The following is a 576,716-nucleotide window of genomic DNA, read 5'->3' on the forward strand; positions in this document are numbered from 1 at the left end:
AGAATGTGAATCTACAATGTTTACCCTCAGGCAGGAATTCCATTAATAATTTAAGATGTCTGTGTGCAATTGAACAGAAATGGTAATTTTCAGCTACAAGGGATCAATCTAACAGTGTATTCCAGATGTCTGTATGCTGTGGAAACAGTCCTCCTCTGGGTAAATGTCATCTTTATATACAGTGAGCTCTGAAAAATTACAGCCATTTTTCTCTATGGTTCATTTACAAAGCTTTCTTGAATCCCAGGAAAAGCCCTTACAGGGTGACCCTCAGCCTGCATGCCTATCCTTGCCTTGCCCAGCCAGCAGAGCTGCTGGTGCCCTGACCTGTGGCTCCAATGCTTCTTGAGTGTCCAAAGCCTCAGAAGGGAACCACAGAATCACAGAATACCCTGAGCTGAAAGGGGCCCACAAGGATCACCAAGTCTGAATCCTGTCCTTACACAGGAGAGCATGAAGAATGTCACCATGTGCCTGAGAGCATTAAGTGGGGGACACTGGCTCCAGCCTGCCTTCCTGAGGAGCAGCACTGGATCCACCCAGAGCTGGCTCATCCCAGGGCACATTGCATACATAGGGTCAAGCAGTGCAGTTATGCATCAGACAACATGCTGTTCCTGCAAGAAAACATCTTTCAGTAGGATGCCTGGCTATCAGCCTGGTTTCACAGTGGGATCCAAGGTGACAAATCCATGGTCTGTCCACCTGCAGGGCCAGCAGCTCCATGCCAGCCTGGTACGGGCTCCTGCCTCATGGGGAGGACTGGTTGCGTAGGTACAGAAATGCTCCATCAAGAGCAGGGTATAAACATCTCCAAAAAGTACTTTCAGGGAGGGCAACAACTGAACAATCAAGTAAGGAATATATGAGTGCAAATAAATTCCACATGAAAGTAACAGCTGTGAGAACATCCAGCCCAGGCATCTCCTTGTCTGGAGGCTCCTAAAATCCCTGCTGGCATGGTTTCCCAGCCCTCCAGGTACTGTAAATAAAATGTCATAACCCCCTCTGAAAGGATTGTACCATGAACTAAGCTTTGGTCCTCTGCTGGCTGCCTCCAGCTGGAGGATGGTGCCCAAGCCTGCCTTCATCCTCCTGCAGAAGATGCCAGATGCTTTCCATGCCAGTTGTCCCTACCAATGGCCTTTGAGCAATGGAAATTGTACCAGCTGTGGTTTGCACTGTAACAACAAAAAACCAGCCTGATAGCCAAGGCTAATGGTGGGGGAGGGGGAAAAGAATCAGTTTTTACTGGACTTTTCTGAATCCAGCCTCCCTCAACAAGGATGATTATAGCTAATTAGGCAGAACATGGTAACAACACTCACATTTGGATGTGTGGTGTCTCGATGGAAGAGGAAATTAAATAGGAGAGCTGCAGACAAAGGAAATGAGGCCAGCCCAAACGAGTGGCTTTTCATCAGAGAATGGATGAATAGATCAGTGAAATCATTTCGTCGTACCTAGAACATTAATGAGCTTTACATAGTATTGTCATTTGCAATTCAAGGAAGCATCTCCCATACCATCCTTGAGGGCATTGTTTTCCTCCTGCCCTGAGCAGGCAGGCAGACAGACAGACAGACAGACACACACACACACACACACACACACACACACACACACACACAGACCCTCTTCACCAGGTGTCCAAAGCAAATGCAGTTGTTAAGCACCCAGGATTGTCACACTGGGAGGAAGGCAGGGCTCAGTAAACTGAGCAGCAAAATAAGGATTACAGAATCATTAAGGCTGGAAAGCCCCTGGAGATGAAGTCCACCAAGGAGGTGCAAGATGGACCAGGAGACTGGGCCCAGTGAAGGCACTGGCAGCTCTGGCACAACTGAGGCAAAATTTCTGGATATCTTTTGATGTAGTACAAGAACTTTAAATGTGAGCAGAGACTTGTGCTGCTTTGGTTGCTAGCAGGTGTGATCCCAGCTCTGAGACACACAGCTCTGCTCTGACCATCCTGCAAAACTACATCCCCAAGCTTGTGGTGACTCTTGGAAATACAGATCTCCAGGCAAAGGTCTTTTTTTCATTATTTTACCATATAAGAACTGGGAAGCATCTGTACCCTGGCCTGGCAGTAATTTTTTCTTGCCTGATGCTGGCAGTGCCCCCAGTGTGGCCAGAGACAAGGAGCAGGAAGAGGTGGAAGCAGGAATCAGGCTCTGTCATCCTCCTCAGCAGGAGCAAGCAGCAGGATTGCACCCAGTGGTCACAGTTTGGGGTTATGATCAAACACCAACCACCTGTCCTTGTGCTGCTAAGGCAGAAAGCAAGTGATTGAAAGATTCTCACTGATTAAAGGTAGTGCCAAGGGAAATCCTTCAGGCTATGAATTCTGCACAGCACAAATTGGGAAATTTCATCCAGAAATTCCTGTTTCACACTCTCCCCATACCAAAATTGCATCACACTTTCAAGCTGGGCACCTGGCTCTGCATGCTGGTTCTGGACAGTGATTTTCTCTCTCCTGTGAGCTGAAAGAACAAAATCACAAACAAGCATATGAGAAAATTATTGCCTCAGCAATAACCTCTCCATAACCTAGTGGGGAGGAATTGTGTGCAAAAAAGACTTTGCAGTGAAATGTTGCAGCTACCAATAAAAGCTTCAGGCCATGTCACTGAAGCTGTATATTATCCATGCAATTTACAGAATCTATTTTAATTTAGCCACTTTCCCAAGAATATGAATGAGACAAATAAAAGGTTTCACAGAAGCAGAAACAACAGTGGAGGTACAGAGGTGTCCAAGAGGGGACTGACAGCCCAGCCTTCAGGCAGGATGAAGACCAATAAGCCAGGACCCAGAGCCCAGCAGAGTGTGGTTTCTCCCAGGTGCCTCCTGCTGCAGCATCATTCCTGGCAGGAGAGGCTGGGCACAGCCAGGGGAGGAGGGCAGGCAGGGGGTGGCTGCCTGGACAGGCAAGGCTGGCACCTTGCATGGGCAATGTGCATGGAGAAACTGTCCCCAGTTTCTCCCCCAGACTGAGGGACAGGGAGCTGCTCCCTAGGGCTGCCAGCCACCCCTTTCATGAGCGCCCTCATGGCTAAACAGTGTTTTAAATAACAAAAAAATGGACTTAAAATTTAGCCAAATCTTAAGGTAAAGGGAAATACTAACCACAGCCCCACTTAAAAATACATTGGCTGCCAAAATGCCACCTTCTGCCCTGTCCTCCTCAGAACATGCTGCAAGCTCCCAGCTTGTTCCATCCATGCTTCCCATCAGCTTGCTCTGCCACTTGAACACCTTGGTACCTCCTGTCTCCTTCAGCTTTCACTTCCACATAAGGATTTAAACTTTTTTCTGTGGACCACATGGAAATTCTCAAGCAACAACTTACTGGCCTTTAAAAGCAAGTATTGATATTTTTCAACTCTTTCAAAAATATGGATTTCATTTGTTCTAACACTGCTCCTATTTTTTAAATTTTATTTTCCAAGCACTTTTCTTCAGGGAGGGCAACAATTGAGAAACCAAGAAGAGCTAGAGGTTTGTGAGAAGCTGCTTGAGAAACAATGGACTGAGAACAGTGTTTGAAGGGGAACCTGGCCATTCAAACCTATTCACATTCCATTAAAGCACTCCTTCTAATACTGCATGTTTGCAGATTTGCTTATTTCCAAGAGAGAAAAAACCTATTTAATACCTAGTTTGGACAAAGAAAAAAACCAAACAAAAAATGTACAAACAATTTATGGATCTCCAACAGTAGTCAGAACTATGTATGGAAAGCTGGCCTGCAATTAAAGAGCTTATCAGTTGCACAGCCCAGCTGAACCAGGCTCCAGGCAGTACCTGTACTCATTTGGATCAATGGTTATCCCAGGCTGCAGAGATCCCAGTGTCAACTTTCCAATCACAGAATCCTTTTTTTAATCTTTCTTTCTTTCTTTCTTTCTCTCTCTCTTTCTTTCTTTCTTTCTTTCTTTCTTTCTTTCTTTCTTTCTTTCTTTCTTTCTTTCTTTCTTTCTTTCTTTCTTTCTTTCTTTCTTTCTTTCTTTCTTTCTTTCTTTCTTTCTTTCTTTCTTTCTTTCTTTCTTTCTTTCTTTCTTTCTTTCTTTCTTTCTTTCTTTTTCTTTCTTTCTTTCTTTCTTTCTTCCTTCCGCCACTTCCTTCCGCCACTTCCGCCACTTCCTTCCTTCCGCCACTTCCTTCCGCCACTTCCTTCCTTCTCTTTCCTTCTCTTTCCTTCTCTTTCCTTCTCTTTCCTTCTCTTTCTCTGCCACTAGCTGCTAGCTGTCTCTGTTATTTCATGCCTTCCTTAAGGCTGACTGTGCCATAACCCTTGCAGATCTCATTCCTGCACAATGGGGAGGAGAGCCACAAAATGAACACCAAATAAGCACAGCCAGGTCTGCTGGGGAAGTGACAAGAAATGTGTGACACTCCCCGTGCCTCACCCACGCTCCCTCCCCTGGCTCCTGGCCCCACAGGAGGGGACTGGGGTGGCCAAAAGCTGCTTTTCCTTTTGGGAGTCTCCAGACTCTGTGTGTGTGTGAACGGGGACTTCCATGGGCCCAGTATGGACTGCAGGCAAATCTGCTTTGGCAGAGGTCTGGCTTTGAGCTGCAAGCTGCAGTGGAGGGACAGATTCCATTCCCTGGATGGCATCGTGGGACAAGGTGTGGGGTCGCCTGAGCAGCACGGCTCAGGTTGGGTCAGTGTCTGGTCTTGCATGGTGGAAATTCAGGTCTTGGATCACAACACAGTGATAACTGGAGAGGTGCTGGTGCTGATACTGGGAGTGAATCTGATGTGAGGCAGGTGAATGCAATCAGGTCTTTGCCGGAGTGGGGAACAGAAGCAGAGATGTGTTTTGATACGAGTGTCTCAAGGTTCCTATCCATATTGAATTCAATCTCTGCTTCTGTCCTCATCTAAAGAGTCACATTTTAAGTCCTACCATCCTACTACATTAATATTTTTGAACATTTTAATAAGCGATTTCAGCTTATAGACACCAATTTATTTTCCTTGTTGGTCTGTTTAGCAAATTTCTTTTACTTTCTAAATGGTATGATTAGCAAATCTACACTTACCAGATATTGTGAGCAAGACATTTCATGATGACAGAGGAATCATAAGGAGCAATTTAATGTGTCCAATCTCAGAAAAGCCCACTAATGTTTGCATTGTGAAAAATCAAAACCTGCTAATACAACAAAATGAATTGCCAGTGATACTGATCCTTGTGAAAACAAGACTTCTACTTAAAATATAATGTAAAACATATTTGAAATTCCACGTGGCTTTGGTGAAAGCTGTAGGAATTAATTTGTGGCAAATTTGATCACAGAAGATGGAAAGGATGGCAAGGACAGGGTGACAAGTGCATGTAGATAGTAGAGATGTGAGATGTGAAATCAGTAGGAGTTGTGCTTGTGCATGTCAATGACAGTTTTGTCCCAACTCCCAGGCTTCTACAGCAGCACCTGTTCTTTGGGTTAATTTCTGTTCATCTTCACTCCTGATTCTCACAGGAGGCTTCCAGCACACACAACAGAGCTGGCTGGTCTTGCTTTGGGCTAAATAAATTCAAAAGTCGCAGAAACAGCTCTCTGTTAGCATAAAGCAGATAAATGACAGCAAACCAATAAACTGTGGCTTCACAGGCACAATACCACAAGGAAAACACCTCTTGAAGGTCTGTGTGTTCTCTAGGGCTGGGCATGACCCCCTGGCCCTCTGGAGCACCTTGCCCCATGTCCTTGCAGGGCACTTTAAGGGACAGGGACTTGCTCACTCCATCCTTGTCCCACGCCAACCCTCCACAAGGCTCAAAGCTGATACTTTTGCAACAGGGTTAAAGTGGCCTTCTCCTGCTTTGCCAGACACTTGCATCTCTCTTCTGGCCTCCTAAAGTAAAAAGGACACAAAATATCCAGCAACACATTGCTGCTGCGGAGGACTGTTTTCCAAAACCGTCCCAAACATGACTGCGTGCCTAAATAAACCTGCTGTGTGGGACCCTCTCCCCAGCTTCTCAGACACACTTGGGAGCACAGAAGCGCACCTCCATCGCCAGTGCTTGAGTCTTTCATGCCCAGGTGCCAGGACATGCAGCCTCATGCACTCAAGCAAGTGGCATCCCATAGATGTCTCCTGGATCAGGTTCAGCTCCATTGGAAACATTTCATTTCTTCCCAAAGCCTATAACATCACTGTAGTTTGGGCAGCTGTGCACATATCTCCACACACCACAGCAGCAGCAAACACAGCCATTCCAGTGGGAGCTCACACCTTGCACGGGGGACAAGGTGACAGAGGCACAGCTTACAACCCACAATGTAGGCCTCTGTGCAATTCTAGGCTGTTTTCTCTCACCCTTTCCATGAAAAATTTTGCCTTCCTTTCCAATATATATGGTGTCTTCACTGGAAATCTCCTGTTTCCTGAGTAACAGGATATATAGAAAGAAAATTGCAATAATGAAAACACCACTCCAACACCAGACAAGTTCCTCCAAGTTGCTCCAGTCATATGGATGGCTAAGCTCAGAATTTCCCATTGCTGTGGAAGTTTATTTGAGGAACTCAGAAGCAGTGCCCTGGCATGATACTTCTTGCTACCACTATAAAATTTCAAGCAGCTCTGTTCACTTCCAGGTGCTGAAGTAGTAATAAAAATACAGCAGCCCAAAATAGCTGTCAAGGTTTGAATCTGTCGAAAATTTATCATAAACAAGATGTGGGAAGCTGTGAAGTTGCCTGAGGCACAGCAAAACTAAACCATGAATAATTACATAAAAAATTACATAATCCAGGGATTCCCTTCTCCTTCATCCCAATTACAGGAAAGGTTTAGAAAAACTGGTGATGTACTTTCATCCATTTCTCTTTGAGAGAAACCACCATGGAATATCTTTGTCCAAGGAGAAAAACCAAAGAAGACACTTTGCAGAGCTGTAAACTTGTGTCAGGACCATTTCAGCATGGGCTAATTGGTTACTCTGCTTATTTGCTTTTTTCTTTCTGGTGCTGATCCCCACGGATGAAACAACAAACTTGTCTCCAGTGCTTCAATGGATTCTTGTCTCTGAAACAGGAGTTAGTGGGTGTTTCCTGCAGACTTCTGGAGAGCTGCATGAGTCCAGCTGTCCTTGTTGAACTGCACAGCTTCCCACCCCACACCCATACCAGCCTGTCCAGGTCCCTCTGCAGGGCAGCGTGGATGGTGCCATCACTCCAGCTGGGTGACACTGACAGCCTTGTCAGGGACAAGGGCTCTGCAGCCCTTCCTGCAGAGCAGTGGTGTCACACAGGACAGGTCACAGGACAGACCTGCACTCAGGACCAGCTCCCAGGAAGAAGGTGTATGACCCAGTGACCCTCTGAGCCCAGCCATCCAAAGAGCTGCTTGCCCATTTAGATCCCCACCCATTCAGACTACAAATTCCAAATTTAGATGCACAAATATTATGGGAGACAACATTTAAAAGCCTTGATAAAGTTTACATGAACTGCACCCACATCATTAAAGCTGAATTAAATGAGATCCCGTCCTCTCCCTGCATTCACAGCTGTGGTCATTGTATCACAGCAGGCAAACAGGCTGGGCAGGTATGGTTTGCCTGTGTAAAGCTGTGTGAGGGCTCTCATTCTTCATGTGCCTAGAAATGGACTACCTGATTTTCCCAGAGACTGAAACAAGGTTGATTTGCCAATCATTCCCCAAATTTTGCTTCTGATTCTTTTGAAGACAATCATATACAACAACCTTTCCCACATGCTGCTACATACAAAAAGTCATCACACCTGGCATAATTTATGTAAAGTCTCTTCACATCTCTCCTGTGGGTATCTTTTTGATCATCCCAGTTTACCTAAAATTATGTGGGGGGAGTGGAAGGGTGGAATGAGAAATGCTCATGTCCCTTTGAAGGGAAATTCTCCTTCAGACAGCTGGGAATCCAATCCTCTAACAATCCTTTCTGCTCCTACTGCAGAAACCCAGCTCTGTTCCCTAAAGCAAGCTTAGCAGTGCTGGACAAGAAGTGGCTCTGCTGTTACTGTCACCTCGTGCTGCAAGCAGGTACAGAAGCTGCCAATCCAGTGTGCACCCACTACCACAGACTGACCACCAGAAGCAATGGACAGGTAAGGAGAAAGATAAGCTCCCAAAAGTTCATTCAAAATATTGCAGAAAATGAAACACATTCACTCATCTTGTCTACTACACCCTTCTGAAACACACACCCACACACAAACAGAGTGAAAAATAGAGTGTGTGTGTCCTTGTCTACCTACCAGGAGGGTGTGTCCTAAGTGGTTTCTGCTAAAATAGAAATCCTAGAAACAAAAAAAATTTGTTGACCAGGGTTTTCAAGGTGCTAATGCAACAGCCTCCAGCAGCTGCTTGCTACGGAGTAGAGATGCCTGTATTTTCTCTGGGAGAAATCTCTGCTTCCCAAAATGACACAGGTGAAGGTCCAGCATAGAAAGGAGCAACCTGCACTAATAGCATATCTAAGTCTGTGGCTCTAGTTCATACTTCAAGCAATAAATTGATCTAAAAGGCCCAATGTTTGAAAGGATGGGGCAATGAACCCTCCTAAAGTTAGATGAAACTGTTGAAATAATATTTACATCAGTTTTACAAATAAAGATACACCTGTTCTTTCTGAGTTTTGGTATAAACCTACATGTCCTCCAGAGGTCCTTTGTTTTCATCTTTCATCACTAATAGCACTAGATAACAGACCTCTTCACTTAGTATTTCCAGAAAATATTAAATGAAATACAAATGTCTGACATTTGCGTCAGTCACCTATGGAAAATATGAACAGTTTATTCATGGAAGTTAATATTTGTGCTTTTTAGAGAACCTTGCTTAGCCGTGGCTTGACAATGAGTTGTCAGACAGAATTTTGTCTGTTTCTGCTCTGTCAGACACAATAAGACAACTCTTGGCCTCTGACTTGAACAATGAAGGTTCTTTGTCTTCCCTGGAAATCTCCATGGACATGAGTGCTACCTTCTGGCCAGTGGTGCCTTCCATAAAATAACACTGTGGATGGCAGGACACCCTGGAAATCCACTTCCAACAGTTCTTCTGTATTCTCTTGTACAGCACGACACAATTCTGGCTTTGCAAAATGTCACCACTGCCCTGACACATAACAGCCTCCAGTCCTTTCATCAAAGCTAGTAGGAGTGTCACATAATTTGTGTTTATCCTTTTTTGGAAATTTGATGCTCTATTTCCCTGGAGCCCATTTAGATAGAATTCCTTTAAATCTATTACAGCCCAGGGAGGATTACTTTTGAAAGTGAAGTCCCACTGTTTACCTCAGTATTGTAGCCTTACTTCCCCTCTTTGTAAGTCTGTCCCTTTTGTAAAAGCTCCTTTGTGCTGAATCTAAGGGCTCAGCATAAAGGAGCTCTCACCACACCTTCTACATTCCCAGAAAAAAAAATTAGTGTGGATAACAAAGACAGAGAGCAGTATCAGTAATTTTACTTTAAAAATACTACTTTTGTCTTCTTGAAGCTGTCTCCAATCCAAGCAGAATAGGGTCAGCAGACAATAAACTGAGACAAAACATAAAACACATAAAATCCTCATAAAGCATGGAAATGAAAAATCAGGGCATCCCAAAAATCTTATTACTCTTCTGCAGTGACACTATGCCAAAATGCTATGATCATGATCAAAGTTTTAAAATACCTCTGACCATACATTAGACTTGATTAAAGTTTAAGCCATGTTACATTTATTTCCTTCCACTTCCAATGTCCTCCAGAGACACCTCCAAATGAAGCATTCAAACTCCGGGGACTTTCCTGAAAGAATTGCCCTTAATCTTTTAGTTGTTGAATAAAATCACTGTGTGGAACATGAATCTAACAATTCATCTTTTACTGATAGGGCTCTGGCTAAATTGTCTGTTCCCAAAGTCACAAGACTGAAGAAGCTATTATGAGAACAGAGCATTTTATTTCAGATGCAACCACACAAAAAATCTCAAGGAGAGAGGAGGAGGCTGGCAGAAAGAAAAGTCCCCTGATATATATCTTTTAATTAACATTGCAAAACATTCCTTTCTGTATGCAGGTGAATAATTTACACACAATTCACTTGTATTTCTAATCCTTATCACTAAATACGTTTTTTTCTTCCAAGTTTGATTTATTTTGAAAAAAAAATTGAACTAGCAAAGTGTATTGTATGATGAGAGGATTCAGGATGTATACCACTGAGGGTATTTAAATTGCATTAATTCTTCCACAAAGGGAGAGCATAAAGGTGATTCTATCTGTCTTACCCGAGTTTTGCATTATTCACTTAATGGATCCAAGTTTATTTTAAGGTTTTTGAGGTTTTTTTGGTTTGGGGGTTTTTCCCATAATGCTGAGCTATGAGCCTGGGATGTATTAACCTTTTGGGGCCCCATTTTTCAGCAAGCCAAATGCAAGAGACAGCTCCATATTCTTTGCAGCAGGATCCTTTCCCCAGAGCAAGAAGCACAAGCAGAAGTTCGGGTCCAGTTCAGCCAGCATCAGTGCTGGACAACTGATGTGCCAGCACCATGCAGTCACCTACTGCCTGCATCCTCTGCAGGTCCCACAGAGTGTGCTCCAGCCCTCACTCTCACCTGGTGGCCACAGCTGACTTAGCAAAGCAAACTACAGAAAATAAAACTAACAACTTAAAGCACCTCAAAACTTCATGTTACTGTTCATAGGGCTGCATGGAGGAAGTGCCTTGAAACGTTTTTTGAGGGAGACAGTGCACAGACACATGGTGCTTACAGGACAGTCACATATTACACAAAATTACTGTACTGCAAGAAATTCTGCCATTTCAGATACATTTTTTCTCCCTACATCACTAGTTTCCTAAAATTTTGATGGAGGTTAGATTTTCACCCCAACAACTGGAAAGAATTTTGACTTCTGCGAAGTGTCCATCCACCTGGGTGGGATTAATTTTGTTAATGCACTATCTGTAGTAGTCTTTGTTAATGCACTATCTGTAGTAGCCATCTACTGTGACTGCATGTATAGCATGCAAGGTCTTTAAAAAGGTTCCCCTGAACTGCCAAGGTATTGGAGAGGACAGCAGAGCTTCTCAAGGGTGTGTAAGGGGGTGACCCTGGCTGGGTGCCAGGTGCCCACCAAGCCACGCTATCACAACCCCTTCTCAGCTGAACAGGGGAGAGAAAACAAGATGGAAAACAACTCATAGGTTGAGATAAGGCAGTTTACTAAAACCAAATAAAAGGCTGTGCGCACACAGGCAAATGCTAAAACTCCAAAGATTTTACTTCCCATCAGCAAGTGACGTCCAGCCACTCTCCGGGAAGCAGGGCTTCAAGACACATTGCAGTTCCTCTGGAAAGCAAACATTGCAAATAACAAATGTTCCCCACTTCCTCCTCCTTTTCCTAGCTTTTATATCTGAGCAGACATCATATGGTATGGAATATCCCTTTGGTTAATTCAGTTCAGCTGGCCTTGCTGTGTTCCCTCCCAAGACCTTGCCCACTCCCAGCCTACTGATGTGGGAGCAGAATGTTGGAGAGACAGAGCTGAGGCTGTGCCAGCTCTGCTCAGAGCAGCCAAAACTCTGCAGTGTTACAGCTCCTCTCCTGCTCCCAATGCAATGGGGAAAACAACTCCACCTCAGCCAGAGTAAACACAATCTCCACCCCTTATTCCATACCATTTGTGTCATACCCAGATCTCACAAAATTTAATCTTCTAGCTATTACACTGTATTTACTTCTCATTACTGAAATCCCTTTTTACCAGCTCTTAGATCTTAAACTACACCTTAAATCATCTTCATACCAAATGTACAGATCCATACATTTTCATTAAGTATTATCCCCAGTCCTTTCACAGATAGATATCATTTTCCCATTCCATGGGCTTCCTCCACCCCTCCAGATGTTCAGAAACAGTCCATGACTTGGATTCCATTCCATCAGGATGGGTGCTCAGGACAGGAGGAGCAGCACACTTGACCAGCCTGGCTTGGGTTGTCATCGCTCTTGCCTTGCTCCCCACAAAATTCACTCTTCACCAGTCCATGTCATTCCTGCTTCTTTACTTCCTGCAAAATAAAACTCACACCACAGATTATTTCCCCCCCAAGGTCAAATCTCCTTGAGGCACACACCAGTCTCCCCATCCTTCCACATTACCCACCAAGTGCACCCAGGTCTTTGGGCAAAGACAATCCCACAAATGGGTTTGCCTTTTCCCATGGGAGGAGAAATCCCCAATGACTCCCCCAGCTGCTTCCCCATGTGTAGCACAGGGACCTTGTGTCCTCCCCCAGCTTGGGCAGGCCCAGGGCGGTTAGCAGATCCCCAGTGTTAACCAGCCAAGTGGCTTCTGCTCAATTTGCATCCCAAAGCTTCCATGCCCCACTGCCCAACAACTCTCAACATAGTCCTCAGCAGTGCCTTATACCTCCCAATCTTTCCAGAGGCTTGTGGGTGATAAGGGATGTGATACACCCATGGAAGATCACAGGGCTGTGTTTCCACCCCCTGGGGCCATCAATTCCAGGTTTATTGGACACTCTCCTCACTGCATAACATGTCTGATGTCTGATTCAGCAGTACTCGGGGTGCTGTGACTTCATTTAGGCCACAATGGCTATGCTAACCTCCATTCTTCATCAGACTTTTGCAACTGCCATATGGGACAGATACAAGGTGAGTGGGCCTTGCTGGTAACTCCTTGGCTCTCCAGCTGAGGAATCAGCTCATGGATGGGAGCCGGGGAATCCCAGTTGGTGCCACACTGCTGCTGATGCACTGTCTTGGTAGCAATTGCCACCTGCTGTTCTTCACCTTGCAGCCCTCCTGCAAGGAAGGGATGTTCTAAGAGGCCAGGCAGGATGCATGACTACTTGATCTTCTCTGTATTCACAGCAGCTACACCAAAAAGCCACTGGTACCCCTTTATGTCCTTCAAGTATCCTCTCCTGAGACAGTCAATTCCAAGGATACAAGTGGGGCAGTCACAATGGGGCACTTTTCCCACTGGTCCCCTGTTAAGCTCCCTTCAGCCTCCAAACCAGACAATTTTTGGCATCCCCTTGTCAAACCAGAGATCCAGATGGGTTCTGAGCACCCGTGCCCCGATAGCACCAGCGTACACTATGCAGCAGCATCTACCAAAGCCTTGTGTACTTCTCTGGGTCTGATGTGCCAGGCTATCAAATCCAGTACATCCAGTCATCCCTCTCCTCCTCCTGGCAGAAGGGAGGGACCCTCTATTCTTTTTCCTGGTTGGAGCATTCACTGTCTGACCCTTACAGTGCCAGACCAGAAATCCCCTCGCCAGGATCAAGAGAGGTAATGTCAGTTCTTCTGTGTCTGGGAGGTTGCTGATTGCTGTCTTGTGTCTGCAGAGACTGCTCTGACAGCTCTGTGGGATGGCCCCTTCTCTCTTCTCTCACAGCTCTCCTCTTTCTCAGCTTTCTTCTCTCTCAGTTCACGGACACGGGCTTCCAGCTTAAAGGTGGGTTCACCATCCCACTTCCTCATGTCTTCCCCCTGATCGCACAGAAGGAACCACAGTGCACCACGTGTCATGCGTCTGGGCATCTCTTTCCTTCTGATCAGGGCAGGAGAAGACTGATTTCTTGGACTGCCCTTGACAGCTGAGGTGCTGGCCTGGGTACAAAGAGTTTCCTCTAAGTTTTGGAGCCAACAAGATGCTCTCTCTACTGTTGGTGTCTCCATTTCTGGGTAATACATTGCTGCCAAACTGGTAGAATATGATGCAGGGGCACTTTGAATTACCTTCCTCCACATGGCCATTGTGCAAGGGACATCCTTTGGATCTTTAGAGATGTTATCATTTTTTAGATCACTGTAAATGACTTCCAGCACTGCTAATTCTCTCAGGTACTGGACACCTTCATGTGCAGTGGTCCACCTTCCTGGGGAGTTCACAAGATCTTCCTTAAAGGGATATTTTGCCTTCACACTTGAGACGAGTCGTCTCCAGAGACTGCAAACTGATGTCTCTTTTCCAATTCCTTTTCCAATTCCCCGGTCTCTAGCAAGGGATCCCAGCTGCTGGGCTTCCCTGCCTTCCAGCAGGTGACCATCAGCCCCACAGTCCCAGCATCGCAGCAGCCAGGCAGAAATCTGCTCACCTGGCTGGCGGCTGTACTCCTTCTGCAGGTCTTCAAGTTCTGATGATGTCAGAGACTGGGTAATTTCTGTTTTCTGTTTGAATTCTTTTACTCCTTTCTTTGATTTATTTGTTGTAGGACTGATTTCTTGATCAAACCCTTCCTTTCCTGATAATTCTTCTTTTTCTTCTTTTTCTTTTTCTTCTTCCTTTTCTTCTTTTTCTTCTTCGTCTTTTTCTTCTTCTTCCTTTTCTTCTTTTTCTTCCTTTTCTTCTTTTTCTTCCTTTTCTTCTTTTTCTTCTTTTTCTTCTTTTTCTTCTTTTTCTTCTTTTTCTTTTTCTGCTTTTTCTTCCTTTTCTTTTTCTTTCTTTTCTTTTTCTTCTTCCTCTTGTCTTTCTTCTTCCTCTTCTTTTTCTTCTTCCTCTTCTTTTTCTTCTTCTTCTTCCTCCCTTTCTAATTGACAACAAGGACTTGTTGCTCTCCTTGTCCACCTTTCCATTTCCATTACAGGGACAGTTTCAGTAGTGGTTGTGGTCTGGGTTCCTGTCTCAACCATCACGTCCTCACACACAGTTTGTGTCCCTGCCTCAGCCACAGTCCTGTGAGAGTGCAGCACTGTGGCTCTGTAGGCACAGGCCAGGCCCCAGCACAGGGCGAGGAGCTGCTGGCTTTCGTTGGGCTGGGCAAGGCACCCCTCTATCAGCTGCTGGGTCAGTTTGTCAGGCTTGGTTACCTGCTCGTGGGTGAACTCCCAGGCAATGGGAGGCGATAACCGCCCTAGGAACCTGCCCAAATCCTTCCACGCACCCTGCCACCCAGGGACTGACTTCCTCAGGGAGCATTTGGATGTCTCCTCACTCAAAATTTGTTTTCTCATACAGCACCATGACATCAGATTCCACAAACCCCATGATATGCTTACAGTACCAATTAAACAGATCGTGTAAGGATGAGCAAGGACTGCAGGAGCCTGCATAATAAAATAATCCACATAAATTCTGGGTAGGAAGAAAGAGATGTATTCCCTCATTGTCTCCACAAGATAGCTCCCCCAGCACAGCAAGGCCATCAATGCCAGGGAAAAGCACAGAGCCATTGTTTGTATTAACATGTTCCCAAACTCAGCAAAATAAAGAGATAAGCAGTGCAGCTGGCAAACTGCACAGGAGCTTGCTACTGGACAATTAACACCACTACAGCAGGCAATACATGTAAATAGGTGTCACTGTCCCACCCCACATCAGGCACCACCTCAGGCTGGATGCCAGGTGCCCACCAAGCCACTCTATCCCACCCCCGCTCTCAGCTGGACAGGGAAGAGAAGGATAAGATGGAAAACAACTCGTGGGTTGAGATAAGGCAGGTCAGCAAAGCAAAAGCGAAAGGTTGTGCATGCACAAGCAAAGGAAAAAACCAAAGATTTTATTGTCTACTTCCCATCAGCAAGTGATGTCCGGCCACTTCCTGGGAAGCAGGGCTGCAGGAAATGGAGCAGTTCCTCTGAAGGCAAATGTTGCAAAAAACAAATGTTCCCCACTTCCTCCTCCTTTTCCCAGCTTTTATATCCGAGCAGACGTCATAGGGTATGGAATATCCCTTTGGTCAGCTTGGGTCAGCTGGCCTCGCTGTGTCCCCTCCCAGGACCTTGCCCACTCCCAGCCTGCTGGTGTGGGGGTGAAGGTTGGAGAGACAGAGCTGAGGCTGTGCCAGCTCTGCTCAGAGCAGCCAAAACCCTGGAGTGCTATCAGCTCCTCTGCAGCTCCCAGTGCAAAGCACAGGGAGTGCACAGGGCTGAGCTCCATCTCACCCAGACCCAACGCAGGGTCCTAAGCCACAAAGGTAACCCACAATTCTCAAGTAAGAGCTGGAAGTTTAAATACAGGTACCTCTTTTTAAAAGTTCAGTATCACCCACCTTTCTTCTCCTTCCACCACTGGCAAGCAGTTTATAAAGTGAACCAAAGGAATAAATTAACCTGGGAATCCTGGCTGCAACTGGGGAATGCCACCAGCCCCTCCTCAAAACTGCCCTGGCCACTAATGCAGCTTTTCTGCTGTGAGACAGGATGCAGATTCCTTTGATTTTTTTAACTACCATCAAAAGTAAATGCTTACTGGGAAAAGTAATCTTGGAAATGTAATCTTAAACTTGGGAGAAAACCTTAATACTGTTTACAGCACTTTCTATACATACTGCATTTGCTCTGCTGCTCTTCCTCACAGTATCATTCCTCCTGCTTGTTATATTTGGGACTTCAGTAACAGCTGGGAAGGTAGGAAACTGAATGGATCATTATTAGCTTCATTATTTCTTTCATACACTACTTTTGCTCACACTACTTTTCATACTCAGAAATTACCTACCAGCTCTTTTGAGCAATTCCTGCACAAGGGTGAGGGGAGGTTCATGTACATATAGCAAATAGGCCATGAGAATGACGATAAATCCAAAACAACAGAATTCACTACAAAGATACATTGTTTTGAAGCATTTATCTTACAGGATTTTTAAAATTATATTCTTTGCAACTGTTTACAGTGCGTTTATATCTTTCATTTCTATTACAATTTAAAAGATCAACTAAAAATACCCTATGAAAATTAAAACAGTGGAGCAGTCCAATTCGATTGTATTTACCGGATTGTATTTATTCTGAAAGAATAATTACAAGAATAATCTCCAAGAAATTAGGATACAGGTTATCAGCAACTGTGTTTAATTAGTAAGAAACCTATTTAAGCCTAATGATATGCATGGTGAAGGTTGTTGCTGCTCAGTGGAGACAGTGGTTCTGCTTGACTGGGATGCTTTCAGATGGTGCAATAGTTGAAACTGATGCTCTGCTCTGCTCTGCTGGTTCAGGCTCGCAGTGGTTCTCTTGCTCTCTCCCCAGCTGGCTGGGAACATTTTGCAATTGGAGCTGACATAGCACCCAAAGGGCTCCCTGACTGATGCCTTTGACTGCCCAGCTCGTGCCTCCAGCAGCCCTTCTGCACTGCCAGCTGGCCCACTGCACAACAAATCTGCTGCCGAGGACAGGGACGACTCCGGGGCAAGGTCTGCTGTCAGCTGCTTGGAGTGTTGAACCGTCACTTTTCAGTGGTTGGAAGGACTTTACCATCAGCTCAAGGGTTCAGCAACACAATAGAGACATGCCTGCTACCCCTACCACACAGAAGAGCAGCAATTACAGCTGTCTGAATGATTTCAATGAGAAGTTTAAGTTTGTAACTCCTGCTGCTATGACTTCCCCCTCAGCAAACACCCAATGATTTTTATACTTTGCATTGATGCTGCAACACCTGAGAGCTGTTTACTAACCCGTGGGAAATGGAGATGAAGCCTCAGCTCAGCTCCTAGAGGAGCCTCCCTCTCACTCAAACCTTTTGTTAGCAGCCTCGTGGGAAAGGGTCACTAAGAGAGTCATATGTTTTCTCAAACCAGGCAGATGATCTCCCCAAATCACTCTGCTTGACAAAATAAGAAAGTTTGCAAAATAGCTGATCTGTCACGCAGAGATTACAAAACTTGGCTCAAAAGATAGAAGTTTCTTGTGGACATGTGAATAACTAAGACAGCATTTTAGACAAAGTACCAAAGCCAGGACAGAGTTTGCAGAGTCAGCAGCGCTTGGCAGTGTGTCAGTATAACACAAGATGGCTCCACTTCCATCAACAAAGAGCTTAGTGCCACTGCAGAGCCCCTTGCATCCAACTAATCGCGCCCATCGACTGAAACCAGACCTTCCAGGCTGTCCCGTGCCAGTGCACTCAGCCCTCAGGGCCAAGGAGCAGATCAGTGCTGTAGCCTGCAACAGGGTGAGCTGGAAGGTAACACAAGCCTGGGAAAAATGTGGAAAGGGACGTAACTCCAAGCTGCTTTACAGATCAGCAGCTGTCTTCAGCAAAAGACTGAAAAATGGGAGACCACAGCCAGCCTTCAGTAGCTGGAAATATTTAAGGGCAGTATAAATATGGCTCTACTGATCCATCTATAGCTGAACATTCTTACCATCCTCTTTTGCATTTTTGTTGTTTGCTTCTGGCTTTTCACATTCAAAATATCCCTCAGAATCAATGCAGACATTTTGTGAAAAAGGCTTGGTTTGAAACCTTGTCTGCACTAGTTCCTACATAAAGTTTCATTGGAGTTTTGCTAGTACAGTCCTGCTGCTAAGTATTGATGTTCTCAGCATAGGCTGGTGGGAGAACGCCAGAACAGCAGAGGCAGAAAAGACCAGAAGCATCAGCATCAGCCACAACAACAGCAGGTGGAGGCACAGAGGAGCGGGAAAGACCAGTAAGTGTGCAGGGAGAACGGAAAACCAGAAGGCTTTAGAGAAAAGATGAAAGGAGAAGGAAATGTAGAGAGCAGAAAAATTACACACCAAGCCTAAACCAGCTCGGGAGCAGCAGACTGATTTGGAGCAGGCACTTGCCCTGGGCACAGGTGCCTCAGTGGAACCTGACACAGACGTCTGAAGGGATTGGAAACAACTGCAGATGTGCACAAGTAGTGCACCTATTTAGAAGTAAAACAGGACTACTTGCCACTGTGAGCATGTTTGTCTGGCAGGGAATATCCATGCAAAGTGATGCAGTGCATTTTGGGGCCCCTCAGTACATTTTTAGAAAACACTGAACCCCTTCAGCTGTCTTGTGTTTGGCTAGATCAAAACCTTACTCCCTACAGAAGGATCTTTTGGAATACAAGGGTCATTTCAGTGGTATGGTTTCACTGTTCAGGAAACAAAACACCACCATTATACACAGAATGTTCTAAAAAAAAAACCCACCAACCCCAGGCCCCCATCTTTTTATGTGAGTCTTTCACCTGATCCTCTGGATTTCACAACTTTTACTTCCATGGCCTTCCTACTGCTGGTCCTGCTCCCTTCTCACTGGATGAAGGCCTGCAGTGTGATGGAGACGAAATCTGCTCACTGTAATGTTGGCCCCTAAAGCCATGATGGTGAAGGAAACAGCCTGACCAAGCTTCAGTGTCCATCCAAGGGACAGAGCACTGGGTACCTGGCACAGCACCTGGTCACAGCAAGTACATTTTGGTATGGGGTGACCATGAAGAACAAAAAGGCCTGCCCTGGAACAGCTGCAGGAATACTTGGGAAATGCTGAAACACAAAAGATCCCAATAACAAACATGGAATAATTTATATCCACAATGAAAAAAGCATTAAAAAAACTGAACAAGACCAGCTCTGTACTATTGATTTTCAGATAAATGTCTGGGTCTGGGAGTGACTGCAAGCACAAAATGAGAAGATTTGGATGGAAAGCTGAATGCTATTTTGGCTCTCCTACGACCTTGCTGGCCATACATTCTATGAAGATCCTTTATCAGAACTGTAATTTGGTTACCACTACAACAGGTTCAGGCTTCCAGCAGCAGCTTGCTGCAGCTGCTGAGGTCAAAGATGAATTTCTGGGTTTTTTGAGCTACATGAATGATCATTAAACAAGACTGCTAAAGAAGCAAACTGTCAAAGTCATTTCATTTATTTCTTAATATCACATCTGTACAATTTTCATACATACAGCAGGAAATGCACATTGGTTACACAATGGCATTTGGCTGCATTTCCAAGTATAATACAGTAAGTGCAACTCCACTTAAAATGTACATTTATACAACTTAAACAAATTAAGGATTGCTACACCACTATCTGTGACAGTATAAAGCTTCATTTATGTTATGTCTCATTACTAAACCACTTCCTGGTTAAATACAAAACATATTCAATCATTTAAAAATGGCCTTTGTGGTACCTGGCCAGCATATAAAATATTTGTTGTTTAAAATTTAACCATTAACTTTTTGTTTTAAAAAATAATCCTCTAAGCCTATTTAAACATTTGTTATTGAACTGTTATACTGACACTTTGTAGCAGGAACCAAATTTTACCCTCTTTTTGTTTGTTCTTGCTTATCACCAAAAGAAGTTACTTTTGCAATGTATTGCAGCTTTATTCAGATACAGCCAGGTGGTTAAACTATTTATCAATTTTACTCAAAAGGTAAATAACATTTTTCATTAAGGAAAACAAAATTACATTTCAAGAGATATTTGTCAAAATTTTAATGGGTAGAGTGCTACCAGCACTAAAAAAAAAAAAAAAAGAAAATAAAAAGAAAAAAAAAAGAAAAGAAATAAAGAAAATTATTAATTTATCTTTTAAGAAACACCCGAATATTCTTATAATTTTACTTTTGGAATACATTGGTCCACAGACCACATTCTTGTTACAGCTTACCAAATGAAACCCAAAATTTCTTATTGCCGTCCCTGTAACAGGAATGGTTCAGTTTTACACCTCCTTTAAAAATAAACATTTTACAATCCTTTCACCTCAACAAAGGTGACACTGACAATAAATACACTGGTTTGGTGGGTTTTTTCCTTCACTATGAAAAGTCCACAAACTACCTGTTGTATGCCCTTTCTTTTTTAGATTTCTCCAACGCCTTGTCCATAGTTTTCTCGTTTTCTCCTCTACATTTGGGGCAGTACCATTTGCCCTTTGGTTTATGGTTGAGTCCCACACAAGAAAAGTGAAACCATTCAATGGGGCACTCATCATTATCACATCCTATCATTTCTCCATAGGAGACCTGGTTGCACAAGCAGTATGTTGGCTCATTAGGGTCAATAGGAAGGTCAGGAGGAGAAGCTTCCCGCTCTGCTTTAGCCTTGGATCGTTTCTTCTTCTTGGATGTTTTTGCTTTCTTCTCCTTTGGTGTTCCTGAGGTGATGTCATCGTGATCATGATTATTTGAGGCATTTTCTCGATTCTCATTATTCCGCTGCCTCCTCGATCTCTTGTTGTTGGGCTTTTCAGCCTGTGCGATTGTCTCATTCTTCGACTTATCCTGGCTGCCTTTCCCGCTGTTTCCAGTGGTGTCATTAGTCTCTTGGCAAGTCTCAAACAGCTCCACGTGGCTGTCCACTTGCCTTGTTCTGTTCTCAACCAGCTCCACCATCTGACTGACAATTTGGATCTTCTCGTCCCCCAGTTCCTGACTCCGAATCAAGGCTCTCTGTATGCAGTGCAACATTCTTCTCTTCTGCACAGCATCTGTCTCCCGCTTAAATTTTTCATAGTAATCATCCAGGTCCTTCAGAATCTCTGCAAAGAAGAAATAAAAACTATAAATATTTTTGATGGGGAAAATGGCAAAACAAAACCTCCTGGTTTTCCTTCCATACAGCAACAACTTCTTGTAACACGCAGCTCTGATCAAAGACAGGTGCCCTGAAGCTTGTACCTGACAGCAGCTCATGACTCCACTGGACTGCTTTTGTTCTAGGTGGTCCCACAGGAATGGAATGCAAAGGCTGATTTAGGAGAAAAAAAAGTGACTAAATATATTTTTATGTATGTTGATAATGCTTCCCTTTAAACTTTTCAGTGATTAAAAAGAATTAACTAAACCAATACACATACCGTCAAAAGCTCCAAGGTTAACTGCAAAATTAGAGGGGAAATCATTGGACATTTTCTGTACAACAACATTAACATTTTCAGTGAATGACAGAGCAGGAGAAAGAGAGTGGGACAGAAAGAAAGCACAAACCACCCTAGAAGCACACTGCTGGGTTACTTGACAGGAGATACAGAAACACCAAATACATGGCCTAGACCCAAAGCTATTTCATCCAATACTGTTGAGCTATTTCTGCTGAAAATATGAGGCTGTGTAAATCCCTGGACTGCAAAACTAGGATTACAATATCCAGGAGGTTTAGATTATTTCCCACCTACACTTTCTGTAAAATACATGTTGCTATTCTTTAAAACACAAAAATATTATCTTCATTAAATACTTACTGCAGAGCAGGAAGTTAAAAGATAACATTAAAGATGATAGGCAACAACAGGGAGCTAGAGCTTCTGCTTTAAAATATGTTACATCCTGAATTGCACCTCAAGGATTGTTCTAACAGTTTATAAAAAACAACAATGCACAAAGTATCTAAAGTTTCAAGAATGGCCATGGAAACCTCTTTGTAAGATGTTTTTGAGTTTCATTATGATACCCAAATAAACTACAGCATACACGACACTCAGCACTCCATATTAAGTCCTCAAAAACACATTGAATGTTTTTCCTGCATCTCCTTTCTTCTCTGAATTTTCCCTTTCTCACAGGTTAGAACAGACTGTCTTAGAGAAGCAAAATATATTAAATATATTTATATAAAATCTGACTTCAATTCATCTAACAGAAACTAGGATCTCTCATATATGCCAATGGCATTATCAAAACTTTTTTAAACTTACATTTTTTTATTATTTATTTATTCATAGGAACATGTGACACATATGCAAACCAAGAGTTATCCTGTGGTTTAGGTTTTGACTTTCCTTGGCAGAGTTTTTAAACATACACAATTTCCAGTGAAGACATGGAAATATTACACAAGCTTTATTCAGATTTTAGAGCTGCAGCTTGTGCTTCACACATCGGTTAAGCACGACCTGTCAGCTGGTTCTGCAATATAACCTATCTGACAAATCAGCATTCCTATATGTTATTCATCGTTTTAAGCAACCGGTGGGTTTTTTTTAACCTACAAAAAAAAGCCCAAAACAAAACAACAATAAAAAAATACCAAAAATGGTATGCCCAAGATGCCACCAAAAGATCCTTCAAACACACAGCGGATTCTACGTTCAAGAAGGCTGAAAAAGCAGAGTTAATGTTTTTCAGTGGCTGAAATACAGAAGTTTTATGCTTTAAGTTTTGGCACTTGACTGATGTCATCAGTTTAACCCATCTCAATCTGGTGGGTGGGCATGTCCTACGAAGAACGGTCTGTCTGAACAGCACAAAACCATTACCGACGGAAGTTCGGCGTCGGGAAAACTTCGGTTCCAGCACTGCCCGCTGCCATTCCCGCCCGGCTGCGGGCTGGGATCCCGGCCCGGGTGTGTTTGGCATGTGCGACACGGAGCGGGAGCTGCGCAAAGCCGCGGGCGCTCAGCCCGGGCGCCGGGAGCCTGCAGCCGCTCGCTCGGTGCTGAGGGAGCCACCGGGGCCGTGCTGCGGCTCGGGCTGCCTGCAGCCGCCGCCGCGGGAACCTCGGCTCACGGCGATCCCAGGAACCCGCGCTGCCGCGCCGTGCTGCAGCAGCGGGAGCGGAGCGCTGCGCTCTGAGGCACTGGCGAACGCGCGCTCCCGGCATCACAGACACCACTCCGGCGGAGGGAAGCCGTGCCGCCGGAGCTTCACTCCCAACGCAGCTCCGCGGCCTCACGGGGGCTCAAACGCCGCGGAACGACGGCGAGCGGGACACGGGCGAGAGCCCGGCCTCCTCCCCGCCCCTCTGCGGCGCCCGGGGCCGACCCGGAGGTGACGGAGCCGCCATTGTTCTCGAGCAGGAAACCGGGACGACCCCGCGGAACCCGCGGCGGTCCCGGCGACGCGGGGGGGGCGGGGCGGCTCCGCCCCCGCCGTCCCGAGCGGGGCCGAACGGACTCTCCCGGGGCAACAAACGAGTGATTGACAGGGAGCAGCGGCCAATCACGGCGGGCGGGAGCGAGCTGGCGCCCGCCCCCTCCGGCCAGTCACGAGCGAGGTGCGGCTGGAGCAGAAGCGCCCCCCCCACCCGGACACGTCAGTCACTCTCCGGACGGCCAAGGCTGCCCCGCCCCCTTGCTGCGAACCCGGCCAATCAGAGCGCGCCGGCCGAGGCCGGCCGAGATATTCAAATCAGCCCCACGGAAAAGTTGCTTCTCGAAACGTCACGACGAGGCGGGGCCGCGAGACGGGTCGGCCCGGCCCCGGAGCCAATCCGCGCGGGGAGGCGGGGCACGGCCGGCCCGTGGGGACGCCCCCGCCCTATCAGCACCCCCGACGGGCGTGGCGAACCGCGATATGCTAACGAGGTCTGTCTATAAAAAGAGCGCGGACGCCCCTTCCTAGCACAGCGCGGAGGTGCCCGCTGGACGTGGCTTCGTGGGGCGCGATGCCCGCCTTGTCCTTTTCTTCCCTTCTTACCCCCGAAAGCCCCCGCGGGCTCCTGAAGAAGTTTCCCCCGGACCCTTCCCCCGGGAGCTGACGGGCTCCCATGGTGAGCTGCCCTAGGAGCGGCTGAGGCAACGGCAGGCAGGGCTCGCTGCCCGCCGCCCCTAAGGCCACATGCATGGGGGCGCGGGCAAGGAGAGGGGGTCCCCCCCTCCCGGCACCCCGGCTGTCACCGCTACCTGCGGCACAGAATAAAGCGCCCTCCCCCCTCCCCCTGCTTCCGAGCGGACGCCAGCTACCAAGTGACAAAGCTGCCCCGAGTCCCGCAAACCGGCCTCCCCTTCCTTCCCTCCGCCCGTGGGGACGGGGACGGCGTGCCCCGAGCGCGGGGAGGGAGGGGGGCGCTTCAGCCCGGCCGTAAGCGCGACCGTGTGTGCCGTCCCCCCCCACTCACACCGCACACGCCGGTCCTGCCCCCTCGGCCCCCCCGCCCAACGGAGCGGGGCTGTTTCACCGGGTGAAACGAAACCCACCGAGAAGGGAGCGAAGAAAGCACACCCTGCCCCCCACTCTCGCCTAACCCCCCTCTCCTCTTCTCCCTCCCTCCTTCCCTCCCTCCTTCACTAGCTGCCTCTCTCCCCTACTACAGCCATAATGAATACTGTACATTCCTAAATGTTGTGCTGTAATCTCTTCCCCCTCTATCCACCCAGCACTTTCTTCCGTACCCCCAAACCCTTCCACCTCAGCCCCACGGCCAGGGACGGCCCCCCTTTGTGCACCGCACACCCCACTTCCCTGCCCCCGCCTTCTTGGCCAGCAATTTACACAGAAAAGCAGAGTCCTTGCTAAATAAGAAAAGCCGGAGACCTTTTGTTCCGCCCCATGACAAGAGCTAACGCTGCAGATCAGTCCCTCTCTCTCCTCGGATCTTTCCTCCCGGCTTTCTTCCTCCTTTTACCTCTCAAAAATAAAGCTACCATCCCTGTGGGGTGCAGAGGGGCAAACGGAGCCGAGGCTCAGCTCTAAAGAAAAGAAAGGGAAAGACACCCTTCCCCCCTGAGCCCCAAACCACACACACGGACACACAGATATATAGAAAACACTTACCTTGATATTTGGCGTCAATTTCCCTCATCAAGGAGACATTTCTCTGCAGATCGAAGGGCATAGACTCGATGGAGTCCAGATAATCCTCCACATAGTTCACTAGGTGAAGCTGGTCTCCGTTTGCAGGACTCAACATTTTCATCCGGCAAAGAAACAAAAATCCTTCCCCACACCTCTCCGTGTGAGAGCAAGTGCTGCTCCCTTCAAAGACGGTAACCCCGATGAAGGTCTCACTCCCTGCCCACCTCTCTCGGTAGCTCCCCCCCAAAAAACCGAGGGAAGCTACATCTGACTCCTCTTGTGTGAAAAAGAGGGAGAGACACACACACACCCTCCGCTAGTCCCCTACAGCCAGCAGCAGCTGATTGAATGGCTGTCGTTGTGGGTAATTCACGAAGGAGGTGGTAAGAACAATCAGAGGGATTTGTGTGTGTGCGTGTGTGTGTGTGTGTGTGTGGGGAGGGGAGGGGGAGAGGAGGAGGAGAAAGGAGGGGGGCTTAAACCAGCTCCTCCGAAACAATCTGGAAACAAAATGTGCTCTGCAAAGTGTCTGTCAGAGGCAGCGGCAGCCCCTCTGCCTGCGCCAGCGCCGCTCTGCTTCTCCTCTGCTCCCCCCTTCCCCGCTCTCCTCCTCACCGCCGCCGCCGCCGCCGCTCCCCGGCGATATCAACGCAGCCTCCTCGCTCCCATACGCCGCGCTAGATCCAACGTGGAAAACCCAAATACCAGTTTCAAACACTTGGGAAACATTCGGCCCCGCCAGCCAAGGCGCATGCGCTCTCTCCCAGCGCTGTGTACACACACACACACACACACACACACTCCCTCTCTCTCACACACTCACCGCACACACTCAATCCCTTCCCCCGCCCGGAACCTCCGCATATCCATCGGCCCGCCTCCCTTACTCACGTTTGGGGAGGGAGGGAAGGCGGCGGGGATGCGGGCCGAGCCAGGGGGCGGGCGGCGCAGGGCCGGCGTGGGCGTGGGGTGAAGGAAGCCCCGGGGAAGGCGGAGGCTCCGGTGAAGTTGTGCGGAGGCTGCGAGGCGAGCGGCCCGCGGGGAGGCTGGGGGGGATCGCGGGGGCAAGTGAATGATTTTGCGCTAGGGTACCGAGACTTTGGAGGAGTCTCGCCTCGTGCCAGCTCGCCCCGGGATGGAGCGGCTCTGAAGCCCTTCCTAGGAGAGGGGAACACTGAGAACCATGCGACTCCACCCGGCGCTGCGGGCAGGGCTGTGCCCGGCGCGGCGCCGGACGCCGAGGGGAACCGGGGAGCGTTCCGTCCCTCCCTCCTCAGCGGGCACCCGCATCCATCACCCCGCGGCGCCTGACAGCCGCCCCAGCCAATCAGCGCGCCCCTTGCGTCCCGCCCCGCGGCCCCCTCGGCCAATCCCCGCTGTGACACCGCTGCCCGGGATACCGCGCGCCGCGGCAGAGGGGGCGGTAACGCCCGAGGGGAGGGGGCGGGCCTGCGCACGCGCGATTCCTCTGGCGACGGGGAGAAAATGGAGCCGTTAGGGACGCAGCGCGACTACGTTTCCCAGCGGTCTCCGGGCGGTTGCGCATGCGCGAGGCAAGGCTAGCTGAAAGGCGGGAGGGGAGGAAAAGGGAAGGAGGGAGGGTGCCCGAGCCAGCCAGCGAACGAGCTTGCTGTGGCTGCCTTGTCCCGTGCAGTGGCGAGGGAAGCGTCACCGGGGGACGCCGCCGGGGCTGCGTTGTACAAGAGGCCGGCGGCGGAACGCTCCCGCCCCGCATGGTTGCTGGTGGAGAGGGCTTACTGCCGGCAGAAGGGGAGGAGCAGAAGGGGAGCTCGAGTATAGCCCTGTGTTCCCCGCCAGTGTCCCGGCGGTCCAGCGGAGGAGTCGCGCTGTCGGTCAGCGTTGCCTTTGCGTCCTGGAGTCGCTGCCATGTCCCGGAGGCTTCAGGCACCCGGCTCTGCCGGGATCGGGGAACGAGGAGCGGGGAAGGCGGGGCTGGAAAGATCTACCCCAGCTCTGCTGAAGCAAAACAACGTGCGCTTTATGCCTCTTGTTGTTTTAGCAGACGTCACCGGCAATCCCCTAATTTAGGGGAGACTGAGTCATCGCTTGTGAGCGCCCGGACTCGCTGGTGCAGTCGCTGCTCGGTGAGGCCCCGGCGATTTGCTCGCTGCGGGAGCGGCGGCCTGCCCGGGCACCTCAGCCCAGTCCGAGCCCTGTGCAATGGCTCTGCTGCTGCCCGCAGCTTGGTGTGTGAACCCAGAGCTGGGGCTCGCAGGGAAGAACAGGCACCTGTTTAGCAATACCTCCAGTATCCTCCCTCCCACCCCCCAGTGGGAGACATGCACCCAAATGCTTTCTGAGGAGTGGAGACGGTACCACAGACCAAACTTTGTGAACTGATACCGACCCGCTGTTACGGGCAGATGTCAGAGGGAGCTTCCTTGTTTTCTGAAGATCCCTGTAAGTTCTCCCGTTATTTTCTTCCTCTCAATTTCTGTTTCCAGGAGCTGCTGTAAAAAAATGAGTTGCTGAAGTAAATAAAAGCCACATACACAAGGTCTCAGGTTTTTAACTTAGAAGCACTATGGCACGTAGGCATTGCTCCAAGCCAGTGTTTCTGGACCTGTGTGCTTTGGTTTGCGTGGCATAGAGAGGGAGTTGTCTAATGGCTGCACTAGCCTGGGAATAGGTTTTCTATTCCAATTCTAGACTGTTGGCACCTATCTGGTAGTTAAAGCCTTCTTGCCTTCAAGAAGGTGAGCCACTGTCAGCGATTAAAGGTAGTTAACAGTCCCCTGCGTAGTGTAAGAATCCAGACCAATAATTATGACTCAGTAGAGGCAAGACATCTGAAAAGAATACAGATGAGTCCTAAAAAGAGTCATTCTTGCAAAAAAGGTAATCATCATTCTAGACACACACAAGTAATTACATGTATGAATAAAAAATTATTTTGTAAAAGTACCTTTTAATTTGCTAAACAGGAACTTTTGTCCCTCCTCTTAATAGACAAAAAAATAGGAAGGGAAATGCTGAGGTGTAATGGTAGCCTGCTAAGTTGCAGCAATACTATCTTTCAACAAAAGTATTGATAGTTTGGATGTGCTGAGTTGAAAGAGATTGGTGTCATCAGGCTCTTAAAAGTGCTGTCTACTAGATCCTCCTCTGTTAATTTCTTGTATGTTACTAGAAGACTGACAGAGAAAAACCATCATGGGACTTTGCACAAGTCCTTGGACAGGAAGGGACTGAACTCCCCTGAGAATGCATTTGGTGTCCTCTTTGAAGGTCCTCTTTTACAGCTCTTAAATATGATGCTCAGTGCTTTGTATAGTGCTGTAATCAAATATATACCTGTACCCAGAAATCTCAATTCTCTGCACCCCCCTCTAAGCCCAGCAGCAGGTCAGCCATTGTTTTAGGAAGCTGGGTGAGGGGGAGGGAAGGATGAAATCAGGTGTATGAGTACCTCTCTAGAGGGGGAAGTGTTAGAAGGTATGGAGCTGATGCCCACTGCCCGTTGCTGCTTTTCCTTCTTCTCTGTTTTTTTCTTACTTTGGCCTCTTGCCTCTGAACTACATTAGGTGAGAGATGGGAGATTTTGAGTAGAGTTTCAGATGTTCTTTTCATATTAGGGGCCCATTTCTTACCATGGAGAAGGATTTGCAAGTAGAAGTGAATGTCATGTATCAAAGAAGGAAGAGACTCCTGGGCTTAATTTTCTTCCTATTTCTTATATTTGTCTAGAGGATAAAAGTATGTATCTCTCCTCCTTTGGCTCCCAAGCCCCTTTGCTCTGTTTATGAGAAATTTTTCCTATTTAGAACCAAATCTGAGGTTTACAGAAGTTTCTTGAAGCTGTTGCCTTACTACAGATCTAAACTCACAGCAATTAGAATCAAGGGAACTTAGTACCAGATCAACAACTTGCACAACTACTGTGTCATACACATACCATGTGTGTATATACAAAATATACTTGATATAATATAATTTTTTTATAGTTGTTCCAGTCATGGTTATCCCAGCTAATCAGCACAAAGTTCAGAATACTTGATATGATAAACATAAAATCCCAAACCTCCAAACGTTCCACAAATGCACGTACTGCAAAGCTGGTACAAGGAATTCTGGCTGCCTCCTCTCTCCTTCTCTGCCTTAGCTGAATACTGCTGTATGAAGTACTGTGTAATCATTACAGCTGTGTTTCTGTTTATTAGAAAAGATAGTGTCTTCTGATCATTTGTCACTATACTTTATAGTACAGATGAATCAGATGGGTTTATTCCTGCTAATGAATTGCTGTTTCCGCACCATTTAATAGCTTAATCCCTCTTCTATAGTTACATATGCTTGGAGGGTTTTTTCCTTGCTTGTTTGTCTGTTTATTCTTTATGAAGCTAAATTCATGCTTACGTGGATGATGGTAGTAGAATTTTACAAGCCTATTAATTTTGCTTTTGTTGTGAGTTTTGAAACAAAAGTACAAACAATTAACATGCAAGATGAGCAGAGCTGAGGTTTGCAAGTATGAAGACCGGCAGAGCCATGGCTCACCCTCTCATGCAATCCACATTGGCAGTGCCCTGGATAGTATATACTGTTTACAGATATTCAGGCCAGAAATACCTGTTCATGCCACCAAATAATGTTGGATGAATACATTCTAAAATCTGGAAAACAAATCTAGTTGTTTGTCCTTCTGCTGCTTCCCAGTAAAGGCTCAAGAACTTAATGAACTTTCCAAATGCCCACCTAACATTGGCCTGCTGTTCTAAACTTCTTCCTTTTTAATCAGATATTTCACATCTCCTCCTCTGCTTGCCCCAAGGCAGTTGCACTCACTACCTCTTCTCACACCTGTTTCCTGGCTACTGCCTCCTTTTTCTTGCACTTGCTGCACTTCTAAAGCATAGTGAGCTTAAACAGCATTACACTGACATTAAAGGTCAGCAAAAAAATTTGACTGGAACAAGTAAATGTGCATTGCAGTAGAAGGCCAAAGCAAATACATCTGAGTTGTCTCAGATGTCAATGGAATGAACACAGATCAAGGGCAACATATTCCATGGGATTCACATTCCTTTAGTGAATTCAAGAGAGATATACCTCAGCAGTTGGAAACTACTGACAAAGAACCAATCTAAACCCTCACTGAATTCTTACCAACCCTCAGACTTGTGGTCAGCTGTGGTGCAGGACCCAAACACTTGCAATGAAAAACAGGCAATGTATGTCAGAGCAGTTGGTGGGTAGGTTTTCTGAACCTAAGAGCTAATAGACTTCTGGTTAGAGCAAGTAAGTTTAATTGGTTATATATGTCCACCAGCAATGAATTTTCTTTTGCAGTGTTACTCCCTGTCCCCAGAACTACTCTTTTCAAATAAATTCTGAAGATGATTTCTCTGTTATAAAGCATACTCTTTACCTTGTGAATATTTGGTGGAATGGCCACTCAACATTTACAATATTTCTGAGCCAAACACTTGTAATAAGATTGAGGCAATTTTTAGTCTCCTTTAAAAAATCAAACAAGATTCTGAAACAAACCAATAACACCTAGATTTTCTAAAAATAAAAAGACTATAAAAGTTAAGTTAAAATGTGTCTGTAACTACAGATTACTGCAGAGCACCAGCAGAAATTCAGTCCACTGCAGTGGATTTAGCTCGTCTTTGCTTTTGGTTTGTAATCTGTCTTTATAACCTTTGCCCCTGTATTTTCTCAGATTTGGCCTCCTTGCCAGGTTTCTGAACTAGAATTTGATGAGAAGGGCCACGGATACTGGAAACACGCTCTTGCTAACACAGCAAATGCAACCTTTTTCCTCTGTCAACAACTCTAAGATGGTGTGGCTGAATTTTTAGAAGATAAAATACAGCACCTTTAGCAATATGGGGGAAACTGTAAAAAATTACAAAGCATGTGTCTCCTAATAATACATGGAAATGGATAATTGTTTTTTAGCTTTATTCATGTATGATACAAAACATGCTCTGGGATCTTACCTCTGAGGGAAAATCTTATAGGTATTACTAGGACTGGAGGCTGGAAAATACAGAAGCCAGGTAAGCCAAAATCCCCAGAGATCCTCCCTGCTCACCACAGAAATGTTGTCAGCACTGCTGGTGGACAGCACACACAGCTGTGCTTCTAACAGACTTCCTTCTTGATCAAGGATGGAGGGGAAACATTGCCTTCTTACATACTCGGATAAAGGAACAGAAAACACAGAGATCCCTTCTAAGGTGTTCAGGAGTCACCCCTTTACCTTGGAGTTTCAGTTTTTAATTTAAAGGAAGTTTTAGCCTTGATGACTCTTAAGAAAAACATGAGAACATGAGCTGACAACATTAAATACATGTGTGTCCCCTTGAAACAAGAGTTTACCCAAAGCTCAGGCAGACCTGCTGCAGTGGGAGTGTGACTAAGAGCTGCACTGCTCTGCAGATCACATTTCCTCCTGGCTATTCTGCAAGAGCTGAAGTTACAGGACTACAGCAGGCCCAGGCCTGGCACTGATCATGTGTACCTTGGCTCCAACTGCCTGCAAACTCCAAAGGCATCTTCTATCCAGGTGGAAGCAAAGGTCTCCTGGTGGCATAAAACCTTTTGCTGCTGTTCTGCACTTGTGGTAGATGGCTTTTGTGTCCTTGCACATGTCCCAGAGCAGGAGTAAGGGTACAGGTACAGGTGGCATGAAGTGGAGGTATGCTTACAGCCACAGACCAATTGATTCTGAGAATGCTGGTATTTTTAACATGAATAATTCATGTTTTTTATCCACCAGGATTAGTTTTGCTTTCATTTGAAATTAGGTTCTTTTTGTACTTAGGTGTTTGAAGAACACTTTCCACTATTCCACTGTATTCTTTTGCATTAAATCTCAGGCATGAATGATGTTAGCTGTTTATTTCAGGCATTTAATAACTGTGGCTTTTCCCACCATCAGAAAATAACATTTTACAGCAGGACATAGAGGTTTTGGGACTAAATGCTAAAAGCCAGTCTGGCTAGCACAGACACTAAGCCTTCTGAAACCAATGGGAAAGAAAAGGCTCTTGCATTCTTCTGATCTGTTGGCAGTTTCATCCATGATAGCTAAACCTGGAATTAAGCCTAAAAAACATCCATTGTTACTTAGTATTGATTTGAACTCTGTCAAAGTGCTTAGAACCATACAGAACAAAGAAGACAACAGAGTTAATGACAAGTCTTAACTAGATGTGTGTTGAACAGCAAGACATCAAAACCAGCTCATTATGGAAGCTGAAATAATTGGCTTGTAAAGCTTCCTGAGAAACATACAAAGCAAACATTTACAAAGGTTATTGGATGGTATCCTAAATTTCATCCTAGGTAGTCTTAAATTAACAAGCTCATAAAATAGGTATCTTATTTGATCAAAATGTTAAGATTGTTAAATGACAAATTCTGTGGAAAGTACCTATTAAAAGAAAAGGGAAACATTTGCCACTGGTAGGGCTTTATATCTGATATGCTCTAAAATTGAGTAAACTGTAGACAGACATCAAGTATTATGTAAAAGCAATAATTTTAAATTATCTTATTACTTATGAGGAAAATCTATTCAAGTCATCCCTGGCACATAGAAAAGGAAACAATACAAACACTTCTGTGAGGCAGCTCACCACAGGCACACCTGCAGCATGCAGCCCAGAAAAGCTGTGAGTGTTCAGTAGTGCCTTCCTCCCAAAGACCAGCAAGGTGCCTTAGCAGGTAACACAGTGGTCTGAGGGACCCGAAAAGGCTCTCCCTGAACAGCCTGTGTAGAGGATTGTGTGGAAGACAGTCAGGAGCAGGACAGACAAGGTGAGTTCACTCACTCTCCTTGTACAAGAGCAAGGGTGGCCATAACTGGAGCTCACAGGCCTTGAGTTCAACGCATGCCAAGGGGGTGCTTCCTAAAGATGGCACTAGACCTGCAGTACTCCTTGCCAAAGCCTGGGATTGATGTGGGTTCACAGAGAATGGGGAATTAATGGTACAGCAATCTGTGAGGATGGGTACAAAAACCGGGGGGGGCGGGGAGGGTGATGAGGCACAAAAAAAAAAATAATCACAAGATATTCAGTTGAAGATGCCATCTGTTTGGAAGCTGGAAAAATATCTGGGAAGATATTCACAGAATCATAGAAAGGCTTGGATTGGAAGGGACCTTAAGGATAATCCAGTTTCAACCCCTCTGAGCAGAGACATCTGTCACTTAGACCAGGTTCCTCAGAGCCCCATCCAACCTGGCCTTGAACACTTACAGGGATCAGGCATCTACAGCTTCTCTGAGCAAACTGTTCCAAAACCTCCCTACCCTATGAGTAAAGAATTTCTTCCTAACATGTATCTAAATCTCTCCTCTCCGAGTTCAAAACGGTTCCCCCCTTGTCCTGTCACTATCTGTACAAGTAAAGAGTTGCTCTCCCCTTTTTTTGTAGGTCCTCTCTAGGTACTGGAAGGTGCTGTAAGGTCTCCCTGGAGCCTTCTCCAGGCTGAACAACCCCAACTCTCTCAGCTTGTCTTCACAGGATACCTGTTCCATCCCTCTGATCATCTTTGTGGTTATAAGCTTATGGAATTCTCACTTATTTCCTTGGTATCTGCTCATAGTCACTTTTGGAAACAAGGTGCTCATTAAAAATACTTTTGGTACCCTTATGTCTGTTCCATTACACTGTTATTCATTCTGGTTGAGTAGCCGTGGTTCAAGGTACTGCAGCCAGTTAAGCTCCATTTCCTCGATATGCTCTGAAAGCAAGAAAAAAAAATCCCCAGTGAGGAAGCAGACCTTGACAGTCAGCCTGGCTACCTTTAGGGTACCTCACCAAGTACTCGGCAGCACTTGCTGTCATTTTTGAAAACGTCTAGGTCAGGTAACACTTTATACAAGTATGTGGGAGTCAGGGGGTGCATTAAGTGTTTTCTGAGACTCTGATTTGGGAGTTTGGGAATGTCACACCATGTTTATTTCCAGGAACTAACAGGCTGCCAGCCGTTCTCTGACCTGAAAGGCAATGCAAAAAGAGATTCATTCCCTGAAGTGACCGAATTGACTCGACACAGTGGAGACCATTATGGTGAATTAGTCACACATTACAAACATCTCCCTTAAAAACCTCGTTAGGAAGAAGCCGCGCTGGGGTTGTGCCGAAGCACAAGGCTGGGTACGCGCCGTGCCAGCGGGACCCAGCCGGCCCAAGCCCCGCAGCGCAGGCTCACCATGGCAGCGCTCGGCAGACCGCGCCGGGAGCGGGGCCGAAGCGGACCTGGAGGGGCGCGGAGCGGGGCGGGAGCGACGCTGCCCCCCCGGCCCGGCGGGAGGCCGTGGCGCCCGGCCCCGCCCGCAGGCCCCGCCCCTTCCTGCGCCCCGGCGGCCCCGGCCACGCTCCGCCGCGGGTCCCGCACGGCTGTGGCGGCGGGTTGTGCCCTCCCCGCCCGCGGCCGGGCAGCCTGCGGGCCATGCTGCGCGGGGCGGCGGCGGCGCGGCGGTGCGGGCTCGGCCCCGGTGCCGGCCGGGGGCAGGCGGGAGCGCGGCGGTGCTCGGGCGCTGCGCGGCGGCGGCCGTGGGCGCCTCCGGCGGGGCGCGACAGCGGGATCGTGGCGTACAACAGCCGGAGCCGGAGCAAGGAGCCGCTCGTGCTGGCCACGGAAGGAGTGGCGACCTGGTAGCGCCTTGCGGCGCGGCGGGCGGGGGGTAGCGGGGGTGACAGGAGCGGTTCGTGTCCGGAAACAGCTCCTGTGTCCCCTCCTGGGCTCCAGGGCACGAAAGACATGGAGCTACTGGATGAAGGTCTAGAGAAGGGTCACAAAGTGATTAAGGGACCGGAGCGTCTCTCTTGCGAGGAGAGACTGCAGGAGCTGGGCCTGTTTAGTCCAGGGGTGAGAAGACTGAGAGGGGAAACTCAGCAATACATATAAATACCTCGAAGATGGGTGTCAAGAGGATGGTGCCAGGCTCCTTTTGGCATTGCCTAGTGTCAGGACGAGGAGTTGTGGCCATAAACTAAAACACAAGAAGTTTCACCTCAACATGGGAAAGAACTGATTTATGTTGAGGGTGGCAGAGCACTGGGACAGGCTGCCCAGAGGGCTCATGGAGACTCCCTCTCTAGGGACATTCAAAACCTACCTGGACACATTCCTGTGTCACCTGCTGTAGGTGACCCTGCCTTGACAGGGGTTTGGACTGGGTGATCTTCCAACCTTGACAATTCAGTGATTCTGTTTGCCTCCTCTCCTGCAGGTACAGCTGCGGGCCGACGGTGTATGACCACGCACACCTCGGGCACGCCTGGTGAGTCGTGGATGGCAGCGTGGGGACATGCAGGCACATACACAGCGCTGGACATCCCATGCCAGGGGTGCTGGGAATACAGTGCTGGGCATCCCCAGGCTGCAGTGTGTGTCCTGGTGACAGAGCTGTAACTGCTGACACGAGGCCCAGCCCTTCGCCCCCTGTGCTGTGCGAAGGGCAAAAGTCTGTTTGTTGTGTATTTTTCCTCTGGGGCTGGGGTAGTCCATAAAGGGGCTGTTGGTTCTGCTGCCTGGCTGAGACAGAGAGTGTGTGTCTGTGTCTTAGGAAGAAGCATTAGGAATGTGTGCAGTTTGTTTGGGTAGGGTGAGTTGTAACAAATTGTATCACCATAGTGTGACCTCTCATGTGGAATTCATGATCTGGAGCAGAGTCTCTCAGCTGTGTGAAAAGATAGTTTCACCTCAGGTTAGTTCAGGCACTGTGTTGGCACCAAGGAAAAGCCATGCAGGGCTGGCTAATAGAAAGGTGCTTTCAAGGTTCATAGATGAACACATCGCATCTCAAATCTCAGAAAGTCCAGGTAGCTTAAAGGTTTTTCTCTGTAGTTCATTAGGATTGTTAGAACAATAAGCTAGCTTCATTATAAGTAACTTTGAAAAAGTACTTTAAATACACCAGAAGAGGTTGCTGGCACTTGTTTCAAAACAACACACCTGATGAGTAGACATGCAGGGTGTCTGCTGTTCCTGTGAAACTGAGGAGAGTTGCAGCAAGCAGCAGCTCAAGCTGCTCTTAAGGTTCTTAAAGAGCAGGTTGTGTTGTGCTCTTTGGAAGAGCAGGGGTTTATCAGATAATTGCCATCTATATGAAGATCAGATATTGTGCATTTCAGTAACTGAATAGTTCCCGTTCAATGTAAGGGATTTCACAGCTTCTCATCCTGTCTCAACTTCATTCAGAAACTTGTGTTGAATCTTGCTCATGTTGAACTGAGCCATCACAGTAATTGCACAATTGCTGCTTTGTTCTGTAAAAAGGAGGACTTAAAATACCAGTTATATGAAAGTACTGTTGTCAGTGCTAATGTTAATGCTGCTGTACTGTTGTGTGTATGTTCTGGTGTCTTTTTCCTCCTTGCTTTTGTCAAGTCTCAGCAGTAAACTGATCTAGCTTTTTACTTGTGACCTAAAAATCAAGAACATGATATCGATATCTTGGACTTGTTGTTTGTACTTAGTATTTTCAGGAAAGTCATAGTAATTGGTGTATTTAAATCTACAGCTCTTTGTGATACAGGCTCCTTTACAGTTTACCTTGAAATAATCACGATTTAAAATCATCACTTGAAAGTAACTGTGTAAAAAAGATGGTTATAAGTTTCTTGTCTTTATCCCTCAGTTGAGGTTCTCTAGTGTGATAGGGCCTGTCTTCCCTGACATGGTGTAATAGGGAAGGGAATTGCAGAGGTGCTTCTGTCCTAAGGGGTATAGTTGATCTAGACCACAATGTTTTACAGAGGTGGAGAATTTACCCGTTGGTCTTGCAGCTCTCTGTGGCTTTTAAATGTCTTGTTTTTTCAGTGGTTCCTTGCCCTCAGACTTTCTTGATTAAAAGAGGGAGTAGAAGGGCCTTGCTTACGCTTGCTGTTTTTTTACCCATCTTTTCTTACCCATGTGTAAATAAGCAATTTCAGGCTTTCCCACTGTGGAGGTTTGCCATACATCTTCCTCACCCTGGTCTGACCTCTTCACGTGCTAATTTAAGATAGAATGGTTAGTGCAGAATATTGCCTTTGGTGTATCATGCAGATACACCAGGTATAATTCCCTGTTTTAGCACCTCTTTAAGCACTTCACGTGTTGTTCCTGTTGCCTGACAAGGTGTCTGCACTGAAGACCTTTTGCTCTCTTTTCTCATCAGTTGAACCCTCCAGCGTGGGAGGAGTTGGCTGTTCCTTTCCAGTATCTCTGGTCTTACACATGTCAGTGTTGACATCCTGTTGCTCAGCTGATTTGTTAGGATGGTGGAGCACTCTTGGTTCTATTTGTTTATTTATTTTTCAAAATGGTATCTTTTTTCCCCAGTAGCTAGGTCCAGCCATAGAACAGCTGGAATGTGTGCTGCTGTTGGGGGCCAGGAGGGGCCCTGGGAAGTAGCATAAAGTCAAATGGAGTGGTGGCTGTTGCTACTCTGCTGCTCTTGTTAAATACCTTCATATTGTTGTACTCCTGCCACATGTTCTTTTCTTACTAGAATTCCCTTTTTCCCCCTCTGTCTTACATTTGACTTGTGTCAAACACAACAAATGGAGCAGGTAATAAAGCAGAAATGGATCATGAAAATGAGTTTGAGATCCTTGAAGAGAATTTGGAAATAATGGCATTATTTTTCTCCTGTCCTGTTTCCATTCCACAAGGAGTTCTTTTTCTCTAAATAATTTAACATTCTCTAGTATGTTGTGCTTCCAGTCCTAAAAACAGATGCTCTGTCTGCCTCCATATGACATCCAACACCCATTCTATATAGAGAAAAAAGTAAGACAGGCAAATAATAATATTTTTTTCCCCCAGTTCTGGGTCTGACCTTGATTGTACTGGTTTGACCTGCAGCCTGGTTGGCATCCAGGTTCCTGGCTGAATGCTTTGAAGTAAGAGTAAAACCAGCCATGAGAGATTTCTCTTGCACGTGCTCTGCCACCCCCTGATCTTGACTGTCTGTTTTGGCTGGGTTTTTTTATCAGTGCTGGAGTGGTAAGGACCCCGTGGTATCAGGAATTCTGCTCTTGTTCTTGCAGAGTTTCTTCCATTAATTCAGATGGAAGATGAGAGGACAGGGAACAGTGTGAAATTTGTGCCTGCTCTGGGAACAGTGACTGCAGGGCTGTTAAATCTAATATCAAGCTTTTGATGCTGGCGTTGTTCCTCTGAACAGGATCCAAAGGCCAATTTAATATTCTTATGGAATCGTGTCACCACATTAGATGAGCCTTACTCCCAGTGAGCTGCTATTCATTAAAAACTATCTCCCTGGCAGCAAGGCTTTCAAAAAGTCTTTTATTCAGCATGGGCATGGCACAAACAACAACTAAAAGTATTTTTCTTCATTGAGATATTCTGCATCCATAAATCAGTACCTTAGTGCTACCTGGCACCTGCTGGGAAGGGTGCAAATCCATTTCTGGAGTTGCTTACACTTCTTTGTTCTGGCAGCCATGGGAGTTGCAGTTTGTGTGATGCTGTGAATGAAATGGGAACCTGTAGGTCTGTGAACCTCCTTGCTGGCTTTGGGGAAAACAGCTCAGAAATACTGAGGATTCTCATCATCTTGCAGGGCAGACACAGAGATTTTAGTAATCTTCTAGTATCCCACCTAGTAATTTAGTTTAATTCAGTGAAAGTGTGTTTTGAGAATTACAGATGGGGAGTCTGTGAGCAGGAGCTGCAGCAGCCCTCTACAGCTTGTATATCCACCAGTCTATCAGCATTAATACTCTGCTTTGTGGTAAAAGCCCTGAATAATTTTCAGAATAACTTTTATTCTCAAATGTAAATAAAACAGAATTAAGCTATGGAGCATCTACTCTTTGCTATCAGAAAAGATCTGTGATGGTGTGTGAATGAAATACTTTATTGGTGGCTGGTATCTGTTGTTACTCAACCCTAAGAAAAGTGAATTTGAATCCTGCTTTATTTCTCCCTGTTCTGCTGCATGACTTTTGAAAACCTCTTAGGATAATACTAAGCCTAAGGGATGTATTTCAAGAACATCTGATCTATGTGTCTCATTTTGTCCTGTTGGCTTTGAAAGAGTCTCCCAGCTCCTGTAGCTTGTGATACCCTTTGAATAAAGAGATGCAACAAAAGAGAACACTCAGAAAATCTGATGTAATGTGTCACTAATGCCAGAAGAGGGTAGGCCAGTTCAAGAGAAATTTGCTTGACTTTTCTCCAGGTAGCAACTGGTTTTGGAAAAACACCTTATGTACTGAAGATCTTTTCATTGCAAGTGTTGGGATTAATTAGATTGTCCCTGTGGCTGTTGGTTATTTTTGTTTTAGTTTATTCTTACTACTACGTGTTCAAAAGCTCGTGTTTCTTTCTCTTCCAGCTCCTATGTTAGATTTGATATAATTCGAAGGATAATGACAAGATTTTTTGGAATTGAAGTTATCATGGTGATGGGGATCACAGACATAGATGACAAGATAATAAAAAGAGCCAATGAGGTAGGTGTTTGCTGCAATCTTTGACTAACCTTTTGGTATTTTCTAAGCTGCTTATGTAGGAAAATTAACCTGGGTTTGGGGTTCTTTAGTTATGTTTGTTTTAATTAGTAGGTAATTAACGGTGAGATTTCTGGTTCCCTAGTGTGGCTGTAATGGGTCTGGCAGTGAAGAGGGCTGAGTGTTGAGAGCTGTGGGGGTAAATGGGTACAGAGCTGAGTGATGGGGGGAGGCAGAGAGGGAGCTGCCTTACAGCACCCACAGCTGGGATTCTCCTGCCCTCTCCCCCTGCCTGAGAGGCTGGAAGGGAGCAAAAGCCCAGCGTGAATCCTCAGCACAGTGAAATTATCCCAAAATGTATCAGCCAGAAGGGTTCTGGGTGAGTTCTGGGAAGTGTTTGTGTGCCGTGATCATGCAGGGCAGCGCTGTACACAAGCACTGCCGCGTGGGGCCGAGGGCAGTTCCGGGCAGGTGCCGAGCACCATCTAGCTGCAATGTCAGCACCTTGGAAAGCTTCACCCGGCCTGCCTGGATTTGTCACCCGCAGGAAAGTTAACATTGTGTGTACGGGTAAGTCTTGGTAAGACTGGGGCTGTAAGTGGTTCTTGGCAGAATTTTAATATGACCTTTTTTACCAGATTAGCTTGGTGAATGATTATTTCAATTCTTTTTTTTTTAATGGTTTTAAGAACACTTTTTGAACCCTCAAGCACTAAGACTGTATTCTGTATTTTTATTCTGCATTTTGAGTCCTTTTGTTTAATTTGATTTTAGAATCTATAACTCATGTCTTTGAGATCATAAGTGAATGTGTGGTATTGAATTTCAGTTGCAAGCTTTAAGATAGTTTCTTGGAGCCAGAGAATTTGACAGCTGTTCCTTTTACTTATCTTTAAGTAAACAGTTACTTTTGCAGTTAAATATAGGCCCCTGCATTCAAATGAATACCAGCACACCACTCATATAGAAATATGTCTGTTCCCTTAGTCCATTTACTAGCAGTTTTCTAAGGCAGTAAACAATTCTAAAATAAAAAACCTCCAAAATTCAGGCATATTAAATCCATGTTTGCATTTTAAATTTTTTCCTTATTGTCAGAAGATCTTAGCGATTTTGTGTTTGAGGAGGGGGAAATGACATGTTCTTGAAAGATGTGTTGCTTCACTACATTCTTTGCTTCTATGAAGTCATCTTTTCTTGGCTTTTTTTTTTGTGACCTTTTGAAGTGTTTGCTCAACCATTTTTTTTTGGATTACCTCAGTAGCCTGCTTTTGTTGTTGGAACCTGAAGCATTACAGTGGTAAATCAACATGTCTGAGCTTGTTTTTCATCCCCTGGTGGGGTTCATCTGGGGGAAGCCTCAAAGTTGGTACTGATGAACATGCTGCATGCCATCAGGGGTCCTTTGAGAGAGACACGAGTCTCCTTGTGTGTTGAACATCCATCTGGAGGGGAGGAAATTCTCCATCTTCTTTCTGTAGACACCTTTGTTTCTTTCTTGATCAAAGAAGCGGCTGAGCTGTATAGAGAGATGAATCTAGTCACAGGTCTGTAGGCAGAAAGAAGCATGTCTTTGCTTTTTGGTGCTGAGCATTGTCCTCATTTCAGTGCTGCATGAACATTGTCTTCACCAGAACCCCTGCTTTGTACAAACAGTGGTACCCACCTGTTCTCTCAAAATCTGAACCCATAGAGGTGCTCCAGTAATGAATTGGAAGTGATGATGTGGGATTTGTGTTGTTAAGGGTTCAGTTACCTGCAAGATGGAGAGACTGACAGTATGTTGTCTCTCCCCAGTAGTTTGTTCGCAGAGAAGATGTAAAAGCATGCATTTGAAACGCTTTGATACCGTGCTGTAGATTACTAGGGCAGGTTTTGCTGTCATGCATCTTTCAATCCCTGGTCTTTTCTGAGTATTTGAGAACAAGTACCTTACTATGTGCAAGTACCTTTCCTTTTGGGTTGCATTTTCTCATCTCCTCTGCAAGAGGAACCCGTTCATTTCCCATGAATGAGAAATGTAGAAAAGGTGCTTGAGAAATGCTGGACTTGGCAAAGCATGGAACTGGCTTTCAGTATTGAGATCTATGAGTATCCATGATCTGCTGAAATAGCTTATTTTTCTTAATCACTGGAAATGAATCTCTTGTCTCATCCTGCAAGTCCCTGATCTGTCTTTCTGACACGTAGGTGGTATTGGTGTTTCCTGTCAGTTTTAATGTCCTATGTATGGTAGTATATTTTATCACTGGAAATGAAAGACCCTCTCAAGAGGAAAATAATAAGAGAGGGAAGGAGTTTATTATTTTAGTCTTTGGTTGCTTTCTCTTAAAAGAGATATAATAATATTTTGTAAATTAAGCATAAATTAAATACTACTTCTAAGTTATTTATAATTTATATCTCCTCCCTGTCAGTGTTAGATTAATAAGCCTTTCTGACTCTTTACCTTAGGGGCTCTCTAAGTCTTCCAATTAGCTATTAGCTGTCTGAGAAAAGATTGCCATATTTTATATCATTACTCTGACTTATGATTTGCCAATCTGCTTCTCTTTTTTTTCAGATGAATATATCGCCAGTAGCTCTTGCTCGTATTTATGAAGAAGACTTTAAACAAGATATGGCTGCCTTGAAGGTACAAACACTCAAGATTGTAAATCTAAGAGCATTTCTAAGCAATTATTTTGGGAAAGAATCTGGTTTTGAGAGTTTGAAAAAATAAATTCGTTGCTTGGAAACTGAGTGCTGATTTACTTTTTCATTCTTCTAGAATGATATTGCACACCTTTTGAGTAAGGAGATGTGGGGAGAAGCAATCCTGAGCTTTAGAATGAACAAATGAAACTCTGGAACAGTTTTTTTCCATATTCAGTAGATCCTTGATTCACAGATACTACTATAATGCAGAAACAGCCTGATTGAAAGCACAGGAAACACAAAATCTTCTTTCATTGATTTCAAGTGACTTTGCTTCTTGTCTCCCTGTCAGAAGCAGAGAGTGAGCCACTGGGAAAATCAGGGTTTATTTTTGCCACCCTTCTGTGTGTAGTGTCTTAAATACTATATATGATTTTTTTATGATACTTGCAACTTTTTTTAAAGATACAATTGAGAAGAATGTTCGTTTTTGTTTGTCTCCTAGAATGAAGGAACTCATTGGCAGTGTGTTAATGCTATGTTACTCTTTCTTTAAGGTCCTTCCTCCTACAGTATATATGAGGGTGACTGACCATATTCCTCAAATAATCTCCTTTATAAAAACAATAATTTCCAGTGGACAAGCTTATGCAACCTCACAAGGTAAGACTTTGACCAAGGTAACTCCTTGTTCAGCACATGTATAGGAAGTCACTGCTCTTAGTAATCCTGTTTTGGAATCAGATGAGATACCTTGTGCCAGGCTTTCCTTCTGTTGCTTGACGGGGTGTGAGTGAGTTGTTTGTGATGACATGAGTGGGCAGAACAACTATTACTCAATTTCTAAGTTAAATGCAGCTCGTTATTTATTGTAATTGTTTACTGTAATAAACTGCTGTCTAAACTCCTTGGGGAAATCCTGGCCTGGGTTCTATAAGAAAGCTGAGGGAACCTCTGAAGAGGAGCTGTGTATCTCCTATGTGCTGTCAAAGATGTGTCTGCAAAGCAAAATGTGTGGGTTTCTTTTTTTAGCAGAGCTGGTGGCTGTAGAAGAATTCAAGTGCATTGTAACTGGACTAGGTGTAGGTTGAGCTGCAGTAGGGAGGGGATTGCTGGTTGTGCATGGGCAAGGAAGAGCCTGGGAGATCCCCAGAATTCAGAGTTATGCTATGGGCAGAATGAGCATGTGCACAGAGGTTACTGAAAAACTGGATAACATGGGAACATCTGCTACTACTTTTGCCATATTTCTGAATTTCTAAATCACAATTTCAAATGGGAGTGGAAGAGCACTTTTTTTTTGCTTTCAGGGAAACGTTATCAAGTTCTCATCAATGTGCTGCATCTTTGCTATGCAACTAAACATTTCTTTTGTATTAGGTAATGTTTATTTTGATGTTAAGTCCTGGGGAAAAAGATACGGAGTGTTAACTGCTATTAACCCTGATACCCAAGATGAAGCAGGTAAGTTTGTGGCATGAGCTTGTTTGTGTTAATGCATTGTTTGAATGCATTTTGCATCTATGTGCAGACTTTCATTTAACAGTCTGAAACAGTTTTCTAACCCATTCTGTATAGCTAAGTTTCTGGTTAATTAGGGTTACAGTGCTTTCATAGTTCTTTTTTGAGGCACTCACTGTTGCCAGTGGAGGAGGAAAGTTGGGTTTTCTTCTTCCTTTTGTCCTTCCCTCTATACCTTTGTTCTGGTACCTTAGAACAGTTAGGATTCTTAAGCAATTTTAATTAAGTACTTGGCATTGGTACATAGAAACTTCACAGTGGGGTAGTGTTCTTGCTGTTACAGTAGCCAGCAGTGAGGTACTCAAGGGAAAACACAAGGAAACCTCGCCTGCCATGTTCTTGTTGGGGCAGTTTCCCTGCTCTGAAGTTAACTGGATGAATTGCTCCCTTCATTACTTATCACTGGGCTAAGCAGCCTCTGTGTGAGGGTGAGCAGTCTCTCATAGGCTGTGCTAGAGCAGGCTGTGGAGATTTTGCTGCAGTTCCTGCTTTGCAGGGTTGCTGAACCTCTGTTCAGCAGAGTAGTAGGGTCTGATGAGGTCTCTGTGTCAGAGAATTTGATTCAGGTCTCCTGCATACTTTTGTAAACTAAAGTTCAGTATTGCATCGTTAAAAAAATCTGTTTGCAATTATTGAAAATACCCTGGGGGCTGATGCTCAGGTGCAGCCAGAACTTCTCACAGCTCTGCTCTGGAGCTGTTTCAGTGTTACAGCTTACAGAGGGAATGCATTTTGTCAACAGTTATTTAGAGGTGATTACTGAGTGCAGAGAGCAGCAGCCTCCTGGGCTGCATGACCATTGGGAGGAGCATTGCCAGCTCCTTCTCTGCTCAGCCCTGGTGAGACTGCCCGGAGTGCAGGGCTGGTGCTGGGCTCCCCAGAACAGCAGTGGGGAAAGGCCAGCAAGGGCCACAATAGTGATGGAGAGCATCTTTCATCTCCAAATACTGGAGCATCTTTCATATGAGGCAAAGCAGACAGAGCTGGACCACCGAGCACGGAGGAGAGAAGGCTCAGGGGAATCCTACCCATGTGTACTCATACTGATGGAGTAGAGCAGATGGAGCCAGGCTTTCCTCTGTGGTGCTTGGTGATGGGACAAGAGGCGCTGATCACAACTTGAAGTACAGGAATTTCATTTAAAGCCAAGAAAAATGCTTTTTACCCTGAGGATGGTTAACACAAACCATGTTGCTCAGAGAGGCTGTGGAGTCTCCATCCTCAGTCAAAGCTGAACTGGACACCATCCTGGGCAGCCTGCTGCAGCTGCTCCTGCTCTGAGCAGGGGGTTGGATTGGGCTGTCCCCAGATGTGCCTTCCAGCCTCAGCTGTGACTGATTATGTGTTTTACCCTGCTTCCTCTCCAGTCACAACTAAATACATTCTTATTTCTAAAGATTTTGACACTTGTTTTGCTTACAACTGAGAAGTTGAAGAGTGCTCTTTTATAGCCGTATACTCAAAAAAGGCAGAAGAGGGTTGTAGTCAGCAGATCCTGGTCACTCAGAATTTGGCAATATAGTGAAGAGCCCAGGTGAAGATTCAGTGGATAAAATTAGAGTTATATTTCTGTATCTTTAGTTCTTAGGAATTTTGAGTTGTATGATTCTAGAAGTGAGGTCATGTATTTGTCAGAAATAAAGTCCAGAGTCCAGAGCCCTGTTCTGTGGCTCCTGCCAGGGGTTGCTGGTATTTGACTGGAGGTTAGGAGTCAGCAGAGATGAACAGTCCTGCAGTATTGTAACAAAAAGGACTGCATCCTTGGCAATGAAGGAAGGAACAAATGTAGCTGTGAGGGAACCTTTGTAGAGAACCCATTGGTGAAAATGGTAGTGAAAAGTTGCTACTGTCCAAGAACAGTTTTGATTCTTACCTCTGTGCACTTTGTTTTATAAAATATAAAACAGAAATCAATTGTGTCCCAGAGAAAAAATTGTGGGGGTTTATGTTTGTTTGTTTGTGTGGTTTGGTTTAGTTTTATTACCTTTTCTGCTGTAGTGCAGTAAATTTGTCCTGGGGAAACTGGTGGATGTGTAACTAAATGAATGAAAATAAGACAAACTGGGCAAGGATAAAAGGACTGAGAGGATAGGATATATTAAGGAATCTTGAATCCATCTTTGTAGCTTGTCAAAATAAATTTCAATATTTCAGTATTTCAATATTTCAATTTTCCCCGGTGTGAGGGGGAAGAGAGGGAAGTTGTAGTGAAAAGAAGTTGATTGAAAGGGATTAAAATCAGAGTAGTTCACTAAATACACATTTCCTCTTGCTTTCATTGGTCATTTTTTTTCTTTGAGACATATCCCATTAACAAATCACTTCTTGCCAGCTGATTCTGACAAACGACATGGTAAAGATTTTGCCCTGTGGAAGGCTGCCAAGCCTCAGGAGCTATCCTGGAATTCTCCCTGGGGAAAAGGGCGACCTGGATGGCACATTGAATGCTCCACAATATCAAGGTCAGATTTCTTGGATTTTGATAAATCTAGTGCTATTTTTCTTTTTCAGTCACAGTACAATGGTAGCAGCAGTACTGAAATTGTTTTCTGATCAGTAGGTAGCACTGGTTTTAATGTGACCCTTAACTTAGCGTGTCACATGTGGCCCAGATAAACTCTGCTTCACCTTACTGTCACACCTGTCTCTATGTTTTGGCACCTTCTCTAGAGTCAGACTTGGTGCTTAAAATATGGCACACAGGATCACACAGTCCATTAGCAGTCTTTCAACTTGAGCTGGGTAACCAAAGGAGTGGTGCAAGTTATGGTGCCTCTTCCATTGCCTCCCTTCCACTTCTAGCAGTCTCCATCAGTCCTAGTTCAGGAGGTAGGTGTCAGGAGGACTGGGTGTGGGATTGCAGCTTGATCTATGAGATCTTGCTGGCCTTATCTTAACAGCAGCTATGGATGTTCGTGCTCATCATCTAAGTGTTATTCAGCATTCTTGCTGAGTAGTGTTTTGCTTGCAGTTGGTTTGATGTAATTTGCTCTTAATTTAAAGTTTCATTTTCACCACAGGAGAAAAAGGTCTTCTCTCCTGGAAGATTGATAGTGTACTTAGTTTTGCATTAGTCTCAGATCTTTTTTTGGAAGCTAATAAGAAATAGTTTAGATCTGACCTTGTTCAGCTGAAATTTTCAGCTAAAGCTGAAAGAAGGTGGAACCAGCTGCCTTAGGTTTTTCTTTCATATGCTTTTCTGGTGCACCTGGGATTGTTAGTCTTTTCCACCTGCTTGTGAAAGGTGTTTATAAGGGTGATTTTCTGTCTGCAAATAGTTTCAGCATAGTGAGGCAGCTCTTAAAGCAATCAAAGTGCACAAAATCATGCTGTGTTTGATGTACAACCTCTGACAGAAGTGCACAGATAAGAAGTGCCAGTTACAACATGGCTTGTCTGCTAATGCAGTGCTGTTTATAGTCTGCATTTCTTTCTCTAAAAATCTATTTTACTGAGGCTGGATGAGGCTCTTACCATATAAATAAAAGACCCACGGAGAGCGTGATTGTAGTAATCTTGGACTGTGAAAAATGGAGAGCTTACTTTGGTAAGTGACCTAAAACAATTTGTTGTGCCAGTCAGCTGCTGAAGGCTCATTTTTAAGCAATACTTACTTAGCTGTCTGTTTTGCCAAGTATCTCAAAGCACTTTAACTATGTTAGGTGAATTAATTTTGATAATGAGGAGTCTCTGGTCTCTAGAGCAGCCTTGGAGGAGGGAATTCCCTGCTTTGGCCCCCTCAGGTCTGTCATTCTCTACCCATTTTCCCTTGTGGTGAGGTGGGTGGCTCCTCCTGTCCCTGTGCATTTGGCAGATCCATCTGTCACCTCTCTCCAGCTCTTAATGGTTTTGTTGGAGGATGCAGCAAGTGCTCCTCTGTAGGTGGCACAAGGGGAGGTGAGGGTCAGTCCTGGGAAGATTTGTGCTTTAGCTGATTTTGAAGCAGGCAGGAGCAGAGAAGGATGAACTTGGGAAATGGTGGCAGCTGCGCTTTCTTCTTTCTCTCTTCTCCTTGTCTTTTCCTCCTGTGCCCCAACAGCTTCTGCACATCATTTGGCACAGTGTTAGCAGGGTGTTTTGTCTCAAAAAGGGACCAAAGTATCAATGTTTAACCAGCTACCAGGAGCATCTTGTTAAGGTGATATATGTGAGGCCTGTGTGTTTGTCTGTAGGCCTTGCATCTTTCCCTGCTTGAGCACTCCTGGTTTCTGAGCAGTTAAGGTTGACTCCCATCCCTATGAGGCTGTAAGTGTAAACTTTGTTTAACAGGCAAAATAAAGTTGCTGACCTGCCCAGCTTGACCTGACTACACATACTATTGTTTGAATTCTTACAGAAAATATACAAGATAAGGAAGAGTAATACCAAATTTATAGATGTAAGTTGTTAGGCTTGCACATAAAGGCACCTGTGTGGTAATGAAACTGTAGCAGAACAAGGAAAGGAGACATCCTGCTTGCAGTCCTTAAGATAGAAAAGTAATTGCTTTTACTAAGGAGAAGTAATTGTGAACAGATATGGGTCCTGTCCAGACAAGTTCTGCTGCTTTTTTGGTATCCAAGGTATGTGTAAAATCTTGTTTTAAAACTGCAGTTACTAAGTTGTACACTTACATATATGTTGTTTCATCTTATTTTTATCTGCATTTCTTTTTACAAAAAGCTTTTGTGGTGTTCTACTTACCGATCAGGAAAATATTGTTACAGTGCAGTGTTTGGAAAGCAGCTGGACATCCATACTGGTGGAATAGATCTTGCATTTCCTCATCATGAAAATGAAATTGCACAGTGTGAGGTGTATCATCAGTGTGAGCAGTGGGGGAATTACTTTCTGCATTCTGGTAAGTAAAATATTGATCACTTGAGAGGCCTGTGCAAATACAATAGTTTGGGATTTTTAAGTTTGGCATTTCATGCTGTGAGAACACGTTACACTGCCTGGCATTATGTAGAGCTGCTCCTTGCTCTCTCTGCATAAAAGTGCTTCATTCAGTGAGGTTTGTGCTGTACAGAGCTTTGAACTACATCACTAATGGCTCTAGTGCTGTTCCCATTGATGGAAGCCTTGGCATTTGTTCTTCCTGTTGCAGTTGTGGTGGTTCTGGATGGACAGCTGAAGTCAATAGAAAATCAGATTCAAGTCTGCAGCCTCTTTTGCTGATTAGTATTTTGGGCAGGATGTCTCTATGAACTCTGGAAGCTGCTTCTGTGAATAGAAGAGCTGCAGAGTTAAGCCTGTGGTGCACTCTGGGAATTACATGAGCTTTCATTTTTATATATTTGTACTGTATGGGATGAATATTGAATTCTAGTTTCAGTTCCCAGTGCAGAGCCTGTTGGAAATCAATAGCAATAGTCCAGAGGCTGGTGCATCCTCCAGGGTGTGCTTTGTTCCCAAGGTGCTGTGGAATCCTCTGCATTTCCATTGAGATGCACTGCTTACTGCCAAGGGGAGCCTTCTGTTGACAAACCAGTGAATCTGGCTTTTCAAGCTTGGAACTGAATCTGTAGGGGAAATATTTTTTGATACCATCTAAATAAAGAAGAGTCAATTAAAAAAAAAAAAAAAAAAAAAAAGGGAGAACTTAATTCCAAGGGCAATTTTTACACTGAAGTTTTCTAGGAGCTGACAGATTGCATTCATTAAGTCAGAAAGAGTTGCTGGAGGATGATGGTGTGAATTATTTAGGGCAAATGAATCATCTTCAGAAACAATTTATTCTGCTAACAGACTTCAGGATTTTAGCAGCTCAGAATTGGAGGAGCAGTCCCCATTAGAGGAAGAAAATCCCTGCACTGAGGATAAATCTTATAAGGACTTTATTTTTAGACTACTTGTACTCTGGGAAGAGCGCCAAACCAAAGTTATGAAAATCCTTGTATTTTGTGTACTTGAATGAAATCATTCTAAGTACTGAAACTCTTGGAAGAGAAATATTAATTCAAATTCAGATATAACTGGTACATTTTTAGGAAAACACAGTCCAACTATTTTAAACTTGTTTGCCAGAAGTTAATTAAGTCAGTATTTGGGCACCTTTGCAAAAGAGAGAAAGTAATCTTAGCCAGGCTCTTCCCTTTCTCCCAGGATAATTTTGGCTGTGGGTTTTACTTGAGTCCCAAGAGCTGCAGGTGTCCAGCTGTGTCTCACAGCCTGAATGTGCTTATTGAGAGTCCCAGGTTTAATGATGCTGTGGTGAAAGTGGCCTCACCTGCTGGCAGACAGGACAGACAGACTTTGTGAAAACAAGCTTTTTTATCATGGGTAGCTGCTGTAGCTGGTTCTGCATCCATGGATTTTTTGATTCATTCCTACTCTCCATAGAGTATGTTGTACAAAATTAAATTTTGAGATGGTCAGGGTAGGACTTCACATGGTGAGTTCCTGTTACTTTGAATCATTATCAGAAATAGCTGAGGAATGAAGCAATGAGCTTTTCAGGTCCAGTTATCAGGCCTGAGCTTGTTGTTTTCATATCCAGATGAGTGTAATGGGGATTTTATCTACTTGTGGAAGCAAGAGGGTTTCAGGCAAGGCTGCAAAGCAGCTCTGTGCAGTGAGTAGCACAAAATACAGACAGCTGCATGGGTTGCTGAGCAAGAAATGCCACTTCTGTCACCACTCATAAAAGCAGGAGTGTGATCATACGTTGTCCTTGCACTCTGAGGCACTGGTAGCACTGGGCTGCCAAATGTGAAAGAATGCAGTGCTGGTAGGGTATTACAGAGCAAGAGAAACTTATGCTTAAAAATCTGTCTCAAAGTATGATTAAGTGCTAGATGCTGCAGGTCACTGATGTGCCTAAAATCTCATTTAGTTGTGGGTGGTTGGTAACTTACAGAATTAGTCTTTCATTAGGAGAAGCCTATTAAGGCTTTTAACAACATTTCTGAAATTATGCTGAGTAGTTTTTCAATGGCAGGATGTTTGCCATCTCTCTGGTGCTGTGAATAATTGGTGTTTTCCATCAGTGATGCTGCCATGGCTCACATGATGAGACTTGGAAGCAGGCAACCTCAGGCTATGCCTCTCCTGTCTTTGACAGAGCTTTCAGTCCTAAAGCCAAGCTCTACATACTCTTTTAAATGCAGTGTTACTACCTTTTTCCTGTGCTTCAGCCCTGCAAGGCAGTGATCTGTGTGACTGTTCAATGTTCTAGCAGTGCTCAGAGGTCACACTTCAAAAAAAACTAATTCAAATTAGATACTGTAGCTGCATCCCTCCCTCACCCTGCTTCTTCTCAGTCTCACAAGTCTGGAGAAGTTGAGAATCTGTTGAAAATTCATTTTGCATTTAAGGTATTTTGAACCAGTGCTATAAAACTTTGGGGTAAAAAAATAATGTTAACAACCATTAGCAAGTAATAAGTACAGAAGATTGAGTTTTAAGGATTTTTTAATGCTAGATCACTGGAAAATATTTCTTAAAATACTTCTGAAAAGTCAAGAGTAACAGATAAAGTACTTGTGAAGACTGAAACTATTTCTTTGCTTGTTTTTATCAGTTTATTGTAAATTCTGAGCAGGGGGGCTCATGGTGGTGGTGGGTAGTATTTTTTTTTTTGATGTTTTAAATGACTGTGTTTTAAAATTCACCCAGTGGAAGTTTTGAGAATGGAGACATGTGCAGGACTGTAGGCAAAGCTTTTGAAAAATGTTCCCCATTACATTGAAATGTTTGGCATGTATCCATCATAGCATATGCTGCCTCCAACATTCACAGTGTCTCAGTGCAGTCTTTCTCATTTGCTCCCTATTCAGAAGCACACTTGTTTATCCTGATTAATCCCTTTTTCTTTTACTATAGGGCACTTGCATGTTAAAGGAAGTCAAGAAAAAATGTCAAAGTCATTAAAAAACTACATAACAATTAAGGTAATTTCTTTGTTTGAATTGAAGCAATTTTGTCAGTTTGTAATATGTAAATATTAATCACAGCCCTCTTTTGAGAAAGCTTTGGAGTGTGTGCTTGTGCTGCAGGGTTTCTCTAGTACTGATGTATCTGTTTTTGTGGATCTGGAGGTAAGATACCTGCTCAGATTCATGGTTTGCTTATAACAATGGATCTTGCTGAGCTCAGAGTGTTTGTAGGAGCAGAGTTTGTGCCCAGTACCAGAATCCTGCACTGTACATTTGTGGTCTCAGGGGTCTTTTCCAACCTGAATGATTCTGTTCTCTAGTGATGGGTTCTCATCATCTGTCCTTAATAATGCTTTGAAAAAGCATGGACTTGGAAAAGAATGGATGTTTTTCCTAGTCCTTCTTTAGGTGAAATGGGACATAGTGTCAGTGTTTTGTCAGGAAGCTGCTGGGTGTCCTGAACCACACTGTTGCAGCAGTCTTTCCCATTACCCTTTATTTTTATATGGTGACCTTGCTGAGGCACAGAAGCCTTTTGATAGCCATGAGCCACATGACTGTGTGATATTCCAGTGTGTCCCCAGGTCTTTGGTGTGGCCCAGAGCAGGGTTTCTCTGCCAGCTGTGTGTGCTCCAGCTCTGCTGGGGTGGCTCCCACCATGGCTGATGCCTACTGCTGCAATAGGGTGATTTCCTTCCTTTAGACAAAGCTTGGGAAACTGCTTTGGCATATATGTTCCCCTTTGCCCTCTTGGAAAAATTAATTAAAATCCCTTTAAAATGAAATTCAATATGAGCTGCTTTATTCCTAAGTCTTCTGATGCTGTCGGGGTACAGTTAAGCCCTGTTTCCCTGGAGCTCACAGTTTTCACAGAAATCTCATGTCTCAGCAGATGTTGTGGACAGGGTGGAGAAATGACCACAACTGCAGTGCTTGGAGTTAAAAGCAGCATATAACAATGTTCCTCTCCATGTCCCCCATGATGGCACAGCTTGTGTTGAGGAAACAAATATTTCTGGCCTGTCTCTCTTTCCTTGTAGGTCTCTGCTTTTCATGCCTGCCCTTACACATGGGTAACAAGTATTAATCTTTCCTGAGAAGTGATTTTCAATCCAGTGGAACAATTTTTTCCTGTACAGCTGCCTTGCACCTTGAAAGTTAAGCCCTGCATGGAAGGTTTTATGCCCGTGCCAGAAGAGGGGAGGTCTGTCCAGGATCTTCCCTCAGCCCAGCCAGTTGCCACCTGCATCCCAGGCTGTCACCTGGGCACAGCAGCCCAGCATCCTCTGCATCCAGCTGCCCTGTTTCCCTCCCCTTGTACCCTACTCCAGTTTTTTCTTTCCTTTTTTTTTAATAGCTAATTAAAAAAAAATTAATTTAAAATTAATTAATTTAAAAAAATTAATTCTGACCCCAAAAATCAAAGAGATTGTGATAACACAGGGCCAAGCAAGCTGCTTTCAAAGAGCTGTGATTCTTCATCTGTTCTGTTTTAAAGGAAATGCAGAGTTGTTTTTTCTAGTTTGGATGGTCCTTTACCAAATTTGAATTTATTTCTGTACTGTACTCATATTGTTCTACCTCTGTATATTAGTGTAAAGCTGCTGGGCATATGGGGTACACTCATTTATAACCAGTTTATTTTTAAAAACCCACAACAAACAAACAAACACCCACCAAAACAATCAGTACCACTGTTTCTTGATTGTGATTGCCTCAATTATTTCTATTTTCACTTGAGAGACAGCACATTGCTGATGCTGTTCCACTGTTCAGGCTGGTTTAGTCTTGTACCAGAAGGCTATTTCAAAATGTGAAGTTTAAGCAAATAACACTTTCCATATTTTCTCACTTGTACTTTCTTCTTATTATTTTTGATTTTTGTGGCACTTCAGTGATCCTCATCAGTTTGCAAATTAAAAAAATTGCAAATTAAAAAAAAAAAGGCAGAAGTGCAATAGTCACAGTCAATCTACCTCAGTGTCCAGCCTTGCTGAGAGCAGGGTTGGAAGTGATTGAATGTTTTATTAGTGTACCTTCCAAACATATTTAAGTAGCTCATTATGCTATTAATATACATTATTTGTACTAGTAGTTTACTGTTTAATTTACTGGAGTAAATTATTTGTAAAGCTAGATTAATATTAGAGTGGAGTTTATTAGGCTTCATAATTAACACAGATAACTCTATTTATAATGCTGGGATTTTGTTCACTCCCTGAGTTTCTTCATATTCTATCCTGCAAAAAAGCACACCTATTTTCTTTTGCAATAAATATTTTTTTTTGTAAAGTTTGCAAAACTTGGGAGCTTTCCTCTCTGTAAGATTGTATCCCAATCTTAGTCTGATAATTTCATTTTGGGTTTTCTTTGCAAAGGTGTTTTTACAGTGTATGTTTGATTGTACTTGCAAAGTAATTTTCACTATCTTATATTGGACATTGTGTGTGTATTTATATCTTGTCTATATGTATGCACATCTATCTTATATGGAATTGAATTTTATTTAGTTTAGGTTTTAAAGCAGGGTTAGAGTCTAAAGATTTTATGCCTGTCTTAAATTGCAAAGATGCATTGTCCTGCTAGTTTGAAAAGCAAGAGGGTGAAAGAAATTTCCTGAAGAAATTGATATGCTAAAGCTGTCTTTTTGTGCATGGAGTTTAGGATTTCCTGAAGAAATGTTCATCAGACCAATTCAGAATGTTTTGTTTGCGTGGCAGATACAGCTCAGGTAAGGAGCAGCCCCTTCCCTGCTGAGGTGTGCATGGCTTTCCCCACTCCTTTCCCAGCTTTCCCCACTCCTTTCCCAGCTTTCCCCACTCCTTTCCCAGCTTTCCCCACTCCTTTCTCAGCTTTCCCCACTCCTTTCCCAGCTTTCCCCACTCCTTTCCCAGCTTTCCCCACTCCTTTCTCAGCTTTCCCCACTCCTTTCCCAGCTTTCCCCACTCCTTTCTCAGCTTTCCCCACTCCTTTCCCAGCTTTCCCCACTCCTTTCTCAGCTTTCCCCACTCCTTTCTCAGCTTTCCCCACTCCTTTCTCAGCTTTCCCCACTCCTTTCCCAGCTTTCCCCACTCCTTTCCCAGCTTTCCCCACTCCTTTCTCAGCTTTCCCCACTCCTTTCTCAGCTTTCCCCACTCCTTTCCCAGCTTTCCCCACACCTTTCCCAGCTTTCCCCACTCCTTTCCCAGCTTTCCCCACACCTTTCCCACCTTTCCCCACACCTTTCCCACCTTTCCCCACTCCTTTCCCAGCTTTCCCCACTCCTTTCCCAGCTTTCCCCACACCTTTCCCACTGGTCCCTCTGGAGCGAGCTCCCCGTGTGGGTCCCTGCAGTTCCTGAATGCAGTGGGTGGAAAGGGTTTGGTGGTGCTCTGTGGGGCTGCTCTTTGGCTCACATTTAGAAAATGGTCTTTACTGAGCACAGTACATAACCATTCATTTAAATACCTTCTTGAGCCACAGTTAGCTGTGACTCGTAGTTAATTGCACTTTTAATTAATGAATTACCTCTGTCTGTGATTGGCATCTGCTGTAGTTACTTGCATTGCAGTCACAATCAACTGTTTTTGGAGATGTATCTAGATGGAGCTGTGGCTTATATTCCTGTAGAGAGTATGATGAGGGCTGGCTAATATTTTTTTATCTCCCTGCTGTGTTACCATTTTTGTCCTGTGGAGTTCGTGAGTGTTGAGGCAGTTCTGTGGTGCAGTGCAGCTCACTTAGACCAGCACATGATAACCTTATCACATGATAATGAACACCTTAGCCTGGCAGATCATCTCTCTGCTGGTGGGGAGATTTTGTCAGCTTCCCTGTGTACCCCATAGTGTTTCCAGCAGGTAGATGATGCTTTGAGCTGGAAGAAGTTTTCATATGTCTGTGTTCCTACCCGTTTATTGGGCCCTGCCAAAAGCAGAGGGTAGCTCCTTAACCGCTGCTGGGTCATCTGGCTTGTTGGCTGTCCTGGCATGGCAAGGGAATGATGGAGCATGGGGCTGCAGGTGCTGTGGTGTTCCAGTGGGCCTCTGTCTGCCTTGGATAAAGCACCTGTAGCAGTGTGACTGTGAGAGCTGGCGTGGCCAAGGCTCTGGGGCACTGCTTGTGCCTGTCAGTGTGCAGTGTGCTGCCAGTCTATAGCCGTGCAGTCTTCTGCTTGTTCATACTGCTAACTGCCTTGCAGGAGCCACTCATGTGACATTCCTGGTGGATCCTCCCTCTCCTAGGACAGCTGAAGGCATCAGGAATTGAGTAATTGCAGTATTTCAAAGCATGGGATAGCAAAGAGAGAGCTGGTTATTAACTTCCCTGCCACTGTCACAGAAAGAAAGGGTGCATCCAATTGCAGGTCTGTGAGGGTGGTCACAAGGGTTTTCAGGTGAAAGGAGAGACGAGAATGTTGACTCCATGTTCAGAAGGCTTGATTTATTATTTTATGATATATATATTACATTATAACTATACTAAAAATAAATAGAAGGAAAGATTTCCTCAGAAGCTAGCTAAGCTAAGAATAGAAAAGAATGAATAACAAAGGTCTGTGTCTCGGACAGCCAGTCCAAGCTATCTGGTCTATGGTTGGCCATTAATTGTAAGCATGCAAGATGGCCCAATCACAGACAAACCTAATGTATTCCACAGCAGCAGATAACTATTGTTTACATCTTGTTTCTGAAGCTACAGCTTCTCAGAAAGGAGAAAAATCCCAAGAAAAGATTTTTCACAAAAGATGTCTGTGACACAGGTCTGCTGCAGAGCAGCATCCTGTTGTGGCATGCAGTGGATTGGTGGCATCCTTGGCTGTTTTGGGGTGATGCTGCAGGGCAGTGGCACACTTGGCTGATTGCTTCTTTTAGGAGATGAAATACCTTGTGTACACTTAGGTGTCTCCCTGGTTGGGGCCACTTGGGAGTTGTGAACAAATGTGCGTTTAAAACAAGGGAAAGACTACACCTGCTACCACTATCATATATATGTGAGCAAGAGCTAAATGTCCAGTAGTTTCTAACCTTGCCTAAGAAAGCCTGCAGGCACCTCTGCATTGCTGGGCAAGGAATGGCACTGGAGCCCTGCCATGGAGAGGTACCTGCAGGCTTTCTTCACTCCCTGTCAGCTGGCTGCATTTGAACCTGTGCTTTTTGCATTACTTCTGGGATAAACACCCCCCTGAGGTAGAAAAAGAGTGCTACCTGTCTGGATGTGGGTGGCTTTGATGAAAAGATATGCCGGTGTCATATCAGAGTATAAGCCAGCTGGCAGGTAAGGCTTGCTCAGAAGTCTGCACTTCCCACCTCCACCTTACAAGGCCATTATTAGCTTCCCATAAAGAGCCAGAGTTGGTCTCTACTGAGCCAGGTATTCACTGTGCTGCCTGTCAGCTTGTGTCCCTGCTGTCAGTATTGGTCTAAACATCAGTTTACTGTACTTCTTCTCATCTTGCTGTCTGCTCATATTTTTATTAGAAGTGAAATCCCAAGCACCTTCTTGTTTCTTAAAAGGTTTTTATGGCCTAGACCCATGGGTAATGGCTCCTGCCACTCCTACCTGCCAAAGAAAGCCTTTTGTAAAATCCAGGTTTGGGGCTCAGGTGGTACCACAATCATTGGATTGAATGTGTAAAAAAGATCTTTGTAGGCATGTGGATGAGGGCAGCTGCTGACAGTTGGGAATGGTTCATGCTTGAAACTGTGTTTCCTTTGGCTTGGAATGGGCCTTTTTTGTTGTCTGGGCTACCCCCCCTGTCTCTGTGTGTGCTAAGAGGCACAAATAGAGTCAAATGTGACTCCAGACTGGCCCAGCCTTGGAGGGGCAGGGATTGAAAGGGGTGTGTGCAAGGATGTGCATGTGTTTCATGAGAGAGGAGTCCCTTCCTGTGATGATCATTGCCAGAGGGAGGACAAAGCTGCATGACCTGCCTGTGGGGAAGAGGAGGAAAGTTAGAGAGAAGAGACTTTTATCATCCTTGCATAATGTATTTTTGTATGAGGTTCCTCTGCTTTATCTGCCTCTCTGCCTCTCTGCCAGTGAGGCAGAGCTGCTCAGGGTGCAGCTGAGCTCTGGGGGCAGTGGGGATTATCTGGGCTGTCAGTGACAAAGGAGGGAAGGAGTGGGGAGCACAGTGAAGGTTCATAGGGCCAGGCTTGCCTGTGCTTTACTGTGGGTTTGCAGTGCCTGCAGGCAGTGGTTTAGGAGTATGCCCTGAACTAGGGATGAAGAATGGCTTGAACTAAAGTAGGTTTCGTCAGGATAAACTTTTATCAAGTTATTCCTTGCAGAATTCTTGTAACCAGGTTAATCAATTGAATAATCCTAATGTATATAAATGATCACTCTCAGTGTCTCACTGTGTTATAGAGGTGTGTACATTGGTCTTCTTGAAAACTAAGTAAAGCTTGATTTAATGAAGCAGTAATGCAGATTTTTAATTACACACAAGTGAAAAATCTGACAAATAGAGGTTCAGACTTACACCTTTGTTACACTGGGGTAAATCCTGTGTAAAGTCTGTTTAAACAGTTAGGCTTCCTTGGGATTTAGGCTAATGGAAATGAGATTGGATGTCACATCTGGCTGCTTTTTCCCTCTTACATCTGTCCTCTTGGTAGAACTGTCTGCTCTAAAGAGTCTGTCTGGGCAGCACTGGGTAATTCCACAAAGCAGTTGGATGCACCGCAGGCAGGACCAGAGGTGAGATTTCTGTGGAAGCTGTGGGTCATATTCAGTGCTGATGATACCAGGAATATGCTGGTATCAGCTGTAGTTTGGATGTACCTTATTGCTGAGGTCAGGAGTACAGCAGTGAAGCAATGCTGCTCTGGCCATGGAATGGCTCTGGTCTGATCCTGGGGGAAGGAGTGCATTCAGACTTAGACACAACTTCCACTGAGCTCAGGTGAGCTCTCTTAAAAAAAAAGCTTTTCTGCAGAAGATTGCACATTCCTGTACAAATTTAGAAAAGCCTCTCACTGGTAGCAATTCCCAGTAAAAGTGACAGTGAGCTTGTCTGGCTCCTGCACTTCACAGGGTGCAGGCAAGGCCAGGGAGCCTGCTGGACTCCTGCCAGCAGCAGTGGGCTCTGGAAGCTCCCAAGGTGGAATTGGCTGCCAGAGGTGGGGTCTCCCTGAATGCCGTGGGGATGTCTGTGTGCATGGATGCCTTGTTAGTGGCAGGGCTGATGTTACTGTGGCTGGGGGAAGAGAAGCTCTGTAGGGTTCCTGTATGCCACATCTCATTGTAAACTGGAGCTCAGCTGTGGATGCAAGGAATTGAGGTTTTATCTTTATTTTCAGTGGCCATAAGAGGCTTTGATATGTGTGAGTATGATGAATCCCACCCTAGACATGCCCTTATGAGTTTAAGCAATTTGTATTTTCTATAAAAATAACTTTCTCAAAGCGGTATGATCAGTTTAGCTTTGATGTTGTGAGGGAATTGTTCAGGAGCTAGATCACAAATTTTAGGTTCATCTAGATTTTAGATGTTGGTGAAGCAGCCCTTTGAACAGAGTCAGAGGTGAGGGTTAGGCTTCTTTGTATGTCTCCAAATACAGATTGTGTCTACCTAAATTAGACTAGGCACAAAATTAGAGGTACATGTTGCCATCACTAGAACACTTAGAAGTATATTAAATCTTAATGATTTGGATTGATAACTTGGCAGAGAAATTCAATAATGGAAAAAAATTAAAGTTAAATAGTGATTGCTTCAGTAAACTTTCAGATTCAACTTTTTGAATCAGTTTGATAAGTGTTCCAGTAGGTTATACTTTGTCATATGTAGTGATTGTCTTTTATATTGATTTAGTCCTCCTGGTGTGCATGAAGAATGGAGCTTTTAATTAAATGTGCAGTTAATTGTGAGAAGTTTGCTATACAAATAATAACAAACTTCTCCTTTGTCTCCAAATACTGTTCCTATATATGACAGACAACATTCTCTCCATTGTAATGCCTTGATTTCTTTTTTCTTAGCAGTAGAATTTAGTGAGGAGAGCATGGAAGATGCAAAGAACCTTCTTCAGGCAATCTCCTCATTTATTAGAGATGCAAATGCTTATATAAAAGGACAGCTGGTGTGTGACCCTGTTAGAGAAGACATATTGTGGGAAAGGTAAGTGCAGTTCCTGTATTAAAAGATTGGGATTATGTGAGCAGTAGTTGGCTGACAAACTCGTGTTCAAGAAGCAGGACAAGAAGGACTAAGCAGCAGTCCTCCTTCCCAGCCCAAAAACAAGGGCAGGTTTTTAAAAAATTCCCTTTCTAGCCAGCTGTTTTTGCTCTTAATGTGCTGTCCTCAGGTCATTGTGGTTTTAAGATCTGTGTTACTTTTCTGGTGTGCCTGTCCTAACACAGGCTTTCCCCCTCGTGGGCAATGCAGGAGGCAGAGCTGTGGCAGCTGTGAGGGTCCCCAGTTTGTAAGCAGAGCTGGGCTGTGGTGACTGGAGAAGAAAGAGAATCACTGGAGAGTGACACACCTTGGGCACCTGGATTTGTAATCAGGCTGGCTGGCACTGTGCTGTGCAGCAGAGGAGAGAAGGGGCTACTGAGAGGCTGGCCAGGGACAGGGATGTCACAGGGCAGGAAACAATTATAATTGTTGTGTCCCTGACAATGGTGAGGAGAATCCTTTGGAGTCCATTGTGAAAACCAGATTATCTTCAGGACTGAGGTGTGCTGTGTGCAAAGCTGAGAGCAGAGCACAGAGCCAGGGCAGGAGGGACACTGAGTGCCCTGAAGCAAGGTTAGTGCAGGCAGCTCTGGGCTGCAGAGTCAGAGGGGAGACAGCCTGGGCTGTGGAGGTGAGAGGCAGCTTCTTGTGGCTCAGGTACCTCACTGTTGGGGAAGCTTCTGGCTGCAGTGACTGAGGGTTGCAACGGGCACTGGAGCACATTACAGGAAAGTGGAGTTGCATTAACTAGCTGTGGTATTTGGCAAAAGCAAGTCCTTCAGCAGGGGGCTGCAGGAGATCTGTTGGTGCAAGATAAAGCTGAGAGGTGTGAGGAAGTTGAAATGGATAATCAGTAGGGGATGTGTGGGAGGGCACAACTTGTGTATTCCTAGGTGTAAAAACAACCAAAATGAAACAAAGCTCTTAATTAGTGAAGTGTTAGATACTCAGTGGAGAGGGGGAAGCTTGCAGGGAAAAGTGTTGGGAAGGATGAATTAGAACAGCAGCCATCCAGTATCTGAGGGGAGGTAGGCATTCCAGGCAGAAAAATACAGAAACAGGGAAAATGAGGCTCAGGAGAGCCCCAGAGATGCTAGAACAGCTTGAGGTTCCCCTGCTCCTTGCACTGTTTTGGGAAATGGCATCCTTGGGGCAGTGCTGTCAAGCTCTGGTTCACCTGGCTGTGTGTGGGAGCACTCTGCCAGCAGCTGTTTGTGGCTCCCCATTTATCCCTGCTGCTCTCTCATCTCCCTCTCCAGTGGCTGCAGCTGCTGCTGCTGGTTCTGTGCTGATCTCTGCTGGTTGCCCACTGGCCTTTGGCACTGTTACACAAATGGTCCCACTGGACATTTCCATCTGGGCCATGGAGAGTGCAATCCCTTGGGACTGGGCTTGGGCTCTCCTGGGAGATGAGGAGGCAGTGCTTGGTTCTGAGTTGGATCCTGCCAGCAGGATTCTTGGCCAGCCCCAGGACAGCTTCCTTGCCACGCCCTGAGAGCTGCCTGTGATGTGCCTTTGGAAGAGAAGCATGCTGCTAGCATGATTAGTGGGCTGCTGGAAAAAAAAAAAAAAACAGAACTCAGTAAGATCTTTGAAATGCCTAGTATCAGTCTCATTTTCCATCTGTTTTTAAATGATTTAAGGCAAACTTTGCTCTGTTGTTGTTGGCCTCTCTCATTAGCCATGTACATTTATTGAATGGCTGTAACACTTAGGATTTTAACATGCATCAAATTTTTCCCTTCACAGCAGAAAGATGTATTCTCCCTGATGAGTGCAGCACTGCCCATCACAGGACAGCTGGGAAGGAGATGGCAGTGTCCTTTCAGTGACTCCCTCTGGCTGAATGGCTGATGAATTCAGCGTACTGCTGGCATCTTGTTTGTCTTATCTTAAATGTTACCTTTTCTTCTTGAAGGCTAGCCAACACAAAAGTAACGGTGAAGGCTGCATTTGCAGATGACTTTGACACCTCCAGGGCTGTTGCAGCAATTATGGACCTCATTCACCATGGCAACAGACAGCTTAAGGCTGTTACTAAGGTAACCCATTAGGATACAGAGATCAGAAAATGACAGCTGTCCACTGTCCTACTGCTTAATGCAGACAGATTAGTTTATTGTTCACATAAGAAACCAGCAGAAACAAAGCTCCATAAATTTTTGACCTTAATGGAGCCCATTTGTCCTGACCCTAGCACAGGAATTGTGCATGGCTATTGTTTTGTGCTCTGTTGTGTCCAGAGGATGTTTCTTTCCTGCTACCCTATATTATTTATATCTAATGCTTTTGGAAGTCCTGAGGCTGTTGTGACATGCTGCTAATTTTAGTGCTGGTTCTGTGTTCTTACCCTGCTTCTTTGCTTAATGCCCATGCACAGAAATTAAGCTAAACTGGGAAGGGTGTGGGGTGGTTGCTGCAGGGGCTTTGGCCAGCAGTCCCAGGTGCCCTGGACAGTCTTGGTGGTGACTGGGGACTGAGTGGCTTCTGCTGTGTTCTGTAACTGGCATCGGCATGAGCCTGTCTTCACGTGGCTTTTGGCAAATTAGGACCCTGTTAAGATCTCTCATGTTGACACAAATAAAGAATCTGCTAAGGACAAGACTTGAGCAGTAAACACTGTCTGAAGCACTTCTGTGTTCTCCATGTACCAACAGCTCCCTTTGTCACTGAAGGTGAGCACCTCAGCCTTGTTGCTGTGCTCCTTGAGTACTGGTGTCATCATGTTCACCATGTTTGTGCAGTAAAAGAAGTGTTATATACATGGTAATAACTGGTTTTAAGAGAGAATGTCTTGTCCTGTTTTGGCATTGGCTTTCAATTTTCTCCTTAGCCTTATCTTTACAAATAAGCAAATCTTTACAGATTAGCCTTAGCCTTATCTTTACAAATGATCTTTACAATCTGAGTGAATCCCTGACCTGAAACACTTTGCAGCAGGGATCTGTAATGGCATTGCCACTCCTAGATACAACTACCCCCATTTTGTCAGTCACTGCTTGTTCCCCCTGAATTCCTCCTGTCAGTTGTTTTGTTGAGAATGGGATGGGATATTTGTGGGGCAGCTGACTCAGATTTCTGGTTGAGGTGGTGGAGCTTTTCTGGGTACATCCCAGCTGTCTGGAGTGTTCCCTCTTTATTACAAGTGTAGTAAAGTTCCTTAAGAACTGTCAGTAAATCCACATAACTACTTATTCCTCTCTTTAGCCTTCCTGCTAGGCATTTCTCACCTTAGATGGCACACTCCTGCTCCTTTCTCCCAGTGGCTGCTCCAGCTCCTCCCAGTTCAGACCTTCCTATACATTTTAGACTATAGTTTATCTCAGGCCCCGGTAAAGATGTCAGATAAAATCCAGTACCAGCTGCTGATTTGCTAGTGCATGTCATCACTCTTATTTTTTAGGCAAGGGTTAGTCCCTTAAATGGCTCCTCAGTCTGTCATTTAATCCTTATTTTATTGCTGCTGCTGATTGCTGGTGCTGCCAGGGTGTGACAAAATGCCATACACTTTCTCAAAGCAGTCTCACAATGGATCAAATCAATAAGATACTAAAAAAATTTGGGTTTAATCTTTTATATTATAGGTGCCCATGAATGTGGGATTTTGTTGTTTTTATTTTGTTTCCATACACATAGCCCTTTCATGGCCAGAGTGCTATTTTTAGTTCTGATTTACTGCACACATGTAATGTGTGGCTGCTTCTCACATCTCTTGTTGCTGCACAGGCTGGTGATCAGCTCTTCCCTTCCCTTGTGTACTTAAATCCCTTCCCTTTGTACTGTGAGGTGCTTTTGTATCTCTGTAAGATTGCTTGTCTGGGCAGGTGTTCCTGATGGAGGTAGATCTTTATAATTAGTAGCAGTTTTCCCTTGTGGACTAGGCTGCAGAGAGATGCTGGGCTCTGTAATATGTATCGACTGGACAATCTCTTTTGAGTGTTTTCTTAACAGGATGCTGGATCTCCTAGAAGCTCTGTTGTGTATGGAAGCATTATTTCCTATATTGAAGGCTTTTTCAGTGCCCTTGGGATGTCCTTTGAGGAAAGACAGGTAATGAAATATCTCTTCTATGTGTTTGAGGATATGGTCGCAGCCCCTGTGTTTCATAGAGTGCTTTCTGAAAGCATCAGATGTAACAAAGTTATTTATGGTTTTAATAAATCTTTCCGCACTGCTTGCACTTTCTCCTGTGATGTTTTAGGAGAATGTTTGAGCAGGTGGAACAAAATGTGGGCTTTTTAGTTCTTGGAGGTGCTCCCATGTGACTTCTGCACTGGTTTTGCTGTGGAAATGAAAGACTGAGGAATGAAACAAGAAGAAGTTAGCATTGGAGGCAGTTAAATCATCCTGCTATGTGTCTGGCTTTCCCCAGCTTTTCCTATTCTTCCTGATGGTTGCATCCAGGCTGGCTTTGATAGCTGTGTGAGTATTTGCAGTTGAGGGGTCCCACTCCTCTGCAGAAAGCCAGAGGAAGGGGCTGCTCTGCCTTGAGCCATGGGATATGGGGAGGGAAGGACAATGAGTTTACATAACTAGTTCTTGGAAAAGTAGGAATGGGGAGAGAAAAAAAAGAAGAGAACAGCTCAAAGAAAGTACTGAATGGGAAAGAGAGTCATCAATATGGAGGTGATATCCCAATGTATGGAAGCATTTAAAATGACACAAGGTGCGGGAGAATAGCAGGGTGTTCTTTGCTCCTCTCCTGCTCAAATATGCAGCTGAATGCAAAGTAGTGGAAAACTTTCTATAGAGAAAGTGTTCTGCAAAACAGAACAGTTATTTTGGGGAGGGGGACAAGAGAGTAAGAAAATGTAACATTATTCATCCTTTGAAAATCAGGCAGTGTAGTGGTAAATGTTTTTATTTAGTTTGCCTCCATGGATTTTCTCACAAAATTTCTTTCAAAACAGTGTCTGGATGTGATTTGGCTGTGTGTTACTCCTCACAGCCTGTAGTTTGCATGTTAATTTTTAGTGGCATACTAAACACGTTTTTTTGTTAGCTGGATGGCAAAGTCATTACTCCAGATTCTGGGCTGTCTGTATGCAGGCATCTGCTGCACCTATATTTTTGCTGAAACAAGTATCTGAATGCTTTTCTTTGTTTTAGGCTGTGCTAGTCCCTTTCTCTGTGTGGCAGGAGGATCAGCAGAAGATGCTGGTCTGAGATAAGCAGGAAGAAAGGAGCAAGTCGTCAGACTCCTCTCTGTTCCTCTGCTCTTCCAGCTTCCACTAAACAAATGTGTCAAAATCTTCATCAGAAAGGTCCATGGGCTACCACAATTTAGTAAATTAAATGGTGTAGGGATTGTTCCCTGACTCTGAGACCAGCCAGAACAGCTCAGCATCCAGCCTTTCTTGCCCCTTAGCCATGTAGCCCCAGGCATGCAGCTTGCCAGGAGCAGTCCCTGACCACAGTGGATGCTGCCATGTGTGGGAGAGGGCTGCCTGGCCTGGACACTGCTGTGCTGACAGTGCAGAGGATACAGGCAGCAGTGTTTGGACCCCTTCATTTGGATGTTTGCATGTAGCCTGTGGGTCTGTCTTGCTCCTGGGCTGGGCTTCATCTCAGCTAATCAGCCTAATGTAGCTGCCTGTGCTTCTGAAGTCATCAGTTGGGGTGCTAAGGAATGGCTCATCTCAGTCTAGTGGCTGTATGACAGTAACAGAGCCTGTCTCTCTCTCTGCATTGGCAAGAGATCTTATCCACAGGGGAGGTAAGATGCATCCATGTGCAAAGGTAAAGAGTGAAAACCATTGTGCCTGTTTTAGAGGTGGGAAGCTTTTGCTCTCCCAAAGAGTGCAGTGTTGAGTGTATTGCAGGTGCAGCTGGGACCAGTCTGTGGAGTAAGAAAGGGCCAGAAATTTGAGATCAGCCCTGAGAAGCTGTTTTATGTGGCAGATTTGTGGCAGATTTGTTAATCTCCTAAAGCTGCTTCTTGTTTTGAAGGCTCTCACTCCAGTAGGTGCCTGGTTTGAACTCTTTCAGTGGTGTTTGTAGAGGCATGTTTCTTGCTCCCATCATCGTGGCTTTCCCTTCTGTATTTAAGTGTTATCCTGCCATAGGTTACTGTGGAGTGTTTCTGGCACTTAGATTTATTACCTTTTTCAATCTCAAAGACTTCTTCTTTAGTATGGCTACATGTTTTGAACACTTGAGGAATTCACTGTATTTCACACTCTTGTCTTCAATAGCTGCCCCCTCACTTCTCCTCCTGCTCCTCTTTTTTGCCTGTGGCCTCGGAAGCTCTGCTCCCTTTCGTTTCCATCCTGCTGTTTGGTGACTAAACCCAGATCCTTCTGGCTTTAATTACTCAGCTGCCCTTCTGCTGCCTGGTGATGTTGCTGCCAGGAGCTTTGCCCCAGGCCTTGGTGTGCTTTGTGCTCCCACTCTCATGTGCTAGTGATAAAACACCGCGGTGAGGTTCTCTTGTTTGTTGGAGGTTTGTCCTTTTCTCCCCTTGGGAGTTCGCCTCTAATGAGAAACAGGGATGGTGTCTCTGCCAGGAGTGAGACCAGGAGCCTGGCTGTGCCAGTGCTGAGGAGTGGCCTTCCTCTTCAGCTGACTGCCAAGCTCCCATCCTGGCAGCTGTTGGAGCAGGACTGAGTCAGTTCCTTTCCTGAGGCATTGACCAGCGGGGCTCCTGCCAAGCCAGAGGAGGCCAGGGAAGCTTGGAGGTGGCTGAGGGGAGGAAGGGGCTCAGCTGCAGCCAGGAAATATCCACACCCTGTGCAGTAGCTGCTGCTTCTCTCAGGTTTTTTTGAGTGGCTGAAACTTTGGGTAAGGTGGATTGGATGAAGGTTCTGTGGATTTGGGAAGTGTTTCTGTAGATGAAGGGAGAAAGGATAGGATGGACTGGAGACTTAAAGGCAAAATACTTTTCCTGGTTTGTGTTTCCTGAAGGAGGTCTGGAGCTCAAAGACAGAGTAAAGGGCTGATGTATTCTCTGTCTTTGGAGTTTTACAGCCAAGGAGCTGTCTGAGCTGGTGGCTAGGCTTCCCTTGCTGTGTTGGATTCCTGTTGCCAGGCCTTTCTTACATTAACTTGTCAGATCCCTTTTCAAGTTATGTACATTTATGGCATATCCAGGGTTTCCTGTGGAGATGAGTTCCCCACTTGGGTTATGCAGTGTGTTGTGTTCACGTGAGAGCACTCTGCTCCAAGGTAAATACTGTCTTGTGCAGAAACATGCTGAATTACTTGCAAGTGTGACTCCACTGTAACTTTTTGTCCAGCATTAGTGAGATGGTGACATTTTAATCCTACCAATATATGGAAGATGCACAACTAAGAGAGGTGATACAGTCTCACATTGCTATGGAGATGGGGTTGATTTTTTAATCTCAGATGTTTGTAAAGCCCCCTGTTTGATTTCTAGGTGGCTGTGGGAGGAGACAAGTCTGCAGTGCTGTCCAATGTCATTGAGGAGCTGGTGAGGTTCCGCTCCAAGGTCCGGCATTACGCGCTGGCTCTGCCCGAAGCAGCGGACACTGCACCAGTGGAGGGTGCAGCAGGAGCCCAGGGAACCAAACAAGAGCAGAAGGAAAAGAGGAAGCACTTAATGCAGGAGAGAAAGCCCCTCTTGGAGGCTTGTGACAGTCTGCGTGGAGACCTTGCTGCCTTTGGAATCCACATTAAGGTAGAAGAGAGTAACTCTCTTTGTGAGACTCTCAGTCACTTTTTAAGATAACACATTTTTGTCCTTCATTCCCCTTCAACGGCTTGTGGTGTGGTGCCCTGCTCCCTGTGTGACTGCAGTAGCAGGAGGTGGAAGTCAAGCCCTTGTTTGGCTATAGTGCTGCCTTCTCTTCTGCTCCCCCTCAGCCTTGTGTTTCCATGCAAGCCACTCATAATATGAAAATCTCATAATGTTCAGAAATCCCTAAGTTGCCCAAGTTCAGTCCAGAAGGAAGGGTGTGAGTAATGTCTGCAGTCTTAAAAAAGATTGTAAAGGAACTGGAAAGTAAACCGAGATGACTTGTGAAAATAATGCCTTCCTTCTACCTACCCCACACTGCCCACCAAAAATAAGTCTTCATGAGAAAGCCTCTTCCATCTCCAGCATTCCCAATTGTTCCTGAGCCACAGGAACTTTGCCTGATTTTTGTACCGCTCCTCTCTCTAAACTGCTTTCTACTTTTAGCCTACACCTAATGCCAGTGTTCTTTTCCATTATCTCAATGGCATCTCTGGCCTGGGAAAAGACCCTCTATGGCATTACTGCCTTCTCCTTGTTCCAAGGATCTGCATTACTTCCTTAAGTGCTGCTTCTTCCAGTTCTCTAGGTCATTGTCCTTCTTGCCTCTGTGAGGCAAGGGTCATTGTAGCTCCTTGAGTGCAGAATAATCCTCCACATTCTCTCCTTCCATCCAGTTTATACTGTTCATTTTTCCTTTCCTTGGGAACTGATGCTGGCAAGTCTGGTTCCATAGTTCTGCCGGTGGGAGGATGGAAAGCACAGTGACATCATGGAGTGACAGCACACATGGCTCCAGCTGCCGAGCATGAGGGCTGTCACTTGTCACCGCCCCTGTTGGAGCGCAGCGCGGTCGGCGCTCTCCTCTCTTGGGTGGCAGCGAGCGTGCTGGCAAAATCCGGGGTGAGGGCCAGAGCTGCAGCTGGGGAAGGAAAGGGAAGCTGCAACATCTCCTTCCTTTGTTTGTAAATCCGCACTGCACTCACCTGCCAAGCATGTTTGCAAATCCAAACAACCGTGCTGAGACAAAGTCTTGGAGAAGCAGCCTGCCTTTTCATCCATTGGGAAAATGCTGCAGCTCCACCTCCATCCTTTTGCAGATCTGTTTTGGTTTGTTTTTAAGGAGATTTACATTTGAAAACCCCACAAATGAGCCAGTATTCAAACCATTCCATTCATTAAAAAAAAAAAATTAATAACATGAAGCTCAGCATAATCTGTCCCAGACTAGATTGCTCCAGAAGACAAAGCACAAATGCACTTAGGAGCACACACAGATCAAGCATCCGAAGCTGAACTCCTGCTTTTTTGGCTGATACTGTGGAAGTATCTGAAGGTGTGAAGTTAGCTTTCACCTTGCTTTTCCAGATCCCAAAGAGTCCTGCGAGCTGAGTGATGCAGCTCTGCAATTCCTCACACAGGCTCACTAAAGCATGTGTACAAAGAGACAAAGCCTACACAAAGCAGGGCTATCCCCACCCTCTTGCTCGTCATGAGTCTGCCTGGCTGGGTCAGCTGATGCCAAAAATACCGTGGTAAAACAGCACCTAACAGGGGTCCTGCTTGCCTAGTAATGGCTTGAGGAAGTTATGTGAATTTCTGATTTCTGCCCAGCCCCTCATTCCCACAAAATGTTTGAGCCTCACACTGTGCATGCATTAATGCCAACACACTGCCCTCTGTCATGTGAGGCTCAAGCAAGCCAGCAACTTCTGAAGTCCATGTGCAGGTGGAAAAGCAGCAGAAGAGATGAAGCAAACGAGCCACAGCTCCATCCAGTGCAGACTGGGAACCCCCCTGGTTGGAGGCAGGGGAGAGAGGGGGGGCTTGAATAAAGCTTAATTTTCTTAAAATCAGTTTTGTAGAAAGGGTAGTTCCTCCTTCGGGTTCTAGCTTGTCATTTCCCTAGTCTGGTTTCTTCTGTCAGGTTGCTCATTGCAAAGGATGTTGGCTGAAGTTACATATTTTGCAACAGACTGATTAAAAAAATCCATGTTTCTTTTCTTGTCATTGTGGCATGCTTGGAAGCTATGGTACCAAGTGAAATGTATTTAGGCATCAAAAAGTTTTCATTTTCATATAAAAAAAGATTCAACAATTCCAGCTGCTCTCATGAGACAGCACTCATGGAATGTTGTTGTGTGTCAATGCTCAGATTAACTTTTATTTTCAACCACTGCAATCAAACAGCTGGTTCTAAACAGAATGTTCAATTTAGCTGTAATATGGCCTTTCAGAAATATGACAGTATCACATTACAGAGACTAAAATCAACAGGCTTCTGTCCTGAGTTCAGATCAGACATGTTCAGCAATACATTCAGATGTATTGAGTGTTTTTTCAGGAACATGAGCCATTGAGACTTGAAAATAGGATTGTATGAGTTGAGTGTAGCTCCTCATGTGAGAGGCTGCACTCCACTGCAGCATTCCACGCTGAAGAGATGACATTTCTGCTCTGTATTTCTTCCCTCCAAATTAGGAAAAATTGTCTAGTTTTGTTCTGAGCATTTTTAGTAGCAGTGGCATTCCTGTGAGATTGTATTGCCACCTCTTTTGCTCAATTGGATGAATAGCTTTGCTGAGTGAATCTTGGTTAAAAAACCTGTGATCCACTTGGGCTGGACTGACCTGCTTATTTCTCCTACAGGACAGAGCTGCTGTTTCAACCTGGGAAATTGTGGAAGGAGGGCAGACAGAGAAGCAGACTGAGAAAAAAAGCTGATCCTTCATCCTTGGACTTGTTTTTTTGTCTCAGCTACTTCAGCAACTGTTGTAAATACTAATTCTTTCAAAATAAAATCTGTTGAACAGAATGGCCAAAAAGGATAGCATGTAATTTGAGCAAAACTGTTGGCACTAGTACTTGGTAAATAAATACAGGCCTTGCAGCACAGGTGGTGGAAGCATCCACAATGCAAGGCAGCACAGGAGCAGCTGAGCTGATTTAACACCATGAGGCATGGGTCTGTTCTGCTGCAGGAACTGCCCCAGCCCAAAGGCTCTGCCATCTGCCCTCACCCCGTGCTGCTGACCTGACCCAGAGTCTAAACATTGTGAAGGCAGAGGCCAGAACTTAGGCCTGTCTTAAGGATGAAAACACTAAAGTTTTATGCCTTTGGTTGGACAGTCCTGGTCCTCTCAGATGCAGGAAGGGGGGATACTTTTAACCTCAAAGTATTTCCTTATTGCAGTGGTGCTGCTTTGAGCCTGTAAAACTTTTACCTGTAATGTGATGGTATCCAGTTACCTGTAAGGCTTGGTACTTTTGTTTGCTTTTGCACAGAATACAAGGAGCCTTCTGTAGCACTGGGAGTGTAGCACTCTCAGGATCTCTCCAGAATTGGGAAGATAAAATTAGGATGTATATATATTAGTATAAAGTATATTTTTTTTTACCTGTTCAGTTACCTTTTTGCTGGCCATGGCTGCTGTGGCTGTGGGCAGAGCCTCTCTTACACCTGAGGTGAGCTGTGTTCTAGGGCCTGTGTTGATACAGGGCTGGTAGTTACCTGGTACCTGCACTTTCTTTAAATCAATTTGCAAAAACATAAGAACCAAAATTATGGGTTCATCTACAAGGCACTTGTGTGTTTTCAAAGTGACTGTTTAAAAGGACAAAGGCTTTCTTTTATACTGTTGAGAATGAAATGTGTAGCTCTTTTTCTGCTCCCTTTCTCCATTATCTGTACTTCCAGAGAAGAGTGGAGTGTCTCTTCATTCAGCCCTGGGGCACAGGTGCTTATTTGACACAGCTGGTATTGTACATTTGCTCGTGGCAGTGTTGTTCCAGCAAAACAGAGTGAATGGTGAGCAGCAGCTCAGCTGCTGTGGGAAATGGGATCAGCACACACCAAACAAAGTCCAGTCAATTTGCTATTATTTTTATTTCCTACCAAAAGAAACTGCTACATTTCCAGAATGTTTAAAAATTGTAACAATTCATATACATTAGTGAATAACGGAGTTACAACTTCTGTGTAGCTTTAAAACCAACAGGGCAAGTTGAAATCTGTACTGAGCTCTGTTAATTGATTGACTTCACCTACTCATCATTTAGATTATAATACCACTGATGTTCTAATTAAAAGAAAAAAATCACTTATTTTAAAGGCAGTAGCTGTTTTAAAAATCAGTCTTAACTTTCTGATTTCATTTGAAAGTAGTCAGGTTTCTCAAATACATTTAAGGGGAGGATTAATAGCTTAAGATTCCCCAAAGATACAGTTTACAAAACTGCTTAAATTAAACACTAAAACCTCATTTCTTAAGAGTAGTCTGTGAACCCTCATAGAGCAACACAAGCAAACACTTAAAAACCTATTTTAAAAATAGGTAACTGGTTTAAAAAGAAAAAGAAAAATGCATCAGGGTGAGGTAGTAGTCACAGTGCATCTATAAATACCAACTCTTAAGGGCTGAAGGGAAATACTTGGAGTAGCCTTTCTGATTCTGGGTGCCTTCTGCAGGCAGCTATTGCAAGGAATGAGAACAGTCTGACTGGTCTGAGACACAGTTGCAGCTCAGAGCATTGCAGGGGTGGCTGTGCTGAGCAGGAACATCCCCTGCAGGGACCAGATGCATTATGTGCTTGTTCTAGAGCTTTAATGAGCAGCAACTCTTGGAGATGGAGTGGAGGGTCAAGGGCATCAGCCATTTAAATTTACTTTGCATGAACTTGCCTCCCTCTCCAATCAGGTTCAATCTCTACAAGCTTTGACTAAATCTCCAAAACTTTAAGGAATGGTCCTGTGCAAAATCCCACAGAAGTTCTGCTTAACACCTAATGCCTGCCTGCTCTGCCAATGTGCCAGATCAGCATGGCCCTGACAGTGTCTGTCTGTCCTGCAAATATAAGTAAAAGCCTCTATGCTTTTTGCTCTAAAAACTTCTGCTTTTTGCAGTGCTAAGGACTGCACCTGAAGCTCAAACACGGACCACCATTTCTGCTCCTGCCTTCAACTTGCAGCACATGCTGCCTGCACTGTGCTGTGAAGGGACAGGTACAAGCCCTGGGCTCCTTTTGTTCCTCAAGGTGTATTCCTGCTGGCTCATTGCTGTCCACCTACAGATCTGTGTGCTGGGCTGCTCTGAGCTCTACCCCAGCAGGCAGCTGCAGTTTTAGAAGCACTTCACTGTTCCATGATCACTGAGGGCTGAACCAGTTCTGCTGGGTGCCACCGAGTTTCGTGCCCCACCTTGTACCTCTCCAAATGACAATTTCACAGGTTCATTATATTGAGTCAAGACCAGATAAAGAAACAGAAATTTATTTCTTTTCCAGGTAAGCCTAATTATTGTTTAAAGAATTTTACTGCCATGATACCTATAGCATATCTTTACTCTGCCAAGGGAGAACCTTTAAAAAGAAAATAACAGGACATTGCAGGAAGGGATGCCTCGTCTAAATGAATGCTGCCTCTAGGACTGGGAATGGGAAAAGGCAACTAATTACATTCAAAATCTACAGCAACTCTCATGCATTCCCTTTCCAAAGAGGCTTACTTTTTGCTTCTTACTCTACTAGCATGGCAAAAAACGAAGTGCAATAGCTAATTCTAGACATAGGGTCTAAGCATGACAAGTGACAACCTTGGTGAAATCCAAGAAATTCAGTTGAGCTGGTGGAAGAATTTTATCTAAGTATCAAGTGCATTTTTTTTTTGCTGTTCACACTTTAGTTATTGCTCAATAACTATCAAAAAGAACAGAGGAATACTTTCAGTTTAGTTTTATTATATTATAACAGATCTGCAACTACAGCTTATTTCAGCCAAAACATTTTTGTATTCCAAACTCTTAAAAAATATCTACATTAATCATATTTTTTCTATTCTTAAAAATAAAAAAATCTACCTAACATACCAATGCTGCTACAGCACTTGAAAGGGTGCATTATGTAAATTCTACGGTACATGTAATTACTCTTGCAGTCATTGTTCTTTTCTTCTCTGCTGCTTTGGCTTCAGGTTTCAAAAAGTTTGTTAAAAGCTGTTCCAACTTCTGAAACCATGTCAGAGGCTGTCATTGAACGTCCAAATTTCTGAAAGGCTTGCTGGTTAGACTGCCTTGTGAGAGAGCAAGCTCCAAATGCAGCCACTAGAAAGGGATTTTGACTGAAAGGAAAGAAACCAAAAAACAACATTATAAAGAGAATCCCAACACTTCTGTGCAATCTGTGAGGTGGTGGACATCATCTTTATACCCATAAATGTTAGCATTGCCAGGAAGGCCTCTTAAGCAAACATGTTCTCACTCTTGCACTGCAGAGCATCTTTGTCTGAATATTTTTAATCAAATACTTCCCTACCCATGGCACAGCATGTGACTGAGTGAGAAACACCACCATGGCCAACAGGCTTAAAAAGTGGGGAAGGTGTTCCATGTCTAGTTTCACTGATGTGAAGCTTCATGCTGTCCTTCAGAGGAAGACTGAAGGCTCACCAGACAGCCTTTCAACCCCTTTCCTCTCCATTCTCTTGGTAACTCCATTTAGTTTCTGTCTTGCAGGGGTGGGGGAAGGTCATGGGGATGCACACAAGAGATGATTGTAGACTGCTCCAGGGCCTTCATTAGATCAGCTTGAAAGGGGTACAGTGGCAAGTGAAGACCACAACACAAGCTAAAGGCATTACTGCTGTAATGCCTCCTACACACTTATGAACAGCCCAAGAGTGTACCCAGACCCAGACCTGCAATGCTGAACCTCCCCCAGAGAAGCCAGCACAGTCCAGAGCCACTTCCACCTTTCACCTTCAAGAGCATCTTTTCACAGGCTGGGCCATGGGAGTCACTTCTGCTGCCTTAAAACAGAAAACAACTGCAGAACAGTTCAGCAGCCAGTGCTGTGCTTCAGGTCTGGAAGATCAGAAACCTCACAAAGCCCAGCCTCAGCTGAGCATTGCAGCCTGGAACACACTGAAGACCTCCTGACTCCTCTGCCAAGTGAGAATTTTGTGAAGGATTCCAATGTAAAACACAGACAAAGCAGGACATGACTTTACAATTAGGTGCTACATAAGCAAAATTTCCATGTACTCATCAAGGTGCCAGGAGCATTTAAGGCACCTTGAGAGCTAATCTGGAAGCCCAAAGAAGAAACAAGAGCTGTGTACAGGCCCCTGGGCTCAAGGCAGCTAAAACACCAAACACATCAGCATTCTCAAGTGAGGAATCCTGCCTACTGTGCCACTAGCACCCCTGAAAGCCAGCACAGTCTCAGTGCTTGAAAACCTCTCTGCACAGACCCATTCTGAATGCCAGAGCCAGGCACAAGCTGGAACTGGCTGGACTGCCTGCAGTGCAGTCTCCAAGCAGATGCCCTGACTCACTGAACCCAAAAAGCTCCTCCTTTCCTGCAACACATGAGGTAGGCAGGATTGGTACAGCAGGTGTCTGTGAAGGGTCACCTTAACACCACTGCAGGACACACAATGCACTGCTGATGCCAATTATGCTTTTCCTTCATCTATAAAATAAAGGAGTTTCTGAGCAAGCTGTTTAGAGAAGCCACAGGAGCTCAAGTCAGGAGAGCCTGGAAAACACATGCTGTGTTTGCTAATCTCTCCAACAATTTAATACTGCTGTGCTGTACCCCATGCAAAAATGAAGTCACTCTTTTAATCACTTAAAACAGAATTCCTCCTTTAGTGGCAGCTGCAAATTCAGATACCCGGAATGACAAAGGAAACCAAGATTGTGTATGTTAGACTTAAGAATTTTGAAGCCTGAGGCACCTTGTGCAGTGCCCTTGTGGTAACACAGCCTGGATAACTCCCAGGGACATCTGACACTGCACATCCCAAAGACAACAGGTCTGCACTCCTCAAGCTTCCATAGCCCCTGACTTACTGAGAAGAGGGACTGTAACTCCCTGACTGCTTACATTCCTTTCAACTTTATTTGAAGCTGATGCTTGCACAGAAAGACTCCATGACTATCTGAACCAGCTACTTCACAGGAACTGACATCGTTTAACTAAAAAGCCAAAAGCCATCTGCATGGCTGTTTTATGTGCAACCAGAGTGGACTGCCATTTGGCCTTAAAAGATTTACTCTCTTTGAAATTGTATTTTATTTGCAAGTTTCAACATACCTGCCCCCCTGAATTACATAGCCACTATGCAGGAGGATTCACTAAAATAAAACAACAAAGCCAAACAACATGTCTTTTGAATTACAGAGATGTTATTGCCAATGACTACCACTTATTTATCCTTTCTACTTTCTGCCTACATTCAAATGTTTTGAAAACACAAACCTCATACATAAATGTCCTTATGAACAGATCCACAGGCTCTTCTTCTGCCCCAGACTTGGGAGATGTTAGATTACTGAAGGGCTTGTATTACTATAATTATTACTGTTATATAGACTGTTCTAGAACACCCTTATACTTTTTAAAAGTACATGGATACTTTCTCACCAAAATCTCCAATTTCATTTGGAAATTCATATAATAGCAGGTCTACAACAGTTGCCATAGGTGAACACAGACTCACAGCAATTAAGTTATTAATTAATATTCATACCCATTTGTTTTTTCAGCTCCAGCAACAAATGCCCAGTGTGCCAAGACTCCAAGAGAACCAGAAAGGAGGTCCCCCTGCCCACCACATCTCCGGCTGCTTCCTTCATGGCTGCACACAAGAACTGTGAACACAAAGCAAAACCAGTCAGGTACTTTTATCCCTCTGCTTACAGTGACAGCTCTGCAGCTGCCAGGGTATCCTCTGAGGCACACAGCAACTAACAGGTGGGACTTAACATCAACTTAATACAGGCAGCAGAATACACTGAAATACACTGTTCTTAAAAAAAATTAACATTAACATTTTAAAAAATACTTTTCTCATTACCTTTTAATCCTTTGCACATAACATTGCACAATGTGCACACTTTTTCCACTTCACTCAGCCTGCACAGGTGAGTTTAGTTATTCATGTAGCATCATGAGCCATCACCCCAAACTGACCAGGTCCTTCCCCAAAGCCATTGCACAAACAGAACTCTTCAGGGTCTCTGACCTTCAGAGTTTGCCAGTGTAAACCAACGTGTTTACAAAAAGCAAATGCAAAACAGAACTAAAATCTCAAATGTTCTACTGTATCCATCATGAAAATATTTTATGAAACAGCCCTTTCCTTAAGCTTTGTAAAAAGAACATGCAAGACAGATTTATTTTTGTTCTGCCAATCAACAGTGTCCTCACCATCCGTGTATGTTTCTGTCAGCAGTGTCACTGTGGATAGGCTGTGTCAGGATATCAGATGTTACATTTCTATTTTAAATATACAAAGGACCTTGATCAAACTGATATCTTTTTGTAGCTTTAACTATGAGGAACACACAAATGGTTTCACTACATTTAACTCCTTTGTTCTCCATTCTCAACAAGCCCAAGCAGGAAGCCTGGAGGACATACAAGGCACATAAAAAGAAAACAGCATCAATTCTGCTACCCTTCTCCAAGCTCTCGTGTGGGAATGTACCTACCCTTAGCTTTTTTCTTGCTTGGCTCTGAAAAATAAAACAAAAACCCAGGAGAAATTTATTTTCCTCTCCTAGGAGGATGGAAGACCTGGCAGAATCATGACTGGCCAAGTGTGATCCTCAGCATCTCCAGTCAGCTACTGCAGGATTCAGGACTGTGCACACAACTCCTTGTGTGCTGCTGAGCATGCCAAATATCCCACAAAGGGTAAGGCAAGAGCAGGCATTGCTTGGACAACAGCTCTTACCTCAAGCCTGGACCTGGATTCCCCAAAGAGTATAAACACAGCAGCCCAGGTGTTTTAGAGGGAGTACTGCCATATTTTTAACATTTGAAAAAATTTTTCTTTTTGAAGCTAATGGAAAAAATGTGCACAGAACTGAAGGACTTGCAGATACATCTTTCTAACTAGCAAATGGTAAAAAACTACATAATGCCAATAAATCCCTTCCAGTTTGTTATGTGCAACAGCAAAGAATTGTACTTCAGCTCCATTTCCTAGTGGTCCTTCCAGCAGTAACTGTGGGGCTCACAGGGCCAGGCAGTTGTGCCTGTCTGCTGCCACTGAGAGGGCAAAGACTCATTAGTCACCAGGAGCACAGCACACACCACTGCAGCCCTGCCAGCAGTTCATTTTCCCAATCACTCTTCTGCCCTTCCCCCTCCCCCTCTCAAATTAAGATTCTGGATGTGTTTCTCAGTGAGCAGTAGCTAATGTCAAATTTCACAAGTGTAATGCCCTTCTGAGTTAGCTATCTGAAGAAGGTATGCCCTTTTAGGTGGAGTGATTTATTCTTATTTTTATTTTAAATACAGTGCTTTGGAGAAATTACCTCTAATTCTACTACTTTGAAGATGCTATCTCACAGGATTTTCACTTTGAGGGCTTGAACTCCTGGCAGGAGGCAGGATGGAAATCCTCTGTTCAAAAGCTTTGGGGCCTTCTGACTGACAGCTGAGCTCAAGCCCCTGCTTATTAGCTGTATGTCACCATCTGCCACTATTCTGTAGCCCCACAACCTTCCAGTCATTTTTGAGCTGTACAGGAAAGCAAGATCTCAAACTAGGCCAATTATAATACTCTGCTAAAAAAAAAAAAAAGAAGCGGTCTTTTGTTTGTGGTTTCAAAAAGTAAGTCTCAAATATGTGCAGACTACCTCACAGGCAACAATAAAAGCAGACCTTTGTACTCTGCACACAGATGCTGGAAAACAAATCCTTGGAATACCTTCAAAGAAGCAGAACTAGAGGAAATTCACTTGAATGAGGAGGGAGATATAACACAATTCTTGTGCAGAGGCTCGGCTGATCAAAGAACACCTCAATATAAAAGGATGATGAACATGATGACAGGCAATGGGAAAAGGATTTAAAAACACTTCTGAATTACAGCCATTATTAAGAGCTTTTAAAATCTAAGAAGTAGTCCCACAGTGGCATCAAGACAAACTGCCACACTGCCAAATCAACATGGGATACTTTTCTCACCCTTCTCCTAGAACAGCAACACAGAACTGCTGTCTTCACTCTGCTAGTGCAACATCCATCCCCCAGTGCATGTCTGAGCCTGCTGTGAGGACAGCTCTGGCAGCTCCTTCAGGACCATGGGGGTGATGTCTTTAAGTTGCACTGAGCAGTCACAACCAGTGGCAGTGTTACAAGAACTTGGTTAGCTGGACATGGCTGAAAAGTCAGCTGTGATGCCAAGAAGGTGGGCAGCTCTGTCCCCTGGAAACGAGCACAATGCTCTGTTTATGTGGGGATGAAGTTGGGTGTGATGTGTTGTACATCACATACATCAGCAAACACAGAAAACATGGTTCTTGGAAGAGCTGAGGAGACCCAGATGACTGCATGTGGCACAACAAGGAAACCACAAAGAAATCACCACAGTGTGTCAATTCTGAAAGGGCAGCAGCCAGGGCCACTTAAGGTCAATTAGTTTGACACCAGTCTGGATCAAAACAATGGAGAGGTTCAGTTATAGCTGCACTGACAGAAACCACAATTAATGCTGGTCAAGCTGGCTGTTACAGCAGGGTGTCCAGTTCTGCCTTCTAACAGGTCTGAGCAACCAAATCTGATGTCATGATTTCTCAGGTTAATGAATCAAAGAAAACCCACCTCAGTATAAGTAGCAGAGAGTTTTTTAATGAAAACTGATTTATACCAAGTAACTCTCAGCAGAAAAAAAAAATCACCCAACTTCCTAGCATTTATCCATGCAGCACACATATACTATCAGGAGAAAAGGCTAGATGAAATAAAAATGTCATCACTGAAGAAATGCCTGCAAGGAGATCTGCTAGAGTCAGAACAGCCACAGTCCTATTCAACAGTTTCAACACAGTCTCAGCAAGTAAACATCACATAAATACTGCCAGGCCTTTAGGCAGCAAGTACAACACGTCCCTCACATATAATCACAGGGATTTCTTGTGTACCCAAATCCACAGAAATGATTTGTACTGAAATGAGTGCAACAGAAACAAAAAACTGAAGGCTGTCATACTGACAGAATATTGTAAAGCAAAATTAAGGAGTTTTAGGCTTCAAACAATTCAAAACTCTGGCCCAGAATTTCTGGGTAATCATGGCCAAGTCATTTAATAGGTCTGTGTTTAAGATATCTTCAAGAAGTGCTGAAAAGGGAGTGATGGTAAGATACACATTAATGTTTGTGAAAGCATTCACACCATGGTGTCACACCTAGCTGTATCATTGCCAAGTTTTAAGCTGAAAGAACTCCCAGCCCAAATTTTGCTGCTGCCAAAAGCCCAGAATTACCTATTTATGGGTATTGTATGCTTAATTAAAAAAAACAAAACACAACAGTCTGTTCTATAATTGAAAACAGCTGTCCCAAATAGCAGCTCCATTTACAATGCCAGCTCCTAAATACATCACAGTTAGAAAACCAAAATAGTGTGTGTCTGCTTGTTCCCAATTCACCATGTTCACCCAGTAGTGAAATAAATAAATGAATCTCTGGGGTGGTTTTACTTTTGCATTTAGACCATGGCATGTGAAATATGGGATAGTTTAGGTGTTCTGATGATGGTCAAGAAGGCTGAAGAGCCTATGTGAAACATCACATTTATTGAGATGCCAGACAAAGACTGGAGATTTAAATTTAACTCCTGAATCTCAGATGTCCTGGACAAACTCCTTGCACTTGTTTTCTTCTTACAGAGGAGGAGTATTACACTCACCCTAATGTGGTCAGGAACCCATGGAAGAAACATGACCATTCTAACTTTTGATACAATCCAACTGGATCAATCAGCTAACAGCCACCCCACACAACAAACACACTCCAGTTTAATTAAAAGGTTTAAGATTTCCATTTTCTATGCAAATAATGTAGCTACCAAGGACCATTTTGCGCAATCAAGGCAAGATTTAGACCAACATCAGATTTTTAGTAAAACCTCTTACCAATATACATCTCTGACCTAGCATGTATCTATTCTAGTAATACATTTATCTTTTTCCTTTTGCAAGTTAGTTCACAAAAGCAAATAGCTGGAGATCATGGATTCCCAAGAACATGTCCCAGAGTGCATACAGACAGGGAAACCAAGTTTAATGACTCTGGCTAGAGAAACAACTCAACTGATGTGGAAAATGTAAGTTGGCTTTTATATAAAGGGTGCTTATACTTTTTTATTCCCTAATCACACTTTTAAAACTTAGGTAAGTCCTTGAGTGCAATAGAGCAGTCAATTTAAGTTGAGATGAGAATGACCCAAGTTTTCCATTAGTTCTGCTGGACAGGCAGAGGAGCCAGGTGAGCAGTGCCAGGAGAAGCTGACTGGGCTGCACTGCCAGAGGCAGCACAGGGGCACCAGGACAGGAACCAGCACCTCCCCATTCTGCTCATTCTGCAGAAGCAGCACTGCAGACCAAAGTGCTGCCTCTCAGTTACAAATCCCTCAGTTGTAAATCTAGGTGAGATTTGCTCAGCAGCTGTGAGGGAGCCAGGCAGTGACAAGCTTCATTTCCAGCTTTGTGGGGAGATGAATGGCTGGAATTAGAAGCACCACTTGGGGATTTATGGCAAAAGTTGGCTTTTTAGCCCTTAGCCAGTACTCAGTATTCTGCCTCATGTGCTTCCTTGCTTCTTTTGACCATAAAGCTGCACCTGAGCAACTGAAGTTAAACCAAATTTGGCTACTGGTTCCAGGTAGAAGTAATCCCAGGTAGTAGCAAGATGGTTCCCATAAAGCCTGCCTTTTGGAAGGGAGGAGGGTCAAACACAGAAAAACTCACTGTAATGTTTAAAAACCAAAATCCAAATACTCTAATTCAAGGACCTAACCAAATTTTAAACATGTTAGGAACTAAGGCTGGTATAACCACACTTTATTATTGACCAGTTCTCCAAAGAATAATAAAAAGATAACCTTAGAGAGCTGTGCCATAGTGAATAAAAGCTGACTTACCTTTTACCCATAGGCTGAGTACTCATTCCTACCCTGGTCAATGATGGCACTGATATCACCTACCAAGAGCATGGTGAAGCTCATCTTTGTAGAGCAGGGAATCAACAACTGTAGACCAAGCTATAATGTGAAATTGCAAAAGGAAAGAGAAAAAGAGTATATAAAACTTAATTTAAAATCTGGGTGATTACAGGCCAGTTGGCAGCTCACTACTGAAATGGAGACAAATTTTAGAAAAACCTCCTTTGTACTGGAGGGCTGCTACTGCTTTCACAGAGGCCAGTATGTGACTCTGAGGCCATCTAGTCTGATCTGTGAAAACAAACTTTAGAGGTCTCCAGACACTTCAAAGTTTGTGAACCTAGCAAAGTTTCAGGTATGTGGATGTACTAGTTCATTTGTCTAAATCTTACTTTGAATTTATTAAACTTCACCTTCCAATCAGAATTTATTGAGCCTCTCTGTGTAGATTACAAAGCTTGTTGTTGAGAGTAATTCTTCAGCAATACGTGACACCAAATTACCTGGTAACCCTTTCTGTCTTCAGGTGGCAGAAGTAAACTGGCTACGGTATTTCCTACAGACTCAGGAATAAAACTACTGTGAAAACAATCATTACAATCACTCTAAGCTATAAAGCATTCACAAACCCAGTCTTTCCTACTGCAAAATGTGGTATCTTCAAAAAGCCTTCCTTCTTCAACAACTAAGCATAAAAAACTAAAGTTACACAGTTAAGTTTGCAATTTCTCAATTTCTGGTGTTCCTGGAGAGCACTGAGACTTACTTTTCTCTCTCTTTTTTTTTTTTTCCCTGGAAAGCGCACATGCAGTATTTTCCCAAAGGAGAAAGTTTAAAAGTAATATATGCAAACTACAGTGTCAGTATGCTGAACACAGGAGGTCAAACAGGAAAAGCCTAACAGGCAGGGCTTAAGCACTACAAATAGATGGTGACATGACAAATAAAAGGCAAGAGGAGTACACAGATCTTTTCATAATGTTTGATTGTGCTCAGAGGACACTGGCCCATTCCAATAACCTTGGATTTTTTGTAGTCTTAGCTGAAAAAAATGACATCAGATCAAAAGAAGAGACAGATGAAAAAGAGCAAAAAAACCTGAAGAATTCGAGGTCAGTGACAGGACAACATATTCCTTGTTTGGCACAGAGCACGCAGTAGAATCTCCTTTCTCAATGTAATTTTGCATTTGAGAAGCTTTTAAAAAAATGACCAGCAGATCAGACCCAAAGAATATTGTTGTTAAAAGGAAGGTGAAGTCTGTAGTCTCTGCAAAATTCTCAAGAACCTTCTTCAAAGTCATGCAAACTCTAAAAATAGTTCTTGTAACAGACATTACAACCTGCTTTCTTAGCTCAGCAATGCTGCCTGTAATGTCTGTAATCCAACAAAGCACCAGTGATAGCACCAAGGTAAGAACAAGAAAGCAGCCTACAGCTGGACATCAATCTACTGCTATAAAGGCACAGAACTGTTTTTATTTCAAAACCAAAAGTCATTTCACTAGTAGAAGAAAATACCACAACACAACAGAGACAAATAACAAGGTGGGGAAAAAATATAACCAATGAAAAACCCCAAAAGCACACAAGACATATATGAACTTGTGCCACATATGAATATTCAAAACTGAAACTGGAAAGAGCTTCACTTGTTTCCTGGGTTTTTCTTTAAATCCTGCATGACAAGAGACATTTTACACCTGTCCTGTCTCTCCAGCAGGTGTGGGGATACACTTATCTCAAGAGTAACAGTTCCAAAGGAGAACAGACATATAGATAAATATACTAGATAATGTACTCCATCTAAAGTGCTCACCCAGTCTTCCCAATGTTCATTTAAAAAGCAACAATCCTGTATAAAGAGAATATTTTTGACATAAAAGCAGAAGAAGAAGACAACTACAATGCTCTACAGCTCTCTAGCTGGCACAGACTGGAGTCAAGTCCAGCCAAGTTCATCCACCCCTAAGCCTGGCCTGACTGTCCATGGTTACAAATCAAGTCTGCTGCAGGTGCAAATAGGACAAAAAATTCTTCCTGTGGGGAAAGCTGAGTTCTTTGTGAGGAAGTACATCTATCTTTCCCACACAGATGTAACCATATTGCTTCCAGGTCCCACTTGTTGCACAGTCTGCTACAGTATCTGCCCTAACAGAGTATGTGAAGGTGGCTCTGCCCAAACCAGTTGTCATATTACATTTGCTTTTCTGTTATGAAAGACTTCCATGGCTCCCAGTAATGAAAAATTGACTGTATATACAAAACAGTTCTGAAGCAGCATAAACATTTATCAGAGATTAGCATTTCAAGTAATTAAAGGCAGAGCTGCTGCTTGTTATGTATGTGAAATAAGACCATGCAGGCAAAATGTGACGAAGGCACTCATGAATTAATTTTATACTGATCACAGCACATGATCAGTATAAAAAGCATCAGACAAGCAGCTAATTTTATTAAATATACTTTAAACTATATTGGTATAAGACTGTTGTAATGACAATCTAGAATTAATTTTTAATTTGTCAGGGCTGCTGTGAAGTCATATGAAGTACATGATGGACAGGATCAAGGAACTGAGTCTTAAGACATCTTCATTTCTCACACACACTGACACATCCTGAACTAACAGTATTATTTTGTATCAATTTAGCAATGACACATGCACTTCTATAAACCATTTCAGCAAATAACTATCAAAGAGTCCACAAAGATTAAATAATTAATTTCTCAATACCCATGTAATGTAAAATATAACATCTATAAATGCAAAATAAAATCAGCAACTTTTTTCAGCAAATAAATTTAGTTGCACTCTTAAAATATTAATTTAGACAAACCATCTAAAGGTGATCAGCAAAGACAGCAATCCCTCTCATCTTCAGGGCAGTACTGCCAATTGCTATACACTCTACTGGACTCTGACTGAAAGCAAACAGAACAATCACATTGCTGAAAGCAGAAGGCTTCACTTACCCTTCTCTCCATCTGAAATAAGATCTCTTTCTCCCTTTTGCACAACTGTCAAATTCCCCATGGCTTGGCTGAGTCTTAGCACACATCCATGATGATCACTACTGTCTACGGGGTCTCTAAGCTACAACACAAGAATTCCATACACAGTACATATTTTGCTACTAGAACAACATATTCTAACACATGCTAGTTACATATGCATGGGGGAAAAAAAGCAACATCAGTCTTTCTATACCCACTGCAATGTTAAAAAATGCATGAGAGTGGGTTTTTAAAAACCAGCTCAGTTTAAGAATATGCATTGCTGTGACAATCATCCCATGAAAATAATAACCCAGCAAGTGTTTCTCTCACATACAAGAAACAGCACATAATATTTAAGCCAGTAATAAGTTACTTGTTTTCAAGGACAAAAAGACTAAATACATAAATACCCAAAAGGCAAGTAGCTCACCATGGCCTCATACAGTCTACTGAACTCCATGTAGTTTGGAGTAAGAATAGCTCGCTGGTAGCCTTGGATAAGAGAAGGCTGCTGGGAAATGAGCCACAGTCCATCCTGCAAAACACAGTAAGAACATTTACTGAACAGATTCTTAAATGCTAAACCACTGATAGAAATAAAGAAAATACTTACTGCATCAATAATGATAGGAATTCCTTTCATTTTCGATTTCTCTATAATACCCTGCAAAAAATGCAGATACTTTTAAGATGCTTGTTAATTTATATTTTATAAGATCCAAACCAAATTCATACCATAAATCTGACCATGAAAGTTGTTTTTACAAAGTGATAGAAAAAGATCTGTTATATTCTGCAAACTAGTGTAAAACATTTTCATATCAGCAGGTAATTTTACAGTCACAATGTTTTCTCCCTGGTTTAAGTGTCCACAGAGCTGGTATGTGTATTGGGTATCCATGGCAAGGTTTTGGGAGGGGGAAGAGGGGCCACAGCGCTTTTATAAGAAGTTGCTGGAAGTTTCCCTTATGTCCAACAGAGCCAATGCCAGCCACCTCCAGGACAGTCCTGCCACTGACCAAGCCAAGCCCATCATTGACAGTGATGGGATCATAGACTTAAAAACAGGATAAAGTTACTGTGCTGAATCAACTGCAGCCAGAGAAGAGAGGAGTGAGAATATGTAAAAACTACAGCCCTGCAGACATGGGAAGTATTCCAGGCTTTGGAGCAAATTCCCCTGCAGCCTGTGGTGCAGTTCATGGTGAGGCAGCTGTGCCCCTGCAGCCCATGGAAATCCACAGGGGAGCAGAGCACGTGGATGCCCAAAGGAGGCTGTGACCCCATGGAAAGCATGCACTGAAACAGGCTCCTCGTAGGACCTGTGGCCCCATGGAGAGAGGAGCCCACAGTGGAGCAGTCTGTTCCCAAAGGACTGCACCCCATGGGAAGGACCCATGTTGGAGCAGTTTGTGAAGAACTGCAGTCCATGATAAATCCACTGGAGAAGTTTGTGGAGGACTGTCTCTTGTCAGAGGAAGCCCATGGTGGAACAGGGGAAGAATGTGGAGTCCTGCTCCTAAGGAGGAAAGAGCAGCAGAGACAATATGTGATGAACTGACCAGAGTATCCATTTCCCAACCACCTGTACCATTAACAGCAGGGAAATGAACAATTTTGGAGTTAAAATAAGCTTGGAAAGAAGGGAGGGGTGGAGGGAAGGTGTTTTATCACCTTCAGCTTTAAGGTGGTTTTATTTCTCATTATCCTACTCTGATTTCACTTGTCATAAAACTCGATTTCCCCAAGTTGAGTCTGTTGCAATACTTCAATATAACAGTAACTGGTGAATCATCTCTCCTGTCCTTATCTTAAACCCACGAGGAGTCTTTTGTTGTATTTTCTCTCCCCTGTCCAGCTGAGCAGGGGAGTGGCAGAGAAGCTTTGATGGCACCCGGCATTCAGCCAGGGTGAACCCACCACAATAAGCAACCCAAACAAACAAGCAATCTCACCCACTCTGCCTGCTGCAGGAGGCATGTAATGCCAACACAAATCACACACAGTAAACATACATCTTAAAATAAAATAAAACCACAAAAATCCCAGGGGGTACTGCCTTGATAGAAATCTACCAATAACTATAATAACTAACTTCAGTTGCTTTGCTGCTGACAGCCCCACTGCGGTATTAGTTTATGTACAAACAAACATCTGAGACAAGCAGCATATATGATGTCATTTCACCTGTGGGTCTGGAGGTTTTATGCTTTGAAAGCAAAACCAAGGTAGCCCAGACAACAGACCATTTGTAAAAGTGTTCTTTTCAGTGCTGAGCAGACTGTCTGCCCTTGTTCTCCCTCCTAACCCAGCAGCAGCAATGACTGATCCTCAGGCTTTCTAATGAACAGTGGTCAACAGTCAAGTTTTCTTCAGTGTCGGTTATTACCAACTCATCTTTGAAGCTGGAGGGTTTATCTTTTTCCTGTATAAGATAATAGAGCATGGTATCCATCCAGAAGCTTAATTAATTTTGAATGTTATTAAGCTCTTCAGATTAGCTATCATACGGCACTGAGCTTCACAGGTTAGCAAGACATGATGTAAGGAATAAGGAAGCAATTTTAAATTAATATTCAGGGTACTGAACATCCCTCATTTCTTGTAGTGTGGTTAAAATAAACACCACCCACCTTAGTCCCTGTAAATTATTACATATGACATACACATATCCTCACAAATATTACTACCTGATTCTGATTTTTCCAATACCAAGGGAAAGTATTTCCCTTCCATTTTCTTTGTAGGGCACTGTCTGCAGTTTGGAAGCATGAGACTGCTCACTGCTCCAAGCCTGAGGACTTGTCCCCACACACAGCTGTGACCACAGCAGAAGCTACCAGTGAACAGAAGCCTTTCCAACACAGACCTGCACACCTTGGGCTGTGTGTCAGACTGCCAGCTGCCCACCTCCTTTGGGATCCCCAGGGAACACCACAGAGTCCTCCCTTATACTCAGCTACTTGAATAATTTTGAACTAATGGCAAGTTTTACACAACTCATACAGTTCAGCTACTGCTAAATTAGTTAAATTTACTGGTAAGTATACTTAACAGCTGTGTGAGGATGGAGTGTCAAAACATACCTAGAATTAACTGTGACATTGTGAAAACCAGAGTGCCTTACTATCAAAGCTTTCAAGAAATGTATATGAGAGTAATTTCTTAATTCATTCATGTAATCTTCACAGATGTGCACAGCTCAGTTTTCCTTCACAGAAGCTGCACTGCTTTGCCCCTGCTGTGTTAAGTTCATTAACAATTATGTTTAACTTGGCTCACTTTGTAACAATAAAACAAGGCTGTGAATCTAGCAAACAGATTTTGTGTTTGCTGTTTGTATTTTCCTTGTATAAATGCATGTTATAGATCCAACAGCCCAATTATTTTTGAATGATACCAAGCTATTCTGATTAGATATCAGAGGGCACTGAGACCCAGACCTCAGCAAGATCATCCTTCCCCAATCTTTGAAGGTACAAGTACCTTTTGCTGCAACCTGGTTTTCTAACTGGTTATAATTAGAATATTTTTGTACATTAGCAGCTTCACCAAACTCCTTCAGTACACTTAAAATGCTTACTGCTCCACTTCCCACTAATATGAATCACCAGTTTATTCTAGTATGTCAACCTCAATAAGCGAGTCTTTCATGACACTTGATGTTCTTAAACTAAAAAAGATTCCCACAACAGAGTCAGTAAGGAAGTCTGAAGGAAGACACAGATCTCAGGAGTCCTTATCCTTCCAAACTGTTCTCTTAAATGCATTACAAGCAATCTAGGGAAGGAATTTTGCCAAAATTCTGTTCCCAAAGAAGCTGAAGTTTGGCAGTAGCTGTTATTGCTTGGCCCTTTTTCATGTTTCCTCATAATTGTCATCTTGGATACAGCAATGTCTTGCTCTCTCCTAAATAAGCAATCCTGAAGATCCATAGTATACCAAGAGAATGTATGTATAAGACAAAAATTAAAAAAAATAAAAAAAGGAAGTTACAGAGTATGACAGTGTATCCACAGCTAAATAGCATCTGGAAGGCCAGATCACTGGTACACTTCAGAGAAATAAGGCATTTTTTTCCTAGTCATGTTTTGAGTTCCTACCTCTTTAGCACATCCTCCACAATCCTGAAACATCTGACCTCCACTCTAAAGAGAAATTTCACCTTGCTAAGTAAAACCACTGGGCAAGCAACTTTTATTGTGTACCAAGTCTCTGAGGTGTCAGTTTTTCATCTAACATACTGAATGATCTTTGCTTGTTCTTCCTCTCCTTATAAAACAAACAATCAGGGGATACAAAGTTGTTTGTATTATTTAGAAAGCTCATTTTTATTTAAAAAATGCAAAAGAAAGGAAGAAAGGAAAAAAGGACGAAAGGAAAAAAGGACGAAAGGAAAAAAGGACGAAAGGAAAAAAGGACGAAAGCCCCTATCCCAATCATTTTCCTTTCCTCTTCTTTCCTTAAACCCAGAGAGAAACTGCTGGGAGATAGACAAGGAGCCTCACAGAGGAAGTTTTGGGGAGGGAAGGGGTGATTTCAAAACCGTAATAAACCAGTAGAGATCAGGGAACCCCCTAAGACAGCCACACGTTTGAAGGACATCACATTCACAGGAGAACCTCTGTTTCCTACTGATTGTGGACAGGACCACTGGAGAGCTGCTCATCCCATGCAGCTCAGACACCTCATTTAGGGTGGGAGGAATAGCCAACAGACATACCTGTGTCTCCTCAGCTGTCACAGGGGATGCAGAGACACTTCACTGTTTTATTTTTAGACACCAACAATTAGGTGAGATGAAGCCCACTTTTAAGCATTCTATTTCTGCAAATAGCATATTTAACAAAAAAAAAAAACCCGAAAAACAACAAACCCTTAAATATTGGCATTAAGAGGAGTTTATGGCAATAATGGCAACATCCTCTATGCAGAGTATTAGCAAAAAATCGATTTTCACCTGAATTTGTACCTCAGTATTTGGCATGGACATTTTTTGGTTAATACCTGTAGATATAGAAGAACCTTCACTGTTAATTAATACAGCTCAGGCTAACTCTGCTTTCACACCAAAACCTCTTTAACAGTTCCTGGTAGAATTCTATGAATGAGCAGAAAACATCTGTTCAGTTGTATCCAATGTAACAATTTCTATGGGAAAGGATTTAGAAGAAAACATTGACAATTAAAAATATGAAGAAATGTCACCAAGACAAAAGCTGAAACCAAAACACCATTGACAAGTGAACAGCAACACATACAGTTATCAATGATAAGCTCAAGGCATCATCCATTCCCTTCAAACAGCATTTTGAATATTAAGGATTTGAAGATTCTAGCTCCAGTGAACAAACTTTCTGTGCACAGAATGTATTATACTACAACAGTGGTGGTTCAGCTGGGAGCAAAGCAGGAGAACTTCCTTCAGCTGATGCCTAAGCCCTCAAGGACATCCAAAACTGAAGCACTGGACTCACAAGGCAATCTTGGCATGAGTCAGAAAGCAGAGGGCACAATGATGAGAAGAGGAGGATGCCGCACTGTTGTCACCCAACCTTATGACCTACAGCCACACTGTGTAATTAAGATATCAAAGAATGAAATTTGGATTCTTCCTCTGCAGTTCACAGTCAGGGCCAAAACTCAGTCTCTTACCTTTCATATTGACACTCTTAATAATGGGGTTTGGGCAATCTCTTGCAAGAGATATTCTCCTTTGTATCAGCTGGCTAAATACTTGGCAGTGCTCTGAAACAGTGATTCAACATTTGTGTGAGAAAAGGAAAAGAGATGTCAACCCCCTCTTACTAAAAAATCAGTGATGATTAACTGTATTGCAAGACTGCAGTACTCATGCTAGAACAAATCTGTAGCAGGACTTTCCTCTCCTAATAACAAGACCAAATCTGAAGCTTCTCTCCTCATTAAGCCAAACAGGAAATTACCTGGGATTCACACATCCCACAAAGATGCTCTATGGGACAAACACTCTCACAGTTATTATCATTTGTTAGCAGCACCAAATCCTTGACATTTTGAATTGCCCAAAATAGTATTTCAGTCATTGCAGGTTTTGGTGGTGGTGGTTGAGAGGAAAAAAGCCAGAGAGGGTAAAATTAACCTGAATCTACTCCTACTCTACTCTTGAAATACACTATTTCCTGAAAAAAACCTTTTCTTTGACTCATTATTCAGGACTTCTACACAAGCAGCCTACTCAGTAAGAACTGAAAAAGAACTTGTGTCACAGTAGAAACCATTGGTCTATCTGAGGAAAGGTAACTCTTTACAGTAATTTCAAAAATTTAAAAAGTAAGGATGAAAAATTAATGTGTTTTCATTATTTTTTATTATCATGGAAGCTATTCCCCTAAATGCAAAGCATTCATTGTAGTAGATATCTGTTTCCTGTCCCAACTTTCACATGGGAATTTTAAAACAGATTCCCAAACCCAAATTCCAAACTTTAAAAGAAACCCAAAAGACAAAGGTGAAACACAAAATAAGCAAAACCACCAAAACAAAACCAAAACACACCAACCAGCACACTTTCCCCAAAACAACCTGAAACACAAAACCCCCAACACATGGATACCTGTACAGAACACACACAAATGCAGAATTATTCAGGTAGGAAAGGTCTGCAGGAGGGAGAAGCCTGAAGGAACAAATGGACAGGATACTGCTGAAAGAGGGCACAGTAATGCAGAAAAGCAAGATGTGATTTAACCATTTGGTAGCCTGCAGCTGTGCTGTGAAACACAAAATTCACCTGCACTGTACCAACATGGACATCCAGGACTCCTGCACACTTCCACAAGTACTATGGAAAAGGGAATGGGGCTGAGATGAGCCACTGGCTGTAAGGAACAGCCACGTGGGGAACAGTGGGGAACATGTGAGGGAGGAGCAAATTGCTATGGAGCTCCTGAGTTCAGGCAAAGGATTCCCTATGAGCCACCCTGAGGCCGCAGGGGCAGAGCACAGTGCTGCTCTCTCAGCCAGTGCCACAGGCTCTTGGAACGAAACTCTGCACTCTGGGCTGCGGCACCCAAACCCACGAGCCAGCAGGAACACCCATCCTATTTATGCTGCCCACATGCAACAGCATAAAAGCTGCTTCTCCACAGACCCACAGAAAAGACAATTATGTGGGTTTCCCCCACCTAAGTCAGATATACTTTTCAGCTTTTTTTAATTAGATACGGATTAGCAGAAGAATGCCTGCAGTGACTTTTAATATATTAATATTTTTATCACTACTTATGTTCTTCCTCATGAGCTAGTTCAGCTACAGAAAACTTTGGCATTTGGTGTTTACAAAAGGAAGAATCGGGAAATTAGAGCCAGTCATTTAATTATAAGATCGAATTTTAATGAAATGAACAGAAAAGCAGACTAGCAGAATATATAAAGCAACATCTATCCCAAAACAGTAATTAATTTTCACACTGCCATCTCTCTACCTAGCAAAGGAAAGATTGCTTTACTTGACATCAGCAAAAACACTGCATTTCCTCAGTCCCTTCAAGAGTCATGCCTTGACCCACTCTCGGAAAAAGTCTTACTCATGCCCTCAAAAAGAAATTCAAGCCTTAACATGCCATAATAATGGACAGTACTGACCAAAATAACATCCAAACACTTTAGGAAGCAGCGCCTTCAGCCCACTGGAAGTCCACTCCACTGCAGCCTGCAAATGCTGAGTATGTAATGACCACTCTGGTTTGGTAAAGACATGCAAATGTGCATAACCTGGCACTGGGAGTGGCAGTCCCTCTCACAAAGAACCCCCTCCTGAAAGCTAGGATCAGAAACTGCTGTTGAAACACCACCTAAAATTGCTTATATTTTCTGCATGGATGCCGCTCTCATCCAGCAATCCTGAATCCATGATTTTGTCTGAAACAGGGAGATAAAAGAAAAAAGAGTCAAAATTTTCCTGTAAATGCTGCAGCATTTCCACACATCCTCCTCCCCAAGGTGACCGGGAGGAACAAATAAGTTCCACCCCAACACGCTGCAAATCGATTCCTACAAATAGGCACTGAAAGCCCTGGGAAGCATTTCTGCCTTGCTGGCTTCAAGTCTGGATAAATGCAGAGTTAGCAGGGACTCAGCTGCAATAGAGGTCAGGATGCAGCTCTCTGGTGGAGATGCCTGGAAAATGGCCTTGGCAAGCAGGAATTTGTAATCTTGCACAGCTAGAAGTAGGCAAATAGCCCAGGCACAGGCTGTGCTCGAGGCTACAGCCCTAGCTGGCAGGGGGGAGAAGCTTCCCTTAATATATTCTATTTGATACAAGAAGTCTGAAAAACATTAAGAATGGAGCTCTACTGTTTGAAATTCTTCCATTAGAGCCATATTTTCACACATTTCAAAACTGGTTTTACTGACTCACTGATTAATATGGGCAGTTGTCTCTTAAATGTGCATTTATTAATTCCTACAAACTGATCCAAAGACTCATCCTCCTTTCAAAATTCAGCAAAGACAATGAAAATCTCTCTTTTTGGACAAGATATATATATATATTGTCCAAAAAGATATATATATATATATATATATCTTATATATAACCTTATCACCTTTAACTAGCCTAATTGCCTGAGTTTTACTTTATGTATTTCTGTAGGCATACCTGTCACTAATTCCTTAATCCTCCACTAAGCCTTCAAACCTCATGCAAGGAATGACCACCACTTGTGAATGAAAAGTCACCTAATAGAGATGAATGTCCCAGCTCTGGAACAAATACGTTCTTCCTCTCGTAGAATGGTTTATGCTCCTCTTGGTTTATGCTCCATTCAATTTAAGTTGGTCTTTTGTCTTTAACTGTAGTACCACATGCTAGGCCCTGTTTTCCAAAACAGATTTTCAGGTGCACAGCAAAATGTTTCACTTAAGCCAGGCAGAGTGTGATACGGACTCTAAATTAGAGTACCCCTCTACACCATCAGGCTCATTCAGTGTTTTGGGAGATGTTAGAAGCTGTTACAAATAACAAAGCTGAAAACACTGTAGATGGCAGCTAATCAAAACTGTTCTATTTCACATTAAAAAAAAAGATGAAAAATATTCATTTGTAGATTCCTTCTTTGAATTCAAATTAGATCACTGGCCTTGAGCATAGAAGAAAACTGCAACTAACAGTTTCTTAATATCAGCTTCAATCACATGCTAAATTTCAGAAGAAGCGACATAAACCAAAGTAATGCCTGAACACAATAAGAAAAAGCAAAGGCCTCTGAAATACTGTTCTAGTTATGAAAAAATCCAGAGCAGTCCTTTGTGCCTGTGCTCCCCCAAAATCATGGTCAAACAGAGACCATTTGAGAAGCTACATTTATACGTATATTTTGGTCCTAAATACATGAATATCCACTTTTAAGTATTAATCCTTTTTATTGCAATCCAAAGTATAAATACCTACATCAGAATAAATAAAAGCAGTAATTTTTCTCATGCTCTCATTCACTTAGTGTTTGCACTGACAATGAAAACTGTACAAAGTTTCCAATTTATAGCTGATTATGTTAACTAGATTTGGCATAAGATATTCATGGTCAGCTGTTGGCACTTTGTCTTAAATAAACATAAAATGAACTTGTCATGCTTAAAATGAAATTAATGAACTGAATTTATCACTGCCAATTTCTTTTTAGGGTTTCTAGCTGAATGAGCTCAGAAAGAGTTGAAAAGACATCCAATACCAGAGTTTTGCTTAGAAATGCTTTTGAGTATCAAAATCAAATTAAATTACAATATAAGCCTACATGCAGAAAGCAAATAAATATCCCACTTCACTGTGAATGACTTTCATCAAGATCCATGACACATATTAGAAATAAATTCTGTTTGCAAGCTGCATAAACCTGTATTTAAGGTACTGTTAGCATATATTCAAACACTATTTTTCTAATAAAGACATCCCTGAGGAAGCCACAGAATACTGACAGCTCTTAGCACAAGCAGCAGGAGTTTCTTGGCATAACCAAGAGGGCGTGTCTGTCTTGAGCTGGTGTTCCCAAGCATCATCCACAGCAGTTGCACCATCACAAATACCTGCATCCTAACTCAGCACCTGCCCCACCTTAGGTGACAACATCCACAAATTCTGAGTATCATCAGGCCTTCTGACAGCAATGAAGCTTGGCTAGCTGAAGATCAGTTTTTCACTGGATTCTGTTTGTGATCTGAGCATCAATGCTGGGCCTTGGGTGAAGGCTGACAGCACACACATCCCACTGGGTTTTGCCTTTACAGTACCCCAAACACAAGGTTCCAGCCACCTCACCTGCCCCTAGCTGAGGGCTGAGAAGAGAAAGAGGCATATCCTTGCTGCTACTTCAGTTCCCTATGAACTGCTGAATCCCCACAGCAAGAACTACAAAGGGTATAAAAACAGGGAGGAAGCAAATGCATGACACAGGCTAAGGAATGAAGTTTCTGGAAAATAATTCTGCTGATTTGAGTTGCCATGAGCAGTGACTCCAAACAATAATACATTCTCTCGGTTCATATTTGTACATGGTGTTAGAAAATTAATCACTGTGTGGGATAGTGTGAATTTTTTTCCACAGGCAATACTACTAATCTGTCACCTGCAACATTCACCTGAGACACTTCCCAGGTGTCCTTACACCTGTGGTACAAACAGAAATGAGAGGGCTACTTAGATAACAAGAGCGAAATCCTTTTCAAGGCCCACAGTGACAGATTCAACTCTAACTGACCTATATGACAACATCAGGTGGCCCTGTATTCTGCAGTGCTCTTGATCTTGCAGAAAAGCAGTGCAGATAGTGAGGCACCTGGTCCCATTCTCACAATTTATTAGGGCTGTGAAGTGTTGCCTAAATCTTGAATGCACAAGGCTTGAAAGGGGGAAAATAATCCAACTAACCAAATACAGAAAGGCTGATGCCTCAGTCAAGGTGGAACTGAGAATCCACCCATCTGAAATTTTCAAATGGGTTCTCTCTGGGCACACCTGATGGAGATGATCTGTGACAAGAGCCCAAACCCCTCTCACCATGTACATGTTAACTACAGCCAAGACATTTTAACACAACTTTAAGATGATGTCACAAGGGGTAGAAAATGAGATTCTGCAATTTATATCCCAAGAGATAGCAGAGATCTTTAAGGGCAAATGACTGGCTGAAGGAAGCACTGCAGAGCAAGGGGGCTGAGGGAAGAAAAACAGCAACAGCAATAGGCACAAATGGCAGCTAGGCAGGGCCTCAGCCAAAAGAAAAGCCAGGCTGGTAGTCCTGACATGTTCTGGAAGCTAAAACAAAGACTGAGAAGTGAGCAAGAGGAACAAGCATATGGTTTGAGAACCCAGTCAATTTCATCATGTAATCTGAATTACACAGAGCTGTTCTTGCCATTAATCATTACCTCTCTCCTACAGCAGGAAAGCAAGCATGCTCTGCTGAAAACTTCATTCTGACTTCAAGCAAGACACAGGAAGGCTGGAAGACCAGGGTCCAGGACTTGGTGCTGCCACTTCAAGGAGAGAGGCAAGGAACTCAGTTACAAGCAAGGAAGATTCCAACATGGAAGAGTTCAGTTAAGGAGAGGGCTCTTCATAATGGCTCTTTATTCATCCTACAGGATGAATGCTTGTCTATTGATCCCTACAGTAACTGCTATTCCAGCAGCAATCCCAGATCAGTCCATTGGCCTCAAAGTCAGAAGGAACAGGGGAAAGGAGATGGCAAAGAAACGGAAACTGATGAAGGACATAGCTCAGCCTCTAACTGCCTAACTGCTAGGTGGCAGCAGAATGCAGAACATCCTGGAGCATCAGGCAGCTCTCCTGCTCTCCCACGAGGCTGTGCAAGGAACATTATTTTTAACTAAGTCCTCTCAGAAGCTGCTCTCATCTGCACCCTGCAGCAGAGGAACCCGGTTCTCTCACACACCCAAGAAACAGCTCTTGATGGTACAGGCAGAAATTTCCCTACTTCCAAGCTTCTCCTAGAAGGAAAATCAGATCAGAGTTAAGCCAGAAGCGCAAACATTCATGCAACAGCTGAATGAAGTAAATTGTGATTGGTAGATATGATAGGAACATAACACTGATGCTGTGGGAAAAAAAAGAATATCCAACAGCTCTGGAAATATGCTGCTTCTAAGCAGAGGACAGTCTGGGATCTTGGCCTTGCTTACACATAGCAGCTAAATGGGTTCTCTTTCTCAACAGGCTAAACCACTAGGAGCAGCTGAGCTGAACTCAGGGACATAACATACTTGTATCTCTGGCCAGAATCAGTCATGCACACTGAAAGGAATAAACAGATGGCCTGATGCTCCCAATAAGAAAGCTGACATCATGGCCAACTTCCACACTGGATGTGATAACAGCATTTCAAAAGTTTGAAGTAGTATGGGGAGCAGAAATGCTTCAATCTGCATACTCCAGAGCTGAGAAGTGGAGCAGAAATGTGTTTTTTCTCTTTTCTCTTGAAGAGAAGCTGCTTGGACTGCTTATTTCCTTTGGAATTGGAAGGTCTAACCAGGCTGAGACTAGAATTGCCACATCTGCAAGGGATCCAGGTGTACAGCTTTCAGAACACAACAAATGCCTTCTTTAGGGGAATTTTCTGAAGCTGCAGCTCCTGGTCTCACAAACCCATGGCCAGAAAGCTCTGACAGCATCAGCTCCAAGCAACTGAGTAACAGCATGTGAGAGTTCTGGCACAGACCCACACAAGTGGCTTATAAAAGGAGGATATAACTTGGAGAGCAGCTTCTTGTAACAGGACTTGTAAATGGAACGACAGCCAGACCCACAAAATTGCAGGAAGCCAGTAAATATGTATTCAGAGACTATCATAGTGCTCAAGGAAAAAAAATCAAAGGAAACTGATCACAAGGTGGGTTTTTTAAAATCAGACTGTTGAAAGGAGCTCAAATGCCACAGCGCAGTGCAGGCGCTAAGAATGAGGGAGGCAGGTGACACACTAAAGATGCTGAGGAAGCAAAGCATTCTTTGATCTGGAGATGATGCACCATCTGGTCAACAAGCACTCAAGCTATTCCACAACAAAACACTGTCTCTTGGCCATATACCAGAAATTGAAGGTTACAGCACTAGTAATTAATTTCTTAATTTCTCAATGCTCAGAAGAGAGAAGCAGCCCAAACACATGACTGTTTGGAGAAGCACATTAATTGGAAATGTGCTGGCACAATACTGACAAGAACTGACATAAAAACAGCTTTAGAGGGATGCCAGAACACGATGCCTCAGCACCTTAATGGGACAGGAGGAGGCTGAGGGGAAGCTCTATCTCACCATCACAGGCACTCTGATACAAAACCCTGACCAGAAAGCAGGCACTCACCTACCTCCCAGCCTGGTGTTCATATGTGCCACAGTTAGCTTAAGGGGAAACCAGAAAACTTTATAGCAAGCCAGCCTCCTATAAAAGTTTAGAATAGCAATGCTATCATCTCTTGGTTTTTTTTTTTTTTTTCTTGACACTTAAGATCCACAGTTGAAGCAGGAGGGAGACTCAGCTTTCCCTGAGCACAGAGAAGCAGCACTCTCCCTCAGACAGCAGCCAGGGTTCACCTGCCCCCAGTGGCACGTTAAAAACCTCAGCACTGGGTAACTAATGAACACTTACACAACTACAGTGCAGACAAAGAACTTGAGCTTTAATGTGACTTGAAATTACTAAGGCCAGATCCACAGCTCATATGAATGTGCCCTGAGATTTTAGCACGAAGTAACTTCCAAATGCCTTGTCTTCACTGGCTAGGTTTGTTTCTTTAACTCTAAGCTGGCTTTCACAGGACAGCCAGACTGAAGTAAAAGTATGCTTGCAATTCACAAGGAAATCAATATTATTTTTAGCAACGAGGAAAAAAATGCAATCAAGAAATCTTCCAGATACTTCTGTAGTACAGATAAGCACATAAACCCTGGATGGAATTCTGATATAAAAGACATTTATCTTAGATATTCCGAATGAATTCTTATTTTCTTTTGTTTAAAGTTGTTTTCCTTTAAGAAAAAAACCCCATCAAACTTATTTTTTTTTAGCCAAGAAAAAAGAAAAGAATTGCTTCGGATATTTTTTCTGTTAAAAAATTCTGAAAATCATGTTTTCAAAAAATAATAAAACCTGTTTAAATTTTTCACTTGTAACACAATTTCATTTCTTCATCAGCTGTAATAAATTTATTTTATTTTCTAATATTTATTAATTTTGACTTCTCTACCATAATATATACATTTTCCTTCCAAAAAAAGTTAATGAAGCAAGAAACTCCAATAGCAACTTTCTCTAACAAAGTCCTAGCAAAACTACCATTCATAGGTAGTTTTTTCAAGGTTTTCTAAACACTTGGATAGCGTGGTCTCCAGTCCCTTGCCTGCTCTGTTTTGTGATTTCACTGTGTAACTGTCAACATTTATGTAAATTATATTAATTCCACTTGTTAGTGCCACTGATTAATTCAGTAATACAAGTCAGAAAAAAAAATTAAATTGTACAAAATTAGATTGACATTAGACTGAAAGACACACTTCCAACACACAAAGATGTGTTGCCAATAATACAAAACATCATTGGGAAGATGGTCTAAGTATGTATTATCTAAAGTAAAAGACTATCTGATCTCCTGTTTCAGCTCTCCACTAAGGCTTGACAGAAAATAGGATTATCTCTTTATCCACAGTAGAAATCTGCAACATTTTACAGAGTATTATTTCTTATTGCAAGAGGACACAGTCCCTGTTCTTTGGTGCATCTGATATGAGCTGTCAAAAATTATGAACTCAAATCCATATTTATGCACTTACAGTACTGGTGCTTTGCACCTAAGAAAACAGAGCCTTTTATCTAGATATACCAACACCTATTTCTTAATTAGTGACTTTGACAAGCTATACAAAAGCAAACCAGAACAACCATACAGGTGCCTAAAATTCAGACTGAAGGTTACAGTTTAACAATGAAGACCGTGGATAGAAACTGTAATTGCCAGTCAACAATATTTTATTAAATTTTATATTTCGCAACCATAACAGGAATATTTGTGTAATGATGCAAAATATAGGAATGGTTAATGCAAATCAACATGAAGACACAGGATAAAACATCAATATGCACATTACCTTAGCATTCTCAAGCAGAACTTCATCTCTGCCTAAGCCAGGTCCTATGACAACCGAGTGCAGCCGTGGTAACCACTTTTCCACCTCATGGACAGCATTGGGACTATCACTACAAGGAAGAGTGGAAAAAAAAATTAAGTTTAAAAAGGCTTCATTTCAGTATGAAGTATTTCCTATCTCGAGCGTCAGGCAATTTTATCCTCCAAACTACCAAGAATCTGTGACCAGAAAACATAGAATGGTTTTCCAAATAGCTAAAATTAAAAATTTCTCTCAATTCATTCTTTAGGGGATACCACATAAAAATGAGGAAGTAACTGCAAGTATCCACTACAGCTGTTACAAAATAAAAAAATAAAATCCAAGCAGGAAACCAACAATTTTTAGAGTCTGTCACAAGTCCCTATTTAATGGTTCTTTGCAGAGGTTATACCTTGGAGAGAGATTCACTATCTCCCAGGTATATATTGCAGCTTGCTGGAAATGATGCAATTGTTTATCACCCCAAATGGCAGAATGATAAATGTACTCATATGCTTTTTTGTCAGTTGCTTCATAAGAATTTGTTCCAACTGAATTACAGCCAAATTGTCCCCTTTCCCCAAAAGGCAACAGGAGAAACAAGCTATTCAGTAGGGGCATTATCTGCTTGTAATGCTTAAAATTTCTATGGCATTCTGGTTTTTGTCTGCATTGGAAAAATGATGAGAAAATTCACTGCCAAATATAGCTGCCACAATACTGCATTCAGCCACTGACCAGAACGGTTTATTTTGTTCTGATCAGTTTTGTTGTGTAAATAGGTCAGAATATTTTGAAAGCACTGCCCAGCATTTGCAGTTAATCCTTACTGACAGTATGGAGGGAAAATTTAGCCTCCCTCCCCCCCATCTCTGACATTAGTGACAACAATAAATGAACATCCTAACTGAAGCATGGGGGAATAAAGCTCCCTGTGGGCTGAGCAAGGGGGTGCTGCCTCACAGTATTGCTCAGATTATTGTAAACTTGCAATACTCCAACAAAGCTGTATTATTACAGATGAAAGCCACTACAGGTTTTTCATAACCAACAGCTGTCCTGATGGGACACAGCACTTAGGAACAAGTGTTTAGGTTGTGTCTGGCAGAATCAGCAAATTCCACAATGATTTCTGCAAGTGCCAGGCAGCAGCCCAAAGCTTTTGCAGCTGCAGGGAGCGAGGCATCCCGTCAAGGGCGCAGGGATGCGGAGCCTGGCCGCAGCCCAGAGACCCCTCTGCCGACAGGAGCCGCCTCAGGGAGCCCAGCGGCGCCTGTGCTGACACCACAACACAGCTCTGTCAAAGCAGGGCTGCTGGGTGCGAGTGAGGGCCCTGCAAGGGCAAGGGGGACAGTGAACAGCAGGACATCGCTGTCCCTGGAGCAGTCCCTGTTCCAGCAGGCTGAGCTTCTTCCACTTGAGCACTGCAGCTCCCTCCTCCTCCTCCTCTACCTCGCATGGAAACCAGCTGGAGAACTGTTAAACAGCTCACTTTTATTTTTGTTTATCTCTGTACCATCATGTATCAGTTTATGATGTAGATAGAAGATGGAAATAAAAATTATTCAAGAAATAGCTAAAGCACTATTTAAAAAAAAGACAGGTCTTTAATATGTGGTAGGTTGAACATGTGAAAAACTGCCTGCAAACCAAACTCTAATAAAACATCATAATTTCTGAATGCAGACCACTTTTCTTTGTTCACATACTGAACTTCTTTTATCTTTGAAGAGCAATATATATCTCAATGTACATACACCATGTAGTTGTAAGAACACTGCAACTTCTAGGTATGCAAGGATGTCTGGACTCAATATACCTTTGGATAGTAGAAGCCAAATAGATTAACAAAAGCTTCATTAAGCATAAGCTAAGAATAGAGCCACAGGTAGTGTCACAAATGCTCTGCTCTTCTACAAATATCTTATGCAAATAATCTAACCATAAAAAAGTTTGTCAATTTATTTATATTCAGGACTGAAATAAGATAGTTTTGTCTAAAACTCAATTGATAATGTGCACTTTTCAAAACAAAGCCATCTCTTGGGAAATAAACAGTCCAATATTAAGCCTGCACACTTTGCCTCTGGTAATAATAAAAACCTACTGTGGAGCTTTTCATCTTCCAAGCATCTTACAAATATTATATTCAACTCCTTTGCAATGTCACATCAAGAAGCAACCCAAGATGTGAAGGGTCAAGAGATTAAAAATGGCGATAATGACTACTACATTGCAAAATCAGCTATAAAACCATGCTGTAAGTAACTGATGGATTTTATATCTTCATCAAGAAAGCAGAAAAATACTGTCTCACAACAGCACCATGCCAGCTTCACTTCAGGACACTGAATGTTCACAACAGCTGTGCTACACAGCTACAGACACTGTACCAATATCCTGCTCCTGCAGCTGCTCTGGAAGTGGAAGGGCTGTTGTGTTATCTACAGTTTATGTCCACACACGTACATCAAACCAGCAGCATTTTAAAGCTGATAGGGTACAAATGATCAACAAGCAGCTTCAGGCAGGGGTAATCCTCGAATGTTCCTGACCATGGGATTTAGCACAAAGGCAGAATTCCTCTAGCTCGTACCAGCTACAGTCTACACATGATGTTTGAACACACCCAGAAAAGCTCTCTGACTCTAAGATCAGATGGCCTCTGCACTCTCAGCTCCAAAACAAAGCTCAACCTGCCTGTCAGTCACAGTTCCTGCACCATGGTAATTCCTCATCAGTGGAAAAAGTGGCTGGGAGAGGCTAGCTGGCATGGGCCAAAATCCTTGCTAAGGATCATCTGGATAATTAGCCTGTACAGTTATTGTGCCTGGGTACTGAGGAATAAACATTTCTTGGCAGTATTTAGTTTATCATCACAGAAAAAGTCAATGCATGTTCTTGTTTGCCTGTGGATCAATACCAGACACAAATGCCTTTGGGAAAAGCTGCTTTGGAGGCAACAGCACAGAATGCCATGTCAGGTCCTCAGCTGCTCATGGTGCACTACACTCACACAGAGAACAGAGTGAACCTCCTTTGTCACATCATGCCAATTTCTCTGCCTAGTTACTAAACTGATCTCAAACATCTCCTTTTACCTAATCACCTCCACTGCCCAAGACATTGAAACAACAACTGAAATTAGCGTTGTACTTTAAAAAAAACCAACATCTCTCTAGAAAGATAAGGGGTATGGAGAAGATTTCCCCTTGATCAAAAGAGATGTGATCTTCAAGCTTTGATAGAAATTAATCAAGTGAGCAAGAATCACTATTGCCTTTAGAGGTGCAGAGCCATATGAAATCCAACTTGATTTTTTTCCAAAGGAGGTATCACAAATGCAGCACCCCCAATCTAAAGCACAAAGCTACTAATAATATAAAGAGAAGCAAGAAAATCTCTTAAGCCAGGAGAAAACAGTATTTCAGTTTCTGAGAAGAGAGTAAAAACCTTTAAGACAAACTTTGATTAAATAAAAATCTGGGATTTTCCAAAATAAAGCAAGTTTTTTTGATGGTGATAGGGTAAGACTTTGGGAGCTAGTCTGCTTTCCCCTAATACAAAAATACAAACTCTGCACCATGAACATACAAAATAGGAATAACTGGGAAGCTGAATCCTAGCAGTAATACCTGTAAACATGGAGAGTGAACTGCAGTACCATTGTGCAGATGTGTGCAAAAAAATATTCTAGTGACAAAGCACATCAGGGAATATATGGGGAATGAACAGATCTCTAACAGCTACTTCCAGCTAATCACCAGGTGTTATGTGACATGTTATCAGATGCCATTCTGATGAAAATATAGATTATTACAACTCACTGTTGTTCAGTCAAGCCCCAAACACTTCCTCAAAACCTTAGCTTGTCTGCAAAGCAACCAGTAAACCTCTGCCTGCACGCATTAAAGAACTATCACAGGGTAAACACATAAATAACAACTGCAAGACAACAGAATAGCTAATAAGAAAAACTGAAAGAGCTTCTGTAATTTGTGTCATATCTGTGAAGCTGCACAGGTAAGGAAGAGTCTAAAGCTAATGTCAGCAATCACAGAATCAACTTCACAAATTGTCCATTAGTCAGATCAAGCAGACAGAGGAGGTTACATGGAGGCACACGAAGGAAAAGGACACCAGAGATGGGGTCTGATCGGCTTTCCTTGGCTGCTAAGGAGAGGCTGAGATGACTGATGATCTCTTGGGAAGGCAGACACAGCACCTTTATCCTCTGCTGTCCCTGAAGCTGCTGGGTAGACAGGAGCAAGGTATGGTGTTCAGTATCTTGCATGTTTATATTTTTCCTCTTTTCTATGCTTACAAAATATATTGAGGAAAGCACTTTCCCTGGCAAAATAGACAAGGATTCTTCAAATTAAACATCACTGAGTCTCTAAAATGGTGAGGACAAATTTTCTTTATAAATTATTAGTGGCTTTAGGTAACTTTTGCCACATTAACCTCATGAAGTTCAAGGAGTGCAAGGTGTTGCATCTGGATTGGGCCAATTCCAGATATGAGTACAGACTGGGAGAAGCCATTAGAGGCAGCCTTGAGGGGAAGAGCTAATAAAGAAAGAAGAACAAAGTTAAGCTTTTAGAAGCTTAACTTATCTTCAGGACTCTTCTATATTTCACTATGGCACAATGAAAATTGTCCTAAAACACAGTTCTGTAGATCTTCATCTTAGGGAAATCTTGATGTAATAATCTTTCCAAAAACAGACAAGCAAACAAAACCTCCTAACATTAAAAAAAAAAACAAAACAAAAAAACAAACAAGAAATCCCCAACAAACACCAAAGATGGTGGGTATTGCCCTGAAATCACCCACAGTTCCTAAGCACCTTCTAGGGCTGTTTATAACAGATATCTGACAGGTGCCATCTGCTTGAAAGTCTTCTCTAGGTTGGTCACTGCCCAGAGTGGGGGACACTTGACAGCTAGGATCTGAAACACCACTCCCATCCTCAACTCTCTGAAGAAATAAAATTTTGTTCTATGCTGCATTTTATTCAAAGACTGGCTTTTACCAGATGATCAAAAGCCACCAAGCAACAGCTTTAAATAATCACAGAAAGCTCTAAACACAGCAGCTTTCCCCATTCAGGATGAATGACAGTTTCTGTCACTGCTTTCTGGAGGAGGGAAAGGAACAAGAGATAAGGTGCAGCCTTGTCAAATTTTACATGGAAACAAGAAAATGTGAAGCAAAGTCAGCAAGGGTATAACCAGGAGCTACAGAAATAGTAGATAAGCATGAATGACAGCACAAACAGGAGGCAGCAGGACTGCAGCTCTTCACATGGGTTTTGGGCAGAGCTGGTACCTCCTTAGCAATCAGAGATGTGGTTTGGACACCAGAAAATGCCAATCAGTGGGACCTCCTGCTAGAGGAGAACACGGGGCAAAAGCAAGACTGCTGTCACCTGATTGACTATATGGCTCCTCACTGGAAAGGACATTATTCAAATCCTGCTTGTAATCTGTACACACTTGGTATGACTGGGGCAACTCCAAATGCATTAAAATGTATCACTGCACAAGCCTGTTTATGCAAACTCAGACAAAGCCACACTAAGGGGGCAGTTTCATAGCAAACCTACAGACTTATCTTCAAAGATGGGAAAATTTCTGATCTGAGGATGGAAGAGTTTCAGTTTTGTTTGTCCAAACACTGCAGGTAATTATAATTAATGTGCATCAAATGGTAGACCTGCTGACATGTATAACGTTCATGTAATACAACACATCAAAAGAGCCAAAGATGGGACACAATGTGTAGCTCTAGAACCGAAGTAATTCTCTCAGAAAACTAATTGTTACCAATTGTGGTAAACCTTGGGTGAGGTTTTCATTGGGAAAATAAGATAGGGAGTGAAATTATCCTGGAAATGATGAGTCAAAGGAATGAAAATCAAACTCAATGCAAAAAATGTTCGGCATAAAATTAAACTAATTCTCTATTCTAAGAGAGGCTGTATTTGCCAATGTTTAAATCATCTCTCTCGTACAAATTTCCAGAAGCCCAAGGGCTTCAGGGAGCCTCTTTCAGTCCCATGACCAGAACTGGAAATAATAGCTTCTTCTAGAGAAGCTCTTGTGTTTCTCACCAAGCACTTCAGTCAGGTAGAGCCAATTGCAGAGACAACACACTGGCATGAAGCTGTCTGGATGCAATTAGAGAACAAAAGGAGATACATGTATTAAATTAAGATTAGCATATTAAAATGCCCCCCCCCCAAAATGTTTAGAAGACAAAATGATCATTTTCACCTAGCAGACTGTTAAAATATCTAAATTGTGTACAATCTGTAAACACTGGATAGACAATACATATTTTCCAGCTACAATTTGATTAAATAACAGGGAAGAAAATGAAAGAGAAATAAAGACCTTAATGAGAGAGGGATTGAATTCTATTCAAATCAAGTCTTCTTTTCCAGACATTGAGTAAGTTAATTTAGACACCAGAAGGGAACCTGGTAGGCTTCTTCTGTTAGCAGCAGCAAGAACAGCAACCCATTATCCAGGAGAAGCAGGAATATCACAAGTTCATAGAAAGGAACTGCTCTTAATGTGCAGATACCAGAGTCTTGCTCCATATTCTACCTTCAAGGCAGTAAAAGTATGAATGACCTATTGAGGTGAACATTTAGAAAAAAAATGACACATTGGCCACATTGTTGTTTTGGAGTTTTTTTTTTTTTCATAATGCCAATGACTGTAAGTGTTTTCCATAGCTGCTGCCTGGACACCAGACTCTCACTCAGGTATCAGATTTCTGCTACATTAGGAATTGGGTGATCATACACTAGAGGCATTGGAGCCAACCCAAATGCACTACACAAATGGGATCACCTCTCTTGAGCAGAGCAGAGCCTCTTGCATCCTGTGAGACAGCCCCAAAGGAGAAGAAGCTGTTGCCTGACTCTGTTTTCTGAGGTTTCTCACCCAGACATGACTACAGCGCTGAACATCAACCTTATCTAGCCTTGTAAAGATACCACAGCTACCAACACAATCATTTTATGACTTGCACTTAGATATATACAAATACATAAAGCACTTGTAGTCTGCTTTGATCTCAACCACATTACCACTGTGTATTATGACAATCCTCTCCAAAAGCATAATGATACCCAAATGTCTTGACCTCCTATTTTCAGAGTTCATGGAAATGGTCTTGACCCATTATATTTCCCATGAACTGAATTGATAAATACAATCTGGCTAATATTTTTCAAATGGACAGCAATCAACCAAATTTGTGACTTTAAAAGCCATAGAAAGAAGATGACAATGAAATTTCCCTCAGAAAGAAACACATTTAAAATATCCCTAGAAAAAGAAAAATAATGCCCCCCCCCTTTTTTTTTAATATTAAAATCAGTAAATAAAGTGACAAGCTTTGATCACATTGGTAGCCCTTGCATTCAACCCTTAAGGCAGAGATAATAGTTGAATACCCAGAAGGTTAGAGTACTTCCAGTCAGCTGTGAACACATGAGAAGACAGGACAGGTCTCAACCTACACATCTGCTTTGCTTATTGTCATCCGGAGAAAAAAAGGGGGGATCCTAAAACCTTCAAAAATAAACCCCAGGGATGCCTGCCTTCAGTCAAACTCAGGAAAGATTGAACACCAAAGAAATTTGATCCCGGTTTCAAACCACAGCAGTATGGCAAGTATTCAGGAAGATAAATTTGGCCAGATCCAACTGGAGTACATCTCTTTCTGACATATCAGAAAGCAGCAAGGACAGCAGAACTTCCTGCAGCAATGCTAAAAATCTTTGGCTACTTCTCACACTTTGAGGAGGTGACAAAACCTCTGCTGGAATCACAGGGGACCTCTGCAACAACAGGAAGGAAAGGGACTATAGCACAGGGTGAATACACCTCCCTGCTTTTATTCACTCTGCAACACACAGCAAAGAAGGAGCAGTTTTTTGCCAAGAAAGCTGGACACAGGAAACAAGTCCATAAGCAAGTTTTGGCCACAGCATTCCATGACAGAACAAGAAAGAGTTTAAATATATAAATTCTCTAAGTTTGCACATACAAATTGACCTTTATCTCCCCCTAAGTACTTAAGAAAAAAACCTGGACTTTCTCATGTGATTTCTAGCCAGGCTGATGTCTAAATGAGGCTTTGGAAGAATGATCACAAAGTTTATATCTTCCTTCATCTTTGCTGCAGGTGACCCAGCAGCCAAGTCGCTTATGAGACATCATTTTGATTGTTGGAGGCATCTCTGTTTATTCCCTGACTTTCCCTGGTGACAATAACTCTGCACTTCTTCCAGCAGCTGATCCAAAAGTGAGGTCAGTGCCAGCATTACACCAAAGTAGTGTTTAATAGCTATCCTTAATAGCTATCCTACAGCTAGAAGGTATGAGCATCCTTCTACACTGCATCAATGCTTTTGCATCTCCTCTTCACATAATAAATTACAGGAGACCAAAAATATTAAGATTATTGCTGGGCTTTCTATAAGAGATTTGGCACTGGTTCAGAGTGCTCAAGTAACTTATCAGGGCCTCAACTAGCCATGATTCACTTTCATGATTTTTTCAAATGCTCAAAACATAGACAAAATTCAATAAAACTAGGTAAAATATGTTCCAGAAACCCTGATCTTCACTGAGTTTCTTCATTAAAGATAGCTGCCCTCAACAAACAGTCCAGCCTCAGAAGTATTTTTTTCCCAATTATTCTTATTTCAAACTAAAATGAATAATCTTTTCCAAAATGCAACCCAAACCTGAACTCTGCATTTAACTGTAAGACTTGAAGTAATTCTGACAATCTTTCCTAGTCCACACAAACCCAGAGATATAACCAGCTAAGAGGAAGGTTTTAGCTCTAAATCCATGCCTTGTTCAAGGGTGGCTTTTTTGGTGGATAATGTAGAATTACATCACTTCTTTGGCACCACAAGAAATCAATGACCTCATTCTACTCTGATAAAACCCTGGAGGATCAAGGAGTATATTGACTGTTGCCTTTACAAACTGTCTGATGACCAGCTTACAAGGGGGCTACTCAGTATTATCTGGCTCTTTTCTGGCCTACAGAGAAGAAAATCTCTGTACAATTAGGAAAAGTCCCAGCAAAAGGGGAAAATAGCACAATAGATTTATTCTCTCTTCTTTCAACATACAACCACCTGGGTTCCTACAGCTCATTTAGCTCTGTGATCACTTGCCTACCAGGACAAGATAAGGTAACCCAGCACAGGTATCCAAGAAGTCTATTCAGTCTGATCTGAGCCAGGCCACTACCATGGAAAATATGAAAAAGCTGCTGAAAACTCTTCTCTAGAAAGGCATGAAGGAAGTGTGCACACATGTACAGCAAAAATCCACACAGAGAACACCTGCAATAAAACTTAATAAAATGCCAAAGCTAGGTTTTATCTTGCCTGTATTTGTGAAGCATTTACAGTAGGAGCACATTAGCTGACAGAACAGGAAAGTGCAGCACAAACCTGAGGTAGCAGTGACAAGACCAAGGAGAGCAGATGTCACCAAGACTGGGTACATTCCACTATTCAAAGATCCCAACTTCTGCAATACGCATTTTTTGCTTCTCCACAGGAAAGCAAGAAGTTGGACATCAATATGAATGTTAGTTGGACATCAATATTGAACTGGTTAGCTGGTCAATTTTTGAATAATACCACGTCCTTGTGGAAGGGGACATAATGCATTTGACAGAATCCCTGAATAAAAAGGAAAAGTTACTATTGATAATACTGACTATTCACAGTCCCTAGACATCCTGCTTTCCCTTTTCTGCTCAGGTAGTGAGGACACAAAGCCAGGTGCTGAAGTTTCATTTTTCCAGATCCCAGGCTGTCACATGCAGTCCCAGCTCTCACATTCACTTACAGGGAATGAAGTCAAGAAACAAAAAGCACAGAAAGCGGCACTATGGGTGTCCCCAAAACGGAATGTCACACCAAAAGGATTCCTGGGATGGACTGCATCTGAGATCATGCGGAATTGCCTTGGCAATGCTGCAAGATGGATGTTCATTTTCATAACCCTCCTTCTGCAATCCTGCTCAATCATTCTCACATACCATTCTCTGCATCCTTCAAGTGACAGACAGTTGCCAAAGACCTGAAACGCCCCAGTCCAACTTCTAACTCTCCCATGCCTTCACCAGTCATGCTGGCAAAGATCCACAACAGCAGCTCTAATGAGCCCAAAGAGCCTAAGCACCCAGAGAGGGCAAGAAAAGAGCATTTTCTTCCCTTGAGGTGATCCCCTGTGAGGTGAAGGCAGTAGAGAAAGCAGTGGCAGCTAAGATGATAAAATGTCAGACTCCCAGCAGTACAAAATGGCAGCTGAACCCTGGCAAAGTGCCAAGCTGCTCAAACAGGGAGTTGAGCACACGGGGCCATAATTATGATTAGCATAATAACAGAGTGGCACAACAGCTACCTAGTTACTCTGAAGGGTCATGGAGAAATCATAACAAAGCAGAGTTTTGAGGAGAGCCACAAAAGCAAACAATGGCATAGCTCTGGTGGGTTTTACCCGGAGGTTCCCCCATGCGTGAAGCGCGGCCGGGAGGAGGCACAAAGGCTGTTTAAGGGATCAGGCTCCGAGGCAGGAGCAGCCGGCCGTGCCCGCGGAACGCAAACCGCCCCACCACGTACAAAGGATCAGATGAACACTGGGACACTGAGCACAAAGCACCTTGCAAGAAAAATAGGCTGTTAGTGTAAATTTCAATAAAACCTGGGCTCAGTAGAGTCAATCAAGATTTTTTTCCTTTCTAACCAGAAAAGACTCTTTTCTCTTTCCCTCTGTCCTGGTTTGAGAATGAAGCAGAACAGATAAAAAAACGAGAAAATTTAATAAATAAAATCTGAACACTCAGATATTAGCATTTTTTTTCATTTTGAATGTCATGTAAACAAGATTTACAGATCCACTGCATCACGCAATTAGCCCAGCTGTCTGTATGAAATGAATTAGAGTTTTAATAAAAGTATTAAATACTGAGTCACAGACTTAAAAATATATGGACATGAAAATCTGCAGATTAACTATACTGTGTATGTCTGAAGGAACTCATAGACAGAGTAGAAGTTTAAAATCAAAAGTTCTCTTGGCAGGTAGAAAGATCAGAGTTTTCACTGAAATCTGAATTCCAGAGAAGACACTGAGAATCTGTGTATAAAAAAATCCCACTCTTACTTAGCAGGCCTGATCTGGTTCTTCATGAACAGAAAGTTTACTGTTAACCCTATTTTCAGCTCCCTTTTCCTCTGTGCCGCTTCTATATCTCCTATTAATATTTTCCATTACCAGACATCAAGAACTACTGCATACACAAACCAAGCTTTTCCCAAGGCAAGGTCAACTCATCACCATACAAGATGACCATCTGCTGTACCTCAAGTGAAAGACATCCAGACACCCCAAGTTAAATGCTGATATTGCCATTAGGCTTCTCCATTGCATTTGCTATCATATGATATCAGACAGAACATCAACAGAAGAGATGCTTTTTAGACTGAAGAGATAAACAGTCATACTGGTAAAAACCCTACCCATCTCTCCTTGCTTTCAAACATCATTTTTATTTTATATGAAATCCATAAAGTTACGGGTTTCTTCTACCTTTGGGGAGTGGGGGGAAAAAGCAGCCAACAAAACACAACCCTGTTTAGCTGCCTTCCTTCTAAGCACTTCTGTCTCCAGCAACAGGAATGAATCCCACCTTCAGAATGCAATAAATTTACAACTTCCAACGTAGACATCCCCGTAAGGAAGACCACATTCTTGTTCTCAGACACCAAATTATTCCTACTGTCATAAATCCTTCCTGATAGCAGTATCTGACAAACATGTTTTTAAATCATGCTTTTCCTACCCTCATCACAGCTTTGCTATGTACACCAACAGACTTTGACGTGCACTGGTGTGAACTAAGCTCACAGGCATACACCTAAGGCACACATCTTAATTCTAATTTGCAGTGCTCATTGCAAACAATCAAAACACCTAATTGAAACAAATTTATCCTATGAAAGTTCATCAATCAGTAACATATTTCAGAACAGAAATTCAGAGAAGCACACACACATTGACACTGATTTTCTCAATTAGAGGACAGTCACTTATTAAAATTTCCTCTTCTTGTTAATTAAACCCTTATTTTATATAATTTTGGAACATCTATTAATTCCCAAGAACAGGTGTGTATTTCAAGCAACATACTCACAAAGAAAAAGGAGAATTAGCATCTCTCTTGCCTTGTAATTTTACCTAGGTGTCTATATACACAGTAGTGAGAGGAAAACAGACACTCTACTATTAAATACTATTAATACTGAAGAAGCAAGAGAACACACTCCATTTGCCTTTCAAATGCAGATTGCAAAATGCTGACTTGTAGCAATTTTTAGCTCTGGATCTTGCTGCTGCTCACTGCTAAATGCATTACAACCACAGAACAAGTCAGGGAGAAGCAGGAAGAAAGATCTCTGCTTTTTAAAACTTGTACTTTGACAGTCACGAAAAGAAACTCACAGCTGACTGTGAATTTCAACTGGTCATAACGAAAGGACAAAGCCTGGAGTTTTTATGATCTCCAGCTCATCCATCCAGTAACTCAGCAAAATAAATAACACAAATGAATCAATTATCAGACTGAAATATTAAAACTAGTAAGCCTGACTAGCTCATTTAAACAAACTTTAAGTCACTTACAGAACTGGATGAACAATCAGCTCTGGACTATATGATTTGATTACCGTTGCTGCATCTTTGGTACAAAACACATGGGATAAATCTGCACCCTAAAAAAGAAAATTTGCAAACAGTATTGTCAAATTTATACTTAATAACAACTTAATCATTCCAAAGATTACTCAACTAATAATTCAACTGAATACTTTCCTCTCGGTAGTTTAAACAAGTTTTATGATGTTTCTTCTATTTTGGCATAGACTAGTATGAAATGTTCTGTTCTTTTTGTATGTAACTTCCAATATATTTTTTTTCTGTTTCTCGCTAACAGGATGACTGAAAATGCAAATCTCAAATTTTTATTCACTTGAGAAATGTTTCTCATCTGTAAATAAGCAAAGACTCATGTACAAAAGCCATAGATGAACATGAGTAAAACTACTTAAGAGAGCCATAATACTATTGTAACACTTGAAAATATAGCTATGGTGACCCATGAATACATTTCTAGTCCTACCATTTTCACTGAATAGGCAAAATTCATACATGAAAAAGGCTGGCACAATTTTGGCAACACACCCTATGTTAAATAAACATTAAAGCTAAAGAGTTGAGTCTCAAGCTTCTACTACCAACTCAAAAAATCAGAGCACACATAAAATTATGCAAGGAGTGACCAGACCAGTGATCTTGTATTGGTCATGCATACTGAAACTTCCCAGTATCAAGGAAGTGTCTTCTCTGTTTTACCACTATACATTGAACATTTCAAGTTACTGTGACTGTTTATGTGCAGGTGCAATGGTCTGAAATCAAGTGACCTCAGTAAGGAACCTCTTAGTATTGCCACTGGACTTGTCCACATAGTGGACAGAATAGTGGACAGAAAGCTGAGTGGCCTTGTGATTTTATAATAACATGGTAAAATAACATCAGTTTCAAATTTTTGAGGGTTTGCATCCTGAGAGAAGAAGTGGTTAGAAATATCTGGGATATTTCCTACATATTGAGAGAAATCTTCAAAAAGAAAAACAGACACAATGAGCTGAAAGTACTGACACACTATATATAGCATTCTGAAAATCAGATGTATTATGTAAGCATGGCTTGTTTACATTTAAACAATCACCCTGTATTTATGTAGTCTGTTTAGCCATTTAATATGTCAATAAAATAAGGTAGTTCATGCTTCTAGGGAAAAAAAATCTTAGAAAATATTTCTGCTGAAGATTAGAATGCAAATAAAATGTGCTATTAGAAATTACATGGAATTCCACCCACAATCTTTAAACCTACCACATATAAAAATTTTACTAGTCTAAAGTTTTAAATTTTGAAAGAAAGAAAGTTGTTTCATTCAATACAGTTATCAGGTCCAGAAAAAATTTCCAAAGAACTCACTATAGCACAAAAACACAACTCTAAACAATAATCTAAGGTTATTTCATTGTTCACTTTTGGAGAAAATATTTCATCAAGTCTTGAAATTTCCTATCCAAGTCCCTGAAATTGTCAAATTTTGGAAATATTTCTAACTTCACCTTATACAGAGAAAGGAAACATGGTGAATGAAACACAGTAAATGACACATTTACAAAGTATTTCTACAAATTCTGAACCAAGGATTTTCTTTGCTTAAGAGAAGACCTTCTAGAGCTCAAAGTTTTAAAAATGACACCTAGGCAACAGAAATTATGAAAGGTTCACTTTGGACTTGTATAGAAGAACACGTACCACTTTGAGGGCTGTAATTGCAGCAAAATATGGTGCTCCAGTGTATCTAAAATGAAATAAAACTTAGGTTAGGAACCACAGACATGAGAAATGATCTTTCATAGAAATATTTACACAGATCATGCCATAAACCAGCAAAAGTTTCTCAAGTAACAGAGGCAAAACTTCAGAGACAAACAAAACAAGAGCCAAAAACTGTTTGCAAGCTAAATATGGGATCTGTGACCTGGATCAATCCCATCTGGCTTTAGATGCTTAACTAAAGTGCCTAAACTGTGATTCCAGTTGCCCTAAATTCTCTTTTTATAAAGACTGAGGAGAGAGATATGAACACAATCACCCTCCAAAAGTGCTTACTTCAACAAAGAGGTTGAATGAACCTATGACCAGTAGCTTCTAACTCCTGGCTATTTGACCCAGCTACAAGACAGCACCTTTCTGCTCTTTATGGAATGTTTATTAACAGCAGATGTCCAACAGCAGATCTCTCTTACAGGAGAAAGATGTCATCTCTCTTTCAAAAGGGGAATATGAAAAGAAGGAAAATGTAGTGGCTCATTCAAAGTATTGTGGCCAAAATTGGCTGTAGGTCAGTAAAGCATTTAACTGATTTATGCAGTACATTTTTTCTCCCCTGAAATAGGATATTTCCATTACTCCGGTACATAAAACAAGACATTGACAGAATCTACTAAACACCAATATTTATCAAAATAAAATGCCTACAAGAAAACACAGCATAAGAAAAAAGAGACACAGTTCCCGAGAAGGCAAAAAATCAGATGTGCCACTGTGTTACTCTATTTATTCTAAAACCTCACCATGCAATGGGAAAAGACTAACAGCTTTTGGTGGTCAAAAAAGACAGAGAAGGTAGACACAAACAGCATTTTAAGTTCCCATAACATTCAGTATAAAAACTTGGCAACATATCTGCAAGGTACTGTATTCTTTCCTAAGTATGCATGGTCATGATGATGGAGTCCTAGAGCTCTCTGGAAAACTGTGGTTTAAGTGTAAGGTGAGCTTGAATGGCTTCTCCAGGCAGTTATGAAATCCTGAAGCTTTAACAGAAGCAAAAATCAAATTTCTATTTAACTTACTCTCGACATCCTCCAACAATGCCTATACGACCATCTTGACCTTTATGCTTTTTCCCTGTGAGAGGAGGGATAACATTGCGCACCAGCTGGAAAATATTCTCCATATCCTTCAGAGTGTGTGTTCTGTGCAGCGAAAAAGACCTCTCTATAACTGAAAAGAAGAAAATAAGTGTTACTTCAAAGAATGTTCTTCCTTAAACTACTGCCAAGCATTTCTTTTAAGCACTCATGTACACTAATAAAATCACACAAAGATACACAAAGTGACATACTTCTAAAATCCAAATGCTTTGTCACTTAAAGGCCTTTAGAACAGTGAGTAACTAGGGAAGGTGATGATTATAAAAATGCATTCAGGGTCTGATGAAGAGAATATTCTCACTGACTGTTCACAGTCCTAATTTAGGGCTCAGGTACAGAAAGAAGCAACAACCCAGAATAGTTACATGAACATTTAGTAACTAGAAATACCTTCTTAGTTCAGCCTGAAATCAGTTCCATAATTAAGCTCAACTGAAACAGGAACACTTAGTAAGGACTAACACATCCACAGAGCAAGTACAAAGCAACTGAAACCAAATTTTAAATGTACACCCTACCTTATATTTCGCATCCCCTTAAAGACTTCCACCTCTTAGCAGAATCACTGCTTTGTTATTTTGGTAGGCGGTTACAAAGCATAGTGAAAGTCTTTCTGCAAAACTATAATCCGACACACTAGATGCAAACATCACAAATATCACACAAAGATCATTTTTAGCTATAATACATCTCCAAATCTCTGATGCAAAGCCACATGTCAAGCCACATACTAAAACAACTGCACACTCAGTAGGCTATGTATCAAATTACTCTTTCCAAAGGCTACAAAAATTTAGAAGAAAAAGTTACTTCAACAATTACAACTAGAAAGAATCAAAACATTTACCTAACACGGGGAAAATGTGAAGATCACTACTTCTATCAACAATATGTTAACTATAAACTGCAGCAAATACACTAAAAGAGCAAATTCTTAAAAGCTCCTCATTACCTGTAAAACTTTGCTCAGAAGAGTGGCTTATTTGAATGCTAATATCAGTGTTCTAGATCATAGCCATGCTTACTTTCTTTTTTACAGATCTTCTAAAAAGCTTTCAAGAACTGCTACACATGTAAAACACAATTATGTAGAAAACAATTCCCATGATATTCCTTATTTTCAGCTGTACACAACTCAATAACCCAAACCCTCAACTCCAAAATATAGAGGGGAGGAAAAAAGAAGGAAAAAAAAAAAAAAAAGAAAATTTCTGTTCCAGAAGTGCTGGGCATAATAAGGGGAAAAAATGTAATAAACAAGAAAATTCCAAGTCTGTGCGCTATCAGCAAAATACATCTTTTTCTCTGTCTTTCACAGAATCTAAACCAAACATGCTAATCTTCAGTAATAGTATGCTTTAGTCTTCAATAATGATAAATACTCTTGGCTGATCTTTTGCTCTTGAATACAGGCATCCCAGTCTTGCTGAGAAATAATAAAAATGGGGGGGGGGGGTAAAAAAGAAAGGAATGAAAAATAAAAGAAAAAACCCACAACCTGATTTGGATTATGGCCAAAATAGTATTGCAGTGACCCAGAGGAGAACAAAATCCTCAGCTCCTCTGAAAACAGGGCAGATTATTTTCTTTAAACCATACTTCACACACTTGCTGGTTTTCAACCACACAAAAATATTATGTAGCTTGGGACCCTTAAACTGCAGTGTTGCTAAGAAGGCCTTGTGTTTATTTGCTGCTGGTTCTTGTTCATGTGTGAATATAAAATCACTACATAATAAATGGAGAGAAAGCAGAGAATTATGCAAAAAGCCATTCTTAATATAGCCCTACTCTACCTACAGAATCACTATGGCATATTCAGCTCTCAACAAATTAAATCTTAATTCCTTAAAAGATGTGTTGCCTGAAGCACTGTGCTCACATTTTAGCATAAACACTTTTTTACACCCTTGCCAATTAGAAGATTAGAATCTTGAATTGCTCTCGCTACAGTAAAATAAATAAAATGAATTTTTGTATTGTGCAATATGCCTGTACACCTATATGATGAAATCCAACAAGAAAAATTGAACCTCAGTTTCAGGTTGCTACACATAATTAAGCTTTTCAGGAAAAAACTTTCAGAAGTAATGGCAAGGCCTTGTAGGTACCTTCACCCCAGTCTAGAACCTTAAATAATTTCCTATGGGATTTTCTAAAGCACACCAGTTTTCCTTAATTTTAAAAGTGAGAACATTTGAAACACTGTATCCATTCATATCCCATAAATTATCTGCAAAAGTCTGCTGCCACCAGGAAATGCTACACACCAGCTATCCACTCAAGGAACACAACCAGATCTGCCAGCCTAAACCCTCAACAGGCCTAACCACCAGTCTGCCTGCACTTTACAGGGAAACAATAACTAACACACAACTGAAAGGACCTCTCAGGACTCAGGGAATGCCCCTTAGGATCTGGCATGCCAGATGATTATTCATCACTGATGCTGGCTGCTTCCTTTTTTTTTTTTTCCTCTTTCCAAACTACACTTTTTTCCTTCCAAGCAGTGTGAAAATCAGAATTAGAACAGAGTAAGAGTTTTTGCATTTCCACATGGCAGGCTACAGTCACTAAGCTCCAGTCTGACTCTACTTCCAGCACTGATGGAATATCCCTGATTTCCTCCTGCCCATGCAGCCTACCTCCAGGTACAAAGAAACTATGATGAAGATAAATGCCACAGGCACACAGATCCCAAGAAGTTTGATAATGATTGCTACCATCAGCTTCTGGCCCACACATGAGGTACAGAAGGAAGTTTGTGCATAAATACCAATACTTGAGATACTGCTTTGCCATTCACTTTAAAGTAAACTCAGATGCCCAAAAAATTTATAGAGCTGGTGTAGAAAAAAAAAACCACAAGCAAATATTTTCATCTTCTATTACACCTGCTACAAGAATACAATATTTATAAGATTCAGAATTTTGTTGTAAAGGAATTTATTTTAAAGAAGCTAGATCTTAACATCTGACTTACTTCAGCGTAGGAAAAACTCCTCTCTTTTCCCAGCCCTGAAAAAACACACGCACAGCCTTAACTTCATATACTGGGTTATGCTGGGTAACTTCAAGCAGAACAGCAGCAATATTTCTGCTACAGAGTAACTCATGTTTCCAGATTGCTTCCAGCAACTCTCCTACCTGCCTTTTACATATACAACTCCTTCTCACTTCACTGTACAGAGACATGAATGTGGAAAGAAGTTCCCAAGGTTTACAGGGTTCCAAAGGGATAATTTTGCTCATGAAAATTTGTTATAACTAATGTACCTGTATTAAGTAATCAGTACAATGGTACGAATAATGATTTAATTTAATTTGACATCAGACAAACACCTTCACCACAGTATTAAATAATTCCAATTAGCTTTTATTTTTTAAAAGCTGCTTACTACCAGTGCTTTCACACAGAAGTTTTAAAAAGTACCCCAGCTTTTATTTATGCTGTAGAAGGAAGTACCTATCGGTGGAGAAAGTGTTGCTGTCATAGCATTATAATTAAAGTTATCCGCATATGAACGATGGTTCGCTCTCCGAGGTGGACTTGTTGGTATAGACTGTGACCTCTGTGATACCGAAGAAGAAATTCCAGCCAACATCTGTCCCAACATCTGTAACATCTGGAGTTCTCGAGCATGCTCAGCTTCCCGACGCTTGTCCTCAATTTTGAGCCTCTGCTCTTCGAATCTGTAAAACTTCTCGTCTGTATCCATGCTCTGCTGCAGGAACTTTTCCATCATTTTATCCAATGTCAAATTGGTATGGCGTTTTTTTGATCTTTTGGGCTGATTGAGAGGTGGGGTAATAGTTGGAGCACTGACTTCTTTAAAGCCTAAAGCAAGGGAAGAATCTATTATTTTTCTGATGGAAAACAATTTTCTAAGAGGAAAGCAGCAAACAATCTCCCTACAAGAGGTGACCTAACGTCTCACAAAGCATTAGGTTACACTTTCTCAATGCAAGTTGTATTTATGTGACATAAATAGTACTTCTTTCAGAGTACCAAAGCAAATCCACAAACTTCTACCAAGTTGCAAGGGTAACACAAAAATCACAGAGCCATTTTTTAATTGTCGTAGTACTAAACTTCAACAATGGGAGTCTTTTTCATCTTCTAAAAAGGTTTAAGTGAAGGTTATTAAATAGTATAGCCTCATTTGTCTATTGCAGATAATTACATTAATCTAAATTGAGCTTCAGTCTGTTGGCATTCTAGATTTGCATTTCAAAAGAACATTAGTGTAAACAACTCTTTGATGGGGTTTAAATGTAAAAAGAAGGTTGCTTAAACGTCAACCAGTTGGCTGATTCTTAAGTCATGTCAACTTCTGAAGACAGGTTCATGTTTGTATTAAAAACCCTGCATTAATCTAGATTGAAAACAAACAAGCAACATTTCCCCCGCTGCTCCACAATACAGATGTGGAGGGTAAAGAACGCTCAGGAAAAGGACAGGCTTTATCAAAGTGCTGCTTCTGTCCGCAAGCCGGTAAAGTTAGAAACAGTGTTTCTGAAACAACTCGTGCAATTTATTACGTAAAAGCTCTCCCGTAGCTTTCTGGCCCAGCTGCAACATAAGGAGATTTTTCAGGTATTATCGTCATCATCGTTTTAATACCGTTTTAATGCAGTTTAGCATAACTGCACTCAGTCTGCAGGGAACGGGAAAACACGCCAGCGGGAAGGATGCTTATTTTCTTGTACAATGCTACCTGACACTTTGTCTCGATAATCTCTGCGCTAGTTTTCCATGGGTTTCCCATTGACAAATGCCGATGAAAACTCTCTGGGGTCCCTGTCTGCAGCATCTCCCCCTCCCCGGCATGCAGCACTGGCAGCACCCGCAGCAGCCCGCTCCCCGGTTCACGGGGACGCGCAAGGTGCAGGAGCGGGGGAAGCACGGGCGGGTTTCGGAGCGCCAAGGACGGGGCAGGAGCAGCAGGATAAGGAAAAAGCCACTTAGAAGCGCCGGCAGTGGGGCTGCGAGAGCCCGCGGGGTGAGGGGAGGACACCCGGCGCCGGGAGCCCGCAGCGTACTCACCGTCCCCCGGCGGCACGGGGATGGCGAAGGACGGGCACTCCACCTTGATGGGGTGGTCGGCGTAGGAAGAGCACTCGCCGGAATCCTCGGTGAAGTTGTCCCGGGGGGACTCCGGCCCGGCGTCCTCGTCCAGCTCGGCGTCCAGCGAGCGGCTGTTGTGCGGCGTGCCCGGCGTGGGCGGCGCGGCCAGCGGCCCCGCGGGCGGGTGGGCGCCGTCGGGCGGCGGGGCCAGCGGCTCGGGGGCGCCCTCGGGGCCCCCCCGGCAGCTGAGGATCCGGTCCATCTCGTCGTAGTACTTGCATATCTTGCGGGCGTGCCCGTTCTTCTTCAGCCCGTCCCGGGCCTGGTAGTACTGCCGCTTGAGGCCCTTGATGCGGATGCGGCACTGCTCGGGGGTGCGCTCGAAGCCCAGCTCGGCCAGGCGGCACGCCACGTCCCGGTACACATGGCTGTTCCGAAAGTTGCCGTCCAGCGCCGACTGCACGTCCGCCTCGCCCCAGATCTCCAGCAGCGCCCGCGTCTCCAGATCCGACCACAAGAAGCCCCGCGTGTTCGTAATCATCCTTGGCCGGCCGGGGTCACTGCAATGGCCGCGCACCGGGGAGATGGAAGGAGGGAGGGAGGGAGAGAGGGAGGGACGGAGGGGGCGGAGGAGGGCGGCGGGGAGGAGGGAGGGGGTTTAATGCCCGCACGCGGCTCTCCCAGGGGGCGCCTACGCCAGCCCCGGCAGCCGCGGTGCGGCGGGAAGCGGCGGAGAGCCGGGCCCCAGGACCCGCATCCCGGGCCGCCGCCGCTCGCAGCCCGCAAACAAAACTTTCCAGGCGCCGCTTTGAGCTGCGGGCACCTGCAACAAGAGGGGTAGTGAGGTGGCAAAAAAAAAAAAAAAGAAAAAGGAAAAAAAATCTCTTCCCCTTGACTCGCCCCCTCCGAAAACGATGATGACAAATAAAAAATAAACAAGCAGGCACCCGGCGCGGAGCCGCGGTGCTCTCCTCCCCCCTCTCAGGCAGTCATTCGTGCGCTGCCGCTCCCCCGGGCTCCGCTGGGAGCGACAGGACGACGGCGCTGGCTGGACTTGGAGGCTCTGCTCATCACAGTGCGCCTGCCTCCCTCCCTCCCCGCCGCAGTGGAGCGCGATCCCTACACACACACACCCCCACACACACACAGGGCGCTGCAGCTCCGCTCGGCGCCTACCTCACCCCCGCGCACCGCCGTGCCGCGCCGCGCCGCGCCAGCGCGGGCAGCGACATCGCTGCGCCCCGGCCGCCGTGTCACCGAGCCGGGCCGGGCGGGCTCCCCCCGCACCGGCGCACAGACGCGCGGCAGCGCTGCCCCTGCAGGCCGCCACCACAGCCGCGCCGCAGCCGGCGCCGCCCGCAGGCCCGCGGGGAGCCGGCAGCCGCTGCCCTCGGCAGACCCTGCGGCGGTGCCGGGGGTCGGGTCTGCGAGCGCTTCCCCGCCCCCGGCCGTCCCTCCGCGGAGCAGGTGAGCGGCCTGGCCGGCCCCCGCGACAGGCGGGGGTGGGCTGCATCCTGCTGGGCCCCGCTGCCGCCCCTTCGCTTTGGTTCTGCTCTCCGGCACGAGCGTCACGCGAGGCCGCCACCGCCTCCCTCCAGCCTCGGCCCAGCCCCCGGCGGGGCTGCCCGGCCCGGCGACCTTTCCCCCCGTGGGGAGCACGCACCGGCCCGACCGCCCGGGGCTCCGGCAGCACCCGGCGCCCACCCGGCCCCGCCTCCCGCCCGGGCCGGCGCTCGGAGGTTTGTACCTTCGCCGCTCCGCAGCCAGAGGGCCGCGGCCAGTGCGGCCAGGGCGATGGCAGCGCACCGTCCCCACATCCTGGCGGGGACAAGGCAGGGCCCCTCCGCTCTTACCTCGGCCCAGCGCGGGGCTCCGCACGGCCGCTGCCCAGCGCGCACAGCTCATCGGCGCGGCTTCCGCCTCCGCTCCGCCGGGGCCGGGCCGGGCTCCGCGGGCGGGCGGGCGCGCCCTCCTGGCACCGCTCCGCGCCTCCCCGCAGCGCTGTGTGTTACAGCCCGGCTCGGCTCGGCTCGGCTCGGCTCGGCCCGGGAGGGGAGAACTCGGAGAACCTGGCCCGGCCAAAGCCCGGCGCTTTGGGGCTGTCTTCCCGGCCCTTTAATTGGCAGCTCTTATAAACTCCCAGGAATTTACCATTTATTGTTTCACGCTCTTCCCATCCCTCACCTCGCCAGGTGTTTCTGAGAAAACTCCTCGTTTGCAAGTATGATTTGCTTCCAGGGTGGTATTTCTTGCTCAGATACATCATTTTCCCCTATACACATCAGTTGCCCTATACTCCACTGGTGAGACCACGCCTCAAGTACTGTGTCCAGTTCTGAGCTCCTCAGTCCACAAAGGACACTTGAGGTGCTGGAGCAAGTCCAGAGAAAGGAAACAAAGCTGGTCTAGAACACTAGTTCTGTAAGCAGCAAGTGAGGAAGCTGACGTTGTTTAACCCGGAGAAGAGGAGGCTCAAGAGACCTTATCACTTTACAACTACCTGAAAGGAGGCTGCAGTCACATGGGAGTCAGCCTCTTCTCCCAGGTAACCAGTGACAGGACAAGAGGACACAGCAGTCTTACACCGGGCTAGGGGAGGTGTAGGTTGTACATCGGGAGGAATTTCAACACAGAAAGCATGGTTAGACCTTGGAATAGGCTGCCCAGGGTGGTGGTGGAACCATCATCCCTGGAGGTGGTTAAGGAAAGACCAGATATGGCACTTAGTGCTGTATTCTAGTAGACATGTGTGATCCTGTGATTTTTATAGCAGCATTCCATTATTATTTTCTTTAAAACACAACAGAGCTGGTGAATTTACCATCTGATGTTCACCTCAGCTCCTACAGCACCTGCTTAATCTACACAATGAATCAAAATGCAGTGTCACCCAGGAGAAATTTAAGATTATATGCATGAGAAATCTGAAACATTTTTTAAAAGCTCTGAACAGCTGTAATCTCTGCTGTAGACTCCTGGGTATTTCAAGAAAGAGTGTTGTTATTAACTCAAAAGCTTGTAGCCTAACTGGCAGTAAAATGTCAGTGTTTCAATTAATATTTTGAAGGGGTGAAGACAGACAAAATTTTCCTTTACTGTTCTATGTTATATATAAGCTGTGGTCAAACAGACCTGCTGGTGTTACCTGGACCAAAGCCAAGCACAAGATATTTATGTTTTTCAGCTACAGAAGCATTGTTTGAAGCAGCCATGCTGTGTGCAAAGTAGGAGACAGACAACCTGAACTTTTAGTGACCCAGGTTGATCAGTAACCCGTGTTCCGGAGCAGGACCTTGGATACCTGATGACTTCACTGTCAAGTATTAACTTGTTTGCTGAAAAGTTGCTTTTCTATAGGTCCCGGTATCTGGTATGATTTTAAAGCCAATACCAAGTCAGTGAAATTTTCCCTTCATTCAGTCAGCACAAGTAATGCTTTTTACCCTCTGATTATCTGAGTGGCAGTCCAAAAGATAGATTAAACAGACAATCACATTTAGTTTGCACATGAATTTTAACCCAGAAAAAAATGAGTTGAATACCGCATTTCATACACTCATGCTTTGATTCCAGCTGGAAGGATAATGAATGTGTAGATTCCCATAATTCCAGCACTGATTTAATGTCTGGAAGAGAGGGGGGAAAGAATAATGTGGATGTTTTTTTCATCCCATCAAGTGTCTCTACCAAAGGCATATCTTGTGCCCAACAAAGGACAGGAAGAAAGATACAGGTGTAATGTTTTTTGCTGAATTCTCTGGTTTCCTTTGTAGCAGAGGTGGAAGGGAATTCTTCTGATGCTGCAGGCCCCTCAGAAGTTGTTTGTGGAGGACCCAGTTCTCAATTTGTGTGTGGAAGAAAACCTAAGGGTGTCTGTGGGCTTCCCCTATGCCACAGTTCTTCAGCTTGTTATGCACACCTTTGTTGTGCACAACAACTTTGCATAACCACAGGAGTGTAAAACCTTTGGGCAAAACATGGTGCCACTCCTCTGACATTCTCCTGCCCTGTATCTAACTCAAGGTACCTTCTTCTGGTATAGTACTGGCTGCCATCTCCATACCTTGTACAGAATAAATCCATAACTTCTGGTGCCACCTCTGAATGCAGCAACACCAATACTACTTAACCAGCAGATGAGGCAGGGAAAAGGGCCTTTAACAGAACTACAGAAGGTAGGAGGTGTGTGAGGCAAAAGTTCACACTCCCACCAAAAAGGAAGAGAAAAAGCAGCTGCAAGAGGCACTTAGTTTTTCAGGTATATACTGTGCTTGTCTCTTTTTTTTTAATTGGGCTTTCTTTTCTGACAGTCCTGCCATTTTCTCTGCTTGTCCCTCTTACATGAAAGGAGGAATGACCCTGCAGAGTTCCATTTCCTTCTTTGTCAAAATCATTCTGCCTTCATTGCCTGTTGCTGGCCCCTACCACATCCTCAGTGTCTTTTCCCTCCTTCCCCAGCTCTTGATCTTAACCCTGAGTTCCAGCATTTTAACCCTTCCCTAGCTGCACTGTCAAGGCAGCGCATCCTCCTCATCAGTGGATTAACTCTGTACCTCCCCAGCTACACAAAAGAAGAAGCATCAGTAGCCAGCCTGAGAATGTCCTAGCACTGTCAAGGTAGACAAGAACTTGGAGGATTGACTTTGTACTGCATGGCAGCAGCCACTGACAGCTGGTGCTTGCTGGGAACAATCGATATGGGGAGGGATGGACTGTCAGCTAGATGTCCCTAGGTGGAGACCCCAAAATAGTGACCATTCGGGACCATCTTTTCTTCTGCAGGTTCCTGATGAATCTTTGTTGGCTCTTTGCTTCTGATGACTTGGCACCCACTCAGCACTTCAGTCCTTTCCACCCATTTGGTAACTGTTGTGCAGCCCTGCCTACCAAAGCCATTCCATGGTGAATGTGGACAGCAGGTGTCCATAGCAGAGTTCGCAACATCCTTTGATTGCATTCTCTCCACTCAAACAATTGACAGCCTGTACTGGAATCACCATTTAATATCATAAATATTACAAACACATCCCTGCCAACATATGCATATTAATAATGGCAATAAGAGGTTTAAGCATACATGTGGAGAAAGGTAATGGAAGAACTCAGAAGTAATAAGTAGCTCTAGTTGAAACTGCCCTTAAAATACCACCAAGAATTTCTTTGTTGTTGAAATGTGAATCTGGAAACACCTTTCATTGTGAAAAAGATAAAGGAAGTCTTAATTTCATTCGAATGATTACCTAGCTAAATTGCAGCTGTTAGAATCGATAGTGTAATAGAGAATAGAGAAGGCAAAAATGGTATAGGTGTTCTGATAAAAGAGAGAAAATCCTGCAGGTATTATTAGTAGTGCTATTTACTGTTTTTAAATTGAGTGGAATGAGCATGTTTTACACTGCTAATGTGTTTATCTTGGTACAGGACAAAATGTGGCTATATGGTGTAAATTTTAGTTTACTAGTTTGATGTCTCTGTAGGCCACAAAGAAACTAGGAACACCTGAAGCTATAGTAATTATTCCTGTCACTTCACTTTGTGTATTTTTATATTCAAGAGAAAGGATAGCAGCAAGCAATTGACAACAAGCTGTTACAAGAACACATCAACATGGCTTTGGTTTCCCTATAAAGTTTACTAAACAGGAATGTTGTATGGGCTGAAGAAGGAAAGTAATGTTTCTTTCCATAATGTATATGGAAAGAAACATACCTGCACCTGATTAAATACTGTGTTAAAAGTTTGCCCCTACGGCTTCTGTGATTCTTCATATTCCTACCAGGGCACCTCAGATATTATCACTTCTAGACATACTCAGTCTAATAATGTTTGTGAAGCCCTGTGCTTCACTAGGTAATTTTTGTTTTACCCAAAGTGAACACTCTTTCTGCTGAGTGTTAATGGTGAGAAAAGCAAACATGAGAGAAACAATAAAGAGGCTGTTTCTGGTTTGTACTCTCCTTAGAGCAGGCAATAAGAATGATCTATGTGGTGCAGTAGAAGTGAAGGTTTTTTGGACTCGCCCAAATCCTTCAAACAAGTTCCTGATATCTAGTGCAAACAATTATGTAAAATCTCTTAAGCAACAACAAAAATGTTAAAACAAATGGCCTCTTTTCTAATAGGGAATAATGAGAAAGTTGATACTGGGCAATTATACAGTTTTTTTAAAAACTGCTTTATCTTGTTCTTTGGTGGCAGAAGGTAAAATTTGCCAAATCCAATAATTTTCACAATTTAGAAGACTGCTATTATTATGAAATATACCATTTATATAATTTTTTACTGTTCAGTAATGTCATTTACACATTATTTTAGTTGTGTTGTGGCTGAGCCTGATGGCTTTGCCTGAGCATCGTCTTACCCATTGTACATATACAAATGTCAACCCCTTGCTCAAAACAGTTTTGTGTGCATTTAAGAGAGACATGAATACTCAGAATGATGGACAGATTTGTAAAAAATAAATTGGCTTTACCTTAAGTGATACAGCTCAGTTCAGTCTTGGAAAATCATAGTGGATATTGAATGTGACTGCTGGAGGAAGGCTACATGCTGTATTCACAAAGGGATTTGAACACTGAAAGGTTCCTCTTTCAGGTACCTGGCTTCCCTGGGTTTTGTTTCCCCCATAATGTGTTGCTAGTTATCTCATAGATCCAGCAACTTTAGCAGTTGTGTCCCCAGGTTTCTCTGAAGACTGTGTAGTTGCTTTCCCTGCAGCCCCTAAGCCTTGCATTTGTAGTCAGGCTCAGACTGCTGTAATGCCACGGGTGATATCTGCCTCCAGTTGCTTCTGGAGTTGTGCATAATCTTTTTGCCCACAGGAAAAAGCTGCAGTTCTCTTTCCTCCCTGTGAGAGCTGTTCCTATTACATATTCCTGAGCTCTCATATATAGAAAATATATATGTTTATATATATATATATATATATATGTCTAGTCCTTAATATGCCTGCACTTCAATTTACAGGTGTTAGAATTAGACACACGTACCCTGGTTTTGGTTACAGCTTCTACTTCAAAGTCAGCATATATGCATGCACATTATCACTTCCTGTGATTGTCACAGCTGTGTAGGTGTATGGGCAGCAACAATTCATTTTCTCCATGCCAAGGCCAGCTCTGCAAGTTCTGTTGGGATAATTAATCCCATCGTGGGAGGAGAAGGTTGTGTAAAAATAAAAGCTAAAATAGGGTAAGAGGGTGGATATAACTATGTCGTTACAAAGATGACACATCCAAATGATGATTTTCCTTGCTGTATGGGAATAGCCATCCCAGTATAAAGCACCTTTACACAAATACAGCTATAGACTTGACATGTCAGAAGTTGAGACAGCAGGGAAATTGCATTGCTTTAGTTCTATCACAATAATTAAAATAAGACTTATTTTATTTGGGACAAGCCCCAAATAACATATGGCAATAAAAATTTACTTCATTTGGCAAATGGTTTTCCACAAAGAAGCCCATCCTTTCAGGTGAAGAAAACTTTTCAATCTTCCCCACTTCCATTTTCTATCCTTCATTGCTCTTAACACCCTTCCAGAAGGGCATACCATGTCAGTGAATCCAGGTCTTCTACTAGCATGTCTTCATGAAGAGTAGTTAATGAAGGAGCAGTAAAGATCAGAAGGGTATGGAAAGGAGAGCCTTGATGGGTGGCTCTCCAGGTCTGCCAATGTCATGTGTCAGGAAAGAGGATGTGTGGCCAGGGAGGAAGGGAGGCAGGTAGCCCTTCTGCCCTGAGCTCCTGCTGTCACCTCCAGGTTCACACTAAGACTTGAGACAGCCCATGCCAGGGTCACCACTCTGTACCAACCCACCTCTCCTGCTCTCTCCCACTGTCTTCCATCAAACCCAAGTCTTGCTGACAGATTAAATTAAGACTAAACTCTACAGTCAGGGGAAAGTCTTACTGCCCTGAAGGCATCCTACTGGTGGTCCCTAGCTCCAGGCCTTTCCCTCCATGCCTGTCTGCTCTCAGCCCCTTCCCTTGCCAGCCCTACTGTGGCTCAGCACTCGGTGTCAGCTGGCCCCAGCCTTCCCATGCCAGGCACTGAGGCTGTCCACAGTGACCTTCTGCTCCCATTCTCCCTGGGCAAGAAGAAGCAGCTCCTGCTGCTGGCAGTCGGGCAGACACAGCCTGCACTTCCTCAAAATCCACCCAGGCAGGATCCCGATGGATGGAAGGAGGTGTCTGTGGCAAAACTTGGACACCTTAGCAAGGAATAACCATGCCAAGCCCTGGTGCTGTGGTGGGGGAGACTGTGACAGAATGATAACTGGAGTGTCTTTGGTGGCCAGACCTCAGCCAGGCATGCAGAGCTCCAGTGAGGGTGCAATGTGATTGTGCATCACCTTCAGCCTGCAGCGTTGGCTGATCTCCCATCACACTAACCCTCCCCCTCAGCACCATGCAGAGAGGGGGTACCCCCTCTTCAGCCACCTCCAGTCTGCAAATGATTCCAGGACATTGCTCTTACCTTGTCCATTCTTTAATGATACATCCCACTCCCTCAGGCTAGCACCCCGTACATTGCATCCCTGCTCTCCCCATGATTTTCTCTTGAATACCTCCTTGTCCCACTGTACAGCCCACTTGGATCCCTGCTCTGTGTTTTCTTTTGTGAAGTGGATGCCAGCACTCTGCTGAAAGTGAGGGAAAGGCACCACAGCTGGACACTGAGCTCCCACACTTTGACCAGAGTTTTGAGCATTCCCAAACAATACTGCACGTCACAGGTGAGCAGTTTCTGCAACTGGTAACAACAGAGCACCAAATCTGTAACATGCCTTCATCCAGTTGTCAGCTGGTGAGTTATGTGCTGTAAAAAAGCTTTTTAAGACACTGCCTTCTGAGTGGCCATGAAGGCTTTCTCCCATTATATGGAAACCAGATTATTGCTGAACTTATTTGATCCATTCATAGGGAGCAATAAAATGCACAATTTGCTCAGTAAAAACTCCACCTGGTCTCTGAGATATATTGGCATGGCAAGCATCCACCTTCCATTGCTGTCACTCGCAGTCCCCATCCAGTCACTTATCAGTTCATCTGTTACAAGAAGCAGAAATATTCCCCTTGCATAGGCAAAAAGTCACCTCCCTGGGGCTTCTAGTAACTTTTCCTGCCTCTATTCTGGCAACTGGAGTGGCACACTTTAAGGCTGTAACAGCCTAAAAAGGATTCATCAGACTGCCCCTTCTGCTCAGGCATTCACAGCTGTCTCTGTACAAGGAAACTATGTAATGGGGAGGAAAAGCATTGGGAATTGAATATTAATCACTCTTGTTTTTTTCCTGTAAAAGCTCTTTTGTAATGCTTTAGAGCAGACAGGAGTTAGCTGGTTAGGAAAATCAGCAAACTGAATGCCTTCTTTTGAGATAAAATGTGATTCATTTGCAGCTGTGCAGACACAGTCTTAGTCCACGCCATGTTTATCAGGTTCAAAAGCACTTTTATCAAATTCACCAGAGAAAAAGAAGTGCTGCAGGTTTGAGCTTAACTATCCTGCTGATACCTGTAGGTCAAGGCTGAGACCTCAGGTCTTTCCTTTCATGGAGGGGGACTGACTTCCCTCCCTCTTGGTCTAAGTTTATTGAACTTTCTGGCGTGTTACAGTTCATTGTGATTACAAAAGCGACTCAATTACTTTTCAACAGCATCACATTATTTCAAGACAATTATTTCAAGCTACTGAGTTGTATCAAGACCTGTTTGTCAGGTTTAACTGATGCTTGGGGTTATTAGTTTTTATGTTGTGTGTTTGTGAATTTTTCCTGCTCAGACATGCCCTGCCAGTGTGCTCTTCTCCCTCCCAGCTTTTTGCCCTGTTGAGCTAAAATCCATTATCATGTTGCTTGAGGGCATTAGGCTTCCCAGTTTTGTTCAGTTGTAAGATTATTCTTAACTACTCTTTTAGGATCTCAGAATGACACCTATTGATCCATTAACCTATGAACATTTAATGTGTGGGGGGTCTGGAGATAAAAATTTTGCTTTTTCTGGGCTTTCAACATCTCATGTCTTTTTGTAAAAGAGACTCTTAAACCATTCACTGTGAGTAAAAAGGCTCAGAACTGGAGGTCAGAGTGACAGACAACAAAGTTGACCTAATTGTGGAGGTGTGTGAGGACTGTTTCAGAGTAGTGGAAAAAATGGGAATAAAGGAGGTCAAAGAGTTCCAGAAAATGCTTCTGACTGAGTATTTTTGCCAGGTCCTGAGCTGTAGTGGGAAATATGGAGTGTAATTCAGCTCCAGATTGCAGACATCTAAATTTAGGTATTAAATGTAGGTGACTGCCTGTGAGCCACATATCTCAAGTTCCATTTCAAGCAATGGAGATCACGTCCTTAGAGTTACTGGGGCCTGGAGAGCTACTGAGCTCATCCTAAATTAGACACCTACCAGGCCAGTCTGTCAAAGACCCAGTCATGCTGCAGCTAAGATACTTCTTAAACTTTGACAAGTCTATTTTGTACATCCCAAGATGCCCAGGGTTCCCCAAAGACAGAATAATCACACACATCTCTCTGGTAACTGTGTTGGCAGGGGGAAATTATGATTGTGTTTGCCCAGCCAGAAACACACCAGATGGTTGTAACAACTGAGTGTAATGCATCCTTTGGGGAAAACCTCCTTGAATTTCCCAAATCCTGCCTGAATACTTGCTCATTATACATAATAGACACAAGAAGGATGTGAACATGGGATCAAGTGCTCCTGGGCAGCCACAGAGTCAGTTCACAGCCTCTCTGCCAGGCCTTCTTACTGTCATGGCCATAGTCCCACCTGTGGGGCTATGGACAGGAGCTGTAGGGCTCTTAGGTAACAGTGGCTGGATATCTATGCAGTAAGCACTATCAGCTGCTAAGACATGGCAGGATGATCCTGGCACTGTATACACATGGATTATATATGGAACATATAGGGAAGGCTAAAACAAAATTTTATATCTCCAGCACTAACATCTGTAGCTCACTTGTTTGCAAGAGAAAGGGCATGTTCATCCTGTATTTCTCTTTTAGCTTACCCTTTACTCATAAGGTTAAAAAAAAAAAAAAGCCCAAACACACCCACAATGGCATGATCAGAGCTTATTTTTATCTCTTTGTTTGTAGAGTTCACTTACAAGGTTACAAATCTTTTTGGTATATTGCACAAGAATTACAAGAATTCAACTACTAATGAATTTTCACCACACAACATGAGTACTGACCATTTCTGGGAATACAGTATGTTCAACTGTTCAACATGAAATGTGTGAACACACAAATACTTAACCCAGTATATTAATGATAGATACTATCAGTTAATATAAGAGGATATATGAGTAATTGACTTGTACTTCACGAGAAGATCCTTGGTCCCTCACTGCTCATTGCACATTCCCTTCATAAGGCATTTGTGGTACACATCTGCCTTGAAAACATCACCAGCTTTTTCTGTGCCACTGTTTTTACACGGTCTTGCCCTTTCTTGCTGTTGTTAGGCTTCTGTTTGCAACTAAAGGCTGCTACTCCCATCTGCTGTGGGCAAAAATGTGCTTCTGAAAGACTCTCACTGTCCCTTGGCAGCATGCCACAGAAATGTTTCTCCACAAAAACAGTAGCTGTCACTGCTGGATTTTAGGGACTGAGGGATCATCTTGAATACTTGAATACAGTGTACTTTTATAAAAGTTATTATTAGGTTCCTGCAGAATTTTCTGGGCCTGGACTTCTGAGCCTCTTACACTTTCAAGCAAAGTGACTGATGTACAGCTGACTGTTCATGCAAACAGAGCAGCCTGACAAGCTGCAGTGCTGTGAATCTGCTTCCTTTTCTTCTTTTAAGAGATCTTGAAAGAGAAGTGTTTCATCTTTTGTAACCCATACTTATCACTGTACTACTCAACAAAATATTTCTTCTCTCCAATACCCTTTGTAATCATTATTGACAGCACAGTTCTTCTGATTGTTCATCAGATTTATAACATGAGACAGCACTTGAGTGGGCACAAACAAGCAGAGAAACAGGAAAACAGATCTTTGAGAAGTTATTAATGGTCAGCTTGGGGAGGACAGTACTTCCAGCACAACTGCAGCATAAGAGTTTCAAGGTTTTTGCTGGAAAGCTTTGAAAAGCACAGCACATTCACTCCATAAGTGCTTGTGGCATCCTTTGCTCATAATGTGATGGCTGAAGGAGGAAATGCCAAAGGGATGCACTGAAAATGTAACACATGGCCAGTTATTGGCTGGAATCAGCATCTTTATGGAGAGTGAGGGATAACAACACAGTGCAAGCATGCTAAAGTTCTTGAAAATGAAGACAAGGATGTGTTTGATGGGCAAGAAAAAAGAGCAGAGAATAAATGTGTGGAGTTCAAAGACACACAAAACTGATGGAAAAGACCTGAAAGAAACAAACAGAAGGCAGGAGCTGTTACATGATGTGGTAAGGTTTAATTCAGCAAGTCCCTAAGCTGCTGGCTATAGAAGAAAGAAAGGAACCCTTTCTCTATTTCTAGGTTTTTGCTCATTTCTGGATCACCACAGGTAATTTCAAGGAGTGCAAGGTAAGGTAAATACAAAGGAAAAGTCTTGCAAGTTAGGAAGGGTTAGGAATTTGCACTGTCAAATATTTTGGAAGCTTTGCACTGAAAAGCAATGGTCTCTACATTATTTTGTCTAAATATATTTCTCTAAATTTCTCTACATTTTCTCACCTAATGACCAGCAGTACAGTATGTGTTCGGACACCATGTTTTTGTTACCATGACAAATAGGAGAATAAGAATGTATATAGGATGTGGAACTTAGCACCAGGAACTTATCTGTATTAGTCACAAATGTCTTAATCTTAGTTAGCTTGCTAGAGAAAAACTGTGACATATGACAGTTGTATCCAAATAAAACATACTATCTGACACTGGTATCCATATCAACCCAATTCATGCACAGTCCACATCAGATTATTTGTATGATACAGAAATCTCTTAAATGTGCTGAATTTTCCCTCCAACCCCTCAGCACCTTTTGTGCTACAACATGTTACCCCCAGAGCTTCTCTGCCATCAGAGCCAGTCACCATCTCTTAGCATTTTTTCCCTTAATATAAAATGAAAGAAGTTTTGAAGCAAAAATTTAAATGCTGAAATTCTCTTCACCTAACTCTTGTTATTTAAAATTTAGCTTAATAATCTAAAACTCAATCTACTGATTCAGTTCAAGGTGAATAAATTGAGAGTGGTTCATTTGATTTCTTAAAAATAAGTATCTGCTTACATTTGCAAAGATATTGTAAGCTCTTTAATGTGCAACTTTAATTGTTTTTCTCGACCTTGATATCAAAACCATGGTTCAGGACACTAGAGGGAAAATCCTATATTAATAGTCATTGATTGCCCACATGAGGGGAACTGGCAGAGGACATCACTGCCCACTCCTTTCTCAGGTATCTGGGCCTTCCTTGGGTGGAAAAGATGTCCAGGAAAGGAAAAGCTGCACAAACACCTGGCTTTTCCACCCAAGTCAGGGTGGAGTCAGAGTGTATTTCTACTGACATAGTAGATGTTGTTTGATCTATGACATGTATTATACCAAATAATCTCTCTCTCTCTCTCTCTCTCTCCCTCTTTCTTTGTTATGTAAGAGTGGTGACATTTTTTGAGCTGTCAGACACAGTCTGAAAATCTGAAACTTCTTTACAGAACAGGTCACAAAAGTCAGGATAGGGAAGACATTAATAGGACTGCATTCAAAGATCTTTAGCAGCCATTTCTGTCTCTTTCCTCTATTTTTATACTAATATTTTGAAATTTTATGATGTTGTTTTCATATATTTCCTGCGTTTATTGCTGGAGAATATTAATATGTTATTATTGAGCTGTTTAAGTGTCCATGGCCACAATTCTCATGATTCCTCTCATTTTTAAAGTGTTCATTAATACTTTTGTTTGAGGAAAAACAAAAGAAGCATAGATATAATAATTTGTATACATACAAGCTTCAGAAAAGCTGTTTGTGTTTCTGAGCTCTCATATTTGATTCTGTCTGTCCCTTTAATGTCAACTGAACACTTAATACTGATGGGAAGACAGCTGGCTGCTCAGACATGGGTGTACAACATCTGTTGGCTGCTGTATGAGCACAAGACTTGGAACAGCTTCCACTCACTGTGCACCTGACTTTTTTGAAAATGATCCAGTTTTTGTGTTTGTGAACTGATTTGATGCCTTTATTCATCACAGAGCATCTCCTCATCCCTTCTTTATCCATCCTTGACTGTGTGCCACACCATCTGAAAATCAAAGATTGAATTGGAAGGATGACACTTGTTTTTCTAGCTTTTGCACAGTTCATCCAATATTTTCTTTCTTTAAAACAAAAGTAAATGAGTTTTGGAGTGTCTGCTATTCTGCGTGAGTCTTTGTCTCCCTTGCCACAGGTGGCAGAAGTAAGAAAATGAAACCCCCAAATGCTCACAAGCTTAGAGCTATGAGCAAGGGGATGCTAAAGAATCCACAGAGGGATAGAGAGTCTCTGGTTCTGCAGCACCTGAACTGTGGTCTCATTTCTTTGATGAAGAAACAGGTAAAGCTTGTGTCTAGGAAGAGTGCCTGAGAGATTGGTTAAATCAGCAGTGTTGGAATCCATTGTAATAAAAAAATTTAAAGAGCTTCTGAATGTAGCTGGGTAATCCTCCAGCAAGGAGAAATCTTTTTGAGGCTGTAACCTGCACTCAGGATGCTTCCCATGCTGCTGGCAGCCTCCAGCAGAGTATCACAAGGTTTGTTGCAAATACTGAATATGAACAAGTGCAGATGGTGACTTTCTACCTCTGAAAATGCTTTCTTTCCAGCACACAACACATGCATGTCATTCCATGCCACTGTGAATGTGTGCATACAGTTTGCTAAAATCATCCTTTATGTTAAAGGAGTAAATGGGGAGATGGGAACTTTATTGACCATCAAGACAAAAGTAAGAGGTGATGCATGACATTGCTTTTTTCCACTTCTCCTAAGGCACTTTCTCAGGGTGCACAAACACACACACACCTGTATAATCTCCATACACACCTGTGTAATCTCAAGTGCAAACTGATTTTCAGGGTGGGGTGGGGAGACGTTGATACACTCAGTCTTAAGCACAGGGCTTGCAGACCCAAAGCTGGGAAGGTAAGTTCTCCTGGGACATGCATTCCCAAGCAGCTGGGTGTAGATATTGTCAACAGCGTGACACCCAAAATTCCTGTAACTGTGCTTGCTGCCACATCACTTCTGTGTGTTGGTCATTGTTAGAGGCTGCAGATGCTGCTTCATGAATGCCTCCACACATGTTCTGGGCTGAAGTTACCTCGCTTGAGTGAGGATGAGGGGAGCTTACTGGGATAGGTACTAGGTGTTATCCAGGGTCCAGCACGGCCAGGACTTCAGGTTTGGCCCAGAACCTGTAGGTATCATTGCTATAGAAATAATCCCTTTTGCCTACTTTGTCAAATATGAGAGGATTTAGGCTATAAGCATTTCAGCAGGTGCCTGCTCCTTCCCTTTGAGAGGAGGAACAAGATTTCTTCCTTTAGCTGCTCTACTGCAGTCCATAGGTCAGGACAGCCAACCCACTTCATCTACTTTTTACCTACAATAAACTCTGAACTGGAACATCTAAAGCATGTGCTTGATTATGCTGGTGCTCTTCTGGGTATGTGTGGATGGATTTGAATATTTTTTTTTTTTTTGTGCCTGTTGTGACTTTGTCATGTCCCTTCTACACAAATGTGAGGAAATATGGGCACACCAATTTCCTTTTTTTTTCACAGATAGGATCAGATGTGAGCTTATGACAGTGGTTGTGACAAGGCTGGAGTCTGCATGTGAAGATATCCAAATCCTCTTGCTTTAATTTAGGCGGTTGAAGGTGATATATTTAGCCTTAGATAACATTATAGGCTCTTTTCATAAGCAATGAACAGGGAAATGTACCATCAAAGCTGATATGTGTCATCCTAAAATGAATGTCTGTGAGAAGTTAGGCAAGTACAAGAGACAATTCCTCTGTTTCCTTCCATTACACTTGAAGAGAGCATGGGGTACTAGCTCTGGCTGCTTTGGATCACTGTGGATTGGTGGCAATATTCAGTGTGTGTGGAACCTGGCCATAGAATCCCTCTTCACAGATGACAGAAGTAGAACACAACTATGATGGCTCTCTCACAACTACTACTAAGAATAAGAGCCAGCATACCTGGGATGACAGACATTTACAGTGACCATCTGGACTGGATGGCTCTCCTCCAGAAGGGATGAGGAGTGGAACAGCTGACTTGCTAATAAATATCTACAAGTGTTCATCTCACATTTATTATGCCACACTGAGATGAAACCCTAACCCTGACTCTAACTCTAACCCTAGGAGTACCAGTTAAGTTGTAGATATTTTATTTTTCCATTATCCTGAACAACAGAAATACTGCTAGCACTGAATGCATGCTAGAGGAATTCCAAAGAAATACCATTCCAAAGAAGTACCAAACAGAATAGTAATTAACAAACTCATTAAGAATGACAAAATACTAAGGGGCTTACAATTTAAGAGCAGCTTTCATGAAGAGAAATTCTGACTAATTTTGTGTCTTTTTTTTTTTTTTTTTTTTGGTAGAAAATTGATAAAGGGAGAAAGAAAAGGAGGCAGATAATTTACTGGCTGAACGTTCACACAACAAGCAGTAAAAGAAACTTGAAAACCACAGGGTTGCAGGAGCTGTTCTGTCATTAATCAAACTTGCAAGAGAAAGGACTGAAAGGGTAATAAAATCAGTTTGAAATTAGGTTAAATTTGAATTGTTCAAGTGACCACTACACATAAAATTTGCTTGTGTGCTATCATCAGAGTTAAAAACAGAATTAGTCAATTATTATAAGTTGTATAATTAATTAGGAAACTGTTACAGATCTAAAAAATTATTCAGAGTCTAGCACTTACTTTCATCAAACTTCATTTTATTAATCTGTGCCACAAAACCTTCCTACAATATTATTTTATGCAAGAATCTCATGGAGTGAAGAAGGATTCCATTTCTTCATACAAATCCCTGGAATACATCCATTTGCTAGGTTTCAGGTTCTGCATTTTTTGGTGTCTGTGGGGTAGGATGGGAGTGCAGCTGGTTGCAGCTGCTCATGCTTTATACCCCTGTCCATCTTGGAGCCTGGCTGTGAGCCGTGAGCGTGCCATCACGAGTATGTTGTCTCGAACATTTGGCCAGAGGCGTGCAAAATAGAAACCCTAATGCCCCAACAGTTGCACTGACCAGGTGTCCTCAGAGGTTGGCTGGGGACAGAGACGCTTCTTTTTACACTTTCTAGGAAGCATCCGGATGCTATTGAGTGAGCTAGGAAAGAGAATCTGTTCTTCATTCCTTGGAAAGCTGAGGTACTGTGGAAGAAATGCTTTGGGTTTTCCAGAACGCATTCCTAAAACGGTTTGGTGAAGAAGAAGCGTGTTTGACCAGGGAAAGGGGCAATGCAGTTTCACGTTTTGGGAGGAGTGGGGTGAGTGGAGGAGCTCCTGCCCTGTGGAAATTACCCAGGGTTGTTCTTTGATGCCTTCTGTGCTTTGTGACACCACAAAATTGTCACACAATGGGAGCCACAGGGTCTGTCGCTGGTAATGTTACCACAACCTGTTTTATTTATCTGCCCTTTCTTTCCCAACTGCCTACTCGAATTGAGTGGAGAAGGTCTTGGAGGGGATCAGCTTCTGACAGAAGCATTTCCTTGTCTACAAGGATGAGAAAAATGAGTGTAACTCAGTCTGGTACTTTCTTAATCTCATTTGAGTCCTGCTGAAGACAGAGTCTTGACCTTACCTGTTCTTTTTGCACACTCCTGTCCTTCAGCCCTTGGAAACACAAAGGCTTTTTGTACAAGAATCTTTTGTGTAGCTGAGGGGGCACTGGCTTAACCAAGTGATCTGCTCCAGAACCACAGTCAGCATCACTGACACATCCATTAAAGCCTGAAAAGTGCATGCAAATAAAATTTGTGAAATATCATATAGTCATTAGCCTGTATGCAGTGCCTCTTAGATTGTCAAATAAACTGTTGAAGATTAGAGCTTTGTTATTCTCTTTATTGTTGGCATAAACCAAGGGATGGAATAGCAAGGAAATATGAATAAACTCACTCCTGAACTGTTGGTCAGGATGGCATATTACCAACAAACTATTGAAGACTTTGCAACATCCCCTTATTTTTAATACCTTCCTGTGGGGTGAGGGTCTGTAGTCATGCGGAGAGTCTCCAGGCAGGTGGAAAGGAGAGCTGCATTATTGCAAAACCCAGGCCTTTTAAAGCAGTTAGCCCATAATCAGCTACATAGTTTTAAATCATAACAAACATAGTTCAATCAACCACCATACACCATGATGTGAACACAGAATGGTTACATAACCTGTTTTTCTACCCCTAATTCAGCTGAATCTCTTTCCCACAGTCCTTTTCTGCCTATTCAAGGTAGCAGACCTGAGCCATGATTTTACAAGGCCTTCTCTTGGTAAGGTTTTACCTATATGCACACCTTCAGATTAAAATGCCAATGGAATTAATCAAAATTAGGAGTGTTCAGCAGAGCAGGAAAGACTGCAGAGTGCTGCTGCTGCAAAAATTAATAGAGACATTCTGGAACCCTGGCTCCATTGCATGACTGAGTCTGTAACCTCAGCTATCAAAAGTTCATTATATATGTAGCTTTGGGGGATTTAACAAACCGTTTCAAAGACTGGAGATTATAAGAAAAATGAAAAATAAATATGTTCATTACAGTATCATTACTTCATTTTGCCTTTAGAAACTGGCACGGACAGTTTGGCTGAACAGACATGGAACAATTTATTTTGATCAGTATGAAATACAATGCATTTTACCCTGCTCCTCTTACTCTTTCCATGGCTCAGGTTGCACGGAGTTTGATTAATGTGCATGCTTTACATGGGGTAATTTTTACTTTTATATCCCCTCTCATAGCTATATAAAAAGGCAGTATCTACCCTGGATAAGAACTCCCTTGTGTTAGAGAAAACACACACATATGCATTTTTTTCTTTCCTTGAATTTTTTTTCTATGGTTTTGAAGGAAATAACTTTCAAGCTCATATTTTTTGTTCTTTAGTAAATAAAGTATTGGGCTAGGAAGAGAGCAAACCTAGAAATGAGTAATCAGACAGAGTCTTCAATAGAATACCAACCACCCTGACAGCTACAGGCTTGGTCTTATGGGATGCACTTTAATATAGGCTCTACAACTAGTAATTGAAGGCAACAAATATCTTTTTGGCCCTACCAAGACCATTTGATGTACTAATCTAATTTTAGGTATCCAAGTAAAACCTGTCGCTCCCAATTTTCTATATTTTTGTGACTGGAGTGTGTGCATTTAATTGGTAAATAAAATTGAAACCAATTGATTATTTTTATTTTTATGGTAATATTTATACCACTGATAAAAGCCTGCCTGCAAGTTGAAAAAATTCAATCATCCCTTTTCAATATGGAAAGAAGTAGATTTTTTTTCCTCAAAAAAACTCATGCAAAATTTAATTTCTTCGGTGTTGTTTTTGTTCTCATATAGATGTATGCCTACAGGCTTCAAAGTGCTCCGTGTAAAAGTTACTTAACTTCAGAAGATTTGTCTAATAATCTCCATTGGTGTACTAGAGCTATTGCATTGGAACTATTTGGGTTGTATCAACATTTACAATACTGCAGATGTTGTTAGACACTGACTCCTTGAAAGTACAGCAACTTTTCAGCTTTTTGCTTCACTGCTTTATTTCTAATGGATTGCAACACTACTCTGTGCCTGACAAAGAATCTGTTTTCTCTGTTACTTTCTGATTTTGACTGTGATCTGTATTTCAAGGCAGCAGAAGTTAAAGCAGCTTTTCTTTTCCACCATCCCACTGACATAAGGGCATCACTGATAAATTGAAAACAAGGCTGTTCACTTCTTGCAAAAGTGTTTCTGACTGGTTGTGTTAGTGCTGCTCCTGTGCCCTGGCAGAAGCTGCTCCACAGAGCTCTGTAGCAGCCATGGAGAGCTTTTTACTCACTGTGAGCAACCACTGAAATACAATTAATAAATCCATGCATTAACATTAGGCTTATTTACAAATGGAGGTGAAAACCCAAAATCACCTAGAACTCTCAGCATCACCGTTTGCATCTAAGGAAATCCTCAGCTTGTTTTTGACCCCCTACTGCTGCTTCTTTACAGCAACCTCTGCAATTCAAGGCATCTACCCATACTTGGGTTAAGACAGTAGGATATTTAGACCACAACTAAATTAGAGGAGTTTGTATATTTTCTCACCATGTGAGTGGCTGTATTTTTTCATGCTACCAGAGTGCTTAATCCAGTCAGAAGGTAGTTTCTGAGATACATGAGGAAACAATGAACAGACATTTTGTTATTACAAATATACTGACATTGTTTAGAGATAGAAATCATTATTTGGGAAGCAGGGGATAGAGAGGTGAAAAATGTTGCTTGACGGCTGACAAAGTAATTGGAAGCTGACTTGACAGCCTTCACTCCTGACAGCCTAATCCAGTACAGCTGCTTGTTCCCACAGGCTCTGCACTGAATGTAGGGGTGAATTCTTCTTCTCAAAGCCATAGAAACACCATCAGGTGTTTCCACTCCTGCAAGGTGAAGGCCTCTGTGATTCTTGTGGCCAAGGCAGTATCCATCCATCAGGACACTGCTCTGGAGCCCCCAGGGTTTTCATTCTGCCCTGGCCACTGTGCACAGCTCAGGCACCAGGAAAGGTCTTTGGCACATCTTGGAGACAAACTCCCTCCACAAAAGCACAAAAGGGCTCTTTGTTGGCATTAGGTGTGCAGAGCTGGCCTCTGCAGCAACCATGCTGCTCTCCTGGGTTTTACCAGTGCCAGGGGAAAAGGACAGACTGGAGAAGGACTGAGAGAAGTCCATATTCATTTTCCAGACAGTCCCAGGATGGGCAGTGGTGGCAGCCTGCACACAGAGCCCCTGCACCAAGGCTGTCACCTGCTGTTGGTGAGAAACAGCAGAGTTTACACATGTGTGTAAGCACCCACAGCAAACACAGCACAGGGGATAACACACAACCTGAAAATCATCCAGCAGGAAGCAACAGGACACCTGACACAGGTTTTGTTCAAAACAGGCTTAAGCAAGGTATATGCATGCATAGGAGGGAGCAGAGAGATATGCCAAGCCAGCACGAGTGTAAGAGTGGAAGCAGACAGGATAACAGCACTTTAAAGGAGGTTATTTGCTTCCATGTCTTTAAGGAATGCTGTCAGTCTCTATGCTCATCAGACACAGACAGCAAATAAGTTTTTCCAGAAAGTGAGTATGATCTTAACAGCATCTGACTGCACAGGTGACCATTTTCTGAATACAATGACATTGCCATTGCCTTTTTACATAAAGCATCATTGGGAAGAGTACCCCATGACAGAGTACTCACTGTAAGAGCAGTGACTAAAGGAGGAAACCAATCATATTTCAGCACTGTGAACATGGAGCTGGCTGTTTGAAAGCTGAGATCTTGCAGTCAGCTCCATTTCCAGAGTGTGAAGAGGGTCTCACAGTGGTTGGTGAATCCCCAGGCAGCAGCAGCCACTGGGCTGCCATGACAACCACAGGGCTATGGCCACGGGCTGTGGAGCTAGCACACACTGCATGGCTGTTGGCTTTGTGACGAATTCCTTACCATCAGCTGACTCTTGCCCTCTGCCAATGCTTCTTCTGGTTCAGAAAATATGGAAAGTAATTTCTACTAGGCAGCTCATTTGTATTGCTGACTTAATGGTACTTTTCTGATAAGTGGCACCAGATTATTTTACAAAAGAAGGCATTGATTGACCATTTTATGAATGGCCTACAATATATATACCATCTTTTGTCTCCTTAATTTCAGTGGTGGCCTCTAAACCATTTCTTTTCTAGGCCCAGGACATTCTTGATTACTCCAGCAGTGACAGAGCAATGAACAGTATGAACTATGTATGAACTATGAACAGCAATAGCCCAAGAATGTCAGCATCTCAGTGCAGTATGACTGCAATACAAATTATTTTGGACTCATGCTGTGACTTTTTAGGGGAAGAGATTCTCCGTCTCCTCCACAGTACCTTCACAGAGCTTATCAGCAGAGCTTTTCCAGAGGGTGGACAACCTAGGTAATCTCTGCTGTTTGAATCATTCATCTTTGTCAAGTATTTCTTGCTGTGATAAGCTTCCAGTTTAATTTGTGTGTAGAATAATTTATATTTAGAGCAGTGGTAGCAGACCTGTATCCAAGCAGGATAAATGCTGGTCCTTACTTGCCACAATACCACGCAGTTTCAAGATGCTGCTGTTTGCTTAATTAGAGAGAGGGGAATGAAAAGCTCTGTATTTCTCCACTGGCACACCCGGGGTGTGAGCAGCCCCTGCTCACCCAGTCCACATCTCAGCATTGCTGAGACCAGCACTGGACTGCAGCAGGGCCCCAGCAGCCAGTGCCACCTCTGCCCTTGTGTGAAACCCTCTGAGCAGCTGCAGCAGTGGCAGCCCTGAGCACAGACTCTGGGCAGCTCTAGGTCTCCCTCTCCAGGAACAAGGCTGATGCAGAGGCAACTGCTGAGGCTGACCATCAGGTCCTTCATTTGCTAGGTTCCTCAGAACGTAAGTTTGTGAATCCACCACTGAAAAAAATCTTTCTTATTGAACTCACATGCCTGTTATGTGTTTGAGCTTTCAGGTTAAGCAGTTAGAGAGCAAAGTGTAGTGAGGAAATACTAAAGAGACAGACAATCTCCTGCGCCTTCAGAGTGAAGGGATTTCCCCTGATTTTTTGCAGTAATTCATTTATTAGCTGCTGGGAAAGAGCAATAATAATAACAAGCATGTGTTTATCGTTATTATTTATCAGAACTTGTCCCTTCCCCCAGAAGTAGGGCCGGCACTTCTGCAAAGGCACACAGAGGCACAGCAGGTCCACGAGGGGCTGGCAGCCTCCACATAGCAATGGGAGCTCTGCCGAAGGTACTGCTACCAGTAGCATTGCACCAGTTTACTTAAATTTAATGGGGTAGCAACTTAAAACACTATAAACAAGTTTTCCATTAGACATGGTTTCTATGGCCTCTTGATTTCCATGGAAGTGTATGCTTTGACCCCTGAGCCATGTCCCCCTTCCTCCTCGGGTCATGGCACTCACATTTCCATTAGCTTCATGACTTCAGCATTTACCTGGCTCTCAGAGAGACCTGGCCCTGGCCCACCAGCAGCTGGGCTGGTCTGGCTCGCTGCTCCTCACTCACTAACTCCTGTTAGCTCAGGGGCCCGAGCACATGGACTCTCAGGCACAGCAGAAATTTCAATGGGCGGCATCCCTCAACAAGATTCCCCCTGAGCCTGCATTGCCCAGAAGCCGTTTCGCGTTTGGGGCCTGGTGCAGTGTTGAGAAATGATGTTGTGAGGAGGAAGGCGAGAGACGCGTGGGCAGTCGGGCTGCCTCCCGCCGTCCTTCTGGCACTCATTTGGGTCAGCAGGTGGGAAGGAGCGGAGCCCCGGGCCGGCCGAGGAGCCGGGCGAGCCGAGGGCCGTGACCCGCAGCCCGGACGACGAAGGGCCGGGCAGCCCGGGGCCGTGACCGGCAGCCCGGGGCCGTGGTCCGCAGCCCGGGGCCGTGGTCCGCAGCCCGGGGGCCGTGACCCGCAGCCCGGGGCCGTGGTCCGCAGCCCGGGGGCCGTGGTCCGCAGCCCGGGGGCCGTGACCGGCAGCCCGGGGCCGTGGCCCGCAGCCCGGGGCCGTGGCCCGCAGCCCGGGGCCGTGGTCCGCAGCCCGGGGGCCGTGGCCCGCAGCCCGGGGCCGTGGTCCGCAGCCCGGGGCCGTGGTCCGCAGCCCGGGGCCGTGGCCCGCAGCCCGGCGGGGCGGGCAGCGCCGGCCGGCGGCTCCCGGTGCGAAGCGGCCGTGCCGCCACCTGCCGGCCCCGGGCAGAGCCCCGGTGTCTCCCGGACCTTCCTCTGCCCCCGCTTCGTGCTCTTCGCAAACTATCTTATTCCCGTGACATCCAGTATGTTTTATCCGACTTTGTAAAGTAAACGTTAATATCACTTCGGGAAAAAAATACAGCTGAGAGAAATGGCAATCGTTTCTTTTTCTTTGCAAGAGCTTGTTTCAGAAGTAATCCCTCCAGGTTTTTGGCTGTGCCACTAGTGTTGTGGCATATATATTGTATACATGCCTACAGTCTTGATTTTCCTACTTGTCTAGATAAAGGCACTAGCCCAAGATTGCATCTGCTCCCTCCTGTCTGAGCATCAAGTTTTCTTTTATATAGAAAAAGTGAACAGCAAAAGGATGGGAATGGTCAGCTATAAAATCTGGACACAAATTTTTAAGCATCCAGACTCAACAACAGAGAGATGCCCTCATGCCCCATAATGCAGTCACATTCTGAACATCCTATTGTAATTGGAGTTGTTCATATTCCCAGGCACAACAACACAAATCTGCAAAATTCCCACATAATGTAATACGAGACTAAGCACTAAATTAAATTGTTGTTTCTTCAAGGATATTTTCCAAAAGTATGTCTGTCTTCTAAAGAATATCCCCTTGCTTCAAGTTCTTCCATTTATCCATGCCCAGAACAGACAAAGCAGAAACTCAGAGAATCTTATACAGATTTAACTGAAGGGATAATGCAATAGTAGATGAACTTTATTGTTAATAAATCAGAACTCATTCACCCTTGGGACACCTAGACCTGACAGGGTCTCCTACAGGAGGCCTTCAAAAACACCTCTTTTCATTGACTGTATAAAATATGCCCAAACCATTCAGTCTGGGAACTGAGGAAGAAGTGTGTCTCACAGGCTGAAATCAACAGGCTGCTTTTAGGACAAGGTACACCATGTATCCGTAGCTCAGTTCAAATAATAGAATTATTTAGGTTGGAAAAGATCTCTAAGACCATTGAGTTCACCTGTTAATCCAGCACTGCCAAATCCATCACTAAGCCTTGTCTTTTGAATACCTCCAGGGATGGTGACTCAACCACTACCCTAGGCAGCCTGTTCCACTGCCTGACAACACTTGAGGTGAAGAAATTTTTCTCAGTATCCAATCTAAACCTCCCTGGCACAACTTGAGATAATTTTCCCTGATCCTGCCATTTATTTGGGACGCCTCCTTTCAGGTAGTTGTAGAGTGATAATGTCTCCCCTGAGCCTCCTTTTCTGCAGGCTGAACAACCCCAGCTCCCTCAGCCATTCCTCACATGAATTACTCTGTAAACCCTTCAAGGCTCCACTGCCATTCTCTGGACACACTCCAGCACCTCAATGCCTCAGCAAAAAAAGAACTGTAAAGAAGGCTAGAATGCAATTCTGCTAATACAGATAAGCAGTGTCAAAACTAGAGGCTGGGTTGTTAGTCCCTGAGTGATCCTGGTGCACAGTTACTTTTCTGCATTTGTTATCATGTTATGTTAATGCAATTAATATGCACAAAGAGTAGATACTGATCAACTGCTCTCAGAAGAGACTAATTTTTTTTTCTGCCATCAGCAACTGAGTTTGTCAAGGTCATGAATCATCTCATTCTTCAGCAATGACTGATTTCAGAATGTAACCAAACCAGCCTCCATCTACTGGTTAATAGTTAACAATTTCAAGTGTCTGATAAATTCTGGACCAGATCTGAAAACACGTGAGGGCTCAGAGTTAATATTTATCTTAGCAGGGTGAAAATATAAACAGCTTACTTCTAGCCTCTTGTGATTTGTTTTCATTTTCTATATGAAACAAATGGGGCACAAGCAGCCACCTGTCTTTCCAGGGAGACAATAAAATAGCTGATCAGAAAAGTCTCTCAGAAATAGAAGACCAGATGGGAGGAAGCTACAAGGACCAGAATCATAATTTACCACCACTAATCAGTTTAAGACTATCACTAATCAGTTTAAGACCAAATATCTACACTCACCTAAGTTTTGATCAAGTTAGGCAGATTTTGCAATAAGTTTTCCAGTCAAAAATCTCTAACTACTATCTCTATATTTCTTTACTCAAATCCAGTATGGATTATACTTTTGAAATCCACTTTTTTTTCCTTTCAACCACCTGCATCATGACAATATAAGTTTTATGATCTTGCCAGCTGGGAAGCAAGAGAGCACCTACAGCTTGAAAAATAAAATCTTGAACAGTAGTTAGACTCCATGTGGGTCATGTGGGTCTAGGAGCTTTATACTAGAGGATGTGGCAGGCCAGAATCTGGGAGACCTTTGCAGCCCCTTTCTACAGTCACCTCCTGACTCCCTGACTGCCTCAAATCCTCAGAAGGGACAAATGAGCTGTCATTTTTATCTTCTGAAATGCCACAGGTGTTAAATTTTTGCATTAAGGCAAGCTGGCCCAAGTTTCAGTTTATGATTCTCTGTAACATCAGCAGTTTGGGGGGTGCTCCATGAAACCATTCCATTCACAGAGGTGAGGAGGGTTCAAGTGGGAAACAAGGCAAGAATACAGGAGTTCTTTCCAGGTAAATGCTGCTCAGAATCAGCAGCTTTGAGACTTTCTGATTTTCATTAGTCTAATCTCCTTTTTTTTTTTAATTTTAACATTGACCTTCGCAAGGCAAGAAGTTCTGCAATGTATTAATCATGCCAGGCACTCAAATGATGCACTGAGAAGAAACAATTGTTTCCTTCCATTTTAAACCTGCTACCACAAGACTGGAATGGCTTCTCTCACTGCTGGTAATTTCCTGCTAGTTTTTCATCCTTTGTACTGGCAATTTGAGGAGAGAGACAATGAGGAAAAGGTTTTATCTGGAAAACAAACTCCACTCCACTTCCTGAATTGCCTAAATTCTTCAATTTTAAAAAGTCCTTCAGTTTCAAGTTCTTGCAGCTCTTGTGCCTTCATGCAAAGGTTTGTTATAGATCTTTTCTCCTTCATGATCACAAAATGTACTTGCAATGAGTATAAGCACACTGTGAGCTTGTGTGCCTTATGCATCAAAACACAGGCTGAAGCTCACTGAAGTGGATGGATTTTTGCTACTTACTGTGAAGAATACACCTAACAAGTGTTCATTGCAATTTCTCCATCTGTGCTCAATCATTTCTTTTTGTTAGTACCCATGATCAGTGTGTCCAGAAGTTAGCTAATTTATAACCCTAATAAAAAACTCATAACATAATTTAAATTCAAGTCCATTCTTCTTCACTGAAGAATTTTAGCATAGGTTTAATTTAGGTGTGCTTTTAACTGTTAATGGTATTCCTAAGAGCTTCAGCACCCAGCTGAATATGCCTTGGGATTAAGTTCATACTTGCCATTTCACTGAGAACGGATTTTTTTTTTTTTTTTGGCTCATGATGCCTTATAATCAGACTGAGTATTCCTATTTCTTTTTATTTTACCCTCTTCCATTCTTGTTTTCCATGCATATATTCTATCATGAAGGTTTGAATCAATGTTTTGTAGTCTTTCTCTTCTCCTTTGGACATACCCCCTTCTGTTTCAGCTTTTAATTTCAAGCACTTTTTCCATTCAGTGTCATTTGTATATATTAAATTAATTGTCACCTTTCTCCTTTTTCTGCTTTATGAATAGCAGTTTTGCCATGTTATTTTATAGTAACCCCATCTGAGCTTTAGAGAATTACAAGCTTCTTTATTTGACTTAAATAGGAACAAGCTTACTCCAATAATAATAATATCTTATGTTAACATCTCCAATATGTTCTAAAAGTTTTCTTTACTCTGCTATTTTTATTCCTTAAATAGACTAGCTTTGACAGAAGCAGGTGTTTGAAGTAAATTAAATTATATAATATTATGTCTGGAATGACTTTTACCCAGCACTTCTGTTTAAATTGGGGATTTACATTAAATATCAGCTAACATCAGTCTTTTATCTCACAGAAGCTGTTTTCTCAGAGTCTTAAAAGGATACATATTATTCACATTCACTGAAGAAAAACCTTATAATAGAAACTTTTTCCTTGAGCATTTTCCTTCTTCCTTCATCCTTTAGGGTTCCAAGTTTTCCCTCTTGATTAAGAGTTTCTTGCCCTGGGTGTGAAGGAGAGTTAGGATATTTTATATATATATATATATATATATGAATTATATTATATATATTTTTATATCTATTTATAAATGTATCATATAGTTAGGTTATTATCAAAGCTCTGGAACCAATCAGTGATGTATGAGGCCAAACACAGAATTGACTTGCTTCCATAAGCAATTCAAGCAATGTTTTAGAGAGGTTGGCTTAAGTGAAAATGAGCACAGATTGTGGGGCTGCAATGCTCTGAAGATGGAAACATCATGACAATAGTAATTACTAGTGATAACAACGCCAAAGAAAGCCAATCCACAATTATATTTACCTCCCACTTGGCATTTCAAATGGGAAAAGGCAAGCAAGCAGACTTTTAAATATTTTCAGAGCTGAATCCATTTCAGGAGCTACTAAATCAATTATTTCAGCAACTTGCTTTTGTAAAGGGAATAAAACCTCAGCAACAGATTTCATTTCTAGGTGACTTCCCAGGCCCCAAGAAAGACAGCAGCTTCTACAGCCTGGAAAGATGTTGAAACAGCAGCATGCAATTCCTAGCAACTCATAAGTGCCAAAAAATATACTGCTTCAGCAAACATAGCAAATTTTCACATAACAGAACTACAGAGAGAATAACTATTATAGCAGGAAAAAAAAGTTTAAGTTTCAGCTGCAAGCACTAGACACTGTTTTTCAGAGGCAATTTAAAGTATTTTTGCTCTTGAATTTACAGCAGAATTTTCTCTACATAATTAGGTTGGAGAATATTTTTTGAGATGACTGAAGGTCAAATTGCATCGTACTTATTTATACCTTGGCTATGAATAGTTCCACTGATCTCAGTAAGATTTCTGGAGGAGTATCCAAGGTGAGTAATGATTAAAACCTTGGTTATTAAAAAAGAAAGAGTAGAAGCAAACCAGAACAGTTTCCTATGATCAATCAACAGCAATTTTTTGAATGGTGACATTGGAAATGCACTCAAAAGAATAAAACAGAAATTAATTCTCAGAAACACTGTGATGTAAAGTGATGTGCTGGGGAGTGGTGCACTTCATTTTAATTATTAATATATTGTTAAAGTTACAGAAAAAGTAGGAAATTCTGACTGCACCATCTTTATGTAAACTCTCTACAGGATATTATGGTATGGCAATGTTTCAAATGTAATGAGGTTGCCCTCATGCTGTGTTTGAAACTATTTTAGTAAAACTTAGCATTTTTAGTAGGCTTTTAATGCCTAGATATAATGTCTGAAACAGCAGAAATCCAACTAACTAGCTAGCAACTACAGTCTGAAATATTCTGGGGTGTTTTGTCTATTTATACAATTCAGAAAGCAGCCAGGAAGCCCTCTTTCATATTCTAGGAAGAAAAGATTTTCTGTTACAGAAGTAACTAAGAAAGTCATCATAGCTTCCTTTTTTTCCTAGTTCTAAACTAGGACTAGCAGAGAACTGGAACATTTTATGCAGTAAGTTTCTTATTTGAATGCTATAAACTTGATAAGAAGTATCCAGTATTACTCTCCAAAAACATGCTAGTATAAATGATATTTTTATATTCTAAATTCCACTTTGATTATCCTTTTTTCTTCTAATCTCAAAGTCACATCTTCACACATGTAAGCAAGTCAGTACTATCTTTATGCTTCTAATTGCATTAATATTTCCTTTCTAAATAGGTTCTCTTATCCATAAATAGCTGGGGCATCTCTCATCCAAGGGCCAGATATGGCCAGATGAAACAGGAGCCCATGAAGGGGTGCAATACTTATAGGAGAAACCATTGTGAAAAATTTCATTTCAGAGTGGTCAATTTACACTTTGAAGGTCACAGTGTTGTCTTTCTGTAACAGAATAAAAAGAGGGTAGCTGTTTTTTCCTGCCAAATGCAATCAATTTTTTTCAACTTTAACATGCACCAGGAGGAGAAATCCCACTTCTCTCTACAACTGCCAGTATGGGTGGGGAGGAGCTCAAAGAGGAAGGAGAAAAGGGGATTGCAATGGCTTGTCCAGCCAAGAGGTGAAACCAAAGTATAGTAACAGGGCTAGAGGCAGGACAAAGTGTAACTCCTGACTGGATGTGTGTCATGGTTTAGGAATGATTCCCCAATTAGTGTTCCCAATGAAACACTCCAAACCACATGCCCCACTCCCTTTCCCTGCAGGGAGATGGAGAGGAGAATTGGAGGCTCAAAAGGTGAAGATCATGGGTTCAGACAAGAACAATTACAGGAAACAGCAACGAAATAAAAAACTGAAGAGTAACAGCAGCAATATTAATAACAATGTGTCTAAGAGGTGAACAATTCACATGCGAGTGCTCACCACACAGAAACCCCTGAGAGCACCCACCATGCTTTGACAGCAGGAAGGGACCCCTTTCCCTGCTCCCAGAAAATGATGTGAGGTGATATAGAATTACCTCCAGGCCCTAGCAGTGATCCCTTCTGGCTACTGCAAAAATTAACCCTGCCCTGTCTGGAACCAGGGCAATGGCTTTTGCCCTGAGAAAAATTTGTCTGTGATGCTCTTCAGTGGCATTTTCTTCATGACCAGAAACCATGATGGCATGCTTGGCACCATGTGAATTTATTCACAGGGAATAGCTATGGTTACAGCCTAGAGAAATGACTTCAGGTACAATATGCTAAAGATACTTGATATGCATGCATGCCATTAGGAATGAGGTGGTCCAAATAAAACTGTTCTGTATATGTTGCTTTTTTAACAATTCATACAATGACAGAATTGAACTTGCAAATAAAAATTAAATTATTTAAACTGTCACAAATGTGTTGTGGAAATACCTTCACATTTAAAGGTCACGAGTTGCATTTTTTTAAACTCCTATATCATTATTAGTCAATAGACCACACTTTCTGATTCTGCCAAATCTGCACTCACATTCCCACTGTGGGCTGCTGCAGTCCATAGGATGTCTCCTAGATACATGGGTCTGCTTATTATGGATAAGAATCTTAATGAGTTTATAAAAACTAAAGCAAATTCTGTTTTACTATTGGCTAACTTATTCCATCTCTTTCATGATGCCAGGAAGAGTGAAAATCTAATGCATTTTTCAAAGGCCATAATTCTGTAACTTCTAGTAAGCTTATTGTATACCTTTGTATACATCCACATACAGTGCCCTATTAAACTTCAGGAACATGATAGTAGGACAGCCTTGGATTCTTGTGTGCTGGTGGAGTCAGACTAGACCTTAAAATGCTGCAGTTAAAAAAAAACAATCTATGCAAAACTCACATTTAGTGCATTTACCAGAACTTTCTGCATTGTGATCACTTTGAATCACAATGCTTACTTTTGATTGAATTTCTAGTCCTATATTTCTGTGTCATTTATTGAGTTTTCATTGGCACCTGTGCATCAGAGAAGAGTTTATTTTTGCTCACTCAGTTCCTGAGTATATCTATAGCTCAGGTTCCTTCGTGGTTTCCATGTAAGACCTGATGTTCAACTGCCTGTAACACAAGTAAATTCTAATCATCCAGGTCAGGCTTTTCTGCGATAAGGATGTCTTGAGCTGGTTGGTTTACCATCTCACTGTCACAGTGGAGTGATTCAGACACCAACCAGACAGGAGTCATTCAGTGAAATACTTTTCCAATCCTGGTGAAAGAAAACAGTCCTACAACTGAGGTGCTCCAAAACCTGCAAGGTTTGAAGATGAGGTAGAGCAGGGAGACTTGCCAAGGGAAAGTAAAGGTCTGTGAGCAGCCAGCACTGCTTAGCTGAAGACCCAGGGGACTGAAGCTCAGTGCCTCCAACCATGGGCTGCCTCATCAGCCTCGTCTATGCCAACCACAAAATCAGCAGAAAATTATTCACAATCACTGCTGAGCTGGTTTCTCATCAGCTTATCAAGCTCAGTTGTCATGCCAAATCCAGTGCCAGCCTAAGAAAAATGCCAGGAAAAGGAGAGGGAGAAAGGTGTGGAACTGCAACCCTAGAGAAGGGCAGACCAGCTTTTGATAAGCAGTACAGGCAATTTCCCTTGATTAGGGTATCTAGGTTGTGGACTAACCTGAGGGGTGGAGAGGAAGAGCCTAGTATATGTCAGGATAAATATGTAGGCAGAGCAGTGGCAATGTGAAAAATAGCTTTTTCAGGCTACATAGCTACTCATCACATTGCCACGGCTCTGGTGCAATATTCTGGGCTTCCTAGCCTGAAAGAAAACACCTTGAGAGTGAACTCTAGTTACAGCTGTCTGGAAGATGATGAGGGCAAATATTTCTGTTTCATGAGCATGCATACTCATTAAACAGAGTAAACTCATTGCTCATTAGAAGAAAGAAGTCATAAAGGAAGGCAATAAGCAGAAACAAAACCAGAAATTGCTGTGGTTCACCAAATGGTACCTTTTTGTAACTTCTGCAGTGACCTCATGCTTCATGAAGAGGTACAACAAAGCACTGGTGTGCCAGCACATATTAAGGACAAGGAATAAGCCTCCCTTATTGTCCTTCTCTTTGGTTTGTAAAGCCTTGTCTAGGATTTGTAAAGCCTTGTCTAGGATTCAGTAAGTAACTAAGATAGAGATGGCTCTAACTTATAGATTCTTCCATGTTTTAAAAGTAGGATGAGATTGTACCACCTTCATCATTAAAAACAGTCCCATTGAGGTTACCTGTGGTACCTCCAGAAAGCACACATCAGGTCATGGAGATTCAACATCTCACAGAGATGGGACAGAGACACTGACAGAGGACAAAAAGGAGGCAGGTTGAGGTGCCTCCTTTTACCAAGTCCACAGCACACCTGTGACGTGTTGGGGGCAGCAGTTAGTAGCTGACGTGACACATCCTTTCAACCACTTGCTCAATTTGTCTCCAAAATAAGATCAGCTCAGCAAAAAACAACCTTGTTCTGTGACAAACATTTCACCTCATGTGAACTTACAAAATATTATCAGCCTGAAGACCAAATGAGGACCATAAGCAGGACAATACACACACACACACACACACACATATATATATATATAGAGAGAGAGAGAGAGAGAGGGAAGGCTGGCAAGGAAAAAAATAAACAGGCTCTAATTTTCTCCTGCAATACTAAGCAGCTTTCATACTGCAGGAGACTAAAAACGCTGAGTTACCCTGACGTCAGTACAGTCATTATTGGCTCAGGATTTTGGCTTGTGTACAAGGCTAACATTCTTACTCTTGGGAAGGTCTTACTCTAGCACAGAAGTGGGTAAGAAACTAATGTGTTGTCCCTCTTTGTACCCTAATCCAAGTGTCTGAATTTCAGAACGTCCAGAGACCAACCATGGTGAGCACAGTCACACTGTCAGGAAGGCTAATGAACAACCTCCTTGTAATTAAAGGTGTCCTCAGATGCTCTAAAATGAAAAACACCAGACAATGTATGTAGTCCACATACTTGCACTACCTAGAGAGTAAAGTATTCCATATTCCTTCCTATCAAGCAATTTGACATTCTTCATGCCCATACTGACTACTGTGGAGACGTCTTGCTACAGACGACTCAGTGATTTGGGGAAATTATCTTGCAACAGGCCAATACATCTGAGTACTAGAGAGCAAATTACAGGCTCTTAATGTTTTCCCAAATATTTTCACATATGCTCTGTTATTATTTATATTGCATTACAGACTATCGTGAGCCATTTGACTTTAACCAGGGGTGACTTAAATTGCATGCTGAGGTTCGGAGTGCGTTCATCCAAGGCGGTGTCGGCAGTAATAACACAACACGCTGTGCTCTGCCCAGTGAGCGTGCTTTCCTGAGGTCAGTGGGAGCTCAGGCTGCTCAGGATTCACAAACTTGACTCTTTAAGGGCTCACCTCAGGGGCCCTTTGACAAACCTTGACCCTGTTCAGAGCACCACTGTCCTAAATTCTCCCAAGGATCTGAAACAAAACACAGCACCCTCCAATCCTGTTGCACATGATTATCAGGGACAGATAGCTGTGAAACAGAGATGGCCCTTTAAGTAAGCAGTGAATGGGAGGTGAATACTGGTGGGATAATGCACATCCCTTGTGCATTAGAGAGTTGTTAGTTGTGACACTAGGTTCAAACCAGTACTGCACCAGATGAATTTGGTGCCTCGTTGAGCTAGGCTATGTTTAACATACAAAAGCGATACCTTGCTATCAGCGACATTTGGCTGGTGACACTTTCAGGAGAGTCCCCTGACTGTCTGACTGCTGCTAGCTGGAAATACACTCACTCAAATATGTGGGGATGTAGGTATGTGTTTCCAGAAACTGTGGAAAACATCTGTGAAGGGAATGGACTTCTCTTTTTATATAGCATGTTATTAACAGAGCCTAAAATCTCAGTTGCATTTTCACCCTATTATTCAGACTGTTTTCTGTCCCAAGTTCTCTGCTCACCGTTAGAAACTATTGATACTTGTTTTGAATACCAGAAAGACCTACATTTCTTCAGTACTTGAAAACAATTCAAATACAGCAGAATTTTGGTAAAATTCAGAAATAATTGTTTTAAGTGCTTTAACTGCTAGGATTTGGTAGTAGAGGCACTGTTGTAAATCAATAACTGTGTTTAAGCTTTTAGGTATTTTGTTATTCTGTGGACAGTTCATATGGCAAGAGTACATAAACCCAGGAATCTTTTACAGGTGCAGATCCTTATGGTCTAAACTCTTTGATACAAGATTCTTCTTTTCTCTTTCTGAAATGGCATCTGCCACTTCAAAAGGGTGAAACATATTGCACATGGGAATTTGCAAGCAGTATCCATACAAAGAGAATTTTGTTATTTTTACACTTTCATGCCAAGCACCCAGAAGAAACCTACTTGCTTAGAGGTATGTCAGAGAAGCACTTTGATCCAATGAGTGTATCTCTGGGAGTGAGATAGGAATCCAGGCAGAAAATGGGAATCTGAGGCAAAGGCTGCATATGCCACATAAAAATAGTGCCACACAATTACCCAAGGGCAACAATTCCCCCCCCCCCCTTAATTAGTATTGCACACAGCTCTGAATCACATCCCACATTAATACTTGAAGTCACTTGTAAGACTTTTTCTACCTAACCATTTAACAACCCCTCTCGTTGGGTATCTCCAGTACTTTAATATCTGGAGCATATCTTATTCTGAACTGAAATTACATATCACTGGCTACAGCTGCAAGATTACAAATCTGGTCAGTAAAAGCAGAATAAGCAAAAGTAAGTAGGCAAGGCTTAAAAAACCCAGACTGTCACACAGCTAATCCTTTTTAGCAGGGAGGCGAAAATCAAAGCATCTCATAAATATGAAGCCTAGACTGGCTAAAGAAATTCTAGCACTTTCAACATGAGACATGCAAGAATGAGGATGCATGTTCACTTATTAAGAAAAGTGCTTCTATTTGAAGACTTTTCTGTGGGGAGGGAAAGACAATTAGTAAATGGTAGGTTCTTTTAAGAATACTATAACAGTTGTTTCCTCCCCTCAGTTGGTCTACAAATTGTCCCTTTATTGGACCCAAAATTTGTAGCAAATTTATATTTTATTAATATTTTTTCCCAGATTTGTTTGGCATAAAGAGGACTGATGCAAAAAGGATAGGCTAGATCTCTGTAATGGAATTAATCTGAATTACAGCAGCTGGGCAACGGACTGTGAAATTGGGTAGACCTGCCCTCGGAAAATAATCGCTGACACTTCCCTCTCACCAGGGCAAAGGTGTTTGCCTGGCAGCTGTCACAGCTCTGTGAGAGATCTTAATTTCGGAGCAACTTTCTGCCCCTCCATGTACACCCCAGAAGGGGGTCGGGATGAGCGGGCTTTGCCTTGTGCTCCGGGAGGGCTGCGGAGGTGGTGTCTGTGCCATCCCCAGCTGGAAAGACGCGAGCATCCCGGGATGCAGCGGCATCCCCCGAAGGCTCAGCGAGGCCGACTCGGCCCCGACACCCCCGACAGAACCGGGCAGCGGGCAGCCTGCCCCGGGGCAGGGACAGCGCACCCGGCCGCTCCGGCCAGGGCAGGGCAGGGCAGGGCCGGAGGGGCCGCGGAGCTCCGGCCGCTTCCCCGCCCGCGTCCCCTCCCCCTGGCGGGGCGGGAGCGGGGCCGGGCCGGGCCGGGGGAGGAGCAGCAGCCGGAGCCGGGGCCGGATCACGGCGGCTCCCGCGGAGCCCCCGAAGTTTTCGCTGCCGGCGGAGGCGGCTCCGGGCCCTCGTCCCGCCGCTTCCGGGGCCCCGCCGGGCGGAGCGGGCCGGGCTGGGCCGGGCCGGGCCGGGCAAGGGGGCGGGAGCGGCAGCGGCCGCCGGCAGGGAACCGAACCGAGCCGCGATGAAGAAGCCGGACGGGAAGGTGGTGCTGCTGGGGGACATGAACGTGGGCAAGACCTCCCTGCTGCACCGCTACATGGAGCGGCGCTTCCAGGAGACGGTCAGCACCGTCGGCGGCGCCTTCTACCTGAAGCAGTGGGGGCCGTACAACATCTCCATCTGGGACACCGCAGGTGAGGCACCGCGGCACGGAGGGCACGGGGTCCGGCACGGCGCTCCCCGGAACCCGCGGGGTGTCTGCTGGCGGGCTGCCCCTCTCCTCCGGTCCCGGGGAGAGCGGCGCTGCCCGCGGCGCCCCCCGTGCCTTGGGATGCGTAGGGCTTCCTTTTCCCTGGTTTTGGCTCGGCCCTGGAGTACGAGCTGCGGGGTGGGTGCCCTCGCTCGGGACAGCTTCGCTTTGCGAGAAGCGGGGGCAGGAGATGGAGACGTGATCCCGCGGTGCCCCGGAGGCGGCGGCCGGCGCCGGGAGCCCTGCCCCGCTGCTTATCGCCTTGTTTCGGCTCTGCGGTGAAGTCAGCCGCCTGAATCATAGGGTTGGGTGGTAGGACAGAGTCTGAAAAGAGACACGATTTTGACGGGCTATAAGGGGTCTTACAACTGTTCATCTCTGGTGTTTTTTCTTTGCAAAATGTGGATGTACAGGGAAGATTGCAGTGCCTAGTTGCTTTCTTTTACCCGAGTAGATGGCTACTGGCCGCAAGTTCAGTCATGAATTAGAGAGGTTGCAGCTTCTCCCTTCCCTTTCTTGCTGAGTTCATCCCTTCTCGCTGTGTACTGTTGAGTTTGGTATCAGCTGGTGTCACTTCCCGAGGCGTGCTGCCTGCCAGCCCTTCAGACGTGGCGTTCCCCTTCCCCGCAGCTGCAAGGAACTGGTGCACGGAGCATGGGCTGCCGGCAGCTCCTGTCTGGGACAGCAGCGAGGGGCTGGCTGTGCCACAGCATCTCTGCGATGCAGGACCGAGCGTGGGCTGTGGTTTGGAGGCCTGGGCTGGAGGAGGTGGGAGAGCATGGACCGGAGAAGCGGTTTGTGGTCTTAGTCATATGCATGTCTTGCTCTTGATTATTACGTCAGGAAGCTCTCCTCTGTCATGTAAAGGAGCAGAGTGTCCTGCAAAATTAAGTCAGTGGACGCTCTTGCCTTTAAATTGTTCTTTGCAAATAAAATCTTGTTCCATTGTTTTTGTAGCTGATTTCATGTTTAGCTGGAGTTTTTAAAACTATTTAGTGGCAACATGAAGAATGCAAGTTATATGTCCTTGTGAAACTTGAGGAGCTGCAACATCGTGCAATATTCCAGTTTCCTCTTGATGAAATTTCGGAGGGAAGTTCATTTGCTGTGTCACTTCATGTCACGATCTAGTCCAAAATAGCTTTTCCTGTGTCAGAAATTGAGAAGAAGGAAGGGGAGAAACGAAACTGCCAAAAAGTTATACAGAAACACTTCAGGGAAGTGTGGGAAGGAGGTGTTTAAGAGCTTTTTCTAGAATTTGGTAATCTGTTACTATCATGACAGCTCTCTACCAGTAGCTCTGTTTTAAATATAATTTCCATGTCATTTGCAGTATTTTTTTTTTTAATCTACTTCAATTTTGCAGTTATTGTGTTGTACTATGGGGAGTCTCTTGTGGGCAGTTGCTGCTTGTTTCTTGTAAGCCAAACCCCTGTGGGTGATTAGCAGTGGGCTTTATTTCAGCAGAAAAACCATCTGTCTTGGTGACATTGTTCCTTGGTAATTTTCATGACACTCTTCTATTTTTTTTTAATCATGCATAATAAAATAAGTCCCTGCAAGGCTTGTTTGCTGGTTTCAGAGCCCTTTTTGTCAGTTGTTTATTTTTATTGTGGTATTTTATTCAGTGTTAATTGAGGAACCAGGTTCCAGTTGTGTGTGGAATCTGGAAAACTCCAGAGGAGGAATCTCCATGTGCCAGATGAAGCACACAGGTGATATCTGTCTCAGGACAGTGCAAGTGTTCAGAGCTCAGCAATCGCTTCCCCAGTGGCCACAATTCCCTCTGCACCCTGGAGCAGGGCCCCTGCCAATGCACAGCTCTGCAACAGAGGTTCCTGCTGCTCAGCAGCACTTCTGGAGCTGAGTTGCTGAAACTCTGCAGAGCAACAGCTGAAAAGTGTTGCTGTGTTGTACCAGGGTGGCATAACACATCTTCCTCATTCTCCTCTGTTGCTGGAGTTAGCCCTGAGCCTGGCTGTCCCCTCTCTCGTGTTTCAGGGGCACACAAGGGCTCTTGCACCATCTCCCTGTTAATTTGTGCTCCTGCAGAATGATGGAAGTTGCCAAAACTGAGCCAGACTGCTGGGGCCTCTGGGTTTTTGTTTATTAACAGCTCTCGTTACTCTTGGAATTAAGAGAAGCTCCCAGGGCACATATGTGCTTTCTGCTGTCCTGGTGAAGAAGTAAGGGACCTTGTTGACACTGTAACTCTGGTGTTAAGAAACAAGGGGATTCAAAAGTCGGTGTTATTCATTTGTTTGTTTTGTGTGGATCTTATGCTTTTGCTGGCCTCAACGTGTCTGGAGACCTTAGTTTGCACCTCTTATCTCTCTGTGGTCTCACTGTCTTATCTCTACCAGGTGGGTACCAAGTAAGCTTGGAATGTGTAGAAAGGACGAGTTTAAAATTTAGCTTTTTTGTCTGTTTATTAACCTGATGTTGCTAACTACTGAATCATTGTGAAGGAGTTATAGGGTTGTCAAATACTGATACATTGTTTTTTTAAATTATGCATGTGTAGATATATAGAGAAATCCAGCAACAATCATCCAGGAGAGTTGAAATTCTTTAGCACAGCAATGACAAGAACGTGGATCAAAGTTTGCACCCATCCCACCTACCTGAATACTGAGTGCCAGCTCAGGATGTCTGTCTTAATACCTCAACAGCAGTTTATACAATGTATAATGTAGAAATATGGAAGATTTGGCCTAGAGAAATTAGGGTATGCATGGTAGTAGCTACTGTACTAGTCCAATACATAATTAACAAGGTAAAGTGGAATATATATTATTTTTAAATTTTCTCCATTCATATTATATTTAGTATGTGAATGTATGTTTATTTTTGTTGTTGCTTATGAGCATTATTTTTGGGACTGATCTCTATAGAAGTCCCCTATGTTTTACTTGCAATTCAGATTGTATGGGTTATTTGTTTTTCTGATATGGGGTGGGCATTTGGCTGTAAAAATGCAAGCTTCAATACAATGAGGCTTCATTCTTGTAATACAAAGTGGTGTTTGTGCACACTTAGACTTTAGTAATCAATGAGAATATCTGCAGTAGTGGTGATGAATCAAAAGTATGCATGGATGCTAGTACAAGTGTAATTGCTGATTTTCTGAGCTATTTAAAATGTGTGTCATTTTCACTAATCACTCTGTTGATTTTGCGTTACTTCCTGCTCTGAATTTAGAAAAATCTCATTTTCCTAGGAAGAACTAAATTTGCTTACCACAGTGCTTAAAATGTGCATTTCTGTGTTGTCTTTAATGAAATCAGTGTGCACACCTGACCTGTTCTACCAAGTTAGATTTGAAGTGTAAATCAGTTATTCTAGGGAGGAGTCTTAGCTGTAAATTCACACCCCTCCTTATCTTGGAAAAATCAGCTGCTTAGTCTAATCTAAATCTTTCATGTTCTTATCCACAAGCCCTGTAGAATGGGTGTGCAGAAGTTGTCAGACTTGATTGTTTTTTTATGTAAATGCTCATTGCAAATAGTTCAACATCTCCTGTTTTCCAATTTCATGATTATGAGAGAAGTTATTTGGAAGTTGCATTCAAGTCAAGGAAACAAATAAGCCCCAGATGGGGGAATACTTGGGAGAAGTATCATATGCTTGCCATGTTCCAAAGCTCTCCTTTTCCTAGCTTTCTGCTTTTGGCTGTTTTTCCATTGTCAGAGGCTTGGATAGACAGTCTTGTGTCTGACTTGGCATGGCTGCTGTTGTGTTTGTGGTTGATGCATAGAATTATTTACTTCTTATATTCTGATGCAACAAATTACATTTGTTGTTTTCTCTTTGGATCAGTTAATTCAAAGGAACTAAAAAAAAGACCATAAACTGTACAAAAAGAAGTAACTGTACACTTTTAGCATAGATTTCAGTCTCTTTAAGCTGACATTTGTTCATCTGGCAGAGAAGTGGTTTCTTAATCCCAGCAGCAAGGTTTCTTAATTATTAGTGGCCATGTCCCCTGTGTTGCTGGCATAGTATTAGAGCAGTCAACTGGTAAATGAATGACCAGTAATTCAGAAAGTTCACATCAGGATCCTCTAATTCTATTTTAAGAGACTGAGTTTTGAACTTGCTAGCAGATATTCATGCAGCATTATAATGGGGAAACATATAGGTTAACTTCAAGGGAAGCAAAGTTTCCTGCTTTTCTTTCTTCTCATCTTGAACTATCTGTCAACAAGGAATGACTTGATTTTTTTTATTACTCTGTGAATACTCGGTTCATATTTTTACATCTTCCAACCGTTTATTTTTACCTGCATATATATATATTTTTTAACTTGTCAGAGCTAGTATTTAGGGACAAAGGAGATAAACCTAGCCTAGAAAAGGCTCTCCTGTGCCTTGGGTCAGCTGCAGTGTATCTGCCGAATGAGTGCTCACATCTCTTGTGATCGGCGTGCTGATGTCTGATGTTAATCAGCGCTGGTGAGCACGTGTGAATTGCTCACAGCTTCTGGTCTCTGGCTGCTGGGGTTTACGGGCTGCAGTGCCGGCAGCTGCCTGGGCTCAGCTTGCTCGGCCCAGGTGTCAATGTTTAGCTGGTCAGATGTGTTAGATTCCCCCGGTAACAAGGATTAGGTTCCCCCTTGCTTATTTAGGCTTTGAGGGGTATGTGGCTTTGGTTTTGTTCTTTGTTCGCAATTTATCTGTGCTGATGAACACTTCCTTGTGCACACTGAGTCAAAGAATATCTTGAGCTGAAAGGGACCCGTAAAGACCAAGTCCAGTTCCGTGCTCCTTGCAGGTTAACTTAAAACGAAAGCATTAAACCGTGTGACCAAGAGGGAGCTCCTTGAACTCTGGCAGGCTTGGTGCTGCTGGGAGCCTGTTCACACACTCAGTGAAGAATCTTTTCCTGATGTCCAATCTGAACTTCCTCTGATGCAGCTGCACTTTCCATTTCTTGGTAAAGGCTGTGAATCAGCATAGTTCTAATGCAAACATGAAATCGGGTGTGGCTTGGTCCTCAGAGTGTGAGATCGGCCCAGGAAGCTGGAATCAGACATTGCCCTGTGTGGTGAACAATATGCAAATTGACAGTAGGTAGAGCAGAGACACGGTCCTCCATCATACTGAAACAGAACAAAGAGGAGGACTTAGGTGGCACATTTCCTCACATGTGAACACTGATAGTAGCTACTCTGTTTGGTGTTATTCTGGTTTTGACTTTTGGAAGTAGAGGATTACAGCAGGGAAAAAGAAGCTGCAGATGAGATGGTTGGGTTGAGTAGTTGAAGCCAGAGAGGGCTCTGATGTGTGTGCCTTTCTGCACCTGATGGAATTTTGGCAGTGGTTGAGGTTGGCTGTTGCTGCATGTGTAGTGGGGTATCTTTAGTTCAGGAGGTTTCTTATTGGAAGGTCATAGGGGATATAACCTCAAAAAGTGTCTTGGGTATCAGGACCATCAGTGAGGAAGACTGCTGAGTGTGTACCTGCACTCAACAGGTGAACTAAACACCATAGAGGTTAGAAATCATGGAGAATAAAATCCCTTAAGTCTGTTGCTGGTGAGTCATGGCTTGGGGGCCAATTACCAGCAAGAGTCTTTGATTTTTAAATTTTTTTCTAAATTCTTAAAACACTTATCTTTCCTTTCTGCCCTTGGGAAAATTATTTTGCAGAATGTTATGTTGGCCATAATTAGTTGTTCATGATGGTGGTATGTAAAACAATGATGGCTGAGGACCAGTGCCTCATACACACATGGTGTGGCTTCCCTGAGATTACTGTGCATGGTTATAAGCTATATATTTTCATATCTTGCAAATGAAACCATAATAGTGGAAGCTCAAAGGGACAGAAATTCCCCAAGAGAGTCAGTGAGCTCTGTATCTAAGCCTCTGAAGCAGATTCAGAGGAAGGAATAAAAGTTTAAGCTTTAGACCATCCCTGGAAACGTGGTTTTGTTGTTGTGAAACAGTCTACTGGATTACTTTTTTTTTTTTTTTTTTTGCAATGAATGTTTCCTGAAAAGAGCAGAATAACTTGGGAGGTGATTAAAAATACGAAGAAATAATGAACTGTGTGAGAAATGTCCTGGAAAAAGTTCTATTTTCTGTGTCCAGCAATTTAAAATAGAGCGATACACAAGTAAAGCCAAAGGTAACAAATTCACTGCAACTGGAAGTGCTTTTGTATGCAAATTAAGTAAAAATACAGAAATACCTTGTCAGAGGGAATTGTGAAAAATACATATCAAAAAGAAACAGAAGGCAAAAGTAACACAATTTATTCAGCTATAGCTAACTGAATTTATTGAAAGCAGGATTTTATTTCTAATGTGTAATTTTAGTACTGACTTACAGAGGCAAGCTGAAGGGGAGGTTATGGCACCTCGTGAGTACTTGATGCAGGCTAAGGTAAATGTTGTGTGTGAACCTCTGTGCTACCTGCTGTGTTCCAGCCCCCACACTGAATCCCCACTTTGCATGTGGTATTTAATAATAGTGTGCAAAGTGACCGAACTGTTCTAGCCTAAGTGGGAAAGTACTCAACACTTTGAGTTGGACTCTCCCTGAACAGTCTCAGTGACCTGAGGTGTGTGCCTGGCTAAAGCTGTCTGGGATCATGCCAAGGCATTGTGGCTTGACAAACATGAGCCACTTTCAAGAGGACTTGAGTTTGTTCAAGTTCTTGACTTGACTAAATATGCCATCTTTTAAAGTCACAGATTCTAGGCTGGAGCAATATGGAGAATCTTCCTGATGAAGAAGAGTTTGTGCCTCTGGCATTGCATTTTTCTTCCCTGGTTACTGAAGGAAGAGGTGTATTTTGCAGATATCTGTCAAAATTTACTAAACAGCTGAAAGATTAGTTTAAATACTGTCTGCTTTATGCCAATACTGAAAATGTGTGAGGGAGGGAGACGTGAACAAGAGGAATGGTTAGTAAAACATTGTAAATGCAATGGCAAAGCTGCTCACAAAAATTGCAGATATATGGAAATTCATCTTCCTGCTGGATCGGGAGCTGGTAGGACACTGTAGAAAATAAGGGTGTCCAAGAACTGGATTATTGGCTTCAGTTAAACTGGTGTCCTAGAGGGTATACGCAAAGGCATAGGTGTTCTGGGCATGAAAACAAGTTACTAATGCCCTGTTCCATTCTGCAGTTTGACTTTGTGAAATGTATACCTCAGCTGTCTAAGAAACAGCAACTCTTTCAGTTTGAGCATGAGGGAAAAAACACAGGGATGGGATGGGAAATGTTTTTCCCAATAGTTCTCTGTCTGAGTAAATAGTGTGGCACAGAACAGCAGAATGCTTCACAAACTGCAATGTAGAGATGAATGTATGCAAATAACACACATTGATTAAATTGTGGTGGTGCGGTGTTTTTTTGTTGTTGCTGTTGTTTTTACTGGGATGCAATCACATTCTGTAATGGAAAACAAATAGGTATTTAAAATTATTATTGTATGTCCAGGTGCCTGAACTTAGGCAGTCAGGGTTGTGGTGTCTTTCTGTTGACTTTGCAATTAACTTTTGCTCTCAGCTGGAAGGAAGGGGACAGTGGACACTTAAAATACAAGTGTGGGGCTGGTAACTGGCTGCTAGTTGTTGTACAATTACTACTTTGAGTGATCCTGTATGGTGAGTACCTTTTTAGTTTCACCTCAGTAGGTGCACATTATGGTGGAACAAATATCAAAACCAGGGAAACTCCTAAGCAGCCTCACACTGCCTTGGCTAAGTTTCTCCTGATACTCTGTGGGCTGGTTTGAGTCTCTTCACACTGCAATCACACTTATATCTACATGAATTGTTTGCTTCACTGCAATTACTGTCTTGTGTTGAAGCCACTGGCCATGTGAGCTTCCAAGGGGCAGTGTTTTACTGCCTGAACTGAAGGTACACTTAGTAATCCCTCATCTGAATCACATTTTACTATTGCAAAATATCCAAACAAATAACCTTTGTTTGGGTCTCCATCTAGAAAAATGCTGAGTCTGTGGAGCCATTAAAAATTGTGGAATAGAAAGAATATTTTCTCTTCCAAGTCTGAATGATTTCCTTTCTTTCAGGGAAACACTGAAAGTACAACATCCAGGGGGTTGATCAAAAGGCATCAAAGCTGTGATAAATTCCTTTTCCTGTGTTTGATTAACTGTAATTTCATATTCAGTACCTGAAGATATGCCTAGGAAATGAGATTTCAGGTTGGTGATTAAACTTAACTTATGCAAGTGTGCTGCAGAGAGCAGAGGTGGTCAAAGGAAGTGAGTGGGTTTTTGCTCTTAATTTGAATTCTTTACATAAGTAATTTGCTATACTACATCACAGGAGATTCAGGATAGCTTCCTTTAGGGCAACCAACTCAATAAACATACAAGATTTCCACACCTACCTGGGTGTGGAAAGAAACAAATCTGAGGAGTGCTTATTAACGTGTTTTTTAAAGGGAGATTTCAGATAAGTTTGTGAATTTTCTAGTACATCTTTCCATCTCTTAGGAAGCAGATGAGAATGGAAGTTGGCTTTGCATGGGCCATCAAGAAGCCATTCATGGAGGATCCCTGCTAAGAGCCTAAAGACCTGTGTGAGCATTTGATGTAGATACTTCTCCCTGTTCCCTCAGCCTTTCTTTTTGATGCAGTTATATATTTTCTATACTGTTACATAATTTAATATTCCTAACTACTGCTTTTGTACTTCAGGAGATTCTTGCAAAATACAGAGAAAAGGTGTTGTCCAGCCATCCAACCACTTATACATACTTATTTTAAAAATAATGGTCTTCAGTGCAGTTGAAATAAAAGGAAAATTTTTGATTTACATTCTCTCAGGGCCTCTCGCTGGTCAGAGTGACCCTGAGGTAAGTTAGAAAGTCTCTTTTCCCAGCCTGGCGCTCGAAGAAGGAGTCAGAGCTCTTCAGTTCTCTGTCTCAAGGTTGTTTATTGTTCCTTATCTGTAAAATATTTTCTCCTGTCCAGCTGAGGTCTGCTCAACAAGACAGTCCAGGCACTCTGCCTGCCTTCCAGGCGGTGTTATCTTTTTATACTAAAAACTACATGTACAATATTTACAATTACCTTCATATACCTATCACCTATGTTAGACAGTGATCTTCTACTCTAGACCAATCTGTAAGTGCCAACCTCACAGCAGAAGATGGAGGCCAAGAAGAAGAAGGAGAAAGGCTGGACACACCCAGATCCCTCCATCTTGCCCCCAGAACCCCCATTCTAAAAACTCCAAAATCTACTTTTTCACCCCATGATAAATTCACTATCATTCTACTTAATTTGTCATGGCTTGCAGATCTTCATCTAAGGTTGGTAACTTGCTCCACAGGTCATAATCAAACCCACAGGCATCCTGGGCTCTGTGCCAGGGTCTGTGAGCCCCCTGGCAGGGGTCTTGGCTGCTCAGGACAGCCAGAGGGATGTCCTGGGTTCTCACAACATTCTGCAGCTGACGACTACTTATGAGGTTTTACTCATATAAAATATTCAACCATATATATTTAAATACGCGAGATTTTGTTGTGAAAGGCCTCAAAAATTCAGTTTCTGTTCTGCATCATGGGATCTGTGATCTTGGCATATAAATCTGTACATCTGTTGTTCTTTTCTTAATTGTTGAAGGTAGAAATAAGGATCTTGTTAATGTTCTAGAGGGTTTTTTGCTTATATTCCACCTATCATTTGCTCTCAAAATTTTCGTTCTTTCAGAAAAGGGAGAAATTACCAGAATCTGTAGTGGCTTATAGGTACAAAATTAAATGAAAGAAAATCTGTGTGTAGTTGAGTCAGCATCTTCCAAGCCTCATAAAAGGGATCATCAAATCTTGTGGTTTGCTGCAAGTGAGACTTGGGTGTTTTAAACAAAACAAAAAATCCCCACTGGTATAATGAGTGAATTTATTTTTAATTTTTTTTTTGCCTTCCTGATACAGGCTGTTGCTTTTTAAAAAACTAAAACTCCAATTTTGTGAAACTAAAAATGTCTAACTGCTCAGCTCCTCCAGCCCCTATCAGTATGATTCCTTCTTATTTTCATGAGACTGTAAGGCTGTCTTTAGGACATGAGCTTTCCCTCCTGCAGCAGATAGCTGTATGTATGACATTTGTATTGTTTCCCTTATCTCCCTTCCCGTTCTTGTGTTTTGTCACGTTGTCCTGTTTGACTTCTTATTTCGCTTCAACTCTTGGAACCACAGTGGAAGTGGAATAGTTGTCTTCTCTTTGAGTTGCAGAGCACTTTGTGACCTAGAGATACTGTCCTAATTATGGAAGAGAAGGAGGCAGTGCAAGCAAATCAGTGAGCAGTTCCCTTTCTGTAGGCAGCTTCCCCTCTTGGCAGGAGGGTTGCATGGGCAGACACTGGGCAGTGGCAACATTGCTCTTGGGAGCTTATTTTGTTTAGAAAGTTCAGAACTGAGTTGTTTATGATTTTTAGCGCTACTCCCTTTGTACCAGGTTGGAGAACAATAATGAGATGAGATTATGTACCATGCCACTTGTCTGATTACAGTTTATTTAATTCTCACACTAACGCTCCTAAACTGTGGATATTACATATCCACTTAAGTGTGCAGGCAGAGAAACTGGAAGGAGAATTAAAAGGGAGAAGTAGTGCTGGAAATGTCAAGGCCATTTGTTTATCTTACTTAGCATAAGCTCTGAAAACACAAGTCACATGTCCTGTGATAAAATTATCCTAATGTTTTGAGCAAGTTTTAAATACATTCCCACAAAACCCAGGTAGCAGCACTGTCTGGCACAGTCTCCCACTTCTGATCCTTGCTGAAGGCAGCCCACTGGATAACCAGAACTGCCTCCTGCTTTTGACAAATAGCAACTATTTAGAAGCACCCCGTGAAGAAGGTTTCAACTGAATAGAAACTGATGGTAGCTGGTAAGTAATAGAAGCAGTTATAATTTTCTTCAAGGTTAATTATGCATGAATTCATTGCTTGTGTTCTTAGTTGAGAACCTGCCTATAAATAATTGAAAATGTTGAAACAAATAATAATGAGTGAGCCTAATTTTATGTCCCATGTTATTAATATGAGTTTCTCTTCAAAAAATAAAACAGTAGACTTTTAAATTCAGTTTGCAAGATCCATGGCCTTTATTTCTACACATTTAGCAAAGTTTAAATATTTTTCAAATTGTTGGTGAGGGGTGGTTTGAAGTTCAACTCAGCAGTACAAATCAGGAACTAGCATATAGTTATCTACTGTGCCTCAGTTCCATTTCACCAAAAGATGATTTAATCTCAAATAAGAGGCACTTTCCAAGTAGACCAGCTGTGAGGATCTGATACCCAGAGCTTCCTGAAGCATTTCAGATAACTGTGGTTTTTGTTATGTGTGCTAGAGTCATTCCTCACTTTGGAAACATGTGACACAGAAGGTCACTTCTTACAAAACAGCCTGGCAGCTCTCAAGTGTGTTTTTGTGTGACCTGGACTCTGTTTCTTGGAATGTGAATGTTGTGATTTGAAGATGCCTTTCCTTCCCCCTCCTCACCTGGTAGTGATCACTGATGAATACCAGCATTTAGCTGCTGTCTTGCACTAACTTCAGCTTTGTAAATCCTAGGCCTCTAGAAGAGCTTCTAGTTCTCTTCTTTCTGTCCTCTACTCCTAATCAACCTGGAAACATACTAGTAGGATAAAAGATTTACAGAAGTAGTGCTTGAGGGGCTGCCTACATATGAGCCTAGTAATTAATTTTCTCTTCAAAAGGAAGCATGGCCAATATACTTGAGTCCCTCTCTACACTGCAGTGCCCCATGCATGTACTGAACCAAACTGTGCTGCAGCTGTGGAAGAAGAGAATGTTCTGGCTGTGTGGTAGGATTGGAAGGTGCATTCTCACAGGTATGTGGCCTTCCAGACTGATTACTAAAGGCTTAAAAACTCTTGCTTCTGGTGGCCTGATGCTGTGGTAGAAATGGCCTGCAGATCCCTGAAACTGTCTAAATACTGAATTTCTTGCAGGTTCTTGAAAGCCTCTGATGTTGGGATGACCCTGAAGTAGAGCACAGAGGGGTAGGGCTGGGTTCTGCTGGCCTGTCTTTGCTGCTAGTGCTTTTGAAATTCTAACGGAAGGAATCATCATGAAAGTGGGGCTGATAGAAAATAGGCACTGCCATAGCTAATGCTCTTGTAAATTAATCTAGAATGGTTTGGGTTGGAAAAGGTCTTAAAAATTATCTAGGTTCAAACCCCCTGTCATGGGCAGGGATACCACCCACTTGATCAGCTTACTCAGGCCCCCATCCAACCTGTTCTTCAACACTTCCAGGGTTGGAGCACCTAAATCCTCTCTGGGCAAAAAGCTCTGAAGCTCTTCTGTGGGTCTGTGGAAGAAAGCTAACTTACTGTGTTACCATGGGTGGATGTGCACAAAAGAGTTTACAGCTGCTTCTTGATGATTTGGCTTCCTATACATGGGAAAAAGGGAAATGACTGACAGCCAGGAAGCAGAAATACATAGAATGTGTTTGGGATTAAAGCAATTACATGGAAAAAGAAGAACGTTTCTAAAAGAGCAGACCTTTTAATTCTATGTATGGTTGGATACAAAATTTAATCCAAAGACGGTCTGCAATGAGTAACAATAAACTCTTTTTGTAGTCTCTAAAAAGTCAATTCCCTTTATTGAGATATTTATTAAGTTTATTATGTTTTCTCACTCAAAAAATGGTGTATTGTACTGATTGTTTTGGTATATATTTAGTTAACCCTTCTACAAAAAATCCTTTGAGGAATTTTGGTTTTAAAAAAAGAGGTTGTAATGAGCTAAGGCTATAGCAAAGCATCTAATGAGGAAGTTAAAAAATCTAACTCAGCTTAAAACAGGGATAAAGAATGAAGAAAAACAGGAAGAATTTCTTGTCTGTGAGGTAGTGGGCAGACACTGACTTAACAATTCTCTGCTGAGAGCTGTCAGGAATGCTGATGAGTGGTAGAATTTCAGAGTGCTCATTGAGATACATTTAGGAGGACAATCTTAACTAAGCTCCAAGCACCCTCTTGCTTACTCTGCCCCATGGGGATGGGGGAGAGAACTGGGGGAGTAAAAGTGAGAAAAGTTGTGGGTTAAGACAAGTAGTTTAGCGGGTAAAGCAAAAGTTGTATGTTCCAGCAAAGCAAAACAAGGAATCCATTCTCACTTGTCATTGGTAGGCAGTTGTTCAGCCATCTCCAGGGAAGGTGGGCCCCATAATGCGTAATGTTGACTTGGGAATACAAGCACTATCACTCTGAACAACTCCCACTTCCTACTCCTTTCCCCCAGCTTTATCTGCTAAGTATGACACCCTGTGGTGTGGGATATCCCTCTGGTTAGTTGGGCCCAGCTGTCCTGGCTGCATCCCAATTTCTGATGCACCCCCAGCACCCTCACTGTTTGGGTGATGTCACAGCATCAAATAGGTCGGACAAGATCTCTGAGATCAAGTCCAGCCTTTGAACATCACCATGTCAGTTATACCAAGAAACTCAGTGCCAAGTCAAATCTTTCCTAAAACACCTCCAGGGACAGCCCATTCCAATGTCTAATCACCCTTTCCATTCCTTAATGTCCAGCCTAAATCTCCCCTGATGCAGCTTAATCTGTTGCTGGTTACCCAGCAGAAGAGGCCAACCCCCACCTGGCTGCACCCTCCTTTCAGGTGATTGTAGAGGCAAAGTCCCTGCTGAGCCTTCTGTTCTGCAGGCCAAACAGCCCCAGCTCCCTCAGCCTCTCCCCATGGGACATGCACTGTTGACCAGCTCTCCCAGGTCCTTTTCTGCTGGGCCCCTTTCCAGCCATTCTGTCCCCAGCCTGTCCTGCTCCCTGGGGCTGTTGCTGCCAAGTGCAGGACCCAGCCACTGGTCTTGTTGAACCTCATGCCACTGGTTTTGCCTCATTGATCCAGCATGTCCAGGTCCCTCTGCCAAACCTTCTCACCCTCCAGCAGATTGTCCCAACTTGGTGTTGTCTGTGGACTTGCTGGAGGTAGATTCAGTCTCCTCATCCAGATAATCCAAAAAGATAATTAACAGGACTGGCTCCCCCACTGGTCCCTGGGGGATACCATTAGTGGCCAGGTGGCTGCAGCACTGTTCAGCACCATGTCCTGGGCCCAGCCATCCAGCTGGTTCTTAACCCAGCAAGCAGTGCTCCTTTCCAAGACAAGGCCTGCCAGCTTTTCCAGAGTATGCCATGGGGGGTGGTGTCAAAGGCTTTGTTGAAGTCCAGGTAGGCTGCATTGTCTTTCAGCACACAGGGATGGCCTGCTTGTGTGTCTTCAAGATTTCTTTTTTAAGGTATGTATTGATTAAAGTATGTATTGTCTGTTAATTAAAGTTGAAATATGTATTGAAGTTTATGAGAAACAGGGAATTTTCTAATACTGTGCTGCTCAGCAATAGCTAAAATATCCCTGTGCTATCTATGCAGTTTCCCAAATCAGCAGCACAAATCCGAGAGCACAGCCCCATACTGGGTACTGTGAAGAAAATTGACTGCCCCAGCCAAACCAGCACACCAGGCTAATCTCCCAGTTCCTTATTGAGCAATATAAAACAATAAGTGTGGAGTGACCTCCTGGCCCTGCAGTGCCAGTCAGGCTGTGCTAAAGTACACCTGGCCATGCATTCCTGCCTCAGCTAAGGACCTGCTCCTCAGTTTGAAGAGCAAGCTTGGGGAGGGGGGTGTGGGCTTTGAAGGTCTCCTTTGAGTGACTCTGAAGTTAAGGACCTGGCAACACCCCCTGCTTGGAAATTCTGTAGGGAATTGGGCTCATCTGCAGTGCCTTTACCCCTGTGGAAAGGAATTGTAAATTAAGTAAAGTTTTCAGGTACTGCAAAGAAAAACCAGCTGCTTTTAGGACTCACTCTGTAGAAAATGATTTGTTTTCTGTAGAAGGTACTTTTCTTTGAGGAAATGAATTGGTGTTTCAGCAGGTGTTGAAGCTGAAAAGCTTCTCCCAGAGGCCAGAAGCGAGTGTCTTGCCTAGGTCAGGTTGTTGTGCAGCCCTGTCCTGTCTCTGGCCTCTTTGTTGCTCACTGCTGAACGGGATTTGACCGTCAAGCTCTGCTGCTGCACTTAAGTGTTCAGTGATATTGCTTCCTGCAGAACTCTTACAAAGTAAATCCAAGGTTCCTTTTTCCCCTCCCCTTATGATTTCCTTCCAATCAGATTTTCCTTAAGGAAAGCTGCCAAATGACCACTTCTTTCTAAGCAGCAGTTTCAACTTTTCTTTTAGATGCATAGTTTCAGAAGAATTTTATGTCGATGCTTTTTTACTTACTTGCAATTGAATTTTTAATTTCATTATTGCATTCATGCTCTCATTTCAGTAGAGGCATTTGGGAACTTCATGGATTTAACTTAATTAACCTAATTTAGTACGCTGATACATTTTCAGTAGACGTGTTGATGCTAGATTTCAGCTGGAGTCCTGGTGGAGCATTTGTAGATGGGATGGTAGTGTCCCATCAGTTTGTTTGGACCTTGTTTCTTTTGCCAGATATCAGTGTTTAGATAAAACATTTCCCTTCACAGCTGTGAGATTTCAGAGAGACACAGTTAAAAACTGGTGTAATTTTTTCAGTTTGTGTTGAAGGTGCACCTTGTGGTATGCTTGCCTGTCTGGCAGGTCTAGGGTTAGTTCTGTTCATCTTTTACAAGGCACTACCCTTCCAGGCAGCTGAAAATACATGAAGTGCTTGAATCTTCTGGGGTTATCTCCTTTTTCAAGAAATGAACACAGTACGTGAAGAGAACTAAATAAAATGATGGTTTGAAGAAAGTAAATCCAACTAGCTAAATGTAAAAGTTATTCAGGATTGTAGAGACATCAGTGGAATCTTTAGCTACAAATAGGGGTTTTTTTTTTCAGTGTGGGTCTAGCCAAAGTTTTTGTTGGCAAAAACATGCTATGTAGTGTGGTTAGGAGGTTTTCTCTGTGTCTCTGTGTAATGCTTTGTATTGCTAGACATAATATGGTGAAGTTTAAAACTTTGGATAGAAAGCATATTTGTGTTTTTATGAAATGTGATAGCTTTGGATGGAAAGCATACTGTTTCTATGGAAACATCTGTATTGAAATGAAAATTCTTGTGAGTTCAGTAGCTCAGTCTTAATTTAATTATTAGAATTGTAAGTTCTGATTTATTCTTGGCAGCAAGAAAAATTATTTTGCATTTATGTAGTAGAAGAGATTCCAGGTATTCTTTTGTTTCAGAAAAGCTGAAACTAGTGGGCTAAGTCTTGTGGATAATAGGAATTTTCTCTGATACTTCTCCTTTATACAGGCATTGTGCAGCTGAAGGCATTGCTGATGATAGAAACCCCAAATATGCCTTTAGTCCAAAGATACTGAGTTTATAAGTCTCTTTATAAAAAATCAGTTATAGCTAGAAATATACAGACTAAACGAACATATAAGGCTGCAAATGAAGAGAGACTGATGTTATGGGTTGCTGGCAGCAGGTTAAGCTTAATTAACTCATTAATTAATTAAGGTTAAGGTTAATTCATTGGGCAACAGTACATTTTGCAAGGTCCATTGAGTTGTAGTGGATGGCAAACCAAGCTCTTGGTACCTTGTGCTTTCCCAGAACCTGTGAGCTATTCTGGAAAGTACAACAGGTAGGCAGAGATAAAAGTCATCAAGAATTTAGGTAACATTGTGACTTCAGTGATATTCTTTTTACATTCTTGGTAATAAAATCATACAGAAAGATGGAAGAAAGGAGCTAGGGGTAGGATTTTTAGTTCAGAGAAATATGCCAGAGGCAAAGACTCAGAGTGAAAAAAAGACTAATTTCTCTGGCCTAACAAGAAGGAGGTTAAGTCATAGGGGAATACCTTTTATGAGGACTGTGGAGTTTTTCTGGGGTTTGGGGAATACGGTATTTTTTAGTTTGGTGTTTGAAGGAGGGGTGTTTGTTTTTGGAACAAATTACTTTGTAAAGCTGAAAGTCTATAAAAACTCAGAATCTGAAAGCTGAAATCCAGCAGGCTAATTGGTGGGATGCTAACTTTCCTTTCTTTAGATACTTTATAGAATTCAGATTTCTCCTAAGTCACAAGACAAGGACTGAGTGAAATTCTATCATCTTTATTATGCAGGAGGTAAAATTTGAATGAGGATTACACTTGGTCTCTGATCATGCTCTGTAAATGTTTTTTTTTCTTTATGATTTTTTTTTTCTTTCCTCTTTTATTCTCTCCCATGTAAACTTGGTCTCCTTCTTTCATTGAGTGTGTCTGACAGGTCTGTCATTGGGAACCAGAAATGCAAGCCTTCACTACCAGTTATGGAATGAAAATGGACAAACTACTCTTCAGGGCTGGATTAAAAATGGTTCTGGGGATATTGAAACTAATTAATGATCAAATAACACAGAATTTGACAAGATGACTGAGGGATGTTTATTATATTTGAGCTGTGGGTGAGAAGGCTTCATCTGTGGTAATCAGCTTTTTTGGATACCTCTGGGACTCAGAATGCTCTGCAGGATGTAACTGATGGGCACCTGTGTAAGCTGCTAGGCATCTGCTTTTAGTTTAGCTGCCTTTAGAAAATTAGGCTTCTACTTAAAAGCAGATTTCTCCATAAACTATCACACTGTTAACTGTCAAAAAGACCAGGAAATTTTTACCCATGTTTCAGTTGTTGGTTCTTTGGTGGTGTGCTGTGAATTAAAGCTACATGGCTTTTGGGGCTTTTCTTCCACGCATCAGAAAAAGGTGGTAACTACCCTTTTATTTTGGAGCTTCTACAAGAACATGCCTAGATTGATAATCTTCTTGGAGAATATGAAATAAAACTAATCTGCAGCAAAAAATTCCCAGTATTTTCTGTTTTGTGATTCTTATTAAACAGGGGTTTGTGTGTGCCTTTTTGTGAAGAAAAGCACATTGCAGCAACCCTTATTCTGCAGATAATGCTCAGATGATCCTGTAGATCATTAACCACATCTTGCAGAGTTTGACATGTGATGTGCAGCACACCACGCTGGCATTCTTGCATAACTTCTCAGTGTTATTTGTCCTAACAATAAAAGGCCCATTTAAGTGAACTTCTTTGGAAGAATTGTTTTATGTGAATTGTGCCAAAGTATCACTTTTGGAATGTTAATTGAATTGATGGTCTAATAAAAATTAAAGAGTCAGTTAAAACTGTTTGACCTATTGGTATACTTCAAGTTTGACAAGGGAAAGATGTTCTTAGAAAGGTCAAGGGCATAAAGGGGATTTTTTTTCCCAACAAATCAGGGCTTTCTTGAGTGAATTTGGCCTATAAAAACAGGAAATACAGCCGAAATAGAATTATGAGCACTTTTTCCTGGTGAGAACCATAAAGAGGAGCACATTAATGGTAGTTTGTGCTGTTGTTTATTTCAGCCAGTTAAGATGGGATGCTGCCACCACATACAAATCTTAAGGGCAGGTGTCAAAATGGTGGGACCAGACTTTTCAGTAGTGCCCATTGAAGGGACAAGGGGCAGAAGGCACGAATCAAACCACAGGAAGTGTAATCTAAATATTGGGAAAATCTTCTGTACTTTGAGTGTGATAAAGCCCTGGAACAGGCTGTCCAGGGAGGTTTTGTATCCTTACCTGGAAATGTTCAAAACCTGCCTGGAATTATCTTGTGCAACCTGTTCTAGGCAAGCCTGCTTCAGCAGGGAGGTTGGATTTGATGATTTCCAGAGGTCTCTTCCAACCCCAACCATCCTGGGATTTGTGTAGCTTTCCTTTTTTAAATGCTCTAAACAAACAATAAGCTTGAATCTTTAAAGAAATATAGGCAGCATTAATTTTAGCAACGTTATTAATCCTTTTTAAAGGAGGACTTGTCTTTCAAGAAAGTAGGTGAGTTTTAGTGCAGAATCTTCTATGTCTTTGGTATTTGTTGGTCCTTGCTGAAACATATCCTTCAAATCTTATTTATGGCATATTTGTTAGCTTTAGTTTAATTGTTATACTTTAAGGGGAGAGGAAAGAAGTAGGCTAAAATAAATCTGCATAAGGTTTTTTTTCATTAATGATATTACTATTCTTATGTATAAAGTATAGCAGAATTTCCATTTCCAGTAAGTAATCACCCCATTTTTCGTTATTTCAGATGCCTTCTAGTGATTCTTTCTGTTTATAATTATTCTGAATTAATTCCTTTCCCAGACACACTGATTGTAGTGATTTTTTTTTATTTGTGTAACAACACAATTTGTGCTTTTGGTGCTCTTAGATAAAGCAGAGGAAGAGTGAGCTGCATTTAATGCACACTGTAGGTGCTGGTGTAGACCTTCTAGGGGGTAGTTTGTCTTCTCTGGGCAGAATCTTAATAGCTAATTTAGATCCCAAAAAGGATGTTGGCTTTGTTATGTAAAGGACTGGAAATAAAGGATGAGTTTTATTCTTTCCCTTGCATATTGTATTAGAGACAGAATCCCTAGTAAAAGGCCTTGATGCTTAGTAATGCTATTAATTTCATCCAGCTTTTCCTGAAACCTGTTGTAGATTTTCCTCTTATTCCATGGAGAATATATTAATATCTGTTAAGTATTCCTGCATAAGTTTGCTTCCAAAGAGAAAAGAGGTATGCTCTTTTAAAAAATGTGTTTAAGAATTAGCCCTTTCTCAGCCCTTCACTTACTTATCTCTGTGTATTTTCCCTAGATTTTTATTTCTATCATAATTTAGATTCCCTAGTAACAGAGTTTACATATATTTTTGGATGTGCTTTATCCCAGACACTGTTGGATCACTGGTGGTAGTTTAGTAATCTTCTTAAAAAAATCTCTCTTTATTATTTTTATTTATGTAAAAGGTACAGTTTAATCTTTCAGGATAAAAGTTATGCTGTCGAAGCATAGCTCATAAATTTTGGATTATAGTGCCAAGGCATTTCCTGTTTTATCAAAACTTTCTCTGCTTCCACTTAGATGACTAGTTGGATTTTCTTGAGTAACTTTATCCAGTTGTCCAGGCAAAAATCATATCTATTAAACTGAATTTTTAATATTGGATAGAATTCTATTCTATAGCCTGCCCCTAGATTGTATAAAAATTCTGAATGTGAATTCAATGGGGACTAGGTTATAGTGACATAATGTAATGCCACTTGATGGTGCTTTTACATACTTTTGTGTTTTAAATCAGAGCTAAAATGAAAATGTTACAAAGACTGAAGTTGTGTTAATTGTTTCTATTTATTTTAAAAGTGTTTTTAAACAACCTCAATTTTCTAAGACCAGACCTAAGAATTAGTAGAAAATGATTATGCAGTGTGCAAGTTCTAGTCTTTCTAGTCATTGATTTTGTGTCCAAGGGGCACATCTGTTAGTGGAAGTGTGGTGTTTCTAGTACAATAATTAAAGCTGACTGGAGGACAGGGCTCAGTTTGATTTCTTGTCTTGCTTAAGTGAGAAGTGAAAGACTGCTTCTGGTTCGTGTGGGTTGTTTTCTCACACTGAGCTGCTGTTTTGCAGAAGGAGATTGAGAAGACCAGAATAATTCATGTTTGTAGAGTGGGGATGTTTGCAGAGTCTTGGTAATTTCAGACTCCTTCAGAATCCAAAGCATTTGCTCGTTAAGTAAAAACTGCATGGATTTAAGGGAAGAGATTATTTCTTTCACAAATTTATCTTCTATTATGAGAGAAAGATTCTTGAGTTAACAATTCAGAATAAATTGTATTTAGAAGTGGAGTAAGCATGTCTCAATCATGTATTACTTTGAGCCCACTTTCTTGACTGTTTTTGATGTTTTCTCTTTGGAGAGCTTTATGAAAGAATTTTCCTTTGTTCATTGTTCACTTTACCCATGTGGTTGTTATTTTCTTCTTTCATGTGTAGCTCTTTCTACTTTAAAACATGCAAGTAAAGCCCTTTGGGTATTAAGATCACTACTCTCCTATGTTTATGTTATATTCTGCTTTGGCCAAGACATACACATCTAATTTTAATAACTTAAATAGAAGCTGCTAAAATAGGGCACAGTTCATGCCATGAATGTTGATTCATATCTAAGTAATGAGTATAAACAAAATAAACGTCATCTTGTTTTTTAGCAGAGCTAGACATCTGTTGCATACTGAAGCTTCAACGTATGCAAGTGTCTTCTGTAATACAGCTTTGTGAATGTAAAATACTGGGTGAAGGTGGAGCTGAAATGAATTTTATTGTTACTCAACTGTAATTGTTTTTGTGGTTGGTGGTTGTTTTTTTCTGGGGAGAGGTAGGGGGTGTTGTGTTGAAGTTTTTTGTTTATTTGGATTTGTTGGTTTAATTATTTAGTTTCTCTCTGTCTCAGAGACTACCATTCCGTGGGGAATTTTGTCTTGAAGAAAAACCAAATGTTGGCATTTTTCTGGCAGATCAGGAAATCATGTATTCTGACAGCTCCTGGACATGTAGAAATTGGACTCTCCAGTCCTTTGTGACTCATGTTTCCACAAATTTCTATTTATGTAATCCTTGTTAATCCTTTGGAATGGAGAGCTTTATTTTTATCCCCAAGTAACCACAGATGTAGTCCAGTTCTTTACAAAGCTCCTGACTTCAAGGGAAATATGATAAAGCCACCTACAAGAAATAAATACCAACCTTGAACAAGGTAATGAAGAACCCTGACTTCATCACTCTCAAAACCTGACTCATATGTGGGCAGGAGAATTTTCCTGAAACCTTTAGGGACCTTTACTGTTTGTTCTTTGGTAGTCATTACAATGCTTGGTATATGTGCTCAAATAGAAATCTCAGTTCCTAGCAAAATTGTTTCTCCTGATGTCCTTTAAAGGGTCACAACTTTACTGCCTTGTCTGTGAACAGAAAGAAATGTTGTTCCCCTTTCAAAAAGGATCTTTGTCTACCCTTGTGATTGAGAGGATGTTCCTGCTGAGGTAACTCAAGAGCATAAGGGTCACCCTTTGAACCTTCATCTACTGCAGCTGAACCCTCAAACCTCACTTCTTTCTAATACTGATTTCTGTGCTGTGTCATGGGTGTCATGCTTTCTCTTTTCTTTCCTCTTTGAGCTGTCTCCCCAGGGTACAGTTCCTATTCCTCTCTGTGTACACTCAAGTTCAGACTCTACAAAGCAGAAAGAGAATCTGAAAGAAAAAAGCTAGCGGATACCTTATGTTTCTGTTAATTCCTCTCTACTGTTCCGATTACAGTACTGCACAAATCACAGTGAAAATCCCTGGAAGGTCCCTGGTTTATGGACTGGGCACTTCCTGGACAATTCTGCAATCTTGTGCAATTTTAACGCAATGGTGACATGCCTCTGTAGCTCACCTTTGTGTGCTTTTCCCCACTACATATTTACCTTAGGAACTGAGTTGTGCTGCCACTTAGACTATGATATCAGAGTAGAAACAGTACTTTTTCAGTACTTTATTGAAGAACTTTTTTGCTCTTTAATAGTCGTTGTGTTTTATTCCCTCCAGACTGAAAGTCACAGCCTGTTTTGCATTCTTGTACATGCTCAACACTGAGAGATTTAAAACAACTTCTTCTAGTAGAAGTTGTGCCACTTCAGGAGTTGTGGTGAAAGCCTTTGAAGAGGTGGTGGGTAAGGAGCATTCAAATCTGGCTTCTGCTCTCATAAACATCCACAGCAACTTCATGAGCTACCTGGGATAACACCCTCAGGGGCTGTGGGCAGGCAGAGAGCTCCAAGCATTGAGGTGCTGCTGTTGTCAGTGAATGCCACAGCTGGAGGGGATTGGGATGCTTGGATGGGCTGTGGTCCCATCCAGAGAAAGCATTCACAGGGGCTGCTGCCTTCCAGCTGAGAAGTCCAAGTGCAGTAGGAGGCCTTAAGTTCAAGTCTTAGTACACTGTAAATCTACCCTTGTTTATTTGTCAAGCCAGCCTCTTGCAAGGTCTGCTTTTCTCTTCTTTCTCTGTTAGGTTCATTACAAACTTCATGGTACTGAGGTGCATTTGGCTCATTGCAGGACTTGGAAAATGCTCATTGGTTGTGCTGCCTCTGAGTGGCTGAAGTCTCCAACAGGTCTTCATATACTTCATCAAAGACCTTCTGGAAAGCTGATGGTGCTGCAGATAGGGATACAGATGTAGGGTTGTTGAACTGCTCTAAACACGACAAAATATAAAGATGAAAAGGAAATGAAAATTAGTTTTTGGTTGCTTAGTTTTCAGCATTTTCCCCGATGTTGTGCCTTTGTGGTTGATTCGGTGGTTCTTGCAATTCCTTTGACTGCAAATTATTTAATAGTTCTTTCACTCTTCTCTCTTAACTTTATTTTTTTGAAAAGGCAAAATTGTTTAATTGTTGGTTTCAAGGCTTACCACTTACTAATTGTATAAAAAAATATGTGGTTGGAGTGGGACCAGATGGGTCCAGAGGAAAAAATAACTGTCTATAAGACAGGGATGGCTGTTCTCATGCAGTAACTTTTTCATCCTAATGTCTGATACTATTTTGCCTGATACCTTGAGGACATATGTTAGTTTAAATACTTTGTGTAGTTTTGGGGATTTTTTCCATATGTAGTGTTGTTCCAGCCCATAAGTGTCAGAAGTGGTCTGTACAAGGAAACTGCTACAAAAATACATTGTGCAGTTTTTTCTGCATGTTGATTGTGCTGTGAGGGTGACCAGAGGAGACTGTCCATAATTCCTTTGATATAATTAGTTTCTTATGCAAGGTAAATTCTCTACTGTTTCTTTCCCCCTTTCAACAATGTATTCGTTATAGAAGTAGTCAGTTGGTAGTTGCCATGTAAAAGTGTCACGGTTTATATTATGCTGTGCAAGATTAGATTAGCATACAAATGCCATAAAACAAGTAATAATATTGTTCTACTGCTTGGTTGCTGTAGCAAACGATTCTGGGGGCTGCATTTTATGGCTTAGGCATCTGAAGTGGGAGGGCAGGGGGAGATAACATGTTCCATTGTGGTTTCCAGACCACAGTATAATCAGGGTTTGGGTGAGAACAAAATCAGTCGTGGTGCAAACTTCTATTGAAAACTTGGGGACATTTAAAGACTCAGTTGCAGTGCAGCTGGAAGTACAACTTTAATGTGAGATTTGAGAAAAAAAGCATAAAAGGCCTGACCTCCTCCATCCCTTGCATCCCAATCTCCCTTGCCCTTACTCAACATACCTAAACAAGGGTGTAGCTATTTTTTTTTTAAACCTCCTTTTTTCCTACCTCCATGATCATGAGTTAAAGAATTTCTTTTGCTGAGGGAAAGCAAATCAGAGGTTATACAAAATTTCACTGAAGCAATTTTCCATAAATTTTCCCTAATGATTTTCTGAATGCTGTTCAATAAACTTTTGACCTCTGCAGTGTTATATAAATGCTATTACCAATTTTTCACTTTGCGGGAAAGTATTTAAATATTACACGCATGTTTTTGATGTGAAATCCTCATTTTCTGTGTGACGAGAAAATAACTGAGGAACAACTATTTATTTTTTCTCAGCATTACGCCTGAATTTATAGACATCTGTTTCTACCCTTTTTTCCAATCATTCGCCAGCCTGAAAGATCCCACAATTTTTCCTCATGCAAATGTTTCACATACTTCTGAGCATTCTCACCAGCTTCCTTTTACCCCTCTTTATAGTGAGCTCTGCACCTTTCCAAACCTCTCTCTCTGGCAGCTGCCAGAATTTCACTCAGTGTGAAAAGTGCAATGAGATTTGAATTTCATGTTCTAGCTTGAGGTTTCCCAGATCTGTTTTACTGATAATGATGAGCACTGTCTCTCTTCTGGCAGTCTTGGAGTTCTGAGATTTGTAGAAGGACTAACTGCAGTTTTGCTCCCCACCAGAGCTGGATTCTGAGTTCCTTTCACAGAGTGCACGTTCACATGCAGATGTGTTTTCCCAATGTGTGCTGACCTCCTTTTTTCAGCATTACTTTCTTCTGCCTTTCCTGTTCCACCATCATTTACCAGGATTTCATGGTGAATCACTGATGGTGATGAAATAGCTCCTGGTGGTCAGTAGCTTTGTGCAGAAGATGAATGTAACTAGATCTCTTCCAGATTTTCTATAAATGAAGGCTCTATGCAAAGGGATTGTATGAAAAGAGTTGGAAACTGATGTTGATTTTCAAATGTTCATAAGCATGTAGTTGGCTCTTTTTTTCTCTGTTCATGCACATTTATGTAGTGACCTGAGGCTGACTCTGATGGTTGGTTGAGATCTAGTGTGTTTTATCTTTTTCTTGATACCATCTTAGGTATCAAGAAAAAGATAGTGAAACAAGCAGCATATTCTACAGGTAGGAAGTATTTGGGGAAGGGATCAGTTCTCAGTAGGAAGGAAAGCACAGTTTGTCTTCTGCCTAATTTCCCTTAGTCCTGTTGCAACTACTGAAGAACATTATTTGCTTCCCAGGATTTAACAGAGTCACTTTTGTCTTACAAGAAATGAAGGACACCATCAAAGTTTACTTGGAAGTGTTGGAAGATAGTCCCTGAATGAGGAGAAAGAAATCTTTTAACTCTTGATTATTGAGCAATGGCCAGGGCAACTTAAAATATTAATTTCTCTTAGAATGTATTAGGATTTTCTGTATATTGTGTGTTTAGTACTCTAAAAATTGTGTGAAAACTGGTGGAGGGACAGATGCCTATCACTACAGGCTGGATAGCACAAGACACTTTTCCTGTAAAGCCAAGGTACCTGAGAACTGTGGGCATGTAGCATCAGACTATATGGCTTACAAAATCCTTCAAAACTTAGAAAGAAGTGGATTACTGATTTTGATACAGATTTCTGAACTAGATATACTTGAAAATGCATGCTGGATTTATAGGAGTAATAAATTCCAGCAGAACTTGAAACAGTAGAACTTTTTTGTTTGTAAATGGTGATGTAGATGGATGGGCCACCTGTGGGTGCAAGCAGGGTAGTAGTTAATGTGACATAAATCAGCTAGCATGCAATTTAATAAAAAAGAAGCCAGGTTTTTTTTTTTGCTCTCTGCAAGTAAGAATGCTGCATGAACTCCCTTGTTCACTGTTGCCTACAAGAGATTCCCTTCTCTGAGACTGAGCAAGCAGTGAGCAGAGCTGTTCTGTATAACGGTTGCTCTCTTATGGAAAAACAGAAGGAAAAACCTCAAAGTGCTACAAATAACCCATTTTTATCTTCACTGCTTCATCCAGACTTGTGAAATTGGTTTAAAATTTCTTAAATTCTCTTAGTTGGTCAATGATGTGTTTTCCAGCACGCTAACATTTGCTGTGTTTAAACCTTTGCCAGGACGGGAGCAGTTCCACGGCCTCGGGTCCATGTACTGCAGAGGAGCGGCTGCTGTGATCCTCACGTACGACGTGAACAGCCTCCAGAGCCTGACGGAGCTGGAAGAAAGATTCTTGGCTCTGACAGACAGTGCAAGTGCTGACTGCATTTTTGCTATTGTTGGAAATAAAGTTGACCTCAGCGATGACTGTACTTCAGCACCGGATGAAAACAGACCCGGGAAGTCTGGTGCCAGCTGTGGCTCCAAGGTGCGGAAACAAGTCCGTGCAGAGGACGCGATTGCGCTCTATAAAAAGATACTGAAATACAAAATGCTAGATGAGAAGGATGTTCCAGCAGCTGAGAAAATGTGTTTTGAGACCAGTGCAAAGACAGGATACAAGGTGGACTACCTGTTTGAAACTGTGTTTGACATGGTAGTCCCAATAATCGTACGGCAGAAAGCTGAGGGGCCGCCGCAAACCGTAGACATCACGGACTACAAGCCAGCCAAAAGGACAAAATCAGGTTGTTGTGCCTGAACCATCTATGTGACATGGAAAAGGGGAGGGATTTTTCACTCCAGCAGAATGAGGAATATGAACTGCTTGCAGTTGACCAGAAAGGAAAAGTCAAAGAATAAGTAGACTAAAATGGTGTGTTAAAAAAAAAAAAGAAAAAGAAAAGAAACAATAAATATTCTGACCATTAAAGGCTTCTGGGAAGCTCTGTGTATAAAAAAATGGGAATGCAGGTGAAATTATGGAGTAAGACTTGCCAGTTTCCATGGGCTCTGAAGACAAGTGGTGTGTTATTAGAATGGGTAGTGACAATCATTTGGACAGATTTGAAAGATTCTGATTTTTAGTGACTTGCCATTTCATGTTGCATGTAAATGATCTGTTTGTGTACTCTTGAAAACTTTCATATGATGATCTTCTTTTCCCTTACAATTATAACTTCGGAAGACTGAAGACACAGTACTTTTTTATTCTTAAGGAAAAAAAAGAAAATCCAGGTATATTTATATTTGTAGCTAATAAATCAATTGCAGTCTTTTTATGTCAGATTGATAGCATATGATTCAGAAGCTGAACTATTAAAATCACTGTGGATATGTACTGTTCATTTGGAGACTTTATTAATGAGAATTCTTCTTCCATAGTGAGCTTTCATGTGTTAACAAGCAGTATCCCAGCTCTTGCTGTTCTAATTGCAAGTTGCAGGAGGAAGTTTTTTCTTTCTTTCCATTTTCCCCTTGTAATTCTTTTTAATATAGGTGGGTTTTGGGGAAGAAATCAATCTTATTTTGTCTGTATTTTTGTTAAAACTTCTTTTTGGTGCCCTATAGGGGTCTCATTGTGTTCAGCATCTGTGTCTGTCTCCTTTCCCACTCCTTAGTTGTTCTCAGGCAGAACTGCAGCTTTGATTTTTATCAGCTATGCATGACATTACTACCTGGGGTAGTAATTACCTCTACCTGGAGGGAAGTGAAGACTGGTGTTTTCTGATGTGAAACAGGATAATGCAGGAGGAAGGGAAGAAACTGCCTTTTGTGGAGTAAAAGGCCCATGAAGGAGCAATAATGAGGTACAGGTTTCTCTCCTGACTGCAGTAAAAAGGCGTGGCTAACGCTTAATACAGCTCCTGGAGTTTCCCAACCCTCTCAGCTACAAAGAATGCACGTAGTGACCCAGGAGCTCACACTGAACTGAAGCAGAGTGAAGAACTTCTGGTTTTTCAACACACCCTGAGACACACCCCCCCCCCCGCCATTCCTCCCAAAATCAGGCAACCACTCAAGCCCAAGGATGCAGCTTGCATATTTTCAGTTTTGCGAGCTCCTGTGTGGGGACTTCATCTTCCTTTGGGTGCCTCTGGTACAATTTTCTAAAACTAAGCATTGGTGGTTCTTAAGCTTTGTCACTGCCTGTCTCTGTCTCACCCAAATAACAGTTCCATACATAGGGAGAAAATTCCTGAATAAATATTAAATTAAATTTTTACTAAATGTATTTAAAGCACTTTTTTTTTGGAAGTACATCCTATTGAGCGAATTGCTACAGAGCAGTAGCTTTATTTTCTGCTTTTCTGCTTTCAAGTTAATTCATAGTACACATGTAGTGGGGAAGAATGGCTTGAGGGAGAAACCACTCAGCATTAAATAATATAATCATAGGTTTGGGTTCAAAGGGACCTTTAAATGTCATCTAGTCCACTTCCCCATGCATTGAGCAGGTAGGTCTTCAATTTCATCAGGTTGCTCTGTCCAGTCAACGTGAATATTTCCACAGATGGGGCACCTACCACCTCTCTGGGTGGTGCAACAGGTGCAACACCTGTTGCAGTGTTTTACCAACCTCATTGTCAAAATGTCTTCCTTGTATCTAGTCTGCACCTGCCCTTTTGTGGTTTAAAATCATTACCCATTTTCCTATTGCTACAGGCCCTACTAAGGGTTGTAATCTTTTGGGTTTGCCACTGGCTTGCAGACACCTACCAGTGTCAGAGACTAAACAGCACCTGAGCTGTGGTATTTTAAAATGTGTATAATTAGAAACCTTCTAGCCATTAACAAAATTCCAGGGGCTGTATGTAGTCTTCCCTCAGGACTGGGAAGAGACAAACAGGCTACAATCTCAGGTTTTTTTGTGACCGAAGGGTTCTGCAGACACACCTGTGAGAAGTCCAGCACTGGCTTTCCTGCTTCTGTTGGCAGCTGAACCTGCAACACATGCTGATTGCAAGGTGAGGCATTTTGGGAGATGTACATCTAGAAGGCACAGAATAGAAAAAATAGTTGTAAATTTAACGTCCGACACTTCTTAAGGTATAAATATTTGTAATTGAGTTGCACTAGCATTTGATTCAAATGAGATGTTAAGTAACTCTTAGTCTTTCTAAAAGCTTCAGCTTGAGTGTTTTCACCAAATGAGATGACACAGGAACCAGTCTTGTGTGCTGCACTCTTGCCCTTAAGGCTACACTTGTCTGGTATGATCTTGTTTTTTCAGTGTTGCTGGCTATTGTTCCTTGAAAAATTTCTGGGTTATGATGAGATGACACTGTACCAGCCTTTGTGAGGTCATGGGATTACAGGACACAACCTGGGAAGTAGTTGTGTAATACATGGGAGCTGTTGAAGAGAGCTCAGTTGTCTGGAGCTGGGCCTGTTGTGGTGATGCTGCTGAAGCCAAGGGAAATCCTCCCTGCATGGACTAAGGACTCTGCCTGCTGTGCCAGGGAGGGGGAACTCATTTGACAAGCATTTATTCCCCCTGCCCCTCTCCCTGTTGTGTCTGGATTATGTGAGGTGATCATATAGTGAAATAAAAGAGGTGCTATTTTTGGCCATGCTGGGTGAATGTGAGCTACAGGCCAGCCAGTGCCTGAGGTGAGGGCTGAGCCAGGCTGACCATGGGGAGGATCCATCCTGCTTTCTGCCCCTCACAGGCAGTTATGGTGCAAAATGGAGGGTGCTATGGGCCCTTGACAACCCCAACAAGACTACAAGTCCTGTGGGGGTCACAAAAGAACCCCCTCTGCCAGTGCCCATAGGGCTGGCAAAGCTTCCCAGACTCTTAGCTACGTCCTTGCCCACATCCTAATGGGAAGCCCTCCTGCCTGTTTCTGCTACTCTGTTAGTGAGTCATGGGGTGCTGTGATGTTGCTTCTTTCCCTTGTTCAGTAGGGTTTCGCTGTTGTGTGCAGAACAACTGCAGGGCCATGTCCCCACTCCCCCTCAGCAGGTGGCCATGTCTGGGGGTGCCACTGGTCCCCATGTGGTTACAGGGACAGCTGCTGCCTGCACTTGGGTGCTCTTGGCATCTTTCAGTGACCCCTCAGCCTCTCCTCTGGCAACAATCTCACACCTCCTGTGCCAAGGCCATACTTGCTGCTTGCTAATTTTCTATTTCTGGCAGCCATGGACAAGCACAGTCATATAGGGTGTGAACAGACTCTGCTCATTTGGTCAATAGCTCTGAGGGAATAATTGGGGTCAACTCATGTCACTATGTTGACTTCACTTATATCAGTGTTAATACACTGATGTGCTAATACCTATAAAAGGGAAATATAACCTCATTTATCTTCTCCAGGCTTGGCAGCATGTTATACTTCACATGTTTTCAAACAGGAAAGTGTAGGAAGCATACACCACGCTTTGAAGTAGATGTGGTCAAACCGAGGTAAAACATTTATGATTTATTCTACATCCTAGGCTGGAGCACTCTAGTTCAGTAAAAGGATAGTTTTGTTTTGCTGTAGCTGAGTTTTTCCTGTAGAGAGGTATTTTAGCTTCCTGAAAGTGGGTTCTACAACCGTAACTGTGGAATGGTTTGGGTTGGAAGGGATCTTCAGGAATCATCTAGTTCCAACCCTCTGGCCATGGGCAGGGACATCTGCCAGCCACTCGAGCAGGTTGCTCAATGCCACCATCCAGCCTGGCCTTGAACACCCTTGGGCATGGGACAGCCACAGCTTTTATGTGCAACCTACTCCAGTGTCTCACTACCCTCACAGTAAAAAATGTCCTCCTTCTGTCCAATCTAAACCAAATCTCTTTCAGTTTAAAATTGCTTCCCCTTGTCCTGTACACTACAGGTCTTTTAAAGTCTCCTTTAGGTGCTTTGAGGCTGCTGTAAGATCTCCCCAGAGTCTTTTTCAGCTGAACAACCCCAACTGTCAGCCTGTCTCCCTCGGAGAGGAGGTAAACTCGCAGCTGAGAGGCAGTGTGACAAGTCAGAGTCCTTCCATGCAGTGCTCTGGATGAGCTCACCAGGTGCAATCCTCTGTGTGCTGTGAGTGCTCTGCGTGTCTGTGCAGAGCTCCCTGCCCTGCTCTGAGCCGCGATTGCACAGCTTTGGGGAAACACTGCTCTGGGCACACGCACCTGGAGCACACGACACACACCAAGTACAGAAGCTCAAGCCTGCTTAGCACCCTGTGGGTTTTATGGTTGGTTTGTCTTTTCCCTGCACCATGCTGATGTGTTCCATTTAATGCTGAGCTGGGACCACTCTGAACAAACTTGTTAAGATCAGGTTATTGAATCAGAGAAAATGAAGAGGCAAAGCAACTGCTGGTGGAAGAACCATGTGCTGAAGTTTTATGTGCAAGAGCAATGATCTTTGTAGGAAGATTAGGCAATATATTAGCCATGAAAATCCAAATAGTTTGCTGCTGTTGTTGACATAATCAGTTTTTACAGATTTGTTTAACCTTCACTTGAGTTCTCTTAAAACACTGAATGTGCTGCATTGCCAGAGTTGCATGCTCTACAACCCACAAATGATAGTTTTGTGATAATCCCACAAGCACTGCTGCCTAGCAATGCGTGGAAGAGGCAAGTTGTGTGTTCTTGAGTATTTATTATTGCCATGTTTAAGAGATTTGGCAAATATGGAAAAGATTTAGCTCACGTTGACTGCAATGCTTTCAGTACTAAGAGTTCTATTTAGCTGAAATAAATAATAGTGTGATAAGTTTGTTCAGAACTAATGCAAGGTCAGAGAGCTCATTTAAAGCTCAGGTAGTTTCTCTTTTTATGGCTATATCTAATTATATGAGCAGCTAATGTAGGTCAGACAGTGTGCTCGGTAAGTACCTGAAGGCAGCCTACTAGAAAGATGGCAGGGGACTTTTTACAAGGCCATGTAGTGCCAGGACAAGAGGGAATGGTTTCAAATTGAGAGTAGGTTTAGATTAGATATTAAAAATCTTTACTGTGAAGGTGGTGATGCACTGGAACTTGCCCTGAGAAGTTGTGGGTGCCCCATCCCTGTAAGTGTGTAAGGCCAGGTTGGATGTCACTCTGAGCAACCTGGTCTAGTGAAAGATCTCCCTGTCCATGGCAGGGGGCTTGGAACAAAATTGTTTTAATGGTTCCTTCCAGTTCAACCCATTCTATGATTCTAACCTTTAACTTAATTTATATATATTTTTTTTTTTCTGTGGAGGTAACACTTGTCAAGTCTGGTAAATGTCGGTTTCCTGAACACTGCAGAGTATGAATAATGGTTGTTTTAATCTGCAATGCCACAGTTTATTTGCTTTTATCATTCTAACAACAAATTAAATACTATTTTACTTGTTCATCTTAAATAAGTGATTTTAGAGACAGCTTCCCTCTTAGATCTTTTTAAGTGCAATGAAACAAACAAGTGTTCTCTGGTTGAAGAGTTTGAGTTTCAGTGGGAGGAGTTTGCTGGAAGTGCTTTTCTAATTCCTTAGTGCAAACAAAGTATTTCAACAGAGTAGTCCATATGCATTGTATGGAAAGCCACAGTTTACAAAATAGAAATCACCAACAAATAGAGATGTAGAAAAAAAGGGTTTATTTATGATACAGTGAGGTTGGAATGTAATAATAAAAGCCAAGAAGCACCTGAAGCAGGAGTGAGGTGAGTTACTGAAAAATCACTGTCATTGCTATAAATATTAATCAGATTATGTGAACATTAAATTTGTAGCTGATCCTTTTTTCCCTCCTCTCTTGCAGCACTGACAGACAACTTTGGGCTAAATTGTTTCTTTCTACAGAAGAAGGAAAGAACTAGCCATTCTTGCAATTATCACCCCTTTTCTACAGGAAAGGATGATGCCAAATAAATGCCTTGCTTCCCTCCCCTTTGCTTTTGCAAGGATGACTGTGCAGGTTGGGATGGTGGCCATCCCACTGCCACTTGTCCCCAGCTGCCAGGACAGGACACATTAATGAGCCAGCTGGCAGGGCTGCCAGTTCTGTGTTTGAGGGTCATGTGGGATCCAGCACTCCTGCACACCCTACCCTGTGTGCTGCTCCAACATGATGCCCCTAAAGCCTGTTTGTGATGAGTGGCTTCATTCTGGAGAGAAAAAGGTGCAATGCAGAAACCAATTGCTGCTGCTGTGGGGGTGGTGTGACACAGATGAAATGTCCACAGCATGGTGGAGCAAGGGATTGTTTGGCTTGGGAAATGTCTAGGAAAAAACACCATCAAGTTTGTAAAATAAAATGGTAATCTTCTTCATGTAGACTTCTAACCAAACGGAAAGAGTTGCATTTTGTGATTTTCTGTTTTTGGGAGCCTATGGGGTTTGTTACTGGCAATGGTTAAGTGCTAAAGCATGGTGAGGCTTGGGAGAAAAAAAAAAAAGATGGTGTTGAGTGTGTTTGAAATGCCCAAGCAGAAAATACTAAAATGCAAATTAGGTTTCAGTGCTGAACGTGAGCATTTTGGACAACAGCATATTTTCAGTATTTTGCAACAATTTAGGACTTAGATCATCCTGTGTTAATTTATGGAACTGCAGCTGTTAGTGTTTACTGTTGTGACAAATACAGTAAATAGAAAGATACATATATTCTCTTCAGGTAAAGGTGGTGGGTATCTGACCAAGAAAACCTTTTATTACTGAAGTTTTTTTGGTGTTTCAAAGCTGTGAGTATTTCTATCAATCATTTGGCAAATGATGTAATATTAGACTAGCAAAAAATGTGTATATATTCTGCATAGTGGGAGAACACACCACTAGATCTGTTCAATTTAATTTGTGTTATACTTAACTTGCTTTTACAGACATTTAAAAAATTACTTTCCATTCAGCTTTTGAGGTAATAAGTTAAAAAAAGCACCAACATGATTTATTCAATTGTCTAACCACCTCAGAAGGCTCCTCAGTATAAGAACTACGCGATAAGGAGGTTCCTTATACTGTGAGACTTCTATAAGTTTTTCATACAGACTTGACATCTGCTGATATGGCTTCGGATGAGTCCTGCCTTGAGTGTGTCTCCCGAGGGCTTGCTTTGGAAGGGCTGGTCGATGGTGGTGAGCCAGAAGCTGTATTTGTTGGCAAAGTAGTGGCAGGTTCCGCGGGCGCCGTTGCATTCGATGAAAGGAGTCGCCCTGAAATCCTCCAGGCAGCTCCCAGGGGAAACCAGCGACTGTCCTCCACCTTCATCACCAGCAGCAGTGTGCTAAGGGAGACAAGCAGGGCACTGTTCAGAGCGCAGCCTCAGGCAGTGCTGCCATAAACTCACATGTGTGAAAACAGAAAAACCACTAGAATCGCTCCCAATTCTTATCTCCAGAGCAGAAAGTTGGCCAGTCCTGCAGCTGTGTGAGGGTTTGGCTATGCTGTAACTATATAAAGCAGCTAGCCCATGCACTGATGCCTCTTTGAAATCTTCTAACAAACATCTTTTCTGTAGTTAAGATTGTCACTGTTTGAAATCCTAGAATTGGAGAATCATTTAGGTGGAAAGGGCCCACTGGAAGTCACTTCTCCCAGTTCCCTGCTCAAACCAGAGCTGACACACCAAAGCTGCCCTCAGTTGCTCCATGGTGGAGTTGTTAATACCTCCAAGGATGGACCTCCCACAACTTGTCTGTGCATCTTGCTCCTCTGTTTTACTGTCCTCATTAAGAACAATTTTTCACCATATATGTAATTCAAACTTCCCAAATTATAAAGTCTTGCTCTGCATTGCATGTGAGGAGCACTGCAGAAACAGAATTAACTTCAATACAAAAACTAGTTCCTCGTATGAGATGTTTTTTTAACAGTGAATTACACCCGAAATCTGCATCTTTACACCACTCAACTGTTGCCTTTGACAGGTTCTGTGATAATGAACTGAATGTTGCTTTTCTTCTGTCAAAGGCATTACTAACAAAATGGGCATTTTTTCTGTCCCTTTAATAAATATACAGCTGTATTTTTAAGTTATACTGTAGATTTTTTGTTAGGAATTGAAAGAATCTGTAATATAAAAGAAAGCAGGTGGAAAATAAAGTTCTTAAACAGTTTTGTAAATGTAGGGAATGTAAGAGACAGCATACATTATTTCAAATTAGAGGCCTCTGCAGTTGGAGCTGGAAAGCAGACAGTAAAACCTGCTGATGCTATTTGAGCCCTGGGATGGGAGCAGCCCTGCTTGGCAACCTCAGGTTGAGCTCTGGTATTCCATGCTTGGTCTGTAAGCTCCAACTCTATGCCCATAATATCTCTTCTGGTATTCACTATGGCTTTTTATCCTCCTGCAATGCTTACCCATATAGGATGTGTGATAGTGGAGTGCCCTCACTACATGAAATCTCACTGACTTCTCTGGCTTCTCTCTTTGGGCAGTGTCTGTGCTGACTGAGCATTGTTCCTTACTCAGGGGAAGGAGGTGACAAATTTAAGCCAAGGAATTAAAACAGCATGTACTCTGAGAAAACCACAAGTGTGCGCTACTTCTTCCACAGTTGCCTGAGAAGCAAAAATGAATACACCAAACACTTCATTTGCTCCACAAGCTAGCTGGGAAAATGGGGATTTTTCTCACAGTGCTGACAGACTTTGTTCTGGCAAAAAGTTCTTGCTAAGGTGACAATTTTGCTCTTAACAATGCTCAGTGTTTACATGGGGCTCTGCAAATATTTAATTAATTCTTGGAATTCTTGTGAAGGAACTATGAGATTGGTATCAGGGCTTTTTATAGAAGCAAAAGAAAGGTCAAACACAGGGATGGTAAAAAATTTGACCTACTCTCTCAAAATGTAGGGATTTTTTTTTGTATGTAATTTTGGATTTGCCTGTATCTTCTTTTCTGAAAAATCTAAGTTTTTGGCTTTTGACAAACAAATGGTTTGTGGGTAAGATTGATTATTGTTCTTTTATGTTGTCTCCTGCCACAGAAATATTTTTTCTTTTCCAGTACTGTTTACTTCAGGATTCAGCCCAGTCTTCAAAAATTAACAACATGGGCAAGCTGCTACAGGTTTTGACCATTGTGTTCATCAAGCAAGTCAGAAAAATGAGCATCTGTCAGACCATTCACTGACATTTTAGATGCTCTTTACCATGCTAAGCTCTCTGGGGCTCATATTATCCCTCTGTACAGTCTTGCAAAAAATGCTCAGGCCCTTCAGTAGGTCTTCTGCTGCACACCCAGCACTAAGTTTTTCTGTAACATCCCATCTGCTAATTATAAGATCACAAGATTGAAGAGCTCATGTAAATGATGGGATGTACAGCTCAGCTCTTGCTGCCAACAACACTGAAACTTAATTTTTAAAACAACCAAAGGCTGTCTCTCTTTCCAGAGTAAGTGAAAGACTTTGGCTTCAAAATCGTCGACCAAAATACCAATGATTTTTAAATTTCGAAAAGATGGGAAAAAGAATGTTGCTGCTTTTCCTTTTTCTTCCCCCTAGAAGAGCTTCTTAGTAATGATGTATGTACATAACTCCAAATCTTTAGCTGTGACAATGCTTTGTGTGCTCCTGTTGCATCTCAGTTAATTTTATCTGTTAAGTGACAGCTGTCCTTTAATTCTGTTCTGAAGTGCTATTTTGTACATAAAGTAAGGTCTCCAGAGGCTACTCTGACAAGAGACAATTTTCTCTGAAATTCACAGAAATTTTCATCTTCCTAGAAATTACTTTTGTAGTTCCCTGGTTCCCCAGTATGATGCATGGTTTTGGTCTGGCTGCCTCTGAAGCAGAGCCGCCTTACTAGTACCAAACACTCAAATTTAAACCCCATTGCTGCACAAAATGTGACCCTGGAGGCCCAATACCATAAGGAAGGAATATCCGATCCACAAACTGCGCCAGCCTTCAGGGCAGTGAGGAATAGAAGCTTCTTGGCTGTGGACAGCAATTGCCACAGCTGGGGCCTCACAGACCGAGCAGCGACTGATATATGGCTTAATGTCTTCTTCTGCCACGGGCATCATTGGGAGAGGTGCTGTAGTGGAGAGCCAGTAGGATTTATCATTTCGACTTGCATAGTAGCAAATATCCCCAGGGTTACAGTAGAGGAATGGCATGGTGCTAAAGCGAGACAAACACGAGCCAGCCAGCCCTGTTCAAAAAGAAGAAGAAAAAGGCAATCATTCTCACAGAAGACAATGTACATTTCCAGTTTCCTGCTCTTTCCCAAGTACCTGCCAGGAAAGCCCCATGGTCCAGAATGTTTTGCTGGCTTTACAGGTGCCCTCAAACAACACTAATGATTTGCAGGAGCTCTCTCAGGGACACTCCATGAAGACATGTAGTTTTTATATTCTCATTTTGGTGCTTCCTAAGCCTGTTTGTTGTAGTCCCAGCTTTTGGAATCCAGGCTGCTGCCAGCAGCTGTAACACCATGTCTGGCCAGTCTGTTTAGGTCCACTCTGGCCAGCTATGGACCCCGGCCCACATGGTCTTACATGGACAAAAGCAAAAGACCAGAAGCACTCTTCTCCACATGGGGATGAATGTCCTCTGTTTATTGTCTTGAGAACGACCAGATGGAAGAACCCGTATGGAAAGAGACCTCATGGCTCATGGCGGGAGACTTTTATACCCAGGGAACGGGGGGCAGAGGAGGAGGACCATGGCAAATGGGATACCTGCAGGGAGGGGTGAGGAGAGGGACTGACCAGGGAATACACCACCAGGGGGGTATTGGGGACAGAGGTGACTGAGGGAGAAACCGTGTGATAGGAGAGGGGGAAGAACAAACCATGTGATATAACATAAACTATTCAGTGCGATATAAAGACTACTCTGTGCAAATCTCTCATAACCCAGTGGAAAACAACAACTAAATAAACTATTTAGTGCAATACAATGAGCAGTATTTGTACATACCTAAATCCTGGTTGTGTGCTTTCTCTTGTCCTTCAAAATACAGCAGGCTGTATCCACTCCAGAGTTTGTTCATGCCCACTGGGCACATGGGCTCTTGGTCGGACTGGCTGTGCTTCACCAGCAGGTATCCCATGCTGACACTGCGGCCCGGCATGCCCGGGGGCCCAGGGCTGCCAGGCCGGCCCGGCTGGCCTTAGAGCAGAGCAGAAAAGAAAGAATCCAACTGGGTTTATGCTCCCACAAAGGATCTGGTGCTAGCTGATACTCCAGCTAAGCTGCTGACCAACAGCTTAATGGCATGATGCCTTTGCTTTATGGTAAGTTATTGATAGAAGAGCTGCAGTTCTAGGATTATAACAGTTGCTGGATAAGGCTCCCTGGTTTCTAACATAATGAATTTCACACCAGAACTAGAGAAAGTCACAAATAAAGTTCTGATGAATTTGAGCATACAGGGATGAGCAGATTTTCCCTTTAAAATATTTTCTTAGTCCAAGATAAGGCAGTGGTTGTTGGACTTCTTGCATTTGCCTCATACACTTGAAACTATGCTCTGCAAATACCTTTTTTTTGTGTGCTTAGCTAACTAAGATAGTAATAGTTCTGCTCTTTGATTTGATAAGGACACAGGTATTTCCTTTACAGACACATTCCCTTACACTTCATCCATCCAAGTTTCACCTACCCAGCCATTCATCTCCATGAATGTAACTGTTAGTTAAACACTAGGCTGAAAATACTTAAAGAGAATAAATACAGTCAGAATGGAACAAACTCATGAGTGGACTGATATTTACAGCTATCAAAATTTATTCTGAAAATACTGCTCTAAGGTAACTCTTAACATTTAATTAGTTGTCTCTTGTGAAGTATCTATGAAAACAGATGCTTTCCTCCCCTCCCCTTCCCTCCCCTCCTGCACCTTCCTTTTGCTCCCTGCCCTCTCCTCTTGCCCCCTCCTCTCTCTCCTCTCATTTCCTTCCAGTGAAGTAGTAACTGCAGAGTGATGAAGTGCAGAGAAATGGGAAAGAGGAAAGAAGTGCTGTGTGAAATCTCTTACCTTCAAATCCCACCGGACCCTGAAATCCCATTCCTCCTTGTTCCCCTCTGGAGCCAGGAGGAGCTGGAATGCCACCCCTGCCCTGGAGTCCTGGCTCTCCTGGTGAGCCTCTGAAACCTTATACAACAATGGTTGTAAGCACAGTGACTGCAGACATATCAACATGCCCATCCCACTTTGTTAACAGGAGCTCTACTTGCATACATTTAGTCCTGTCTGCTGGGCTTGCACTGAAGGTAAGACCCTATGGTACTTGCTCAGGCAAAAAGCACCAAGTTAATTACAAAAGCTTGCTGGGGCCAAGACTACCTGAGTCCCACAACCTTAATCCTTCACTCTTGGCACCACTTATCTCTGATGAGGCTCATGGCAAAAGGTGCAGTGCATCAGCTCTACACTGATGCTATGTTATTCCCCAAGCTGACAGTGTTCCCACAAGGATGTGCACTTGTCCACCAAAGATGTTCAGTCTTGATGTGCATGAGATCCGTATCTGATGTTGCTTTGGCTTTGTGAGTGTTGCCAAAGTTATTTCCTGTTTTGCTTATGTTCTGAATGCTAGGAGGAGGAAGAAAGCTGAAGCCTCAGCTTTGGAAGACTAAAAATTAACTCTCCTTTCTGGATTACAGACTTAAAGTAGAAGAGCATCAAATCAGTGCTCTGGTGGCCTCAGTCTGCTAAGGGGAACAGCTTTCAGTCTGAATGTGTGATTCCTACCTGGATCTCCTGGTGGGCCCTGAGGTCCCATATCTCCTGGGCTTCCCTGAGGTCCTATACTTCCACGGGGACCTGGTGAACCTTGCTCAGCAACCAGCCTTGGAGGATCAGGGGCTCGCCCAGGAGAGCCTGGAGGTCCCTGGAAGCCTGTCATAAGAAGCAGGATGAGATAGTTTGATTAAAAATAAAAACCTGAACCATCCTGTATTTTTTTCCTTAATGTACTTTCATCCAGAGACATGTTGCTCTTACTTGGCTGCATATGCATGAGAGGTCTATGGTCTGCAACTCACCAGCTTGGGTATAGCAGCTATATTATATTGGGGAAATATGTGTGGGTATGGGATGCCCAAGATGAGACAATCTCCAAGTATGGGATCATCTCCAAGAGACTGTCTTCACCTGAACTGTACACAGATAGGCAAAAGAAAATTATTGATGCTACGGCTCCCTCATTTATGACACAGGAAGCTGGAAAGTTCCCCCCAAACAGCTGCAAGTCTCTGAGGTGCAGCATCATCTTTTGGTGGGCTTCAAGAGATACAAATACATGATGGTACAGATGGAGTGATGGATTTTAAAGCTCTCTTTAAATATTCAGGATGTCTTCTCTGGAGGATTAATTTAGACAATAAATCCTTCTTTTTACTGACTTTAAAGGTGGCTCTGATTTTGGAGTTGGCACCTCATATAAGTCAAATCCATAAAGCCAAAACTTGACTCTCGTGTTAAATTCAGGCATCTGCTCCCTGGAAGTTTCCAGAATTCACAGACTCATGCAGGATGGAGGGCTCTGGAGGTCACCAAGCCCAACCTGCTGCTCAAAGCAGGGCCAGTTAGATCAGCTCTGTGGAGCTGCAGAACGAGTGGTTTCAGAAGGAGTCACACATCTGACTGCACACACTTACCCGTTACTCCTCTATCCCCCTTGGGTCCGATGGGTCCCAGGTCACCTGGAAATCCTACTGTGCCCATAAAGCCAATGACACCTTGTTCACCCCTGGGACCTTTAATGCAAAATGATAAGTGGCATTATTGCATTTCAGTACAAATCAAGTGAGTGCAAAAGTCATGGTGTTAAAGCTGTTGTAGCACAGAAGGCTCCCCTGCTTCCTGCCACGATCAGCATTTCCCATCCTTACCTTTTGGTCCAGGGAATCCAGGCAGGCCAGGACTTCCTGATAATCCAGGATCACCTCTACTTCCTTTTGGGCCGATTTCTCCAGTCCTACCTGTTTCTCCACTTTCTCCTTTGCTTCCTGGTGGAGCAGGAGTTCCAGGCTGCCCCTGTGGTCCTGGATAGCCTGTTTAGAGGACATATAGATTGTAATCTGTTTATACAGATTATATAGATTGTAATCTGTTTATACTTAACATCTGGGCACACAGGAAAGTAACAGAACTATCTAACTGTATCCCATCAGGTCCTATTTCCTTAATTTAAGCAGGGGACAGATTTATTCAGCATTCCTGCTCCTGCTCTCAGGCTGGCAGCAGTGGCAGAGGAATTAGAGTATGAAGCTCCCACAAAACAGTGTTATCTCAAGCAAGATTTCAGCAGAAATAGGGTGCCTGCTGAGATACAGCCTTCCATGAGCTATTCCTTCACTAGCAAATGCCCCACTTCCCTAGGTGTTTCCTTGCTTCATCCTAAATTATCCAAGTTGCTAGAGAGAAATCAGAGAGCAGCAAGTATCTGACTCAGAGCCAAGGACTTACTGTTCTGTGTATCTTAGTGCTCAGTTGAACATCTGGAACCAAATAAGTACTTCGTGCTGTCTTGGGAATGATGGGAACAGCTTCTTTTTCTAGAATTTCATATTGTCTGAAGCTAAACCTGGCAGGTTTCTCTTCAGCTACCTCTGCTGCTTACAAGACATTTGGACTTTTTTTTTCTGAGGAGAGAATTACCCTTACTATGAAGGGTTTTGAGTGAGGCATCTCTTGCGCTGCCTTTTGAAGCTGGATCCCATGAGGATACGATTGCAAGATGTATGTGGCAAAGTCAGAGTGAGCCATACTTGTCTCACCATTTTGGCTGGGATATGGTGTTCCTGTTTCCACTCTCCTGACTGCTTGGAGAGTTCGAATCAGTATGCAGAGTTAGGCCAGCTCACATCCTCTTTAAACTTGGAAGCCTAGGCATTTTGTTGGTTTTCAGCTGGTTTGTCTGTTCTAAATTTTTGCTGAGTTTACAAAAAAATTTCCATCCATCATATAAAGATGTTAGTGGAATAACTTCTGCTACAAGCTCTGCTTGTATAGTGGCACTGCTGTTTGAAATGATTGTGCAGTCCAATAAGGAACAGGAATTTTCAAGAAGGAAGAGCTAATCCTTTCCAGTGTAATTTAGCTTGCATGGTCATTTCACATAGGAGAATTTTGTGAATGATTAAGACTATTTAATAGACTTGCAAGTCTGCCACAGACCTCAGATTTTAGAGTAGTAGATTAGCATAATGCTTCTGAAAGTTGTCAAGAGAATTCTGGATTATTTAATCTGTTATTTGCATAAAGATCAAACCCTCCCATGAGGACAACCTGGAGGAACTGCCTTTTGCTTTCAAGAGGTTATTATCTATCTGATAACCTCTCTATTATCTGATCTACCATGAGTTCTGTTCAACAATTTTAGTGCTATATTTAGGGCTACTTTACTGATTCAAGGCAGAAATAACAATGACTGCTGTTGCATGAATTACCTGGCACTCCATCTAGACCTGGGGAGCCTTTATCACCAGGATATCCTGATATATTTGAAATCCCAGGGGGCCCTGGAAATCCTTCCTGCCCAGGAATACCAAAGGTTCCTGGGACTCCTGAAGGGAAAAAAAGAAATAATTAATACTGTAAGAAAAATGCACAATTGCAATTAAAATGACTCACCTTAGATTAAGGAGTGGGATTTTCAAAATAGAAAACACCTGCAGTTCCCACTGATTTTTGTTTTGCTTTTTCAGATGATACTGTGGAAGTTTTGGTTTTTTTTAAAGAACCAAATACTGTCCTCTGCCAAAGCTCTCTGGATAGCAAATTACATTTCACTGTGTTGAATACTAATAATCTTGTGTCTGCCAGGTAAAGTATTATTTCAAGATAGGAAATACTCAAAATATAATAGGTATACTGAAGCAGGCAGGAAAGCAGCTTTGTTCTTCTGTGCCTGCAGGGTCAGGGCTGACAATTAGCATTATCTGGCGTGAGTTAAAACCAAAAGTTCAAATTCAAGAAGTTCTCTAGAGATGAAAAATTGTTAAGCGGTCAAAAATCTGCCCTACCAATGACAGATTATTCTTTTGTTAGGAATTTGACCTTCTGTTTATAATTGTGACAAATAAAAATGAATGAGGTAAGCTGTTTTTTTGAATGCTTGATAATAAATCTCTGAATGGTGTTTGAGATGGCATAGCATGTTAGTAACAATAAAAGAATATGTAACACAAAAGAATATGTATGAACCACTGAACCAAGCAGGCAAAGGCTTTGTTTAAAAAACAACCCCCCCCCCAAACATATGTAATTAGTTTATTTGTTCATAATATCAGTCTGGTGGCTTCTTGATGAATGAAAACCAGGTGGTGGCCCATTCTGAGATGAGCACAGTCTGCTACAGCACAGAGGGCTGAAGCTTACTCTGCACAAGGGGTAGATGGCACCAGCAAAGCACTGGGTATGGGAACAGAGCCCCCGAGGTGCCAGCAGGACCATCACATATTGAGAGGCAGTGAGGCTTTCAGGAGAAAGGGAAATATGGACAGGTTTGAACACAAAGAGCTTTTGTGTAACCAGAACTCGATTGAAAATATTTGGGGAGCTGATGGCTGAGAGTAGCTCTGGCATTTGCAGCTTGCTGAGCCCAGTGGGTGCTACAAGATGGGGAGGCAGCACTGGGGAACACACACTGCTGATCCTGAGCAAGGGCTGGCTGAGCTGCAGCACAAACTCCAAACAGTGACCTCCCCAGCTTCGGGAGTTCACCTATTCACCTGTGTACCCCACAGTGTATTTTGTGACATCTCTAGCACCCACAGATAACAAGTCACAGGTGGATGCCATTCTCTGAAGCACAGACCTGGAACACCTCTCTCTCCCTTCTGGCCTGGAGGTCCTCGGCTGCCTTCTACTCTGCTTGGCTCTCCTGCTTCTCCTTTGTCCCCCACTGGACCTGGGAAACCTGCAGAGCCGTACCCATCTGGACCTGTTGAGTTGTTCAGAATAAAGAGGAAAGCTGAAACATTTCTGCATATAACAGTGCATGCTAAAGTACATGTACAGAGCATGTGGATTTACAAAATACATGAGTCTGTAATGGCTCATTGGATAAAAGGCTCATGATGAGAAAAAAGGCCTTGAAGTTTTAACTTTATCAGAGGAAAGAAACAATGATTTGAACTTGTGTTCTGATCCACCTGTGGGATAGCACATAGTGTATGAGTTGTTTGCCAGAGCCCACAATAATGAAGCACATTCCAAAGCTTTGAAGGACACAGTTAAAAAACGTTGCCTTAGAGAGATTTCACTGACCAAACTTGAAGAGAACACAATGTTGTGCCTGTGAACAGGCAGAGTAACAGCCTCACTTACCTGGTGATCCTGGTAAGCCCTTAGTGCCCGGTAAACCATGCAGTCCACTGATTCCTCTGAAGCCAGGCTGGCCTGTTTTAAATTTATATTAACTTTTTATTAGTCTGTATATATTCCTGGGCAAAAAAAAAAATCAAATGCTTGAATAAGTGCTATTCTATGTTAAAATGTGCTGTATTATATGCAAATTAATTAATTACTGTAAGTTTATTATTAAATACACCACGCTATGGTTTTGTGATTGGCAAATTTTGTTCTTATCCAATAAACTCATTACTCAAGAGATATTTTTAAAAATATCTCTGATCCATCTGGCAGCATGTCATTAGTTCCAGTCTTGCTGCCATAGTTTTTTTAATACCCATTTAGTTTTCCAAAATCCTCAAGCCAAGACAATTATGACATAATTGTAGACTCTAAATGTGGTTATAATAAAGCTGTCTTCAGGAGCAATTCATTCTGTGTCATTTAAAAAAAAACCCCAAAACTCTAAAAAAATGTCTGATAGCTACCATTACTATTGTTACAGGTAGAATTTATTCCATCTATTTGTACCTGTCAAAGTGGTAAGTATGATGTTAAAGCTAGACAATGGCCAGAGCTCTGGAGGACTATTCAGTCTCAGAAAAATAAGTGTCTGTCTGTCTCTCTTCACTGTCTAAAAAGGCAGTCTTCATAACTGTATTAGCTTAGCTTTGAGGCAGATTCAGATAGAAGAATCTTACTAAAAGATTTCTGGCTGAAAGGTAGAAAAAAATCTGCTGCCTTAATATATTAAGGAATTAAGTGGCCACCATTGAGATTCCGTATTCTGTGATACAAACAGCTTCATTTTAAACTATCACCTGCATTTTCACAGCACAATTCTGCCTAAACCATAAGTCATTTATTCTTGAAACTAGATATTGAATCAGTTAAAAGTTTTTGGTGATGATGCAGGACAAATACATTGTTTACTATCTAATGCCACATTATAATATTCTCATATTGTATATTACTACCCTTGATGCATGTTTAATAATTTTTATTGCTTTTTTTCTTCCTAGCTGTCACGAGAAACAAAAATGTTTCTTGCAAACTGCTTTCCTAGTTGAAGAGGTCATAAACAGTTAAAACGAGCTGAAAAGACACCAGAAGCCATAAATCAGCAACATCTCATTGTTAATACACTTGGACTTTGTGAGGAACAAATATTTTAGTACAGGAAACTCTGCCACTCTGAACTGCAAAACCCCCTTTCTTCTTCTTCACTCCAAAAGAACATTTGCAAGTGCTCACACAGAAATGATTGAATAGCTGAAGCTGTACAAATACCTGCTTGTCCTGGTAAGCCAGGCCAGCCAGGAGCTCCCTTTTGACCTGTAAGTCCAGGAGTCCCAGGGCTTCCTTGCTGCCCTGGGGGGCCAACCAGTCCTGGCAAACCTGCGTGACAACAATGAATCATTGCTCATGAGCATCCTTAAAACCAACAGCCAAAACTTGTGCTACTTTCATTCTCCCAGGCAGAAAAATAAAGACCTTCCCTTCTTGATGGCATTGTATGGCACTGCACTACTCATCCAAGTGGAAGAAAACCAAAAAGAACACAGGTAGCAGAGACAAAGTATAAAAGAAGAGCTCATTACAAACTTCGGATTTCTGACAGCCTCAGAAAGACAGCAGGCTCCTCCTAATAAAACGACTTCTATTGCCAGTTACAAGTGATTTAATTTCTGTGCGTGTCACTTTCCCCTTCTGCTGCACTTGTTTTGCCTTTCCCACTGATCAGACAAGAAATGTTTCCCAGTGAGGCACCTGTTGAAGTTCTTCCAGTCTTGGCTGGAGTTTCTAGGCCTTCTAATGAGAAGAAATGTGGAGCAACTGTTCTAAAAGAGCATTTCCATGATCCTCCTGCAATAGGACATGTTCTTAAGCCCTGAGTGTGTGATCCAGCCACAGCTGAACCTCACTTGGCTTCTCTTGTAGAGCTGGCCCATGAGCCTGACTCAAAGGCTCTGTAACTGTGTCCTGGGAGATGCTGACTTCATTTATGGCAGGAAAGGTCACTGAAAAGCCTACTCCTTGTAGTATTGAGACATTAGAATACCTGAGTATGGCAGCAATCAACACTTTGACTGGACACATGGTTGCTATAGAAAAGGAAAAACTGGTATCAAGTAGAGTTAAGTTTTTGCAATTTCCTCTTAACTTCTGCTGTTTTCACATCCTTGTCACTGCTCCTCACCAATTTACAGAATGCTAAGCATATTAAAAACTTAACTACTTTCTTTTGATGGAAAGAGTACTTTTCTTTGTCCTCTTAAACAATGTTATTCTTTGGAGTATTAAAAAGAATATTTTACCTTCTTGTCCCACAGAGCCAGGGACACCCTGTGTGCCCTTGAGACCTTCAATGCCAGGGAAACCAGGATCACCACCTTCTCCTTTTGGTCCCACACCTCCTCTTATGCCTGGAAAACCACAAAACCAGTATGTTGTTTTAATTCCTTTAATCTTCTTTTAAGCAAACGAGCATAACATGAACTTGGCTACTGAATGGGTCCTGGTCTTGCCACGTAAAGACATTCTTCTAGTCAGGGTGCTTACATAATCTGGGAGCATGAACAGTCCTCTGGCCAAATGATCATTAAACTTGTTTTTAAAAGTGCTCCCAAATTATGTGGAATTCATATTCAACACTAATGATATTTAAGTACATTGCACGTACAGGGAAATTTAATATACTACCTAACAACTCAATCCAAAATCTACAAGACTTTGCTATCCCACCTTCTAGAATCATGGCCTGATAATGCTCCTTTTGTCATCAACAGCAAAACAAATTATACAGAAATGTTTACTGGAGTTGCCTGTGATGATGTTTACTGCAATAATGGTACTTTGAGTTGAAGAGGTAAATATAGCACATATTAATTTCAATAAAGAAAAGATGAACCTCTCCAGGAGTTGTCATGAGAACACAGGTTCAAGAGCCACCAAAAGCCCATGGAAATCTCCCTCTCCCTTCCTCTGGGAACTTTGTTATGTGAAAAGAAATACATTCAGACAACAACTGTGAAATGAATACCTGTTAAGCCTGGCACACCAACTTCCCCTTTCAGGCCTGGCATTCCTGGTAAGTTTATAGTGTCTCCCCGATCACCTGTTTCAAACAAAAATGAACACATGAGTGGTAAGGCTTTAATTTAAACAGTACTTCCTGTTGTTTTGAAGGAATTTCAACTTCAGAGGCAAAATTCTGCAACTATTATCTTTGTAGAATAAAAGAGAAGTAAATTAAAGACAGCAAAAAAAGTGTCTGGAACAGCTTCCCTCCTTGCCACAGAAGGGTTTATCCATGGACAGCACGTGTTGCATGAAATGAACAGTATTAACCTTTTTAGAGTCTTCCACACCTACAATATCATTCTGTGAGACTGCAGAAGGACTCTGAGATTGCAGACACACTGAGACCCCTCAGAACTTAATGTCAAGTATTTGATGGGTGATGAATACAGAGAATGCTCACATAAAAGAACAAACTCACCTATTTCTCCATGTGAGCCAGGAGTACCAAAATGGCCTGAAATTCCTGGAATGCCCTTTTCTCCCTATCATATGATTGAAAACAAGCATCAGTTAGTGAAGATGAGGATTTATTCAACCTTCCAAGCAGCTGACTTTGGAAATACTAAAAAGAGGCTATTAAAAGTACCACTTTTGAGGTTTGTAGTACTTTATAGAGTAATGCGGCAGCAGTCTGTTAATCTAAATCAGTACCAACCAAGGGACAAGTTATGTTTGCAAAGGCTTAAGTTTAAAATTGAGCATTATGCATATACAGCAGTGAGTCCTTGTGCTGGTTTTGGCTGGGGAAGACTTATTTTTTTTCACAGTAGCCAGTATAGGATTGTGTTTTGGATTTGTGCTGGAAACACTGTTGATAACACAGGGATGTTTTCATTCCTACTGAACTGTGCTTACACCATGTCAGGACATTTTTTGCTTGTCATTCCACCCTGCCAGTGAGCAGGCTGGGGGTGAGCAAGGATTTGGGAGAGGACACAGCTGGGACAGCTGATCCCAACTGACCCAATGGATATCCCACACTATGGCCTCATGCTCAGCATGTAAGGCAGATGGCATGGTGGACTGGGGGGTAACAATGCTTGGCATCAGCCAGTTGGTGGTGGGCAATAGTTTTCATTTGCATCACTTGCCTTTCTTGGGTTTTATTTATTTATCATTGTTATATTATGATTATGATTATTACTACCACTATTATTATTTATTGTTATTGTAGTTTATTTCAATTCTAAAACTGTTCTTATCCACAAGTTCTCTCACTTTTACCCTTCCAATTCTCTTCTCCCCATCCTGCTTGTGGGGATGTGTGGGGGAGCAAGCGACCAGGTGAGGCTTAGATTCTGGCTGAGGTTAAACCATAACAGTCCTGCAGTCCTTGGTTAAAAAAAAAAAATCTTACTGAAATCTGAAGGCAAAGAGAACCTGAGAAAGGAACATAGCTTTTGTCTCTCTTAAATAAATGATGTCTATGAACTGTCAGGCCTTTTCTAAGCTTTTATTTCTTCCAGTGTAACTTATATGGAGCCAGAGTGAATTACAATGAATTGCCCTCTAGAAGCTAAGATTCTCAGGCTTTTCTACTGTTAGGTAAGTGACAGTGAGTAACTTTTGGCAGTGATACCATTAAGTCCTGGGACAAAGAGAAAAATAAGCCCAACACTGAGAATAATTTTTACCAGCAGCTGTGGCAACAGGATCAAAGATCTAGAAGGAACCATCTGGATCGTCACTGGCAAAATGCCGGCATATGAAATTTGGACTTCTCACAATGAGAAAAGAAATTACTCTGCCTGATGAATGTTGGAGAGAGCAAGCAAAAGTATTTGATCTATTCATCCAATGCTTATGGCATTTTTATCTTTGCACTGCTGTTGTTCAGCAAAATTTCAAGGGGTGAATGCCACTTCCTGAGAAGCTGAATGCCAGCACAAGGACACCCTTATTCCCTCATGTGCATGAACTCACCCTGACTCCTGTGGTGCCAGGGAAGCCTCTGATGCCAGGAGAACCAGCAGGACCAGGATATCCTTTCACACCTGTCAGCCCTTTCGCACCAATGTCTCCTTTCACACCAGCCACATAGCTGGGATGCCCAGGGGACCCTGGGGTTCCTGTCTTTCCAGGAAGGCCTGGCATTCCCTTGCTTCCTGCAGGCAGGGAAGAAGAAAAATAAATAAGGGAAGACTGACATGTAGGCTTGTGTGTAAGAAGTTTTCCTGCTACTGGTCTTTTCGAAAAATGGCACCACAATGTGCTGTACAAGGCAACACAAACACACACACACCCACACCCACATCATCCCTCAAAGCTTTCCTTGGGGGTGACTCTGTGAAATGCATCCAGGAGCTCAGGTTCTGCTGTCAGAGACCTTGCTGGGGAGGCTGCAGCCAAGTGGTACAATGAGCAGGGAATGTTTAATTTGGTAGCTGAGAAAAAGCACTAAATGAGAGTTCTGAATGTGCTTGCCTTGTTTTACTGTGGCCACTGACCTTTTAAGCCAAAGAATCCCTTTGTGCCCCTTTCTCCAGCATCTCCTTTTTCACCTTTAACTTCCATCATCATGCTGGGCATGAGCTTTGGAGGGTCTCCTGGTGGGCCCTGATCCCCACGGTCACCTGAAGGATAAAAAGCCCAACCATATTACAAAATGCTAGTCAGCAGCATGGTCAGAAAAAGTGAACAGAAGAGTGACTTAGGAGAAAGGATTGACCTTGCACAAGCTACAGAAAATCTATTTGCATGAAAAGTAACATGTGTCAATACAACATGGCAGTGGAAGAGTCACGCTTAAGAAAACATGAAAACTGAGTTAAACTTTTGTACATAAAATCCTGGGAGTTGGACCCAGACTCCTCTGTGATAGATAATTTATCTCTCAGTAGATCAGTTAGGAATCATGTTTTTATAAAAAAAGCCCCAAAATCATGGTTTATTAAAAAACCCAAGAAGCACAATGGAGAAAGCACAGAAAAGTAGTTTAGTTCTAGTGCAAAGGAAACTCTCAATCAAAAAGCCTTGGGCAAAAGAAAGTGTTTGGATTTGTGACCAGCTATAGTGTTCATTTTCTTGAATTTATTGGGTGATATCAGTAAATATCCAGAAGAAGGGACCCATACAGACTCTATGAGTGCCTTTAGTTCTTTGTGGGGTGTAGAAACAGGCCAGTCACCCAGATTTGTCTCCTATGATTATGCACTGTCTCATATTTCTTCAACAAGAAGTGCATTTGCACTTCTCTTCACAGGGGCTGTTTTCACACATGTCTTTTGCTGAGACTGTTGCTGGGACACTGTTCTGCAACCTCTGAATTGCAGACACTTTTGTAAAAAATACCAATCTCAGGGGCCCTAGAAAGAACATTTTGGTCTTGTGGCAAAACATTTATTTAAAGGCGATTGTGTGTAATCAAAAGAGGACTGAGTTACAGTTTTCATTTCACCAACAATAATACCAGCTGAATCTGAATGTTTGTTACTTTTAAGTTTTTAATAATATTTGTGACTTTTAACTACATAATTTTAACTACTTAATTGCCTGTTTTTCTGAATATTTAACCGTCTTTACAGTGCAACTGGAGAAAAATCTAAATATTCTCCCCCAAACATCTTAGGCTTCCTGGGAAAATGCTCTCATGACTTCTGCACATGTCCAGGGGTGCCACTATCTGAGTTCAGATGAGTAATAAGATATTTGTCTCCAGCCTTAAGTGTGTAAAGACGTAATCTTTCCCTGAGTCTAAAATCCAGGCCTCTTGGCCAGAGGCCCATGTGTGAAATAGGTGGAGGAATGTCTGAGCTAAATTTAACATGTGAAAAATGTGTCTTCTTTGTAAAATAGTTCTGCAGATGTGAAGAGCAAACACACTAGTACCCCCCATAAGCAAATACCTTTGAAGCCACGTGCACCCTGTGAGCCTTTATCTCCCTGAGCCCCAAATGGGCCAAATTCTCCTTTGATTCCCTTGATGCCTGGTCTTCCTTTTAGGCCTGTCATGCCTTTGAAACCATCAATGCCGGGGGAACCTTTCAAGCCTTTAAGAAAGAAGGGGAAGAGAAGGGTCACTTAACTCAGATTTCTGCAAATTAAGTAAATATGAACCAACTATTGTTTGTGTGCCTGGATGCCTACAGCAATCTGTGTGTCTGGAGCAGGCACCCAAGCTCTCTAAGAGGTAGTAGAGCTCCTGAGGTAGTGTGCTCTCAGAAGTACACAAACCTGCCTCAAGTGGCCAAGAAGAGGTATTGTGGAGATGACCAGAACTTACTGCCTTCTTCTGAGAGATCAGTACAACCCCTCTCCTAGAGATGAGCTTGAGATATGTACCTAGTTCCACATAAGGCTTGTAGTCAGTCCGGTCTACAGGTAGACATACAAATCATGGGTCTAGGACTGGCTGGTCCTTTCTCACCAAAAATTTCCTATTTCTCGTTTCTGAACAAGAGAATGCTGTTTTACATGGGTAATGCCAACAAACAGATTTTAATTTCTCTCAAATGAGAGCTGATCTCAGAGCTAGTCTTGTCCTGTCTTTCCAACTGATGGAACTGCCACATGTATTTTGAAGCATGCTTTGTGCTCAGCTTGGCTTCACATGGAGTTGAACCCTGTTGAAACTCCCTGTGTGGTGTAGGCAATGTGCATTACACAGCTGTGTTTTCTTGTGGCTGGTAGGTGAGAATCTCACATTCTCAACATAACATCAGTGTCCTAAAGTCACCATTGAGGTCCTGTGTCTGGTATTCTCAGTTCACAGCTCCCACCTTTAAAAAACTTTGAAACCAATGTTTAAGGAAACATCTCTTACATTTCACTGAGGACCAACGGGACTAGGACAAGGGTAAGACTTTTAGAGAGAAAACAGTAAATATTGTGTAATTTTTAAAATGAGAATAAACTAGCCATTGCTCTTCTAAATAGGGCTGCATATCACAAGCTAGCACTGTGCCAAGCCCAACACAGTGGAAAACGGGCAGTGATTTTGGAATGTATTAGGCACATGATCCTAATTCTACTGTTTTAACTAGAGGGAGACCAGCAGAGAATATGTCTGGTTCATGTCTGCACAGAAAAGCTTTAGTCAAGCACTGCTTTCAAAGCAGCAGTTCAGAGCTCACCTTTATCTCCTGGAAAGCCATCCATTCCACTTATGCCAGGCGGACCAGTCACACCACGTATACCTGGCAGTCCCGTGTGACCCATGTCACCTTTGTCACCAGACAGACCCTTCAGGCCCACGGGGCCAGGAAAACCTTGCTCACCATCTTCTCCCCTAGCACCAGGTGGACCTGTTGTGTAAATGTGAGAACAGGGAGATTAAAAAGGATGATTTCCTATAAGGTAGCTAAGAGGAGAAAACTGCTGTCCTATCAACTTCATATCAAAGCGGGAAAATCAGGATTTTTTTCATCAAAGAATTGCAGAAGTTATTGTAAAGATAAAGTAGCTCATCAACATGAACCAGCTTCGCTACCAGTTTGGTTCCACGCCCACTTGCAACAGGATCTTCCCCTCCTCTTTAATTCAATAATTAAGCCCCTTTTCCATAAGCCTACACTAATTTGGTGGCTTCCTTTTTCCAGTCTGCCTGACTTGGTAGGTGGCTACAGAAAGAAAAGCAGCAGCTCCGCCTGAGAAGATCATCCCCAAACTTAACTCTCAGCTGTGGAAACCTTACAGTGGCCCTGCCACAGAGGACTATCAAGAGGAATGACACAGGACTGCACTACTTCCTCACCGAGAGGTCCTTGAGAGCCAGGGCCACCATCTGGCCCACGGTTTCCTGGTGGACCTGGGAATCCACGTGTTCCTGGTGTTCCTGGTAATCCCATCAAACCAGGGAGACCTTGTGGCCCTGGATCTCCTTTGGCTCCTGGCGAACCTGGGCTACCATCCGCTCCTAAAAGACCAAAATTATGCGTTAGAGAGCATCATATGCAGAGAACATGTTTTTATATATTTCCTCTGTGCACATCCTCGGCTTCCAGGGTGTGTTTTGCCTTTGGAAATTCAATGAGAACAGGAAAAGCAAATTAAAGGACTGGTCTTTAGATTTAAAATAATTGATGTTACCACCAATGATCTCAATGTTTGCATCAGATAGATTAACTGACTATTTCAAATGAATGATAACGATTTGGCATCATGTGGATATACATGCAGGTCTCTTTCAGTTTTAATCCCAATCTTTCTATTTTAATCCAAATAATTCTGTTATTCCTGATATCCCTGTCACATATGTATTAGTAAGAACTGAATCAAGCAGCTGACTGCACCACTGAAATAATGCTATGTATCTTTTCTAAAATTTTATAGGCAGGAAAAGTAACATTTAAGACAGATGGTGGGATCTGTGTTATTGTTTAGAAATTTTCATGTAAGGTCATTACAAGGCATTTCTGTAAGACTGATATAAATTCCTAAGCAAAAAGGCCCTAAGTTTGACTACATGCACTGGGTGAAAAATTATGACTCTACCATAAACCAGTAAAGAGGGTGTTAAGTTTTAAAAAGATAATGCCCATTTTTCATTCAGATTGGAAAAGCAGCAGCATACAAATAGTACATGGCATTTAAAATCCAGGTCAAGTGGATCTCTTTCTCTTTCTTCAGGTTTTGCATGAGTGTAGGTCCATTGGCTTGACTGTAGTTTAAAGAGCTTTATAACTGTGGTCATTTAAAGTGGGTTTTCTCAACAACAGCATACAGGCTTTAGTTTGCTATTCTGAGTGAAGTGGCAAAGGTGGTATAAATAAATTCCTAGTAATTTAATGTAAAAATTTTAAAATTTCATACTTGTAGAAAAATTCATATGCTATCTGGAGCCATTCTGTCAGAACTGTAAAATAAATCAAGAACAGACAAACTAGTAATGCTTTTTATTTTCGCTGTATTTTTTACTATTTAAAACTTAGTTCCACAAAAATGCTTACAAAAAGGGTGCAAAGTCGCACCATATTATTTTTTTCAAACAAAATTAGATTTTGTTCCCTCTTCAGAGGTGTTAGTGATGTTTTCTGCCTTTTCTCAAACTTGTTAAAGACCACAGAGCTGCTTTCATCCCTTTCATTCACTCTGCGGCTCTCCTGCAGGTGAAACCAGCTCTCCTCACTTCAAATAACTCTGAGATGATGCTCTTCTTTATTTATTTTCATCAAAAATCATGAGAAGGATATCCAAAACTAGTTCCTGCGATAAACATTGCTTTGAGCTAGTCATACAATTACTACTCCTTTCTCAGTTCCACGCAGGGGAATGGGGGTAATCAGCAGTCCTAAATTTAATTATGGGTTCAAATGCAATTGAAACTGTGTAGCAGGGTATGCTAAATTCCACATGTGCTTTTGAAAGTCCTTCACAGAGTTGAGAGAGTGAAAAAATCAGATTTTGTGGAGAAACTCTGGTTTCTGCAGGGATTTTAGGATATTTTTTATGGTCTGTGACATAACAAATGAAAATTAACACCCTGAAGTTATAAATAAGTATATAATACTATCTTTTTCTTATTTGTGAGTGCCTAAAAACTGTCAAGGTAAAATAGCTTATTAGCAGTTACCAAACTCTCTGTCCTCTTAGCTAAAATTGACAAATTCAGCACTACTGCAATGTGCTGATCAGCAAAGCCATGCAATATCCAGACATTTTTGGTGTGGGAAAAAAAATCTCAGTATTATTGCTGTATGTAAATGAAAATTGAGGATAATAGCAAAACCACCATTCCCTTAACTACAGGGCAAAAAATTAGCAGTACATCTGAAAGCAACGAAGATGAGCAAAGTCTGGTTCTCTGCTATCCTCCTGTAGTTGATTTCATGTAGAACAGTGTGAAGGACAGCTGAACATAAGCAATGGATCTCTAGAAACTGTTCAGAGGAGCCAGGCATGCTGGCAACAGCTGCCACAGAAGTGGAAAGACTGGGAGATCATCAGGCACTGGGAATTAATAGTGAGGTCATCAGTACCTCTGACACATCCTAACACGGTCTCTTCCTACTCACACATCCCTACAACTTGGCTGCATTTGTATCAACTCTTAGACAAACCTTTTTTTATTAGAAGAAGCTGTTACCTCTAGCTCCTGGTACTCCTTGATCTCCTGGTGCACCTTTCAGCCCTGGCAAGCCAGGGAGGCCGACATCCCCTCGGGGCCCTGCTGCTGCTCCAAAAACATCACCAGGAAGGCCCTTCGGTCCTGGTGCTCCTGGAGCTCCGGATTTTCCTGTAAGGCCTGGGTGTCCCTGCAGTCCAGGTAGCCCATTTGGGCCTCTGTCTCCCCTGGGTCCAGTGAAACCTATAAATAAAACAGGAACTAGGCATCACAGAGTTCACTACAAATGTTGGAGTTCAAATCCTAGATGTACCAACATGATGTTCCCATCATCACAAATGACAAGGTAAAGGCTTCTTGTGCTCTGGAAAACTGGAGCTGGACTGAAAGTTAAGCCCAAGCATTGGTGAAAGATAGCATGGAAAACTGCAGGGGATTGCTCCCTGTGGCCTGGGAGCCATTTGGGAGCCCTAATTTAGCAATCAGAACACTCTGTGGAGCTTACCAGGAAGACAGAGGTTCATGGTCCTGCCCTGTGTGGTGGGATAGAATATAAGAAAATAAAGATGGTGCAGAAGGTAATCTTGCCCCTGAAGAGCTGCAGCTGTACTAACTACCAAAGATTAGGAACAGGCCTGCCCTTGATAGGCCAGAGCTGTGACTAGTAAGGAAAAGTGCTATAAAAGAGTGGGTTAGCTGGTCCAGAGGGTCTGGGGTTTTTGGCTGTGAAGTGCTGGTGGTTGTGAAGAAGAAGGAGTCAGTGCTGTGAGGAGATGCACATGAGAAATCACTGAGAAGTATGAGAGCTTTTGTGTATGATGACTAACAGCCCTATACTGCACAAAGCTGTGTTGTATGATGTGTCCCTTGATACACCAGGACATGTACCAGCTCTTCTTTTGCTTTCTCTGTTGCTACTACAGATGCTGTAGATGAGTCCAGAGAACACTGTCAGGCCATGTGCTGCCTGAGGGCAAAGCACCACCTGGCACTGGATTTGGGAAAGTTTGCAGCACTTTAGAATCTCTGAGGATTTAGGACTTTGAAATCAGATCTCTCAAAAAAATTTCCAGAGAGCTCATAAATTAAGTTGCATCAATGGCTTCTGTAACGGGGTACAGAAAAACCCCAAGTAACTCATTACCCATTTCTCTGACCAAATAAACTTGGTCAACCACAGGGAAGTGGTAGTTTCTGGAGGTAATTCCTGTAATTCTTCGTGGACTGACTGATGATTTGCGAACATACACAACCACTGCAGCTTGTATGTGCATGCCACTGAATGAATCACGTGTGCAGTGACATACACAGAGGCTAATTTATACTAATGTTTAAAGAATTAAATGGAAGTACTAATACTATTATTTTCTTCCTTTCTTCATCATTATTATGAGTAAAATGCACTTGGAATCTAAAATATCTTGTCATTGAATTTCTTTATGAGAATTTCATGAATTTTTATAATCACATTTATAATTTTGGACAATAAAATTAGTGTAAAAGGTTGACATCTATGAAATCATGAAATTTTTCATGATTATGGAAGTTGCAAGAAATACTTCTGGATTTAAGTAATATTTTTGTCTAATGGCTTATTGATTCAATGTAGAAGGGAAGATAAGTGAAAATGTATCTAGAATCAAGTATTTGTGTTTAAGTAACTTCAGTAAAAAGGTCAAAAGTATATAAAGAATGAGTAACTGTTTCAAGATACCTGGAGGACCTGGGAATCCTTCCCGACCTGGATCACCTCGTGTACCATTTAGCCCAGGAAAACCCATTGGACCTGGATCACCTGGGAATCCTCTTGCACCTTTTGCACCTAAATTATATAAAAAGAAAGTACAAAAGTGTTATCTGAACAAACAAAACAGAAATGTGCATATAATGTAAAATAGGTACCAGTAAGTATTATCATGATGTGTTTCTGAATGCAAAACTGAAATCTTTAAAAAATAATTAATGGGGCTATACAGTAGCTCTTTACAAGTATTCAAGATCCCAAAACATGGACCAAAAATCTAGGTTAAACGCTTTTACAAACATGGATTAACCTGACTTAAAGACTAATGATATGGAGACTCCTAGGGTAAAGATAATTGGTTTCACAGAGTTTTAGAGCTTTTCAATATTTTGTAAATTAAGGCTTTTAGATTAAGGTCAAAAGGCAATGTCAAAAAAGAGTGTTCACAGAAATGGGCACAGATGAGATGCTGTAGGAGGAAAAAAATTTTCCTTTCCCTGCTAAACTGATCACAGAACAAGAGCAGACTGGCTTAGATAATCAAGAAGCAGAAATGTAAGGCTAAAGGTTAGATCTAATAATCCTTCAAACTGAATACAAATTAACTAGCCTACTTACTATATTTGTAACATTACAGGTCTAGAGATTTCCTAGTAAAAGAAAGGATGTGCCCTGAAAAAAAAAAAAAGGTGTGCCAGTTCTTAAGGCACTGACCTCTTGTTCATACTGATTTTTCTCCTAACAGCTAAAATAATACCTCCTTTCCTTGTGATACAGTATTTGACATTTCAGTAAGGACAAATATTACTGTTTTTTTTAACATGTCAAAACCTGCAAGCATTTTGTAGCATTCCTTTGTTATGTTTATAAAATTATATATTTTTTTCCATGCAATAGTTTTATTACATGAGTCTTGTTAATCCACTGTATTACAAGATCAAGATTTTTGGTAAAGTTATTTGAAAATAATTCCTAGGAAATGCTTTGTTCCACTATGCTCCCCAGCACTTTGAACTTTATAAGGTCCCAGCTCAGGCTTGAAGGTCAACAACATGCTTTAACATTTAAAATGTTGTTGCTTAGCATCACCATGAATTACAACTCATTTATTCATTACTGAAAGCAAGTTTCTCTCCATCCCTGACTATGACAAACCAAGGGAAATATCACCTGGATTTTGATACTTTCTTCCACTTCAGTTTTCTGAAATTTTTATTATTTAACCATGATTATTTGTTGTTTTAACTATCATTTGTTAAGGGGAGCAGGAAACATTTTAAATAATGAGAAATAAGGTGCACATAACCAGCCAATGCAGTGTGCATAATATTTCACTGTGCTGTACAGGACTCTTCAGTGCTGTACAGGACAATTTTTTCTCTCCCTTATATGAAAAATAACTTCTCAGAAAGAAATCAAAAGGAAAATCTTAGGTTTTCAGGTCTCAATGAAAAACTCCCATGTCCCTCTTACCCAAATGGCACATTGGTCTTGTTTCCCATCTGCAATAACTGGCTTTCATTAATTCTGTTCAATATTGCACTAATTAAAAAGCCACGTGAGAGAAAGAAGGTGCAGAGGAAGAAAACATCCACTGCTTACCATATATTTCAGTAAGTCAATACATGATGTTAGCTGGTGATAACATGTGCCAAACAGCAGCATGAAAAAAGTTTTTTATTTTGGCAATGTAATGTTTGGTTTGCAAATATTTTAGTTGTTTGAGACAGAAAACGGCCTAAAAATTTTATTCAACACTAATTGTGTAGACTTTGAGACTCCTGAATAACCAAGATGTTTTTGTGTGTTGCCAGGAATCTCAAAGGAACACAAAGACATGAGGGTGGCAGGCTCTAAAGACAACTCCTTGCTTGATACACTGTGTGCTGTGAGCACCTAGGACACTGAGAGTCCTGATTGTCTACAGAGGAGCTCCATGCTGGCTGGGCAGAATGTGGGAAATCCTGTGGATAACCCCATCACTCCAAGCAGACAATGAAAATGGTGTAAAGGAGGTGCTGCTGCTTTTGTGTTGGTTTGGCCAATGTGGGTAGCAATGATGCTCCAGAGAACCCAACTGACACAGCTATGGCAAAAAGAAGCTGTGTCCTGTTCCTCCCAGGCTTCTGGTTCCAGAACTGCCTCTGGAACTGACTGAAAGGCAGCCACAAACAGAGTTCTGCACTGGGCTCTGCAAGGGGCCCTTCCCAGGTTTTGGAGAGAGAGGATGAAAAACAAGTCTTAAAAAAAAACAAGTCTTAAAATTACTAAAGCATGTAAGCTAACAGAGGCAGAGAAGGATCTGTGAAAGAGCTAGCCAAGAACAGAAAATGTAAAACACATGAAACAGCATCACTTGTGCTACAGCAGTCTTACAGCTGGGAGTTAAATCTGACAAATCTGACTGTACTCACTGAAAGAAAAACCTTCAAGTTCATATGAACAAAAATAAACAAATCATATTCAGAAAAAAAATACAAATATTGCAAAGAAAACAAGAAGTCGTGATCCTACCAACAAACTTAGGCACCAGGACTAAGGAAACACAGATAATCTTTCAACTGTGATAAAATTTTTCCTTTTAAGATGCATTAGTCTGTGATAAATCAATTAATAAATCCATCTATACTAATAAACCTTGTGCTGAAAAAAAAGAAAGACCTTGACCTTAAAATTTATACTCCAGATCTCTAAACTTGGCTAAAGCACAGAAACAGATGCATCAAGAATTTTACATTTACGAAAATCTGAAAGACCCAGCTATGTTTTTTGTCAGTGTCTTTACAGCTCGTGATAAGGATTTATTGAAAAACAGTTTTATTGCTTAGGTGGGGAGTACATAAGTTCATAGGAACTATCAGTGCTGGTCAGACATTCCCCCTTCAAGGTCAGTCATTATGACCACCCAGCACACCCTGCCCATGTGTCTCAATTCCATCTCACACAGTCCCTCAGGCTCTGTCCTCACCTCCTCTTCCTCTTGGAAGAAGGTTTGTCACTATTGAGTCAGGAACAGGGGTGATGTGTCACATAGACTCTAGGTCTCTTCAGAAGGCAAATCTGAGTTTATTACAATCCCATTCTTTTATACACCATTCCAATACAGGTGGGCCTGATTGGTCATTTAATCAACACCCCGTCACACCACTGGCTAATTAAGACACCCTCAGGTAAACATCTTATGAGAAAACAACTGTTTCAAAACACCAGCTGCAAGATTGTTTTAATTCTTTAATTCTCTCGGCCTTCTCAAAACTCCCCAGAACAATTCCTGGGAAAGTTTATCTGGCTTCTCTCTCTCTGATGAAACTGTCGCATTCACAGCTCCCCCTTTGTGTTTAAAGGAGGAGGGGTGTTTATAATCCCCTGCAGGGCCTTTTGCTGGAAGGAGAACAAACACAGCTCAGAGGCGGGGAACCCCCAGTGGTGGGGAGGCCCAGGATGACCAGGTGGCCCCTCTGGGCTAGGAGGGACCAGCTCTGCAAGGCAGGTGTGTGTGTGTGAAAACAGACAGATCAGCTGTGTTGTGTCAGCCTGGCCCAGACACTGAGCTGCACCACAGGCTCTGGGATCACACTTGCTGAAGGAACTCACACTTGCTGAGGGAATTCTGTACAGAACTTGAAGGGGAACAGTGAGAAGGATCTGCCACAGTCCTCCATCAAATACTTTCATCACCCTGCTCTCAGAGGACAGGATTTGCCTTGTGAGGTGTGCAGTCAGCTCTGAGAGCTCAGTACACTCTCTAGCACCAAACCTGTAGACTCTGTATACTCTTACTTGCATGTGGAGAATAGCAAACAGGCTGTCCTTTCTGCCTTCTGCTTTGTGGCTGACACTCATTAGCAAAGGCAGGCTTAGTTCAGGAATGTGAAGTCACCTGGGCTGCTCACTGCTTAGATCTCTCTGGCAGGGTCAGGTTCATGCTGTGTTCCAAAGTAATTTCTAAAACTTGCTGTCTGCTAACGCTCAGTTATAACTGATATGGCAAGATATCCTTCAAATGCAGTGTATGTAGGAAACCCAATATGGGCAAAGGCAAAACATTACCTGTGGCTCCTGGCAATCCTGGCCTTCCTTGGGATCCCTTTGGTGGCCTTACACAGCCTGCACCTGCAAACAAAAAAACCAAGTTAGTCACACTATATGTGCTCCTATACTGTCTCTCCATGTCTCTGGGCCTGCAGTCAAGACAGTTTCATTAAAACAGGTGAAGGAAATTAACAAGCAAACTCCTAATTTGAAAAGACATTTTATTTTTCATTAAAAAAAAGTTTGCTATGTGTGGCATTTTCAGGGGAGCACTCAAGGTGATCTCCACTCCAAGAGCTGCTCTTCTGCCTGTTTTACAGGGGTTACGGTGGCAGGTCCAGTTGTACCAGCACAGAAAGGGTAGTCCAGACTACTGCATTTTTCAGAATAAGATAAATGCCTTGTTTCCCTATGGGTGGTTTATACCCATGAAGCAATCAAGTTAATTTTGGTAAAAATCTAAGGGTTTTTTCTCATATGTCACATTTGACTGAAAATCTTCACTCAAGGTTCTTCTTCCAAAAAATTGCTAAAATTTTCTTGGGCACCTAATTTCTGGCCCTGTTTTTCTAGACTGCACAGTAATCACACAATAAACACTCAAGAGTGATGAAATAAAAAATTTCTGAATAGAGCCAAAAGTGCAATAATTTTGGAAAATGTTCAATTTGATTATTCTGTTTAGAGCTACATCAAGTATATGCATAGTTATTTGTGACCTAAAGTTCAAACAATTTACAGCCAAGAGCATCCAAAGCAGTCATCAGAAGAAAGTATCAACCCATAAAAGCAGCATAATACTACAAAGATATTCAAGCCATGTATATGTACAGTACCTGACCATATTGGTTCAGTTGCATCTCCTCTAGGAAAGTCTTCAATGACCTGCCCACAGTCTGTGAACAAAGAATTATAAAACACAGTTATTATCTAAAAGAGCAAAATTGCAAAAAGACAAAAATGTTCTCAATTCTAACCAAAATGCCTATAAAATCAGCAGATAATGTATTCTCTTATGTATTATGCACACATACCACACAAATCCACTATCCACACTATCCACACATTGATTAGATCCAGGCCTAAAACCTATCCTGTCCATGTTAGGAGGCTGTCCCATGCACTATGTAAGGCTGACATATGCTTGCTTTAGCTTTAATATTCTGCCAGGCTTCTCAAAGTGGAGGAATAAAACTCTGAGCTGGAGCACTTCTGAATTTAGCCCAGGCATTGCTAGCGGGGAAGGGACTTGAAAAGCTGCAGAAATGCTATGAGGAGCTCTGAAGGGTGGAAACATGATTTTCTGTGGTAAATTAAAAGATTATGTTGGATGGGAAAAATCAGAGAAAACCACCTGTGGGATTTCCAATGGCAGCACATTGCTCCATTGCCTTCAACTGCTTGAAACCTGAAAAATGTTACTTGCTGGCACTAACACATTAATTCATGTTATTTCAAAACTTGACATGAAACTGCTGGACTTCTGAAGTATCTCTTTTTTTAAGCTTTCTGGACAATACCAGCATTTCCTTTTACCCCACATAACCCCCACCAAGCTGTTCCTTTTCAACAGTGTGCTGGATAAATGCTGCACAGAACTCAGAGCTGATTTCCCATGGCTCTGATGTAGGACAGAGTTGTGTCTCTTACCTAGTTGGCCAGGCTCCCCTGGCAGACCAGGCAGACCTGGAGATCCTGGGCTTCCAGCTTGTCCTTGGTCACCTGGAGGACCCCGGAAGCCTTTTGGACCAGGAAATCCTTCACCTGGTGGGCCTGCTTCTCCTGGAAAGCCCTTTGGGCCCAATTCACCTGGATAACCAGGATCACCAGGGAAACCTCTGAGAGAATCACCCTGTGGGAAGTGAACAGAGGTGGTCACTCCTGACTCTGCTGAGAAACAACTCAAACAGTTGAACTGCTCTCATGAACAACATTTTATAGGCAGTAATTTCTCAAGTGTTGTATCCCAGCTGTTTTAATCAACACTGAAAGTAAAGTATTTTTGAAATAACCTGACTTTAATGTAGACCACATGGCAGTAAGGGCATTAGAGAAGTGCTTCTTGAGGGAACATTCCCCTAAAAATGTTGGCCCATGAAAAGCACTTGGGCAATACAAATCAGTGTTGTGGAGGGGCTCCTGGTCCTTCCTGAAAAGCTCTAAGTTGATTTGGGGAGACAAAAAGCATTGTTAGAGATGTTCCATTGTGGCATTTACTTCTGAGAAAAGCTGACATAAAAATGCACCCAAAAGATTTTTTTCTCTGTCTGCACTTCCAGTGACATTTCTACACTACTGAATCAACATTTTACAAACATAATTAGAGAATGCTTTTCTATCTTCAGAAGCAATATAAAGTATCATCTTCACTGGTAGGAAAAGTACTGTGGTCTAGAGTGCCTAATATAGCTCTTGCCCATCTTCAAATATGATCTATGAGTGTCCCAGTGGTTCAAAACATCATTTATGATGGCCACAGGAATTCTTCTTGCAAGGTATTTAATTTTGCCTATAGAAGGAAGTTAAAAAAATGAACAAAGACTACATGTGTAATTTCTAGACAGCTACAGTTAGTTAGGTGAATTGCTATCAAGCAAAACGATGACATAATGTACATTTTAAGAACATAAAATTGTAGTAATTTTGCTTTTCTTCAACACAGTTGTAGCAAAGTTATAAAAATTCAGTCACAAAGAATCTCAGACTATACTGAAGGAGTTACTAATGAACCATACACTACCACTTGTTGTTTAAGTAAAATGGAAATGAAAGTGAAAGATTTTTCTAAAAATCCTTGAGAGTAAACCTGATGCTTAATTTATCAATAACCAGCAAACCCAGTCTAGTTCTGCGTCATTATCTGTGAGAGAAGGACAGGCTGGTGATCACAACTCCTCAGAATTAAGTGCATGAGTAGCTGGGTCTGGTGTGTTTGCTGTATTTGCTGCTTACCGGAAGGCCAGGCTGTCCTGGTAAACCATCCAGTCCATCTCTGCCTGGGAAACCATCCTCACCTCTGCTTCCAGGCAGCCCAGGGTCTCCTCGGATCCCTTTGGTGCCTAAAGAAGACATTCCATTGTGAGACCAATCTTTCATTAATACTACAAATAATAGGAAAAATACAGGTGATAAGAATTTTCACTCTACCTTTTGTAGTTACGTGTAAAGAGTCTCCCTTTTCTCCTTTCCGTCCAGGAAATCCAGCCGGACCCGAATATCCCTGGTGTTACATACATTAAGAAAACCCAAAACAAATGAGAACTGCTTAAGAAGTAAGTATCAAGATTTGCATTTCTACTGTACTGCTTAAACAAACAAAAAAAAAGCCTCCTTAAATTTTACTTCTTTCCTGTTACTTTCCACGAATGATTTCCTCTTCAGTATTCCCATTCTTCTGCAGAACCTTTATTAATATGTTCTATCTAGGACCAGGGTCTCTATGGCATGGTGGAGGAGATTCTGCATGAGGATGGATTGGGACACCTGTGGCTTTCCATGAGCCAGAGTCCTGCAGGACTTCTAGGTGAATGCAGGACTGCTGTGGAGTTCTGCAGGACTGCTGCTGCAGAACTGCACTGGAGAAAACCTGGTGAATTACTCAGTGTTTGCCACTAAAGAAAATGCCCCAAGGAACTCTTTATCACCTTGGGAAAAAACTTAGGGTTCTACTGATGTGCAATTCCTCCTGTGCACCACTCCCAAGGAGAACAATCTTGCAGCTGGCAGTGGATTGTGATTCAAGCACTGTTCTGGGGCTGAAAAGCAGCATCACCTTCATTTACCAGACAACAATTTGGGCATAGAGGGATTAAGGGATCAAATCACTTAATCAAATCACAGATGGGTGGTAAGGCTTTGGTTAGAAGGGAGGGCTGGAGGTCTCTGGCCCAGCCCAGCACCTGGACACAGAGCAGGTTGCCCAGGGCCTTGCCTAGCCATGCACTGAAAATCTCCAAGGAGAAAAAACCTTCTCTCTTGCAAAGACAAACTGTGGGGAAGGTAAAGACCAGTCTCTGGCATTCTTGACTCCTTGGCACAATGCTGGAACCTCCTCCTGAACAGCCCATCTGAAAGTGAAATTTCCAGCTGCTGGCCAAGAGCCTGGCAATCACAGAACTAAATCCACATCCATGGCAGGTGCCAAGGCCCAAAGGTTACAGAGCCATTTACTAGTGATTGTTTTATGCCATTTAGCTTTAGTTCTGAATAATTACACTCATGTTCACTAAAACATAAGCCGTGCATGTCAGGATTGCCTCAGCCACCTCTTACTGAATTCCAGGGCAGACACTGAATGAAAGGGATGTACCTGATAAATTTATTTTTTGCTTAAAATATCCCTGTGCCAGATATTATTTAAAAGTGTGCCTTTGGCACCACTGTATTTTATTGACATTCTGGGTGAAAAGCATGTGTAAAAACTGTATCTCAGCTGCAGGTCACCACAACAGTGCAAGTTTGCACTTCTGTTAGTCAAAAGAGTGAGATTAATTTTGATTATAAGCATTCTGCTTTACCTGGGACATACTTGAAAACTGCATTTTAATGTGACTGAAGCCAATCTGTACTCTACGGTAAAGTCGTTTCTTTTGGACATTGATTTTTTTCAGGCCAAAAGAAACCTCAAGAACTTAACATAATGCTGAATTACTACATTAACACTGCACTAATAGCATGATCTTCACATTGCTATTTTTTTTCTCAAGATTTAGTTGTTACGTATAATACAATTCAGCACAGAGGTATTTTCAAAATATTTTACAGCTGTTCTAATTTCTCTTTGTCCACAGGGAAAAAAAATCCTTTTGCTTAGGATAAAACTTCATTTTCATTAAAATGACATACATCTCATCAAGATTAATTATATTTATCATCCACACATGTAGCTTTTTGAACATGCTTAAAAAATTATGGAGTGATTTTTGCCCCAATATATGGACAAGAATATAAAAGCTACATGGTTTCACTTTTTGAATTTGCTGTGCTATGTGTGTACATGTTTATACTTCCCTCTGTTCTACAGTAACTTAAATTCTGGGATGAAGAATCTCAAAAGCAAAAAAGCTTTGTAGAAATTACAAAGTTTTAACCAAAGTATCAATATTATATTTTTGGAAATATTTCTGTCAAATTTTTTGTGACTTCTAGAAAGTCATAAAAGTATTTAAGTATTTTGAATTTTCGCAAAAAATCTACCCTTTCTGTTTTTTTTTTTTTTTTTAATAGAGCCAAAATAATGTAAATGTTTAATGTATTATTTTTTAATTCTAAAAAATTCCAAACTTTAGATAGTTGTGAGTGAGCTTGGCTTTTTTACTGTCCAGAAGAGCCTAAAGAACCAACTGAAACCAGTCAGATTTGCTCTGACATCTTTGGACTTCACAATGGTATGTAGTGTTAGGAAAAGAGGAATGGTTTTATACTGGTAGACAGCAGGTTTAGATTAGATATTAGGAAGAAGTTCTTTACTGTAAGGGTGGTGAGGCCCTGAAGCAGGTACATAGACCCAGAAGAGTTGTGGATATCCCACCCCTGGAAATGTTCTAGGCCAAGAACACCTGGATGGGGTTCTGAGCAACCTGGTCTAGTGGAGGAAGTTCCATCCCATAGCAAGGGTTTGGAACTGAGTGATCTTTAAGGACCTTTCCAACCAAAATCATTCTGCAATCCTTTGATACATAAAATCAGCTTCTGGGTCAGCATTACAAAGGACTTATTCTAAAATCCTGAGAGATGTGGCTGATTGAAGCCAGTTCTGCCTGTGAGGAGCCACAATGCAGTGAGCACACCACACAGTACAGCACCTCTATGATTCACCTATAAACAAGCTGTTATGAGCCCTTTCCTCAGTGCTATTGAACAGTGTTTTTTAGAAAGACTATATTGTGAACAAGAACCTTACATTTTATCAGTTTAACATGTGCATCCTTTAAGCAACAACCTTAGGTTACTACTAGAGTTGTTTTCCTTCCCTGGTCAGATCACACTCAATACAGCAGCTTGAAAGAGTTCTGCTTTCTTCAGGTGGGAGGTGGATTTTGGTTTATGGGGAAATCTTTTACTCTTCTCAAAATTTGCACTTCCATTCTAGCAATTTTTTGCCTTCTGTAGAAGGAAGGAAGGAAGGGAGGGAGGGAGGGAGGGAGGGAGGGAGGCAGGAAGGAAGGAAGGAAGGAAGGAAGGAAGGAAGGAAGGAAGGAAGGAAGGAAGGAAGGAAGTGGCGGAAGGAAGTGGCGGAAGGAAGTGGCGGAAGGAAGTGGCGGAAGGAAGGAAGTGGCGGAAGGAAGTGGCGGAAGGAAGTGGCGGAAGGAAGTGGCGGAAGGAAGTGGCGGAAGGAAGTGGCGGAAGGAAGTGGCGGAAGGAAGTGGCGGAAGGAAGGAAGGAAGGAAGGAAGGAAGGAAGGAAGGAAGGAAGGAAGGAAGGAAGGAAGGAAGGAAGGAAGGAAGGAAGGAAGGAAGGAAGTGGCGGAAGGAAGGAAGGAAGTGGCGGAAGGAAGTGGCGGAAGGAAGTGGCGGAAGGAAGTGGCGGAAGGAAGGAAGGAAGGAAGGAAGGAAGGAAGGAAGGAAGGAAGGAAGGAAGGAAGGAAGGAAGGAAGGAAGGAAGGAAGGAAGGAAGGAAGGAAGGAAGGAAGGAAGGAAGGAAGTGGCGGAAGGAAGGAAGTGGCGGAAGGAAGTGGCGGAAGGAAGTGGCGGAAGGAAGGAAGGAAGTGGCGGAAGGAAGTGGCGGAAGGAAGTGGCGGAAGTGGCGGAAGTGGCGGAAGTGGCGGAAGTGGCGGAAGGAAGTGGCGGAAGTGGCGGAAGGAAGTGGCGGAAGGAAGGAAGTGGCGGAAGTGGCGGAAGTGGAGGAAGGAAGGAAGGAAGTGGCGGAAGGAAGGAAGGAAGGAAGGAAGGAAGGAAGGAAGGAAGGAAGTGGCGGAAGGAAGTGGCAGAAGGAAGTGGCGGAAGGAAGGAAGTGGCGGAAGGAAGTGGCGGAAGGAAGTGGCGGAAGGAAGGAAGTGGCGGAAGGAAGGAAGGAAGTGGCGGAAGGAAGGAAGTGGCGGAAGGAAGTGGCGGAAGGAAGTGGCGGAAGGAAGTGGCGGAAGGAAGTGGCGGAAGGAAGTGGCGGAAGGAAGGAAGTGGCGGAAGGAAGGAAGTGGTGGAAGGAAGGAAGGAAGTGGCGGAAGGAAGGAAGTGGCGGAAGGAAGTGGCGGAAGGAAGGAAGTGGCGGAAGGAAGGAAGGAAGTGGCGGAAGGAAGTGGCGGAAGGAAGGAAGTGGCGGAAGGAAGTGGCGGAAGGAAGTGGCGGAAGGAAGTGGCGGAAGGAAGTGGCGGAAGGAAGGAAGTGGCGGAAGGAAGTGGCGGAAGGAAGTGGCGGAAGGAAGTGGCGGAAGGAAGTGGCGGAAGGAAGGAAGGAAGGAAGGAAGGAAGGAAGGAAGGAAGGAAGGAAGGGGCAGAAGTAAGGAAGGAAGTGGCCGAAGTGGCGGAAGTGGCGGAAGTAAGGAAGGAAGGAAGGGAAAATAATACTTTTCATAATTTTCCCATGGAGAATAGCTTGAGGTTTTGGATTTTTTTCATCTAAAATTGGCATATAAAAGTAAGCAATAAGAAAACCCCAACGATCTCACTTTTGCTCCAGGGAAGCCAGGAAGACCATGTGGTCCTTGATCACCAGGTTCTCCTTTGCTTCCAGGCTGGCCAGGGGTTCCTGGAAAGCCAGGAGGGCCACGGGGGCCAGTAGAGCCCCTTCTGAGTTCCTCACCCAAAAGGCATGTAGTGCAATCCCCTTCTTCACCTAAGGAAAAATTTGGAATGAGAAGAAAGAAAGCTCTATCAACAACAAAGAGATGTGCAGCTGTATCCTTCTTATATATAGACTTGAGAATATTTGAGCAGTTTCTCAAATACTTGAGAAAATGACTCCTTTTTTTTTTTTTCTGACAAGAATACAACATTTCTTTGTCATGTTAGCCCCAGATCAAATTCATCAGTCCTCATGCATGTCACAGTTCAGTGAACCCAGACTGAACACACTGGGGCTTTAGATAATGCATAACAGCGGATCATCCATTGAGTTATCTGTTATAACCTACCTTTAGGTCCTTTTTGTCCTCTTGGCCCAGGGAAACCTTGCACACCATATCTACCTGGTGCTCCCTCTCGTCCTTTTAATCCAAAGAGAGGACCTAGAAGTTTAATTTAATAAAAATATAAATTCATCTACTGTGGATTTACTCTTTTTCTCTTTCATTCCTATTTCTTTGAGCTGCAACACATTTTCCCGTTTCTCCTAATGTCACTTCCTGTCTAACCCAGCCTGCTATGATGTACTCCCTTCTCTCTTCCTCTCTCCATCTTCTGACAGCTTCTCACACTCATTCTCAGCAACTTCCATCTGTTGCGACAGACAATTCTCACCATTCTTTGCCCTCTCTAACACTGAATTCCTCCTCTCAGCCCAACCTACTCTGCATTAGCACAAATAACCTTCTCTGGATCACCTCCTGCACATCCTTTCCTCCAGTCTTTCAAATGTTGCCAGGACTGTCTAAAAATCATACAAACATTTTCTTCACCGATGAGTGTACACGACTTCTTTGTGTGTCCTCCCCACCTCTCATTTAATTTTCATTTCATTTCATTTCATTTCATTTCATTTCATTTCATTTCATTTCATTTCATTTCATTCTGCCAATGTCTCACCTTGCCCTGCCAGCAGCTGTCTTTAAAATAATCTAAGATGTTCCTGAGAGCTCTCATCATCTGTTTTAGCACTTACCAGGGGCTCCAACAGGACCAGGTGGACCACGAATTCCAGGTGAGCCATCCTTGCCTGGAAGCCCAGGCGGTCCCGCAAAATAAGCAGGAGATCCAATTTCACCCTTTTCACCTTTTGGTCCCATTTCTCCAGGCAAGCCTGGCTTATCCCCATCCGCTGAAACAGAACCAGGGAAGAAGTTCAGAGCAATTCCTTAACAGTGCTGCCCAAAGAGCTGTGATGTAACAGAAGAGAAAGTTCATACAATTGCATTAACATGCAAGGAAAAATAGACATGGTTAGCACGGAGCAAAAATGGTAACTGCACTTTTCACTGGAGCAAATCAATAGCAGTTACAGGAAAAAGCCTCTGTCATCATCTCTATTTCAGCAGTTTTGCAAGAGTCCCACTGGTCCAAAGGAAAATGCTCCTCCCATTCTTTGCCCCCCCCCAGTTATTATCTCCTACTCTGCACTGTGTATCACATGATCACCACAAAGATTTTCCCCACTGTATCAGTCAAACTCCCTATAAAGTTAAGCTGTTAGAACATGTATTGCTGGCATTACCATCAGAAAATCCAGGAAGACCAGGTAATCCAGGATCTCCCTCGTCTCCTCTGTCTCCTGGGAGTCCAGAAGCACCTGGGAAGCCTGGATCACCTCTTGCACCTGAAAGACATCCCCAATTCCACAAAATGTGTTAGTGTGATGCTGCTCTTTGTAAAAAAGCAAATATTAGAATCTTCAAGTGCTTTGGAACAGCAGAGTTTACAACAGTTTCTAATGTAGCTTTAGACTGACAGGAGTGGTGTGGAGCCACCAAGCCCAGGAAGCAGGATAGTGTCTTTCACCTTTTACTAATATGCAGCTAGAGCTACATTGCTCCTGGGAAGCACAGCAGAGCAGCTTCCTGAGGAGAGCGCCTCTTTTTCCTGCAGGAAGTTTCTGCTGTAACAGATGTGTGACATGTGAGCTTTCCTTTGCTTCCCACTACCAAAAGCATCTGGGCCCAGCCCAGCTACTGCCTGCAGAAAGTATCATACTCTTGTCAAAGATCAGTGATAGTAGAGGACAGGTGGTGTCTTCAGCCCTCTGCCTGCTTCTTTCTATCTCTACACAGTCCCTCCTGCTTCTAAAAGGTTCGCAGGGTATCCAGGGTGATCTGATGTTTTGGGCCTCTTTCCCCCTTTCTCTGGGAGGAAGGGAGCCATTCACTGCTAGTCTCTCTGGCTTACAACAAGACAAGTAAACTCTGTGGTATGAGGACAAAGGCCAAGGCAATGGCATGTGATCACTCTTGCTGTTTGCTGGCACCTTCCCTTGAATAGTTTTGGCCTTGGCAGACTGCTATCACCTTTTATGTGTTTCTAGTCTGGCCATGCAGAGCCACCACAGCTCTCAGAACAGCTGACACTGGGTGCTACAAGCACAGTGAAAAGATCGCAAAGGAAATTTATCAATTTTAAAAAGGAAAAAAATACTCTTATATTCCTCAAGGCTTTTTTAATGTGTAGGTTTCTTTCTTTCTTTCTTTCTTTCTTTCTTTCTTTCTTTCTTTCTTTCTTTCTTTCTTTCTTTCTTTCTTTCTTTCTTTCTTTCTTTCTTTCTTTCTTTCTTTCTTTCTTTCTTTCTTTCTTTCTTTCTTTCTTTCTTTCTTTCTTTCTTTCTTTCTTTCTTTCTTTCTTTCTTTCTTTCTTTCTTTCTTTCTTTCTTTCTTTCTTTCTTTCTTTCTTTCTTTTTCTCTCTTTCTTTCTCTCTGATGATAAGAATGCTCTCTGCTATGCTGCCACTACTGTGCTTTATCCCAAGTCTGAAACAGGACACAGAAGACAGACTCCCATTCTTCCTTTTGCTGGACAACAAAGTCACACGCTTTTTTGCTTGCTTCTTCTCTGTGGATACAGGCATGCATGGAAGCCTTTTGTATAGCAATCCAGCTCAGCAGGAGAGACAAAGAAACCACCTGCCTGCAGAAAGATGATTAGGGCACTCTCTTGGAAGGCAATTACAGCTTCCGGAACACTTTAGCAAACACATTTTTTTAGGAGTTGAATTCTCAGAATGTCATGCTTTTGATCTATGCAGAAGGCAGTAAAACAGCTGAGATAAACAATGAGAGCAAAGAAGATGTACCTTTCCTCGGGATGCGGGAAGGGAAATAGGAATCTGGCCCTGGAGGACCCATCTCGCCAGGCTCCCCCTGTCAACAGAAGTTGAAGTATCACTCCCAAGCACATTGTTATAGAGAATTTCTTTAAAAATGGAAAGGTATCCCCATGAAACACAAACCCCAAACTCCCAAAGGCACTGACACAACATTTAAGAAACCTCAAAGATATCAAATTAACAAACCACATAACTGGTTCTACAATGGCAACAGACACAATTGCTACTACATGATGACAGAAAAGGAAAGAAGGCAAAATGACAATCTGACTTATTGCTTCTGGCAAGTCAAAGTAAAGCAGTACCTTGCTTCCTCTGGGACCATGACCACCAGGTGGACCATCATATCCTGGAATACCCTGTAATACACAAGAAACAATTGACTTTGCCTTTATCGGAGAGAGACTAAAATTATTTGGTCTGTAGCAATTCCTGTAACACCAATAAGGTTCCTTGTGGTTTGCTGTCTTGGACTAAGCCTAACTCTTGGCAAAGGCCAGAGGGACCTGCTGTGCTGCAGGCTCTGTCACCCTGGCAGTGGTGCACATGGAAGGAGCACCTACACTCACACCATTCCATGGATGCTGTAGGGTGCAGGAGGAGAAAAGGGGATCCCCTCCATGCCAGTTGACCCTGAGACACATGGGCTAGGCAGCCAGACCACAGCAGCCTGCTGCAAGAAAACTAAACAAGTCAGAAGCATTACAAGTAGACATATTTTCACTGGAATGGGAACAGTGAGCAGTGAAATGGCACTGAAGTACATAGGTGCTTTTTGCTCTTTTCCAGGTGGCTGGAGACTGTTTGGCTGAAGAAGGGATGAACGAGAAGAACTCAGAAACAGATGGATTTCAGAGATGCTGACCCAGATGAGATCATCTCTTCTGTGTGCTTTACTCAGCTCTTTGACAACTTTTGCTCTCTACAGGAAATATTTATATGCAGTCTGGAAAGAGACTGGTGTTAAAAATGTGTGCTTTTAGTAGAAAACAGTGGCCAGATCAACAACAGATGTCAATTAACACAGTAGTTTTGTATAATTCACACTTATTAGTCAGTTTTTTATAATCTCAGTATCCCTCAAGTTTTACAGTGGGTACAACTCTTATCCAGAACTTCAGGGTTAATAACCAGCTCTGTAAGTCACTCCTGAAGTAGGTTTGAAGCACCAGAAGAACCACAGCTCTCAATCAGAGGCTGCAAACCTGATCACGTTTCAGAGGCTTTTCCATAATGGCAAGTGTGCATTTCACCATTGGAAAAGGAGCCTCCTGATTATCAGGTGTAAAATCTCTTTACACTAGGTGGAGCTGGCGGTCTAAAAGCAAAACCAGCAGCTTTCTGCTCAACTGCAACTTCATCTGTGTGCTAGCAGGACCTAATCATCCTTCTTTCTTTCTCAAGAATAAAATCACTCAAAAATCAGCAAAAAGAAGGTTGTGAATAGCACATGGAGCAGGGTGTCCCCTCACACATACATTATACAATGATAGTTCATCCAAACCAATGTACCTTCTGCTACAATTATTGCCAAGATTCATCCTCAAAAAGGAGCAGCCACTGCTCACTTCTGACTGCAGCACGAACCCATGGTAAGGTCAACCAGTGGGCTTTAATGGGTTTTGCATCAGCCTCTCCATGTTGGTATGCATTACTAATAGCAATTCCCTTCCACACCACCAGACTGAATAGCTGTGCAAATGTTATTTTTCAGATTTCGTGTACTTTCATGTCCCATGTGTTTCATGTTATTATTGTTATGCCTTGGTGGCAGGACAAATCTTTAAACAACTAAAGATGGCAAAGCATGGAAAAATCGTGCATCCCACAGCTATTTACCTCATGGAAGTGATTTCTAATGCTGACTGAAGAAGCCTTTTTTTCTGAGACCAAACAGAAAGTCTCTGTCTGACAGAATGCTATTTTAAATATTTGGGTGTGTTTCCATGGGGACAGAGATTAAACTGGTATATTTATCAGTTTCCATCTCTTCTCTCTTTGTGATATCCAAGATAACCATACATTTCAAACACATCTGCAGAAAGCTATTCAAAAAAACTTCTGCTTGTAGCAAGAAAATGACAGAAATCATAATCACAGTAATTAGAACAATGAAAGTTGTACTTCCCTGTAATGGTCTCAAAAGATGCTCATGGTTTAAGCAAAACTGGACTTTAATCATAGGGTAATTTTTTTTTGCCTCACTGATGTGAAAAATAACTGACCCAAAATTAGAATGATGGATGAACCCAGATGATATTTGTTAGACTACAGCTAGTGTAATTGTAGGCAGAATTTGTCCTCTACAGTTTACTTTTCAGACAGATTGTCTTCATAAGTATTAGAAACAACAGTCTTGTATGAAATACTCACTCTTTCTCCACTGAGTCCTGGAAAACCAGTGATGCCAGGCAGTCCCTATGAAGGTACAATACAATTAACAAAATAAAATTACATTCTAACATTCTAATGGCAAAGAACCATTATTATTTCTTAGATAAAATAAATCTAACAGCTTGAAACTCCAGATATGTTTTCAAATAGAAAACAGTACAAATCAGTGCAAACAGTATAAGTCTGAAATCTAATCTGGCATTATATTTTTTTCTCTCTTAATCAATACATTGTAAATTGACCGTAAGATTATAAAGATGACTGAGATTTTTTAAGAAAATGTATTCTCAGTACTGTTCTCACTCCATTTAAGCACTTCAGAAACACTGCTCCAAAACAAGCAGTCAGAGATACTACAAGGAAGCATTTACATTGACTTTTGCTTGAGTCCACAAGTAAGTGAAGTCAGACTCATGTTGTTAACCATGGTCTGCAGACAGCTCAGGTGGGAACAGTGAAGGACAGTCTGTGCTGAGGACCAGGACAGCAGCTCTGGTTGGTGAGCTTCAGGTGAGAGATGCACAAGGCTTCCCAGGGATGGCAGGCATGCCTTGCCATTCTTTGGCACACCTGTGAGTCCTGTGGGGGCCTCCTCCCACCACCATTTCAAAATGGCTTTTTTTGCTTTCTTGCTTCAGGCAGTTCTGAGCTGGCCAAACCTATTGATCTGAAGCACTGTAACTTCTTTGATTTTTTCATGTGTGTTTTGTTCCAGAAGGCAAACTTTCAGCTCAGATCCACCCACTCAGCTGAGTGAATTCCACCTTTAATAAGGGACTCACCCTTTGTCCTGGGTAGCCCATTACCCCTTCTTCACCTTTTTGGAGGGGAAAGAGAAGAACACCCTAGGAAAGATTGCATGTCAGTTCAATGTATTTCTTCATTATGTACAAAAAAATTGCAACACTGTCTATGGAAGCTAAACAGGAAGAAAGCATCATTGTAACACAAGGATAATCTAATAATAGCTGCATGTGAAAGAACTGTTGTCCTTATAATTAAGTGTAACATGCTTGCTTTGTTAGAATAGCAGGAGCAGGCCATTAGAGGGAGGACAGTGTCTCCCTCCTATCATCTCCTTTATTTCTTCTGTGTCTGCAGCTCTGAAGAAGAGCCAAAGTAATTATTCAGCTATACAACCAATTAAGCAACTCAGCTGATGCCCAAACTGTAGCTTCAGAGAGCTGTTTGGCAAACACAGGCACGCTGCTATCCATCCTACTATACAATACAAAAGAAGGGGAGAAGCACATATCCCCTTTTGCCACATCAGCATGTAATTATAGCTTTTCTAATGAGAAAAAAAATATCCTACATGTGTGGAATATGATCAGCAGCTGAACAACAGGCTAGCAACCACACATGGAGGGCATCAGGGCTCACAATATGACCTTCTCCCATAACCTTGTGGAGCTGCTGACCAGACCATCTGAGAAAATAAAGCTCTGCAAAATGCTCAGCGAGGCATCCCTGCTTAGTAAAGATTCTGTTTTAAACCCCTTTGGGAAGTCAAAAGGAACCACTCAATGGCAAAGCTATTTAGTCAGTCTAGAGCTTGTCTGTGAGTTATAACTAAACCATGTTCAGTCAAGCTGGGTTGACAGCTTTACACAATACAACATATGGGATTACTGCCCACGTACTCAACAGATTTAAAAAACCATGAGGCAAAAAGTTTGTATGTGTTGGACAGTAGGCTAAAAAGGATTAAAAATACAATATGTTCCTATTGAATGAAATACAGTGAAATTTAAAAACATAGATCAGAAGAATAAGTAAAGAGATTTATTAATAATTAGAACTAAAATTAAAAATATGTGAGGAAAAGTCTTATTTCAGTAAACCAGTCAGCGAACAACTGATTGTAGTGTGGAGTTATTACACATCAAGCTGTTCAGTTTTTATGAAGCATTAGAACTGGTGTCTCTGCTTATAACACATCTATATTGATCCATATCTATATTGCATCACATCAGTGAAGAGCACACAAGAATTAACTCTAATATTATTATTTGACTTTGTTCTTCCCCACATGACTTACTGGAAGTCCAGCTTCTCCTCTTGGTCCAGGATCTCCTCTTTCACCCTAACAATAAGGAAAAACTATTCAGATAGGTTTGGCATTCCCACTTACATTTCAATAACTTTTATACAACACAAAATGACTGATCAAGAGACAAAACACTCCTCTTGTGCTGTTCTTAATTCACATATTTCTTGTATGAAATCAATGCTTTCATGATAAGTTTTTGAAGTTGATTTTTAAGGAAATATTTGATCATTTTTCTGAAAAGGTCTCTAGGAATGTCCAGCTCTTTCCAGGGTTGTTCATGAGATGTCTGGGGGGTGAGTGCCAAAGGAATGCCCATGAATAAATGCACACTCTCCCATTTTTACCTACTGATTACCTACGAATTATTTGATCAAGAGCTTCAGTTAGGGTAAGACAAATCAAAGCCTAAATTCCACTCTATATTGATGACATCTCCATTGAATATAACAGCTCTCCAGGTAAGTAGCTTAATGTAGGTATCTGCTTAGTCATGGAAATCTCAGCATGTATGTTATTTAGGGCAGACTGCAGAGTATCAAAGGTGTTTTTAGATCTTCCAGTATCATAGCAATTTACTGCAGAAGTTGTATGAGCCATGTACACTTTCTAACTTCAAATATGGGAAGAAAAATAACTGGTCTGGAGCTTGGTGTCTGATACAGAATACACACATACAGGGTATGACTGCCTCTGCTCCCAGCAAGGAGCAGCAGATGAGAATAAACTGCATCTGGTATGTGGGGATTTCTCCAATATGTAAGAATAAGCCTTAACTCTAAGTATATAAATATCTGCATCACATAGATAAGTTATCAAAACAAACACAGTAATGGTTTCTCAGCAGGCATTTCTGCTTGTAAAATGAGATGTGAGTGATGGCCAGTAGCTGCACGCTTAAACAAAAAGAACAAGTTTGCCAAAGACATCTCTAAACTTGAGAAATACTTTCTGAATTACTATCGCCACCACAGTTTCAATAAATTTGTTCTGATCCAAGTTTGTGAAAGTAGCAAATTTCTCTTCTGGTATATTAAAGTCTTTTAAGTTCTATATGTTACAGCACTTTTGTACAATATTTTCATTTCGGTAGCGCAGAGCTCCTGGTTCCTTTTTTATTTCAGAAAAATGCCCTCTTGGTTACCTTGTGCTTGTCAGGGGAGACACCTGTCAGTTCTCCTGTAGGAAGCCCAGGTGGACCTGGAGGACCTGGGGGGCCCTGCAGGGAAAACACAAAGGAACATTTACCAAAGGAACATTTACCAACAGCTCTAATACCTGGCCAAGTTGCTCAGCAGAGGCTCTAGGACACTGCAAAGGAGCAGCACAGATTTGCCCCTGCTGGGAATGTGGTTCTAAACCATATATTATACCAAATAAATTGGTGGCAAGATAAATTAATTTTGTGTTGGGTTAACATATAGCAGAACTTGCTCTTGCCCTGCCTGTTTTCAGAACAACAGCAGAGATTACTGCATTGCATAAAGTGGCATGGCTTTGTAAATTTCAGAAGTGTTACCTCTGGGTCAGTGTAAATGAGAGCACACAGAGAACTAGACATATAGGGGTTAGTTCAGCTATGATGTCCCTTATTGAGATTATAATTCTTTCAGACCTATATACTTCATTTTTCTCTTATAATTATATAATGCAATTGCAAATGAAGAGAGTATTTAAAGGATGTTAATTTATAAATAGCAGAAAACATCCACCTGCCCTTTAGTAGTGATATTAATTCATTAGTTTTCCTTTACCTGTTCACCTTTTTCTCCATAGAAGCCAAGTCCCCTGTTGCCCTGCAAAAATAACAGGTCAATGTTTACCAAGTGTACAACTCTAATCTAATATAAAATTCAAATTTAAACATGCTTAAAAGCCTTTTGAGGCTTACCAATCTGTATGACACCACTGAAGAATACAATCAAACTATAGCCTAGGCTTACCTTGAAGTATTTTAAGAGATTTAGAAGTAATTTTACAGACCCAAACTTTTATAAAGACAACTGTTTAAAATACCATGCTACCAGTTCTTCTTTGAGTCATCCACTTAGTAAGGTCATGAAAAGATCAAGCATTTCTTCTGAAAGATTTTTTAATAGCCTTGAATGCTAAATAAAAACACCTAAATAGGCTGGAACAATGAAGTCATATATTTTTTCCATGGAGATAAAATTGAGTATTGTGAAGACTGCAACGATTCTCTGTTCATGGGAAGCTACTGTGACTACAGTAGCAAATTAAATCTGGCTCTAATCTTTTCAGGGTAGGTGATCCCAGTGTAAGATTAACTTCCCATGGTAGGCAGCCAACACAGAAAGTCTTGTGCTACACAGTCTTTCGTGCAGCCCATGGTTCTTTCTTTTACTGCCTTCAAGTAGGTCTTGGATAAACCTCACCAACACAAAATCAACATTGACAACTCTGACACAAAGACTTACTTGTGGTCCTGGGGGCCCTGGGGGTCCTGGTGGTCCCTGGGGAAGCACAAGAGGGGAGAGCAAGTTACTTGTTGCTTTCTAATCAATGCATGCAGGAGGTTAGCTACCCTCTGTCTGAAACATAAGTACATAGGAGGGAGTGTGCTCCTCAGCATCCCAAGTGCCATTGTTACTATATTAGCTCTATTTACTGTTCTGAAAACACTTTCCAAAGTCACATTGTGATCTTTCTGAGCAGACTGACAGTTACCCAGCCTAGATCTGATGAAAACCCATTTTTCCAAGTAATAAGAACTTCTGCTTTTGGATCCTGACTAAGCAACATTTTAAGCCCATACCTGAAGCTAAGCCCATCTTTAAGGGCTTCAGTGGGCTGCAGTTTTGTTACTGTATTGGTCTGTAAAAGGCCTGAACAACCATTGGCATCTCAGATTACCTATTTGGGATTGTACAGAATGAAACCAAAGGAAGATGGTGGCAAATGAAACTAAAACAGGAAGTACATCTGACAGAGGCTTGCAAGAGGTAGGAAAGCCATTAATTGAAGAGACAACTTTCCTTGGTTCAGTCAGCTATGGCAGTTAACAGGCTCCAAAGAACTTTACACATTAAAAACTGTCAAAGGAGGGAAATCTGGGGTGAATAAGAAGCATGAGCTGCTCAGCTCATGGTGAATGAGTGACACAGAAAGGAGAGAAGGTTGCAGATGGAACTGTCCACCTACTGAGCCCTGAAAGGGGATGTTAGCTGCATAAAGCAAAATCAAGTCTAACCTGCAAGGAAAAGATAGTAACATTCAGGTGAGACCTGAACTTTTTAGGCATCTCTGCCTTGCTATATACCTTTGTTTTGTTCTGAAAAACCCTGCTTTTGAATCACTTTTGGTGACTTGAGCAATTTGTGAACTACTGCCTAACCTACTGGGCAGATGCTGCACAGGGTATCCCCTGGGCTGGGGAGCCTGCAGGGACCTGGGGGAGCCAGGCCTGCCCTCCTGCACCACCCAGCTCTTAGAGAAGAGCAGAGATGCAAACTCACACCTGGGAAGTGCTGCTGGGTCTCTCTCACAGGAGAGTCAGAGGCAGTAAATAAAGCTGGATGCATTTTGCTCAGAAGAGACGTTGCCAATATGGTAACCAGAGGGATGTGGCTGTGGGAGCTCCCCAAGACAGGGGCTCCAAAAATGTACAGTTCATAGCACTCCTAACATCCCAGAAAGAGCACTGGAATATGAGTCACTGCAGGCTGGGCTCCTGGGTGAAGCTCATGAACCTCCGTGGGTTTGCTCTAAAGAAAGAGTAAGTAAAGGACTGATTTTCCTTTGACCAGTGAGAAAGAAAAAGTGCAGTTGACTCCAGGTGATAAAACAGGCCAGTGCAGGAAATTAACTTTGAAAGGCTTAGCATACTGTGGATTTTTTTTTTGTTTAGTTTTGTTTAGTTTAGTTTGGGTTTTTTTGGGCTGGTGGGGAGGGGAGTGTTCCTGAAAACTATGGAGCTATGGAGGCTGTGAGTGAGAAGCCCCAAATTAATTTTTTTTTTCCTTTCAGACCAGGGATGTAAAGCAGGTCCAAAGTAAATTTTGACAAAACAATGAAAAAAGCAAATGCTACAAAGTTGTGTTACAGGAAAATAAAAGAAGCTTAAAGAAAATGAGATCTATTGAATTTGAATACCTGCTTCTCACCCATGAAACTATTAACCATGGAAATAAGAAATGTAGAAATTGTATCTGGAGAGAACATAGTCTTCTCAAAGAACTACAGTGCAACAGTTGTCAACATCAGTGCTGTAAATGATGATTTTGGAAAAAAAATCACAGAAAAATAGTTGAAAATCGCATTCTAAATACCATTCAATCTCCTGTGGGAAGGATAGAGAGCTAATATACATATCCTTTGTGAGCAGAAAAGGTAACATATCCAAGTCTTCTGATAACTCAGTGTAGGAAGATGTTCTAAGGAGGTTAAAAAAATACAATATGAATCAAAAGCTTCTGACAGCACCCCTATCTCTTCATGCAATATTCATCTCCCAGTGCCTCACTGTGCTTTTTAAAAGGTCTAACATTCATTGGCACCTTCTTGATATTTCTAACCTAGGTTACAATCCAACATAATGGAACTTGCTGAGATAATTCTTCTGTTTGGTTAATTTACTAGAGAACATAATTTTAATATACTTACTGGTCTTCCTCGCTGTCCTCTTGGACCTGTAGGTCCTTGAATACCCAGCGTACCCGGAGGTCCCTTTAAATAAAAAAATATCCACCAACTATCAATAAATGTTGTTCTGATATTAGTTACTGTTGACACTTTATCACATCCACTGTAATGCTACTTACTGGAAAACCAATGATCCCTGAATCCCCAGGCTCTCCCTAAAAAAAAAACCAAAACAAAAACAAAGAAGTAAAAAAAAATCCAAAAAATAAAAATCCAATAAATTCTATATACAAAGTTGAATAAAATATTTTTATCCATTAATAATATTTTTCTCATTTAAACAACTAATTATACCATGCAGTGATACTCAAACCCTTCCATACAGATGCATCTCATAGAGATGTTGAGATAGCTGAATGTGGGCCACACAGATTTCATACTCTATAGATAAATGCATGCAATAAAGTAGCAGGGTACGAAGTTGGCTAATGAAGTTAGGGATCCAAATTACAAGGCTGAACTATACAACAGACCACATAGAATTTTTTTGTAGAAAAATGCTATCTCACCAGTGGCTTAATTAGGGCTATAACCTTAGCTGAAATGTCCAAGCTCATTTTTGTGAGTTGCATGGGAATTACTGAATCATTTTGATTCTCTTCTGAGTCACTAAAAGCATTTGGAACATACTGTTTTCAGTGACCACATATTTTAACTTCAGTACATGCTGAAATGTTTTTGGAAATTAGATCCAAAAATGTTCTAGCCCAAAGACCTTTCAACACACATAAATAATGTGTTATTCAGGCCAAACACCTTCAATCATTTTGAGTAGCATCTTAACTGCCTAGTTAATTTGGGTTTAGTTAACAGAATAATTTGTGGAACCAAATACTTTCTGAAATGAATACAGGTGTCAGTATCCATCCTTGGCCACAATATAGTTGAGAATTTCTTAAACATTACTTAATCACTCCTGATTACTAACAGTGCAGATCTGAAGACTTTCTAAAAGGAAAAGAAGTTTCCATTAAAAATACAAGCAACTTACAAATACGTCAAGAGAAATACCTATTTTGGCACTTACTGCTGGCACAAAATACACACAAACAATGTCAGCAGATCCCTTCTAGCTCAGTTGCAGCTTCTCAATCAGCCACGATTTATACTCTACATATGTAATCCCTTATCTCCTTCTTATACCTTCAAATTATGCAAGGTTTTATATATATATATATGAGAAAAAGCTTCAAGTGATTACAAAACAAGCTTTAAGGATTAGACACGGTAAAAGCAGCCATTGGAACACTTGGGGTTTACTAAATAACTAAGTAAAATATTGAAGGACATTTTACCCTAAGTCAATCAAACACTTGCATGACAATTTTACAAGAAACATGCTAATAGTAACCAGAATCATTCAATGGACAAACCAATGGCAAAGAAAGGGTTTTTCCATGCATGATACAAAGGTAGTCATGAATAAAGAGGGAAATACTTGACCTATATCATCTACAGTGCCTTTGCAATTCACCTATGGCATGACACTCCTTGGAAATAACCGAGTTCAGATTTTTTCCCTTGGAAATCATATAAACCTTGCTGCAACCAGAGAAAGCAGAAGCTGCCTTTCAAAGTCTACACAAAATCAAAGTGGGCCTGTTGGGCTGTGCCCATCAGAGTATAAGAAAAATTTACTCTCCATCACGTGTGTGAAAAACTGCGCTGGGCAAGAGTAACTGGGGGAGTTCAGGACGTACCCTGTGTCGGCTGATGATCTCCGGCGACACTATGTACGGCTCCCCCTTCTGGCCCTTGGGCCCCTGGACTCCCTGCAGGTGACCAAAAAACCAAAACACAACGTGAGCTCACACACCATCTCTGCTAATATGTAAACAGATAAGGCTGAAATGAAAAATATTTGTTGGTGTTTTCGTAAGTGTACATAAACATATTGCAGTTTAGAGGTAGAGACTGTGCCTAGCTTTGGAAATTTATGGTTTAGAAAAAAAAGTATAAACCCTCACAGCATATAAAAGAATTAATTTCTAAATTTTGGGGAGAAACCCCCCATTACCAGGGAGTGGTATTATGGAGCAGCACCTCCTAGGTAGAACTGATGCTGCACTTCCAAGGGCTGACATGCGCCCATGTAAATCCAGGAGCCCCACTGCTCACATCAGCATGATCCTGTGTATCTCACCATGAAAAGCCAATACTATGGCCATGGGGCAGGGAAGAAAAGGATACTTTCATCAGAAATTTTGAGTTTAATATTATCTAACTGCTGTTGATTAAAGCTGTACAGGTTTTCCTACAGCAATCTCTCTGCCAGACCTGTGTGACAGGTACAGCTCTGAGCAGACCTTGTGGCCTGGCTGCAATACAGTGACGGCACACAGTGCTGTGTGTCCATGCTGACTCTGCACCAATGCTCTGCTGGGCCAAAACACATTCCCTTTGTTAAGAGATGTCCCATTAACCCAAGCCACGTGTGAATGAAAGTCACTCCAGCAATGCTCTTAGCTTCAGATACTCACTTACTGCCAGCTACTTACAATGCTACCAGGGAAACCAGAGAATCCAGGGGTTCCCGCGTCACCAGGGTCACCTGCTGTCCCATTACAGCCATCATGACCTGGTTTCCCCCTTGGTCCTGGCTGGCCTGGATGACCCTGTTGAGGAAAAAAAAAAAAGTGTTTATCTATCCATCTGTTTCTAGTTTTCCTTTTCCTGTAGTCATGAAGTATTTAGACATTCTCACATTAAGCCCAAGGCTTGGATCCATGGGAAACTAGGATTTTCAAAGACAGAAACAGACAGTGCATTTTTTTAATATAGCTGCAGCTTGAACCAGATGCCCCAGACAGCATGAAAAAACGAGTAGTGAAGGACCTCTCAGAAAGGGTAAGAAAGCTATGTTCAATGCAGGCTCTGTTATGCAGAGCACTAAGCCAGATGAGGCTGCTGTGCAGGGATCCACCAAGAACTGGGATTGGTAAGCATTTCAGTGCTTCACACTGGAAGAGTGGTAAGAAATGTTCCTCACTGAGTTTGAACAGCTTCCAAGCCAGGAAAAAAGTCAAAGATGCTGTTGGAGCTAGACTGAGTGTCATGATGAGGCTGTGAATATGGAAGAAAACAGCAGGGCTCAAAGGTAGCAAGCTGGGGGCACTCCAAGACCTTGACAAAGAGCCTCTGAAAAGTTACTCCTGTCTCAAACTGTATTTTCATTGCTGTTCCTACATTCACCTCAACTGCTGTTGCTTCTGGTTTGCACTGAGGCTGATGAGAAGCAAATCTTCCCTTGAGCAGCTCTTTGTTCCAGCAGGCTCAGTCACAAAACTCCAGAAACTAACATAAAACATTTCTCCCTTCTCCTTTATCTATAGCAAGGGTTTTCTCTTTGCTTTTGCTCCATTGCTTAGAAAAAATACAAGAACATCCATGTCCTTACTGAGCTCCACCAAATACTGCACTCCCATCCCAGAAGAGACTCAGTCTTGGCACCATTCTCTCTTGGCTCCCAGCCCCACATCTTAGCACTGTGCCATTGCGGTTTGTTCGGGTGTCTATCTACCTGCCTTCCCATGGCCAGTGAAAAAATTGGTTGGAAAATATAAGGATGCCTGAAGGGCAAGGCAGCTTGAAGAGAGTACACAATGAAAATGCAGGTTCAAGTTCTGTCTGAAGGTATTTATCCCTCACAGAGGGATGCGCAGAGGTCAGGGAGGCAGGGCTGAAAAAGAAAACATGGCCAGGTAAGAGAAGCAGCTATAGCAACACTGGGCTTCACAGGGGAGCAATTCACTCTGCTTCCCAGGATGTGTCAGTGCTTAGAAAAAAACTCAGCATGATGCAGTGTGATGAACAAGATCGTTGGCTCAGGAGTGTTAATAGAAATGGCAAATATGGTCTTTTTTCTTCCTTAAAGAGTGAGAAAGAGGGACACAAGGAAGATTGTGAGAGAGAAATCCCTGAAACTTCATAGGAAGCTCTTCTGGAAACAAAAGAGGGTGAAAGTAGAGTGGATGTGGATGTGTGGGCTGCAAAGCGGGGCCCCAGTGTCAGAGAGAACTACAAAGGAAACCCAAGCCTGGGAACTCTGTCCAGGGATTCCAGTGACTCAGATTTCTTTGTTATTTTATGACACAAGATGTAAAGAAGTGTAGGCTGGGAAAATACTGTGCTGTGAACTTTACCCGGTTTTCCTCTTTGAGTGTTTCAGTTTCATAGACCTGGTCCATTTGCTCAAAGTTTTACACTGTTTAGTGCTCAGTAAGATTTTAAAGACAATCTCAAGCATGCCATATGAGCTATAAAGCAAATTAACCATAGTTAGTATTCTTAATATCACTGGTTGTTATACCAACTTTGCAAATCAGAAATAATTAAGGATTATCAACTTGTGTCCTTCGTTCACAAGCTTAAGAGTTGTGAAGCACTTCAGTCACAGGTCTTTCCTACAAAAGAACACACTTAGCTGGGTAACCTCTAGAGACACAGGAAATTTCTATCCTTTTCTGCCACTTTAATAAGGGGATTTCTCCATAGGACAAAGCAAATGGAACTTAATTATCTGAGGAATGAGAGGGAGCACAGATTCTTCTCTTTTGTTGTATATCTTCAGTTCCACTCACTTCAGCAAATGTCCTTAGCTGAAAAGTGTGTACGTGGCTGATGCAGAATTTAACCAAGACATTTTAATTAAAGTACAAAGGCTTTAAGCTAGCCTGCAATATTTGCATTTGGTGATTTCTTAGAGATGAAGTAACCCGCTACTTACAGGAATGCCATCTGCCCCGGGGAATCCAGTGACTCCTCTTTGTCCCTAGAGTGAAACAGCACAATTAAAATTATGTTCTGCTAGCATTTTGCTTATTAGCTAAAACATTTGATATTCAAAAATTACCACTTCTCCTTTGGGTCCAGTTATTCCTGGGTATCCTCTTTCACCTTTGTGACCTTTGGGACCTTGCACTCCTGGGATCCCCATCAATCCTGGTGGTCCAGTGAATCCCTGTGATCCAAGGAGTCCTGGCTGGCCCTGATAAAAACAATAAAACAGCATTGACACAGGAACAGTTGTGATGCATGAAGCTGGATAGGTTATCAGTCCTGCAACAAAGTCAGTCTCTCAAAGAAAAAATAAACACAGAATTTCTGTCCATCACAGTAGGCCAGGCTCTTTGATAAAAGTCATCTGAAACACCACACAGAGAAACTCCAGCAGCAGTGACTATATTGCACATATGGTCAGAAAATTAACATATGGATACTAGCATTCAAATTCAATATTCACTACTTCAGTATTCATGGCCATTGTATGAAAAAACTGTTTTCTTTGGAATGAGGTTTCTCAAGAGTGGTTCTCCTACAACATAACATATGACACTCCAAACAAGTAGAATATGACTAACTGTGAAATTTGCTTATTGGCCATATTTATTGTAAGTGGAGTCTGATATTTAATGGCAGGAATTTCTGCCTCTTTAGTGACAATATTTCTATTCAGCAGTGGAGCCTGAAAATGATGGGACATGCATGGATCCACAGAGGTTGAAGAGTTGCATGCAGGGCTCCTTGGTCATTCTCCCTTCCAGCGCTGGTTTGGCTCTTCACACCACTTCAACCATTGTTTAAAAATAATCCCCACTGGCTGCCAAGATCACAAGGCTCAAAAGGGGAAAAAACAATTTTGAAATGACACAATGGAGGTTTAAGTAATGGATTGTGACAGTATGTCTGAGATCTGTGAACTGAAGTATTTGAATATTGTTCCAGACGTAGCATCACCAAAGGCACACATGTTTTGCATGTACTCACTTCTCTAATGACATTAATAGTACATTGTTGCAATCTTTTCTGGAGAAATATGTTTTAAATGGGGCAAAGCACCATTTACCAAGACATTCAAATTAAGTCAAATCTAATGAAAGTTGTTTTTAAAATGCAATTAGATTTTTTTCACAGACCAGGCTGGAACAGCACCAGTATCTCACAAAGGAGAAGAACTACAGCAAACCATGAACAAACACATATATATTCATACCACAAAGCTGATTAAAAAATACTATCTTCTTTTAGTAGAAAATACTTACAGTCTTGCCCATGCCTTCAAAGAAAGAGCTGGAAGGTGAATGCAATTCCTGTTCAAGAGTTCAACTTCATTTAATGCCATTGAGGTGGAAAGAGGGCAATGTGGGGACTTGAATAAAAGAAACCTGAAGATAGCCTAATTTCTTTGGATTGGGAAGTTGCACCAAAGACACTGAACAATGCCTTACTGATATTAGTAAAAATTTATTTTAGTCTCATAGGCCCATTTGTGATGCACTTTAAAAATTTCATAGTCAACAGCTATCTAAAATAAACATTTATCTCTGCTATAGTTGTTTTCATACCACACACCCTGAACCACTGCTATGACTGAAGCACAGTTTACTTGTAGCTTCAAAAACAAATCAATTTTCCACACTGCTTCCCTTCCATGCACAATGGTTGTCACAACACTTAGGGCAGGTTTTATACTTTAAATCTTATTGTATCACATCATATGAGTCCATATTGAAAATCTGACACAGCCAAACAAAGTACAGAACTGAGAGCAAGTCTTCAATTTTGGAGGAAGACTAGGAATGAGCCAATATGTACAGTATGATCCACACTTGCACAGTATGGATCTTTTGCTCTACTGATAGGACTGATTTGACAAGACTGATGGTTTAGGAGCAGTGACAAAGACAACATGAATTTAAGTGTTTGAGCTGTCAGCGTGAAAGAGAATTCCCTCTGCTTACAACCAAACCTGACTTTATACAGCATCCCTATTTTTAAACCAAGCCTGCTCATGTGGATTATTAGGTGCCAAGAGGCCAATGTCTTCTCAGATTAACAAACTGAGAAGAAACAAAGATTACATGAATACATCTAAAACATAAAAGAACTCATGTTGGCAGGAGGCATACGCATCTGAACAAGCAGCTGCTTATTTCCTTATGCCAGGCACCACTGGCTGGTACAAATGCATCTACCTCTACCAGCAGCAGTTTTTAGTTTTAAGAATCTTTAAAATTTATTCTGTGGAGGTACAGATCCCAAAAGACATATTTTTTGAGTTGCCTGACTCAAATGGAAATCCAGTGCTGATTAAAAGCACTAGAGTAATGACTTAAATCTGAACCAGAATTTTTCATTGTGAGTTCCAAGATCAGGAAAAAGAAAATCTTTCTTATACCACTTTTTCTCCACTTTTCTTATCTACTATGGCTCAAAACTTATGTATATAGGAATTCATAAAATACTTATGAGCATTCCCCATGAAACTGCCTTTTTAGGGAAATAAACATTTCATTCATCAAAAAATGGAGTTAGTGAACCATTTTTTTGTTTGGATTCTTTTGGTAGAAAAGTATAAATTCTCATGCAAATATCAATCAAAAATATTTCAATTTTACTATAAAGCCTTTAAACATTATTCAATGCTTAAGGTAGTTTGTTCCTCATGCACTCAAATCTGAAAGGAACCTTTAAAAAGGTTCAAAAAGGATGGAAACATATTCGTTACATCTGCAAAGAACACCGAAAAATGATTAACATTCATTTGTAGAGATTTGAATTGGCTCCAGTTGCATTTAATTTGTAGAAATAAATGTTCAGTTGCTTCTGCAAAGAAAGGAATACATGGATTCTGAGCACTAAAAATGTCACCTTATTTTTGGAGTACCTGAAAGCCAGAATAAATAATCTAAATTCCAAAACCCACTCATCCTCCTGAGATAAGTAAACTGTCTCTTTGGTGCCCCTATACCCTCCTTTAGAGGGCAGCTGTCTGGAGGTAGAACACATGTAAAACTTTTCATTGCAGTTTCTGATAAAAGGCTGGTTATGTTCATGATTTTCAAATCTGTGCCTGGCTTTCTATAGGGACCAGGCAGAGCTGTACAGTTCAAAGGTGGTATTTCATGGAATGGAATGGTTACCTCTCTAACTTCTGCATCAAATACCATTCTCCTGCTCCCAGTCCCATTTTCCTTCTGGTGTGGAGGAAGAAATAAACAAGGAATAGAAAACAAGGAAGAGGATTGGGCATCAGCACCCCTTCTCCATGCCTTCCTGGTAGTTATCTGGTCATCTGTTTTTTGAGGAATATGGGTTATTTAATATGAGGAGAAGAGAATAGATCCTCATGGGACTAGTTTAACACAAGGCTAGAGTCAGAGCTAGGGAAATACTTAATATCATGACAATGTTTGTGTTAATTCCTCAGCCAATTAGTACCTTGGGTTGTTAACTGAATTAACTTTGTTAACCTTCATTAACTCAGACATGTCAGCTTTAACTCTGCTTTCTTTATCTTAGATCTTTTGTTGGACAAGTATGTCCCCTTTTCATTAGCAAGTGACCTAGGAACATTCTCTCTTTGGCAAAGGTCACTAAGGAGATTTAAGCAAAGACAATCACTTTGAAAGGTTTAGTCAAACAAAGCATGACTCAATTCTTAGCCCCAAATACCCCGGTGTGACACATGCCATGCATGGCACTACTCTGTCTGTGCTCCTGGAGGGTCAGAATTTCTAGAGAATTCTCCAAAGCTGTAAATTGTGCTTGACTTAAAATTTCCAGGTCTAAAAAAAAAAAAAAAAAGAAAAGAGAAAGAAAAGAAAAAGAAGCAAGCCTAGGGGAAAACATCATCCATGTCATAGTTCAGAAAACTCATTAAGTTCTTTCTCTTGAACATGCAGTGCCCTTCCCATTTCACTAGGGTAAACTGGACCTCTTCCCTAGTCCAGAGCATGGCACTGTTACCCCGTGTCACCCACCAGGGGACTTACAGGCCAGTGCTCAGAGGCTCACTTAAGTGTGTGAATGCCATGGCCAGCACCTCTGAGACAGTGCATGAAAAGAAAAGGAAAAAGTAGGCTGATGGAGTATGTTGAAGATTAACAATAAGTTTTTTCATTGCATTTATACTTCCACCACCCTTTAGTTGAATTACAAAGCTCCCAATGTCAGGTTATATACCTAAATAGGCAGTCCCTGCTTTGCTCTTCCTGCAACTGCAGCTGACTGGAAGAGGTCTCACAAAATTCTTGTGGCCAGCCTAAATATTGTGCAAAAACTATTTACAGAGAGGAACAAAGGTTGGAAATTAGAAAGCCTGAAGGAAATCTCCCCAGAAAATATTTGCCATGTCATATATACATTGTCACTTGTCCAGTGACATGCATGAAAGAAAATGCTGCCAAGGTTGTGATTGAATTCAATACCACATTTTGAAATTAAGTACCAGTGGATGTAAGAAGATCCTGATGAGACTTTTAAATTTGTACTCAATGTTCATGTTTTGCAGCTTGAACTTTAATTTCCAGTTCTTTTACCATTAGTCAGATGAAAGAGATGTCATGTTGCAATAATTTCTTCCTTCTAATTTACTGTTAAATTTACAGTGTGGAAACAAAATTGACAGAGTAGGGTGTGCTAATTTTGAGAGCAACCAAATGTTTGATGTGCTATAAAAAGAGAGATGCAATAAATGACAGTACCTGGTCCAAAGGTTTTAAAACACAAGAATCATGAATTGCTGAGAAATCCACCTACGAGGGTGGAGATACAAAGATAGGAGAAAACTGTTGATTTGCAATGAAAAGGAGGCAGAATCAAGAGTTTCTACAGAGCTTCCCAGCCACTGAGCACATTTCTCCATGTTTCATTACAGATAACCATTTTGCAATTGTTGCTGGTACATGGAATGTGATGATGCAGTATTCCCCACATGGAAACGAGCCTTGTAGACCATAATTTCCTTTAACAGTGGACAAAAAGAAAGGAGGTTAATTCCCTGACATTTTAAAAAGGTCACTGGTGAAAGGACAAGTTCATTTCCTGCGGGAAGGGTGATCTGACCATGACAGACAAGCTGGAGCTGGGATTTTTTTTGTAAGAGCTCTTAGTTTGGAATGGTCCCTGTACGGACAGATGGGGAAAGGACGTGACAGCAAGGACCTCAGTGCACTCCTACTCAGTGAGACCAGCAAGTGGAACAGACAGCAACTCAACAGGGAATAAAATAATTTAGAAGGAAAATGAACAACTTTTGAGCTGATTAAAAGTGCTAACCCAGGGAAAGACAACTCTCCAGGCACACAAGAAAAAAACCAGAGAAGTTTTTAAATGTAATGCTGGCAAAATATGGAAAACTGGGTGTAAATACAGGGAATTTGTGATTCTTTCAGATGGTTTCAATGGATGTACTGCACTAAAGCAATCAGTGACCCCAAAAAATAAATGCATTACCTTAGTTCTCTCACTACCCCCACAAATATAAATGACAAGGAAGAACGTCAAGAACCTGCTGTGGCACACAGAGTCAGACTAGGATGGGCATCTCACCTGACATTTCTGCTGGAGCATAAATCCAGGAGGTTATCTAGGAGTTTATGGATTAAATGTACTAGAGGGGAATATGTAGGGGAAGGGTTTGGGGTTCAGCTCCATGAAGTGCACACTTTGTCAGAAATACTCCACCACTTTGGGCTGAGAGGCAGAGAAAAGCAGACCACACGGAGCACCTGCTGCCATGGCATGGACTCAGCAGCTGCCTCTGGTGTCACTGGGCTGCCCAGTACAGACAGATCTCCAGAGATCTTCAGACACTGATGAGTACAACACCTACCATGACACAGAAGAAAATGGAACATTTATGTACCTTCAAACATTATGTTGTGCATTGATGATTTAGTTTGAATGGTTCCATCCAGCTCAGCAACTCAAGAGTTTTGTTTAAGCAAGAGCTTTGTTTAAGCTTTTGTAATTCCACCTATGAAGAATAGATCAAACCAACCACAAAAGGGTATGAAATACAAATACGCAGGGCAAAACACAAACAATGCTAGCCACTGGTGAAAAAAATCATCTGGGAGAAAAAAATCCTGAAGTTTGTGCAGGCTTGGTTGTTAACCATATTAGCATGTTACTTTATTTCTGCGTCTTCAGGACTGTGTAAATGACTACTTCCTAAAAGCCAGGTGCCTTGCAGCACTTTGCAGTGAGCATTCAGAAGCTCCTCACTAGATGGCACCAGCCATTGCTGCTGCACGCAGCCCCCAGCACTGCAGGTGCAGGATTCCAGACCATGGTACAACCTTCAGGAAATCTGATAAGGAGTTCAGATGGGGTCAAACTGTCCTTGAGCGAGGTCTGAGGCAACAAAAGCAGGAGGTTTCTGCCAAAATGTCTGTAAGTGAGATAGCTGGGGAAGTGCAAATAAAATGGGATTGAATGCATCATGCAACTGAGCACCATGGCTGCCTGAAGTGAAGGTGTTCTGCCACTCAATCTGTATTTTATTATGTAGTAGGCACACTTGGCCTTCTAAGAGAAATGAGAAAATCTTATTACCTAACTTCTTCATTGTATTGCTAAATTTACATTTACTGTCCAAGGCTTGAAAATTCTCAAATTTATCTTCTGAATCTGTATTTTCAGTGTAGGGCTGGCTATAACTTCTGCCATCACACTGATACTAAAATGGGAGTCTTATTCTGATATTTTGGATATTTGGCAACAACATGGTAATCAGTGTACCATGGCAGCAGGAGGAGATGGGACTTCTGTTGTCTTACTAGAATATTGATAAGCAAATCAAACAAACTTTTCTCTTGTGAATTAAGCTGCATGATATTAAATCCTTAAACACAGAGTACCACTGAAAGAGTTGGCACACTTTAACAAAAAGGTACATAACTAATGGTTACTTCTACAAAGTTTTTCTTCTGTTTTGCTACTTTAGAGGAGGTTGTTTAGCTGAGTTTCACATTCCAGCTCTTATTCTCAGAAAAGACTTTCCTTCTCATTTATTAACAAGCTTTTTTATTTATAACAAAAGTAAACAAAAAAATTGTAACATTCATTAAAAATAACTAAAAAATGAAGCTAGTTCAGCCTAGTGGCATGGTAACAATCTGCTGTTCTTTTAACTTCATTGTCTGGACATAGGACATTTTCTCTCAGGACAGTAGTGACCAAATGACATTAACATTAATTCCAGAACAGTGATTCAGCTTGCAGAAGAGTGGATTTTTTTTTTTTTTTTTCATTAAGGAAGGAATACACATTAAATCTTCATAAAAAAAGAACTATGAAAGCATTCCCTTTACCAGAAGCCACATCCCTTTTCTGTACTCAGTAATGAAATAATTTTGTACTGTTTTCTGTTCCCACGGCTTGATCTAATTTGTGATCTTCCAGAAAGCTGCTATGTCACCCAAGAAGATAAAACATGTGCAAAAGTAAATATATGCTGGAATGTAGGTCAAGAACTCAAAAGAACCAGTTAATAGTTTCTTCATGTCACAAAATACACAGGAGTGAATGTCAGAAATGCATTCTGTCCTGTGCAGTGCTTCTGTAGAGTAAGAACAATACTGGGACCACAGCAGTGATCTCTCAAAGAAAAGCATAAGAAAGGGCAAGTCTAGACAAAACCACACGAGGATTTCCATACTAAATCTTCAAAAGGTCATTGCATAGAGGAAAGAGGAAGAGGATGGTGGACAAGATGTGGGAAAAAAGCATTGGGCAGAGGCAAAGAGTGCTTTTGTTTGCAGACTGAGTAAGGGGATATCTCTGAAAGTACAAAGCAGAATCTCTGCTGAACTATGGCTAAACAGACAAACTAGGAAATTTAGCATCAGAATCAAGACCTATATTAGCAAATGTATCTCTCTAGTAAGCATGCTCTACTGAATTATGTGAGAAGACTTGGAATGATTTGAAAGGCACTGAATTTTTTAAGTACTGTATTTATAGAACAGATGTAGATATTTATCTACCTGCAGTGTAGTCATCAAAAGATCCCATCAGGTGCAGGTGATATCTCATGGCATGATATCCTAATACAGATATTCACACTAAGTCAAACAAATGCATCTGAACGTAGCCATTTTTCTTAAGTGTCTATAAAAGGAGCCCAGGTTTCTAGCTTAAAAGCTGACCTCACATCATTGCTTTCTAAACTGTGCTAGAAGGCAATACCCCCAAAGATAAGTCCTGAAACAGTGGGTTTAGCAGTTAGAATTAAGACTGAAATAAAAATCGTGCTGTATGAAAAGGAAGCTGATATAAATGCAATATATTTACTTAACCTGAAAGATAATAAATGGCAGAAATGCTGCTCCTGGTAGTACAACACAGTAGGACTTTCTTGGAAGTTAGAAATATTTCAGCATTAAAGAGAAAGCAGATGATAATGGTGTGTGCTCAAAAGTGTATGCATTTATTCATGTTAGCCTGAGAGTGGAAGTGCAGTTAACAGAGCTACTCACTTTATGTTGGTTAAACTGAGACTACCAAGCTAAGACAACTATAAAATCAGAAAAAAACCCCTAATTCAGTGATGTGTAAAATCTGTCCCTTTGACTACCAGCTAAATTCTCTTTTTGAGACAGAGGTAACTGAAGTTAAATTTGGATGTCGTCCTGATTTTTTTAAGATTTTCTAAGCCTTCTAATGTTTACATTCTTGTAACAAACTTTCTCACACACTTTTTGTAAATAACTTATTGTTTTGCATTCTTTTATGGAAGAAGAGACATTTGATGGACTGTTGGTTTATCCAGTGTCATTGGAGAAGTGGCACTGTCACCCTCCAATCCACTGTCACTTTTGGAAATCTATATATGTTAGAGTCAGAAATTAAAAAACACTCTTTCACCATGAAAGAGCAGCGTGTCCGTGTTGTGTTATTTTGTGTCCTACAGTGACATTTGAAGATGTCAACTTTGAATGAACTTGAATGAACTTGAATGAGCTAATGATGTTTTACAGAACACTAAAATGACATTGATTTATACTTGTCAAATGTTCATTACTATGTAATTAATTGGGGAAGGTTAGTTTGATAGCCAACAAAAAATTCACCAGAGAGGAAAATCACCTTGCCAAATATGCTCTTATAACCAGACAATTATCACACTGATGGGTGTGGACAAGGAGCAGGAGGAAGCAGGGAACTCCCAGTTACTCTGTGACATCTGCTGTATCATGCTCATGTAAAGGAGCAGACTTTTTAGTTTTTAGTATATTGAGTATATAATATGAGTATATTTATAGAACAAAATTCTGTTCATTTAACATGGGTTTTTACAGGATCAAAAAAGCCAAAATATTTCCAGGGCACCACAGAATGCAGTGAAATCTTCCTACTCTGCTAGTATCTGGATCAAACTTTTCTTTAAAAGTTCTTTTCATTCATTCTATTCATTTTATTGCCATAAAAATATTAAGATCAGCTGCTTTCTGAGACTTTTAAAAAGCATACCTCGCACATATTGCCAAAAACTTGGATAACGCAGTTGGTTGGATAGCTGTAAGACTGCTGCTTGGCTAACTGGGCTTTCTCAAGGCAAGACAACAACCAGCACCTGCTTGAGTTAGAACATTCAGTCATAGACACAAGAGCCAATCTGCCAGCCCAACTGCTTTCAAATGGCTTTCAGTGGTGTGTGGGAGTGTTCTCAAGATCCTAAAATTCAGGAAGTTCAACACAGATGTTTTCTGTCAGTAGGCGTTGGAAGCACCACTAGTAACATCTGTTCACTTTTCATATTTGTGAGAACATTTTTTTTTTTTTTTGGTCCAAAAGCTATTAACTGTTGAAATTTCCAAATTGTGCAACTGGCCAAAATGTTAAGCTCATTAGGCTCCATGAGTTTAAGAGTATGTGAAAATTAAAACCCCTGCAGGAGTTCAGCCTATCGTATGCCAATTTTTCCATTCTGTGTTCTTCTGTTTAAACAAAAGCGTAACTATTTTTGTGATGGGAACAGCTATCAAAACTGACTTGATCATGCAAATAAAAGTTACTATTGGCTGTTTTAACTACAGAAAGAATTTAATTTGCTTACAGAGGCTGTGAATTTTTAGTAATTTGTGTACTGGGATACCCTCTCCACATGGGAGCCCAGAACACATGTTCTAGCAGCATGTACAAGAGACTTGGTACGGACCTTCGCGCTCCAGTCATGGGAATTTACAGTTTGGGACAGTCTCCGAGCTCCTGACAAGGCCAGATGATTGGCTCTGAACCACCAGGAAGGACGCTGGGCTTTAAGGCAGATGTGTGCAGCAATATGGAGAGTCATTGTCGATAGAGAATCAGAGACATTTTTTTTCTCCTGGCCCTCCTAGACAGATGAGCCTCAAGAGCAGCAGGGTGCTATGATATCATCTGAACTGAGTTTGTACAGTTGTTCCCTCTACATGATTTCCCAGCCTTGATGTACCAATGCAAATGGTCTAGAAATTTCAGTAACTGGGACTCTGTTGAAACCTGCTGTTGAGTCAGCTCACACTGAAGCTAAATCAACCCTCATGCCTTCCCGTGGGTTGTTAACCTCACAAATATTCTAACGCAATCACTTTGATGGTTGTTAAGCTGGGCTTGCCTTCATGTTTGGTTTGTCTCCAGAATCAAAAAATAGTCTAAATAATTTGTAATCTATGAGAAATCTTCAGTTAATAAATAGAAATACTGAAAATTATCAGCAGTTGTCTTTTATATAATAGAATTATGTTGCCTGCACAGATTCACAAAAGGTTTTTACAAGTTGGCAGTACTAGATCAAGCTGAATGATCCTCTAGGGAAGTTAAATTATTTGGAGAATGTATTATGGCAACCAATTACTTGGAGAACTCTACGTGACTCTGTGAAGTCTTCTTTTTTTTTTTTTTCCTTTGAAATCAGGTAGGAGAGTAAAAATATCTTCCTTTGAATCATAAAGGAAATAGTTCTGTATCATCTACCTGGAAAAAAATGAATGTAACTTGTGATAACTTTAGGAGAGGGTCAAGGGTGGAATACAAACTTGATCAGGAAGATTCTCCAAATCCATTACAAAATATCTAGTTTTTCTGGCAGACTCGGTTTGAGGTAGCATTCAAACTGAGTGAGGGGGGCCAAGAGTGCCCACACATCTTCTGCAGATTCCAAAATCTCATCAGTCATGGGAAAGGATGTTCTGGAGAACATCAGCAGCAGACAGTTCCACAGCTGTTCAAGGAGAAAGCCTATTTATAATTTCAAATGTTGATTTCAAAAGCTACTGGGAATTTTTTAACCATTTATTGTAGGCAGTACGGGTTATGGAGCTTCTTCAGCAAAGGATCGGGATAATAATCAGGGCAAACAATTTTGTTTGATTATAAAATCATAGAATGGTTTGGGCTGGAAGCAACCTTAAAAATAATTTCATTCCAACCCTGTTACCAAGGGCAGGAGTACCTTCTACTACACCAGACTGCAAAAAGTCCCATCCAACTTAACCTTCAACAATTCCAGGGGCGGAACATCTACCATCTCTGTGGGTAAGCTGTTCCACTGCCTCACCACCCTCACAGTAAAAAAATTCTTCCTAATATCTAATTTACACTTGACCTCTTTCAGTTTAAAGACAATATCACACGCCCTTGTGAAAAGTCCCTCTCCAGCATTTTTTAAAGCATCCTTTAGATTACTGGAAGGCTGCTGAAAGATCTCCCTGGAGCCTCTTCTCCCGGCTTTGCAGTCCCAGTTCTCAGCTTGGTTTCATAGCATGGGTGTTCTGGCCCTCTGATCATCTTTGCAGCCCTCCCCTGGACTTGCTCCAACAGGTCCATGTCCTTCTTATGTTAGGGCCCCAGAGCTGGACACAGCACTACAGTCTGGATCTCACCAGAGCGGAATGCAGGGGCAGAATTACCTTCCTCAACCTGCTGGTCACATCACCTGGTTTTGATCCAGCACAGCATGTGTTGGCTTTCTGGGCTGCAAAGATGCAGTGCTGAGTCATGTTGAGCTTCCTGCCCACCAACACCCCCAAGTCATTCTCAAAGCTGCTCTCAGTCTGGCCATCCCCCAGCCTGTATTGAGAGGGCTACTCCAACCCAGATGCTGCACCTTGTACTCGGCTTTGCTGAACTTCACAGGCTTTTCACACTGGATGGCATCCCTCCCCTCCGGCCTGTTGACCACACCACACAGCTTGGTGTCATCAGGAAACTTGAGGAGGGTGCACTTAGTCCCACTGCCCTTGCAGCTGACAAAGATGTTGATCCCAAGACCAACCTCTGAGGAACATCACTTGTCACTGCTTCCCACCTGGACATTGAGCCATTGACTGCAACTCTATGTGTGTGTCCATCCAACTAATTCCTTGTGTACCAAGTGGTCCACCTGTCAAATCCCTGATTCTCCAGTTTAGAGACTCCTTTTCATTCTTCAGATACTGAGGAAGTGAAGGCACTGCTAAATTGTAATGGCAAGTTGTTTTACTTGAAGGACACGCCTTTAGTTTGAGAGGTCTTGGAGAAAATTTAGGTTGCTCTCCAAGTGGTAGCAAATGCAGGTAATGTGGAGGAAAAGAAAAGCCTTTCAGACAAGGAGAAACAATAGAGGGAGCTTATCTGTTCTATCAGAACACCAGAGAGACTGCTAAACAATTTGTCATAACTACTCATCTGGGTCCCATCACTAGGGACTAGTTTCAGGCTTCAGCTTGAGGAAAGCATCCTCAGTATTTCAGATTCTGATTCTAGAGTGTCTCTAAGCTTTGTTAAATTAGTGCTTTCTTGGCTAAAACACAGTCTGCTTACAGGATTAGCTGTGTCAAAGGAACCAGTGATGTGCAGTGACGCGCTGTCATTGTGACCTTTTAATGTACTTGCAGAGATGCTTCCACCAGTCTCATGGGAGAGGCTGCATTTATTGACAGGGGAAATTGAATTGCTGGTGAAACTGTCAGAATGGCACAGTTCACAAGCCAACCATGACCCCAAACTTCTGCTAAGATGCCTCTCTTGCTTTACCATATCTATTACAGGCAAGGACAAAAGGAAGCAAGAGATAAATGTGAAGCTTCTCCTCCTCTCCAAAACACTAATTAATGCTGGAACATCTCTACCTGAGATTTATAGGTCCTGGATCCTCCAGATCCCTAAGAGGATCTCAACTACCACACGGAGTGTCAGCCTTCTGTATTTTTGACAGAGAGAGTAACAAATGCACTTTTATTTATGTGGTTGTTTGAAGTTTTGGCTCTCACTCCTCCCTTTTTTCATGAAAAAATATTTCCAACTTTTCTGACTGTTTCTGTATCTGGGAGAACCTAAGGCTTTTATCTAGCTACTGAAAAGAGCCAATGCTAGCTCTTCTGTCCAAGTTAATGCCTATAACTTTTATTGACTTTTTTTTTTTTGTCCAGAGATAAAGAACATTTGCTATAAGAGAGCAAACAAACTCTGAGCAATACTGTTATGGAGGCTGCAGTGCTCAGTACAGACTGATGATGTGGATGGCTGAATGAGTCATAATGGCCTAGAGACTGGTAACCCCCAAATTATCTGGGTAATAAAAAAGACTAATCAAATATTACCTGCTCTAGCTGACCTTTCTTGAGCACTGGTGGTTGGACGAGATGATCTTAGAGCCCCTTTCCAACCTCAGCCATCCTGTGATTCAGTGAAATACAGCGACACTGATGTTGAAAATCCTCTTTAAGACTCTGCAATTTAGCTGTTTGCCTATTCTATTGCTTAGATTTTTTCCTCTCTGTGATGTCTGTAGAATTTTTCTGTCTGTGTACATATTTATTCTCTCTTTTGTTTGCTGTCTTCAGATCTCTGTGTATCTAACACAAGCCATAAAGCACTCTAGTTTCTTTAGAACAGATAAGGGCTGGGTTCCACTGACATGAGGTGGAACACTTTCTTACTGTTAAAAACACTGATAATTATGATGAAGTGCTTAACATTATTGACAAAAGCCAAGATGCAGGTTTATGGCTATCTGCCTGTGAATAACTATAGCTGTGTGTTTGTTGCAGGCATACTTATGTATGTGTGAGGTCTCCCATATCTTTACAGTTTACATGGGTGCTTACAAGAAAAAAGAGCCTTCTGGTCCTGCAATGCTTTAATAACCTCACTAAAATCCTGCCAGACTATCCCTCAACCAACCCTACTGATTTACACAGTTATGAACCAGACTGAAGAAGTTTCTGCTGTGATTAGTTTCCACCACAGGAAGACAACAACACGCACTCCTAAGGATAAAAACCAACCTACATTTTTATGAACACAGCCTGATATTTCCATTACACTTCGACACAAAAAAGAGGGTGCACTTAAAAGGAGAGATTTGAAGAAAGAGTCAGAGTAAAAAAAGATGACAGAGCTATTCAGCTTCCTCTGAATATTTTTGATTTAGAGCCATATTTCTCTTCCTGCTTCCCCTGCTGCCTCCAAATAAACAAGAAACCCACAACAGAGTTTCAACAAATATAGGAAAAAAAAAAAAAAGAAAAATTAAATTTGTCTTAATAAGGCTGACAGAATTTTCATATGGTAAGTTTCCAGTAACAAGGACCAAAACAAGAATCAATGAAAACTAATTTTTAATTACGCTGGTTGGGGCTATGCAACATTGCCTCAATAAATATTAACCCAACTGCAATGAAATGAATCAGCAATTTGCCTATTTGCATATTCTTTTTGGTCTTGATGATCTTGTCAATCTAATTTCTATACATATCTGATACCTTTGGAAGATGAAGCTAATTTTAAAAGAATATGATTTAGTAACCCCATGGACATGATGCAATTCAGGAAGAATTTTAATGAAGCATCACAGAGAAAGAATTTGAATTATTAACTATGATAGATTGTGGACAAAAAGGAAAATCATATCTATTTCCTCTCAGTATTCAATAAAACTATTTTATTCTGAAGAGAAATATAATTTAATATGATTTTCCAGTTAATTCTTATTAATTATAAAGGCCTGACTTGACACTGAGCTATGAATGTGTTAGATTTCAAGTTACCACAGGCATTTAAATAATTTAAATTATTTTCTGTGAAGTAGTTATGAGATTTCTGCAGAAGTTCCTCCTTGACTGAACTGTTCCCAATGAATTCATTTATTTGACAAAATTCAATTATTTGACAAAGAGATGTGAAATTAATGTACTTTGAATGTTCAGCAGAAACATTAAGGGAAATAGCTGTAAATGTATTTCCAGGCATAGCAAAGTATAGGCTTGGATTGCTTTTCAGCTGTTTGACTAAGCAACATGCTACTTCATTCAATTAGTGTCTTAGAGAACTGATGACTTGTTGCCCAATTGAATGTTTAATCCTTGTCAGCAGGAATCAGCAACGACTTGAGAAAACAGCTAAACAACAGGACCCAACATTCTCTATCATAACACTGAGAACACTGCTGCCCTAAACTTCCTTCAGATATAAGATACAGCTATTAATTGGTGTATTTTTATGGAATACAGCTTTCAACTTAGAAAGATTATTGACACTACCTTGATAATATGCAGGGTTCACTTGCCTCGCTATAGATGAACAAATTAGTAGTATTAAGAAACCAGAAGTTTTAGGGAAAAAACCCAACAAACTGGGGCAAGAGATTTACCTCAATGTTTTCCTGATAATAGAGTGGTTGTAGGATAAGCATGCAAAACTACAGCCTTCTCATTCCTCAGTAAATGTGTGCAGATACTGAGGAGGGCTTGAGATGGGTCTGTACTGAACTGGTGTCGTTCCCGTGTGCCAGACTGAAGGTGGGAAGCACCCATGGATGAGAACAGCAGTCTCCAGTCAATGCCCAGCACCTCCCCACACTCACCTCTCTGAAGCCCACAGGGCGTTCCCTCCCACCTTTATGCAGAAACACACGTGGGTGTCACAATCCCTCTCACACCTCAAGGTGCCACAGGTGTCAGACAAGCCCTTCTGAATTGAGGTGGATTTCGGCCAGTTTAAGTTTGCTAACTATTAGAGTCCTTCAGCAGCAGCAATCCCTCACCACAGAAATAAACAGAGACTTGGAAAAACATTTCAAGAGACAGTTTTTGTGCAGCTGCTAACAACTTCAGAGGAGAAGTGCAGAAGATATGTGTTGGGATAAAACACGTGGTGACAAAAATATAAACACAAAAAGCCACGCTGTGACCTAGTTTAAGCCTTGTTCAGTCACAGGCTAGCTAAAGCATGCTTCCACGCTCATAATTAAAAAAAAATCCTGAAATTTAAAACAACTGAAACCACACAACAGCAGGACTTCTTGCACTGTTCCAAAGATGTGTAGTGAAGAAAAAAAAAAAAAATCAGTTAAATGTCTGAGATTAAATAGGAAGTATCCAAGAATACATTTAAAATGCTTTTACCTTATTAATCCCTTATTTTCCTAAACCTAATGGAGCACATATATTTTAGTAAAAATGCACCAGTATCCATTCTAGATTAAAAAAAAAAGATGACAACACAAATGATCTTAAATTTTGGGAAATTAATTAAAAACACTGTTGAAAAATCTACATTCTAGGTATAATCAATGTTCTTTGTTGCACATCAGGCACATAAAATGGCACAGAGTGAAGCACAATGCTCTAGGCAAACACAACTATCAGAGGGCACCTTGCAGGACATTTTGAATGAGCACAAGAAAAAGAAATCTGAGAATTACTCCAGCAAGTCCTCACAGCAAAGCTGACTATCAGCAGCTGACAGCTTGTGGGTACACAAGAAGCTACTGACTGAAGTCAGTGAGACTTGATAAATGGGCATTTCATGACCTTCAAGATATGGCCTGAAACATGCTTGTCTTTTCAGGAAAATTTGATACTGCATTAGATGAGATTACACAACATGATTGTCAAAGCCTCTCTCAGGATCAGCTGTCTGCAACCACACCTACTTATGTTTTTGCTTGCAGTGGTTGAGGGTGTCAGAGGGGCATGGGAAAATCTGTGAAGCAATTTCAAGTACCTCTTTAAATGCTCCTATGTATCCTTCAGGAGAATTAAATGGTATAACACTGAATAATTATTTGTCATAAAGCTGGGCAATAAGCACTTCCAAAAATTGTACTTAGATATTCTTTTCTCCAAAGCTTACATTTTGTTTTGCAGAGACTCTTGCACCACTGCTGTTCCTGAAACCCATCAGTACATGGAGAAGCCACCAACAGGCATTCCTGGTGGGGCTGCTGCCCTAAAAGCCAGGGAGACACTTGTTACATTCCACTGCCCAGCTGCTTCAGCCTAAAAAATGCAAAGTATGAGTTACTTCTGGTAAAACTAAGCCCATGCTAATTTCTTAGCTGAAGCTCATCAGTTCCTTTTCTGGAGAGATGGGTGCTATGCAGAGTGGCTGCTCTCCTCACTGTCCTTCCTAAGGACCACAGGAATCCAATGCCAGTTGAGCTGTAAAAATTATTTTGGTGATTTTTGGGGTGCCTGTTTTATGGGTCTGCTCAAATGAACCTGTCCTAAACTGTCAGCTGCTTCTCACAGCATCTGCCAGAAAAGTTTTTTCAACTTTCTTTGGGAAGCAGAAACAAGGCATACTACACAGGTATTTCTGTACCACCTTCTTCTGAGGGGATTTCCTTCTGCAGGGTGGAGGCAAGGGGTGAACAAAGGAGATCCCCTTTGTTGGGGGCTCTGCTGATCTGCCTCGCCTTAGCGAGTATAAGGTGACACCGTGGACTATCTGCTCTTCCTTCCATTGATCATCAGGTGGACTGAGAGGAATGGGGCAGCACCCAGTACTTGTGCCCTTACAGTTCTGTTCAGTGCAGTCCCTCTTCCCCAGGTAAAGAACACTTTCTATCTCCATGCTATTGACCTCCAATAGGCTCTACAAATGTCAAAAAATGAACAGCTCATGGGCAGCACTTGTGGTTTCTTTACAAAATTAGGTAAAGTTCCCACAACAATTGGAGAGATTCATTTTAATCCTCTGCATGAAGACTACAAAACCAAAAATGAGCACAAATACTATGAAAAATGCATGTCCCAACAAACATGAGATACAGAGCTTCTTGTTGAAGTTCTCCTACACCATTCCAGTCTATTTCTTCATTCTATCCACATTCATTCATGATAAGCTAGTTTGATGAGTTCAGATCATTTTCCATTGCTGTTCCATGCAAGCTGCAGTCATAGCAAAGACTTAAGGCCTTCTCAGGGTCTTGCTCCAAAATTTGTCTGTGTTGCCCAATGCCTAAACCCATCAAAGTAGTTATGATAATGCTTGCATGTGGTGCTATTAGCTGATTTTTGAAGCTATAGCTGGAGAAACAAGGATTAGAAGCTTTGCTAGTAATTACAATCAGATGCCTGTAACAATCCTTGCGGTTTTGCCTGCTCGTTCAGTTGTTGCTCACACAGACTATCCACAACATGAGTGGGAAATTCCCGTGAGAAAAGATCCTGGAAATGAGGCACAAATGGTGCACTCTATTGGTCTGAATGAAGAAAATAAGCTTTTTTTGGGTCAGTTTACTTTGATTAAGGCATCACAGAATAAATTGAATATAGCCCAATAAATGACAAATGTTTTATCCCTGAAATGTATTCACTTTTGCATTATTATCTCTTTTTATAATTTAAAAAAACCGTGGATAGAAAAAACTTACTGGAAACCAATATACACATACTTGATATTTTTATCTACGTTTTATTGGTAAACAAATTTCTGAAATATCAGCAAGTAAATAGACTGTAAAATATATCTTTAGAAAAATATCAATGTAGACAGATAAACAATCTTGAGAGAGGAGGTTTCAAAAAGAAATCTTAAGCTTCATGTAAGGAAGGAATACAGGAATAACAGGAATACAGTGTGCTTTCCACAGCACTGCTTGGAACGAAATGTTATGCCCATGGATGGTAAAGCAATGAATAAGCTGCAATGAATAAGTCCTGGTCGTGAAGCACTGTTTGAAGGCTGAACACGAATGCCAAAAATCTGTACAATTAAGTGCTACTAGTCTTACAGATCCCAAGTAGGCCATATAAGAGCTTATCACTCTGCTTGGTGTGGAAAATCAAAGTGAAACACAAGCTCGACCACTGCATACTTTAGCTCTTAAGTGCTAAACAGAGCTGGGAACATGAAGCCACAGAAGCCACCCATCCTAAGAGCAGTCTGAAGAGAGACTTACTTAAGTCTCAGGACTTAAAACAGCTTCAAAACCAGAGCTGTGTAGAATTATTTTGCTGAATGAAAACAGAAATATGTCAGAAAAGGTTCTTTGTATGGATTGATTTAAAAGATAGTGGGGAGAAAAAATGGGACAGAATTCCTAATTACAAAATAAGGTTTTAGTCAAAATGAGATAAGGTGCCAACTCTTGAGCTAGTGAGTAAATACAGCCCTTACAGGACAGATGGCAAGCTCAGATTTGAGCCTAGAGCACAGCTGCATTGCCATCTCTGTATTTCTTTTCTACAACTGTTTCTTCATCTCTGTCTTAAAAAAATAGTTTTGCCTTATTTAGGAATAAAATATCACAAGTCTAAAAAATATTTCAGGTCAGCAAAAGTGGCTCTGTTAACATTTGTTCTGCCATACACTACCCAAGAGCAGTCTCCTTGCTTTGATGCTGGAGAACAGCATGTTTGGATCTTGCTGTCTCCTGCTTTTTACATCTGCTATGCTGTGAATGGAGTCAATGTCACCAAGCTGGCTCTGCTGGCCTTATTCCAGCCTAAGATTTCCTCATGCTGGAGGGAATTGCTTCAGCTGCTTTTACAGACCAATTTTAATTCCCCTTTCCTCTGCTACAGTTTACCAAAAGGGCATTGTGCAGAAATGTAATCTTCCCTTTTTTTAATCTTCCCAACAGTGTAAATTCTTACTAATGTGGCTTTGATACCCAAAGTAAAGGAGGCAATAGCTTGTGTACTCATCTTAAACCAGGCTTTTAAAGTAATTTATTTCCCCTAATCTTCATGTGAACGGAAATGTAACTGTACACACTGCACATCAAAACTCAGATCTAGATCCATTTCTTTCTGAAAGATTTAGTGACAATGGAAAGGACATTCAAAAGATAGAACATATAGTGCTGGAATAAGACATTCACTGGCTTTCAGCAGTGGACCCAGAAAAGGTTCCCACTGCAAAGAGACACTGATGCTGAAAGTCTGCTAGAATAAGGCTCCTTCTGGGTCAACTTCTGGCCATTTACAGTTTCTTTATGTTAAAAGCTATAATTCACAGATTCCTCTGCCTCTCACTACACAATTTTCCTAATTTGCAATTAATTTAGCTTTCAGTATACTGCCATCACTGCTATTTAAACAGTAGGTGTGTTGCAATAAACGCTGTTGTCATCTCTGATTAACTCCACTGAGTTCTGTTACACCACCCCAGTACTAGACCAGAACAGCTGAACTGGGAACATATTCGGGTCTAACATCTAACAGATGTTTGATGGGAAAATTTCCAACATCTCTCCTTTTTTTCTTAGAAAGCAGTTTAAAGAAAAACTAGTTTAACTCCAGTTTCTCAAGGCTCAGAATCTCTCACAATAAAAATCTTTCAGAATAACATGGGAATGAAAGGAAGCACAGTAATATAACAAGAGGGAATAACTGCTCTGCTTAAAATACAAACTATTTCACATGTTTATTCCTATCCATATTATATAGAATTTTTCCACTGAAAGCATTCCAAGAATGTGCCATTTACTGCTAAATCAATGAAGTCAAAGAGCATGGGAATGTAGTCTGAGATCCCAGAAGAACCCATCCAGATTGTGCTATCAACAACCTGCAATGCAGTGCAAGGTTGACACCAAGTCTGGCACTTTGTCCAAAGTCCAGTGATTATTTTTGTTAAAGGCTACAAGTGCAGGCATTTTCAGTGTACCATTTGTGGCTGTTTGCCTTGGGAAAGTTAAGTAAAGTTGGAAAACAATGCTTTTTTAATGAATATATTTCACTTTCTCTCAATCTATATGCAAGTGTTTATTGCAAGCAAATTGCTTGTAAGCTGTTCTAAAATAACCCCCTAAAAGTAAGTAATTGAAGCTTACTCTAATACATGGCAGAAGTAAGAATTCTGCTGAGTTACTACATGCTCAGCTTTTTTCATCCCATGCCTTGTCTATGTTAAGACCACAGCTTCTGCGATAAATATGATTCTTGTATAAACACATTCTTTCCAACAATATTCATCTGGCTCTTTGCGTCTAAGAGAGTATGAAACGTTACAGAGCTCTCAGCACTCCATTCTCTTTCTCATTCAGTGAGCAAAAATAAATCTTTGCTTCTTCTGTTGGTATATAAATGCAGTGCCAGGAGCTGCAAAATCCTTCCCTTTTCTAGTAGTGTCTAGCGCACTCGAGAACTCGCCGTTAGCCACAAACGTGAAGAAATGTTAAACAAATTTGCCACTGCATAACCACCTCCTCCTACATGAGCTCTTGGGATAGGTTTAATCCCCAGCTGCACTTGAAGAATACACTTGTTGAGATTAATGTGGCATCACAGCCGGACTGCTTGCGTAGTTTTGTTTAGAGCGGCGTCAGCATCCCTGCAGAGCCAGCCAAGCAGCCTATTTGAAACACATCTCACCAGGGCAAGAAATCACATGTTTTTACATTGTATGGAGCAGAATTTCCACAGGGGACTGGGGAGATCTCGACTGCTGTTGGTCTTTGAAAGAAGTCCTTATACATTCAGGATGAAATTTAGCTTCTCCTCTTCAGTCTGGGCTACATTTAGAAATAAAGACCCAAGACAATGCCTAGCTCCTGGATCCAGATGCTTACCCAACCATTTCCTTGCTGTGTATCAGGATGAGACACGGGTCCTTTTTGTCTCCTTTTCCCCTTTCTTCTGCCTCATGCTCTAGTGGAAGAGCACAAAGCTCTTGAGAACGCAGGAATACAGATTGTAGGGGCACTGGCTCTGCAGGGCTGGCTGAAGGAAGATCTAGAGTGTACTTCAAATTAGACACCATTCTAATGAAACAGCTGGAACCAAACAGGTACATGGAGACCAAAAGCAGAAATTCAGAACACTATCATTATTTCTTATCTAAAATATTGGATTAGTACTTTGCAGACACGAGCAATTTAATTCTCAGGTTCACCATGTCTTTTGTTTAACACTTGCAAAGCTCTTATGACTGCATCCATTCTGCAGTGGCAAAACTGTCTTTTCTCATTATTTGCATCACTTTAGTGAGTAAAGTCCTCTTTTCAGATTAGAATTCCATTTCTGTGTCAACAATGACAGTAGAATAGCTGCAATTCAGTCCATTGTACTAATTTGAAACTGTTAAAGAATTCCATGTTTATCTTTTTGATTATTTCAAATTAGAAAGAAAACTTCACTAGGACTACTTGCATGAAATTTCTTCACAATAACTAATTGTGAGAGTGATGTGTTCAGTAAAAGCTTGGGTCTTGCACATACACACACAAGAACAGGCACACACATACATGGAAAGCTCCTCATGCCTAGCCTGTAGATATCCATTTCTGTAGAGGAGTGGAATCACAGTTCTTCCACATTTGCTCATCATCCTCATCCTTATTGTGTGCCTGCTGAGCTTCACTCTCTGGAGGTCCACCTCCGGGGAGGGAAATGTGATATGGGCAGTTTTCTGAATTTAGACCTGAGAACAACTGAGAAACCCAATGCCGGCTGCACTGAGCAGCTTTTCTCTCTACTGCCAAGTCTGCAGCAACCTTGAGAATTCACGCTCTGCATAGCAAAGGGATATGTTTCTTTATCATCTGAGTCAGTTTATTCACCATTGGCATTTGCAGAGCACATCAGTAATGCTGTGACAAGGCAGTGCACAGATGAAAGCCAGAACCTGATCCCCCAAAGCATCCTTTTTCCAGAGCTACATTACTCCAACTGTAACACAGCCCTTCACACAAAACCACGGCTATGCCTTTTTTCTTTAGTAAGAATAATGTGTGCTTATGGCTGAGTTCTCCATCAGTGTCTGTTTCTGACACGGGGAGCTAACTAAAAAAAAAAAAAATCCCCTTTCCTGTTTCTTTGTCTGTGTATACCGACATGTGCCAAAAGGAAGCATGTTTGGACACTATTATGCAGCTTGCTGAGAAGCTATCTTAAAAGTGAGGTTTCTTCTTTCCTACTAGCCATTATGGTTTCTTATCTCAGGCATTCAAACTATTTGCTAATTGCTCTCTTTTCTGTTATGGAATTTTTTGGTGTGGTTTTTTTTTTTTTTTTTTTTTTTTTTTTGCAGGGGGGGATTTTTTGTTGTTTTACAAAGTAGTTGCTATGAAAATAATAACCACTTGTGGACAAGAACATTTCTGTCCATATTTTTAATACTGAAAGACCCTGTATTTATTTTGTAGGAATGTTAGCCTTTCTCTGGGGATATCCTTATAGAAAGCAGGTTAAATTTTGCTGTGAGATTGAAATGCTGGTGAAATAAAAAGACTGAGTAAGTCTTTGTGACTAATTGCTACCAGGAGTTATACTGCAGCCTGATCCATAACCATTAAAACAAATAGAAAATAGACTCCCATCTACTTTACATTATATAAGGTACATTATATTTAAACATAAAGGCTTCAACTATTTTTCATTGCAAGATTTAGTTCCCCTTTAACTCTTATTTTGCTCTAGACTTAATGAAAATCCAAACATATTCAAATATACTTGTTATATATTAACACATTTAGGGTGCTTTTCAGATTTATCATGCCTACAAAGTTACTAATATGGATATAAGGGGAGAGAAAAAGAGGTGTGAGCTGTATATAGGAACAAGATTGACAAGAACCGTGCAACATTGTGCTCTAGCTGGCACTAGCACTGCTCCGCTAATGCACAGCTGGAATTCACAACCAAAACATGGAGATGGAGTTGTTGTTCCTTTTAAAAAGAGGTAGATGGTATCAAAATCAACCTCTAAAATCTCCCAACAGAAACATCTTTCCATCTGCTGCTATAGTTTCTTTATCCTGAAATTGTTCTGTGGAATTTCCTGTTTACTCTCAATCTCCTAATTTATAGATCATGTCCTTCAACACCAATGGTACAGTTTATGTAATTCCCATTCACTGAATTCCTTCATTATGTTCTTTTAGAACAAACTGTGTTATTATCTTAATGTGTGCAAGTTCATGAGGTTCAACATTTTTCTACCAGCTACAACTTAACTGCAAGTTTGAGCCTCATACTCACAACTGCCTAACTGAAAAAGAATATTAAATTCAAACCAGTGGAATAAAATCTAAATGCTAGAGTGACTATGGCATTACTTTTGAATTTTCTCATTTTATTGGTGCTCCCAGTATGCATTAATTCTACCTGAAACACCACTAAAATATTACACCTCTTGCTCAGTTACCTGAAGAATCCTTCTCTGCATCACTTTCGTGGCTGATCTCGAAGTATGGGACCAGCCTGGAGCATCACCAGTGTGACAGCTGAGACAGCTATAGGTCACCAACTCAGAAGGAAGAAGTTTGTGAGTACTTCTGCAATGAATTTCCCTTTCAGGAAGCTGGTAGGATAGGCAGCCTTCCCACAGGGCAAATGGTAGGGCTCAGCACTGGCTATACAGACACTGCTTAAGCAGCAGAGTCCAGGACTCATCTCTTCTACCATCTTCCCTTTTCCTCCAGCCACACTTCTCTTAGAGAAAGGTCTTTACAGAAAAGGACAGGCACAGAAACCCTGCGTGTGCTGTCCTTCCTAGGCAGTGCTTAAGAAGGAGGATGGATGAATCACTTTTTCCGTCTCACAAAAGCATGCACTTCCATCCTCAGCCCATCCAGTGTCAGCAGCCTTCCTGCAGCCTGGGAAAACCAAGGAAGAGAGCAGGCACTGGATCCTGGTGCACACCACTGTTTCTGTCTCTCAGGAAGTCTTACAAAATCCATTTGTAGAGGGGCTTTGGAAAATTGTGATTCAGTTTATTTACTAAAATAAGATTTATTTCACTAAGTCCTCCCTGCATTTTTAAGTGGTTTGTTGAAAATCTTCCAAAGGTTGACTCGGGAACCAAATTCATTTTAACTTAGTAGAAACTTTCTTTTAACCAAGTACATAAGAAGCAAAGGCCATCTGCTGCTGACTGGCCAAACTCAAGATGAGATTAACTAATCCTCATGCTCCTTTGCCCCAGCTTCTCCACCGTCTCCCCAGAAGTAACAAGGCAGCAAAGGCCCCTTCATTCCCCTACTGACACCACTGGAGAGGGATGGATGCTCAGTGCCCACAGTGAGAGCAGCTGAGATGGCACTGAGCCACCTATTTAAGCAGCACTTTGGCTGCACAGTGAGTGAGCTGGGCATTGTTATACCTCACAGGCTAACCTGGCCCTCAGACAAACAAAACATGACACTGACAATACTCCAATTCCCCTCTATTTCCAGCAACTTTGTTCCAAGTGGGAGAGGGACATCAATATGACAACCTGCTCCACGACAGCTTATTGAGGATCATGTCCACCACATTAACACATTTCTATCAGACACAGAACAGCTTGACGTTACCTTCCCCTTGTGCAGCCCTGAGCCCTGCTGCATTTAGAATGGTTTGCTTTACTGCCCAGCTCACTGTTCCCTCCTGCTCTCACTGCTCATCTCTTCCTCTTCTGGCCTTAGTCCCAGCCATGTGCTGCCAGCTCCTAGACAAATCACATCCACAAACTTCCTCCTTCTGTCTCCTTTCCACTGTCCACTCCCACACTCTCCTGAAGTATCTTCACCAATTAGCCACCTGGCAAGAAGAGTATCTTCAAGTTCATTAGGTGAACATTCCTGGACAGAAAAGCACCAGTTAAAAAAGAAGGGTGGGGTTGGCATGGAATAGCCAGGGAGAAAAAGCAAAACAAACATGCAGTGCAAATAGGGTAGGAAAACAATGTACAAACTTTAGAAATTCCATGACTGATAGTATGGATGGCCAACTGGGTTTCAGCAAACCTTAGAGTGAATAACATCCTGCCTTACTTCTACTCTATAATCTGGTCTTCAACAAAAGTACAAAAGAAAACCAGAAGAAAGTGCTGGAGTACTTTGATAAAATTTTTATGGGCTGTGAGATGCTCTAAAATTCATCACTAAAAGGATCCAGAAACACGAAGAGCTAATCTGAGGGCTTGCATTTTTGTTTCAGCAGAAGAAAGTACAAACCAGACCAAAATCAAACACAGCTCATTTTCAGAAGACACAGGGTGGTAACAAGCAGTTGTGTTTTGTAAGAATAAGACATCAAGAAGAGGAATGCATCTCACTTATGACTTTTTTCTAAACATGGATCTGAGGTCGATAAAGGCGAATGAGCTCACCTCCCAGTAGAGATAAAATTCCACTCATACAACTGATTAGCTGTAAGACAGTCCTCATACTAAAACTATTCCAATCAACCCCTCCTCCCAAAACCTTCCCACAACACCCCCCAATGCCACCCACAGCTCTCAGAGCATTGGAAAAGTAGCTGCTGACAAATGGGAGTGCTGTCCATCTACTGAGTTTTCCAAGTGTTATGTTTTGGCTATTTATTGGCACAGTTACATTGCAAATGAACTTCTCACTCACTGATATGTTCCAGCAAAATTTGACCTAAGCGAAGCATACCCAGTAATTTTGGCCAAATTGGCAAGGGATGATTAAGATTGCTGTTATTTTTACTTTGTTTTGACTGGCTTTGCAAAGGCAGTCCTAAACAGGCTTTTCTCACTTTCTGGAGCCTTAGGGAGCCAAGGAGGTATTGTACAGTACATGTAGAAGCTATTGTGTGTCCACACACTGCTGTGCCATTACAGGCTGCCACTTGTACCTCCTCACTCTGATTTATCACCCAGATATGAAAAAAAAAATGCACTGTTGTGCAAGCATTCCTTCCCAACTTTGATAAGGGAAATATTAAAACCCATAGGGGCATACACAGACTTCCACAACTCCTGGTGAACGCCACATTGTTCTCATGCTCCCCATCTTTCAACAACCAGAGACTGAAGTTCCTAATACTTTCCTAAAAATATTCAGAGCCTCCTAGATGGTGAGCTTCTGACTGGAAACAGATGAAACCTTCCAGTGATGGGAGAAAAGAATTGTCATGCACACTGACAAACCCTTCAGTAATTTTTGCAGACATAGTCTGCGGAATAATTCTCCACCTCCTCAGACTTACACCCTGTAGGTGTAGCTTCCACCAGTAAGAATTACTAGGCAGTAAATGTTGCATTAAATATTGAACTGCAATATTCAGTTACATACACATTCATCCAGCACTAGATTCAAATGTGAAGAGATGCCGCAGCAACAACATAATTTAAGAAGAAAATTACAACTGTTGCAAAGAATAGTAGAAAAGTTTGAGTTGGAAGGAACCTTTTAAAGGTCATCTAGTCCAATCCCCAGTGACCTCTCCAATGACCTTGCTTGCCTCTGAGATTGTGAACACTGTAGACAAGTCTAATATACATGAAATAACCCCTATCTTCTTCTCAGCATTGATAGGCTTGTGGTCAGATGGTCGAAGTTCAGTTCTGGACACTGCATCTCAACAGTCAAGAGGAAAACAGTAAAGTATGGTCAGCAATACAAGAAACTTTGCCTACAAGTAATAAATTAATGGGTCAGCTCTCCCTAGACTGCAGCAGCAAAGACCACGTGGGGTATAATAGCACAGATACCAGCACAGGAACTTCAGATATGCTGACAAACTTGCTGGTGGACTGTGGAACTCCATGATTTGAGCTCTTTAGGGGAAAGTTAGACCCATCTATGTTGGCAACAGTAGCAGAAATGGCATATCTCACAGTTTACTGGGACATAAACAAGGAAAAAAAGCCTGTCAAATCTAGTAAGTGCTTATTAGCTGTACTGTGTACAGAGTCTCCAAGAGATGAAGGCCTCTGTGTCACAGACACTTCTATGCACACCAAGTACAGTTTACAGAGCATACACTGCAAAGAAACAAGAGGGCTGAAGGAGGGAGTTTGGGATATTTTCTTTACTAGGGCTGAGAATCTCAACCACAGTGGTATTATCCAAAAGACAAGAACCTAGTTTGAAAAATTAGTCAGTACCAAACCCTGGCTCCAAGCTCCCTTAGGTGCCTTCAACTCCCACTTAATTATTTAGTAAATAAGTACAATGACCAAAAATCAGCACACAATGGATGTACCTCGTTGTCAAACACTTAAAAAGTGTTTTACTAAGGAGAACTGAGCTCTTGGCAGATTTACCTTACATCACGGGCCTGTGAACAAGCCAAGAGAGGAAGCAATGTCTCCTGAGAGCCTAAGGCCACAAGCAGGACAGCTTGCCTGGAGGCTGCAGCACCTCCTGCACCTCACTCCTGTTCTATCACTGGCTGTGGGCACAGGTGGGACACCCATGCAGTAATATCAGAAGTACAGACAGCTGGGCTGGCTGAGCTCAGTGTGCTTCACTGCACTTGGGTGAACTGGGAGCTGTGGGATCAGCTGCTGCCTCCTGAGCTGGCAGCCAGCTCACCCCAGGAGCAGTGACAGGCTGATAGACTGTACACAAGAGGGAAACACTTCTTGCTTTTGGTTTTTTATGGTAATAGCTCCTCATAGGCTCCCACATCATGCAAAGCAGGTACTGAGGCTTTCTCCTGACAATGTATGTATTGAAGTACCTCATGTCTGAACAGGCTTGAGAGCTTCAGAGTGTAAAAACCGCGCTTCTAGTAATAAAAGGTAGTACTTATATGTTGTCTGAAGACAGTACAGAAATCAAATCTCTTTAGGGAAAAAACCTCAAACCTGTTTTGAAATCAACGTTTCTGATTTTGTTTGTTGGGCATAAAGCACTCTGAAGGTGAACTGGTACACTGCACTAATGGCTACTTTTCACCCTGTGCATTCATTATTTACACACTTTATTGAAAATATTAAAATTGCTTGATGCTAATACACCTTGCTTGTTGGGATATTTTTGTTTGTTCAATTTTTGTTGTTATTTTGTTTTGCTTGTTCCTCATTATAACAAATACAATCTAATTGACAGGAATGGCAAATGAGATCTAGATGAACTCTGGTAGAGACCATGGGTGAGATGTCCAGCTGATACTAACTGGGGTAGTTCCATTTTCTTCTTGAAGCTAGCAATTTTCTTGTAAAGGCATCTGACTACTGTCTACTGTCATCAGAGAGGCTTCAGAAGAAACATGTGTGGGCAAAGGAAGGGGAATGGCAGAGAAACCACCTACAGGACATCTGACTACCACTGGTTCAAAAAAGAGGAAGACACAGTGCAGTGGCAGATCAGAGAGTATTTCACTTCTTTCCCCACCCCAGGCCTCCATCAGTTTTTCTCCAAACCACAGGGAAACTACCAACAGCCACCTGTACACCTCCCAGGTCTCATTTCAAGATCCTGAGTGGAAGCCTTAAGTTTTGTGGCTACTTCTTGGTTCAGGAGTGAATTCAGCAGAGGTGAAGGTGCACTGGTGCCATGATCTAGTTGAGGTGTTAGAACATGGGTTGGACTCAATGATCTTACAGGTCTCTTCCAGCCTAGAATTTCTGTGATTCTGTGATTCTGTGAAGGTGAGCTGTATAGGAAAGGTCACATGCAAAAGTTATCCCAAATGCACCTGAGTTTTTGAAGCTTTTCACTTAAGAAATCAGAGCAGTCAGTTTTAGCCTATAGGAGGAGCATGAGCTTAAGTCCTCTCTAACACGGAACACCTTTCTTTACACACTTTTTCTCAGTATAAGTTCTTGTTCCGTCGCACTCCACTGTGTACCCTAAAATCTGGAGAAAATCTGCCCTATTTTTGACTTGGGAGACTATAAATAAATGTAGATAATAGCAGACAACTGCATATTTTTACATATATTACATGAAATTATAGCAACATTCTTCCTTGCTGAAGCGACTTTTGCCCTTAAGCTCTCGAGACCTTTGTACTTATTGAAAATGGTTGTGTGTGTGGCACTTTAATGTAATGACACAATCTGTAAGTACAATAGTCTAAGTTAAATAATGCTTCCTCACACAGTTTCAGGCACACAACTAAGGAGTTAAGTAGTTTCCATGTTTGTTTTTCCTGGATCCTGTTCTGAGACTATCTTCCATAGCTGGAAAAGGTCAACATCCTACCATTAATACAACATTATTCCCACAAGTTTCTACAACAAAAAAACTTTTCATAAACAAAAGCCATTTTTTAATGTGGTGCATCAAGAGCCATGTTTACTTGCACTGTTATTTTGCCAGTACCTTATGGTTTAGAAAAGATAAGGCTATTAACAGAATTTAAAATACATATTTTTTGATCTTATTCCACATTGGGAATGAAAGAAAATGTTACTAAACTGTCCTCCTAACTTCCTCTCTTGAGAGGTCAGATAACTTGGCAATCTATCACTTCTGAAAAAGAAAGTATACATATGTGTATTTGAGGGAGCCAAGACATGTAAAAAAAAATCATATACAATCATTCAAGATTTTCTGAACTTTGCTCTGAAAATAAATAATGCTGACATTAAGAAACCAGTTTGAAGTATTTTATGGTTATTAAAGCTAAGCCCCACAAATCTTCTCATAATCAAAATGCTCAGAGGAACTTCTCTGCTTTGACTTAACTCTCTTTGTTCCTATGCACTGGTTGGCAAGCATGGTTCATCTGGGAAATGCACATACGTTTATAGTCTTTCCATTTGTCAGCTTTCTGTAAAACTTCAAGAGTGTTCACAAAAGCAGTACCAAAATACTTGCATGACATCTGGCTAAAATGTAAAAGGAAAAAAAAAAACCAAAACCACTGAAGAGATGTGAGCTTTGTTTGTTTGGGTTTTTTCCCTTCACATACAGTATCTAACTGCAGCACCTGTTTGGATTGTTCATTTGTTCCTAATGCATATGATTCACATCCCTTCATTCCAGAGAAACAAATGCACTAAACTGCAACGTACAATCCAGAACATAGATCCCACTATTTCTTCTCTTTGAACTTCAAAATTAAGTTAGAAAGAATGTATTGGAATGGTGGTATCTGAATAAGAAGGTGCAGTGCATGGAATTAAATATGTTATAATCCTGAACTCTGAAACACAAAAATTGTTATTACCTGTTAATCTATTTGATGTGACTCTTCCCTATACCATGGCTTCCCAGGGCAATCCCTGAGCTGGTGAATGCTATCAGTTACCAGTTTTAGATCAGAAATGCTCCTGCTGAGTTTCCTGACATGAGGGCACACATGGAAACCTGAGGCACACTGTCAGCCCCTGCACTGCCCACACTGGGTCATGGTACAGGTCTGCCTTGATCTCTGGGTGCATCTCCTGGGGACCTCTTTCTTTCAAGAATTCTGTTTCCTCCCCTACTCCACTAAGGAAAAGGATTTTGTGTCAGGGAAGCAACTTTTGACCTTCGCCTGGCACGTGAGCAAGATACAAACCTTTGTAAAGTTTCATGCACTCAGCAAAGCTTTTCATTCCCAGCAGCTGAAATGTGGGAAGATCCTGCATTTCCTTTGGAGTGTCCCCAAACCCTCAGGGCTCCTTTTCAGAACCAGGCTCTGGGATCACAGAGCACCGTGTGTGTGTGTGTGTGTGTGTGTGTCTGTCTGTCTGTCTGTGGGGTACCTTTGACAGCCAGTTGCATGGAGCAGCATCAGCCCCACAGACACCTGGGTGGGAGCCCACTGCCCAAAGCTGAGGAGCTTCTGGGGAATAATTTCTGCAGCTCTCCTTCCAAACCAGCCTGGGACAGATGTGGAAACTGAGAGCCAGTTCCCTGACCCTTTTCAACAAGCATTGAGGCAGCACGAAGCATGAACAGGGGCACACGCCAGGCTGGGTGAAGAGGTTGTGGAGGCTGCCAGCTGGAGGTGTCTAAGAAACCAGAAGCAAGGCTTGTTTTTATTACTAAAAAATGATTGGGAATGAGAGTCAGAGAGGAAAGATGGGCCCTGGTGGCCCAGGATGATGTACCAGCACAAGAAGGGGCTGTGTTTTTGAAAATAAGTGAACAAAAATGTTCAATGGGTAGAAGAGGGACTTTAGGGTCAGATGGATGCAGATAGTTATAGTTCGGTACAGAATAATGCACAAAGGGAAAAACAGTTCAAATAGTTGTAATTTCAAACATCTTTTTATACCTGATTGTGGATTAAACAAGAGATGAATTACACAGGATTGACAACTGGATGAGCAGGTCAGGATTTTGTAAGTGAATTTCTGCTTCTATCCATGAGCAAGTCAGCAGTACCAGGTGCTGCTGAGTGCTGCCTCTTCTGAGGAAAACACAGAGAGCAGGTGAAGAATAGGTGATGGTTGCAACTTCAGTTGAATGATAGTAAGTCAATTCATAGGAGTAAGATGAGGTAAATTCCCTTTGAGAAGCTTTCACAAATCTGTTCAAATTTCTGATTTCTATGTTTGTTTAGCTTTCCTCTAAGGAAAGAGTTTTGTTTGGAGTTCTTCATTAAAAGAGTCCTATCAAAAACTCAGGTAACCCATAGCTCAAACATTTTGAATATCAAGAGAAACTGCTTTCACATCCTAAAGATCTCGGTTAAAACCTTGGAATAAAAAGTGCAGGGGGGCTATCCCTAGCATCTCACCTAGCTGAGACATGTAATACCCTGACCAAAGGGAGAGGGACAGAACACAGAAAATAGTCTTGAAATATAGGCATAAAAGTAACAGCATTCTGAAGTGGTTACAGGAACACACTCAGTTGCACATAACAGAAGCAAATGTGCAGTTCATATTAACTCAAGCTCCATTTTCACCAGCCCCGAAGCAATAAAAATACATCTCACACTGACAGGAACAGAGGAGATTACATCACTTCAGGGACACATCTGACTGGCTGTAAGAGAATCTGGAGGAGCACAAGTGTCAGGCTCAAAGCTGGTAAAAGCCAAGAGAGCACTACAAGCACCAAGGCATCACACAAAGGCACATGCTCTGGACATAGACTAAACTGGCCCCAGTTTCAGGGTGATAAACAAAGCAGGGGATTGTTTCACAGCCCCCATCAGAATTTATTCTTAGCAATTTCAACTGCCTGACTATTCAGAAGTCAGATAGGAAGTAAATGAAATTCATCAGTCATCAGCTGGCTGATGCTCCTGCATCCTGGAGTGTTTGTGGGTTGTGCAACATTTCCTCTCCCAGGAAAAGAAATACTTGTTTCAAGCTTGAAATGCTTTTTCTTCAGTCACTAGTTCTTAACAGCAGTTTCTTGCTGAGGTTTGCTTTGCTTTGTCTCTGCTTACCTCATGACACTTTTGTATCTAAATATTAGTGTTTTGTTTGAAAGACTTGCCTTTTGTTCGGTATACATATCGCTATGTATACTTCTACAGTTTCTCTGTTTTACTACCATCCTCTCCTCCTTTCAGCCCATTCTAAGCAACTCAAGGAAACTTCTGCTTGTCCTGTGACTACACCAAAAGCTTTGTGCCCAGGGAAGGAGGCACTTCTAGGAAGGAAATCTCAATAATATTTTGCTTTGGAGAGTAGTAATTAGTATCTCCAGACAATTTTATCTCAATTCTCCCCTGACAGTCAAATTTAGGCAAAGATGGCTATTTCCTATTTCCATTACAGGAAACTGAAAGGTTCTCACAGAAGACTAAGCTGGAAGCTTAAGCATTTCCCTCCTGGACCCTCTGGAATGTCTTCCTTACTGCTGCAGTTTTGATTTAAAGCACCTGGGTCTTCCCTGGTCAAACACAATGTAATTTGCCTGTGACGCTTCTGCTTTCTTACAAAACACACTTGAGCCTCTCAAGAATTCTTAGATGCTTAGTTAGGTCTTAAAAAGCCAAAGCTTACTTCTAGACAAATTTCAGTTCTGAAAGCTAATCAGACCAGCAGCTAGAATATGTGATCAAACTGGAATAGTCCTTTTTGCAGGACCTCAGCCAAATTGTGTCTGGTGGCAATAGCTGCAGTCTGGCAAGCATAAGGCTGGGGTGGGATACACCCCACAGCTCACAGAGACCGGCAGCTAAAGGGATTAATTTGTGACACGTGAATAAAAGGGATCATGTGCTTGCTTAAAGATACAGGTTTATTGACAGAGGTTACAAGGCCCTAGGAATTACTAGATTTTGTAAAGAGGGAATTTTGAGGAAGTTTATCCTTGAACTAAAATAGGGATAAGTTAAGGGAACTTAAGTTTATCCTTGAACTTAAGGGATAAGTTACAGTTTGACCTGTATTTCACTTCATGACAAGAATACATTATAATAATTGAAACAACATGAGCTGAACAATCTTTTTTCTGAAAATCGTGGTATATGTTTGAATAAACAAATGGCAGGAAGAGATGAACAATTATAAAATGATACTAGGCATTGAATTTCATGATGGGAATGCTCTGAACTGAACTGAAAATGAAACAGTATTCCACTGGATACAGATAACAGCTCTGCAGCCTCTAATTGCAGACACTTCCTGAGATCTTAAACAGAATTTGGTTTAGAGACATGGGAATATAAAAAAAAAAAAAAAAAAAAAAACAAAAAAAAAAACCCAAACAAAAAAAACCCCAGTATAAAAGATCTCTTCTTGAAGCAAAGGATTCACAACTGGCTGCAGGAGTGTTCCAGTGACTGTAAATACATGACAGAGAAGTATGTTTATCCCACAAAAAGGACTCCTCTTGATTTAGTAGTTGATTTAGTACACAGAGGCAGGAACACATTTAGCTTTACAATTATGCCTCATTGCAAGGAGGGTTTATTTAGCCAGTTGGTGCTCTGATTGACACCATACAAAACATCTTTGAAGTCACTAAAGTCACACAAGATAGATAAGTTAGGACAGTTCTCTGTCTAGGACTAAGAATAGGTAGAGAAGGAAAATCCTCACAGGGAGAAACCAGAACACAATGTCTATGAGGAAAAGAGTAAACAACAGCCCAAATTGCAGCTGTGTAAATGCACCAACCCACAGCCACAGGCTGACAATATGATGTGTATATTTATTTATGTTTGGGCTTTTATAAAAAAAAAGTATGCTTACTGAGAATGGTATTTAGTGTGTATTTGGTTTGGTAGACATGAGGAGCCAAACTGCCGTGCTTAGGCAGGAGATGCTGAAATGATATAGAGGATTTTTGCTGATTAAATGTACACATGACTGATACAATTGGCATTGTATAGCAGAAACTATGACTTAGTAAAACTATCACAGTGGCAGTAATGTATAGCCATATTTGATGGCTTTACCAGAGAGAGTAGCACTCTTGTGGTGTCATGTGTCCCTCCAGCAAGGACTGGACATGCTGAGGAGGGACTTGCAGGGGGCGGGAGGGTCTGCATCCCCTGAGGGGGAGCACCCCCACCCCTCTGCACATTTCTTGTTCTGCACACCTTATACCACAGTGGAGCATGGGCTGAAGTGTCCTGCTTAGAGCCGGCACCTTGGAGCAGTGTCAGGGCCGCTTGCAGGGGTAGCCCAAGGACACTCTGTTTCTTCCCATGGGTGCTTCCTCATGAAGCAACCTGATTTTCCTTGGTCTTGTTTGTAGTCATGGATCCAGACTAGCCTCAACAGACCTGTTCTCCACTTCCCATGTATCTGGAATAGCTCAGGCATCTTTAGAGGTATGACACAGGAGGTATGAACAAGCAAGCCTGTTCTCTAGTTCACTTGACCAAGGTTACCACTGCAGATCAGGCCCCAGACATGCTTGATCCCATGGAGTTGCCCTGCACCTTTAACATCACTCCAGCACATACCATTCCCTACTCCAGAGATGCTTGAGCCATTGTGCCAGATTGAAAATATGCCTCTACATGCCTGACAGGCCCTGAGAAAATAGCTCTAAAGATGCAGGGGTGAGCAGCTCCCTGCTGAGACACTGACTGTGGCTCTGTGCATAGACCCATCCACGATCTTGGGTCTGCAGGTCTACGTGGCCTAGCAGAATTTTCTATGGTGGTGAAAGCTGTATCAGCAGATTTATTTTGTGATTACACTTTCCAGATGGCTTTACAGTTCACTAAGCAGCTGTCTTTGACATGGTTTCTCTCCTCAGGCTGCTCTGCTGTTTTTAGGGGGATGTGTGGGGTATGAGTGTGTGTGTAATATTTTTTTTTCTTCTCCTTTGATGGTAAAACTCTATTCTGCCTCAAATAAGTATTTTGTTTTTTTTCCCCCCTCCTCCACTGTGCTGAATTCTGGATCTCTCCATCAACTTCTCTAATTTTAATGCTGTTGTTTAACTGGATAATCTGACTTCTTCTATTTTTCATTTATATTTCATGGCACATCTGCAGGATTTGAGAGTTCACTGCATGGATGTTTCAAACCACACCATAGGATCTTGGCAGTTACACATGACTTCAGAGATTTTGTACACATATATCTGACCTACAGAGGAAGTAATTAAACCATATGGACCTCTCCTATAGAGTAGGAAGCACAACACAAATCTTCTCACTTGATTTATTATAACCTTATGTCATTTAGCAAAACCAACTCTGCAACCGTCTGAAGGAGAGAAGCCAGCTGAGGAGAGGAGAGGAGAGGGAGGAGCTGTATGGGGGCTGCAATCCTGAGCAGTTTTATGTGTTTTTTTATTTTTAATGCAGCTGTGCAGGGCAGTTGAGACCTTGCTGGCAGCACCAGGTATGAGGCAGCAGAGCACAGACTCCACAGTTTGGTTTGTGAGGTCTTGTAACAGCAAGAAAAAAAAAAGGATCTGTCCTCAGCCAGCACATCCACCTCTGCCTCTGCTCCAGTGGCAGGGGATAAGGATGAGGAGCTGCAGGGGACAGCAATAACATCCTCCTCACACAGGGAGCCCACCCCTCCTCTGTCCTGCAGCCTCACTCTCTGAGGAGGGGCTGAAGGTCAAGATTGGGCTCATGCAACCCAGCTTGTCCAGTCTACAGCACTGCCATGGAAAGGGGTCAGTCTCACAGTGGTAAGGGATACTCTGCAGTAGCAGCACAGTCATATTTGAACTGAACAGTTTCCTGTGGAAAAAACGTTTTATCCATAAATCTGCATGCCAGTGCATTCCCTCATTAAATACTGGAATAAGGAATATATATGGGTCCAACACCCACAGCATCATGTGGTGCCTTTGAGCCTTTGCTGCTGCAGTCCCTGTGCACTGGAAAGAAGCTGTCACTGTGCCCCTCTGCATGATGCTACCTCTGCCCCAAACCTGGAAGGGTTAGCAATGCATTTGGCACCATACAAAGAGCCACAAGCAAACAGCTCCTGCCCAAGGAGCTCATATCCTAACACAGACAAGCCCAGACAGCTGCAAAGACCATGGCATCCTGCATTACAGGAGGGAGACCTCATCCCAAAACCAGTTTCCCTCATTCCTCTTCCAGGCTATCAAGACAGGAAGTCCCTTGTAGGAAGCCTTTAACAGATAAAGGGTGGTGAAATGGAAAAGGAAAAGATGTTGCATGCTTGAGAGTAGATAACAGTTCACCAAAGAAAGAGAAAAGTAGGGGGTCTAGAAACAAAAAAACAGCCAAAAGGTGATTTATAGAGAAAAAGGGGTATTTAGATCAGATAAAATAATACAGACATATCCAAGTCTTCATTTGATTGAACAGAAAGACTATGCAAGTTGCCATACTCTGAATGGAGTGAAACAATTTGTACTGGGGAGGATTGCAAGTACAACTTTTTCTTTGCTCTTACACCTCTGCAGGACTTCACCAACAATCTTGGGGACAAATAAGCCTGGTTTAAACAAGTTTATATGGGCTAATAACATATCTTTAAGCAGTGATACTATATTTACAAAAAATTAGTTTTGCTAAGTAAATAATAAATAATAAATAATACTAAATAAGCAATAGGTAAACACAGAACTTAATCAAACAACCATGACCCATACCAGAAAAAAAAAAAAAACAAGCCAAAACCATAAAAAACCCCAAAGTGCTTTTCTTTGCTGGGCATCTATGATAGCAGTAGACAGAAAGGAATTTTACAGACTTATACAGTCTTTTCATAGAAAAATAGTTTTAGCCTATGGGAGAAAAAATGCTGCACGGATGCTTTATTTGTTTGGGCTTTCAGCTTTATTCATTGTCTAGAGCTGTTTTCTGTGTGTAAAACACAGATTTCTATCCTTCAAGATCTTTTTTCTGCATGCTCTCAAAGTCCATATCTAATGGTCAATAAAATATATTTTAACATTTGTCATAATTTTCCAGATACATGTAATGGAAACACTCAGGTATACTTCAACTGTCTGGTTCATTATGCAAAGACACTGAAGATGATTTGGAAACCTTTTGTACTAACTGAGGTTAATAAAGAACATTTATTTTCTTAAGTGTCAGTAAGAAAACGCTGAGAGCAGGCTCAGTCTGCCTCGGCAGATACTGTTTGAGATGACAGCCTGCCCATTCCCACATTCCTGGTCTCTCCAGGTCAGACTCAAAGGATTCCACTAATAGCTTGGTACTTAGCAAAGCAGACAAAAGGAAAATGGGTCAATGTTACTTGCTCCCATGTGACAAAAAATACAGAAAATAGAAACAAGCACCATTTGAGAAATTTGTAAAGCCTCAGACATATGTCATGAGAAACATTTACAATCTCTGGAGTATAATTTAAGTGCTAAAGGATGACCTGGATTATCCCTCTTGGATGCCTGTGTGAGCTACCCAGTCACAGAGTAAAACCATCATCCCCCCGCTGCTCTATCTTTAAACTTCTTCTCACAGTAAGCAGAAATTGCAAAACTTGGCTGAAAGCACAAATAATACTTTTGTGCAGTAGTTGAACTGTATGAGTGCTAGCAGTCAAAGCCTGACGGTGTAACCAAATCAATAACACAATTTTCTGAAAGCAATCCTGACAGTGCATTTAATTTCCTTAATGAAGTGGAATTCATATGTGAAAACCAAATAAAAAGATCAATGATACAGAATGACAGAATATTCTCAGTTGGAAGGGGCCCATAAGCATCATCCAATCCAACTCTTGAGTGAATGGCCCATCCAGGGATCACACCCTTGGCACTGTGAGCACTCCATGGTGGGAAACTCCCACCCAACAGAGCTGACACACATGCATACACACATACATACATACATACACACACATACATACACACATGCATACACACATACATACACACATAAATACACACATACATACATACATACACACACATACATACACACATAAATACACACATACATACACACATAAATACACATATACATACATACATACACACACATACATACACACATGCATACACACATACATACATACACACACACACATACATACACACATAAATACACACATACATACATACATACACACACATACATACACACATAAATACACACATACATACATACACACACACACATACATACACACATAAATACACACATACATACATACATACACACACATACATACACACATAAATACACACATACATACATACACACACACACATACATACACACATAAATACACACATACATACATACATACACACACATACATACACACATGCATACACACATACATACATACATACACACACATACATACATACAGGAGGGTGTGCTGTGCTACGCAGACACTATTGGCCCCAATGTATGGAAAGGTGGCAGATGAGTAGACACCAGTGACATTCTCTAATTTCAGGTACTTATTTTCTAAATAAGGTAAGATATACTTGCAGGATTTCATAGGAAGACAGAAAGGATAAAATAAAAGCCATCCAAGAAAAAAGGTATGACAATATTTTTAAATGGTTGTGAATTGCATCCAAAGGATTCTTATCTCAGCATTGGCTATTATCACCAAAGTTAACTTTGCAATATTCATCTCCAGCAAGTCTCCTTTCTATTAGTTCTTCACTAGAGTTAACTTTTCTAGAATTAAATTTTAAGTCTTGTTTTATTTTCTGAAATAAAATGATTCTTGATTTCTTACTGTGATTTCTCTTGCATTTTCTCTCCATCTCTGTGAAATGCAGGTGTTTTCAAATACACTCTTAAAAATGCTGACCTCGAAATAAATTCCTGAAATATCAGTGAAATACCTTCTTGATTTATTAGCAAACTACCATAAGATTTGTTTTTTCAATGAGTGTAACAAGCCCATAAATCAACAGATCACATAGCTAATGCAAAAGGCATCAGATGGTGTCATTTCAAATGGAAGAGCTGAATCTACAATGCCAATAGTTAATCCAGCATATTGACTTCAGTCATAAGTTTGTTTAAACAAACTTATGCAACCTTGGTATTCATTCTGATTGATGACACAAATTCTTGAGCTTTGTCCAATGCTGTTGAATTGTTTTCTCATCACATCAGCTGAGATTGCAAACGTTTCTGATACAAGGTCATAGAAGTATCTGCACAGGTCTAACCTTGGGCTTTAGGAGGAAGGTGCAGTATCTGCATTAATGCTACATACCTGGCCCCTATTTTGCTGGAGACAATATATGTCAGTCCAGGGGAGTTTAAAATTATTAAACTGAAAATGGAAATAAAAAGGTGAATGTGTCCTTTTGACTACCTTTAATTAAAGTATCATTCTTCTTTCCTTCTGTACAGTTCTGTACATTCGATTTGAAAAGGCTTTGAAGGAATTTTGCTTTCAGGGCTGGAGCAAAAGGCAGGGAGTGCAAATTGTTACCATGGCATGGGCTTAAAAAGTCTTCTATTCCTTTGGATTACAAATAAATACAATTTCTATACATTACTTATGAAATCAAACAATGTTTCATATCTGGTGAAATAGAAATGTTCTGCAAAAGAGCAAAAGGGTAACAAGGAGTAAAAAAAAAAAATTTGGTCAATATGCATATTTTGTTTGATTTGAAAGAAAGTCTCCATTTGAGTGAATTTTATCTTTTAAATATTCTTTAAAATGTTCTGAAATTTACAAATGAAAATGTGATTTCTGTGTGAATGTTTAATTGCACTCCTGCATATACTGAAACAAGACACCCTAATTTGCATTTTAATATATCTTGCATTTTTTTACTTTGAAAGAGATTCTGAGGAAGACCTTTCACTGCTTCCCAAATCTCAGATTTTGTGTAGAATGCAAATATGGGAAGTAGAGCTTCTTGCTCATGGGAAAGTTATCTAATCTCCATCCACTAGTTCAAAAAGATCTCTGATGTTGACTAAACATGTATAAACAGAGCTTAGGGGGAAAAAAAAAAGGAAACATGCATATTTCACTCAAAAAAATGTCAAGACAAATGCACTAAAGGACAGCAATTAGCAAACAACATAACTATCCCACTACATGGTTGATTAATTTTCAGTGTAGCCCAGGTAAATCGATGCTCATTAAATAAAACATTAGGTCATAAAGATATCAAGTTTCAGATTGACACAAGTTCAAGTTTTGTCAAGCAAACTTGTACGCTGCCTGCCTTTGCTAGTGAACTCTAAAGATTTTGGGCCTGTTTGCTGCTAACAGTTCATGCAATCAAACCTTAAACCCAAGATGCAGGTGCCTATGGAACAGTATCAAGGGTTCAGGCATTTGTGTATGCTGGCAAGACCTTGTAAGGCTGAGTTTTAAAAGTATAAACTTAAAAAAACCATTCATTTGAAACCACCCTCACACACATGTGCAAAAGAAAACTGTATGCATGTATCTGAAAGCAGAATTTAGCTTCACACTGTTAAACAGATTTTACAGGAACACTTTTCCTGTCTTTTGCCAATGGAGCTGCTCTCCTCCGTCACCTTGACCAGAGAAAAAAAGAAAATTAAATCTTGAAGTACCACACCCAACTCAATTACAGCATTGAAATAATGAAGAGTGTCATCCCATCCCATCCCATGTATAGTGCTCATTAATACCACAGGCACTTTACTTTTAAATCTGTTAGCATTACAAACACCTCAAAATACCTTCCCTCAGAGGGTAGCTTTTCCTCTGGGAATTTTCCAGAGACTTAACCTTGGTCTATGAAGCAATGTGAGATTTTGAAGCACCAATTTTTGGTACTTCTATCCATTCTGCTGCAGAATCTGACAATACTTCAGTAGATATGGGATCAAGTTCACTCCCAAAGCTTTGTATATGGCAAACACTGGAGAGCAAACAGGACATTTTGCAACCCATTTGTGTCTTGCTGACCATCAAAAAAATTCCACAAAATCTTGATGCTGATCTAACAAGTGTTTAGGGGTTGTCAGACAGAGGGAAGGTGGATGATCAGCCTGGAAGAAGGGATCAAACCTCTGATAAACTCTAAGCTGATAAGCTCTAGCTGACTATAATGTCTGCTGGGTGTGAGGATGCTCCTGGGAGAGAGAGAATCTTCCAGGAGAGGACAAGGCAGGTGATGGCAGCAGGAGGTTTGATGAGTTGACACAGAGAGCTGGATTTGGAACAGCTGAGAGGACTGAAAGGGCTGCTAAGTGCAAAGGGAGCAGAGCCCATGAGATTGCCAGATAGGAATTTGTTCTGGTAGAAGGGACTGGTGACCAGTGGTCACAATTCTGTATTATACCCCTTGTGAGGAAAGTAGAACAGGGGTGTCCAAGGGGATTAACTCAAGGCAGCTGTGTGGGAGACTGAGGTCCTGGCCAGCTTTGTGGAATAGGTAAGGTAAATAACACCATTTACAACTCCACTTGAATGGTGCTTGCAACAGAGGATGGTCAAAAGCTCTAAGTGCTTCTACAGCAATGCTAGAAATCTAAAGAGTAAGATTATGGAATTATGCTACCTGGCAATTAATGAGAACCCTGATATAAAAGGCATCTTGTGGTGGTGAAAGGAAGATAACCTGTAGCATACATAGACTAGTCCATTTACTTTACAGAAACGATAGAAAATAAGATACAGACAGGGCAATGGCACAATATATGACGGCTACAACAAAGTGTTACAGAAAAAAATAGGGAGGAGGGGAACATTAGGAGCCCTTGTGGGTGGAAATAACAGAAAGGTAGGACTTGGTTTGTATTTAGGATTCCTCTGTTAAAGATGCCTATAATTAAATACTCAGTGAAATTAGAAAAGCTGAACAACTAGGTCAGGTAGCAATACTGGTCAATTCCAACTACCCAGATACTGTCAGGCACAATGCCTCATCCAGATGTGATAAGGAAATAAAAGTATTAGACCCACTAACTGACTTTTTCCTTACCACAATAAACACTGAGACCCATAAGAAAGAATGCTGCTCTGGGTTTAGTCTCAAGTGCTGCACAGGACCTGCTTCAAGAGGTACCACTGGGAGAAGTGCTCTGCAAGAGCTTCAAAATATAACTGAATTGAATGTTGTAGTGCACTGGGATAAAGTAAGTCAAACAAATACATCACACAGATATCCAATTTCAAGAAGGGGAAATGCATAAAAATCACAAAAATAGTAAAAGCCTGAAAAAGCAGTCAAAAAGGCAAGAAGCCTAAAGCAAGCTGGAGGCTTTTCAAAAACACTGCATTAAAAATCCCAGTAAACTATGTGTCACATATCAAAAAGAAAGTAAAATGGTTCAATGAAAACCCTGCACAGCTAATAAAAAAAACTAAGGAGGCTATTGTAGGCAAAAGGGTTGGAATCATCTACCAAGGGAGGTGGTAGAGTCACCATCCCTCGAAGAGTTTAAAAAAAAGACTGGATGTGGCACTTGGTGCCATGATCTAGTTGAGGTGTTAGAACATGGGTTGGACTCAATGATCTTAAATGTCTCTTCCAACCTAGAATTTCTGTGATTCTGTGATGTAAAAAATTGCTGAAATGAACAGGAAAGCCCATAAAAAACAGATAAAGAGTAAATGGCAACTAGGATGGCTAAAAATGAATGAGAAAATTTTGCAGAAGATAACCAAGCTGATAGTAAAAAGATGTTTAAAGGAAAACAAAAAGCCATCAAGGGAAATAGCAGCACCATGTGATGCCAAGGGCTCATAAGGGGCAATTGGGGATAGTAAGGCCATAGCAGAGAAACTTGGTGACTTCTCTGCAGAGGTCTTTTCTGCTGAGGGTACTTGAGAAGATCTCTATTCCTTGAGACAGAATTATTTCAGGTAAGTATGAAGGAAGTAGTAGACAAAACAGGTAAGGCAGCTGTTACTAAGTGAACACCAGAGGGTACGTTCACCCATGACTTCTGGAGGAACTGAAGAGTGAAACTGCAGAACTGCTGGCCAAAGTGTGTGACCCAGTATTACAAACCCCACTGCACCAGTGGGCTGGTGCCAACCAAGCTTCCATGTGGAAAGGGGGCTCAAGAGGAAACTTTGAGAACTGTGGGCCAGTTTATTTCACTTTCCTGTTTGGCAAGGCAGTAGTCCACCTTAAGGAACACAATAACTGAGCTCAGGGATAATCATGGTAAAGCAAGCCTTAGTGACTACAATGTATTTGGATTTTCAAAACTGTTTTATAAAATGCTTCACTGAAGCTTTTAAAATAAATTATCTTGGGGTTGTAAGAGAGGTGCTCTTATGGATTGAAGGCTGTTAAAGAATAGGAAGAAAAGAATAGTAACTGATGGTCACATTTCAAAATGAAGACATAACACCAGTGGGTCCTCTCAGACATGCTGTAACTGGTTTTTTGCAAAGATTCCAATGGTGATCTACAGAAGGGACTGACCTGTGAAACATCTGAGTAACTGTAGATGATACTAATCCCTCTTTGGTTGTTCAATATGATGCCGGTGCTGAGGAATCATATTGATTCCTCAGAGAAATCTGGTGATTTATCATGCTGGGACATCCAGAAGGACCCCACCAAACTGGATAGGTACAGTTCTGGTCTGCCACAGAATGAGAGAATAAAGGGACTAAGGGCTAGAATGTCACCTTCTAAAGAGAACCTGAAAAGGCTGTGACTAACCCTTTTGGAGAAGAGAAAGTTGAGAGGGAATATAACTGAGATTTACAAGATTAGGGAAACAGTGAGTAACCTAAACACAGACTTACTCAAAATCTCCCAGTACTGGAAATAGGGTGTATTTGAGGAAACCAGAGGGAGCTTTGCTTAGAACAGGTCACACAGTGATTTACAGAATTTATATCATTTGAATAGTGCCACCGGAGGTTGCAAAGACACACAGTTACAGTAGCTTCAAAAAAGGATTGGAAAAATTCAGGACAAAACACAGATACAGAAGGAATATTTAAATCAGGTTATCTTGGGTGCAAGTGAATGGACTGCAGAAAATTGCCAGAACTCTGTGCTCCCTATAAATAGCATCTCTTATGGCAGTTCACTTTTGGGAACAGAATAGTGAGCTAGATGAATAATTAAGAAGATGTTTCTAATGTTATTATTTTGTGGAGAAAAAAAAATCAGATTTAATCAGATATATCAGTTTACACCAACAGACTTACAAGGAGCTACTGCCACTATACCAGCTTGGAAGCCAGTTAATTATGATATACAAGAATTACACTAACAGTTGATAAAATTATTTTATTGGATTTAAACATTTCCCTACAATTTAATAATGGAGTTGACTTTAGAATATTTGTGTGTTCTATTTTGTTGTTTGTTTTTAATTATGAAGAAACACTTCTAAATCTAGCCCATGTGTTAAGGCTTAAACTTGTATGGAAAATGTTTGCAAGCAAATATCACACACTACATTTCCCAACTGTGCAGCATCCAAAAGCAGACAGAAGTAATTTTAGGTGTACTGGTAATAGCTTGCCCTTGGCCACTGCATCAGTGAAAGCAATAGAACAGCTGTAAAGGACTGCTAGTGAACACTCATGTTAGTCTAGGTTAAAAATAAATGTTTGGGCTTTCCCAAGAAGTGGCCTTTGGGGGGACACAAAGCTGTCTTATAATTTCAGTTTCCATGATTCCAGCCCCTTGCAAAAACAATGGCTAAATGGCTTGAGCACTGTTAGACGCTTGACTTGGGAAGTACAAAAGAGTGCAATTTCTCACTCTATAGAAAGATCAAAAAGATTTCTACTCACTTCCACTTTCTATAAAGCTTTCTAGGCTGGTGATGAAGTGAGGCTGATTATGAACTTCAATGGATCAAACAGTTGGCCATTGTACTGAATGGAGTTATCGTTTCCTACATAAGTGCATTAATGTTTAACAAATTTTAAGGCACATATATTGTTCTCTGAGCAATGCATGGTTTACAAAGAACTATAAGTCTCAAGATTTTAGGGGCTGCAATAAAACTCTTGAGGAAAAAAGAAAAAACACCAGATTTTAAAAAATTCATTTCAATTAGGCTTTCCATTTCATTCAAAACAGAATTTCAATACCATATCAGTGTTTCCCTTTACTCTTTTCCCTCTTACCCAGGCATCTGTGTACTCCTTATATTATGTTCTCCAAATGCACCTTAGGGAAAGGGTGAGTCTCTTGTTGTAGGAGAACAATTTAGGAGAAGTTGCCATAGAAGAAAATTAGAAGATGAATCTGTCTCAGGGAGAAAAGTCTGCTGTCTTTTCTCTGCCTTCTCACTCTGTGTCCTCCACTGAGGCTTATACTGTGGTTTCTTGGTCATACCATGGTCATGTGGATTTGAACACTCCTTCAGGAGCTTTGATTTGCACTGTAACTCCACTGAGTTTTTGCCCACTGTGAGAAGGGGAGATGAGGCTAAGGCTGGTCCCCAAGCCTGGCTCCTGCAGCCCCTGCTCCATCTACCTAGACTGGGTATTTGTAGCCAGCTAACAGTAAATACAACTGGAACATAACTGGGCTGAAGTGAAAAGAACAAAGACTAGAATGCCATTAAAGACTGGGAAAACCAAAACCCGCTTACAGAAGGAAGATTACTCTTTCTGCTATGAAGATGTGAACACAAAGCAGGATTGGAGGTGGGAACTTCAAGGGGATTGTGTATGGCCTGAAAGACATTTCTTGGGAGAAAGTTCTCCAAGAAACAACTCAGCATTTGCTGTGAGTTGCGAACACAGTTATCAGCAATGTCCTGATTCTCTGCACATTTGGATTTGACCAGCTTTCCTTTTGGGAATGAAGAAGAAAGTGTCATTTGCAGGTGTCCTCACAGCCCTGGGAGCAGCTCAGATGAGAGGCAGGAGGTTGCAGGCTAGACGATGCTTTTCCTTAGCTGCAGCAACTCCTCCACCACTACAGTGGGCAGATCATGCTTCTGCTGCTTTATTTTTCCGTTCCCACTGGATTTCAGCTGTGTGTGAGCCCAGTGAAAGCTGCAGGGTCAAGCCCAGGCAAAACAGAGTAGAGAAAACCTAAAATCACATACCTCCTTCCAGTAGGCCTGCTAGGTGGGTGCATGATTTGTGCTAGGTTGCCTTTTGCCCCTAGAAACTGCCCCTGTGAAGCAGGAATCAGCTTTCCTGTGCCTTTGTGCCTATCCTCACCAGTCCTGAACCAAAAGCAGTGTAGACAGTAGCACAGGGCTTCCAGATGCCTTACACCTGGAGACTTGGCCCAGATCACCAAAGCTTGGATAAATCTCTGCACATCTTGACAGTGCCTCTCTGCCTCTAGCACAGAGTCTCAGGAGATACCAGTGGGCATATTTTGCAAAAAATCCCTTTTTTAAAAACAAAAGTTACTGGATTAAGACAACAAATAAAGCTAAGCCTATTTCCTTATATGCTGTATCTTAAGACTACAATGACAACAAATGAAGTAGAAGCACATATAAATAAAGAGCAGGAATTCCTTCAGACCTTCACTCCTTCCATGGTTTGCAATTGTGTTTACCACTTCAGTGAATTCACTTCATTCAACAGATGCTGATGTGCATTTAGTAGCAATCCAAAGAAAATGCTTTTAATTTGCCTGGTTTAGATATGTCACTAACAGAGGGCGAATTTCCAGAGGATGGCAGGGCTGACAGCTGGCTGCAGACCCTTGCAGTGCTGCTCCTACCCAAGCTGCAGGCAAGTGACAGCTCTGTGGCACCTGGGCTGGAGAGCCACTGCAGAAGCAGGCTCTGCCAGACTGCTTCAGGCACTCTGACAAGTGCAAACACGCAGGAACCTCTATTGTGCATGCAATGAGTCACCTCGAACAGAGAACGTGTGCCGTGCCAGATTATACTGAGCTTTTGTGAAAATAAATATTCCCATTGAGGATTAGCATGAGACCAGAAGCCATGCCAAACTTGACTAGACTCTAAAGGCCAATCCTGTTCCTTAAACCAGATGTTGAACAGAGGTTATGACATCTGAAAAGATCAGCAGACACAAAATACAGGCAGTGTATGCTAAATCAGAATGAGGTGTATCATTTCTGAGAGGTAAATTACAGACAGATAAAATATGATTTTTGAAGTGTAGAATTCTGTAAATCCCCTTTTCCAATACTTTTTCACATCTTGCACAATTAACCACAATCAGTAAAATATAATTCATGTTTTGTAGCATGTCCTTTTTCTCTTTTTCAACATCTATTTAAAGGGAGGCCAACCTCATTAGTAAGTGGGTTTACTTAATTTCCTGAGGTAAAACTGAGAGTGGTAAACAAGTACATAAAATCTGCCCTCGCTTTACCAATCTAGATAGGAAGCAACTCACAGGGAGCTTCTTGTCAGTGACTGACTGCTTCTCTACTGTGATATTTTCACATTTACAGCTTTTCCAACCTATGCAGTTGTTTTGTTTAACTACTTCTTTTTTCTTTCACATTTGGCAACTTGAAATTCAAGGTCATTCAGTCAATAAGGAGCATGAAAAACATTTCAAAGTTGATAGTTTTGCAATAGATATTTTCACGAACTCTAGTGAGCATCTTACAGCATCAGTTTTTGATTTTCAGTCAAAAGTGGGAAGTGGCAGGAGACACTTGCCAAACTTCATGTGCTGGATGATGAGGGTAAGGCAGTAACAGCTGGAGGAAGCCCCATGGGAAGCTGTGTCTCAGGGGAAGGCTTGTTTGTCCTCAGATCATCAGGTTGCCATTGGGTTATTGTGATGGAAAGCAGATCATGAGCAGCTCATGGCCAGGCCATGGGAGTATAACCATTACATTCCCCATGGCATGGTGGCCCCAGGATCATCTGACTTCCATGGAGACATCAGGACTTCTGCAGTAAACAGCAATGTTCCTTGCCTCCCACCTACACTGTGACTTTCCTGCCACCTCTCCCTCCACTCAGACGTGGACTCAAGCTTGAGGAATGCAATGGGAATGAGAACTGGAGGCTGGCTGTGTGGAGGGAAGGCAGAGGACTGAAAAATCTTGTGAGGTTTGTGATAGCAGAACTAGCACATGACCTGCCACCACATCTCTTGCCTGACCTATTCTTAGAGATGGGTGGATGGAAAAGGCTGAGTCACTGTCTCAGCTGCAGAAGACCAAGCTGTACAGAAGGAGCTGCCAGCCAGGGCTCCAAGCCATACAGGATAGGAGCCCTGCCCTATTTCTCAGTGCTCTTTGTGGCAGGTGGCTAATCCCCTCCACCCCATCTCCCTTCCTCTGCCTCATTCCTCACTCGTTCCCAGAACAAAGAACAGACTGTCAGCCACAACATAATGCCAGGAATTCTAAACAGTTGCCTTTCAGCAGGGATTTCAGGTTTTGCAGGCATGGTTCCTTCTTGCTCTAGTGGAAATCATATAGAATCACAGAATTATTGAATCATTTAGGTTGGAAAAGATCTCTAAAATCATTAAATGTCCATATCCTATGCATGTATGTGGTATCTTTTCATCATTCTGATCTAATCTTGTCATGGCTGTCAGGTTCCTTAGCCCTCATCTTTTGATATAGGTGCCTGCTACATATCATAACAAAGCATTCACAACAAAGCACTTCTTCAAATCTGCAAGCCTGTGAGAAAGTAAGATGAAACACCAACAACTTTTTCCTGAAAAAGAATAATGGTTTTAGCACTCTTAGCAGTCTAGTGTCCACCTATGGCAAAGTATGTAGCATTGGACTTGTAACATCAAGAACAATTTAAAGGAAAAAATGTTACTTACACGGCTTCCTTTTTCAGGGAAACACTGACATCCTCCACTGCAGTCTCTGCCTCCACATGGTCCTGTGTATTTCTTCCCACCCTGCAAACCAGAACACACATAACAAAAAGGTTAAAAGATACCAGCTAGAATACCTGAAACAACACAATCAGCTTTGATTAGCAGACTTGCTGGGAAATGCTAAAGCAAAGACCAGGATCAGATCTAGGATTTACAACTGAAATCTCTTTAATATGCGCTTAGAAACAACTGTGAGTGGCTGTCCAGTTCTTGGAGATCAGCATCAAGAAATATAATGCTACTTCATTTATTTCCCTCCACATTTTCAAAACACTGCAGCTTGATGCTGAGCAGTATCTCACATATCTTTTTTGACACATGCAATAGATATCACATCACAGAAGTGCAGCTGCTTGAATTCTTCAGGGACATGTACTAAGTCCTAGGTCACAATGCAGCACATCCTTCTATACATGCTCCAAATGGTTGCTGTATTTTGAAATATTTATTGGTGGACATAAAGGAAGATGTAGGTATCATGTTCAAAATCATGAGCCAAACTCCTGCTTTCTCTTCTTCTAGAGCCACCTATTCTGGAAGAGCAAAAAATTTGCTAGCAGTCAACCACTGTGATTTAGAAGTCACTCCTAGCTTAAGTAAATGTCTTCAGTTACATCTTCCCTGCCTGACCACAACCACGTTGGCCTGGGCCACAAATATATGGATCACAAAATATGCACTGCTCCACAGAAACCCTTGGATGGACTTCAACAGGCAGGCAAACTCAGATTATATTCCATGCAAGCACCTGCACAGAATGCAGCAGCCACAGCCAGTCTGGTTCAGAAACCTGAACAGCAGAGACGCTGTGCATGCTGTGGTGTGACTTTTATAAATGTAACTTAATGATAAGGAATGTTGTGAAGACCTGCCTGCAGCACACTGGAACCCCTGAAAATGACCCAGCAGCCTAGTAAGTAATCTGGGAAAGGAGCAAGGGATTTCTCATCACTATTTATGAACTTGACTTGGCCCACGGTGAATAATTAATACAGGCAGAAGAAAAAGAGAGGACTAATCTAGTGGCTACAGAAAACCTGAATCTCTCATTCAGGGCATTTCACATGCAGTGCTCCTCACATGAAACCTCAAGGCAACCCAGCTGTAGGGTGCAGAGTCAGGCTCCAAGTCACTTGTTCTCCTCTTGGCTAAAGCAAATAATGCCTTCACTTTTCTGACTCCTTCAGAGCTTGAGTTCATCATCTCTTGAAAGGGAGGTGAAGGGAATATAAACAAGGCTCCAAAACAGGATGGGTGCTCTGAACTGCTGTGCTGTTTCATAAATAGACAGTGATGCTGCTATTCCTGCCTCTAGGGCTGACTTAAGGAGCTAAAACAGAGCGGGAACCAAAGCTGCCATGGGGCTCTAAGCAATCCTCTACTCAATGCCTGAGGTTTTTCAGTCACATTTCTCAGGTATCCATTTCTGCCTTCACAGTACCTGAAAACACAGCTCTGGGATTTGGATATCTCCCTGGCAGTCAAATTAATAAAAGGTATGGAGCAGGCACCAAGCATTACCGAAGTCCCGCTTTGGTCGTATTTGTACAGCAGACTCTTAATCTTATGATACACAGAAATACAAAGTTCCCAAAACGAGTTTTCATGCTTGTCATGAGAAGGTTCATGTCTGTATCTAAAGTACTTTTATATACTAAAACACTTTTGTTTCAGCTTTATATTTAATCCTCATGTTTAATTGAGGAAGTAGGGTTTTCATACTGATCAAAGCAGTCCACCAAACTGAAACCATGCCCTGACCTAGGTCAGGTGTTTTATGCAGGAAATTATTTCATGGATGTAGCAGAATTCTGTGTCATGTTATGAATTCTGATTTATGTTTAAGCTATTGTTTAGAGGAAATATTAAATCAAGACAATTTTATGAACTCCAGCAGTTTGCTCAGGTTGGTCCATTTTTTAGTTAAATAAACCTCACTATTTCTGTGGAGTTTATTTCTTATTAACCCATTTGCAGATGAAATGTGCATCTTCTTCTCAGTATTCTTCATTTAACAGAGTTTTCCCCACAGTTACTTCTCTGAAATTGAGTATAGTTCTATTAATTTTTATGGATGCCATGCAGATGAATGGCCTGTGTGATCATACTCCTCTGGAGGATGTGGGTATACTTTAAGGAGAACTGTGCTATGTAGTGCTGCCATTGGTAACAATCAATTCTGAACTTTTAGAATCTGTTTTTGTCAGTGTTGTAAACAACAGCATATCCCAGCCTAAGAGTAAAACACAGATACAGTAATTTTATCATGTGGGTTCTCAGTTTTGCCTACTGAGAAAAAAATAATGAGAACAATAAGTTTATTTCTTTAAATAGCATAGTGTCTCTAAATTTGGTAAACTGTTGTTAAGAGGAAAATAGAAAATGAATCAGAACTATGTTAAGATATTTGTGCACTTGTAAGAAAAAAATGGAGGAGGCTGCTAATGTTTATTTCAAATGGAAGTTCAAGGTCCATTGTTTGTGTACTATCCACCATCCAATATTTTAATTTGCATGCTGTAACAATACCAGCAGCTAATACGGGGACACAATTGTTTTCTTCCACAATTTTAGGAAGCTTTTTTTTTTTCATTATTTTTTCATTTTGTATCCTTTTATGCACACAGATTCTGCAGATAATGAAAAGAAAAATCTGGAAGATTCTCCAAGGGTAGGGAACATAATGGGAAAGCATTTGCGATCAGCAGTAACATACCTCTTCTTGATTATACTTGGGCTTTCTTTATTACCTAATTTCCACCTCTTCACTTTTCAACTGCTAGTGGAATGACTCTGGGAACTTTTAGTCACATGCAGCATTTTCTACTATCTTCCACTATTACAAATATCTGGAATATTTATAATTTTTTGAAGGTTGCTGCACTATTGTTTGATCTTACATTACTGGCAGTTACATTCTAAACCAGTATGATTTACAAGCTTGTTAATGTTCAAAAATAAGTCTGTTAGGGATTCTTGTAGAACTTTGCTAAAAACAATTATACCCATGGACCCACAATTGAGATGAAGGGAAATCAAATGGACATATATCAGTCAATAATTAGAATGCAAAAACCTGAAAGTTTCAAATTTAGCAATGGACCATGTACTTTGAAGTCCTCAACTATTTGTGTCCGGAGGAAAACAGATTTCTGGGAACATAACACTAATGGTGATAACCCAATGTGGTTGTTTTGAACTGAGCAGGAGCCTTTTTGGTCAGTGGCAAGAACAGTCACATCTAGGACATGCTTCATCCCATCCTTACACTGGCATTTAAACTGATGGACTGCATCTCTCCCAGAAAGGTCCTACTGCTTTCTCTCAACCACAATGGTGGGTGGAGGTGACTAGCTTCCACAGAGACATCCACCCCCTGTAGAAAGTGTAAGGATGGGGAGATGGATCTCCTGACTAGCTCAGTATGCAGTTAAATTAAGAGAAGTGCTCCTGCACCAGAACGATATTCTAGGATTTGTGTAATCAAGCTGAAAGAACTGGCCCTCAAGTATGAAGGAGTCTGCTGAGAAGCCTCTCAGCTCCAAGTCTTTCTCATGTTTTGGATGATGTATAATCTCTAAGAAGTCCAGAGTTTCGGCAGAGTCTAGAAATGGGGTTTATAGGATCTAATTTAAGATTTATGCAATATAGGCACAACATCCAGCTGCTGTTTTAGATCACCCAGAGACTCTCATCAGATCTATTTCAGATACCAGAGCTAAATCTCATCATAGGAGGGTAAGGGGATTAGAGATGTAGCATAGGGTAACTGGTTCAGTTGTGCCTACAGAGCAGATGTCCAGTTTCACATGAGATGAATCCTGTGCTAAGTGCCCAAGTCTCACCCTCACAGGAAGCTACACATCCTTTGATGGGAACACTGAGTGTGAAGAACGTTATTTAAGAGCAGACATATGTGCAAACACAAAATGAGCTATGCCATTGCAATGGTGTGCAAACTTTCTGTGCATAAGGTGAGGTGCTGCTTAATTAGAATTAGGTTGGAGAATCAAGAGTGAAATGTGGTAATTCTGTCCAGAAATGTGTAACATTGATGTTCCCAATGAGACCCAGAGGGTCAAAACACAGCCCTTGGAGGCAACGCTGTCTCATTACGCCAACTGTAATGGTAATACCATATTAGAGAAAATTTTGCCTAGGTAATAGTGTCAGAAAAAATAACTTTTGAGCATTAAAAAATGGGACCAATGAGGGAAAAGAAATTGAGAGTAGTTTGTTTATTTGGGAGGAGTATAGGCAGGGAAATGGTAGTGCAAGAGTGGTGAAAACTTGGAAAATAAAAAAAAAGATGAAGAGGGCATCAAATTAGGTGAAGAATGGAAGTGGTGAGGATATACTAAAAGCAAGGGCAGGGACATCTGCAGGCAGCAGTGAGGCTGACTTGTGAGCACAAGCCCACTGGGAGGCCCCACGGGGAGAGACCACAGGTCTCTTGACCAGGCATGTCCTGTGGGAAGGTGGGGTAAAAAGGGATAAGCTTGTAAGGAAGGACAGGCTTACTCCTAAATACCAACTGCAGGAGCAAAGGCAGTAGAATTACAACTTAATAGCCCTTTTGTGTAATTTATCAGATTTTTTTCAGTGATTTTGTACAAATGATAATAACAAGAAGATATAGAATTGTAATTCACTGTTTCTTGCAGAGATGTGGTTGTGAATTATTACTAATAACAACAGTGATATGTTACTTTGCCAAATGAAGAAATGCTAGGTTCTTAGAGGTGTTTTCTTTAATCATCAAATCTTAAGTTACATCTAACACTGCTCAAGTTCACACTGTTCAAAGCTAAGCATCTCCAGAGCTGGCTTACCCAGCCACTGTGCTGGGATGAATATATTCATCGTGTTCAAGGAACATGAACACTGCTCAAACAAAAGCAAGAGAAAACATGTAAGTTAAGTGCCACCTATGTTTGTGCATATTTGCCGAGTGTAAATCTCATTTTTATGTACAGCAAGCATACAACGTGTGTGTCCCAACTCAAAATTTTTTCTGCCCTCTTGCTTTCTCATAATTGTTTTTTCTCCAAACAGTATTATTTCTCTATTTACACATCTTCAGCCAAAAATAGACAACTTAAATTCCGCTTCTTTCAGCCAAGCTCTTAAAAAACACAGAAATACATATGCACTTCTCTTTAAACTTTTCCACATGTAATGATTTATTTGTTGCTAATCTTGGCCACATTTGGGTAGCTGTCATTTCTGCGTGCCCATTCAAGTACCTCCACTTCAAGGGCTGGTTTTCTAACAAAGAACAAAAGCAACCAGAGACAGACCTCAAAGTACAGTTCTATGAGTACAGAAAGACCAGGAAATATAAGCCATTTCCTTACATACAGCTCAAAAAATAATTACGGAAATTATAATGAAAATATTGCAACTTGGAATCAAAGACTCCATACACCGACATCTTCTTTGATAACATTTTGTACATTGTAGTTGTGCATTAACCTCTGTGCTGACAAGCCCCATTCTGTACACCAAAGTTTCACCAAGGATGTGTTTTAGAAGTTTTAGGAGCTTGCAGAAGCACTGAGCTAGGACTGAGGTGCTGACATTCTGCATGCCCCTGCAGTGGGGCAGTGTACAGCACACTGGAGCAGCACATTCAGATGCTTCCAGTGAGGCTTCAGCCTGGAAGTCCCGAGGGAATTCCTGGCATGCCTGAGAGTCAGCCTCTGTGTCAGTGCCAGGGAGACCAGACCAGGCCACACCTCCAGTACGAACCTCTGCTTTCACATTTGACCTTCAGCTGTTGATACCGACATTAATTTCAAATTCAGTTTATACAGCCCTGACTTAGAAACATTATTTTTTTGCTTCCTTCAAATGAAAGAAGAAAAAATAAAGTAGGAGTATGACAGAGTACTCCTGCTGCTGATCATCACCAGACAAAGAACTTCATCAGATTCAAATGTGACAGCACAGTTGTCTTTGCTCAAACCAAACATTTTACTCCTTTAAGAGCTGAAAACATTTGTTGCCTGTTACCAAACTTACTTCTCTAGAAATATGCATAAACAATCACTCAAAACAAAGTATTGAGAATGCTGTCAGCGGAGAAGGCCTGGATTGCCCAGGAACAGGCCTGGTCTCTCCTCAAAGTCAAAGATGCAATCAGCCACCAGAAAATGCCTGCTAACAGTCCTGCTATTGCATGGCACAGTAAGACCACTGTGAAGACCTTAATTGTCCAGGGAAAGGGAGAGATAATTGGCACAGTCAGAGAGGAAGGAAAAGATGTGGGTGTGGATCCTCTCCCCAACTGTTCTGAGAATTATTTCACTAAGAACTAATTCTTTCTTTCATATTTGAATGAGAGCCAGAATCTTTTCCAGACTGGATGCATGGCAACTAGAATAATTTAGTGCGTGACCTAAAAATCTTATGAATGTTTACACTTCCCACCAAAAGTAGGGGGAGCCATGTATTTACATATCCTTCAATGAAAAAACTCTGGAGGAGGAAACTGGTCCCAGGAAGAACACAAAAAGATACTTCCCATCAGCTGTATGAAGAGAGCTGGTCTCCTAACCACTGCCTAATGGAGTCCTCCCAATGCAATGAGAAGAGCTGTACTTGTGGTAATCAATTATTTATTATAAACTGGTGTGAAGTTCCACATGCCCTCTCCCTCTCAAGTAGTGTATCAAGAAAACTGGGAAGCAGGATGCCAAGAAAGCAAGCAGCTTGCTTCAGCTCTGAGTCCTGGTGGGCATGGGAATGGCAACAAAGGAGAAGTACTCAAAAGCACTACTGGTCCTAGGGACTGAGATACCTTGGTTTGATGTCTGGGGTAAGGAAAGGAAGGGCAAGAATTTAAAGTCTCCAGTGCTGAGAAGACCCTTAGAGACAGGAACTGATCTTCTCAAGGGTGTCTCAGCAAGTATGTTGGAACCAGAAATGTGAAATATGAATTCTGTATCTCTCAGAAATGAAGCTATAAAAGACTTTCCTCTTATGGACTTGCTTGTGACTCTTGATTATATGAACCTCCTGGCATGCAGCCTTGATTTGAAGGCTGCATAGTTTCATTTCAAAGTGAAACTTCACAGCTCCACATGTTCACTTTATTTGAGGTACTATTTACTGTCCCCCTTCAGATTATAAAGTTCTCTAGTTGCTGTCTGGAGACACTGCCTTGGAACAATGGCAGAAGCCAGATATGATACAGTGTGAATGTATCCATCACATTTTCATTAAACCATTTCTAATTTTGTGGCTTTCATCCAAATACATATTTACCCACAAAACCAGATGAAATCCAGAAAGAGCAGCTGTGATATAGTAGGCATTAAAAATAAAAAAAGGTCTTTAAGAGGCCAGGCAAAGAGAAATGCTTAAAAGCTGACTACGTATAAAGCACAGATATTTGAATAACTCTCCAGGGGTCTTGCCTAGTTGTCCAACATGAGTTTGTTTGCAAACAGCACATTTTGAAGCAAGCAGCATATGTTGTGACACAGTTTTTTGTCAAGAGGTTTGAGAATGGAAGTTTCATATTTTACAGGTAATGAAGGTGATTTCAGCCATATTTTTCCTTTTTTTTCTGTCACAAGGTGATTATATGTTATGCTAGAAAAGAGGAATATAAGATAGGAAAACTCAGTTAAAACACTTCAAAGTGTCAAACAACTAAAAGAAGTCACCTCTATACAAAAATATAGCACTCCTGCTTATTTTCGAAGAATCTGTAATGCCATGGGAAAGGGAATCCTAAAAGTTTGCCCCAGATCTCTGAATGAAAGTGCTGCAGCTTTCAGGAACTAATGAAGAAGGGATAAAATGCAAAAGGCTTTTTCTGGAACAAAATTGCATCCAGAAAAGGAAGAAAAATATCATCTGGCACTTCTCTGTTTGAGCTTGCCTAAAGAAATGACAAATTTTGTCTTAGTCATCAGCTGAGGCTTGAATATATGGTAGCAGGAGACAAGTAATACTGCAGGAAAATGAAGCTCTTTGAAGAGCGTGCAACCATGGTTAAAAATGTCTCTTACATCTTACAAAGGGGCAAATATTAAGCAGCCATGAAGTGGTACCTATGGCCCACAATGATTACAAAAAGAGAGTAAAAGTGTTGCTCTGTTTTACCAAGGTCAGAATTGGGTTTGCCTGCAAAAAAAATACCCCACAGGTATGAGCCTAGTAAGATTTTGAAGCTGGAAATGTATTAATAAAGGTAAGCAAAGATACCTACATTAATTTTTACTATTAGTTAAGGCAAGCCCATTGGCTTCCTTGATTATAATGAGAACTCAAGACACCTCCTGAATATGTAGATGCCTAAATTTAGGTGACTTCATGTCACCTGGTTCTTTGTTCAAACAGGATTTTTTAGCTGAATCTGAGAGAAAGGTACATGATGCAGCAGTAACTACAGTAAAATCTGTATTGGTAAGGTAAAATTTGATATCCTATTAAACTTGATCCCATCTTTGGTAAAGCAATACTTTTGGAGATGTGTATTATTTCACTATTATCTTTTCCTATGAGACAGCAGACTCTCATCTAACATTCAACATGACATTCCTCATCTAAAAGGATGGTGGTCTTAGATGTCTCTCTGGGATATCTTAACATGAGTCCTTGTTCTCAACACCCCACCCCTAGGAATTGAATGCATCTCCACAGAAGCTACTTAGGTCATTTAAAAACCAGTATTACAGAAGTCAGAAGTGTTTTCTAGTTATCAGCAATGAAAAAAGTCCTTTGACTTAATTCTGTGATTTTATTGTGACTTGCCAAAGTAGACGTAATCACTTGTTAGGGACACTGAAAAGCACAGATTGTTTCTCTTTTAATTTTTATTCTAGTATTTTATTTATGCAAATCACTGTGCATTTTGTATTTGATCTGCCCAGAGCTTATGCAAGGTGCAAGTTAGTGAACAGTGTGATCTTGATATGTGCAGTTACACTGGAATATTTTCCATAAAAGAATGAAGTCAAAGCCTATCAACTCTTAATCTGAATTTGGCTTTTGTGCAATATCTTATATGACTAGAATAAAACCTCCTTTCCCATCCCTAAGAACAGAAAGACATTTGTTCACATACTAGTAGCATAATAATGAACCACAGCATTCACTCATTAAAGTAGCAATTTCTATATTTAACTACTTCTGGTTTCCGAAGTCTAGTCCTTTTCAGTTTTGGAAAGACATCCAAATAATGATATCATTTGCTTGAAACAATAGAAAGTCTGGATGCTAGTCTATATATGGAGATATTTTTTTTTAGTCTATTTATAAACCACGCCAGTTATTTGACCTGTCTAGTTTACTCACCTACGTAAATTGGCAGACTCAGGAAACTTAAGAACATATTATTCTTTGTGACTGGTAAGCCTTAAAGGTTGCTAATCATACCTCAGATAGGCAACCAGTATTTCTGAGAACTCATCTGTGCCTATTACACTAAGAACAAACCAGCCAGCCAATGTAGGAAAGATTTTTTTACTTTTGAACCAGCAGCAGTGCAATGGCATTACTCTGCTCGTGGGGAGGGGACTGACAGAAACCAGCTGTACAGCTGTTCACATGGCTGCAGCATCTGGACTTTCTTCAGTGCACTGCAATGGTGCCAGGGCTTCCCAAAATGTGAACAAAACCACTCAGATTTTATTCCTGTTTCATGTTGTCTGTAATAACTTTAAAAAGTTTGATTGTGGCAGAACTGCTTTTATCAATTGAATTAGTTAATTTTCCTCTGATAACTGTTTACAGACATTGTTCTGTTTACAGTCATGGCTCAGACACGGTTCAGACATGCTGATCTGGTTCTGAAGTGAATACTTAAAAGATCCTGGGAGTTCTTTTTTCCCTTGGGAGGGATGAAGTTGGCAATGGTTTTCAATGGCCTTTTAAAATCTTCTTGTCCCTGCAGAATCAGATATAATGAAGAAAGCAAGAAAGCTGAATTTAAATTCTTCCTGCAGAATTATATAAATCACAATTAGAAATATCTACCAAGAAGTGAAAGTATGGAATTATCCCTGACAGTATGATTTGGAAGGAATGGATTTGCACAGGTTTATCAGTGATGGCACAGATTGGCTGACACTGCATTTATCATACATGCTGATGGGTAAGTCCAGTCCAGTATAACCTTTACAGCCCTGGCTCAATTTTCAGAGTTGGCTGTTAGACAAATGACTGTAGTGGAAATATTAAATGTGGAAATTTGCTATGCAATTTTTCAGAACTGCTTCTTGGGACTGGACTGGTATTTCCTTAAAAGTAAGAAGAATGGGTAAGAGATTTGCAAACTGGAAGAAGAATTGCATTCGATGATGGAAGTGTTTACTGCTAACTGCTTGGTCAGATGCTTCACCCACCATTTCCTTTCTATTTCAGTCAAGAAAAAGCCCATGAGAACAAGCTTTCTTACTGACCCATTTTACTTTCCACTTTTGATTGCAAAACTTTACCTCCTCCCTGAGCCTTATTGCCTCTGCTCCAAGGTGATCTGTGTTGCTGCTGGTAAAAGCCTTGGGTACAGGTTTAGCAAATAAAGAAGCCACAGTAGAGGATCTGACATATCAGGGCTACATGCAGACATCTGTGAAAGCTTTTCTATTTGCAATGAGGTTAAGGAAGGTAATCTAACATAAGAAAGTATTCAGAATGAAAAGACTAATATGCCTCTGTGGATATAAAAACTGGTAGTCAACTATCATTGGCAATCTCTTGTCTCACCTATATACTTTTCATTTTATTAAATGTCTTAAAACATTTGCTCATAAAACTCACATGATATCTTTCTTTCTTCTGCCAAAGAGCTCTTTTAGTTACTTACCTAGTTAGGGGTCAAAATCTATATGTCTATATAAAGTATTTGCATCTGTAGATTACAAAATCAGAAACCTGGAATGGCTGAATTGTTACCCTGAATCCTAAAAAATAAATGACAGTTTATTCTTTGGATATTTCTTCATCCTGCATATCTGTTTCCACATAATTTTAATGGGAAGAGTGGGAAGGTTTGTTTGTTTTATTGGGGTTTTTTTGTTTTTTTTTTTTTTTTTTTGGAAGGGGGGAATAGGGGAGGTTTCACTTTCTTCCAAATATCCCCTTGACTATACAAGAGCATTACCACAGCCATACTGTGAAACATTGGCTCAGGATATGGTAATATGGAAATTACATTTATTTACTCAATGAAGAAAAGGGCTCATCCTTCCCATATTACCACTGACTTGTGACTTAAAGCATGCTCTGGTTCAGTTTGGCAACTGAGCTGATTCCTGCAATGTTGCAGAACTGGGTTAAATGCACTTTCCCAGAGTTTGATGAGTCACTGGTTCAGCTTGGTCTGGGACCCAGATCTTCCTGCTTTCCGGTCCACTTCCCTGACCAACAGACAAACACTGTCTGCATTGCTGCAATTGTTGCTCAGCCTCCACACCAAAAATGCTCTTATCATAGTACAAACAACTAACATACTGAGATTATAAACAACCAAGTATCGAGCTTTAAACTGACTTAAGGGATGTCATTTGGCTTCTCTTTCACATCCTTTTTCATGACATGCTTGCTATTTTGCAAACAGATCTGCAAAATTCAGAAATGCTCATGTCTTGGCAGTAAAAAGCAGAAAATAGACAAGAAAAAAAGTAAGTAATGCATTTATAGCTCACTGAATGCAGTGATATGATCTCGACTCATGATATGAGCTTGACTCTTACAAGAGGTGGAACAAATCCCAGAGTGCTCATCAAGCTCAAAGGTTTTAGAAACTGGTAACTGATGCTTTATTCAGAACATGTTTCTGTATGGGCTGTATATACCACCTAACCCAGGAAGAATAGCCTTGAATTTGAAATCCAGAGGCAAGCAGAAGACTGGATGCATCTATACAGCTTTGCTATAAGCAGCTTTCTGTGAAACTCCTCATAGGCGATGCCAGCTCAACATAATGGTATTGAGCAAAAATGCCCAAGGACTAAGAAAAGATCTTAGAGAAACTTTATCAGCAATGATGTGAAATAACATGGGGCTGCAACATTCATGTTCAATAAAACAACAACAACAACAACAATGAATCCAAGCTCTATGTCCTTGCTTGCCTCCTTGGAACCACATATCTCACGCCTCTGTTCAGAGCAGATCTTCAGATTAAAGATCAGTAATGAGACTGTTGCTCTCGTGAATAGGTACCATCTTATTGTGGCACTGGTCTGGCTTCTCTAAGGTCTGAAATACAAAAACCCAGTGGCTTTCCTCTGACATAAGATGGTTCTCCCCACGTAGATTGATGAATTAAGCTTCTAGTGAATCATTACTATATGTATGGCTCAACCACCATAAAGACTCTTCTCCAGGGACCCTTTGCTCTACCACAAAAACCACAGCTTCATTTTCAGGCATCAGAAGGTAAAGAAAAATCATATATTTTTCTTGTCTTTCTTTTCTGTGATCATGGAAAAGTCAATATCTACACTATATTTTGTGAGCAGAATAGATCTCAAACACATTAAGCTTCTAGAAGGACTCTACTACATATCCCCTCCTGGAAGAATCAGTCTCTCACCATTTACTTTTATAAACTCAATGCTTCACCAGCAGAAAGCCTGGCAAAAGTTTTCAGTTTCGTTGCTACTCGTCACTAGATCCTTCCTTCTGTGTCCTATTTTTCCAACGTCTAAGAAATTATTCCAGTTGATTTTTGAAAAGCGGATCTTTTTCATGAAAAGGCAACAGTACTGACACATGCTGGATCAGTACTGAGGTCTTCAGTCTGGTCACACGTTGTCAGCAACATCTGTTGTTCACAGATGTGAATCTCACCAAGCACTTGAGGGACTAAGTTCTGTTTGGTGCCTGTAAGCTGCATAACTAGAACTTCATTTCTCCATCTAACAAGCCAAGCAATAATACACAGAAAATTCCCATTCTCTGTTTATATTACTTAATTTGTAGTCTTCCCTTTTGTATTTTGAAAGGTAAGATGAGGGTTTCTCTAGTCACCAGATGCTGGGATTTGTTTTGCTGAATTGGAAAGCTGGTAAATCAAGTCTTGGGGGCATTTACTCCAAACCCTCCAAACCTTATCCATTTTATTTCCTTAGAGTGTACTTACACACACACACAAGTGGAATTAATTTTCCAGCTGTGAAATATAATAGCTTTTCTTCTGGTTTCTTGTATTTTCTGTTTTTCCTGATGAATTGGGTTCCACTCAGCCAAAAGCTTCTCAGTAGCAGGAGATCCCAAATAAGCTGCTAACTTGGTTTCAGTTTTATTGATGTTGCTCAAGTACAATCTTTTAGCACAGCTGGACCATTTCTCTACAGTTCTCAGGGTGCTACACCATTCATGCAGTGTCTATTAATGAACATTTGATTCTGCTGTATAATTCAAGCATAATATTTCAGTTTCCCTGGACCTTTGTGACTGCTGCCCATTACCTTCCTTAATCATTGACAGGCTCTTTCCTTCTCTCTGTACAACACTTAGGTCACCAGATCATTTGTTTAACTCCCTAAAGTAGGTTACAGTCACACTAACATTAAGCCTTATTTTGTGGCATTAGTGATTCCTGGTGCCCACTGCTACACAGAACACTGGCTTCAGTACCTCAGGGGAGTGTTTGTTCCTGTGGTGCTCCTGTGCTTCTTTATCACACACAAGCCAGATTTTGAGTCTAGGTCACCACTGATGCTGCAAGGCAAGGCACTGAAAATATGGGCATGACAAAAAGAATCTTTGAAGATCTTAACATGGCAATAATTAAGACCCTTTATGGATTTCTCTTCTACTATTTACTGAGAAAGATAAAGGGTATCTATAATAACACATTTCTCATAAATTCTTGTGACATTTCAATACCTTGCTTTTTCTTACTCATCCCCAAAAAATCTCCCACTGCAAATACCCAGTTGGCCTTAACTCTGTTGTCCCACTAAATCCAACTGTATGCCTTAATCATGGAAACCCAGGCTCTTCTTGCTTATTGAAGAACTTCCTTACCATCATCAAATGTGATGTTCTTGCCTGTGAATTCCTCCAACAACGTGAATTAGGATCCCAAGCAAGTAAGTTTTTTCTGCTTTTGCTGTTTTTATCATATTTAGGTAAGTAAGAAAACATGATTTCTTGTGTTTTCCTAATTAAGCCACATCAATAATATAAAAATAATGTAAAAAGCTACTCTTAAAACCTCACAGTAACAAACGCCTCATCCTCCACACAAATATACTTCTTTAACTCTTACAGTCCCAAAGCCCAGTATGCTTTTCTTTGTAAAAAACCACAACAAATGTGACTATTATCCCCCCATGGTAACAGTCTAACTCCCCAGTGATCTCTTTCTAGCAACAAGGGACCTACATGAAACATGACTGAAGACAACAGTTTATGCCGGATGCTTAAAGAGCAATAGGAAACATTACACAAACAATTATCTAGTTTTGTACTTTGACCAAACATACAAGTTATTAGCCACCTCTGTTCCATATCTTGTCTTTTTTAAACTATTCTGTTCTTTCAGGAAGAGAGCAGTAAAATGCTGACGTACTTTGCTGTGTCTATTTTGCTGGCAACAGCTGGCATAGCTGGCAAAAGTGAGGTTAACTTCTCACTTCCCCCACTCCCCACCACCCCCCATCCCAGGAACACAGGAGGGAAAACAGAATTGTTCTTCTGAGTTGCACATCCGTCAGCCTCCTCCTGGGAAGAGACAGCTATTTCTTATCTTGGCTGTTTTACATCACTGAAATGTGAAGGGAGAATCTGGAGGAAGGAAGTCATAGAAAAGAGAGACCTCTAGGTTTCAGGGAACTACCAGAAAAAGGGTGGGATGATTGGTGGTGGTAGAGATGGGAATGCTGTAGGTAATGAAGAGCTACAGAACCTACAACAGTAACAAACTTTTTAAATAAAATATTTTTGATTTGCTATCCTTTACCCTTTTGAAAAGTCATTTAAAGAAATACCTTTAATTATTTCAGTCTGCAAACTTCTTATCCTCTGAGATTCTAAAGGAAAGATGTCTCTCTCTAATGTTATTCATGCCTCAAAAATAGACAGAAAAACATCCTTTTTGTACTATTCTGGGACACACTGCCCCTGAAAGTAGGGATTTACAGCTAAATCTAGTATAAATAGTGTCATTTGGTAATACTTCAAGAAATGGCAGCAGGGTTAATTTAGTCTTCCCTTGGGACCATAAATGAACACATGGATTCACTGAAAAGACACAAAGCAATGTTAAGATTCTAATTTAGAGGAAGACCTGTTTGTAGGACAGATTTGAAATGCATTGGGGCAAATTTCAAAAGATCAGGAGTTAAAGATAAGCATCCAAAACGCAGAGTACTTATCTGAAACTTATTGGGACTATCTGATGCTCTGTGAAACGGTACCAGAAATCCTGTACTGGCAGGCCATCTGCAGCAATTTCACAACTTGCTTTCAGGCTAGAAACTTGATGTTTGGTGGTAATTCCTCACCTCTGGATCTTGTGTAAAGCTGAGAGCATAGCATAAGAACTCAAAGCCCAGTAACTTTAGAATCTCCTATCTTGGAAATGCTAACCAGGCATGTCAGAACTCAAAACTGCTCATGCAACCACAGGAGCTTGGACAAAATCAGTCACTTTCTCCAAAGAAAGCAGATGATCTGAAAAGCAGCTCTTTCTTAAGGACTTCTATGGACAACAAGTCTTCTCCACAGCCTAGAAAAGAAACATCATCTCTTGGCATCTGCCTATGAGGGAAGGGAATAATGGGCCAGGCTTTATCAGGTTTAATTGAACGTTTATTTTCTATCATTTTGGACCTGTGTGTTAAAACCCATTAATTTAAAGAGTGCAGGACATGGTATGCCAAAACAATTTGCAAAGAATTGGGTAGGTAGGTTTTTAATAGCTCATTACAATTCTTCTAGTAATTGGTAGGCTGAAAGTTCAATATAGTGCCTATAAGGATAGGTATCCTGGGGTAAATAATGGCCCCAATAACTTGTTCTTGTCCCAAGAAATGGAAAAAATGTGTCTATGTGTGGAAAAATATTCCTAAGAGATTATTTCTTCTTTTCTTTTTTTCCCTTAGGAAAGCAAAAAACCACTTATTTCGGTCAGTCCGTTCAGCGCGGCTGGGGCTCTGCAGTGGCCGTGCATCCCCGCACCGCTGCACTTTCTGTAAAGCGTCGGCAGCGCGGCGGGGCTGCTGCAGCCACCGGGGAAGGGAGCGGGCAGGAAGGGGCGGCGGGAGCGGCGGGCACCGCTCCCGGGACAGCAGCGCCAGCAGCAGCGGCATCAATAACAGCAGCGATGCTCGCAAGGGCCGCGGTGCAGCCCGGCACGGCACGGCGCAGCACGGCACGGTGCAGCCCGGCCCGGCACGGTGCAGCACGGCACGGCACGGCACGGCGCAGCACGGCACGGCACGGCGCAGCACGGCACGGCACGGCACGGCGCAGCACGGCACGGCACGGCGCAGCACGGCACGGCACGGTGCAGCACGGCACGGTGCAGCCCGGCCCGGCACGGTGCAGCACGGCACGGTGCAGCCCGGCCCGGCACGGTGCAGCCCGGCACGGCACGGTGTAGCACGGCACGGCACGGTGCAGCACGGCACGGCACGGTGTAGCACGGCACGGTGCAGCACGGCACGGTGCAGCCCGGCCCGGCACGGTGCAGCACGGCACGGTGCAGCCCGGCACGGCACGGTGCAGCACGGCACGGCACGGTGTAGCACGGCACGGCACGGTGCAGCACGGCCCGGCACGGTGCAGCACGGCCCGGCACGGTGCAGCACGGCACGGCACAGTTTGGCCCGGCACGGTTTGGACCGGCCCGGCGCAGCCCCGCACGGTGCAGCCCGACCCGGCACGGTGCAGCACGGCCCGGCACGGTGCAGCCCCTCACGGGGCAGCACGGCCCGGCACGGCGCAGCCCAGCACGGTACAGTCCCGCACGGTGCGGCCCCTCACGGTGCAGCCCGACCCGGCACGGTGCAGCCCAGCACGGTACAGTCCCGCACGGTGCAGCCCCTCACGGGGCAGCACGGCCCGGCACGGCGCAGCCCAGCACGGTACAGTCCTGCACGGTGCAGCCCCGCACGGTACAGCCCCTCACAGGGCAGCACGGCCCGGCACGGCGCAGCCCAGCACGGCCGGACACACGCGGGCCGCTCGCCCTGCGAGGCTTGGGCTCCCCGCTGCCCAGGACTGGGAATGAGAAGAAGCCACCCCAGCCCCATGCCCTGCTCCCGGAGGTCGATATGACGCTACGAGCACGCTCTGCGATGGCAGCTTTGCCTCCTGCTGTGGAATGCTTAGGTTTTCCAAAATGACGTCTGATTAATTGGGAGGTGGAAAGAACAGGGAAGTGTAAAGATTTATTTATTTTGTTTGATTCATTGTTCCTGAGGAGGGAAGTACTGCTCAATAAGAGAGCGTAATTTAGATTGCCAGATTTCTGGGTGGAGGCTCAAACTGGTGCAGTTTGTTTGGTTCTGCAGGATGGGTTGTTTTCCTTTCGTAAGCAAAGCTAAAATTTATTCTGACCTATACTGCTTCTTGCCAGAGAGGTTTCCCTCACATTGCATTCCCTGTTGGGTTAGACATCTGTCTTCCTGAATGATCTCAGCTCAAAGATAACACAGACCTCTAAAGAGTCAATGCACACAAGTAGGTATCAAATCTAGAGGCACAGCTGTCTTGCACACAGTGGATGTGTTGAAGTGTCATTTATCACCTGGACAGCTCAGCCAGGGAAGGCTGGTATTGCAATCACCCTGTCACATCACTGCTGCCAGTGGAGTGCCTCTATGCAAGAAATACAAATCAGGAACAGCACAGGCTTTACCCTTCCAGCTTTATGTGTAAGAGGCTTTTGTCAGCAAAATGTGTGTATGTGATCCACTGATGGCTGGACTGCAGACCTGGCTGAAGTAAGGATGCTACTTGGACAGCTTTCAAAAATCTGGGCAAAGACTGCTTGACTTGCCACAGGAGTTGAAGAGACCCTGAGCCAAACTGTTACTGACCCCCACCAACCCAATGCACCTCACCCCATGTCTGCAGCCTGGACCCAACCTTCATAAAAGCATCCTCCTTGCCCACATTTCTACAGCAGCTCCCAAAGCATTAATTAGTACAAATTTGCAGTGTTGAAACTGTGTTAGTATGTCAGTCACTCTGTTTCACTCTAAAAAAGCTCTGTTTCCATAGCACAGCACCTGTAGCATGTGTTTTGTGGCATAATTCAGTCCCAAAGCTCAGGACAAACACAAATATCCTTTGTATCTGCCTGCTGCAGGGCAGATGTCCATCCCATCTAAATATCCCTTGCTACAAACTGAGGAAGTGATCAAGATCAGTACTACCAAACACTTCTATTTTTTTGCTGGTTTTTAATAGCTCATTACAATTCTTCTAGTAATTTGTAGGCTGAAAGTTCAATATAGTGCCTGTAAGTGCATTTATATGCTTTCTGCTTTCAGATTTTTTCTAATACTTGGACTCAAAAATAGCAAAAATTAATTGTTTGTGGTAGGACATAGCAACAACAAAATCAAAACATATCTAAGCAAAGCTGGGAAAGTTTACTTAACCTGGTATTAATTTCTGATTTTTTTTTTATACAAACAAAAATGTAAACTTGGGTTTTTCCCAGCTTTGACTATGGTTTAGATCTATACAGTCAGAAAAAATTATATGACTGCAACATGCTTTCTATGTAAGTATGAAGTGTAAAAATCTTCAATATCTAAATGATAGATCACTTGAGTTATTAATCTTTCTGAGCAGGAAAAATCTGTCTTTCAGATACTTTTCCATTAAATTTCTTAAATATCTTTGAAATGTGGCTTCCTTTCTTTTAGATTAGAAGTTGCCCACACCTTCAGGAAAATAGCAGTGGTGGAAAGGTCAAGCAACCTTCTTATCCATGCCTCCATACAGACTCAAGGCGCCTGTGCTGAGACTTCTCTGCCTCAGGGAGCTTGCCCAGCTCTGCTCTGCTGGGGAGATCTGATAAGGCTGCAGGTTGCACTGACAGGGCTGCAGGCAATGAAGACCAGCAAGGCTGTTCCAGCTGTTTCCCAAGCACAGCTGGAGCCTGCCAATGTTACTGCTGCAGCACAGCCTTGTGCATCAGAACAACCAAAAGTGGAGAAGCATCAGTGGAATATCAAAAGCAGTTTTGGTATCACTTTGCTATCTGATCTCATCGAGGTTACAGACTTTCTGTGGAGGGCTTGTGTCTTGTTTCATTAAAATGCTTTTCTGCACTGATTTTTTTTTCTCCTGGCATTAAATGTCTTTCTCTGGGACATGGCAATACCTACTGCATGAGGAAAACAAGAGGTCCCACAAGCATGTGGAGAAAGTTCTTGGCTAGCAATGCAGAAAAGAAAAACATTCTTCACTTACTCACTCATTTGCAAAAGAGAGAATATTCCTGAGAACTCCCAAGCCTCTGTTATCTTTGTGACTGATCCTTGGTGAATAGCCGGCAGCAAAATGAACTTTGCAGAGTGGCTGAATATCAAATAATTGTGGGTTGCCTGGACTAGAGAACAGCACTATTACCACTTATCTTGTTAGGACAAAATGAGCATATTTATCATTCTTTACTTGGTAAATGTAAACACGAGGGCTATATAGGGACATAGCATCATTTTCTTCCACTTCTCAAAATCAGCAAAGCTAAAAGTCTTCTCTGTAAGTGCAGTGAATTCAAAAATTAGAAAAAAAAAAAGACTGGAGAAAGGTTTCTGGGACTTGGTTTTCTAATTTAATAATGGGAAGAATGGTTCCTTCCATTCTTCCTGTTTTTTTGCCTCTCTAACTTGGCGGAGAGATAGAAAGCAATTTAAGAAACAGGGAGTTGAGTTACATCCAAGTAAAAAAAAAAAACAAAAAGAGGAGCTATTGAACTGAAAGAAACTGAACTTTAGTGTTGAATTAATATTACATAGGGGTGTTCCCTGACTTGCTTGATGATAGCAACAGCTCTTGCCTTTACAGATGGGTGTATCTATTCCTTGAATTTACAGACAAGCTTGAATTGATGAATTCAAAGCTGTGCAATCACTTCTTTCATCTTCCTGTTACACACACTCACTCCCCTAATGCCCTAGCTCCAACCTCCTTAGTCAGGTATCCTACAGGCTCCTCTGCAGTGCACCCATGCTAGCAGGCAGCAACAGAAATGGGTACTTCTGATTTTCCTTCATAAACAGGGGGACTCGGGTGAGCTGAGCTGGAAGCTGCTGTCTCTGGCTGGTCCCCATGCTCTACCTTCAAGCAGTGTGCCCACAGGGCTGTTTTATAAAATATGATCTGAGAATCACATGAGAAACTGAAGTAAAAAAGAAAATGGACTGAAAAACAAAAGTTACAAACATTCGGCTGCTTAATGCACCCCAAGGCAGCAAGCAGAGGCCAGAAGAGCCTATCCATAGACTAGCTTTGGTATCACACATCTGGAGCTCTGTCACTTGTGTCAGCCCATGAAGGGAAAAGATTCATCGGTGTTCCTCCTGACACCTGTGTGTGGAAGTACCATAATAATAAAGAAGGTCATTTAGAGTATTCAATTGCTATAAGCAGCATAAAAATTAAGTAATTGTAACACCAAGACTAAGTTGGAGAAAAAAAAAATGTTGACTTGCAGGAAACAGAATTAGTAAACCTAAAATATGTGCTAAAAGGAGCACATAAAAAAATTAAATCATTTGACAGCTACTCTGAACCTTCTGACTGCACTAAAAATAGTCACATAAACTAACTTCCGTGCTGCTGCCTTTTCTTAAGCAGAAGTATGCAAACTAGCTTTAAACTTATCTCTTATCTCTATACTTGTTGTAATTGGAATTTTCCAGAGGAATTTGTCTAGCAGTTGTTTTTAACTAATGTTCATTAAAAGCATGATAAAGCCCCATCAGGGAAAATAAGTAACAGTGCTGTGACACTAGGAACCCAGTTGTCATCATTAGTGATGAGAAAAAAGATAACTGTCTGCCCTGGCCAGTAGTGTTTTGGTGGTCTCAGTAAAATCTAAGATTGAGGATAATAAGCTGGACCAAATTCTATGAACATGAGTGTTCTGTCATATTCCTTCAAATTATAAAAAGCCTGAATAAGTTTTTCAGCTGTCTACAGTATCAGATTTTAGAAGCACTTGCTGTGTATCTGTAAAATACAGTATCTGGGAAGAGGAATTGCCTCTCATCCAAACTAAGAGTTAAAGGTTGGAGTCCTTAGACCTTTAAGATGAAAAGCTTTCATCCTACAGAGGAGCACACAGTTTAATGGTGAACATGGTGACAGTGCTAGGCTGGCAGTAGGACTTGATGATCTTAAAAGGTTTTTTTCAACCTTAATAATTCTAAGATCTTTCTTAGTTAAACTACTAAAGGTAGTCACAGAGGACACAGCCAGCCAGGGAGAAAGATGAAATTGGGTTCTCGGCACATTTCATGCTACCTGTGCAGCTGGTTTCTTCCAGGCTGAGAAAGGAAAATGCCTGAAGAAAGGGGGAGGAAATTCTACAGGAAATTTGGTAAAGATTTCCTTTTCTTGTTTTTCTCATGGAAGAAGGTGACCTGAACTCATAAGGATAAAAAATAAATGCTCCATGAAGCCTCATACAATTCAACTTCTTGTCAAAAAAGCCCGCTCTTCTGCATGCAACACTCTTACAAGTTCTAATGGAGGAACTTAATATAATTAGTTCCATCCAATCTGCACAACTCCATCACTGATGTACTGCTTTTGCAATACCAGAAGCAAAATTGAGCATGACTGAACTCTTTTCCTGCAATGTCATGTTGCTACACAAATAGCAACTGGCTTCAGGCTACAACATCAGGCTGCCCTTTGAGTCCAGGTTAGTCTGTGCAGGGTGGCTGCACTCTTGGGCCTCTTTGGAGAGGCAATGAAAGGACACTGTGGGTGGTAGAGAAAATAGAAAGTAGGAGCAAGAAGTGGAAATCTATTATATGCCCACAAAGCTAAAAGGGAAAGAATAAACAAAGCACTATTATTCCTTCTGTTGCTGCTTTTTTATAATTCATTTTCTCACTGGGTTTTCTTTTTTCACTAGATTTCTTTCATCTTCCTGTCTCCTGATCTTTCTTTACCAAAAAGCCACTGCGTTGAGATGCACTCAAGCTTAAAAATTATTAAAGGACCACACTGTATTTATCCTCCCAAGTGTTCCTTTGTGCAGAGGCACTTCCCTGCTGACTGGGGTGCTGAGCCAGGTAGCAACACACAGTGCACCTCGCTCTAGCAAGCATGGTCCCTCCTACACTTGGCCCTGGATCCCTGTGGAGCGCAGAGCAGGGGTGTCATATCTCTTAGGGAACCCCTATGTCCCTGTTCCCTGGCATCAGAAAAAGCCTCCTCAGCAGAGGCTGTGGCAGAGCTGATCACTGCCAGCAGCAGCCTGTAGGGGGATAGAATAACAGTAAATAAAGGTAGTATGGAAAGTAATCTTACCCCTGAAGAGTTGAGCTGGGTTAATTATTTAAGATTAAGAGCAGGCCTGATTTTAACAGGCCAAAGCTGTAGCCAATAGGAAGCGTGTTATAAAAGAGTGGGTTGGTTGGTTGGTTGAGGGGAACTGGAGTCTGTTGGCTGCTGTGAGGACAAGGAAGAGTCAGTGCCTAGGGGAGCCGCCTACAAGAAACATCAGGGAGGTATGGAACTCTTGCAATAAGGAGACAATAATATGAAACTTTTGCAATGTAATGACAACAGCAGCCTTCCCCCCTGGGCTTGCCCCAAGGATGGACTTGAGAAGGCAGAAGTCACCTCTTGCTATGGATGTGTGGTTGCAATGAAGCACAGTAAGCTGCGCCCTGCAGGGACATGACAAACAGAAGCCTCAGAGCCCTAAAAAAGTGTTTGAGGATTTAACCTGCTCAGAGGCAAAGCCTTGAGCCCATGTCACCATGCATAAGGCAGCAGTGTTTTCTAATTGACAAAAGGCTATGGACTCCTGGAAGATGAGGTGTGCTGCTGAAGCATCTCAGAAGGGTCCGTTTGACACTTGTCGCTGACTGTGCAACCAGGGAAGAGACAGAGACATCTCCGGAGGAGAAACAGGTCCTGCTGTGCCTGTCTAGACACCCATGCACCATGGAACAGGCTCAGCTGTGCCTGGCAGGCACCTCCTCCCCCAGGGCCAGCCCAGACCTACTGCAGGGCCTGTCCAGATAAAGCAGGGTGAAGGGAAGCCAAGCCCTTCTGAAACCTGACTTCTCTGAAGCATCTCACATTGCACATTTACTCTCCTAAATACTTGGACCATTATGAAGGAGAAAAGCTTGCTTTAATGAGTTTATCAAGTCAATACTTTATATCAACGAGTACGCAAGAAGATTTTCAGGTATAGAGTTTATTTCTTCCTGACAATGTGGAGAAATTCTTAGATTAGCAGCTAGCAAAAGGAGTGATGGATGTATGGTATGCATTCAGAAGCATGAAAAGAAATGCAAGGAGGAAGAAATGCATGCCTGAGGAAGTCTCAATTTACTTGAGAAGACACATTTTACTGTCTTGAGTGTGAAATAACTTTCTAAAATTGAGTTTCCAGAAGATCCTATTATTATTTCATCATTGCTGAATTTACAGTACTTCAGGGAAGGCTTCTGTTTCTTAGGATATCTCCCAGAAGAACCTGGCATTGGAATGCTTGACTCAGTAAATGCTTAACTTTGGTAGCATAACCTTCTTTCCAGCAAAACTGACCTCTGGTTATTTTTGGAAAAGACATCATTTGGAGTTATCTATCTGCACAGTATTTTTTTAATTTGCTAAAAGAACCCCAGTTTTTTTCCCTAAAAGTAGACTTTGAAAGTAAATTTTGTGAGTCTTTAGAATATAGTTAAAGACATTCCCAGAAGGGATTATTTTTCCATGTAGGATGAATGACATACATTATACAAGATTGTATAGATAGGCCAAACTTCCAGTGTGATTAATCCACCGACTTTGTCCAAGGCACAATAACCTTTCAGAAAATACCTTTTCTATACAAAGAATAGGACCTGAGCCAAAAGGTGGACACCTTTGAATAGGTTTTTAATAGCCAGTAAAGCCAAAACTGCCTTTACTGTGTGGCTCTTCATGAGTTCAGACAAAGGTGTGGATGTTTCAATATATGCTGAAGTAACCATTTTCAAAGATGAGAATACTAGGTTGCCTGATATTCTTATGAGACAGAGACCATCAAACAGACTCTTGATTTGGAAGATTTTAAACTCAAAAAGGAAACAGCCCTAAAAGTAATTGTACCCAGGGATGAACTTTACAATATAATACTTGCCACTGAATGGTAACCACAATTTCATCCCTTCAGGCCATGAACAGCTGCACTTTCTAAGTACACTGTGAGTGTTTCTTTGCATTATTTCATCCCTAACACTCCTCTTAAGTAACATACAATCTCCTCTTTCTATTCATCCTTTATAAACTTAATTTAAAAGTCTGACTGGGGAGAATTGTTTGTAAACAATTGTAAACAATTCTCTTGTCAGTGGAATGACCTTTTTTTCCTAGATATCAAGTGTCACAGTTTGTTTCTCTCTTCACCCTGTGAAGCCTGTATTAGGAAACAACAAAGTAAACAATAGAAAGAAAAGAAAAAAGCCACCAAGCTCCAGACCAGCTGAACTTAAAGGACTTAACATAATCTTTAAGCTAATTGAAACAGTGTGGTAGCCTTTCTGATAAGTCTTGTATTATATTACAGGCTTCCTAGAATACAATGCACTCTGTCCCAGAATTGCTCAGAATTTCAAAAGAATTTGCATCCATATTAAGAAAAGATGCTGCATTGTGGATCAATCCTAATTTGTATTAGTAGCCCTTAAAAGACCTACATTCAACCTTTTTAATAATGTCAGGATTTTAAAGAAAATGCAATAAAAATAAACTGCCTTTGTGATGGTACTTTTAATGATGACCTGTGCTGGATGGGAAGATCTGTTGCTACCAGTGTAGAATGCAAGTATACAAGAGTCTCTGTATGACCCCAAAAAATGGGAAAAAAACCCTTTTATTTGTGAACAGAGATTAAATTCCCACTCTCCACAGCTGCAGATTTGGCAATGATCATCACAGCTAGCTGAAATGCGCTTAGATTTAAGAATTGAGGTTTTGCCACTCTGCAGAGTGAAAATGCAGAACTGATGAAGTTTTAGCCTCACAAATGTCAAGTCTTGATGCCCACGGGAATATTGCATTGGCCCTACTCCACATGCCAAGTAAGACAATAAAGTTAACATCAGGGTAATATCACATTTTTGGAAATAGGCCAAGTGACAAATGATACACATCTGAATTCCTCCTTTCCTTTCACAGAAGAATTATTACTAAATGTAAAAACATAAGAGACTTAAGTGAAAATAAGGAGGATTGCTGGTTAAATAATTTTAAATTACCATGACTATCTTAATAGAAAGAAAAAGCAAGAGCGTTAACTGGAATTCATTACACTGTAAGAAGTAGGCACACCAATCTCAAGTTACTATTTTCAGCCTAGTATGCATAATAGGACAAGAGGGCAAAGGTAGAAATTAAAGAAAAACAAATTCCAGCCATCAGGAATAATTTTTCACATGAGATTCATAAATGTTGGAACACTCTATCAAGTAAGGTTAATGAGACTAACAGCTAGCAGCCAAGGAACATCAAATTAGATGGCATCATGGGTGGATGATAAAAAAGAAGGAAACAATTTTGCAATTATCCCAAAAACAAAAATGCTTCTGATGCTCTTTGCCTGCCAATATACATAAAGGGCCACACTTCCCTTTCAGTTTTATCTACAAAATCCAATAACTATCCCTAGGAGAATTGGACAGCATCAGTGACAGGATAACCTGGTCTGTGGGTTTTATGGAAGGTATGCAAGAAATGAGAAGGGAAATATTATTTTTCCTTAATTGGCTATGATTTAAAAATGATGTTAATTTATATATGCATAGTACCTATATAATGACATAATGAAACTAATAAACTTGTAACATTAAGCTCTTTCATCTACTTTGCAAAGGTAAAACAAAAGCTCAGAGACTGATTCTAAAGCTAGACCAATGTGGTTAAATCAATCTGTGATTATTTTAAGAGTAATCAACTACTGAAAAAATCTAGTAGGGGCTGTGGTAGGCTCTTTGGCACTTAAAACCACAAAAAATACAGATGAGATGTTTCTCCAAAACTGGCACTGTAATTCAAACATGAATTAAACTCAGGACATTCTCACAGCCTACTTTGTAAATATCAGTCTTGCTTTATATATTCCATATATTTCTTTACACCAATGTGCCACATGAATCAAGTTTTCTCTATCAAATTGAGCCTGTACTTTCAGCTGATGATAAGCAAGGACTGCAGAAGATGAGAGAGGACAGACTTACAGTTAGTTCTGTAGGTTTCACACAGGTGTGTGTGGGAGGGGTGTCATAGGACCACACTCTCTGCTCACATAACTTCACACCATACATAACTTCATTGGTTGGTAACAAATGTAGGTGACCAGTCTGGTGACGTGTTCTCACTCACTTTTCCAGGACCCTATTTTCAACTTCTGGTTCTTAGAAATTAAAACTTGGACCTCCTTAAAGGAAGGAATATGTTTATCAGCACAGACAGAGAGATAGGACATACACAGGACATACAGCTACAAAACCAGGAAAGCCTAAAGATGTATGTGATGTTAAGTCACTCATTATTACCTGGGGGAGGCTTGAAAAGCAGAACTTCAGTAACGATTAACATGAAATCTCACTGTCAGCACACACTGGAAGAATTTCTATTAATTGTTACCCTGAAAACTAAATCCAGTCAATCTTACTGTGTTCTGTTGCATCCTGCAGCAACTAACAGAAAAGGTCAAATGCTTAGAGCCTGACCCAAAGTGTGCTTAAACCCACTGATTTAAAGGGGGTTTCTACAAACATGTTGCACTTTAAAACCTAACTGAAAACTTTAGACTGTTTGATAGCACACACAAAAATTGGAATTTTCTGTTGAAGACATCATGCTGTTCTGCTTAAAAGCTGGTGGCACGAAATGACTCTCATAACACTGAAGTTAATTATTAAAAAACAGTGGAGCCGGGGAAGTATTGTGTTTTTCAGCTTTAATTATTTAGACTTAAAGCAACTGGTCACATGTCTTTAATAACTAGACAGAATCCATGTAACAATATACTGAGATCCCACACCACTAATTCTTTACAAATCATGCTCAATATACTGTTTGGAAATGTGACCTTTTGGGGCATGTTTAATGCAGCACAGTAATACAGCACAGAGATTTAAAAAATGAGTTTCAAGCGAGCTACCTTGGGTTCTGTGTCTGGCCTGAACGGCAAAAGTCGCAGTGCATTTGTAAAATCTCCTAGAGGACTTCATTCAGAAAGTTCTTGCTGCAGAAACACACAGCTGGCTGAAAGTAACTCTCATATTAGCGATGTAGCCAGCTCAGTAACCTGTACTGGTGGCAATGCCACTCTGATACATTTCTTTCCCTGTGATTTTCAAAGCTAGAGATGTTACAGTTAATATAATGCAACCATGGCAAAGATGTGTGTACTGAATGCTAAGGAGGAGAAAATGGTTAACCTGCTTACAGACCAACAGGGAGAATGAGTTCCCTCTCCCCTGTACGCTGGGCCAGGCAATGCACAGCTTCTCCCTCATGCAGACTGGGGCATGACTCACAAACCAGTAGATCTGAGGACAACACCAAGCTAGATGGGAGTGTTGATCTGCTGGAGGGTAGGAGGGTTCTGCAGAGGACCTGGACATGCTGGATCAATGGGCTGAGCCCAGCAACAAGGGCTGTGCGCTGTACTACGGTCACAACAACCCCACACAGAGCTACAGACTGGGGGCAGAGCGGTTGGAAAGCAGCCCAGCAGAAAAGGACCTGGGGGTGATGGTCAACAGCCTGATGAACATGAGATGGTGTGTCCCCTCGTGGCCAAGGCCGGTGGCAGCCTGGCCTGTCTCAGCAATACTGTGGCCAGCAGGACCAGAGCAGTGATTGTCTCTCTGTACTCAGCACTGGTGAGGCCATACCTTGAGTCTTGTGTCCAGTTCTGGGCTCTTCCATTCATGAAGAACCTTGAGGTGCTGGAGTGCATCCAGAGAAAGGCAACAAGGCTGGTGAAGCTGCTGGAGCACAAATTCTATGAGGAGCAGCTGAGGGAGCTGGGGTTGTTTAGCCAGGAGAAGACTGAGCAAGGACCTTACCAGTCTCTACAACCACCTGAAAGGAGGCTGTAGCCAGGTAGGGATCGACCTTTTCTCCCAGGCAACAAGTGACAGGACAAGAGGACACAGTCTTACACTGGGCAGATTTGGTTGGACATTAGAAAGAAGCTCTTCACAGAAATTGGAATGGGCTGCCCAGGGAGGTGGTGGAGTCACTGTCCCTGGAGGTGTTTAAGGAAAGACTGGATGTGGCACTGAGTGCCATGGACTGATTGACATGGTGGTGTTCAGTCATATTGGACTCAATGATCTCAGAGGTCTTCTCCAACCTCACTGATTCTGTGATTAACCTGCACCATGACTGCAGCAAGACCAACACCACAGGGAGCACAGACAGCAAGTCCTGGCTTGCTCATGCTCCCTAATTAGTTAACCATGGATCTCTCCTTGGGGTTATGTTTCCATAGAATGGCTTGGGTTTAAGGGACCTTAAAGATCATCTAGTTCCAACACCCCTGCCATGAGCAGAGACACCTTCCACTGGAGCAGGTTTCTCAAAGCCCCATTCCACCTGATCTTGTTGACTTCCAGGAATGGAGCTTCAAAAACTGCTCTGGCCAACCTATTGAAGTGCCTCATCACCATCACAGTAAAGGATTTCTTCTAATCTATACCTAACCTCTTTCAGTTTAATGCCATTCCCTTTATCCTGTAACTACAAGTCCTGGTAAAGTCTGTCTTCATCTTTTATGCCTCCTTTAGGCACTGGAAGGCTGACAGTTTTTAAGAGTCTGTGCAGCTCTCTGTTGTGAAGGCTGATGGGCAGTCTGATGCTTGAAGGAGAGCTACAGGAGTTCACAGCAAACCCCATTTCCAGGTCCCTCACAGCCTTGGTTCTGAGCTCTGTGCTGCAGCTGGGCTCCTCAGAGAGCTGCTCCCTTCTTCTGTTTGTGAAATGCCGGAGCTTCCCCTTGCCTCAACTCTCCAAGTCTTCTGGTATTTGTCTTGCTGCTTTTGGACATGCAGAGATTTTGGGAACAGATCATCAGATCAAAAGGTCAGAAGTCTTTCCTGCTTGCGCTCTGGAGCAGTTTTTGTGTTCTTTGCTCATTTGAAAGATGCTGGGACAGCTGACACTACTAACAAGACTTCTACCAAAGGCTAACCAGACTATATAAAATTATCTAAAATTTGGCTGTGAAATGCCAGAAAAAAAAAGGAAATTTCTTGAAGCTATGGCAAAACTGATTTAGTCTTTTACTCAAGAGGGAAAAGAACCCAAAAAACCCAAAAGAACCCTTGCACTTTTATTTTAATTCATGATTTTCCTGTGTCCTTTCTTAGGAAAACTACCCACTTGTCTACCCAAGTAGACAAACTTGGAAGTAGAAAGATACTGTAGGATTTCTGAGATTAAGCAGCAAGACTTCTGCAGCTAAAACAACTTCAGATCAGTCTGACCACAAAAAGACAAAAAAATGGACTGAGGCCTGGCTTCTTAGCTACTGAGGAATAGGACTTTCCTCAAAGAAAAGACTAAATTTATATTTACAGAAATGCTGCAAGCATTGGGGGATCTTCAGATGACAGTCAAATAATTTTAGCATGGTCCCTGTCCCTCTGTTAAATAAAAAAATCCTGTTTTTTCTGTATGTTCCTACATGGTACAGTCAGATGGGGTTGCCCATCAGCTGCATGCAGCACTGTAATCTCTCCATGGACTGTGTCTGCAGGGTAAGTAGTGAAACCACTCGGGAAGTGCATTTTTATATCCTTTTTTTTTTTTTTTCCTGAGGAGGATGAGCTTTAATCTCCCCAAATTAATTATGCTATCCTATGAAGTTATGCGCCCTTGTCTTAATGGAACATTCATTTTAGAGCCTAATGAAAGATCAGTAGCCTCAAGTCTAAGAACACGTGTCCAGGGCAGATCTCAGACTCCTCCTCATTTATAACACATGATGACTGTACTCAGTTCCTCTCTCCTTGTTTACACATGTTACTGACTTTATTGAAGACAGTGAATGATACATGACTAACATGGAAATCATGCTGAATGAAAATTAAATACCTTGAAGAAGTAGTAAAAATTACATCATCCCTAATTTGAGATGCTATAGTTCCACTGCAGCTGACAAGCCTCATGGAATCTATCTCTATATGGAAACTGGATTCTATGCACAAAGAGCTGCCAACGTGCCAGTATGATGTTTCTGGCTGCCTGTGACTTGCTCATAGTAACTGCTGTATGTTTTCCCTTGGAAAAAGAACAGACCAGTTGGTTCAAAGCATGAAGCAGCACAGGATCATGCAAGCACGTTGCTGTAGGGCTCAAAGGATTCCTTACTCAGACAAATTCAGGAGCACAGTCCCAATCCTCAAGGTGATTTATGATACAGCCTCAAGCTACCTTACTAATCACCCATCTACTCACTTGTGACTCTGTGTGATACTGCGTCCCCAAGGGACAATATGAACCTCAAGCAAGAGATTAGAGTTGTAAAAGCAGAGGCAACATTTTCTTGAAGAATGGCTACTATATTATCCCCTTGAAGACACAAAAACAATTGTTATGAGCTAGTAACGACAAGGAGAGTTTAAAGTTTCCCCTCTCACACAGAAACATAAACAACAGTGTTGGGCAGATCATGTATTGGATGGATGGTAAGATGTATGAGTCTCAATTTGATGACATAAATTCATAAAGGATTAATGAGGAAAAAGGTTCATAAAATGTTAATGAGAAATTTCTTTTTTTCCTGGATTTTTCCCTGTCCATCAACCATATAAGTCTATTTAAAGAATAATTTCTTTTAAGGGATTGAAGTATAGATGGCTTGTTGTGTAAAACCAGTACTGTACTTCACTCTTTTTGAGTCTAATTAAGTCTGTTTACTCAAAATAAAGGGGTACTTATCCTTTTATCTCTAGATTATTGAAGGGATGGAGTCTCACGAAGTTCTCTCCTTATTCTCTAAGACCAAGGCAAAAGCTAAACAGATGATCTTATAGTAGATTTTTTTTAAGGCAGTATTAATAGCCTAATAGCTAAGGCAGCAAGGCTGTGATTCACAAAGAAATAAAAACCTCTTGCCATAGCAAGGAAGTGGAATAGAAAAGTAAGAAAGAAACCTAGACTGGAGGCTGGCATTGTGTGACTGACAACTGGCAAACCCCAGTTCACATCAAATGAGGCCAATTAAAACCCTTCCCTTCTACTGCTCACCTGTTCTTGACTATATTCTAAAACCACAAGGCAAAAGAGCACATTTTTGCCATGCCCCTCACCTATTCCCTGGAAAAGCTCTCTGGAGAGTGGGGGAGTTGAAGAAGATGCGCTGCAGTGCTGATACTCCAGAACAGATTAGGGTGCAGCTGCAATGTTCAACATAAGCCACCAGAAAACAAGTATGTAGCCAATTGCTAAATATTCTAGTCACTTTCCTTTTGTTGGGAAGGATCACTTTTCCTAACACTTAGGCGTGACACAGAGGATGAATAAATAGTTTTTTGATACCTCTGCTTTTGCAATTTGACTTGTTGCCAGTCACAGCTTCTTATATGCTTATTTTTGTCTTTTATTTTGCTTATATGAAGTGAAATATCAACAGATAGCATGAAAATGCCAAGAATCATCACATAAAGCTTAAAACAAAACTACCAGGAAGGGTTTGGGTCTTTCTTGGCACAAATTTCTTATTCAAATGGGTGACAATGCTGCTCAGTACTTTTATTCCATTCTTACTCTGGTAAAACTCCCCAGTACAATGATGCACATGAGAAAGGAGAGTGGGCCCTGATTCCCAGCCAGTCGACCTCAGTCTGAGGCACACATGCTCCAGGTCTATAATAATGTGTAAAGGAGCCTTGTACCCCAGAGCCATGGTACAGACCATCTGTACCATTTAGCCCTGAATGTACCACTGGCCCCCTGAATGGCTGCAGTTTGGGCTAGGAGGCTTTCACTTGCTTTGTTTGCAAAGACAGTTTTGGCCATGGTGCAGGAGTCAGCATAATGTAAGGAGCAGAGGCAGTCTCTAAGGGGCCCCCCTGTTTTGGAAACTAAGGAGGCTATTACTGTTATGGACATGGACAGGCTGTGCCAACTGACCACAAGGCAGAGAATGCACCTGGGACTTTGCGGTTTACTGTAAGGGACACAGCCAGAGAGGAAGCAGCCTCTATGCCTAAGTGAGTTAAGAGATAACAGATGTGCTGGCTACCTCCTGGGCACGTACTGAGGACAGAAGATTTGGATAACTTCACACTGACTTCTTCACACCTATTCTTACCACAAACCTGCAAAGCACCTGGAGGAAACGCAGCCTCAGCCCCACACTGCAAGAAAAATGCTTACATTTCCCCATTCAGCCAGTGTCACTGAAGATTTCCTAAGCTCCTTGCGGAGACGTTTGGGCTGTTTCCAGCAGACTGTTTCTCTGGCTGCTGGCTTGGGGAGATATGCAGGCTTCCCATGCTCCGTGGCCCCAGCGGCTATTCCCAGCCCTGCGCGGGAGCGGCATTCCTTTCTGCCCACTCCCTGCGCCGGGGCTCAGCCCGGGACACTCCGGCAGCAGCTCCGCTCTCCTCCCGGAATTGCACCCTGGGGTCTCGGCCCAAGTGTTCAGGATGCCGTGAGACTCAGACCAGGTGTCTGAACATCAATTACATGGGGTCAGCGAGGCTGCAGCTTGAATGTGGGAATGCCTTTCCTCATCCATATGCAGCGTGCCCGGGGACTGCACAGATGGAGCAGCAGGAGACAACACTTTGCTGAGAGCAAGACACACACCAGGGCGACGGGGAAAGCCTGTGAAGCTTTCCCAGTTTCCTGTCCCAGCCTTGGAAAATGATCCTGCTCCCTACAAGCATGGGCAGGACCTGACAACGGAGACCCATGTGGTACAGGCAGAGTATTGACAATTTGTACAGATGGCTTTTTTCCTTCTTTTTATCTCTGATGAGCAACAGGTTTGTTTCCAAGCCTGTGTTTCCATAGGAGGCTGGGGTGTGCACCAAGGGGGTCAGCTCAGTGTTGAGCCAGGAGCTGCAGCCTCCAGAGGATGGACAGAAGGACAGCCACACTGCTCAGGCACCGATGGCAGGTACGCAAGGTCCTGGAATTCCAGTGGATGTAAAAACTCAGGAGTTCAGAGCTGTACTTTGTGACAAGGCTCAAACCTGAGGCAGTTAGTTGTTCTGTAATGATACAAACTGGAAGACAACAAAACAAACTACCAAACCCCCAAAAAATTCCAATTGTAGAACAAAACAAATGTGCTGTATGCAAAATATTTCACTTTGCCCAGCATTACTTTTCTGTATACAGCCTGATTATATATTCAAGTGATTTTTGTCAGAAAAATCACCTTTAAGGGTCTGGTGAACTATAAAGGAAAAGTATACTTGGAATAAAGGATTTATTATTTGGCTGCATCATCCAATAGTGAGAAGAGGTGTGGGTAGGATCTGCAGCTAGGATCTGCCAAAAATAAGCCAAGCCCTATTTATCTGAATGATCTTTCCTTGCTAACTTCAGAAAGCTACTTCAAAATAAAGGTCGGGATCATTTGCAAATAAATAGGATGCCTGAAATATCCCAGTAAGCGTGTATCCTCAGTAACTGATATGATCTAAATGTTTTTCTGATCTCGTGTTTCTGAAATAAAAATAGAACTTGTTAGTAAATTTATATTGGAAATCAGGGGGTTTTCTTGACAAAAAGTCCCCTGTTGAGGAACTATTCCTGCAGAGATATACCAAATGATGCTGCCCTTTCAATTAATACAGAAGGCTCTGGTCAATTTTTAAATTCTGTTCCGGCCCTCCTAAAACATGTTGATTTCTGTAAAATTGCCACAAATTTGAAACTTACACATCTGCTTTTCCAGCTTCCCAGCCTCCCTGCGGCCAGCTGGGCTGCACCAGGACGTGCTGGCTGCCTCTGCCTCAGGCTGGCTCCCCATCCCAGCCCAGGGGAGCCCCGGGTGTGCTCAGCGGGCGCAGGGCCAGCTCCGGGTGCAGCTGCGCTCCCAGGGCGCTGTGGGATGAGCCGTGTGGGAAAAGGCCTGGGAGAAGTGGGGCTTCCCCCTGGCCTGCCAGCAGCCTGGGAGCCTGGCTGAATGCTGGGCCTCGGTGCTGACCTGAGCTGTGCTCAGCCAAGGCTGAATGCTGGGCCTTGGTGCTGACCTGAGCTCAGCCATGCCTGTGCCAGGCCTGCCAGCAGCCTGGGAGCCTGGCTGAATGCTGGGCCTCGGTGCTGACCTGAGCTGTGCTCAGCCATGCCTGTGCCAGGCCACCCTGATCTCCTCCACCTGTGGGCAAATTCCCCAGCCTGGCCTCTGCCTGGCTCCATCCCCATGGCCCTGCCCTGCCCTCCAGGGCTGTGTCTGCCCTTGGTGACCACCTGGACCCGCTGGAGGGTACATGTCCTACCTCCCCACCCTGGCTCCCCACCCTGGCTCCCCTGATCCCTGCCCACTCTGCTGCTGCTCAATCCACAACCACATCACCCCTCATTCCCAGGAAGCACAAAAGTAAACGCAGAAACTGAAAGACAGCACAAAACTAGGTGTGTTCAGAAGATGCAGCAGCCTAGTCAAACACTGTGACTGTCAAAGAGGGGAAACGGCAACAAAAACATGACTCTGCTGATGTAGGGAAAATTAATCACACAAATGCAAGTTTGCTCATGAACTGTGAGAGCATTTTTCCTTGCTACACATTGTTTCTAGGGTGTGAAAACAAGGAGCTTTCTTCATATCAAACCAGCACCTTCAGCTTCCAAATGGACAAAAAAGGGCACGTGGAAACCACCAGCGTTGGTCCTTGGTCACTCAGAAATGTTTGCATGATTAAGATCACATACTTTCACTGTGAGCTGAGTCAACTGCTGCTATCAACTAGGTGCTGCCATTTTAAAGAAAATAACTTGATAAACATCAGGAAACACTGCAAATTTCACTGTGCTTTTTACTCCTGAGGAGCAAACAGGGCACTGGGAATAAAGCAAGATAAGCTACCTTCTTAGGCAAAACTATGTGAGCTACTAAATTAACATTGAACTCTCAGAAGATCTTGGATCAGTACAATATGATATGAAGAATTTTCCACTCCTTGGCCAACTTCTGGCTTGTCAAAACAAAAGCAAAGAAGTAATTAAGAATAATCTGGTCTGAAACAAGAAATGCATTACTGCAAAAAACCCCAAACCCAACACTAATACAAAGTGTGCTCTGAACTAATGAATTAAAATATTTAGAACAAATGTGTTTGCTTATAGTATAACTGAATAAGCCACTATGCAGCTTTACATTCTGAGTAAGGCAAACATATTTGGATCTACAAATAATTTTTTTGTTCAAAATTTAAAAAATACAAGATAGGTTTAGTATCATAATGCATAATAAGGGCTTCCTGTGGTAAAATCACTACACATAAAACCCAGATGTCCTATCTTAAAACCTCAAGGAAAAGCAATGCTGAATTTCTGAAACCACTTCAGCTACTTTCAGAGTAAGGTGAAAAAACAACAAGATCATTTTATTACATGACAGTTTACTTTGTCAGGGTTCTTGTCTCTCAGTATCAATATTTTAACTCTCAGAATTCTGGGAGGCTGACAGAACTCTGTCTATTCTGCTACCAAATGCAGCATGACATATGATATGCCAGTTAATAACTCAACAAGATAGAATTAACTTGAATATATTATAGTAAATATTCCTTGAGCATCGTTCTGATCTATAAAGAAGACAAAGTGAGTAAAGAACCTATATGTGACTTTGCACAGAGAGCTCAAAAAACATGGACACATGCAAGAAACTCCTCATCATCATCATCACTAACTTCAGGCAGATACAGCATTTTGCTTTTGGTATAACTTGTCTTGTCCTTGCATGCATAACTTGATTCACTTATACAGGATATGACTGTATACAAAGAATAGACTCTCTAATTTTTTCCACACAGACATAGAACAAATGACTCTTAAAGAAATCTTTCAAGAAAGAATGATTAATTAATAAATTAGAATCAGTATCAGTTTCATAGGCATGGCAGATAAAAAAGAATTTCAAGGAAGAATTTAGAGAGCAACAAGGAAAAAACGCTTTTACTGATGAGTGGAGCAGACAGCACACAAGAAAAGAGGGACCAAAAATAAGGAATTCAAAGCTATCAACCACGACTACATTTCCATGTGTGCAATACTGGCTGTGAATGTGCCTGCCTGTCTGGCATCATATGATGTTGATGGGAGAAGTCATGGCTATTTAAAAAAAACCATAAATAAATTCCCACTTGGGCAGCCATCCTGCTGCCTGTCCAAAATGTGATACAAACTCTGTGATCCTCAACATTGAAACAGCACTGCCAGACCAAGACATGGCTGTTGATGGCAGTGAAAATGAGGGGCTTTGCCTTAGGCAGCTGCCACCTCCTTCATTCAGGATTTCTCAGAGTTCTTCAAGAGAGCTGTCCCCTCTGTGACTGAACATGGAAAGAGTCCTCTCTTAACTGCCCAATAATTCTTCCAGGGCTCAAAGAAATTTTGAATAAAGCAATGAGATGTGTTAGGAGGGTCCCCAAAATGCTAGTGATTTTTTCAAGGTATCATTATTCTGTCTGATTTTCTTATGGAACACCATTCATACTCAAAGATGAGCCTGTAGGAAAGACATTCTGTGCAGTTCTTGTGAGCCAGCAAAGGCCTCCTGGAGATAAAGGAAAGGCCCATATTTCTCCCGAAGAAGACACCAAGGTTGTCACCATGGAGACATGATGACAGTGAGAAAGTTAAGAGATACAGACTCTAGCTGGCTCACAGAATGACATGGCTCCTTGGTCACCCACTGAGAACTTTGTTTCTTTCCTATAACCAATGGGCAGTGAATGTGTATGTTGGGTGAATGTAAACATCTTGAAAAAGTTTAAAAGCAACATGTTGCTATAATAAATCTCTCTTGCAGCCTTCTGATGGAGTCATGGGATTTTGTGCTGCGTCGTGCTCTGTAACGACATGAGCCCAACTATACACTTATTTAGTCAGATCTAAATAAGCCATGTCTGTCAGTGTGGATACACCTCAAATGAAGCTGTTCTAAATTAGAATTGCAATGTATCTTTTTGGGGAAACTCCTAGGCTATTTCTAAAGCAGCCCACAGGTAGGGAGTCTGGTATTTCCAGGAAGAGGTAGATTCACTTTGCATGCACTAAATAAATAATGTGGCAGATTAAATCAATACATCAGATTGATGCCTCCTTCCTAGATCACCTAGGCAGTATGCCTGCCTTATCACATTTCTCACACTGTAACCCAGTGCCTACATTTACAGTAGACACATTAAGCAGGATGGGCCAAGTGATGACTCCACCCTGCTTATTTAGCCTGGAAATCCTGTGTTAATGAAAAAAGTCCTCCTGTTTCAACCAGACAAAACTTTCCAGATGGAATAAAACAGGACACATCTGGGAAAACCTGGATGTGAGATAGCCCAGAGCATTGACACATTTTAACTTAGAGCAATAACTTAGGTCCCCACGTCAGCAATCTAATTTCATGACACAACCAACAGAGGTAGTACATAGTAGTGTTGGTTTTATCTTCTCTGTTAAAGATTTATTGCTTCTTCCACTTGATGACATTCTCCATGATATATCCCCTTAAAATCTCACAGAAGCGAAGAGAATTATATCTCATGCACTACTTCAACCATTTTCTTTCTATATATCTATATATGGTCTCCTGTTATAATGACAGTTGTGATCTGTTACTTGCTGTTATTTTTGCAGATGTTATTCAAACTTATTCTCTCTCAATTTTCTTTCTTTGATCTGACAATTATTTCTTTCTTTGCAGGGGTTCTGTTGTTCTCACCTGAATATAACTTGGGAAAAAAGTAACTTTTGTTAGAGGCAGTTAAAAAAATATACTAAAAGGACACAAATAAAGTAATCAAATGTTACAAAACTACTTAGGGAAAAGTGTTCTTTTTTGGAAGACAAAAGAAAAAATAATCATCACTAGCAGAAGATACATTGTCTCCAAAGAGAAAAAAAACCCCAAGAACTCTATTTTTGATGTAATGCATTAGCAGGGACAGAAAGGGAGAAAAAATCTGTAAACTTAGTTGAACTTCAGGTAGTTAATACTACTTAATTTTATTTAAGCCATGTGAATTATTAAATCTACAATTCAGAGTAGTTCCAAAGTTATTTGAGGCCTCTAACATCACTATCCAACGTACGCCAAAGAGCGCTAAAGATAACTGTGCCTGATCCACCCCATTTGGCTGTCTGTCCTGGCACTTCCATTCAGGGACTTCTCTTCCTTAGTTCTTCAAGTCTGCAACCAGCATCCTCTTCTCTTGCCAGAGACACCATTTTTTTCTCTTCCAGTTCTCTGATATCCTAAACATCCTCCTTCTTTTTCCTGCTCTCATGTCTTTTTCTGCTGAGAAACATCCGTCTCCCTAACAGCCAGCAGCAGCCTGCCAGGCAACACATTCAAACTCTCCGAGTTCCACTCTTCCTCTCTCCCTCTTTCCTGTCCTTTCCTTAATCTCCCTCCAATTTCTTCCTATGTGCAATTTTTCTCATTCAACACCACTTATGTGCAGCAGCTGTAACTCATTCACATATATATGGCTGTCAAAGCCAGCAACTCTGCCTGTCTCACTACAGGCAAAACCATGACTTTTAAGACCTGGTCCCACAGACTCTAATAATTCATAGCAGTTTTTTAAATTCAAGCTAATAAAACACTTCATAACATTAGCACATTGATCTGTGTAACAAATAGGAGAAGAGTCAGTGTGACAAACAGGATTACAATATAAACAATATGACTGCCAGCAACTCTGGCAATTGTTCAGGTGCTACTGGTTCCCACTGACACCCACTTTGTCACTTACAAACATATTTGACCAGAGCAGTCACTGCAAGGAGCAAGGCCAACCCTCCTCCCACCCCCAGCTGCCTGCTTCCAACCCCATGCCAGCCCAGGTTTCTATGAATACAAGTGATCTGACCCAGGATAAAGTAAGCTCTCACCCCTCTTCTTTTTTGGGGTAGTCATTAGTAAAAACAAGGAATTTTCCAAATCAGCTCACCACACAATTACAGAAAGACCTGTGCTGACCAAGGGAAGGAAGCAGCATATGAGTGGAAAATGGGATAAATATTGTGGTGGCAGTGCAGCTCACTTTTTCATGGAAACATGACCAGACTTCCCCATTCACATTCACTGGAGTGTTTCATCTCCTATACAGCCGCCACCTTAGGAACCACTAAATGTGAGAAATTAAACCTTCAAGCAAACCAATTTACTTTTTCAAGATTCTCTGGGAAAACCAGCATGTGGAGATTCAAGCAGCCATGATCAGACTGCATGCATTAACTGAGATGTCTTGAACACCTCTTCAGTATACCTCTACTTTAACATCACAGTCTGCAGGCTACTGTTAAAGACATGAGGGAGAATGAATTAGTCCATGCTATAGCTAAAACTCAGGTATCATGCTATACACACACTACAACACAACTTCATAAAAGAAGAGTCACAATGCCACTGGTTTATGTCAACTGATCCCAGTGATATCATTACTGGGCATAAAACATTTGCAGTTATCACCAGCCTGCTCTGGTTTCAGTAGCACATGGTAATTTTATCATCCATTCAGCACTATGCAACAGAACAATGTTTGTATCTAAATGAGGCAAAGACAAGCAGCACATGACACTTAAGGTTCTTGCTCCTGTCTCCTCCTACAGGGCTGTGGGTCCCCAGCCAGACAGCTCTTGCATGATGTGGAGAGATCAACCATCCATGCAGGCTGACGGGCAGGCACGACATGCCAACTGCAGCTGGAGTGCAGGATTATCCTTGTCACAGCACCTGCTGCAAAAGCCCTAGGATTTCCCAGTCCCTAACACAGTATTTCCCAGTCCCTAACACAGTATTTCCCAGTCCTTAACACAGTATGCCATCTCACCAGAGATGTGGTCTATCATCACACATCTATCTAAAGTGGAAAGTCAAAAAGTTGCACACAAAAGGGTTAAAATATAAGTAGGATAGCTTTTGAAAAAAAATGTAATCAAGTTCCCACTAGCACATGACCACAAAGCCTCACCCACACTTGTGGCTGACCAATAAATGCAGCCACAAGCCAAGCCTACCAACCTCAGTATCCTATACTCGGCCTGATCCAAAAATCTATTCCCATTGAACTCACCAAGCTTTGCAACAGGCAAGTTGCATAGGAGAGTGTTGCACTCTCCTATGCATTATCTCTCACAGCTTTCACATCCTTGTGACAATGATGCAAGAGTTTAGTAACTTCTACCTATATCAACTCAGGTAGATAGCTGCAACCACCTATATGGCCCATTTTTTGATTTAGCAATTTAATTTAAATAACTATTTGTTTATAAACTCTGACTTGTAGAAATAAGCTTCACAGTCCTCAGTTGAGGTTTGTATGTAAATGAAGATATTTCACCTGCAGGTTAACTATATTGGTATAGTTAACCTGCAGATGAAATGTCTTCATTGTACTCATTGGTATGTGGAGCACTGCATTTTTGGTGTGTTTCTCACAAAAAAATAAAGAAATTGTTGGGTTTGTTTCACTATTGTTTTAACAGAATACCCAAACAGAGAAATTAACAGCGGAATACTTCAAACAACCTGACACTTGAAGCATTATGCTTCTCTGCTGAACATCATGTTGTGGAAGACAGCAATCTGTAAGGCTTCTAAGATGATCTGTTAGTAGTTTCTTTTAATAGAAAGACAGATAAGCCATCTGGCAAGGAAAACTCAGTTCCTCACTTATTGGTACCAAGGAAACTGCTTTTTTGTCCTCTTCTTTCCTCAGTAAAAGTCAAAAGATGTTTTACTTACAGCGTCCACTTTGACGGCTGACAGCACAACTTCCATCAGGATCAGCAAAAGCCCCGTATCCCTGCAGGGAAAGGTGAATAAGAGCGATATTGTTTTCAGCTAGTGCAAAACAAACACGTGATAACGCTCTGCAGTTAAAGGTGACAATACGACTTTAAAAAAGTTATTTCCAAAAGCCTTTCGAGCGGAATTACTTACTGACAAAGGAAAGTACGTGCACTGGGAAGCTGCGAGATGTCCATTTTCGCTCCTTCCCCGGCCGGGGGCTCGGCTCAGGGCTCCCTCCCGCCGGACGGCCACCCCTGCAAGGCAGAGCAGAGCCCGTTCGGAACGCCGCTCCCCCCGCCGGAGGTCTCCGCGCTCGGCGACGCCGCTGCCGGGGCAGGGAGCGGCCCCTGCGGCCGGGCCGGGCCGGGCTGCGATCCGGGGGCAGAGGGGCTGTCCCGCCGCTCCCTCCCGAGCCGCGTACTGCCGGCGCGCAGCCACCCGCGGGCGCGGACCCCGACGGGCCGAGGGGAGCGCAGCCACCGCCGCTGCCTCGGCCCCTTCCGCCGCCCGCCCCGCGCCCGCTCCGCACCGCTGCGCTGCCGTACCGTGCCGAACCGTGCCGTGCCGGGCGGCCGCGGCCGTGTGCGGCGGGGAAGCGGCGCGCCTCCCGGCTCCGCCCGCGCCCCCCGCGGCCCACCACACACCCGCGGCGGGGACCGGGAGGCGGAAGAACTGCGGCCAGCGGGGAACGGGAGCGGGCGAGGTTGCGCCCTCCCAGGGTCCCCGCCCGGAGGGGAGGAGAGGGGGGGCTGCCACCGCCCATCGTGTACGACGAGTCGAGTCCTTCGCCCCCGAGGCATTGCAAGCGCCGCGGCCGCGACGGAGGGAAGAGACGCGCATGTGGGGCCGGCCCCGCGGAGCCCCACTGTGAGTCGGCGGCGTCCCGCCGCCCAGGGATCGACGGCGCGGAGCGGTGCGCGGCAGCATGCGGCTCTGGCTGGGCTTCGGGCTGCTGCTGAGCGCCGAGCTCAGCGCCGTGTCCGCCGCGGTGAGTACGCGGGGGCGGCTCCTCCGGGCTGCGCCATCGGGCGCACACGCGGGAACCCCTCACGGGGAGCCGCGGGAGCGGTGCGGGACGGGACGGGAGCCGGAGCGGGGCCTCCGCTCTCGGGGCGCTGGGGCAGCCAGGTGCGCTGGGCGCGGATGCCCGGCGGCCCCGGCGCTGCGCGGGGCTGTGCCTGCCCGCCGGCCCTCCGCGGGGCTGTGCGGAGCGGGGATGGCCGCGGGTCCGGCGGGACGGGCCCCGCAGCGCTCTCCCACGGCCCGGCACGGAGCGCCGCTGACTGGGGAGGGATGGAACGCACGCACCCACCCGGGACTGCAAAGTACCGAGCTGTGTTGCCACGGTGAAAAAGAATAACAATTTAAAATGTTAAAAACAACCAAAATTTATATTAATAATAGTTTAGAGTCGGCTGCGTGCATTCAAAGTGCGGTGCATGCTGCCTTTGACCCCCGCGATGGGCGGTAGGCTGGGGACTGCGAAGGATCCTAATGTTAATGGTGCATTCTGGCATCTTTCCGGATGGAACTAGATTGTGGCATAGGCTTTGTAAAATCGAAAGCATGCAAGTAGTCTGAAAGTTTTGCTAAGGGAGCTAATTTTATCACTGTGATAATAGCTATTAGCTGTCCTTAAGTCTAAAAGACTCTCTCTGCTGGCGCTCCTGAAGTATTTGGGCTGTTCCTTCTGCACGTCTAAGTAATGGGCAGCTGACACAATAATTTGTATTAGGTTATCTTTTTGTGTCTCCTTGTTTCCTTGAATTTGTTTAGGTTGATACTGTATTAGTGAAATTCAGGAGTGGAGAAAACTTCTCAGTAGCTGTAGACACATGGCTTTTTGTCATGCTTCCTGCTATAAATGCAAGGTCTTGCATTAACATTTCAGTCAACAATGGAGGTATGGGAAAGGGTTATTTTAAGCTTTTCTCAATTTCAGCTGAAATTGAGTCCTATAATGAATTTTGATGCCTCTGTGGGATGGTGTGTATGTATTGAATCAACTGAAGTAAGCAATGCACTGAACTTCCCATGTCTTGTCTGTTGCTCCTAGGTTGATAATATCAGGCTTACTGTGATTGCAATAAATCACTCAGTGGTGAATCCTCTAAGGCAATTCACCCAGCACATGCCATTAAGTTGATTAAACTGTATTTCCTTAAGGTTGTAATTAATTTTAATTAATTAGAGTATTTTGAAGTAAATTATTTACATTTGAGTTCTGAATTTGTTATATCTAGAGATAAAAATACCTATCTGTGAGATACATTCCCACCTTGTGCTGCAAAGTGAAGTCATTGGGTGAACCATGACTGTCAATCATAGACACAAAACTACGTAGGCATGAGGTGCTTATTAAAAGAAGATACAAACTTTAGTATTAGTATTAGTTGTACAATTGTTGCCTCTTCTTTGGCAACTGTGAAGAGGCTCTGTTCTAGAAGTATCTAGCCATGTGCTGGATAAATTATTCCATTAAAATCAAGATTTCTTAAAATGTAACCTGAAGCTGTTAATTATATTATGAAGCTATTCTCATAATTAACCATTCTTTGTGTGTTAAGCTCACTGCAGATTTACAGTTCCTTTTTAGAGCCACCAGAAAACACAAATATGCAGTGGAAGCTGAGCTCCTTGCAGTTTTGCTGCCTTAGATAAACCCTCAACTGCACATGGGTGGCCTTTCAATCAATTCAGTTCTGCTGGCATTGTCCCGAGCTCCACAGTGTTGCCTGTCACTAGCAGCCACACAAAAGGTGATGGAGATGCCTGTTAGCCTGCACCATACCACGTGTGGGTGGTGATCCAGAGGCTGCTCTTTGGAGATTCTTGAGCTGGGCTGATGCTTGTGCATGACTGTGGCAGGGTGGTGTGAAGCACTCTACACCTAGGCAGCACCATTTCTGCTTTTGGAGAGCTGGCAGAGCTGACCCAGTGCTCACATTGTCCTCAGATGAACATATTCCCACTGTTTACATTTAAAGAGTGGTTGTATTAGCAGAAGATTGTGTGGTAAGGAAGGCTGTAGCAGAACTCTTTGCAATAGGCTGAACAGAGCAACCAACTTTATGCAGGAAAAAAAAATTATGCTGGTTCCTTCCTTCCCTAAGTAGCTTTCATTGGCTAGTCTTTTGGTTTTTTGTTGTTTTTTTTTGTTTTTTTTTTTTTTGTTTGTTTGTTTGTTTGTTTGTTTTTTCTTTTTTAATGGCAGTTGTGTAGCCACAGTCTTACTAATTGTACCATGGCCTTCATCACAAAATTGATGAGGCTGGTGGGCACCTTGGAGATCATCTATTCCAACCTCCTGCTCACAGCAGGGACAGCTACAACAGCTACTTAATACTGTGTCCCACTGAGTTTTGAATATGTCCAAGGATGGAGACTGCTCAACCCCTCTAGGCAACCTGTGTCAGTGCTTAGTCACCCTCACAGAAAATGTTTCTTCATATGTGCAAAGTGGTTGTTCCAGGCCTGAGACCATCCATGCCTGTGAGCACAAGCAAATGTGACAGGAGCAGCTCATGCTGTCTTGGTGGTGGTGATTCTGCAGTCTGTCTGGGCTGACAGACTGAAAAATTGTTTTTATCTCTGACATATCTGTGATTAAATACATACAAGGAGATTTGGAATGACTGCTCTGACAGAGGCATTTGACGTAGCAAAGTCAGCCCTCAGCCAGCTACTGTCACGATCACGTGCCTCTGTACAGAAAGAGGGAGCTGCTCTGTTGCAGCTCCTGCTGGTTTTAATGTGGCACTATAAGGAGCTTCCAGATGTGACTCTGGAAGTTGTGTTCTTTATTTTGATAAATTATAACAAAAATAATATTTACAGCTGATCTGGGCTTTTATGCTGTTCTGTGTTCTTCTCAGGAGATTTGTTTTCAGGTTACAGTGAGAGCAGAGTGGAAGAAGGGCAGCACATTAAGCTGTTTCCAGGTCAGGATAAAAGACTGCTCCCATGAGACAGTTACAGGAGAAGCTTGTTTTGATGGATCTCTGCAGGGGCTCTCATTTCTGACACTCTTCAGGCTTCCATTTCCTATGGAGAAAGTCTGTTTCCTAACATTAGTACTGCTTGGTTGGGAGTGGACAGTGCCATGGGAATGCCTGTTTCATGATTTGGTACCCTGTCCATGCTGCTGCAGTGCTGGTCCTTGTGCTGCGTGCAGCACAGCGAGATCTTCAGCTGCACTTGAGCCCTGGGTGTAGTCACCTTCCACACAAGTGAGCACTGGTGGAAGGGAGGAGCTCTCCTGGCCACCACTGCTCAGGAGTGGGTTTAGCATTCTCTCCAAGTTCCCAACCAATCTCCCTTTTCTCCTTTTAGTCTAGGTGAAAAGTTTGCTGGGACAGAGTGAGAGCAAGCTCTATGGAGCTAGTAGGGAAAGGTGTGCCAAAACAGTGATAAAAGCATGCATAAATTTTTCCACAAGGGCAGTGCTGATTCCAGTAGTCCTGTTTGAGCTGAGAGTGTGGTGGCAGCTGGGGATGCACTGGTGGGAGGCCAGGAGGTTCCTGTCCCTGGGTAAGGCCTGTATAAAGAGTGGTCCTGTATGTGGCCAGGCAGAGACAGCTCTGCTGTATTGTCCTCATGCCTTCCTTGCATCACCTCTCCTATTTTTACATGATATTTGGGAGTGCATTCTGACACATGCAGTTAGAAGCCAAAGGCAAAAGGAATATAATCTGACCAATTTTTCTATTCTCTTTTCTTTAAAAATGTGATTTACTGAGATGGAGATGTACAGAGTATATAAACCTAGAGTAGATAAAAAGAATGACCTGGGCTTTTGGCATGTGGTTGAAGAGAAGTTGTATGACTGAGTCTGAATCACTGGTAGCACTTCACTTGGGTGTGCTTTTACCAATGAAGTAAGGCAGGGTTGGGCAGCTGCCTTCTGCAGCAGTTCGTGTCTAGGACTGCCACGTCTTTGATGCTGAGACACCCTGAGGCCATCTGGCACCCTTGTCCCTAATGTCCTCAAGGACTTGACAATACCAAGGGCAAGTTTAATAGACCCTAGCAAGTGTTAATTCAGGAGGGAGATATGGTCACTCTGATTCCAAAAATATGGCCAGAACGGGAGACCCAAATGATTTTTAATGAGTAAAGCTCCTCTCAGACTAGAAGGTTTCAGAGAAGAGCAGGAAATGGGTTTGGTTGCCCCTGCCAGGCTATGGTGGGGTGTGGAAGCATGAAGAAGACAAGTGCAGTGCTCCCTTTTCCTCCTGTTGGAGCAAGATGCCAGGAAGAGGTATAAGATCTGGGGTGGCTGAGGGTGCTCCAGAGAGGGTCATGAGAGCATGGGTAGGAGAGTGGCCTTCCAGCTTGTGGCCAGCACTGCTTGCTGGGAAAGTGGAGGAGTGGTGGGCATGGCTTCACCTGTCCCAGCAGTGGTGGGTTACTGCTCAATATATATGCACAGAAAAATGCATGGGCACTTCTAGAGACAAGGGGGCAGGCCTGATGACTCCTTGCTCCCAAAGGTATCTCTTTATACCTGTTGTCCTTTCTGCCAAATTCCCCTCTCCCTCTGGCCACTTTTTCTACAGCATCATGGCATGGGGTGCTGGAGGAGGGAGAGAAGGGCAGGATATTTTATATCACCTGCCTGCTGCCTGCTGTGTTGGTGAGCACAGCCTCTGAACCCGCTGAGTGTCAGCGTATGCAAGTGAGTTCACGGACTGTCATCCCCAGCTGCACAAGTTTTGCTTCTGAGTGTTTGTATCAAATGCCTGCAGGCCTACTGCAATGTTTCATTGTAACTTGTGTACTTGGTGTTTATAATCCTGGATGTCAGTAGCTTGTGTAATGCCTGAGGTTATGCTGGATGTATATTCTGTCAGTTGCCCTGATTATGTAGAGCAATGTAGCACAGCTGCTGCAGGCTGCTTAGACTATTGTTCTAAAATGTCAGAAACCTTCTTTAGGGATAGGCTTAGGAATATTGTTCTTTTTATAGAACTAGACTAAACAAAGGAAGATTCAACAACCTCTACACAAGAATAAATTGACTTACTTCATCAGTGTTTGAAAGTTACATAGTACACCCTTCCCAGAATTTCCGCTGACTCTCCCATCATAAACACTTAACACCTTAACACCTTGCAGGATTTGATCAAAGAGAGGAATTTGGGCATGGGCTATGACCTGAATGGAAGAGCAACCTGTGGCTTTAGTGAGTAGTTGAAAGTGTAAAGTGCTGCTGCAATGTAATGATGTGTGTGGGAAGATAAATTTTTGATTTCTCTGGGTTGTAACTGGCTGGGATTATTCTTCGTGATGTAATACATCAGAAAAGTATGTGGCATTAACTCTTCAAGAGTCTTTATGTAGCAATGTCTTGGACAATGTGCCAGTAAAACAAAGGAGCAGTTAATACTTTATCTGTATGTAATTAGTACCATTATGCTGTTGTAATCGGAGGTGAGTTGCAGTAAAGAAATAGGCACATTCTTCATAAAGAGTCTAACTAGTGCAAAAACCAGTCCTTTTTTACCCTCTGGCATGTACAAATAGTTATAGGATGAAAAACTGACTGTTTAATCTTCCTTTATCTCTGACATATCCTCTTACAGAAGGGGGAGCTTGAATAAACTTTCTAAATTGAAAAAGTACAGTGTAGATGTTCAAAAGCACTTCAGCTTCCAGTCCCTTGTACTTCTACAATATACTGTTCAGCTCACTTTTTACTACTTTGGCATCTCAAAAAAGTATTTTTTAGGAAACCTCTTAACAAGGTATGCTTTCATTATATTTCCAATGTAGGCAAAAGACATTGTAAGCCTTAATATTATATTAGCTCTTCTTAGTTTAGGTGTTTGTGTGGTGCTGGTAGGAACTGCCCCTTTTCACCTCTGATTTGCCAAGTTATCAAGCATCTGAAAACCTGTAATTATGGGCTCCAGTGAGAATTGTGGTCCTGCTTTTATACCTGTGCTGGGGTGTTCCAGCACAGAGACATTAGTGCAGTTCTGGTGCAAGGTGCTGAGGCCTGGCTGCAGACAGCAGGTGCTGTGGAACCCAGCAGCTTGGGAATCTGCTTGGGTGGAGATGAGTCAGCCTCACAGCCAGCAAAAAAGTTCCCTTTTTTTAGCTTGGCTTGCCTTACAGCCCCATGATTAAAAGGACATGTCAGAAAATGAAATGAGGGAAGCCAAAGAAGAGCTGGAAAAGGATAGGTTTCCTTTTTCTTGATTTTTTTTTTAATGCTACCTTCATATCTAAAGAATGCTGTTCTCACACATGTTCTGAAATAAGTGGCATAAGATTTGCTGTGAATGCACCAACTTAATTTAGAAAATGTATAATTGTGTCTTTAGCAAAGTTATTCAGCTACTTTTATGGAATTTCTTTTAAGCTAAAGGGTTTCTTTGTGTGGATTAAAGAGAATCACTAATCATACTGTGTTCCCTTCCTTTCCTATGCTTTTTTTCTCTCTCTCTGCATCCGCTGCCTTCACCTTTACTGCTGCTGGCAGACAGCCCCTTTCTCGCAGGGTCTGAGGAAGGGTGTGCTTCTTCAGCAGAACAATGTGAAGGACAAAATACAAAGTGCTGTCAAGTGTGTGGAGTAAACAAATTGCAAAGTAATAATTAAGTTTCTTTCATCTTTTTGTGGCTTTCATCTGCTTGTAGCAGTGACAGACCACATTTTGACATGCAGATTTTTAAGGTGGCTGAGAGGGAACCAGCAGAATAAATTATCAGAGTTATAAAATAAATCCAATAAATCCAGTAGTTAGTTTAATGCGCTAAGATTGGTAGGAAAAACTAGAATATTTTATTTTAAAATCAAGTGAGTTTGGTCATTTGCATTCAGAAGAAACATAGTTTTTTATAGAGGACTGACACATGGTACAAACTATTCATTATCTTGTCTGTAGATAACATATACATTATTAAAGAACATTTCAAATGCTACAACTACAGAACGGAAAGTTCTAAAGTAAAGTCTGTCACCCCCTTGGAGATCCCTGCCCAACTGTAAAAGTGGGAGTGGAAGAGATGTGCTAACTAGCTCCAGCTTGTAAACTCTGTTCTTCATCTCTGCATTGAGATAAGGTGAAAGCCACAAATCAGGTTTAGGTGTTAAACTTTCTTTAAAGGTGCCAGAAGTCTGGTGGTGTTCCCTAACATTGGAAAAAAATTATTTGAGGCAAATAACATTCATCTCCTCTACTACCTTTAAACACCAGTGTCCAGCCTTCTCCCTGCCCATGTGTGTCTCAGCTGCTGTGGGATTTATCATCTCTCTGGCTTCATGGGAGGTCTGAGGTTTCAACCTTTCTTCCAGTCAAGATGCCCTCTCAGTATTTCTGTACATGTGGATGTTTTCTTAACACTGGGGAATGAACGTGGTAGAGCATTTCTAAATGGTTTAGTGGGAGAAGGAGTTCTGATTCATCATAGTCAATGATCAATGCCATTTTTACATGGGGATTCTTCCTATAGATAACTCACATTGGAAATTCATAATGAAGTATGTAATCTTCCATGCAAATAATCACTAACTTAGTGGAAAATAAATAGTTTTATTAGCTTGTTCTCTTTGAGTAGATGATTTATGGGGTTCTTAGTTTAGTATACAGAAATCAGAATGAGAAAGGTTCTTTATTTTTTTTTCTCTTTGTCATGCAAATGTTTCAGTTGTAGCTAAGGGACAGAACAAATTAGTCCATTTTCACTGGATAGCTATGTGCTGACTAGATATTGTAAGTCTTTTGGTCTTATTAGTCCATTTGTTTATCTAATGGAAGAAAACTTGTTTTCTACTCTACTGAAAACTTCTGTTGAAATATTTCTTAATCTAAAAGCATTGAAACATATCCTAAGATTGTAATGAAACCCAAATAAGGCTGAAAAATTATACTGGTATGGACTGATGGGGCTGTCAAGAATTAGAACAAAAGTTTAAAAAGAAATTAGTGCATTAATAGTTTGTATTCATAGTGCACATATTAAGGGAAAAATCAGCTACATGAGGGCAGATTCAAGCATTCCAGGAATTTTCATATTGTACTTGAAGCTTGTCCCTTTTATGGCAATGGTAAGTCAGTTATCTGCTAGCAGAATAAAAAAGGATGAGTTCTGGCTGCCATAAAGCCAAGATATATGTGCAAGCACTAATTGTGGCCAAAACTCAGAAGACTTTTTTAGCTGAAAATGCACATGTGCTTTTAGCAGTTTGTTAGAATAGGCAAGGAATACTAAAGCCTTGTAGGTTATTGTAATGCTTTTACTTCAGAAAATTATAAGTAACTTTTTATTGGATTTTTTTTTTTTTTTTGCTGAAGTGAATTGACTGGGGCTGTATCTTTGTTAAGAGCAGCTGCATTTTTTGGAATCAACACGGACACTTTTAGAGAAAAGCAGGGAATAGCAAGAGGCATAAATGAAAGTGAGAAGAAAGTAAAAAGCTTAACACTATGCTAGGAAGTCTATGTTTTCATAATTTTTTTTTTTAATGGCACAGTGACTCTGAGGAGTCACGGCTGCATGATGCATCTCTAGGGGGCAGAGTAGAAAGCAGGGCATGAAGAAAGGCCAGGAAAAAGGGAAAGAACTAAGTGCTAGAGCCCTGCACTTAAGTTTTGCTTAGCTGGACAACAGCTGTGGGAGCTGGCTCTTGGTCCTGGCCACTGCCACCAGTTGTGGGGACCCTCCAGCTGGCAGTCCCAGCCTGGAACGGGCTGTTCCATGATTGTTACTGGTAAATATCAGCTGGGACAAGACTTAGACAGGGATTCTGGTGCTGTTAATTCTTACGCAATGTAATCCTACTGTCTGTGACTTTCTATTGCTATTTTAAACCTTACTTCCCAGTATGGACCTTGGTGATCCAGCAAATGTTGTGCCAGTGCCTAAAGTCACTGGGTTAAATAATGTCTCGGCTCACGCCCTTGAGAATGCCAAAATAATAGTTCAAATCATGCAGAAAAGTAGATCCATCTTTCTGGGAACATGCTTTTGAAAATGTGCTCTGATTCACACTGGTCAAACAAATAGTGGATGCTGATTTCTGATGCATTTTCCAGGAACTATGTGCTTGATTGGGACAGAGCTTGTGATTTGAAAGGGACTGGATGTGTCATAAGCATGGAAAAGCTTTGAATGGTAGCCCCTGAGATGTGCAGGCACACAACTGCTAACCTTGTAGTGATTGTAGCTCAGTGCCCTCTGTCCTGCCAGGTGCAGACTCATTTCCTCAAAGTTGCTAATAATTTCAGCTTCCATTTAATTGATTTTTGGAGTAGTCAAAGAGGCTGTAAATGTGGAAAGCTTTTTTTCTGGAGTATCAAGGAGACCGAAGAAGATGATGGTGACAGGAGAAAGCAAAAAAAATGCATAGGTCAAAAATGAAAAAAGATTGTTTTGTGAGAATGCTTCTGTGTGCTGTCATTATAAAAATCATGTTTTCCTTTTAGTGCCTTCAAATAAAATCTTTAAAAGGGCAAGCCTGGCAAGTGACTGCCTTATACCTATTTGTGTTCCCACAGTCTTTGCAAAGGTAATATACACACTAAAATATACATCTACTGAAAGATGTTTGTTCTAAATGCCTTCCTTGCATTCCAAAAAACTTTCTCATTGATACCACTGGAGCTGCTGGTGCTAGAATTGATTTGGCAAAGTGAAAGCCAGAGGAAAAGGTCTGTTTGGTCCTCTGGATACACTACTTTGCATCATGACAGACCTGCAGAAAATGCAACTGCACAAAACACAAGTAGGATACTATCAAGATTTGCTGACCCTGTGTTAAGGCTGAGGTGGCATTTACATGGCCCCTATGTAGTGGGCAAGTTATGGTTTTGGTCCAGAGTTTGCAAATTAACAATTCTGTGCACAACTTTAGTTACTCACACAATATAAGACACATATGTGCATTGACAGACATGCACATCTGGGCTCTATTTCAGCAGAATACTTTTTATATTTGTTCGATGTCAACACAACAATATCCTTTATTTTAATAGTGTCCTGTTGCCTATAATTAAGTGGAACCAATTTAAATTGCAAAATAGAACAGCATGCAGAATTTAATGCAGTGCCAAAGCAGTCTGTGTAGTGAGTGTCTTCTGCATAGCTTAGGTTTATTTTAGCTGGACTGTTGTTCTGTACCACATGGTTCACAAGCAATGCTTTGTTTTTTGTAAATCCCCATTCAACATCATAGCTTCAAGTCTGAACATTTCATGGGCAAAATGTGAAAAGTTCTGTGTTTCCCTCCCTGGGCCCTCTCAGATGTGTGCCATGATTGGAAGGGTAATTGGCAATTACATGGGATGGGTTTGCACATGGCACAGTGTGTGTCTGTTCTGTCCAAGGGAAATTGTGAAATTAAATTGATTGATATGGGAGGCTGCACATGTGATTATGTCATGTTGGGTATTGTCTTGGTTAATACCCCTGCTTTTCTGATAAATGTGGTTCAGCTGTCTAGAAAAATATTTCATAGTTCTGAATCCAGAGAACTATAAATCATATCAAATCAGTCTTGAAAACAGAATGAGATTTTTTTGAAGTTGCACATATTATTGTATGAGGTACTGCTGAAAATAATTGAATGTTGTGATGGTCTTAAAACATGAGCCTCTTACGTGAGTTTTTTGTACCTGAGGACAACTGATAAATTTCTATTATGTTAGGTAAAATGTAAAGCTTTTGGCCAAGACCACTCCTTAAAACAGAATTTGTAAGTTTCTGTGTAAATTAATCTGTTTCTTGTGACTATTGCTTGCTGTGTTTGAAAGTATAAAGTGCTTAGATTTATAGTATTGGATGGAAGCTGCATTTTTTAAATCTGAGTCACACCATGCTAAAGGCAAAGTTATGATGTGCATTCATAATTAACCTATCTCATAGTTGTCACTGATGATGGATAGTCATTTGTATACATAAGTACCAATTGTTATTATCCCGATAGCCCAATATCAAGTGCTATAATTGACAGGAATTAGTAATTTGACTAAATTTTGGTGCTGATGCTTCTGACTGGCTGCAGGAATGATATAGTGAATCATTAAGTGTAAAACTGGTTCTGTTTTTGGAGAAGCCATCAGGTTCTTCAGACTGGTTATTTACCTGCTTTTGTTTGGGAAGGGGGAAAAGGGCTGGGACTGTAAGAGTCAAGGCACTTTGCATGTTGTGATGATGTGCTGAGGTACCAGCTGGGTGAAGAATAATTTCTAAGTGTGTTGTCTGGGTAAGGCCAACAGTTACACTTTGGCATTCCCCTGTGCCTTCCTGTGTGTGCTGTGCTCCCCGGGGGTCAGATTGGTGTGCCAGCCTGCTCCTTACACCTGCTTTACTGTGGGGCATGGAAAAGATATGCCACCTTCTCTTTCCTGGCTGGTGCCTTCTGCACATGAGACCTTGCAGGTGAATCGACACGATTTGCCTTCTATCCAGTGTCAGCACCAGCATTTGAAGCTGCTGAGGCTTGGACTGGCCAGCAGCAAGGATGTGCTCCTGCAGGAGGAGCAGCAGAACCCTGGGCCCATCATGCCAGGGGAGGGGCAGAGGAGTGCACATCAGCTGATGGGCTGTACATCCCAGGTCAGACCCTTCCTCTCTTCCTGTGAGCTCCAGGGTGTCCAGCGAGGGTCCATCATTGCCTGACCTGCTGGGACTGGAGAGGTTTGCTCTCCAGCAGAGCCTGAAGTGCAGCCCTGCTCCATCCCTTCCTGATGTTGCCTTTGAGGCTGAGCTCTGCAGCTGACTGCAGTAGAGAGCCAGAGCAATGCCAGTTGCATTCCCATCACAACCTACAGACCATGAGAAAAGGGAGGGAACAAGCTGTAAAAATGCCAGAAAATGTCCATAAGATCTATGTGTCTTTTCTTACTCTTAAGGGTTTTCAACAATTTATGGCATGAGAAATTACTTTTGTCACTGAGGAATTATGACATGCAGAGAAATAGGTTAGTGATCTTGATCAGCAGAGTAAAAATGAGTTTCATCAGCTTGGTTGTCTGAGGATGATTTTATCTTGACAGGCCTACAGATGGAAAATAGAGGCTGGTCAGATGTTCTGTGCCTCTGTTCCTCCCTTATAACCAGCCTTGCGCTGTTCCTCAAACTGAAAGTCCAAAATGTCATGTCTGTAATCTCTTCATTTTTCATGCTTATTTCATTGTTGGGGCTTCATGATGATAAGCCTATCATCACTTCCTAAAAACTCAGTCAATTAAAATATAGCACGTGAAAATGAAAATATATGCTATTGTCTAATATTGGGAAGCCATTAAAAGCTTCTGAATGTGTTGACAGGTGAGAAACTACTTAGGTGTTGTGATCAAGGTAAATTACCGAGGGAAAAGTGTATCCTCAGGCTCTCAGATGAGTCATCAAAGAGAATTTTTTTTTTATTTTAATAATGAAGACATTAACAAAAAGACACCTCTAGAATGTTATCAGTATCACAAGACAACCTTTTCTTAGGCTTAATTTTTCTCACTTGTAAGTGAACACTTCAAGCTACCTTCAAAGGTGGTGGATGTATTTCTTGGCGCCCTAAGTTTTTCTCCTTATTGTAACACTTAACATTGCCAAGGAGATGGATTACTTAGTGGTCTTTAAATCCAGAGGTGATGGTAGGAAAGAGAAACTAAGAATGTAAGGTTGACTGAAACCCAAAAGTTTTGTAGCTGTGCCCAGCAGGTTTATTATTGTTATTCTTTAAGGACAATTGAGAGTTGGTACAGATCACAGCATTTAGAATCCATGTGAAATGCAGGAATACATATGGGCTTTTTTTTTTTGGAAAAGTCCAAAAGCAAGAGAAAAATGGAAAAGAAATACATACTATGTATTTTTGTCTTAGAATAGGCAGTAAAGTAATTGCCAGGGTAACGAAAATGTATTACCACTGCACTTACATTTATCAGAGTTTTTTTCTGAAATTATAAATAGTTTGAATAAACAACTTAATTTTGGAACCTGCAGTATCAGCCAAACACAATTCCTGTAAACTGCAATCTGTACTATTCTCAATCCTGTGCAGTATGCTGTTGTGTATTGGCATATTTGTTTCTTGGCTAAGATTTTTTTTTTACCAGAAGCATCTCCTTTATTTTTATTATAGATTGAAGTACCTATACACATACTTGTTTCTGAAATCTTAATTTCTGTTTAGAAATTACTGATATTAATACTGACACTTTATCTTTTCTAGCATTTTCCTTTTCTCTGTTCTAGACATATTCCATTGGTGCCTGCTCATGGGAGTGTGTGCTAGAAGAACCCCCTCAATATTACATGTAATATTCAAAAGTATTTTATCATTCATTTCATGCAAACATATCTAGCATGGCTCACTCATTTTAGGGCTGAGAGATGCATTATGCATAATGGTGATAAAACCTCATTGTGAGAAGCAGTTATCTGTTGCAGATACTATTTTTTCCCCCTCATTCCATTTTATTTTTCTTCAGGAAAAGTGTGATACCCTCCTGCCCACTCTCAACACCTTTAAAACCTGTGGAGAGCTCTCACATCTAAGTGTGGACCATGGACCTTGATAGATAATCAAAGAGGAATAAGAGTTCCTACAAATGTCTTTTCCCTTGCCAATAAAATTGTCATAGCCTGTAGTCTGATTCATTGGTAAAAATAAAATGGTGGGGTTTTTTCTGTTATTTCAGGTTAAATAGTGAAATTTCTCTCTGTGCAGTCTAAGGTTTTATTTTCCATTTCACTTTTTTCACTGATATGTTCATCAGACCTTTTTAGATATGAAGATACGGACATTGCATCCCATCCAAAGGTGGAGTGTGTTTCAGAAGTAGGTCTCCAGAGTTGCCTCTGGATGTGCACAATGTGCCACAAACCCCTCCAGGGCTGTCATTTTTTATCTGAAGCTTCCAGTGCAATTGTTGTGTCTCCAGTGGTTCCCCTCCTGCTGCACATCCACCTGCAGCTTGAAGGGATGAATCTGGCTTATTTGTAAGGAGCTTGGTCCCATCCTTTCCCTTTGGTGCATGGAAGGGTCTCTCCTCCCTGAGCAGCTCCAGGTGGCTGCATGCCCTGTGTGAGCCTGGATTCCAGCTCCCTAACGCTGTTCAGCTGCTGATCCCATTCCTGTCCAAGGGTGAGGAGAGCTTGGAGCTGCTCTGGTGGGCTGGGGGAATGTTGCAGGCAGGATCCAGTGCAGCTGCAGATGAGTGTGCCTGGGTTCACGTGTAGGAGCAGAAATCCAGTCCCTGTTTTGCCACAGGCTGCTTTGGCAGCCCTTCGGCAGTATTTTTAGCTTCCCTGTGTCTCCCTTTCCTAAAAGTGAAGTAAGGAGAACAAAACCTCCTGATATTCAAAGTAAGATATAAGTAAATTGTGTGATATTCTGTGACATGGATTATACAAAGCTTGAAAGTGTGTAATAAAAATGTATTTGATGGAGACTGAAGATTAATTTCTCAGCATCATCAGCTTCAGGAATAAAAGGAGTTCACACACTCAAAAGTTGGCAGCACACTGCCCCTCATGACCTAACATGTAACTCTGGGTTGCCAAGCTTTTTCCTGTATTGGCCCTTGCTGCTCTCATTTTAGGTGTTTCTGCAGTAACCACAGACACAAAAACTTTAAATACAGAGGCTAAATATCAGAATGGGGAAAAAAGGAGTGATTGAGGGGAATTTTTTGATGGGTTCAGGATGGTGTACCAAATTAACTTGGGATTTCCATCCAGTGATTTTGGCTGCGTCCCTCTGATCCTCTTGGAGGATCCTCAAAATAATTACAGTACATTTAAAAGCTTATTTTCTAAATTGTTTCTGCCTAGGACCCCAAAATAGATAAATCTTGTTTTTTCTACCCGAACAGGCAAGTATTCACAGAATTATTTAGATGAGTAAGGTAGAGGAGGAAAATAAAAGTAGTAAGACAGAATAACTTTAAACCTGCATACCTGATGAAGCCCACCAGTTTTTATGAGGTAAAACCAGTCAAGATCTTCATATAAATTCATTTTAATGATTAAAAATAGTCTTTTGAAAATGGAAATAATAACTTCAAAATTTTTTTCCAGTTTAACATGAAATTCCTGTCCAGTGAAAGAAGGGGAAATGAAGTAAATGAATAAAGGAAAGGCTTGCCAAACAATGATAAGCTTTGGATTTTTGCAAATAACTGTAAGAAGTTTAGTGTCATTATAGGAGAGTATGTTACCTGTTCTCCTCTTCCTTCACTGCTGATTGAAATTAGGGGGGACTGACTTTATTCTTTACAGTTAAATTTACAGCACTGAACAAGAGGGAATCCAGGCTGTTCTCAGCTGGATAATAAACAGTAGAGCTATTCTTTTGCTCTGAAAACCCTGACCTCGCAGGGAAAAGTGATCCAACTGCTTCCAAAATAGGCACATCTGTATACTGTAGCACTTTGTCTCTCAGGGATACTTGATGTGTGCTCCACCAGTTGAAGAAGGGGTGAGGTAAATGCAGAGTTCCAGAATAAAAGGCATGAAACTACACCTAATCCCAAAAATTTTAGGCATCCCTGGGCGATTTTTTATTTAGAAAAGTACGTGTCAATCTATTTTAGGAAGTAAGCAGGCAGCTTCTGTTCTTCATTCTCCTCACTACTTTTAGGTTTTGGTGAGCATTTAAATGCTGTACCTGTCTTAAATACACTTACAAGTATTAAATCACTCTATTGCATCATATTGAAAATAAATTTTTCTGTATTCATGTGCTGAAATTGAGATGGAAATGCGAAAAAGCATCCAATCAGTTGACTTCACTCTCATTTTGCTTTGAAAATGCAATGTTTTTGAGATAATCCAGAAAAAACATTGAAATATAGACATAATTATAAAGTGAGGGATAGATGTTACTTGACTTTTGTAAGCACTGTTTTTTTGCCTGTAGACAATTTACATGTGGAGTTGAATAGCAGAGCTCCCAGCCACCCATCAGCTCCTTGCCCCAGTAATACCAGGTAGCAGGGAGGCGTTCCAGGGCCCATTGGTGGGGAAGAAGATCTGCTGCCTTTCCCCAGAGAGAAATAAGAACAAGCAGCCTTCTGAGCAAGCCTTTGTGCTGCCATCGCAGTAGGATTAGGAGAATAGTTAACCACACCAGCAAGGCATTGGCAGTGGAGGTTTTTGGTCTCTGTTGTAAATGTTTTGTGATTAATTTAACAGGGTTGGACAGGACAGGGAGGCAGGTTGGACTGACTCGCTGGCTGATGCTAAAGCGGCTGTGTCCCACAGGGCTGTCAAAAGAAACATCTCCACTCCTTTTTCTCATTTGTGTCAGGGCTGGTTTTGCTGTGAGCCGTGGCTGTTCCCGAGCTGGCTGCTGGCAGGGCTGGCTGCTCTGGCCGGGAGTGGGGCGGGAGCGCGGCCAGACCGCAGCTGTTGGCGGCACAAACGGCGCTAACCACAGCCCAAGGTGTGCTCCCACCTCGAGCTGCCCTGACCTGCAGCAGGGCTGGGGGATCAGCGGGGCTACCCTGCTCACAGCCAGCTGTTGGCTGGCCTCTGCCAGCTGCAGCCTATCTGCATGTGGAGGGGCATCTCTGCTCTATGCATTATGGATAGTTAGATGCACTTCCTTCCCACCGCTGGCCATGTGCTGACATATTAATGCCTTCCTACAGAGAAAATGTTTAAATGCTCTGTTTTCATAGTGAAGCTCTGTGCAACCTAAACATGGGCCCCTTTTGCATCATTCTAGCCTTTAATTGCTTGATGGGTTTCACAGGATCACATCTTATTCAATACATGGAACAGAATGTCCTCGCTGTGCAAGGGAAGATGCAGGAATTTTTGCCTTACACTCACTTTCTGGAATTGTTTCTTACTTAAGGTCTAATAATCAAGTTGTGCTAATAAATGCATTCAGCTTCTCATGAGCTTCCTGTAGCATTTATCACAGTAATACCTGAATGTTTTGAGAAAGCATGTGCTGATTTTTATATGTATACTCCCCAGAAGGAAGGAGGCAGTGTATTGCTGCACTCAGTTTTTTCATCCCATTCTGTCTGTGCTAGCCAGAGTGGTGCTTCAGCCTTTTTCATAGCTATTTGCTGACTCTTTGGGAGAGGAAGCCTGGAAAAGGTAATGTCAAAATTACCTCCTAATTAGCATTAAGTAGCATTTCACAGTCTGCTTTTAACACAGTAACTTCAGCTGAAGCCAGGACTTTGAGTTGTTTCATTTGAGAAAAGATCCAAGCCTAAACATGTAGAAAAAATGGGGAATGTATAATTAGTGACTGCCTGTGAAAAGTGTGGAAATGATTTGTGCAGCATCTTCAGTTGATTTCATGGGAGAGAATGGGACTGGATCCCATTCTCCAAGGCACCAGGCAACTGCCTTAACCAGGAAATATCTTTCCAGTTGTCTGTCTCAGCTCTCTGTGCATCCCCCATGACAGCAGCACCCAAGCAGCAGACATGCAGGCAGTCAGCTTTAGGATTGCAGAGCCTAGTGCTGAGATTTCACATTCTCCATGTTAAATGGGTCTGAGTAGGGCTGGTGCTGGCCAGGCATAGCCATGCTCTCTCACAGCTCACACCTATTTTTAGAAAGGATAGATGTTTCCTACCAGAGTTCCTTGCTGTGGCTTGCCAGGCAGGAGAAGTGCAAGGCAGGTGGGGTGATGGAACCTTGGCCAGGCCAGGCTGGTGTGGAGGGCTTGGGTTGCCTCAGAGCAGAGGTAATTTAATGACTGCAGCCTGTTAGGAGAGCAAAAGAGCTGCTTGAGAAGAAAGGAACCTTCTGCTCAGTGCAGGCTTGTATGGAGCTTTCACAGAACACCCTTAATTTGCATTTCCTAACTTGCTTTAGCTTGGAAAGAGAAGGTTGTAGATTTAAAACCTCAAAAAATATTTCAAAGAACAAAGTAAGTTGATTTAAAAAAAATATAGTTATTTTTCCATTTTGACTCTTTCAAGAAAGACTTTTTTTCCCCCAGTCCTAAGGTTATGAAGTGTAGGTACATCACAAAGATTGTGATGAGAGGTACCATTTCCCTGCTGCAGGAGGTAGGTGTGATGTTTGAAATCCTTTATGAAAGGCTTCACACTTACTGGAAGCAATGGTGAAATGGAAATTCATTTTTCTTTGTCTCATCCAGACTACGGTTTGGTCCACCAAAGAGCCTTCACTTTTGCTTGTTCCTTCTCATTTTCTCAGCCCAGTGTCTTTCACCTGACTGTACTGGTTACTTTCCAGTTACATTACCTGTTTATCTTACCTTACCTACATTATCATAGTTTTCTTCGTGTTCTTGTGCCTTAATAGTGCAGCCCAATGTATTTGACTGTTATTTCAATCTTACCCATCTTTCTTCATGAAAACCTTTGACCTTACTTACATGAGACCATTTGACCTTACATACATTGGTAGGCCTACAAGCTTTGTCTGTATTAAGCAGGAAAAAAGTAGGCAGCAAACAACAGGTTTTGATGTTAGCATTGTGTATATTTGAGTATTTTGCCCTTTTAACTGCTGATGAGCAGGAGTTCCCAGTTTACAGCTGCTTAATCTGTTTGATTACAAATGCTTAGGCTGTGCTTCTCCTTTGGTGTTCCTTCCTTTCTGTTGAACTATTGCCAGATATAATTCATATGTCTGAAAACATGGAAGAGTTCATGGAACAACTGTCTTTTTTCCTTGGAAATAGTTCCGTGGGCTTTTGCTATGGCGGGGTTCTGTGTTGTGTTTATCTCTGTCTCGTTCTACGCTTAAAATTACCGTGAGAAAATAAAAAGGTCAGATGCTGCAGGGCTTCCTTGCAAACCTTCCATGTCACGAATATGGAACTTTTAAAACTGGCTAAAAGTTGTGTTGAAACAACTGGAGAATGATAAAATCAATGTATTCAGATGAAGCAATGGTGAAACAGCAGTATGGTTGTTTTTGAAGACAGATGCAGGTTTTTGCAACCTGTTTTGAATTATCTTTGGCAGTAGAAAATTGTATATTATTACTGTTAACTGTGTAAAACTTGAGGTTTTCCTAAGCATGTTTCTCCTTAGAGAGGAGAGTATCTTTCAGAAGATCAGTGTTGGCTCTGTGACAGGACATGTCCTCCTACACGTGGTGCCTTCTCTGCACTGCTGGTAGCCCCAGGCATCCACTGATGACAGTGAGCACCTCGAAAGTAATGATCAGCCTGGTGTGCATTGTACATGTACTAACCACACAGTGTACTGGGAGATAGTTCTAATTATCTGTTTAAACTGGTAATTAATTATAAAAAATGTCTTAAGTTGTCCAAAAAGATCATGATGTGCCTCCTCTGAATAAAGTGATTTCATGTTGTGAAGCTGGATAAGCAGTGTGATGTAATTTTATACAGCTTTTAGGACAAAAAGAAATGTGTAGTTTTCAATCTCCTAATAAGCTGAGCAGAAGTACAGTAGAAGGGAAAAATTAGAAAGTAAAATGTAATATTGCAGCAGGTGTTTTATAGCTTGCACTTTCAATAATTTTGAGACTTAGAAGAACTAAAAAGCTACATGTTGTTTCAGCGAGCTTTAGTTTAGATCCTGGACACTGGGCTTAGGGCTGTACTAAGACTTAGAAATGAAGAAGTAAGCTGTAAGAAACCTGCTAGCCACAAGTTCCTGCTCCACTGGAGTTCTGTGTTCTGATTTTGCTAAATGGGGTCAGTAAATATTGATTAATAGTTGCAGGTAGGTATTGTGCCATAAACGTAATCTACCAAGAATCACTAAAAAGTTTGAGGAAATGTGGGACTGGCTGCTTTGGCTACTGTTGGTGTTTGAATAAGAATTGTTTTCCTTTTATTCAAAGTGAACAAATACTAGGATTACATCACGTCTTTTAAACATTTATGGGTGTTATGACTTCCATAATGTATAAAACTGCAAGGAAAATAAGTTGTACTTCTTGAACAGCAAGATTTAAAATTCTCACTGTTGGTATTTCAGTGGTTTTTAGGGCCAGTTCTTTTTAAAGAGTTTTGCTTTTAATATAAATGATCAATTGTTTTACATTTTCAAAGGAATAATAATGACATTGTGTTGCATTCTAGATAGTTCGGAGTTTAGGAATGCGACTTTTATTTTAAGGTTGCATGGGATCTCCCAAAGGCATTTCACTTTTGACCTTTAGATGGAATAAATGGATGTTCCCTCTTTGTAAAACAGACAGAGCCTGCTGGTGGAGTGCAAAGGCATTTCTTATTTAGCACAAAGTCAAGCTTTATGTGAGGAATTAGATATACAGATTAAGCAACAGCACTAAAATGAAGTAATGCCAATATAATGCCAATCTTGTTTTCACCCTAAGTAAGTTTACATTCTTGGACTCAGACTGGTAATGTACATCTTTGTTATTAGCTCTGCCTTTAGCTTCTTTGCTTCTGATTTTCCATTCACAATTTCATAGCAAGAGATGCCTGTGCATGTATGTGTGTGCTGAGGGTCAGGCTGTATTTCTACCAAAGACTGGGGTATCTGACGTAGTGCATATATTTGTTAGCAGATATGTCTAGTTTCTACTGTAGAACAGTTCTGATTGTAGGTGGTGAGAAATAGGTAGATGCCTAGATTAAGACTCCTTCAGTAGATAAATATTAAACTTTGTCTTCCTTTTACTATGGTGTTTCTAACATGGTCATTCTTTCAGCTGTTCTTCAGGGCACTGTATGTGCAATGGTTTTGTGTGGCATTAATTTTTTGTGTGCTATAAATGGATTTTATATGTTAGAGAATGAAAAATTTAAAAAGTACCATACATTGGAAGCAGAAGGTGAGGAGATTTGTTGTGATGCTCAGGAATCTGTAAAAATCCATTCATAGCTGTGAACCAGCTATTTTGAAGTGCAGAACCGATCAAAAGGAGCTGGACTTGCCAAGTGGTTTGTCCAGCTTTCCAGCAGTGGGATATGGCCTTGAGGGGTGACCTTGGTTTCTGTTGTCAGTCCTGCTCTCCCCAAAGAACTGTACACAGATGAGCAGTGCCAGTGATCACTTGCCCTGGCTGGGGATGTGGCCAGGCCTGCTCAGTTTTGGTTGAACAATGCCATAAGGAGGAAACACAGATGTTGTCTCCAGTTATTTACTGTACATACAAAGTAGGTCTAAGTGGTGTTGAAATGTCTACTTCCATTTTCAGGCACCTGGCTTAGATGTACCAACAAGGATGACAAAACTTGTCAACACTCTTCTCTCTCATCTCACTTCTCCAGGACCTGCATAGTTGAGGGAAAAATCAAACAAAAGTATTGTCCAGATAAATTATTAATTACTCACCCATAAACTGTTACTTTGAATCCCTAGTGGTATTGTAGGGGGTAAAGTATATCCCAAGGGAAGAGTGTGGCATGCATTTGGTTTTTCAGGAAGTATATAAGTGAGTTTCAGTATTAAAATCGATTATTGTTCAGTTAATATTTTTCTACATATTTAGGTCAAAATCTGAATCTTGCATAGCCCCCATTTCACTGAGAGGCAGGACATTTGTGCCTGAACAGCATTTCACAGAAACAAGGACTTTTGAAGAGCTGGTGCTTCTAAAACTGTTCTGAGAGGCCTGAGGTTTGAATCACTCCAGTTAAGTGCAGATGATTTCTTTGTTTCAATGAACCTCCTCACCTCTGTAGTTTGAGCCCTATTTTGTATTTAGATGAAAGAATTGCAGAGAAAGTTAAAACTTGCAATAGTAGTGCCTGCAGAGTAGCTTTTGTAGGTGAGAGATGGCTCCTGCAGATGAGGAGAGAAAGGATGCCTTTGTGTGGGCTCCTGCTTTGCTGCTTTCCTCTGACTATTTGTTTTGTGGATACACTCTCAAGCTTTAATGAGCTTTCTATACCGCCTGCTCCCAGTGCTGGGCTCTGGTGTTGTGAAGAGACTGGACTCTCAGCTGTTTGTCTGCCTTTGATTGTATCAAAGCTAGAAACAAGGGAGGGAGAGACATTTCACTTCCCAGTACCCTTCTCAGCAATTAAAGGGATAGATGGACCTGCTTTTGCCAAGCACATTGGACTGGGCACCAATACAACTTTGTGCTGGTAAGGTCACAGAAAAAGGAGTGTTTGTCATTGATTTGATTTGATTTGTGCTGTGGGCTTGAGCTAACACACCTGTCTGATAGTCAGCGATATTTTGATTTTGAAAAGCTGTCGAAATGCTTCCATAGCTGTGCAGCTTTTCATTCTGGTTTCATTTATAGGAGGGTGGAAGGGTGAGTATAGTTGTACAATAAAAATTCTCAGTAATTTGTTTTGAACTATAGGGAAGGTTTTTTACCTTAAAGAAGTACAAGTGTGTTAGAATAAACAGGTGGAAGACTGGAAACAAAAGCATTGGTAAAGCTTCCAGTTCCCTCCATGGCACAGGGGCTGGGGGACCAAACCAGCTCTGCCTAAGTGTGGCAGTGGGAAGCAGTGTGAATCAGATGCCCCCAAAACACAGTTTCCTGTTTCATAGAGGCAGCATGTTCAGTGATTCCCCTCTCTGGGCTGGCTGCAGAAAAAAAACATTATTGTGTTCTTCCGAGTATTTAACCCGTCATCCAGTTACAGTTGTGAAAAATACAAAAAGATTGGAGTCCATAAAAGGAAATAATTTGAAGTTAATAGGGGCAGCTCTGTGTCACACAGAAATGGAACACAAGCTGTCATGCCTTTCACTCGTGTTCTGCTCTGTTAAATTAATCTGCCAATTTAATTCATGTCTGTACTAAACAAAACTTTACATGACATAATAGAAATTAGCTTGTGTTTCTGCCTTGTTGCCTCGGCTCTTTCATAATACTGTAACTTTCTTCCTGCCTAAAGACAGCAGGGTGAGAGCCTCAGTGTGGGCTGAAAGGAAGGAGGTTGAGTACTTGAAGCTAAAAGGTTGACCAAAATGTCCACCCTGCCTCTGCTGTGCTCCCTGATACAGATTAACCTAAAGTGGTTAAATATACAACTTGATTTATGAAGCACAAAATTGCTTCAGCACATGAAAGCTACCTAAGCCTGTAGATGTAGGATATTTCCTTGCCCTTTTTTTTTCTTCAGTTAATAAGTTAGTACAATAGCAACTGAACTCATGCAATAAGTGAAATTCTGTGCATCCCAGTGTGTTTGATGAGCCAGGAGTATCAAAGTCAGGTGAGGCTAATGATGATTGCTCCTAAAGTTTAAGGAAAATGGATTTTACAGCAGAGAACTGCATGTGGGAAAAATTTTACCTTAAATCACTGGAAATAAAGATTAGAAAGGAAGCAGCTGTGCTCAGCCAGAAGTAGCTGGCTGATGGCCATGGCAGTGAAGCTCTTTTGGAAGTCTGGATGCCCTTGGTGCTGGGTGCTGTGCTTTTCCTCCCCCCATTGCTTTACCTATAGGCAGGTGGGAGACAGGGCGCCCCGGCTGCCCAGCATAAACCCATTTCTGTTTGGGGTGGCTGCCATGTTTCTGACCTCAAAGAAAGTGGGGGACAAAAGTAAGCCTCTTTTGTCCCTTTGTTCCCTGAGAGAGGAACCTGGAGCTGCTGTGGTGATGAGAGTGACAGCATGGACACAAGGGAGGGCGGGAAAGGTGGCTGAGATGATGGGGGTCAAGTGAACACATAACATGTGGGAGCCCTAATATTTGCAACCTTGTTATGCTGACCAAGTGTGACTAATGCTTGGAAGACTAATGGCCACCACTGATCTGTTAATTGAAGATGGCTTTTGTCTTAATCTCCTGTATTGCAACATGTTGGAGATACGCGTCACTAGATGTTTACTGTGAAGATTACTGATGTTCTTCCAGACTGCCTTGTGTGTGCTCAGTTTTGAAAACTTGAGTACAATTGTTCCACTGTGAATTTTAGAAACATATGTTCAGGGATATATATCTTTCATATTCCATTTGTGCAGCTGCAAACAAAAACTTGGTACTATCTCTTACTTGAGAGAAAAATAAAGGACGTGCTGTACCCATGGATGAGTCACGATTCATTTATGTTCTATGAGAAATTTTAAATGCTATTTCATGACCTTTGTCATCTTTGTGTACAGTGGAAAAAAATATGCCAAGCCAGGAATATCAATGAAAGTCTTCCCAATAACCAAAAGCAGGCAAGTGAGTTCCCATTGGGTTGGGTTTTTTTTGGTTCTTCACTAACTGGGTCTTTACTGTGGAACAAATGATGATGACTGCCTGAGAATTTACAAGATAAATAAGCTTTGAGATCATACAGCCTGCTAGACTAACCATCATTATCTGATCTTACATCAAAGGAATGGGGCTTTTTTGGTGGGCAAACTGAGTCTGGAGCAAACCCAAGAGTTATTTAATTTATTAATTAGTAGGTGATTTGGATAATGTGTTTATTGCAAGTGTGCCTGTAGCCATGCCCTGTTCATTTGGTGCAGTATTGAAATGCATGAAAGATGGTAGAGGAAAAATCAAATCTTACCACCTAGACCTGAAATAAAGCTAGAACATCCAGGAGAAGGTACATCTCCTGGGTTCATTCCCTCATGTGTTTCAAGTAGTGTTATTACCCAGTGCACTGTAATGCAGCAAACTTTTCTTATCCACCCCCTTTCTCCCCAGGCATCTGGGATTTTTTTCACTGAGAGTTAATGTTTGGCTTGGAACTAATCTAACAGCTTACTACAGCTTGCTCTGTGGACCCAAGCATGCCCTGTAATGGATTAGATACATGTCCTTAGAATAGGAGGGATAATGTGTCTGCTGTCCAGGGATATTTGTGGGGGTGGCAGAGAAATTGGAATGCACAGATAATAAAATGCTCTTTCATTCATGTCAAAATTTTCGTGAAGTTTCATAATGCTATTTTCTGTGAGTGCGTGTTTTCCCAGTATGTGTTCTTGTCTGACAGTTTTTGTTACTTAATATCCTGTTTATTAACATACATCCTAAAACGAGCTCTAACATAAGGATATACCACTTGCATTTTTCATAGGAAAATGGGAAATCGGAATAACTTCTTAGGCTTAAAAGGGACACTGTAGGAGTATTGGTCTATTAAGACCAAAAAAAAAAAAAAGGAATTTTAGGGACATGGGCCTTTTAGATTTGGTTTTCACCTGTCCAGATGAACTTTTAGAGATTATGAAAATGGTGTGGAATTGTGAATTGTGGTTGGTGATGATTGTGAATTATAGTTTTAATAATTTCTGAAAAGGGGATGAAGTAGAAAGTAGTTGGAAGAATAAAGTCAAAATAGACAGTCTTCAACAGGCTCTGGGATGCTTTGGTAGGATTTTGCTGGAAGCAAGACTAAACAGTTAGTGTTTATGCAGCATAAACTATCCAACCGCAATGGGAAAATCAGAAAGTGTAATCAGAAACTAATTGGGAGATGCACTGGAGAGATTGAGGGAGTTGGGGCACATTCCTCAGAAAATGGCAGTGAGGCCAAATTACTAGAAACCTTTATAAGTACCACAGGCATACAGGGACAAACTTGGAAAGGGATGAATGAAATAAAAGGATCTGGGGGCATAATAGATACTCCTTGTGCTTGCAGATGGTAAGGGAAAACCAAAAGGCAAGGAGCTGCACCTTAGTAACTGGAGATGAAAACCTCATGACTGAGGCTTCTATGTTCAGGTGGTTAATGCGTGCATCATGAGGAGTCTGAGCTATCTTGGGGAGAGAGCAAGCTAGAACCTACTTAAAATTAGATGGTTATTTTAAAGTCATTTGACCCCCATGACTCAGACTCATGGCAGCACTCTCAGTCTAGCTTTTTTAAGCTGCAGAGCCATTAGACGAAGCAGTGTCTCTCTCCTACCCCTGCCCAGTCCCAGGAGCTTACTCCCACTCCTGAACTCTGCCCCTTCTTGTGCTGCCACAGGAATTCATCCAGTTATGTGGCAAAACAGGGCAGGGAGTTGATTTGGCTCAAAAGTTTTGATGTTTTAAGAACGCTTTGTTATGTCAATTTTCGGAAAACTGCTTTCACCTACCCAGTCCACTGCACACTTATGTTGCTGGTAGAAGGGCATCAGGGAGAAGTCTACTTTCAGTGGCTGTGCTTACATCAACTCTTGGTGGACCTACAGCACTGCCTCATGAGTGTAAGCCTGAAGTTCCAGCATATAAGAACTATGAGGGTGTCGTGGTTATGCCTGATGTGATTGGCTGTATCTTCTTGCACTTAGCACTGAACTCTTGTTAGGTCTGCTGTAATTGTCCTACTCTGAGACAGTTCAAGTTCAGTAGCCTGTGAAAAGCAGAATTATTCTTTTAAAAACAGTCTTCTTGTTAGGGGGGAGAATGGGATGATTCCTTTATGTTGGTAGTGACTGAATTGACTGAGATAGACTCAGCTCCACCTTTGGTGAGTGGGCTGTAGCAGCCTTACAGTTGTCAGCACCTATCTTTGAGAAGTTATGTGAGGACAGAGAAGCTGTAATGACCCCCTTTAAAAGCTGGGAAAGGAATATCTGTGAGCTTATTCAGACTACTCAGTTTTTCTCCAATTCCCCAGAAAGATCCCTGGCTGACTGAACAGAAGCACCCATGTAAATAAACACCCACGCGGCTCATGCTGGCACCAGCTGTATTAAATCAGCTCCCTGGCTCTGTAACACAGTAGCAAGTGGAGAGAGGGAAGGAGCAGATAACAGTGATTTCAGTAATGATTTTAACAAGTCTCTTCTGCTTTGTGATGGAAATGTCATATGTAAGTCTTGGGTCAAATGGCAGAAGGAGGCAGTGCTGTACCACCCTCCATGGGAGGCTTGTGTATCCTTGCTGGAAAAAAAGGAGGGACATCGCTTCTCTGAAATGTGAGAAAAGAAAAAGAACCAAAAAACTTTAGCTAACTGAAAAGTTGCTTGTAAGTGGGTGAGAATAAATTCTTTCTGTTCTCCAGGTAAGACAAGAATAATTAAATTTCCAGGAGAAGGATTCAGATTGGTCACTGAACTACTAAGTTTTAGCAAAGACCAGAGAAGCATTAGGTGAAGTATAGTTGATCCTCTCTTGAGACAGTAGGCTTAGGAGCTTCTTGAGGTCTGTTTTTCAGATACTATTTTCTAGCATTTCAGTTAAAGAGGAAACATGACTCTTAACTGCTAGTATACACCAGCAAAAATTCAATGTGTAGACAATTTGCTACAAGATACCCTCAATTAAATTTATTTTGCTTCAGAGGAGCAGAAAGACTGTTAGGCATTACATGATGTCCTGTAGTTCTCTCAAATATTGGCAATTAAGCTCAGTTTCAGTGTGCACCAATAAACACTTGGAAAACTAATCAAACCTATTCATATGCTATATTTCTATGTTTCTTCAATCCCCATCTTCCTCTTTGTGAATGCATAAGGGAACTGCTTTTAAATTTTTTGTTTGTTAGTTTCAAGAAGGAGGCTATGGGTGATTGCTATAAGCAAAACAGCTTTGCTTGAATGCACCTCAAACTGCCTGAAAAATAAATGTGTGAAAGGTTTAGAGGATCTTTAGGTCTTTTTTTGGGGTTGTGCACCAGATGGAGAGCCTAACTGCCTGTTCCTCCTGACCCTTTGCTTACATTTTTTTCAAATATTGGGGAAGAAAAGCGCAAAAAAAATGAATTAAGGAAGAAACATTAGTGAAGCTTTTATTTTTTCAGAGTAACTGGAAATGTAAAAACGTGCTTCACAAAATAAGTCTTTGTTCAATGGTGTTCTTTCTTGGTAGCCAAATTTATCATTCTCCAAGATTCTTCATATTGCCTGTAACTGTGAATTTTTAATCATCTTTGGGACTGAATGTTCATAGGAATTATGAGGCAGTATTAAAAAACTTCAGTGAATGTGGTTGAAGTGAGTGGGGACCTGTTTGGGAGCAGAGAGCAGTTTTAATGTTTATAATGTTGACAGGGTGAGGGATGTGTGCTGCCAAACGTGCCAGTCAGTGTTGAAGAAAACTCCAGTGTCTCCTGAAAGGCTCTTTCCTCACCCGGCTTGCTTGCCCTCCCATGTAGCACAGCTTTTCAGCACTTCTTACATTTTACACAAAACATATGTATGGGGACAGTTTAGCAAAAAGACAGAGCCAATATATTGTTCTCTTAATTTGGTTCACATATGGCCTTGGATGTGTGTTCCGCTTACTTTAAATTACTCGAACCATGGATTTAGTATTTCAGGATGAGTTTCTTAAGCATTATATTTGTTATGAAGATAATGCTTCCCCTGGTGGGAAAAGGAAGACTGTATTGTTACAGTGACACATCTTTGTAATTTGAGATGACATTTCTTTTCAGAGCTTAGACTTTGTGCATGAAAGTATAATAAAACCCCAGAACCTGGGTATTCTAAACTGCAGGCAAGCACAGTTCAATAGAGGAATGCAAACAATTGGTTTTTTAGTAGTTTTTATCATTACTTAGATGCCAAAAGGAAAGAGATGTGTTCCCCCTGAGCTTAAGAGCCACAAAAGTATGAGGTACTAATTCATAAAAGTTAGCCAAGATGAGAAGGATTCTTGTTAGCAAACAAAAAAATGTACCACGTTAGGATTGGGTGGCAGCCCTTTGTGCCAAGGGGTGTAAGTGTCAGCACACCCAGACTGGAAGAGCCAGGGATGGACAGAGACCTCCCTTTGGTACCCTCTCTTCCTTTAGTCCACAGTCCTGATCCAGTCTCAGTATATTGCTCATCTGTGGCCTATCTGGGGGACTCCACTTTTTTCACAGCTCACTTTTCACCGATCATCTCCTACTCACCAGTCTTCTGTGAATCAAACTCCTTCATATTTTCTAATTCTCCATATCTGATTCCTGTACCTCTGCTGCCTCATCAGCAGGAGACTCTCACAGTTCCCTTTCTGAGGCTGCCCTTGCTTTATCTGCCCTGGGTTACAGCTAATGACATTTTCATCTTTCTCTAGGTACCATGGTCTAGTGCACTCATCCCAGCATCCTCTTCAGTCCATCCTCTTACGTGGTTCTTTTTGTCACAGAGAAAAACCTGTTTCCTTTTGGCTTTTTGCCATTTCCATACTCCCAGCCACCCAGTACAGTAAGCCTCCCCAGGGTTTTGGATGCTTCTGCACTTGTCCATCAGTCTTGCATGGTTCTGAAGCTGTGTGTGAGTGCATCCCCTGTCCTGCTCATCCCATTTACCATGCTGCCCAATGTGTGCTGCTTCTAGGAGGTTGCTTCATTTCCCCTGGGATCCTGTTAATCATAGTTCAAAGGCTATATTTTCATTTTTTCTCCTTGCTGATTTGCATGTCATTTAAATATGTTGATATTTGAAATAAATGAATATTTAAAATGGCTTTTTTGTTTTGTTTTTAAATTAATTGTCTGGTTATAGCCAAGACACATGATGCTAGGCTCAGAGTAGAGCTCATCCTAGTTGGGGATGTAGCTCATCTCAAGCTTGGTGTTCTAAAGAACATTGGTTTTTTCTTAGAAATATTCTCTCTCTTCTCTTAGTTAACCATGTAAAAGGAACGATGGAAACAGGTGTGCTCTGAGTACTACTTCAGTAAATTGGTGATAATACAAAGAGATAGTTCATTTGTCTAAGGAATGATGGTAGTGGGAGCTTAACTGATGTGTGTCTTTGGGGGAATTCATTGAAATTAAATGTGTGTATTGTGAAGATCCACACATAAGTACAATTTTTGCCTCTGTTTGACATGAATATCCCACTGACCAACTGAACTTCCAGCTCTGTCAACAGAGGAAGTATAGTGAAGGATTGTTTTTATGTTTTTTTTCCAGACATGTATTGTAATTCGTTCAGTAATGAAATACAAGTGTGCCACGATTTGGAAGTATCTCAAATATCCCTTCTTAATTCTTATGGCCTGGTGATGACTTCACTCCAAGAAGAAGCTGTTTCTCATGCAACTCTTCTAGAAATCAAAGGTTAAAAAGCTATGTAGACAAATGATGACGTTTAAGAAAATTTCACAGTGTCATTTGAACCAGTATAGTTCAAACTGTGTCAGAGTTTACAACATTTCCTGTTTTTGGTGCTTTGTAATTGTAATCTAATCTTTTTTTGGTTTGGAGGAGAGATTAAATCATTGCCAGGGACTAATTTTCAAAAACTGAAAGAACATGAAAAGTCAGCTGGTTTTGCTTTAAAGTGAAAATGTAAAGTGGAGTAAGTTTCTATGTTGAAGTGAAAATAGGAGGACAGATATTCCAGTAGTCACTGAAAAGCAGTTGTTCAACATACACCCCTCTAATGTTTCTTTTTCTGGGTAAAGGCTAAGACTTTGTAGAAAATTTATTTCTGTAATAATGCATTTTTATAGTCCACTTCTATAATACTTTAAGTATCACATTGTTAAATCTGAAAGTACCTTTCAAGGATTCTTAAGCTAGTGCCAGTAAAATGAACTTATTTTTATAGCAGATTTATTATTATACAGGTACTGCATTTGCATTGCTAGAACAGCTCTTGCCACTTCATGGTCATCCAAGTCCAAATCTGGTCGTGCTACACACTTAAAGAATGTGAATTGGTAGAGCAAACCAGCAGCTAAATATTAACACTGCTGCATGCCTTTACAAGGTGGAACAAATCTGTCACATTACCATACAAGCAAGCTATAAAATAAAATAAGATCTCCAGGGACCTGTCACTGGTGTGGAAGTTTCCACACAGGACATGGCTGAGGCATTTCACAAATTGCCAAGATCAGGATTAGGATGTGAGCTGGAAATGTGTCTGTTGTCCCAGGTGTGTGCTTGTCCAGCCCTGTGCATGTAGAAGGAGCCAACCTAAGGATTCTTCAGCACAGAACAACTTAGGCATTGTTTAGTTTGTCCTTGAGCTTTTCACTGCCAAAGTACCCTTAATACAACATCTAACTGCCAGTGGTGTCTTCTGGTCAGAAATAATCAAAAGCTTTCTGTTCTTTTACACATGTTTCTTAGAGCCTAATGGAAGTTTACTTGTGATTCAAATATTTAGGAGGTGGTGCACATAATTACAAGTAGCACTCAAAATAGAAAAGACCAAGAGAGTTTGTAAGGGAGAAGTTATGAAAGTCAATTGTCCTTCTGCCTCTTACTTTAGAATGAACTCTTTCATTAGGTATTTGAAATTAATCATGACTATTAAGAGAAACCAAAGCATTTTTAATGTACTTTTTGGTGGTTGGGGTTTTTTTTAAATTTTTTTGGGGTTTTTTTGTTGTTGTGGTTTTTTTGTTTGGTTGGGTTTTTTTGTTTGTGTTTTTTTTTTGTTTTAGTAACAGGCACATTTTTAAAAACGTTCCATTACTTCTCCACAATTATTTAAAAATTCTGGAAGTAATAAATTTGAGGTTTTGCAATGATAAAATTCAGATGCTTTCTTCTTTACAAAATGGCGACACACAGCCACCTAAAAGGAAGGAAGGATGTGAAAAACAAGACCAAAGGAAGAAGGATGCTGCCTTAATGAGGATAGCAGAATCTTTGTGGTACTGGTTGCTTGATGTTTCCATCTTCCGACAGATGCTATTTTTGTGTAGAGTTTTTCCAAGGGATGAAATGGTGACTCCATGATCTAAAAAGTGATACAAGGTACTGCTACAGGATGCCTTGATTTGAGCATTGGTGTTTATGATGTGTACATTTCAAGACATCTGTTCAATACATCCTGGGATGATGACATCCTTCTGAGATAAAATCAGGGTTCTTTTGCTTTTGCAGTTAAGCTAACTGTTTACCTAAACAGATCCTAACTTTGGTTTTGGTATTTTGGATTATTTCAGAAAATCTGCCAAGTCTGGAGACTTTATATGAGATGACTTTATTTATAACATGCTGTTCTTAATAGATGATGTGAAATTCTTATCATGTGAGAAATATAACAGCTATATTGAATATTTATGCATTACTAATAAATAGTGATAAAGTCAGAATCCTACAGTGAAGGTAAGAGAATTTGTGGTGATCTTGTTTCACTTAGGCTAGTTGGAGTGCTACTTAAATTAATAAAGCTCTTTGACTCAGAAAATTAGACTGAATGTAGCCATATTTATTCAACAAAAGTTGTGCTCATATAGCCAAATCCAAATCTAGCAAGATTTTGCAAAGTTGTTGTATACTCTGAAGTTTCTGATCATAATTCTTGGTGATGTGATAGGTGCAACACTGTTGAAAGAAACTTCTGCAGTGGTTTTATTCTGCTTAGTGCCCAGTCCATTTGAAAATTGTGAAATTTATTTTGATTTTTATAAAGGAGGTATGAATGTTAATGGTGTTGCTAAACTAAATTTTGTATATGTTTTGTCCAGTGGTTTCTCATTACTTCTATTTTTAAAATTTGATGCTTTAAAGTGTTTCCCTATCAACAAAATGTTCATTTAGTTCCTCAAAACTTGTTGAATGTTCAGAACCTCTTGAAGGTGTTTTGATTCACATGGCCTATTTAACACCACTTTTGTCTCCTTTTTGAAGAAATTGTGGCAAGGAGTTAGGTATTATGGGTGCATATCAAAATAAAAAAAAAAAACACGTATCTTTTTTCTGTCGGGGTCCAGATTTTGTTTTGGCAAACACTATCCATCCTCCCAGCCATTCTGCTGCTGTGTACAGTTTGTAAATCACTGTAGAGTATGTTCCATCTGTGAGACACTGTGGCATGAGTATGTTTGTGACTGCAGATGTTTGGATTCTGATTTCTGTTGAGGTCTGTGGAGATTAGTTTTGCTCTTTTTTTCCCCCTCTAATTTTAGTTAGAGTTGAAAGGAATGCCAGACAGAATAAAATTGCAATTCATCATCTTAGATCTGCCCCTGTGGAGAGTCCTACAGGTTCTGCTGTCTGAATGTCCTTCTTCTCCTCCTTCTCCAGCTTGGGACAACCTGCCTCTGTTCTTTGCTCTGCTTTTATTTGTCAACCAAAACTCCTAATCATAGATCATAGAACCTCCTGAACTGGAATGGGCCCAGAAGGGTCATTGAAGTCCAACTCCTGGCCCTAGGCAGGTTACCCAGAGACTCACACCCAGTGTCTGAGAGCATTGTCCAAATGCTTCTTGAACTCTGCCAGGCTGGTGTGTGACCACCTCCCTGAGGAGCCTGTTCCAGTGCCCAAACACCCTCTGGGTGAAGAAACTTTTCCTTATATCCAACCTAAACCTCCCCTTATACAACCCTTGGGTCCTGTCACTGGTCACCAGAGAGGAGAGATCAGTGCTTGCCCCTCCTCTTCCCCTTGTGAGGAAGCTGCAATGAGGTCTCCCCTCAATCTCCTCTTCTCCAGGCTGAACTGACCAAGTGACCTCAGCCCGTAAGGCTTCCCCTTAAGGCTCTACAGCATCTTTCTTGCCCTCCTCTGGATGCTCTCCAGTAGTTCAATATCTTTTTTATATTGTGACACCCAAAAGTCGAGGTGAGGCTGCCCCAGCTTGGAGCAGAGTGGGACAATCCCCTCCCTTGCCCAGCTGGCCATGCTGTGCCTGATGCCCCCAGACAGGGATGTCCCTCCTGGCTGTCAGGGCACTGCTGGCTCATGGTCAACTTGCCATTGACCCCCAGGTCCCTTTCCATGGCACTGCTCTGCAGCCTCTCACTCCCCAGTCTGTACATCCAGGGTTGTCCTGTCTCACATCCAGGCTTACGCTATCCTGCACAGCAATCCTGTTTTCCTGCTTTCCTTTCTCCACTGTAAGTCCTCCAAGTAGTGCCAATCTAGAGTGATACTCACTTAGGTCATGTCAGGTGATGATAGGGGAGTAAACCCTTCATTTTCTGATGACTCTTGGAACTACTGACATTTTGCACATTTTAGTTTTTAAAATGTTTTTAAATAAAGAACTTCTGTACCATTCTAGCCCTGTGTTTTACTTCAATTGAATGTTTTATCTTAATGAGGTACTTTTCAAACCCAAATTATTTTACTTGATGATCAAATAAACTGTTAGAGACAGAGAATAATAAATATTATAAAAACCTAATATAAATAAATATCCCCTTTAAAGCAAGCACCAGTGAAATTAAGGAAATAATCCCCTTGTAAAACTTTTGCTTACATTATGTCTGGTTAAAATATGCTAATGGTTACTTTATCAAGCAGACTGAATCTGCCCTAAAAACTTGAATTATTTAATAATTGACTTTTTCCCTCTCTTTCAACTTCTGAATTACATCAAGTAGAAAAAGATATATAAGCCAATTTAAATGGAGTAACCATTTTCCTTGTGCAAGAAACATGAGTTGAGCCCAAAGGAAATGTGATTTTAGCTAAAAAGAATCTTCTTAATAATTACTCTGTTGAAATTTATATACTCTTTTTGATCTTTACTGTGCAGATTTTTGATCTATAAGATAGTCAAATGGATGAGACTTTTAAAATAAATTAAAAAAAAAAAGCTAGAAGATAGTAATAAAGTCACTTAACTCAGTCTGAAGAGTAATGCCAAAAGTGAAAGGCCCCTTGACAGTCATGAGCACTTGCTGTGTGTCTGTAAGGCAGCAGTCACAAGTTTAAGGTTGTGTATAGCCAGGATTAATACCCTTGTGGTTAACGACACACTTTTATAAAGTAGAGGAAGTGATTTTAATGACTTCAGTTTTTAACTTCTCAAGCAGTGTAAATATGAGATTAAAAAAAAAGTGTTATTTAGATGTGAGGTTTAAAGTGTGGTCTGTTCTAGGGAGTGATTTGGGAATACATCTGGCGCGTTAAGGATGTTGCCATAAGAATGACATGTTCTGAACTTTGAGTTTTAGTGTGACTTCTGCAGATGTGCTGGCATTGAAAGGCAGTCTCGTGATGTGACTTTGGGTGGTTTTGCTTACATTTATCACTTTTATTCCTGTTTTTTTGAGGGCACTTGTTACTTAAAATTGTCAATATTTGCATATTTTATAGTGAAATTATTAAGCTGAACATTCATTCTTGAATCTACATGGAATGTTCTGAAACAGCTAGACACCATTTGCAATGAGCATTAATTCTAGCAAAATGCTAGTCTGGTAGGACTGTGAGATTTCACCTTTCTTTTGTACATGACTTGAGGACTTACATTATCTGAGGATCATTTTCTTGCGTTTATGCTGGTATGTTACTGCTGAGAACACACTGCAGATCACAAGGATGTATGCTTAAGGATGAAGGATAATTATAAATTTTAAATTTCTTTCTAGATGTACTCAGGATGGCATATCTTCTAGAGATGTTCACAGGCAGGGAAGGTTTTTGGAAAGCTCATGTTCAACATCTCTGAGTCCCCTGAAATTTGCTAATTCTGGTATAAAGCCATGTTGTTAGTGCCACAATGTGTGATCATCTTTGTAATTAGGAAGCCTGGTTAAGCTTGCAGTCACATTACAAGTAACTGCAACAGTGAATTCAGCCAGTATCCACAATGATACAAAGCTGGTCAACCTATTTTGAAAAAATATCTTGCAAACCCAGATGAAATGAGGTTATTAAACATACACGTCATATAGGTATAAAAAATGGAAAGTAATGATTGTATTTGTTGTCAAGAATAATTTAGATATGCATAACTTTAGAGATACTTTCAACATTCTTTCACAAATACCAATAAAAATTAAAGCACCCTTGTTTGTTACACTGTTGGAGAAGGGAGTACGATCAATACTGTTTTAGTATAAAGGTAAACTCCGGGGACCTCCATTTTTTTCTGTCACAATAGCATGCAATAGCTCATAAATTTATCAATTTACCAATTTATCTCATAAAATGATACGTGCCTTTGATAATTAAAGTACTTGTGACACCTGTGTCAGTCTTAAACCCCCTGCATGAGTGTTCCTGGACAGTTTTGCCTGTGGTCCTGTTTGCATTGTCTTGCCCCTCCACCATGGCAGCATTTATTTGATTGACCTCATTGCGAAGGTAATAAACTAAGCTGTAGCATTAAAAAAAAAAATAATAAAAAGGTCACTGCATTTAGTACTCACATAGTTTAATTCCAGGGTGGGTTTGATGCATTGAAGTGGCAGGACAAGAGTAGGGCTGGGACTGCAGAAGGGAGAGCAAACATGTGGCAGGTCCCAGGAAGAAAGGTCTCTGTGGCTTTACCCATTGTGACCCAGCCCTTCAGCAGGTCTCAGGGGGAAAGGCCTTTGTCACGTCCTTCATCTTGCCCTTTGGGTGCCTTATACCTCTTATTGGCAGGATCTTTTTTTTTTGGAAGAACTCTGAAATGGATACTCAGCTTGCTTCTATAATAGCCTGTGTTTATTAACTTCAGAAAATTTTGATTAATTTTTTGATGAAGTATGAGATCTTTAGTATTGACCTTTCACTGGATGAATGACCTTAAGCTTATTGTTTCTAATTTTAAATAATAAGCATGGATTTTGAAGCCTATTTGTGTCTGCTTAATTAGTGGAAGATATCTTATTGCTGAAACATTATCTGTCTGCTTCTTACAGTTTTTAAATAAGCTGCTCACAAAATATTTACAGCTGAATCTCAATGTTCATAAATGTTTGCACTTCTGCTGACCTTTACATGCAGGAATACAGGTTAGGAAGATGTTTAATTTTACTCAACTATAACTTTTCCATCACTCAGGAAGTTGCCATAGAAAAGAATGGATTTTCAGCCTCTCTTCTAAACCATGTTATTTCCGTTTCTGCAGTGAGCACTATTTACTTTTCTTCTTGTACCTAATTAGTACTGCATTTTTGTAAACTGTCAGATAGCAAGCTCTTCCCTGGATGCTCATGAAGTATGCTTTTATTTACAAAATGCAGTCTGCAACTGAAGTGGTACAATAAAAATTATGTTGTATGCTTTACGAGAGGAAAAAAATCAATTTTTGTCAGCTTCCTGTCTAGTCAACAAAGAAACATAAAAGAAAGAGAGGACTGACAAGTTTGTTTCCTTTTGCGTCTGGCAAATGTTGCACACTAAAATAATATTTCCTGTGGCTATTTTGCTCTCATGTTCCAACATTTCAATTTTTATTAAAACTGGATTTTCAAATGTCAATTTGGAAAAATATGGGTTGGAGAAAATTTTGTCTGTTTTTCATTTGGGCCAGACAAATAAATTAGAGAACATGTCGATAGCACCAGTTTTAACTTGCAACTATGTTTTAAAAATGGCATCCATTTGATCTGTCACATAAGTAAAAGTGAGTTCCATGGCTGAAAAATAAATTGAAAACAAAAAAAGTTGTTTGACATTCAATCTATGTTATTACTTAGTTACTCTATTAATTCTTATTGCTCTTTAATTGATATGTTTATTTGCAGTGCAATGTGCATTTAGAATGTCACAATCCAGTTGCAAGTGAAAATGGGTTTTGGATTAAGGAGCTAATTTGCATGGGAAGACATGGCACTATAGTTTCTACCAGTATAAATATTCTGCTATGCTTATGTAAGGGTGGATTTCAGAGTAAGTTACAGGTTCAGGCTAGAGGACTTCAGGGCAATATAATTCACACTGAAGATTTGCACTGCCTTTCTCTGAACTCCTGTATACCATAAGGCTCTTAACTAAGAAATGAATACAACATGAGGTGTAACTACTGGAAATGTGCATTTAATGGAACAAATTGTGAGTTGGAACCATCTAATTTGCACCTAAATTCTCTTTCCATGTAATTTTGATGTTCATTGGATGGACAAGACAGCAACATCCTGAAAGAGATCCAATCCATCCACTCTGATGCACACAAATTCTGTGAGCTCTTGCAAGTCATTCAGGTTATTGATAGCTTTTATTCCAATGTTGGGATGCTGCTGCCCATCCGAGAGCAAAATATGTGGGCTCCTCTCCATAACTCTAATTCGCAGAGAAGTTTTGCCGTCCATAGGGTGAGGCTGTGGCAAAGCTCATCATGGTTTTTGTTCAAGTCAGGTAGAAGGGAGTCAAACTGTAAGCTATGGGTGTCCAAGTGTGTTTGTTAAAGTCAGAGCCTGTTGTTCACTGAGGGAAGTATTTTCCTGCTGCTGGCATTGTCTGTGGAGGATCTAGAGCCAGCACCTTGCTGCGGATGTGAGGTGGTGCCTCAGGGGCATTACTGAGTCTTGCACAGCAGACCTGTGAACTGAAATAGTAATTTGGGGGTTACTTCTCAATTATCTGTCCAACTGCTGAATGCCACGTGTGTTTTGAGGGTTGAGGTTTGTTTTGGAGTCTTTTTTTTCTCCTATCTTCTTCTCTCTAAACTCTTTCTTAAGAGACACCACCACTTGGAAAAGCCCAAGCGTTTCTGCTTAGCTGGTGCTTCTCAGAAAGGAAAAAAGTGTCCTTTGGGATAATTTCTTTATAACAGCAAAAGAAAGTAAAAACCCACTTTTTTTACTTCTGGTCAGTCATCTTTGTGATCCTTCACAGGAGCTGAGTCCTTACTTCTCTATTGAGCAAGGGCTTTTGCTAAACCATGAGCTTTGCATTTAAGAGGAATATCTCTTGAAAGTTGTGACTCTTCAACAGTCAGAGAGACCCATATGCATCTGGAGTCTTTAGATATGCAGTAATGTCCTTTGAAATGTAGCTTGAACTGAGCGGATTATTTCTGGGGTTTGCAGAGTCTTTAGGAGAAAAGATGTTGGTGTGTCCTGAAGAGAAAGCAGCTCATAATCAATGGCATCCTTGATGGAGCAAAAGACAAAATTCAGTGGCCTGAGGAGCAGAGAAAGCAATACTTCCCCTTATGGCTCTTTAGGAGTCCAAACTGATAAATGACTAGTGGTTTGTTGCTAAAATTATCAGTGTAACAGAACTAAAGTTGTGAGATGGAGCTGAAGAGAAGGTGCCCTGATAGATTAATGACTGGCAATTTGTTAAAATATTTGAGAGAAAATGCATGGTGTAGACTTCCGGTACTGCTTCCAGTCCAAAAATTATGGTAGTATTATAATGCAAATAGTCAAAAAATGTATTTCATTTTAGGAAGTACTCTTCCAATTTTAGACCTTCCCTGTGGTGCTGTAGTTTCTAGAGCTGACTGTCTGCAAGAAGTGGGTGAAATCTTTCACTAGGACAATTAAATAGATCTTTTTTTTTTTTTTTTTTTTTTTTATCTTTACTGTAACAGTGACATTGCCATAGGATGAACCTGCTTGAAAAATCTTTGAGATCTGTGGGGAAGAAAAGTGGGTTAAGTAGGTTTATCAAATGGATTTTTGTGTATTTTGGCTGGCTGCTAAGTAGACTAAACATGCTACATGCTTTTTAAATCTTGTGTTTGACAAGAATGTTGAACTGCTGTGGTTACTACTGCTGTTTCCAGAATACCATAAGGCTCTTAAAATGTACAAATTAATTGCTCATTAGCAATCTTGTGATTCATTGTTGAGTCTGTTGGTCAGAGTGAGGCCATTGTTATCCTACCTGTCTCCTCTTCCCAGTATTGCTGAGGAGATGGAACTGGTGTTGTGAAGTGCAAACAATGTATTTAAAATTGTTTACATTGATTGTTACTATTTAATTGTGAGAAGTTTTGAAAAAGTTGAGGCTCCTTTCAGAAGAAAAGATAACATCACATGTTTTGCTAGAGAAATCACTTGGACAGCTCTGATAAATTCATGCAATAGAAGTTGCATGTGTTCTAGTAAAATTTGCTAATCTTTAAATGCCCTGACAGAGTCTCCTGGAAAGGTTTTAGTGGCAAGTTGTATATACCTGCAGTATGCCATGGAGGTCAGTGGAGTCTTCCATTGAGGTTTTCCTTGCAGAAGCTGCCACATTTGACAGGTACGGGCAAATCTTCTGTTAAGGTCAGATGGGGCTGTGCACTGTGGATGTTGGTGCTGTGCTGGTACAGCCACAGCTCCAGGGAGTGATTGCAGCACTGAGGAGCTGCTGCCTGAGCCTGTGCAGAGCCTGGTTGCAGGTCAGCCATACCCACTTAAAGCCACAATGTTTCCTGAGTAATGCAAGCTCAGGCTTGGGAGAGCTGAAGAGTAAGGAACTGCTGATGGGGAGCAAAGGACTAAGAAAGGAGCAAGGGGACCCTGGTCATGCAGTGACAGTATGTGACATGAAGACAGGAGCCCTTCTGGGACAGACCTTTCCGTGGTGATGGTGTTACCTGGAAGTGCACACAGCCTCCTCCACAGGTGGTGGATCACACTGCAGGAGGATGGTGAAAGGAAATAAGGAGCTGCACAAATAGTGCCCAGGGGAAAGCCCTGCTCAGGTGGTGTGAGTTCAGGACACAGCAGTCTGTGCCTCTGCTGGACTGTGTGTCACCTGGGTTTCTCCTCTGCACTCAAACACAGAATTCCAGTTTATCTTTTGTGCTTTTCTCACATGCCTTGGTGTGCATCCCAACTAAGAGGATATTGCTTCTCCGTTTATTTAGTCTAGGCGAGAATGGTGGGGGCTGAAGATCTCTGCTTCCCAGCACTGTGTTTTCTAAAAGCTGTTACTTCTAAATGTATTTGTTTATTTTGATGTTCATGTGTATCAGCTAAGGGAAGGGAAAGCACCACTCATGGATATGCTGTACACATTTGGAAAATGGCTTCACTGGCTTCCTGCATCTCTCTCCTGAGGCATCTCCTTTGCTTTTGGGTGTATGAAGATGCCTTGCTGGACAGAGGCTGCCGTGCAGGAGGGCTGCACCTCCCCTGCAGGCTTGCTCTTTCAGTGCACTCACTCCCCAGTGTAATGGGGGCTTGCTGGGGCCAGACAAGTTTAAAGGGAGGACTTAGTGATTGGCTGGACAGCGTGGCAGAGGTGGCCTCTCCATCAGGCCCAAACCCACAGCAGCCGCAGAGATGTTCCTGTGCCTGTCATGGCCCATAGTGGCACAGCTCTGGGGCTGGTTGCTGCCATGGCATCCATCTCTTATCTCATTCCCAGTGCTGCTTAGAGAGGGTTCCTCCCTGTGGGAGGAGAAGGGAGGGAATCCACCTTGGCAGTTCCCTCTCATCCTGGTTCTGCCTCCAGCCTGGGTTGGAAAGCGCTGGGAAGTGGAAGGTGCCTGGGAGGGGCTGCAATGCCTGCTGAGCTGGTGGCCACCACTGCCTCTCCCTCTCCCTCTGCCTAGTGTTGGTGGCATTGTGTTTTGCCTCCCTGCTGGAACTGTTTTGGGGCAGGCTTTTGACCACACTGAGTAGAGTTATTATGGGTATTCCCTGTGCTTGTGAAAATGGGGTTGTGCACTGAACAGCAAAGGCACAGGGGCCAGGGAAACTGAAACATTTCTGGGAAGCAGTGAAGCCCTGCAGGTGTGGATTTATTGGGAAGACAGCAAGAAGACTGCCACCTGTCCTTGCACCACCACACCATTGTAATGACACTGTTCCATTTTGCCAGGTTATGGCCTTTTACCTCTGGCAGGTGCTGTAAGTGGTTGTGTGGATCCATCCCATAAAGCAACAAGAAAAACAAACTTGTGTGATTTGTTTCAGAGTCCACAACCTCTCTGCCTCATGAACAAGAAAGAAGTTTGATATTTTGTTAGCCCTCCACTTGTATATGTGGGGATTGCTAATGCCAGTTTCACCAAACCATGCAAGTTACAGGACAGGGGGCTTGGATCTGTTCCCTGCAGGATTTTCTTTGCACTTTGCTTTGTGAGCTCCAGGATAGTTGTATATGAGGCGGGTGGTGAGCTCTGCAACAGCCATAGGGGGGTTCTGCAACAGGATTTCCTGTCCTCTCTGCAGGTTTTTTCAGGTTAGCAAGATGAGGAATGGGAGTTTCTTACCTGTATCGACTGGCTTCAGTTTGCCTGTTCACAAAGCAGAAGAGCTGAGTGACAATTGTTAGCAGTGATTACCATAATTGAATTTAGGAGGGGTCGTGCCCTTTGAAATGTATTCCTGAAAGCGCCTGTCACTGGGTGTTAGGAAGCTCTGGAACATGCTCTAATCCTTAGTGGTCAGTGAAGAAACACCAGTGGCTGCCCAGAAGATCTTACTGGCACCTGGAATTTTTTTCACTTATTTGAAAATAAAACTAACAGTGGAGTTCTTGTATAGGAAAAGAGTACAAAACCTGCTGAGTGGATTGGTAAATACAGTCTTCTCTGTTGGAGGCTGAGCAGTATCTGACAGTCCATGGAAATAAGCCTAGTAGATAGTTCAGTAGATAATGCTCATGGGAGGCTTTTTTAGTTTGTATTCACAAAGCAGTTATTTGCTTTGAGCTGTGCAGTATGGAGTTCTATAATGTGATATTCTGAAATTTCCCTAAGTAAGCAGATACCTTGATTGTTTCCAGAGCTTCCTGTAAAAGAATGTAGCTGGAGGAAACAGTTGTTTTAAATGTCCTTTCTGTCCAAATATGGAACAACAGGAATAACTATATTTCCTGTGAATTAACGGGAAGCCCCCTAGATTTGCATCACTTTGTGCAAACGATGTTCACATCACCAACAGGAAGGTCATATTCACAAAGCAGCCTTTAGGGTAGTCCCATGACCCTACCTCCAGGATAGACCCCTGGGGAATTTGGAAAAGAATGTGAAAAATGAGGTCCTAGCAACAAAACATTTCAGCGCCAGCAATCTAATATTCTTTTGATTAAGAAGACACAGCTCTTCTTTAAACATATTTTAAGTGAAGTACTTCCAACTGATGCTAATTTACAAAATAAATATTTTCATGAATAGTTAATTTAAAATCTACTAAATTCTGAAAATTTGCTAATGTTCCTTTGAGTGACTAAAGTACACTGGAGATAGATAAGAATCTGTGGTCTGTCTGCAATTTTTGTATGAACATCCTGCATGATTATGGTAATTCTAAAAACAACAACAAAACAGCCCTCCCACCAGCCAAACAGAAAAAACGTGCCAAAAATATATGAACAGCCCCCTCCTGTCCCAATAGCCATAATGATTTTTTTTCCAATTGTTTTTTATAGAGTTTTTCTTAAAATTAATTATCTTCCAAAAATTGTACAAGGCTTTTCTCAGACTCAGAGAGTATTCTGAGCTGGAAGGGATCCACAAGGATTGTTGAGTCCAGCTCTTAAAGTAAATGGCCCCATACAGGGATTGAACCCACACTCTTGGTGCAACTACCACCATGCTCCAGTCAACTGAGCTAAACTTCTAAATAAAACCAGAGCTGAATTGTTGTAATTAGTTCGGATTTCATCATGCACAGCACTACTTCAGAAAGTGACTTGCCATTCTTTTCAGATATTACAAATATGTTAATTTGTAAACTTCTAAACTTAAAGTTCCCCTCAGACTAACAGGACTACTTAACTCATGCACTGACATGCAAGTAATCATGAAGTGCCACAGTTTTCCACTGACTGTGTAGGTTTGTTTTCACCTGGGCCAAAGCAATCCCCAGAAGATACATTTGAAGAATGACTCTGCATTTACAGAGAGAAATGAGTGGGAACCACTTCTGCTTCCTCCTGTTACACTCATGTGCATCAGCCTACAAGCCAAGAAGGTCTTCAGGAGAATGAGTATTGTAATCCTGAAGTTTAATGAGTGTTTGGAGATTTTTGGGTTGCATGTATTTCCCTTGCTTAAACACAGGCATCTGGTGCATGTGCAGGACATCTTGAATGGCACTGCTCTGCTGTCCTCTGATCTGCAGAAAATGGAAATGACACAAGCAAGAACTTTAAATAGCTACTGCATGGCAGAAGCTTCCAGTCACTGCTGACGAGAGCTGAACTTAGTTTGGTGACTTACAGCGTTAAAGCTTCAAAACCAATAAGTCTTCCCTTGGTTTGGGGAATTCCCTGAACAGTCATAATTGGAGTCTACCCATGATTTGCTGGGAAAAAAAAATTTAAAAAAGGAGATGAAGATAAGCTGCCAACATTGGTTTGTGAAGGGTCTTTCTTATTTGTTTTGTTTTTTAATAATGAGAGATATAAATCTGGAGAGGTGGAAAGACTGGAGCTTGCTGACATTAGAAAAAAGTTGTCTTTTTGTCTGCTATTTTTCTGTCTGTAGACATCTGAAATTGATGGGTTTACAAAAGACATGAGAATTGTGCTCAACTTCTGGTCTTTGCTTTAAGTCATCAAAATGAAGGAATAGCAGATGTTCCTTTTCCTAAACCATTCTAAGAGTTGAAGTTCAAATAATCAGTTCAGAAAAACTGGCTTTGTATCAACTCCTTTAAGGGTGTATAACTAAATTTTGCTAATTGCTAAGACAGTGCAGATTTTTTTGTTATCTTCTTTTTTCTAGCTAAGTGTAAATCAGGAGTTTTAGCTACATGATTTTTTTCAAAGTTGTTAATGGACTGTAAAATCAGTTAAAAAATATTAATTTTAACTAAATACTAATTCTAACTAATACTAATTTAACTAATTTTAGTAGTTTCCTCTAGTGGTACTTTGTACACAAAATAGCAGTTCTGCTAATTCAGTAGTTATATCTAAAGGTTTAAGACAAGAATAGTAATACAGCCAGGGAGCTATTTTGACATTCTGGAAAGAGAAGAAAATATGAGAGGAATGCAAGATAAGTGTCCTGCAGTTGGCATCAACTCATTGTTTCTGTATTTGGTGGGATGTGAAATGTGAAGATATTATTGATCCAGCTCTCATGTCAGCTACATGAGTTGCATGCATGTGCACTTAGGAAGAAGTGCCTGCTACAGAGGGATGAATCTCCCTTAGGCTTCCAAGTGACTGGGTTTATACAGAGGTGGAAAGGGTTGATTTTGTGGTAAGAGGAGATTCAGACTTAAAGTTGTCCCTGTCAAACAGCCATCCTGTTGGCTTAGCCTTTCTTGTGTTTCAGCGTGAAACTGCTATGGTAATTCAGCTCAAAATGGGGTTTAAAGTAAGGCAATATAGAGTGGGAAATCTTCACTGTTTAGTCGGAAAACATCATCAGTTCAAGCATCCCATCTAAACAGAAATTGTAATTTTCTAATGATTTAATCACGAGATGAAGTAATTATGATTATTTTTACCTTTTTGAAGCACTTTGGCTATGAAATAGGTAATTTGTGAATAATCAGAGGATTTTGACATCTGTTTTAGCCTCACCTATCCACAGGATTTTCTGTGATTTGAAAGACAGTATATTTTGTGCAGGACAAGTGACTATGTTCCCTGGAATGTGATTTTTAACATGAACAGACTTAAGTGACCAGGGAGAGTTTAACTAAATTTTTACCTTATAGCTGTGCTTTGCAGGCTTCAGTGTGAACTCTGTTGATACCTAGGCAATTGGCCTAAGCTGGTGGCTGCTCAGCAACTGAAATTCAGTAAGCAGAGCCTGAGGTGATGTTGTGGGAAAGGGAACTACATTTTGTCTTGAGAAATGCACTTCTCTAAGAGAGTGTAGCTTCCAAGAACTGACTCTGCCTTTGTATTTTTTTGGAGATGTCTGTGGCCTCCAGAAATGGTGCATTTCCAAATATGGCAGTCATCTCCCTCCTAGGCTGCTCATCTGGCTGTTTGCATCGTTCCTGTGCGAGTTCCAAGCAGTAGTCCTCAAATGCCAGGAAAGTAGCTGGACGTGGAAAAACAGGGCAGAACGCAACAAGTCTGTAGCTGTGATCTGACAGATGTCTTACAGCCTGCCTTGCAGAGTTTGTTCATCTGCTGCAGGGAATTTTAGCGGCTTTCTCCGCTCTGTCACTGACAGGGCTTAAGGCTTGTAAGGCTCAGTATGTGGGTCATGGAAGCCAGAGGTCCAGATTGGGACACCCATTCATTAGCGGGACTTGTTTTGGACTATATGTTAATGTGATGGAAAACAGATAGGTGTCCTTTAGGCAAACACTCAGGCTGCATGTGGCACCTCTGTGTGTGTTGTGTTGAAGGGATGTAGTCTTTTTATAGTTTAATACTGATTTACTAGGATGATTCACTGAGCTTATCAGTTGCAGACAGTCTGGGAGAATGAAATGGAATGGAAATGCTTGTCAAGAAATGAAACAATTTGCATCACTAAAATAAGCTTTTGCTTCTGGGCAGACTTATATTTTGTGGGTGGAGTAAGATAAAATGAATGTCCTGTAATGTTGCATGAGAGGCTGGCCTATGGTGCAAGGAAGCTATGGCTGTTTGAAAATTGTGAGTGTACTATGCAAAATAGGGGAGGTACCTGGTGCAGTGCACCTGGCCAATCTTTGGATTAGCCTGTAACTGGCTCCTAGACACAGGATAAAGAGACTGCCTTTTCATCTGTCACTCCCCCCACAGATTATGCTTCCTGCCCAGCACTGTTCCTTCTCTGTTTTGGCACTTGGAGGACAGCAGTGATTGTTCCAAGCTCCCTGCAGTTTCTGGGGAAGGCGTTGTCTCTCTCAGGATGTCTGGGAGATAGGACAGAGTTATTTCTTTCTATTTGTCTCAATATCTCTAGTCATATATAGTGGGAAATCATTAAGTGGATTATTCATGTCATGAGACTGATTTAAAACCAAAGTTTAGAAATGAACAATGATTTGCATAGTTTCAGTTTAATTGCCTTGTGATGATTCCTGTACGTGCTATAATCATCCTTCTCTCTTCCAGCATCTCATTACTTAAGTGCCCTTTTGACCTCCTTAAAGTGACCTCTGATCCACAAGCTTCTTCCAGTCTGGCCCTCCCCTTTTACCAGAGAAGCAGAAAGAAAAGCCTCATACTTCTTCCTAGTATAGGCAGAGTGTTATCACGTTGCTCAGATTCTAAATGCATTTTAGGAGTTGAGGATAATGCTGTCCAGCAGTGGCTGTCGTTGCTGGCCAACCTCCCACCCACCCACAGAGGTTGCATCAGTGGCAGAAGGAGATGATGTTGCTGTGGAATAAAGGCAGTGTTTTGTAGAGCAGGTGCCTGTTCTGGCATGGCAGGCTGCAGCCCTTGCCCCAGCAGGACCTTGTGCAGTTGTGCTCCCTGGTGCTCAGTACCTTCTTACCTTCCTTGCCTTTGGTTATTCTAATCTGAGGCATTAAAAACAGGAAAAATGGAATATAATGGACTCATTTTTGTGGGGACAAAAAGAGGCTCGAAAGCACAAGCCCATTCTTCTGGCTATGCTAAATTTGAGAACAAAACCATACTTAAATAACAACATGGGTTTTTTCTAAAACAGTGCATGTTAAATAATAGGCTGAAGGAAATATGCAGGGATTAACTTGAAAACAGATGTTTATAATGATTCAGTGACTTATGTTAAGTACATTCCCAGATGCAACTAAAACAGACTTCTGAGTTTAGGGGATGTGTTGATAAAACTGATAACATTCTACATTATTCTGGAGGAGGAAGTATGAGCTGCAAGCATGCCTCCTCCAGCTGAGATCTCATCAGGTCTGAAAAACTAAGAGAGGTCACACCAGGTCACTCCTTGTAATGGAAGACCCAATGTTTTTCCAGGCATAAGCATGTCCTGCAAGGAGTGAAGCTGATTATTCAGTGGGTGGCACGTTTCCTTTCTGATCCTTGCTGAGGTTCCACTGCAGAATGTCTAGGTGTTGTCTTCAGATCTAGTTCTCTTTCTGCATTATATGATAAAAACTCATTCTAATCATGTTAATTCTCACCTTTGTGTGAATTTATAATATAACATGGTATAATAATGTAAGTAAAAATTGTAAATTGTCAAAATCATAACTATTTTTGCTTTACGTCAGTATGGAGAAAATTCTACTTCAAGAAACAAATTCAGTGGATGTACATATACAAAAAAAAGTGTCAACAAAAGCAATAAATTTTTTAGGAGATAGCACTGTAGTTTCATTGGACGGCCTTTTTTTTAAGTATTAAAGCCCCGTTTCTCTTTGATGCTTTACTTTAAAATAAAATGTATTTACCAAGTAAAAATGTTACTGTATTATTTAGCTTTCTGGGTCAATATTTATTGGTCTCATTTGGGACTTTCCAAATTCAAAATGGATTAGGTGCATTTTCTTTTCATTTCCCAGCAGTACTGAGATCCCAGTAGCCTGCAGAGCCTGCAGGTGTAGAGGGACAGGTGCCCAGCATCTGTGCTGAAACTGTCTCAGGGGAGGTGCTGTCCCTGACTGCTTCTGAATAATGGCCTGAAGGGGCTGCTGAAGGATCTCCTGTGCGTTGGTGGAATATTCACTGATACAGATGTTCTGCTTCCTTTGCTCTAGTTTGTTTCTGAGGGGCATGACAACAGTAAAAGCAATTGACTGCTGAGTTGCTTCATGACTGTGAGGAGGAAAAGTAGAGATTGGCCTGATGCACTTTAGAGCATCTTTGGTAACACAAAGTGACTGTAAGATTTTACCTGTGCACCAGTTAATCTGACTTCTCTCATGTTACTGTATGGGCTTAAGCAAACTTTCCCTGCCCTGACCAACCTTGCAGTCACTGGGATGCTGCTGACATCCCTGGCTCATTGCAGTGTGTTCTGCCTGTCACCCACTTCAGACATTTAATTCTCAATTTCTTTTATTTTCAGGGATGTTCCGGTTGTGGAAAATGTGATTGCAGTGGAGTTAAAGGACAAAAGGTAAGTCAGCTCTGTCCATTTCATTTTCTTGCCTATTTCAACCACAGGGTATAAAATCCACTGGGAGCCAGGTGAGCCACTGGGTTCAGTGAAGGCTTGCAGTGCCAGGGGCCATGGCCAAGGCCAGGCAGTGCCATCAGCAGGGTTTCTGAGCAGCAGCCTCCTCTGTGGCCGTGGCTGCAGAGGGCAGGAGGGCCAGGGCTGGGGACAGGTGAATGCCTTCACTCTGGAGTGAAGCTCCCAGCCTAATGTGGCCGTGTCCTCTGTCCTCCCCCATCGAGTGGGATGCTGACCCTTCACTCCCACCTTTCCCTCACCTCATCTCCAGCGTCCTCAGTGGGCAGCAGGCTTGACATCCTGACCAGTTCTGGAAGTGAGGCAAGCAGTTCAGTTCAGGAATGCTCCTCTCAGCATGCCGTGCAGATTGCTCTCCAGAATGGCTGTGATGCATCATAATCAATGTTCCTTGACCAGGGTTAGCCCTGGGAGGCAAGGACTTGCACTAGGAAGAGGGAGGTTAATGATCAACTTAGATACAGAAAAGCGTTGCAGGTCAAGAAAAAAAATGTAAAACTTTTGACAAAACCTTGCAATGAGTTTTAAAGTTCCCATTCAGTTATCTAAACTTCTTGTATATGAAAAAAAGGCACTTTAAAGTCTTCTTTTAAAGCAGTTACAGTGAAGAAAAATTACAGAGCACTTAAGCACTCTGTGAATTCCCCCTGTAAACTACCTGCTTTTGTAAATATTATAGACATTCAACCATCTCCTTATCTCTTCCAATTTTGCTTGTAGAGATTTTAATCTATGATGTGTTCTCCTGTGCATGCAAATGTGCTGTACAGCTACCTTTCTAAATGAATGTAAACCACAGTTTTCTCATCCTGTGGTTGCTTTGGGTATGTGTTATGTGTTTTGAGGTAAGTTGTTTAGGTCACCCAAAGGAATACTTAGAAGAGATGGGGCGGTTGTTTGCTTTTTGTTTTGGGGATTGTTTTGTTCTTTGAAATAAATAGACAGCTGGTGTTCTGTGTTGTCTGAAAGGCAATAGCTGCATATTTACGGATGATGGATTTAAGAATGTCTGTTAGTGGCTTTTCTTTGGTGTTTTCCACAACTAGGAATGTAAATTACTTAATTGGAGGCCCAAGCCAGATAATTTTCTTTGTAACAGAGCATAGATGAATTTGTGATACAGATAAAAAGTGTCAAGGTCTGGAGCATCATTCAGATGGAGTCTCCTTTTTAAAATGACCCATTAATGTCTGTTTAATAAAAGTCAACTATATATTGAAAACAAATACAGCAAAGATTTGGTAAAGGTTCAGAACTCTGAATTTATTCCTTGATAGCTTGATCTTATTGTTCAGTAACAAGTACAAATGAGTCATGGTAGAATGAAGGAGACATGTTATAACCCTTGTGTTGAAAGACATCAGTTTTCAGTTCATAAGGTATGCCAGCATCTTGTAACAAGATAATTTTTAAAAAATGATAGCTTGAGGAAATAAATAGTATTAAGCCTTATGCTTAATTTATTTCCAGCTGTGTTCCTGTCTGTTTGCTAGAGCTTTTGCTGGCATTTTTCATTTGCGTAGTCCAGAGAACATCTCAAATGTTCTGTTTAAAAGAAATAGATGCTTGTCTGATATGCTAGAATCCAAAACTACTTCACATTAATGTAGGCTGTTTAAAAATGTTGATGAGAGAAAAATATCAGTCCGTAGTAACAGAAGGCATATTAAGTTCCAGTGTGGCAGTGTGCTCTCCATTCTTCCTAATGGGTTCCATCACAAATTTCTCTGACTTTAAGCAGGTATATAATGAAGTATTCACATAATTTTAGACTGTGTAGGAAATATAGTTATTGACATTAGAGACATCTGAACAAGTGAATGTCTAGTTATACCTAGAAAACAACACTCAAGACAGGCATTTGAAGGTATTTTGGAATGCATTTAACATGCTTAAATCTGGTTCAGATCGATGCTTGCTCATTATCTTAACTCTGTTTAGAAGATATTTAAGATTTTGAACAGAAAACTGAGTTTTATTTTTAAGAAATCTGCCCCCTGCCCTTCAGCCCTGCTTAGTTTTTATCCCAATTCATTACATTTGGTGTCTGTCTAGAGTAAGGAATAGCCTGCCACTTGGTCCCAGGCCTGGAGACAGAACCTGGTGAGGGAGAGTAAGGGGATTATCCTTTCTGCTTGCCTCTGTAATATTTCTGCAAATGGCATTTCCAACAAATGCATTTGGATTTGGTCCCTGCTAAACGTGGTTCCCATTAACACACACATCAGTAATGGTACCTGTTCCTTCAAAAATCTATGTGAATGTTTCTTAATCAGAGGACAGATTAGAAAGACTGATTTTAGCCAAGATCTGGGCTCGGAGAAGGCTGCCATGCCCACCTCCTGTGGTACCCCAGGAGACCACATAAAAGAACATCTGCTCTCCACTTCTCATGTGGGAGCACATATCCACTCTACCCTCCACCATCCACAGCCAACATTCTGCCTGCCCTGGAAACCCTTTTGATCTGGCTTCCATGTCATGCAGAAGTGCACGAATGCTGCAGGGCCTTTTCCAATCCTCCCACACCACTTCACTGCCATGGGAGCCCCGGGAGCTGCGGAAGTGGGTGCTGGGTTTACTCTTTAATGCCTTAATTATTAACATCTGGAGAGATATTTCCTACTCTAGTGTGGGAAGAAGTTCCAGACCCAGGAGTTCCAGACTGGGGTTCAATTGAAATTCATTTGGCCAAATAATCATATTCATGATCTCATCAGAAAAAGTGCTGAAAATGGTATTTGACTTAAAAGCTGGGAAATGACTTGGAAATAGTACCCAAGAGCATTTCAGACATGGAAGAGTAAATCACATTGCCATATTTTTCTCTCTCCTTTGAGAATAATTTCATCAATATGATGGCCATATTTAGAGTACATTTAAAATATTCTCTCATCAGACTGTTTCCATGAAAATTGCATTTCTATGCCAAACTCCTTTAACATGACTCATATGTTATCAAGGGCATATAATTGACAAATTCTAAGGGTTTTCATCCCTTTCAGAAAATTCAGAAAGTGAATGTAATTGCGACAGATGGCCCTTATCCTATAAAGCCTTTATTATTACGCTGAACATCAAGCTGTTGTTTTAAGCTATATAATGTCAAATATCACATATTTTCCAAACAAAAGGTACAGAAATTTTAGAAAAACATAATATTGCTAAAATAATAAATAATACCATACTGTTTTCCATTAGAGAGATTAACCTAAAACATCTTCGTTTATTACCTCATACTTTTTTTTGGTCTTCTGCATAATAACTTGACTGTTCTCTTAAACCTCACTGAAGTGTGAGATCTGTTTAAACTGATTAGAGTGTTGAATGCTTGCCTGCATTTTATTGAGCTACTCAGAAGAAGACTGAAGCTATGTTTACTCTTTTATGCCTACCTAGATTTTGAGAACAATTTCAAGCAGCTGTCTAGATAAGAAGTGATAGCTGTTAGTGTGTGCAGAAAATCATGTTAAGCATTTAATTACCATTCAGAACAAAGACTGCTCAGAGATGAGTAAAATTCTCCATGCACTGACTTCTTCTAAAAATGTTCCATCTCTCATTCATGACCATTTGCACTACTTTTACTCTGTATCAGAAACAAGTGTAAATGAAGCCAACACTGGAACGTTGCTGTAAATAATATAGAATGATTAATCTTCTTAGACTTATCAAGTTAGAATGCACTGAAGTGGAAATCCTCATTCTTTAGGAGGATATTTTATGATGATTTCACTGTCTCAGCATTACCCACTGAGAGTTGAAGTCAACAAGAGTATCAAACATGCTTTTGTCATTGAGCATGAAGTATTGCAATTTAAAAAAAAAACTTTGCTAGACAGAAGATAAGAATAGAATTAACTCTTAATGTACTGCTGGTTTTGACATTTTTATTATTTGAAAGGAGGAAAACTTGAGCAAATAACATAATTTTGGCTTATATTTGTTTCCCTTATTCTGAGGCTGTATCTGTATTATTATGCCTACATAAATTTGAATTCTCTGTTTGCCTTGATGGGTGCATCACCCATGTGTGCATTGACCATGCTGCAGAAGTACACAGACTGGCTTTGCTTGAGGAATTTTGGATCTGGAAGCCAGGTAGCTCTGACTTAGACTGAGAGTCACTGGGACATCTCTGGAGTTCCCCATCAACAGGAGCAGGGACCAGTGTTTTCTCTCCTGCACACTTCTACAGCCTTAAAAATCACAGATGGTTTTGCTGTATGCAGGGTATTGTGCTTCTGCCTGTGCTCTGGATAATGAAGAGTTGACTGTTGCAGTGAATTTTTTTTTTTAAGGTTTACCAGACTGGGAGGACCTTTGAGGGTTTTCTGTCATTTTACATATCAAAAGATAGAACAGAAGTATTTCTAATATTGATGATTTAACACAATATAAACCCCTTTGTTGGAGACAAGCCCTGGCAGTCAGAGGAGGATCACTATTAAGTACTTTGAGTTTCCTTGAAAATATATCAGAGGTAACAAGTCAGTTCCTTTAGTGGAGCAAATCAGTAATCATTATGCCTATATTTTCATAGTCAACCTTTATTATATCTTTTAGAGTCAAGAATGTTAATTTTTTAAATCACTTTTCATTGACAGTGCTTGGTTTTAGTAAGCACTGCTCAGTGTTCCTATTTAAATCCCCCGAGAACAAGAGGACACAGTCTCAAGCTGCACCAAGAGAAATATAGGTCGGATATTAGGAGAAAGTTTTTTAGTGAAAGAGTGATAGAGTACTGGAATGGTCTGTCCAGGGAGGTGGTGGAGTCACCATCCCTGGATGTGTTTAAAAAAAGATTGGATGTATTTAAAAAAAGGTTGGATGTGGCACTCGGTGCCATGGTTTAGTTGAGGTGTTCGGGCATGGGTTGGACTTGATGATCTTGAAGATCTCTTCCAACCTAGTGATTCTGTGATTCTGTGAAGTGGCTGCTGTAGGAACTTGGAGTCCAGCACCAGTTTATGCCTGAGTTGGAAAGACCTTGAACAGGGGACGTTAAGGAAACCTCAGCCAAACAATGTACTCTGGAGATGGCCATAAAGTTGGAAAGAGGAGTGATAGGCAATGTGGGAGTCAAAACGTGTCTGCAGTCTGGAAAGGGCTAATAGATAACATGAAATCATTTAATTATGCCTGAAAGGGCAGACTCAGAAAACAGTAATAAAATAAACAGAGATACTGATCAGCTGCAGATCTGATGTTCTACAGGGAAACTTGTGATTTATATTTATGAAATTTGGGATATTGTCACAATGGTTTTTGTCAGTTGTGCTTTGACAGCAGTATATTTTTATTGATTTATCCTTTACTCTGAGAAAAATAATCTTTTGAATTCAAATCAGGGGAAAAGAACATAATTTTTCGTGAAGAGGTCTGCTATTCTTGAAAAGAACAAAATATCAAACAAGTTTGAATAATATTGACTGTGATATGCTAAATGTTGATAAGTTGTCTACTCTTTTACAGCTGTCAGACCAAACTGCTAAGTGGCCTCTAAACCCATCAGCTTTTCTTAGTTTTAAATAGTTATAGGAACCATTTGTCCCAATTGTCTCTAGCAACGTTTTCTATGTTAAGATACATTTTTGCACTCAGTACAGTGGGTATCTGTTGTGATTAATACAAACCAGTGGATTACACTGATCAATTTATCTCTATGGAGAGAGGGCTATAAAAGCAGTAGTATTATGTGCTGGGACATGCTCATATTTAGTTTTCAGAGCTGTCTTCTGAAGGTATTCACAAAGTAATATTTCATTTGGCACAATATGACCTTCTAAGCAGCTGTTGCTAGATGCACTGTCTTTGATTTTAAGGGTATTGGCACAATGAGCTCAAGCTCTCTTCTTCATGGAATAAAACAAGCTCACAGAGCTTGATTTTATATTTGCACAACAACTGTTAGTGTATGCTTTCACTATGGTTTCTTGAAGGATTGCAGGGCCTTAGCTTGATCCGAAGTATGTGAGCCTCCAATGAGTCACGTTTCCCCAGTGTGAGATGTGAGATATAAGATATGAAAAGATATGTAAGGTCTCTGCTGCTCTGAAATCTTCATGCTCAAGAAGTGGAGCTGTCCAGTGCCTGTGCAATACCTGTGCATAGCTTGACATCTTCCCAAATTTAAAATTATGTCTATACAGAGTCAATATCTGCGGACTAGATACATATTACAAAACCTTTGTCCTGTGCAGTGTGTCAGTATCTGGTCTAATTGCCCACTAAAACTCTGATGCTGCAGGGGTTTGTTGGTGTAACTGAGGAGTCTGGGACAGCAAACCCTGGGGTACAGCAGGAGCTACATTTTGTAGTTAATCCTTTAAGTTTCTTTAAATAATCCTGCTCTTCCAATTTATATTGTATTTGCTGGGATCTCAGACCAAGACAGACATTAAAGTAGACAGTTCTGTGATATGTCAGTTCCCACACTAGAATTTAATCCTCAATGCACTTAATAATAATCAGTTTCTGTGTACGTTTTCTCTGTAGCAATATCCACAAGTGACCTGGGTGTATATAGTTATCACTAGGGAACCGTAGTAATGTGGGATATAATGTCTTCTTAAATCACTTTCTGGTCTTGCTAGCCAAGGGCAAAAAGTAGTTTGGGGAATTGGTGGTTTTTTATTTTATTTTTTTAAATCTCATACCTCATGGTAGTTGTGTGCTTCCTTTCTGTCAGCTACTTCTTACTTCAGATTTTAGACTTATGCTTTCAGAGAAAGGTCATAACTAAGATTAGTCACTGAAAACATCTGGCCATATGATGTTGGCCTTCAGAAAAGCAGATCTGGATTTTCTCAAAGTTTGGATTTCATTAAGGAAGGGTAAAAAGCCAAATTTTATACAAAGTTCTCAAAACCACTTGCAGCAGAAGCAATAGCAAAGCTTGTAACAGTATATGCCTGGAAGGAGACAGAACAGTGAGAAGCAGCATGAAAGTGCAATTTTCAAAGAGGAAACCTGAAGTAGCTGCTAAAGGAGTGATAGTGGAGCACTTTATCACACAAGGAAGTTTCTAACCTGCTGGAGAACATATTTAGTTTAGCCACAAAAGAAGTTTAATATCACAGTAGGAGCAAAAACAGTTGGGAAACCATATTTAAGAGATGTTGAAGAGGATTTACATTTCTTTTCAAGTAACTACAACACCTGAGAAAGGGCTACAGAGTAGTTAATTGAAGTATTGATAACATAGCAAAGAGAGTTCAATTAAATGTTGAAAATAATGACCAGCTTTCAGTAATGAAGTGTTCTCTTATGTAATGTTTAACAGCAAGAGAAATGCGAAATCAAGGTAAAGCCAAGGGAAAAGAAACTTTGACTCCTGTCTGGAAAATCATGTTTATATCTCTTAGAATATTTAAGAGTGATTATAATGGCAAAACGTACTCATAAATTTTGTAGCTCTTAAAGAAAGCATGTGACAGCTTCCACCGAAGTTCATCTGGAACATTTTTAAATGTATTGATATGCCAACAAAAATAATTCTCACCAAGGCTTGTGTCAAAGTTCAGTGTGCACAGTGTACTGAGCTCAGTGAGTGAGCACAGTCACCAGCATCAAATGGGGTGTTTTCTCACTCTTTTCTCACTGACTGTAAACACATGCAACAAAAGCATTTCATGGCTAGTTAGCAGAATACTTAAAGCCTTGAGGGGGTTTAGTAACAAATTTTGTTAGGTTTGCTCGAGTGGCAAGCAAAGTCTGAAAGACAGTGTGGAACTGCAAAATAAATGGCTTCAAGTGGTAGTGATGGAGGGAATGGACTGTTGGTATAGAGGAGCAGTCTAAAATGTCCTCTGGCTCCAATGTCAGTAGTTAGATGAAATAAAGAGAGGAATACCAAAGGCTTGTACAGCAAGCAATGAACAGAGAAACCAGTGCTGCCTCCATCTGTATGGCAGTACCTTTAATGGGATCGTGAGTTAAGGATGTGATCACAGCACCTCAACTCAAACTTAGTCTCTGTCTGAAAGTGCGGAAACAGAAGCTGGAAATCCAGCAAGGACACGTCCAGCCCCGTGAAATTCCTATAAAAGGATCTCTGTAGGAAATTCTAGTATTAAATGCAGTGAAATAAGCGGTGTCAAGGCAGGAGAAGTGAGTGACCCCGTTTCCCCCATCAGAAAAGGGGGAATCTAGTGTTTGTGAAACTCTCCGGAGGATAAGCTTTAATAGCAAGGCTGCCTTTGCCGCAGTCTGTGGCTGGGCTCCGTTCGGGAGGAGCAGGAAGGAGAAGGGCTGGAGGGCAGGGCTGTGCCCGGGCTGGCGGTGTCCCAGCAGCCGCCTGTGTCACTTCCCCGCGGGCTCCTCTGGGTGGCAGTCAGACATTACGGATGTCCTTTATTCTGACCGGCCTCTTCACGTGTCCCTGCCCCTTTTTTGGGCAGAAAAAACTTAAAGCCACCTGCTGAGCAATACACCAACTTCTGGCTGGCACTTACTGACAAAGATACTGACATGATCTACAATGTCAAAATAAGAAAGATACTTGTTTTCATTATTGTTAATAATTATTGCATCTTTATTAACTTTATTGCCTTAGGCTGAACAGCCCTGGAGGTATTACAAAGATATATATTGTCGTGTCTGTTTTACAGTGGATCTGGTTGAATCAAGAGACAATTAAGTGAAGAAGCACTGATTGACACTTCTGAGACACTCATTGTGTCACAATGTTGTCTGCCCTGTCATATTTACGTGATTAAAAGTCAGAAGCCAGAGTATTTCATCTATTTTGTGGAAAGATATTTTACTCCTGTGGAACTTTCAAAAAGTTTTAATCTTTAGAAATGCCATTTCCAACCTGACTCAAAAAAGCAGCTAGACTAGCACTGTCTCAAATAGTGCTGTCTGTCGCATGCCCTCAAGATATGAGTAGCTCATTATGAGAACTTTATTGCAGTCTGTACTGTCTAGGACCAGCTGCCCATGTTTTTACTATTTATGGAAGAGGTTATTTTCTGTAAATATGTCCATGACGAACCTTTGGCAAGAGAATAAAACTTGCATGTAATGTCACATTTCATTCCCAGTCTAGGATCTGAACAAAAATAAATTAAAAACCCAGAGAAGTTTAAGACCCTTTTTTCCCCCCTGCTGTTTCATCTTTAAATGTGAGCCTTTAAACAATGCCAAATGCAAACAAATGCTAAATAATTTTCATTAATGAAGTAGGAAGGGTGTGGAACATTTTTACCCCTTATATTCTTGGACCTTCAACACTGGAAGTGATTTAATACAATGTGTAATAAAACAAAGGAAGAGTTACTCAGACCTAATGTATTCAACAGATGATTAGAAGGGGTGGGAAATATAGCACCCTTTTGATTCAACCTGTATGCAGGTGATAGAACTTCCTTTTTCTTTTTACAGTGCAAACACATTTGTCCTTCAAACATCCTCTTCCCTTATGATCCTTTGAGGCTCTTCTGTTCCCCTGAGTGACTCTAGCTGATGAGAAGAGGTTCCTTGACCGATGTGTGATAAAAGATTTAAAAACTAAAATAAAGTTGGAGAACCTCATGTGTACCTTTGCAAAAAGGTTTGTGTGACTTCCTTCTGAAACATCATAAGCTGTATTGTTGTGTTGGGCTTTTTTTTCCCTTTTTTTTTAAATCAAGAAAAGTTTAAACAAAAAAACAACCACATACTTTGATGTTGAACTGCCAAACTCTGCAGGCAGACTTCCACAGCTGGAGATAAAGTTTAGTTGCTGTCAGTTGTCTTCTTCTCTCTCATTTTCTATTTCTGTACTTCATATACCATGCTCTCAATCATGCTATGGATGAATATGTACCCCCTCAGCATCCCAGCTACTTTGGATCTGTAACATTTATCTGTGCTGGAATGCAGTATTGCACAACGAACCAAAGACGTGCAAATATAAGGAGTATTGAGAGCTTGAGGTAAGAGTGTACATGGCTCAGGAAGTCCTAATATGTGAACTTTGGGCAGCTGCACTGAAAAAACTGACTACTACATTTGGAAAATGAGGAATATAACTATGGGTCAGGGAAGAAGAGGAATTGCATGAGGAAGACTTCTAAATTATTTAGGGAGCAGCTCTTACTTACAGTTGGTTTAACTGAAATTGTATGATATTGATACAATTGATGAGGAAACCAATTGCTTGGCACTGGTTAAATGATAGCCATGATTGGCTTTTGAATGTTAATTTTACTTCACTCCCTTTACTTCCTATTCAGCTTCTGAATTTCTTGGAGACACGCTGTTATATCCGTGCACTTGAGCACCAGCTAAGCACATAGATACTGATATGTAGGGGAAAGGATAATCAAAGATTGTTATTTCTATTTTTATACTCCTGGGAAACACTTAGCAGCTTCCCGAGGAATGTTCTGTACAGCCATGAGGTGTCACAGAAATATGCTTTTGGTCTAAGCATTCTTTAGGAGGCAGAGGCCCAGGCTCAGTCCCTTAACCTTAAACCTGAAAAGCCCTCTAATGACATGTTTATATCAATGGAGTCACTGTTGGAGGTTTGGGCTCATCTTGGATCAAGCTGCAGAGGTTCCCCAGTGTTGTGAATTTATGACCCTTGAGAAAGGATACTTTCATAGTAAAAGGAGTAATCCTGCCAGGGAGTAAAAACACACAGTGAAATTTGGTGATCAGGGTGCCTGCCCCATGGTATATGAACCTGTATGGGTTCCTGTGAATTAAGGGTACAGCACTGGCTTTTGCTCCATAAATAGCTGCTTGCCAGTGTCCTCCCCTCAGAATGCAGCCTGAGAGCCCGTTTGGCTGTGGCACTGGAGGAGTCCCACAGGAGCAAGTCACTGGGGAGGAGCAGAGGGAGAAGGAGATGCAGAGTGAACACCATGGCAAAGAGATCATGGGGAAGAGAGTGCTGTTCCCCAGCAGCTCTTGGGGTGGCCCTTTGTTGTCACACATGTCAATACAGTGTAGAGCAGCCCTGGTAGTGCTGGAGGTTGCTCAGGGCCTCAGCCAGCCTGGCAATGTGAAACTGTCATGGCTGCTCCTTCTGCTGGCCATGCCAAAAATGCTGCACTCGTGTTTTCGTGGGACTGAGTTCTTTCAGATACTTCCTGGCAATGAAGAATCCAGATTTTGCTGACTCTCCCCCCCTCTGTCTGCCTTAGCCCCTCTTCCACTCCGCTTACTGTCAGGAACTCGGCTCCAAAACTTCTGGGTGAGCCAAGATCTTTACAGAGCTCCTACACAGATTCTTTGCATGTCTGCAGAGTTATGTTTGTGTAATTAATTGCTTGTTACTTGTGTGGCTCCAGAACTGTATAGCTGTGGTGCAGATAGATTCTGCTGAAGAATGTGCAGTGGGAATTTTGTAATGTCAAACATGCTCAGTGCATTTGAGGACACATCTCCTGTAAGCATATAGCAGTAATTCTGCTTGACTGATATCCACCTCACACTTTCAATAAAATACTGAAAATGCTAAGTGCAGCTGAGGACAAACAGATGACATTTATTGTACATGTTTATTTTATTCCTGACATATATTCCGGGCCAGTGCTCCCTCTGGTGGTTAAAAATACCATTTTAATAAAGAATTGGCTATTCTCTGTGCCTTCTCTAATGTAACACTGAGTAACACTGAGCCAATTACAATTCTCTAACACATGTTTGAAAGAGTGTTGAGAGAAACACTGTGACTTGAGAGCCACGCTCAGGTTGCACAATGCTGTTTCCCACTGTGGGCTGTAATTACTGTAATTACTGGTCCAACACCTTGGAGCCAATTCACTGAGTGCTTGTAGATACATCAGCTGAAGGAACAAACACAGAGCCTGCACTCACCTCTCACGGGGCTGGGGATGGGCTGGGTAGAAACCATGCAGTCCATTGCTGTGGATTTCATGAGGTCGCACTGGAGCATCAAGGTGTGATGACTGTTTTGAATGGCAGCTTTTCCTGTTAACAATCAGGCTTTTTTTTTTTTTTTAAAGTCTGTTTGGAAATTGCATTGCCAGTTTACATCTTGAAACAGTTGCATTTATTTGCCAAGTATGCCCCTGGTAGAATTTCAGTTCACTGAATGTTAACTTTTGGGAAAAGGATAGCACGTGTGTTTGTGGGAAGAATTCTGAGTTTATAACACGTTGGAGTCAGCAGTGACAGTGGTCTGAAGGCAGCCCTCTGGCAAGGCCAAGGATTTGTTGGCTCCCAGCTCAGTTTCCCTTGCAGCGAAGGCACAGCTGAGGAGCTGTGGTGGAGGAGCTCCAGCAAACCCCACTGTGCTGGTGTGAGAAACTGCTCTAGCTCCATTCCACCTTGTGTCCTTGTGTCTTGCTGTGTGCTCCTCACATGGGCTTTGGCAGCTGCCTGGCCACCTGGCTCAGCTCACAGAGGCCAGACCAAGTTCACTCACTAGAGAAAAGGGAGTAAATTTAGTGAACTGAGCTGTCTGAGGGAATCATACCAGCTGGTGTAAAGAAGGGTGAGGTGGCACCATCCCTTTAAAAGGAGAAGAGCCACCTTTGCTGGGTAGATCAGTTTAGCTGCCCTGTGACATCTTTCCCTTAGACTGAGCTGTATGCATTTTCTGCTGAGGGACAGACACGTGTCTGTCCTGCTGTTTCAGCTGCTGGGGGATCTCTGGCAGAGGCAAATGTTAAGAATTGAAGCATCTTTCAAATGGCTTTGGGAAGATCTACACATTATTATTCACCATGTTCCCGAGTCTCAGGAGAGCCTGAGAACATCATATTTGTACAGACACAGACAGCCTGTGAGCCCACACTCTGGGAAGCAGCTGATTTATATCCATGTTACCAGTCTCTCAAGCCTAAAACCTCCCAGTCCAGTAGTCCCTAGGCAAAGTAATAGGGGAAATAATTTATAATGGGGTGGTGATTATTTCCTCCCCCTCAGCCCTTGATATAGTACAGCTGAACCTTCTGAAATGACTTACTTTATGTGACTCTCTTGCTTAGCAATCTGCGGTTGTTCCATGTGCCAAACAGCATTTCATGGCTAATTTGGAAGGGTAGGTGTCAGAAAAAACCCCATCAGGTCATGCAGTTCAGCTCTTAACAGGTTCATGTCTGCTTAGAAGTCTATTCAATTTTAATTTGAACTACCTAATGCAAAGGAATTTCACAAAAGCTGAGCTAACACAGACATTTGCTTATTAAATGAGTACAGTGGTGACTGAGCACTTGCTGTCTTTTACGTAGCACTTCCACATTTTCAGCAGTTGAGTGGCAGAATATTCATTTTTGTGAGCTGAGTAATGTGTTCTCCTTTGTGCTTTCTGACAGCTTGCATTGAATCAGCAGAGGTACAGATGACATGGTTACATCTGTTTCAATTTTTGAGTCTCATGAATTGATTTGTAAGAAGCAGAAGCTCTTTCAATATTACTTGCCAAGATTTTGCAGCTGTGAATATTGGAACTTGAACAATACATAACCTTGCAGTCAGAGTCTCATGTTCTTCATGCATCACAGCTAAAAATCTCAGAGCTGAGTAAAAAAAAAGTGGGGTAGCAGTGATGACCTGGTGCTTGCCAATTTATGCAGTGTATGTGCTTAATGAGTTGCAGCATGAATGTAGCACAAGCACTTTATTGTTGGACTGTTTGGCTGGAATATTGAATGAAGGAAGGAACAGGCAGGCAAGCAGGGGAAGGATGCAGCAGATCAAGTGTTTCCTTGCAATGTCAAGGCGTCTTCAGGACATGCTTATGTCTGTTGTGTACAGCATAATAAGTGATAGCTCCATGTGATCTCAAAGTTCCAAGTGAGCCATCTCAGGTAGGAATGCAGCAATGGGACTGTTGTACCTCACTGGTCTGTGGGGTCTGATCTACCCAGTGACATTAGCACAGGATTTTACAGTTTAAGGATGTAGAGTTTCTGTACTGTCTTGTTCACTGTAGGTACTCTGAATTTTACTGAAATTTAGTGTAGTATCACTGATGCAAAAAAAATATGATGGAAGTTTGTACTAACTCAAACAAAAGTATTGAAGTAAAAGCTTTATTTGTTAGTCCTTACAACACCATTCGTTTTCTAAGGCTGTTGTACAGAGGAAGACTGATACCTGGACTAAAGAAAGGAAATGGAACCCAGAAGGCATCCCTAAGGTCTCTTACTGGGTCTCAGTGGAATAGGTTGCCCTCACTTCTCTGAGTGTCCATGGGTGACATAGAGAAGTAAAATCCTATTAATTGTCTAGCCTAAAACTGCAGAAATTTGGACTTACAAACAATCTTTAGTTTGGACTGTTTACCCTGAGCTTACTTCGCAGTAAAATCAATTGGGAAGGCAGAGTAGAGGGAGAGGTGTTAGCAGTGTGTAAGTCCATGACTCCCTACAGGTTGCATGCAGAGAGGGATCCAGCAGCTCTCAAATGTTCAGTCTCTTTTATGTTTCCTTCTGTCTTGCAAAAAAATGAGCTCAGTTCCAGAAGGAGAAATCATGAGTCTGCAGGCTTTGGGGTGGTACAGACCTCCACATGCTCAGGAGTTATATTTTCCAGGCCTTGGAACATCCAGTACCTTGACTGGGTGTCCAGAAGTTCTGGACAAATAGCCAGTTGTTTTTCTTCTTGGCCTAACAGTTTAAGTAGGAAAATAAAAATGTTTCCAGGGAAACCTCAATGTATCTTAGCTCGAAGTTACTTGTTGTGCTCTTCCAGCTGTTTTACCCCTCAGGCAGGGCAGCCTGGAAGGTTGAAGATAGCCTTAAGAGAATTGACCATAGTTGCTTTAGAAGTTGCAAGTTTTTATGTATTTTAAGCCTTTAGGTAACCTCCTTGGCCAGCTGAAGCAGTCATTCCCTTAGTAAGTGATTTACAGGCCCTTTTACAGTTCCAGAATGGTCAAAAGGACCAAGTGAAAATCTGATCTGTAAAGCTCAGTTTTAACTTTCCTTAAGAATGGAGGAAGGACTATTTTTCTGTGTTGCAGGGTGCAGTGGTTCAAAGTGAAATCCTCAGGGGCAGAACTTCTGAGTGCAGGTGGTGTGAGCCGTGTTACACATTGCTGATGTGAGTCACCTATGGTGCACAGGGGGCATATTTCTCTGTGGCTGTCAAAATAATCTCATTTTCTTCTCATTTGCACATGTTGTACATTCCTTCAGCAGTGGAAGACCCTCTTGTATATACTTGGGTGTCTTCTCCTTCCTTAGCCTATCTCGCAGCAGGTCATGAGAGCAAGTGCCCAGGGTTCAGTGGGAAATTCTGGTCTGAATGGCAGAACAACATGAAGAATGCTTGTGACAGCAGTGCAAATTAGCCAGTCAAAGTATGGGTTTATGTTAAACTCTTTAACTTTACAGGTATATTTCAGCTTGTTAATTATTTCAACATTCATTCAGAGACCTCCATCATGATGCATTCTTCCTTCAAATATTTTTCAAAACAATTTTAGTTATTTTAGAACTTGGACTTTGTACCTCTACAGCTGACCTAGAAACATATTTCTCCAGCTGTTCTGATGTTTGCTTTGTTTTGCTTTGTTTTCTGGTCTAGCACACTGCTTCAGATTTGGCTCAAACCAAATAAAGAATTCTCAAACCATGATAAAGAATATTGGAAATTACAGCCATTTCAGCACTTCAAGGAACTGTTTGCCTCAGAAAGTACTCTTATACGGAAAATTTTATTTTTGTGGGGAGATGCAGAGGAGAAGCAGCAGGATAATTTTTTCTATCAGGAATTTTAAATAAATTAATGCTATTTTGATTTTACTCCCTTGTGCTCTTATCATCTCAGTTTGAGTTTTCTCCCTCCCTCCTTGACCGTGCTCTTCATACCCATCAATAATGTCCCTTTCCCCTTGTCTCTTCATTTTAACAAAATCCTGGACAAGGAACTAAGAAACAACATCAACCCAGTAATTCCACAAATTTTCCAATTCCTCTCGTCTTCTGACACTATAGCACCATGTCTGCTGGTTATCACTCAGTTTCCTCTGTCTGCATGTCATAACTTTTTCATTGCAGGATGCCTGTAATACTTCCTGGACAAATGAGCTCTCCAAGACTCCAGTGTTCTCATGTGTGCTCAGTCCTCAGCTGACCTCTGAGTAGCCAGCATATTTCTGGGAATTTTTGTCCTCGGCAAACAAGAGAAAAGTTTATTCTTAACTGCCATCCTGAAATCAAATGCTAAATTGGTTGTTAATTATGAGTTGCAATTTTGTCTGTCACTGTTTCACTGAAAATCCTTAAGTCTCTGTACTCTCCTTTTATGTGGGTTCTGAACATTGTTAATTTTATTTTCTTTTTGCAATCCTTTGAAAATGGCTGTGTTTTGAGTTTCTTATGCAGGTGCCATGTTTTTAGCCGTTGTCCAAACTTGTAAAACTTCTTCTTTTCAGTTTCACACTAACCTTTTATTCATCCAATATTCCCACAGTTTTTGACAGGATGAAGTGTTTCTGCTCGTTTCACATCAGTCCTTGAAAGGACAACTTTGGTTACTTCCTGCATGGAACCAGTGGCTTTGGATTTGCTTGATTTGCTGTTTCCAGGGATTGACATGCATACATTTTTCCCTCTCTCCCTACGTGTAGGTTTTGCATCTTTTATTCAGACAGTGTTCCTGTCGGTTTCAGTGGGAGTGCAAATATAGTTGAATGTATAATAGCTGCAATATTGATCTAGAATGTGGATACGTTTTCTGCCTCTAGATTTATCTGATTTAAATACATTTGGAACTATAGAGAGAGGGACAGCACAGATGTCCCATACAGCATTAAAAGAGAATCGAAAGGATAACACATATACAAATATAGTTTTGTGTTCAGCTTCTTGGGAAGATCCTGTATCTTGAAGCACCCTGTTTCTGAACCAACCTGAAATTCAAGTACAAGTGACAAACCTGGTCTCCAAAACCTGCTGTGTATTAGAAGAGTGGTGTTTGCTGTTCATACACTAGTTCACCAAACAGTGATATTTGTGGTTTTCAGAAATTTAGTTGCTGATTTGAGCTGTTAGATTTTCTTCTGGGACTTAGCAGCCTCTCTGGAGGAATGCAGGTAAGTTTTATTAGAGGTAAAGTGACCTTCCTGTTACCAGGAGAATAAATCTGCTATGAAGAGTGCTGTCCAGGAAAAAAGGTTTAACTAATATTTAAAGAGTGCTTTTGTGTTTTGCCACACTCAGCCCCTGCCAATTTATTATTGAACCTAGTATTTAAACTATTATTTAAATTTATTGAATATGAATATTTCTTTATTTATAATAATCCTTCTTTCAAGTACCAACATGAACTCTTTGCTGTCACATCTAGCTTCTTGCCACTTACCAGGTTCCTTGAGCACAGAAATGGGATATGTGAGTTACTTGAAGAAGGAGATCCAGTTGTGTAGTTGCTAATTAGTTTTTCTTCTTCTACAGGGAGAAAGAGGCTTGCCGGGACTACAGGGTGTGATTGGGTTTCCTGGAATGCAAGGACCTGAAGGTCCCCCTGGGCCACCAGGGCTTAAGGTAAGAACTTCAGCTTTAGTATTCAAAACAATCAGATTTCCCTAAATTGCTGTCTCAAGAAAAGATAAAGCTTTCTCTTTTACTTTTCAGGGTGATACTGGAGAACCAGGACTGCCAGGAACAAAGGGAACAAGAGTGAGTTCTCTTACTTTCTTGCAATTCTGATGTCTTTGGGTTTGGCTGCCTTCAATTGCAAGAGGAAGTCTCTGAGTTAATGAATGACATCCTCTTGAGCTGCACAATAATTTCAAAATTATCACTTTTACCTTTGATTTTCTCACTGCATTGGATAGCCATTACCTTTGTTAATTTGCATTGTTACCTGATGCTTATCACTGTGTCAACAGCACTGGTTTTAGTGTGCCTCTGATACCTTCTTGACATACCAAAAGGCTTTTTTCCAGCTTCAGAATGAACCAACCTTATTTCCTCTTTCAAAATTCTCCTTTATATTTGCCATCTACCCTTGAAGCACTCCAGCAGAGAAGCTGACACAGTCATGAGCACATATGAGCAAATTAAAGCCAGGGACAAAGATTCCTTAACTTTGATAGATGAGGCTCTGAATATCTGTGATCTTCCTGTTGTCATTTCTGTTAAATGGGGCACTTATATAGAACTTCTTTTAATATATTGTGTTGGCCAGGGCCATACCTGTTGGGGTTTTTTGGCGTGCCAAGCTCTTTCTGAGAATTTTCACATTTCCTACTGTCATGATGAAAGAGGATTCAAATGTCTTGGCCAATAATGATGCATACATTTTCAGCTATACCCTCTTGCTCACCAATTCTCAAAATGCCTTTTCAGTTTTGTTCTCCATTTGCCTGCAGTTGTTGCAGCAAATAGAATTTACTGAATTAGCTGCAGTTTATGAGGTGTTACAGAGAGGATATTCTGCTAAATCAAGAAATCCATATTTCAATCCATGATGTTCATGTTGACCTGGGGTATCCTGAGTGTTAATATAAATTGGCACCTCCTGGCAAATGTATTTGTTTGCTGCAGAGTAAGTAAAATGTATTTTAGCAATTATGAAGTTTGAAAGAAGCAAATGCACTCTGAGCTGAGGATTCCCATACATCTTTTCTGCTTCATAATACATGTTTTAGGAAATGCAGCATGGATAAGTAAGATAATAGTATGAAAATTATGTGCCAACTTAAATGCATGATTCATTACACTGAAAAGCTGTTCAAGGAGAAAGAATTATCTCAGCTGGTAGGATTTTTGATAGTAAGAATGAATTGATACACTCAAGAGTATGAAAGACAGAGAAGCTTCTCTATAGTGTGTTAACATTATCTTCTGCTATGAAGAGATGCCTACAGTAAATTTCATTTTGGGAACAATGTTTCTGAGAAGGGAACACCTGTGAATTCCTTTTTACCTCTACATGAGGCTCTGATCTAGTTCTTACTGCTTAAAAAGTTAAAGAAATATAAAAGGTTACTTTCAGTTGTTCATTACTAAGATGACATATTGAAGAGATTTTGAAGATTAGAGATATTTTGTCAAGAAAGTTTAAATGCTACTGATTTTTGCTGTCAGCAAATTGGGCTGCAGCTTGTTCTTGCTGTTTTGTGGATTTGTCCTTTCAGTTTGTGTTTTTCTCAATTGCAGGGCCCCCCAGGAGTATCAGGCTTCCCAGGAAACCCAGGCCTTCCTGTATGTATTAAATATATGTTTTTTACAAGGAATATCAAACTTTTAGTCTGGATCTGGTCTGGATTATTACTAATATTGCTAATCTCTTTCCTTTCTCTTCATGTAGGGCATTCCTGGACAAGATGGCCCTCCTGGTCCACCTGGCATTCCAGGATGTAATGGCACAAAGGTGACATTTGCATATGTTTATAACAGCATCTTTGTGTTGAAATTAAAAAACCCCTCAAGCATATGTTCCCTAAACAAAACCAATTTTTCTGTTCTCCTTAGGGTGAAAGAGGTCCAGTAGGTCCCCCAGGTTTACCAGGACTGACTGGAAGTATAGTAAGTAGATTCTTTCCTCCTTCCCTCACTTTTTTAAGGCTGACTCTTGATATGCAAATATATCTATAGAAAATGATATTGAGTTTAAGATGTGATATATACAATATTGAGGAGCAGTAACAACTATGTACGTTTTTTTCGCAGGGACCTCCAGGACCTCCTGGAATGAAGGTAAATTTTACTCTTAGAGTATTTCTATCCTGCTTCTAAGAATAAGAATTTGTGTGATCTCTACACCCCTTAAGACTAGCAGCAGTCTTTACTTAAGGACTGAAAAGTTGTATTGCCTTGTTTCACTTTGTACTCTGTTTTCCAAACCACTAAATAAAGACAGTTGGGTGACCTCCTCACTTTATAACAATTGGACATATGTGTTGTTCCATGCAGGTCTTAAAAGGGTAAATGTTATATGGATTACAACAGAAAAGAAGCAGTACATGTCATTAATTGTGCATAAACACTACGGTGGCCACCCAGTTGGGTATAAAATTTAGATAGGTTTTATAATTCAAACATTTGGTTTTATATTGACATTTGATGTATCTAAAAAGTTTCACATGGATGATGTTTGTGGAAGAAGGTCCTACATATACCGACAACATGAGAATCATCCAACACATACTAGACTCATTTTTCATATAGACAAAAAATCAGACTAGCTAAGTAAGTATCTGAGTGCATTTTGTGAACTGGAGAATGAAGCATTGAATGACACTCAAGAGCCTTTTGTCTTTTAAATGAACAGATATTATCTGGAACTGTAAGCTAAATATAAGTCTAAAAGTAATCTCAAATTTGTAATGACATGACAACCCAAGTTATTAAAATGTCCATTTCTCATACTCTCACATGGAAAGAACTGATTCATTATAGAAACTGAAGTACTCAGATGCTTCTTCCCTAGACATTTATGCATAGGTACAGAACTGAAATAAAATCACTTACCATATTGTAACTTTGTACAAAAACACAGGAGAAATATGATTTTTACTCTCAAAAGAAGGAACATAAAGAAATGGATGGCAATCAGAATAATTTTCTAAAGAAAGACTTTCTAAAGTGTATTCCTTTCCTGAAGAAAAAGAACACGTAAATGGCCTTTATGTCAAAATTAGGTGTAAGCATGAAGATCTCAGTGGGGGAAGGAGATTGTGAGGTTACCACTCCTCTCAGTAGCCAGGCCATATGATCCAATTGTGTGGTGACACTGTAGTAGTGATAGATTTCATGGAAAAATCATTCTGACTACCCATTACAATACAGGAAATGAGGTATGAAGGTAGTTTTGGTACTGAAATCTCTTCAGGATGCTTTAGAGTACATTTGGCAATTAAGGTCTTAACTTTTAATATCTCTATGAGCTGAATTCTAGCTGAATTAAAAGAAATAAGGTGATTTTTTTAAAGTCAGCTTTCCAAACGATTCCAAAGTATGCATAGCTACAGCTCTCTTCTCCTGGTGAGTTTGAATGTATTTGAATTTATGCTCAAGACTTACTTTTTCCATTCTTATTATAGGGAGATCCAGGTGAAGTGATTGGTCTTATACCTCCTGGTGTGCTAAAAGGTGAAAAAGGGTTTCCTGGCCAACCTGGACTGCCTGTAAGTAAAAATGATGTTGGTATAGCAGTGAATTTCAACTAAAATTGTATCAGTATCATGAAATTACCATATAAGTATCACTTTCTTATGATATCATTTGAATTTTTCGTAGGGCCCACCTGGAGCTTCAGGTTTTCAGGGACCAATGGGACCGATGGGCCCTCCAGGAGACCCAGTAAGTTTCCTTTCATGGTCATTTGCACTTCACTTAGAGATCGTTATTGCAGGAACGTTCTGGAAATTGTGTGTAGCAGATCTTGGTTGGGATTTGGGAAGGATAAGGTGTGATTCCAGACTTCATGTTCAGCCTTCTAAACTCTACCATGGCAGAAATTACTGGGCAACATGGCTCTTCAGTAGCAGCTGCTCCTACAGTCCTCTTCTCTTCTTGCACTCTCGGAGGGTATTTTTGTGGGGGAGAGACTGTAACTCTGCTTGGTCGTCCTTTCCTCTCTTCCCTCGTTTAATTTATAGAAAATAAACTACATACCAAGCATCCAGATCAAAATCCAAACTTTTGCTGAGGTTGTTCTTGTGGATAGCAGCACTGAGCATTACTGTGGAAGCACATTATCATCTATCTGTTATTATAATAATTAATGAGATATCTCAGATTCACTTTGTTACTCTTTTTTTATTCTAAGTTGTGAATTATGCTCAACAACAGCAAAATGAAATTACTGGGTTTAATGAAAAGATCCGCCTTTTTGCTGTTTTCATAGCATAAGACATTATTCCACTTAGTGTACTCATTATTCCACTTTAGTTTACTAAAATGTATTGTCTTGTAGGGTCCCCCAGGGCCACCAGGACTTCCAGGAGAGAAGGTAAGACTCTTTAATACAAATATTAAGTCCATTTGTTTATTTATTTTGCATACCAGATCTGCAAAACTCTGAAAACTAATGTCCTAAATGTGTGGGTTTTTTTTATACTTAGGGACCTATTTCTGTGTCTTAATGAACATCATAAAGAGAGATTTTTTACCCTTTTTTTTTTCAAATTGGTCTAGCCCTGTTATCTCACTTAATCAAATCAGTAGTAATTACAGCATTCTCTGCTTATTCAAATTAATTTTAAAGTGTCAACATTTTCACTAAGTGTTGGGTAAAAGAGCATATTGACCATAAAATTATTTGATGAATTTCAATCTGATTTTTCACCAGTTGATGTGACACAGGGCTTAAAAAACAGCAGGGGAGTTAAGACATGATTATTTATTTATTTCACACATGCATTTAAAATATATATTCTGTCTTTTATATTCTCCCTTAGCATCTGACCTCAGTACCTGGCAAAATAATGGAACAGTTTATATTAAGCGCCATCACGCAAAATTTACAAGATGGCCAGGGTATCAGACCCAGCCAGCACGGATTTAGGAGGGGTAGGTCATGTTTGACCAACCTGGTCACCTTTTATGACCAGGTAACCCGGCTAGTGGATGCAGGGAAGGCTGTAGATGTTGTTTACTTGGATTTCAGCAAGGCCTTCGACACTGTCTCCCACAGCATACTCCTAGACAAACTCGCAGGCCGTGGCTTGGACAGCAGCACTCTTTGCTGGGTTCAGAACTGGCTGCATGGCCGGGCCCAGAGAGTGGTGGTGAATGGTGCTGCATCCAGCTGGCGACCAGTCACCAGTGGTGTCCCTCAGGGGTCTGTGCTGGGGCCAGTTCTGTTTAATATTTTTATTGATGACATGGATGAGGGTTTAGAGTCCTTTATTAGCAAATTTGCAGACGACACTAAGCTGGGAACGTGTGTTGATCTGTTAGAGGGACAGAGGGCTTTGCAGAGGGACTTGGAACGATTGGATGGATGGGCAGAATCCAATGGGATGAAGTTCAATAAGTCCAAGTGCCGAGTCCTGCACTTTGGCCACAATAACCCTCTGCAATGATACAAGCTGGGGACGGTGTGGCTGGACAGTGCTCAGGTGGAAAGGGACCTGGGGGTGCTGGTTGACAGTCGGCTGAACATGAGCCAGCAGTGTGCCCAGGTGGCCAAGAAGGCCAATGGCATCCTGGCCAGTATCAGGAATGGTGTGGCCAGCAGGAGCAGGGAGGTCATTCTTCCCCTGTACTCAGAACTGGTGAGGCCTCACCTGGAGTATTGCGTCCAGTTCTGGGCCCCTCACTTTAGGAGGGACGTTGAGATGCTTGAGCGTGTCCAAAGGAGAGCAACAAGGCTGGTGAGGGGCTTGGAACACAAGCCATATGAAGAACGACTGAGGGAGCTGGGGGTGTTCAGCCTGGAGAAAAGGAGACTCAGGGGTGACCTTATCACTCTCTTCAACTTCCTGAAGGGTGGCTGTGGTGAGCTGGGGTCGGTCTCTTTCTCCGGGCAACAACAGACAGAACAAGAGGACACAGTCTCAAGCTGCGCCAAGGGAGATACAGGCTAGAATTAAGGAGGAAGTATTTTACAGAAAGAGTGGTCAAATACTGGAATCATCTACCCAGGGAGGTGGTGGAGTCACCATCCCTCAAAGAGTTTAAAAAAAGACTGGATGTGGCACTTGGTGCCATGATCTAGTTGAGGTGTTAGAACATGGGTTGAACTCGATGATCTTAAAGGTCTCTTCCAACCTAGAATTTCTGTGATTCTGTGATTCTGTGATTTGACAAGTACATAATACCTTCATATGTTCATCTGTATGTATGTATGCACTGCAAAAAAAAAAAAATTGACTAAGTGTGTGTAATTTACATTTTCAGGGCTACATGGGCTTGGGCTTTCAGGGTCCCAAAGGTGAAAAGGTAGGTCTCTAGTAAACTTCTAGAGAACAACTGTCAGAAATATTCTTGATACTTAGTTTTAAATGAAGAAAACTCATGAAATCAATCAATGGAGAAAATCAATGCCGCGATTTTTGGAAGACGTGAGTAAATCTGTAACTTACACCTAAATGAAAAGTCATGAGCAGCAACATTTTTTAATGTTGATGTTATACCTGACGTTAATTTAGGTCGCCATCCAGTTTTCCAACTGTGCCTGGAAAGCTGCTTTAATTTGCAGTGGGCAGATCTTGAAACATTTATTCTGTATATTAGGAATATTAGGACTCACCATGAGATTTTTAAAAAATCAATTTAGCTCTAAGGGATGAGATTTAATGTACTGTTCAGGATGATCAGAATTAATTGTCGTAGGACTCTAAAGCCTGTCTGCCTTATTTTGTTTTAGTCATGCACACATTTGAAGCAGATCTTTCAGTTGTCCCCTTTTATTGTGTTTTGACACAACCAGGAAGAGGTTTCAGAGCGCATAGAGTGGTTTACTTTTGAGTGAATCTAAGCCAAGAGATGTGCTCCAGGATCCCATTTATTCTCTTAATCAGCATCAAATGGGAGGTAATACATGTCAGCTTTAATCTGTCACCTCTCACTCTGAGAGGTCTAGGCTAAAGTGCCTTATGTTGTGTTTGTGGGAGCCAAGAACTGCATGCATTCAAGGGCTATTCAGTAAATTCATAATGTGTCTGAGCACTTCTCCAGAAGCTTTTCATGAGTGTCATTGACAGAGGGCTTTTGCAGTGTAAGTAAATTATATTACTTAGGTAGGATGTTTTTGTTTTTTGTTTGTTTTTTTTTTAAACCACCACCTTATTGATAGATTTTGAGTCAATATTCCTAATGGATAGATTTTTTGTGACATGACACATAGTTGAAATTAATTTGTTATCATGAAATTTATTGAAAAATGTTGGAAAAGGTGACATAGAAGTGTGTGGAGATTTCCTGGACTCGACAGGTTTGTCTTTAGCAAAAGATAAGTGGTATTGCTGTGCATTACTGCTTGACAGAAATTTATGGAGTCTGTTCAGAGGTGTTTTACTGTTAAAGATAGACCTTTTGCACTATAGAAGGAGGTGATGCTCAGACCCTGTAATGAACACATGCAGACTAAAAAAGTCATCCACAGTTATCATCTTGAAGTTGGCCTTTATGGACTTCCATAAAACTTTTGGAGCACTGTAAACTTGGGTAACTTTTTCCTTTAGCCATTGGCATTCTGTACCTGACCTCTTTCCTCCTAATTTCCTTCCTCCTGAAGGAGGCACTATAAAACTTAGGTGCCATTGTTGTAATTATTTGCATAAGTTTGTATTGGGTTAATCAGTCTTGATCTTAAGAGTAGATTCGGAGGTCTTTCTTCAGGGCAGTCTCTGTTGGTAACCAGTTACACAGTAGTGACTTCTGTAACCCTTTGTCTTGCTGATTTTGTTGAAAAAAGAATTTTTAAAGAAACCATCTAGCTATATTTTTTAAAAGCAAGTGCTAGTTCTCTTTAATGTTACTGATCTTAGGCATACTTGATCTCAGTGTCATTCTGTTTTCAATGGACAATTCTGGATTTGCTATTGACAGGGAGAACAAGGGGTAAGGGGCCCCCCAGGACCCCCAGGACCAGCACCTCATGTGAAAGAAAAAGGGAGTGAAATCATAAAGGGAGAAAAGGTGAGATACTAAATGATTAAACTTCTTGTACTTCTCATTAAAGTATAATCTATAGGAATTAGCAAATAGAAGTGACACAGGAAAAAGAAAATACAAAGTCACCTAGAGCAAAGTTTTCAAAAATTTCTGCCTGCTTTACTTTATGGAGGAGTTTTAATTTTCATTCTAGAAGTCTCTCTAAAAAATACACAATAGATGGTAAATGCATCAATAATTGCATAAATAGGTAAGCAGCAAATGACTTTCTGAGGAAGGAGGATTGGTGAGGATAGGATATTGTAAAATATTCAGAAGATTTGAATTAAGTAGCATATACTCAACTTTTCATACACACATTTGTGAAATCTTAGTGCTAATTAATGTTTCAATTACTGAATTAAGCAGTCAAAGCAATATATACTAGTAAAAAAAACTAGCTTAATGGATTCACATTTGACCTTTGTCTAAATTCTTGCATATCATACTATTAGGCATAGCTCTTGAAGTGGAGAACAGGATTAAATGTGCTTTTGCTGAAATGAAGAATTATTTACAACCTAAATGAATAATGTTTAAGTTTTTGTTTACTAATTTACATTTTTTTTATAATTTCATTAGGGTGATCCAGGTGAAAAGGGTGAACAGGGAATCCCAGTGAGTATTGAGTTATTTTTTTTACTACAATAAAAATTGTAAAGACTCTGATAATACCACTGAATATCTTTATACCTATTAGTTAAAAGCAAATTTGTTTTGGAATTTGGTAGTATTTTTAATCTCGTGACTATTTATTTTCCAGGGATTGCCAGGTTCAGGTTTCAAAGGAGACAAGGGTGAACCTGGGCAGCCTGGTCCACGTGTAAGTATACTCAATTTTATCAATATCATAATTGCAGTTAGTGTATGTTTCCGTTAGCTAACTAAACTTAGTAACCATTAGTTAAACAGCAAATTTGCTATATTTCAAACAAGCAAGTTTTGCTGTAGGACAGGTGTACAATCAAGGTAGTAGTAGCATACAGTAATGTTAGTATGTAATATTTCAGTTAACTAAGGACATTTAATAGTGGCTTGCAGTGCTGAAGGTGAAGGCAGAACTCACATTAAACCCAATTGAAGAAAGATGAAGTCAGCAGCCCCACATTGGGCGCAACAGAAGTCATTCCAGAGCAGAAGAAAATGCAAAGAAAAATAACCACTCTGTAGGAGTGCTAAATGGAACATGTTGAATTTATTTCAAATACTCTCATGTGCAGTTGACAAAATAAGCCTGCTTAGCCTCGGGGTAGAGATTTGTACAAAGAAAATGAAAGGAGCAAAAAATTCAGGTGACAGAAATCCTTTTGCTTGCTGGTTTCTAGCCTGGTTGTGGATGCTTGAGGATATAAGGTCTGTTACGTTTGTCTGATCTGACCCATATCATAGTCTCATCCATAGAACTTGCCCATGAGTCATGCTGTATCTTTCATAGCTGAGCAGGTAGCAAAACTGGACTTTTTTTTACATTCAAATGTATCTAAAGTATTCTAAGTAATTCTATGTTTCTTGAGGTGTGGGTCTTGATAAATGATTAGGCCCAGCACACCTATAGGCATTCACTTGTACTTCCATCTGAAAAAGAAAACTCTCCCTTTCTACTGTGTTTCAAAGTCAGATGTCCTATTAACTTTTCAGTAAAGTTATGTGTTGGGATTATTTTTCTATCATATATGTATTTTTACTCTTATTGTAAATGCAAGCTTGAACCTGGAGGAATGGAGATATGTTGGCTTAGAGCTTTTTGACGAAACCAGAGCATCTGAATTTATCAAAAGTACAATTTTCAGTATCTGAAGAGCTCCCTCAACTAAGTTTTATATATAGTTTTTCAGGAAATCATATCTACTTCTGAAATTAAGCTAAGCCTGAAAGATGATCAGATGTTACAATCTGATATTCTAGTTCAAACTAAACAATATAATTAATTCTGATTACAGAGTGTATTTGAAGACTCTCTTGACTTTGCAGATCAAAGTTTTAATTAATCATTAAAAACTACTTGTAACCCTTCATTATAAGAGACCATAGCTGCACACCTCAATGGGGGTAGCCTGTTCTCATTTGTGCTATCATTTATGTCCTTCAATTGCATTAAGACAATATCTTTATACCTAAACTGATGGGATTATTTTTAGACTGGATTATATGCACTGTTACTTTGTATATTAAGTGCCTACATTTCCTTGGGTTTATGGGACAAATTCGTATTGCTTATGCTACACATACAATCTAAGCACTGGGACACCAAATGAGAAGCAGCCACCAGAGGGTCAGGCTACAAGCTGATGTCCCAGTCCTTTTATGGTGCAGAGGAAAGAAAAATGCTGAAAAGTAGGTTTAATTTATCACATAGTTGTTGACTGCTTCAAGGGAATCTTATCCCCTCTGTGGGTTGACCCAGTGGGCTAATAGTTGTAATTTTACTCTGGAGGAAGGAATTTTGAATTTCTAGTGTATCATCTTCCTTATGATTTGAATTTCAGTTTGAGGGAAGAGAATTTACCACTACATGACCACACAGTCTGATAGAGGGCCACTCTCCAACCCTTCTGCTGAAACTGAACCACTAAATATCCATGCAAAAATGTCTTGTGAAGTTGAAGAGCCTATATATAGAAAGTCATTGTTGTGAAGGAAAAAGATGGATCTGGTTCCAGTTTCTTGTGCTGTAGATATATTTTGTCTAGAAGATTGTGTGACAGGGAAATCTGTGTTATTTCTGAATCTGGGAATGGATTTGCAGGATTTTATTTAACTTGGCATCTTGGAGGATGTGGGGTAATACAAGCACTAGGCATAGTCACCATTTGTACCCTCTGTTCTTTTAGCTGAATTAGCACACTTTGATTAATGCATTGCAATAGTGATAATTTTGTTCTAGTATTCCACCCACTGTGTTCAGAAATTGAATGTATGTGGGTTGTCTGTTAAAACAAAGTGGAACTTGGTGTTTTACAGGGCAAGCCTGGAAAAGATGGTGATCCAGGACTGAAAGGAGAACCTGTATGTATTTTACTCATTTTCCAGTACTGCTTCTTACATTCAAAACAAACAACTGTCTGTGTATTATAGATAGTTGATATTTTCTAGCCTTCTGAATTTTTTATTTGAAGTAGTTGCTTTCTGTGATTTGTGACTTTTAAAATTTTTAAACTTTGCTGCTGCTACAGCTAAGATCCACCTATATTTGTCTCTTCTGGTTTCACTGCCTTCTCCACACAGGGTTTGCCTGGAGGGTTTGGGATTCCAGGACGACCTGGGGAGCCTGGCACAAAGGTGAGTAGTAGCAGCTTTTGCTTCCCTTCACACAGATTGAGCTAACAGCTTTTGTGGTGTGTTCATTGATTGCATTAAGGCAGTGAATGCACATCAAGCAATATTAATTGAATGTTGCTTAGCTGTATCTTATCATTCAGAGACAGTGAAAAGTAAAAATGAAGATGTCCCCAATTTAGATCTCTTATCTGTGTTGTTTAATGCAGGCTTTATTTTCACAAGCTCTTTGTCCAGCCAGCATAGGTGTAAGTGTACTTCCCTAAAACCTCCAGTTTCTCTTCAAATAGTGCAAACCAGTACAGGCTTGCAAACTAATTACTACTGCTGGCTATTACAGCATTCCAGGTACTCACCATGTGGGTGTTGTTTAAATCTGTATCAAAGTATTCATTTGTTGAGGAAATCTGAATTTGTTGGCAAAAAAATCTGATCTGGATTTAAGACATAAATTTTATTTTGATTTAGGGTGACAAAGGGGACCGAGGTCTTCCAGGACCTCCAGGAAGAGTAAGTAAAATAAATTTTTATTTATTTTTAAACTTAAAATAAAATAAAAATAAATTTTGTGAAAGTCAGAGTGCTCAAACAATGAAGAAAAAAAGAGTTACTATGAATGCTCTGATCTTGTTCTCTTCAGTCATGTCCATATTTTTCCTTAATGGAAGCAAAAGTTGGGTGCAGTTCTTTAAAGTACATCTGAATTTTGGGAAAGGAACCCTCTTCAAGTGTTTTGGACTGTGAATATTATAAGCATTGGTATTCAATACACAGTAGCCAAAAGACAGTTCAAAAGAGTAAATCTGCCAGTTTTAGGGCTGTGGTTTAACCCAGTGGGAGCTAAGCACCAGACAGATGCTCACACACTCACTGTCCCTCCTCAGCATGGGATGGGAAGGAGAATAGGCAAAAGGTAAAATTCATTGGATAAGAACAAGTTATTAATAAAAATAAAGTTAGTAGTAGTAATAGTAGTAGTAGTAATCATGAAGGAATGGGAGATAGCAAGAAGAGACAGAGAGGAATAAAACCTGAGGAAGACAAGTGATGCACAGTGCAATTGCTCACCACTTGCTGACTAATGTCCACTGAGTCCCTGAGCAGAAATTGGCTCTTATACATAAGAAGTAACCAAGGGAACAATTTTTTAACACTTCAATTAAAAAATAGGGTTAGTCAGGATCAAATAGATTATTGGTGGCGCTGCTTCCCAGCTATGGCAACAAATGCCCAACATCTGCTAATTTGGTTTGGAAAATTGTGCATATCTCCTGAATACGGTATTGTAAATATTAGCATCCTATATATTGAGCTCAGATCAATGTTAGCAAAAATTGGCTAGATAATATTTTAAAAGGTAATGCAAACCTAATGCATCAGTTCTTAGACCATGTTAAGGTTTTCTGGCATCATTCTTTGTGAGGAAGATGCTATAAAAGCTCTCCACTTAATCCTTACATTGATATGAAAGTATTTGAGTAGAATAGGAAATACTTATTTTCTCTGGTAATTCCTCAGCAGCTGCAATCGTCACTTGCTGAAATGGCAAGTATAATCAAAACTGCTGAAAATTGTCAATAAAACTAAGATGGCCTCTGTACCATCAGATGAAGATGGGGGAGATATGATGGCTCAGTTGCATGTTTCTAGTCTTTGTCTTGTGATTTAGATGATAGATGCTGGACCAATAGATACCTTTGGTCAAAAAGGAGACCCTGGAGTTTCAGGTTTGCCTGGACTGAAAGGTCAAAAAGGTGAAAAAGGTATGTATTTTGTCGTGTATTTTTAATTGAGTTAGACTTCTAATTTTCTCACTAAAGGAAATTAAAATTGTACTGTCTGTGCTCAGGAGCTTTGTATGACAATGTAATGTTCCAGTTATTTAATTGTTTTCAGGTTATTCTATTTTCCAGTAGCTTGTAAGACACTTCTGGTTCTCAACGTAGCTAAGACTGTCTTTCAGTTGTAGATGTAAAAACGATAATCTGGGATCAGTTTTTATGGCAGCTAAATAATTCAGTGAGATTATATAAGAAGTATGGAAATCAACATGAATATAAGAAGTTAATTAATGCAGAAAATCTTGAGACTCCTTTGTAAAACTCAGTTGCTAATTTTTATCCTAAGATTGGCTTGCTTTTTTAAAAATGTCTTTAGTAAAGAGAAAAAATCAAGCATTTCCCTTCCCATTTTCCCCATTACAGATCTTAGCCAATTCAAGAAAAATTTCTGGGGAATTTGGCACACAGCAGGACCTTTTCTCTGAATGTATTTCTTGAAGATATATAGAGATTATTTAACTTCAGATTTGATTTTGAATGTGAATATGCATGAATATGAATTTCAATTATATCTCCTAAAAGTTCACTTTCACCTGCATTACAGAATTCATTAACTAATTGAAACCTTCTCTTTCTAAAGGCTTCCCTGGTGCACAAGGAATCCCAGGACCTCCAGGTATGAAATTATAACTACTGATTTTTTCACATTTGTCATGTGCTCTTGAGTGAAGAGTCCTGAGGGATATTCTCCTTAGCTCCTTTCAGTTACTGCCTGACTTTCTGAACACCCAAGCACTGACCTCCCCAGGGTCTAATCATCCCTGCAGGCCCTTCCTCTAGATTGCTTTTCTCAGGTCTCTGGTGTGATCCAGCCTTGTTCTTTCTGTTCTGCTCTGATAACTTCCTGCTGAAATTGGAAATGTAGAGTCCATCAGAGACATCCCAGAGAGTGTGACCCCATGGGGCAAGCAGAGTTGTTAGCTGGGAATGTGTGTGCGTGTGTGCACATACACCTGAGTGTGTGTGCTCATATCTTTGTCTGGCTATCACTTCAGCTCTCTATGTGTTTGTGTGAGTATAATAAAACAAGGTTTGTAGAAAGAAATAATACTGACTTGATCAAAGTCATTCCTGAAGGCATTCTGCTTTTTTGACTGTGTCACTTGGTCTATATAAAAGTTATTTCTTTTGCCTACAAATTTTGCCTTTTTCAGAGCCTTAATATCTTCCCATTCATGGTAACACTGCTTTTATGCATACAAGTACATGTACATGTGTTTGACCTAGACCATGACACTTGCTTCTTAAAAATTAGGCAAATCATCTCTGGAGACCTGACACTTCACACATCCTGCACTGATACTACCATTACCTTCCTTGCTTTCATTTTCTATCTTGGCAGTGAGCTAAATATGAAATTAATGTGAGTCAGGGTCAGATAGTTTCCAGGAAATTTTTCACAGGTCAGGGAGAAGATGCTATACACCACAGGCTGTAATGATAGCTCTTGTTCTGTAATTACCCTACAGAGATTGAGCTTTGTGTGACTTCTGTATCTTCCTGCAGTGTTGCAGATGGCTCAGAATGTTTTAATGGTGAAGTGTAATGATAAGTTGTGAGCTGGAAGTCATTAAAATATGAAGACCTGTGTGACTGTACAAATAGCTAAAAGGAGATCTTAAGCAGGGGTTTTGGTAGTTGTTTATCTGCTTCTTTTTATTGGCTACTTTCACTTATTATTCTTAAAAAGCATTTTCATTTTAGCATTCCTTTAATCTGCTAACATTGTTGAGTACTTATTTTTTGAAGTTATGAGACATGCCCTCCCTTTCTAGATGTGTTTTAGATTAGGTTTTTCATGAGGTGAGGAAGCGTGAAATAGTTTCTAGATGGAATAGCTAAGTTAACTCCAGTGTTGCTACTATTTACTACCCAGCAAAAGTGTGTCCAACTAAATCCCAGAAAAGCACTCTAATACAGATGAGGTGTGTTTGTTTAGGGACCAAACAGAAATGAGGTTCTCTCAGCTGTCGTGAGTGTACAAACCCCATTTTTTAATAAATCACCAATAATTAAAATTCAGTCCCTTTTTTCTTTCGCATTAACATTTTTCCATTTCTTTCTAAAACCCTGTGAAAGTTAATGTGTTGAAAATGCTGCTGTCTTTTCACTTGTCATTTTTACATATATGTTTTACTCTGTCCAAAGGTCGACCAGTTCCAGGCAGGGTAGGATCACCTGGTGTCCCTGGAGAGAGAGGTGAAAAAGGTGAAAAGGGTTCTCCTGGATTCCCTTCACCTGGAATCCCTGGAAGAGATGGTTTCCCAGGTCCTCCTGGTTTGCCTGGCCTACCAGGACCTCCAGGCAAAACAGGTAAGTAAAGCCCAAGGTTGCTTTTCACTTTGAGGACTCATAATGCACATTAAAAAAAGAAAAAAGAGACAGGATACATCTGTCATCAGGATGCATCTGTGTCATGGAAGAAACATATCTGAGTTGTTGATGAACCAATTAAAGCTGTTGCACAGTGTAGGGAGCCGCTTGTTTCCTTACTGGGAAAGCACAAGGATTCTTCGCTAAATAAATACTTCAAAAATGTCTACAAAATTCATTGTTAATTGTTAGAATATAACCAAACAATTGACCTTAATTCACATTAATTTGTTCTGTGTCGTATTGTGCCAATGTAGTGATATTTGTATATTTTCAATTAAAAATAGCAGATACTAATACTGTCCTTAGCATAAAAGGTGTTGTTCATTGTGATGATTTACAAGTCTGCAGTTGCAGTCTGTGTAACAGATTGACCAGGTGTGACAACTGCTGTGTGAGGTGCTAGTATGTCAGAAGATTTTATTTTAAAATAAAATTATCTTAGAGGAGAATGGGGTCATAGAAAGGCTTGGGTTGGAAGAAATGTTAAAGATCATCTGGTTCCAATCCCCCAACACAGGCAAGGATGCCACCTACTAGATCAGGGTAAACACCTGCTTTATGATATAAATGAAAAACCAGTAATGATGGAACAAGAAAATAATAGCATCAGTAGTAATAATAACAACATTACACATGTTTTTATTAGATTGTGATAAACGAATTTTAAAGAGAACAATGTTTTTGCTCTGCAATGAAGCAGTAGCCAAGTACATGTGGAAGTGGTCCATGCTAAATAGCTCCTTAAAACTAATGTTTTAAGTCATAGAAAACTTTTACTATAGGTGATACTGATATTGTGAGTTAAATTATCATTCCAACATCAGGAATGATATCCCTATTACAATGGTTAAGGTACTTTAAAGTTATTGAAGGAAACATTATTCTCTATGGAATTCCTAAACCAAAGGTACTTTGTTCAAAAACAGGGGAAGATTCCTGGTTGTTGCTGTGTTTGCCAGTGAAGCAGTGCAAAATCCAGCATGTAGAATATGGAATTAAGTAGCTAAATCTTACATTTTCCTAAAAAAATTCTATTTTTCATACAAATTATTGTCATTGTTTAATTCTGCTCTTTCCCCAGATACTTCTTTAGCCTTCTTCAAGTACATAATGGGGAGCGATTCCTTTTCATTTAACTGGTTTTTCAAACTTCACATTAGCATTTTGATTACTGGCTTTGGTCAAAATGATGTCATGCTATGTTGGGTCAGATCCTGCATCATATCATCAAACAGAACAAACACTGTTTGTATTCTTATATCAAACCTGAGAAATATTCTCATTTGTTACCTATTTCAGATCCTAACATATGAAGTTTGTTGTTTTCAGGAAGCTTGATCAGTGTGAAGAAGTTAAATAGATGTTGACAAGCTGCTCTTACCTACAAAGTTTCCTAAAATGTTGAAAAAGAGAAGTCAGGGTACAAAAAAACCTTCTTAATGAATCTCTCTGAACATCAATACTCTCCATTCTCTTCAGGGTCAAAACATCAGTTTTTCACCCATGATACTTTATCAAGCCAAAACTTAAATTGAAAATTGATTTTATGTTGAAATTGTTTGTAACCTTATTATGGCAGAGCCTGTCTTTACTCTGTAATTCTCAGGGTTTCTTAAGCAGTGTATATGGAATAAGAATACAGAATCCCAGTTAAATTTTTCCAAGTAAATCCAATAAAGGAGTAAAATGCTATCCTGAGTTACCACTTTTCATAGGTAACATTTCAGGTAAGATGTAAATGCAACCCTATAATGGAAACTTGCACTTCTCAAAACAATATTTATTGCAATTTCATTTCAGATGGAATTGACCAGTGCCAGCAAGGAGAACCTGGTGCACCAGGTAGTCCTGGACTTCCAGGGAGAGATGGATTTCCAGGAGAAATGGGAGAGAAAGGTAATAATATATTAAAATTATTGTATTCTTATGCTTAGTAGCCTGAAGATTGGGTATGTAAAGATGCTGAGCAAATTAGGTTGGATCCAGAGAAAGTGTGCTTAAAGTTAGTTAAATAGTTCATAGACATGGAAGATGTTTCTTGACTCTCTGGTGAGTAAAGAAGGATACTGTGTTTTGAATTGTGTGACACGAACTTCTCTTGGCCAGCTAAAGGATGGGCCAGGGCTGCAAGAGGGCTCAGTAGAGCCTTATGCCCTATGTAAATGGAGCTGCTCAAGGCAATTCAGGGTGTGAATTCTGAGATGCAGATTTAAAGAGGGGCAGATGAGTTGAGAATAAAAATGGTTTATGAATCATTGCCATGAGTATAATTGAAGATAAGATTTTAACACCTACAGACAACCTTAGGTTGGACATTAGGAAGAAGATCTTCACAGGAAGGGTGATTGGGTGTTGGAATGGGCTGCCCAGGGAGATGATGGAATCACTGTCCCTGGAGGTGTTTAAGAAAAGTCTGGATGTGGCACTGAGTTCCATGGACTATTGACATGGTGGTGTTTGGTCATAGGTTGGACTCAGTGATGGCAAAGATCTTTTCTGACCTAACTGTGGGATTCTGTGAATAGGACTGTCAACCATGTGTTTTAGCAGCATTGACTAAATGAACATTTATAAAAAAGAGATGCAAAAATTTACATGGTGGTTGCTCCTTTCCAATCTCATTCTGTTCACTGTTTTTGTGCAGAATTATAGTGACTATAGAAGTTATCATTTTTCTGCTTTAATAATTTTATTTTCTTTATACCTACTGAATATATTTATTTTATTCTTTTTGATCCTCTTCAACCTTGTCCCCTTTAACCATTATTTTAAATACTAACCCTGGAATAAAACTTATGTTGATTTTCATGCTATTCCTTTAAAAATTTAAAGAATTTTGAACATCAGCTTGCTGATATTTTCTCCTTGAAGCATGGAATTAGAAGCAGCAATTTATTTAAATATTAAATTGACATTTGCCCTGAATCCACCTGCTTGCAGTTGTCTTGAATCTTTTTGTTGTTATTCATGTCCTTTGTTGTTTTCTGTTTTCAGGTGACAAAGGTGAAGCCTGTGCCTTGTGTGATAAAGTAGGACCTCCTGGACTTCCAGGACCACAAGGGCCACCAGGTCCAGCAGGTAAAAACTCCTTAATAACCCAAGAATGAGCTATGTAGGCTAAATTCTAAATAATGCAGCAGAGATAAGAAAATTAATTACATTTTGTGCCACTAATCAAATTGCTTGTGAAACTAATGAAAAGACTAATGAAAGGAAGGTGACATATTCCTATTTTTGACCTAATTCCAAATTTCAAATACAATTAACTAGAATTACCAGGGAAGCAGAAACTGACCACAATGAAGGGTCTTTGCAAATTGCGGCCCAAATATTTTCACAATGAGATATAATGTGGGAACCATTTTCTTATGTGCTCAGGCTTGATAGTGACCCATACATTTGTTTCCAATTGCAGCACTAGATTCTGTGGCCCAAAAATAATTTTATTTTTGCTACCATATGAGAGCAGTGCTGCATGCCAAAAATTATATTAATTATATTATACCTAATGTTTGTTCTAATGCTGTTCAGAAAAATAAATGTGGTTTAGTTCATTTCAGTTCTGCATTCGTTACATGAATTGGTAAATTCATTGCTAAGTCAAATGAATCATCAGCTTCCAAGTTTATGAATGCGGGCGTGCAATGAAGTGCATGAATCAAGACAGCCTCTCTGGCTTTAGCAGCATTATGCTGGTATTACTGGGAATGAAATGAGACACTTTACAGGGGATCACAAAGAATTCACATTCAATGAACTGTGTAGTGTATTTTTTGCAATATATTGTATTTTATGTAATAAACTAAGCCATATTTTTGTCTTTCTGAAAAGGTTTTCCAGGACAAGCAGGTTTCAAGGGTGACAGAGGCTTACCTGGACTTGATGGCCTTCCAGGGGTGCCTGTAAGTAATGCCTTGCCAAATACTACATGTCCTGCTGGGCATGTGATCCAAACACATATGATGATCAGTGTATGACTGTAGTGTATCAGTGTGGTTGTGTAACAGTTCTCTTTAAAAACTACCCCCCCTCCCCCTCCCCAAAACAGTGCACTGATATGATAAAATTAGGGTCAATTATGCCCTATAAAATAATGTAGGGTTTGAACTGTAAGAGCTAAAAAAGAGCTGTCAGATATTGGTTATACTTCTGAGTTTATCCATCATAAGAACTCGGTGGGACACATGACCTTCTGCCTGAGCAAGCTAAGCAGTGGAGCTGGGTAAAGAGTAGGATATCTCAGGAAACAGGTGCAGGTATTCCCTGACCTTCTGAATTGTTCCAATAACATTTTGCTGGGTGCAGGTATTCCCTGACCTTCTGAATTGTTCCAATAACATTTTGCTGGTGAGTACAAATATATTGAGAGAGAGACAGTGCCATCTAGTGTGGTGTGTGCAATCCTATGTTAGCATGCAGCACATTGTGGCAGTTTTGCTGAATTTTGAATCATAGAATAGGATAAAATGCTGAGTTGGAAGGGGCTCATCAGGACTATTGGATCTGTGAAGAACATCCCAAACATCACACCATGGGCCTGAGAGAGTTGTTCAAATGCTTATTGAACTCGTTCAGGCTGTGACCACTTCCCTGGGGAGCCTGTTCCAGTGCTCAACCACCCTCTGGATGTAAATTTTGTTCCTGATATCCAGCCTAAACCTCCTCTGACTCAGCTTCATGCTGTTTCCTCAATTCCTGTCACTGTTGGCAAGAGAGATCAGTGCCTGTCTCTCCTCATCCCCTCATGCAGAAGTTGTAGACTGATATGAGGTCTCCCCTCATCTCCTCTTCTCCAGGCTGCACAAACCAAGTGGCACCAGCCATTCCTCATAAGGCTTCCCCTGCAGAATCTTCACCATTCTCATGGCCTTCCTCTGGATGCTTTCCAATAGTTTAATGTAATTTTTATTTTGTGGCACCAAAAACAGTATTCAAGGTGAAGCTGCCCTAGCTCAGGGCAGAATGGGACAATTCCCTCCCTTGCCCAGCTGGCCATGCTGTGCCTGATGCCCCCCAGACAGGGATGTCCCTCCTGGCTGTCAGGGCACTGCTGACTCATGTTCAACTTGCCATTGACCAGGAACCCCAGGTCCCTTTCCATGGCACTGCTCTGCAGCCTCTCATTCTTTGGTCTGTCCACACACTCAGGATTGCCCCATCCCAGGTGCAGAATCTGGCACTTGCCCTTGTGCTGGTGATTGCCCATCTCTCTGATTTGTTTCTCTCTGCAGGGCCTTTCTACCCCCTTGGGAGCTGACAGCTCCTCCCAATTTATTGTCACTGGCAAACTTACTTAGTATTCCTTCAAGTCCTGCATCCAGGTTGTTAATGAAGATTTGGGAAGTATCTGCAGTATGTTCTGGAAAACACAATTAGTAAATAAGAAAGTCAAATACTTTTGAAGAAATAAAGCAAAGCTGTGAAAGTGGGTAGCATCCTAATAAGATTACTTGTAAATTATGTTGAGGCAGCACAGCATGACTCTCAGTAAGGCCAAAAGCAGAACAGCTGTAAGTGTAGCACTTGTCTAAAATGTGACACAAATGACTCCTAGATGAGCAGTGTACTACCACAACTACATTTGACCTTGTCAGAATCCATTTAAGTGCCCCTATGGACACTGAGGTTTGCTGTGAAAACCTGCCTCAGCATACATGTTCCTGCAGCATAATGTGGGCTTTGACACCATTCCTAGTGTGAGTAGACTGAGTCTTCCCAGACCTCTTCTCCCCAAAGCTGTTTCCTTACAGCTGACCCTTTCTGACATAACTTCTCAGTGACATCCCTGTGCACTGACTTTATCACACACTGGAGTTATGTGAGCTCCCTCTATCACCAATGTGAGAGAGAGAAGTGAAAAAAGTAACTTCAGAAGTAAAAACCTTCAGAAGTAAAAACAACTAAACCTTCAGAATCAAAAAAAAACCCAAACCATTTGTGTGAATTCATTACTCAAGGAATCTCTTTCTCTCACTGAAGTATAAATAAAGCCTTGTTGCCTGAATTCAGCCAATGAAAGTTGACTAAGATTAATTCCTTATCTATTGCCACCTCAATAAATTGCATTACCCAGTGACTGAATGTATTATAATATGAATGGGATTCATGAAAGAAACAGTAGGAAAAAATGGAAGACATTCTAATGTATTTAAGCTTTTTTGCTGTCTGTCATTTGTTCTTGGCACATGTTTTGCCACACCTTTATATTTTACTTTCATTGCCTCATAAGTGCTATTCATATCTTTAATCAGACAAGGATTGGCTGCAGTTCTGAATGCTTTTAAGTTTGTTTTACTCTGCAAAGTTCAGCCAGGTGGTGATCCAGCATATAATTTAACTTGGAAGAACTACAATGGAGGCTGGCCTTGCAAGCTGACATTGTTTACAGCCATGCCAAAACATCAGAGTCTGATTCAGAATACTCCAGTGCTAATGAAGAGATTACCAATGACCATGTTCTGGTTCAGGTTGAAGTGGAGGGCACACATGAGCTGTACATAGTGGACATTGCCCATGAAGTTTGTGTTTTACTGCCCTGAGTCGCTAGAAATTACAGAGATTGTTCCCATAAGACAAGTTCAATCAAGTCCTAGAAAATATGTAGGGGAAAAATTGAAATTCTGGAAATCATGTAGGCATACCATTAGGTAGGTAGCTTCTTTCCAGGCGAGGTTACAAAACTATTTTCTGAGCACATGCATTATATTCTGATATTACCAACTGACTGGGTCAGCTGTTTAAAGTTGATGAATATTAATAACGATTGAACACATGTATTCACATCTGATGAATGTTATGAATAAACTACTCAAGGGAGAAGCTTTCTGCTTCCAAGACTGCTGTGTCTTGGAAAATATTCTCATTTGACCTTCTCAGTCATTGACTTCGTGGTTCCCTTAATTTGGATTTGCAGTTCAGTTTCTGCGGTTTGCTTTCTTTTATAGTTGAAGGGTTTGTAGGGCAATTGATGACATCTGAATTGATGAAATTTCAGGGTCCCCCCGGCACTCCAGGACTTATGGGCAGCCCTGGGCCAAAAGGAGAACCTGGAGATTTTACCTACGATTCTATCCTGAAAGGCGAAAAGGGAGATCCTGGTTTCCCAGGACAGCCAGGCATTCCTGGAAGGGAAGGAAGGCCAGGAAAAGATGGATTTCCAGGTCCCCCAGGTCCAAAAGGAGTAGCGGTATGTTTGTTTATGTTTTCATATTGTCCTACTGTGTGTTCATTTATGTTTACTTGCTGTGCTGCACATCCTGTCTTTCAGATCAGAATTCACATGCTTTTGTGCCCTATACATGCTTTATGTTTATTGGCCTGATTTATTTTTCAACATCTATTCTTTACCTTGAGTAGTACATTGTTCCTCAGAAGACGATTCCATTTTCACTGGAAGTAGTGAGGAAGACAGTTCTTCAACAACAGACTATTTCAAAGCTAGGTTTTTCAGACCATTTCTTTTTACATGTCATGCAAATAAGTAATCTGACTCAAATGCATTCAGTGTGGCTTGTTACTTTCAGGACTATAGAGAAAAGGTTCAAACATGGACAGTAGTTTTATTCCTTTCTGCCTTTCTCATAGCTTGATAGTGAGAACGAATGTGAGTGATTTAGCTGATATTTGGAGATGATTGAACAAATTCAGTTATCCAAGTAGAAATTGTGAAGACAAGATTCAAGTCTGTTCTAGCATATTTCTCTTCTTGTGGAAATGAATGCCTCAAAATCTGGCACTGATAGAGTTGAGCTGATGTGGATATGATGTTGAGCTGAATGTTGAGCTGATGCTGAGCTGAATGTGGAGCTCACCTCTACTCCCAGATCCACTACTGGAAACATGGCCTGCATGATACAGTTAGCTGCATTGCCAGATGTGATGTCCATGTGCTATTCCACATGGAACCTCATTCTGTTTCTATTATACTGAATAGAAAAAATCCAGTTTCTTCAACATCACAGATACCTGTGCTAAATCCCAGTTACAAAATATTCAGAGAGGATGTTGTGTTCTGTCTTGCCAGCCAGGCAAGAAGTACACTTGTACTTTCCAAAAATTAGGGTACAGCTGGTTTGAAAGGAGAACGTGGTCCCCCTGGCCAACCTGGATTCCCTGGAGTGCGTGGTGAAAGAGGTTTCCCTGGCTCTCCTGGGATAGGTTCTGCAGGATTACCTGGTGAAAAAGGAGACAGAGGCTTTGCTGGAACCCCAGGTTTACCAGGACTTCCAGGTAATGCTATAATGTGTTTTAAAAAATACAAAAAAATATTTTAAATTGTGCCCTTTAAATGGTACAGCCTAAAAGATCATCGGAATTTAAGCCTGAAATAAAAAGACTTGCTGATTTGAATCAGTGCTCTCTTTCGCCAGTATAATTGCAATTTTTGAGGGCAGTTTTCTTGAAGGATTTGCTAGGCAAAATGGGATGGTTCAGGTTCATCCTAGTTTTTTACGAAGTTTCTACCAAAAAAACTTCGTAACAAGTCACTTTTAATGGTATGGATGAACTGATAATGCTGTCAAGGTAGCAGTCCCTTGTTTTATTTCATCAGTTCCTGTACTCTAATACAACTTTACATTTACAGGAGCAAAGGGTGAAGCAGGACGAACTATATCGCTCCCTGGACCTCCTGGGGCAGATGGCCTTCCTGGGCCACCTGGTTTCCCTGGACCCCAAGGTACAGCAGTCTGTTAATCTTTGTCTGATGATCTGGATGGTTCTGTTCCCCAGAAGTTAGCCTTTGTGTTGACATTTGTCTTGTTTCTATTTGCGAAGGTGACAAAGGGAATCCTGGGCTTCCAGGCAGACCTGGCCTACCAGGAGAAAAAGGTGCTGTTGGGCAGCCAGGGATAGGGTTCCCTGGACCTCCAGGTCCCAAAGGTAAGGTAGAGCTGTCCATCTAACAGGGCTGGTGTAACTGGAGTGTGGGTGGAGGCCTAGGTCTGCACTGTCATCCAGCCATAGCTGCATGGATTTGGGAGGTGCAGCTGAAGAAGCTCCCTTGCAGAAGTCAGCCAGCAGCGCAGGGAGCATTCTTTCAATAGAGTTCAGCTGCACACTTGCTTTGTGTAGTGCATGGTGCACCTGCAGACAATGTCACAGCTACTGCCAGATGGAAAGTGAAATGGTACAGCTTCTTTCATTGCAGCAACTGAAGTTGCTGAGATGAGATGACCCTTCTGAGAGATGAAAAACACTGTGTGTAGTTGGTCCAAATAATATGCTGATGTAACTGTAACAGTTGTGGGCCAGAGCTTACATCTCTGCTGGGTCCCAGACAGCTGAGAGTGGCTTGGTTAGAATTCCAGCTTACTCAATATAAGTGTAGTCTTCCCTCCATGGCCATTGTCAGCATATGCAAGTAGCTTGGAGAGAGTCTAAATGTTTTGGAATTTTTGAAGATGTATTTGACAGTACTGCTGCTCATTTAGAACTAGATGACTGAACTTTCAGCAGCCACCTCAATCACCAAAATTCTTTTGTGTCTTTGTCATTATTTCTTATGATTCCACACACGAATGAACTGGGAGGGTCAGAAACTTAATAATGAGAAAGGGCGTATTTTTCTCTGTAACCATGTCTGATTCCTCTGAGAGTGCATTGGGACCTGAACAGAAAAGGCCCATTGTATCTGTAAAAGAATTGCTGTATGCACTTTGATGCCAGATGAAAGAAATGACACATTAAATATATTTCTTTAAAGGACCCTTCCATGAACTCAGCCCTGCCCAATGACATTCTGAGGTCTTAGCCTAAAAGCTAGATTTCTGCCTGCTTCATTTGAATTTGTTGTACATGTGCTTATGTTGAGTGAGTGCTATCTTTAAGGGATTTATAGAATGTTGTAGGTATTCCTTCTTGCATTCCCAAGGTGCAGTTCATGGGCTAGCTCTGGCATAGAAACCTTCTGTATGAAACCCTCAGCAGGACACGTAGAACGCATCACAAGACATATACTGCACAAAAGGTGTTGATTCACAGGTTGGCTATGTTGTGCATCCCTCAGTCTGATGCCCCACACATTAAGTTGCCTTTTCTGAAGAAGACTTTGGGAACCCGGTTTTGCACGATATTTCTCACAGGGGAGATGGGAGATGAACTCACAAGGCTATTATTTAAGAGGAGACACTCAGCATTTATTTCTTCTGGGTGGTTGTTTCTCATCAGAAGGCAACTGCTGCACAAAAGTCAGTGTTTGAATCTTTGTTGGGACATTTGCATACTGGCAGGGGTAGAAGTTTGACTGCCTAGGTCTTTGTTAACACGTCCTTGTGAATAGTTCAGTTTAGAGGCTTAAAGAAGCATCAGGGGTCACTTACAGACAGAGGGTAATGATGAGACTCTAGGTTTGTTTTGCTTTGTTTTATAGGTTTCCAAGGTCAGCCTGGCTCACCTGGTCAGCCAGGAACTCCAGGAACCCCCGGTCTGGATGGTTTGCCAGGAGTTCCAGGTTTACAAGGCCAAAAGGTAGATGTCAGCTGTTGATACTTTTATCTGTGACTCCCCATGTTGACAGGAATGTGAGCAAGGAAAAACTTTAGAAGCTGGCCAAACTGCCTTTCATTTTATGTTTCCCACTGTGCACACAAGGAGACAGAGCAGAGGATAAATGCTTGGCATTAACACTTTTAAAGGGCTTACAGCTCTCCCCTGAAGTCATGTATAGTGGTCTGTACATAAGCCCTATACTGGATAATTTAATTACATTCAATAAATGATTTCTTGGTTTTGAAGTGTTGTTTCCTAATCTATTGCATTTCTTTGGCTAGGGTGAACCTGGTGTAGGTCTACCTGGCCCTAAGGGATTGCCAGGCCCCCCTGGCCCAGCTGGCATCCCTGGAGAGAAGGGAAGTCCAGGACTGCCTGGTTTACGTGGCGAGCAGGGCTTTCCAGGCATACCTGGACAGCAGGGATTCAGAGGTAACGTCACTGGAAAAATGCAGTTCTGTATTTGTATTCCTTTTTAAAGTCACTCTCCTGCAGATGCAGTGAAAAGTCCATTCATTACTGAAATATCTTACTGATATCTTGGGGAATTGCTCTTTTCCCATCTCATTTTTTCCTACTACCCACCAGTAGTAAATGCTAGCAGCAAAGAGCAGCCCTTCGTCCAAGCCCAGGCTTAGAGGTGTTGGTGGCTGAATGAAGTCTCCTTGGCCATGGGCTTCCAAAGCACCTTGTCTGGCATCTTCAGCAAGCAAGATATCAAACAGCATCAGAGAAGGCCTGGTCTATGTTTCTCCTGTCTCCCTGCAGGTGACCCTGGTCTCCCAGGTCTCCAAGGCTTGCAGGGCCCTCCAGGTGCACCAGGGCTGGGCCCTCCAGGATTGCCAGGACCTGCTGGGCAGCCGGGACCCCAGGGACCACCAGGTGAGCAGAGAATACTCCCATGATGCTGCTTAAGAGCAGAATTTTGACATAAGTGGGTAACACAGGTAAAAGTGTTGCTTGAGAACTTTTTGCAGTGTGAAGTTGATAGGGGTAGATGGGGGGGCATGCCAGTGGGCCTCCTCCATGTGGTCCAAAATGAAGGGTGAGGCCTCCTGAGAGGATTTCTGGCATTTGGATTGGTCTCCTCGGGTCATTGATGGGTTATTGATACAGGTTCAAAGCCTCTCTTAGGAAAAGAGGACTGGTTCTGCTGTCTGCCTTTGAGTCTTTATCCTCTGTGCCCTCTAATTTGTGAATCACAGGTGAACATGGTCAGATATGCTTATTAATGGTTTTCCTTGTGTTTTGTTAAGGACTAATCTGATATCTTCTGTATTTCCTAGGATTTCCCGGAATAAAAGGAGAAAGGGGCTTCCCTGGTATCCCAGGTCTAGATATGCCAGGACCTAAAGGGGATAAAGGCAGCCCGGGCCAGCCAGGAGTCCCAGGCTCTGTGGGGTTACCTGGCCTGCCAGGTCCACAGGGGGCTGTTGGGCTGAAAGGATCAACAGGTAAATGCCCTGTCCCTCAGAAATCAGCATCTTTGACAGCTGTTTCATTAAGTTGTGATAGCACACCCTTTCACTCAGTTAGGAATTGATTGATCAAAGAGCCCAAGCTTGGGAAAATGCAAGGACTGATGTCAGTAAAGCAGCTCTGCGCATGTAACTGAACTGCTGCTGCTGAAGTCCTTTCATGGACCAAATCCAGCAGGTTGAATCCAGCCTTGCTCCTGTAATAATCAAAGAGGATTATTCTGCACAGTTTTGGTGACAGAGTATGGTTTTAATAATGCCTTTGTTAATGACAGCATTGTTTGCTGTAATAGGGAGTTTTAAGAATTTGTCAAAAACCCATTACAAACTGTTTTCTTCTGGTTTTCATAATACTGTTTGTACTGTTGTTTTCTCTATTGGGCTGCTTTAGTTTAATCATCTTCTTTGTCCCATTTTTCCTTAAGCAGTGCAACTCCTAATATGATAGGCAGTAAATAATTCTGTTTCTTGTATTTCTTTGCACTGCTTGCTTTATTTTTTTTATTAACTCTTCTTCTTTGGCTTCAGGACCCAAAGGAGAAATGGGAGTTATGGGAACTCCTGGGTTGCCAGGAACTCCTGGGCCAGTTGGAGAACGAGGGTTTCCTGGTGAAAAAGGTAAGAGTGAGATTTTCTCAATATAAAAATTGCAAACCCTACACCTTTTCCCCAACAGAAGTTGAGAAATAACCAAAGCTAAGGAGTATACTTGGCCTAAGGAACTGTTTATGTCAAGAGACTTACCTCTAAGTTAGAAAAAGTATAAAAGGCCACATTCTAGGAGCAGGCATGAGTTTGGGCACCAAAACATGATTTTTGATCAATTTTTCAAGAGCATAAGATTTTGCTAGGTGTTGGGCTGCCATAGGTATTACTCCAAGAAAAATACACTATTTGAAATTATTAAAAGCCAGCAGGAAGGTCTTAATTAAGAGCCTCAGATAATGCTCTGTATTACTGCCAAACCCCTGTCCTTATTGTTTCAAGAGTCTAAAATTATTGGATTAGAAGTGGGAAAAATATGTCAACTTTCTGACAGAACTATTGTGAAGTATAAAAAAAGATCATAGGAGCTGTTCCAGAGCATGATATTTGGTGGTCAAAATCTGAATAAATAGCTAATTTAATTTGTTGTTGTCTACTAAATATTCTTGCAAAGTTTTATATGCCCCTATAACATTCAGTGCTGTCTCTTTATAGGTAGCCAAGGTTTCAAAGGTGTAATTGGACCACAGGGTGATCCTGGTGTTAAGGGAGATAAAGGTGAAGCTGGTCTCCCAGGAAAACCTGGAACAATAGACAACATGGACATGGTTAGCCTCAAAGGCCAGAAGGGAGATCAAGGAGAAAAAGGTAATTTTATTCTCTAACTGTGTGAATAAGTGGAATTAACACTCATATACTACCAAGCAGCAGTTCTTTGAATTCAGTTTTGTGTTAGTTTTAGGCAACAGTTTTTAAAATGAAATTAAAGAGTTTTGCACAGCAAATATAGATATTTTTCTGGTGTTCTTCAACTGTATAGAAAAAAAGAATAATCACAGATCAGAGGGGTTTTGTTTGAACAGAAGAGGTTCAATTTGTCCTTTTATAATTGATTTTACCTCTTTAATCACAAGACTCTCTGAAAATAAAAGAAATTTTAAAAGTAAAACTAGAGCTTTCCAGAAGGGAAAAGCTGTCTTTTATGTAAAATATGTAGTTGTGGCCATGAAGATCAACTGATAATGTAAGAAAAAAAGTGAGCTGCCTTTTTTGGCACACTTTCTTGTGACCTGAAGAAAATTCAGTAAAGAAATGCATTTATGTCAATGATACCAACAGATCAACTTATTTCAGTTTAGAAATATCTGGAAGTATGCAGGGATAAGGCAATCAGTTTTCTGTTTAGAAACTTTAGAAATGGTTATAGATTTGTTCGCTTTTTTAGATAATACCTTCTTCTTGGTTTTTTAGTTTTACTGCTAATTGGTAAATTATTTGTTTGAAATAATTTTCTCTCCCATATTTCTTTTCAAAGAAAAAAATGTGTATAGTTTGCATATTTTTAGTATTTTTTCTTCTTACTATACATTATATTTTATTTAAAAAATAAGAGTTTTTAATAAATGGTTACTTTTTTTGTTAAAATAGAAGTGTAGAGCTTAGAAGGGAGCTGCTGAGATATTGTGGTGTTTAATTTCCCTCAACCAAGTCCTTCAGGCTTTAATAGTATATCATGTTTTCTGAAACAATTATCGTTCCTTTTATACTTTGTGATTGCTCCCCAGTTTGGCTGAATCCTTGTTAGAGTGCACATTGCTGAAACAAGCAAAGTACTTTCACCTCAGGCCTGTCTAGAATGAAATTTCCCTTTCTTGAAACAATAGCTGACTGAGTTTGTGATTAGCTATAATTCTTAGTCCCTTAGTTCTAGACTACTGTGTGATAATTTTTCATTTTGTATGCGTGTTTTTGACTTCTTCTATCCCACACGTGGTGCATTATGCTTTTTGATTTTCATTGTGATGATTTCCAAGCTTCACTCAAACTCTTCAAAATCCTTCTGTAGTCTAATCCTGTCCTCGTTTCGAGCCTTTCCTTTCGAGTGTCATCTGTACATTTCATCAGTGCATTCTAGGGCAGACTCCTTTCCAGTTTGACAGTGAATCACTAACAACTATACTATGTTGTATTTGAACTGTGGAAACAGGAGAGTATCCCAGTCTTAGCTACCTCTTATCTCCATGTCCTGGCTAATTGTCAGAAGGAGATGTGGGCTCACGTGTTCTGGTTGGGTCTCAGAGAAACCTGGGCATGTGGGTAAGTAGTGCCTTGCAGCTTGGGCAGCCAGGGGCTGCAGGGGAGGGCGTCAGCCAGTGAGCAGTGAGTACATCTGCCCTTCAACTGAGATGCAGCTTCTGAGAGTACTTTTAATGTAGCTCCCAGCCTACAAAGATTTCATCTAGATTATTTTTTCTCATTTGTTTCTGGTCTTGATATGTACAGTGCTTTGTGAAGACTTAAAACCACATGGGTCGTTTTCACTATTTCCTTATCTACTATTGGCATGTAGGATGATTAATTTTATTTTGTACCTAGAAATCTAAATTAGGCACACTTGTTACATGCAAATAAAGAAACCTTTGCTGAGAAATTCAAATGGTTAGTTTCTTTGGTTTCTAATTTACTAATCTCTCCATCACTAACAATGCATGCTTGCAAACTTCTACACTCTACCTTTTCCTCACCACATGCAGTCTACAGATTGGCCTGGCTCACACAGCCTGGAAGAGTAGGTTCCAAACAGATCCCAGCCTGCAAATTTCTGCTCTTGCCTCATCCTCTCCAAGCAAAAGATACTTAGTACCAGTAGAGAAAAATAATTTAGTGATACTCCGTAGCTTTGCTGATCTTTTGGCTGCCTTCATTCCTCTAGACATGAATATCACAGTAATGCTTTTAGAAGCTTCCAAAAGACAAACTATGCAGATAAGACACTGAATTTTTATGGCATATTATCAGTGATGCTTAATGAAAAAATTTGGGTTTGTACATCTTGAAATGTTTTTAATGAAAGCTGCTTACTTAAAAACATTCAGTGATTTATCTTCAGTAACCTGTTGTCCTGCAGCTCTATGCAACACTAACAGAATTGTTTATGACCAAAAGGCATGGACATAAAGCTGGAGAAGAGGCACGCTAGAGAGTAAGAGATCAAGCCTTCTGAAGGTGCTTTACATTAAATGGAACAGGGAAAACAGCAAATTTCTGTCTGTTTACTAACTGTTCACATGTGCCCTTTTAGAGAGCTGAACAGTTAAATCAATAATTTCTGCTAATATCTGTTGGCCACTTTTCAAATAACTTATTAATCTAACTCAAACACGCATTCCTTCCATTTCTTTTATAGATATAACTTGCTTTGTAATTTGCACAGGCACCCATAAAATTGCAATAGTTTTCAGCCTTTTCTCAGTACTGGTTTAATGATGAAAGTTGTGTTTTACTAAGCCATTTCCTTGTTCAACAGAGAGAAGCAGCAGTGATCAAAAATTAACTAGAAGGATTATTGTATGTAATTGCAGTAAATTGTAATAAAATTGATCTCACTGTGTTTTTCTTTTTGGTGTCCAGGGGACCATGGAGAAGCAGGAGAAAAAGGGCTACGTGGGGATTATGGAGAACCAGGAATTCCAGGGAGAGATGGTGAACCCGGTACTCCAGGACAGCCAGGTATGTCTGAAGATAACAGCAGACAGACTGTTGTCAGGTATTTTAAACCTTGTTAATGATGGGATTATTCATTTCTCTGTTGTCCATAGGACCAAAAGGTGATCAAGGCCCCCCAGGGTACCCAGGGGATCCAGGAATTCCAGGACAAAAAGGATCGGTTGGTGAAATGGGTCTGCCAGGTACTGATTGCTAGGAATTTCTTATTTTTTTCCTTAATTAATATAGAACATTCTGAGAAATCTGTATGGAATATTTGTTGGTGTAGATCTACTAAACAATTGCACTGTTTCCAAGCAGGCCATGGCTTGGACAGGAGCACTCTTTGCTGGGTTCAGAACTGGCTGCATGGCCGGGCCCAGAGAGTGGTGGTGAATGGTGCTGCATCCAGCTGGCGACCAGTCACCAGTGGTGTCCCTCAGGAGTCTGTGCTGGGGCCAGTTCTGTTTAATATTTTTATTGATGACATGGATGAGGGTTTAGAGTCCTTTATTAGCAAATTTGCAGACGACACTAAGCTGGGAACGTGTGTTGATCTGTTAGAGGGACAGAGGGCTTTGCAGAGGGACTTGGAATGGTTGGATGGATGGGCAGAATCCAATGGGATGAAGTTCAATAAGTCCAAGTGCCAAGTCCTGCACTTTGGCCACAATAACCCTCTGCAATGATACAAGCTGGGGACGGTGTGGCTGGACAGTGCTCAGGTGGAAAGGGACCTGGGGGTGCTGGTTGACAGTCGGCTGAACATGAGCCAGCAGTGTGCCCAGGTGGCCAAGAAGGCCAATGGCATCCTGGCCAGTATCAGGAACGGTGTGGCCAGCAGGAGCAGGGAGGTCATTCTTCCCCTGTACTCAGAACTGGTGAGGCCTCACCTGGAGTATTGCGTCCAGTTCTGGGCCCCTCACTTTAGGAGGGACGTTGAGATGCTTGAGCGTGTCCAAAGGAGGGCAACGAGGCTGGTGAGGGGCTTGGAACACAAGCCATATGAAGAACGACTGAGGGAGCTGGGGGTGTTCAGCCTGGAGAAAAGGAGACTCAGGGGTGACCTTATCACTCTCTTCAACTTCCTGAAGGGTGGCTGTGGTGAGCTGGGGTCGGTCTCTTTCTCCGGGCAACAACAGACAGAACAAGAGGACACAGTCTCAAGCTGCGCCAAGGGAGATACAGGCTAGAATTAAGGAGGAAGTATTTTACAGAAAGAGTGGTCAAATACTGGAATCATCTACCCAGGGAGGCGGTGGAGTCACCATCCCTCAAAGAGTTTAAAAAAAGACTGGATGTGGCACTTGGTGCCATGATCTAGTTGAGGTGTTAGAACATGGGTTGGACTCGATGATCTTACAGGTCTCTTCCAACCTAGAATTTCTGTGATTCCGTGTTTGCAGTGACTAAACGCTAGGCTTTTGACGCATTGCTTTTCAATCCTATTGTCATATACAAATAATAGGATGGTTTCCTAAGTTGCTACATGCAAATCCTTTAGCTGGATCTTTAGGTTTTCTGTATTTGTTTCAGGCAGGCAGTTTTTTGAGTGGTTCCTGTTTGTGTCTCTGATAGTTTGTGAACTGCATTAAGCTTCTTGTGTATTTTCCCCCTTCTAAAAGGTTTGGTGAGCTGCTGTGTACTGCCTGTCAATTATGAACTGTAGGGGTCTGGGAATAAAATTGTTGTGGAAGGGATTGGTAAAGAATAAAATGGAGAAGAACCTATAACTCAGCATGGAAACTTTGTCTTCATTGGGATGGCCTTGTGTCTAGCATATTTAGAAATCAAACATGAAAGTCTGAAATGGTAAATGAGGACAGAAAACATATGCTGCAGAGGAGTCACTTTGTAGTACTATTAGAAATTAATCAAATAAAAATAAAGTTTTATTCAGTTCATATTTTTAGCAAGATCTTTGTTTACTCTGAATCCAAGATTATGACTGTCTTCTATGAGTAGAGTTGATCATCCTATAAGTCCCATTTAGAGAGTGAATCTCTTTTCTCACAGAAAATGTACTTACTTTTATAGCTCTTAATGGCCAAAGCAACACTGAAACATCACTGTCAACACTGCTGAGGTACCACTGGTTCTGATGTACCTATTTTTTCCTTCCCTTTACTAGGAACACCTGGAGAAAAGGGTCTTCCTGGAGTACCAGGTTCACCAGGCACACCAGGGTTCCCTGGGCAAAAAGGCGAAAAAGGAGACAAAGGAGCACCAGGTTTTCCTGGAATTGGCTTTCCAGGGGCTCCTGGGGAGAAGGTATTTATATCCCTGAGGATTTGGTTATCTCTACCAAGCACTTGAAGAGATGCTGTTGGCCTTTAAGCTGTTTTGTTATATTTTCTATTATGCTAATTTAACTGCCTTATGAAAAACTTGAAAGGTGTGCATATGTACAGGCTTAGATGCATTCTGTTTGATGGAACCAATATCCAGTGTTCTTTTTTATTATCTCTGCTTAAAATAGGCTAATTGACAGTGCTAGAAAGGTAGGGAAGGGGAAGCACTTTTAAAAATACTAAGTCAATAATGTGAAAAGGCATTTTATGAACAGGGAAAATAATCACACTAAAATAATGTTACTGTACTTTTACAAAGATACTATACAGTGCTCAGCCACTACTGAAAAGTGAACTGTGCTAATACTGTCTGTAAAGTTTAATTGAATCTCTAATAGTATCTATTAGGATTCTCATTTGTTTCATATTCCTTTTCCTAGCTGTACAATGACAGTTATAATGAATTTATAAGTAAAAGTGGTAAAAAATAATACCTGCTAATCTGGTAGCAAACTTACTGAGGACTCAAAAAAAGACTTTTTTTAAGGTGCTGAAGTGTAATAAATTAAAAGGCTAATTTTGAAAAGACTTTGTATAACCATCCTAAAAATGCATAGAAGACTGCTCATTTTCATTTGTAGGTATTAAGCAATTGCTAGATTACTTGAAAAACTCTGATAGTGGAATTTAATACCAAATTTAATCCTAAATTACATTGTGTAGAAGTGGAAAAATTATGGAATTCTTTAAATTCAGATGCATAAGAGGGGTGACATCTACCACTGCATACAGAAAAAACTGTTTCAGAATTAATGTCTGGATTTTATGTGTGCTTCTTCTTCTAGGGAGAACCAGGAAGAACGGGTAGTCCAGGTCTATCTGGAGAAAAAGGTGAAAAGGGTAATATAGGAATTCCTGGAATGCCGGGTGCCCCAGGTCCCAAAGGATCCCCTGGCATGGCAGGATTTCCAGGCAAGTGTTTATGCTTCTACAAAACAGAAACTGCAGTGAAAAGTTGAAGTAAAAATTATATCAAATATCCCACATGGAAACACATTTTTCTTCCTTTCTTTAGGAAGCCCTGGCCGCCATGGAGAAAAGGGTGAAAAAGGACTTCCTGGCTTAAGTGGCATTCCAGGTTTAAAAGGAGAACCAGGTAAAAAAGAAATATAAACCAGCAAAGGACACTTAAAATATTGTTTGTCTCCAGGCAGTGGCTAAAACAAAATCTTTTGCATTCTACATTCATTTTGGCTCAGATATTTCGCAGTGATTTTGTTCATTTCATAAGCAAAAAAGACATTGCTTGAAAATATTGACATATTTCCTAGGTAAATATGAGTCAGTGTAGTGGGAATAGATTTTACCACCTTCCACAAGACCAGTTGTTGCTACAGCCATTACTTCTGTTGTTTCTGAGTTAATTGTAAAACAATTCAGTTAATCTTTATGCCCAAACCTGAACCACCATAACATTATCATAATTTCACTGATGTTAGAAAGGAAATAGAGTATGGAAGAGAGTAAATCCATTGCTGTTACGAACCTTTTTGATCTTGGAGTCTTCTGTTCTCAGTTTTTTGGCTGCAGGACACATCATCTTACAGGACAATGGACTGTGCTGTTCACAAGTCTTTGCTAGAGGTCCTGCATTCTAAACTCACTGCGATTCATGATAATTAGCTGTGTCAAAATATTTAATACTTGAGCCCTGTCTCAGACGGATTTAATTCAGAAGTAAACTCAGTGGAAAGTCACACTGAAGTCATCATGCAATATCTGCTTGGTCTCTGTGGGTGCAAAAGAAAAGTTTTTCATGCGAGAGAAAAAAAGTCATAGTTCAAATAAAAATGTCAATGATTTTTCAGGTGAACCTGGTCTAAAAAGTCATAGTTAAAATGAAAATGTCAATGATTTTTCAGGTGAACCTGGTTTTCCGGGTCCTGCTGGTGCCGCTGGTCAGAAGGGTGAACCAGGTTATGATGGGATTCCAGGTGCAGCTGGTGCAAAGGGTGAACAAGGTACTGTGACTGTCATCTTCAGTTCCCATGGTATGAAAATGCACAGACACAGGCTGCACAAGTTGGTAGAGGTGTGTCCTGGTTTTGAGTCCTTTGGATGAAACGTTAGAAAATAAAGTCAATATTGATGTCTTAGGATCATCCAGCATTGCAATGTGATCATTTAGATGAGCAACTGTGTTTAATCAAATCAATGTAATATTGAAAGAATTTCTTTCACAAAGGCTGGTAATACTTTAAAGAATTGTGTTTTGGCATTTATTTCAGCCTGAAACTTAGCTGTGAAATAGTGGAGCAGCCTTGCCTTTTCTTTGGGTAGGGTTTTCAGTCATACAGGACCCATTGTGCTAAATACAATACCAGTACATAACAAAAACAGCCTCTGCCCTGAGGAACTTTTGCATAAGCCAATTATTTGAAATTTGTATTTGCATAATAGAGTTTTATTCATTATAGGTTAAATGTAAGTACTTTCCTGACTTTTCATTTTTTGCTGTCTCTTTACTGCAGGTCTTCCAGGTAGAGGACTTCCAGGATTTCCTGGTGCAAAGGGAGATAAAGGTAAAACAATTACTTAAACAATTATAAGCCTCCTTCCCAACATACTATAACCATAATCCTGTAATGCAGACATATTTTCTACTTCATTCTTTTACATCCTATGCCTTCTCAGAGCAAGCAGAAGCTCTGAGAGGTTCAAATACTGATTTCTGTTACAGTGCCAACATCTTGGAATTAGATATACCCTAAAATAGGTAATTATTCATAGTGTGGAATTCTCTGCAAGCTGTGGTGTGATGAGGTAATATAAATAACTCCCGTATTTGTGTGCTGTGTTTTGACTCCAAGTATTTCTGTTTTCCTACTAATTTTGCAAGAATCAAAGTTTAGTGAGGCTCTGTGCACAGACAGCTATAGGTAGTGGTTTTGTGGCCAGGATACTGTAGTGATCTTTTTGCCTGAACCTGTTTTGCAGCCCAGACATATTAATTGCTAAATTAGTCATTTACTGTATCTCAATTGAGCATGTCTAAGCTATGCACAGGAGCATGGTGCAGAGATGCAAAAGATAGCAGAGTCCTGCTGAGATCCCACTGAAAATTTTTATTACCTGGGCTCAGGACTTAATTGCTTGGGTACAGTTGCATGACCATGACAATTCAAGTCCCCTTACGTTCTTTGAAAAGTGTGTCACTACACTGTGCTGTGAGAATGGTTTGACTGGCTTGAGTCAGTGCTTGTTCAAGGTGTCTGTAATGCACCATGCTCCAGTTAATGAAATAAGTATATCCTAGACACTAGGCTGCAATAGATACAGTAGTCAAGAAATGTCAAACTGCTGTTGATAAAAGAAATTGCGTATAATGGGGGAATTTTCAATTTTAACTATCCACAATTTTCCATTGTGGAAAACACAAACAATTCAAGTAGTTCATCCATGAAATTAACATGACACAGCAGATTTTGAAGAAATTACATAGCTTTAAATGTCAATGCCCTACCTCACTTATTCATTCTACTAATAAAGGAAACTTGTCTGGACAACCAAAGTGATAAACCAGAATTTCAGGATATCATTTATTTACCATCTTAGACTAATTAATAATCATTAACTACTGTGAAATCCCTAATGTTAAAGATTTAATAAATTTAGCAAATGTTCTGATTGTAGCTCGGTAGGTGTGTAGAGCACTAGATTATGAGAACACTTCTCTCACCTTCCCCATCTCTCATTTTGTCAGCTCAGCTCATTTAAAAATATCTGGGTTTAGAGTAAGTATATATTCTAAAGGTATTTCTTTGGTAGTTCCAAAGAAACAAGTCAAGGATTTAAAAACCTTGTTCTGCTCAAGCAGAGACCCAGGGATAGTGTTCTCTATAAATTTTGGTTTTTTTTATTATTGTACTTATACCAATTATTCTATATTCTTTTGCTCAGTCTAAAACTAGATTGAATTGCAATTGTCAACTATTTGTACAAGCCTGAAAGTAAGTACAAGGAGTCTAAATCTAGATCTTAGTAAAAAAGTATTCAATTTTTCTCCAGGAGCAAGACCTTTTGTGCTTAGTCAAGCACAACATCCATTACTTGACTATGACAATAATAATTGCTGTGGAGTAAGGGTTTGGGGGCTTTATAACCTTTGTGTAAGGAGTGGTAGAGGGATGCTGAATGTTAATCTATTTTAAGAGTGACTAAAAACAGCCCAGTGATGAGTTTAGATAAGAAAAGGTATGTCAGTCAAAATACTTTCCTCATATTTTATATCATATTGTGAAGAATCACACACTTTTCCTGAAGTTTTGCATTTTATAGAAATGTATGAAGTTAAGGTCAGTGTTTTCAAAAAGAGTAAAGCTTACAATGAGTGGATAATATGGCAGAAGGTTTCAGTGATTGTGATCTCTCTAATCGTGTTCTCTTGTTGTTTCAAATCTTAGGTGCAAAAGGTGAAGTGGGTTTTCCAGGATCCCCAGGAAGTCCAGGGATCCCCGGCCTGAAAGGGGAGCCAGGATATGCAGGTCCACCAGGCCCTAAAGGGAACCAAGGTCTTCCCGGGCTGCCAGGAAGTGCAATTGAAGGCCCTAAAGGAGACAGAGGACCCCAAGGCCAACCTGGTCTTCCAGGTAATTCTTTATCTTTAGTGTTAAAGTATTGCTGGTCCTCGAGGCTTGCCTAATTAATTAATTATTAATACAATCAATATTGCATATCTTTGTTCATCCTCTTCTCCCAGGTCAGAGAAAAGCCTTTGTTCACAGGCAGTTTTGGCAGTGTGTCCTAGAACAGGCTGATTTTGTATCCTTAAGCACTTAACTTTGTCCAGAAATCGTTCAAGTGTTGAGAAGGTTGCCTCCCATTTCCATGTTTCCCTATGGACTTTATTTACTGTTTTGAGGCATCCAGGGCTGTTTGTTCCTATGTGCTGAGGTTAATGTACGTAAAAATGGCCCACCTTGGCCTTTCCATGGCAGTGGCCTGTGCTAGAGGCTAAGGAGGAGAGTGGAGCAGAGTACAAAGTATCTTTAGCATGTTTATGCCTGAGGATGGACTATCTGCTTGTTCTGCACATGTGGAAAACTGCCTCTGTTTTCAGTCAGCTACAGGCTGAGAGAGGATTGGATGAAAGGTGTCCCTGCAACAGATTCTCCTACTTATTTTCTTGAAATGTTACAAGAATTTTTTTTGGTTCTGACCATCTGTACACCCTGTTTGTCCTCCATGAGATACTACTCTAAGCCAATTTTGCTGCAAAATACTCTTTTCTTCTGTTTTTTTAGGTTTACCAGGTCCAATAGGGCCACCAGGACCTCCAGGTCTGAAAGGGGCCAAAGGAGAGCAAGGGAGCAATGGCTGGCCAGGGATCCCTGGGGGTCCAGGAATGAAAGGTGATCCGGGTTCCCAAGGACTGCCAGTAAGTTACTTTCAGTACACTCCAGATTTGCTGAAAGCTGGTTCTTGTAATTAATAGATATATTAATCATACAGTTTCTTGTTCAAAACAATAATATTTTATGTTCAAAGTGCCTTTGCACTCACTGCTGATGATGTAAAGTCATTTTGAAAACATTTCAATGCTGTCCTTGGAAAGGCTGCCCCAGTGAGCTAATGAACTTATTAGAAATTTATAGATAGTGAGTGGTAACATACAACACCCAAAATATAATTTACAGTGTTTTAACAGCACGGGATGGCTGAAGCACATCCATAAATCTGGTAAATGCATTAGTAGTTAATTTTAAAGGTTGCATATTTCATGATAAATTGCCTTCTGAAAATACCTGAACTGTTTGCTTTTGTTATGAAGGCTCTCAAATAAAGTGCACTTTCAGTACTGTCAGTGATGAAATATTGCTGCTGTTTTAGAACTACAAACAGGCAATACTATTAATACATTTTTGTCATATATTATTCATTTTCCCTGGCCTAAAATAGTCACTTTTCAGTATACTAACAAGAGTGAAGTAGAATAGGACAGTCACCCAGAATAGTTTGTCTTCTTTATTCTTTCTCTCAGGGTGTATGATCCCTTTTTCCACACTGAAAAATATGCTCTATTTTTTAACTTTTCATTCCTTCTTTCCTACTACACTGGGAATGGAGATCATTTAGCCCAGAGTAGAAGGAGGCTCAGAGGGGCCCTTATCAGAGGGGACCTTATAATTCTCTACAACTCCCTGAAAGGAAGTTGTGGCCAGATTGGGGTCGGTCTCTTCTCCCAAGTAACAAATGAGAGGACAAGAAGAAATGGTCTCAGGTTATGCCAGGGGAGCTTTAGATTGGATATTAGGAAAAATTTCTTCACTGAAAGGGTGGTCAGGCATTAGAATGAGCTGCCCAGGAAAGTGGTGGAGTCACCGTCCCTGGAAGTGTTCAAAAAATGTGTGGATAGAACACTTGAGGTGTTTGGTTTAGGGGTGAGTATGGTGGTGCTGGGTTAATGCTTGGATTTGATGATCTTAGGGGTATTTCCCAATCTTAATGATTCTATTAAAAAAAGGACAATAGTAATAAAAATAATATTTATGGAAAAAAGGATGAGAAAATTCCTAGTGTACAAAAGGAAGAAAGACTCAGGAATAAGGTCCTGATATGAAATGCAGGGCTTTAAAGGTCCACATTATTTTTGATAATGCAAAGATCTAGTGCATCTTTTTCTACATCCAGGAGTCACTTCACAGAGACTTTAGGATTTGCTTCTGTGTTCAGCCCTTTTTATATTTGATACCATACTGTACCATACCAGCTTTGAAGGTAGTAATTTCCAACATAAGCCTCCAGTATATTTTCTGTAGTTTAATAATTTGCACTGCTTTTACAGAGAGCTAAATTTCTATACCCCAGGAAATTGCAAAGCTTTTCACTGGTTGCTCTACTAGTCTGAGACTGTTTGCTGAGAAAGAATGGGAAATGCCTAAGGGTTTTGATTCCATGCCTTCAATCAGAAAAAATGTTTCACTATCCTTGAGCCATAATTCATAGTAGCAGGTTGTTAACTCAGTGTGAAATGCTGCAGTGAGAGTGATATTAAATATTAAGCTTCCTCTGATGATACATACTAAGATGAGTTTCCACTGTTCCCAGTGTGACAGGCTCCTACCCTGATTATGGCTGAATTGCTCATACAGGTTTCCAGGTACATGGTTGCCTATATCAGAATGGAGATTTTGTTGCAACATGAGTAACACAACCTGTCCAAAAATGGTATCCAAAGAAAGTAAATACAGAGATCAGACTGTGAAATACAAATCTCATGTTTTTTTTCCTGTTCATTTTAGTGTTGTAATGGGAGAAGAAACATTTTCCTGAAATAGTTTTGTTCTGTTTGGAACAGACCCAAAAAAGTTGTTTACCTAGCTGTATCTGATGAGAAAAAAAATTAGGAAATGCATATTTTAGGAAATGCATTTATGGGAAATGTATTTTGATGGAAAGCATCCAATAAACTCCCCTTATAAATATTTTTATAATTATAACCTAAAATATATACATATATTTGAACCCCCCCCCTCTTTTAATGTGATTGACTCATAATTGCCTTCTGAATGAAAGCTAGCTCTCCTGTTTTGGGCTTCAGAAGTTCACATATTATGATACAAAGAGATGGCCATTTCTTTAAACAATCCTCTATGCTGTGACTGTGTGACAGAAGGAAACCAGGGAATCTTACTGCATTCATGCCTTCCTTAACTCTTGAGAGCAGCACTTCTTTTGTTTAACTTTGGAGTCTTTAGATGTTTAACTGTGGGCATCCATTTTTGAACTAGTCATCTCCCTTTATAATCAGTGAAAAGAATTAGACATTTGTTGTTCTTCTCACCTTAATATAAACATCTAACTTGCACTAAATGAAAAATCACTTCCATGTGCCTATTTTATTGCTCTGCAAATTTGATAAGATGACTTCTACTGTTGGTATTCTTTTTCACTGTGTGTTTAATTCACATCTCCAACTTCTGGTTGGTAGGTTACTTAGCAAATGGATTTTCTTTCCTCCACCTATGTTCTGTGTTTTATTATATAGTGAACTATCACCATCATACCAAATCAGCCAGGGAGAAACTCTAAACTATACTAACAAGCTTTTTGATCTGCAACAGACAAAAGAAGAAAATAAATTGGCTGCCATTTGAATGACTATTTACAATGTCTTTTGAAAAAGGGTCTTGGTTTTCCTTGAAGTGAGGCTACAGTGAACGTGTTACCATTAATTTCAGGGCTACAGTTTAGAATGCTGAAGGCAGAAGGAAGAGTTCCCATTGTGTTTGAAGTGTTTTAAGTCCTTGAGTGTTTTATCCCTGTTGAAAAGTAAAAATCTTCAGAGAATTATAAATTGTTGAGCATATTTAATTTCATCCTATGTGTGAATGTAGCAGTTTTCAAGTCTGCTAGAATTACCCCATTTAATTATCTAACCAGTAACCTCCTGCTGGGACTGCACTGAAATTAGTATCTGCTGAGGTTTGTGCTTACAGATGTTTTTCATAATTACATGGTCTATGGTTGAGAACCTTTTTACTGGCTGCAGTGCTAGTAGTACCTCATTCTGGTCTGGTATCTTTGAGGCAAAAAATAGTTTAGAAAGAGCAAAGTGTCACTCCTGTTCCGGTAGGAAAAGCTTCTCAGCTAATCAAGGGAGAGAATGACCATTTCTTAAATTTAATGGCTTTTTCATATTACATTTTTTTCATAGATTTTCATTAATACCCAGCCTATATGAGAGCCATATCATAATAGTGTAGGATAACTATATTTCACATTTTCTTTTATGCAGGGTAGTCCTGGTTTGCCAGGAGATGTTGGTCCAAAGGGTGATCTCGGACCTCCAGGAATTCCCGGTGTTCCAGGTGAGGAGGAAACTTAACATACTCCTGAAAAGTATGCAAAAATATCTCTTTCATATCCTTCCCCTCTCAAAAGAAATGCCCAAAGAATGCTGACTCTATGTTAATAATTACTGACACTGAAAGCTGTGTCAAAAACCACAAAAGCATTGAGATTTTTCTTAAGATTTTTTTGTCTCTTGCCTGTTCTTGCATTGAAAATATTAAATGTGCACTTCCTTTAAAAGATGGATGTAAAATTGATTGTTAGATGCTACCAGTCAAGAATCTTCAAGTTTTTCTTGAGAATTGAAGAGGCAAATCTTATAATTATATGTGAGGAAGTGAGCTCTGTATGTCTCTCTTGTTGAATATACAGGTGTATAAAAATACAATTATTAATAGAAAAAACATAATGCTTTTAATCTAGAGAATGATATTATTAAAGTAACAGAACTTTGAGGAGAAGTAAGAGAAAAAAAAAGAGAAATTTATTTTCAGTCATCATTTCTTTTATGACTTAGTGGTGATGTTTGTATCATGTTTTTGCAAATAGTTAAAAAGTACTTGAGCAAATAAAGTCATGTCTTTTTCAGGATCATGGGGGTCATACATGATTATTCCACACATATCCTTCCAAATCCAGAAATTACTGAATTTTCATGCAAATATTTTCTTTCACTTCAGGTCCAAAAGGGACTCCTGGCTTCCCAGGCCTTAAGGGTGAGCGAGGTGATCAAGGTCTTCCTGGATCTAAAGGTATAATGAAGACTTGTGCTTTTTTCCCCCAGATTTTTTTGGTAAAATGGTTATTTTTGATTAATTTATTGTTATTTGTGGCTACAACTCTTCACCCTTTTGTTCTGTGTAAAAACTCAGAATATGAAACCGGGTATCATGGATCAGCATCTGAATGGTCAGATTAGAATCATAGAATGGTTTGGGATTGAAGGGATCTTAAAAACCATCTAGTCCCAACCTGCCTGCCATGGGCAGGGACATCTTTCACTAGACCAGGTTGCTCAGAGCCCCATCCAACCTGGCTTTGAATGCTTCCAGGGATAGAACTTCTGCAGCTTCTTTGGAAACCTCTGTCCCAGTGCTTCATCACCCTCACAGTAAAAAAATCATCCTCCTTAAGTCCAATCTAAATTAACACTCTTCCTGTAAACACTTCTTTCTTCCACACTGTTACCCCTTCCTCTGTCACTCCAGACCCTGGTAAAAAATCTCTCTGTCTTTCTTATAAACCCCTTTTATATATTGAAAGGCCGCAGTGAGGCCTTCCTCGGGCCTTCTGCAGGCTGAACAAGCCCAACTCTCTCAGCCTGTCTTCATAGAAGATCTCTTCCACCCCTCTGATCATTTTCATGGCCCTGCTCTGGGCCTGCTCTAACAGGTACATGCCCTCCTTGTACAGGGGACCCCAGAGCTGCATATAATACTCCAGGTGGGCTCTTAGAGCAGAGGAGGAGCATTGCTGGCCACACTTCTTTTCACGTAGCCCTGTATTGGTTTTCTGGGCTGCAAGCAGACATTGCCGACTCATCCCGTTTTTTATCTACTTGTGTTTCCCAAGTCCTACTCTGCAGGGCTGTTTCAATCCATTCATCCCCCAGTCTGTACTGATACTGTGGATTGCTCTGGCCCATGTGTAAGACCTTGCACTTGGCCTGCACTTGTTGAACTTCATGAGGTTTCCACTGGCCCACTTGTCACGTATGTCAGGGTGCCTCTGGATGGCATCCCTTCCTTCCGGCATATTGACTACACCACTCAACCTGGGGTTATTTGCAGACTTGCTGAGACAGCTCCATGGAGCCTAAGGTCTGAACAGCTATTTCAGTCCATGGGAAGTCTGTTTGGCTGGAGATATCAGCATAGATAGGCTTCATTTTGGGAAGTTTTGCAGTTTCGTTCACATGTAAAGTCTAGGATGTATTGATATCTTGTGACTATCTGGGACAGGCTTCAGTCTCTGACTTTATAAATGGCAATACAAGGTAACTTTTTTTTCATTTGTGCTATACTACATTCATGCTGATTTTCTTGGTTGATTTTCACAGGTTTACAAGGCCCACCAGGCCCACCAGGTCCTTTTCAGCTTATTAAAGGGGATCCTGGCTTACCTGGACCTGTAGGACCAGTTGGTCTCAAGGGATTCCCAGGACTTCCAGGTCCCAAAGGACAACAAGGTGAGAGTTTCTAATTTGCCAGTAGAAAGATATTTTTGTAATGTAAAATAGTCAAAGGTAGGCTAGATACTACAAGATTTTTGGTATAATATTATCCAATTTTTGTAAATTGTGTCAGTGAGGAAGAAGCTTCTTTTTGAAGCTCATCCAAAACAGATGCCTTCCTGGTGGTTTTTTATAGGCTCTCACTCTGCAGGCAGCACATCAGTATCTGAAATCAGTAGTAGGCAGAATGACTTGCAGCACTCTGCTTATCCTTTCCCCAAAATGTATTTGTCAGGGTGTATTCTGTCATTAGTCTTGAATCCAAACTTAATTACTGTGTGTCTCTGGGACAAGAAGGCATGAGGAAGAACACTTGATGCTGGAATGAAAAGCAATTCCTGAGGAAGCTTGTTCCAAGGTCCTGGATTTCTTCTTTTAGTCCAGATATGGCAATTTTTATAAAGAGTAGGTGAACTGCAAAAATGAAACACATCAGCAAGTAAGAGAATGGAGCAAGTGGTAGGAAAAATGAAATGCTGGCACGGGGACATGTCATTCAGAATGATGGGACATGGAGAATGGGAGCTCAGGGGTGTTAAGATTCTAAGGGAAAGCTTTTTTCCTGAATGATTTATGTTGAGTTGATGGGGAATTACAGTGGAGGATAATGAATATCTTCTTCCTAGTTAATTAAGTACATATGAAAGTTTTCTCTTGAAGGTGATGATACAGCTCTGCAACTGCTGTCCTTTATGAAATAGCTGTGAAACAGTCTCAGTGATTGAACACAGCATGGGTTTGCTTGTGCAGAATCCATTACTCTATCACTAGTAGTCAATTCAGTACATCAAAACAATGTTTCTTTTTGGGTGATCAGGAAAAGGAAATCTGTGAGTGTCTGATGAGACACAGAAATATTCCTATAGTGCTGATAGTATTAACTTCCTTCTCCTGAAGTCAGATTTGCTGAGTTTATGTAGAATTCATAGCATCCCTAAAAATTGATAAAGGGAAGACATAAAATATGTCTGAATTGGGAAGAAGCTAAGAGGATACCCATTTTCCCACTGTTCATGACCCTAATTTTTTATGGTCTATTTTTGATTGAGTCATATGATAAGCAGAGAGAGAAGAGATTCCTTTTCGTATTCCAGTCAAATGCTAGCTTGTTTAGAAAGATGCTCTCTCCTTGCTTCTCCTTCTCTACTATAGAATCACTTTGCCTGCAGTAACCCTCATATATTCTCTACATATGGAACTGTCTGCACTAAATCTGCAGGAGTTTAGTTTATGCTGAGGCATACCTATGCTGTACTGTATTAAAAGCCAAAAGGTCAGAATGAACATGAAATAATATCCACTAATAATTATTGCTTGTTTTTCAACAGGGGTGACAGGACCTTCAGGTGTACCTGGACCACCTGGTAGTCCAGGGTTTGATGGTCAGCCTGGGCAGAAAGGAGAAGCTGGTCCTTTTGGTCCCCCAGGTAAGTCCCTGCATTCTTCAAAGACTTGATTCCTTCATGGAAAAAATAACATGTGATATTAGGTGTGAATGTATCTAATTTCACTTCTTTAGACATGTAGGGAGGGACTCTGTCTGCAGAAATAAAAGGAGTCTTTCTGTATTGTAGGGCCCAGAGGATTTCCTGGTCCCCCTGGCCCTGATGGCTTGCCTGGGGCTATGGGCCCACCAGGGGCACCATCAGTTGCTCATGGATTCCTTGTTACCAGACACAGTCAAACCATTGAAGAACCATCATGTCCGTTTGGAACAAGGCTGATTTACCACGGCTACTCCTTGCTTTATGTACAAGGCAATGAAAGAGCACATGGCCAAGATCTGGGTAAGTGGAGACCAAATTAGAATTCAGTTAGAACTCATTACAAACCAAATGCTGCTCTCGTTTATAGGACTGCATTGAGCAAATCTGTGTAATTGCTCTGGCTCAGACCTAGGCACACCAGAACAAGGAAGATGTTGCTACACCACAGTGGATACAACTCCTAGTTACTGAGATGGCTCACGGGGTCTTGGGCAGTCTGATGGATCTGGGTTTGCTCAGCCTTAACTGATATTTATGGAGAGGCCTTTATTGCAGTCTACGGCTGCCTAGAGAAAGGGTAGAGAGTATAGAGTCCCTTCTCAGAGGGTCTCAGTGACAGAAGCAGCAATGGACCACAAGTATGAGATACATTTTAGTGAAACATGAAGAAAAGCCCTTTCATTATGCTGATGGTCAACCGTTGGAGCAGAACCCCAGAGGGATGGTTGAATTTCTTGTCTTTGGAGATCCTCAAAACTCAACTAAATCTGGATCCAAGAAACTAGATCCAGCTGGTAGGGCAGTTCGCTAGATGACCTCTAGAGGTCTATTCCAACCTAACGTATTCTGTAATTCTACAGGCAAGACTGGACTACTCCTTTCTTTGCCTTGTTCATTCCTCATGAAGCTAAGAGAAGTGAATTCTCTGAGAAAACTGGGCCATCCAGAGCAAGTGTTCTCTGCCTTATTTAGCTGCTCCTGGAAATAATTGTTAGGCAGTTGGCAGTAGCTTAACAAAACTGTTAAGAAATAACCTTTCACTTAACATTTCAGGTACAGCAGGAAGCTGTCTTCGGAAATTCAGTACCATGCCTTTCTTATTCTGCAATATCAACAACGTCTGTAATTTTGCATCAAGGAATGACTACTCCTACTGGCTGTCTACCCCTGAGCCCATGCCAATGAATATGGCTCCTATCACTGGTGATAATATCAGACCATTCATCAGCAGGTATGGTTTCAGTTCTGCTGTATTTATAAAGTGAAAAAGCCCGTGGAAAGAGCTTAGGGTACTTTATTTTTCTGGACAAGGTTTTGAATCTGTACATTTTTATTTCCTGCCTTTAAATTTGAAGTTTGAATTCTTTTGATGAAATGTTTCAAAGTGTGCATGTTTTCAGTTTAGACTTTGATCAAAAATAAATCCATTTTGGGGAAAACCCAAAGAAATAGAATAGCCTATTTTGAGTATAATTGAAATTCAAAGATGTACTTTGAAATGTTGTCTTGCAAAAGCTGTGATGTATTTTGAAGGAAAATTTGTGCATTTTTTCACAATTCTTGTCTGAAACACTTCTGTTCTTTGACTAGCCATAGCTAGAAGCTTTTTAGGGCTCAGTTTCCTTTTGTTTGAAAATGGTAGCATTTTTATCATACAGTAGACTGACAGGCTTCTTCCATTGTTTTAGACATTCTGCTCGAATACAGCCATTATTTTCTGAATTAAAGGAAACAATTGAAAAATCAATCATCTATTTTTTTAATAATTCCGGATTCACAGCTAGCATAAAGAATGGTGCTTATATCAGAGACATAACTGTTCTGCATCAATGCAATGTTGAACTTTTGGTCCATTTGAAATTTTAAGACCACTAGAAAACCTCTTCTTGCATAATATATCCAGTGCTGAAGCCAGAGTTTTGAGCAAGAGTGTGGCAAACTGCCCTACAATTGGATATGAGTCTGACAAGGGAATCTTCAGTTTACAGCTTAAGTGATAATCATTAGATACAGGCATTACTGTCCTTTCTGTCATTGCTTCTGATCTGTATCAGCTCTTGCTGATCCCTCTTCCAGGCATATTTAAGGAATGAGAATGGAGATTGCTGGTAGTGATTTCTCAGGTACATCCAAGAGAAAGGACAATCCAAATCAGCAGTTGGTTGTATTCTGGATATCTTGGATGTTCAAAAAGCTATATGGCTCTACTGCAAAACATTCCATGTTTATTTTGCATCATGGAATCCATCTTGTGTCTGCAGTTGTACTCTGTATTCTTACTTTTGGTTTAGTACCAAAGAAGTTGGTATGTTTTGAAAATGAATGGGCAGATTGAGGACAAGATTCTCAAGAGAGATTTTTTTGGTCTTACATTTTTGGTTGTTTGTTATCCATGAATGGAAGGGGCTTGACTCTCAGAAAAAATTCAAATTGCCAGCCTCTGAAATTCATATTCCTTTTATGCCATCCCATATAATGCAAAATAGCCTTTAACAGTCATATTTGAAACTCTTGCTGAAGGAGGTACTAACCAACACTTTGCCTTATCTTATGCCTACGGATTAGCTTTTGCACCGTAAGAACGCGTAAGTGTGTATATGTATGTACATGTGTGTGTGTGCATGTGTGCTTATGTGTCTTTCTCCTTTTAGTCATAGAAATGAGTGAAATAGTTGTAATACTCATTTTAGAAAACTAGCAAAGGATCTGGTAAACTCTTCTTTCTATTTATTTTATTAGTTGATGCTTTTTGACTGACAGTTTTCCAAATGTAGAAAATGTGTAGAAGTGTCACTTGCTGCCTTGAATCACAGGACTTCTTTTCCTGTATGGCCTTCTACTGAAATACCAGAAATCTCTTGAAGCAAAGCAGAGCTCCAAGAATAGAGGCAGCTTTACATTCCTTCTTTTAACTTACTCTTTCATTGATGTGTTTCTTAAAATAACTTGCTTCTGCACTAAAGATGAAGGCAGTAGGTATGAAAGCAGTCTTCACAAGGCAGAAATAGCAGGCTTTCATTCTGAATACCTTTGCTTCTCTGCATTTTCCAGAATCCAACCTAATCCATTTTGCACTTGATTCTTTTCCCTGCTCTGATAACAGGAATCAGACTGTTTAGTTTTGAATAATGTTCATAATTGCTAACTGCAGCAGCCAGTTGAAGAATTGTACAAGGAAAAACTGATTATATCTACCAAATTCCTTATTGCCAGCCCCCATATTAAAATTCCAGCCCAGCTCATGGGTTTTTTGTGATTCTGTGGAGGAATGATTGGTCATTGGATTATTCAGTAACTTAGCAGTAACTTTCTGAGACATGAGGAATTTATCTGAAGTAAAAGAACTGGTGCTGCATGCCTTTCTGGAGAATTGCTTTGAAGTTTGTCGTGCAAGTTACTTTGCTGGAAATCTCTTACTGGAGATATAGACCACAAATGTAAATAAAAAACACTTTCAAGGAAAATGCATGGGAAAGAGTCTGCATTAGATTAGATTAGCAGTGATTGCCTTTGTAAGACATTTTCCAGAGAGATGGCTTGTTCTCTGGAAGTCAGAGCTAAGTTTAGGATGATGAATTGCTGTTACTTGTTTCTGATCAGATTAGACCACTTTTAAGTGATACTTGCTGAGATAGAGTGGCTATTTGTCCCCCATGTTCGTGACATGGAGCACTTTTAGAAACTTCAGTACAAACAGGACTAGAAAAAGAAAAATACATGTAAATATTTAGATAAGAGGTCTCTTATTCTTTTCTCATAGGAAAGCTAATAGGAATAAGACTTAATAGTTGAACTTTCTCTAAGTAAGGGAGAAATTAGAACTTTATCAAATAAATTAGAAATTAACAAGAAAGAAAAAAGAACCAGTTGGCTGTTTTTCTAAATGAAACATTGTGATTTTCCTTTGGTTTTGAATATGACAACATTTTCTATTTCAAGATTCCATAAAGAAAGTAGCTTCTGAATAATGAACTGTTAATCCTTAAGTGCACACAGTTCATTCATGTCTTGGTGCTTCTAGATGCTCTGTGTGTGAAGCTCCTGCTATGGTAATAGCTGTTCACAGTCAAACAATTCAAATACCACCGTGTCCTGAAGGCTGGAGTTCACTTTGGATTGGTTACTCCTTTGTCATGGTAAGTGCACTGGGGCATACTCTGAGCTGAGGAAAGCATTTGTTTCAGGGTTTTGATCTATGGAAATATAGTATCTGCCTCTGTCCCTTCAGGTTTTTGGAGGGCATTAGTCCTTCACTCTTTGTAGTGACTTCAAAAAGAACCTGATCATTTTCCCAGGCAAGGCCTGGGCATGGTCTGAGACACAGCTGGATCCAGAGCTGTTAGCACTTGGCAATGGGAGAGAGACCACTGTGATGTGGAGTGGGAATGGAGTTAAGCTGTTCAGATAAAAGCCATACCAGACCTTGTGCCTCCTGGGCCAAGAGCTAGCCCTGGCACGTTGCTTACATAGAGATAGCTTGAGTCCTGCTGTCTCCTGAAGGACTTCTGTGCATACAGCTGTCCTGAAGCTGATATTGCTCATGTGTCAAGCTGCTGTTGAATGAGAGAACCCAATGCCATCTCTGGAGTCTTCAGCTCCACCTTATTGTTCCTCCTTGAGCTGAGCAACAAAGCAGCAGATGGACAGAACAGAGGATGAGGAGAGAAGTGTGAAGAAATATTTGTGCGAGAGAGTTCATTGCAGGTGTAGCAGAAGAGGTGGAAAGTCCCTGTCTGACCAGTGCTTTTGCCTTTCCTAGCACACCAGTGCTGGTGCTGAGGGCTCTGGCCAGGCCCTGGCATCCCCTGGCTCCTGCCTAGAGGAGTTCCGCAGCGCTCCCTTCATTGAATGCCATGGCCGGGGCACCTGCAATTACTATGCAAATGCTTACAGCTTCTGGCTTGCCACTATAGAAAGGAATGAGATGTTCAGGTAAGTTCATGATTTATTTATCACTCTTTCAGACTCAGTTGAGCCTTATCACTGAATAAAATAAGTATTTTTTGAATGGAATACAGGTTCAACTATTGGCTGTCCACTAGCACAGTAATTTATGTAGTAAATTACTTTTGTAGCAGAAAGAAAAGTAGCTTTCAGGGGAATTAATGAATGCATCATCAGTTAGTGTTTGCAATGTGTATCATGTATTTTGCTTTTCAGAATAATCTAACAATGCTCACAATTCCACTATGTTTCTGATTGTATTCACCAAGTGGTAACTGGGATAGGGTGACATACTGATTGAAATTAGATTAGAATATAACATTTCCTGTAAATGGGCATTAACTTATAATAGAACTACTTGCAATTTGTACAGGTGTTAAACTAAGTGAGTTGAACAATTATTTACCTTTCCCTAATGTTAGAGGAAGTATGTTTGAGTAAAATGCAGCTAGTGGTAATAGGCTTTGTTCTGGTCTCCTGCACATGAGTACTTTTCAACACAGGTTCATTTGCTCTTTATGAATGTTACTAATATGTTGGCATATAGGTCAGTTCCCATGTCTGCATAGCTTAGCTAGTCAGCAGACATTCCTCTGGAGTGCAGGTAATCGCCCTCTTCCACCACAGTCCTGGCTGCTGCTCCTGTTACCCTGCGTCTCTTCGTGTCTTCTGTCTGGATCTGTGAATGCTGCCTTGCCTGTCTCAGAATGAGACAGGTTGTTTAGCCAGTTTTCACTTTTTGTTTATCAGATAGCTGTCAGTGGAGTAGGTAGAAAAACTGAGCACTGAGACTGAGTATCACTGGGGCTGTAATAATCTTAACAACCTGAAAAACTACTGCCACAACCACCCCACCACTGGGGTAAGCCCTGGATCCCTAGGAAAGAGGAAGGCTGGTCAGAAGAAAATTTAGAGTGAGCACTACAGTTGTTTCCATTCCTCGAGTCCTACCCCGAGACCTCTCAACCTCACACACCTTTCTGGCTGCAAACTATGCCTCAGATTAATAAAATAATCCCAGATCAGGGGACCTGCCCTGCTATCAGAAATCACAAATACTCCTCAATTTCCTGTAAACACATTGTATTTTTTAATGAAAAACATTAAATGCAAGCACAACTTTGTCTGAAAATGATTTATTTCTAGTTGCTAGGAGGTCTCTAACCTCCTTATGACAGGTTAGAGACTCGAGGTTTGGGTTGTGTTTCTATATGACATCACATAATTTCTTTTGCCAACTTTTCATTTGTCTTTAAAGTCACATGAGTTAGCAGAAACTCATAAACAGTCAAATTTCAGCTTCTTTGCCAATTTTATTTGAACTCTTCAGTAAGTGTGTGATGTTTAAAACTAGTCTTACGATAGTTTGTGACCAAACTTGGAAGTGATTACACACTGGAGAACTTAGGAACACCTTCTTGATTCAGCAGAGGCTGGAAGGGAGACTTGCATTCCAAGCTGGTGTTGTCAGTCATGAACCTGAAAATTGTTAATGGGTCTTCTAATTTCTTTCTTTTATGTAGGAAACCGACTCCCTCAACCTTGAAAGCCGGGGATCTACGCTCAAATGTTAGCCGTTGTCAAGTCTGTATGAGAAGAACATAATGACTTTTGAATTTCAACTAATTTCACACAATATGGTGCTATTTGTTTAACAGCAATGAAGCCTAGACATATATCATATGTACCTCATTGTTGTCCAATATGAAAACAGTAAAGTGCCTTTTAGGAACTTGCATAACTAACACACACTGCTTTACTGGCCCTGTCCTTGCTAAAGAAGAAAAGAGACAACAAAGATAAGCTTCAAATGTCGACATGCCAAACGGCACTTTTGATCAAAGTATATGTATTTTTTATATAAATGCAATGCACTGATAGAATAAAAAGTCAGCATTTATCCAGAAAAAAAAATGCAAAGGTGCTAGGAGGTATGCAGTTCTGCCTTATACTGTTTGACCCCCCTTTCTCATTCTTGTATTATATATTTAGATTCATTTTTCTTCCCCAGATAAGTTTGTTACCGTTATCTAGGTGTCTTAAAATCCCAGACTCTTGGGTATGTACTTATTGTTCTTGTACAAAGAAATACTAATGTAAAAAAGAGGTTTGGGATTACAGACTGTGGTTAAGCAACATGTAACCATCTTTTCACAACATAGAATGCCATCCTGCCAACCTTTGCTTCTGTTTGTAGCCTTTAGTGCTGCCAGTATTAATGGGTCTACATCTGGAAGAAATTGCCAAATTGGCTTCACAAATGGGCAAGTAAGTGTTTCTGCTATGTTGGTACTATGCAGCTTCTTTGTGCAGTAGAACAAACTTTCCTGTGGAATAAAGAATGATCCAGCAATGGTCAAGAAGAAAAATATATATAAATATTTTAGTAATTTATATAGATATCAACCATTAGGCAAGTCAAACTCTAAGTTTATCATATCAAAAAGAAGCTTACAAAATTTTTCTTCTTTTCAGTGTCATGAATTAGGTGTTAAATGCCAAAATATGATGTGAAATGTTCATTTTACATAGCCATTTCAATGCTGAAGTTGCAGAGACTGAACCCAGGTTAATAGTTATTTGTGTTTATAATAGTAAATTCTGCTTTGAGCTTATAGTCTTTATTCTGTATTTAATATTTTTCAGGGTTTTAAACACTACTCACACACTGAATTACTTGATTTTGAAAAGTATAAGGCCTTATTTTTGTTAATATTGTGCCAAAAAAATTCTTCAAAGTGGCCTCAGAAATATTTCTAAAGAATTTCTATGCAATGATACCATTTTTTGAGCACGTCTGTGTCCAGAAATGTTTTATGGACTATTACCATGCAAATACCAAAAGATTTTTGCAAATGCCAAGGCCTTTGTGTAATTTCTTACATGTGTATTTCTTAAAAATTCAAGTTTGTAATAAAACTATTTGTGTAAAAAAAAAACAAACAGAAGAAAGGAAGATGTTTTTACTAATTTGTTATTAGCATTCATTCACAGCAATTAATTAATTTTAATAAGCCACCAATAAATGCAAAAGCTTGATGCAATCATAGATGATTTTTGTTTTGCACATCTTGCAGATGTACAAAGCATCTTCTAAAGGGGGAAACAAGGCACTGTATTGACGCCTCTGTTGTTATCTTGTAAGAACTGAAACTGATAGATGAAACATGAGAAACTTATCACTGAAATGTATTTGATATGAACGCATTACAAAAATTTGCCAACTTCATCTCAGCTCATGGGAATCAACAAATTATGCACATTTTCCACTTTTCCTTTGAATTTTTCATGCACAAACAGAACTGAATTATATAGGACAACAATTAAAATATCTCATAAACTTTGCTTTTAAGTGAGCAAGGTGAATCTTGGCTCTGGTTGAAGAGGAAATGGGCCGTGCTATCATTTTCATTGGCAAAAACACATAATTTGCTAAAGTTTCACGTTGTTTTCCAAAATTAGTGAAGACACTGCAGCTGCTGCTATTTTGAACTTGTCTTTCAATTAAAATCCTTCCGGACATTCTCTGACGAAATGGCTGAAGGCTCCTGCATAGAAATTGGCCATTTCATTTAGCAATGATTCTTAACTCTCATGGAAGTTCTGACACTTGATAATCTTATTTATAAAAGACCACTCCTCACAAAAGTTCCTTTCTGGTCTATAAAATAAAACAGTCCGATTATGCCTGAGCAGCCTCATGCAGGGTTTTCCCAAGGACACTTGACGTCCAGAAGAAGAGGAGAAGACTATAAGGTGATTCCTTGTGGTATCTAGGAAAAATTATTTAAAAATAGAGTCTTCACTGACTCAGACTGTCCAAACTGTTGTTCACACTCTACATTTTATCTCCTGGTCAGCTAGGGATTTAATTTGCTATGGTCAAATTGTCTTAGAACTGCCAGACAGTTTGGTTTATAAAGTTCTTCATGTATGTTTAAATCAGTTTGGTGTGTATGAACCTTTCTCTTCTCAATTGGGAGCATTTGGAAACAAGGTCCTTTGAAAATTTTTGAAAACTGCTTGAACTGTAGTTTGATGTCTTCCTTATCTAGTAGTAATTATTTATTCTATAACCTCCAGTTCATATAATGACCCAAACCATTCTCATGCTGAAGATGCTGTTTCTTAAATCAATCACTAAACTTTTTGGTGCTTATTGAATATCAGTCAGATCTGAAAATGTATGAATGCTAGATTTTGATGCCCTGGGTGAGGAAGAGCCTGTGTGAAACACTGCCTTGCTTTCAAAAACCTCTTTAGTACCCCATATTCAGGCATTTATGGTCAGTGTTGTGGCTACAATAAAGTTCATCGTGTGAACAGGCATCTGCTAAGTCATCACTTATTCAAATCGTGTTGCAGAAGCTTCAGGAGAAAATTTTTGAGTGCAGTACTTGAAGAGTCGCTGTCATGTTCCAAATAAATACATTTCTAAAACAGCAGGTGGTGCCCTTGCTCTCTTTGCGGTAACGCTGGGACGGACGGCTTTACACTAACACCAAATACCTTGGTCTCTCATCTGCTAACAGGACCCTACTGAATTAGTGACTATTTTCTCATGTCTCCATCTCTACTTTGACACGTTCTAGTCACCAGCAATTTTCCTTTTGAAATAGGAATGGATCAGTTTTCAATTAAAGAAATTTCTATACACACTACGAAATAAAAATATAATTAAGTGATCCAGTAGATATTTTGAAGTAAATGATGTCTTAGCCTGTGTTGTCTTTTCTGATAAATGTATATTCAATGTAAGTATGTACATTCATTTATAAGTGTATCTCTTACTGGTTTCATAGTGATAACTTCCTTGATGAAATACTACTTTTTCTATGTAACAGGACTCCTGAGAACAGTATCCCCATACTAGGCTCCCAGAGCAGTGATTGTATTCTTCATGACTGAAATTGTATATCTGCATGACTTTTTGAGAATTCCTTTCCTATTTTTCATGTTTTATAAATCTGTAATAATCTGCACTATCTGCCTGAGGAGAAACATAAATACAGAGTCAGGCTTGTGGATCTCAGAGCACCAGCTAAATGGAAAATACAGCACAAAGAAGGACCACTGACTAATTGAAATGGCAGCTACCTCAGTACCTGCCTGTATCTCCATCCCTTACTCTGTAAAGGTGCTTGGCCATGTCTGCATTGGGACTTCTGGAGGAGACCAACAGCATTTTGTCAGAGGTTGCAGTGGAGCTTATCACTCTCTGCTGGTCACACTGTGGCAGCGATGTGCTGCCCACTGCATTTCCACCTCTTCATATAGAAATTATCTTTCTTACGATCTTCACATTCTGAATTAGATAACAGTGAGAATATGAGAGACCAGGGTGGATCTTTAAATGCATATTTCAAGCTCAGACAAATGCTGAGACCAGTGATGGATGGTCTGGGATATAATTAATCATTATTAAGAAAATAAGTGGCTACATGGAAGTGTTTAGCCTGTTGGTTTCAGAGGAAAGATGGTAGAGAGGAGGAAGTAATTCCACCCAACTGTTAGTAAAAGTGTAGTACAAAATGGAAAAAAATTGTGAATTTGTAATATTGCTGAAGTCTCTACAGAATAATTATAAACAAAAACTAATGCACAAACTTACTTTTAGCACTAACAGCTAAACAAGAAACACATGTTCTTTGTGAAAGATGTACTAACAAAATAACCCCCAAAAAGTTTCCTGGGAGTACAATCTTTAAACCATTCTCTTTCTTTGGTGTCAGAGGAAAGTCCTTAAAGAAAATGCAGAGGGGAGTGTGTGGGTTTTGGCTATTTCTCTCTGGCAAACAATAAGCTTGTTGTGTTGCTTGAGGTGTTAATATCTGTGGGAGGAAAAATCACTACTACTTCTCATGAACACAGGAATGCTTCTATTGTAAGATATTTTACTCAGTCAGGCCTACTGACACCACCTTCTCTCTTCAGCTCCCACCATAAGAGGATGATACTCAGAGCTGAATATTCTTTCTTACTTTTCAGTGTTGATTCTTAAAGGCATATTCCTTTGCAGCTTTTCATTGTTTTCAAACCAGAGAACAGAGCATAAACATTGAAAAGATTTTAAAATGTCTGAATCTTTAACATATGTTAGAGAATTGCCTTTTTTTCCCCCTCTGGCTGTATGCAGTCAGCTGTATTTGTTATAATTGGTGTGCAGAGGACAGAAGACTTGACAGAGTGAAAGTTTTAGATGGAACATGATCATTTGATGCTCTGTCAACTCCTGTCTCGCCTAAGAAAACATGTTAGATTTCATGCAGAATTGTGGCAGAATTCATTTGTCATCTCAACCCCATGAAGAACGATTAGTAAATAAACATGTAAAATGTTTATTAGTAAATAAACATGTAAAATGGCTTGGGAAGGGGAGAAAGTCCTTGTAAAACAGTCTAAAGAGCATTGATCAAACCTTTTTGTTATGCTTAGCGCACAGCTTTTAGACCACTGTAACCCATGGTGTGTTTTTGCCAGAACGTTCCTCTCACTCTTACACCAGAGTGCTCATTTCTCACCATTGTTTCCTGGAAGAGGTTCAAAGTGAAGAGAACATGCCCGGTGTTACCTTCTGCCAAAGCTTTTGTTATCTTTGTGGGCATAGAAGCTGGCAGTGGAAGATGTTCTCGTCTTCCTATTTCCTCTAAATAATTATAGCAGTATTTTTTCCAGCCTAATTTTGGACATGAACCTGTTTGAGAGATGTGATCAAAGTGTCAACAAAATCATAGTGACTTGAAATGCAGTCACATGAATCCCATGTCAACAATTCCTTCTGTGTACCACTTTCAATAATGTGTCTGGGAATCCCCACAGAAACACTGATTCCCAGGGCAGTCTCAGTACACATTGTTTTATAGTTATATTGGGATCCACCTCCTCCTTCCCTGGCCTGGATGTGTTGCAGCGCCTTTGGGACCTCAGACTGGTAAGAAGGTGAGTACCAGGCAGAAGTGAATGAAGATTCCTGGTAGTTCTCAAAATCTGCAAACAAAATTGCTATTTGCTCTTGTTTCCACATTGACAGACTACAACTTTTTCACAGATTATTTTTTGCTACCTTTGATCAGTTGGGAACTGTCAACTGTCTCTGTTCAAAGCTAATACTATCCAGGCCTTTTGGCATTGTTCCTGAACTGAGGAAAGGACCTAAGCCCAGGGCAATGAAAGATACACCCTGTCTAATTCTCAGCTTTTCTTTTCCCAATTAAAAAAACACATAGAAAAGAAAAGAAGTTCTGTTGTCCAAAAAACCCACAAAGAAACCCCCACTGCATTTCTCCTTCCCCTCTCTTCAAAGGCAAATCTTACATCAGGGAAAGATCTTGACCTCTTTAAAATAGGAAGGAAAAAATTGGAAATGGAAATTTGAAAAATTATTCCCTGGATTATATATTCACTTTATCACAACAGCTACTCACAGTAAGAAAGACAAGATCTGAAATACTATAGTCATCCAAAGTTGCTTAAGAATTTGAGGGATTCCCTGTAGAGATTGGATTTCTTAGAAGGAAAGCTACTGAAGTTGTGAAGGCATTTCCTAGAGGAAGTCACTGTGACTGGGAATCACAGGTACAAACAGCTGGGACAAGTTAGGAATCTGCTCAGATGAGGTGTTTTGGTGCTTCTGCAAAATGGAATTTAAGAGAACTGACCTAAAAAATTGAGTAGCTCCTACTTGTCAAAGGGCAAGGTTGTCTTGAGAGGATATTTGTGATGAGGATCTGGAAACAATAGGCAAGTGTGGGAACCACCACTATGAACATTATGGCTCTTCCATGTAGCATTGGTACCAAAGCATTTTTTGGGTACTCTCCTATTGTAATCAGAGAAATCTTGCCAACACAGGTATATTAATAGCTATTTTCAAGAAGTAGTTTTCTTCCTAGAAACACACAGTAGAGAGGAAATTTTTAAAGTTTTTCTTTTCTATCAAACAAATTGCAGAGAATCACAGAAAGAGAGAGAGGGAAAAAAAAAATGTAGTTGTTTGTTTGCTCTTGCAAGGCACTGAACATGACCTCTCAGGATTGTGCAGGAGAGGAAATGAAAAGCAGACGTGGGAAGCTGAAAAAGCAGTGCTTCTCCTCTATCATTAAGTATATAATAAGGTAGATTACATCAGTTGTTGTCCTAGTCTCCCTGGTGAACAGGTGTCATAGATACAGCACTGTCTAATCAAATATTAACTCATCATGTGGCAGCAGTGGAGAGGGAATGTGTAAGATCATCTACCTCCTTTCACATGTGGCCAAGTCTTCAGCACCAAGGTTCAGCAAAGGACATTCTTATCATTCCTATGGGTTCTTATGAATCTAATTTTATATAGTTGCATAGACTCATGACAACTTATTTTTTTCTGCTTCCTAAACAAAAATATGTTAGATACAAACATGAATGTGGCAAACTCAGACAAAACCTATGTTTATGTACATTGTTATGCAATGAACCCACAGGAGCTTAGTACTTACTGTCTTCAGGCTTTACTTAGAATAAACTGATATACGGGGGTTTTGTATTTCTAAGTTGTTTACAATTACAAATAAATGCCATTGCTCCTGCGAAAGGGAGATGTCTTGCTGTTAGTTAGACAGGAAGGCAGTTCTAAACTCCTAAACAGGTGTGTCTCTGCTGGGTCATGGTCTCCCTAAGTGTCTGGCACTCCTGAATGGTGATGAAGACTTGTTTAGTTTTTGATTATTCCATTGCACTTGCTAGACTTTTTAATGTATACAACTTTACATAGACTCTAAAGTGTTACAGTGCTTTTAAAATGACAGCTGAATCAGATATGTGGGTATTGTACATAAGATATCAAATAACCTGAGGAAAGGTGCCTGATGAGAGTCACTTTCTATCTTCTCAGTCACTTTCCTGAAGGAGGAAAAAATCAGTAACACGGTATTCAAAGCAGTGCCTCCAAAGCAAAGTAATGGTAAGTGAAATGAGGCAAGGTATTTTTTTAGGAAATTCAGCTTATCACTTACTTTCTTTGCTTTGGGCCCCAGGAAGAGTCAGTATAAAAGGAGAAACAATCACTAGGAGAGGTTATTCTGCATAACCAGAATATTCTGACATATGGACTTTTACAGGTGTCCTCTTTGATCCATCCTCGATGTCCTTTTGCCAAGATGAGAAGCCTAAAACTCTTTCACAGAGTTTCAAGGAGGGGATTAGAAACTCCTGCTATTTAATAGAGAAAGGACTTAGTAAACTGGATGTAAATTACCTTTAAAAAATCAGCCAGGGGAATCCATTGAAACCATCAAAAAAAAAAAGGGAGATTTGGAGCTATTTTTTCGATAAGAATGTAGGTACAAAAAATGTTAAGTATTAAGGCCTGACAAATTTGCATAGCTATTTGGTGGGATTGACTGGGCTAGCAGGACTGGAAGGCTAAAATGGTTCTAAGTACTAAGATGGTGGGGCTGGGGGGGTGTGGAGTGAGCAGCTTAATGGTGCTTCATTTCCATCTGGGCCCAAACCAGCACACCATCCCAAGATGTGTTATCACTTACTGAAAAGAAATGCACAGCTCTTGTCCATATCTGTAGTTTCTTAGTACTAGATGCTACCCTTTTGTGTTCAGGTGAGATTCTTATTATGGATTATATCTCTAAATATATGTATTAAAATAATAAATATAATGCATAACACAATAAATCAATAGTTATTTTATATATTTTTTACCTCTAAGGCCTATTAACCCATCATCTGCACTACTCGTCACAAACTATTGAAATTCATCTGACACAAGGGTGAACCCAATCTGTAGTAAGTAAGAGATCTTGCTCAGTTATTTTTAATTATTCATTGAAGGTGGAAGACGTGCCAAGAGCTGGAGAGCTCTAGGTGCAAATGTGAGCTCTGGCTCAGCTCCACCTGGAAGGGAGGTACAGGTGCAGACTGTTCCCTCTCCAACCTGTTTGCTCTTGGGAAGAAGCCCAGCACAAAAAAAAAGGGGGCAGACAATCTGGTCATGAGCTCCAGCCTGTTCATGGTGTGGGCAGTCAGCGTGTTAGGACTGATGATATATTGTGGGGTAAACTTTCTCTGTGGCTGGGATATGACCCAGGTCCTTGACTTAAAAACACCACACCTGCACTACCCTGCAAATACAGCTGGTGCTACCCTACTCTGCTTCTGCTCAAATCAGTGTTAGTTCATGGGAGAAAAGATGATGAGGCTTAGGCATATCGTGATGTATTTTAAAAGTGGCATTCAAAACAAGCATTGCTGGGCCACCTGTTGATGATAAAGCCTTGTCAATTTATCTGAGATTAATTGAAGATGTCTCCGTGGGTTCTGTATTGTATCACCTCCAGTATCTTTCAGACACCTTGATGTGACAGAGGCAGTGAGATGAGGCAATCTTCTTGAACTCCCACTTCTGGAAAGGAGACCAGTAAAGGCTTGTCATCAGTTTCTATTGACACAAACTATTTTAGCAAGCACTTGCCATTTTAACTATTGTGATGAAAACAAAGTAGTCATCTGCCTCCTCTAGGAATTTTCATAGCTCATGAGACTAATAGTTCCTGTCAGGTAGCTGGAGAGCTTTTTCATTAAGCATAGCTCACAGTCTTTTTGCATTTGGTATTGAAAGCACAGGCTCCAGCCTTATGCTACCCAGAACATGCTGCATATTTTAATAACTTCCTGGAATCACTCACCTTTTGAAAGAGGCACAGCACTGTGCTGTAAAACATGGAAAGAACAGCAGTGAGTCTACAGGATTCATAATCTCTGAACAATTTGGGCAGAAGTGCAATACTCTCATTGAAAGGCACTGAGATCAGGCTCTGGTATGATCTTAGTGAACTTGTTATCCTTACTTTTGTGTCATCCTCAGCATGCGCTGTGACTTGAACTAGATTTAAATTTTTTAAATAGCCATGTTATTGGTGGGTCATAGAGGGTTTGTTACAGAAAAAAAGGAACACAGAATAGAAATAGTCTCTTGTTTTTGTAAGAAGTAAAGGCTCATTACCAACAGAGAGATTCTACTCCAATAAACTTGTACTGATGGGACAGGTTTAAGCGCTTAATCCTTTTTCTGCTCCTGTTATAACAATTCCTAGAATATGGCAATGCTAACAGGATGTTTTTCATAGAGATTAAAAAGCATTATTCATTTTAGTGACTCATCTCTAGCCAGTCCATTGTTGAAAGCTCTGGTTGATTGTACAAACAGTGTGTTTTCCTAATGAAATGAAAGCAAACTGAAGAGACCTGGTCCTTTTCAGCCACCATTTATTCTGACCTTTGTTTGCTGTCTATTATCAGCATAACAGTTAAAATCCCAGCAAAGTCTAGTTCTCTTCAGTGTTTCCCATGTGTTATCCCAAACATCTGTCTCTCCCTGTGCTCCAGGTCTGCAGGCTATTCAGAGACAAACACCATCACAACGTGTCCACTCTGTTTTGTTTCAGAGTGGTGTAACCTCTGTGTGTCAGTATTAGGGACACATACTCAATTGGTCCTGCTTAGAAATTCTGGGAACAATAGGTCTGAGAAAATTTGCTGCAACAAAAGAAATTCTCTTTTGACTAGGTAAAATGTACAGCTGGGTGGAAGCACAAGAGCAAGTAAAATGCTTCACAAAGAAGATGCAAAAATATCTTGCTTTTTTACAGAAAGGCAGGAATTGTGCTGCTGAGTAAGGCTCTCAACTCTCTTCTTCCTCTGCTATATTTAGAAAAAGTCTGTCCCTTTTATAAGGGCAAACTATAAACTCCTAGTAGAATTAATTATGTGTCCTTTTAGTCTGCTTGAAAAAGATTTAAATAGTGAGAACAAACAACAAAAGCTTTTACTTTAAAAAATACAGCCTAGCTTGGAATCTGCCTTTTAACATTAACTTTCCTGATGCAATTGAAGAGCTTCTTACTTTATCTCCAGGGGGTTATCTGCATAAAGCCTTTCACTAAATTTTTTTTCATATGTTGGGAAGTGATTTGCTTTCTAAGAACTACTTTTAATCTTTCAGTTTTTTACATCTTCTTCTGGATTGTTACTTACTACTTTATGGTCAAGAATTGCCAGAAGTCTTTTGAAGTATAACAAATGTATATATTCAAGATAGCTTTTTGGGCTATGTTCTCCAAATAATTAGTTTTACCCAGTAACAAAAGTAATTTTCTTATGTTGTAGACAAACTGGACTTCAATTAAACATGAAGCAAAACTTGCCTGGAAGAATGATTTTCCTGTGAAATAGGAAATATATTTTCTCCTGACATCATTGACATGACACATACTGCCATCTGGGGTGTTCTGAGAAAGCACCTGGCTTGCTTCCTTACCTGCTGCTCTCATCCTTTCCCAGTGGCCACATCAAAATGCCCTACAAATGCGAAAATGTCATCAAATGTCAGCCTTTCAACCTTACCTAATGCCACTTGCTCCAGGCTTCTGCAATTAGATCGATCATCCCCATTTCTTGCAGGCAGAGGAGTTGAAGCCAAGACACCCAGGAGCCATGGGCTGGGAGTAGAGCTGGAGCCCAGATTCTTCACACAGTGCCTGCTCTGAGCCCAAGTCCACAGGCACTGCTGTCTTTGTGTCCACAGCTCCTGCCAGTACTTTACAGCTGTATAAAACCATTACTTCTGAACTCTTCACAGAATCACAGAATGGTTGGGATTGGAAGGGACCTCTGGAGATCACCCAGTCCAATGCCCCTCCTAAAGCACCTCACTGAGAGCAAGTTGTCCAGGATTGTGTCCAGGTGGGTTCTGAATGTCTCCAGAGAAGAAGAATACAAACCCCTCTGAGCAGCCTGTTAAAGCATCTTAAGAGACCAAATGATAATACTACATTTACAGAATATTTTTTGTGCTGCAGTACTTACCCCAAACAAATCATACCTAATATTAAATTCACTTTTTCTGCTCCACTTTCTTTCTCTGTGCCCAGGTAATTGAATGCTAGTGAAGTGCCTAATCTGACATGTTATGAGATATGTGTCTATGTGTAGGTCACTGAGAGTACATTAGGAATGCAGTGACATTTGTCATTCAAACTATCACATCAACCAAGCCCCTGCAAGTGTTAATGATTTTACAACTGACTGCACTCTGTCTCAGGTTGGCATATTGCCAAAGAAGGATATATATATATTTTTAATAAATAAAAATTCTCTTTTCTTTCCACATTGGTATCCTCTTACATGGTATTATAGTCTTTAGATATTTTCAGAGGAAAGTGAAGACACATTGAGTAAGAAACAAAAAAAGAAGTTAAATTGCAATCTACTCCCTGTCCTATGTTTTCTTTCTTTGTGGCAGATGACTGAGGTTCCCATTACACTGTTCAGTCTTCCAGGGAGTGGAAAGAAGGTATTTCATTGTCCTCAGGAACTCAAGGGGGTTTGTATTATAATGAAGTAGCAAGAAGTTGTTTCAATTGGTGCAGTTGCCAGGAAGCTCACAATATATCTTATATCTTTATCATGAATCTGGTTTCTTTTTACCATAGGCTGAAGCAAGAATGGTAAACTGTATTAAAAATCAATATCATTTAGTAATGCATGATGGAGAGAACAAGCAGGATTTTTCTAGAATTTAGAAATAAACTGTCCGTTGACTACTGCTGATGGCTTAATCTACTCTTCATTCTGTGAACACTAGGATATGAGGCCAGCTGGGGTTTACGAGACACTTCCAAAGCAGAGTTATTCCAGCTAGAAATGCAATCTGCTGTGAAGTGAAATCCCCACAGTGGAGGGAGGCTGCTGAGTCTTTGCACTCTGCCAGAGCACAGGCGCTGCCCTGATCGAGTGCAGCCCAACTGGAGCCACAGCTATGACAGGACACCGGGCAGAGACGTGGCAGCCTGGAAACTCTGTCCCTGGTCATTATGCTCATTGCTGCTATAAAAAGACTTCAGTCAATTACAAATTTTGTGAGAACATTCTAATACGGATGGAAGGAGAAGGTCATCTTGAAAATAGCTCATATTTATTTGTCTGTCAATGCTCATAAGAAATTATACACATACACCAGATGCGAGACTGGCTGTGCCCTTTGTTCATGACTCTGGCAATTAAAACAAAACCAAGAATGTCCAAGTGGTATAGTTTTAATAATCCCAAAGATTAGCAACTAATCCCAAACCATAATGAATTTTCCATCAGCATGACTTGTAGGTCACTGTCACTATAAATCTAGTCTAATAAAGTTTGTTACCCAGAGGAATGTTCATGGCGTGCAGAAGAAGAGAACAGAAGCCAAGGTCAGTGATGGAAAAAGTGCAAATAATAAAACATTGCCTGGAAGGTACTGTATTAACAATCAGTAGATAACAAAGCACTCAACTCAACTAATACTCATATACTCCACAAGGAAAATACCTTTAAGGAGGTAAACACCCATCATCTTTTCCATTTACATCAATTTCTGTTCCATTTAATCTTAATAATACCAAGTCTTTGTGTCATTAGTAGAGTCCTTGGTTTTATCATGAGTGTTCTTTGAATGGTTGCTAGGCATGTTTGGTGAAGACGCTGGGACTTTTGCTCAAGTAACTTAATTCTGGAAAAAATGGTTCCAAGCCAGTAATGCTCTCCAAAGACAAAGATCTGTGAGGAGAGACACATCCTTGGCAAAATGAGAAAAACTACTCTGATCACAGAATGTCTTTGCTGAGTATGTCATAGGAATACTACCAGTGTGCCATGAAGGTCCAAAAACTCAGTCACAAATTGCTCTTTGCGACCCACAGACACCAGAGGCCATGGCCTGTGGAGGTATGAAGTTCTGGTGCAGATTAAATATCTTAAGACCAAAACTGTGAACCAGAAGCCTTCTCTTCAGAAGCCAGGTTATGTGGCAGGGAAGTACTTGGGATTGCCTTAAACTCACTTGTGACCAAACACTGACATGACACCGTGACCTGAGGGAATTTCTGTAATGGTATCAGCAGCATATCCGTGTGAACAAACAAACATTTTACACCGACTCCTGCAGTGTTGCAGTCTGGATGGGTGGACAATCAGAGCAGTAATGAACCAGTTGGATGGTTGGGCTCAGAATCTCAGGGTCAGGGGAATATTTTTCTGCCTGGAACATGCTACAGGGGAGCTACCATATCCCAGGACCTGTCCTGCCTCAGTTACCTGAGGAGGTTGTAGAGCACACTCTCACCAGATAATACAAATTGCTACTGGCCAGACAGTACTCTCCATGGAAGGATTGTCTTTCAGAGGCTCCTTGACAGGCTGGAGGGATGGGCCAACAGCAACCTTACCTTATGAATCTCAAGAAACAATATGCAAAGAGCTGGGAAGGAAGAATCTCTTACAATCATACAGGCTGGGGCAACAGCAGGAGCACAGTGAGGAGCTGGGGCAGGACCCCGTGCCCAGGCCTCGCTGTCAGAGCACACCTGGGCAGCCCCAGCTCGGTGCCCCAGGGCAGACAGACAGACAGACAGACGGACGCCGATAACCCGAGCGAGTTCAGCCCTGCAGGGCTCAGGGCCGGAGCCTGGCCGGGAGCAGAGGCTGGGGCTGCTCCAGCCTGGGCAGAGACAGCTCTGGGGGCACCACAGAGACGCCCAGAGCCCCTGGGAGGGCAGGGACAGGCGGCAGCCGCGCCCTGGGCAGCAAGAGCTGAAATGGGAGGGCTCGGGCTGGCACTGAAACATTTCCATGAGGACAGGCAGGTCCCGCACAGGGAGGCTGGGCAGGCTCCATCCCTGAGGACTGTGAAACCTGCCTGGGCACAGCCCTCAGCAGCCTGGTCTGACCTCACTGCTGGCCCTGCTGTGGGGCAGGAGGCACCTCCTGTGGTCCCTTCCAACACAAACTACTTTATGATTCCACTATTCTAATCAACAATATTAGATGTAGGAGCAGGAAGAGTATTATTCTTGTTGTGATGCTATTCCCATCTAAATATGCACTGGTGATAAATCCTGGCTGGGGACAGTCACCCAGACCCCCTGTGTCTTGACCACTGACGTAAATCAACCTACACTTTATTAACTCAAAGTATTTAAATATAGCAGTCATTTTGGCTCATTTTTTATTCAGAATAGCAGATTTGTCAGCAGTATATTTCACTGCTTTTTCTCCAATAGAGGATCAGATTAAGAGTTCTGCCCTTTTTTCTATTACTGTTTACAGTTCATCACCAACATCCTGTGATGGACCTGAGATTTGGAGAGGGTTTTTTTTCCCCAATTTGTTCTTTTTTTAAAGAGCTCTGTTTTGATTTTGAATTCTAGTGGTCATTCACTGTGATTCATGGCATTTCCTGGTCATTCACTGATGACTGGTGACTGATTCCTTCAGTTTTTTGTTTCTCTCCTTCCTTTTAAAAGTTAAAACATATGGTAACTGACTTAATTTTTTTTCTTCTCAGATTATAAATATTTTTTTTGAGAAATCAATTACTTCTCTGTATCTTTTTCTTTATAAACCATTGCATTTTTCATGGTTTCTCCATCACAGTGCTTTATTTAGCATTCAAAAACTAGTTCTTAAACATTTCCTCATGTGCTTTTTAAAAGCATTTCTTGCTCTATATATACATTCCAGTCTAAAATGTTGCCAATTAGTTAAAACATTAAAAAAATTGCTATTTGAAGCTTGATAAAATGTAATGTTGATTAGTAGCAGTACTGTGGTCAAATATATTTAACCCAATCATGATCATTGATAGACAGGCAAACATAAATATTCTAAATCTGCAGTGAATATTTGCTTGTCCATCAAAATGAGCTCTAACATGGCAACTCTCTTATTGTCATGTTCTATGAATATTTTAAGGTCTCTGTAGTTATCTTAGCTAGCTTTTCTCCCATACTTAATCACATTTTCAGACTCACATGAAGAGCATCTAATGCCATTTATTTGTTGCCACCACCTAAAAAAGTGAGGGTCTTTCTGTAAAAGCTCCTAAATTTATTTCCTATAATACAGATAAAACATAGACAAGGTGAACTCCAGAGATCCCTCCTAACCTCAGCATGTTATTTGTACATGTGATTTCTCCTGCTGTACCTTGAGTATGTTCTTCTACATTCAATTCCAATTTTTTTAACATCTACCCTAACATTCTTTATATTCTTTTCACTGAATACATTATGAATGGGGTACAAAAGCCTATGTGCTTCAAAGACTCTTGAACTTGGACAGCATCATAGAAATGGGGCCTATGCTCAGAAGCAATATCTGACGTCTTAGCCAGTGGGATCCACAGACTCTGCTTTAGATCACAATGCTGGTGCCTCAGCCTTTCTGGACCTGTAATGACCAAGATACCTTCCCTGTTAGCTGGTGAATCCCTGGTTTCTGCTAGCGCCAGGACCATGGCAAGAGTAATTCAAACACACCCAAGAATGGAGAATATAGCACTCTGAAAAATAAAAATATTCTGTGAAGACCTTCAAGGTTCATCTCACCCTACTAGTATTCCTTTGGTTTGAACAGTGGTGTTGCACAATTTGTAATTCCTTCCTGATTTTCTTTTTTTACAGAACTGGGGTCCAGATTGTAAAACCAAGGACTTCTTCCCTCATCAGCTTTCTAGCAAAAACACTGAGAGGCAGTAGCCATTTTTCCTGTATGGAGACATGCTGTGTTCTGGTAGCCCAGGATGTCTCTGCCACACATCTGAGCCATCCCTTTCCCACCAGAGTATCAAAAGCCCTTACTATTGTCCATCTTGACCTTGAAAAAGAGAAAACCTACAAAACAGAGCTATTTGACTTGAATTACTTTGAACACTTCTGAATCCAGCTAGCTGGAAAGGATAATGAATGAAATTTATGAAAAATGTATGCATTTAATGATATTTATGCAATTTATGTATTTAATAAAATAAATCCAGATTTATTTTGGATTATTTTTTATACTAGATTGGTAGAAAATGGTCCAAGGTAACGAAATGCTGATTAGAAGACATAGGGTGGTCACACCCAATACAAACCCACACTAAAATTATACTGATAAATTCTGGACTTCTGGCTTCTTTGAGAGACACTGGAATGATTGCAGCATGAACACCAGATCTCCATGTCAGTGTCACTGTAGATAAGTGTAGAAAGAGCTGATTTAAAACCAAAGATTAGTCGAACATGACTATATGATGTTTGAACATGATTATAACCATGTAGTGAGCCCAAAACTGCTTCATATTCACGGTGTGGGTTGAAGGCAAGCTGAGGAAGGAGGGGATTCTTAGGCTTAGATTAACTCTGAGTTAACTCTTCACACAAAACCCATTCTACTTGAATGGCAGTCTTTAGTCTCAGCCTGGGAAACAGGCTGGAAGTGTGCAAGAGCCACATGAATGAAGTTAGTTAGTAGGCTGGCTATAAATATCTCATTGACATCACACAATCATTGTCACTTCTGTTACCCTCAGCTGGGAAAAGAAGGCATTGGGAGTGACTTTTTCAAGGTACTTTCCTGCAGGGCAGTGAAGCCAGCTGAGCTCAGGCAGGCTGGGGCAATGTGCCGCTGTGGGCTGGAGCCCAGGCGTGCAGTCAAAAAGCCTTTGTCAGCCCTTGGCTCTGATGGGGCAGTGAGCAGCAAGCAGCTTATTTCTGAGCTTGAGCAGCTAGCCTGAGTTTGTGAGATCCCTTCTACGTGCAGCCTGGGCTCTCCTGAAATGTCTGTCACAGGACATAAACATTTATGGTTTCTTTAATGCCAAATCCTTGGGCTCAGAACCAGTTAAGGTTAAATTAATACCTGCTATTCTTCACTATTGCAGCTTAAACCAAAGTCAGTGTGCTTAGCTATGCAGTAGTCTGTTGCTTCATGTTTTGAATAGTGTAGGATGGTCATGCCTGTCTTACTGGTTCACAGCAGCATGCAGACAGTCTCAGTTCTGCAGTGTGATAGAGTGCACAGGGACACCAACATTTGCAGAAGTGCCACTGTGTGACTTCTGTTGAAGTGAACCAAAAAAAACCCTTCACAAAGCAAGAAAAAACCCCTTCACAAAAAAACCCCAAAAAACAAAAAACAAAAACACCACCAAAAAACCCAAAACAAACAAACAAAACAAAACAAAAAAAACCACCAAAAACCAAACCAAACAAAACAATGGCTGGAGGAGGCTCCCATCATCTGGCTGATTCTGATTCTTAGACTTTGGGTGTAGCTCTCTGCTCCACATGCTTGTCCTTCTCACTCAGTCCTTTGTCCTGGTTTCACTCTCTGCTTCACTTCTCACTTTTACAACACACAACCATGTCACACAGGTCCACTGTAAGTTAGTTATACGCAGTTATATGACTGATTAAATCAATAAGCAGCAGCCTTTTTTGGAATAGAGATTCTAGTTTTCCTTTTTGTGGATCTTGAGACTTTGTTAAGGAAATAGCTTTGCTTAGTAGAAGAGTTTTGCAGCCAGTTTCAAATCACAGAAAAACTGTCAAGATAGTTGTAAGATCTTAACAAGCCCTCTTTGCCTTTCTGTTTGCATTGGTATGTTCACACACATAGAATTACCAGTAAGAGGTTGGTTGGTTTGGGTTTTTAAATCTTTTTGCCAGAATTCTTTGCTTCCTGACTCGTTTGGTACTGTGACAAACTTCAGTGGTACAACATCAGTGATTTTACTCACAGTAAATACCATCCTTTTTTCTTTTCTGAGAGTCTTTAGCTGTAATCCTACCCTTCAGAGCTATGATCACGTCTCTCTCTCAAGGAGGATAAGTCAGGTTGCAGCACTCACTAGATTAACCAGATATAAAACATGAATGCAGCAGATCACAATCACAATGAATAAACACCCTTGAGAAGCAAGAGTTCCAATTTAGTGGAACAACAACAAATTAGCTTGTTATGAATAACATTTACAATAGCTTCAAAGTGAAGTTGCCAGTCTGTTCTGCTAACTATTTAAGGCACAAAGTCACAAGGTGAAAGTGTCAAATTCTAGGAAAGGGAACAAAATTCGTACCTTCACATCAGGGCTGATTAGAAATAACAACTATTGCATCTCAATTTGTGTTCAGTTTAACCTGCTATTGCTCAGCTAAAGGTCCTTTCCACTGATGACAGTTTTGTAAGATAAATCTTGCAGGTGATGAGCTACCTTCAAAATGCACAGTGAACTCTGCAGACTCGTAAGAGGGTGAACCTGTTCAAGGATGATTTTTTGGGTCTTTTCCAACCTAAATGATTCTGTACTTCTATAAGAAGTTGAAAGCTGTAATCTTGCAAACTCACCAAAGATCTCTTTGACTTCAAATGAGAGCTGTGATGTGATGATTCTTTTTTTTATGTGCATGTGCATTTGCAAAGCTAGGTCTGAAGCATGGAACTTTTGGCATGACTTAAAAAGAAAAGGAAAAAAACTGATGAAAGGAGAGAGGAAGTAAAGACTTTCTAGGCTTCACTGACAATGTGTCTTCCTACTTTAACTATGTATATGAGATAGTGGTTTTTAAAGTAAATATATAGTGGAAAGGAGCTCAGAATTGCAAAATCATGCAATAAAAAAAGTAAGAAAGAATAATTTTTTTATCAGATGAGGCAGAACAGCGAGGGAAGTGCAGTCTAGTGCTGAGAAGTCAGAAGGCAAGACAACAGCAAAACTTTGCTGATTTTAGGGTAGGCAAGTGAAGCGACATGTTTGAAACTAAGATGTAACAGCTGTTACATGAAAAATCCTAAGCAAAGACACATGCAAGACAGTGGTCAACAACATATTCATCCCCCAATTCCTCCCATTGTGATTTACTTCAGACAGCTTAGTTCAGGAAAATTTAATATTTGCCCTGATTTTGGATGGCATGATTATGTAGTGAAAGCTACACCTTTGTATTAACAGCAAAATATCTGTCCAGAGGCCAGACCTCACCACAATTTCTACACCTGTGGGCCTTGACCCCAGCCTGGTCAATGAGACTGAGACCGTGTCCTGATACCATTACACACCTATGTAGACCTTGTTCATTCTTGAAGGACCAATTTGAACCGCACCACAGAAATTGGGAGGACTAAGGTTTTCTGAGATATGACAAAAAGGAAAGGTAAGAAAAAACTCATTTCAGTAGCAGCATGTCTTAGTCAAGGTAGGAAATATGCAGAGACATCAGGGGAAGCAGTTAGATCCACAGATCAAATTGAGGGATGGAGAGCATCTCGCCCAAAAGTGTTGGGTGGGAGTCAGTTTGAGTCTAAGATGCCCAAATTGTGATTATGTCATGTGAGTGTCACACATGGACCACTAGCCTAAGCTCCCGCTGCTGTCAACAGAGATTTAGTCAATGGGATCCAGAGAGAAATACAGCAGACCTGTTGCTTGGGACATGATCCTGCAGTCTAAATATAGACATTTAATGCCAGTAGAGATGTCCTAGGCTGTGCCATCTGGCCTGCAGCTGCCTCTCCTGGCACAAGCAGGACAAACAGGTCTGTATTGGATCTGCCAGTCTTGGGGAACTGCATGCACCTGAAAAGGATGCTGCACAATTTTGTCCAAGGGTACATATGAAGTAGCTGAATTGAGTCTTAGTTTGAGTCTTTAGTCTTGAGACTGTTTTAGAATGAGCCTCTATGATGCTCTCTTGGGTCTTCTAAATTTAGGTGTTTTATTTTCCACATAGATGCTAGTTTAAATTTCCTATATGGGTGCTAGTTCCAAGTTAGTTCCACCACTTCCCTCACAGGTGCACCTATAAACAGGCTCCCAGTGAAGGTGAGCCGTGTAATCTGAAAATGGTACTCGAGCTGATCCTAGGGGACAACTGCTGGTTCTATCTGACATTTTTTTTTTTAATTACCTATAAAGGGAGGAAAGCCTGAGTAACTTGCACTTTAATATCTGGCTTCTAAATACCTAAAACCACAGGAAGCAAAACCCACAGCAGGGTACTAGTTCCAGAAGAAGAATTGACAAATTTAGGTCTGATCAAGAGAAGAAAAACAATTTTTCTCTGGAATTCTTGGTGCAACTTTATCTGAATGATTTCATACTGGTATGAACACTTTAATTCCAGGATAATTTTCCAGTTTTGATTGTGAGGAGACTGGTGAAAACCAGTTCCAGGGTAAGTGTGCCTTTGTGGCATAACTTACAAAATTTCACTCCAGAGACAAAGCCTGGGGACAGAAGAAGAGAAAGGAGAGAAGGGCTGGTAAAACCAGTGTCAGGGGAGGTTAGTCAAGTCATGGACAATTGTAGTAGAAGAAAGCACTCATTTAAGTCCCTTCCGATTGTCTAATAGTGATGATAAAACTTTGGCTCCATTTATTTTGTTTTAAAAGGGTTTGTGTTTTTATACTTGCTTTTTATTTCATTGTGAGCTTTTTGTTTGCTACAAATTGCTTCAATATGTCTTTGAACTGCCTCTTTGAACACATAGCTTAATTCACTTCCATTTTCAAGAGTAAAATATCTCAAGCACTTAAAAATGTTTAGAAATAGCTCCCCACTCATAAAACTTTAAAATATTTGCAAGCGCCTGGAGTAGAAAATGCTGTTGGTTTGAAAGACGTTTAGTCTGTTTGAAAACCAGTTGGATGTTTCATTTAAAATGAAATTATGTAAAAATGATTTGTCGGCTTAAAGCAATTTTAATTTAAGATGTCCCTTGAAATTGCTTTCATCCTCATTTTTTGCTGCCCTTATCCTTATATTATCCTTATATATGTATAAATATAAGGATATTATAAATATATCCTTATATTTTTGCAGCCTTCAATCCTGCAACAATTGGTGCACAACAGGACAATTGTCATTATCTAGTTGACTCCAATGGAACAACACCAAAGAATCATGCTAGGCCTGACAGTTTTTGCAGAAGCAAGGTCTGGATAGAGCATTCCCACTTCCCACCTGAGGGACCTAACCTCACTTGCTTGCATGGTGTGTAGGAACCATATTAGAAGGTTTATTTACAGGAAAGCATTAAGCTGTTAGCAACAGATCTTACTGTGAATGTTCTGAACAGACTTTTAAATTTTCATCCAATTAAAATGTTTGTCACACTAAGTAGCCAGTTATGCTCACAGTGATGTAGCCTTTCTTCTGAAGACAGCAGGGATTGGTGTCAGATGAGAACATATCCTAGGGTTACAAATATGCTTCAAGTCTGCAGTGATGCTTGAACAGGGAATAGTTTATCAGGGACCTAATGATCAACTATGTAAAAGGCTTTTGTGAAAGGTATTTTAAAGGAAGCAGAGAATACAATATTTCAATTTCTAGCTTGCTGTGCCTTGTTTCATGAGCCCCTTAACTTCACAACTTCAAAATAAAATTGCTTTGTATTGGGCTCTTTATTGTTTCCTTTCTTTTTAATATTTCATTTTGTCAACACAAAGCTAATAGAATTATTTTCTCATAGGAAATGTCTGAATCACAGTCTTCAATGTGGAAACATGGGAAGCCTAAGTCACCTTTAGCAAGGAATCCCTTCTGTGGAAAGTCTGGAAACTTTACAGCGTTATTTGCTATACTGGCTGTGGTATTTTTGTTCCATTAAAAACAGATGCTCTTCCTGAGTCTTAAGACAGATTAATTTCACAGATACAATGGAATCCTATTATAAAAATCTGGTTTTGTTTCTAATCAAAACAATTTCATCATATGCATGACACCTGGCTATAATATAACTGTTTTGATGTGCAAATGGAAATCTGGAATTCTGACTTTCTTACAGTGTATGTAAATGGTGGCTATATTTGTAGACTCTAAAAGTGGATTCAACTGTACAAATGAAATGTTTGAATACATACCACCTGTGTTAAACATATGTTCTTTTAAGTCCTGAATTTGCCACTGCCATTATTTCTTCGAGATTACTCCAGTGCATTTTGAACTGACTGGGCATCTCAGAATCCAAGATTAATTGGTATCTGTCTTGTTAAATCTTGACGCATATTAATAGCAAGTTGCTCTGCAATTAGCAACAACAACAAAAAAAAGGGTTTGATTATTTGTGAGATAAGGCACTTCTGGGTGCTGTGAGGAGCACTTACTGTGGCCCTGGCATGGGGCCAGTCACGCACAAACTTGAGCTTCAGAAGTGACAAGGCAGGACCCTGGGAGCATGAGCACAAAAGGCAAACATCGAACAGCAAGCAGCCTGTGGTATTGTTGTCACATCTGGTCCCAGAGATGGGAGTGAATGCAGAGCTGCTTGTAAACAGCTGAGCTGTGGCACAGCTCTCCTGATGCCTTTCCAAGCGAGGTATGTTTCCAGAGTAGAGGCTCAGTTATGGAATTTAATGCTCTTTCAAGAACATCTGTGGCTTGTTTTTCTAATTAGAAGGGCAGTCCACAAACAAACTGCTTTCTATGCTGGGAGAAGAAATGACATCTTAGAAAGAAGCTCAAGGCTTTTGAAGATGCAACAACTCACAAGGGGGAAAAAGAATCAAGCAGCTATGCTTTTCAGAAGTCACATCACTTTCCGATAGTGTTATGCCACTGAGCCCCTACAATAACATGTATGTCTTAAAATGAAATGTCACTGGGTCCTCCATTTATTATACTTCATCATAATTGATAGCCTAAGCTTTTCCAGCATTGGATTTGATCTTGTTTGATTTATGTGTGCTGACTCTAGAGCCTTGGAAAACCTCAGTTTGAAAAACTGAGTTGAAATCAGTGGTGTTGTACGTGGGTGTACTGTGATGCCCTGCAGATCAGGTTGCAGGATAGGAAAACAGTTTTATAACACTGAAAATTGCTTTTTGAATTTGCTACTATGAAATGCCAAACTAACATGCTCAAAATTTTCATTTTCATAAATGCACCTGCTGGTACATGACTAGAAAGTGTGAATTTCCAGAAGGCTGGGTTGAATCACTGTGCAGTGTCTGGTCAGCACTGCCCTGAACTCACAAGGTGTTGAGCCTAAGGGGTGTGTAAGGAACTCTGTACCTAGTCCATGGAAATGAATGAAGGAAAGGAAAACTGATTGTAACAACAACAACAGTTTTTTTTTTCTTTTTCATGTCAAGTGGTTGAAAATTTTTTCATTGTTTTGGCAGTACAGGGAAATCCAGATCTTACCTTTACAGCCTACTCATCTTCTCAGGCTTTTCCCCTGATGCTTCCTTGAGCCTTTTGGCAGCCCATCTCTTAGTGATTCCTTACTCAACAGAAAACCTAATCTCAATCCCCCTTACAAGAAATATATATTGAATATAGTAGATATATTGGATAAAATAGACAACTTTAATAAAAAATAAACACTTTTATAGGTTTATATATATAGCCAATAGTCATTATAAATAAGTGCTATTTATATGCATGTATGTATGTATTTGTTTACATAATGAATAATAATATTAAAATATCTCAGTCTTCTGAGATATTTTCCCTCTGAAAGCAGTGGGAAAATATGTAACAGGAAAGACTTACTCCAGGTTAACTAAAATCATGTTGGAGAACATTTAAACAAACCAGACATCCTGAAGTCCATAGAGTCTGAGAGATTGCATACACAAGTGCTGAAGGAGCTAGCTGATATCACTATGAAGCCACTCTTGATTATGTTTGCAAAGTAATGGAATGTTGAAGAAGGGAAAGAAGGAGGATCTGTGGATTTGGAGATTAGTCAGCCTTAGCTCAATCCCTGGGTAGGTGATGTAGCAACTGATCCTGAAAACCTCTTCCAGACATCTGAAAGAGAAAAAGGTGGTCAGGATTGGCCAGCAGAGATTTACAAATGGGGAGTCATGTTTACCCAACCTGACAGCCTCCTTCCATGAGGGGATTAGCCTGATGCATGAGGGTAAAATAGAGAATGCTGTTTAACTTGACCTTAGTAAGGCTTTTGACACTGTGCATCACAACATCTTCATAGACAAGCTGACAAGATGGTCATTAGATAGTACACAGTGAGGTGCATCAAAAACTGGCAGAATGGTCAGAATATTCAACTAATGACCCCGACCAGTGACTGTGGAGCAGAGCGCTCCCAGAGTGAGAATAAAAACAGAAGACTGGGAAGCGTGGTGGGTATGCCAGATGGTGTGCTCACATTAAGAAGAACCTAGATAGGCTGGAGAACTGGGCAATTCTGTATTTCAACGAAGAAAGCCAAGTCCCAGATGTACAGACAAATATCACTGAGTATAAGTATGTGATGAGGGCACCAAACTGGAAAGCAGGTCTGCAGAGAAGTATGTGAGGATCAGCAAGCTGGATATGATCCAAAAATGTGCCTTTCTGGTGAAGGCCACCAGAAGAGCATTAGCATTGCCCTCAGGTTGATAGAAATGGTCCTCCCTCTCAGCATTGATAGAGAAATACCTAAAGTACGGGATCCAGTTCTGGGCTTTCCAGTATGGGAGACCCAGTGACACTGGAAAGTGTCCAGCCTACAGTCATAAAGGTGATGAAAAGAGTGAAGCATCTCTCTTATGAGGAAAAGCTGAGGGAGCTGAGGCTGTTCAGGTTGGAGAAGATGAGCCTGAGAGGGATTTTATCAGTGAGTATAAATGCCCATGAACAGAAAGGAGACAAGATCTTTTCAGCAGTGCTTAAGGGCAGAACAAGAGGCAATGGGCACAAATTAAAAAAAAAAAAATCAATCTGAACACAAAAAACTGCAAGAGTGGTCTAACACCAGAATGGGTTGTTCAGAGAGGTGGTGGAGTTTCTGTCCATGGAATCATGTAAAATCAGGTAAGGGTCCTGGGCAACCAGCTCTTACTTATTCTGCTTGAGAAGTGGGAATGGACTAGATGAACTGAAAAGTTGCCTTCCAACCTGAACCATTCTGTGATATTCCACAGTAGATTTGTTGATGTGTTTAATTGCACTTGCTCATAAGATATAAAAGTATCTCCGTGGAAGAGTCCATTATCAGAGTGGTGGAACATAATAATTGTTATTTAAAGAAAAAGTGCTTCTGCTACTAATTACAGCAGACATACAGGAGCTTCCTAGGCTGCACAGGGTGAACTGGCTTCCTCGTAGAGACCATTCCCCAGATTCCCTGTTATAGTTTTGCAACAATGCAAATGTCACTTGCCAATAAAACAACGTTGTAGCTATTTGGTTAGCTACTTGAAATGGTCTCCACTACCATCTCTGCAAGCAGGTTATAAAAACCAGGCTAGCACTAGACTGAAAGCAGAGAGGAATACAGCTATCACACAGGATTTCTGCTTGTCTTCCTAGTATGTAGCTATGCTGGGAATTCTGTCACATGGGTGACATGTTATGTCAATTCTATAGAGTATTCTCCTTTTATGGCCATGCTGTGTTGTTCCTGTAGCTGCTGATATGAGCATTGCTTTGGCTGCTTGGCAATGCACTGTAATTAACTGTCTACTAAGTAACAATGCCTTTAAACCAGGATTTTAAAAACGTAGTTATTTGTAGGAGAATACCAGATAAATAATTGAAGCACTGGAATGAGGCTTTCTTAATACTATATTCTGTGCTGTTTGGGGACACAAATATATCTTATTAAAAAAAGAAATTTAGTCTTCAACAGCAAAACCCTTTTGAGTATGTCAGACACTTCACATGAAGACAGGTTGCTGTTGGTGTATAAACTCTTACCTCTCTCAGTAAAGCTGAAGAAGACTCTGTCCCTTTTCTTTTTTCTTAATGCACATTGGTCTGCTATTTTATAGTCTCTGTACAGAAACATCAACCATTGCCATGTAACTGAAAAACCTAAAGAGGTGCATGTTTCTGGAAAGAATCAGATTTCCTGTGCAAGCCAGTCACTTCCCAGAAATACTGTACTGTGTGATATACGCACATTTGTGTTTGGGAAATCCCAGGAAGAAATGCAACCCAGTGGGTGCACTCTGAGTGCCCAAATCACAACTTCCTGACCCTTTTTCAAGTCTCACTCAACTTCTGTGCTCTCATACTCTCCATTTTTGCCCAGAACGACTCTTTCCCTTCATGCTCCTGTTCTCTGGGCACCCTTCCCACACCCATCCATGAGCTGTGTTCAACACTCATCTCCGCTGTGTTTCTAATGCTAGAAAAGAAGGCACTAGGTAAGGGCAAGGAGAGAAGAACCTCAGAGCCACTTGCTTTGGAGCTCTGCAGGAAACACAGTGATGGGTCTTTTGTCCAGTAATGGCAAGGTGCAGAGAAGCATAAGACCTGAAATCTGCATGTGATTTGAAGCTTGTGCTTGAATCCCCTATTGAAGCATAGTTTTCTATCCTACTTACTCAAGATGTTCCTCTTAAATTCAGTGATGTCAATAGGTACTTGCTATCCCGGCTGACCTGGACAAACTCTCTTAGCAGGACTTGGGATGGATTAATTGCAGCCCTCCAGTACCTGAGGGGAGCCTACAGGAAAGGTGGAAAGAGACTGCAAGAGTATGTAGTGATAGGAAAAGGGGACATGGCTTCAAACTGAAAACAGTTGGTTTAGATTAGATATTAGGAAAAACCCTTTCCTGGGAGGGTGGTGAGGCACAGGAACAGGTTGTCCAGAGAAGCTGTGGATGCCCCATATCTGGAAGTTTCCAAGGCCAGGTTGGATGGCGCTCTGAGCAACCTGATCTATTGGAAGGTGTCCCTACCAATGGCAGGGGGTTTGGAACTGGATGGTCTTTAAGGTCCTCTGCAACCCAAAGCATTCTATGATTCTAGGATTCTGTGATTGCTGGAAAATACTCTGATTGTCTGATGGGAGAAGATAACCCATCTCACCATTTTAGCCTCAGGGTGCTCATCTTTTGTTTCTTTCCCTAAGCATTCTTGTTCCTGGTTACTTCTCAGGAACCACTCTGCAAACTGCCCATTTCCACCTTTCAGCTTCCCTTCCCCTTGTGTCTTCCTTTGGTCAGCTCCAGATCTCCCTCACAGGCTTGTTCTTCCTGTGCTTCCACACAAAGTTTTTCCTTCTGCTGCCCCTTGCCTACAGCCCCTTCCCACCCTCACCCTGGAGTCCTTTCCTGTAGGAGGATACAATATAAGAAAATAAAGGTTGTATAGAAAGTAATCTTACCCCTTAAGGAGCTGCAGCTGAGTTAATTATTAGAGATTGGGAATAGGCCTGACTTTAAGAGGCCGCAGCTGTAGCCAACAAGAAGAGTGGTATAAAAGAGTGGGTTGGGTGGTTGAGGGGACTGGAGTCAGTTGGCTGCTGTGAGGACAAGGAAGAGTCAGTGCCTAGAGGAGCTGCCTACAGAAAACATCAAGGAGGTACAAAACTCTAGCAATATGGAACCCCTGCAATGTAACGACAATAGAACTCTTGCAATATAACTACAACTCTTTCCCAGACTTGGCTGCTCCAGTTCCATTTTCATTTTTCTGCTGTGCTCAAGTGAAGCTGAAAGCTTGATATGTCCTTCCAGCTTCCACCTGGAACATGTGCAGGAAGGGTGCAGTTTCTAGGCAGCTATTGATTTCTGAACAGGTGAAATCGCTGTTTTTGAATAGCTTATAACTGGATCATGTTGGATGGAAAAGGCAGGAGGTTTACCACATGTAAGTCACTCATCTCCAATTGGATTTCAAGTGACTTGTTTGAACCTCTGGATTTAAGAGCAGGTTTTAGAAGTCTAAAAAATGCACAAAACACTATTCTTTCCCCACACTCACTCTTGTGGATGACTAGATCTTGCCATGTCAAATTTTCCCCAACTATTCATCATTCAGTGTCCAATTGAATCTGCAGCTTTTCATACATGTAAGTTAGAAGTTGACAATTCCTATTATGGGCAGTTTTGTAAAGAGTTTTATCGTATAATTATCTTATCATTAACATGCCAGGCTGAATTCCTAACAGGAGTTGCTACCAATCCCACCTAGTGTAGAGGAAAAAAAAAATCAATCATTTATTGATTTAGAACACCAACTACTGAACATTATAGTAAAATATGTCACACTGACACTGTGTTTTCATGTTGCCTCATCCAAGACTTAATTAAGACAGTTCAAAAAGCATATTGACTACTATTAGCTTTGTATCAAGTTCTGACTGAAAAAACAACTGCTTATAAAAGATGAGACATAATAAACATGGCCAGCTTGTTTTTTTTTTTAATGTGAATTTGGAAGAAAGAGAGAATAATGGGCTGAGGAATGTTTTATTTCTTCTTGTCAGGGTAAAAGAAAAGAAAAATACACCCAAGATGTTTCTTTAAAAGATCCATTTAAATGGGACTGCTGCTGAAGGAGGCAATTATTTTTTTATCATAAAAGCTTGACAGCCTCCTTTTAGGGCTGAAATGCAGAAACAAAATGAAATCTTTTGTATGATAGATTGAGTTAATGCACAGCAGCTTTCTGAGTGGGAAAACCAGAGAAGTGATTAGGTTATTTTTATTACTTTAACTAGAGAGACTGGGTACTGCTTCTTCAACTAGTCACTGGGGTACAATTAATAGACCATTTGCCAATAGAATACAGAGCTTTAAAAGCAGATGCTGTTTGGGATTTCAGCTGTCTTGCAGCATCTCAGGTGGTTGTGGAGAGTGCAGAGCTGTGTAGCACAGTCTGAGCTGCTCATGCTGGACTGTACATGGTTAATCTGTGTTGCTGTGAGAGCCCCTTGCTGTGCCGAGGTCCAGGCAGAGCTGGGGCTGGGCTGTGCCTGGGCTGGGAGCCCTCTGGCAGCTGCTGGCCAGGGTGTGTGCACTCGGCTGCTGGCTGTGCCAGCTGCCAAAATGAGTCCCAAACTCGGCTTGGCAGACAGGAGAGGTGTGGCTGTTTTTCAAGAGGAAATGAGGAGCCATTCTACCATCCTGGCCTGGCCTGAGAAGCGAAGAGCTATCCAGAGCCCTTCTGTCAGGTCAGACCTGCTGGTTTGTGGTGAAATCTCATTGTGCCACAGAGAGAGCTCCTCTCCATGTCACCCCAGAAGAGCTCTCTCTCCTTTCTCATCCATTTGCACCTGTGAAGGTGTTGTCTGATAAGGCTCACCCAAGCTTGGCTGATAGAATAATTGCCTTCAGCACCTCTGGGCATTGCAGGTCTTTACAAGAACAGGGAGATGGAGGAATCTGGTCTCAGCTGTACTTGCTTTGCATATTATGTGTTGGTCCAAGGGAATAAAGAAGCAAAGTCAAGCAGGAATTTAAAAGTAGTGTGTATTAAGGATTCCCTGACAAAGGCACTTGTCGCAGACATCTTTTATGAAAAATCCTTTCCTTAGGATTTTTCCTCCTGAGAAGCTGGGAGGCCTCAGGAACAAAATGTAAACATTGATTATCTGCTGCTGTGGAATGCAACAGGTGCATCTGTGATTGGTCTATGTTGGATGTTTGTACTTAATGGCCAATCACAGCCCAGCTGGCTTGGACACAGAGCCCAAGCCACAAACCTTTGTTATCATTCTTTCCTATTCTATTCTTAGCTAGCCTTCTGATGAAACCTTTTCTTCTATTCTTTTAGTGTAGTTTTAATGTAATATATATAATAAAATAATAAATCAAGCCTTCTGAAACATGGAGTCAGATCCTCATCTCTTCCCTCATCCAAGAACCCCTGTGAACACCATCACAGGCACTGATCTTGTTCAGCATGGTTTAATACACCTTGTTCTGGGTTTAGGATACATGTCTGCTCTGGATTTGGATTGCACTGAAGGTCAAGCATCTCAGTTTGGGCTGGAGATGGGGTCAGTCTTCCAAAAGGGTCAGATCACAAAGACTAAAACGATTTCTCACTGGCACTGCATCCACTGATTCTTATTTTGCATAGGAAAAAGGCATAGACATGAATATGGACCAAAGTGTTTATTTACATGTTCCTGATTAACATGTTTACCACAGGGGAAAGAGCAATTAAGATGAGTGGGAGATATTAAGAAAATAAGTGTAATGAAGATCTGTAGGCTTGCTTTTCCCAGAAAGGATGCTAAGAGGGAGAAAAAGTAATTTTTGATGGATGCTGTGTAACCCTTGAAGAAATACAGTCTATTTTTTTGCCTCTGACATATTTGAGAGATTTCATAGTCTTCAAACCTTTTTTCCATTTTATTCTTCATTGTTTGCAGTGCTTTACATGTTCTTATGCATCTTGTATATCTGTTTACAATTTTCTCCCTGAATCCCTGAGCCTGCAGATAGCCAGAGAAAGGAAATGTATGTGCCTTTCCTAGAATTGTAAAACTGCTTAGGTTGGGAGAAGATCTTAAAGATCATTGAGCTCAACCATTTGATCTCTTCCTGACTACAGGTTCAATTTCTCCACTTTGGTATGGAAGAGAGACAAACCAGTGAGATCCAGCAGCCCCTTCCAAATTGTATTGTATGATAAGTCCAGGCATGAATGAGAAAAACGCACGCCTCCCATCCCATTCTGTCCATGTAGGTTTTGTTTCAAAGTTTCCATTTGCTTTTCAAGTCACACCGACAGAGTACATGGAGAGTTTGCCACCTTCCAAAGCACAACTCCTTTAACAAGTGATTGTGAAGCAATTTAGGGCCAGTTATTAGTGACAAGGCTGTGAGGAGCCTCCTTGGGGGTCCTGGGGCCCCTTTTCTGCTCAGGCCCTGGCCTGTGGTGCCTGCTGGGGCATCTGTGCCTTGCTTGAGTGGTGCAGACCCACCTGGCTGACTGGACAGCTCAGACCTCACGCCCTTCTTGTCCCCTTGGCCTTCCCTCAGCTCTTGCTCCCCAGCCTGCACAGGACAGTGCAATGTAGTGTCTCACGCTCAGATCTGCTTCAAGGCTGATTTTTTCTGCTGGTCTCTCAATATTTATTTCTATATTGCTCATTGGTATAGTCAGTACCACAGGAGGTAATCCTATCTGCAGATTTTGAGAGCTACCACAGCAGACTTGAACATAAAGTTCATTTCCAGAGCTTAACAAGCTGCCACTCATCAGCTGCCATGGTGGCTGCCTTCCTATGCTCTTAGTCTGCAGTAAATACAAGATAATTCAGCTTATCTTAACTCTTTATTGCTGCAGGCTCAATTAAATCCAATTACCTCACACTTGCAAGATAAGATGCACACGCAGGATTACTGCCACTCAGTTGCTGGTGGAGAATCTGACAACAGCTGAGCCCAGCCTAAATATTTCTTACTCCAAAAGATATTTTATATGGCTGTCTGCATGTCTTTTGAATTTGTGTGCATAGAGCTTCGAATCTGAGAGAAGGTGCACTGCTTCTAGGTGCTAGCTTCTGTTAGTAAAGGAATTTACATTAGGCTGAACTGGTGACAGTGGAGAGAAAGAAACAGGCTCTGTAACAAATAGGAACTCTTAGCCTCAGGCATTGAAAGGTTAGGAAATTCCTTTACAGGAGCCCTAGGCCGTGCACAGTTAGCCAGGATTTATCAGAGATATTTCCAGGGATGACGTCATTCAGTATTTTCTGTTACTATTTTGTGTCTTTCAAAAAGATGGAAATTAAATCTCAGATCTCCCCAGTACGTTTATAGTTAAACTTTGGAGAAGTGTTCTGCTAAGTAGGAACTTAACCAGGAGAGATGGAAGAATTCAAGGTAGGCACAAGAAAGGATCAAGTCAGCAGAAAGTGTTGGTGGGGCAAATAAGGCAATGCAGGCAACATCTGAGGAGACAAGGAACTTTCTGAAAAAGTGGCCACAAACAGAAGAAGGATCATTTAAATATGGCATGAGTTCTGAGGTCCTTATGAGTAAGATATTTATAGAAAAACATTGCGCACATGGGATGCCCTGCCATCTAAGGGTTAGTGACTCCCAGAAATCTGCTACTTAGGGAAAGCATTATTTGCATGATACAATCATGTGATAATGGTTGCAAAATAAATTGCACATTCTTTTTAAAATTGGGGGTTTTTTTTAAAGTAAAAATGGCAGCATGTGTAGTTTGGAGGGCAAGGTGAGGGCAGATTACCTTTGAATGTAACATTAGTAGCTGGCTTTTCAGGTAAGGTAGTAATGGCTTTTAATGGTTAAACTAAAAAAAGAAGTCTTCATCTATTACCTTCAAGCAGATTTCAAGAGCCTTGAAGTGCTAATTTTGTACCAGAATGATCTTGAGTTCCTTGCTGTTAACACTCCAGAAAAGTATTCCAGCACCTGCTCTCACATAGAATTAGCTCTACTTATATTCCTAAAAAGAAGACCAAATGTATTATACTATCTTCTATAAATAATTTCACATGTATCTCCAAGAGCCATTGATATTGTAAATATTCAGCAGTTATAGGAATAATAGGAAGAGGTAATACACTTCTTTATGTAAAACTTCAAAGTAAGTGGAGAACCAACTGTTTGATCTATACATAACAACATGCTTTTAAAATCTATTCCATTATAATCTTGGTTATTGTTTAATGATAAAAACTAAAAACTAGGCAAGAATTAATTACATTCATATCCATTGGTTTGTAAAATACCTTCTTTGAACACTGAGATGGATTTGAGTCAAGTGGCTTCCTCTTTATGTTCAGTGCATACAACAGTGATTTCAATAAGGTCAAAACCAGTTAGGTAAACCTTGAAAGCATTTGCTATTTATAGGTCAGTGAACTTCGAACAAGTACACATCATACATTGGAATCTGACCTACCAGAAGTAAAATCTAAAGGGGATTGAAACTCACAGAGTCGTTACACCACTTCTCACACAATATCATGTTTAAAGCACATTCTTCTAGGAGCTTCTCCCGCCAATATGGTTCATAGGTCAAACCTTTCAGCCTAATTTATCACAGCCTTCAATATACTTAAGTATACAAGTGACTTTAAAAAAAAGCAAAGAGTAAAGAAAGAAACTGAGGCATCCTGTTTCTATATTTTTCAAGGTAAGTTCCAAAGCAGCCCAAGAAGTATAATTCTGGGATCCAATTCCCTCCTGCCAACTGGCAGCGCTGGGACAGACAATCTAGATTTTATCATTTAAACTCAGTCAAGTCAGCTCTATCAGTCAAGACTGAAATAAGCACAGCACTGATTTTTACTGTTTATATTTATTTGTAAAGATTCTTTCATATAGAAACTTCCCTCTGCACTCCAGGAAGTGTCAGATCTTTTGTACCTGTTTTCTATGGGTTTATATCAACTATACACTGAATCTGATATGACATAGAGTCACAAGGTGCACAGGAGATTTTCAGCTACATAGAATTGTAAAAGTCAGGGAGAAGACATTCAAAAGCCAGTATTACATTCAAACCTTTAAATTCCTAAGGCAGCCTTGGATAGGGAGGTGTGAGAAGACACCCCTAATGCAGGCTGTGCTGTGGTGCCAAGAGAGCTGAGAGGGAAGGGGGCTGATATTATCTTCAGCTGACCTGGGTGGATTTGGAAGAGGACATATGTCTACAGCTTCAGCCAAGGGTTATAAATATGGGATTAAGTTCCCATTCCTTTATGCTACACTTCCATCTAGGAAAGCTGAGTTACCTCAGTATTTCCACAGTTGTAAACTAGTGATCTTTGCCATAATGGTTATACAGTCACATTTTTGTTCCAGAGGAGTCTGCCTAGCATTTATAGGCCTCCCATTAAAGTAACTCCTTTAGTGACTTTTTTTATATAGCAACTATAACTGGGGATCAAATATTTTTGGTGGCAAGATATAATTCCTATGATTGGCACTCAGTAAACTGAAGATATGTTTCAGATTTTGGAGACAGAGAGATGAGAAGACTCTCTGATCTTCTTAAAAACCTACCCAAAATCTGGATAATATATTTAGATAAGAGCGATGTTTCAGCCATGAGAAAGATCTATGAAGCTGTCTCAAAGGAGAAGAAGTTACAGAAATGAAAAAAAGGAACAAAAAATTATATTCTTTATGGAACTGTCTTCAATTCATTTCCAAATGTCCCCAGCTCTTTTCTTACACAGTATGAAGGCCAGCTGTTAATCATACGCACCAACAGTGTGGATGGAACTCCTGCACTACATTTTAATCATGGTAGAGCGACTATTAGAAGGTATGATCCATGTGTATTCTTGTAGAAAGGGAAGAAGCACAAAGTAAAAATAACACTGTCAGCTGAAGAGGAGCACTTGCGCTCATGTTGGAGGTGGAAACTTGTCACATCAGCCATCATCGTGAAAAATCAGACCTTCATGTAAAGGCCAGTCCTTTGGCTGAAGCATTCTCCCAATTAAGGAGTAGCTGCTGAGTGACAGAAATCATGGGTTAAGATGCCAAAGAGAAGGGGTCATTTTACAAACCTGGCCTGTTAAAATGTGAGCACTCCCTGTGGCATATTTAAAATACTTTGTAATGGCAACATGTTCCACTCTTGCTGGTCAAGTTCGTGTCTCCTGTCCACAGGTACCTGCTAGAAAGATAAATGCTTTGATGGAGTTCAGTCAGGGACAAACCCATGGGGGATTGCTGCTTTACTGTTGCCATGCAGGAGGCTTATAAAGTATCTAAATATACTTTTGCTTCCCATTTGGCCATTCTGTTGAATGTAGAGAAACTACTCATGTTTGTTTTCCTCAGCCTGGAAGTCAGAACAACTTTTTCTTTTACTAGGCTGTTTGTTTTAAGTTTGACTAACACCTGCGGCCAGAGGGAATGACTGAAATCTGGAACAAAATATCAGACAGACATTTTGTGAACGATATCCCAGAGTAAAAGAGTCTTCAGATAATTTTTCTTTTACGTAATATTGTGCTGTAAGCAATTGTGCTGAGATTCTGAGACTTTAATAGATAGAGAGTGGATTATGATTTGGAGGTAAAATAAGTTCACTTTCTATTAGTAATTTACAGGGATAAAATTTACACTGATTTCATTAGGAATTTGTCCCATGTAGCATCACTGAGAACAGAGTCTTGAGTCCTGGATGTTTGGAAGCAATGAGTTCATATGGGAAAATTCAGTTGTACACTTTGCTTTCTTGAATTTTATTTTATTTCTATGATTAAAGGAGTACCTGCTACCTCTATCCCTCTTTAAAGCTTCAGTTTTCCAAAACTATTATGTCTTTTGGAATGTGGGTAGGGGTAACTTACCACCTGAAACATACAGATATTGTTTTTGTGCTGACAGGAACAACCTGTAATTTTCAATATCTCTAACTGTGAAATGATCTACAGTAACCTGCTGACATGTGAATGTATTTACTTCTCAGTCAGCTATGAGTGTCAAATGCTAAATGCAGAATATAAATACATTAAGTGAATCTGCAACATCTATTGGAAGGATCTGAGTCCATAATCTTTTACTAGCCTTTTGCAAATTTTACAAGCACACCAGTATAAGCACAAGCTTATTTGAAATCTTTGAAGTTAAATCTTTGAAATTCAAAAGCCTGAAAATGCCCATATTGGCACATACCCTGGGACAAGCAGTTCTTATGATCAAATCAGGTTTGGCTATAGTGACCCAGAATAAACTCAAACTTACCAGTGCCACACTCTAAACAACAAATTCAGAGGTGACCCAAAGTGCATCATACTAGACCCTGTGCTGGAATGGAGTTGGAGAATTCTGTTATCCTAGACTGGTAGTTTCTCATGCTAGAACTGCCCATGGCTTTTTGCTTATTTTGGGACTCTGTGGGGTTTTACGTGCATTGGTTCTGACTCAACTGCATGCATACTTTAATTCAAAGAAATTTGTTCTTTTTGCTCACATTAAATTCATGAGGAGCATGAACAATTTTAGGATTTTTTCCTACCCATTTTATGGCATGAAGTGGGCACAAATTTTCTAGGTGTTTCAGAGCTCTGGCTTCAAGGGAAGAAGCTGACCTTATCTTTAGAAGAGCCATTTGCAGGCCTTAAACAGGCAGCCACAGGGAAGAGGGTCTGGCTGAGTCTCTGCCGCAAAGGAAAGGAGGTTCTGTAACAAATACTCTGCCCAAGGCCTAGTGCCATGGCTGGATTTTGCCCACTCAATCCAGGGCTAGCACTTCTAGATGCTATCTGCCATTGCAAGGGCAAATAGGAACCCTTTGAAACCGCAGCCAAGCAGTGGAAGTAATCAAATCTTCAGGAGCTGAACTCATTTGCTTCTTCTCTTGCTGAGCATCAGGGTCTATGTTTGTGGCTTCCAAGAGATGTGTTGCCTTAGAAGAGGCAGAATAGCTCTGTTTCCAGCCTTTTGCAAGCTAACCTTCAGAAAGGAGTACCAAAAATGTGTTATTTTAACACTGCCAGCCATGCAGTAGATCCCTGAGTAAAATTTCTTTACGCTGCTTTATTCCGGAGATCTTTATCATCCATGATCCACTGAAAGAGAAATAAATATGAATCTATCTACTTGTCTTATTAGACCAGGAGCTCAGAAGCACTCCTGGTACTTTCTTATGCCTCTCACCTCTCCCTATGCAACTGCAGACCTTTATCTTCAAACCAAAAGCATCTGTGGGGGGATGTTGAGCACTCTTTTTGATCCTTTCCTTTGGACACCCCAGTCTGGAATTGTGCTTGGTGCTGCAGAAAAGACCAGTTTTCTAGCACTCTTGGGGGGTTTATTTTGTTTTTTTTTTTTGGCCTGCAATAGAAAATATTTCATTTGGAATTTGTTTTCCTCTACCACCACAGAACTGGGAAGTTGCTCTTCTGTTGTTGTTGATCTTCTGTATCGGTTAAAGGAATTAAGCAAACACACTTCATTTGTCAATCTGACAAATGAAAAGAAAGAGAAAAGAACAAACCCAGCATCACAGGATGCTTAGAAAATGACTTCTATTTTTAGCCTGGTACATTTCAGACATATAAACACCTCTATTAATCGCAGACCCTGAGGCAGTGCTCTAGGGATTATTGAATTGCTTAGAAAGCTGGCAGCCCTATATGGCATGCCAGTGAAGGACTTGACAAGGCTAATTGTGTTCCAAGTTGTTTTCAGCACCAGTGGGAAATGAGGTCTGTGTGCTGGATGTACTGTACAAACTAAGTAGTGACGGAGGAAGGGAGGTGGGAAGAGTGAGGTGATGAATAAAGGTAACAGGATCCATAAGCATATGACATTTCACTAATATATTTGGCCTCTGGAATCTGAAAGGCAGTTGCATGCTTAACAGGCATGTGATGTACTATCGTGAGTGCCTGCATTTCCCTTGGAAATTTTAAATTGCTGTTAGCTCTGGAGTACATCTATCTCTTTTCTCTACACAAGTAAGAATACAAAAATCATTATTAATGGTGTTTTTCCTCTAGACACAGGATTTTTAAGATCCTGAGAAGTAACTTTTTTTCCCTGTATATGCTTATGAAGCCTAGAAATTATGCCACAATGATTCAAACTCTACTAATAACACTTCAGGATTGTCCTGTCTTGCAAATTCCCAGTAGAAGCAAACAATTTGCAAATACCTTTTGTCTTATCTTCCTGTTTTCAGTTATGGGTTTCCATCTAATCTCTTGCTTGAGTGACTTATCTTCTGTCCTATGAGGTGTTCCTTAAGGAATATTTAAATCAAAACCTGTGTGAGCAGGTAAAACTTCTGTGCCTGTTTATCACATATTTAAAATTGTTTCTGCTCATCAAATTCAGTGTATTTCACCACACTATTTTCCAAGGATAACTATTCAAAACCTGTTTATGTGACTCTTTGTGTTCTAGTGGGAGGAGTCTAGTTTAATGGCTTAGAGATCCATGAAAACTAGCTTGCTTTCCCTGCTGCAGAAAAAAATGCCATAGAAACACCTCATTGAAACACCTTTAACAACATCTCCTCTTTTTATGAGCTCTGCGACAGATTTGTGCTAGGTCTGGCTTTGGTGCCTTGGTTTCCTCTGTCATATGCTGTTAAACATAAAATGTGATGCAAAACGTGACCTGTTTCTTCCTTTCTAGGGTATATCTGCTAGTCTTACAGTGACAAAGCAATCTAAGATTGTGATCAAACTTGAGAGTGCCAGCTCTTAAGAACTGGTGTTATGAGCCCTCTCATTGAGAGTTTAATAACAGGAAATTTTGGGCAATGCAATCTCACAGGGAGATTGTTGGCATCATGGGGTTTTGGAATAATCTGTCTACCAGAGTAATAAAAGAGAAGCCATATAAAAGGATTGAAAGGATGTGAGACGAGGTAAGGAGGAATGGAGGGGGGGGGAAAATAGCCAGGAAATGAGAGAAGGCCTGGAAGAATATCAGGGGTGTGATGGAAAGAGATTGTGAGAAGAAGCATTTCCAGAAGGGAGAAGCTTGGCAGAGAAGTATGAAGTGGTATTAAAGGGAGTGATGCATGCTCTGGCCTGGGGACCAGAGCACTTTGGGGCTTGCAAGGGGAGTACTCTCTTTCTAGGAGTCTGGACCAGGAAACAAAAGGATAGTTATGTTTGGGGGCAAGCTAACAGGCAACCTTTATGTCCACCTTCCTAAAAGTATTATGAAATGCCTTATTGGTGCAAAGGCTTAGAACAGAATGGTAAGGACATTACTTCTCATCAACTTTTTTCAGTTCTGGATTGAAGGATACATGGATCCCACTGAAAAATAATGAGCAACAAGTGTTATGTGGCCCACCGAGAAACTATCAATGGAATGATAACATTTCACTTTCTCCTCCCAATCAAATAAGCTGTTCTTATCCATTGACTCTAGGAGCAGCAGGCCTTATCTAAATTTCCCCATGAATCATGCTTGGGTATTGTCTGGGAGGACCCAAACTATGAGTGGGGACCTACCAACAGTGTGGCTGGTCCACGGTCCAGCTTAGTTTTCCAGGAATGTCATAACCTGTGAAAGTTCAAAAACAAATGTGAGATGGATGTCTTGCTGAAGAGAATTTTTTTCAGTCATTCTTTAGCTCTGAAAATGAATGTGTAATCTTGAAGGGATGTTTCCAGGCAGTGTAGGTTTTCCTGTTTTCCACTGTGGCTGACATGAATGACATCAGCATCTGAAACCTGCACAGCAAAGAGCTTAGAGCTGATTTCTCTCAGTTTCCCCTATCAGAATGATGATGACCAATTGGCAGGGGTGCCAAGTCACCAAAACAGCTTCAGGATGGTGGCAGCACTGTGAAAATTTAAAAAATAAGTTTTAAATGCCTTAAAAAAAGGTGATGTAGGGATGGCACTTTCAGTATAGGATAGTTCCCTTCTGGGGAGACCCTGAATACTTGGAGAGCAGTTCATTCATAAAGGAGAAAGATTAGAGATTTGTACCCAAATACTAAAGCAAGGTCTCGTGATTATTTTGTTATCCTATCAAAAAATTAACAGGTACTGTGCATTGGTGTGTGTCATACACTAACCTGCAGCATGGTGTGTTGAGGATCTGATCTGGTGTCCTATTTGGGTGGCAGGACATCTACCCCACATGTCCTGTCCTTTACATGGTCTTCAGATAAAAGGGCAAGGAAAGTAAATTGTACACTTTTTGCAAGATAGTTTGGATGGAGCCAAAGTACCTGCATAGATCCACAAATGGAAGAGTACCCAAATCTTCCCATCACATCCTACACAACTGTGGTGTATTTATTTTTTGTTACCACGAAGCTGAACTTTAAAGAAAGTAAAAATAAATTAGCTCCTAAGACTGTTCTGAAAGAAGCTGTAACTACCAAGACCAAGAACTGTCATGATTACTCCACAGACATCAGCACAAAAATGGCAATATATTCTGCCAACAAACAGTGTGCTGTTCCATTGCTGCAGGACTATCAGCCCCAAACTGCCATCTGTGTCTCCTGCAGTGTTCAGTGTCCCATGTGGTGGATTAGCTGGCATATGTCAACATGTGAAAGAAGGAATTGTTCTGTCTTGTTGAAGGGCTTTTTCTGTTCAGAATTCTAGATATTTACACTTGTTCATCTAAAGGGTAAAGTGTTTGTTATGGGAGCTGTTAATGTTCTGAGAACTGCACAGAACAAATAGGACACAAATCTTGACTGCAAAGAATCTATCTAGTTCAGAAAAAAAGACTTACAGGATCAGATGGATGACTAGTTGTACATTTGAAAAATTGCTATAGATGGAAACCCAGGTTTTCAAGAAAAAATTTCACAAGAAATTCTTGATTTGAGCTGATTTGGTTTTAGATAGGAAGTAACCATAAGTTTCAGTTCAGATATTCTGCTGTAAAAGTTATAGTTAGGCTGTTCTGGGTTTTCTTTCTCCGTGGTAATTACTCTTCGTGACCTGAACTGCAGTCCCACTGATGCAATCTTGTCTCTTGCTAATAGGGGACCAGGTAGTGTCTCAGAGAAGATTTAGTCTAAACAATAAACATTTTATTTACATAGAAGAATGTACGGCAAATACACTTTAATTCCCAGTGAATAGAAATATTGCACCAAAAAGAGATTCACAACAAATTTTCATGAGGCAATTTAATTTCATTGGTTTTGTCTGTTTTTCTCTTGTGTAAGGGCACTTGTCTTCATGCCAAACAGACATCAAGGAGCCAGAAGGGTGGGGGTTTTGTAGCTGAAAAGATTAAGAGACACTGGTTTCTGAAATACTTGGAGCTGACAATACTGCTAATCATCCATGGCTGTTTTTCAAAGAATTATAACCTGGCAAACACATTTAACTTCTGCCGACTCGAAAAGGTTACTGAGATAAATATATGATTGCCTACTTTAGCAGTGTAAGTTTTCCCGAATAATTTTTCAAACCTAAGAGAACAAAAAACTTGGCCTGAGACCGCTACGAACTCGAGAAGCAATGAAATCCTGCCTAGATGAATTATCTAATGTTATTCACAATTAATACACATTCATGTTTATTATGCTAAACACATATATCTGGCTGTGGTTAAAATGCTTCTGCTGAGGGTACTTTGGAATAGAAACCACCTCTTTTTATCTAGACTAAAAGGACAGTATTGTGTGGTTCCTGGTTCCTCCACAGAGGTTCTGTATAAAATAAAATTCCAAAAGAAGGCCCAATGGCAGTGGAAAAGTAGGATGTAGCATCACAACTCCTTCTGCAGGAATTTTCTCATTACTTCACAGAGTTATGAAGTTGGTCTGGCCAAGCTCTGTATCTCTCCAGCTGAATCCTATACATGAAATATTCTCCTACTTCTGGTAGTTTAGAAAGTAATTACCAGGCTATGGCCAGAGAAAATTCAGGGTAGATCTTCAAACTCTTCAACAATTTAACTGTGAATGGAGCAAATTAGATCTCTGTGGAGACCCCCTCAAGTTCCACTGATGTTCCATTTGCTTTAAAATATTGTTTGCAACTTTAGAGCTACAATAAGTCTGTAATAATTCACCTCAGCAGCCTCTCTCAGGAGATTTTAGCCCAAGTAGCTTGCCAGATTTCTTAAACATGCTTTACTGTATATAGACACTTCAGCTTTTTGTGTATTTCTGTTTCTTTGCCCATATGAACCACTCCTTAAAATGGTCTGTTTCCCTGGCACTGGGAATGAGACTGGAACAGCTTGTCCTGGCAACTGTTGCTAGTCTACAGTAATTGGATGTATTAAAAATAAAAACAACAACAAAACAATTGTTTTTCCTCATTCCTTCCCAGTAGAAATCAGTTAGTCACAGCCTTTATTTAGCACATGTGACATTTACCTAAGCAGAGGCAAGTGGTGAGCCAGTTCTGTGTACCAGGCCTGGGGAGCACAGATCTTACTCATGCTGCAGACTCTGTTCTGTTGTCCTGCTCGTCACCAAGGGTTCGTCATTATTCAGGATGTTTCTGGTAACAGGACAAACTGCTACAAGATCATTACTGCCATGAGTTTGAAAGGGATTGGAGAGAGGATTTACTCTTGGGGGTACCTTCCAGCAACACCCCATGCAAAGAGTTTTCCCTGGGCTTCATGTCAGGAGCACATCCCTGGCGCAAATTGTCACCTTCAGAGCTTCTTTTCTGCAGTCCATCAGATTCCTGTGTGCTCCTGCTCATGGGACGGTTCTTGCAATAAATTACACATTTGTGTCTCCATCTCGTGGTACCTTCTCTGTCTCCTACCTGTCCCCATCCCTGCAATCCTTATCTCCAGTCTCCAGGAAGAAGTGGGGGGTAATTTTATTTTCTTGAGAAGACATCTGATTTATGACATGTGGATTCTGTTGTCTTGGGGTGGCTGTTCAAAACAGGTCAAACTTTGGGGGGCGGTGTGGGATGTGTGAGGAAGGATAATCAGGAAAGGCTTGGTTATTTTATGTGTTGTTTCATTTTTCTTAAGGTAGCTGTAGTGGAAGTGGAGGCCTCTGAGGAGTTGTAGATTCAAACTGATTTCCCTTCTAGGACTGAGGTCACCTCAAGCTACATCACCCAGAGAGAAACACTTCACCACCTGGCATGCTGAAGACGACCTCTTGATATGATCTCTGAATAAAATGCAGTTTTGACACTGTAATAACCTGCTTCTAGTGATGTGCATTTGGGCAGTAGTATAGCTGGAGTCCAGATATCTGTCCTGCTACATGCCCTAATAACTGTGTGTTCTCCTTCCCTGCAGACTTCTCTCAGTGTTGTGACTCCAGCTCATCATTTTCTTTGCATTTGTTGACAGCATCTAAGAGAGAATGAGTCAACTGAAATGTGCAGTGCAACATCTGATTATTTTTTTCAAGGTGTCCCTTTGTTTCAATGGGAAATATCAGAAATAATTCTCAGTTTGTGCTAAATTAAATTGTTCTTTAGGTTTTGCCTCCATTCTTGTCACATCAGACTTAATCTCTCCCTCAGTTCTGACCAGCCTTTGTGTTGCTTGTGCATTGAGTCTTGCTTGTGTTTTGAGGGGTGGTTTCTGTCTGTCAACTGTCTAACTCAGAAAAAGGCTCTTTCTTTTCTCTGACAGCATCTTGAGTAAAAAATAATGCTCTCACATCTCAGTTTCATCTAGGCATCACCCTGCTTGTGCAAAGCGAGTTATTTGGTACGTACATTCACATGAGGATGTTCTTTAACTCTATCAGCTGGCATTTAATCATTGCTTAGATTGAAAAAATACAAAATTTTATTTTTTAAAAGATACATTGCTATACATAAAAGCCTCCCAGGGAGACTTTGAAGTTTGAAGATAATTATTTGGCAAGCAATGTGGGGTCTGCTGACATGGTTGGTTAAAGACCACATTGTGCTAATTTGCAGTTACACTAACAGAGATAAGAAACCTGAACTAAAGAACTCAGTACAATCAGGGGCATGTAAATGGGAGCTATGCTAAGCCTGCTGGATCTCCTGAGGTTTTGGCTCTAGTTTAGAGTATTTCTTTATTTAATACCGCTCTGTTGAAAAGTGAGATGTGTTGAATGTTCCAGAGGAATGTGAAAGCTGGAAGACACTCAAGAAAATGTGATTTCCCTTTCATGCCTGATAAGAGATTCATCTATTGTTACCTGCTTTTCCTTTCCTGGATAATTACAGAAAATATGAATTTTATCTCCCATGTTAATACTATCTATCTAGTGTTAAAGACTTTACTGGATGAATTGATATGCTCTGAATTTTGCAAAAGCTCCACAAACAGAGATATAGGGCAGCAAATAACTGGCACCATTGGTCTTCTAGTTTGGCTTTAAAGAGAGTACCTTAAGATGAACTTTGGTTATTCCTGTAGGAGTAATTTAAAATACCTGCTCCATTTCTCTGGCAGATATTATTACCCCAGCAGCAGAGGCAGCAGAGAGGGTCATGTACCCTCTCTCTGCTACAGAGGTCATAGCCTGGTGTATTCACTGAAACTACAGTAAGACTTGGGTTTTGAGCAGTAACTCCTGGCTGTGTGGGCAGGCAGCTGAGAGTAATAACCACTTAAATTATTCCAGCTTATATTGCAAGAACTCATATAGAAGTATTCTGCATAATCTTGGGCCCATATTTTCTTAGGTGCATTTGCTGTCATGAGACTTTGTGTATAGTTTTCACCTACATACATGTGGCCATTGGTCTTCTCACCTGCACATGAAACCACCAGAATTAAATTGTCTTGTGTGCAGTGTGTGGCTATCCATCATGGTACTGATCACAGAAATGTCCTGATGCTTACAGAAGTCCTGTTCCTGTCTTTGTAAAGTGGCTGGTAATGGCACCATGTTCAGGTACCTGGCTGGGAGCCTTGAGATGGCAAATCAAAAGCCAGACATTTCTCTCACACCAGAGGTCCACAGCATGCCAGGCTTTGCACATGTCATGTAAACCCCTTGAGCTTTCCCTTCTCATCGAAAGCAAGATACTTCTTCTCCTTTCTGGTAGGACCTGGGAGCTGCTGTCTCAGTGGTTTTCACAAGGCCATGCCCACAAACCCCATCCCTGCCTTGTTGCAAGCCACCTAGCAGCTTTCCTGTATGCCTTGCATGGCATCTCTGCTGCCAGCTCCTGCTCAAGGTGGAGCTGCACTGCTCAGAAATCAGTTCAGTTATCAGCACCTGTGGAAAATATCTCATGGCATGGAGACACTGGATTAGAAGGCAATGGCTGCACAATGGCTGTGATGTTTGTGGGTTTAGGTTGGTTTGTTTGCGTTTTTTTGTTAGAGGGTAAATGCTGTGTTATAATCCCTCACAATTAATATATACTTAATGGAGGCAATAAAAAGATTAATAAAGTTTGGAATTTTGGAATAATTATTTTGGAATAATTATTTAAAGACTGAAAGAAACAGTAGTGATCCCAGTCTAAGTGGGGACAAGAAAGAGCTATGGCAGTCCACATCCCTGATCACCAGCTCCTCCTCTGCTGGTCTAGTCCTTCATCAAAAGCTTTCAAATAGGCTTTCAAAGTCACATTGACCACAGTGAGCCACAGAATTCTCTCAATGGCTTTTACTTGTCCCCTTAATACTTGGCATTTTCTCAGGAACTTGAGATTTAATTGAGACCTACTTATTTTTCAAGTCTAAGTCAATTATTTCCATAGAATTTACATGTTTTTTAAAACTATTAATGACTAAACAGCTGTACTTGACATTTCTTTGGGGATGGAGGAGAAACTGACTAGTGGTTTTCCATAATAGATATATCTATTCAGGAAATGTCTGTTGGAAGCAGAACTTCAGGGTTTATCTTGGCATAGCCAAATTGCCACTTGGAAAGAATAGTTTCATTCATGGCTCTAGATTTTGTTGTTGCTAAGAGTTCTGTGCTTACTAAAGTGTAGTATACACATATAAGGGACAAAGGTACAGAATCAATGGAGTTGCAGATGAGATTTTGCAAACAGCTATCTGAATAAATAGTTAACATATGTCACTCTTCAGCCTCCACTCATGTTCACTTCCCTCAGCTGAAGCCACATAGGGACTATGGTGAATACAAGAAAATCTCAGCTAAATTGTAGTGATCAAGCTTGTAATCAAATTAATAAAAATACTGACCTCATTTATGACAGCTTGAGCACCATTATTCTCAGGCTGGCATCTGGAACTGGAGTTCCTTTTCAATACCTGACAACTGCAAGGACAATAACACCAGGAGTTTAACTCATAAATGGCACATCCTTTTTCTTCTGGATGACTTTTATCAACTTAGGTTTCTGTTTCAATTTTTCACCTCAGAAAATGAAGATGATTAACACAAACCAAGCCCATATTGAAACAGATGATGCTTGTCTTTTTCCCATATAATCTTCATCTGCCTCTGCCTTGAAATTTCTGTTTCTGTTTCCCTTCCTCAGCCCTGTACAATCTGATAATGAATTTGGTTGAAGTCTTAAAAAAAGTGAAATACATTAAAAAAATCAGAAGAGTTTTTCTTGGATTGCATCCTTCAAATAAGGTCTGAAGCAATTTAAACAAAACATGAGGTTTTTTTTGTTCTTCCATTAAGGAAGATCAGTTATTAGTGGTTTATACACATGTAAGGAATTTACCTCACCTGAAATATAATTTCCACACTTATTCCTTCAATTTACATTGTTCATAACCATTTTATCTTTTATAATCTGTGGAATCATACCAACATTTTAAAATTATCTGTAAGTACAATCTGTAGTTCTGATTAAATATCATAATTGCTTGAAGTTTTCAGCCCACTTTTGAATTACTTCATGAGCAGATTGGAAATGTTCCTGTTAATAAAAACTCAGGGTCTGCACTTTTTCTTAATAACAATGATTTTACAAATATTATTGACTTTCTTGAAAGAAAAAGAATCTGAGCAATAGATCTGGCATTGAAGTCACTTTCCTTTATACCTCTTTCTCCCAAAATCTCATTCATCTGGGTTCTACCCAGAAACTGTTTGTAGGGACTTGTGGATATAGTTTCGGCATGGGGTATGTGTGGATTTGCAATGAAACTGTGGATGTAGAGGTAGGTCTCTGGTGCCTACCAGCATTTCAGAGGTACTGTCTCAAGGATACGGTTTAGGGTGGACTTGGCAGTGCTGGGTTGATGGCTGTGCTCAATGATCTCACAGGTCTTTTCCAGCTCATGGCTCTGTGATTCTAGGGATTGCTGTAGACCACCTGCTCTGGTTTTCAGGGCAGGTCTGAAATGTCTCTGCTGCACAGGGGCTGAGTGTTCACAAAGCAAACTTGCTTTCTAATTTTCTTGCTTGCTAGCAAACTGGCTCTTGAGAATCAGTTAATGATAGATTGTATATCTGAAGTTGGCACTGCATTGTGGATTGCAGCCATAGCATTAAGAGTCTTTAAAGGTTGAGTGGCTATTACTGATCTATAAAACATTATTGCATAGCAATTTATTCCACAAAACCAAAACGATACAAGCAGAAACTGTATTCATTACATAAACAGCAGCCTTCCACAAACAGGATTGAAATTCTATAAGCAGCACACATGTAGGAATGAGAATTTTATAAAACAAACCATGAAAGGAACAAACTGTTACAGTCTGATGTAATTTCAGTAACTTTGTAGTGGGGAATTTCCACCCACTATGTGTGAAAGAAAAAGTACACAAAGTCCTGCACACTCATTATGTTTTTACTTCTTTGATAGTGGCAAGCATATTAGCAGGTGAAATGATGGCTTGGTGTCCTTCTGGTACTCCTTGACCATTCACAGACAGACACTGCTTCCCAAAGTTAGGAAAAATAAACTTTGTATTTTGATAATTAATATGATTTCTAATTGGAAGAAAACTGACACTTTAATTAAAAAAAGACCCACAAATACTGAACAATTATTTTATTGAGGTGTTTTTTTTCCGTTAGCACTAAAAAGTTCATTGGGAGGAAGATTGCATGATAGCTTACAGTTGATTTCTTTCAGACATCAGTAATGGAAACTTTTCTTTTGAATATAATTACATATGTGAACAATCAGGGAAATCTGCCAAAGGTTTCACTGCTGTGAAGTTAATCTTTCATCTTTTCAAATATTTATTTATAAATGTTTTCAAAGATTTATTTATAGTCCCAGATCAGTTACAGGAAGAACAACAGCAGCTATGGTCTCAATGTCTGCATTAATTACTAGAAAAGTATACATATGTGTATATATATATATATACATACATACATACACACATATATATACACATATATGTATATGTACATCTACAAACACACATAACAGTATTTCAGACATACAACAGAAACTCCTGTATTGCTAAAACTAAAATCAAGCTCATAGTTTCCATTCCCAGTTTTGAACCATTTTTGTGTTATGTTGTGAATTTTATTGACTTATTATGTTCAGGCACTGCTTGTCATTCAAATTTTTGTTACTCATACAAACAAGTCTGAGTGTCAGATATTGGAAGGTCATTTTTTGGCACTCCACTTCTGGAAAGATGTGAACAAGTTGGAAAGAATCTGGAGGAAAGTAACAGAAATGAGTAGAGATCCAGAAAACATAAGCCATGTGAAAAGGTTGAAGGCTGTTTAGTCTAGACAGGAGCAGAGAGAGGGTGAAAATTTTAACACTTCTCCTATATCTAATAAGCAGCTTTACTTATCTATTTCCAAGCTGATGGTGATAAAGCAAGAAGGAATGATCTTAAACTGTGCTGAGAGACAGATGAGATGCTAGGAAATACACTGTAATGGTATGGCGAGACAAGCCCTGGAAGAGTGCTGGAAATTTGATCATCTGGAGATTTGAAAGAGCAGGTTAGAAAAATGTCAGCCAAGAAGCTTTGGAAGGGGGGTAGCGGAAGGAATGAAAGGGTTGAACTAGGCAATCTTTTGACAATCTTTTGAAAATTCCTTGTTTCTGGACTACATTGCTTCATATCCTGGACTGTTATAATACCTTTGCTACCTTTCCAGGCATTCAAGATAGCCTGGAGACAGATGCCATTTTCCAGATCAAAATGAACCAGTGGAAAACGTTACCATGTTGTTGCGTGCAATGGGAGCATGCCATTTCTTTGTTCTGTCATTCCAGTCAGCTACCAGAATGGCTTAGGTGAACCCTCCAAAACCATTTCAGTAAAAACATCTAAATTACTAAAGACTTTTTTGAAGTGTGTATGCTATCTCATTTGACTAAGCAGCAGCTGTCAGTAGTTCTCCAGCAAGATCAGTGGTAAGGAGGAGGTGAGTCTGGGCTATTTGACTCAGCACAGTTTCTTCCTCCCTTTTAAGACTTTGCAGACATTACTCATAATTTTCCCTACTAACCTTGGTGCTTTCCCACCTGCCATCCTTTCTTAAAGGAACAAATATCTTTCCCATCTTTGGAAGTGCTCAAGGCCAGGTTGGGTGGGATTTTGAGCTACCTGGTCTAGTGGAGGGTGTCCTTGCCCATGTCATGGGTGTTGGAACTGGTTGATCTTTTAAGGCCCCTTCCAACCCAACCCATTCCATTCTATCATTCATGCATCATGGGTTGTACCTCTAAGATCTTTTACCAGACATAAGGTGAATATATGTAAGGATAAGTTACAGTCAGTGCAAGACTGGCGTTGGAGTCTCAGAAAAAATGGGCAAAGTAGATAATGTTTAATCATTGTTTCAAGTATCATGTCTGTTTTGATATATTGCCTTTCTGGCAAACTGGGTCCATCCTTCAGGAACTGCCAGCATGAAGCTAAGGCATTACTCACTACAAAATCAGTCCAAGAAGTTATAGTGGCAACTGGCATGGCGTCCTGTTCTCAACAGCCTGTTAATGTTTGCAGGGTAATTTGGACATCTCAGCTCTTTGCTATCTGAAACTCAGGATATAACTTTAGATTCTGCAGAAGAATACAGAAATTATTAAGACATTGATCAAATAGTATTCCTCAGTCTTACTCTGAGGCCTCAAAAGGGTGTAGAGGTTGTGCACTTCCCCTTTTGATGCCTGTATTTGGGTCAGACCATTAGGCCATGCCAGGTACCTGGTCCTGCTCTTCAGCAGTCTCAGATTGGAGAGGGTTCAAGTGCCTATGAGCTAGGCAAAAAGCCACAGCACCTGGCTGTGAGGGGACACTGTTGATATTGCCCTCTCCACAACCTCTTGCTACTTCTGGCAAGATAAGAGTCCTCACCTCCTCTAGTTTTCACACAAAGGTAAAGGAAATATTTGGAACTGTGAATTTTGAGGAAGAAAACTGAACAAGCTGTATTCATACCAGAATACAAGACAAAAAACTTTACCAAAAACCAGTGGATGTCTTAGCAGTGTCCAGACTGTGGCGTACTCATTTAAACCATTTCCTTCTCTGGCCTCAGTGGAGGAAGCAATATTTTGCAGGACGGGAGGTAAGATGCTGATGAAAGATTTCGAAGGGATTGTATCTTAGTTAATGGATGTGTCTTTTTAGAGACTATCTAAAAGAGAGTGGGGCAGAGCTGTGTTCTTGACAAGAATAATCTTTGTACTGCACAGATATTTTGTTAAGGGTCTCATGAAAGTAGGGTTTAGCAATTGTTCAGTAATATATTGCAGACTGATAAACCTGAATTTGTAAGTTCTAAAAGGTTTAAATAAACCCCAAATTTTCTTCCAGTTTTTTAGACTTTGCATCCATCTGCCACATCTCTTGTTCTAACTTGCATTTTTGGACCCTCTAAAAATCCCAGGTGTGTATAAGCATGACTCACACAACCTCCATCTGCTCTGTGATCCATGTAGGGCATCAGCATCTTATATCACTGTCATGGAGCCAAGGGGCTCCCTTGGAACTAAACATGCTTTTTGTATGGGCATAATGCCATCTTTACAGGATACTGCCATCTAAAGATTTTATTGTGTTTCCATATAACTGTTTGGATGATGCAGAGGGGTATTAAGCTTTGTGTCCTTATAAAAAAAACAGTAATGTAATGGAAGATGAAAACGGGTTCCAAAAAGCCAAACTTTTTATGAGAGATCCTCATGATTTAGAATTGCTATGGAACATAGCACGATCCTGATCATTTTTATTTAAAGAATTAAATTTGCTATTTTTCTCCATGTTATTTTTGATCCTATATTTTATGAAGGTACTTTGTTAATTTTCCAAGAGACACTGTACAAAGTTCCACCCCTAGGTGTTGGCTATCTGCTTCTAATAGCAACTGCATGCAAAGTTGCATTTCATCCAGACTAGAGCTTGAAATCCCTGCCAGATACTGCATAACACTAATGAAGGTCAATACAGTTTGTTCAGAAATAGCTCTAAAAATGGAAGATAGTTCTAGTTTATAAATCCTCAGTTCACATGCTTACCTACAGTTTATAAATTTACTTACATTAATCTAAGGGAATTTATCAAGACATTTAAAATTATATCCACTGTTTCTTTTAAATAGCTCCTTCCGTATGTAAAGAAGTTCTGGAAACACTGTGTGACAAGACAGAACTTACAAATCAATGGAAAAATGTGTGTGGCAGGGGAAATTAGTAAAGCTAGTATTCAGAAATAAATTATTTTGCATGTCTACTGGTCAGAATAGAAACACCTACCAGAGCAAACCTCACTACCTAGAAACAGTTTCAGCTAAAATATTTCAGCAACACAGCCAAGGAGTAAGTGACTTCAGAAAATAAGAAATAACTTGTTATGCTCAGGAAAGGCAGCTCCTTTACTTGAAAGAATTAAATAACCTTTCACTTGCATAAAACTTTAACATGGAAAGAGGCTTGTAGTTATTGTACAGGCATGTTTTGTATGACAAGCAGCCTTCTCCCAGCTGCAGTGTTGAGGGCAGGGAGGGGGAATAATTGCAGCATTCCTTGTAGTGTCACCATTCACACTTCAAACGGGACATATATGGGAACAAGAATAACACTGGTGCTCTTCTGAATGTATACTAGAAAGCACCAAAGTGGATATAATTTATCCCTATGGCATCCAGATGCTGTGGAAACCAATCTCATATAAGCCAGGATGTTTCTTTTATGATTTAAATTCTGTTTCTTCTGGCCCACATGAAGCATATGAATACCACCAAGGGAGAATTCACATATAAACTACCAAACACTTCTCAGCAATTTCAAACCTTTTCTGAAGTGACAGTAATATTTATATGATCCCTGTATACATTTTCAATCCTTTAGATGCTTCAAGAAGAAACAGAAAACTCTTTTATGTAAAACTTTATGTAAAGCTTTGTCTATGACATTGTACACAAAACCAGATTGCATTGTGCTTCCACTGAATGGAGAAATGGCCAGGACAGAGGGTAGAATGAAGATATTATTTTCCAACAGAGTGATTAATTAGAAGGCTCTAAAAGTCCTTTAAGTCTTCCTTAACAGTTTAAACAACCTTTTATTATCTCATTTTTACCATGGTTCTCAATATGGAAAAGTAGATAGTTTATATACTAAAGGGTATAGGTACTTGTGTTGTTGGAACTCTACTTGAGGAGCAAAGTTTAATTTACTTTTTTTTAAAAAAAAAGAGAGTGGCTGCATTGAAGACTGAATTTTTTGTAATACACTTAGAGTTTATTGAGCACCAGCTGGAGATTTGATCAACTTTCTGGTATTTTTTCAGATGCAAATTAACCAAGAATCTCAGTCCTCCCATAAAGTTTGTGTGGCTGAGTTCTGTTGGCTAGCTTAGCGTTGCAGAAGACAGACATTATCTCTCAATCACTCACTCACCATTTTCCAGCTGTGTCCTTCAGCTTCTTCACAAATCTATAATTAATCTTACTGTGTTGAAGCTTAGAAAACTGTCTCCTATAAAAGCGTTTCTTATTACAGATGACTAATCCTTGCCATCTCTGCCTTCCTGCTATGGAGAACTTCATAAAATGGTAAAATTTTTTTGGGTAGGAAGGAACCTTTAAGATATCTACTTCCAGCCCCCTGACAGGTTGCTCAGAGACCCATTCAACCTGGTCCTGAACCCTTTTAGGCATGGGGCATCCACCACCTCTCTGGGCAACCTATTATTATGTCTCACTGTCAGAGTAAAGATTTTCTTCCTAATATCTAATCTAAACACCCACTCTTTCAGTCTGAAGCCATTCCTTCTAGTCCCATCACTACATGTCTGTAGACAACCCCTCTTCAGTTTTCCTGTAGACCTTCTTTAGGTACTGGAAGGCTGCTATAAGGCCACCCCAGAGTCTTCTGTTTTCCAGGCTGAAAAAGCCCAATTGTGTTAATCTTCGTTTATAGGAGAGATGCTCCATCTATCCAATCATCTTGGTGGGCCTCCTCTGGACTCATTCTCCCAGGTTAACCTCCTACCTGTGCTGGGGACTGCAGAGCTCCATGCTGTACTTCAGGCAGTGTCTCATGGGAGTGGAGTAGAGGGGCCGAATCACCTCCTCTGAGTGTAGCTTCCCCTGGTACTGCCTGTATTATGTCTCAATGCTGCAACATTTGCCTTCACGAGTATTCTGTTCTTTCACTACCTACAACAGCTGCATGGATGGCAGTGGTTTGTGTGTGCATGTATGTTTGAGTGTGTATAAATACCTGGGCAAAAAAGTGACTGCCATGCTTAATGCTCTAGAACACTTTAACAATGATAGCTGCATATTTATTTTCTTTGAGGTTGATCAACAGCTATTGGCAAGGTGTAGGGATGGATTGCTTCTGTCAGCCCAGATGGTGCTCAAAGTAGAGTTTATTCAATGATATTTAAAAAATATTTACACAAATGTTTTCTTACAAGTTCTGAGAATAACATTCTGTGTTGACTACAATACATGCTTTGCCTTCAAAGGCTGTTTTTGGAAAAGGCCGCTCTTCTTTCCTTTTCCTTTCCTATCATCCTTAGCAGCTTGCTGGAAGTTCTTTCCCCAAGGAGGAGGAGCAGAAGAGAGCATGGGCCCAAGGCTGGCTGCTCCAGTTTGCACTGAAGCAGCTGATGGCAGTGAATTGACATTAGGATGCCAAAGTGGTTTTCTGCAGAGCTTGTTCTGTGACACTGTTGGTGACCACCAGCAGAAAAAAAGGCAGGTACAGAACAGAGGAGCCCCAAGGCACCCTTAGTCACTTGAGCAGTGACCAGTGACTGTGATCACCTGTCAGAGCAGCCGTAGCCAGAGCTGCCCGTGGAGATGTATCTGGGCAGGCTTTGGAGGAGCTGCCTTGGACACAGCCTGACAAACAGCCCAGGGTCAGTGCAGGCTGCACTTGCAGTTATTTATTCAGCTTCTCCCATGGTTTGCACTACCCAGGCTGAGCTGTGCTGCCTTAGCTACCCAGTAACATCACTCCTGTGAGTTTAAAGTTAGACTGGGCTTGTGAGCACAAGTTCCAGCCATGGCTCTGCACAAACAGTCCAGCTCTGCCCTTATTTGTTTGTTTCAATTCCCCAATGGGATCTTCAGGCACTGCTGCAATAGAAATAATAATGAATAATTAATAACTTCTGCTGATTCACTTGGAAATTATTTACCATGCAGTTGATGTTTATTAGTGCAGAGTAGGTGATGCAACAAAAGACAGCAAACAAAATGAACTGTGGACTGTTTTGCTTCAATTTATTGTACATTTTCTTCTGGGGATATTTATGTCTTAAAATGAAAGCAAATTATGTGCATTTGTGGTTGGAAAGATTCCCCTTGCTTCCAAACATCTTTTGAAAGTAGCTTTGTTTATTACTCCTGGTATTATTTAACTATTAATACAATGCTGATAAAGTGTCTGGAGAGAGGTGATTTTTTTTCAAAAACAGAGTTATGAGACGTCAGAACTGGGTATGTTCTGTCCTTCTGTTAATATTTCTATGTTCTTTTGGCATAAATTCATGTCAGCCTCCATCTTTGAGCCCAAAACAGCTAGATGGAGCTCTTTGCTCTCTAATTAAGAGGAAACCATCTTAAAGAACTAATTTAAAATCTTTGGACCAATCTGCCAATGAAAATATTTTCATTTTTTAAAATAAGATAGCTCTGAGTAAGAGCTATGTAGGAAGGTTTTGCAAGATTAGACCCAAAGGCTTAAACTGCAAAGATGTTAATAATGAGCATGGGAACAGAGCTGGTTCTGCAGTGCATGGACTGGCAAAAAAATAAAAATGAAATGAAACAGAATAAAATATAACTCAAAGGTTTCTTGTCAAGCAGTAATTCTGTCATACAGACATAGAGATACAAATATTGAATCAGATGATATAATGATCTTTCTCTGTCTCTGACTCAACGAACCCAGAGAGATGCCAAGTGTATTCATTAGTGAAGATCGCCAAGGTGCTGCTTGTGAGAGGTTGCATTGAAAGAAGCCAGGTCCTGTGATCTAAAATACCATGGCTAAGAGAAGACTAAACATTATATTCAAAATCTACAAAACAAGGCAGCAGTCTTATAGCTGGTCTTGCTAGGTTAAGAAAATCTACCCTAGTGTGGATATCTTTCCTTCTGTCAACCCTCAGGAAATAAAGATAAATTAAAATGGAGAACTATTTGCTTTAAAAATATTCACAGCAAAGATACTCACAATTTATATATGTATTATTTGTTACCACATTTTGGAAAAGGTAACTAATAAACATAGATATGAGGATGTTTATTCTTTGCTTTTCTTTGCAATACACACAGTTGTGCTGATTTTACATTAAAACCTCTTAGAATCGGTGGAAGATTTTCCCGCTGGTAGGAGAAGCTAAAAATAAACTATATCATATAATTGCTTTCACAAACCACTAATCAAACTCCACTCCTGAAACTGTGCTTCTGCCAGTTACTAAGGCATCCTGGTTATTACAGACACTCAACAGAGCTGTCTGCTTCTGCTTTGGTCTCCCCTTCCTGGTCTATCCACACCGTGAGCAAGCAGAGGGAGCAGAGCTGCAGTGACACTGTGGCACCCACGCATCACCTCCACTCCAGAGCACACAGGCATTTTCCAGAGGCTGCCTGGACCTCCTGCTCATTATGCTGTTCCTTTAGGAAGGGCCACTCTATGACCTGGACTGGTCTTCCTGGGCAGGCAAAGGATGCTGGAAACACTCGCTTCCCTAAAGTACCTCCATTGCCATGGCCCAGGATGGAAGACTCCAAAGCAGGCTTTGGGATTTTCTCAGCTGTACATGGCACTGTGGACCTGAAGGAGTCTGCCTGAGCTGTATAATTCAGTCTCATGATAATACAGTCAGTCACAACTTTTGTTCCTCTTCGCCTGTCCAACTCCAGCCAGCAAAAGTTTTTGTTTCACTGCCACACAGGAAAGCTGCTACAGGTTCTCACTGCAAGATTAGAAACTTTCTACTCTCCCAATATAACTTACTGCTAGCCTACTTTATCTCATACAAGTATACCTGAAAGCTTAACTAGATCCTCCCTGATGCTAATGGAATAGAGTCATGCTGTGGCTGCATTAACAAATGAACTGCAGTCATACAGCTGCATTGGTAAGCAAAAGCAGTCATTGATGACACTCTTGTGTTATGTCCCTCACAGGCACTTTGGAATCATATCACATGAGATATGATTTCTTTCAGTTTAATGCCTCCACTGCATGTGTGATTCAAAGTTTTCCAAAGGAAATCTGTGCTTCAGACCTTTTCTTCCTAGATCTTGAGTTCCTTTAGGAAGGGCCATTCTGTCTGCCTGCCTCATGCAGATAAATGCCACTACTTACAGCAGTTTCCTCCTAGTATTATCCATCTAACATCAAGCATATGAAAATATCACCTCTCTTCCTGCTCATGCTGTGCAAGACACCACCTACACCTCGGTTCACTTCCCTCCTCATAGCCTGCACAACACCTGCTGCTCTGTGCTGCAGTCACAGAGTGAATCCTGTGGATTCAGCAGGTGTCCCAGCAGGACAGCAACCAGAAACTGACACTAGCATGCCCAGATTTCTGTCTCATGATTTTGCCCAGGCTTGATTGATGCTGAATTAAGACTCCTGGGACTGCATCACCATTGGGATGATCAGTAGCAGGTATGATATTTTCCACTGCACCAAGAATCTCTCCTGTGAGCTGGCTTCAGTGTCTTGTTATCCTGACATTAATTTTGCAATCTGATATCTGTATTCAGAAAAGCAACTGTAACCCTAAGGACCTTTACAAACTTCACAGCCTGGTCTGTGCCTAATAGGCCTGGGATGGACAAGTCCACCATAGGCAGGGTGCAGTGAATCTCTCCAAGACCATTCTCCACAGCTGCTTCCTACACCCAGAGCAAACAACCAACATAAACAGAATCACTGAGACCTTTCCCATTCAGGGCCTGCATTAGTGTTTGTGTTGTGGGAGAGAGGGACAGGGCCCTTCTTCCTCCCCCTGCTTCCCAGCGCATGGAAGCTGTGACCCCCTAAGCTGCAAGGCCTGCCACCACTTGTTCAGGCCAAAAGCAGGCCAAGATGCCTCGACAGAGCTTGCCAAAAGGAATGAGGCTACTCATGCCTTCTGCAGCTCTGGCCATGCAGTCTATGGGGTGCAGGAACCATCTTTTCAAGCTGCACAAGGATCATTCAGGCACTCAAGCCTGGTGGCAATGCTGCTCATGCATGCAGGACTGGATTATGAGTCTGTGCTAAGGACTGCAATGTCAAATATGACACACTTCTCACTCTGTGTGCAAGTCATGCAGCACACTGCAAGGTGGAGGGCCACACAAGGCAGCCTTGATGACAGTGCCCTCCAAATTATGGGTGCCTGCTGTGTCCTGCAGGACTGTGGGAGAACAGATTTTGCACTGAAATGCTGAGGAATGGTTTCTGCAGTAAAACTGAAAAATCTGCAGCACCCTGCACATGAAACACCTATGTGACATGTATGCAAATGATGTTATCTGTTCCTTCATGGATGCAGAACATCTTACTCTTACATGTAAGAGTATGATGCTTACAGATGCTTACATGTCCCCATCTTTTCCAGAAATTAAACTTCATACTGGAAATAATAAAGATTAAAAAAGAAAAAAATCTCCAAGTGTCCTTTAGGTCTGCTTAGTCCTCACTCTTCCTCTGGAAGAGGCTATAGTGGATTTTTGTAGCCCTAGTGTTGAGTTTCAGTTTCTCAGCCCCTCAATACACTAGTCCTTTTCATCAAAGATGGTTACTCTAGTTAAATCTTCTCTAGCTTTCTGTCTCCCATGGCTTTTTCTGTGCATCAGTATGTGCTTTGATTCAGTAAGTCTCAGGAAACCACCCTCACTCCCCTGAGATGAGTCTCCTGCCCTCACAGGTCTTTCCTGGAGTAGCTGCTCTGGGGGACGTAGCAGCCAGAATATACATGGGATTCAGCTGAAAAGGATGGTGTGTGGGTGTGTTTTTTGATGCTTAACAAAGATCTGACAGGAGAAGAGAGCCTTGAGGGTGGATTGCTTGCATGTGGCACTGCAGGGAGCTGGCAACAACACAGTGGTGGGAGAGAAGCTTGTTGAAGGTTCTGTTAGCTGAAACTGCTTGGGGATGGGACAATCAATAAATGTTGCAGTAGTAGATCTAGCTGGTCCTCAGCAGTGGGAAAGGATCGCTCAGCAGGAAGATTCTCCTCCAATGTTAGACAAAACTCTGTCTGACTTCTCCTTCATTCTTTACAAATTTTAGGAAAAGAACCTCCCATATTTTCTGTGCCTTGGCTATTGACTCAAATGTTTGATTCACAGAGACTGAGCCCTTCCAGCCTCACAAATTGCCCCAGTTCCTTGTCCCAGAGTGACTTAAAGCTGGAGTCCCAGATTTGTGTGCTGGCCCTGATACTCATGAACTCTCAGGGGCCAAGCTTTCCACAATGACACAGTTTTTCAAGGAACCACTATACCCTTCCCGTGCTAGGAGGGGCCATCAACACCTACAACCCACAGACCCTTCTCAGGCACCTTGCTCTTATCCTATGGAAAAAAATAAAAGATGGCACAGGCTAGGACGACTCTGAGCTTCAGCACAAGGTGAAATACGTGTATCTAAGCAGAAATGGGTTAGCATGGGTGACCATCTTCTGAGCTGACAGGCCTCATCCCCTCTAAGGAGATCAGTGAGGTAGGGAAATTGGTGGGAAAATCCACATGGCCAAGAAAGAACTACTTATGAGCAAGGACACAGAAAGAAAGACCAGGAAGAGATGCAGGGAGTGGGAAAAAAGACCCAATCCCTGCCACTTGTCAATTGTAAAACAGCTCAGTGGGGACAATGTTGGTTAAAACTGGTAAACATGGCCAAACAAAGATGGCAACACAGTGCCTGTTGGAAAGAGGCAAGTGGACACTGTGCTGTCCAGAGCTTTTCCTCTCTCCACCAGGCTGTCTACCTGACACTGCTGGATGTGGGTTCCTCTCTAAGTCCCTTTCTCCTCCTTATTCTCTTCCCAGAAACCTGAGCTTGAAGGCTCTGAAGGAAGGTGAAGGAGATGCTGTTGTTGTCACTGCTCCTGCTCCTGAGATTCTGGTCCTTTTAATGGAGTGTGGAAGAAAGATGGAGAGGAGTGGTAGCCAGCTGCTACCCCAGTGACATCTTTGTGTTGTAAATACAGGGAAGCCTTTCAGGATGTGCTTTTCTGTCTCATGACTGAGGGCAGAAGTGGGAGCAGTAGTGTTATTGTGAATGGTACCATATCTACATCTTCAGGTGATAATCCAGTGCCTGCAGGAAAGGACCAAGCAGGAGTGTCAGTTTTCAGTAAGCTAAGAAGGAGGAATCACCATAGAGTGCTCTATGCACAGCTTTCCAGGAGGTGTAGACTGAGCTAGGTGCTCCTGCTGAGTGGAATTGGATGAAAAGTTTTGCATGTAGAGACAGTTGCTGCATGAAAAAATACTCTGGCATATTTCAGACCTTGAAGAATACTTTGCAAAGTGGTCAGATCACCAATGCAGGAAACCACAGCTACAAATACACACCTGTAATACAGTTGCTAGAGATTCACCCATTCTCTTCCCAGCATGGAGATGTGAGTATGAAACTGTACCCATGCTCCAATTAACCTGGACAGAAGGTGACTATTGCAATTTATGGTGAGAGTGGCCAAAGCAGAAGCTCCTCTGAATGTCCTCACACACTTGCGTGCCTCCTGCAAGGTTTAGGTGTGGGCCCTGGAGGTCAGCACCGGCCTGGTGGCCCTGGGACACAGGGCTATGGAGGTTCAAACAAGCACCAACTTTGTGGTGGACTCCCAGTCACAGAACTTTTAAATATGTCTGTGATGGACACAGGCCTTCCCCTGTCCTGACAGTGTGGTTGTTTCCTTCAGAAAAACCATCTTTCTCTTCTCAAATTTCAAGCAACACTGCTAGCAACCTGCTGATACTGCCCCAATGTTATTCAACTATCCAAGAAAGTTTCCCCCTCTTCATCTCACAGTTTGATGAAAGATGTCATTTCATCAAGTGTCTGTAAATCTTCCAGGAGAATGGGCAGGTGTCTGATGCTTTGACACACAAACAAAGATTGCAAGCTGGAAAAGGAAACTGTGGCAGGGTTGGACTGGTCACCAGAAGGAAAGGTAGCAGGCCCAGGGTTGCTTCTGTAGAAGATGAAATGTCCTTGCAAAAATAGCTGAGGCATAACAGTTGTTGATAAATAGAAAGGCAGAGATGACACTTGTTCATTTGAATGTTAGAAGAGATGCTTTATGGGACCTGTGGAAGAGTCAGAAGCCTCCTCACAGCACAGATATTTTATATAACACCTAGTGGCAATGTGGCCCACACCCTGGCTCAAAACCCACTGTCTCCATGGAGCACTGGAACACTTTTGAAATGATAATTTCATTTTAGTTTCCTCCAAGGGGAATTTAACTTGTGGACACCAAAATCACACTGAACCACAATGCTGGAGCTGAGGCAAACAGGGAGGTCTCTTCAAAACTGCACAACTGTTTCCAGCCCCAGTGTCCATGTAGAATTCTTTCCTCACTCTTTGGAGGACAAGGGGAGACAAGCTAAGATTTTTACGTCAGTGTTCTGGCCTTGTAGCTGAGATGTAACACTGTAGATTGATGCAATATATACAGTGTCCCTCATCTACTTTCTGTGTTCACTGTTTCTTCTGAGGAATTTGAGTGTAGGGATTCTTTTTAGCATCTGACTCACACCAATATAGAAGTTGGTATATGGACCTGGGAACTTGGGAGCACCCATAGGTCAATAATGAGGACATGACTGGTAGGCTGCCTCCCCTGAACACACAGTGCTACACAAAGCTGGATGAATTCTACTGTGTCCAAAAAGGCCAAGTTTGATGTCAAACCCTTATTCTTATTTCTATGAAGAGGGTCTTTTTTATTGTTATTTGGCAGTAAACAATCCAAGAAGATGTCTCCCAAAAGTCCTATAGTGTGGAAAAGCTTGAACCAAGGTAATCTAAGTAATTTGAGACAGTAAACTTATCCCATTGGACTTATGTACTTTTTAAAATTTCTCAGTTTCAATGATGCTTTTGGAACTGAACAAAATGGAAAAAAAAATGAACTGTATTTTTTTATTTCACCAAAGCAGAAGAAAGAGCTCTAGTTTAAATCAACTCTGCTACCTCTGTTTAGGAAACACATGTTAAAAGCAAATCTTTCAGCTAGAATTATAATTAATATATAATGAAATTAAAACTTTCCAATGTAGTGTCTGGCATTTCCTCTTTACTACTTCATGTCTTCCAGTTGGATTAGCATCAAAGAATCATCACAAGATGTTTGCCTGAGGTTCAGCTGCATGATCACATCAAACTTTTTTCTTCACACCTGAGGGATTATCTCAGAGTTAAGAGTTTTATCTACTTCAACTATTAAGCACAAATATTCAAGCTTAATATATCTTTTTACACTTATTGTGTGATGATCAATAGGAGATTTTTGTTTGATTTTGCTCTTTTGATAGATTACTTTGGAAACAAGGTACTCCAATATTTCAAGATGAATAATTGCTGAGATTTTGCAGAGTATGAGGCACCAAAATGTCCTGAAATGCCTTGCCTGACAAATATATTTACAATCAGACTTGTTTAATCCTTAACTGTTCATCAAGTCCCATTTATATGTAGGTGAGAAGAATCTTCAGGCTGACAGAAGGCTGACAGGAAACCAGATAGTCAGATATTTGGATAAAATAAGGAGGTATTATCCAGGCCTGAGTGATACTCTGCAAAACAAGGAAGAGTAAATGCCAGTTCAGAGTTCAGAAGGGCAGATGAGAAATAGTATTGCATGCTGCCTTCTCTTTCCCCTGTTAACAGCAGTACCTGGGGTGAAGAGTCCTCTGATAGCCACGGGCCTTGCAGGAAGCTGCTGGCAAAGTCCAGCCACACATGCACTGAGGCAAACGAGGTTCAATTACTCCACCTAGGACACAGAGAAGTAATTTCTGGCATGCAGGCACTGCTGATTGATTGGCAGAACCATAGGAGAGATAAATCAAAGCAAAACCAGGTTTGAACTCCTTGTGCTATCAGTGCCCTGCTGTGATGGTCAGTCATCTTTGTGCCCTTGTTTTCTTCTTCTCCCATTTTGAACAGGTTAAGGAGCACAATCCCAGTATTGCTCAGAAGCTGCCTACTACCTGCTCTTCCCTGAGCACCACCCTGTCATGTTGTACCACAGCTCTGGGGGAAGCCACTAGCTTCCAATGGCAGTGGGTATTCCTGTTATTAATTAGTGAATAAGAAATTGAGCTCTGCTTGATTTGGATTCCTGTAGCTTATCTGCATTAAGTCATGTGCTTAGAAATAATCTGCTCATCTTCCTTCTCTTTCTCCTATTGTTTGCAGCAGTCATTTATTTCCTATGCTGAAATGTAGGATGTCATCAGATGTCTATGAAATGGAAGTAAGCCTGTCCATAGAGGGATATTCTACATAAACAGATGCTTCTCTGAGGTGTGGGAGTTTACTGACATAACCATTTGTGCAGCTGAACCTCCTCTGATTCCTTTCAGACCCCTTATCAAACACAATGTCCTTCAAGGGTGAGACTACTTCTGAATTTATAGTTGAATATTATCCATTTCTCATTTATTGTCTCAGAAAACCTGCTTGGGGATAAGGTGAGGAAAACAAATGGTGAAGATACTATACTACAGAGAAATCAGAGAGATTTTAAAAAGTTGTCAGATTAAAATGAGTCATTTTTTAAGAGGCAGCAACCAATATCTTATACTTCAGGGAGAGCCATGTGCAATGTCCACAGAGATGGTTTCTAATGCTCTTCATGGTATTCTTTCCTGATCCAGCAGTAATTCAAAAAGTTTTCTGTCCTTGTGTATACCTGTAAAATGAGTTCTAGGATGGATTAGGAAATTCTAAAATAGAACACAGGAAGTCATTAGGATTAACCTTTGTGGTGATGATGTCAAAAAGTCAACTGTGAAAAGTCATTGATCATTCCTTGATTGTTTATGAAAATTAATACATTTGCACTGTTAAGGAAACTATTCCTTAATTTCCTTTTCTTCCTTCCATGATATCCACTCCCTTAAACAAGGGATCTAGTCAGGGCAGAGAGGGGAGGTAGGAAGAGAGAGGAAATGTCTAGTGGAAAGGTATGGCTGTGCAGGTTGGCAGGCAGATTAGCCAGGTGATGAATGATACTCAGGAATGTTTGCACACTGTGCCTCATTAATTGCTCTCCATGAAGTAGTGAACTAAGGAAGGAAAGGCTGATTTTATTTTAATCTGAGTTGCTCACACGACCAAAGTTTCATTTCATCAGACAGTTTCACTTGTATGGCTCAACTCCCTATAATTCTATCAGTGAATAGTAAAATTTTTTGCTGCTTTTTATGTATCTTATACATTTTGCTATTCATGTTTTTGAATAGTAGTGTAAGTTCATGGATGCAAAAGGAAAACAAAGCATGCTTTTTATCCTTGAATCATGCTAGAGTGCAGTACAAAATACTGTCCATGTTGTAAAATAAAAGCATATCAGAGTAAATTATTAGAGTACAAATTCAAGCACAACTTCCCTTTACTCAATTCAAGTCTTATGGAAGATCCAATATAAAACTTGGAAACCTGGACTCTGACACTATTTTAATCCTAATGAAGGACAAAACTGAAGGCTTCAGCAGGGCACAATGCAGAAGTCAATGGTGGGCAAAGTTGTATTTCCAGGGTACAGCTGTGGCAGGCTATAGACAAATGTACGAGTGCACAGGTACTTATATGATCTTTAATAATATTTTTTTTCATGCCAAGGCCAGACTTTTTCCCAATCCCTGTGCCACTAATGTCTATGCATCCTCTGAGGGGCTCCTTACCAAAGGGACTCCTGATGGAGCCTCTGCAGTCAAGGCTTTAGGACTAGGCATGCCCACTGGCAGCAAGCTCCCTCCTCAAGGCATCTTCGTTGCACTTCTTGTGGGCTGGAAGTGGGGATGAGTAAAATATGGTCTCTGAGCAATCTGGTAGGGTGCTGTTCTTCTGCTCTTTCCAGCCAGGGCCTGCATATTCATTTGCTCAAGTGGAGAGGCCTTCTTCTATTTTAGATCGCGCAACTTGAAGTGCATATTCAGTTGAAAGTCTTGGATAGTAGCAGTGCAGTCCACTTTGCTAATTAAACCAGAGCTGTGTTTAATTCATTTTGACAGCACTCTTCTTTCCCTTTTGTATTTGTAACAGCAGGAATTCTGCTCTCTGGCTAATAGCTCCACAGAAACATGCAGTTACAGAAATTGCCCATCAGTCTTCATGTTTCTTGCTGTGGCCAAAATAGTAAAAGCACAGAAACTTATCTGACCAGATATAAACTGGGTGTGTGCCATGGAGGCTTTCCTGTTCCTCCAGGCAGTCACAGGCAGCATAAATTTGAGCATCAAGCAGGGGACAGAAGCATAACTACAGATGTTTTTAATGTCTGCCAAATTCCACAATCCTATTAGAAATAATCACTGTTCTTTCTGGTCCCTTGAGCTAATGCACAGAGTAGACTCAACTAGTTACCTAACATAATAAAGTGAAAAAGAGAGTAGGTGTGTGGTGTGAATCCATGGTGATGCACAGACTAGATGTTAGACAGGGTAAGAAATTAGGTTTCCTTCCATCTATCAGCTGTTAGAATGGTAGCCAGAGAGAATACAGCCTGGTAGGAGAAACTGGAACCTACAACAGTGATATCCATTCAGATTTATTAAAGAAAGACAGAAGCAATAGCATTTGGATTTGTGAAAGAGGAAAATAAAAGAAGCATTGCTTTTTGGCAAAAAGAGAAAAGCTGATAATTTTCTTCATCTATGTCTATAGCTCCTGTGTCTGCTCATTCACTGTCACAGCCCTAGGGTGCTTTTAGAACAATGGTCCATAAGAACCTTCAGAATTCCAGAAAAGTGTTTGAAACTGCTATGCTGGTTCAGTATGCACAGCATTTAATCTGCAGCTGAAAATGCAACACAACAATTCATTAGGTGCCACAAAAATTCAATTAGGTGCCACTGTGCCCCTGTGATACATGAAGGGGTTGTCCTCTCTATTTTGCAAATAAACAATAAACAACAGCAATTATTAATGCTCAAGTATAAACCTGCAACATTATTAACAAAGACCAATACACAGTGCAGCTTTCCTCTGTAAAACTGTCTTTTTTTAAAAATACATTAACCAGTTAAAAAAAGAAAGAGGATTTCAAGCTAATAAAATACCAGGAATTTTTCATGTAGGCTATCCACAGCCTGATGACAGGAGTCTCTCTGAACACTAAATGAAGACAGGATGAGCCGCCCACTAAAGGAAACATTATTTTCTGTCCCTCTCTCTCTCCCCCAGCCTGGCCAGCTGCTCATGGCTCTTAGGCAGTTTTGAGAGGATGCCCATGTAAGAACAACACTAAATGCTTGAGTTTGTGCAGAAGCTGGGGCCAGAGGGCAGTGCCAAGCTGGTGTGAGGCAAGGAGGCTGCAGACCCCAGCTCTGGCCTTTCATGTCTCTTTCTCTTCTCATGATGAAGCAGTGAGACCCTTGGTCAAAACACTCTCCTTCCTCCCAGGAATAGCCCTCATGCTCCTCCTCTCTTTGGATCTTTGTGCATGCAGTGGGTATTTCATGACTCTTGTTCACTCAAATACATTATTCAGCTCCTATTGACAGGACAACCAATTACCCTGGAGTGATTTCAGAAATTATGCTAAAATTGGCAGAGAGATGCCTGTCAGAGTGTTTTTAGTTATTATTAGACTTTTCATTTCAATTTTACATATTTTTTCAAAGTATATGAACTCCTGACTATACAAGAGTTAAGCACACAAATACCTTTTAATCTGTGGTTCCTAATCCATGCTGAATATGCATTACTACCTTAGGTGAAACAAGACACTTGAAGGTTTAATGTTTGATCTAAATTCTCAGCTGAAATACATCAAAGCTGGTGAGGTGCCTACTCTTTTCTTTTTTTTTCCCCCAGTAAAAGTATTTCCACATTTGAAAATAATATTTTAGCCTTTTTCTCTAATGAAAGAGTTGCATTGACAAATATTTCACAAGCTATTTCACCTTCTTTGGCTTATTCTTTTTCTGTGAGTTTGTTTTTGTATCAAGCAAAGAGGGCTGGGACAAGGCAGCTGATGTAAAAGCACAACCTTTTGTTGTTTTGTTGTACTTGCCCAGTGCCCTGGAATTTTATTTCCATGACAGCCTCCTTGAATGGCATATTTGCTATTTTCAGTTTACTCTGCGTGTGTTTGCGTATGAGTGTGCGCGTGTGCGTGTGTGGGTGTGCCTGCAGAACAATTCCCATTGATCAGAAAGGCCAGGAGAAGGTTTTTAGGAGATGTTATGAAATACTTAGAAGGAAACAGTGCCTGTAGCTGCCAGTACAAGTAAATTATTAATGTTTACAGCTTAAAAGCTTTTAGAAGCCAGGCTGTTCAGGGTGGGTATAGGCACATGTATGTGTGTGTACATATGTGTGTGTGTGTAAATACAGAGGTCAATGACTCATGCTGTGTTTAGTCAATGAATGAGTAAAAGAGCCCAGGCTGCAGGCATCAACTAGCACACAAGCCTAGTAATATCCCCCCAGAACCCATAAACTGCAACATTTCACTTGCTTGGGGCTTCTGGCGGCCCTGCTATCGTCATTGCTCTTTATTGGGTCCTTTATGATGTTATAAGGGACATACAGCTTTTTCTTTTGTAAACAAAAGTATAGTGCATGTTTACAGGTGAATAGTAGTACTTAAGATAGCTAACTTTGTTTTATTCCAAGAGAAGCCTAGCAGCTGCTTTGAAATGGTAGAAGTTTGGTGTTCCCAGAAATCACTTGTATTTGATCATACAACTAGGCAACATCCACTTTGGCATAAGAGCTCATTCTGTCTTTATTTCTGAATAACTGACAGAAAAATTTCATATGGAAAAATTCCTCCATTACCCACACAAGTAGACCTACAGTTCAAAGCTGAAATAATTTTTTTAAATGAAAAAACTGCATCTGAGAACAAAAAGAGAGTTTTGATGTTTTTAATGATTCACATATTTACAATAAGGAAAAGAAATGGCATTTGATTGGTTTTGACTCCTTATCCAGCAGTTAGACCTCTAGCTCTATTGCCTATTTAAGAAGATTTGCACTCAGACCTCAAGCTCCACAAGCACTGAATGCTCTAAGTGCTGTGTCTCTCTAGCTGAGAGTTGAGGCATTCCTATCTATATGGGATCCTGAAACATTCACTGACCTCTATTATCTGAAGTCATGCAGAAACTCATTCTAAAACATCCAGAATTTTGTTCTTCCTGAATAAGTGCATGAATATTTTTTTTCTATGGAGAGAAAAGTGTTCAAATATTTCCAGATGAAGGAGGAAATTGAACCTTTCAGACATCCAAGATTTCCACACCTTGGATGTCTGAAAGAGTAATGGTAGATTTCTTCCATGCCATTTTTCCATTCAATGCCTACATCTATCTTTCCTTTGCCATTACCTTATTGTTCTTTTTAATTATCTTACTTGGAAATAAATAAAGAATTTAATTTGTTTTAAGGGTTTTTTTCCCAATGGACCATTTAAGCAAGAAAATTGGGATACTTTCATGTGTTAATGTCACAGCAATCCCCAGCTTTTGCTCTCAAAATCTGTGTTGCACCTGTTCTATTTTCCTTATTTAAAAACTGTAGCAATAGGAAAATAGTGCTCATTGATAGCCAGAACATGCAGTCCTTGACTGCATACAGAAAATACTTGAGCAAATATTACACATTCCAGATGTGTGTGCAGAGCATGAGCAGAAAGGATTCACTCTCTAAGCTCTGAAGTCCGGACTTAAAGAAAGAGCAAAAGTCACACTAGGAGAATTTCAGTAATTCTTCAGTGCTCTATATCAAAAGATTTTTTTTTAGAATTTTAATATTATATGCATAAATATATGTATATGATTTTCAGCGGTCAGCAAATTCCAGTTAAGCTTAGGTTGCTTCCTCCTCTGTCACTTTGCCAGACTTAATCAAGGATTAAAGCTGTGACTTGCTCACCCCTGGCAAGAAGAGTTCATGCATAAGGAATTGGGAGAACTGCAGATTGTGCTCTGGCAAGCTCAGCACATGCACCTTTGAGCCTGGAAAACCACGGGAAGCACAGACAGAAGCACCTGAGAGGGCCTGCTAGCTCTGCAGATGCAGCTACTGAGTGCACCCAGCTGGTGTGGAGCTGGTTGATATCCAGAGTTTGTGTCCACTTGCAACACTCTGGTTTGCTGTTCACACGGGGATTAGGTACGGCTGCACCTGAAAAGTTGAAGTTAGAGGACAGAGTGTTCCTATCAAATTACATGAGGGCTTACAGCTCCAACACTTGGCTGATTCAGCTTCTGAAGTCCAGTTAGCCGAGTTCTGTGCTGCTTCCAGCAGCATCCAGAAACTCATCTTCTCATGTCTTCATTTTAGCACTCTCACTTTCAAGAGTGAGATCAGCAAGCAGAGCATCAGTGAAGACAAAATCTTCCTTCATTAGCTCCTCTCTATAAAGACAAATTTCAACTTAAGTTTGCATTTTTGTGTTCGTAGGGATGACAGAACAGTCACCACTGTTGAGACAATAAAGACACACTTTGCCAAAATCTGGGGTGATTGAGGGCAGAGGTTTATTGTGAGCTATAGAATAATGCTGTGGGACAGAATCCCAACATGATATAGAGGGAACATGGCATTCATCTTTGCACACAGAACTGCCCTGACAGATCAGAGCTGAACAGCAGTATTGCTACTAGGTGCTAAAACCCTGCACAATGCAATACCAAACATGCACTACATGAATGCACCAGGTGAAACCTGCTGAGTCTGTGCTCATGGAGGCCTTGCATGATGTGACAATGCCTTTGGAAAGAGGGAAGTGCCTTACATCCTGCAGGGTCATAAACACCAGCTTTTGTCCTTGTTCTTTGTCAAGTACAACTTCAAAAAGCATTGTGGAAACTCCTTCAGTATTCCTAACTATGCAGATTGGGGGTGTTCAGGGGATTAGAGAGTCTACACAGCCCACACAGTAAATGTATTTGTAAAGTACTGCTTAGGTGTCTGAAAAATCATGGGACACCTCAGGTTTCCATAGCAGTACAACTACGTCTTCAAACTGCTTTGTGTTCCAGTTGCAGATATCTTTGGCATGGCTGTTAGCAAAAGCAAATTAAGGTTGTAATAGACCCACCTCCGTGAACATTTGACCACCTCCAGACAACCAGTGTCATGAGCTATATATGCTTGCTGATCTATAATTTCTTGACTCTCAGCAGCTGCTTGCCCTCCTCCCACCCTTTCCTCTCAGGGTACTTCCTATTTGAAAGGTATCATATGTCTGGGGCACACTCTTGCCATCTCTGGTGCTGTGCTCTGTCTTGGCAGCAGAGACTCATTGAATCATGTCAGTTCTGCTGCCAGCTGTACTGTTTCTCCATGTAGAGCCCTCCAACCAAATGGCCATGAACTCACATACCTTGCCAGTTTTCCCTTAATTCTTATTCAACCAGCCACAAAGCAAAAGCAATCAAAGCAAAAGCAATCAAAAAAATGATTTGTCACTCTGGTTCCTGAAGCATGTAAAAATTAAAATATCATTGAAATGTATCTCTAATAGAAAAACAAGAAGGTTGCCAGGAGAAGTTTGTGCTTTTCTTACAAATAATAGCTAACATTCATAAATGAGATCTAATACTGTTCTGTGACTAGGTTTGGGATAGAAGTTCTGAGGTTTATGAGAAAAAAGGGTAGAAATGATACAGAGTGCTAAAATCAGTTTCTGCACCTGTCAATATGATGGCAGCACATGCTATATCTTTCTTTCAAAAATAAACATCCTAGGGGATGTTTATGAGATCAAAACTAGACAAACCAGTTCTTCATTAACTAGTAAATTAATTGGACCAGTAGTCATGACTATAAAATACTGTGATGAATGTAATAGGGAAAAATAATTGCTGCCTTTGAAAAGAAAATGTCTATTTCTGAAAGTCTCAGGATAACAGTAGATTCCAAGGGATGGGACTGACACGAAAAAAAGAGAGAATTTCACTTTGTATGCAAATATGATGTTTGAGCTGCTTGGATACTTTTAACGTTTTTGTGGAAATGCCAGGAGGTCCTAATAGACTGGAAATCCAAGTATACATCCATGAATTTCAGCACTCAGAACATCTTGAAGTCTCAGCACTCTTCATCCTGGGAAACAGACTCAACTCTATAGCACTGGTAAACTCCCTCCCTCCCTCTCTTGTTCTTACGTGAATACACACAAACCCACACTTATTTTTGTCACAATTTCATGTGAACTTAATACAGATAGAAAGATTACCACTGAATGTTTCTCTAGAAGGGGGGAAATAGAAGTTACATTTCAATATAAAAATGTTTTGTTGAAAAATTCCAAACCCTCCTTAATAGATTAACACACAGTCCTGAGACCCAAAGTGTTTTTGTTAAAGCCTGTCACAGAATTTTTGTAATTGCAACTATGTGTGAAAAATAATGTTATCTATTTTGGATTAAACAGAGCTTCTAGGGACTGCTGGAAACAAACGTCTCTGTCAAGATACAGGAAAAACATTTTTTTTTCACCATCTGAACTGTAATGAAAACCTTTCCTCAGCATGCATCAGTAGTAAAAACCAAACAGTGCTAAGATAGACAAGAAGATGGAGGAGAATATGGTTATGCAAACTGACAGTGTGCCAAATCATGGTAGTCACATTTAAGAACAATAACGTAAAGCAAAACAAAGCCTAAATGAGGGTTTTGTGCTGATGAGCTAAAATCATGAGGATTATGTAGAAACCTCTGCATCATGAGAACGTGAGATAGCTCATGTAAGGAAGGAGACAAGTAAGAGAGACTAAGTGATAGAGATAAAATATTGGAAATTTAAACGGAATGTAAATTGGGAAAGTCCTTTCTTGGGTCTCATAAGAGAAAAGGGATGGCACGTGAAATTGGGAAACAACACGTTTAACCACGACTTAAAGGAAATTTTCTTTATGCACTGTGTAATTATCCATTAGGACTGCTTGCTAAAAGATAATTGAAGCAAAGGGCTTAGCAGGATTTAAAAAATGATTAGATACAGATAATGGGAACATTCATAGTTAATTAGACAGGATAAGTAATGTACAGGATATACTTACAGTTTGCAAGAGCATAAGAGAACTACCAGTTAGTGGAAGTTAGGCTGATATTACCCTCACAGAGAGATTATTCTGCACCTGTTCCTTCTGAGGTTTTGTACACCTTTTTCTGAAACATTTTCTGTCAAACTCAGGATGACAAACTAATCTGTGGATCAATGCTACATTGGCAAATGGCAACTGCCATGTCATAAAGGCAGCAAGGTGAGATCCAGGAGGTCTGTGAGAGGCTGAAACCAACACAAAACCAGGATTTTGCTTTGCCCTTTAGAAAATGTGCCAAGTTCTGGAGACCTTCATGACCTTGGAAGCCTTTGCTCTGTGCTGGACTTGGGCAAAATGGGCTCATGCCTTCCCCAAAAAAGTCTGTTAAGGCCTGCATGGCCTACTGTGTCCAAGCAGAGTTTTTCAAAGACAACAACCCAAGACTGAACCAGATGAGCTCTAGGACAGGTCCCAAAGGAGACTGATGGATGCATCCTCTGGCAGAAGAGGCAAACACAGCTCGGTGAATACCTGCTGTTTAATGAGTGTCTCATGGCATCTTGGCGTCCTGCTTCCCTGGGTTCCTTTCCAGCCCTTGGTGTCTTCTCTGTGAAAGCAATGAAGAGGAAGAACAGTGCTTTCTTTTTTTCATCTCACAGCAGAGCTGAGGACTGGATGAAACACTTACCTGGAACTGGGAGTTGGGAAAAAATCACTGGTCTGGTAACAGACAGTCTCAGAGTTGAACTGGTCCATTTTAAAAGGATTAGAAAGTTATAGCTCTCAGCCCAATCCAGTGAGGCATGAATTCTCTACTTCTGTGTCACAAGTTTCTTTTACCTTTTCAGGGAAACATACCCATAGAGAAGAGTCTTTTTCTTCATTTGCCATAGTTGTACAGTATTTACAGTGATTTTGCCACTCAAAGGGTGTTTCTATGATCACAGAATTGACAAGCTGACTGACTCTCCATAATGGTGGCATGGTGATCAGTTGAGGGTTACAGAAGAATTTTAGTCTTTTTACAAAGGCTGGAAAATTATTCAAATTATTCAAAATTATTCAAAAGGCCAGTGAAAATTTTTTTAAAAAGTAATAATACTATATTTGCTAAGCCTAATTACATCTAGCATTGTGAAATAGATTACAATAAACATATAAAAAGACTGTATATACTTTGTGGGTCATTCTATGGGTCTAATTGAAGGATGAGATAAAATGAGGTATCTGCTGTACATTTGCCCAGAAGTCTGGCCTCCCATTATTTTGGTATTGTTCTTAGAAAATTTTGTAGGATTTGAAAAATCCAGTCTGTAGTATTTGAGAAGCTCTGTTCACTTAATATTTCATACTTCTTCTTTAGTCAGGCCTAGAGGCAGCAACAGCATACACTGCCTTGTTCAATCCTCTGAAGAAGAGTTTTTTTCTATTCCTAAATCCTTATGTTATTAAAGATTTTAAATAAAATCTTTTATCTTAAAAACTACAGTGTAAAAGTAATGTTGAAAGCATATGATTGACCCTAAAAAGACTTACATTCTTACAATAACTTTTGGCAGTGTATTTTCATGGCTTATATATAACAAACAAATAAACTATGTTGCACCATAATGTCAATGTAATATAATTCTCAGTTGTTATAATAATTGGACAAAATATTATACACAACTTTTAAAATTTAAAATGTAGATACATAGAGAGGATATGTGTGGTTTAATCAGAGCAACATAAAATGACTTACTTAAGTTTCTTTTTTTACGAAGTGAAATCTGACTAATTCATGCATAGCCTATGAGACCCAGCATACACAGAGCATAACATAGATATTTCTAGACAGATCAAGGCTTAAAATCTACAAAAACCCCTCATGACATCTTTAAATTATTGAAAAGCAACTTTGATGTTTCTCTGCACATTTCCATAATAATATAAAATATTTTTAAAACTCGGTTTTTCTTTATTGGGTATTTCTGCTACTTTCTTAAAGAGAATTGAAATTTTGGAATGTGCATATGAAAACTCATGGATACTTTTAGGAATCTGTACTTTTCCAGCTGAAATCCAATATGCCAAAAATTATATCAGCTATTTGTTATTCCTGCTTACTTATTTTCAACAATTTTCACTCTGTGTTTGTCCAAGTTATATGTTTCAAATAAACAGCATGTTTTGGAACTGGCAGAGATCTCAGTACCAGCTCTGTGCCACAGGATACAGAGATCCTTTTACGATTCTGTTACAAATAATGTGACTGAGCAATATCAGATTCCCTCATTTTTAGTTAGAAGTAACTGAAATAAAATCACATTTAAAGATATAGCTGTTATTGAAGGTCGTGCTTTCTGATGAACCAGCAGCTGGAATACATCTGTGTAGGAAGTTGTTAAGAGATATATAAGTCTACAACCACAATATCTTTTGAAAAATAGGTTTTTACAAACTAAGGTACTTCCTATGAGAAGATTTTTTTGGTGGTTTTTCAAAAGATGCTAACAATATCACTGGTCATATTTAGTCTTGGAGAAACCTTTTAATAATTCCAGATTGGTCAGTGAGTGAAAAAGGGAATATGCTCATGCTTATTCAACAGCCGAGGTAGTGCGAAGAAGCCCTCTGACCTTGTTCTAATCCCAGTTACACTGCAGAAACCAGACTAATTCTGGAGTTAGTCCTCAAATAATTCAAGAATGATTCTTCCAGCCCGCAATTTCTGCATTTCCTTCTGCATGCATAGGCCTTGTCATTTTTCTAATTTGACAGAAAACATGTCTGTTCTCAAGGTACCATACCATTTGCAATTCACAATGCCCTCCCTTTTTTTTAACAACAGTTTTGTATGGCTCAGCTCTGCTGGTAATTCTGATAAAGATGCTGGTGATAACCAAGAGGGTATTAATGAAATAATAATAGAAATAGAAAAGGAAGAGTTAATTGAGGATACACTGTTTTCTGGTAGGCTGAAGCGAGGTATCACTCTCCTTATATGACTCTTTTTATTACTGTACATACTGTGTAAACATGAACTCTTTCATGTCTGGTTACTTTGTTCATCATGTGGCTGTTCATATACTCACACAATTTCTTAATTAAAATTTGCAACATCTTTACAGTTTCATCTCCCTGATCCTGTCTCAAAGTTAACCTGATGAAATGAAAGCTGCCATCACAGCTCTGTGCCCTACAAGGGCTTAAATAACCAAGGTGGCTCTGTTGCACACTCCCTGCAAAATTCCTAATGCAAAACAGGTTGAACCAATGCATCTAGTTGCCTGTGAGATGCTTCTATTTGCCATGGAAACTAAGTTTTACTTCTCGGTTCAAGCACCCAATGCTGATACTTGAAACTCCCAGAATAGTTTTATCTTAGAAGTAGCTAGTTGTGGAGAGGGAATTTCTTTGGTACAGTCTTTAAATATTTAACACACACACACAAAAAAAAGGGAACAGACTCAAAATTCTGTTCTCCTGAACATGCAATATTAAGAAAGAGGCACCTTCTATTTTCAAGAATTCAGACATGTCCTTTTTATTAGTACTTCACTCCAAAACACATCATTTACCCAAAAAATTACTGGCTGAAGGAAACATACAATTTTTGGATTCTGCTCTTCCTTCTGGCATGGCACTCACTTTTTGACTGTCTCACATCCAGCTGCAAAACAGATCAGTGCTGCCAGATCCTGTTTCTGCAAGCAAGCCCCTAGGAAACATATCAGTTCACATAGCTTTGGTTTAGCTCTTGCTTTGTTGGGCATTATCTCAGTGTTACAGCTGCCAGAGACCAAAGGAATATTTAATTGCTGCTTCACACTGAAGGAAGGATGTTTAGTGTAGGCATTACCTTTAAGCACACCTCCACTATCAGCTCTTACTGTCTTTCAGCTGGATTTTAGTCTGTTCTGTCCTAGTGCAAAAGGAGTTCTGCATTTTGGACTTCCAGAACTGAAGATCCCTCATATTCACATGTTTTGGGAAGGGAGAGTCTTTGATGTGAGGCTGGGAGGATTTGAATTTTTCAGGATGTATTTCCTTTCCTTTTTCTTTCTAGTACAGTTGTCCAGTTGATCATAGAAGAGGTTGACTAGTTAATATGGATAGAAGAGTGAATTTGCTTTAATGTATGGTGTAGGGTCTTAGTGGTGTGGAAAGTGGGAATTATAATCTGGAATTGGTAAGACTTCATGAGCCTGTTCTACAGACCCTTGTGTTTCATGCCAATAAGTCACCAGACATATTTCATAAGTTAACACTTGCTTTGGGTTGTAATATTGTGATTTGTATGATTTGTAATATTTCACTTTTGCTCTGAACTGCAAATGGAAATCACCCCAAGGGTACCAAGTATATAATGATGTTCAAATGTATACACGTACACATAAGTGTATATACTTGTTTTCTTGAGAGAAACATCTACAGACAAGATGAGACTTGCCCCAAGGCACATCACATCTCCTCCTACCCTCCTCTATAGGGATTCATTCTGTAAACTGATGAGTGTTTAATCAGTTGTGTTTCATTCTTACCTATAGCAGGAACAACGTCCCACACCTATCCAAAACTGACATAACATTTGCTGAAGACAATAAAATACTTTGATTTCAAGCCTGAAGAAGGCATCCTTATCCAAAAGGCTGGTTGTTTTTTTGCTGGCTAGTTTAATAAGAAATATTACATATTCCCACAAGGTTTGCCCAACATACCTTTTGGCCATTCCTTCGACAGCAATATAAGTAAAGCTGTACTTGGCATATAAAAACTCAGGATTAAGGACCTACACCCCCTTACCAATGCTCTCCTTGGACTTGAGCATCTGAATGTCCCTAAGCACAGTTAGACTCTGAGTGCAGTACTAAGTGCAACTGGTGTGTGAAAAAACAAATACAAAATCCAGGAGCTGCTTCTCAGCTGTTTCAACTGCAAAAATTAATTCCTTGAAAGATTGTTCTTGATATCAGTTCTTTTATTAAGTACAGTGAAACACAGAAATTTCAGTGCATTTATATTTTAGCTAGAGCTGTGTCCCTACTTAACCACACTAAAATTGGACTGAGAATTATCATTCCTGTTTTCATCAACTAGGTTAACTACTAGCAGTCATATTTTCATGGCTGAGCATTCCCCAAAATATACATTTATGTTCTGTGCAACAACCCCCTTATGCAAATATCACTAAGAGGAATTAATTGCATGTGTTCTTCTCTCACACCCTTGGGGCAGAGCTTGTTAGGTACCACCACGCTGAGCACAGCACAAGTTCAGTAAAAGAAACCTTTAAAGACTGCAAGGTCCCCACAGATTTCAGCTCCAAGAGACCAACTGCATGTCCTCTCCTGACAGCAGCAATGCCTCAAGTGGGACTGCTTGGCAATCCCCACCACTGTCCCCTGGGAAGATTTGCTTGCGCTAGCACTTTTTACCCTGCTTCAGCTTTAACCTGGCTCATTGTGATGGATGTGGGTCAGGGACTGCCTATCCAAGTAGCTCAGCCAGCAGGTCCCCAGGACAGTAAATTCTGGCAGCCATGGAAGTGGCTTTGCAGCTCTTCACCACCTCCCCCTGCAGCTGACAGAGAGGGAGTGGTGACCGAACCAGTGAAAGTTTTGGTTGTCTTTTCCTTTCTTTTAATACTTGTGCCTCTGAATCCTTTTTAGCACAACAACTGGTAGTCTAGTGCCAATGTTTGCTAGGGGACTGACATATGAATTTGTATAGGAAGGAATATAAAAGGAAATATTCAATCTTAGAATATGGAGGCTTTATTTTTCCAGGCATAAGTGAAATTATCCAGCTATGGAGGAGGACTGTTTTCATGCTCCCCCTGAAATTCTTTTCTGCAGCTCATTGAGCTTCTGACTCATTCATTCTGTGCAAAACAGAGTGATTACATATTTTAAAAGCATGTATCTTTATTGCTGTTTGTGTACTCTTGTACTCTCCCCATTCCTTTTGTTTTTGGTTTTTTTTCCCTGTTTTTTTTTTTTTTTTTTTTTTTTGGTTGGTTGATTGGTTGGTTTTTTGGGTTTTTTTTTTTTTTTTTTTTTTTTTTTTGTTTGGTTTGGTTTGGTTTGGTTTTTTTTTTTTTTTTTTTTTGATAAGCCAAATGGGTAAAAAGAATGATATCTTTAACCTGTCTTTCAGTCCAGATCTTATTATGGGCAAATATTAAACACTGTTTCATAACTTTTAACAGAGAAACCCCTATTGTCTGAGGTGTGAAAATGTGTGTCTTAAATAAAGTCTTTCCCTCTTTTGTTGTCGGTGCTGTCACTGACGTTCTGCTGCCTGGAGCTCAGAGGAACCCACATTTCTTCCTGCTTGACTAGCAAGCCTACATACAGACCAGGAGACACTTCTTGGGAGAAGCTGAGAGCTTAGGCATAATGGGAAGGCCAAAATGCCTGCTACCACCTCTGGGATGAAAAAACAGCGAAAATAAGTAAATAAGTGGTTCCTCAGAGAAGCATTTCCAGGCCCTGGTATAATTCTGCAGAGAGAAGGAGGCGAGTGGGCAGATGCTGGTAGCTTGTGATGGTTCCACTGCCCTGGGGATTGACTGGCAGGTCAGCACACGGGTGCAGGGGAGGTGGCTTACTGGTGGCACTGCTTAACAGATGCAGAGCAATTCTCCCCACAGGTTTACTGTCTCTGAACAGAGGTGCCAGCCAGGTAAAAGGGATGTGCAGTGCCCAGTGCTTTGCAGCAACCTGATGCAGCTGCTTGAGCTGGAGCTGTATTGTCCTCAGCTTCCACTTTGGCTCTTACTGGTAGATACTGCAGCAGGACAGAGACTCTCTTTACTTTGTTCTCCATCTGATTTCCTTTCTCTGACCATTTCTTCTTTCTTCATCTTCTCCCCACCTCTCTTACATCATTCCTGTTTCATCTTATGCTGAGTGACCCTTACCAGTGGCTATACAGACATTTAGATATCATTTAGACATCTGGGCAGTGTCTTCACTGCTAAGGTTGCTTGGACTCCTGGAGATCTTTCCCTTCCTAGTGAAAAGTTTGAACTTCTTATATTAATTTTGAATTATATAACAGTACTAAATGCTTCACCTGAGCTTGACACCTCCATCCGATGTTCTCTGACTATTTTCAGTGGTGATGGCAGGACTTCTATAATTTCTGTTCTTCCTAATACACAGCTGAACTGAGGCAAAACCATGCAATTTGTTCATTCCATTAAGCAGTTCATCCAAGACCACACTGGATTTCAGAATCTGTATCACCTGTCAAGTTGCAGTAAGATAACAGTGCTACAAAGTGGCATTATCATCTCTCTTCTTTCAAAATAGCCTAATGAAAAGTGTGCAAATGTTTGACTTTCACATGAATTGCATGACCTGAGGTAATCAGCTTAAGAGAAAAGTCACCATTCTGAAAGGGAAAAAGTCTTCACACACACATCCACCAGCACAAACTTGTCTTACCTCTTCAGTACCACTGAAACATGATGCCACCAAAGCTTTGTGCCAATAAATATCCCCAGGATAAGGCTGCTTACAAGTCCCCCATTCATGAAGTTCTCTAAATATTCGCTGTCATGTGCGATATTTCAAAGGCATAACAGTAAGAAAATGTGTGCTATTTTACAAGGGTGAGCTAAATGCATTTCTTCTGCCCTGTGCTTGAGATGAAAAGAAACCAGGCAATTAAATAAGGAAGTCTGGGGCCTTTTTATGGCATTGTATGTGACCGCAAAAGGGAGGATGGTAATTGCCACTGGTGTGTGATATCCTTTAGCAACCTGGCTCAGAAAATATCTTTGCGTCCTAGACTGCTGGTGTTTTATAAAGCCTGCAGGCCTATCAGTCTTCAATAAGAGAGCTCACCTCATTAAAGCATTTAAAATTAATTTTAATCCAGGGAATTCAACTCCTGTCTTTAAACTTTTACAAACAAGTTTAAAGCTGATGTTTCATAAATTCATAGTGGTCTGTAGAGGTTTTTTTATAAGCTGAACAAAGCATAACAATTACATAGGGAATTCAGCAAAGCCCAGTTGGTGTGTATAGGTAACTCAGAGAGGAGTTCTTTCTACTTTTTATAACAGCTACTGTATGTATAAAGTCTACAAGAAAATGTCACTGTGATAACAACTATCCCTTAAGTCAGGCATGTTATAATGAGAAGACAGTGCTGCTCCTTTATCTATGGCACAATAAAAGAGCAAAGTAGAGATCCTGTCCCATAGCTTGGACCCTTTGCCATATAGCACATTGATTACATTTGTCCTGTTCTGCTGCAAAACATGGAAAATACTTTTGTTTGACTTCATTTGCTCCTTCCCTCTGAAGGGTTTGAACAAATGCACATTCATTGCTTTAAGATGAAAAAACACTGAATTCCAGCTCTTGCCCCTTTCACTCTACCATCCCAAGATATTGTATTGGCAGTGGCTAATATGCAGTCACTACTTAACTGTCCAGGGTTTGGCTTCTAGACTGATCCAATTGTCTTCCTCTCGGGCCTCATGCAGTAAAGCAATGTTGACTCCCACCTCTTCTTTGTCAAAGACTCTGACCTTCACCTGTTATGCTTCAAACAAGTAGTAAGTGTTTTTGGTGCTGCTGTTCCACTGCACTAGGACACTATAATGGTACTGAAACTCTCCCCTGGAGCTGGCACACTGACACTGCTGCTTATTGAGCTGGCCCTTGTGACCCTGCTGTGCTGCTGTGTTCTTTGGCAGCTGTGCCCCGTTGCAATCCCAAAGGCAGCAGCTCCTTTGCACCAAGTCTCAGGCTGAAGCACCAACTGCCTGTGGGACGCTGTTTGCCATCCAGCCCTCTTCAGGGTTACACTTCAGACCTGAAAAGTGAAAAGATCCAAGCTAATATCCCCCCAGTCCTGCCCTAACAGTAGTGGTGGTGTTTTTTTTAATGGGAACATTTCTTTGATCCTATGAGGGAGCAGCTGAGATGAAAGAATATGGGACTGTCTTAAACCTGCTTCCCTGGAGAAATCCTAAGTGAACCCTTATGTTCATTTATTTTCTGTTGGTATTTACACGCTGACTCCAGTCATAATTAATCTGCAAGTTCCTTAGGGCAGAGACTAGCCTTTTGTTTGGTGTTAATTAGCAGTTTATGCAACAAGGCCTCTGTGACTTGACTTCTAAGTGACACAAAAATCAATGTGTTATGTTTTTCAGGTTTGGGGGAGGTTCTGGCAGTCTTCACACAGAGAAGACTGACATTTGGTTGAGGATCATAATATGTGCACATTAGTGGAATGATGCTGCTAAATGATAAGCAGTTATGATTCATTTGATGAAGACTTGAATGATGGCATTAGGATTTTGAGTTGGTGGTCTACTGTGGTCTAGTCACCCTCATCTCTGCAGGCTTTATTTCAGGCTGTCTGCACAGTCAGTAAAGGAACAATGCATGGATTTACTCCCAGTTCATATATGCAGTGTTTTCTGGAGTGGTTAGGGTTGGAAACATATTTATTCTCCTATGTTAAGGCTTGGATTCCTTGGGGATTCCAATGGGCTGCTAACTGTGTAATGGCTGCCAGGAGCTGCTACTGACCAAGTGTCTGCACTCTTCTGGCTCTGCTCTCCAGGTCAGCTAGGAAACAGTAAATATTTTCCACAGAATTTTACTAAGGAGCTGTAAAAACTTCTCTGAGGGGAAAAATAAATAAAATAGGGTATATTTCAAATTTTCAATGCAACACTAAAAGCACTTGATTCTGAACAAAAAATTCAGTTTCAGCTGTTTAACTGGTTCCTAAAAAAAAAGTGAAAGAAGGAAATATGCTACATGAAAGGTTTTTTTTTGAAGGCAGTTTTTCATTAAAACTTTTAAATCATCTGTATTTGTGACAAATAGAACACACATGGGGATTTAAGATATTGTTTGTGTAATATGTCAGCAAAAGAAATTTAGAGCTTTTTCCAAGCATCAGAGAAATGTTAGGAGTTCGCAAGCTGTTACCAGTCTTATTAATCACCCTGTATTTTTAAGTATGTATTTCTAACCAAGTTAAACAATTAAATGAAAGTTAAGGCCAAAGTTTGCCTGTGAATATGCATATGCAATATCCATTTAAGTCAATGTGAGGATGAAATTTAGCTCATAAGCCTTTTAACTGATAAAGTCCTAAAATAGCTTTACAGGCAAGAATTTCCTGGCAACACTAGAGTTTTGTAAATCTAAAAGCATGCAATCATATTTCAATGTAAAATAGCATATAAATATCAAGCCACATCTTGAATTATAGCCAAACGCAACACTACATCAAGCATAGCTCAGAAGTGCTATGTACAAAATTATTGCTGTGTCAGGTTTCTGCATGGGTGCATAATAAACACAGAAATTTGCACATACATGCATATCATTTGAAAAAATTGGAAGATGCAGTTGTCCTCTTTGTCTCAGTTATAAGCTCTTTTGCTAAAAGGAATGTTACATTTAGCTTTTAAAGTCAGAACAGGATGTAAGTGGACAGTATTTCAAGGAGAGTGTTATGTCTCAGGCTTACTGCCACTGTGTAGTGCTATATCCCTCCTGGGGTCACATGCAGCACAGTCAGTGGCTTTCTCAGAGTCAAGGAAAGTACTTGTGAGTTTAAGTAGCACAGACATTTTTATAAAAGCCTTTCATCCCTGCCTGCCCTCCTCCCACCTGCACTCTACATAAGTCTCAAAACTCACTGAGAAAATGTAACACGTTAGAAAGTAATAGTACAATAAATCTTTCTCAGAAACTTTTCCATTCCTGTTTGGTTATTCCACTCCATCCTAATTTAACATTTATCCATCCTAGTTTAACTATAACTTTTCATTTGCTCTCCCAAATGTGAAATTCAGTGTTATGCATTGCTGGACCTCCATCCTGGAGGAAAAGTTAGAGGATTTGCAAATGAAGGCTTAGTCACTGATGCAATAGACAAAGCAGAAGTCAAGTTGGGAAGTAGCACTGAGGAGGAAGATGTTATCATAATGATGCCTTGGAGTGGGTACCTAGAACAGAGGCTAGACAGAGTTAAGAGACTAAAGTGGTTATTTATTAAAGGCTTTCAGCTGATACATCTTGGGCAGTCAAAAGCCTCCCAGAGGCTACACCCAGGATGAATGATGCTCACAGGTTTTTCAGACAGATGTAAGTTTGGTCTATTTCCATATCAGGGGTTAATTGTCCAATTACAGCCTCAGGTTGTAGGCACACAGTTTGTGGTAATTGGGAGTGGGGCTGTGGCTGAGCCTCATCCCCAACGGGCCACAGCTGTGAGCAGCAGGTGAGCAGCACTGACAGCAATGAGCCATGGAGGGCCAGGGGCACTGACCAACCACCAAAGGGAGCAGAGGGCACGCAGGTGCACTGCATCAACATGAGGGTATAAAAGATTGCACTGGAGGACAATAAAGGTCTGATGCTTGAAATCTCCTCTGATGCTAGTTGCACCCTCCACTGTGATATCAGGTAATGAAGTCATAGTCCCCTGGTTTGCTTTCATTTCCCCAATTCACTTTTGTTCATACTTTTCAGACCTGGGGCAGTGGGAGTCCCTGGTTCTTAAGCCTGGAAGGATTGTTTTGTCTGACCAAAGTGTGAAGAGAGTTGTTTAACACACTATATGGAATCCAGAGTTATGCACTAATGCAGTACAGGGTCTGAAAAAACATGAAAGCTAAAAACTTAAGGCATCAATAATGATAAGTCAAAGCCATCTCTCCAGCCCACTGCTGACAGATGTCGGTGCCCCTTGCTGTGGCCAGAGAAGGGGACTTGGAGGCAGCCAGGATAATAACAGCCCGGACTACTGCTTTATTTGTAAGAATGGAAAACAGAAGGTACAAGACCAAATGGGAATGGGCTCTGAGGCCGAAGAGAGAGATGATCATAGAATGCCTACAGGTAAATGAGCTTTCTTTCCTTCTCTCATTATATAGTTGTGTTCACACTGGGTGCATGCATGTAAGACCACTGAAAGAACTCACTATGTCCACAATTCATCAGTTAAGAATCCTGGAGAGAGAAAAGGACAATGACAAGAGACATGAGTGGGACCTTTCTGAGCTGTAACTAACTAGGAAAGAGAGGCATAAGTGAGGAGATCTAATTAAGCAATTTCAACTCTGATGCTCAGTGAGCACCTTCAGTTTGAGCCCACCTTGGGTGCTGAAGTCCCTCAGAGTACTGCCTAAAAGTCTCAGACAATTCAAAGCTAGTGACAGCTACTTAGTACCAACTGAGCAGTGCTTCCAGGGTGGCTTATTCTCTCCCATGGAGCAGCTGCAGACAGCAGTAAGACATGCTCTTTGCCCTCTCACATGGATGAGCAAACAGTCCTTGGATGCAGCAGGGCAGGGAGTGGAGTCTAATCACACCAGCCATCCTCAGCCATGCCATCCCATCAGTAAACCAGAGACCATAATGCTGCCCGTGGGGAAACAGCATCTCTTTACTGAAATGTGACTTCTTGTGAGCTCACTTTGTGGATTAGTACCTTCTTATAACAGAAGAAGGCCCTTGTATCCATGACCAAGTTTCTGTTCTAGATGCAACGGTTCTCAAGACACCAACTGCTAGCCTTTCCATCAAATGGTAGGAAAAGAAAATAATTAATTCCCATAATTCCTGCTGTTTATTTCTAAAAGCAATAGTACAAAAACCCCCTATTTTTCAGTGAAAAGTAAGTTACAGCAGATTTTGATTTATGGATGTTTTAGCTTACTATCTCTCAGAGGAGAGTGATTTTTGCATTCCTACTTTTGTAAAACAAAATTCACTGATGAGCCAAGAGGCTTAAAACATACAGAAGAATACTGGTTTTTTTTCTGTTTTTCTCTTTGAAGAAGTATCATCTTCTTGAAGAAGCTTCTAGCAAACACACTGGTCACAGTTGCCTTCCATCTTCCATACCCTCTCATCTATTCTAGCATTCAGTGTTCACAACACTGAACTTCCTTAAACAAATGGAGTTCTTTTTATGGAAAAACTTAAACTTCTAATGTATTGATTAGTAAGTCAGTTAAATTGGAAATTCTTCTGCCAACTGTATTATTTTAAATACACAACATGGAGGTTTTGCTTCATCTTTCACAACTGTTTGTTTAAGAATGGCTTATTCTGTCAGTTCCACTGAGGCTTTCTTGTCTAAGTCCAGTGAAAGTGAGAAAAAACCCCACAGGCTTACTGAGTCTGAATGCTTGTGCAAACAATGCAACCCTAGATGAGGATTCATGCTATTTATAACTATACATCTATAAATACACACACAGAGACAAATATGCCCAGTAAGCTTTCAAAAAGGGCTGGGGTAAAATTGCATTTCAGTAAAGTCCAGGTTAAAAAAGCCTGACTTAATAAAACTTGTTTTGATAATATTCAGCATTAATATTTTCATTGTTATGCATATTTTGAAAAGAATTTTCAGGAGGTGTAATAATTAAAGTCACTATAGAGCCCTTGCATGCAAGCCCCAAACCAACCAATGCATGTCTCCCATGAATGACTTGGGGCATTCATGGGTTTGTCACTGTTATACAGACATCCTCATACAGCTACTGATATCCTCCACTGTTTAAAAAAACATGCAAATATTTCTGAGAAGGACACTTTCTGGTGGCATGCTCAGTTGTGTCCCTTCTCTCACTGTTCTTTAAGAATCTAGCTTGATCAATCCATTGGCTCAGGTTGCAAAGCTGGTTTAAGAGTTCTTCCTTTCCCCATCTTTGGCTGCTCACCATTATTGCTGAACTGCCCCCTTGGCAGTGCTGAAGCAACAGTTACATCACTGAAATAACCTAAGAGTTATTTTCAGAAAGCTTTATATATTAGCGGGGTTTTCTTTGTTGTTTTAGGTTTTTAAACCCAGTTAGGTGGCTGGCTCACCACCATAGAATTAAACCAGCACAGCTGAGGAAGTGATAGGTTAGAACTATGGGGCAAAAATAACCAGCAAATGCAGGAACCTCTTAAATCAGCTGCCACCTGAAAAAAGTTCCTATAGCTACATCGTTGTGTGATGTGCTGGGGGAGTAGAAGAGTATTTTTATGAATATAACTGCAGTGATTCATGTGTTTGGTGTTCTGGAATGTGTTGAGCATATGGTACTGCAGGCTTTATGTAAGTGACCTTGCAAGTTTGTATTTTTAAATCTATTATGGAGCAACTAATGAATAGGTTCTGATTTCTCCTTCCTACTGGGATAAATCCTGAACTTCTGGTAAGCATACTCTTTGGGGCAGAGCCCCCAACTATTCCTGTAGGACTAGCATTTCTTTCATCCCAATGGAAAGAGGAGATTTCCACAACATCTCCTAGGAGATTTTTGCTCTTAGCATATGTTATCTTGTTGTTTTGTTGAGGTTTTTTTGTGATTTTTTTTCCTGTGGGAAGAAATTATATGAGCCATGTTAGCAATAAAGAGATATACTATATACAAAGTCTTAACATTTTCAAACAGCACACATAAGCTAGGAATCATGCAACTGTTCTTGTTCCTTGACAGATACAAGACTGTGATGATACAGTGAGTGACAGGCTGCCAGGGAGCATTACTCACCCCAGACAGTCCCTCACCCTTGGTGCTGTGCTGGTGGAGATCTCCACTGTGGTCTTTTGGCCAGGCCTCCTGTGGGTGATGTGCGGGAGAAAAGAACTTGGTCTGGAGTTATCACTCAGCTTGTTGACAGCTCAATAAAACCCTCACACCCAGGCCACGGTTTTTGCATAGTAAAAGGGCTGACACCCAAGGCCCAGCCTAATCTTTCTTCTGAGTTTTAGTTTAGCAGCAGATACCGATTGTACCATGGCACAAAGCATGGGGAACATAAAGGTGCTAATGACATACTATAGGCAAATACATTCCTCTGTATTGCACTGAAATTCCTTGGCTAGGTGCTTAATGATTATGTACTGTGCTTGAATGGCTTATAAACAATGTCCTAAAAGTGTGATAATGCTATTTTTTCATTACAAATAATTAATTCTAAATATTACATCAAATGGTGTTGAAGTCTTTTAAGTAAAAGGCCTCAGTTAGCACTTTGTGGAGTTCTGGTCTGCCTTTGGTGACACATATGGTCTGCAGGGCCTCAGATGCAGAAATTGATCAGAATAGCTCTTTCAAACTAATTATTCTGCTGAGCCATTCTTCAGGCATTCATCCAAAATGTAAATGAGCATGTTCCAGAATAATTACTCCACTCAAAAAGCAGGGTAAATATCCCAAAATGAAATAATTTCTGTTCCAAATTAGGCTCTCTTTATAGAGGAGTCATTTGGTATTATTGGAATATCAAGGAAGTATGGAGAGTGTGAAGATTTTGATTACTCATATTATTCTGCTGTCAGTAACTTCTCTAAAAAGTCATAGATTTCTACATTTGTAAAGCCATTTAGAGTGTGTGAGGTTGCTACAAGCACATCTACAAAGCTAGATGGTTATGTCAGATATATTTGTACCAAGTAAAAAATAAATTGAGTTTGAGTTCCCAGTTTGCATATTTACTATGGAGATAAGGCTTTTTAATAGTTTGAGTACAGCACATCCAATGTAATGGACTAGTTTACTTGCTTGAATGATAAATTGACTAAGGCCCCATTTAGTTGAAGGTTTATTTTTGTGGCAGAGTGCGTTCCCATGTTGTATCTCCCCATCCGTATGCTCTCCCATTGTACAGCTGCACGGTGAACCAGGATGAGAAACTGGTAACCCAGAAAAACACTCATAAAAACCACACCTTTTTAATCTGTATTAATTCCTCACTCCACTTTGGGAGCCTTGTTTGGAGCCTCACACAGTTGTACGACACATGGGGTACAATGGGAAACAAAAGACAGATTGGCAATAGCAGCCCATCTTCCTTCTATTTTGTTGGAGCTTTCCACTGCTTTATGTAAGTGTAGAAAACTTTCTGCAGTTAAAGATGGTAATGAATAATTTCCAAATCAAAGATGAGTGTGTGAGTATATCCAGTGGCTGTCAATCAGTCCAAAGGCACAGTTGTGAAACAGGTTCATATTCCTTCAGCACCTTTCAGTATATATATTAATTAGTATTATGTTCAAAATTATGTTAGCTTTAACCTTTTTTTCTTATAAGACACTGTGCTAACTTTTCAATATTCTAGTTACATTTCCCAAAGGCCTCTCAGAATTTGGTTCAGGTCTCTACAAGTAGCATGGCTGGCTTGAAATTATAGCACCACAGTTCTAATTATTTGCATGCAAAATTAAAATGCAAGAGGATAATTATGCCAAAAATGTTCTCTTGTCTAGACAAAACCTTTTAAGGTTGTCAGGATGGGGGAAGGCTTCTGAATTTGTCTCCAAGAAATTCTGCATTCCTACCATGCAGAACAAGCACCCTGAGGACAGTGCCTCAGAGACAAGGCAGACCTAATGATTATCCCCCCACACACACTAAGAACATTGGTTTTTGATAGCGTCAGGCTGACTACTCACATGTAAGGCCAACGTGTTCTGGCTTGTGCTGGCTTCACTTCACACCTGATTTTTGCATCAAAAATGACTGTTGATTATGAATCTATCTTCTTCAACCAGGCCAAATATTTTAATTGAAAACCAGTCTAGAAATACATGGATATATCAGGTCCAGCCCCACTGTAAATCTAATCTTCAGAGAAGCCTTTAAGATAGAACAGTCAGCTGTGAAAAGAACCCTGAAAATGTCTTCTCAAAGGCATCTGGCTAATTAAGGAGTTGAAATTCAAGCAGCTACAACCTTAGGAAGTGTTTTGTGAATGTTGGTGCACATCTTTGTGCATGTGCCAAATTTTTGAATGTATAGCTCTTCCAGTGCCAGGGATATGAATGTGAAAATGTCGAATAAGTAAGCCTTGAGCCAAGAAGAAATGAGACAACCAAAAAATCTGGCTAACCCATGACACTTCTAGATATTTCTCTCCAGAAGACATCTGTAAGCCACTATATTTTAGGACCAAGGCTTTTTATTGTTCCTAAAGTGTTAGCAGGAAGACCACAGTAAAAATCCAGGGCCAATAAATTATTATGAAAAATCGTTACTAAGCAGATACAAAAGCCAAATTAAAAATAGAACCATCGTCACTTTATTAAGAGTCATATTTTTTAAAATGCCCATAGGACAGTGCTTCTCTTAATTTTGCCCTAGGACTGAATCCTGGTTCTGCACAGAGTTATCCCCAGGCAAGCACACACAAACACATACAGATGGCTTTATTTTAATATGTACACACACCCTGAACAGCAGAAACTGTACATGCCATATTTTGTGACATGTATGCTGTCCATAAGCTTGAGCAGAGTGCCCAGGAATGTGAGCACAGGCTGTGGAGCTACTGCCATGGCTGTGAGACAGCATGGGCTGGGTCAGTGATGGTGGCTGTGGTCCAGCTATGGCTGTGAGACCCATGGGCTGGGTCAGTGATGGTGGCTGTGGTCCAGCCATGGCTGTGAGATACCCTGGGTCAGTGATGGTGGCTGTGGTCCAACCTGGCTGTGAGACACCATGAGCTCGGTCAGTGATGGTGGCTGTGGTCCAGGGTGCAGGGTCATACACCTGACCCAGCAGCAGGTGCTGCTGCTCTGTGAGCCCCTGTGGACACACAATGTGAACACACACAATGACAACTGAGTAACTAAATAATTGGCTCCTTTCCAACTAATGAATGCAAATGCCAGCTGTAGCCTGAAGTAGGAGAGTAACCATGGCACTGCCCTCTGCATGCATCATGTTGGCTTGCCCAGGCAAAACATTATCTGTGTACAAACACAGGGCTGACAATTTCTGACCTTTAAATCATACCAGAAGACTTTGGTCCTGCTCTGTCTCGAGGTAGGGAGCTCTTGAAGGGAAAAGATAATCCTCTGGCCACATGGCACTTTGAGAGCATGAACTTTTTAACAGCTGTCTGAATGTGACCCAAAGTGATGAGACATGAGATTATCTAGTAGAGAAGACTCAATTCTGATGAGAATTAGGTAGAATTTGGTGTTAAATTCCTCCTATGGGGATGATACATCAGTAATAGTAGACAAAAAGACTGAGATTGTACCTAGGAATTAAGGATTTCCCAGACAGATGGCGAAAGGGGGCTGGAAGACAGAGGTATTAATTGCTATTGTTTATCTAACCTGTTTCTTACAACAATAAGTGGGTCTTACTGTTATCTCAAAGTTGCTGTGCTAATCATTGTTACACTTTCACAAAACTGGTCAACAGTAAATATTGTTTACTGCTTTATGATAGGAGTCTCAAGGAGGCACTATCACAAGTTGGGCTAAGATGTGAGACAGAACTTCCAAAAATTCAAATGTATATGACCAAACCTACAATTTTAGATTGCCATTTAGGTACTGCCTTGACCTGAAAGCATGGAGTGCTTTGTTCCTGTTTCCAGTGCAATTTCTATTGTCAACACATGGCTATTTTATTTAAAACATTAAACTAAAGGTAGGAAGATACAGAATCTACAGATACTCTCTTGTGCCTTCAACAATAGGCCAAAGAGTAATTCTTCTGTCAGTATTTCATATTTCATACTTGTCTGCAGTCCTTCTGTGGTAGCCCCTGCTTCCCCCTCCACAGTGTGGTGAAGGAAAGGTAGATTGTGGTCTTTGTGGAGACCAGTAGCAACAAATTCTGAAAAATAAAACAAACCCTAAAGTAATCTGACAGAATCACTGTCAGAAAAACTTGGCTTAGGGAGCTGAGAAAGGATAGACCTTTTTTGCCCCCTACCCTCACACACATTTGGCAGGACAAAAGTCTTCTTAGCCTGAGGCCCAAGCAACTGGTGGGAAAGGCTAGGGGAGGAGTTGGACTGTAGAAATGATTGCAGTTCACTTGCCTAGACAAACACATAAAAATGAAATGGGAGAGTCAACTGTGCTGATGGAAAGGCTGTAGAGAAATCCAGAAATACTGGAATGATAGCAGGATTTTCCCAGCATTAACTGTCCCCAAGCAGGTATGTCATAACAAAAATCAGGTGAAAGTTTAACTACATCAAAAGCTGAAGCAGGGGAAAAGTTCCATGACACAATCATCTCAGAAATTCTGCCTACCAGCACTTGCATTGAAAAGAAAAAGGACAAATATGAGCTTGGGATGCTCAAGACATACCATCATTTGACTACCTTTGAATTTACCTCATCCCTTCCCTTCAGTCCTGTTGGAGTAGGTGAGGCACAAACTTCCTAGGATTCCTTGAGGAAGGAAGACGTCACAAGTGTTTGTGCAGCTTGCAAGGGGGAACACATGGTAATGTGGGAAGCTGGAGCACAGCCCCCTGAGGTGTACTTCTGCAGGTGCTGTACAGGCAGTATCACATCACTGCCAGAGCAGCACATGCCTCAGGGCAGTCTAGCTCAGGCCCTTTACCCACAGTCCTTTCCACCAGCCTTCTTCCCTTCCCCTCCATGGGGGATGAAGAGCCCTGGCTCTGCAGGGATGACCTCAAGGGGCAGGCTGGAGATGATATCAAATTGTGTTGCTTCTGCTTTCTCTCACAGCTGTTGTGCCTTATTCCTCTGCTTGCTTCCAAGCCAGCAGCAGCCTCACCTGTTGTCAGCATTAAGGCTCTCAAGCTCTTTAAGCTCTTTGCTGAAAGATGCTCCCCAAGTGTCAGATCCAATTGTGCCTAAGCCACACTAGTGAAGGTGCAACCCCAATAATAGTATGCAGAAATTATACTGAAGTGATAAATACTTGAATGATTAATCATTAGTCATATGATTTGCTCTGATAAACTAAACTGGAATAGCACTGCTATCTTGATTCATGCTCTGAAAGGAAGTAAGCTGATTGCTGCAGCATCTAAATGCTCTCCCATGGCCAGCCCTCCCTGGGTTTCAGGGAGCTCTGTCCATTTATCCTGCCTTCTGACTGCACTGCTGACACCTAGGCACCATCATTTCCTGGGATTTTCTGGAGACAGACCCTAGGATCTGTCATTTCTAGACTGTAAGGTAACCCAGTGTCCAATGGAACGTGTAACCAAACATACTCTCAGCAGTAATGTGTTTGCTAAAGTTCTCCAAACAGTGTTACTGCAGGTATTTTCTCTGTACACTGTGCTATCAGTGGGCATCTCCCACAAAGCCAATAGAGACCTGGTAAGTGCAATGACTCTGCTAATGACTGATCAATGGAAGTGAGTTATAAAGAGTTATAATGGCACCACCCTTTCAGAAAGCAGCAGCAGCAAATATGGCTCTTGTTTTCTGACACCTCACTGTGTGGATCCTGCTAACTACTGAGATTGGTAGGCAATTGAATCACATCATTAGCTGGACTACAAGATCACCTCTTCCTTCACTAGTTGTAGCAGCCTCAAATCTCAAACTTCTGTAAAAACAAGGGAAGATCCTTGAAGGCCAAGCAGTGAGCAGTTAAAATGCTGCAATGTACGTGCGCATTTAAATATGTATGTGTATGTATGAAAATGTGCCTGTGGTTGGGACAATTATATCAGCACAATAACAGGAAAATAGATGGCCTTTATTGTTTGAGTACAAGCAGTTCTTTAAGTACTAGCACAGTTGTGTAACAGCACGGAAATCTAAAGCTGAGCTCTGTTTGCTCTAACCAATGCAAGGCTGGCACCCTGTCAGTTGTGACTCAAGAGCACATTGTAGCACTCCAGCCCCATTGAGCTGTGCGTCACAAGGAGAATTATTTCGTACTCCCTTCTCTTACTTATAGACATACCAGAGCACAAGCAGCAGAATGGATTTTTATTTTTTTTCTGGTGAGTTGTGGGTTTTGCATTCATGGGATGCTTTGCAATAGGATGACTGCCAGACTGGCTTTCTTACAAAATCACCTTACCCGAGTAACCGTGCTGTTTCTAGACAGGAAATATGCTTTACACAGTACTCTCTACTATAAGCATTGGTGAGGTAATGAGGTCATAGAAACAAAAAAAAATTAGAGATTTAAGGATTTTAACTTCACTGCTGGCCAATGTGAAGAAAATAACTCCCCCTGTTTTTTTCTCTACTTTTCTGCAGAGAGGTCTGCAGTCACTCTCAGTGAAGACCACTGAACTAGCAATAGAACTGAAGCAGCTGTCATTTCATCCTCATTTTACCTCTGTGCAGTATTATTGTCCAATCCTTTATAAAGCTTTATGATAGTCCAAAACTTGCAACACTAGCAGTTTACACTAGTGTTGTGTTTGGGTTTTATTTTTGTCAGATTCTATTTAAATCTTTATTTTCAGAATTCACAAGTATCTCATGTTAACTTCTATCCTGAATAGCAAATGTTTTTTTATTCATTCACATATTGTCATAATTTTAAAATCTCTTTTCCTCTCTGATGTTGTGACATACAATACTCATGTACATCATAAATCACTGCTTTATCTGGTATTCAGTTCAGAAAACAGTTAACCCTTTTTTCCCCTCAAGAGTAGCTGAGTAGGTATCCTTCTTTCTTCTCCCTTTGTTCTGACAAAGGCTCTTTCCCTTCAATGTCTCTCCCTTCTCTGCGAGATGGGAAGAAGAAGATGGGATGAAAAAGATGGGAATGAAAGAAAAACTTTGTGACTTCTCTCTTGCTTAAGTATTTGAAGCAACATTCTGTGGGCAGTGATTTCTGTAATCCTGTGTAATCATTCACCAGGTTCCACTTCACCTAGGGAAATCTTCCAAGCAGCAACAGAAGGAGGCATGCCAAACTACAGAGCTTGTCATGGGCATCAAGAAACAAGCAGTCTTATCTGAAAGTGCTTTTAACTAAATGTTAGCCTCCTTCTGTTTTCAAATTCATTATGCTTCATTGCCCACATTTATACAGAAATCTTATTCTCTGAAGGCCTGAAATCTTAAATCTCCTTAAAGTAGACCTACATGCAAAAGGGACAGGTGTTACCTTTGACAGTGGAATTTCTGGATCGTTTGGGTGCTTTAGATATTTTTGCGTAAGCTTTACAGCTATAAAGGAGGTTAGACTCTACTTCAGGTTTTCAACAGCATGGAAGAACAACAAGGCTAAGACAAAACCCATACTTTTCAGTACTTTGGAAAACACTGAAAGAACTGGATATTTTCAGTGTGCCACACTGTTATTGAATGTTTTTCTGATGCACTTCTTTACAGACCCAAGTAAGTAATACTACAGGTAAATGATGCCAGAAATTAAAGTCAGATTTCTTATGGGAAAGTTTGATAAACATGGATTATTTGCACTACCAGTCCCACAGAATTATGTTTCAGAGGATATTTTAAAAACTCACTTAAAATCATGTTTAAATGGTTGTTACCATCTGTGGTAATATGCAAGAGTCTCTCAGTCACAAAACAGCCTGAAACTTATTAAGATTTCAGTATATTGACTTCAGCTGAAGACTGCTTGAATCTTGGCTTTGACTTGCATTTAGAAATAGATTTAGCTGGGAAGTGGCCATTGTCCCAGATGCACACTGCTTAAAGTTCAACCATAATAACAACGAAGTTTAAATGGGATTGACATCCAATCCTCTAATGTTGTAATTTCCAGCATGACATATAACTGTATGATTAGCATTCATGTGCCCCCACTGGTGCCCACCAGTTTCTGTTTATGGCTGTAGGACCAATTGCAAACAGAGGTAATTCAGACCTCTGTCCTGCTTAGCCACTGCTGGGAGGTTGATGGGGTAGCTGTGAGTGCTGCCTCAGCTATCCCAGCTCAGCTGGCCAGTGAGCACAAGCCTGAGCCTCCTTAGAAATTGTGTTGTAAGTCTGTGGGAGCTGGAGGTGTCCATGTGTGTATCTAGAAGCTCCATTCAGAGATTATGAGTTCCCAGACAAGCAAGTAGGTAAATCCTAGTTGGACTGGAATTGGGGCTGGCAGTGTATTCCAGAGGCTTAATTGGTACAATCATTGCATCAAAGATGCTGATACTAAAACAAAACAAACAAGCTCCCCAAAAAACCAAGAAGAAAAGTAAGAAAAAAACCAGTGAAATATTTGAACACAATTGATGATGCAGGCGACTCAGGTGCTTCTTCTGCTTCTTTTTCCTTTTCCTAGAGAGTCCTGTTAAGGCTGTGAGATAGCTCTGGGCTATGCCCTTTCAAATCACACCTACCAGTCATTCCTTCCTCACTTACTCATTGTCTCATCACTCATCTGCTCCCATCTATCCATTTGCTAATGTCATTCACTACTTACTTAAAAATTATCTTTCATCCACTTACTTAATGAAATATTCAGATAGCTCAAGGAGTTTTATTTTCTGTTTTAAACTTATTTTTCCTGCACTCTGGCAGACTTCCTCTCAGAAGTGAATGTGCAGAAACCTGTGGAACTTGGAAGGAGCTTACTCCTAGCTCAGGGCACAAAGCTTTTGACCTTCTCTATTTTCCTCCCTGGTGCCATTAGAACATAAGAAACTCCATAGGAGCAGGATGAACTTCTCTGCTTCCATGAGAAGCACTCGAGAATTTCTCACTCACCACATTTACAAAGCATGTGCTGAGCTCTGAAATGCACCAGATCTAATTTATCACTAAGGCTAGTCACAAAAATAAATCACAGCACTTTTTAATTAATAATGTTGGAGCTGAAACACTTTCTGCAGTGTACTCTGCTCTACATTATTTTATAGGCAAAACCCCCAAACCTTCAAAATGAAACTTTTTAGACTTTGAAATCCAACATCAACATTTTTGATTATGAGGGCTCCAAATTACCTCTTATCACAAAGAGAATTTCTAGTACTCAACTTACTCTAAAATTCCAAAACTTTAGATAATATTTCAGTTTACAGAGCTTTGCAAATTTGTTTCTCTTTATACATTTCCATTAGATATAGAAGATTCTCCAGTTTTTATTAGAAGCTTCCTAGCCAAATGCTCAATGCTTTAAAATAGACATAAATGCAAAGAGCTACAAATTTACCACAAGTAAAATTTGATGTTTAAGCCAACCTCATTAATTTTTTCTTAATTCTTGACTGCTGTGTTTGGAAACACTATATAAAAAACTCATTTAAATGTTACATTTTTCTTCTAACAACTAACTCATCTAACTTCTTCTTTTTCGTGGTTCTAAGTATAAAAACACCTTTCAAATCTGTGAAAATCTCAGTTGTAACTCACCTTTGTTCACCTCCTAGTGAGTCTAAAAATGATTTTTCATATCTTGCTTCCAGAGGACTTACCTGAATAAAATAAACAGATCAGTAAAAATATCATTTGACAGCATATTTGAGCTCAAGAGACATTTTCTTGGAGATTTAAGGAAGTGAGAGACAATCTTCTGGTAATTTTATTTTGCTTTGCATATAAGGACTGCAGTAATATACCAGAACTAGAAAATCACAGGCTGAAACTTTGAGGCATTGAAAATTTTGAGTGAAATCGATCAGACATTGTCAAGAGCCCCAGCAGACAATGCCACAGGAGCCACGTAGGAGGCTGTGCAGGTGGGGAGCAGCATCCACCTGAACCTGGGCTCAGCACCCCAGCAGGGAGGGAGGGAGGGAGTTGATTTTTAGCTCTCCAAAGGAGCTCCTGGCTGCTGGGGAGAGCTGGAGCTGGAGCCTTGGCTCTGCTCCCTGGCTGGACTCGCACAAAGAGCCCAGAGGGCTCTGCCAGCTCCCTGCTGGTGTCTGGCTGCTGCCTGGCAGATGTAAACAGCTCCTTGGCTGGAGGGTGACCATGGTGTTCAAAGCCAACACACAGGCACACACAATTAATATTTTTACTCCCTCGTATAAATTGTTAGACATTTGCTGCCAATTATTTGCTAGAAGTTAAGGCATAAAAGCTTTCTGCAGTCCTTTTCTAGCCTTATTCCTCCCCCTATATATAAAAAAAAAACCAAAAAAGTTATCAATCTTGTTTTGACTCTGAGTATTTCACAGATATTAATACCTGCCTGGTGATACTTTGTTTATATGACAGGAAGAAAACTTTTGTTTGCCCAGGCAAATGTTCTACCTCTCACACACATCCTGTTAGCAAAGGGGACCTGATCCCCTAAGGACAGGAGCTGTTCTGACCTCCCTGATCTCAGCCCTCAGGTGAGCATGGCTGACATTTTGCTGCTACCAGAGCCTTGCCTGAGACAAGAACTGCAGGAACAGGGCAAAGTGTGTCCAAAAAGTGAAGAAACAAATACTCTCCTTTGGCATCTCTTTTGAGGCCAAGGGGCATTAAGCACTACATGAAATCCAAAGTGCTGATTGATATTTTGCTGCTTCTACAGTTGGACATTAGCAGGGGCAGGAATCTAGCACTGATTCCACTTCCTACAGGATACAGGGAAGAAACTTTTAATTTGATAAAACATTTCTCACTTACTACTGCCTTTCCTGGTTGAAATAATCTCTTACACTCTGTCTTAGAAATACTTTTCTCTAAATACCCTTTCTCTCTAAAATCGAAATTATGGTGTTTTGACAGAGCTTCTATCTATTTCAGAAATCCAGTGACTTCAAGTTGGTCCTGTCCTTCCTGGCATCCTCACATCATGACAGTTACAGAAGTCTTAATTTTTGTTTTCTTTCCTAATTTTGCTGTCAACATGATCAAATAACAACAACAGATTTAGAAGGTCTGCTTAGTATTTTGACATATTAAATACACCTGTTATTTGAAGTTAAGGATAGTAGGCTTTTGAATCATCAAGTCATTTGTAATTTCATATAAATAGCATCTTCATGGTCTGCAGAATTTATTTCAATTCATATTCTTTGTTTGGGATATTTTTGTTTTGTTTTTCTCTGAGATGGAAGGTGGCCTTTTCATTTTGTTTATAATACTACTGCTGTGAACTTACTACCAGCCAAGTACTAAAATTAGAACAACACACAAAACATATACACAGAGCTCGCTGCAAGGCGAATATTTGATTCCAAGTGTGTGCAGACATGGAGAGGAAAAGGGATTTACATTTGCCAAGTTACTGTTGCGGCATAATGCTGTACACAGGTGTGCTCCCTAAATGCAGCCTGCCTTGAGGATGGGTTCAGCTGTCAGCACTCCAAGTGTATATTTTCTCTAAGCAATACTGTATTTGGCTTGCATAAATGGCTATTGACCAATGTATTTAATCTTCATCACCTTGTGGTTGGGTTATAGATAAAACTTGCTGCCAAAATGATCTTCCCACTGCTCCCACATAAATCCATGCCTGTATCTCATGACTATTCCTGATTTTTATGCTATGATGTAATTTATTTTAAACTTGAAGATGCACATGTTACACCAAGAGCATCTGCTCAGTTTTGCTGCTGAAGTCTGTCACTGCAGCAGTGGGGAGCTCCATGAATTCACTGTGAAAAGGAGGGGTTAATACAATGGAACCAAACCCTTTATTAATTTAAGCTCCTGTATCAGTTTCTGGGCCTTTTATACTGCTTAGGCTTTTGCTGCCTGCCAACAGTATCTCTAATTGAAGCTGGAAACATCAGAGGAGATGTCTGTAACCTCAGTGGCATTACTCTCAGCTGGTATGAGTGGAATGTTGGCTCTGCATGGGGAAACCATGGCTCTCCTTTTTAACTCCTGCTGATAAAGCTCTGCATGAAAGCCACACATACATCTTATACGGAAATTTGGGTTTGGTTTGTTTGAACTGGAAACTATCACAGCTTGGTGATCTTTCATTTGTTTACCAACAAAAATGTAAATAAGGGAATTTGTGGGTGAATGCACAGCAGAAATGTTATAGCCTGGTGCAAAATAAGTTGCAGAAACTCTTCTTTGCATTCTCTTCTGTTGTCTGAAGGAAATAAATAAATAAAATAAACCATTTATTTTTTTCACCAGCTGGTTTTCAAAGCACCTCCATATTTAAATGTGAACTATAGCCCTTTAACTAAGACATAAAATTCCTGATTATAAAAGCAAGAAATATACGAAAATATATTCCATATTGGTGAAAAATGCTGTGTAAATTCATATTCTTTCTTTGGATGGTGGGTTACTATTTGCTTGTCAGTGACTGCTTAAGAGCTATGTACATAGAACTTAACTTCCACTGAAATCACCATGAGACTACCTTTACTTAATGATTAGGTATTTACAACATTTGTCTATGTAATACATTAAACCTCTGCCTATTTTCCGCATGCATATATACATGAGGTTGTGAAATAAATGTTTTCTGGGAATAAACCTGGAGCGGCCACATTATTTACAGATCATGAGGCTGCATTTTGTGAGAATGTACAAATAAGTATGTCTGAAATCTATTACACAAATGATGGGCGTGTGTTTCAGTGTTGTTTTTTTTTTAATGTAGTTTTCTTTTTAATGCTTGCCATGCATCTCTGTCAGCAGAGGGTGTAATGCGAAGTGGAAGAACTGAGTTTTGTCTGAGATCTACTGTGGTTCCAGAAGTGTGTATCTGCATTGCATTTACAGAACAGAACAGCATATATGATAGACTAGAACAGAATATTTAAGTTGGAAGGGACCTAAAGGATCTTGCAGTCCAACTGCCTAAAAAATTCAGGTCTGATCAAATACTAACCCCTGTTATTAAGAGCATTGTTCAAATGCCTCTTAGACATTGACAGGCTTGGGCCATCAACCTCCTCTCTAGGAAACCTGTTCCACAGTTTGACCACCCTCTTGGTAAAGAAATGCTTCCTAATACTAAGTCAGAACCTAACCTGATGCAGCTTTGAGTCTTTCCCACACATCCTATCCAGGTAGAAGAGCTCAGCACCTCCCTCTCCCCCTCCTCAGGAAGCTGTGGAGAGCAATGAGGTCACCTGTCATCTTCATTTTCCCCAAACTAAACCCATCCAAAGTCCTCATCCAGTCTTCCCTGGACAATCTTTCCAGCCCTTTCACCATCTTTGTTGTCCTCCACTGGACACATTAGAGGACATTCGCATCCTTAAATTGTGGAGCTCAGAACTACACATATACTCCAGGTGAGGCTCCACCAGTGCTGAGATCAGTGGGATAATCACCAGTGTTTGATGCACCCAGAATGGGATTTGCTCACTTGACTGCCTAAGCTCCCTGATGACTCCCACTGAAACCATTGTCAACCAGCACCTCCAGATCCCTCTCTGCAGGTCTGGTCTGCAGCCAGTCTTCTTCAAATTCATACCTTTGTGAGGCATTTCCAATCCTGTTTGCAGAATACAGCATTTAGACTTGCTCAATTTAATCCTAATTATCATTGTCCAATGATCCAGTCTATCTAGATCCCCTGTAAGTCCTCTTGTCCCTCAAGCGAGGCAACAGCACCTCCCAGTTGGGTACCATCAGCAAACTTGCTAACAGTGCATTCAATCCCTAATCCGGATTGTTGGTAAATACATTGAACACGACTGGCTGTCACTGCAAGTGGCCAGTCACCAGCAGAGTGATGGGGCCTCATTCCCTGCAACTCCTTGAGCCCTACTCTTCAGCCAGCTCCTCATGCTGCACACTGTGGACCCATCCCACAGCTGCACAGCTTGCACAGAATGATGATGTGAAGGACAGTATCAAAGGCCTTACAAAAATCAAGATAAACTACATTCACCACCTTCCATCCATCCTCTAGATGAGTGAGCTTATTAGAGACAGATATCAACTTAATTAAACAGGACTTTTCCTTTGAGAACCCACATTGCCTTGTGCTTGGTAATTACATTATTATTGAAATGCCTTCCAGCAGTGCCCAGGAGGACAGTGAGGCTGGTGGCCCGTGGCACACACAGTGCAGGTGGCTGCTGCAGGACCTTCAGCTCACCCTTCTTGTGAGGGGCCCTGAGTGGGGCCCTCTGTGTTTCTTCAAACTTTGTTACCTCTGCAGGGAAACTGCTCTGAACACCACTGATGTGCTTTGCTGTAAATCACTAACACAGAAACTCAGCATTTTTGTGTTCCTCATTCCTTCCATTATCAGCCTTACAAGGACATCTGTATTTGTGATATAGTCCACAAATTCCCCAAGTCATATCAATGATGACATTGTAATATATAACATTATATAAAATTATATATAAATCACTTATAAATAAATCATATAATACAAAAATTACATATACACACCTAAGTATGTGCATAGTAATATATTTGTCTTTTCCAGGTCTTTTAAAATTAGTACAGAGAAGGTCTTCCTTCTAAAGTCATATTTTTACTTCAACGCAAGGTCTTTCCACTCCGTCCAGAGAAACTGGGTGCTGTTAGGTGGTAAGTACCACTGGAAAGCAGCCCACTGGCTTTTTTCAATTAATGATGTGGAAATAAGGGTTTTTGCAAATTGTGTGGTTTATTGTGCTTCAGCAATTGTCCCAAAATTCTGTATTATTTATTATAATAACTAGATAGCAAAAACACCCTGTGAGTTTAAAAGATGGATGGGCCTGTTTTTTGGAGCTTCAGAAAAAGGCTGTGTGATACGAATGTCAATACTCAATAATTGATGACATTGTAAGGTGATTTTGTTTCAGAATTCAAATGCTGTTGTTGTATGCCAAAAGTCTTTGAAGATCATGTGTTCAGAAGTATCTTAAATAGCTGAATATTTTAAGGGGGAGAGGGAGTATCAATTTTCAGAAAAGCTAAAAGAATTTTTAAAAATTACTATTATTATACCACAGTTTACTACAAAATACATATGGTAACTAAGACAAAATATCTGCAAGGTTTAGATATGATAAAAGTAGAGACAAAGATTTAGCTGTTCTAACATGGATGGAAAAGAATCTATAGACAAGGGAAAATCTGTGATGTAGTAATTGACTTAGTGTGGAATGATTCATGTCTCAATTGTGTGTGAAGTACAGATAGGAGATATTCCAGAGCACAGCACACAATGTACCCTGCACTGTAAAATAACAAGAGTCTTTAGGCCAGAAAAAGCTTATGAGATAGGCACAAACACTTTAACCACTGCTGTGAATGGGGGAGCAGAACCACTCTGGTTTAGGCTTGCTGTAACAGTAGCTCCCATGTCAGTGCAATCCGATGCCTCTCATGTGATGGGGGCAATCTGGAAGATGCTGACACATGCCACGTGACCAGATGCAGAATGCAAAATGTCCCTTACCAGCTCCTCGTGTGACATTGGTATCTTTTAACTGAATTTCAGTGGCATATTTTGTTTTGCATTTTCTCAAATGTATCCATTTTTCCCTTTTAAAATCTACCTCATAATGACCAAAGGAAGTAATTAGGTTTTCTACCAAATGTGAAGAGGAATTTTGATATCGCAAAGTGGAAATGCTTATCACAATTCACTTTATCTCTTAATAATTGTTGGTTTTCAGCGAAGAAGGAAGAAGAGAGATAAAGCTTTCTCTGATGGTTTCATCTAGTGGATAGCTAGGACATTTTTGAAAGAATAATTTAGTGAAGTGCTATTTAAAATTATTAAGAATATAAGTAATGGTGTTAAAATTGCTGCTCAGCTCCAAAGAGAGCAAATAAAATCCTGGTATGTCAGCTGCAGGCTTGGAGGTGGTTTGGAGGACAAATTTTGGGAAGATATGTCTGACTTCCTTGTAGAGATAGGCTTTATCACATGAACCATTATTCAAGACTAGGACCTTGAGCCACCACTGCAGTTTTATTTCAGGACCATTGAAAGTAGTCCAATTACTTCTCTGTAAAATAAAATATTTTTTAATTATAATCAACAGTATATGCCACTCACAGATTTTGTAAGGAAGGACTGAGATGTTGTCTGCATCTGGTCCTTGGAAACATATAAACTGCTTGCCACAAACCTTCATCATAAAATGCATAGGGTAGTCTCCAAATAAAATTAAAGTGTTAGACAGATCTGATCCTAAAAGTTTGGGGTCACTTCTCTCAGACTCTTGCTAGCTTTCTTATTTCTCCAGATTTTGAGAAGACAAAATATAAATGCTTACCATATATTTCAGGTAATTTTAGCTTTCTCTCCCTCCTTCTCCAATGGATTTACTTACCTGGTTAGCCTACTCCTGAGGCCCTCCTGAAGTGACCTCATGTCTGAAATAAATTAATTTCTCAACAGTTCAGCCTATCCTTGTCATTACTCTGTGTCACACTTCTTCAGACGAATTTTGTTTCTGGCAGTTGCCATTCTTCTACAGGATTTACTGGGGAGGAACCAGCCTTTGGTGATATACATGGGCACCACCTCCTTCTAGAGATTTTGTATTTGAAAAGGCAGTGTGAAACCAGGTGCTTTTCTTCTGGCCCTCTGTCTGCCTGAATTTCTAGTTTTGTGGATCTGGCACCTTTCAGATGGCAATTCCTTGTGGTGGGGTAGTGAGCGCAGAGTTTTGGCCTCTGAGGCCTTCTTTGTGCTCTGCAGTAACCACGTTCCTGCTGCCAGGGGACCATGGCCAAACTGCTGCTTTTCTGAAAGAAAACTGACAAGCTCCTGCTTGAGGCCTGGAAAAATACTCTCAATAGGTGAGGCCTCAAGTGCTCCAAAACATGGAAAGAAAAATTTCATTCCCAGAGTTCCAGGTCACTGATTCTTGACAATTTATGACTTTGTTTTCCCTAATCTTGTCACTGTGGGTAGGTTCTGAATATGCAGATTGTTGTGAGTAGGAATGGATGAGATGAGCAGAAATCTGTATGTAGACCCTCAGCAGAAAAATTAATTTACTGAAACGTTGTCTGCATCTGTGTACTTAAAGAATTAAGTCTTTACCAGATATGGATTAATATGAAGTCTTTGAAATCTAGAAACTCCTTCCATTTACATTAAACAGGAAATTTGTCCTTGAGCATCTTGTTCCTTTTGTTCTCCTGGATTCTTATTAGTATCTTGCAATTCAATTTTAATAAATTGTAGCAATACACAGTAATCTGACTATAAAAATTGTCAAGAACTTTTAGCAACAAGCCCTAGTTTTTGAGATACAGACAACACTTAATACTTGCTGAAGCTGATGGGAGCAAAAAACATAGCATTTCATAAAGTGGTCTGAGATTTTTGTAACCAAAATGATTTATTTTATTTTATTTTATTTTATTTTATTTTATTTTATTTTATTTTATTTTATTTTATTTTATTTTATTTTATTTTATTTTATTTTATTCTTATCAAAAGATGTCTTACATATTTGCCTACTTGGCTTCATGACTCACGCTGGGGAAACTGAGAGCACTATTCTTAATAACTAATAAAACTGTTCAGCTTCTCACTGATAATGGAATGGGGTTTATGGTACTCCCCAGTCAGTATGCTAGAGTTGCTAAATATAACTTTTAAACTGAATCTAAACCAGTAGTATTACATTGCAGCTAAATTTTGAAGTAAAATATATGTGTTTGGACAGTACTGCCATTTTTTTTTTCTAGTTATAAATTTAGAAACCAGAATATCCTATGCTTTGTATAAATCTTGTTAGTTGTGAAGTTGCTGGAAAACTGGCTTAAATCCACAGCTTCTAGGTAACAAAAAATTCTCACTTTGTTTTTCCACTTATAAGGGACTATAATTTCTGCCATTGTTTCAGCGATTAATTCATTTTGCAGTAATTTCAGCTGTTGTCTGCAGTGACTTCAGCTGCAGCTTTAAAAACTCTCTGATCAGACTTGCCAGTAATGTATTGTAGATTTTAATTTCTTTGTTTTATTTATGGAACTCATCAGTTTTCTACATTATTTTTAATGCCTGCAAGAAGAAACTGATATCTGTACATCAGAAAAGGTGATTAGAACACAATTTCTTGCTTAGAACAGACCAAAATCCATAAAAAATAATCTTTATACTTCTTTTCCTTTAGGAATTTTTTTTTGTAACTAATGAATTTTGATGTGTTAGTCTTTGACAGTTTATTCTGAGCTGTTATTTAAAGGTCTGAATTTTTAAAAAGAACTTGTGTTTTCCATTATTTTGATTTGCCTAATGTGAATATCATACCAGGTACACAACATTTTCATGGCATAAAGTATTCAGTGAAAAAACTGTATTCAGATACTCTTTCCCCCTTTTTATCCTGTTGCCTTGTACTGTGACAGGAGGCTTAAAACATACCCTCAGCACTGCTGAAAAATTGTGTGTGGCACCACACTGTGAGGTTGAACACGAACTAAAAATCTTGCAGATCAACTGTTTGTAGTGTGAAACCATGGCCCAGAAATCACTTGTCACTCTAGACACTGCAGGTCTTCCTGTTCCAGAATTTGGAAATCATCCTGCTCTGTTTATTCCACTTTTATGAGTCAGTTAAATCATAGTCTTTGAACTCCTCACACAGAGGAGCACCCTTACAGAACTGGATCTTCTTTTCTATTATGACAGAATTGTTCAGATCTAATAAAAATGTGGAGGCATTGCAGGCAGGCAAATGCTGTCATTCCCTTCTGTGACTGTTCTTTGAGGCTGAGAGTGTAGATTCATTCCTCCAAAAGGATACAGGCTGTATCTGATCAGAATTTGGCAATTGTTTCTGTGCAAAAAAATTGCAGTGGATCTTTCTGTTGTAAATTCTGATTTTGTTATTTTTCTGTTTGTTAGCTGTGGGTGAAACTGGAATGAGGAAAGTGAGGATTTTTATTAACAGAGTAAATAAGCAGGAGTTGGACAGTCACATTTGTGCATCTCAGTACAGGAGGCAAAAAATTGCATACTGTGGCATCCTGTGCTAGAAGGAAACCTGTTATGTCTGTAGCTCTCCTGGTAAGTTCAAGCTTAATTAAATATTTCTGGAGAGTCATTTGCTGTCAAATGCTTCCACTGGGAGCCCAAATACATGAGGAATTACGTAGCACTTTTGTCAAAAGATAATACATGGGGCACTATTTGGTCTGTAGCTGTGACAATCATAACCTTGTCAAAAAATAACCTTTGTTTAAGCAGGATTAAGAGCATATGAATGTGTCTGCCCATAAACATTAACCACCATCAGAAGTATTCACAGGCAGACATTCAGACAAATCCTAAATCTTGACTTCTTTTTCTCCATTCAACATGACTGATATTTGAACTTAGATCATATTTAGTTCTATCCTAGTACAGAACAGGCTAGACTGCAAACCATAACTACTTGTGGGTCTACGGCTAGTCAAATAACAATTACTTGGAAAGTAAGAAATGCCAATTTCCTGGCACTTACTTTCTTCTCATGAGAACATAAGATCTTATATTTTTCTAATACAGAGAGACACTTTGATTCTACCCATAGTCCCAAGGATATTTTGATAGCAAAAGTCAAATTATTACACTGTATCATTGCTACAAGTTAGAAAATGTCTTAGGTTTTTATTTATGTGGATTGAAAGGGTGACTGAAATATGATTGTTCTTTAAGAGAAATAATGAAATAATATTTTAAATCTGACAAAATCATTATTCAAGCGGATGACATATTAGCAATTATTTTAGCAGTTCTTTGATCAACCTATGAGAAATAATCTAGTATGTTCAATTACAATTTTATATGCTGTTGATACTTGTGCTATAAATAAGGGATTGCATGTAGGTCACTCAACTGTTTGGTTGTAAAATCATTTACTTAACAGACTGATGTCATTAAATTATTATTCCAGGTCACTGGGTAATCACACTGGGTGATCACTGGGTAATTTTTAAAAGAAGGAATTATCCTTTCATGGAATCAGCTTCTAATTCAGCCCATGAATTCCTTTAGTTCCAGATCTATTTTAAGCAAAATATAAAGGGCTGCAAGTATGTTTGTGTTGCTTACACTTCTCTGTGTGAAATTCATGGAATCATGGAATGGTTTGGGTTGGAAGGGACTTTAAAAATCATCTAGTTCCAACAACGCTGCCATGGTCAGGGGTGTCCCCCGCCAGACCAGGTTGCTCAGAGCTCCATCCAGCCTGGCCTTGAGCATTTGCAGGGCTGGGGGTCTGCAGCTTCTCTGGGCAGCCTGTTCCAGTGCCTCACCACACTCACAGTGAGGAAGTTGTTCTTAATATCTAATCTAATTCTACTCTCCTTCAATTTAAAGCCACTGTCCTTTGTCTTATCTCTACAAACCCTTGCAAAAAGGCCCTCTCCAACTTTCAGTATTCATTCAAATATGAATAACTTGTTTTGGCAGTCCAGTTTCTGGATTCTGAGCTGAAGCCTTCTGAAAGCATAGGAAGGGCAGTCAGGTCTCTTGATATTGCATAACAAAAGTGGGATAGGAATTAGTAACTGGCCTGAAGTGCACGTGCTCCCTCTGACCTGCAGCCACACTGCTTCAGGTTAGTGTTGCCCTAACAAGCAGGATGTGACAGGCCAGTGCAGAGCTGGGGAGTGAACTATCAAACCACTGTGGCAGTGATTAAAATCAGGGCTACAACTCACTCCCTGAGTACTACTGCTCTACTTGTTTGGCAGAGCAGGAGCAATACGTGGGATCAATGTAGTCTTGACTGATGGTTCATAAACTCTTCATGGAATTCATCCTCTTGTTTGTAATAAATGTAATGGGAACAAGAATTCAATATGCCTAATTTGATTAATACTAGGTGAAAAGCATGGCTGGGCTAGCCATGAGTGTGTATGAATTCGGTTTCACAACAGTTCAGATTCAGTGGTAAGACTAGTTTCCTGTTCTTTTTCCTCCTCTCCATCTCAGCTGGCCCTTTTCTGCCCCCAGTCGCTCATTCCCACGCCCTGTCCCCTCCAAAGCACATGTTATTTGTAGTCCAAATCAGTTCAGTGATCCAGTTTAGATTGCAGTTCCACAAACAGTTGTGTTGACACAACTGTGGAGGTGGTACAGTGTGGGGAGGCAGGGATGAGTGGTTAGGGACTGCATGTTGTGAAATGGCAGCTTGAAAGTGATACCTGGAAATGAAAGACTTTTTGCATTAGACCTATGAAACCATTACCACAATTATAAATCAACAAATCAGAACATAAATCTCAGTAGAGAAAGTCAACAAAATAAATCACCTTGTCTTCATACAAACCCTAAAGCTGGGGTGTTCTGGTAATCTGCCTTTTGCTGCCTTTTGTTCTGCCAAGCTGAAGCAATAGCTGAAATCTTCAATAGTGTCCTGAATTATAAAATAGGTTGCACATGCTGTTGTTTTCCTTCCCCCCCGCCCCTTCCCCCAGTGAGTTTATTTTTCATTTTGAATGTTGTTGTTGAACTCTGTCATTCTAATGCTCATCTAATTCCTCATTCAGTTTTATAGTTAAGCAGTAATTAGACTGAGCTATTTGACGTGATCCAGCCTCATAAAAAATACAAACTGTCCAAAAGTAGCAGTAAGATAATTGCAAAGGACCCATTCTCACTCAAATTCAAAATAAAATGTTAAGCCCTATATTTAGAACAAGTGCTACTTCTCATAACCGTTTCCAAACAATGTACAGTATGGTTTACACTGGAGAAAAGTGGGAGCAGGCTTTCTTTGCTGAAAGAGCTGAAATGAGGGAAACTCAGCAGAAAGCACAATAAAGCCAGGGGCTGTGTAACAGGTACAGCAGGTCCTTCCCACATCCCAGCGCTTCTCGGACACAGCCCTCCCATTCCAAGGTCTGTAGGTGGACACGTGTGTTAGACACATGTCAGAACCCAGGACATCCCTCTGGCTGTCCTGAGCAGCCAAGACCCCTGCCAGGGGGCTCACAGACCCTGGCACAGAGGCCAAGATGCCCCTGTGGTTTTGATTATGACCCGTGGAGCAAGTTACCAACCTTAGATGATGATCTGCAAGCCATGACAAATTAAGTAGAATGATAGTGAATTTATCATGGGGTGAAAAATAAATTTGGGGGTTTTTAGAATGGGGGTTCTGGGGGCAAGATGGAGGGATCTGGGTGTGTCCAGCCTTTCTCCTTCTTCTTCTTGGCCTCCATCTTCTGCTGTGATGTTGGCACTTACAGATTGGTCTAGAGTAGAAGCTCACTGTCTAACATAGGTGATAGGTATTGGAAAGTAATTGTAAACATTGTATGCATAGTTTTTAGTATAAAGACATAACACCGCCCCGGGGGCAGGCAGAGTGCCTGGACTGTCTTGTTGAGCAGACCTCAGCTGGACAGGAGAAAATATTTTATAGATAAGGAACAATAAACAACCTTGAGACTGAGAACTGAAGAGCTCTGACTCCTTCTTCGAGCGCCAGGCTGGGAAAAGAGACTTTTAACATTTCTTGGGGTCACTCTGACGAGCAGAGACCCCGAGAGGCACAAGCTGATGTGACATGGCCGGTGATGTCCCTGTTCTCAGCCTCCCGGGCCCCACAGTGGCCGAGCCAGGGTGGGCTGGGCTGGGCAGGGAAGGGCGCTGGGGCCGGGCTGGGCTCGCCCGCCCTGCACCTGGTGCTGCCTTCTGAAACCTGCCCTTTCCCTGCTGTGAAACCACTTCTGTCCTTCAGAAAACCTGCCAGTAAGAACACTAAACCATTTCTTCAAGGCAGGGAAAAACCCCAAACAACTGATTGGCTCTCTACCTACATTATTTTTTTAACTGCTTTACCTATTCATAAAACAAGGCAGGAGGGGACAAAATGTTTTGACTAACATCCCAAAGAAACCCATGAGATTAAAGGGAAAAGTGAAGAATGAGAGACCTACATATCAAACCCTGCTTTTCAAAATCAGGAATTCAGTGGGAGGAGGCAGGAAGCAGGATCAGTCAGGATTGAATGAAAATATATTTGCAATAGCTTTTGTCCAAAATGTTTTCTGTGATTTTTATAACAATAGAGCAAACGTCCCTCCTCTCCAGAGGCAAGACCAGGCCTTAAAAATTTATTTTACATTTCTGTTTCCATTGTGGTATGTTTATTGGTTGCAGTAATTTTATGATTGCTTTTCAGTGTCTTGGAGGCATTGAGTATGCTTTATTTCTAGATCAATATTGCAACAAATTGCATTCAGCAAACTGTGAAATCTGCAAGGATTTTTCATTGAAATTTCTCACCTAACCCATGGCAAACGCGTTCTGGCAGATTTATTGGATGACATTACCCTCCCTCAGCCCATCACTCCCTGACCTGACCCAAAGGCACAGAGAAGCTCCCCTCCCTGCCCATACCCAGGCCCCCCCTGCCCTGCCCAGAACCCCATGTCAGCCCCCAGGACTGTCAGCTCTTGCCTTGGTGCTGTCAGAGCACAGCTCCCTCCCTTCAGCCCTGCCCTGCTGGCCCCACTGAGCTGGGGCAGGGATGCCCTACATACCCATTACTGCAGCCCAAAGGTGAGAGATGTGTCTCCAGGGTTTCCATTACTTGGTAGGATCTCAGCCTTGGGCTTTTTGGCCGTTTCTTTGCACTCTGCACAGAAGTTCTGTGTGTTTCACAAATGTCACAGGCTATGTGTTCAAGACTTTGTTCCATGTCAGTTTACCTCACACTCTTGGCTAAAAAGAAGCTATGCAACAAAAAGGTTGTGAGTGATGAAGGTGCAGAACCTTCTTCTGAATTAGAAAAAAAAACTTTTCAAATGGGAACTGCAAAGTCAGCTCTTACAGATCTGCAAATTCAGGATCCAGGCAGAGAGCTGAATAGACAATAAAATTAGGAAACAAATTTCAAATAACAACTTTGTGTTCTGGATAAAAATTCCAAAGTACTTATTGGACTTTAAGAGCTCTTGATATTTGTGGATTTCATAGTCACAACTAAATTTGTTTTCAAGTTTTTTTTGCACTGCAGGGTTTCCATATCATAGAAAACATGTGTTTCTGGTTCTTCAGTCTCTAAGGATGGAGGTCCACAAACACTTTTCCTTCTGACAATATTTTCCTCTCAAGCTGCTTTCTTCCCTTCCCTTACTGATATTTACCTCCTCAGTTCTGCCAGTGGAGTGCTTGATAAGATTTTACTCAGTAGGATCAACAAAATGTTCTAAGCTAAGAAGAATGCCCAAGAAAGGGAATAAAGGGATCTTTTCAACACAGTTTATTTCACTAATCTAATTTGGAGCATGGAACTGAACACACATTGTCCTGCAACACAGGCACAACTGAGGAGGTGATAGATTGTGGTACAAGGAGGAAACGAATAGCTGGGGTGAGGAAGGACTGAAATTTATTAAATTGGTTTTGTCACCAGAGAAAATGAAGTCTGGAACTGCACTACAGCCCTTGTCTGAGTAGGGCTGGACAATATGAAGATTAAAAAGTACTGATAGCAGCCAGGGGCTCATCTATATGAGCATCCCACAGGACATGCTGCAGCAGGGAATTTAAACAAACAAAGTGCTGGTAAAACAAAGCTTCTAGGGTTGAGGATATTTTGGTTACAAAATTATAATACATCTATCCTTCAACTGCCAATCATTCTTTTATTTTTCTAGTGGAAAACTAGAACAAGTGTTTATAAAGTGCATCTTTGTACACCTAGGTTGATTGTGCAAGAAATTTATGAGAAAGTCTCACAGGAGTAAGAATTGAGAACAACTGTGAGATTTTGAAACTTTACAGGGAAAGTATTACCTTGGCTTGGACAAGAAGAGTTTTCTTGGTATGGTATGCTCTTCATGCATTAGCAGACTCTTTTAAGTCTTTGGTGTTTTCAACTCAGGTGCTGATTAAGAGCTTAGACCTTTATGATTACTTTATAAACAGTCAAGGCACTTTAAGATGTCCACACCTGCCATGTGGTTTGGAGGTGGAGCCATCAGTGCAGGTGTTGTGAGTAATCTTGGAAGGGTTTGCCAGGCACAGCTCGGGTCGCTGTCCCTGTTGGGTGCCTGTGGCAAGGCAGGGCCAACACTCCTGAGCTACCCCTGATACCAGCTGAGCTCGGGGGCAAAGGCTTTCTGCTGAGGACTGGGAACAAATCTCCGAGTCCCTAACTGCAAGCCCCATTTAGAGCCAGGAATGATCACCTCTACCACCTTACAAACCAAATTAGTGATCTAACTTCTGTGCTTCCCCTCTTCTCCCTCCTGGAGTACGCTCAAGTGAGACCTTACAGGACCTGGACCTCATCAGAGTTTAGGAAATTAGCATACTGAACGCTAGGCTTAAACTCAAAAATTTGCAAATGTATCTGAAATGACTTTAGGTAAACCAGAAAGAAAATTCTTTAAAACAATAGTGATATTATTATCTTTGCCAATGGTAAAGTACACTCACTTCTTAACACTTGCTCAGAGCAACCATGGCCTCTAATAGACCACAAAATTGTCAGCTGCTAGCTGAAAAGGAGATTAAAATGCATACTGATTTGCAGTAATTTATTATAGGTCCTTCTAGGAAAAAGCACAGAATACTTCTGTCACTAATAAAGTTATACTGAAATGAGATTCCATGGGATTCTGCTATCGTTCAAATAACATTATACACGCTCTTAATAACCTTGCACTGCTAATAACCTTCTACTGCTAATCTTTGTATAATATGAAACTGCAAATTAAGAAGTCTTTTCATGTACAGGGGCAGAACTTCATTTAAAGGCCTTGATGGTGTAAGAAGCAGACTGAAATAAATTCATATTGCAAACAGTCAGCTAATGGACACGAAGATAAAGAAGGACTTGGGAAGACAGAAGCAGTGCAATGTCAAATCTATATTTTGCACATTTTCTTACAGAAACTATTCCTGTTAAAGCAGGAATGTACCAATACATGAGTGTTTTCTGCAAACTAAGAAATGTTAATGGTAAAAATTATCAATGAGGTTGAAAAAGTAAAATTTCTTTCTATTTGGTCAGACAGAAAATTAAGATTAATGGACTCTGATTAATCCCATATTCAACTTTGGAAATCTAGTAGCTTGGCAATACTAAATATCCTATTCACTTCTTATTTTTATATCAAGTTACAAGCCAAGACTTATGCTGATTTTATGAACATTGTTTGTTCTTATCTTAATTTACTATTTGTGCTTATCATGGTTTAACTTTGATTAAATTAAAATCAGACCATGGTATTGATTACTTTCATTCTAAGTTCTTCCTGTAACATTTTTTTCCTAAGAGGAACAGTCTGTTTTATTTTGATAGAGTAATTGAAATTCACTGAAATAATAAAGCTTACTCTTTAGCATATCCAGTTGGTGTACCCCTGCCACACAGTTGGATAGATCACAGCACTGGCAAAAACATTTTTCTGGCAGGAATCCTTTCATAAACAAAAAAGGCTTTCTTTCATTATTTTTCAGGGGTTAGGGCTGTTTAACACCAAAAGAACCAAGAACCCCACCCTGTTTTTGAAACACAAGCATGATTTAGAGCCAGGTGATTAAAAATGTATTTTTCATTATTCCACAATTAATAAAAAATGGAATTTCCTCCTGCAAACTCTGCTGTTCTTGTGCCTCTAGCCCATGTCAGCCACAACACTACCACCAGTGTTTTCATAAAGTGTTATTGTACTCAGCAATGCCCGTATTCCAGACTGGCACCACAGAGCAGGGAGAGGACAGTCACACCCCTCTGCAGGTTGTTCTGTCTTGTGGCCCTCACTGCACGGCCCTGGAGGAGTGTTTGTGCTAAATAAGAGGATCAAGGACCACCTCCTGCTGCTGAAACCACGTGGCCCTGAGATGCTGTTCCCAGGCACAGCTCCTCTGGCAGGATGGGTGTCCGTGCCACGGTGCGCGTTGTCCTGTGATCTCTGCCATGGCCTGGACTTCCAAGAGATAATTACCCTGTTCACATGGGAACTTCTTTCAGAGCAAGAAGAGCCAGCAAGGTCCATGGTCAGGGCTCCAGTGCTCACATTCAATTTATGGGCGCTTTTATTTAACTTGTTGATGGCCCTTTCTGTCCCCAGCCCAGCACACCCGCTCTGCTCTGCCCAGGCACAGGGCCTGCTCACATTGGCACGGGGCCTGGGATGTGGCTGGGGTTGTGGCTGTTCATGACTGAGGATATATGAAGCATGGAATTACAGAATCATTAAGGTTGGAAAAGGGCCTCCAAGATCATTGAGTGCAACTGCACAGCCCAAAAATCTACAGATCTCGCAGCCAGGAGGGGAAATGCAGGAAGAACATTCAGACAGGGAATGAGTCAAAGCTGAACAGTGAACAGCTGAACAGCGAAAAATGTCCAAATCTGGTTGCAAATCTTGGAAAGTGTGTCATGAATATGTCAGAGAACTTAAAACTTGGGTCCCTGCTTTCCTCTTACTTTTCTCTTGGTATCCATGTTAAAACACATGGAGAGTACTCAGGTGATTGCTAATGGCAAATAATTGCAGCAGAAGTGAACAGGAACTGTTCTTTGACTTTATGAAACCCTGAACTTACCAAGTTCTCTGAAAAATCTAGTTGAAAGGCATGTTACATGGGGGAAACAGCATTAGAGGACCTTTTTTCTTTTTTTTTTCAGTGTCTTCAGTCACGACTTGCAAGAGAAAAATAACAACCCCACCAGGGTGTCAGGAGGATAAATTCATTAATATTTGTGGAGAACTAGAGCACTACAATGAGAGTACTATGGGAAAGCCCATGAGAAAATGAGTGATTCTCTATTCAGTGCTGCATTTGGATGGAAAGCAGTAAATAATGGATAGGGCAGACATTGAGAAGTGAGTCTAAAAAGAAATATTGAACAACTATCCATTCATTGTGCTCTGTTCATCTTTTCCTGATCCTGCTGTCTGCACCTCCCATGAAGTTTGTTGAGTTTAATCTCATCTGATTTTAGTTTATAAAATAAGATGTCTAGTCTGTGCTTCCCCTGTAGTCAGTGAAAAGAGAAAGGTACCTTAGGAAGCAATTCATCACACTCCCTCTGACAGCTGTGTTAAAATGAGGTGATCACTGTCTGGGGTGTCTATCTCTTTTCCTGGACACACACTGATGGAGTGCAGAGAAACAATATGGCTTAGTCCGCCAGAGTTGGGATGACTTCAGTGTTTAGATTAATCCCTCCCTAAATCTCAGTCTGAATGGAGCAGTGTGCCATCCCAAAGCAGGTAAATCATTTTAACAGCCTTGTTTTCCTTCTGGTTTTCTGTGAATCATGATCTGTTTTGCACAGTGAAGTAAAGATGCTGAAATTTGCATTAGATTGTCACTGACAAGATGCTTCAAAGGTGCTATTTGTGGAGCAGCTGGAGAGTGATGGCATGACACCTGATTAGACATAGAACATCTGGTTTTGTTTTCCCTGTATTGACTAGAGAAGAATCCCTCCCTTTCTTTGTGTCACTGTATGTAGAAGATTCCTTCATAGTACAGAAAACTGAAAAAAATTTGAGGGATTTTGAAAGAAATTATTTTGCATTAGGAAACAAGTATCCTTCCTTATCCTGGGCAAATTATTTTAATCATTCATATTGCCAATCTGACCTTTGTGTTATGCCAGGGTGAGGAATCACACACAGTGCAAAACCCCGTTAGGAAATCATACAGAGCCAATAATAAAATTTTATTTTGTGATTGAATATGTATTTAATTTTAAGTCCAAGGCAAAGAGGAGAAATAAAAGCTCAAATGAAATAGTTTAGTAGCAATTAGATAGGGGAGAGGTTTTCAGGCATAATTTTTAAACATTTTATTTATTATCTTTCTGCTATTAAAATGGATTTGTGAGAGCTTACCTGTGTCTTACAAGGACCAGGTTCCTACAAGCTTCTGAGGACCAGGCTTCTTGAAATTGTGAGTAACTAGCTTAGATTTAAATAAACTAGTAACTAGCTTAGATTTTAAATTTTTGCTTTTCATGAAAACCTTGGTGAGCTCAAATCCAGTTGTATTTTATTTGTTATGCATTCTTTTCTTTTTCTAGGATTGCTATTACAAGGCATCTTTTGTAAGTGAAATTCATGACTGTATTTTTGATGGTTAAATTTAAAAACTTATTTTGAAAGGGCGTTTTGTAGGAAAATGCAGAATAGGAGGTTAATTAACAGAAAGCTCAACAATCAATCATCTTCAATTAAAATTTGGCTATAGATAATGCAGTTACAAGCCTGTGTCAGCCTCTTCACTCCAGGGACGAGTCAAATACATAATGCAAATCCACCCTACTTTTCTTCATAACATTAATATTCATTCTATAAAATTTTCATGGTAGGTGAAGTTCTGCATTTTATTTTCTGACAGCAACTCAAAATAGCAGTTTTATGCTGGTCCTCTCATTTGTTTTCTTTATTTTGTAAACACTCCTGTTTCTTGTATCCCCAATCAGGCAACTCCTTTGCCACATGCAAAGGAGGGACACCAAGGCCTACTGCATCCTATAATCAGTATTGAAAACAAACCAATAAATCAAAGAGCTGGCCAAATGAGATAATATGGCTTTAGAAGCCACCTAAATAAAAGTCAAGGTGGCTTCCAAATGCTGTCTCAGGTATTACTAAGAATAAAGGTGGAATTGCTAAAAAGGTAAATTCCTTACATTTAGCCATTGCTAAGACATTGCTGGTTTTAGACTTCTGCAGGGACCTGCAGGAAGTGATCATCTGTAGACTGGGGAACCAGAACAGAATTTCAATGGACTGATTTAAAAAGTTGTGACTTTCAGTAGTTTAAAAGTCTTATTGGAGGTTGGTGTAGAGCTATGTTAGAACTGACTACATAAAGACACTTCATTTGCTCCAGTGAAAAGCTGGATTAAATTAAAGTGGCTTTGCACTGCAGTGAAAGAGGAATACTCACATGGTTGGTTCTGCCATAGAAATGGCATCTCAGAGAGAGGTGATGGTAAGCAGCTGCAAAGTAAAACATATTGAAGTCCATGTGCTCTGCAGTGAACATCTCCCCATGTCCCAGGGGGCCTGACCACATCAGACAGGCAGCTGAAAAGGCACTTTCTATATGATGGAATTTGTTTCATATTTTTCTGAAGGGTCTGTGAGGTACGTCCTACATGTTAAATGTCCAAAACATGCACTGGCACTCTCTGTATTCTCATCTATTCACAGATGTGCAAAAATGGAGACAGGGGCTTCTGCACAATCCCTCTCTCAGCCATTAACTACATGTGTTTACATTACCTTGCTAATTTATTAAATTTTACCTTGTTCTCATATGCACAATGTAACTTCAGTCTATAAACTGATAACTTCTCCTGGGCAGTCAGTCTGGGTAACACAAAACCCCAGAGCTACCTCTGTGGGTACTTATGGACAAAAGACACAAAGAACAAACTGAGGAAGGACCAGCTCTGGCCAGAACTGCTCCTTGAATAACAATGTCAGTGGCTACAGTACAATTTAATGTGGAATGGTTGCAAGAAACTAGAGAGCTCTGAAATGTTAGTGCTGGATGATACGAGTCAGGATTCAAGGCATTTTCAATGTCTCATGGCATCCAGAAAGGCTCATGGTCAGACACCTCACCAATCATCCAAAAATAAGAAACCATGCTGCTACTTGAAAACATGAGGCAAAACACAGAGCACAAAATTTTAAATTTTTTAATGTTTTAATTTGCCTTTAAAAATGTGGTTTTGTCCATTCAGGTTTTTTCCCCAGCTTTTTAAAGTGCAAAAAATGGACTCAATGACTATTAGACTTAGGGAGTATACTAGATTAGATTAATTTTAATAACACCATAGATACTCATCAATCATATGTTACCTAATACTCTCTCTCTGAAGGGTTGCTTGAAAATCAGATATTTTCATTTACTAGCAAGGTCTGGATTGAAGAGAAATGTCTCATGCACCAACTGAATTTCATGCTGCAATATCTATAAATCAAAACTAAGTAAACAGTTTTGTTTAGTGTGCAGACAGTTTTCTCCATGCTTCAGGGCCTTCATACTGATTTCTTTTATGCTGACATTTGTTCTTGTCCATTGACTATTCTGTCACTATCTGCCAGTTTTCTATAACCACTTATACTGTCCTTTCTTCTATATTTTCCTGCTATTCTACCCTGTGCTATTTTCTCCTTCTCAACACTCCTTCTCTGAAAGCCTTAAGAAAATATCTGAATGAAACTCCAAGGTAAGAATAGTTTAACTGCATGGGGTTTTTTGACTCCTGAAAAGATTTAAAATCTCTATGATAAATTTGTTTAACTTTCTTCCTCTTTTTTTCCCCCCCTGCTTTTTAGTTTTTTTCTTGTGTTTCAAACCAGCCCATGTTAAGCTGCATTACCTAGTGAGCTAAAACATTAGGGCAGATATGTTGAGGACTTTAGGAAATCTGCACTGAATTTAGTACCTAGGTGAATTATGTTTTTGAGTCATAAACAGATGAAAGGCAGCAACCTTATTTAATTTGATAAGGATGTCTCTTAAACCAGCCAGAAAATGTTCCATTTTGCACGATCACTGAATGTGAAGCATGTGAACTATGTGAAGTACCTTTTATTTTCCTGTTTTGAGCCAAAGTATGTTCTGAGTTGCCAAACAGGAGAATCAGTGTACAACTAATATTATTCCAAAGTCGAGTGCTGAGTGACATTTTGAATTATGTATTCCCACTATTGTGCATAACTACCTTCCAGTCTCTAATTGTGAGTCCCTTTTTGTGCATTTTAAGTAGTTTTTCATCTTGACTGAATTATAATTTTATCTGAACCTTTGCAAGTATGTGTGTTAATTATACAAAAAATCATTCTGCATTCGTTTTGAAACTAGAATATATTTTCAAGAAAATGTTTCCATTCCATAAATGTGAAATTAAAACTACTGCTAGATTTTCCAGTCAAAAAGATTTTTATTCATGTTATATATTAGAATATATTTATGAGACACACAAATAAAGTTACGACTTGTTTTCTACATTTTATTGTAGCATTTCTGTCAATAAAACAAAAATAACCTAAGACTATAATGATAAATTTCTAATACAAGATACAGAATAAAATACTGGCCAAATTAATATAGGTTTTTCATTTTAGAGTAATTTTAAGGAAATCTTTTCCAAAAAAATTATTTTCCTTTTACTAGTTTATCTTAGCTATGAGATAGAATTTCATTTTAACTTTAGATATTTAAAATTATACCACTCTACTTCTGATTACACACATAATAATAGGTATTATTTTAAAATTAAAGGATCCACAAAGAAGATAGATTTCTAATTATTTCTTACCTAGTATAGAAAAGGAAGGACAATGAAATACAAATGGTCACTTGAAGACTTAACTGCTTAGTTATTAAATGATTGAAAGGGTAAAGGAAATAAATAATTTTAAAGTAATTTTGAAATGTAATTCTCCATTATACCATCAGTGATCCAGGCACATAGTGATTTACCAATGAAAAATTCAGCATCATATTAGGCAAGAGAAAACCTATGTCAATAGCTGCTACAACACATGAGCACTAGTTTCCAGGAGAGAGAACTTGGTGCAAGATGGATAAAGCATTGTTTTTAATAATTCACAAGTTTTTAAACTTTATTACAGCTATTCAGAGCCAAAACAAAAAGCCTGACTCCTAACTTGGCTATTAATATCATGAAATTCTGATCTGTCAATGCTAAAGAATACTCTCCTGGCAACAGATATGCTACACAGAGGAATTACCAGTATAATTAGAAGCTCAATATTGATTTGAGCATAGTTTAACACTCAGATCTTAGTGTAGTTTAATTGTTAATTGTATAAGCTAATTTCTGACAATTAGCATAATGCCAGTACATGTGCATAAGATTCAGCCTGAATGCCATTTTGCTTTTGCTGTGCAGTCCAAAAATTTGTACCATGGGCCCATCTGACTTAAATCACACCTCCTTCACAGAAAGTACAGTATTTGGAAAACTATAATAAAAATTGTTGGGAAAATATGGGAAAATATAATAAATACTCCAAAACTTAGAATATTTAGAATTCTACCAACTTATGGAAAACTGTGTAAGTTCTATAACTGTTATATTATAAATTATAGGAGTTTTAAAAAGCAAATTGACTACACCAAATCTTTTCTTTAAAAGTGTTGAAAAGAACCGAGAAAGGCAAGAACTTAGCCACAGGCAAATCAGATTTCTTTGAACATGGAATCACTAATCAGGCATTGTGTAGGGGAAGTGATCTAAGACTGCACTGCTTAAGTGGTGATTTTGTTCTGACGATGCTTTCACATCCATGTGAAACAGAAACTTTATGTTTGGTAAAATCAGCATTTAGTGATATCAGAAAACTGATCCATGTCACCTTGTGTGCCAGAATGACAGGGACAGCAGGTACGGGTCATGGATGAGGTAGAAGAACTAACTCCATCAGTGGCTAGACTTTTCAAACTGAATTAAGCTGTTCTGATACCTTATGCCTTTGATGTGGTAACAGGACTTTCTGTAATCATGTGAGGAATTGAGTATTGAGGCATCAGTGAGCCTTTCTCCAGCAGGTAATAGAACATTTGCAAGAAGAGTCTTGTGTTTATCTTCCTAGGCTGCCAATCCATTGAACTGAATTGAAATGAATTCATTAATTGAAACCTACTTGAAAGTTTTAGAGAAGGTTTCTGATTCCTGTTAAGCAATATCTGGCTAAAAACTTTCCCCTTTCCTAAATGTGAAGAGAAGAAAATATATGATGTTCCTATCCAGGGAACTGGGTGAGAGCACTCAACCTTCAACTTGAAGAAGGGACAAAACTCCTGAAATATGTTAAATACACCAGCTCAGGGGTGGCCACTATCTAGGCAACACAGTAATTACAGATGGCCTACCAAAATCTAGTGTTTTCCCAGTGCTTCTCAGTCAAAACACACTGTGTAATGGGCATAAGTCTTGTACTTCAGCCTATATCCCTGACTCCTAGGGAAGAAGATATTGGGATACCTTGTGCTGAGTTTCAGATGCACAGCTTCTCACTGCTGTGGTTACACTGGGAGCAGAGCAGCAGATCTGCAGCATTCCCATTTTCTGAACATGATTCCTTCGCCCAGGGTTTTTCTCCTGGGAAGCTGAAAGGCAGTGAGAGGCCTCAGAGAAAAGAAAAACAATTCTTATCTCATTTGCTTCTCCTGTGTTGTGCTCATGTGGAATGTTTGGAGATTGTTTACCCAAGGTGATTTCTTGATTGCACTCCAGTGTGAGTTGTTTTGATTCATTGACCAATTAGGGCCAAGCTGTGTTGGGACTTTGGAAAGAGTCACCAGTTTTCATTATTATCTTTTTAGCACTCAGTAAGTATCTTTTCTGTATTCTTTAGCATAGTATAGTATTATTTAATATAATATAGCATAATAAAGTAATAAATTAGCCTTCTGACAACATGGAGTCAGATGCATCGTTCTTCCCTGCCACGGGGCTTGTTGTGCATTTGCAATGCAGCCCCACCTTCAGCCTTGGGTATGGCTGCACCACCAGCAACAGCAGCAACAGAGATTACACAGGATCACTTGGGAAAGGTAAGGGGTAGCAGCTGAAAATGCAGAATAAGAGCAAACAAAAGAAAAGCTGTACTTTAAAAAGAGCATAGCTGGGACAATCTAGAATATTTTATAGCTCCTGCTGGCTGCTCTTCTCTTCTGGAAGAAACTGGAAAACCCCTTTGTAAACTTGAGAGAAGAGCACTGGGTCTGCTCTTCAGCTGCCTGTGCCTCAAGCTTGGCAGACTGGCTCAAATGGCCATGAATCCCAGTTAAACCTAAAGTGCTGGACTTGGGCTGGTGTGGCCGGGGAGCAAACACACTGGTTTTGCTTTGGGCATGGTGATGTCCACAGAGAGGTGCAGCAGATCCTGGGGGCACTACATGCTGAACTGTTCCAGCGTGAATCAACACAGGTTTGTTGGTGACACTCTACTTTAAGGCACCCTTATGCAGTTGGATTGCTGTTGTTCATGAAGAAAAGAGCCTTTTCCTTAACTCTTTTCTAAGGATTAAGTTAGCATTATAGAGCCTGAGGCTTGGTCTTGGGTGTTAATTGGCAAATGGTGTGTGTGGGGACCTGCACAAAAGACTCTCATTCAGACAGTGATCACATTTATTTTCTTGCCTCCACTGTCTTCTTCAGGGCCAGTAGCTCTACAGACTCTTCCTGAGAAGGCTGCAATGTTCTCATAAGAAGAAAAGTCCTGTAAAAAGTCTATTTCTTAGTAAGTGGATGAAAAAATAAGACCCAGAACAAAATTATCAGTAACATTTTCTAGAGCTGTCATCTAGTTCATCTTCCCTGTCAATTTAATCCATCCTGTTCATATATTTTCCAATAAGAAGTATTACCTGACTTGCCAATTTACTCTTAATTCTAGACTGCAGAAATCCATTTTGACTTGTCTGAAGTTACACTTAGAACGAAAATGTAAACTTACTACATTCAGAAAAAAAAAAATCTCAGTGTTACAGTGGGTCTCAGCCTTCAGGCAAAGATAATTCAAACTGGTTTATTTTCAGCTGTATAACTATGTCCTAGATACAAGTTCCACTCTCCATTGAAAGCAGAGGGTGGATCTTCCACACTAACTGTGCAGTGTGAGTTAGGACCCCTACACAGTAACATGATGTCCTTTTGATCCTGCTCTTGCTATTAAAAATTTATAAAGATGACAAGTGAATCCTAGCATCTAAAGAGATTGTCACCTGGAGCTATCTATTCTCTACCACTCCTTTTCTCCCTGACCAAGGTCCCAGCTGCCTCAGGCAAACAGCCATTCACAGAGGGAGTGATCCTCAGCCACCCTACGGCAGAGTCAGGGAGCTCAGCATAAACTTTCAGTACAGGTGAACATTAACTGTCAGATTTTGGACCAACATTGTAACACATGGACTGGTATTTGAGCCACCTGGCTCCCAGCTGGGAGGGGATTTTCTGGCTGAACACAGGTCCTGACATTGTTTATAAGGGACTATTTGGAAACAGCAGCATACTCTGATAATGTTTTAATATTCTACATTCTCAGTATCCTCTCAGGACAGACACCTCCCTCTTTCCCCCTATTACCTCTTTTAATCTTTCTGTGGTAAAACTGGCTCAGTTAACACAACACAACAATCATGGTTGTATTAGCCATCTACAGATGGCAGTAATTTCAGATACCATACAACCCTTGAAGAGGGTGCATGTCCACAAGCTAATGTCTTAAAATGGTCACTTAAATGAGACCAACATTGGGCAAGAGAGAGCATTCCCAGGTGCAGTTCTCCATCCCCACCTTTACTGCAGGATGACTATGTCATGAATGAAGCTGTTAATGGCCATGAATTAAAGAAGCACATATCAGTGCTGGTTTATTTTGACAAGCCTAAAATCTTTTGGGTTATTATGGCTGCTTCCCAAAGAGCCTAGCCCATCTTGCAGTAGAGTGAGTAAAACTCAAAAGAGAGGAGAAAGCTAGACCAAAATAGATGACTATGAGCAGGGATTACAGCTGCACAAGCAAAAGCCATTCTAGCTCCTGAGTCAGAGTCCTGTGTGAGCATGAGTCAAGTCCCTTAATTGTATCAGCACAACCACAAGAAATTTCTAGCTATGGCACCTTATTGGGGCCCCTAAGCCAAGCCTAAAGTAGGAAAAAGCCCTATGTTTTAAAATTAAATGCCTAACAAAATGAAACCATTTCAAACAGGATTAAACCCAGGTTAACATCTAGAAAAACTGTTGCCTGACAAGTATGCTTTAGTGAGGAAAAGTATCACAAAACATTTGTTTGAAAACAGTAACTTCCCTGTATGCAACCTTTTTTTACTTTGCTGCTTTACTTTACTTTGTGCTGCTGGAAAATTCCTGAAGTTCCTGGCTTGTCCCTCAGTAATAGTAGTGATTTCAGACATAGTGCACACAGTGAATTGCATAGGTCAAACATACTCAGTAATCAAATTAATATGATGAGCAGAAAACAAAAAAGAATAGTGTGGGGGGAAAAAAGGGATGGAGGAAATATAGTAAATTTAGTAGGCATGCACTGACTATATTTTCTGTAAAATATCAGGGACAAGCACTCAGGGTTTTTTTTTTTTTTGTGGCTGTGGGTCACCCAAACCTGAATGAGTTTTTCATATTCTTGTGATTGTCTTTTCCATATGCAAACCCAACATTTCTTAAAACATATGTGAGTGCTATTTACAAAGTCAGTCCAGTCATAGATGTAAAGAATCCAAATAGATTTCCCCTTAACTCAGTTCAGTGTTATTTTCCAAGCTCCTCTCTTCACACATGCAAGAGTCTTGCATTTAGAACAGGCTGCCTGAGGTCACAGACAGGATTTAACAAGTGCAAGCCTGCTTAAGGAGGCTGATTTGAACTGAGTGGATACAGAGCCTTATTTATGACACAATCATAATCTGAATGAAATTGGTTTATGTCTTGTTCATGTTTAAGAGTACTGTGCTACCCTTATGCAATATTTGCATT

General features: G+C 41.2%; 7 protein-coding genes across 16 annotated transcripts; 4 read left to right on the plus strand and 3 right to left on the minus strand.

The window, feature by feature from the left end:
- Positions 1-19,618: 19,618 nt before the first annotated feature.
- Positions 19,619-26,152, minus strand: ING1 (inhibitor of growth family member 1). Of its 3 annotated transcripts, none has more exons than XM_059466365.1 (2): positions 25,216-26,152; positions 19,619-21,263 (listed from the first exon to the last, which is right to left on the minus strand). In XM_059466365.1, exons 1-2 carry the CDS (start codon positions 25,355-25,357, stop codon positions 20,560-20,562), a joined length of 846 nt encoding a protein of 281 aa, XP_059322348.1. In that variant the 5' UTR covers positions 25,358-26,152; the 3' UTR covers positions 19,619-20,559. The 3 variants fall into 3 exon arrangements, with proteins under 3 accessions (XP_059322348.1, XP_059322349.1, XP_059322351.1); XM_059466366.1 differs by lacking the exon at positions 25,216-26,152 and adding an exon at positions 22,980-23,181; XM_059466368.1 differs by lacking the exon at positions 25,216-26,152 and adding an exon at positions 21,403-22,959.
- Positions 26,153-26,780: 628 nt separating this feature from the next.
- On the plus strand, positions 26,781-33,843 carry LOC132087609 (uncharacterized). Its single transcript, XM_059493965.1, has 2 exons — positions 26,781-27,657; positions 33,651-33,843. The coding sequence occupies exon 1, from the start codon at positions 26,781-26,783 to the stop codon at positions 27,492-27,494; it is 714 nt and encodes a 237-aa protein (XP_059349948.1). The 3' UTR covers positions 27,495-27,657; positions 33,651-33,843.
- Positions 33,844-34,671: 828 nt separating this feature from the next.
- Positions 34,672-70,390, plus strand: CARS2 (cysteinyl-tRNA synthetase 2, mitochondrial). Its single transcript, XM_059465898.1, has 15 exons — positions 34,672-34,877; positions 35,456-35,506; positions 39,575-39,692; positions 42,253-42,324; positions 42,884-42,989; positions 43,707-43,790; positions 46,180-46,309; positions 48,554-48,687; positions 51,654-51,721; positions 54,371-54,437; positions 59,674-59,812; positions 61,788-61,911; positions 63,821-63,919; positions 67,248-67,508; positions 70,215-70,390. The coding sequence occupies exons 1-15, from the start codon at positions 34,672-34,674 to the stop codon at positions 70,287-70,289; spliced, it is 1,734 nt and encodes a 577-aa protein (XP_059321881.1). The 3' UTR covers positions 70,290-70,390.
- A 1,037-nt stretch (positions 70,391-71,427) lies between these two features.
- Positions 71,428-122,757, minus strand: NAXD (NAD(P)HX dehydratase). Of its 8 annotated transcripts, XR_009417812.1 has the most exons (13): positions 121,561-121,669; positions 120,364-120,944; positions 118,783-119,154; positions 115,236-115,386; positions 114,133-114,178; positions 112,420-112,508; positions 99,662-99,770; positions 85,136-85,186; positions 84,953-85,057; positions 84,499-84,619; positions 81,503-81,622; positions 76,096-76,216; positions 73,600-73,680 (listed from the first exon to the last, which is right to left on the minus strand). XR_009417812.1 is itself a non-coding variant. In XM_059466129.1 (12 exons), the coding sequence occupies exons 2-12, from the start codon at positions 120,923-120,925 to the stop codon at positions 73,530-73,532; spliced, it is 1,878 nt and encodes a 625-aa protein (XP_059322112.1). In that variant the 5' UTR covers positions 120,926-120,944; positions 122,238-122,476; the 3' UTR covers positions 71,428-73,529. The 8 variants fall into 8 exon arrangements, 7 of the variants coding, with proteins under 7 accessions (XP_059322112.1, XP_059322113.1, XP_059322111.1 ...); XM_059466129.1 differs by lacking the exons at positions 81,503-81,622; positions 121,561-121,669 and adding an exon at positions 122,238-122,476 and having other exon boundaries at positions 71,428-73,680; XM_059466130.1 differs by lacking the exons at positions 81,503-81,622; positions 121,561-121,669 and adding an exon at positions 122,132-122,226 and having other exon boundaries at positions 71,428-73,680.
- A 33,879-nt stretch (positions 122,758-156,636) lies between these two features.
- Positions 156,637-184,370, plus strand: RAB20 (RAB20, member RAS oncogene family). The gene is made up of 2 exons (XM_059466972.1): positions 156,637-156,967; positions 183,264-184,370. The coding sequence occupies exons 1-2, from the start codon at positions 156,796-156,798 to the stop codon at positions 183,782-183,784; spliced, it is 693 nt and encodes a 230-aa protein (XP_059322955.1). The 5' UTR covers positions 156,637-156,795; the 3' UTR covers positions 183,785-184,370.
- A 5,193-nt stretch (positions 184,371-189,563) lies between these two features.
- On the minus strand, positions 189,564-334,661 carry COL4A2 (collagen type IV alpha 2 chain). The gene is made up of 48 exons (XM_059467171.1): positions 334,496-334,661; positions 334,101-334,204; positions 333,903-333,963; positions 292,730-292,810; positions 242,958-243,092; positions 242,832-242,876; positions 240,604-240,720; positions 239,806-239,877; positions 238,225-238,260; positions 238,067-238,129; positions 235,882-235,917; positions 235,198-235,239; positions 234,588-234,662; positions 233,435-233,479; positions 232,176-232,238; positions 231,373-231,417; positions 229,305-229,358; positions 228,967-229,033; positions 227,401-227,502; positions 226,852-227,007; positions 226,166-226,258; positions 225,701-225,867; positions 221,246-221,318; positions 221,051-221,157; positions 219,749-219,950; positions 218,935-218,994; positions 218,117-218,179; positions 214,037-214,144; positions 212,344-212,565; positions 210,013-210,174; positions 209,393-209,563; positions 208,166-208,309; positions 206,768-206,893; positions 206,244-206,425; positions 204,739-204,802; positions 204,280-204,354; positions 203,555-203,662; positions 202,527-202,634; positions 201,213-201,284; positions 200,701-200,826; positions 199,331-199,447; positions 197,771-197,932; positions 197,537-197,635; positions 196,629-196,775; positions 195,912-196,028; positions 194,852-195,043; positions 193,795-194,081; positions 189,564-191,205 (listed from the first exon to the last, which is right to left on the minus strand). The coding sequence occupies exons 2-48, from the start codon at positions 334,142-334,144 to the stop codon at positions 190,951-190,953; spliced, it is 5,148 nt and encodes a 1,715-aa protein (XP_059323154.1). The 5' UTR covers positions 334,145-334,204; positions 334,496-334,661; the 3' UTR covers positions 189,564-190,950.
- COL4A1 (collagen type IV alpha 1 chain) lies at positions 334,535-456,677 on the plus strand. Its single transcript, XM_059467172.1, has 52 exons — positions 334,535-334,938; positions 383,126-383,176; positions 400,618-400,707; positions 400,798-400,842; positions 402,328-402,372; positions 402,479-402,541; positions 402,643-402,696; positions 402,841-402,867; positions 404,214-404,297; positions 404,410-404,472; positions 405,089-405,124; positions 407,017-407,058; positions 408,670-408,759; positions 409,357-409,392; positions 409,538-409,597; positions 411,736-411,780; positions 412,000-412,053; positions 412,519-412,560; positions 413,720-413,813; positions 414,472-414,507; positions 416,040-416,204; positions 418,068-418,163; positions 419,262-419,345; positions 420,099-420,169; positions 423,262-423,453; positions 424,328-424,496; positions 424,852-424,944; positions 425,043-425,147; positions 426,637-426,734; positions 427,037-427,187; positions 427,524-427,637; positions 428,042-428,209; positions 428,762-428,851; positions 429,434-429,586; positions 432,350-432,448; positions 432,538-432,627; positions 434,556-434,695; positions 435,561-435,691; positions 435,795-435,871; positions 436,638-436,736; positions 437,247-437,297; positions 439,179-439,364; positions 440,019-440,152; positions 443,513-443,585; positions 444,249-444,320; positions 445,628-445,756; positions 447,130-447,228; positions 447,376-447,588; positions 448,342-448,519; positions 451,310-451,424; positions 452,048-452,220; positions 453,756-456,677. The coding sequence occupies exons 1-52, from the start codon at positions 334,876-334,878 to the stop codon at positions 453,835-453,837; spliced, it is 5,010 nt and encodes a 1,669-aa protein (XP_059323155.1). The 5' UTR covers positions 334,535-334,875; the 3' UTR covers positions 453,838-456,677.
- Positions 456,678-576,716: the final 120,039 nt, after the last annotated feature.

This window comes from Ammospiza nelsoni, chromosome 2 (assembly GCF_027579445.1).
Source record: "Ammospiza nelsoni isolate bAmmNel1 chromosome 2, bAmmNel1.pri, whole genome shotgun sequence".
Classification (NCBI taxonomy): Eukaryota; Metazoa; Chordata; class Aves; order Passeriformes; family Passerellidae; genus Ammospiza; species Ammospiza nelsoni.

What these genes read in the sequence shown, in the direction of transcription:
- ING1 (XM_059466365.1), bottom strand. Translation starts at nt 25,357, where the DNA reads ATGAAAATGTTGAGTCCTGCAAACGGAGACCAGCTTCACCTAGTGAAC. An exon ending in AATTGACGCCAAATATCAAG is followed by an intron (nt 21,264 to 25,215) that starts GTAAGTGTTTTC and finishes TCTTCTTTGCAG; the next exon opens with AGATTCTGAAGGACCTGGAT.
- LOC132087609 (XM_059493965.1), top strand. Translation starts at nt 26,781, where the DNA reads ATGCGCGAGGCAAGGCTAGCTGAAAGGCGGGAGGGGAGGAAAAGGGAA.
- CARS2 (XM_059465898.1), top strand. Translation starts at nt 34,672, where the DNA reads ATGCTGCGCGGGGCGGCGGCGGCGCGGCGGTGCGGGCTCGGCCCCGGT. An exon ending in TGATACCCAAGATGAAGCAG is followed by an intron (nt 43,791 to 46,179) that starts GTAAGTTTGTGG and finishes ACTTCTTGCCAG; the next exon opens with CTGATTCTGACAAACGACAT. An exon ending in GAAGACATATTGTGGGAAAG is followed by an intron (nt 59,813 to 61,787) that starts GTAAGTGCAGTT and finishes TTCTTCTTGAAG; the next exon opens with GCTAGCCAACACAAAAGTAA.
- NAXD (XM_059466128.1), bottom strand. Translation starts at nt 121,616, where the DNA reads ATGTCGCTGCCCGCGCTGGCGCGGCGCGGCGCGGCACGGCGGTGCGCG. An exon ending in CAATTACAGCCCTCAAAGTG is followed by an intron (nt 112,509 to 114,132) that starts GTACGTGTTCTT and finishes TTTCTTTTTTAG; the next exon opens with GGTGCAGATTTATCCCATGT. An exon ending in CTGATTGTTCATCCAGTTCT is followed by an intron (nt 99,771 to 112,419) that starts GTAAGTGACTTA and finishes TCTTCCTTGTAG; the next exon opens with TGATAGTCCCAATGCTGTCC.
- RAB20 (XM_059466972.1), top strand. Translation starts at nt 156,796, where the DNA reads ATGAAGAAGCCGGACGGGAAGGTGGTGCTGCTGGGGGACATGAACGTG. An exon ending in CTCCATCTGGGACACCGCAG is followed by an intron (nt 156,968 to 183,263) that starts GTGAGGCACCGC and finishes AACCTTTGCCAG; the next exon opens with GACGGGAGCAGTTCCACGGC.
- COL4A2 (XM_059467171.1), bottom strand. Translation starts at nt 334,144, where the DNA reads ATGGACATCTCGCAGCTTCCCAGTGCACGTACTTTCCTTTGTCA. An exon ending in AGGATTCCCAGGTCCTCCAG is followed by an intron (nt 212,566 to 214,036) that starts GTATCTTGAAAC and finishes TTTTATTTATAG; the next exon opens with GTTTCACTGGACCCAGGGGA. An exon ending in GGGAGAGAGAGGTGTTCCAG is followed by an intron (nt 199,448 to 200,700) that starts GTCTGTGCTTCA and finishes TTTTCCCTTCAG; the next exon opens with GAGTCCCAGGAACCTTTGGT.
- COL4A1 (XM_059467172.1), top strand. Translation starts at nt 334,876, where the DNA reads ATGCGGCTCTGGCTGGGCTTCGGGCTGCTGCTGAGCGCCGAGCTCAGC. An exon ending in AGGTTTACCAGGACTTCCAG is followed by an intron (nt 424,497 to 424,851) that starts GTAATGCTATAA and finishes TTACATTTACAG; the next exon opens with GAGCAAAGGGTGAAGCAGGA. An exon ending in TGGTGCAAAGGGAGATAAAG is followed by an intron (nt 437,298 to 439,178) that starts GTAAAACAATTA and finishes TTCAAATCTTAG; the next exon opens with GTGCAAAAGGTGAAGTGGGT.